The 538934-nt window shown below is 33.3% G+C and overlaps 3 protein-coding genes and 1 long non-coding RNA gene across 12 annotated transcripts; 2 read left to right on the top strand and 2 right to left on the bottom strand.

The window, feature by feature from the left end:
• Positions 1-23227: 23227 nt before the first annotated feature.
• LOC146996772 (uncharacterized) lies at positions 23228-35213 on the bottom strand. Its single transcript, XR_015041661.1, has 2 exons — positions 34996-35213; positions 23228-24324 (listed from the first exon to the last, which is right to left on the bottom strand). It is a non-coding gene; the product is annotated as an uncharacterized LOC146996772 (long non-coding RNA).
• A 78129-nt stretch (positions 35214-113342) lies between these two features.
• LOC118200863 (osteoclast-stimulating factor 1-like) lies at positions 113343-243144 on the top strand. Of its 4 annotated transcripts, none has more exons than XM_085818487.1 (8): positions 113343-113555; positions 156289-156335; positions 167916-168024; positions 178869-178960; positions 192065-192184; positions 215666-215744; positions 235451-235549; positions 240720-243144. In XM_085818487.1, the coding sequence occupies exons 1-8, from the start codon at positions 113507-113509 to the stop codon at positions 240767-240769; spliced, it is 645 nt and encodes a 214-aa protein (XP_085674613.1). In that variant the 5' UTR covers positions 113343-113506; the 3' UTR covers positions 240770-243144. The 4 variants fall into 4 exon arrangements, with proteins under 4 accessions (XP_085674613.1, XP_085674615.1, XP_085674612.1 ...); XM_085818486.1 differs by having other exon boundaries at positions 113345-113555; positions 167916-168033; XM_085818489.1 differs by lacking the exon at positions 156289-156335.
• Positions 243145-247796: 4652 nt separating this feature from the next.
• On the bottom strand, positions 247797-414644 carry LOC118190978 (ribosome assembly protein METTL17, mitochondrial). 2 transcript variants are annotated; one of them, XM_085818485.1, is made up of 15 exons: positions 414199-414644; positions 386912-387074; positions 381975-382073; positions 361755-361851; positions 359201-359282; positions 359027-359100; positions 336888-336982; positions 336143-336210; positions 331746-331853; positions 330782-330850; positions 316318-316380; positions 266735-266827; positions 266553-266619; positions 251233-251356; positions 247797-247952 (listed from the first exon to the last, which is right to left on the bottom strand). In XM_085818485.1, exons 1-15 carry the CDS (start codon positions 414349-414351, stop codon positions 247808-247810), a joined length of 1500 nt encoding a protein of 499 aa, XP_085674611.1. In that variant the 5' UTR covers positions 414352-414644; the 3' UTR covers positions 247797-247807. The 2 variants fall into 2 exon arrangements, with proteins under 2 accessions (XP_085674611.1, XP_085674610.1); XM_085818484.1 differs by having other exon boundaries at positions 381975-382100; positions 414199-414643.
• Positions 414645-415374: 730 nt separating this feature from the next.
• Positions 415375-516764, top strand: LOC118202161 (targeting protein for Xklp2-like). Of its 5 annotated transcripts, none has more exons than XM_085818482.1 (12): positions 415375-415550; positions 415656-415850; positions 428545-428779; positions 444759-444903; positions 453681-453819; positions 463933-464143; positions 472076-472174; positions 476378-476575; positions 490181-490309; positions 495435-495534; positions 498277-498359; positions 516384-516522. In XM_085818482.1, the coding sequence occupies exons 1-11, from the start codon at positions 415480-415482 to the stop codon at positions 498309-498311; spliced, it is 1557 nt and encodes a 518-aa protein (XP_085674608.1). In that variant the 5' UTR covers positions 415375-415479; the 3' UTR covers positions 498312-498359; positions 516384-516522. The 5 variants fall into 5 exon arrangements, with proteins under 5 accessions (XP_085674608.1, XP_035230203.1, XP_085674609.1 ...); XM_035374312.2 differs by having other exon boundaries at positions 498277-498349; positions 516384-516517; XM_085818483.1 differs by lacking the exon at positions 498277-498359 and adding an exon at positions 495959-496019 and having other exon boundaries at positions 516384-516493.
• The last annotated feature ends 22170 nt before the right edge of the window (positions 516765-538934 follow it).

Raw genomic sequence — 538934 nt, 5'->3', positions numbered from 1 at the left:
TTTAATGTATAACGGACGGTATAAGCTAAAATTATCTATTTCAGTTAATGTTGTAGATTGCGTTGTTCTTTAATCTTCGAAATGGATCCGGCTTATTATTTTTTGCAGACTGTTAGAGCAATTTTATGAAAGTAAGCTTGAACTTCCGATTATGTCAAATAGAATTTCTGATATATATTTACTAATATGTAAAGGATCTACAAAGCGAAAGTATCTTTCGGAGTCCATTAAACAAAAAGTGGAATTGCTGCAAAAAAATGGATAAAGGCATATCCTTTGATTATCTAATCATTAAGAAATATGTTTATCAATTTCACGCTGCTCTGCGGGGGAAGGGAAACGACACGGCGCGCAATGAATTGGAAGTTGATCTGTCAACACTATCCTTATCTTCAAAGCAGATTTTTTTATTTTATTTGGCTTATAATTCTTTACTAAATGTAGTATTTCATCTCGATGTACTCAGTCTTTGATATGATTTAAATCAAGTTCCTCGTCATTATAATTCGCTTCCGATAGTGACTCAGAGGTTATTGAAAACAAAAAAATTTCGATTGACAAATTAGTCGGTATTCTCGACACAGCAATTATAGGACTTGAACAGCGGAACTTTGTAACTAAACAAGAAATTATGTCTGTTTAATAGAATTAAAGAGAAAGTATTATCACATGAAACGAAGCAAATTAAACAACTTACATTGAAAGAAATGTTTAATAAAGTAAACAAATAAATATTTAGCTTTTTCTTTTTGTAAATTTTGATACCTTTTAGATCATAATTGCTCTTTATTTCATAAATTACGGTTTCATATTTTTAATTTTATAATTTCTGCTTGCCATCTTACCAGATTTAAACTGATGATCTATAATACGGAATCGCCGAAGTCCCGACAAGTCCGGATTAACGACTTTTGACTGTATTATGCAGCAAGGACGATAAATACTTCAATAGAATAACAAAATGTAGCCCAATGAAGATTCAAGAAAAAGATTAAGAAATGCTCATGTTTTTTATTACATTGTTCCTTAAGCTAAAAAAAAATTTAGAACTACCGCGAGTGATTTGTTTTCTCATAAGCTCAAGATTTGATTATCTCTGAAAACAATCATCTTGCAGAGGTAAAATGGCAGTATCGAATTAAAAATTCTAGTGAATCCAAAGTAAAATGAAATAAGTTTTGTACATACACTGCAGTTAAAAAAAAAAAAAGTTCTGGTTGGATAAAAATTCACTTGACTTACATATGTGGCATTAAACTGGCATTTCAAGTTAAATAATTAAACGCAAAAACAAATTTAGATGGAAAAATCAAAATTTTATGCATGCACACACACATGCAGGGGGGAGGGTAAAGATGAAACTTACTGTTTATTTTTATTAACAACAATTTATCCTTGCACTGTAATACATAAGAATTATAACTATCTCTGCCATATTTACTAAATGGAAAAAATTAATAAAAGTTTAGATTAGGATATTTGAATACAGCAAAGAACATGAGGGCTATCTGCCTCCCCCTATGGAAAAATGGCTCACATTTACGTTACACACAGGAAAAACCATACAGCCAGTACTTTCACCTATGATCAAACTTCCAGCATTCAGCAGTCTTAACTACTCAGCTACGTGTGGGACTAAACCAATAATCAGAATTAATATTTAGATATTCTATGACTTGAACCTAAGTATAATATATAGTGTTCATTAAAATGTTTTAGGTAAATCTAATATATATATATATATATATATAAACTTAAATGTTTCATTTACTGATATTTTATGTATGAAATATATGTCTTTTAGAAAAATTATGGGCTAGCCGTAAAGGTGGTTTTGTGGTTTTTCCGGATCCTAAATAGAATACCAGCCATAAAGGTAATTTTTATCTTTAGATAGTCAAGTCATTGTGTGCTTTTTCATAATCATTAAATGTTATGTTACAGAAATTTAGGTCAGTTATCTAATTTGTGTTTATGTTGCTCAAATCTGTAAAGCTTAGTTAAAATTTTGATGTAAGCACAATATCAAGATACCACACTATCTTGAACTTTTAATTATATCAGTCTTTGGAAGTTTTAAGGTATTTATTTTTTAAATGTGCGAGTAGTAAACTAATACATATCCATGTCATAATACATTTTAAGCTAATAATGAAATGCAAGATCATCACAAAGAAATTGGATTATTTTTATAATTTAACTCAAAAACATTAAATTATTATTTAGCATTTTAATGTACATTTCTGAATAAGAAACTTGATTATACACAGATCTAATGCTTTTTTAGAATGAATTATAAATAATTAAGGACATCAGCATCTCCTCAGCTGGAAATGGAACCAAAATTAACGAAACCACGGCACTAACAATTCTGTTATTAAATCAGCTATTAAATAACAAATATAATTACTAATTTTTCAAAAATTTAAAGTGATTATAAAAATATTTCACATTATAATATAAATGTTTCTCCCTACAAAATGGCAAAAGCATTAAAATTATTGACTAGCTTTTGAACAATTAAGTACTATGTGACGTCATTAGATTATTTTGAAGCAGGAGGTGTGAAAAATGTGCAATGTTCTCACAGGAACCCTGGAATTCTCGAATATACATCGAGTCTGTTTTCAATTACACCATGAAGACATGTGGAAGGACAGGAGAAAATACTTTATAACTATCTTACAAGTAAATGATCAACAAACATTTTGAAAGGAACAGAATACATCTACAAAGAATATATCAGGACAAACTGGTAATATTTGAGTTGATCTTCATTACTAAAATAACCTTAAAATACAAGTTCTAGTAATCCAGTAGAAACATTAAATCATTATTTACCATCTTAATGTACATTTTTTAAAAAGAAAATTAACTATACAGAAATCTAAAGCTTCCTTAGAATGAATTATAAATAGCTAAGGATGTCAGCATTTTCTCGATTAGCACAGGAACCCATAAATTCAAGAAATCAGTGTTACCTACTCTGCTATTAAATCAGTTGCATGTTAAAGTTTTAATCTTTAATTTGCACAGATTTAATCAATATATATATACTAATTTTTCAATAACTGGAATAAAATCTTTAAATCTGTTTATTTTTATGGAGTCAATCAACAGTTTTTTTTATATTTCTTATATCAAGTGCCCAGAAAATATCCAGTATGATCATTATGTATTAGTTTCTATACTATATTAACTTATTAGTTGTATTTTGCTGTTTAACGAAGAGAAAAATTAAAAAATTAAAATAAATGATAATTAGCCTTTCATTTTTTAATTAATCTCAAATCAAACATAGTTCAGTTTGCTTTATAAATGAAGCTAGCTATTTAACAGAAAATTCTTCAGCAAAACATGTGAGTGCTATTTGTCAAAAGGGAGGAGTGCTTTTGTGGAGGACTTTCTAGAGGAAACTGGTTGGTATCCAAGTTACACATTGGAAATTTGCAAAAATGCTCATGTAGCCAACCCTTTCGATTGGAATCCAACTCAAGTCAAACTATTAGTATTCAGTAACTTTAGTGCTTGGCCACTGATGGGATCCAAATCAAACATATGTTTAATTATTAAAATGAACTATTGAACAGAAAATTCTAAAAGAAATGATAATTACTTATCCAAAACAAAAGTAACATAAATTTATCCAAACCATTTTAATTTGCTAATTAAAGAAGATTTAAACAGTTTATTTATAATTTGAAACCATGCAATATGATTTCTTAATTTTTTACAAAGTTTAACCATATACAAAATGATGCACCATTTACTTATTTAACTAATTATATGAGGTGCATAGAAATTTGATGAAAATCTCAATTATAAAGTATAATTTATATATCATAATGACAGGGCCAGATTACCAATTAGGCACAGTAGGCACGTGCCTAGGGCCTACGAAGGCCAAAGGTCTTTGAAAAAAAATATATTGAAATAAAAATACCCCAAAAACTTATAAACATTTTTATATTATTATATAGTGAAGGTCAAAATAATATATGTAAATACAAATACACAAAAAATACGAATACAAAACGTTTGGTTTACTAAGTAGATCCTAAAATAACTCCTTTTTTCGGGATTTTGACACAGCGAATTCGTGTATTATATCTTCAAAATTAATGCCGCGAGCGACATCACTTTCAATACACAGAAGGCCCAGTGACGAAGTTCTCTCTTGACCCATAGTTGAACGCATAAAATTTTTTATAAGCTTCAACTTGGAGAATGATCTTTCTCCTTCTGCATTCGAACCCAATATCGAAAGGTATATGCGCAATGCAATATTAACATTTGGGAAACTTGACACAAGTTTATCCTTTATTTGTAATTTGATGAGATCCGTTATAGAGGTGGTTTTGGGGTACAAATTTGAAAAAATCAAATACTCATCAACAAAGTTTTCTTCTAAGTCAGACGGATACATTTTTACCAGAGCTTGAGCCTTAACCTTGATAATGTCCTCGGTCAGTGTATTATCCGTAAGAAAACTAAATGTGTCATAAAGGCTGGTATACGCAGTGCGTCTCTTTGTCATTTCAGCGCAAAGCACATCCAGAACAATAAAAAAAAAACATTAATCTTAAAGGAATCTTTGGCACTGCGAGAGGGAGTCTCATCTGGCCCTTCATCGAACTGTCGTTTTCTCTTACGAACTCTAGTTTCGGATTCTTTAAATTCTGAATCTGGTGCAAGGGCTTTTGCCTTAAGATAATAGCTATTATACATGTCCTCAGTTCTGCAGTGAGATAAATATTGAATTAAACTGTCGTAAAGTCGCACCATCGTGTTAAACTCGATGCCAGGTTCTTGAAGAGATTTATTTACAATATCGACGTGTTTTAGTAGATCTTCCCAAATAACTGTGAGTAATACCAACACCGATTCTACACTAGCGTCTACGGAGAGAAGGCAACTTTTGGGATCGTGATCTGATCCTCCCGTGCGCATCTCAATTTGCGCATATGCTGCCGTGCACTTCGTGAAATTTTGTTTATTTACGTGAAGTACTTTGTGGTTTTGAAATTTGCGTCATGTGTTGAGAATGGATGAAATTGTATTACATCTGTATTTGATCTACAGTGAAATACAGTTATATTAATAAATCGGTGTTTGTTAAAAAAATTAATTTATGCTTGGAGATAAAAAAATAAAATTTTTGCTAATGAAAGTTATTAAGTAGTGCACTTTTCATTAAAAAAGTTTATTTCTTTTTATACATTAAACATTAAATTAATTATATACATTAAATAATAATGAAATATTACCTATGATTGTTGTTAATTAAGCATGCCTATCTTCTGTAAATTATTGCTAAAACATGTGCAAATAATGAGGAAATATACGTTATGCTAGTTTATTTCTTAGCAGGTAATCACAGGACCATGATAGAGAGTGTCTATTATTTGTTCCTGAAATTTCTTTATTGCTTATACTAAGCTTATGCGTTAAAGTGTATTAAAAAGCTTATTTACGACACATATGAGCACATTCTGTTGCATCAGCTATGTGATAAGTTGGTGTTACAACTGGCATTTCAACTGTGAATTAAATTATTGACATTTCATCATCTGTACAAGAGCAATGAAGTGCACTGTTTTTCCATATATCCTGACTGTACTGTATTTTAATTATATCATTAAGTCGTGCATGTGAGACAAATGCATTAAATTGTTATTACAATAGTGTGAAAACAAGAAAATTAAAGTCAATTTCTTTGAAAAAACTGTTACTTTTTGGAAAAAATAAATACTTTAGACATTCATATTCATCATGTTATTCTCAATATATTTACAATGTCAAGCTAATAATACCTAAGTATTATTTGTGATAATTTATCATTTTAAAAGAGGTATATTATATGTCAAGGACAAGGTTGACAAAGAAAGTATAAGAATTCTTTCTGTAACTAAACATGATTCACTACTCAGTACTAAAATAAAGAGGTTTATCAATCCATGAATAACATGTTTTTATGTACATCATCTTACTGGATGGTTGCTGCCAATGAATCGACTGTCTGTGTAACAGCTGGAGAACAAGGTGCTCAGAATTATCATTGATGCTCTGTGTTTTGTCTTAAAAAACACACATCAACCTGGATTTTAAAATGAAATTAATAGACATGAAGCTTAAATAGAAGTATCTAATTTTAAAATAACTGTAAGAGCCATAGCTGCAGTTTACTTAATAATTCAGATATTTGTGATTTTATCATTGAGGAGCTTTTCAATGGCTAAGGATTATGTAACATAACAGTATAGTAGTAGACTACAGTTAGTAAATTTGCAACATTTTTATTGCTAGTTCATAGTTGAGATATTAGTAAAGACCATTTCAGGTTGAATGTTAGCTATAACATTCTACCTGAACTGCCTACAGTACTTCGATCTTGCATGTATTTTCTCTTACTGTCTCCAGAGGCAGTATTTTTTGTTTTTACATCCAGAGCTCTTTGATAGTGTTTTTTCCACACATGACAGTTCAACACAAATCAAAAACGGGGGACACTTCTACATAAAAGAAACATTCAATTGTTGGATGGATAATAGTACTTTGTACAGTTTGGTGGCATTTATGTAAAAATTATGTGTTGGTTATTTTTCAATAACTTGCAACAGTGATTTTGATTATAAATTTGTTTTAGGAAATTCTAAGCTACTGGATAACAAATATATAGATTTTAGCAAAATGTTCATGTTATGCGTAAAGAATGAGAAATACCTTAAGATATATAAAATTATTAAAAATGATATATAATTATAAAATGATAAGATATATAATTATAAAATGTCAAAATTTCGGAAAAATATAACACTCTTTAAACCTCAGTTTCCTTACATCTAAATAGTATTAAGTGTGAAAATTTGTATAATTTATATATTTTTAATTACTTGTATAATGTATGCATTTGTGAATTCAGATCAATTAGTTGTTTTAACTGTTTTAAAAAATGAAGCAATATTATGCAGAGTAAGCAAATCAAGATTATGATCCGATGACAATGAGATTAATGTTTAAATGTGAAATGGAAAGTTGTTATTTATTATATTATCAGAGAATTATTAAACTGGGCATAATCGCCAAGGAAGGTATTGAATGCTACGCGAAAATATGTTTACTAAAAAATTTGAATTTCATAATGAATGTATCCAAACACATGTTTTGAGTCAAAAGTTTGAAACTTGATGGCTGAGTGTAAATATAAAATTATGGATGTTTAAATACTTTGTAATTAGGCACATAGGTCAGGTTAATCTTTTTAAATAAGGTAAGGAATGCAAGAGCTATATGCCTAAAGGAAAATATGCCTTCATGGAGGAATTTCAAGGCAAAACTGAAGTTTGAGTGCATATTAAAAAATAATACATCTAATTTTCATTCAATTTATACATATTTCATATGTAAAAAATTCTGATATATGCTACATTACTGTTAATTACTTTACTTGAAAAATATAGTAAATACACAGAAATTTAAGATTTGCACATTTCGAAAAATATTAAATATATGAGTATACATTATCCTTGTAAAAAGCATAAAATACATAAATATTTATTAAATTATTATAAATGTATTTGGAAATGAAGGATTTATTCTTTCATAAACTCCTGTTAACTTCAGTGATTCCGGATTAGGGGTTTTTCCAGATTATAGATCATAAATTTAGATCTGGTAAGATGGCATGCAGAAATTATACAATTAAAAATATGAAACCATAATTTCTGTGTTGACGCATGCGCAGAAAGTTTGTAGCTTTGAGGTCTGGATTATAGATCATTCCGGATTATGGACGTCCAGATTAAAGACTTTTGACTGTAAGTATCAAAAGAATTCTTTCCTTACATTTTGTAATAAATCAGTTACAAGTTTTAAACAATATTAAAAATAGACTTTTTTAATCCATTTCAAAAATACTCATAGAAAGTTAAGTACATGGAAATCAGTAGCAATATTTAACGTATTTTACTATGGAAATAACAGCTGCTCTAATTTGAAATTAACCGAACTGAGCATTAATTACAAAGTAACTCTGATTTTTAAAGGATGCCTCAGAAGCTAAAAAAATCATTCTGCATTTGAGAAGGTATTTCAGGAAGAAGCTCTGTAAATAGGAAAGAAATAATGCATAATTTTGATTTTAGTATTATAATAAACTTTGATCTTAATTTTTGTAATCATTAACCAAATAAAATCAAATTAACTTCAAATTTCTTTGTAATGTAATTAACAAGAACTTGTGAAAATATTTCATTCAAATTAAACTTTTCTGGGAAAGTATAGCATTTAATTCCGCTCAGAATAAAACATTGTTTTAAAATATTTTCTTTTTACATACTTATGACTTTGAAGTATTACGGAAAAAGAAAATATATATATTTATATGCATATTTACGATGTAATTACAAAATGTTTACCGCCGATTATGTTAAAACCTATTGATCTTGATGGATAGTCACTGAATAGTTTGGTTTCCACGAGAGGTGCACTACTGCTTCAGGGCAGTACACGAGGAAAACCAGTTAAGACCTCTCCTCTTATTTCTACCTCCATTATTTAAATTGAGGATTTTGGATCTTTAGAGAGTGTTTCTGGCATCTGTGTTGGATGGTCAGATTCTTCCAGCTCTAGTATAATTAAAAGTATCAGATTTGTGTTCTCATGCCACCGATACTTTAATCTGATGTGCCAGTAAATTAGTGGCTAGCTTAATAATTAACTATGTAGTCTTAGACTACTGATCAACATTTTTCATTTATTTGATTGTTCGCATTTATTTGCATCGCCACTAGCCGTGGTTATGCTCTAAGTTCAGGCCATGCTCTGTTTTGTTAAAAGTTCAGTTTAAATAAAAAGGTTGTTTTAAAATCTTTCATAAAGCTTTGTCATAATATCTCAAGTGATAATTATATTAGGGTTATAAGACTAAAATTCCATTATTAGACCAAGAATAACCTTATAACTTAATGGAAGTTTAAGATATTCATAATGACTAAATATGTAAGTTTTTTAAAAAGTTAATAGAGACAGAGCTTAAATTGCACCGGAGCCTGGCTCCGGTACTTCTTAGTTTTTGGAATAAATCATAAATATAGCCGGAGCCCTAAATAAGAAGGCTCCAGCACTTCTTTTATGCAACTGAACAAAAATTTGATCTCAAACATTTAATTTTTTGTAGTAAAACTGTATTACGAATCGCTTATTAAATTTTAATTTATCTCTTTACATTTTACTTAATTTTAATTACTTTAATGATTTAGCTTTTTTGATAATAATTTATTTAATTAAATAATAATCATTAATTAAAAATAATTGATAATTATTGATATTAATTAAATAATAATTTTAAAAAGTTAATAGAGACAGAGCTTAAATTGCACCGGAGCCTGGCTCCGGTACTTCTTAGTTTTTGGAATAAATCATAAATATAGCCGGAGGCATAAATAAAAAGGCTCCGGCACTTCTTTTATGCAACTGAACAAAAATTTGATTTCAAAAATTTTATTTTTTGCAGTAAAACTGTATTACAAATTCCTTATTAAATTTTAATTTATCTCTTTACATTTTACTTAATTTTAATTACTTTAATAATTTAGCTTTTTTAATAATAATTTATTTAATTAAATAACAATCATTAATTAAAAATAATTGATAATTATTAATATTAATTAAATAATAATGAATTAATTTGGTATTAATTAACTATTTAATTTTTAAATTATTAATGATTGTAACAGTCATTTTATTTATTTATTTACTTTTCTTCCCCTTTGCTGACAGTTTAGCATAGGGTTCTGGCACTTCTAAGTTTAGAAATTAAGTCCTGAATAAGGATATTTATTAATTATAGGAACTTGATAAGTAACCTTCACCAGCAATTTATTAGCCAGTTGATTGTGTTGTTGCCAAAGTAATTTTGTCATGATTTGAACATGGTTATCTTCCACTGTCGGGGCCGTTCCTAGCGCGGTGCAGCTGTAAAATTATGCAACAGCTGAACACTCGCGATACCACGACTAAATATTTTTAATTCATTGTACTTGTCACATGTAAATACTTTTTATACAATTTGTCACATATAAGTACTTAGTGAGTATGAAATAAAAATTCAACTAATCATTAAGAATTTTTTTTTTAAATTTGGGCACTGTATTCTTAGGAAAGTACACAGGCAGCCAATGGCCTAGGGACGGCCCTGTCCACTGGTGTAAATCTGTGGTGTTAGTCCAGCTGACAAGTATTTCATATTTCTGGTGTATAACTCTCAAGCTACGTTCTGCACTAGAATTGCGTAAAAGTAAGAATGAAACAGGGATAACACATATGTCATTCATTTGCTGCACAAAGTATAACTCAAGATATTTGAAGTTAAAGCTCAGTTATATTCACTGCATTGCAACATGTCGAGAGAAAGGCAATTTTTATCCTTACTGTCCTACACCAGGGATGGCCAACACACGGCTTTTACTTTTTATGCAGCAACTACTGAAAAGTATATCATTTTTAATAAAATTCCCAGCAAGTCTGTAAATTACTTCCAGAGAACAGGCTCTAAACAATAATGATATTGCTAATATGAGCTCTAAACAATCATGCATACTGCTTTATTTCAAGCCTTTCACATTAACTATTACAGACTTTGATTTAATATTGAAGCAAATAGACATAGAAGATATGCAAATTCTAGTGATCTGTTTGCTCTAATGCGTACCAATGATGGTGATATGTTACTTAGGGTTATCATGTTTTAGGTTTGAAAATGCTAGACTGTAGGAATCTGCAGGAAACGGGAAAATGAACACTTGCCCCCTTCTCCAGAATTGAGTAAAAAATATATTTTTGCATCAATATAATATTGTATATTTCATAATCTGCTATTATATCTTCAAAATGTGTGCGTGTGATTATGGCAAAGCCTCGAGGGCTATCTGCCTAAGAGGAGGGATGCCTTCGTGGAGGACTTTCTATGGAAAACTGGCTCCTATACACATTACACATGGGGAAAACCACGAAAACGCCCATGCAGCCAGCCCGTTCACGGGATTCGAACTTCAGACCGAACTACTAGTGTTCAGCGACTTTATCGCTCGCTCGGCCGCTGGTGGGCCCAAAAATCTTCAAATTAAGTAGTTAAATAACAATGTGTTGATTTGATTGTTGGAACTGGAATATGGCAAAGATCATGTGGGGGAAGAAATACCTTCATGGAAGACTTTTTAATCAAAACTAGTTTGTTGGTTTGGTTTATTTTATTATGGCAAAGCACTTGATGGTCATCTGCCTAAGGGGAGGGATGCCTTTGTGGAGGACATTCTAAGGGAAACTGGCTCGTATACACATTACACATGGGGAAAAACATGGAAATGCCCATGCAGACAGCCCGTTTGAGGGACTTGAACCTCGGACCAAACTACCAGCGTTCAGTGACTTTACCGTTCGGCCGCTGGTGAGCCAAAACTAGCTTGTATTCATATTCATAAATACTTCGGGTGTTAACTGACATACTTTATCTTTCAGATGTGCAAAGAAAACAGACAAAACTTCCTGCTCAGTTCTGTTTGTAATAATAAATGCACAGGGAAAGCCGTGAAGCAAAGCATCAAGTAAAAGCAGTGTGATTAATTCAATTCTGTAACCGTTCAACCTATGTGTACCATTTATATATATATAGTCTGATCCCAACTTCTGAAGAAAGTGCCTCTAGGAGTCATTCATTTTCATTAATGTGAAATCATCATTTTAAAATTCAGGATAACTTTCTAAAATTCTATTTTAAGGCTTATAAAATAAAATAGAGTTGTTATCCTCACTAGTAATTTCATTAACCCCAGGCATTTCATTAACATTTATACAATCATTTTTATGCCTTACAGCATTTGATTGTGGATTATAAGAATTTTCGGTACACTTCTGTTACTGGGACCAGATTCAGAAATGTATACATTCATATGTACACACATATATGCATACATGAACACATTCATCCAGCCATACATGCATACATTTCTGATTCTGGTTCTGATAACGGAAGAGTACCGAATTTTCAATATTCCATAAATCATTCTTTCTCAAAAGATGCAGTATCATATACAGAATCTTGAATTTTATCTAAAATTTCATCAAAAGATACTTTTCCAGCAATTTAAGTTACATAAATTAACATTAGAATGGTATAACTGCCGTTCTAATTTTGTAAGAGACAGATGCCCTATACCCTTTCTATGACTTACAATGGGTTTTTCTATATAAGCAGTACATTTTCCATTATTAAACTGGCTTACTGGGCAATAAGAATTAATTTTGTTACTCCCTTGTATTTTTAAATGTCCCATGCCTTGCACTTTAGATATAAAATAATGTCCTGAATGATGGCATACAAAATAAATATCTTTTACATGTAATGGGTCATGTTTCTTTGTAAATTAAAAAAATTTAGATTATGTTTCCATTTCAAAATTCTCCTTTCACAACATGAAATCATTAAACACAGAGAAATCTCTCTCTTCTTTTTCAATGACTATTTCATGTTCCATTTGCAAATGTAATGAAAAGCTTTCCTTTGGAAAACCTTCATTACATAATGTGCATTTATATAATTTTTTAATGATGAACACTCAAGGGCAGTAAATGCACTATCTGATTGTGAAAATAATAAATTTTTATTATTGTTGAACTGACGACTATATAAACTGCATTTAAATTGGAAAACTTTATTTTTACTTGCTTTGAGTAATGTTGTTTGTTGTGATATATGCAATTTCATGCAGTGACATTTTAGATTGTTACTTGAGAAACATTTTTTTGGAATCAGGGCAGCTAAAAGTTTTTTGACGTTATACTGGATTTTGAAGCAAAAGTATATGAAATCGAATTACCATTGACGACTTTATAAAATGCATGATCTGAATTGGAATTAAATATTTCAGCAGTAGAAATATGCTTTTTATTGGAATGTATGTTCTTCAAATGATGCTATAAATTGCTGGCATTTGAAAAACACTTTTTGCAAATAGAACAGTTGTAAGATTTTGAAATTACAGTTTTCTGAAAGATGTTACCAATCGTAATCAAAGCGGAAATGTGAATTTCAGATCTATTGTCTTGAATGATCATTGATATCACCACCCAGCTCATTTAAATTGGTGCTATATATTCTAATATTCTGAAGCAGAATCCTCACAATATTCCTAAGTATTTGGCCGTGAGAAGGGTCTTTTATTGAGAGATTCTTCAGTTCATTATAAATATGTGAAAGCAAAATTCACATACTAACGAAGCATAAAACGCACGAAGTCAAATGCAAAATGTAAACAGACACATTTTTGACGTATCTGTTAACGTCACATGATGCGCAAACTGAGATGCGCGTAAGACGGGAGGATCAGATTCATGATCCCAAAAGTTGCCTTCTCTCCGTAGACGACTCTACTACAAGCCAGATGGCGGTTTTGTGACGTCACAAGTTGTGGTCATCGGACTAGCGGCTCAAAACAGGGATGGCTGTGAGCGGCTCCTTACGGAAGGCCTGTTATGCGCATGCTCAAGGACATAATGAAATGTATTTATTTTCAAATGATCATTGGGCTACTACATTTGGCTATTATGCGCCACTTGGCGTTGTTTCTATCAATTATCGGAAAATTCGAATGTGAGAGTGGTTCCTTTTTCAATTTATATATAAATAATATTTTTCACACATATGATAACTGTTTTAAATGCTGAAAATGAAAGATCTGCTATTTAGACAGAGTTCATTGCGAACAATGAATACTGAACAGTTAAATATTAAAATTCTTTCCGTGAAAACATTCACGTTCAGCTTCCGAGCCATCACTAGGCAGAAGAGACATTTTTCGAATATTATGATAGTGCTTCTGAGAACAAAATAAGAGAAATTCCTGTCATAAAAATAAATATTTTCGGTCCTCGTTTCCCTAAGAAAGGTCCTCCATGGAAGCATCCCTTCCCTTAGGCAAATAGTCCATATGAAATTAACGTAACCTGAAAGTAATAATTTTATTATGGATTGATTTGAAGACATCTTTAACAAACTAAAAAAAAAAAAAAAAAACTACAAATTTCAGAATTTTTTCTCTAATAACCATAATCATATTTATTTAGTTTTGGAATAATTATTTGAATATTTTCCATTCATATATAACTTTAATGCTCATGTAGATTACAACAAAAAAATATTTTCCTAAATTTTAAAATGTTCTATGGGAATCAAAACTATTACATTTAAAGAGGTTTGCTAGTTTAATTGAGAATGATGAAATGTGTGCTAGCTACCTAACAGAAGGAATATCTTCACTGAGAACTAAGGGATTAGGATTATTTGGATTATGTAAAAGTATTTTACAGATATCTGCCTTAAGGAGGAATGCCTCACGACCAACAATAGAAACTTCCACAGAAGCTCTAGGGTTATATCAGAATCTCCTTCTAAACAAACCTTCCAACTTCCTGATTGAAATTCATCGTTGCATAATATAGTAAAATTAACTTTCTTACATCAGATTTCAACCACTTTATATACCTATTATGCAGTCATTTTATTTCTATCGTTATATTATTTATGCCCCATTTTAGAGAATTTTAAAAATGCAAATTAAAAAAAATAATAATAATGAAATAGTGGCAATACATGTTTACTGACTTTCGTAAATGTTTCTCTTATGTAGTGTGATTAATTGAGTATGACGTACTTCATTTATGCTTTCATCACCTATAAATTTAGATTTTAGAAGTATTAAATGTTTAAACATTATTTGTAATAAGATGTTCTTAAACGAGTTTTGTAGTTCTTAAACAAGTTTTGTGATTTCATAAAGTAAGAAAATTGCACAAATCAAAAATAAATTTTTATTTTACTAAAAAATCATATAGTATATCATATAGTAATCATCTATAAAAATTTCATATAGTATTTTAACACTTGAAAAATAAGGAAATGGAAGAACTCAATAACAAGTTTTAAAGTACATAATAAATTACAAAAAGGGAAAAAAGAAAATTATCTTGCAGTTTCGGATACAAAAATTTTATCATAAAATGTTTTTAATTGATTTTCAGCTACACCGCATACTAATAATAGTAGCAAGTAATAAATTTCTTCAGTTTCATTTTCAAATAAACTGACTTAAATCAAACATCTGAATGTTAGACACATAATTTGAAAAGATTCTTTCTTTTTTTTTTTCTTTTTTTTTTTTTTTTTTTTTTTTTTTTTTGCATATAACCATAACTTGATTTTTAATGCTGAGAACAAGCATGAAAGATCTAAATTATATATCCTAACTTGTTATACGATTACACTTAGATAAAGCAAACTTTGTAATACTAAAGATATAGTTTTTAAGGTTTGAAATAATTTTCAAAGCAAAAACTTCAAACATCCAACTTCTAACACAAATGCGAAACACTTTATATTACTCTACATACAATAGTTATAAATAATTACCTAGGTTTGAAATATTTTTTCATGAATATAAATAAACAGGTATTTAATGTTCTGATGTCATTTTCAGGAACAACATGCATGAATAGATTCACATAAACTCTACATTAAATAATAGCTACATTATTTGAAAGAGTATTAATGCTATTAGTCAATATCCAAAACACTTTCTTCAAAATTAGAAAAACTCCATATATTAGAATCAAACTTGTGAATAAATTCACATCAATTATGCATTTGGACATGGCAGATACAATCTGAAAAGGGCCTAATTGATTTAAGTGAATAATTGCAGCCTTGTGTCAAATGATATAAAAAACCTTTACATTCAAATTTTGTCAGAATCATACAACATTTTTTATAATAATTCTATTTACATCAGAGTTCCATTATTACCTACATTTGAAATTACCAACATATTTATAAATAAGGAGGATAACAGTTTTCTGATTTTATTCTCAGAAACATAATGTGCATGAATAGATTCATATACGCCGAATCTTGAACACACTAATTTAAAGAACCTTAATGCCATTAACTAATTTCCAAAAAATTTTCTTCAATACAGCAAAAAATCATGAAACACTCAGATCAAAGCAGAATCAAATTTGTGATTGAATTCACATAAATCATGCATTTGAACATGGCATATACAATTTGAAAAGAAACGACATTATTTCGACTGCTATAAAGGCCCTTATATCCAGATTTTACTCGAATCATGAAACATTTTTCAAAAGTTATTATTACTTGTATTAGAAATATACCTTCATGAATATAAATAAGCAAGCAATCATTTTTTTTTTACTTCACTTTAAGAAACATCATGTAAATAAATAAATTTTTATTGACAAACATTTTAAACTATAAATATACTACTTTGAGGGATTTTTAATTCTATAAAGTTATAACAAAAACACTCTTTTTCAGTAGGGAAAAGCATTTTAAACACCACGATTTTACAATAATTATATATATGATTAAGTTGACATTAGCTAATTATTTTAAATTAGACATAAACTTTTGAAAAGGGCCTTATGACTTAAGTAAATAATTGCAGTATGTATTTTTATAGATAAAAAGGACTTAAATAACTAGATTTTTCATTTAAAAATACGGTACAATTCCATTATAGGGACCGCAAAAAATCACCAAAACTATTGTTGATGCCAAAATAATTATGGTAACCTTAACTCAAGAAAAGCATAATAATAAAAAATAACTATCTAAGAGTATTATTTTAATTTATATGAAAGTTTACCTTCATATAATACACTTTATTATTATAATTTAATATAAACAAACGGCTAATTGTAACTGTAAGAAAGCATTATTGTAACTATCTAAGATTATTAATTTAAGTTGATGGAAGGTTAACTTCATATATTACACTTTTTTGTTAATTTAATTTATTAAAAAAAGGGTTAAAAATAAGTGAAATTAAACGGGAGGCATAAAATTTTTAAGATCCTGCAACATCGCAGAAAAAATTTCAGTTTTTTTTTTTTTTTTTTTTTTTTTTTTTTGTGCAAATGTCTATACATAAACTCGGACAAATAAGAATTGAAATGTGCCCCGATGGTGTTTATTACGCCATTTATCACTGCCCCACAGTCGCTGTATCGTTTGCGTATGGTCCCCGTTTCGGGGTCCACAAAATTCTAGTTGTGGGTGACAGTAAAATGTTTAATGCCGACATATCGCAGTTCATCCAACTTATATGATTTCTAGCAGTCAGTATAAATAATGCTTCCTTCTGTGACATTTTCCTTTATGATGTTCAAACATCAGTGGCCGAGCGATAAAGTCGCTGAACACTGGTAGTTCGGTCTGAGGTTTGAATCCCGCAAACGGGCTGAGTGTATGGACAATTTAATGGTTTTCTCTACATGTAACGTGTATACAAGCCAGTTTCCCTTAGAAAGTCCTCCGCGTAGGCCTCTCTTCCCTTAGGGAGATAGCCCTCGAGGCTTTGCTCTAATCACATAAACCAAACCAAACCTTTATGATGTTCCATAAGGTTTTCACCGATCGATCTGGAATAGCGACTAAAACATTCTTTTGATTCTCTGCACAATCCACCGAAAACCCATTGTGGCAGAAGAAGACGTCCAATGTTATTCTTGCTTCTACTGAAAAGGCTTTTGTCTGCTTCATAATTTTTTCCACATCCGCCGAATTTCAACTTAGGCTGAGAAATTAATGCTATGGCACACACCTCACGCATATCTTCCAGTCTACAGTTGTATTGTGGTTCATCTTCAGTTGGAGTTCACAAAATTCAATAGATGTCATCTCTTGATACCAAAAATAGGTGAGCCTGCCTATCAGTTATAAGGAAGGGGATTTTTGTTCCTTCGATCCAATATCTGACTTCTTAATCCTTTCTTCAGAATACAGGTTCATTCCTGCACCTCCATTTCGCTATTGAGTTACCGCTAAAGCATAATTTCATCTCGTGGTTTTTCGATCATAATATTCTATAATGAATGATGTCTTTTCTTTGGAAAAATTATATTGCAGACATTTTGTCATTGGGCAATTCCCAAATTGTTAGATCCATATCATTATCAAAAAAGAATAAAAAAAATAAACCAGTATTCCAATGGCGACTTACAAATATTTCCCCCCCCTAACGGCGGGCCTTCGGCTTGGCCACAACTAAGGCCAGGTGGTAGTCACTTTATTACGGAGGCACCTAATAAACCAATAGGGGTGTGCGGAAAAATCTATGAAGGAACCAGCAGTTATAACCATGCCTTCTCCGGAATTCGAGCCTAGGCCTTTTAGTATCGCAGTCAGCTTCCCTAATCAATATATCGTGTGGGCGATGACTTACAAATATAGAACTATTTAAATTTACGTGGTGTGAAATCGCCGCTTTCGTTAGATTTTGCGCATATATTTTTGCTGCAATTTGCTACGGCCCTTATAATGGAATTATACCACAAAATAGTACTTTTATTTGAATCGTGATGTTTTATACGATAAATAACACCAAGATTGAAAAATTCTTAAGCATACAAGTCTTGCACAATGAAAATATTTAAATTACCTTTGCAAACCTAACTTAACATACTATGTCACTTTATGTTTCTCTTTATATAAGTAATGTACAATTTTCATTATTTATAATATAATAAATTATGTTGATTTAGGGCCACTTTAACCCTGCAAGAAGTATAAATGTATACTTAAAACAAACAGTTTAAGAAATTGTGATTTTAAACATAGCATTAAGAAAATATCATCCAAATATAAAAAAAGTTGCTTTTTACTGATTCTTGAATTTTTTCAGTTTCGTTTCCTCATTTCTTTCAAGTGAATTTGAAGGAATGTTTTGTACATAATTGTTCAAACATATATTTAGAAATCCTGACGACACTCATCTTTATTATCTTGTACAGCAAATTACATTCACAGCATCTTTTATTAATACGTACATACTATATTACAAAAATAACTGAGATGAGCCTCAGTTATTTTTGTAAGAAGCTGATGGTGTAGATGAAATGCTTTTCGTACTTTTCAGATATAATAGTCTGGAAAAGTAAATATGCAACTGATATCAATGCCACCATATTTTCTGCTGGGTCTTTGAAACTTCCCAAATTTTACAGTATCAATATATGCATAATTTGTTTCCACTAATGTTCCATTTTTTCCGCCAAGATGCAGAAATCTATGCAAGCACTTTAGTTAGTTTCAATATTACTTGCACAATAAACAGCAATTGTATGTGAAAACTTCTGCAACAGTGTCTGAAACTGCAACCGATTTCACCGACCATTGGAAATAATTTCATTGATTAATACTTTTATGAACTTCTTTTACATCTGAAACTTCTGTAATAAACTGTTTTAGAGAGATGTATCGATAGGAATTAGAATGAAGCTGAAGAATAGACTTCAATTAAATTTTTTTTCTTTTATATTCCAGGATTTGCTGTACTGAAATATAGTAACTGCCTTCAGACATCTGATGAAAATCTGTACTCAAATTTGTGAGTTTGAAATTTACACGCTAAAATTAATTTTGACCTAATTACTAAAAGTTCTTAATTCTATCGATGATAGCATATATAGTGTGAAAAAGAGCAAAAAATATTTCCTTGCGTAAACATTTGAAATGACTTTTTTTATTATCGTTGTTATTAATCTCACTGACAACACCTACGCTAATTCAAATGAAACGCGAAACGCTGGCGAGAAATTACAATAGGTTTACCATCATTTGTTGGCATTAGAAAGAAACCGGCGCATGCGCAGTTCGTTCAAAAGATTTTCTCATAGGGAGCCGTTCACAGCCATCCCTGTTTTGAGCCGCTAGTGGTCATCGGGGATTTGATGCGTCGTCCGTTGTAACGAACGAAGCGTGCTTGTTTCTATCGCTATTTTACAGTGTCCTTTTGTTGACATATTTGTTGGTCGATTCCGATTTCATTTTGACAAATATGGGTGGATGTGTTGCATCAAATTGTTCCAATCATTCAAAAAATAAGTTTAGGACGTTTCGCCAAAAATGAAGAAAGACGAAGAAAATGGATAATTAATTCTCGTCAAAATCAATGGATTCCGGTCTGAAAAGCATGTTTTTGAGGTAAGTTCAGCCTCGAATTTTCTCATAGAATGTTAGAATAAATTACTCTTCGTATTTCTTTAAAACGTGCATTTTCGTTTAACTATCATTTATTAATGATCAAATGATTTTATAAATACAAAATAAACTGCGGAATGTGTGTGTGTTTGTGCAGTAAATTATAGCCGATACTGTTTGTGATGTTTCTTTTATTATCGTTTGTAAAATTGTACACTACATTTCATGTAAATTTTGTGCTTGGTTAGAAATGTGATATGACTTTTCGTGTTTCAATTTTACTCTACGATTGGTAATTTAAAGTCGCATGCTATATTTTGATGTATTGTCACCAAACCTATTGGTTTGCACCTTTGTTAAAAATTGGATACATAGTTATGATCTAAATTATAAATTATTTAGGTTTTTCGTTATATTAAGATAAATAAATTGTGTATTTGTCTAGGCATTTTGAAGAAGTATTAATTTAAATATTCTATGCATCATTTTGATCCTATTATCATGCTTTTATGTTATAGTAAACCTTCATGTTGTATTTCTAACTATAGTTACTTTAAATTTATTTTCAATGTGTGAACAGGAAATATGTTTTAATTAGCAGTATTAATTAATTAATTTTGCAAATTTAGGGGGGATTTAAAAGTCCTGAAATTTTTAAATTATGCTTTCTATGTGAAAAAATAATTCAAAATTTTCAAGACAAAATAATATGTGGAAATATAACTATGGATGAAGAATTTATAAATATGCAAAATCAGATGAGGTAAATATTCCCTCCTGTTACAATATCAGAACAAAGATCATAAAATGTTTGACTGCACGTGGAATTTTTTTTTTTTTTTTTCAAGAAGCTTATTCAAAATAAAAAGCAGCATGAGGAAAGTTTTGAAGCTCCTGCTTTTAAAAGGAAGAAACTAAATTAGAATCTGAATCGACAGTTTAAGAAGTTTTTACTGTTCAGTTCTGTCTGTGAAAAAGTACATTAGTTTATTGCTGAAAAATTGTTGCTTATCTCTTAGAACAATAGTTATACCCACGAGTAGCTGAATGGTTAAGGTTACTGAATGCTAAGAGTACATTTTCTGTTCTTTTTCTGAACATGCTGTCTGCATGGTTTTTTTATTTTTATTTTTTTTTATTATTTTTTATTTTTAAGTTTTTTTTACGTATAATGTGAATACAAGCCAGTTCTCATTAGAAAGTCCTTCACCATGAGCAGATAGCACTTTTGAGCTTTGTGATAGTCAACTAACCAAACTGTTATGAATGTTAGATAATAAGCTTAACATTGGTGAAGATCTTTCTCGTAAATTTGACATGGAATATCTCTTGGTCTGCTAAATCAAATTTACTTTTGTGTGACCTTAAATCAGAGGCACCAATCGTGAATCTGTTTTGGCGTGTTTTAAGAATTATAAATGAAAAATTTATTGCTACTGTGAAAGAATGCTCAACTAATGTTTACCTTACTAATCAATTCTTATACTATTGTAATGGCTTGCTCTGTTGCAAATTTTTCGCTAACCAGAAACTTTCAGTACTGCATTTCCTTTAATTGTGTTTTTGTTTATGCCCTTTCAGTTATAATTCTTATAATCATAGGGATAATGAAAGTATCTAATTACTTTTTATTTAAGAAATAATTAAGTTTTTTTATTTATGGTAATATTTTGCACAGATTATAAAGTAAACATTTCACACAAGAGAGCATATATTTTTGGGAATATTGTTTAAAGTAAAAATGATATCAGTTTTTAAACATTATATATATATATATTAAGAAAATAAAATTAGGCTCTAGTGTAGAATTGGGTGCCCCTTTGATTAGTGACATTTTTTTTTTTTTTTTTTTTAGGCAATGAAACCTTGCTTCAGGTTACCATGATAGTTTTAACTTTGTTTTAGCTTCCTTATTTAAATGAAAATAGATTGATGTGTACATGGACAAATTTAAGGCAGTGTGCAATGCCTAGTTTGTGCAATTCTAGGATGCTTTTTTAAGTGAAAACATATCGATGTGTACATGGACACAGAGTTCGTGCAATTCTTTTTTTTTCCTTTTACTTATTACATGCTCCACCTTTAGGCACTACAGGAAAAGGAGGAATGCCCCATGGAGGTCTTGCATCTTAGTATACGGTGCAGCCTTGGTGCAATTTTGAAAATTATCACCAACATCAAAATGACCTGTTTAACTACTCATCGTATATGTCCCGTTTACTGCTCATCATAAAGTGGGCAAAAGTAGCCAAATCCCTTGTGCACCAAATACTAGGATTAAACTTTTAAAATCCTAGTATACGGTGCAGCCTTGGTGCGATTTTGAAACTTATCGTCAACACCAAAAATGACCCAAAGAACGTCTATGTATATACTATACACTATATACATAGTATATGCTATGTATAACTATATATATTCTTTGAATGACGCGTTTACTACTCATCATATATGTCCCGCTTTTACTGCTCATCATAAAGTAGCCAAATTCCGTGTGCACCGGATACTAGGATTAAACCGAGGTCTTTTTAAGGTAAACTGGCTCATATCCCAGTTACACATGGGGAAAGCCACGAAAATGCCCATGCAGCCAGCCCATTTGCCGGGATTCGAACCCTGGACCGAACTACCAGTGTTCAGCGGCTTTTACCGCTTGCCCACTGGTGGGCTTGTGCGATTCTTTGACTTCTTATTTTGGTTTTGTATAGCGGCCATCTTGAAATTGTGCCTTCCTGACGCCAATCTTGGTGTCAAAAAAGAATCGCCAAAATACAAGGGACACCCAATTGTAAACTTTTACCTAAAATCACTACTCATCATGACAACAAATTTTTTAAAATGAATTTAGATCAGTAAAATATTCAAGACTATGCAAATTGTAAACAAAAACCAATGCACGTATAAAGAATTCTTTATTTGATTGCAGTCTTAATGTGACATGTCAGAACACTTTTCATATTTTACATTTTATTTATTCATTAAAAATTATTATGCATTCAAGTTTGTTTTCATTTTAAACTTAGTTTTGAAAAGGCATAATAAATTATTTTCCAAAATATAATATCTGTTGTAATGTCCATAGATGGATTTATATTAAAATATAAAATTTTATTTGTTAGAAAATAATACAAATTTTCATAAATTCAACTGCTAAAGAAAAATACACAACAGTACATTTATAACAAATTTTATTACAGCATCTTTACACATATCATTATAACTGAAATCCGACACAATTTATTCTGTGTTGACACAAAAGAAATACAATGCAAGAATATAAAACTCGATCATTATAAGAAATGAACATTCGTAATATGAATCATTTATTATCTTCATAATAAATGGTTTTCTCTCCTTTTAATGCAATATTCAGGTATAGAATCCAGTACAGTTCTGTTATGGGGAAGCTATCGGCAAATTTTTTGCTAAACTCGCCAAGAGACTGGTTCATATGAAGTCGCCAATGTTTACTTCTAAAGTCATTAGAATGTTAACTTTTTTAAGAAAATGTAAAAGAATGTCTTTTCAAAATTGGCAATGAGAATGCAAATTCCAAAGACGTAATGGTCACTTGTATTTCAATCAACAAGCCTTCAACACAAGTTTCCCATATTCTATTATAAAATCTCTGGTTTCAATGATAAATGTAAGAGAATACATGTCAATATAGAATAATGACAATACACCAATGGCATTTTAGGGAAAAAAAAAAGTTTGCTTAATATCAATAATTAAATTTACAGTTATATGAAATAAAATAAACATACCCATTACATGCATCACAAGGTAATTTGTTTAAGAAATATTTTTCCATTCTTATGATACTCAGTTTCATAATATCCACAATTATCTGGGACATTTTTTTACTTCTTCAGCACATAAAGCTCTTGCAATAATCAAAGATCTTTCCATCTGTTTTATAATACTGACGATTTGTTACACAAGACACCACACCGATAAGCACAAATGTATATTACCAAATGAAGAGTTTTTGTTGAAAATAAGGAGGATGAATTATTCCAATACTTATATTTGGAATTAAATCATGCACACAATCAAGTTCTAGATATTCCTTTGTTAATCATTTTCTTTATCATTCAGGACTGATCAATATTCTTGAACAGAGTGGTGTGACAATGGATATTGCACATATTTTTTAGTCCACAAAGCACCAATTCTTAACTTCAATAAACTAAGATATATCCTATGCATTTTTACACCTGAGAGCCATTTCATGATAAAAACACTCCTTTCTTCATTATGAATACCTGAGACAAAGAAAGAAAAAACAGAACAAATTTATTTTTTAGTCTTTAAAATCATATATCATATAACTATTATACAGGTGAAATGTTATAAAGACCTATGTATGTAACTTTGTAAAGATTTATAAATTAATATCATAATATATTTATAGAGCTTGGGTCAAAATTATTATTATGAAATATAATTATTGCTGTATGTCTCTTTTTCTTTTTAATAAACAACAAGGTGTTAGCCGAGGTTTCCAAGCCTCGTTATCAAAGTGTACGTGGTAGGGCCTTATCATGTCAGGAAAAGTGCAATGACAGAAAAGGATACCGGACGTCCCTTGCAGTCACACTTCATCATTCTTTTTTTAATTATTTCAAATTTTCAAATTTTTCATGTTCCAAAACGAAAAGTCCCTAGGCCATTTTCCAGTAGAAGCAGTCTGGCTAATTCTATCTTTGGATTTCTTAACAGTGAGATTTTTTATGGGGTGGGGTAGTTAGCCCCACACCCAACCCCCAACCTGGAGGACCAGTTCCCTGATATAATCCCCAGGGGCAGGGTGCCCGGCTATACCCCCAGCCGCTGGTTACCCATTTTAGTCGCCTTTTACGACATGTATGAGCTACATTGGGACTATTCTTTCACACCCGATCACCACACGGGTATATTAGTAGATTGATTTGTGCTTATTCACTGTGAATAATGTGAAGAGCAAATATTACTTGAGCTGAACATGTAGTACTATCCAGAAAGAGTCCATACAATTATTGCATAAATAGAAATATTAAGAGTTAGATTGTGCAGAAAGAAGACATTATGGAATTTGTCTTTTTTCTACACTACTACACTATGCCATGTAATATGTTCTTTCTACACTACTACACTATGCCATGTAATTGCAGGATACAAAATCTTAAATAATGATGAACATTTTAAGAAACAGAATTGAAATACAAAATAGAAACTTTGGGAACTTGAGAAGTAACTGAGTATAAAGAAAATTTTAAATAATATAAAATCTTCAGTAATACCAAAAACTTGGTTAAATAACTAAATAAGCAAAGAATAATAGCTACAAGTCCAGAATAAATTATGATATTTAGCATTTAAATGTATAATAAATATGCTTCTTAAATCTCAGCTGCTCAGCAACGATGACACGTAGATATTTAGCAAAGGCGCTTGTAAATACAATATAGAAATTTCAGGACCTTGAGAAGTAACTTAATATAAAGCAAATTAAAAATTACATAAAATCTTGAGTAATATTAAAAACTTGGTTAAATAAGCAAAGAATAATATATACAAGTCCAAAATAAATTTTGGCATAAAGCAATTTAAATGTATAACAAACATGCTTCTTAAATCTCAGTTGCTCACCAAAGATGACACGTAGATATTTAGCAAAGATGCAGTTTGAGAGAACTTTAAAAATTACTTTTAAAGACAGCATCAATGTTACTTTGCAAGTGTCTGAAGTTTTCTTTTTTTTTTCTTTATTGGACTTAATATCGTCATTTTTCCTATTGCAAAGATTCTTGAGCATGATATTTGTTGATATCCAAATTATCAGTTTGCTTATACTTTCACTTGTATGACCATTATCACAAATAATATCATCAAAGAGCATTTCTTTTAATTCTAAAATTTTAAAAGTCAAATTTGCAACAATTTTCCTCTGATTTTGTTCCAACAAAAAATCTTCATATTCTTCACTACACAGCTTATTTACAATTAAATAATTATACATAATTATATTTACAATAAATGGTTTTGGCCACCTGAGTCCACCACGATCAAGATTCTTTATAAGATCATACGTTTGATCATGATTAACTGTGGAATTTATTGTAATGTTTTGTTTGCAGGTACAGCATTTCACTTTCTTTAAAACTGCATGACAACAGTAACCACCCAAATAAGTCAGAACTGGCAGATGGCTACTAATGCCCTTCACATCACTCTCCGTAATATTTAATGATGAGTAATATACTGTATTATCTAATTCTATAATATCATGAAGATTATCATCATATTCAAATGATGTTAAAGGGACAGTAGTATTTTTAATAATCAATTCTAACTTAATACTTGATTGTATTCTTAATTTTTTTTCACATTCTAATAACTGTCTCATTGAAATATGATACTGAGAACCAGAAAGTTGTCTGTATTTACCAAACCGGGCTTCAAGAGCATCAGTCTGAATTTTTCCTGGAAGTATATATTTCATTCCAAGCTCTTCAACACAATATCTAGTCAACTCCAGTATACCATAAGTAGTTTGTTTGAGAGCTGCATGAGTTTCTTTTGTAAGCATGCCTGTTGAACATTTCATTGATTCCCATGCATCTAACCAGTTAAGAAACTGATTGAGGAAAATAACTTTTGGATCAGAATCATCTGCTGTTAATGGCTTCATAAATTCACTCTTTTGATGTATACCATTAAACATAGTTTTAACATTCATAATATCCCACCATTTGCATATTATGGATATAAACTCAGATGTATCTGAATAGTGTGGTATTTCATGCAAAGGACCCAAATGAATGAGACCTTCAATAGTAAATTTATTGAAAATCTTAAGAACCAGTTTAATGTTTTGTTTCTCTAAATTAGAAGGTGAAAGACTTTTTAGAGTTAAACCATTAGAAAATGTAATCAGTTGGTCATTTTCAATTTCATGTAGCTTTCTCAAAGACATAAACGAAGCAGTTTTGAAGTGCTTCTTTGAAAGATCTTCAATATTTGGAAAAAACATACATGTACCAGGATTTTTCTGGTTCAGCCAATTGTTCCTTATATTTTTAAATAAATGAACTGCATCTATTATGTAGAAAAGAGGCCTATTCCCATTCATTGGATGTTTGTAAACAAATGAATTACGTGGTGGATTTGAAAACAAACTCATGGCTTTTGTATTTATTGCATTGTTGTCTGTAATAACACAAATAACAATAATTCCCTTATTTTCAAGACCTCTAATCACTTTTTTAATTACATAATGTAATGTTTCAAAATTTATTGTGTTAACAGGCATAATATGTACTACCTCTTTGAATGAAGATTCCAAACTGGATATCATAAAAGCAAATGCACTGGTTGCCGGACTGGAAGAATCAAATGCAGCCCCAACGACAGAGCCTCCTTTGTAATCAAAATATGGCTGAACATAAATTTCATCTACCAAAAGAATCACTTTTCTTTCTCGATCCTCAAGGAAAGTTACACAATTTTTTATATATTTTAAAAAATTTTCATCAATAGTTTCATTACATGGTGACAATACTAAATTGCTACAAATTTTTTTTAAAGTCGAAGAATGAGGCATAATAATACTGCCACAATCCCTTAAAAATTTATATGCATGCGGTGATATGGTATTTAACAAGCATGCTAACACTAGTACATCAGGATTGTATCTAAAATTATTTTTAGGGCAAAGTAAAAGATTCATCTGGTCTTGCAAAAATTTAATAATGCTCTCATTTTTGTCGTTAGAGATAGTTTGCAGTAATTCATTAATTATATCAATTGTTATGGTTAATTTTGAATTTAACTCTTTGGTTTGAAGATTAGCCAATTTATCTAAAACAGTCCTAATTTCATTAAAATTTGTAACTTTATGTGGGAATGTGTAAGGAGATAATTGCATAATAGATTTTTCTTTAATAAATACAAACATTTCTTGATTGTCATTCACAACTACAGAATAATCAATTGATGGCCCAGGACTAAAAACAATATGAATAAAGCAAACAGTTGAGGTATCTGGAACTGTGTATACATGCCAAAATGCTGATATTCCATAGCGATCAATACATGACAAAATATCATTAGAACAATTAATTTTCAAATCATTATTATACATTTCATATTCTTTAAGGCTTTAAGCCTGTAAGGAATTGGTTACACAGGTTTGGATTTCCAGGTAGGTCCGATTTGAACAAAATACATTTATAACAAAAAAACTTGCCAGTAGATTCAGAAAATATCAACCAGTCCCTTTTTATAATATCATTGTTGTTCAGTTTTCTGAAAAAATAATCTTGTGATGGACATCTCATTATTTCGCCAAATTTAGTGGCGTATAACTTAAAATTTATATCCAATTTCTGCACAGGGTGATTACGAGAGAAGTAATCGATAAGATCTGCGCTTATGGTTGTCCACCGTGCTGGATCAGAACTGAAAATACTTGAGGCTGATGTTGTTGGTAGTGATTCAGGCACCACCTGCTTGGAAGCGTCGTTAAGGGGGATTGTTGACAAATGTCTTCCTATTCTTTTAACATTAGCAAATTTAGAAACACAGTATCACATGAAAAAAACTCAGTGAAGTAATGAAAAATTCTGCTGCTACATAAAATACATCTTCAAAATTCTGCTGCAGTAAAAAAAAGGGCATGCTTTATCCTATTATTAATAAATATTTGCCGAATATCACTTTTGTTTTTTTAACGTTTTTTTCGATTAGTATCAATATTGAAAAATAGAGGGCACCACTACTCCATACGGACTGATTGTCAATTTCTATTTTGGGGAACATTTAATTTTTTCTGCATTAAAATATAATTTTTTACTTCTGGGAACGAAGTAACATTCACCATCATACAATTCATTCATTAAAATGTCATTCTTGCGCAGAAAAATATGCATGTACATCAATTTTGTCTAAAACTTAGCAAACCTAAAACGTAATTGCATCTTTTGCCAAGCAGGAAACTTGGCGAACTTTTTCACGCCATTTGTTGTCGATCGTCTCCAGCTTTGCGTCTGCAGAGCTGAACAGGTTTCACTAATGTACTCTCTATTTTTGCCCTCTTCCCCAAGCAATTTAGGACGAAACATTGAATGCTTTCAATAGCCATTTGCAGAATCAGTGGAAATGTTTACTTCCTAGGTCCTTCAGCTAACGAGTCACTCATTGAACGAAAAATTTCTCAAGAGCAATGTTTGTCTGCTAAATATAATTCAAATAATAAATTATTTTACTAATACCATTAATAAATAAATATTCATCTCAGGGTTATGGAGAGAACGTCGAAAAATCATTCGATATTTTTTTATGAAGCGTTAAGATTACCTTTAAAACTCAGTTACCAAGTTGAAATCATTCTACATAAAAACTTGAATGCTGAACTGATATTTATTTTCGGGTAATTTATAGAACTTAATCATAGAAACTGGAGGCCTTCAAATTATACGTATATTTTCCGAATAATTTCATCATATATTAGGTCAGCACTTCACACTGAATACGTGGAAATTAAGCATAACTGACGCTTTTAAAATAGTCTCCAGATATTAGGGATAGTGTGATATACGCTAAATTTTGCCTCTTCAATAATTCTTATAATATGGTGCTTCTTGTTGAATATTTCAGTATTATTTCGTGCATCACATAGTACAAGTTATCTCATTGCGGAAAGGATGGCATAATTTGATGGAAATTTAAAAGGATGGAAAATTATGGAAATTTCTAAGGATAAATCGCAAATAGAAATATGCTATTGCAACTGTCTTGTTTTCTAAATTCTAAAAGCCAATGGCTTGAAAACTACTAGCATATTAGAACATGCAAAATAAAAATGTTTCTTCTTTTAACACTTTTGCCATGATGGATGAGATGTTTCATCTTCCAAGATTATCCGTTGTGCACTAGAGACAAGATATCTCACCCTCTACCCAATAATTTTTTTAATTGCTGCAACCATTCTTGTGACTTATTTAGAACCTTTGCATATCAGTCTCTAATATTGTTTTCATAAAATTTCTACAAGATGGCAGTAATCACAACGTTTTGAGAGCTTTGGCACAATTTTCATATCTGCAGAACTTGTTATGTTTGATACACATTTTACACAATTTTTGCATTTTTTGAAACGAAAAATGAATAAACAAAATCTTCTTTTGATTGACAAGCCAATAAAATATCTCAATTTATTTGATGAAGAGCTTGTTGATGAAATCGATTAAAATGGGAAAAGCAGTTGTAAACTTACTGACTTGTTTCCTATTCAAGCACCAAAGCTCTATCTTCGAAGCCATGGTGATGACTTTGAAGATAGAGCTTAGACATCGCCTTACACACAAAAATAGTAATGGTGGCTATCCACATTATTGGTCATGTGAACAGTACATCACTGAGATATGTATCCAATGGCATTCTATACTAGCAAACCAGATGCTGGGCCCATATGACAAATGCAAGCTATCTACGTTCATTCTCCTTAGTGCTTCCATGTACCATCATGATGCTGTATGCATAACTGTGATTTATCTGACAAGACGATGTGGTACAACTCCTGTATCCAGCGTTGTCATTCATCATACCATTGCAGATGAACCTGTGTCTGCTGTAAGCATCAAGGTAAGCAACAGCAATGGTTGCTGTGCTGACAGTCCCTGATGCTTCAGATTTCAGCGTGAACACTTGTCATCCTACATAGAAACCACATTCCTTTCCTAGGAAACATGATGTTGCTGTACAATCCTGAATGATATATCTGTTCTCATGACAATGATATATCTGTTCTCATGGGTGCTAGTGGATTGGAGCCACTGAAATCCTGCATGACATTTAGTCTAGCCCTCCTGGACCCATCAATTCCATATTAGCTTAATAATCATAGCATCTCAACCAGTACTATCATGGAACAATAAACCACAATTCTGTGGCAGTCGAAATTTAACAGATGCTGATAGAAGTTTCTTCTTTTTACGTGAGGCATAACATAACCTTAACACAAACCAACCACCAACATTAAAATGAAATTTCTGAATGAGAAACTCACCATGCAGTCTTTCTATTCATACATAATTCCCACACAAGTCTTTCTATTCACATACACACAATGTAGATTACTCATACCTACTTTATGTACATGCGCTGGAACGCTTATCATTTGCACCTCCCAGCATACAGTATTTTTCATGCAAATCTCTCATTGGTACATGCAACCTTCATGGTGCAGCAATCTTAATGGCCGCTGTGTATGTGTGTGTGTATATAGAATATATATAAGTAATTCAAAATGTTCAAATCAGACATAAAATTCATAATTTGCACTAATGCTGCAAATTAACTAAATAACATATTTATAAAGATTAAAAATAAGATTAAAGAAAATTATCTCTGAGGAATTAAAGAAAATGAGAATCTTATGCAAAATTTAATATATATAAGCAAAATACATAAATTACATCAATTGTTATTACAATATTATATAATACTGACAATTATTTATTCATTCATTCTTTCATAACAGTGACAACTTTTTTGGCTAATCTTTATTGTATGGCACTCCCTGGTTTTTCTTAAAAAATCGCCAAGGGTTTGGTTTTTTACCAAATCTGGAAGCTTTGCTGTACCAAACATATTTTTGGAAGCCCTAATGTTGATAATGCTGTGTTAATTTGTTCTGGGTACCATCATTTGAGTATCTGTGCTAATGTTAAGTATGGCTGAAGTAAGTACAAGGATGAATGTTGACGGGTTATAGTATGATGAAATTGTAAATTTGAGATTTTTGTATAGGTTAGATGATGGATGACAGACATTTTATTTTTGCATGAAAGCTGGTTTAATTGCTGAGAGATATGAATGTCCTATGTGTAGCATGATATGAAATTGTGTGAAAGGAAATATGTTGTTTGAGTTATCGAAACGAAATTTACAGCGCTGTTCCTAGGCCATTGGCTGCCTGTGTACTTTCCTAAGATTGTCGCCCTTCAAATTAAAAAAGTGCTCAATACTTAATAAAATTTTAGAGTCCAGCTGCCCGTCAGGAACGGCCCAGAAAATTTGTGTTACAAAAATTTAAATTGTTATTTTATTATCATTCAAAATTTATATTTTTGGTTATTTATTCCTCTCTATCTGTTAAGACAGCATTTTGATGCCTTCTTGGATTTGACAAGTTTTTTTAAAAAATTGCCAAGGGTACAGTACAAGTAAATTTTTAACACTTTTTTTGGAGGAGGTATTTTATAAGCATCATTGCCAAATCAAGTTTATTATTGGTGCCTTTCATTCTAGGTCACACAAAACTAAACTTGATTTAGCAAATTTCTGAAAACGATTCAACCTTGAAAGATCATTAGAAATAAATACAGGCATTTCCTCTGCACTTTTCTTTATACAATTCAGAACTCTTTTTTTTTTTTTTTGCTAATATTTAATTTATATGTGAATTCCTTGTAAAATACATTTTAAAGATTTTTTAAGAGATGCTTTAAAATTATCATCAAATGTTAAATCTTATCAGAACAGTCATTACCAACAGAAAGATCTGCTTATCATAAATAGTCATACTGTGGTTTAGAGAAATAGTTGATCATCAAACATGTTACAAATAAGTGAATCATAGCAATATTGGAAAAAAAATACTACACGGTAAATAGCATTTACCTAACTTAAAATATGCAAGCTGTCTGTATATCCAGTCATAAATATTCCAAAATATATAATTAATGTAGATACACTGAAAAAACACACAAAAATGTTTGTCTTCTTAACTTTCAGCATTCCTTTCTTGTTTATAACTCTGCTTGAAAAGGAAACATTCAATTTTATTTCTGAGAAGCATAACAGAATGAGAAAAAATTAATATGCAGAATTCAAAATATTCATTTACTTATTTACATTTGACAGAAAATTGCAAATACGTGTCGAAACTGGCTAATATTCAGTCTTTTCATTTTTATTTATTTCCTAAATTATTATTATTAAATCAAACATTAATTATCTATCAGGAAGCAAATTTAAAATAATAAATGCTAGAACAAAAGCATAATAAAATCATTTAAATTATAGTTTAGCTTTACAGATGATGAAAGAAAAATTTCTTATATTATATTGATGGAGGGTGTACAATGTGGTGTGCATTACTCTAATGTAAGTATACCTAACCTAATTTAATTATGCAATATCAAATTTCAATCAAATATAGATTTCTGCAATCTAGATTAAAAACAACTGCTGAACAACAGACTGAGTGAGTACATTGCAAACCTACACAGCAGTAATAAAATAAAACATTACCCTCTATATCAGGGGTCTCCAAACTCCAAATTTGGCCCACGAGCCTTATCAATTCAGCCAACCAATTTGTAAATAGTTTTATAAAATTTAAAAGAAGCAAGATACCATACACAATAACTATTTTATATAACAAATAATCGATAAATATATTTACAGTCATGCATGTTCTTTCTAAAGCATATTATAAATATTATACTACTGTTTCTAAATTTACAATGAGTAAAATACAGCCAACACTCTATTATAAAATTTGTCATATTTTTTTTTTTATGAGAAAAAAGGTTCCATACCTACTTTCATAGTAGTATTCTAGATTTGTTCATAAAAATTTTTAGCAACAATTTTGTTTAAATATTCAAAAATTTTTTTTTAATGTATATGTTAAAATTTGTCATCGCATTTTGAGCCCCCCCACAAATATGAAATGCCTATGAGCGAGTTTTCATCTGATTAAAACGTGATGCTAAATTGTTACAACAAGCAAGGAAATCTACTTATAAGTAAAATTACATCGCAAACCAAAGAAATCTTTGATATGCTGCGACAAGATTGTTTTTGCAAACGTTTAAACAATTTTAAGAAATTCATGTTAAGTGAAACAACATGAAAGTCTAAAAACCCCATTTCTTCGGATTATCATAGCAATATAGATTCAAATTCATTATATTACATCACCACGGAGTGATGAATTAACTACGTATTGGCCGTCAAAAGATAGTAAAAGAGGTAATATGTCCTGCAGGCTAAAGAAGTTTGGAGACCCCTGCTATATATGAAGCAAATTCATAACATATAGAATGCTTTCATATTATGTAAAAATTACTAAACTGACAGTGCTGATTAATGATAGCTTTCATTTTAATTTTAAATGCTATTTCTGAAAACAAACGTACATTGTGTGCATAGAATAAACACATTTTATAAGAAATAAAAGTTAACAAAAGAACACATAAAAAAAATCATGATCTCTCTAATTGATAAAGGTCAAATAAACTATGTTATTAAGTGCTTTAAAAATATCGCATCGGTTTACCTAATTTTTAACTATAAATGAACAGAAATTAATGCCTACACATAGCAAGTAAAAATTAATCTGATTATCAAATAATACTGATTACAAGCAATCACTACATAACAAAGAATTAACAAATAGAAAGAAATATTGTCCAGTTAACAAACAGTTTATGAATAACTAGCTTTTACATTTACATCGCTTTTAAATAGCATTTTTGTAAAACAAACTGCTAGTTTACGAAAACTGCTGGAGACAAGATAATTCTTAAATGCTATAATGATAAAACTTAAATATTCAACAGATAGCATTAACTTCTTGCATGTTAAGAAGCAAATCTTGTTTAATGTCTCCTCCTATATGAAATTATGTAATTTCCTAATTTCAAAATATTCGGTAACTGAAAATGTTTCAACCAAAAATTAAAATAACACGTCTAAATATCAGTATAGCGTGAGCACTTTCACTACTAATTGCATTGAACACACATGCTAGGCCAAACGATCTTTACTCACCATAAAAGTTTTATTTATTCGAATTAATATAATTAAAAAATTTTGATGAAAAGTACGTAATATGGACAATATAAAAATACTAACCCCGAATAAAAAGAATCCTTACTTACCAGAATGCGTTTCTTATACTGTCACGTTTGTTTTACTTGCAAATATTTTGTTACGTTGCACAAATTCATAACAAAATATGGCGCCAAGAGCTTGTATTTTAACATGAGCGAAAACTTCGCCAAAGATAGCAACACATAATTCTGACGTCACAAATCCAGGGCAACGGTCAGCGCCATCTATTGTCAAAAGGCAGCATTCGTAATTCTCAAAACTTACTCTTAAAATTTTGTAAACCCCCGTCAGCCTCGTCTTCTCATTCTCAGTTTTATTGGTTGAACATTCTTGCGAGTCCCAACAAGCCTCAGCTTCTTTAGGTCTAACCTCGATCGAGGAAATATCTACCGCATCTGCATTATCTTCTGTCTCCTTAGAAATGTTAACATATTTCAATAAAGAACCTTTAATTTTACTAAGCGACTCACTCACTTTCTCTTTCTTTTTGCGTTTTTCATGTCCACTTTGGTGTTTTCTTTTATATCCATCAGACATTTTTCGCTAAAAAAAATATTTAAAAAAAGCTTTTATAAATTGCGCTTAAAAGTTTAAAATAATTTTTTAACCTTCTGATATACAGTCGGTCACAAAAGTATTCGAACACCGGTACCCATTCAGAAAATTTACTTTTCCGTTGAGAAACAAAATTGTCTCCAGAGTCTATCTTGGTTCGATAGACAAAAAAAAAAAAAAAAAAAAAAAAAAAAAAAAAAAAAAAAAGGATGGCTCATGTCCAAAATTGGCTAGGTGCATGAAACAAAATACAACATGACCTATCTAGGTGAGATGGGAAACAAAATGGCTGCTCACGTAATCCATTATTGCGCTCATAGAAAACGCAAAGTGTGGCTGCGGCTCGTCTCGGTTCGCGAAGAGTGAAAACCCAAAACGGTCTGCAGTGTCTATCTTTGTTGAATGAGAAAACAAAAGGATGGCTCATGTCCAGTTTATTTAGGTGTGGGAAAACATATAACGTGACCTATCTGGATGTCTCCAGCGATCCAGTATAGACTTTTTCCCCATCTGCAATAGGTGACATCTATAAACAATTTCATTGAAATCTCCTCGAAATATAAGAAACAGCTAGCTCGTGAAATTGTAAAGTATTCCCAAAAAATTCCACTTCTTGAAGAAGGAAAAACATCCTAGATGCAGATGAGGTAGAGAGAGAAAAAGCATGTTGCACCATGGAGAGCCCGCACGGTTCTGAACAGAAAACGTGGAATGCTTTTATAGAAAAGAGTTGAAAGTGAAAGTAAAAGCCGATTGGAAATTTTTCAATTAGTTGCCGACTGGGAAAAAATTTTCAGAGCTCAGAAAAAAAATCTGAGATGAAAAAAAAAAAAAAAAAAAAAAAAAAAAAAACTTTTTGTTAATTTTTATCATGTCTTCTAGACATGATAAAAATTAACCCTACCCCCCTTTTGTGTGGGAATGTTGTCTCACTGTTTCTAAAAATAGACCATCACTCATTCTAGGAATTATATGTTTTAAAAAGGATGAGTTTAAAGTTTATAAGATAAGTTTTTAAAAAGGATATGTTTTAAAAAGTCTTTGGGTTTCTCCATTCCAAAGTAAACAAAGTGAAGACATCAAATTAATAGAAAAAAAAGGAAGATTTTTTTTTTTTTTTTTTTTTTTTTTTATAGCTCTGGAAATATTTTTCCAATTCAACAGCCAAGAAATATTTCTAGCCAATACAATTTCATTTTTACATTCACTTTCAATTCATTTCTTATATCTATAAGAACATTTCATTTTTCTGTTCAGATCAGTGTGGGTTGTTCAAGATGCAGCATCTCTACTCCATCCCACAACCACGAAGAAAAGACGTTCTTTCATGAGGAATTTTTTTGGCTTTCGAAAACAATGATGACATGATGATTGTAATACATTTCTGTTCTCATGTCCCATTCTTGAACTCAGAATTATTTCCAGAACTCTGAGAATTTTTCCTAGTCAGCTCGATAACCCAACTTTCGTATATTTATTTTTTAAGCCACTCGAGTTTCGACTTCCCATCCGTGTGTGCTGTGCATTCAACCTGGAGACACATTCCCTGAGCTCTAAGAAAATGTTTCCCAGTAGACTCAATCCCTGAAATGGATTAAAAAATTTCTTTCATACATTTTTAAAGCTCAAGAGTGTTAGCTGTCGTGGAAAGAGCCTTTTTTTCCCCTGAGCTCTAAGAAAATGTTTCCCAGTAGACTCAATCGCTGAAATGGATTAAAAAAAAATTCTTTCATACATTTTTAAAGCTCAAGAGTGTTAGCTGTCATGGAAAAAGCCTTTTTTTTCCCTGAGCTCTAAGAAAATGTTTCCCAGCATACTCAATCGCTGAAATGGATTAAAAATAAATTCTTTCATACATTTTTTAAACCTCAAGAGTGTTAGCTGTCATGGAAAGAGCCTTTTTTTTTACCTGAGCTCTAAGAAAATGTTTCCCAGCAGACTCAATCGCTGAAATGGATTAAAAATAAATTCTTTCATACATTTTTAAAGCTTAAGCGTGTTAGCTGTCATGGAAAGAGCCTTTTTTTCCCCTGAGCTCTGAGAAAATGTTTCCCAGCATACTCAATCGCTGAAATGGATTAAAAATAAATTCTTTCATACATTTTTTAAACCTCAAGAGTGTTAGCTGTCATGGAAAGAGCCTTTTTTTTACCTGAGCTCTAAGAAAATGTTTCCCAGTCCACTCAATCGCTGAAATGGATTAAAAATAAATTCTTTCATATATTTTTAAAGCTCAAGCGTGTTAGCTGTCATAGAAAGGGCCTTTTTTTTTCCCCAGCCCACTCAATCGCTGAAATGGATTAAAAATAACTTCTTTCATACATTTTTAAAGCTCAAGCGTGTTAGCTGTCATAGATCTGCAGATGAGGTAGAGAGAGAAAAAGCATGTTGCACCATGGAGAGCCCACACGGTTCTGAACAGAAAACGTGGAATACTTTTATAGAAAAGAGTTGAAAGTGAAAGTAAAAGCCGATTGGAAAGTTTTCACTTGGTTGCCGACTGGGAAAAAATTTTCAGAGCTAAGAAAAAAATTATGAGATGTAAAAAAAAAAAAAAAAAAAAAAAAAAAAAAAAAAAAAACCTTTTTGTTAATTTTTATCATGTCTTCTAGACATGATAAAAATTAACCCTACCCCCTTTTGTGTGGGAATGTTGTCTCACTGTTTCTAAAAATAGACCATCACTCATTCTAGGAATTATATGTTTTAAAAAGGATGAGTTTAAAGTTTATAAGATAAGTTTTTAAAAAGGATATGTTTTAAAAAGTCTTTGGGTTTCTCCATTCCAAAGTAAACAAAGTGAAGACATCAAATTAATAGAAAAAAAAGGAAGATTTTTTTTTTTTTTTTTTTTGTAGCTCTGGAAATATTTTTCCAATTCAACAGCCAAGAAATATTTCTAGCCAATACAATTTCATTTTTACATTCACTTTCAATTCATTTCTTATATCTATAAGAACATTTCATTTTTCTGTTCAGATCAGTGTGGGTTGTTCAAGATGCAGCATCTCTACTCCATCCCACAACCACGAAGAAAAGACGTTCTTTCATGAGGAATTTTTTTGGCTTTCGAAAACAATGATGACATGATGATTGTAATACATTTCTGTTCTCATGTCCCATTCTTGAACTCAGAATTATTTCCAGAACTCTGAGAATTTTTCCTAGTCAGCTCGATAACCCAACTTTCGTATATTTATTTTTTAAGCCACTCGAGTTTCGACTTCCCATCCGTGTGTGCTGTGCATTCAACCTGGAGACACATTCCCTGAGCTCTAAGAAAATGTTTCCCAGTAGACTCAATCCCTGAAATGGATTAAAAAATTTCTTTCATACATTTTTAAAGCTCAAGAGTGTTAGCTGTCGTGGAAAGAGCCTTTTTTTTCCCTGAGCTCTAAGAAAATGTTTCCCAGTAGACTCAATCGCTGAAATGGATTAAAAAAAAATTCTTTCATACATTTTTAAAGCTCAAGAGTGTTAGCTGTCATGGAAAAAGCCTTTTTTTTCCCTGAGCTCTAAGAAAATGTTTCCCAGCATACTCAATCGCTGAAATGGATTAAAAATAAATTCTTTCATACATTTTTTAAACCTCAAGTGTGTTAGCTGTCATGGAAAGAGCCTTTTTTTTTACCTGAGCTCTAAGAAAATGTTTCCCAGCAGACTCAATCGCTGAAATGGATTAAAAATAAATTCTTTCATACATTTTTAAAGCTTAAGCGTGTTAGCTGTCATGGAAAGAGCCTTTTTTTCCCCTGAGCTCTGAGAAAATGTTTCCCAGCATACTCAATCGCTGAAATGGATTAAAAATAAATTCTTTCATACATTTTTTAAACCTCAAGAGTGTTAGCTGTCATGGAAAGAGCCTTTTTTTTACCTGAGCTCTAAGAAAATGTTTCCCAGTCCACTCAATCGCTGAAATGGATTAAAAATAAATTCTTTCATATATTTTTAAAGCTCAAGCGTGTTAGCTGTCATAGAAAGGGCCTTTTTTTTTCCCCAGCCCACTCAATCGCTGAAATGGATTAAAAATAACTTCTTTCATACATTTTTAAAGCTCAAGCGTGTTAGCTGTCATAGATCTGCAGATGAGGTAGAGAGAGAAAAAGCATGTTGCACCATGGAGAGCCCACACGGTTCTGAACAGAAAACGTGGAATACTTTTATAGAAAAGAGTTGAAAGTGAAAGTAAAAGCCGATTGGAAAGTTTTCACTTGGTTGCCGACTGGAAAAAAATTTTCAGAGCTAAGAAAAAAATTATGAGATGTAAAAAAAAAAAAAAAAAAAAAAAAAAAAAAAAAAAAAAACCTTTTTGTTAATTTTTATCATGTCTTCTAGACATGATAAAAATTAACCCTACCCCCTTTTGTGTGGGAATGTTGTCTCACTGTTTCTAAAAATAGACCATCACTCATTCTAGGAATTATATGTTTTAAAAAGGATGAGTTTAAAGTTTATAAGATAAGTTTTTAAAAAGGATATGTTTTAAAAAGTCTTTGGGTTTCTCCATTCCAAAGTAAACAAAGTGAAGACATCAAATTAATAGAAAAAAAAGGAAGATTTTTTTTTTTTTTTTTTATAGCTCTGGAAATATTTTTCCAATTCAACAGCCAAGAAATATTTCTAGCCAATACAATTTCATTTTTACATTCACTTTCAATTCATTTCTTATATCTATAAGAACATTTCATTTTTCTGTTCAGATCAGTGTGGGTTGTTCAAGATGCAGCATCTCTACTCCATCCCACAACCACGAAGAAAAGATGTTCTTTCATGAGGAATTTTTTTGGCTTTCGAAAACAATGATGACATGATGATTGTAATACATTTCTGTTCTCATGTCCCATTCTTGAACTCAGAATTATTTCCAGAACTCTGAGAATTTTTCCTAGTCAGCTCGATAACCCAACTTTCGTATATTTATTTTTTAAGCCACTCGAGTTTCGACTTCCCATCCGTGTGTGCTGTGCATTCAACCTGGAGACACATTCCCTGAGCTCTAAGAAAATGGTTCCCAGTAGACTCAATCCCTGAAATGGATTAAAAAATTTCTTTCATACATTTTTAAAGCTCAAGAGTGTTAGCTGTCGTGGAAAGAGCCTTTTTTTTCCCTGAGCTCTAAGAAAATGTTTCCCAGTAGACTCAATCGCTGAAATGGATTAAAAAAAATTCTTTCATACATTTTTAAAGCTCAAGAGTGTTAGCTGTCATGGAAAGAGCCTTTTTTTTCCCTGAGCTCTAAGAAAATGTTTCCCAGCATACTCAATCGCTGAAATGGATTAAAAATAAATTCTTTCATACATTTTTTAAACCTCAAGAGTGTTAGCTGTCATGGAAAGAGCCTTTTTTTTACCTGAGCTCTAAGAAAATGTTTCCCAGCAGACTCAATCGCTGAAATGGATTAAAAATAAATTCTTTCATACATTTTTAAAGCTTAAGCGTGTTAGCTGTCATGGAAAGAGCCTTTTTTTCCCCTGAGCTCTGAGAAAATGTTTCCCAGCATACTCAATCGCTGAAATGGATTAAAAATAAATTCTTTCATACATTTTTTAAACCTCAAGAGTGTTAGCTGTCATGGAAAGAGCCTTTTTTTTACCTGAGCTCTAAGAAAATGTTTCCCAGTCCACTCAATCGCTGAAATGGATTAAAAATAAATTCTTTCATATATTTTTAAAGCTCAAGCGTGTTAGCTGTCATAGAAAGGGCCTTTTTTTTTCCCCAGCCCACTCAATCGCTGAAATGGATTAAAAATAACTTCTTTCATACATTTTTAAAGCTCAAGCGTGTTAGCTGTCATAGATCTGCAGATGAGGTAGAGAGAGAAAAAGCATGTTGCACCATGGAGAGCCCACACGGTTCTGAACAGAAAACGTGGAATACTTTTATAGAAAAGAGTTGAAAGTGAAAGTAAAAGCCGATTGGAAAGTTTTCACTTGGTTGCCGACTGGGAAAAAATTTTCAGAGCTAAGAAAAAAATTATGAGATGTAAAAAAAAAAAAAAAAAACCTTTTTGTTAATTTTTATCATGTCTTCTAGACATGATAAAAATTAACCCTACCCCCTTTTGTGTGGGAATGTTGTCTCACTGTTTCTAAAAATAGACCATGACTTATTCTACGAATTATATGTTTAAGAAAGGATGAGTCATGGTCTTTGGGTTTCTCCATTCCAAAGTAAACAAAGTGAAGACATCAATTTAATAGAAAAAAAAGGAAGAGTTTTTTTTTTTCAGCTTTGGAAATATTTTTCCCATTCAACAGCCAAGAAATACTTCCAGCCAATACAATTTCATTTTTACTTTCACTTTCAATTCATTTCTTATATCTATAAAAACATTTCATGTTTCTGTTCAGATCAGTGTGGGTTGTTCAAGATGCAGCATCTCTACTCCATCCCACAACCACGAAGAAAAGATGTTCTTTCATGAGGAATTTTTTTGGCTTTCGAAAACAATGATGACATGATGATTGTAATACATTTCTGTTCTCATGTCGCATGATTGAACTCAGAATTATTTCCAGAACTCTGAGAATTTTTCCTAGTCAGCTCGATGACCCAAATTTCGTATATTTATTTTTTTAAGCCACTCGAGTTTCGACTTCCCATCCGTGTGTGCTGTGCATTCAACCTGGAGACATATTCCCTGAGCTCTAAGAAAATGTTTCCCAGTCCACTCAATCGCTGAAATGGATTAAAAATAAATTCTTTCATATATTTTTAAAGCTCAAGCGTGTTAGCCGTCATAGAAAGGGCCTTTTTTTCCCCAGCCCACTCAATCGCTGAAATGGATTAAAAATAACTTCTTTCATACATTTTTAAAGCTCAAGAGTGTTAGCTGTCATGGAAACTGAAATTTATATCATGGTTTGTGTCTCACACGTCGTCAACGGTATGGTTTGAGGTGAAAATTGAAAACCCGGTATGAAAAATCTCTTTAAGTTCACTTTAGAAGAAGCTGTGGGATAGAGAGATTTCGTCATGGAAAAATGTCTTTCAATGTCTTTCAATGTCAGTCATGGGAAAATGTCTTTCAATGTCCGTCATGGAAAAATGTCTTTCAATATCATGACATCTCCTTTCAAATAGGATTGAAGGATTTTTCTTAAACTATGTTGAAATCTTGATCCATCCAAATTACAGATGGGAAATTCTGATCCAAGAATGGATCATCCAATTTCGCTAGAACCTGATAAACGGTTGCTGATGAAATCCAAACGAAAACCCTAGCTTTTCAAACAGGAAACATTTTCCCCTAAACGTATTAATGATTTCTATTCTGTGAGACATTAAAAAGTGGAAAGAAACTTGAGTTCACAGAAGCTCTTTCTATAAGAGTGGTCCTAGGTCCAGATGAGATAGAGAAAGAGAAAAAGCATGCTGCACCTTGGATAGCCCGCACGGTTCTGAATAGAAAACGTGGAATACTTTTATAGAAAAGCGATGAAAGTGAAAGTAAAAGCCAAATCGTCTTGGCTGTAGAATTTTCACTTGTTTGCCGACTGGGAAAAATTTTTCAAAGCTCAGAAAAAAAAATTTGAGACGTAAAAAAAAAAAAAAAAAAAATCTTTTTGTTAATTTTTATCATGTCTTCTAGACATGATAAAAATTAACCCTACCCCCCTTTTGTGTGGGAATGTTGTCTCCCTGTTTCTAAAAATAGACCATGACTCATTCTAGGAATTATATGTTTTAGAAAGGATGAGTCATAGTCTTTGGGTTTCTCCATTCCAAAGTAAACAAAGTGAAGACATCAATTTAATAGAAAAAAAAGAAAGAGTTTTTTTTTTCCAGCTTTGGAAATATTTTTCCCATTCAACAGCCAAGAAATATTTCCAGCCAATACAATTTCATTTTTACTTTCACTTTCAGTTCATTTCTTATATCTATAAAAACATTTCATATTTCTGTTCAGATCAGTGTGGGTTGTTCAAGATGCAGCAACTCTACTCCATCCCACAACCAGGAAAAAAAGATGTTCTTTCATGAGGAATTCTTTTGGCTTTCGAAAACATTGATGACATGATGATTGTAATACATTTCTGTTCTCATGTCCCATGCTTGAACTCAGAATTATTTCCAGAACTCTGAGAATTTTTCCTAGTCCACTCGATGACCCAAATTTCGTATATTTATTTAAGCTACTCGAGTTTCGACTACCCATCCGTGTGTGCTGTGCATTCAACCTGGACACACATTCCCTGAGCTCTAAGAAAATTTTCCGAGCCCACTCAATCGCTGAAATGGATTTAAAATAATTTGTTTCATACATTTTTAAAGCTCAAGAGTGTTAGGTGTCATGGAAAGAGCCTTGTTTTTCCCTGAGCTCTAAGAAAATGTTTCCCAGCCCCCCTCAATCGCTGAAATGGATTAAAAATAAATTCTTTCATACATGTTTAAAGCTCAAGCGTGTTAGCTGTCATGAAAAGAGCTTTTTCTTTTCACAGCCCACTCAATCGCTGAAATCGATTAAAAACAAATTCTTTCATACATTTGTTTAAACCTCAAGACTGTTAGCTGTCATGGAAACTGAAATTTATGTCGCGGTTTGTGTGTCACACGTCGTCAACGGTATGATTTGAGGTGAAAATTGAAAACTCGGTATGAAAAATCTCTTTAACTTCACTTTAGAAGAAGGTGTGGGATAGAGAGATTTCGTCATGGGAAAAATATCTTTCAATGTCCGTCGATGAAATCCAAACGAGGGGTCCTAGCTTTTCAAATGGGAAACATTTTCCCCTAAACGGAGGAATGATTTCTATTCTGTGAGACGTCAAAAATTGGAAAAAAGCTTGTGTTCACAGAAGCTCTTTCTAGACGAGTGGTCCTGGGTCCAGATGAGGTAGAGAGAGAAAAAGCATGCTGCACCTTGGACAGCCCGCACAGTTCTGAACAGAAAACGTAGAATACTTTTATAGAAAAGTGTTGAAAGTGAAAGTAAAAGGCCAATCGTCTTCGCTGTAGAATTTTCACTTGGTTGCCGACTGGGAAAAATTTTTCAAAGCTCAGAAAAAAAAAATTTGAGACGTAAAAAAAAAAAAAAATCTTTTTGTTAATTTTTATCATGTCTTCTAGACATGATAAAAATTAACCCTACCCCCCTTTTGTGTGGGAATGTTGTCTCCCTGTTTCTAAAAATAGACCATGACTCATTCTAGGAATTATATGTTTAAGAAAGGATGAGTCATGGTCTTTGGGTTTCTCCATTGCAAAGTAAACAAAGTGAAGACATCAATTTAATAGAAAAAAAAGGAGGAGTTTTTCTTTTTTTTTTTTCCAGCTTTGGAAATATTTTCCCCATTCAACAGCCAAGAAATATTTCCAGCCAATACAATTTCATTTTTACTTTCACTTTCAGTTCATTTCTTATATCTATAAAATCATTTCATATTTCTGTTCAGATCAGTGTGGGTTGTTCAAGATGCAGCATCTCTACTCCATCCCACAACCACGAAGAAAAGATGTTCTTTCATGAGGAATTTTTTTGGCTTTCGAAAACAATGATGACATGATGATTGTAATACATTTCGGTTCTCATGTCCCATGCTTGAACTCAGAATTATTTCCAGAACTCTGAGAATTTTTCCTAGTCAGCTCGATGACCCAAATTTCGTATATTTATTTTTTTAAGCCACTCGAGTTTCGACATCCCATCCGTGTGTGCTGTGCATTCAACCTGGAGACATATTCCCTGAGCTCTAAGAAAATGTTTCCCAGTAGACTCAATCCCTGAAATGGATTAAAAAATTTCTTTCATACATTTTTAAAGCTCAAGAGTGTTAGCTGTCGTGGAAAGAGCCTTTTTTTTCCCTGAGCTCTAAGAAAATGTTTCCCAGTAGACTCAATCGCTGAAATGGATTAAAAATAAATTCGTTCCTATATTTTTAAAGCTCAAGCATGTTAGCTCTCATGAAAAGGGCCTTTTTTTTTCCCCAGCCCACTCAATAGCTGAAATGAATTAAAAAGAAATTCTTTCATACATTTTTAAACCTCAAGTGTGTTAGCTGTCATGGAAAGAGCCTTTTTCCCCTGAGCTCTAAGAAAATGTTTCCCAGCAGACTCAATCGCGGAAATGGATTAAAAATAAACTCTTTCATACATTTTTAAAGCTCAAGCGTGTTAGCTGTCATGGAAAGGGCCTTTTTTTCCCCAGCCCACTCAATCGCTGAAATGGATTAAAAATAACTTCTTTCATACATTTTTAAAGCTCAAGAGTGTTAGCTGTCATGGAAACTGAAATTTATATCATGGTTTGTGTCTCACACGTCGTCAACGGTATGGTTTGAGGTGAAAATTGAAAACCCGGTATGAAAAATCTCTTTAAGTTCACTTTAGAAGAAGCTGTGGGATAGAGAGATTTCGTCATGGAAAAATGTCTTTCAATGTCAGTCATGGGAAAATGTCTTTCAATGTCCGTCATGGAAAAATGTCTTTCAATATCATGACATCTCCTTTCAAATAGGATTGAAGGATTTTTCTTAAACTATGTTGAAATCTTGATCCATCCAAATTACAGATGGGAAATTCTGATCCAAGAATGGATCATCCAATTTCGCTAGAACCTGATAAACGGTTGCTGATGAAATCCAAACGAAAACCCTAGCTTTTCAAACAGGAAACATTTTCCCCTAAACGTATTAATGATTTCTATTCTGTGAGACATTAAAAAGTGGAAAAAAACTTGTGTTCACAGAAGCTCTTTCTATAAGAGTGGTCCTAGGTCCAGATGAGATAGAGAAAGAGAAAAAGCATGCTGCACCTTGGATAGCCCGGACGGTTCTGAATAGAAAACGTGGAATACTTTTATAGAAAAGCGATGAAAGTGAAATTAAAAGCCAAATCGTCTTGGCTGTAGAATTTTCACTTGTTTGCCGACTGGGAAAAATTTTTCAAAGCACAGAAAAAAAAATTTGAGACGTAAAAAAAAAAAAAAATCTTTTTGTTAATTTTTATCATGTCTTCTAGACATGATAAAAATTAACCCTACCCCCCTTTTGTGTGGGAATGTTGTCTCCCTGTTTCTAAAAATAGACCATGACTCATTCTAGGAATTATATGTTTTAGAAAGGATGAGTCATAGTCTTTGGGTTTCTCCATTCCAAAGTATACAAAGTGAAGACATCAATTTAATAGAAAAAAAAGAAAGAGTTTTTTTTTTTTCCAGCTTTGGAAATATTTTTCCCATTCAACAGCCAAGAAATATTTCCAGCCAATACAATTTCATTTTTACTTTCACTTTCAGTTCATTTCTTATATCTATAAAAACATTTCATATTTCTGTTCAGATCAGTGTGGGTTGTTCAAGATGCAGCAACTCTACTCCATCCCACAACCAGGAAAAAAAGATGTTCTTTCATGAGGAATTCTTTTGGCTTTCGAAAACATTGATGACATGATGATTGTAATACATTTCTGTTCTCATGTCCCATGCTTGAACTCAGAATTATTTCCAGAACTCTGAGAATTTTTCCTAGTCCACTCGATGACCCAAATTTCGTATATTTATTTAAGCTACTCGAGTTTCGACTACCCATCCGTGTGTGCTGTGCATTCAACCGGGACACACATTCCCTGAGCTCTAAGAAAATTTTCCGAGCCCACTCAAACCCTGAAATGGATTTAAAATAATTTGTTTCATACATTTTTAAAGCTCAAGAGTGTTAGGTGTCATGGAAAGAGCCTTGTTTTTCCCTGAGCTCTAAGAAAATGTTTCCCAGTAGACTCAATCGCTGAAATGGATTAAAAATAAATTCTTTCATACATGTTTAAAGCTCAAGCGTGTTAGCTGTCATGGAAAGAGCTTTTTCTTTTCACAGCCCACTCAATCGCTGAAATCGATTAAAAACAAATTCTTTCATACATTTGTTTAAACCTCAAGACTGTTAGCTGTCATGGAAACTGAAATTTATGTCGCGGTTTGTGTGTCACACGTCGTCAACGGTATGATTTGAGGTGAAAATTGAAAACTCGGTATGAAAAATCTCTTTAACTTCACTTTAGAAGAAGGTGTGGGATAGAGAGATTTCGTCATGGGAAAAATAACTTTCAATGTCCGTCGATGAAATCCAAACGAGGGGTCCTAGCTTTTCAAATGGGAAACATTTTCCCCTAAACGGAGGAATGATTTCTATTCTGTGAGACGTCAAAAATTGGAAAAAAGCTTGTGTTCACAGAAGCTCTTTCTAGACGAGTGGTCCTGGGTCCAGATGAGGTAGAGAGAGAAAAAGCATGCTGCACCTTGGACAGCCCGCACAGTTCTGAACAGAAAACGTAGAATACTTTTATAGAAAAGTGTTGAAAGTGAAAGTAAAAGGCCAATCGTCTTGGCTGTAGAATTTTCACTTGGTTGCCGACTGGGAAAAATTTTTCAAAGCTCAGAAAAAAAAATTTGAGACGTAAAAAAAAAAAAAAAAATCTTTTTGTTAATTTTTATCATGTCTTCTAGACTTGATAAAAATTAACCCTACCCCCCTTTTGTGTGGGAATGTTGTCTCCCTGTTTCTAAAAATAGACCATGACTCATTCTAGGAATTATATGTTTAAGAAAGGATGAGTCATGGTCTTTGGGTTTTTCCATTGCAAAGTAAACAAAGTGAAGACATCAATTTAATAGAAAAAAAAGGAAGAGTTTTTCTTTTTTTTTTTCCAGCTTTGGAAATATTTTTCCCATTCAACAGCCAAGAAATATTTCCAGCCAATACAATTTCATTTTTACTTTCACTTTCAGTTCATTTCTTATATCTATAAAATCATTTCATATTTCTGTTCAGATCAGTGTGGGTTGTTCAAGATGCAGCATCTCTACTCCATCCCACAACCACGAAGAAAAGATGTTCTTTCATGAGGAATTTTTTTGGCTTTCGAAAACAATGATGACATGATGATTGTAATACATTTCGGTTCTCATGTCCCATGCTTGAACTCAGAATTATTTCCAGAACTCTGAGAATTTTTCCTAGTCAGCTCGATGACCCAAATTTCGTATATTTATTTTTTTAAGCCACTCGAGTTTCGACATCCCATCCGTGTGTGCTGTGCATTCAACCTGGAGACATATTCCCTGAGCTCTAAGAAAATGTTTCCCAGTAGACTCAATCCCTGAAATGGATTAAAAAATTTCTTTCATACATTTTTAAAGCTCAAGAGTGTTAGCTGTCGTGGAAAGAGCCTTTTTTTTCCCTGAGCTCTAAGAAAATGTTTCCCAGTAGACTCAATCGCTGAAATGGATTAAAAATAAATTCGTTCCTATATTTTTAAAGCTCAAGCATGTTAGCTCTCATGAAAAGGGCCTTTTTTTTTCCCCAGCCCACTCAATAGCTGAAATGAATTAAAAAGAAATTCTTTCATACATTTTTAAACCTCAAGAGTGTTAGCTGTCATGGAAAGAGCCTTTTTCCCCTGAGCTCTAAGAAAATGTTTCCCAGCAGACTCAATCGCTGAAATGGATTAAAAATAAACTCTTTCATACATTTTTAAAGCTCAAGCGTGTTAGCTGTCATGGAAAGGGCCTTTTTTTCCCCAGCCCACTCAATCGCTGAAATGGATTAAAAATAACTTCTTTCATACATTTTTAAAGCTCAAGAGTGTTAGCTGTCATGGAAACTGAAATTTATATCATGGTTTGTGTCTCACACGTCGTCAACGGTATGGTTTGAGGTGAAAATTGAAAACCCGGTATGAAAAATCTCTTTAAGTTCACTTTAGAAGAAGCTGTGGGATAGAGAGATTTCGTCATGGAAAAATGTCTTTCAATGTCAGTCATGGGAAAATGTCTTTCAATGTCCGTCATGGAAAAATGTCTTTCAATATCATGACATCTCCTTTCAAATAGGATTGAAGGATTTTTCTTAAACTATGTTGAAATCTTGATCCATCCAAATTACAGATGGGAAATTCTGATCCAAGAATGGATCATCCAATTTCGCTAGAACCTGATAAACGGTTGCTGATGAAATCCAAACGAAAACCCTAGCTTTTCAAACAGGAAACATTTTCCCCTAAACGTATTAATGATTTCTATTCTGTGAGACATTAAAAAGTGGAAAAAAACTTGTGTTCACAGAAGCTCTTTCTATAAGAGTGGTCCTAGGTCCAGATGAGATAGAGAAAGAGAAAAAGCATGCTGCACCTTGGATAGCCCGGACGGTTCTGAATAGAAAACGTGGAATACTTTTATAGAAAAGCGATGAAAGTGAAATTAAAAGCCAAATCGTCTTGGCTGTAGAATTTTCACTTGTTTGCCGACTGGGAAAAATTTTTCAAAGCACAGAAAAAAAAATTTGAGACGTAAAAAAAAAAAAAAATCTTTTTGTTAATTTTTATCATGTCTTCTAGACATGATAAAAATTAACCCTACCCCCCTTTTGTGTGGGAATGTTGTCTCCCTGTTTCTAAAAATAGACCATGACTCATTCTAGGAATTATATGTTTTAGAAAGGATGAGTCATAGTCTTTGGGTTTCTCCATTCCAAAGTATACAAAGTGAAGACATCAATTTAATAGAAAAAAAAGAAAGAGTTTTTTTTTTTTCCAGCTTTGGAAATATTTTTCCCATTCAACAGCCAAGAAATATTTCCAGCCAATACAATTTCATTTTTACTTTCACTTTCAGTTCATTTCTTATATCTATAAAAACATTTCATATTTCTGTTCAGATCAGTGTGGGTTGTTCAAGATGCAGCAACTCTACTCCATCCCACAACCAGGAAAAAAAGATGTTCTTTCATGAGGAATTCTTTTGGCTTTCGAAAACATTGATGACATGATGATTGTAATACATTTCTGTTCTCATGTCCCATGCTTGAACTCAGAATTATTTCCAGAACTCTGAGAATTTTTCCTAGTCCACTCGATGACCCAAATTTCGTATATTTATTTAAGCTACTCGAGTTTCGACTACCCATCCGTGTGTGCTGTGCATTCAACCGGGACACACATTCCCTGAGCTCTAAGAAAATTTTCCGAGCCCACTCAAACCCTGAAATGGATTTAAAATAATTTGTTTCATACATTTTTAAAGCTCAAGAGTGTTAGGTGTCATGGAAAGAGCCTTGTTTTTCCCTGAGCTCTAAGAAAATGTTTCCCAGTAGACTCAATCGCTGAAATGGATTAAAAATAAATTCTTTCATACATGTTTAAAGCTCAAGCGTGTTAGCTGTCATGGAAAGAGCTTTTTCTTTTCACAGCCCACTCAATCGCTGAAATCGATTAAAAACAAATTCTTTCATACATTTGTTTAAACCTCAAGACTGTTAGCTGTCATGGAAACTGAAATTTATGTCGCGGTTTGTGTGTCACACGTCGTCAACGGTATGATTTGAGGTGAAAATTGAAAACTCGGTATGAAAAATCTCTTTAACTTCACTTTAGAAGAAGGTGTGGGATAGAGAGATTTCGTCATGGGAAAAATAACTTTCAATGTCCGTCGATGAAATCCAAACGAGGGGTCCTAGCTTTTCAAATGGGAAACATTTTCCCCTAAACGGAGGAATGATTTCTATTCTGTGAGACGTCAAAAATTGGAAAAAAGCTTGTGTTCACAGAAGCTCTTTCTAGACGAGTGGTCCTGGGTCCAGATGAGGTAGAGAGAGAAAAAGCATGCTGCACCTTGGACAGCCCGCACAGTTCTGAACAGAAAACGTAGAATACTTTTATAGAAAAGTGTTGAAAGTGAAAGTAAAAGGCCAATCGTCTTGGCTGTAGAATTTTCACTTGGTTGCCGACTGGGAAAAATTTTTCAAAGCTCAGAAAAAAAAATTTGAGACGTAAAAAAAAAAAAAAAAATCTTTTTGTTAATTTTTATCATGTCTTCTAGACTTGATAAAAATTAACCCTACCCCCCTTTTGTGTGGGAATGTTGTCTCCCTGTTTCTAAAAATAGACCATGACTCATTCTAGGAATTATATGTTTAAGAAAGGATGAGTCATGGTCTTTGGGTTTTTCCATTGCAAAGTAAACAAAGTGAAGACATCAATTTAATAGAAAAAAAAGGAAGAGTTTTTCTTTTTTTTTTTCCAGCTTTGGAAATATTTTTCCCATTCAACAGCCAAGAAATATTTCCAGCCAATACAATTTCATTTTTACTTTCACTTTCAGTTCATTTCTTATATCTATAAAATCATTTCATATTTCTGTTCAGATCAGTGTGGGTTGTTCAAGATGCAGCATCTCTACTCCATCCCACAACCACGAAGAAAAGATGTTCTTTCATGAGGAATTTTTTTGGCTTTCGAAAACAATGATGACATGATGATTGTAATACATTTCGGTTCTCATGTCCCATGCTTGAACTCAGAATTATTTCCAGAACTCTGAGAATTTTTCCTAGTCAGCTCGATGACCCAAATTTCGTATATTTATTTTTTTAAGCCACTCGAGTTTCGACATCCCATCCGTGTGTGCTGTGCATTCAACCTGGAGACATATTCCCTGAGCTCTAAGAAAATGTTTCCCAGTAGACTCAATCCCTGAAATGGATTAAAAAATTTCTTTCATACATTTTTAAAGCTCAAGAGTGTTAGCTGTCGTGGAAAGAGCCTTTTTTTTCCCTGAGCTCTAAGAAAATGTTTCCCAGTAGACTCAATCGCTGAAATGGATTAAAAATAAATTCGTTCCTATATTTTTAAAGCTCAAGCATGTTAGCTCTCATGAAAAGGGCCTTTTTTTTTCCCCAGCCCACTCAATAGCTGAAATGAATTAAAAAGAAATTCTTTCATACATTTTTAAACCTCAAGAGTGTTAGCTGTCATGGAAAGAGCCTTTTTCCCCTGAGCTCTAAGAAAATGTTTCCCAGCAGACTCAATCGCTGAAATGGATTAAAAATAAACTCTTTCATACATTTTTAAAGCTCAAGCGTGTTAGCTGTCATGGAAAGGGCCTTTTTTTCCCCAGCCCACTCAATCGCTGAAATGGATTAAAAATAACTTCTTTCATACATTTTTAAAGCTCAAGAGTGTTAGCTGTCATGGAAACTGAAATTTATATCATGGTTTGTGTCTCACACGTCGTCAACGGTATGGTTTGAGGTGAAAATTGAAAACCCGGTATGAAAAATCTCTTTAAGTTCACTTTAGAAGAAGCTGTGGGATAGAGAGATTTCGTCATGGAAAAATGTCTTTCAATGTCTTTCAATGTCAGTCATGGGAAAATGTCTTTCAATGTCCGTCATGGAAAAATGTCTTTCAATATCATGACATCTCCTTTCAAATAGGATTGAAGGATTTTTCTTAAACTATGTTGAAATCTTGATCCATCCAAATTACAGATGGGAAATTCTGATCCAAGAATGGATCATCCAATTTCGCTAGAACCTGATAAACGGTTGCTGATGAAATCCAAACGAAAACCCTAGCTTTTCAAACAGGAAACATTTTCCCCTAAACGTATTAATGATTTCTATTCTGTGAGACATTAAAAAGTGGAAAAAAACTTGTGTTCACAGAAGCTCTTTCTATAAGAGTGGTCCTAGGTCCAGATGAGATAGAGAAAGAGAAAAAGCATGCTGCACCTTGGATAGCCCGGACGGTTCTGAATAGAAAACGTGGAATACTTTTATAGAAAAGCGATGAAAGTGAAAGTAAAAGCCAAATCGTCTTGGCTGTAGAATTTTCACTTGTTTGCCGACTGGGAAAAATTTTTCAAAGCTCAGAAAAAAAAATTTGAGACGTAAAAAAAAAAAAAAAAAAAAAATCTTTTTGTTAATTTTATCATGTCTTCTAGACATGATAAAAATTAACCCTACCCCCCTTTTGTGTGGGAATGTTGTCTCCCTGTTTCTAAAAATAGACCATGACTCATTCTAGGAATTATATGTTTTAGAAAGGATGAGTCATAGTCTTTGGGTTTCTCCATTCCAAAGTAAACAAAGTGAAGACATCAATTTAATAGAAAAAAAAGAAAGAGTTTTTTTTTTTCCAGCTTTGGAAATATTTTTCCCATTCAACAGCCAAGAAATATTTCCAGCCAATACAATTTCATTTTTACTTTCACTTTCAGTTCATTTCTTATATCTATAAAAACATTTCATATTTCTGTTCAGATCAGTGTGGGTTGTTCAAGATGCAGCAACTCTACTCCATCCCACAACCAGGAAAAAAAGATGTTCTTTCATGAGGAATTCTTTTGGCTTTCGAAAACATTGATGACATGATGATTGTAATACATTTCTGTTCTCATGTCCTATGCTTGAACTCAGAATTATTTCCAGAACTCTGAGAATTTTTCCTAGTCCACTCGATGACCCAAATTTCGTATATTTATTTAAGCTACTCGAGTTTCGACTACCCATCCGTGTGTGCTGTGCATTCAACCTGGACACACATTCCCTGAGCTCTAAGAAAATTTTCCGAGCCCACTGAATCCCTGAAATGGATTTAAAATAATTTGTTTCATACATTTTTAAAGCTCAAGAGTGTTAGGTGTCATGGAAAGAGCCTTGTTTTTCCCTGAGCTCTAAGAAAATGTTTCCCAGTAGACTCAATCGCTGAAATGGATTAAAAATAAATTCTTTCATACATGTTTAAAGCTCAAGCGTGTTAGCTGTCATGGAAAGAGCTTTTTCTTTTCACAGCCCACTCAATCGCTGAAATCGATTAAAAACAAATTCTTTCATACATTTGTTTAAACCTCAAGACTGTTAGCTGTCATGGAAACTGAAATTTATGTCGCGGTTTGTGTGTCACACGTCGTCAACGGTATGATTTGAGGTGAAAATTGAAAACTCGGTATGAAAAATCTCTTTAACTTCACTTTAGAAGAAGGTGTGGGATAGAGAGATTTCGTCATGGGAAAAATATCTTTCAATGTCCGTCGATGAAATCCAAACGAGGGGTCCTAGCTTTTCAAATGGGAAACATTTTCCCCTAAACGGAGGAATGATTTCTATTCTGTGAGACGTCAAAAATTGGAAAAAAGCTTGTGTTCACAGAAGCTCTTTCTAGACGAGTGGTCCTGGGTCCAGATGAGGTAGAGAGAGAAAAAGCATGCTGCACCTTGGACAGCCCGCACAGTTCTGAACAGAAAACGTAGAATACTTTTATAGAAAAGTGTTGAAAGTGAAAGTAAAAGGCCAATCGTCTTGGCTGTAGAATTTTCACTTGGTTGCCGACTGGGAAAAATTTTTCAAAGCTCAGAAAAAAAAATTTGAGACGTAAAAAAAAAAAAAAAAAATCTTTTTGTTAATTTTTATCATGTCTTCTAGACATGATAAAAATTAACCCTACCCCCTTTTGTGTGGGAATGTTGTCTCACTGTTTCTAAAAATAGACCATGACTCATTCTAGGAATTATATGTTTAAGAAAGGATGAGTCATGGTCTTTGGGTTTCTCCATTGCAAAGTAAACAAAGTGAAGACATCAATTTAATAGAAAAAAAGGAAGAGTTTTTTTTTTTTCAGCTTTGGAAATATTTTTCCCATTTAACAGCCAAGAAATACTTCCAGACAATACAATTTCATTTTTACTTTCACTTTCAATTCATTTCTTATATCTATAAAAACATTTCATGTTTCTGTTCAGATCAGTGTGGGTTGTTCAAGATGCAGCATCTCTACTCCATCCCACAACCACGAAGAAAAGATGTTCTTTCATGAGGAATTTTTTTGGCTTTCGAAAACAATGATGACATGATGATTGTAATACATTTCGGTTCTCATGTCCCATGCTTGAACTCAGAATTATTTCCAGAACTCTGAGAATTTTTCCTAGTCAGCTCGATGACCCAAATTTCGTATATTTATTTTTTTAAGCCACTCGAGTTTCGACATCCCATCCGTGTGTGCTGTGCATTCAACCTGGAGACATATTCCCTGAGCTCTAAGAAAATGTTTCCCAGTAGACTCAATCCCTGAAATGGATTAAAAAATTTCTTTCATACATTTTTAAAGCTCAAGAGTGTTAGCTGTCGTGGAAAGAGCCTTTTTTTTCCCTGAGCTCTAAGAAAATGTTTCCCAGTAGACTCAATCGCTGAAATGGATTAAAAATAAATTCGTTCCTATATTTTTAAAGCTCAAGCATGTTAGCTCTCATGAAAAGGGCCTTTTTTTTCCCCCAGCCCACTCAATAGCTGAAATGAATTAAAAAGAAATTCTTTCATACATTTTTAAACCTCAAGAGTGTTAGCTGTCATGGAAAGAGCCTTTTTCCCCTGAGCTCTAAGAAAATGTTTCCCAGCAGACTCAATCGCTGAAATGGATTAAAAATAAACTCTTTCATACATTTTTAAAGCTCAAGCGTGTTAGCTGTCATGGAAAGGGCCTTTTTTTCCCCAGCCCACTCAATCGCTGAAATGGATTAAAAATAACTTCTTTCATACATTTTTAAAGCTCAAGAGTGTTAGCTGTCATGGAAACTGAAATTTATATCATGGTTTGTGTCTCACACGTCGTCAACGGTATGGTTTGAGGTGAAAATTGAAAACCCGGTATGAAAAATCTCTTTAAGTTCACTTTAGAAGAAGCTGTGGGATAGAGAGATTTCGTCATGGAAAAATGTCTTTCAATGTCTTTCAATGTCAGTCATGGGAAAATGTCTTTCAATGTCCGTCATGGAAAAATGTCTTTCAATATCATGACATCTCCTTTCAAATAGGATTGAAGGATTTTTCTTAAACTATGTTGAAATCTTGATCCATCCAAATTACAGATGGGAAATTCTGATCCAAGAATGGATCATCCAATTTCGCTAGAACCTGATAAACGGTTGCTGATGAAATCCAAACGAAAACCCTAGCTTTTCAAACAGGAAACATTTTCCCCTAAACGTATTAATGATTTCTATTCTGTGAGACATTAAAAAGTGGAAAAAAACTTGTGTTCACAGAAGCTCTTTCTATAAGAGTGGTCCTAGGTCCAGATGAGATAGAGAAAGAGAAAAAGCATGCTGCACCTTGGATAGCCCGGACGGTTCTGAATAGAAAACGTGGAATACTTTTATAGAAAAGCGATGAAAGTGAAAGTAAAAGCCAAATCGTCTTGGCTGTAGAATTTTCACTTGTTTGCCGACTGGGAAAAAATTTTCAAAGCACAGAAAAAAAAATTTGAGACGTAAAAAAAAAAAAAAAATCTTTTTGTTAATTTTTATCATGTCTTCTAGACATGATAAAAATTAACCCTACCCCCTTTTGTGTGGGAATGTTGTCTCACTGTTTCTAAAAATAGACCATGACTCATTCTAGGAATTATATGTTTTAGAAAGGATGAGTCATAGTCTTTGGGTTTCTCCATTCCAAAGTAAACAAAGTGAAGACATCAATTTAATACAAAAAAAAGAAAGAGTTTTTTTTTTTTTCCAGCTTTGGAAATATTTTTCCCATTCAACAGCCAAGAAATATTTCCAGCCAATACAATTTCATTTTTACTTTCACTTTCAGTTCATTTCTTATATCTATAAAAACATTTCATATTTCTGTTCAGATCAGTGTGGGTTGTTCAAGATGCAGCAACTCTACTCCATCCCACAACCAGGAAAAAAAGATGTTCTTTCATGAGGAATTCTTTTGGCTTTCGAAAACATTGATGACATGATGATTGTAATACATTTCTGTTCTCATGTCCCATGCTTGAACTCAGAATTATTTCCAGAACTCTGAGAATTTTTCCTAGTCCACTCGATGACCCAAATTTCGTATATTTATTTAAGCTACTCGAGTTTCGACTACCCATCCGTGTGTGCTGTGCATTCAACCTGGACACACATTCCCTGAGCTCTAAGAAAATTTTCCGAGCCCACTCAATCCCTGAAATGGATTTAAAATAATTTGTTTCATACATTTTTAAAGCTCAAGAGTGTTAGGTGTCATGGAAAGAGCCTTGTTTTTCCCTGAGCTCTAAGAAAATGTTTCCCAGTAGACTCAATCGCTGAAATGGATTAAAAATAAATTCTTTCATACATGTTTAAAGCTCAAGCGTGTTAGCTGTCATGGAAAGAGCTTTTTCTTTTCACAGCCCACTCAATCGCTGAAATCGATTAAAAACAAATTCTTTCATACATTTGTTTAAACCTCAAGACTGTTAGCTGTCATGGAAACTGAAATTTATGTTGCGGTTTGTGTGTCACACGTCGTCAACGGTATGATTTGAGGTGAAAATTGAAAACTCGGTATGAAAAATCTCTTTAACTTCACTTTAGAAGAAGGTGTGGGATAGAGAGATTTCGTCATGGGAAAAATATCTTTCAATGTCCGTCGATGAAATCCAAACGAGGGGTCCTAGCTTTTCAAATGGGAAACATTTTCCCCTAAACGGAGGAATGATTTCTATTCTGTGAGACGTCAAAAATTGGAAAAAAGCTTGTGTTCACAGAAGCTCTTTCTAGACGAGTGGTCCTGGGTCCAGATGAGGTAGAGAGAGAAAAAGCATGCTGCACCTTGGACAGCCCGCACAGTTCTGAACAGAAAACGTAGAATACTTTTATAGAAAAGTGTTGAAAGTGAAAGTAAAAGGCCAATCGTCTTGGCTGTAGAATTTTCACTTGGTTGCCGACTGGGAAAAATTTTTCAAAGCTCAGAAAAAAAAATTTGAGACGTAAAAAAAAAAAAAAATCTTTTTGTTAATTTTTATCATGTCTTCTAGACATGATAAAAATTAACCCTACCCCCTTTTGTGTGGGAATGTTGTCTCACTGTTTCTAAAAATAGACCATGACTCATTCTAGGAATTATATGTTTAAGAAAGGATGAGTCATGGTCTTTGGGTTTCTCCATTGCAAAGTAAACAAAGTGAAGACATCAATTTAATAGAAAAAAAGGAAGAGTTTTTTTTTTTCAGCTTTGGAAATATTTTTCCCATTTAACAGCCAAGAAATACTTCCAGACAATACAATTTCATTTTTACTTTCACTTTCAATTCATTTCTTATATCTATAAAAACATTTCATGTTTCTGTTCAGATCAGTGTGGGTTGTTCAAGATGCAGCATCTCTACTCCATCCCACAACCACGAAGAAAAGATGTTCTTTCATGAGGAATTTTTTTGGCTTTCGAAAACAATGATGACATGATGATTGTAATACATTTCGGTTCTCATGTCCCATGCTTGAACTCAGAATTATTTCCAGAACTCTGAGAATTTTTCCTAGTCAGCTCGATGACCCAAATTTCGTATATTTATTTTTTTAAGCCACTCGAGTTTCGACATCCCATCCGTGTGTGCTGTGCATTCAACCTGGAGACATATTCCCTGAGCTCTAAGAAAATGTTTCCCAGTAGACTCAATCCCTGAAATGGATTAAAAAATTTCTTTCATACATTTTTAAAGCTCAAGAGTGTTAGCTGTCGTGGAAAGAGCCTTTTTTTTCCCTGAGCTCTAAGAAAATGTTTCCCAGTAGACTCAATCGCTGAAATGGATTAAAAATAAATTCGTTCCTATATTTTTAAAGCTCAAGCATGTTAGCTCTCATGAAAAGGGCCTTTTTTTTCCCCCAGCCCACTCAATAGCTGAAATGAATTAAAAAGAAATTCTTTCATACATTTTTAAACCTCAAGAGTGTTAGCTGTCATGGAAAGAGCCTTTTTCCCCTGAGCTCTAAGAAAATGTTTCCCAGCAGACTCAATCGCTGAAATGGATTAAAAATAAACTCTTTCATACATTTTTAAAGCTCAAGCGTGTTAGCTGTCATGGAAAGGGCCTTTTTTTCCCCAGCCCACTCAATCGCTGAAATGGATTAAAAATAACTTCTTTCATACATTTTTAAAGCTCAAGAGTGTTAGCTGTCATGGAAACTGAAATTTATATCATGGTTTGTGTCTCACACGTCGTCAACGGTATGGTTTGAGGTGAAAATTGAAAACCCGGTATGAAAAATCTCTTTAAGTTCACTTTAGAAGAAGCTGTGGGATAGAGAGATTTCGTCATGGAAAAATGTCTTTCAATGTCTTTCAATGTCAGTCATGGGAAAATGTCTTTCAATGTCCGTCATGGAAAAATGTCTTTCAATATCATGACATCTCCTTTCAAATAGGATTGAAGGATTTTTCTTAAACTATGTTGAAATCTTGATCCATCCAAATTACAGATGGGAAATTCTGATCCAAGAATGGATCATCCAATTTCGCTAGAACCTGATAAACGGTTGCTGATGAAATCCAAACGAAAACCCTAGCTTTTCAAACAGGAAACATTTTCCCCTAAACGTATTAATGATTTCTATTCTGTGAGACATTAAAAAGTGGAAAAAAACTTGTGTTCACAGAAGCTCTTTCTATAAGAGTGGTCCTAGGTCCAGATGAGATAGAGAAAGAGAAAAAGCATGCTGCACCTTGGATAGCCCGGACGGTTCTGAATAGAAAACGTGGAATACTTTTATAGAAAAGCGATGAAAGTGAAAGTAAAAGCCAAATCGTCTTGGCTGTAGAATTTTCACTTGTTTGCCGACTGGGAAAAATTTTTCAAAGCACAGAAAAAAAAATTTGAGACGTAAAAAAAAAAAAAAAAAAAAATCTTTTTGTTAATTTTTATCATGTCTTCTAGACATGATAAAAATTAACCCTACCCCCTTTTGTGTGGGAATGTTGTCTCACTGTTTCTAAAAATAGACCATGACTCATTCTAGGAATTATATGTTTTAGAAAGGATGAGTCATAGTCTTTGGGTTTCTCCATTCCAAAGTAAACAAAGTGAAGACATCAATTTAATACAAAAAAAAGAAAGAGTTTTTTTTTTTTTCCAGCTTTGGAAATATTTTTCCCATTCAACAGCCAAGAAATATTTCCAGCCAATACAATTTCATTTTTACTTTCACTTTCAGTTCATTTCTTATATCTATAAAAACATTTCATATTTCTGTTCAGATCAGTGTGGGTTGTTCAAGATGCAGCAACTCTACTCCATCCCACAACCAGGAAAAAAAGATGTTCTTTCATGAGGAATTCTTTTGGCTTTCGAAAACATTGATGACATGATGATTGTAATACATTTCTGTTCTCATGTCCCATGCTTGAACTCAGAATTATTTCCAGAACTCTGAGAATTTTTCCTAGTCCACTCGATGACCCAAATTTCGTATATTTATTTAAGCTACTCGAGTTTCGACTACCCATCCGTGTGTGCTGTGCATTCAACCTGGACACACATTCCCTGAGCTCTAAGAAAATTTTCCGAGCCCACTCAATCCCTGAAATGGATTTAAAATAATTTGTTTCATACATTTTTAAAGCTCAAGAGTGTTAGGTGTCATGGAAAGAGCCTTGTTTTTCCCTGAGCTCTAAGAAAATGTTTCCCAGCCCCCCTCAATCGCTGAAATGGATTAAAAATAAATTCTTTCATACATGTTTAAAGCTCAAGCGTGTTAGCTGTCATGGAAAGAGCTTTTTCTTTTCACAGCCCACTCAATCGCTGAAATCGATTAAAAACAAATTCTTTCATACATTTGTTTAAACCTCAAGACTGTTAGCTGTCATGGAAACTGAAATTTATGTCGCGGTTTGTGTGTCACACGTCGTCAACGGTATGATTTGAGGTGAAAATTGAAAACTCGGTATGAAAAATCTCTTTAACTTCACTTTAGAAGAAGGTGTGGGATAGAGAGATTTCGTCATGGGAAAAATATCTTTCAATGTCCGTCGATGAAATCCAAACGAGGGGTCCTAGCTTTTCAAATGGGAAACATTTTCCCCTAAACGGAGGAATGATTTCTATTCTGTGAGACGTCAAAAATTGGAAAAAAGCTTGTGTTCACAGAAGCTCTTTCTAGACGAGTGGTCCTGGGTCCAGATGAGGTAGAGAGAGAAAAAGCATGCTGCACCTTGGACAGCCCGCACAGTTCTGAACAGAAAACGTAGAATACTTTTATAGAAAAGTGTTGAAAGTGAAAGTAAAAGGCCAATCGTCTTGGCTGTAGAATTTTCACTTGGTTGCCGACTGGGAAAAATTTTTCAAAGCTCAGAAAAAAAAATTTGAGACGTAAAAAAAAAAAAAAATCTTTTTGTTAATTTTTATCATGTCTTCTAGACATGATAAAAATTAACCCTACCCCCTTTTGTGTGGGAATGTTGTCTCACTGTTTCTAAAAATAGACCATGACTCATTCTAGGAATTATATGTTTAAGAAAGGATGAGTCATGGTCTTTGGGTTTCTCCATTGCAAAGTAAACAAAGTGAAGACATCAATTTAATAGAAAAAAAGGAAGAGTTTTTTTTTTTCAGCTTTGGAAATATTTTTCCCATTTAACAGCCAAGAAATACTTCCAGACAATACAATTTCATTTTTACTTTCACTTTCAATTCATTTCTTATATCTATAAAAACATTTCATGTTTCTGTTCAGATCAGTGTGGGTTGTTCAAGATGCAGCATCTCTACTCCATCCCACAACCACGAAGAAAAGATGTTCTTTCATGAGGAATTTTTTTGGCTTTCGAAAACAATGATGACATGATGATTGTAATACATTTCGGTTCTCATGTCCCATGCTTGAACTCAGAATTATTTCCAGAACTCTGAGAATTTTTCCTAGTCAGCTCGATGACCCAAATTTCGTATATTTATTTTTTTAAGCCACTCGAGTTTCGACATCCCATCCGTGTGTGCTGTGCATTCAACCTGGAGACATATTCCCTGAGCTCTAAGAAAATGTTTCCCAGTAGACTCAATCCCTGAAATGGATTAAAAAATTTCTTTCATACATTTTTAAAGCTCAAGAGTGTTAGCTGTCGTGGAAAGAGCCTTTTTTTTCCCTGAGCTCTAAGAAAATGTTTCCCAGTAGACTCAATCGCTGAAATGGATTAAAAATAAATTCGTTCCTATATTTTTAAAGCTCAAGCATGTTAGCTCTCATGAAAAGGGCCTTTTTTTTCCCCCAGCCCACTCAATAGCTGAAATGAATTAAAAAGAAATTCTTTCATACATTTTTAAACCTCAAGAGTGTTAGCTGTCATGGAAAGAGCCTTTTTCCCCTGAGCTCTAAGAAAATGTTTCCCAGCAGACTCAATCGCTGAAATGGATTAAAAATAAACTCTTTCATACATTTTTAAAGCTCAAGCGTGTTAGCTGTCATGGAAAGGGCCTTTTTTTCCCCAGCCCACTCAATCGCTGAAATGGATTAAAAATAACTTCTTTCATACATTTTTAAAGCTCAAGAGTGTTAGCTGTCATGGAAACTGAAATTTATATCATGGTTTGTGTCTCACACGTCGTCAACGGTATGGTTTGAGGTGAAAATTGAAAACCCGGTATGAAAAATCTCTTTAAGTTCACTTTAGAAGAAGCTGTGGGATAGAGAGATTTCGTCATGGAAAAATGTCTTTCAATGTCAGTCATGGGAAAATGTCTTTCAATGTCCGTCATGGAAAAATGTCTTTCAATATCATGACATCTCCTTTCAAATAGGATTGAAGGATTTTTCTTAAACTATGTTGAAATCTTGATCCATCCAAATTACAGATGGGAAATTCTGATCCAAGAATGGATCATCCAATTTCGCTAGAACCTGATAAACGGTTGCTGATGAAATCCAAACGAAAACCCTAGCTTTTCAAACAGGAAACATTTTCCCCTAAACGTATTAATGATTTCTATTCTGTGAGACATTAAAAAGTGGAAAAAAACTTGTGTTCACAGAAGCTCTTTCTATAAGAGTGGTCCTAGGTCCAGATGAGATAGAGAAAGAGAAAAAGCATGCTGCACCTTGGATAGCCCGGACGGTTCTGAATAGAAAACGTGGAATACTTTTATAGAAAAGCGATGAAAGTGAAAGTAAAAGCCAAATCGTCTTGGCTGTAGAATTTTCACTTGTTTGCCGACTGGGAAAAATTTTTCAAAGCACAGAAAAAAAAATTTGAGACGTAAAAAAAAAAAAAAAAAAAATCTTTTTGTTAATTTTTATCATGTCTTCTAGACATGATAAAAATTAACCCTACCCCCTTTTGTGTGGGAATGTTGTCTCACTGTTTCTAAAAATAGACCATGACTCATTCTAGGAATTATATGTTTTAGAAAGGATGAGTCATAGTCTTTGGGTTTCTCCATTCCAAAGTAAACAAAGTGAAGACATCAATTTAATACAAAAAAAAGAAAGAGTTTTTTTTTTTTTCCAGCTTTGGAAATATTTTTCCCATTCAACAGCCAAGAAATATTTCCAGCCAATACAATTTCATTTTTACTTTCACTTTCAGTTTATTTCTTATATCTATAAAAACATTTCATATTTCTGTTCAGATCAGTGTGGGTTGTTCAAGATGCAGCAACTCTACTCCATCCCACAACCAGGAAAAAAAGATGTTCTTTCATGAGGAATTCTTTTGGCTTTCGAAAACATTGATGACATGATGATTGTAATACATTTCTGTTCTCATGTCCCATGCTTGAACTCAGAATTATTTCCAGAACTCTGAGAATTTTTCCTAGTCCACTCGATGACCCAAATTTCGTATATTTATTTAAGCTACTCGAGTTTCGACTACCCATCCGTGTGTGCTGTGCATTCAACCTGGACACACATTCCCTGAGCTCTAAGAAAATTTTCCGAGCCCACTCAATCCCTGAAATGGATTTAAAATAATTTGTTTCATACATTTTTAAAGCTCAAGAGTGTTAGGTGTCATGGAAAGAGCCTTGTTTTTCCCTGAGCTCTAAGAAAATGTTTCCCAGCCCCCCTCAATCGCTGAAATGGATTAAAAATAAATTCTTTCATACATGTTTAAAGCTCAAGCGTGTTAGCTGTCATGGAAAGAGCTTTTTCTTTTCACAGCCCACTCAATCGCTGAAATCGATTAAAAACAAATTCTTTCATACATTTGTTTAAACCTCAAGACTGTTAGCTGTCATGGAAACTGAAATTTATGTCGCGGTTTGTGTGTCACACGTCGTCAACGGTATGATTTGAGGTGAAAATTGAAAACTCGGTATGAAAAATCTCTTTAACTTCACTTTAGAAGAAGGTGTGGGATAGAGAGATTTCGTCATGGGAAAAATATCTTTCAATGTCCGTCGATGAAATCCAAACGAGGGGTGCTAGCTTTTCAAATGGGAAACATTTTCCCCTAAACGGAGGAATGATTTCTATCCTGTGAGACGTCAAAAATTTGAAAAAAGCTTGTGTTCACAGAAGCTCTTTCTAGACGAGTGGTCCTGGGTCCAGATGAGGTAGAGAGAGAAAAAGCATGCTGCACCTTGGACAGCCCGCACAGTTCTGAACAGAAAACGTAGAATACTTTTATAGAAAAGTGTTGAAAGTGAAAGTAAAAGGCCAATCGTCTTGGCTGTAGAATTTTCACTTGGTTGCCGACTGGGAAAAATTTTTCAAAGCTCAGAAAAAAAAAAAAAAAAAAAAAAAACGTTTTGTTAATTTTTATCATGTCTTATAGACATGATAAAAATTAACCCTACCCCCCTTTTGTGTGGGAATGTTGTCTCACTGTTTCTAAAAATAGACCATGTATACCAATATACTACAAACGGACTTGAACGCCTGTTCTCAGCATGTAGCTATACAAATTTGAAGGTAAAATTAAAAAAAAAGACATCTTTTTGGGGAAAAGGGAGTAAATTTAATAGGAATATACTACAAACGGAATTTAAGGCCTGTTTTCAGTATATAGATATACAAATTGGAAGGTAAAAAAAAATAAAAAAAAAGACATCTTTTTTTTTCGGGCGGGAAGGCAGTGAATTTGTATAGGAATATACTACAAACGGACTTTAAAGCCTGTTTTCAGCATATAGCTATACAAATTGGAAGGTAAAAAAAAAATAAAAAAAAGACATCTTTTTTTTTTTCGGGAAATTAAGTGAATTTGTATAGGAATATACTACAAACTGACTTTAATGCCTGTTTTCAGTATATAGCTATACAAATTGGAAGGTAAAAAAAAATAAAAAAAGATATCTTTTTTGGGGAAAAGGAGTGAATTTGTATAGAAATATACTACAAGAACATCAAGAAAAGAACATCATGGGTCCAAGAATTGAAAGTGAAAGTCCAAAAACGAAATGTTAACGACTGGGAAGAAAATTTTCAAAGCTGAAAAAAGATTTAAAAAAAAAAAAAAAAAGGAACTTCCTTTTTCTTTCTTAATTTGATGTCTTCATTCTTTTGACCTTGTAGAAATAAAAAAAGTGAAGACATCAAATTAAGAAAGAAAAAAGGAAGTTTTTTTTTTTTTTTTTTTTTTTTTTTTTTTTTTTAATGTGTTAAAATTTTTCCAGAGCTTTGAGAATTTTTCCCAGTCGGTTTCTAGAAGCAACTCGTTAATGTATTTAAACCACTTGCGTTTCAGTTTCAGATCAGTCTGTGCTGTGCACTCAACGTGGATACACGCTTCTGACTCTCCTGGGAAGAGCTTCTGTGAAGATATGTGAACATTTTTTTCTTACTCTTTTGTATTTCATAGACTACAAATATTTATTGAGTAACCCATTTTATAGAAATGTATTCTTATTTCCTTTCAATACTTTGAGGTAGGGTAATATTTTTCCCCGTGCTACTGTTTTTGCTTTTCAAGGCTAGAAATGTTTTACTCAATAGCTGTTTTTATAGAAAACATGCTATTATTTCGTATACTGATATATTTTGTGAAACTTTAACAAATCCTTTTCAACAAAGCAAGATCATGTGATCCACAGCTGGCTAGACACGTCAGTGTAATCGGATCACGATTGTTCCATCCTATACTGATATATTTTGTGAAACTTTAACAAATTCCTTTCAAGAAGCCAAGATCTCGTGATCCACAGCTGGCTAGACTCGTCAGTGTAATTGGATCACGATTGTTCCATCCTATACTGATATATTTTGTGAAACTTTAACAAATTCCTTTCAAGAAGCCAAGATCTCGTGATCCACAGCTGGCTAGACCCGTCAGTGTAATTGGATCACGATTGTTCCATCCTATACTGATATATTTTGTGAAACTTTAACAAATCCCTTTCAAGAAGCCAAGATCTCGTGATCCACAGCTGACTCCATTAGTCAGGAAAAACGGATCACGATTTTATCAATCGTATACTGATATATTTTGTGAAACTTTAACAAATCCCTTTCAACAGGGCAAGATCTCGTGATCCATAGCTGGCTAGAGCAGTCAGGATCAATGGATCACGATGGTTCCCTCGTATACTGATATATTTTGTGAAACTTTAACAAGGCAAGATCTGGTGATCCACAGCTGGCCAGACTAGTCAGGATTAACGGATCACGATTTTATCAATTGTATACTGATATATTTTGTGAAACTTCTTTAACAAATCCTTTTCAATAAGGCAAGATCTCGTGATCCACAGCTGGCTAGAGCAGTCAGTATAAACGGATCACGACTGTTCCCTCGTATACTGATATATTTTGTGAAACTTTAACAAATTCCTTTCAAGAAGCCAAGATCTCGTGATCCACAGCTGACTCCATCAGTCAGGATAACGGATCACGATGGTTCCATCTTATACTGATATATATTTTGTGAAACGTTAACAAATGACTTTCAAGAAGGCAAGATCATGTGATTCAATAGAATTGTTCAATCGTATACTGGCATATTCTGATAAAACAACAGAATGATCCAATTTTGAATACGATCCCAATATGTTTTTATAAAATCCATTTCATATTTTGTTAAACGTGAACGACTGACTTTCAAGCTGGCTGCATGGGTGTTTTTTTTTCGTGGTTTTTCCCCATGTGTAACGTGAATACGAGCCAGTTTCCCTTCCAAAGTCCTCCACGAAGGCATTTCTTAAGGCAAATAGCCCTCAAATGCTTTACCGTCATCCGAATCGACTTGACCTCTCTCCAAATTTCACGGTGTCATTTGAACGATCGAGTCGGCTGTTGGAAAAAAATGTCTGACAGCTGAAAACAATTCAGCTCCAGTGCACAGCACAGACTGATTTAAAGCTGAAACGCGAGTTGTTTAAATAGATGAGAACCCTCTATAGAAATAATTTGAATATATCTGGTTTTGTGAATCAAGCCGACTGGGAAAAAAATTCTCAGAGCTCAGAAAAAAAAATCTGAGATGTAAAAAAAAAAAAAAACTTTTTGCTAATTTTTATCATGTCTTCTAGACATGATAAAAATTAACTCCCTTCTCTTTTTGTCTGGGAATGTTGTCTCACTCTTTCTAAAAATAGACTATGACTCATTCTTGTGGAATTCTGTTGGGATTTTACTTTCGATTGGCTTTTGACTTTGTTTCAATAACTGGGGATAACTGGGCATGATCAATAGATAACTGGGGAAGTTATCTATAAAAGCATTCCGCGTTTCACTTCAGATCCGTGTGGGCTGTGGAAGAGGCAACACGTCTCTCTCTTTACCCAATCTCATGATATTCTTTAAGAATTTCTTAGGCATTTGTCAAAGAAGGGGACTATAATTGAAGAATTTATGAATTTGGGAACATGTCACCCATGGCAAATCTAAAATCTTGGAAGTGGATACTGGAAAGCTCCGCTCTGATTATAATTCTGAGTTCTAGCATGGGACATTTTTTAAATCAATAAGCTAAACTATTCCGCGTTTCACTTCAGATCCGTGTGGGCTGTGGAAGAGGCAACACGTCTCTCTCTTTACCCAAACTCATGATATTCTTTAAGAATTTCTTAGCCATTTGTCAAAGAAGGGGACTATAATTGAAGAATTTATGAATTTGGGAACATGTCACCCATAGCAAATCTAAAATCTTGGAAGTGGATACTGGAAAGCCCCGCTCTGATTATAATTCTGAGTTCTAGCATGGGACATTTTTTAAATCAATAAGCTAAACTATTTTTCTAGTCTCATATTCTCTCGTGACTAGGGTTCCAGATTTGGGTAGAGAGAGACATGTTGCCTCATCAACAGCGCGCACTGTTCTGAACAGAAACGTGGAATGCTTTTATAGAAAAGTGAAGAGTTGAAAGTGAAAGTGGAAAAACGAAATGGGATCGGCTAGGAAAAATTTCGCAGAGCTCAGAAAAAAAAATTCTGAGATGTAAAAAAAAAAAAAAAAAAAAAAAAAAAAAAAAAAAAAAAACAATCTTTTTGTTAATTTTTATCATGTCTTCTAGACATGATAAAAATTAACTACCTTCTCTTTTTGTCTGGGAATGTTGTCTCCCACATTCTAAAAATAGACCATGACTCATTCTTTCTAAAGAATAGCATTCCAAGAAAAGATTGGATGAGTCATGGTCTATTTTTAGAAAGTGGGAGACAACATTCCCATACAAAAGGGGGGGTGAGTTAATTTTTATCATGGCTAGAAGACATGATAAAAATTAACAAAAAGATTTTTTTTTTTTTTTTACATCTCAGAATTTTTTTCTGAGCTCTGAAAATATTTTCCCAGCCGATCTCATTTCGTTTTTCGACTTTCACTTTCAACTCTTATCTTTTCTATAAAAGTATTTCGAGTTTCTGTTCAGAACACTGTGGGCTGTTGAAAAGGCAACACGTCTCCCTCTCTACATTAATGGGGAATCCAAGATGTTCTAAAGAAGAATTCTTTGAGAATCTCTTAACCTTTCTGAACTTTAGAAGAGCTAGCTGGATATTTCTTCATTTCTTTTTCAAGTATGGGTTCAAAGGATTCTTTGAAATAGTTGCAAGTAAGACGTTGTATTATTTTCTGTTGATCATGAATCTATTAAAAAAATTTCAATGCCTAATTTTCGGGCTACCTATACCCGGCATGATTCATATGTTTTACTCTACGTTTTAGATGAGACCCTCTCTTAAAAACATGATTTTCCTATTAAAAGTTGAAATGAGTTTCCAAAAGCATGATCATTTTAAAAAAAACATGTGTGTTTGTGTAGGTGTGGTGGGACGGTTAGCTTTCTTTCTTACGAGATAGTCATCTCCACGAGATGTGTTTTGGATATCTTCTCCACCCTCTCGTGGTCACTGAAATCTCATGATGGCTCTCAAGTGAAAAGGGTTCGTTTATTTTGACTCACAACCACGTTATATTTTTTTGGATATCTCCTCCAACGACTCGTGGAACTCTTTTCCCTGAAATCAGGTATGTTTAGCAGTGCACGCCCTCTGAATTGAAGCTCGGAATACTTTGACAAATCCTGTCGAGTGGATTCTGAAACCATTTTTAAAGGATCTCAGAGAAACACCTATGAAGACAATAGCAACGTGTATTTTTTTCGGAAAGGATGAAGCAGGCTCATGGTGAGAGATGTTGCTGTAAAATGTTTTTTTTCTTAGAAATTTGAAAAAAAAAATACAGAGTAGTAAGACACAGTCTCTTTTTTCGAAACTGAGTAGGAGGGTCATTTTGAGATGAGCTGGAAAATATTTTCTGAGAGATTTGAAAAAAATTTTTAAAAAATTAAAAAATTCATATATTATATAATATATATATTATATAATATATATTATATAATATATATTATAAATACTTTTTGTTCATTTTTATCATGTCTTCAGACATGATAAAAATGAACGACATATCTCTTTTCTCTTTGAAACCTCTTTCAACCTATGTCGTCATGTTTCTCAAGTAACATTTCTTTCCTGAAAAGCTAATTTCTTTAGAAACCTAAGACAACTCCTTTCCTGAAAAGCTAATTTCTTTAGACACCTAAGACAACAGGTAGAGACATACTTCGAACCAAAAAGAGAGTAGAGATCCTTTTGAATAATGTCGAATAGACAAAAGACGAGTAGCCATTTCCGTTCTATACTTTTTCCTAGGGACGATCCACGAAGGTTCCTCTTTTGTTCACGACCCGTGGTTAACCCATGAATTAAACACGTAGGCTCGAAACTTTCTAATATCTCTACCTCCACGGTGCAGTTTGAAAGGAAGGGGACCCACCCATCACCCCAGCTATGAAATGAAATGTCAAAACAGTGCACACGTTCTAGAATAAGAACCCTTGTAGACATTTGGGGGCTCTACAGCACAGACTCAACAGAAACAAAACGATAAAAACTTTCATAGATCCCAGAGACTGGATGCTTAAAAATAAGGTGATGTCTCGTCGATCAAATCAGCTGTAAATAAATGTCTAAGAGCTGTGAAGAATGGATGGCCTACCTTCACAAAAGCTCTTTCTAGGAAGGAAAAGTATGTATCCAAGCAGAATACACAGCACAGACTGATGTTAAGTCGAAACTGGAGTGATTTCAATACACAAGTATGAATTCGTTCTAATAACCCTTTAGATAGGTCTTGTTTGACTCATCGAGTCGAGGGGGAAAACATTGACGTGCTGCTTTTCCAACAGCCCAGACTGTTCTGAACAGAAACGTAGAATACTTTTATAGATAAAAGAAGAATTGAAAGTGAAAGTAAAAAAAACGAAATCGGATCGGCTGGGAAAATTTCTGAGCCGAGAAAAAATTCTGAGTCAGAAAAAAAAAAAAAACTCTTCCTTTTTCTTTATTAATTTGATGTCTTCACTTTTTGACTTTCTACAAGGTCAAAAGAGTGAAGACATCAAATTAATAAAGAAAAAGGAAGAGTTTTTTTTTCCCAATCTCATAATTTTTCCTGAGCTCTGAAAAATTTTTTCCCAGCCGATCCCATTTCGTTTTTTGACTTTCACTTTCAATTCTTCTCTTTTCTATAAAAGTATTCCGCGTTTTTGTTCAGAACAGTGTGGGCTCTTGAAAAGGTAACACGTCTCCCTCTCTCTTTACCCAAATCTGGAACCCATGATGATCTTAAGAAGAATTCTTTAAGAATCTCTTACAATTCCTGAACCTTAGACAAGCTGAATGTTTCTTTTTTGTATTTCGAAGCTATTGATGGATCAAAGAAGAAGATTTCAATGGAATGACTTCATCGTTCTAGGATAGAATATTTTTTCGAAACCTCTTGCTACTTTCGTCTACACAGAAATGCTTTTCACGAAAGTTTGGTCCTCTTTTACATTTACTTTTTAAATAGTTGTTCAAAGGGATTTTCGTTCTGCTGATTCAGGTTTCCCGCGCTTCACGCTACCCATCCTCACCCATTTCTAAAGGATCTCAGAGAAAATTAAAAGGGAAAGAAATAGCCTCCAGTGAACACAACTCCAACAACGACAGTGGATAGTTTTTTTTCTGTCCTTCCAGAGATATCACCGGTGACCGATAGGTTGTTCAGCCACACGGGTGTCGTGAAAAGGCACACCATGCCTGTTTCCCTCCCAAAAATGTTTCTTCGGAAAAGGGAAAGTTTTTTTCCCACCCCTTTGGAGATTCCTTTTCCGCATCGATACCCAAACCCATCGGCCAGAAAAATAAATTTTTTTTTAAGAACATGAGGTTTCTGAAATATATTACAAACATACGTATTCATTTTAATATTTTACCTTCATTGGATGAAATAGTCTGTAAACTCTAAATTTCTTAAATGATTCCAACAACATGAGATTTTAGTGTTATTTCATCAATCTTTTAAGTATATTGTGTCTCGTCAAATCCTTTTTATTTGAGATGGATGATTGCTAAACGAAATGGTTGAAATAGCATGATAAGAAGGAAAAATATGTTATGTTAGCAAAAAATTTACGTGACATAAATATTATCTAACTATTTACACGGATCCAGCTAACTCAAACTGACTCTATATAAATTGTTTTGAGGGGGGAAGAATTAAATTCATCTTGTCACAGGTTTTAGCTAAATTGTATATACAATGTATTAGAAATTCCTTAGAAACTTTAAACAATATAGTTGTAAGAGGTTAGAAGAAAGAAATAATAATACGGTTCTTCCAAGCTACTTTACGTAAGATTGACGAAGCATTGTAAGAAATAATAGATAAGCTCGTAAAATACATGTATGCGTGATTTATTAAAAATATTAGACTGAATACGTATCTTATATTGAGTTTCAAGAATGGAAATGTTTTTAAAAAATTTATTTTTCTGGCCGATGGGTTTGGGTATCGATGCGGAAAAGGAATCTCCAAAGGGGTGGGAAAAAAACTTTCCCTTTTCCGAAGAAACATTTTTGAGAGGGAAACAGGCATGGTGTGCCTTTTCACGACACCCGTGTGGCTGAACAACCTATCGGTCACCGGTGATATCTCTGGAAGGATAGAAAAAAACTATCCACTGTCGTTGTTGGAGTTGTGTTCACTGGAGGCTCTTTCCCTTTTAATTTTCTCTGAGATCCTTTAGAAATGGGCGAGGATGGGTAGCGTGAAGCGCGGGAAACCTGAATCAGCAGAACGAAAATCCCTTTGAACAACTATTTAAAAAATATGTCGTTCATTTTTATCATGTCTTCCTACCCGATCCCATTTCGTTTTTCCACTTTCACTTTCAACTCTTCACTTTTCTATAAAAGCATTCCACGCTTCTGTTCAGAACAGTGCGCGCTGTTGATGAGGCAACATGTCTCTCTCTACCCAAATCTGGAACCCTAGTCACGAGAGAATATGAGACTAGAAAAATAGTTTAGCTTATTGATTAAAAAAATGTCCCATGCTAGAACTCAGAATTATAATCAGAGCGGGGCTTTTCAGTATCCAGTGCCAAGATTTTAGATTTGCCTTGGGTGACATGTTCCCAAATTCATAAATTCTTCAATTATAGTCCCCTTCTTTGACAAATGGCTAAGAAATTCTTAAAGAATATCATGAGTTTGGGTAAAGAGAGAGACGTGTTGCCTCTTCCACAGCCCACACGGATCTGAAGTGAAACGCGGAATAGTTTAGCTTATTGATTTAAAAAATGTCCCATGCTAGAACTCAGAATTATTATCAGAGCGAGGCTTTCCAGTATCCACTTCCAAGATTTTAGATTTGCCATGGGTGACATGTTCCCAAATTCATAAATTCTTCAATTATAGTCACCTTCTTTGACAAATGCCTAAGAAATTCTTAAAGAATATCATGAGATTGGGTAAAGAGAGAGACGTGTTGCCTCTTCCACAGCCCACACGGATCTGAAGTGAAACGCGGAATGCTTTTATAGATAACTTCCCCAGTTATCTATTGATCATGTCCAGTTATCCCCAGTTATTGAAACAAAGTCAAAAGCCAATCGAAAGTAAAATCCCAACAGAATTCCACAAGAATGAGTCATAGTCTATTTTTAGAAAGAGTGAGACAACATTCCCAGACAAAAAGAGAAGGGAGTTAATTTTTATCATGTCTAGAAGACATGATAAAAATTAACAAAAAGATTTTTTTTTTCTTTACATCTCAGATTTTTTTTTCTGAGCTCTGAGAATTTTTTTCCCAGTCGGCTTGATTCACAAAACCAGATATATTCAAATTATTTCTATAGAGGGTTCTCATCTATTTAAACCACTCGCGTTTCAGCTTTAAATCAGTCTGTGCTGTGCACTGGAGCTGAATTGTTTTCAGCTGTCAGACATTTTTTTCCAACAGCCGACTCGATTGTTCAAATGACACCGTGAAATTTGGAGAGAGGTCAAGTCGATTCGGATGACGGTAAAGCATTTGAGGGCTATTTGCCTTAAGAAATGCCTTCGTGGAGGACTTTGGAAGGGAAACTGGCTCGTATTCACGTTACACATGGGGAAAAACTACGGAAAAAAACACCCATGCAGCCAGCTTGAAAGTCAGTCGTTCACGTTTAACAAAATATGAAATGGATTTTATAAAAACATATTGGGATCGTATTCAAAATTGGATCATTCTGTTGTTTTATCAGAATATGCCAGTATACGATTGAACAATTCTATTGAATCACATGATCTTGCCTTCTTGAAAGTCATTTGTTAACGTTTCACAAAATATATATCAGTATAAGATGGAACCATCGTGATCCTTTATCCTGACTGATGGAGTCAGCTGTGGATCACAAGACCTTGCCTTTTTTGAAAAGGATTTGTTAAAGTTCCACAAAATATATTAGTATACAATGGAACTATCGTGATCCGTTAATTCTGACGGGTCTAGTCAGCTGTGGATCACGAGATCTTGCCTTCTTGAAAGTCATTTGTTAAAGAAGTTTCACAAAATATATCAGTATACAATGGAACAATCGTGATCCGTCAATTCTGACAAGTCTAGTCAGCTGTGGATCACGAGATCTTGCCTTCTTGAAAGTCATTTGTTAAATTAGTTTCACAAAATATATCAGTATACAATGGAACAATCGTGATCCGTTAATCCTGACTGATTGAGTCAGTTCTGGATCACGAGATCTTGCCTTCTTGAAAGTCATTTGTTAAAATTTCACAAAATGTATCAGTATACGAGGGAACAGTCGTGATCCGATTATACTGACTATTCTAGCCAGCTGTGGATCACGAGATCTTGCCTTATTGAAAAGGATTTGTTAAAGAAGTTTCACAAAATATATCAGTATACAATTGATAAAATCGTGATCCGTTAATCCTGACTAGTCCAGCCAGCTGTGGATCACGAGATCTTGCCTTGTTAAAGTTTCACAAAATATATCAGTATACGAGGGAACCATCGTGATCCATTGATCCTGACTGCTCTAGCCAGCTATGGATCACGAGATCTTGCCCTGTTGAAAGGGATTTGTTAAAGTTTCACAAAATATATCAGTATACGAGGGAACCATCGTGATCCATTGATCCTGATTGCTCTAGCCAGCTATGGATCACGAGATCTTGCCCTGTTGAAAGGGATTTGTTAAAGTTTTACAAAATATATCAGTATACGATTGATAAAATCGTGATCCGTTTTTCCTGACTAATGGAGTCAGCTGTGGATCACGAGATCTTGGCTTCTTGAAAGGAATTTGTTAAAGTTTCACAAAATATATCAGTATAGGATATCACGTTACACATGGGGAAAAACCACGAAAAAAAAAAACACCCATGCAGCCAGCTTGAAAGTCAGTCGTTCACGTTTAACAAAATATGAAATGGATTTTATAAAAACATATTGGGATCGTATTCAAAATTGGATCATTCTGTTGTTTTATCAGAATATGCCAGTATACAATTGAACAATTCTATTGAATCACATGATCTTGCCTTCTTGAAAGTCATTTGTTAACGTTTCACAAAATATATATCAGTATAAGATGGAACCATCGTGATCCGTTATCCTGACTGATGGAGTCAGCTGTGGATCACAAGACCTTGCCTTTTTTGAAAAGGATTTGTTAAAGTTCCACAAAATATATTAGTATACAATGGAACTATCGTGATCCGTTAATTCTGACGGGTCTAGTCAGCTGTGGATCACGAGATCTTGCCTTCTTGAAAGTCATTTGTTAAAGAAGTTTCACAAAATATATCAGTATACAATGGAACAATCGTGATCCGTCAATTCTGACAAGTCTAGTCAGCTGTGGATCACGAGATCTTGCCTTCTTGAAAGTCATTTGTTAAAGAAGTTTCACAAAATATATCAGTATACAATGGAACAATCGTGATCCGTTAATCCTGACTGATTGAGTCAGTTCTGGATCACGAGATCTTGCCTTCTTGAAAGTCATTTGTTAAAATTTCACAAAATATATCAGTATACGAGGGAACAGTCGTGATCCGATTATACTGACTGCTCTAGCCAGCTGTGGATCACGAGATCTTGCCTTATTGAAAACGATTTGTTAAAGAAGTTTCACAAAATATATCAGTATACAATTGATAAAATCGTGATCCGTTAATCCTGAGTAGTCTAGCCAGCTGTGGATCACGAGATCTTGCCTTGTTAAAGTTTCACAAAATATATCAGTATACGAGGGAACCATCGTGATCCATTGATCCTGACTGCTCTAGCCAGCTATGGATCACGAGATCTTGCCCTGTTGAAAGGGATTTGTTAAAGTTTCACAAAATATATCGGTATACGATTGATAAAATCGTGATCCGTTTTTCCTGACTAATGGAGTCAGCTGTGGATCACGAGATCTTGGCTTCTTGAAAGGGATTTGTTAAAGTTTCACAAAATATATCAGTATAGGATGGAACAATCGTGATCCAATTACACTGACGGGTCTAGCCAGCTGAGGATCACGAGATCTTGGCTTCTAGAAAGGAATTTGTTAAAGTTTCACAAAATATATCAGTATAGGATGGAACAATCGTGATCCAATTACACTGACGGGTCTAGCCAGCTGTGGATCACGAGATCTTGACTTCTTGAAAGGAATTTGTTAAAGTTTCACAAAATATATCAGTATAGGATGGAACAATCGTGATCCAATTACACTGACGAGTCTAGCCAGCTGTGGATCACGAGATCTTGGTTTCTTGAAAGGAATTTGTTAAAGTTTCACAAAATATATCAGTATAGGGTGGAACAATCGTGATCCGATTACACTGACGTGTCTAGCCAGCTGTGGATCACATGATCTTGCTTTGTTGAAAAGGATTTGTTAAAGTTTCACAAAATATATCAGTATACGAAATAATAGCATGTTTTCTATAAAAACAGCTATTGAGTAAAACATTTCTAGCCTTGAAAAGCAAAAACTGTAGCACGGGGAAAAATATTACCCTACCTCAAAGTATTGAAAGGAAATAAGAATACATTTCTATAAAATGGGTGACTCAATAAATATTTGTAGTCTATGAAATACAAAGGAGTAAGAAAAAAATGTTCACATACCTTCACAGAAGCTCTTCCCAGGAGAGTGAGAAGCGTGTATCCACGTTGAGTGCACAGCACAGACTGATCTGAAACTGAAACGCAAGTGGTTTAAATACATTAACGAGTTGCTTCTAGAAACCGACTGGGAAAAATTCTCAAAGCTCTGAAAAAATTTTAACACATTAAAAAAAAAAAAAAAAAAAAAAAAAAAAAAAAAAAAAAAAAAAAAAAAAAACTTCCTTTTTTCTTTCTTAATTTGATGTCTTCACTTTTTTTATTTCTACAAGGTCAAAAGAATGAAGACATCAAATTAAGAAAGAAAAAGGAAGTTTTTTTTTTTTTTTAAATCTTTTTTCAGCTTTGAAAATTTTCTTCCCAGTCGTTAACATTTCGTTTTTGGACTTTCACTTTCAATTCTTGGACCCATGATGTTCTTTTCTTGATGTTCTTGTAGTATATTTCTATACAAATTCACTCCTTTTCCCCAAAAAAGATATCTTTTTTTTATTTTTTTTTACCTTCCAATTTGTATAGCTATATACTGAAAACAGGCATTAAAGTCAGTTTGTAGTATATTCCTATACAAATTCACTTAATTTCCCGAAAAAAAAAAAGATGTCTTTTTTTTATTTTTTTTTACCTTCCAATTTGTATAGCTATATGCTGAAAACAGGCTTTAAAGTCCGTTTGTAGTATATTCCTATACAAATTCACTGCCTTCCCGCCCGAAAAAAAAAGATGTCTTTTTTTTTATTTTTTTTTACCTTCCAATTTGTATATCTATATACTGAAAACAGGCCTTAAATTCCGTTTGTAGTATATTCCTATTAAATTTACTCCCTTTTCCCCAAAAAGATGTCTTTTTTTTTAATTTTACCTTCAAATTTGTATAGCTACATGCTGAGAACAGGCGTTCAAGTCCGTTTGTAGTATATTGGTATACATGGTCTATTTTTAGAAACAGTGAGACAACATTCCCACACAAAAGGGGGGTAGGGTTAATTTTTATCATGTCTAGAAGACATGATAAAAATTAACAAAATGTGTTTTTTTTTTTTTTTTTTTTTTTTTAATCTCAAATTTTTTTTTTCTGAGCTTTGAAAAATTTTTCCCAGTCGGCAACCAAGTGAAAATTCTACAGCCAAGACGATTGGCCTTTTACTTTCACTTTCAACACTTTTCTATAAAAGTATTCTACGTTTTCTGTTCAGAACTGTGCGGGCTGTCCAAGGTGCAGCATGCTTTTTCTCTCTCTACCTCATCTGGACCCAGGACCACTCGTCTAGAAAGAGCTTCTGTGAACACAAGCTATTTTCCAATTTTTGACGTCTCACAGAATAGAAATCATTCCTCCGTTTAGGGGAAAATGTTTCCCATTTTTAAAGCTAGGACCCCTCGTTTGGATTTCATCGACGGACATTGAAAGATATTTTTCCCATGACGAAATCTCTCTATCCCACACCTTCTTCTAAAGTGAAGTTAAAGAGATTTTTCATACCGGGTTTTCAATTTTCACATCAAATCATACCGTTGAGGACGTGTGACACACAAACCGCGACATAAATTTCAGTTTCCATGACAGCTAACAGTCTTGAGGTTTAAACAAATGTATGAAAGAATTTTTTTTTTGATCCGTTTCAGAGATTGAGTGGGCTGGGAAAAAAAGGCTCTTTCCATGACAGCTAACACGCTAGAGCTTTAAACATGTATGAAAGAATTTATTTTTAATCCATTTCAGCGATTGAGTGGGCTGTGAAAAGAAAAAGCTCTTTCCATGACAGCTAACACGCTTGAGCTTTAAACATGTATGAAAGAATTTATTTTTAATCCATTTCAGCGATTGAGTGGGCTGGGAAAAAAAAGGTCCTTTCCATGACAGCTAACACGCTTGAGCTTTAAAAATGTATGAAACAATTTATTTTAAATCCATTTCAGCGATTGAGTGGGCTGTGGAAAGAAAAAGCTCTTTCCATGATACCTAACACTCTTGAGCTTTAAAAATGTATGAAACAAATTATTTTAAATCCATTTCAGCTATTGAGTGGGCTCGGAAAATTTTCTTAGAGCTCAGGGAATGTGTGTCCAGATTGAATGCACAGCACACACGGATGGGTAGTCGAAACTCGAGTAGCTTAAATATACGAAATTTGGGTCATCGAGTGGACTAGGAAAAATTCTCAGAGTTCTGGAAATAATTCTGAGTTCAAGCATGGGACATGAGAACAGAAATGTATTACAATCATCATGTCATCATTGTTTTCGAAAGCCAAAAGAATTCCTCATGAAAGAACATCTTTTTTTCCTGGATGTGGGATGGAGTAGAGTTGCTGCATCTTGAACAACCCACACTGATCTGAACAGAAATATGAAATGTTTTTATAGATATAAGAAATGAACTGAAAGTGAAAGTAAAAATGAAATTGTATTGGCTGGAAATATTTCTTGGCTGTTGAATGGGAAAAATATTTCCAAAGCTGAAAAAAAAGAACTCTTTCTTTTTTTCTATTAAATTGATGTCTTCACTTTGTTTACTTTGGAATGGAGAAACCCAAAGACTATTACTCATCCTTTCTAAAACATATAATTCCTAGAATGAGTCATGGTCTATTTTTAGAAACAGGGACACAACATTCCCACACAAAAGGGGGGTAGGGTTAATTTTTATCATGTCTAGAAGACATGATAAAAATTAACAAAAAGATTTTTTTTTTTTTTTTACATCTGAAATTTTTTTTTCTGAGCTTTGAAAAATTTTTCCCAGTCGGCAACCAAGTGAAAATTCTACAGCCAAGACTATTTGGCTTTTACTTTCACTTTCATCGCTTTTCTATAAAAGTATTCCACGTTTTCTATTCAGAACCGTGCGGGCTATCCAAGGTGCAGCATGCTTTTTCTCTTTCTCTATCTCATCTGGACCTAGGACCACTCTTATAGAAAGAGCTTCTGTGAACACAAGTTTCTTTCCACTTTTTAATGTCTCACAGAATAGAAATCATTAATACGTTTAGGGGAAAATGTTTCCTGTTTGAAAAGCTAGGGTTTTCGTTTGGATTTCATCAGCAACCGTTTATCAGGTTCTAGCGAAATTAGATGATCCATCCATGGATCAGAATTTCCCATCTGTAATTTGGATGGATCAAGATTTCAACATAGTTTAAGAAAAATCCTTCAGTCCTATTTGAAAGGAGATGTCATGATATTGAAAGACATTTTCCCATGACGGACATTGAAAGACATTGAAAGACATTTTTCCATGACGAAATCTCTCTATCCCACAGCTTCTTCTAAAGTGAACTTAAAGAGATTTTTCATACCGGGTTTTCAATTTTCACCTCAAATCATACCGTTGACGACGTGTGAGACACAAACCATGACATAAATTTCAGTTTCCATGACAGCTAACACTCTTGAGCTTTAAAAAGGTATGAAAGAAGTTATTTTTAATCCATTTCAGCGATTGAGTGGGCTGGGGGAAAAAAAGGCCCTTTCCATGACAGCTAACACTCTTGAGGTTTAAAAATGTATGAAAGAATTTGTTTTTAATCCATTTCAGCGATTGAGTCTGCTGGGAAACATTTTCTTAGAGCTCAGGGGAAAAAAGGCTCTTTCCATGAGAACTAACACTCTTAAGGTTTAAAAATGTATGAAAGAATTTGTTTTTAATTCATTTCAGCTATTGAGTGGGCTGGGGAAAAAAAAAAGGCCTTTTTCATGAGAGCTAACATGCTTGAGCTTTAAAAATATAGGAACGAATTTATTTTTAATCCATTTCAGCGATTGAGTGGGCTGGGAAACATTTTCTTAGAGCTCAGGGATAAAAAGGTTCTTTCCATGACAGCTAACACGCTTGAGCTTTAAAAATGCATGAAAGAATTTTTTTTAATCCATTTCAGCGATTGAGTGGGCTGGGAAACATTTTCTTAGAGCTCAGGGAATGTGTGTCTAGGTTGAATGCACAGCACACACGGATGGGAAGTCGAAACTCGAGTGGCTTAAAAAATAAATATACGAAATTTGGTTCATCGAGCTGACTAGGAAAAATTCTCAGAGTTCTGGAAATAATTCTGAGTTCAATCATGGCACATGAGAACAGAAATGTATTACAATCATCATGTCATCATTGTTTTCGAAAGCCAAAAAAATTCCTCATGAAAGAACATCTTTTTTTCGTGGTTGTGGGATGGAGTAGAGATGCTGCATCTTGAACAACCCACACTGATCTGAACAGAAACATGAAATGTTTTTATAGATATAAGAAATGAATTGAAAGTGAAAGTAAAAATGAAATTGTATTGGCTGGAAATATTTCTTGGCTGTTGAATGGGAAAAATATTTCCAAAGCTGGAAAAAAAAAAAAAAAAAAAAAAAAAACTCTTCCTTTTTTTTTCTATTAAATTGATGTCTTCACTTTGTTTACTTTGGAATGGAGAAACCCAAAGACCATGACTCATCCTTTCTTAAACATATAATTCCTAGAATGAGTCATGGTCTATTTTTAGAAACAGTGAGACAACATTCCCACACAAAAGGGGGTAGGGTTAATTTTTATCATGTCTATTAACCCTACCGTACCTATTTTTATCATGTCTAGAAGACATGATAAAAATTAACAAAAAGTTTATTTATTTTTTTTTTTTTGTTACATCTCATAATTTTTTTCTGAGCTCTGAAAATTTTTTCCCAGTCGGCAACCAAGTGAAAACTTTCCAATCGGCTTTTACTTTCACTTTCAACTCTTTTCTATAAAAGTATTCCACGTTTTCTGTTCAGAACCGTGTGGGCTCTCCATGGTGCAACATGCTTGTTCTCTCTCTACCTCATCTGCACCTCTATGACAGCTAACACGCTTGAGCTTTAAAAATGTATGAAAGAAGTTATTTTTAATCCATTTCAGCGATTGAGTGGGCTGGGGAAAAAAAAGGCCCTTTCCATGACAGTTAACACGCTTGAGCTTTAAAAATATATGAAAGAATTTATTTTTAATCCATTTCAGCGATTGAGTGGACTGGGAAACATTTTCTTAGAGCTCAGGGGAAAAAAAGGCCCTTTCTATGACAGTTAACACGCTTGAGCTTTAAAAATATATGAAAGAATTTATTTTTAATCCATTTCAGCGATTGAGTGGACTGGGAAACATTTTCTTAGAGCTCAGGGGAAAAAAAGGCCCTTTCTATGACAGTTAACACGCTTAAGCTTTAAAAATATATGAAAGAATTTATTTTTAATCCATTTCAGCGATTGAGTGGACTGGGAAACATTTTCTTAGAGCTCAGGGGAAAAAAAGGCTCTTTCCATGAGAACTAACACGCTTAAGCTTTAAAAATGTATGAAAGAATTTATTTTTAATCCATTTCAGCGATTGAGTCTGCTGGGAAACATTTTCTTAGAGCTCAGGTAAAAAAAAGGCTCTTTCCATGACAGCTAACACTCTTGAGCTTTAAAAATGTATGAAAGAATTTATTTTTAATCCATTTCAGCGATTGAGTCTGCTGGGAAACATTTTCTTAGAGCTCAGGGAAAAAAAAGGTTCTTTCCATGACACCTAACACTCTTGAGCTTTAAAAATGTATGAAAGAATTTTTTTTAACCCATTTCAGGGATTGAGTGGGCTGGGAAACATCTTCTTAGAGCTCAGGGAATGTGTGTCCAGGTTGAATGCACAGCACACACGGATGGGAAGTCGAAACTCGAGTGGCTTAAAAAAATAAATATACGAAATTTGGGTCATCGAGCTGACTAGGAAAAATTCTCAGAGTTCTGGAAATAATTCTGAGTTCAATCATGGGACATGAGAACAGAAATGTATTACAATCATCATGTCATCATTGTTTTCGAAAGCCAAAAGAATTCCTCATGAAAGAACATCTTTTTTTCCTGGATGTGGGATGGAGTAGAGTTGCTGCATCTTGAACAACCCACACTGATCTGAACAGAAATATGAAATGTTTTTATAGATATAAGAAATGAACTGAAAGTGAAAGTAAAAATGAAATTGTATTGGCTGGAAATATTTCTTGGCTGTTGAATGGGAAAAATATTTCCAAAGCTGAAAAAAAAGAACTCTTTCTTTTTTTCTATTAAATTGATGTCTTCACTTTGTTTACTTTGGAATGGAGAAACCCAAAGACTATTACTCATCCTTTCTAAAACAAATAATTCCTAGAATGAGTCATGGTCTATTTTTAGAAACAGGGACACAACATTCCCACACAAAAGGGGGGTAGGGTTAATTTTTATCATGTCTAGAAGACATGATAAAAATTAACAAAAAGATTTTTTTTTTTTTTACATCTGAAATTTTTTTTTTCTGAGCTTTGAAAAATTTTTCCCAGTCGGCAACCAAGTGAAAATTCTACAGCCAAGACTATTTGGCTTTTACTTTCACTTTCATCGCTTTTCTATAAAAGTATTCCACGTTTTCTATTCAGAACCGTGCGGGCTATCCAAGGTGCAGCATGCTTTTTCTCTTTCTCTATCTCATCTGGACCTAGGACCACTCTTCTAGAAAGAGCTTCTGTGAACACAAGTTTCTTTCCACTTTTTAATGTCTCACAGAATAGAAATCATTAATACGTTTAGGGGAAAATGTTTCCTGTTTGAAAAGCTAGGGTTTTCGTTTGGATTTCATCAGCAACCGTTTATCAGGTTCTAGCGAAATTAGATGATCCATCCATGGATCAGAATTTCCCATCTGTAATTTGGATGGATCAAGATTTCAACATAGTTTAAGAAAAATCCTTCAATCCTATTTGAAAGGAGATGTCATGATATTGAAAGACATTTTCCCATGACGGACATTGAAAGACATTGAAAGACATTTTTCCATGACGAAATCTCTCTATCCCACAGCTTCTTCTAAAGTGAACTTAAAGAGATTTTTCATACCGGGTTTTCAATTTTCACCTCAAATCATACCGTTGACGACGTGTGAGACACAAACCATGACATAAATTTCAGTTTCCATGACAGCTAACACTCTTGAGCTTTAAAAAGGTATGAAAGAAGTTATTTTTAATCCATTTCAGCGATTGAGTGGGCTGGGGGAAAAAAAGGCCCTTTCCATGACAGCTAACACTCTTGAGGTTTAAAAATGTATGAAAGAATTTGTTTTTAATCCATTTCAGCGATTGAGTCTGCTGGGAAACATTTTCTTAGAGCTCAGGGGAAAAAAGGCTCTTTCCATGAGAACTAACACTCTTAAGGTTTAAAAATGTATGAAAGAATTTGTTTTTAATTCATTTCAGCTATTGAGTGGGCTGGGGAAAAAAAAGGCCTTTTTCATGAGAGCTAACATGCTTGAGCTTTAAAAATATAGGAACGAATTTATTTTTAATCCATTTCAGCGATTGAGTGGGCTGGGAAACATTTTCTTAGAGCTCAGGGATAAAAAGGTTCTTTCCATGACAGCTAACACGCTTGAGCTTTAAAAATGCATGAAAGAATTTTTTTTAATCCATTTCAGCGATTGAGTGGGCTGGGAAACATTTTCTTAGAGCTCAGGGAATGTGTGTCTAGGTTGAATGCACAGCACACACGGATGGGAAGTCGAAACTCGAGTGGCTTAAAAAATAAATATACGAAATTTGGTTCATCGAGCTGACTAGGAAAAATTCTCAGAGTTCTGGAAATAATTCTGAGTTCAATCATGGCACATGAGAACAGAAATGTATTACAACCATCATGTCATCATTGTTTTCGAAAGCCAAAAAAATTCCTCATGAAAGAACATCTTTTTTTCGTGGTTGTGGGATGCAGTAGAGATGCTGCATCTTGAACAACCCACACTGATCTGAACAGAAACATGAAATGTTTTTATAGATATAAGAAATGAATTGAAAGTGAAAGTAAAAATGAAATTGTATTGGCTGGAAATATTTCTTGGCTGTTGAATGGGAAAAATATTTCCAAAGCTGGAAAAAAAAAAAAAAAAAAAAAACTCTTCCTTTTTTTTTCTATTAAATTGATGTCTTCACTTTGTTTACTTTGGAATGGAGAAACCCAAAGACCATGACTCATCCTTTCTTAAACATATAATTCCTAGAATGAGTCATGGTCTATTTTTAGAAACAGTGAGACAACATTCCCACACAAAAGGGTAGGGTTAATTTTTATCATGTCTATTAACCCTACCGTACCTATTTTTATCATGTCTAGAAGACATGATAAAAATTAACAAAAAGTTTATTTTTTTTTTTTTTTACATCTCATAATTTTTTTCTGAGCTCTGAAAATTTTTTCCCAGTCGGCAACCAAGTGAAAACTTTCCAATCGGCTTTTACTTTCACTTTCAACTCTTTTCTATAAAAGTATTCCACGTTTTCTGTTCAGAACCGTGTGGGCTCTCCATGGTGCAACATGCTTGTTCTCTCTCTACCTCATCTGCACCTCTATGACAGCTAACACGCTTGAGCTTTAAAAATGTATGAAAGAAGTTATTTTTAATCCATTTCAGCGATTGAGTGGGCTGGGGAAAAAAAAGGCCCTTTAAATGACAGTTAACACGCTTGAGCTTTAAAAATATATGAAAGAATTTATTTTTAATCCATTTCAGCGATTGAGTGGACTGGGAAACATTTTCTTAGAGCTCAGGGGAAAAAAAGGCCCTTTCTATGACAGTTAACACGCTTGAGCTTTAAAAATATATGAAAGAATTTATTTTTAATCCATTTCAGCGATTGAGTGGACTGGGAAACATTTTCTTAGAGCTCAGGGGAAAAAAAGGCCCTTTCTATGACAGTTAACACGCTTAAGCTTTAAAAATATATGAAAGAATATACTTTTAATCCATTTCAGCGATTGAGTGGACTGGGAAACATTTTCTTAGAGCTCAGGGGAAAAAAAGGCTCTTTCCATGAGAACTAACACGCTTAAGCTTTAAAAATGTATGAAAGAATTTATTTTTAATCCATTTCAGCGATTGAGTCTGCTGGGAAACATTTTCTTAGAGCTCAGGTAAAAAAAAGGCTCTTTCCATGACAGCTAACACTCTTGAGCTTTAAAAATGTATGAAAGAATTTATTTTTAATCCATTTCAGCGATTGAGTCTGCTGGGAAACATTTTCTTAGAGCTCAGGGAAAAAAAAGGTTCTTTCCATGACACCTAACACTCTTGAGCTTTAAAAATGTATGAAAGAATTTTTTTTAACCCATTTCAGGGATTGAGTGGTCTGGGAAACATCTTCTTAGAGCTCAGGGAATGTGTGTCCAGGTTGAATGCACAGCACACACGGATGGGAAGTCGAAACTCGAGTGGCTTAAAAAATAAATATACGAAATTTGGTTCATCGAGCTGACTAGGAAAAATTCTCAGAGTTCTGGAAATAATTCTGAGTTCAAGCATGGGACATGAGAACCGAAATGTATTACAATCATCATGTCATCATTGTTTTCGAAAGCCAAAAGAATTCCTCATGAAAGAACATCTTTTTTTCCTGGTTGTGGGATGGAGTAGAGTTGCTGCATCTTGAACAACCCACACTGATCTGAACAGAAACATGAAATGTTCTTATAGATATAAGAAATGAATTGAAAGTGAAAGTAAAAATGAAATTGTATTGGCTAGAAATATTTCTTGGCTGTTGAATTGGAAAAATATTTCCAGAGCTATAAAAAAAAAATCTTCCTTTTTTTTATATTAATTTGATGTCTTCACTTTGTTTACGTTGGAATGGAGAAACCCAAAGACTTTTTAAAACATATCCTTTTTAAAAACTTATCTTATAAACTTTAAACTCATCCTTTTTAAAACATATAATTCCTAGAATGAGTCATGGTCTATTTTTAGAAACAGTGAGACAACATTCCCACACAAAAGGGGGGTAGGGTTAATTTTTATCATGTCTAGAAGACATGATAAAAATTAACAAAAAGTTTTTTTTTTTTTTTTTTTTACATCTCAGATTTTTTTTCTGAGCTCTGAAAATTTTTTCCCAGTCGGCAACCAATTGAAAAATTTCCAATCGGCTTTTACTTTCACTTTCAACTCTTTTCTATAAAAGCATTCCACGTTTTCTGTTCAGAACCGTGCGGGCTCTCCATGGTGCAACATGCTTTTTCTCTCTCTACCTCATCTGCATCTAGGATGTTTTTCCTTCTTCAAGAAGTGGAATTTTTTGGGAATACTTTACAATTTCACGAGCTAGCTGTTTCTTATATTTCGAGGAGATTTCAATGAAATTGCTTATAGATGTCACCTATTGCAGATGGGGAAAAAGTCTATACTGGATCGCTGGAGACATCTCATCCAGATAGGTCACGTTATATGTTTTCCCACACCTAAATAAACTGGACATGAGCCATCCTTTTGTTTTCTCATTCAACAAAGATAGACACTGCAGACCGTTTTGGGTTTTCACTCTTCGCGAACCGAGACGAGCCGCAGCCACACTTTGCGTTTTCTATGAGCGCAATAATGGATTACGTGAGCAGCCATTTTGTTTCCCATCTCACCCAGATAGGTCATGTTGTATTTTGTTTCATGCACCTAGCCAATTTAGGACATGAGCCATCCTTTTGTTTTTTTTTTTTTTTGTCTATCGAACCAAGATAGACTCTGGAGACAATTTTGTTTCTCAACGGAAAAGTAAATTTTCTGAATGGGTACCGGTGTTCGAATACTTTTGTGACCGACTGTCTGATTATACTATTACAACCACGAAATCTCGAAATGGATGGGTTTTACAGTTGACTACGGTAAGACGCAGGGAGACCTGTCATCCCTAGCTCCTCCTAGGAATTCTGAAGATACTATTACAACCCCAAAATCTCAAAAATGATAGGATTTACAATTGACATCGAGTCCCGAAACCAATCGAGCTGACCCTAGAGAGATTGGAAAAGAAGATGGATTCGATGGGAGGGAGATTATTCTTCTTTCGGGATGGAAACAATATTAGTACTACTTTTCTTTCAAGAGGGAAAGGGGCATCCAATCCCACAACCTGTTGAGTGGACCCTAGAGAGGTTGAAAAGGCAGACAGATTCGACTGGGGTCGGTTTCGGATTAAAAAGAAGAGCCGTTCCGCTTTTCTTCCAACATGGAAAAGGGTATCTAGTCTCACAACCTACAAACGCATCTTCTATCAAAAAAGTTAGAAAGGATTTTAAAATAGGTTGGAAACTATTTTCTTCTTCAAAATTCGGAAAAAAACAACAACATACGCTTGGGTTTCAAAAAACAGTTAAAGAAGGCTAAATGAACAGCCCGTCTAAAGTGAAATTCCGAAGAGAATAAATGGGTAAGGACTCATCCATCGAGTTGGCTGGGCAATGGTTTTTTTAGAAATTGAAACGGTCCACAAATAAACAACGTGGTAAACAATATCAACAAAATGGTAAAGCAAATCTATTGAGCTGGTCTCTCAAATCTCATCCCGCAAAATATTTTTAAACGTAAACAAGTCAACAACATAGTAAATACCATCAGTAGAATAGGATAATAACATCGGCTAGAAGGGGAAAAACCTGTCAGAGAAGCAAAAACACAAAAGAGTGGAAGAAAAAACGTTAACATACCTTCACAGAAGCTTTTTCCAGGAGAGAGAGAAGCGTGTATCCACGTTGAGTGCCCCGCACAGACTGATTGGAAGCTGAAACACGAGTGGTTTAAATAGCTAAGTGAGAATTCTTTCTAGAAACAATTTGGAAGTCTTATTTTGATCATCGAGTCGACTGGGAAAAAATTGTCAGAGCTGAAAAAAAAAATTCTGAGATGTAAAAAAAAAAAAAAAAAAAAAAAAAAAAACTTTTTGTTATTTTTTATCATGTCTTCTAGACATGATAAAAATTAACTCCCTTCTCTTTTTGTCTGGGAATGTTGTCTCCCACTTTCTAAAAATAGACCATGACTCATCCTTTCTTAAGAATACAATTCCAAGAAAAGAATGGGTTGGGATCTATTTTTAGAAACGGTGAGACAACATTCCCAGACAAAAAGAGAAGGGAGTTAATTATTATCATGTCTAGAAGACATGATAAAAATTAACAAAAAGTTTTTTTTTTTTTTGTTACATCTCAGAATTTTTTTTTTCAGCTCTGAGAATTTTTTCCCAGTCCACTCAATGATCAAAACAAGACTTCCAAATTGTTTCTAGAAAGAACTCTCACTTAGCTATTTAAACCACTCCAGTTTCAGCTTCAGATCAGTCTGTGCTGGGCAGTTCACCTGGATATAGGCTTTTGGATTACAAGAATGGTTTTTCTCAACTCGCAGAAATTTGTTTCCAGCCGACTCGTTTTCACTTTCCCATTCAACTCGTCTCTGATCTATAAAAACTTTCCGAGTTTCAGTTCAGTTCGGAACGGGCTGTTGGACGCGCAATACAACAAGATGCTTCTCCTCCAGACCTGGAAAATACTTCCCTATTAGGAAAATAGAGATACGTAAAAGAATAAGCTGTTACGTTATTATTGATTCCATCTCCTTTTTAGCTTCTTCTCGTATGTGTTTACGATACTTTGTAATTTTCATAGAACGTTTAATGATGGTATAGGAAGGATTAAAAGATCGATACGGGAAATACTTTCGAAAGAATCGTTTTAACCTTCTCGAGCAACTATCTAATCTTCGAGGGAAAAGGGGGCCGGCAATAACCCAAGCAAGAAATTCATACAAAAATCGATTACGTTGATCCCATATATTGGACGAAGCCAATTTCTTTTCTGCATAATGTCGTCGAAGATCTGTTTCGTTCAGAAGTTTTAAAATTTCAGTTGCTTTTAAGTCAGTTTCAAGAATGACAAGAATAAATAAAGCCATCTCTTCATATTCATAGCAATCCATAACTATTTTTTTAAGTTTTTTGAGGTCATCTAATGTAAGCAGAGGACCTTGACATCTTTTAATATTGGATTGTTTTGGATGTTCCCATTTCTCACTTAACAAGCGATACAAAAACCGGAGTTTATTCTTCACTTGATTGCGCGATTTCTTCTTTACTTCAGTTAGATACTTTTCATATTCCTCTAATGCTCTCTTATAATGATATTTAATGCCATCACCATGTTTTCGATACCAGTCATAGAATTCATTAAAATAAAATTCATAGTTAGTTCTTGTTGCTTCCGAAATATTCATACGTTTAATAATAATTTGACATTCCTCCATTGTCGGATTTGGTATGAATACTGTACTGTCATGCTTGTGTCTGTGTTTAGGAAGAGAGTTTTCCAAACATTTCCACCGTCTCATTCGTTGGTATTCCCTCTCTTTGAATCGAACATTTGGATCTCTTCTCCTTTCTCGTAATCTCCATCGATTTGCTTCTTTTACTCTTTCCAATGACCAATAATGTTTCATGTAGGCCTTCTTTTTCCTTTTCCTTTCAGATAAAATTGTGGATTCCTCATTATTCATCTTGATTCGAACCCTTCATTATTCATTATTATCTATGTTATTTTTGATTCCGTCTTATATTTTTTTTAATCTAGTCCTTTTTTGGTACCTAAAAATTAAATTGATTAAAAAAAATATAGGGATTCTATAAACCTTTTGAATATCCTTTAACCGTAAAATAGAAAAGAGAATAAAAACCTAACCCCTTTCATATTAACCCATTTCTCGCTCAAGGCACCTTGATCAAGTAATGGGATAATGATAGAAGGGTTAGGACTTTAGGATCCTTTTTATTTCACTATAAATTGATAAAAAAGATTTATACTAAAGGATTTCAAAATTTTATTAATGATATTAAATTATTATTAATGATTTTTTGAATGGGTGTCAGGATCTGACGATATTGAAAAAGAAATAACTTTATCAATAATATATATGTTTGAAAAATGAATATCATGAAGGGAGGAAAAAAAACATAATTTTTCCTAATATCTAGCTCCTTGCATGTTTATAAATTCCTTGCATGTTTAGAAGTGATTTTTCTTTCTCCCATTTCAATAGCAAAACAAAATTGTTGATGATAACGTTCTCCTTTTTCCAATATCACTTTAAAGAATATCTTTTGAGATCTATTATGTATCTCTATCTTCCTAATAGGGAAGTATTTTCCAGGTCTGGAGGAGAAGCATCTTGTTGTATTGCGTGTCCAACAGCCCGTTCCGAACTGAACTGAAACTCGGAATGTTTTTATAGATCAGAGACGAGTTGAATGGGAAAGTGAAAACGAGTCGGCTAGAAACAGCCTATATCCAGGTGAACTGCCCAGCACAGACTGATCTGAAGCTGAAACTGGAGTGGTTTAAATAGCTAAGTGAGAGTTCTTTATAGAAACAATTTGGAAGTCTTGTTTTGATCATCGAGTGGACTGGGAAAAAATTCTCAGAGCTAAAAAAAAATTCTGAGATTATAAAAAAAAAAAAAAAACTTTTTGTTAATTTTTATCATGTCTTCTAGACATGATAAAAATTAACTCCCTTCTCTTTTTGTCTGGGAATGTTGTCTCACCGTTTCTAAAAATAGATCCCAACCCATTCTTTTCTTGGAATTGTGTTCTTAAGAAAGGATGAGTCATGGTCTATTTTTAGAAAGTGGGAGACAACATTCCCAGACAAAAAGAGAAGGGAGTTAATTTTTATCATGTCTAGAAGACATGATAAAAATTAACAAAAAGTTTTTTTTTTTTTTTTTTTTTTACATCTCAGAATTTTTTTTTTCAGCTCTGAGAATTTTTTCCCAGTCGACTCGATGATCAAAATAAGACTTCCAAATTGTTTCTAGAAAGAATTCTCACTTAGCTATTTAAACCACTCGTGTTTCAGCTTCCAATCAGTCTGTGCGGGGCACTCAACGTGGATACACGCTTCTCTCTCTCCTGGAAAAAGCTTCTGTGAAGATATGTTAATATTTTTTCTTCTACTCTTTTGTGTTTTTGCTTCTCTGACAGGTTTTTCCCATTCTAGCCGATGTTATTATCCTATTCTATTGATGGTATTTACTATGTTGTTGACTTGTTTACGTTTAAAAATATTTTGCGGGGTGAGATTTGAGAGACCAGCTCAATAGATTTGCTTTACCATTTTGTTGATATTGTTTACCACGTTGTTTATTTGTGGACCGTTTCAATTTCTAAAAAAACCATTGCCCAGCCAACTCGATGGATGAGTCCTTACCCATTTATTCTCTTCGGAATTTCACTTTAGACGGGCTGTTCATTTAGCCTTCTTTAACTGTTTTTTGGAACCCAAGCGTATATTGTTGTTTTTTTCCGAATTTTGAAGAAGAAAATAGTTTCCAACCTATTTTAAAATCCTTTCTAACTTTTTTGAAAAAAGATGCGTTTGTAGGTTGTGAGACTAGATACTCTTTTCCATGTTGGAAGAAAAGCGGAACGGCTCTTCTTTTTAATCCGAAACCGACCCCAGTCGAATCTGTCTGCCTTTTCAACCTCTCTAGGGTCCACTCAACAGGTTGTGGGATTGGATGCCCCTTTCCCTCTTGAAAGAAAAGTAGTACGAATATTGTTTCCATCCCGAAAGAAGAATAATCTCCCTCCCATCGAATCCATCTTCTTTTCCAATCTCTCTAGGGTCAGCTCGATTGCTTTCGGGACTCGATGTCAATTGTAAATCCTATCATTTTTGAGATTTCGGGTTGTAATAGTATCTTCAGAATTCCTAGGAGGAGCTAGGGATGACAGGTCTCCCTGCGTCTTACCGTAGTCAACTGTAAAACCCATCCATTTCGAGATTTCGTGGTTGTAATAGTATAATCAGACAGTCGGTCACAAAAGTATTCGAACACCGGTACCCATTCAGAAAATTTACTTTTCCGTTGAGAAACAAAATTGTCTCCAGAGTCTATCTTGGTTCGATAGACAAAAAAAAAAAAAAAAAGGATGGCTCATGTCCAAAATTGGCTAGGTGCATGAAACAAAATACAACATGACCTATCTGGGTGAGATGGGAAACAAAATGGCTGCTCACGTAATCCATTATTGCGCTCATAGAAAACGCAAAGTGTGGCTGCGGCTCGTCTCGGTTCGCGAAGAGTGAAAACCCAAAACGGTCTGCAGTGTCTATCTTTGTTGAATGAGAAAACAAAAGGATGGCTCATGTCCAGTTTATTTAGGTGTGGGAAAACATATAAAGTGACCTATCTGGATGAGATGTCTCCAGCGATCCAGTATAGACTTTTTCCCCATCTGCAATAGGTGACATCTATAAACAATTTCATTGAAATCTCCTCGAAATATAAGAAACAGCTAGCTCGTGAAATTGTAAAGTATTCCCAAAAAATTCCACTTCTTGAAGAAGGAAAAACATCCTAGATGCAGATGAGGTAGAGAGAGAAAAAGCATGTTGCACCATGGAGAGCCCGCACGGTTCTGAACAGAAAACGTGGAATGCTTTTATAGAAAAGAGTTGAAAGTGAAAGTAAAAGCCGATTGGAAATTTTTCAATTGGTTGCCGACTGGGAAAAAATTTTCAGAGCTCAGAATAAAAATCTGAGATGTAAAAAAAAAAAAAAAAACTTTTTGTTAATTTTTATCATGTCTTCTAGACATGATAAAAATTAACCCTACCCCCCTTTTGTGTGGGAATGTTGTCTCCCTGTTTCTAAAAATAGACCATGACTCATTCTAGGAATTATATGTTTTAGAAAGGATGAGTCATAGTCTTTGGGTTTCTCCATTCCAAAGTAAACAAAGTGAAGACATCAATTTAATAGAAAAAAAGAAAGAGTTTTTTTTTTTCATCTTTGGAAATATTTTTCCCTTTCAACAGCCAAGAAATATTTCCAGCCAATACAATTTCATTTTTACTTTCACTTTCAGTTCATTTCTTATATCTATAAAAACATTTCATATTTCTGTTCAGATCAGTGTGGGTTGTTCAAGATGCAGCAACTCTACTCCATCCCACAACCAGGAAAAAAAGATGTTCTTTCATGAGATGTTCTTTTGGCTTTCGAAAACAATGATGACATGATGATTGTAATACATTTCGGTTCTCATGTCCCATGCTTGAACTCAGAATTATTTCCAGAACTCTGAGAATTTTTCCTAGTCCACTCGATGACCCAAATTTCGTATATTTATTTAAGCTACTCGAGTTTCGACTACCCATCCGTGTGTGCTGTGCATTCAACCTGGACACACATTCCCTGAGCTCTAAGAAAATTTTCCGAGCCCACTCAATCGCTGAAATGGATTTAAAATAATTTGTTTCATACATTTTTAAAGCTCAAGAGTGTTAGGTGTCGTGGAAAGAGCCTTTTTTTCCCTGAGCTTTAAGAAAATGTTTCCCAGTAGACACAATCGCTGAAATGGATTAAAAATAAATTCTTTCATACATTTTTAAAGCTCAAGTGTGTTAGCTGTCCTGGAAAGAGCCTTTTTTTTCCCTGAGCTCTAAGAAAATGTTTCCCAGCATACTCAATCGCTGAAATGGATTAAAAATAAATCCTTTCATACATTTTTTAAACCTCAAGAGTGTTAGCTGTCATGGAAAGAGCCTTTTTTTTCCCTGAGCTCTAAGAAAATGTTTCCCAGCAGACTCAATCGCTGAAATGGATTAAAAATAAATTCTTTCATACATTTTTAAAGCTTAACCGTGTTAGCTGTTATAGAAAGGCCCTTTTTTTCCCCAGCCCACTCAATCACTGAAATGGATTAAAAATAACTTCTTTCATACATTTTTAAAGCTCAAGCGTGTTAGCTGTCATAGAGCTGCAGATGAGGTAGAGAGAGAAAAAGCATGTTGCACCATGGAGAGCCCACACGGTTCTGAACAGAAAACGTGGAATACTTTTATAGAAAAGAGTTGAAAGTGAAAGTAAAAGCCGATTGGAAAGTTTTCACTTGGTTGCCGACTGGGAAAAAATTTTCAGAGCTCAGAAAAAAATTATGAGATGTAAAAAAAAAAAAAAAAAAACTCTTTGTTAATTTTTATCATGTCTTCTAGACATGATAAAAATAGGTAGGGTAGGGTTAATAGACATGATAAAAATTAACCCTACCCCCTTTTGTGTGGGAATGTTGTCTCACTGTTTCGAAAAATAGACCATGACTCATTCTAGGAATTATATGTTTAAGAAAGGATGAGTCATGGTCTTTGGGTTTCTCCATTCCAAAGTAAACAAAGTGAAGACATCAATTTAATAGAAAAAAAAGGAAGAGTTTTTTTTTTCTTCAGCTTTGAAAATATTTTTCCCTTTCAACAGCCAAGAAATATTTCCAGCCAATACAATTTCATTTTTACTTTCACTTTCAATTCATTTCTTATATCTATAAAAATATTTCATGTTTCTGTTCAGTTCAGTGTGGGTTCTTCAAGATGCAGCAACTCTACTCCATCCCACAACCAGGAAAAAAAGATGTTCTTTCATGAGGAATTCTTTTGGCTTTCGAAAACAATGATGACATGATGATTGTAATACATTTCTGTTCTCATGTCGCATGCTTGAACTCAGAATTATTTCCAGAACTCTGAGAATTTTTCCTAGTCCACTCGATGACCCAAATTTCGTATATTTATTTAAGCTACTCGAGTTTCGACTATCCATCCGTGTGTGCTGTGCATTCAACCTGGAAACACATTCCCTGAGCTCTAAGAAAATTTTCCGAGCCCACTCAATCGCTGAAATGGATTTAAAATAATTTGTTTCATACATTTTTAAAGCTCAAGAGTGTTAGGTGTCATGGAAAGAGCCTTGTTTTTCCCTGAGCTCTAAGAAAATGTTTCCCAGCCCCCCTCAATCGCTGAAATGGATTAAAAATAAATTCTTTCATACATTTTTAAAGCTCAAGAGTGTTAGGTATCATGGAAAGAGCTTTTTCTTTCCACAGCCCACTCAATCGCTGAAATGGATTTAAAATAAATTGTTTCATACATTTTTAAAGCTCAAGCGTGTTAGCTGTCATGGAAAGGACCTTTTTTTCCCAGCCCACTCAATCGCTGAAATGGATTAAAAATAAATTCTTTCATACATGTTTAAAGCTCAAGCGTGTTAGCTGTCATGGAAAGAGCTTTTTCTTTTCACAGCCCACTCAATCGCTGAAATCGATTAAAAACAAATTCTTTCATACATGTTTAAAGCTCAAGCGTGTTAGCTGTCATGGAAAGAGCTTTTTCTTTTCACAGCCCACTCAATCGCTGAAATGGAATAAAAATAAATTCTTTCATACATGTTTAAAGCTCTAGCGTGTTAGCTGTCATGGAAAGAGCCTTTTTTTCCCAGCCCACTCAATCGCTGAAACGGATCAAAAATAAATTCTTTCATACATTTGTTTAAACCTCAAGACTGTTAGCTGTCATGGAAACTGAAATTTATGTCGCGGTTTGTGTGTCACACGTCGTCAACGGTATGATTTGAAGTGAAAATTGAAAACCCGGTATGAAAAATCTCTTTAACTTCACTTTAGAAGAAGGTGTGGGATAGAGAGATTTCGTCATGGGAAAAATATCTTTCAATGTCCGTCGATGAAATCCAAACGAGGGGTCCTAGCTTTTCAAATGGGAAACATTTTCCCCTAAACGGAGGAATGATTTCTATTCTGTGAGACGTCAAAAATTGGAAAAAAGCTTGTGTTCACAGAAGCTCTTTCGAGACGAGTGGTCCTGGGTCCAGATGAGGTAGAGAGAGAAAAAGCATGCTGCACCTTGGACAGCCCGCACAGTTCTGAACAGAAAACGTAGAATACTTTTATAGAAAAGTGTTGAAAGTGAAAGTAAAAGGCCAATCGTCTTGGCTGTAGAATTTTCACTTGGTTGCCGACTGGGAAAAATTTTTCAAAGCTCAGAAAAAAAAAAAAAAAACTTTTTGTTAATTTTTATCATGTCTTATAGACATGATAAAAATTAACCCTACCCCCCTTTTGTGTGGGAATGTTGTCTCACTGTTTCTAAAAATAGACCATGTATACCAATATACTACAAACGGACTTGAACGCCTGTTCTCAGCATGTAGCTATACAAATTTGAAGGTAAAATTAAAAAAAAAGACATCTTTTTGGGGAAAAGGGAGTAAATTTGTATAGGAATATACTACAAACGGAATTTAAGGCCTGTTTTCAGTATATAGCTATACAAATTGGAAGGTAAAAAAAATAAAAAAAAGACATCTTTTTTTTTCGGGGGGGAAGGCAGTGAATTTGTATAGGAATATACTACAAACGGACTTTAAAGCCTGTTTTCAGCATATAGCTATACAAATTGGAAGGTAAAAAAAAATAAAAAAAAGACATCTTTTTTTTTTCGGGAAATTAAGTGAATTTGTATAGGAATATACTACAAACTGACTTTAATGCCTGTTTTCGGTATATAGCTATACAAATTGGAAGGTAAAAAAAATAAAAAAAGATATCTTTTTTGGGGAAAAGGAGTGAATTTGTATAGAAATATACTACAAGAACATCAAGAAAAGAACATCATGGGTCCAAGAATTGAAAGTGAAAGTCCAAAAACGAAATGTTAACGACTGGGAAGAAAATTTTCAAAGCTGAAAAAAGATTTAAAAAAAAAAAAAAAACTTCCTTTTTCTTTCTTAATTTGATGTCTTCATTCTTTTGACCTTGTAGAAATAAAAAAAGTCAAGACATCAAATTAAGAAAGAAAAAAGGAAGGTTTTTTTTTTTTTTTTTTTTTTTTTAATGTGTTAAAATTTTTCCAGAGCTTTGAGAATTTTTCCCAGTCGGTTTCTAGAAGCAACTCGTTAATGTATTTAAACCACTTGCGTTTCAGTTTCAGATCAGTCTGTGCTGTGCACTCAACGTGGATACACGCTTCTCACTCTCCTGGGTAGAGCTTCTGTGAAGGAATGTGAACATTTTTTTCTTACTCTTTTGTATTTCATAGACTAAAAATATTTATTGAGTCACCCATTTTATAGAAATGTATTCTTATTTCCTTTCAAAACTTTGAGGTAGGGTAATATTTTCCCCCGTGCTACTGTTTTTGCTTTTCAAGGCTAGAAATGTTTTACTCAATAGCTGTTTTTATAGAAAACATGCTATTATTTCGTATACTGATATATTTTGTGAAACTTTAACAAATCCTTTTCAACAAAGCAAGATCATGTGATCCACAGCTGGCTAGACACGTCAGTGTAATCGGATCACGATTGTTCCACCCTATACTGATATATTTTGTGAAACTTTAACAAATTCCTTTCAAGAAGCCAAGATCTCGTGATCCACAGCTGGCTAGACTCGTCAGTGTAATTGGATCACGATTGTTCCATCCTATACTGATATATTTTGTGAAACTTTAACAAATTCCTTTCAAGAAGCCAAGATCTCGTGATCCACAGCTGGCTAGACCCGTGAGTGTAATTAGATCACGATTGTTCCATCCTATACTGATATATTTTGTGAAACTTTAACAAATTCCTTTCAAGAAGCCAAGATCTCGTGATCCACAGCTGACTCCATTAGTCAGGAAAAACGGATCACGATTTTATCAATCGTATACTGATATATTTTGTGAAACTTTAACAAATCCCTTTCAAGAAGCCAAGATCTCGTGATCCACAGATGACTCCATTAGTCAGGAAAAACGGATCACGATTTTATCAATCGTATACTGATATATTTTGTGAAACTTTAACAAATCCCTTTCAACAGGGCAAGATCTCGTGATCCATAGCTGGCTAGAGCAGTCAGGATCAATGGATCACGATGGTTCCCTCGTATACTGATATATTTTGTGAAACTTTAACAAGGCAAGATCTCGTGATCCACAGCTGGCTAGACTAGTCAGGATTAACGGATCACGATTTTATCAATTGTATACTGATATATTTTGTGAAACTTCTTTAACAAATCCTTTTCAATAAGGAAAGATCTCGTGATCCACAGCTGGCTAGAGCAGTCAGTATAATCGGATCACGACTGTTCCCTCGTATACTGATATATTTTGTGAAATTTTAACAAATGACTTTCAAGAAGGCAAGATCTCGTGATCCAGAACTGACTCCATCAGTCAGGATTAACGGATCACGATTGTTCCATTGTATACTGATATATTTTGTGAAACTTCTTTAACAAATGACTTTCAAGAAGGCAAGATCTCGTGATCCACAGCTGACTAGACTTGTCAGAATTAACGGATCACGATTGTTCCATTGTATACTGATATATTTTGTGAAACTTCTTTAACAAATGACTTTCAAGAAGGCAAGATCTCGTGATCCACAGCTGACTAGACCCGTCAGAATTAACGGATCACGATAGTTCCATTGTATACTAATATATTTTGTGGAACTTTAACAAATCCTTTTCAAAAAAGGCAAGGTCTTGTGATCCACAGCTGACTCCATCAGTCAGGATAACGGATCACGATGGTTCCATCTTATACTGATATATATTTTGTGAAACGTTAACAAATGACTTTCAAGAAGGCAAGATCATGTGATTCAATAGAATTGTTCAATCGTATACTGGCATATTCTGATAAAACAACAGAATGATCCAATTTTGAATACGATCCCAATATGTTTTTATAAAATCCATTTCATATTTTGTTAAACGTGAACGACTGACTTTCAAGCTGGCTGCATGGGTGTTTTTTTTCGTGGTTTTTCCCTATGTGTAACGTGAATACGAGCCAGTTTCCCTTTCAAAGTCCTCCACGAAGGCATTTCTAAAGGCAAATAGCCCTCAAATGCTTTACCGTCATCCGAATCGACTTGACCTCTCTCCAAATTTCACGGTGTCATTTGAACGATCGAGTCCGCTGTTGGAAAAAAATGTCTGACAGCTGAAAACAATTCAGCTCCAGTGCACAGCACAGACTGATTTAAAGCTGAAACGCGAGTGGTTTAAATAGATGAGAACCCTCTATAGAAATAATTTGAATATATCTGGTTTTGTGAATCAAGCCGACTGGGAAAAAAATTCTCAGAGCTCAGAAAAAAAAATCTGAGATGTAAAAAAAAAAAAAAAAAAGTTTGGGTATCGATGCGGAAAAGGAATCTCCAAAGGGGTGGGAAAAAAACTTTCCCTTTTCCGAAGAAACATTTTTGGGAGGGAAACAGGCATGGTGTGCCTTTTCACGACACCCGTGTGGCTGAACAACCTATCGGTCACCGGTGATATCTCTGGAAGGACAGAAAAAAAACTATCCACTGTCGTTGTTGGAGTTGTGTTCACTGGAGGCTATTTCTTTCCCTTTTAATTTTCTCTGAGATCCTTTAGAAATGGGTGAGGATGGGTAGCGTGAAGCGCGGGAAACCTGAATCAGCAGAACGAAAATCCCTTTGAACAACTATTTAAAAAGTAAATGTAAAAGAGGACCAAACTTTCGTGAAAAGCATTTCTGTGTAGACGAAAGTAGCAAGAGGTTTCGAAAAAATATTCTATCCTAGAACGATGAAGTCATTCCATTGAAATCTTCTTCTTTGATCCATCAATAGCTTCGAAATACAAAAAAGAAACATTCAGCTTGTCTAAGGTTCAGGAATTGTAAGAGATTCTTAAAGAATTCTTCTTAAGATCATCATGGGTTCCAGATTTGGGTAAAGAGAGAGGGAGACGTGTTACCTTTTCAAGAGCCCACACTGTTCTGAACAAAAACGCGGAATACTTTTATAGAAAAGAGAAGAATTGAAAGTGAAAGTCAAAAAACGAAATGGGATCGGCTGGGAAAAAATTTTTCAGAGCTTAGGAAAAATTATGAAATTGGAAAAAAAAAAAAAAAAAAAAAACTTTTTCTTTTTCTTTATTAATTTGATGTCTTCACTCTTTTGACCTTGTAGAAAGTCAAAAAGTGAAGACATCAAATTAATAAAGAAAAGGGAAGAGTTTTTTTTTTTTTCTGACTCAGAATTTTTTCTCGGCTCAGAAATTTTCCCAGCCGATCCGATTTCGTTTTTTTTACTTTCACTTTCAATTCTTCTTTTATCTATAAAAGTATTCTACGTTTCTGTTCAGAACAGTGTGGGCTGTTGGAAAAGCAACACGTCAATGTTTTCCCCCTCGACTCGATGAGTCAAACAAGACCTATCTAAAGGGTTATTAGAACGAATATATACTTGTGTATTGAAATCACTCCAGTTTCGACTTAACATCAGTCTGTGCTGTGTATTCTGCTTGGATACATACTTTTCCTTCCTAGAAAGAGCTTTTGTGAAGGTAGGCCATCCATTCTTCACAGCTCTTAGACATTTATTTACAGCTGATTTGATCGACGAGACATCACCTTATTTTTAAGCATCCAGTCTCTGGAATCTATGAAAGTTTTTATCGTTTTGTTTCTGTTGAGTCTGTGCTGTAGAGCCCCCAAATATCTACAAGGGTTCTTATTCTAGAACGTGTGCACTGTTTTGACGTTTCATTTCATAGCTGGGGTGATGGGTGGGTCACCTTCCTTTCAAACTGCACCGTGGAGGTAGAGATATTAGAAAGTTTCGAGCCTACGTGTTTAATTCATGGGTTAACCACGGGTCGTGAACAAAAGAGGAACCTTCGTGGATCGTCCCTAGGAAAAAGTATAGAACGGAAATGGCTACTCGTCTTTTGTCTATTCGACATTATTCAAAAGGATCTCTACTCCCTTTTTGGTTCGAAGTATGTCTCTACCTGTTGTCTTAGGTGTCTAAAAAAAATTAGCTTTTCAGGAAAGGAGTTGTCTTAGGTTTCTAAAGAAATTAGCTTTTCAGGAAAGAAATGTTACTTGAGAAACATGACGAGATAGGTTGAAAGAGGTTTCAAAGAGAAAAGAGATATGTCGTTCATTTTTATCATGTCTGAAGACATGATAAAAATGAACAAAAAGTATTTATAATATATATTATATAATATATATATTATATAATATATATATTATATAATATATATATTATATAATATATATATTTTTTAATTTTTTAAAAATTTTTTCAAATTTCTCAGAAAATATTTTCCAGCTCATCTCAAAATGACCCTCCTACTCAGTTTAGAAAAAAGAGACTGTGTCTTACTACTCTCTATTTTTTTTCAAATTTCTAAGAAAAAAAAAACATTTTACAGCAACATCTCTCACCATGAGCCTGCTTCATCCTTTCCGAAAAAAATACACGTTGCTATTGTCTTCATAGGTGTTTCTCTGAGATCCTTTAAAAATGGTTTCAGAATCCACTCGACAGGATTTGTCAAAGTATTCCGAGCTTCAATTCAGAGGGCGTGCACTGCTAAACATACCTGATTTCAGGGAAAAGAGTTCCACGAGTCGTTGGAGGAGATATCCAAAAAAATATAACGTGGTTGTGAGTCAAAATAAACGAACCCTTTTCACTTGAGAGCCATCACGAGATTTCAGTGACCACGAGAGGGTGGAGAAGATATCCAAAACACATCTCGTGGAGATGACTATCTCGTAAGAAAGAAAGCTAACCGTCCCACCACACCTACACAAACACACATGTTTTTTTAAAAGGATCATGCTTTTGGAAACTCATTTCAACTTTTAATAGGAAAATCATATTTTTAAGAGAGGGTCTCATCTAAAACGTAGAGTAAAACATATGAATCATGCCGGGTATAGGTAGCCCGAAAATTAGGCATTGAAATTTTTTTAATAGATTCATGATCAACAGAAAATAATACAACGTCTTACTTGCAACTATTTCAAAGAATCCTTTGAACCCATACTTGAAAAAGAAATGAAGAAATATCCAGCTAGCTCTTCTAAAGTTCAGAAAGGTTAAGAGATTCTCAAAGAATTCTTCTTTAGAACATCTTGGATTCCCCATTAATGTAGAGAGGGAGACGTGTTGCCTTTTCAACAGCCCACAGTGTTCTGAACAGAAACTCGAAATACTTTTATAGAAAAGAGAAGAGTTGAAAGTGAAAGTCGAAAAACGAAATGAGATCGGCTGGGAAAATATTTTCAGAGCTCAGAAAAAAATTCTGAGATGTAAAAAAAAAAAAAAAATCTTTTTGTTAACTTTTATCATGTCTTCTAGCCATGATAAAAATTAACTCACCCCCCCTTTTGTATGGGAATGTTGTCTCCCACTTTCTAAAAATAGACCATGACTCATCCAATCTTTTCTTGGAATTCTATTCTTTAGAAAGAATGAGTCATGGTCTATTTTTAGAATGTGGGAGGCAACATTCCCAGACAAAAAGAGAAGGTAGTTAATTTTTATCATGTCTAGAAGACATGATAAAAATTAACAAAAAGATTGTTTTTTTTTTTTTTTTTTTTTTTTTTACATCTCAGAATTTTTTTTTCTGAGCTCTGCGAAATTTTTCCTAGCCGATCCCATTTCGTTTTTCGACTTTCACTTTCAACTCTTCACTTTTCTATAAAAGCATTCCACGTTTCTGTTCAGAACAGTGCGCGCTGTTGATGAGGCAACATGTCTCTCTCTACCCAAATCTGGAACCCTAGTCACGAGAGAATATGAGACTAGAAAAATAGTTTAGCTTATTGATTTAAAAAATGTCCCATGCTAGAACTCAGAATTATAATCAGAGCGGGGCTTTCCAGTATCCACTTCCAAGATTTTAGATTTGCCATGGGTGACATGTTCCCAAATTCATAAATTCTTCAATTATAGTCCCCTTCTTTGACAAATGGCTAAGAAATTCTTAAAGAATATCATGAGATTGCGTAAAGAGAGAGACGTGTTGCCTCTTCCACAGCCCACACGGATCTGAAGTGAAACGCGGAATGCTTTTATAGATAACTTCCCCAGTTATCTATTGATCATGTCCAGTTATCCCCAGTTATTGAAACAAAGTCAAAAGCCAATCGAAAGTAAAATCCCAACAGAATTCCACAAGAATGAGTCATAGTCTATTTTTAGAAAGAGTGAGACAACATTCCCAGACAAAAAGAGAAGGGAGTTAATTTTTATCATGTCTAGAAGACATAATAAAAATTAACAAAAAGATTTTTTTTTTTTTTTTTTACATCTCAGATTTTTTTTTCTGAGCTCTGAGAATTTTTTTTCCAGTCGGCTTGATTCACAAAACCAGATATATTCAAATTATTTCTATAGAGGGTTCTCATCTATTTAAACCACTCGCGTTTCAGCTTTAAATCAGTCTGTGCTGTGCACTGGAGCTGAATTGTTTTCAGCTGTCAGACATTTTTTTCCAACAGCCGACTCGATCGTTCAAATGACACCGTGAAATTTGGAGAGAGGTCAAGTCGATTCGGATGACGGTAAAGCATTTGAGGGCTATTTGCCTTAAGAAATGCCTTCGTGGAGGACTTTGGAAGGGAAACTGGCTCGTATTCACGTTACACATGGGGAAAAACCACGAAAAAAAACACCCATGCAGCCAGCTTGAAAGTCAGTCGTTCACGTTTAACAAAATATGAAATGGATTTTATAAAAACATATTGGGATCGTATTCAAAATTGGATCATTCTGTTGTTTTATCAGAATATGCCAGTATACGATTGAACAATTCTATTGAATCACATGATCTTGCCTTCTTGAAAGTCATTTGTTAACGTTTCACAAAATATATATCAGTATAAGATGGAACCATCGTGATCCGTTATCCTGACTGATGGAGTCAGCTGTGGATCACAAGACCTTGCCTTTTTTGAAAAGGATTTGTTAAAGTTCCACAAAATATATTAGTATACAATGGAACTATCGTGATCCGTTAATTCTGACGGGTCTAGTCAGCTGTGGATCACGAGATCTTGCCTTCTTGAAAGTCATTTGTTAAAGAAGTTTCACAAAATATATCAGTATACAATGGAACAATCGTGATCCGTTAATTCTGACAAGTCTAGTCAGCTGTGGATCACGAGATCTTGCCTTCTTGAAAGTCATTTGTTAAAGAAGTTTCACAAAATATATCAGTATACAATGGAACAATCGTGATCCGTTAATCCTGACTGATGGAGTCAGTTCTGGATCACGAGATCTTGCCTTCTTGAAAGTCATTTGTTAAAATTTCACAAAATATATCAGTATACGAGGGAACAGTCGTGATCCGATTATACTGACTGCTCTAGCCAGCTGTAGATCACGAGATCTTGCCTTATTGAAAAGGATCTGTTAAAGAAGTTTCACAAAATATATCAGTATACAATTGATAAAATCGTGATCCTTTAATCCTGACTAGTCTAGCCAGCTGTGGATCACGAGATCTTGCCTTGTTAAAGTTTCACAAAATATATCAGTATACGAGGGAACCATCGTGATCCATTGATCCTGACTGCTCTAGCCAGCTATGGATCACGAGATCTTGCCCTGTTGAAAGGGATTTGTTAAAGTTTCACAAAATATATCAGTATACGATTGATAAAATCGTGATCCGTTTTTCCTGACTAATGGAGTCATCTGTGGATCACGAGATCTTGGCTTCTTGAAAGGGATTTGTTAAAGTTTCACAAAATATATCAGTATACGATTGATAAAATCGTGATCCGTTTTTCCTGACTAATGGAGTCAGCTGTGGATCACGAGATCTTGGCTTCTTGAAAGGAATTTGTTAAAGTTTCACAAAATATATCAGTATAGGAGGGAACAATCGTGATCCAATTACACTGACGGGTCTAGCCAGCTGTGGATCACGAGATCTTGGCTTCTTGAAAGGAATTTGTTAAAGTTTCACAAAATATATCAGTATAGGATGGAACAATCGTGATCCAATTACACTGACGAGTCTAGCCAGCTGTGGATCACGAGATCTTGGCTTCTTGAAAGGAATTTGTTATTAAAGTTCCACAAAATATATCAGTATAGGATGGAACAATCGTGATCCGATTACACTGACGTGTCTAGCCAGCTGTGGATCACATGATCTTGCTTTGTTGAAAAGTATTTGTTAAAGTTTCACAAAATATATCAGTATACGAAATAATAGCATGTTTTCTATAAAAACAGCTATTGAGTAAAACATTTCTAGCCTTGAAAAGCAAAAACAGTAGCACGGGGGAAAATATTACCCTATCTCAAAGTATTGAAAGGAAATAAGAATACATTTCTATAAAATGGGTGACTCAATAAATATTTGTAGTCTATGAAATACAAAAGAGTAAGAAAAAAATGTTCACATACCTTCACAGAAGCTCTTCCCAGGAGAGTGAGAAGCGTGTATCCACGTTGAGTGCACAGCACAGACTGATCTGAAACTGAAACGCAAGTGGTTTAAATACATTAACGAGTTGCTTCTAGAAACCGACTGGGAAAAATTCTCAAAGCTCTGGAAAAATTTTAACACATTAAAAAAAAAAAAAAAAAAAAAAAAAAAAAAAAAAAAAAAACCTTCCTTCTTTCTTTCTTAATTTGATGTCTTCACTTTTTTTATTTCTACAAGGTCAAAAGAATGAAGACATCAAATTAAGAAAGAAAAAGGAAGTTCTTTTTTTTTTTTTTTAAATCTTTTTTCAGCTTTGAAAATTTTCTTCCCAGTCGTTAACATTTCGTTTTTGGACTTTCACTTTCAATTCTTGGACCCATGATGTTCTTTTCTTGATGTTCTTGTAGTATATTTCTATACAAATTCACTCCTTTTCCCCAAAAAAGATATCTTTTTTTTTATTTTTTTTTACCTTCCAATTTGTATAGCTATATACTGAAAACAGGCATTAAAGTCAGTTTGTAGTATATTCCTATACAAATTCACTTAATTTCCGGAAAAAAAAAAGATGTCTTTTATTTTATTTTTTTTTACCTTCCAATTTGTATAGCTATATGCTGAAAACAGGCTTTAAAGTCCGTTTGTAGTATATTCCTATACAAATTCACTGCCTTCCCCCCCGAAAAAAAAAAGATGTATTTTTTTTAATTTTTTTTTACCTTCCAATTTGTATAGCTATATGCTGAAAACAGGCTTTAAAGTCCGTTTGTGGTATATTCCTATACAAATTCACTGCCTTCCCCGCCGAAAAAAAAGATGTCTTTATTATTATTTTTTTTTGCCTTCCAATTTGTATAGCTATATACTGAAAACAGGCCTTAAATTCCGTTTGTAGTATATTCCTATACAAATTTACTCCCTTTTCCCCAAAAAGATGTCTTTTTTTTAATTTTACCTTCAAATTTGTATAGCTACATGCTGAGAACAGGCGTTCAAGTCCGTTTGTAGTATATTGGTGTACATGGTCTATTTTTAGAAACAGTGAGACAACATTCCCACACAAAAGGGGGGTAGGGTTAATTCTTATCACGTCTAAAAGACATGATAAAAATTAACAAAAAGTTTTTTTTTTTTTTCTGAGCTTTGAAAAATTTTTCCCAGTCGGCAACCAAGTGAAAATTCTACAGCCAAGACGATTGGCCTTTTACTTTCACTTTCAACACTTTTCTATAAAAGTATTCTACGTTTTCTGTTCAGAACTGTGCGGGCTGTCCAAGGTGCAGCATGCGTTTTCTCTCTCTACCTCATCTGGACCCAGGACCACTCGTCTAGAAAGAGCTTCTGTGAACACAAGCTTTTTTCCAATTTTTGACGTCTCACAGAATAGAAATCATTCCTCCGTTTACGGGAAAATGTTTCCCATTTGAAAAGCTAGGACCCCTCGTTTGGATTCTATCGACGGACATTGAAAGATATTTTTCCCATGACGAAATTTCTCTATCCCACACCTTCTTCTAAAGTGAAGTTAAACAGATTTTTCATACCGGGTTTTCAATTTTCACCTCAAATCATACCGTTGACGACGTGTGACACACAAACCGCGACATAAATTTCAGTTTCCATGACAGCTAACAGTCTTGAGGTTTAAACAAATGTATGAAAGAATTTATTTTTGATCCGTTTCAGCGATTGAGTGGGCTGGGAAAAAAAGGCTCTTTCCATGACAGCTAACACGCTAGAGCTTTAAACATGTATGAAAGAATTTATTCTTAATCCATTTCAGGGATTGAGTGGGCTATGAAAAGAAAAAGCTCTTTCCATGACAGCTAACACGCTTGAGCTTTAAACATGTATGAAAGAATTTGTTTTTAATCGATTTCAGCGATTGAGTGGGCTGGGAAAAAAAAGGTCCTTTCCATGACAGGTAACACGCTTGAGCTTTAAAAATGTATGAAACAATTTATTTTAAATCCATTTCAGCGATTGAGTGGGCTGTGGAAAGAAAAAGCTCTTTCCATGATACCTAACACTCTTGAGCTTTAAAAATGTATTAAAGAATTTATTTTTGATCTATTTCAGCGATTGAGTGGGCTCGGAAAATTTTCTTAGAGCTCAGGGAATGTGTGTCTAGGTTGAATGCACATCACACACGGATGGGTAGTCGAAACTCGAGTAGCTTAAATAAATATACGAAATTTGGGTCATCGAGTGGACTAGGAAAAATTCTCAGAGTTCTGGAAATAATTCTGAGTTCAAGCATGGGACATGAGAACAGAAATGTATTACAATCATCATGTCATCCTTGTTTTCGAAAGCCAAAAGAATTCCTCATGAAAGAACATCTTTTTTTCCTTGTTGTGGGATGGAGTAGAGTAGCTGCATCTTGAACAACCCACACTGATCTGAACAGAAATATGAAATGTTTTTATAGATATAAGAAATGAACTGAAAGTGAAAGTAAAAATGAAATTGTATTGGCTGGAAATATTTCTTGGCTGTTGAAAGGGGAAAATATTTCCAAAGCTGAAAAAAAAAAACTCTTTCTTTTTTTCTATTAAATTGATGTCTTCACTTTGTTTACTTTGGAATGGAGAAACCCAAAGACTATGACTCATCCTTTCTAAAACATATAATTCCTAGAATGAGTCATGGTCTATTTTTAGAAACAGGGAGACAACATTCCCACACAAAAGGGGGGTAGGGTTAATTTTTATCATGTCTATTAAAAAAAAGATTTTTTTTTTTATCTCATAATTTTTTTCTGAGATCTGAAAATTTTTTCCCAGTCGGCAACCAAGTGAAAACTTTCCAATCGGCTTTTACTTTCACTTTCAACTCTTTTCTATAAAAGTATTCCACGTTTTCTGTTCAGAACCGTGTGGGCTCTCCATGGTGCAACATGCTTGTTCTCTCTCTACCTCATCTGCAGCTCTATGACAGCTAACACGCTTGAGCTTTAAAAATGTATGAAAGAAGTTATTTTTAATCCATTTCAGCGATTGAGTGGGCTCGGGGAAAAAAAGGCCGTTTCCATGACAGTTAACACGCTTGAGCTTTAAAAATATATGAAAGAATTCATTTTTAATCCATTTCAGCGATTGAGTGGACTGGGAAACATTTTCTTAGAGCTCAGGTAGAAAAAAGGCCCTTTCTATGACAGTTAACACGCTTGAGCTTTAAAAATATATGAAAGAATTTATTTTTAATCCATTTCAGCGATTGAGTGGACTGGGAAACATTTTCTTAGAGCTCAGGGGAAAAAAAGGCCGTTTCTATGAGACGCTTAAGCTTTAAAAATATATGAAAGAATTTATTTTTAATCCATTTCAGCGATTGAGTGGACTGGGAAACATTTTCTTAGAGCTCAGGGGAAAAAAAGGCTCTTTCCATGAGAACTAACACGCTTAAGCTTTAAAAATATATGAAAGAATTTATTTTTAATCCATTTCAGCGATTGAGTGGACTGGGAAACATTTTACATTTCTTACATTTACACAAACATTTCTTAGAGCTCAGGGGAAAAAAAGGCTCTTTCCATGAGAACTAACACGCTTAAGCTTTAAAAATGTATGAATGAATTTATTTTTAATCCATTTCAGCGATTGAGTCTGCTGGGAAACATTTTCTCAGAGCTCAGGGGAAAAAAAGGCTCTTTCCATGACAGCTAACACGCTTGAGGTTTAAAAATGTATGAAAGAAATTATTTTTAATCCATTTCAGCGATTGAGTCTGCTGGGAAACATTTTCTTAGAGCTCAGGCGAAAAAAAGGCTCTTTCCATGACAGCTAACACGCTTGAGGTTTAAAAATGTATGAAAGAATTTATTTTTAATCCATTTCAGCGATTGAGTCTGCTGGGAAACATTTTCTTAGAGCTCAGGGAAAAAAAAGGTTCTTTCCATGACACCTAACACTCTTGAGCTTTAAAAATGTATGAAAGAATTTTTTTTAATCCATTTCAGGGATGGAGTGGGCTGGGAAACATTTTCTTAGAGCTCAGGGAATGTGTCTCCAGGTTGAATGCACAGCACACACGGATGGGAAGTCGAAACTCGAGTGGCTTAAAAAATAAATATACGAAAACTGGGTTATCGAGCTGACTAGGAAAAATTTTCAGAGTTCAGGAAATAATTCTGAGTTCAAGCAGGGGACATGAGAACCGAAATGTATTACAATCATCATGTCATCATTGTTTTGGAAAGCCAAAAGAACATCTCATGAAAGAACATCTTTTTTTCCTGGTTGTGGGATGGAGTAGAGTTGCTGCATCTTGAACAACCCACACTGATCTGAACAGAAACATGAAATGTTCTTATAGATATAAGAAATGAATTGAAAGTGAAAGTAAAAATGAAATTGTATTGGCTGGAAATATTTCTTGGCTGTTGAATTGGAAAAATATTTCCAGAGCTATAAAAAAAAAAAAAAAAAAAAAAAAAAAAAAAACTCTTCCTTTTTTTCTATTAATTTGATGTCTTCACTTTGTTTACTTTGGAATGGAGAAACCCAAAGACTTTTTAAAACATATCCTTTTTAAAAACTTATCATATCTTATAAACTTTAAACTCATCCTTTTTAAAACATATAATTCCTAGAATGAGTCATGGTCTATTTTTAGAAACAGTGAGACAACATTCCCACACAAAAGGGGGGTAGGGTTAATTTTTATCATGTCTAGAAGACATGATAAAAATTAACAAAAAGTTTTTTTTTTTTTTTTTTTTTTTACATCTCAGATTTTTTTTCTGAGCTCTGAAAATTTTTTCCCAGTCGGCAACCAATTGAAAAATTTCCAATCGGCTTTTACTTTCACTTTCAACTCTTTTCTATAAAAGCATTCCACGTTTTCTGTTCAGAACCGTGCGGGCTCTCCATGGTGCAACATGCTTTTTCTCTCTCTACCTGATCTGCATCTAGGATGTTTTTCCTTCTTCAAGAAGTGGAATTTTTTGGGAATACTTTACAATTTCACGAGCTAGCTGTTTCTTATATTTCGAGGAGATTTCAATGAAATTGTTTATAGATGTCACCTATTGCAGATGGGGAAAAAGTCTATACTGGATCGCTGGAGACATCTCATCCAGATAGGTCACGTTATATGTTTTCCCACACCTAAATAAACTGGACATGAGCCATCCTTTTGTTTTCTCATTCAACAAAGATAGACACTGCAGACCGTTTTGGGTTTTCACTCTTCGCGAACCGAGACGAGCCGCAGCCACACTTTGCGTTTTCTATGAGCGCAATAATGGATTACGTGAGCAGCCATTTTGTTTCCCATCTCACCCAGATAGGTCATGTTGTATTTTGTTTCATGCACCTAGCCAATTTTGGACATGAGCCATCCTTTTTTTTTTTTTTTTTTTGTCTATCGAACCAAGATAGACTCTGGAGACAATTTTGTTTCTCAACGGAAAAGTAAATTTTCTGAATGTGTGCCGGCGTTCGAATACTTTTGTGACCGACTGTACCATAATAAAAGCGATGGGCACGCACAAACTAAAATTTAAACTTGTTTTCTCCTTCTTCTCGTCACCTTTAAATATACATTTTAGTTTGCGCCCGTCGCTTTTATTATGCTATCAGAAAGCTAAAAAGTTATTTTAAATTTGTTAAGTAATGCATTTTAAACTTGTAAAAACGAAACCCGGATTTACGAGTATGGATTAAAATTAAGCTATTCCAAAGGTGATTTGGACTGTACTATTTCTACGACTACTACTGGAGATTTTTTACAATAGTATGGCCAAACGACCCCATAGTAGGCCTACTCAAAGTTCCCTTGCATTGTGCTGCATTCTACGGCGGACTATTATACTAATAAGAAGTGATAAAATGAAAATTCTATTATTTATAATGGAATGAAGCAATATTCCAGAATCAAAAACTAGGTTGAAATAAGTAGAGTATAAAAACAACTTTCCTTTACTTACCTTACTTATAATAAATTTAACTTCCAGTTTTTAAACTAAAGATTGACTTGGGGTTGAGCGTGATTAAATACAAGCACAGGCATACACGCTCTATCGTAGTGTTTACATATTAACTTATTACACAACTGAGCTACTAAAACAAAAGACCTTAGCAGCAGGGAAAACCTCTCGATCGCGCGCAAGCGTTTGGTAGTGGGCATGGAAACGTGGCCAACTATGTCAAACGCATGTGCCCGTCCGAGAGGTTTTCCCGGCGGCTAATGTCTTGTCATGTTCATGTACTAAAACCCTGGAATTCTGCATGGAATTTGGTAGATATAAAAGTTGCATTGTTGCAGATAAACTCAATTCTGGAATTATGGCTATTGAAAATGGCTCTATGAAAAATAAAAACATTAAAATCCCAAAATAAAATAATGTTATTTTACCGCATCATCACATTTTCGGATTTATATCTACAACAAAATTATTACTTAATATTAGCGGTCAATTTCAGTTAAAAAATGTTTATTATTTCGGGGCCTACGCTGCTGGAGTGCCTAGGGCCTACGACACCCTTAATCCGGCCCTGCATAATGACAAGTTTACATAAGTAAGCTGAATCAAGGATATTTTGTTGTTGCATATCTGTTACTATATAAACACAGGATCAAATTAAATTAAAATTATTAAACATTTATTATTATACTTGTTTTGTGTTATAAAAACCTGCTGAAATCGGTGTAGAGTAATAGCTATTCTGATCATTCACAATTTACGAATTTTATTTGAGAAAAGATAACGTAAGTTCAAAATTATAAAAGAACAATCTAACTATGAGATGTTAGAAAATAAAATTAGGACTAATATTTTGAAACTACATTTGTTCAAAGATTAATAATCCATGCTTCATATCGAAAGACTTTTGATGATCCTGATGAAAACTTAATTCAGGAAATACTGAAAAATTATTTCAGTGATACGAATTATCGTTATAGTATTAAGTGATTAAAAAATATTTCAGAGTATACTGTAAATGCTTCTCCTTATAAAATAGCGTTTAATACGTTAAAGCATTAAAATTAGTGATTAGCTTCTGGAAAATTTTTGTCTGCATACGAACAACAACGAACAAAAAATTTCAGTAAAGAACAAAGAAAATGCGCGAAGATCCCAAAATCACGACAAATTGGCGACATTTGAGTTGCTCTTCATTACTATGACAAACATAAAGTTCTTCTTCTAGTAACCCGGAGCCAAAACTCTTCATCTGAACGTCATGCGTGATTGACATTCATTATAACTAATGAGAGGGTGCCATTTAGTGGGAGGAGCGAGAAGAGGTTCGTTAATAACGTGTTCCCTAAAACTAGAGGAGCTTGTTGGTGCACCCGGTGCACCTAGCTTTTTGACTTCACATTCAAAAATGAATTTACGAACAAAATGGGAGTGGTATCAAGTGTACTCTGCACAAAAGTTACAAAAGAGAGTCTAAAATTTTTAATCTTCATAAAATACAATTTATGCTAAAATTTTTGTTTTTTACAAATCATTCAAGTAGTCATTCTCTTTCTAAGTAAAAGGGTTGTGAAATGAACTGCACCAAAAGCAAGCTGTGTGATTTAAAATTTTCTTCCGTTTTGCTATTTGGTTCTGTTATTTTTTTTTCACAATGAGGCTTCCAAAATTACATTCGATATAATATTCCGTTATAGCCATTCATTATCTTTATAAAAGTAATAATCATAGTGATTTTAATTTTATATTTCGCAAAATGTCTAATATAGCAAGACATGCACCTCCAAAACCTGTTCCTAAACCAGGTATTATTTTGTATTCTTTTAATGACTCTAAAGTGCAGAATCGCCTACTTATTTCTTTGGGCATTTTACAAGAATAAAAAGAATTAGATTTTTGTTAATTTTCTTTGACTTTTTAAAAGAAAATAGGTCGATGTGTACATGGATAACGTCAAGAGTGTGCGCAATGCCATTTTTGTGCAGTTCTGGGATGTTTTTTTTTTTAAGTGAAAATAGGTCGACGCTTATGTGCAGTTCTTAAAAACGCGCCAAACAGTGGGCAATTCTGCACTTTCACCTAATATAACATTGTGTAAGAAAAATTATTATTAATATTTGTCATATCATACTGAGTTCCGTATTTGCACGTGACATTTTAACATGTGTATGCAAATTAAATCTAAATAACACTCACCTACCATTCAAGCTTTTGATAAGATATTAAATTCTCTAAGGTGCCATGTCATGCATGTAAATGATGCCATCTGAGTTCCGAAACGTATCTTAGTAAACCCAAATACTGATTTCTGGAGTGTTATTTCCAGCAATGAAACAGGCGGGCATGTGTGGAGTTTTTGTCACGTTCAACATAAATGCAGATTAATTTGCCTTAGGAGTATTTCCCCAAACACATTTAGTCATATTGTATTTTTTTCTCATAGTGGAATAATACAATCCACATCAAGCCTAAAAAAAATCAACTAATGGTCATAATTTGTATTCTAATATAACATATATTGTCTACTGTTTCAAGTATCACGTCAAACTATTATCACTCTGAATATGCTACATGACGGCATACTAGAAAAAAAGTTTGTCAGATATTTTCTGTAATGTGTATACTTTATCTCTGCTGTAAACTTGTGCAAGATTCATTAGCCTTACCCTTCAAGCATTGTTGATTTAGGGAGTGCATAAAAATTACTTTTTCTTCTGGTTCATCCTGTGAAAAGCATTGAAGATTAGTATTGCTTATACTTTATATGAAAAATAATAATAATAAAAAAATACTATTGCATTTAAGTGCATAGCAGAGATATGCTCACATTCCCTCCCCCAAATAATATACTGGTAAAATCAAATCTGTTTGATCTTTAGATTATGGTAACGATTTTTTGGCGAAAATTTGGCCACCAATTCTCCTACAGCAACCCTCTATTTTTTTTTTTCCCGCCGCCATTTTGTCTTCACGAAGTAAAGACATGTTTCTTTTCTTTTTATCTACTGAACACTTCTTCCAACAATCTACTAGCCGAATTACACTTATGCTAGAAATTTTATCTAGCAAAACTGCTTAATCATGACAAATATTCACTGCAAAATTGGGAAAAAGTGCACAATACCATACTCCTTATGCATTTTTCAAAATAACACATACACATAAACCATGTACACGTCGACTTATTTTTACTTAAAATAACATCCCAGAATTACACAAAAATGGCATTGCGCACACTCTTCACTATATCCATGTACACTGCTTTTTTCTCATAAATTAGAAAAATTTCACGAAAATACATGACAATTTTCTAAATCTTTAAACCCGGTAAAAAGAACATATATGAAATTACCTGATCGCGAAAAAGTATATACCCTTTCCAAATATGAACATTCCACATATAAAATAAATAAAATATCAAAAAACTTTTACCTCTAAATCATCTATTATATTAAACGTCACCAACGAATTCATACTGCAAGCATTACAAATACTTAGTGTCAAATATTTAAATTATTTCCATGCACGTTTACTTCAACTAAAACGTATACCAAATTCCTACAAACGTAAAATTCACAAAATAACTATCATTTAATTAAAATATCACTAAACCATGTACACGTCGACTTATTTTTACTTAAAAAAAAAAAAATCCCAGAATTGCACAAAAATGGCATTGCGCACACTCTTCACCATATCCATGTACACTCCTTTTTTCTCATAAATTAGAAAAATTTCACGAAAATGCATGACAATTTTCTGAATCTTTAAACCCGTTAAAAAGAACATATATGAAATTACCTAATAACGAAAAAGTATATACCCTTTCCAAATATGAACATTTCCACGTATAAAATAAATAAAATATCCAAAAACTTTTACCTCTAAATTATCTATTATATTATAAACGTCACCAACGAATTCATACCGCAAACATTACAAATACTTAGTGTCAAATATTTAAATTATTTCCATGCACGTTTACTTCAACTAAAACGTATACCAAATTGCTACAAACATAAAATTCACAAAATAACTATCATTTAATTAAAATATAATTAAATTCAAAAACACTCTTTAAAATATAAATAAGCACATACATTAAATTAATAAAAATTAGCTTACAATCCTAATTACTTTAAACTAAATCATTCCTAATAACAATTTTCCCAATAATACCAAATTACTTTACTTCCACCTTACATTTAGAACAATGCATAAAAATAATATCCTCAAATAATTAAAAATACTAACTTACCTAATCTTCTTCAGAATCTTCCTTACATGGTGGATACACTTTTATTATGGATTCAATAAAATTGTTGAACGATTTTTTTCTGCGAATTTTTCCTCCACACTTCCTCCGCTAAATAAAAAGCAATATTCTCTTTATCACAATGCCTCGGAATGGCGCTTTTTATAGCACTCCACGTGCCCTCTATTGTATTAGTATGTGCACCTGTTTCCAGATCTTTAAAATAATATTTGTGGTTCACAGCAAGATGTTTAAAACCTTCATCTTCCAAACATTCGTACGATTTCCAGCAATCTGAAATAATTATAGTACCTGGTAGAATATATTCTTTTATAAAACTTAATAAACAATCTTTACTTCTATCTCGCACAACCTTAAAAAAACATTTATTACTACCCCTTTCAATCCCACCAAACACCCATTTTCCTTCCACTCTCTTACCTCTCTGATACTTCCGCTTCCCAAACTTACTCTCATCAATTTCCACAATAACATTCATACCACCAAGCATACCCATATCATTTTCGCAAAATTCCACGCACACTTCCCTACAAAAAGAATTCCAATCAGCTGCAGTCCTACTGCTAATTTCTAAATCCGAAATCCAATAGTCAACTGGCAATCTATTCACCCAATAATAAGAAATCAATAAAATCTCACCCATACTCAAACGACTTTCAGCAAACCATGTACCCTTCCTTACACTCCGTTTCACAAAATGTCCATTTTCACCAGATTTCTTGCACCTCCATTCAAACTTATCAGTAATATCCTTCCTTTCACACAATCTCATTTCATTCCCACATTTTGGACATTCATACTTATCCGCAATTAAACCTACACTCATGTACCATTCAACCAATTCTTTTGAATTATCACACAAACGCATTAAAAATCTAGAATCCACTTTAGACAGAGCCATACAATCCCAAAATTATTCAACCCTACTTCACACAACACACAATGAAGCTTAATACAAAATAATATACAGCCACAGATATTTTTCCAAATTCCCCCCTTTTCCGATTAACCTTTTAACTGTCATGCCCGAGATCACTGGAACAAAACTTTAAAAATTTTACCCATGTACTTCAAAATATCAATTTTTAACTGCTTAAGTATATTTTATTTTGTACTAAACATTTGATTTTTCCAATTAAAAAATTTGACAATTTGTGTACCCAAATCATCAAAATAACTTGACAGTTAAAGGGTTAAAGAACCGTAATTCGTCCATTAATATCACATGACATATCCCATGATCTCTCATTTCCCTCACACAAAATAATGCGTAATCGCAACTGAGTACTGCTCACATTATTACCAAAGTCCCAGGTAGTAACCTTTATCGCCTCCAAAATGTCACCAAACTACCAGTTACCATATTCTAAAGATCAGCCTCAAATCTATTTTAAATTAGGCAATGATAACAGTAGTATTGAGAAATATTTAATTCTCCATAATTAGTTGATTTCTGGTTCATGTGATATTCAGAATGTTTTTAGTAGCTCTGTAATGACATGGAATACTTGGAGAGTTGCATGGAAACAGTGTTAAACTACTTCTTTAAATTATCCATTATATAAATGCTGTGGCTCATTTATTTTCATCAAAATAATCAAATTCCAATACTTTCTCATCTGAGAAAGAAAAATAGTGCTTGTTAGCTATCCTTACTACTTCGTATGGTTAATCTTTGGATTATGGTAACTTTGCGATTTTTTGGCGAAAATTTGGCGACCAACCCTGCTACAGCAACCTGCTAGTTTTTCTTTGGACGCCATTTTGTTTTCACGAAGTAAAGGCATGTTTGTTTCTTTTTTTACTCAATATTTCCAGCATTTTTTTCCAACAATCTGCTAGTCGAATTACGCTCATGCTAGAACTTTTATGGAACAAAAGTGCTTAATCATGACGAAGATTAGGTGCGAAATTTGGACAAAGTGCAGAATCGCCCACTGCTTGCTGCGTTTTTACGAATTGCACATACACGGTATCATCCATGTACACATCGACCTATTTTCACTTAAAAAAACATCCTAGAATTGCACAAAAATGGCATTGCGCACACTCTTGACTATACACTGCTAAAGTCCTAGCTAGTAACTTTATCGCCTTACCAAAATGTCGCCAAACTACCTGTTACCATATTCCAAAGATTAGCCCTTCATACTAATTAAAAGAGAATCTTAAAAATTCTTCCCATGCATGGGTAAAAATTCAATTATAAAAATTTTGGTACTTTCTGATTATCCATATCCCCATCAAAATTTCACAAATTCATTGTCGACTTTGGAGAGAGACATTTCCTTGGATACATTTACATCTATTTCAATGGGGCATCCTATGGTGCCTTCTTTTTTTTTTTTTTTTTTTTTTTCTCATTCTTCTTTTTCTTTATAACATTCCCATTTTAGTTTTTTGTGCTATTTTCTCTCTATGTACACAGTGATCTATTTTTTGTTTAAAACAAATCAAAGAATTGCACAACCTCAGTTGTAAAATCGTAAAATCAAAAGGTGAAAAGAGGTGCATGATACCTTACATAAAGTAAGATATATTATGCTGCATGGATGAATGAAGTCCAAGATTTGCTGGAAATGATGAAAACTACAGTATGTCAACGACATGCCTTGCATGATGTGTCTTAGTAAGACGTATTCATGAAGGAAGTAAAGTCCACGCTTTGCAGGAAATGATGAAAACTGCAGTTTGTCGTTGACTACATTAACAAGTTAAAAATACTGAGATTCCCATAACAGTGATCATAATCTATTATCACAACTGGTGAATATATCTATAGAAGTAGAAGGTCATCATGTGCATACCCGATTGGACTGAGTGGACACATGTGCATACCCGATTTGACACTGAAGTACTTTAGCCCTTTGAGGGGTAGTATATAAAATAATTGAAATTGTGGTAAAAATTTGCATAATTGTAACTTATGGACCTCTAAGAACACAAAACTGAGACACTTTGATGATGTCAGCTGAATATACTTATGTAAAATATGGATAAAAAGCTTTTGAAAGTGACTTATATAATACTTCATATTATAGTCAAAAGTCTTTAATCCGGACTTATCGGGCCTTCGGCGATTCCACATTATCGATTTTTCCAGATTATAGATCATCAGTTTAAATCTGGTAAGATGGCATGCAAGAAATTATAAAATTAAAAATATGAAACCGTAATTTATGAAATAAAGAGCAATTTTGATCTAAAGGGTATCAAAATTTACAAAAAAAAAAAAAAAAAAAAAAACCTTACTATTTATTTGTTTACTTTATTAAACATTTCTTTCAACGCGCGCATGTGTAAAGCATACATTACGCATAGTCGAAATTAGAAAATTGCAGCGAGAAAACTATTTGATGTGTATTCGTGATATTTATAATGACAAGGAATTTGATTTAAATAATATCAAAGACGGAGTACATCGAGATGAAACACTACATTTAGTAAGGAATTATAAGCCGAATAAAGTAAAAACATCTACCCTGAAGATAAGGATAGTGCTGACAGATGAACTTCCAGTTCATTGCGCGCCGCGACGCTCCGCTTCCTCACTGTGGAGCAGTGTGAAATTGATAAACAGATTTCGTAATGGTTAGAGAAACAAAGGATATGCCTTTATCCATTTTTTGCAGCAATTCCACTTTTTGTTTGATGGACGTCGAAACATGCTTTCGCTTTGTAGAACCTTCGGCAGCTCCAGAATCGGATATTCTTTTTTACATAATCGAAAGTTCAAGCTTACATTTTTAAAATTGCTCTAACAGTCTGCAAAAAATAATGAGCCGCATCCAATTAGAACATTAAGGAACAACGCAATCTGCAACATTAACTGAAATAAATAATTAGGTAATTTTACCTTAGCTTATACCGTGCATTATACAATAAACGCCCATGCATTAAAGCATGCGCAGAAAGTTTGTAGTTTCGCGGTCCGGATTATAGATCATTCCGGATTAAAGACTTTTGACTGTATTATTTTTTAAAAAATTTAACAAATATAACATTATATGTGTAAACCATATCATGATGTAATTGGACTTGTATAATGTTACAAGAAGATGAAACTCGAGCGAAAAATAAAAATTTGAAAAATGAAACACTGACTCTTCTCAAAAATTATGTTGCATTTTTTAAGTTATATTTTATGCTTTAGGTAATATATAAAAAGAGCATACCTCATACTATGATAGCAAGAATCCCCCCCACTCCCCCAAACACTTTCGATTTTCTGGCTCCATAAGGGCTCCTTTTAATTTTTTTTTAATTTTTTTTTTTTTTTTGTAAATATAGGTTGAAATATATCATTTATTTAGGAAGAAAAGCTGTTAAAGATTTTATAGCTCTAATGTAGAATTGGGTGTCCGTTCGTTTAGCGACAATTTTTTTGAAATTTTGGCGATGAAACCTCACTTCTGGTTATCATGATAGTTTTCACTTTGTTTTAGCTTCCTGATTTTATTTAAATGAAAGTAGATTGATGTGTACATGGACAAATTTAAGGCAGTGTGCAATGCCTAGTTTGTGCAATTCTAGGATTTTTTTTTAAGTGAAAACAGATCGATGTGCATATGGACACAGAGTTTGTGCAATTCTTTGACTTCTTATTTTGGTTTTGTGTAGCGGCCATCTTGAAATTGTGCCATCTTGGCGTCAAAAAAGAATCGCCAAAAAACAAGGGGCACCCATTTGTAAACTTTTACCGATTTTATTATTTGATGCACCTCAGAGCCCTTATTTCAGTCAAAACTTAAAAAAATTCAAATACAGTCAGATACCGAAAAATCTGCCAACCTGAAATCCGTCAACTCGTGAAATCCGCGTTGCCTCTCAAAATATAAACATTCAGTTTGTAGGTTCTGGAAACCGCAACATTGAGTACAAAGTATTGAAGAAAAAATACCGAATAATGACGTCATAATTACCAAATAATAATGAGTAATAACGAAAATACCAAATTATTAACATCATGATAAAAGTTTTTTCCCCTCTATTCTACATCGAGGTAAAAATACAGACAATTCACTCAACTCTTCTTTCAAGTTCATGATTCACATTGTTGTATTTTCTGAGCTTTGTTATTTCAAGAGATTATTTAGTGCTGCCTTTTTTTTTTATTCGGATATTTTGTGGATAAATTAGGAATATTTTAAATTTCAGCCCTTTTTAATACAATGACAGATAAGAAACGCACTCATGATTTTGGCAACGTTGAAAAACGTCAACACGTTACATTGACGGTAATGCAAAAAGTGCAAAAGATGCAGGCAGGTGCTACTCCTCGGTTTACAGCAGAATCATATGGAATTGCAACACAATTGTGTATGATATACGGAAAATAAAGAAAAGCCGTTGAAATTTTACATCAAGAGTGATTCTAACACCGGAATCCGAAACCAGAAATCTTTGCATGAGGCAAAATCATCAAACCTGGATGCTGTGTACATATAATACAATGAATAATATAATCAATTTATATATGTAATAATAATTTAACACATATAATAAATTATTGCAATAATGTATATAATAATTTAATTAAATGTATCTTATTTATTTTGCATTTCGAGTCTGAATATTATGATTTATCTTTTCTGTCCTGAAATCCGCAAAATACTAAAATTCGCACAACCTCTGGTCCCAAGCTTTGTGGATTTCTGGACTTTTACTGTATTGTCCCCTTTTTTTCCCCTTCCATTGAGAAATGGTTTGTATCTGAAAATGACTTTGGAAATATTTTCCCTTCTTTCCCCATTTGTAAAGACTTATTTCGTACATAATTCTTATGATTTTGTTTTATGATGTTTTGATAATATGTGATCATAAACAAATTATTACATCATAAATTATCTATAATGTATAGGAATTTTGTCATCTCACAGTGAGAAGCCTGGTGCTCCCATCTATTGACATAGTACACTCAGTATGGTATATACCGGTCATAAAATCATATAAATAATCTTTTAATTATCAGTTCTGATTGAAAAGCAGTAAATATATAAGATTCAGCATGTTTACTTCATATATTTGCAGATTTTGAATTTTTTCTTCTCCTCCAATGGAATTTATGAATCTTCAAACATGGGAGGTATATTAATTTCATAACTGCAAAATATTGTGCATTCATAGGGTAGTGCTGCCATTTAGAATCAAAAGGAAACACTTCATATATTTGCAGATTTTGAATTTTTTCTTCTCCTCCAATGGAATTTATGAATCTTCAAACATGGGAGGTATATTAATTTCATAACTGCAAAATATTGTGCATTCATAGGGTAGTGCTGCCATTTAGAATCAAAAGGAAACACTAGAAACTTATGATTATAGCTTTTGGTATAGAAAAGTTAGCATTTTTATTAGGTTAAAAAATTGACAAACAATTTTGTTTGTCAATTTTTTAACCTAATAACCCTTGACAAAGGGGTTAACCCATTCAAGATGGCGACCCTTTGTTTAAGAAATTCCATTGGGAGGTATGAGTGTCGAAAGGAATCGGTCTGCAATGCAAGGGTTTTGCATCACTAAGCCTAACTTTAAAAAGAAAAATCAAAGAAACTGTTTAAATCCCAAAGTCATAATTTTTGGTACTGTTTTAGATTATTACTTAAGCTGTCATATATGTTGAAATGAGCATTTAATAATATTTTTTCAGTACTTTTCCGTTTTGCTGGCGCAAATCTGGCCAAGCAGACTTTATTGGCGACAACACACAAAATACACGTAAAAAATCTTAACGAATGTTAATTCTAAGAATTTTTTTATTTTGAAGGCATAAAATTTTAATATCATTTAAAATTTTGTAAAAAGACAATAAATAAAAGAAAATAAATTTATAAAAGTACATTAATTTAATAATTTACTATGCCGTTATTGTTCAGCATCCTGATTCACCAGCTCATATCACATGACCAAGTTATCTCATCTCACGTAAATTACGTTGCAAAAATCTAATTCTCTCAGTAATTATCGACATTAATCTTAAATTAAATCTTATGGAATACAAGTTTAAATGCAAGAATTATTTCAATTCGTATGAATAGCTTACTTGGTCAGAAGTTATGTAAAACCGCAGTGCTTTACTTCGCTAGTGCATTCTTCTTAGAATTGATGAATTTATGACTTTTCCTTTTCTATATTTTCGCCTTCAGGTGAGGGATGTGATTGCATCCTAATTAACTTAATTAGTGCGAATAGCTTTAGGACATAAAATTAAACTATCTGGTAAAAATTCTATGTAATTGTATTCCAGAATTGAAAGAAACAATCAATCTGATAAGAACTGGCTGCGACTTGATTCCGTTTGTTTGTACTAACGAAACAATCGGTTGTACAATTTTTGGTGACTTTATCGCCTGCGCTGGCAAAATGGAAAAGTAATATTTTTTCCTTTATTTTACATGAAAATATGTTAAACAAATTGCCTATTTTGATAAATAATTTTTGGGAGTGCTATTGAAATTATTCCAAAGTTTTAACTTACAAACATTAATAAAGTTTAAAATTAATTAAAAAAATTACAAGAAAGACTATTTACATGAAGAAGTAACAAAATCTTTCATGGAAAATACAAGGCTGATACTCAGTTTCTGATAAAATCAGTCCCGGATCTAGGGGGGGGGGCAAGCCGGGGTCTGTGCCCCGGGCGGCAACTTCTGAGGGCGCAAATTCTAAGAGTGTCGCTGAATTGTATTTGTAATGATGTCAAATTTTGATGCAACATTAGTAGTTTTAAAGCCAGATTTAAAAACCTCTTTTAAGAATATTTATTTAATTAGTTGAAACCTTTTAACGGAGCAAATACAGTCAAAAGGCGTTTATCCGGACTCGTCGGGACTTCGGCGATTCCGGATTATAGATCATCAGTTTAAATCTGGTAAAATGTGGCATGCAGAAATTATAAAATATAAAATATGAAACCGTAATTTACAAAATAAAGAACAATTATGATCTAAAGGGTATCAAAATTTACAAAAAAAAGCTTAATATTGATTTTTTTTACTTTATTAAACATTTCTTTCAATGTAACTTGTTTAAGTTGCTTCGTTTTTTATGTGATAATACATTCTCTTTAATTCTATAAACAGACATAATTTCTTGTTCAGTTACAAAGTTCCGCTGTTCAAGTCCTATAATTGCTGTGTCGAGAATACCGACTAATTTGTCAAACGAAATTTTTTCGTTTTCAATAACCTCTGTCACTTTCTTCGCTATGGGAAGCGAATTATAATGACGAAGAATTTGATTTAAATCATATCAAAAACAGAGTACATCGAGATAAAATACTACATTTAGTAAGGAATTATAAGCAAAATAAAATAAAAACATCTGCCCTGAAGATAAGGATAGTGCTGACAGATCAACTTCCAATTCATTGCACGCCACCCCGGCGTTAAAGATAAACAAAGTTTAGATAAACAAACGTTAAAGTTTAGATAAACAAAGGATATGCCTTTATCCATTTTTTGCAGCAATTCCACTTTTTGTTTAATGGACTCCGAAAGATACTTTCGCTTTGTATATCTTTTACATATTAGTAAATATATATCGGAAATTCTATTTGACATAATCGAAAGTTCAAGCTTACTTTTATAAAATTGCTCTATCAGTCTGCAAAAAATAATAATCCGGATCCAATTCTTAGATTAAGGAACAACGCAATCTGCATCATTAACTGAAATAGGTAATTAGATAATTTTAGCTTAGCTGATCCCGTCCGTTATACATTAAACGCGCATTCGTAAACGTATTTTGCGCACGCGCACACGCAAATTCGCAGCGGTAAAGGCGCGATGCATGCACAGAAAGTTTGTAGCTTTGAGGTCCGGATTATGGGTGTCCGAATTAACGACTTTTGACTGTAGTTTTAAAAGTAAGCTAAGTACAGCTGAACGCGACTCTAAAGATCAGATCAGGGAGAGGACAATAGAAGGACTTCAGGCGTCACTGAAAAAGTCAAAGGACCCTGTCCCTCTGCCGACCCAACATGTTACAAAGGTACTCCCTAGACGCCTTGGTCTTTGATCCCTGTAAGTGACGATAGAGTAAAGAATCTATATATCTTTCCCTTCAACTTCTTTGCCTCTCTGTTGTCCTCTCTCCTGGCGGGAATATTCAAATGAAAAACAGAATTTTTACATAAAGGCATGCCTTGTTTTTATACCAACGCCTCTTGCAAAATAAATGCAGAAGCATTGTAAATTGTAACTCTTTCCTAACACCCAATACAAATTAACCTTGGACCAATGAAATAATTCAAATTAATGTACATCGAGAATATACAACAGAAATGAAATAAAGTATTTTGATTTTTTACAGCCAGTCAGCAACCTAGGTTTTAAAAATGGATTTATTATTTTTATACTTTTAAAAGTTTTTTTTAGTTTTTTTAATCTGGAGGATTTTTTGTTGTCTCATTTTCTTTTAATATGCCTGCTTCGAGTATTCCTCACTGTATTTAGCGAGACGCAACCATTTAGTTAGCGCGCGCATCTGTGACGCGGCCTTAATATTGTTTAATTTAATTATGTCAATGTTTAGCTTTTCTTATTAAGGCAAGTTATACTGTATATTATTTAGGGTGCCAGAAACCATGAGAGGGTCTAGGAAAACACTCTCAGGGGCAGAATCTAGAACCAGAGCAAAAGATAGGACCAAACAGAGAAAACTAATTGCAGCTAAAATGAAAAATGGCTTCATGGAAAAGACGAACCGTCAGACACTGCCGCAACCTCCGATAGTGCAGAGATTCTAAACGATATTGATATTTCTTGCAATTTGCATGACCAAAATGAAGAATCTTCATCTATCATCTTCAAACAGACTTCATGTCAACAACGGAGATAACAGTTTTCTTAATAGACCCCAAATTGAACATCTAGAGACATGAAATTAGAATATAATGTATTTTCTCATTTAGGTGAGCATGGGCAGCAGAAAGAAGACTTAAAATCTCTTGATTTGTCGGCCCTCAGGGGGCTCACTTTTGTGAGTACGGGTGTGGCAATCCCGAGGTACCCTAGCCCTTCAGGGGATCATCTTCTTGATGAGATGGGTGTCACGATCCTGGAGCCCCAGTGATCTATTCTCTTTTCCGTCTCCTCTCCTCTTGGCCGGAACTTTTTCCCTTCCCTTCTCCCTTGTGGTTTCTCTCTACGGAGTTTGGGGCTCGTCACGAGAGGCTGGAACAGACCTTGTTTCTAGTTTTCGAGTGGCGAGAAAACTGCCCACGTGTTTGCCGTGCGTGGAGACCCGTGTCGCTGGAAAGGAGGGTCCTGGTAGTTGAGGGGCGAGGTACTGTCCCCAACACACTACTTTGGCCTCTGCTTCAGCTAAACGGGAGGCACCTTAGTCGTCCTCACGGGTGTCAATCAGCTGGTCACTAGTCCTTGTGTCAGTGGCTTGGGGTCAAGCTCTCGGGAGTACCTGCTTTCGGGAAAGCCGACTGTGGGGCTTCAGTTTGCGTATAGGTCCGGCTAGCCCTAACACAGGAATCTGTGTTCCCTTGTAGGGCTCCGTGGTGGGCGGGGCCGTCGGACCCGAATTTTTTCTCTTTTAAACATGGCTTCAATTTTCATACTAAAAAAACCTGACCCAAACGAAATTAAACAAGATATAGAAATAATTGAGAAACCTATTAGTAAGAAAATCCGTACTGATGTAAATGCAAAGGAAACTACTGAAAATCTGCGCTTCCTAGTTGTCTCTTGTCCTTCTGGTGAACTGCAAAAGATGTCTCCTTTTCTAGTAAGCAAATACATTAACTCATGCATAGGTCAGCCAAAGAATATTAAGCGTCTCCGTTCTGGAGACCTGCTTATAGATACTGTTTCGCCAACACAATCTGCTTCCCTTTTGTCACAAACCAAACTTGGAAATGTAGCTATAACTGTGTCAGCGCATAAAACTCTGAATTTTTGTAGAGGTGTTATCTCGGAAATCGACATTCTCTCTGTTTCAGAAGAAGAGTTCGTTTCCGAGTTAGCTGACCAAAATGTCTGTGGCGCTAGGCGGATCAAGATGTGTAAGGAAGGTCAGTTGATTGACACCAAACACGTGATCCTGACCTTCAAATCGCCTGATCTGCCTAAGAATATTAAGGCTGGATACCTCAATTGTCCTGTACGTCCATACATTCCAAACCCTATGCGATGTTTCCAGTGCCAGCGTTTTGGCCATTCGAAGATCTCCTGTCGTGGGACCCTGACGTGCGCTCGGTGTTCGTTGGTTGGCCACGACAGCGAAAATTGCACTGCTGCGGCACTGTGTGTTAATTGCAAGGGCAACCATCCAGCATTTTCCCGTTCCTGTCCAAAATGGAAAATAGAAAAGGATGTTCAGACCATAAAAGTTTCTAGAAACATTTCCTATGCCGAAGCCAGAAGACAAGTTCAAAGCACGCAGCCTCAATCAAATAAATCATATGCCAATGCCGTGAAATCAACCCGCACTATAGCCACCCAAACTTCCATAAGTACACAGACTCCACCAAATAAAACCCAGCAATCTGCAAACAAGAAAAAGGAAAATGCAACACATGTCGTACAAAATAAAGAAATAGTTATTCAAAGCACACCAAAACATATCCCTCCAAAACCACTTAACAAAAATAGAAGTCCCAGCAATAGTTCTGTAAATGAAACGATTTCTGAATCCGCAGATTCAGATAGTATGGACGTGGAAGACGGTCTAGAAGTTCCCGAACATCTGCTTCCGCGCAAAACTAAAAAGGAACACAGAAAGAACAAACATCAAACATAATGGCCACCCTCGTCTCATGGAACTGTCGCGGTTTCCACCGAAATTTACTTGACATCAAAGCTATGATCAATGCGTATCATCCTGTGTGCTTGGCAATACAAGAGACAAATCTGAAACCAGATCAACATGCAAAACTTCGGAGGTTTTCTCTCGTCAGGAAGGATAACCTTGCAGGTGAACGTGCCAGTGGAGGTGTATGTCTCCTTATCTCACTGGACTATCCCTCAAGTTCCTTTTATTTGACGACATCTCTCCAAGTTGTCGCTGTACAAGTAAATTTTCATATTGTAGTTTCAGTCGTTTCTCTTTATTTGCCTCCTAACGAACACATTGATCAGCGGGATTTAAATGACCTTGTGGCTCAGCTGCCTGAGCTTTTTATCATAATGGGTGATTTTAATGGCCATAGTCCGTTGTGGGGAAGCAAAGACACCAACTCACGAGGAAGACAAATTGAGCAGGTAATTGAAGACCATTGCCTTTGTCTCCTGAATAATGGGCAGGACACTTACTTCCATGAACCTACAAGGACATTCCACGCTCTTGATCTAGCCATCTGTTCACCATCTCTCTTGCCATTTTGCGATTTCAGTGTCGGAAGTGATCTGTTTAACAGCGATCATTATCCCATTCTTTTATATCTTGCACGAAGAGGAGCGAACCCCACGTTGAGACTCCCTCGGTTTATACTGGATAGGGCAGACTGGGAACTCTTCTCTTCCTCTGCAGATCTCACACAGAAAATGGTAGAAGATGTGCTTATCGATGATGCAGTGGAAGCAGTTACAACTGCTATTGCTCAGGCAGCTATGCTCTCCATTCCTAGAACATCAGGAAAAATAATAAAATATTCGAAACCGTGGTGGAATCGTGACTGTCATGAAGCACTGAAAAAACAGAAAAAAGCATGGGGTATTTTTCGTAGATATCCTACTCTGCGAAACCTCATAGCCTTTAAAAGAGCCAAAGCAAATGCACGAAAAGTAAGAAGGCAGAGCCAGAGGGATTCCTGGATTTCATATGTGTCCTCAATAACATCTTCTACGCCTAGTAAGCGGGTTTGGGAAAGAGTTCAAAAAGCATGCGGAATGTATAAAGACCACTCACTTTCCTTTCTGGAAAAAGATGGCCGAGTGATTAGCTCCATAGAAGAAATTGCAAATACTATTGGTGAGACATTTGCTGCCGTTTCTTCAAGCAAAAACTATTCACCTGCATTTCTCTCTATCAAGCAACACTCTGAAATAAATCCCATCGCATTCAACTCTTCCAAATCTGAGCCTTACAATAGAGACTTTACTATGGTGGAATTAAAGAGAGCTTTATTGCAGACACATAGGTCTTCTCCGGGTCTTGATGGCGTGAATTACGAAATGCTAAAGCATCTGTCCTATAAGTCACTGAATGCCCTTCTCACTCTTTACAATAGGGTGTGGAAGGAGCGTACCTTTCCCAGTGCATGGAGGAGAGCTGTTGTCATTCCTATTGCTAAGCCAGGGAAAGATCCAAGGAATCCCTCCAACTATCGGCCAATTGCCCTTACGAGTTGCCTCTGCAAACTGTTTGAAAAGATGGTAAACAGCCGCCTAGTCTACTTCTTGGAAAAAAATAATATTATATCACCTTATCAAAGCGGTTTTCGAAAAGGGAGAACAACCGTAGATAACATGCTCCTCTTAGAGACATCCATTCGAAAAGCTTTTGTAAGAAAAAATCACCTTGTCTCAATTTTCTTCGATATAGAGAAAGCTTATGATAAGGCATGGAGATACGGTATACTTTGCGATCTTCACGAGAGTGGCTTGCGCGGCAACCTACCAATTTTCATTCAGAATTTCCTGAACGCTAGAACTTTTCAAGTAAGAATTGGCTCTGTTTTTTCGGATGTTTTTCAACAGGAAGAGGGTGTGCCTCAAGGCTGTGTGCTTAGTGTAACCCTGTTTAGTTTAAAAATAAACTCAGTACTAAAAGAACTTCCTTCCACCATCTTGGGATCTCTATATGTTGATGATCTGCAGATTAGCTGTCGAGGGGCAGACATGAGATACGTAGAGAGGCAGTTGCAGATAGCTCTGAATAAGATCCAAGAATGGTCAAACAAACAGGGATTTACTTTTTCCAAACAAAAAACTGTGTGTGTGCACTTTTGTAGAAAGCGAGGTCTCCATCCTGAACCTGAGTTATATCTCAATGGTTCAATTATTCCAGTTGCGCCCGAAGTAAAATTTTTAGGAGTGATGTTCGACCGAAAATTGACTTTCCTTTCTCATGTTTTAAACCTGAGAAAGAAGTGTCTAAGAACACTAAATATTTTAAAAGTGTTGGCGAACACCTCCTGGGGTGCAGAGCGTTGCTCCATGCTTCGCATTTACAGAGCCCTTGTTCGCTCTAGACTGGACTATGGCTCAGTTGTTTACGGATCCGCTCGGTCATCAGTTTTGTTAAAACTCGATCCTGTTCACCATCAAGCTCTGCGGATTTGTTCAGGAGCTTTCAGAACTTCTCCTGTCCAGAGCCTGTATGTTGACTCTAACGAACCAGCACTTTATCTGAGGCGTGAGCAATGGTCCCTATTGCAATATTTTAATATCCTATCACAACCTGAACATCCCAATAAACTGTACTTACTTGATGATGTGTGTAACACTTTATTTGAAACACGTCCATCCTGTGTTCCTACCTTTCCTTTAAGAGTTCGCCCTATCATTGAGGAACTTTCCCTCTCTGATATGCGCCCCCAAGCAGTACAGAATTTTGAATTCCCACCTTGGGAAAATGCACAGATTCAGCTTCTTGATGTTTTCAAGCATCACGTCAAGGCAAGCACCAATGACATCATTTATAGACAACTCTTTGCTGAGCACAGGCACAAATATAGCAGTTATCTTCCAGTTTATACAGATGGATCCAAATCAAAAGATCATGTCGGGATGGCATTTGTAATTCAAGACCACATGGAGGGCAGACGCTTGCACCATGCCTCCTCTGTCTTAACATCTGAGTTAACTGCAATATATTATTGTCTTTTGTACATCTTTAGGCTCTGCCACAAAAAGTTTATAGTTTATACAGACTGCTATAGTGCACTGAAATCTTTAGAAGCTTTTTCTAACACTCAAAACCCAGTCATAGTGGATGTCCTCAAGATTCATATAAACCTAACGAGTCATGGATATGAAATCCTGTACTGCTGGGTTCCCGGTCATGTGGGAATTAAAGGGAATGAGTTAGCAGATATCACAGCCAAATCTGCTGTTGAACTGTCCAGTCGCCTCATCCCTTTTGGAGACATCTGTTGTGTTGTGAAAAAGAAGATACGTAAAAAATGGCAGCAATTTTGGGATGTTCAGCGTCAAAACAAGTTAAGACATGTAAAGCCTAGAATTGAGCATTGGGATTTTGCTGGAAATCGTAAAGAAGAAGTTCTTTTGACTCGCCTCAGAATTGGTCACACAAGAGTGACACATGGCTACCTTTTAAAAGCAGAGAATGAGCCTGTTTGTTCAAATTGTAATGTTTGTCTATCTGTCCGTCATATTTTAATTGAGTGTCCATGTTTTAATAGTCTTCGCCAGAAATATTTTAATAGCTCTGACTTACCTCTCGACCGTTTAATCGGAAGAGAGGTCAATTGTAATTTATTTTATTATTTGAAAGAAACTGGCTTTTATCACCTAATGTAATTTGTTTTAAAGATTGTATCTTGAATTTTAAATGTGTGGTTTTAACTTGTGTTTATATGACTTCATCCTCTGGATTTGATACATTTGTCTACTTGTTTGATTTATTGTATTTTAATTTCATCAATTGTACTCACCCCATCACGTGTTTGGCGCACTATAATCATCTTTGGTTTTGCGCCATAATCTCTCACTCACTCACTCACTCACTCTTGATTTGTCGGACCCAGGTAGTTGGTTAATCACAGAAAAAATGAATGATCAGCAACAAACTTTCTTAGCAGTCAAGCTGTATTATTAGCCTAAAAATATCCAGAATACACAGATGTTAGGTACACTGAACGTGATGGAAGACATTTGACATCTTCATTGTGGCACAAAACATTAGCAAATAATGAAAGGCTTAAAAGATCTTGGCTTATATATTCTAAAACTAAAAATGCAATTTTTGTACACCCTGTGAGATTTACCAGAAACATGCCACTGCCGTTACATCAGCATTGTGTACTACAGTACAGTAATTGGAAAAATGCTTCAGAAAGGTTAACTGAGAATGAAATATCTGAAATCCACAGAGAGTGCATGATTAAATGGAAAATTCCTCTACAACAAATGAAATTGTATCAAGGCATCGATCATGATATTAAGAGATTAATTCACACAGAAAAAGAAAAATGGAGACGGATCCTACAGATGAGCATGGATGCTGTATTGTATCTTTCAACAAACTGTCTTTCTTTCCGTGGGTCTGATGAAATCCCTGGCAGTCTGCTCACAAAGTGTCCTCAGCCTAGTCAAAGCAATTTTTTTAATTTAATGACTCTGTTAGCCAAACATAACTCTTAAGTACCAGTTAGAATACCTAAAGAAGGGGCAAGTATCATATTTAACAAAGATAATTCAAAATGAAATTACTGATGTAATGGCGAAAACATTTCGCAACAATAATGTTCGATTGCATTCCAAATCTGTCGCATACAGAACAAATGAGCCAGGTGATTCAATACGTAAAAAATATGTGGTGATGTGTGTGAAATAAAGGAGAGCTTTATTGATTTCATAGAAATTGGTGGAAAGACAGGAGAATGTATATCTCAACGGATTGTGGGAAAACTGACACTTGATGGTTTGGATATTGACATTGTCGTGGTCAATCTGAGGATAACGGATCTAATATATATGGTCGGTACTTACCGGCCATATTTTCTTTATGAAATGAGATATTTTATTATATTTTCTCTATAAATGAATTTCTTACTATAAAATGAATTTTACATTTTATCTCGAAAACTTCCTATTTCTATGTTTATTTAGAAAATCTAAAATTTGTTACAAAAACTTAAAGGAAGATGGGTAAGGGTGGCATTTTTAAGTTTTTGCCCCGCCTAGGAAAAATACTAAATCCGGCGCTAGATAAAATGTGTATATAAGAATCACTAGAAATATCGCTCTCTAACTCTTAGAAAATGAATCATCTCTTTTATCCATGTCGCTAATTGGCTCATTTACCATGCAAGTATATCCTTCCTTTGATGAATAACCTTTCTTGCCATAATAAACTGCTAAGTTAGGCTTTCCAAAATAAAAAGGGAAGTACACGAAATATAAGCAACAAAACCATAATAGAACCCTACATATTAATCCTGAAAGACCCTACATAGTAGCAAAAATAGAATAAAAAAAGGATTCGAAGAGATATCAGAAATGCAAATGTTTATATTGTTAAAGAGCCAGCAGCGCTTGTTTGTGCTTTGCTTCCTGACACCAACATTATGCTGAATTACAGCAGCTCGCTAACATTATGCAGAATGTAATCCTAAAACTGTGTTCCATTTAAAAGTAATGACAGGATGCCATGTAATGGTCTTTAAAACATGTTTCAGCTTAAAATGCATACATGCATCACCACTGATGATGCGTGGTTGGGATGCCGGGCTGTGAGAGACATTCCTATGGATTGCATATTTGGGATGCCTGCCCTGAAAGCGTTAAATGACTTTGTGGGTTGCCACATAAATACATTTTGTGACATGGTACATTGCCTCATCAATACTTTTTGCCAGTTTCAAATTATTAGTGCAAATATTCAAAAATTAAATTAAAAAAACTGTGAGACTGTTTGAGTATGTCGTGGGCATAACTTTTTTTTTAAATAGTAAATTCTTAACATTGGTGATATTTTGAATAGTCTCTAAAATTTTTTTATCATGTGATTTTGGACTGGGCTTGAGAGTAGATTAAAAATATAATTCTGCTGTAAGTTTTAGAAAATGTAAAATGAATACCATCACAGAATGGATTTGTTTTTTGATTCAAGGCATCATTGTTATGTAGAAGTTTCGACACCAAGGTTAAATAGCTTTACTTCAAGGTACCATTATTAAATAAGAAACTCCTATATGTTAAATGTTAAATATGAACCTACTTGCAGTGAAAGGTTTCTACTTCCTCTTAGGGAGGAAACTAAACTCTTAAGAATTTGCTAATTACCCAAACTTTTAGTGATCGTATAGTGAAACGTTAAAGCATTTTGCGTTGTGAAAAAATGCATCCCGGGACCGCGCCGTGAGAGGATCGAAAACATAAGAAAAACATATACAAGATATATAGGAAAAACATATTAAATATATAAAGAAAACATACTGTAATAGGTTTCCAGATTAAATATCAGTTTATTCAATTACATCACAATGAAAAAAATCTTAACCTCATCTGAGAGTCTAAGGAGAAATCATCAACTTGTCATTTACCCTTTTTTTTCATTTAAATTCATATAAAAAAAAACTTAAGGTTTGTCTGGTAATTTAAAAGGAGAAAGGAAACAATTCAAAGCCTAAGAATTAATTTAAGATTCGACGCTGTTTTTACTTTCCAAGAAAAAGTTATTAAAAACCCACTCAAAGTTCAGACACAAAAAAAAATAGCACTTAACTTGGTTGGACATCTTGAAGTGGAGGACTCGTATCTTAATAAGCGTTGACGTCGGCCAGGCTCATCTTTACACTGGTACGTTATTTTACCACTGTAGAACAGAAACAGGAGCACTGCTGCCCAGGACGGCTATCCGCTTGGTCTTGAAAGTCTAAAGTCAACACGCAGGTAACGGGTTTTCATAGTGCCGAAACTAATTTTTCTTCTGTAAAACAGAAACAGGAGCACTGCTGCCCAGGACGGCTATCCGCTTGGTCCTGAAAGTCTAAAGTCAACACGCAGGTAACTCGTTCAAATTTCGCCTCTTTACCAGAACGTGGCAAGGGAGCGTGTTTGCAGCTTCCGGCCAGAAACATTTTTTCTAGGCAATTACGGCTCGCCTGTTCTTACTCATCCCAAGAGCAAGCTTCACGAGTAACGTCCCAAGTAAGTTGCACACGCCAGTCAGTAAGTGAGTCTTTTAACCAAAACGCGGCCGGGGAGCATATTTGACGCTCCCCGCCGGGAAACATCTCTCGTCGTGAATTACATCTTGCCTCTCTCTTTCAAGCCCGTTTTCAAGAGTAACCTCCAAAAATCCAGCAAGCCCGTAAGTAAGAGAGTCAATCCAACTCGAATTTCCTTCGTCTCCTTCACAAACGCGGGCTCCCACTATGGCTTCATTTATCGCCCCCTTAATTTTGGCAAAATTTGCGTTTTCAACCCCTGAATGCGGAAATAAGGGTGAACGCGCATGCACGCCCTTCTTCACTTAGCCAACAACTGGACCCTCAATCGCCAAAAAACCTGAATGACTTACATTGAAAGACAAGTAGCAACCTTTGACCTTTTTTGTCACGTACTTCCTCTCTTAAGGTCAACTCCACAATGAAAAATCCTTCTAGAACATTCTAAAGGACAAAGCGCGCAAAATCATGACTTGGCAAAAATTGCCTCCCTTTCCCTGCTTCTTTCACAATGAATCAAAGCTTGTACAAAATTTGCAAATAAAAGAAAATAAATAATATTCTTTTAAACTAAATAATATTCCCAGAAGCATCTGTTTTTCCCCAAAATTAAAGCCTTAAAATAAATAATTCAGAATCAAATAAAATTAAAATTTCCATAAATCAGAAAATCATTCACCTAGTTTTTATACCGCTATCAGACAAATTCTCTACACAACATCATTCTACATGTCAGTCTTTGGAAATTCTCTCCTTAAACTGTTTGCATTTACATCTCTGTACTTTCAAATCAAGGATTCTTTTATTTGCTTCAGAAGCAAAAGTTTTAAGAGGCTGCTTCTTGTTTAAAAACTGAAATTTGATATTTAGTTCACTGAATTTATACTTTAATTTTTACATGGTTTCTAACTATATGATACAGTACAAAGTCCATGTTACTTTTTAATTAACCAAGAAAGCTTATGTTGAATTTCAAAATAAATAGGGAAAAAAAAAAAAAAAAAAAAAAAAAAAAAAGGAAATCCTAATGAAATAAACAAAAACACCCGTGTCCCTTTAATTTACAAGCGAACTTATAAAAAGCCGTGACTTTCAGTTTGTTTATTTCAATAAAACTCTCAAAACCAGAAGCACAAAACAGAAACTAATGCCAGTACATAAAGGTCAAATGCCGTATGAATCAACGTATGTGAAAACAATTACCACTTAGCTCCATTTACTGGCTTTTAAAAATTCAATAAATCATCTAAAATTTTAATGTCTCAAAATATGTCTGTTTATATATTTTATCACTTCTTTATTAGTGTATTTTATTAGGTAACAAACAAACTCTCTGCTTGCTGACTGATTATCTATAATATTTTCATGATAAATCTGAAAATGTATTTTATTATATATTTAATTTTTCTATGTGTATGTGAAAAGGAAAAATATGATTGTGAAGTTCCTAACATGGGATTTTTAATGTTATATGGCTGAGATTAAATTAATTTTTTTGTATTATTAAAAAAGGAGTAAATAGTATTTAATCAAAGAACAGGGGGAAAATATTTTAAGTGTAAATAGTATTTAATCAAAGAACAGGAGAAAAATTTTTTAAGTGTAGTTTTTGAACTAAAATATTAAGTAGTAACTTCTTGGAATTACATATGCTGACTAAAAGTAACATTGCCTTTATTTAATTGTGATTATTTGAAATCATATTAGATACCTATATCAAGAAATGCATAAAAGAAGTCACTTATCTCCATTGTTACAGAAATTTCTTTCATTTTAAAGAGAAATTTTTTATCTCTATTATCTTTATTTCATTTCTCAATGCTACATTGCAGAGAGATGCCATAAGCTTGTGTGAAAGTGCACATTTGCACCCAGCATGAGGTGCATGGATTTTATCTTTGAACTATTATGCTAAAAAAGATAGTTTCCCAGGAAATGAATTGGCACAATGATTTTTCTCAGCCTTCCAGGTTTGTTTGTAGTGCAACTAATTTTTTCCAGCATACACTTCAGTGTTAACTTTCATGATATGGACAGTTATCATCAGGATGTCTATGATAATCCTCATGTGCTTTTTTTCGTAATCAATTTATAGAGTTCCTCACTTTTTATTTTATTAAACTGTCAAGGAACCTTGGACTAAGCGAATAATCGCTTAAGTCCAAGAACAGAAACATACACTCGAGAAGGTTTAATTACACTTTATTTCACTCCAAATAAAGATTAACAGTTGACCCCTTTCTCAGAGCGTACAGCAAAGCCTCCACTTGGACTTCAAATGTAAGAATTAAGAACTAACTAATGACTGACTAAAAAGAATTAGCCGAAGCTAGCACAATTCTAAACTAGTTGACCCATATCTTAAATTAGCCAGTGAACTATCAAAAGGTATGTAATACAGCCGAGTGTAGTAACAGCTTAGAGAGACGTAGCCCCAAAGGCAAACATGCTCTATTCAGGATTCCTAACTCTCTCTGGCGAAATCACTTGAACTTGATTTAAATACTATTTGCACGCATTCAACACGATTCTAAAAACTCATTCTGGTAGGGAGTTGTAAGCTGCAGCTAGGAGAGATAGGAAAGAGGCATAAACTTAAAATAACTGTTATAAAATTAAAATGTACCTTATAAATTAACTGAACATTTCAGAAGTTTGCATTAAAAATATTATGTGTTACGATCTTATCACAAACTGATATTCATCTTTCTTGAAAATAAATTTTCTTAAATTTGAAGTTTTCTAAAGAAAAGTTAGTATTCTCTTAAATTGTATTAAAATTATTTTTGTTACCTTCCTTTCTTCACGCTGAAATCAGGCAGTATTCCTATCTTATGCTTCTAATGGCCTTTGTGAAATTTTGAAATGCAAAAGAATTTGGTCATTCCTGACCTTTTGGGTGATTTAGGAGAAAATGTGTGCTTTCTTTTGATAATTAAAAAAGTGCACTTCGAAAAGCAGTTAATTTTATAAATAAAATTAAAATTTTTCACTTTGGAATAAACCAAAAAATGAGTTGTATACCTATTACGTTATTTTCTTCCTTCATGTTCGTATGGGGTTCGTAGATTTGGAGTGAATAATGACGACACTTGATGAAGTATCGAAACACACTTTATTTACCAATATTCTCAGGACAGCTCCAAAATCACTTTTACAGTCGTTGAACTGTTATAAACACGCTGACACGTTCAGCGACACAGCCTTCATACTGTCAGGCAATAACAGTGAAGACAGCTTCACTGCAAAGCACCAGAGTACAGCTTCTGACTCTGTTTGGTTGTTCTTGGAACTCCACGTACTCTCGAGACTCTCCACGCGATGCACTCGATGATACACAAGAGTATAGCTCTCGACTCAGCGCAGTCTAAGACAAAACTGTACGATGCACAAATTCGCAATGCACTAAAAGACTCTCTCGATGCACTCGACAACCAACTCGACGCTAGACTTCGAGACACTCGCTCAATGACTATCAGCTCGCTAGACATGGTACACACACTAACTGACTGCAGGGTTTATATAGCTGTCGGCTTGTGTTCGAGAACGTTCTGGGCTAAACTGGTAAGAATTCGTTCCAGAAGGTTATCTGTCCGTCCATGGTATATCGCCAATTTTCTCGCCAAATGTGGTAACCCTAAAACTGCTTTGCGGAGAAGCTATCTCACCGCGCCTGTACATTTTGTAACACTGCCCCCCTCCCAAGGACTGCACGCCCTGGGCAATACAACCCTTGATCAGAAGCCAAATTCGATACAATCGAAACGTTTTAAAACATACAGAGATAACATAACTAAAGAAACAAACATTTACACTACATACAAACTTTATACAGAAACTAGGTAAAAAAAACCTCATGCACGAGAATTATGTATGGGTACCCAGGATTGCAAAGCATTTTAAAAATTAAATACAAAAAACAGTTACATATAGTGAAATAAATGTAAAAGATATGAACTACCATATTTTTTTATTACTTGCTTCGCCAGTAGGTGCCCTACGGAATGAGAAGCACTGAGTACTATGGCCATAGTATGGGGCTAATCTGTCATAATGAACGACCTTGGGTTTTGAATTGGGGGATTTACGGATCCATATCACACCGTCGTTCAGTCTGTTGAGGACTGTATAGGAGGGGAGAAACACCCTTACGATGGATTCCACAGCCAAACCTCGTCGTTTTTCTGGAATTGATGTTCGGTGGCTCTTGTGTCATATCTCTTCTTCATCCTGTCCATCGATATGTTGATCCAATCTCGAGCAAACCTGTGTACTGTTTCCAACCAAGATTGGAGGTCTTGCAAGTACTCCTCAGGTGAGGAATGTGCATCCGAAGGGCAGCCGAAGAGCAGGTCACTTGGCAGATGGAGATCGTGACTGAAGAGCATCTGTGATGGAGAATAGCCGGTGCTTTCATGGATGGCACTACGGTAAGCAAGCAGAAACAGGGGTAGCTTGCGATCCTGTCTTCTTGGTTTTTGGAAACCATGAGCGAGAGGTGGTTCAGGATTGTACGGTTAAACCTCTCCACCATGCCATCAGGCTGCGGATGTAACGGGGTTGTCTGCGTTTTCTTGATTTCCAACAGGTCGCAGAGTCCCTTGAACACAGCCGAAGTGAAGTTCCTGCCTTGGTCGGAATGAATCTGCAGGGGGGGGGGTCCCAAATCTGGATACCCAATTCTGTAACAGAATCTCAGCTGTCGTGACAGCCTCTTGATCTGAAACTGGGTAAGCTTCGGGCCACTTCGTAAAGTAATCCATCCATGACAACGAGGATGTATTTGTTGCCGTCCGTGGTCCGAGGAAAAGGTCCAAGTATGTCGAGGGCAATTTGCTCGAAAGGCGCTCCTACATTGTATTGCTGCAGCCTTCCTCGGTTACACCCCTTCAGTCCTTTCCTAGCTGCACAAGCATCACAAGATCGGCACCACTTCTCAACATCGTTTCTGGCCGAACTCCAGAAGAAACACTCTCGGACCTTGTTTAGTGTCTTCATACAGCCGAAATGCCCTCCTGTTGAACTGCTGTGTATTTCCTTCAAAACATCAGGTATTCGCTTTCGAGGAAGCAGCAGCTGTTATCTCTTATTAGTTCCCTCATCATTTTTCCCATAGTTTATGTAAGACTCCATTTCGGAAGTGGAGTTGTTCCCAGAGAGCCCAATACTTTTTAGTTGCAGGGCTGAAAATCGAAATGTCCTGCCACTTGGTTTTTGTACTGAATGATTCCTTCAGATCTATTATTGTCCTAATGTCAGGATCCGCTGATTGGTCTAACTTTTTCATCACTCCACGGATCTAGATCAGTTGATGTTGAAGATGTTACTTGCTGGATACTCGGATTTACCAACCCGTACTTAGCCTCGGCTCTTGAACAATAGCTGCAGTGTGCAGGACAAGGCTTCCTGGATAAAGCATCCGCATTTCCGTGGGAGGAGCCTTTACGATGTTTTATTTCATAGTCCTGGAGTCTTTGAATCCTTCTGGCTATTTGTACTTCGGGATTTTTGAAATTCAGTAGCCAGGTAAGAGAAGCATGGTCAGTTCGCAGTAAGAATTTTCTGCCATAGAGATAATGATAGAAATGTTCTATAGCCTTTACGGTAGCAAGCAATTCTTTACAGGTGACACAATAATTCCTTTTCGGTTTGGACAAGCATTTACTCCAATAGGCTATTACTCACTCTTGACCCTTAATCATTTGAGAAAGGACAGCTCCCACACTTTCGTTGCTTGCATCTGTGTCCAATATAAATTGTTTGTCTGTCTGGGGATATGCGAGCACGGGCCTAGATGTTAATGCCGTCTTCAACTGAATAAAGGATTTCTCGCACTCCTCAGTCCACACGAATTTTTGTTTACTTTCTGTTAATTTATGCAGAGGCCTTGCAATGTTGGAGAACCCTTTTAAGAATCTTCTGTAATAAGTACAGAGTCCCAGGAAGCTCCGTAGTTGATGAATATCCACAGGACATTCCCATTCCTTAACTGCTGACACCTTTTTTGGATCTGTGCGGACAACTTCAGCAGAGATGACGTGCCTGAGATAGGTAACTTCATTGCGGAACAACTTGCATTTCGAAGGACTCAGTTTAAGGTTGGCATCTCTCAATTTCTGTAACACCTTCCTGATATTTTCTAGATGTTCCTCGAAAGTACGGCCCACTACAATGATGTCGTCTAGGTAGACCAGACAGGATTCGTAAGATAGACCATGGAACACTGTCTCCATCAGGCGTTCAAATGTTGTAGGAGTCCAAGGGACATAACTTTAAACTGCCAGAGTCCTTGACCGGTAGTGAACACAGTTTTCTCTGTATCATCAGGATGAATTTCCACATGCCAATCCACTCTTGAGGTCCAGAGTGGGAAAACCACTTGTGTCCTGATAGAGTGTCTAGAGTATCGTCAATCCTGGGAAAAGGGTAACTGTCTTTCTTAGTGACATTATTTAGTCTCCAGTAGTCTACACAAAATCTTGTCGAGCCATCTTTCTTCTGGACGAGAACTATAGGAGATACCCATGGACTTGTGGATGGTTCGATGATATCATTTTATTGCATCTCTTTCAGAAGATTTCTAACCTCTTTCTGTTTTGCGAATGATAAACATCTGGGATGCTGCTTTATCAGAGAGTGATCACCCGTAGGAATTTGATGTTGCATCAGTTTTGTGCGGCCAACATCTCTGGATGACCTAGAAAATAGATCTTCAAATTCTTTAATTGTTTTCTCTGCCGCACGTCTTTGTTCGTGGGTTAAATTTGCACTCTGCAGAAGTTCTTCCATTAATTTTTTAGTTGCCTCAGTCGGAATTTCAAGTGGGCCTTTGTAAACGCAAGTAACTGGAGTGCACGCTGCTAGCACTTCACCCTTTTGGATGTTTCTTAGTCTGTGGCTAACATTCGCCCCTCTCACAGGGATGAAATCTTTCGATAGGTCTACTAATGAGAAGGCCACTAATACCTATTTTAGGCTATTTTCAGGGTATTCAATTAGTCCAAATCTGAAGCTATTCTTTTCTATGGAGCTGGCTGTTAATAATTCTGTCATCGGAGGGATGATGACATCTGTTTTTCTTGTTACTTGGTGAGCTGAGGGAATGCTGCTCTTCATTTCAAACACAGTTATATCTTCTTTTGCAGAGTGCATTTCGTTATGTTTAAAGTCCAATGTAAAGTCGTACTTCCGCAAAAAGTCCAGTCTGAGTATTAATTCGGCCCCGATGTTAGTGACGAAAGCTAAGTGCTGGTAGGTCTCATTTCCAAAGGTAATGATGATGTTAATTTTACCTTCAATGGGAATTTTATCACCTGTCACTGTTTGTAAAGTCACACAGGGCGGAGTCCAGCGCAACTTTTCGCTCAATTTTCGAGCTACATCTGTTCTCACAACATTACATTTGCTCCCGTGTCTTTTATCATTTTACGAGGATGCTTATTCACGTATCCTTCGACGAACAGTCTGTTATCTCTGCCGCTCATTGAAGAGATTTGAAGAACTTTCAGAGGGGCTGCATCTTTGCCTGGCAACCTGCGCCCCGTGACATTGCCACACTTTAGTTCCCTGGTTTTGTTTCGCGAGAGTTCTCTCCCAGTCTTGATTCACGTGACATTTCCTGCTGAGATGTCCTTCCAATCTGCAGTTCCAACACTTGACAATTTTCTTCCCAGTATTGTTTTGATTAGGTCTTCTTAATGCCTCCCAGATCTCTCTTATTTCTTTTTTTAGTTTTGAGACATCAAAATTTGGATCTTGTATTTGAGTCTCTCTAACAGGATGGCGATCTCTTTAAGTCGCTTGTTGAGCCGACTCGAACTTCATAGCGTAGACCAAGACAGATTTCATGTCTTTCAGATCCGCCAATCTGAGAGCTTTCTGAATTTCCGCATCCTTAACGGCATTGACGAAATGCATCAAGGCCAGATTTTGTCGGACAGTCCAGATGTGCTTGATGTGCCAACCTCTCGATGTCAGATGCAAGTTCTTGAAGGCTTTCCGTGATTTTCTGCTGGCGGGATTTCAACTGCAGACGGCTACAGTTCTTTGCACACTTTTCCCCGAATCTCATTTCCAGCGTGTTCGAGAGGGTATTGAAGTTTGAAATCGGATCTTTGGAAAGGACACCTAAGATGTCTGCAGCATCTCCTTGGAGTGATGCAGCCAACTGCCAAGCCTTCATGTGGGAGTCCCAATTGTTATTTTCCGCCACGATGGAAAACTGAGTCTTTTATATACTCCATGATGATTTTCCATCGTATGTGCTTGGTTTGATTACCATATGGAACCTTGTAATCTTCAGCTTCATTCTTGGGCTCAGTCCAGCTTTCTTTCGAAACATCTCTTTCTTTCTGTAATTTTCTCAATATTTCTTCAAATCTTTCTTCCACAGCTGCTATTTTTGCTCCGGTATCCTCTCTAAGCTCCACGATCTCGCTTTTAATCTTTTCTTGTTCGACTTCCATCTGTTTGAATTTCTCTTTCATCTTTTCTTGAATGGATTTTATTTCGCTCTTGATCTCAGCCTTTATCTCTTCCTGTCCGATTTTTATCTCTTCCTGTCAGGCTTTCATCTCTTTCATTTCAACTTTCATCTCTTCCTGTCCAGCTTCCATCTTTTTCTGTTCGGCTTCCATCTTTTCTTGGAATGCAGCAAAAGCAGTCACGAGCTGTCTTAATTGTTCTTCCTTCGCTCTTGTCACTGGCATTCACCCTCATATCCCACTTCTGACACCGATTGTTACGTTATTTTCTTCCTTCACGTTCTTACAGGGTTCGTAGATTTGGAGTGAATAACGACGACACTTGGTGAAGTATCGAAACACACTTTATTTACCAATATTCTCAGGATAATATATCTCAATATTCTCCAAAATCACTCTTAGAGTTGTCAAACTATAATAAACATGTTGACACGTTCAGTGACACAGCCTTCACACTGTCAGGCAATAACTGTGGAGACAGCTTCACTGCAAAGCACCAGGGTACAGCTTCCGACTCTGTTTGGTCGTTCTCGGAACTCCACGTACTCTCGAGAGACTCCACGCGATGCACTCAACGATACACAAGAGTATAGCTCTCGACTCAGCGCAGTCTAAGACAAAACTGGGCGTTGTACTAAAAGACTCTCTCAATGCACTCGACGACCAACTCGGTGCTAGACTTCGAGACACTCGCTCAATGACTATCAGATCGCTAGACGTGGCACACACACTAACTGACTGTGGACCAGCAGGGTTTATATACCTTTTGGCTTGTGTTCGAGAACATTCTCGGCTAAACTGGTAAGAATTTGTTCCAGAAGGTTCTCCATCCGTCCATGGTATATCGCCAATTTTGTCGCCAATTGGGTGATTTCTTGCTAAATGTGGCAACCCTACCTTTCCTTGCCATTTTTATGGCATCCTTAAAACTGTTTTGCGGGGAAGCTATTTCACCGTGCTTATACATTTCGTAACATACTATTTTGTGTTTTTATTCTATGTGTTAAAACATTTAATACACTATGTTCCGAATGTTTCCTCTCAATAACCTCTTGGTTTGGACCATAATAATTTATAGAATCTAGAGTGAAATTTAGTTTCTAAATATTCTTTAAATCTGCTTTACTAAAAGTTTTTGTATATAAATAACCATGGTAAAGTAAAATGAACTGTTTTTTTTTTAAAGCATGTACAGTTAATTGAGTAACATAACAATTTTTATTGAATTAAAATTTATTTAAATGTGTGAAATTAATTTTTTTACAAGATTAGGCTTATTGTTTGTAAGCTTTTTAAATCCTCTCATTCTTGAATTCAAAATCTTTCGTTGTTTAAATTATTTGAATGGTTACATCCATTTGGTTTTTCTTTGATATAATAGATCTGTATAATTAGTTCATCAAAAATTTGTTGATCTCCAGTCAAGAACTAACGTGTTTTCCCACTCTCATTTTCTTTCATTTTCCAGCTATTGAAAATTTTTAAAATATTTCAAATGGTAGCTAAATCTTTAGATAAAAATAATTTCAGAATTAGACTAAAGAAAATGCAAGAAAGGGGTTTCTTAACTTCAGTAAAAAAGAAAATTTCAGATATTGTTATTTTCTAGTAAATAACAAAAATATCTAATATTCTGTTTTATATCTCACCAACTGCTAATGGCTCTTCTGCCCCCCCTGGTCTGAGGCCGTTCTTTGGCACCTAGGTTCGAAAAGGGATAAAACAGTTAAGCAAGGTTGCTCTCTCTTCACCTGCTTTTTTACACAGCTGGGGGTCAAAAGAAAACAAATCCAAATAGTTCCCTGCCTGAATAGCCAGCAGCCAGTTAGAAAACTGCATCACATAAGCCCACAAGATGGATGCCCATTGAAAAAGAGTGCACATTTTCAGTATATCCAAAATAGTTATGACTTCCGAAAAATTTTTAAATAATAATTGCTATGATTGAATATGAAATTTAAAGTGAAAATGAAATTAATTTATGCAAAATTGAAGTGGTCAAAATTTAATTATTTAAATCTTGTTTTTAATTCACTTAATAACAGTATTTCTGATAGTATACACAAATATTTTCTTAGTCATAACAGAATAGGGTACTTTTATCTCTTTCATTGAAATAAAAGTTTGGCTCTAATTCTCCATATTAAATTCATTATATACAAAATTTTCTGAACTGGTAAACAATTTCTAAATTATTCTCTGTACATGTTGTTACATGCATTTTATACTCCTTATAATTTTGTAGAATTAAAAGAAGCAGCGTGGCCAGCATTTTCTTTCACCTCCCTTTGTTGGACTTATAGCAGGGACACTTTCCTTTATTGCATAAATATCGGGTTTTAACAAACATTTCCCGCCACCGCAAATATCGTCTGTGCAAACAGTTCATGTTGCCATGTTTAATTATATTTTGTCAGATGATTTTTGGCATTTGAAAGAAAGAGACTTGCTATAAATGCTTGTGAAATTTATAAAACTGTATCATTATTATTAAGTGTCTGAAATGGAACTATACAAGATTAGAAACATCATTTTCTTCCAGTTTTGTTTCAAAAGGTCTACAGAATGTCACCAAATCATGTGTCCAACTTTAAGGTACTAATGTTGTATCATATGACAGTGTTCAGGTTTCATACTGAAAGTTAAAAACCAAGGACTATGACATTCAAGAAGCAGAGTAATCTGGCTGGTACAAGTTCAATTGCTGGGTGCTGCATTAGCTGACTCCAGGAGATAAGAACAGATATGTTTGGGCCTGCATTCATCTCCTCGAATATCAATGCAAGGACAAAATTCTCTACCAGATCGTCACTTGTGATGAAAGGGGATTTAGTTCAACAACACAGGCTGAAAGGGAGTTGGTCTGCACCTGTTGGCAGCGTCACAGAGCACAATTTGACTAACAAAAAGATCATGTTTTGTACAGTCAAAAGTCATTAATCCGGACTCGTCGGGACTTCGGCGATTCCGGATTATCGATTTTTCCGGATTATAGATCATCAGTTTAAATAGCATAAGATGGCATGCAGAAATTCTAAAATTAAAAATATGAAACTGTAATTTATGAAATAAAGAACAATTATGATCTAAAGGGTATCAAAATTTACAAAAAAAAGCTTAATATTTATTTGTTTACTTTATTAAACATTTCTTTCAATGTAAGTTGTTTAAGTTGCTTCGTTTTATGTGATAATACTTTCTCTTTAATTCTATAAACAGACATAATTTTTTGTTTAGTTACAAAGTTCCGCTGTTCAAGTCCCGTTAATTGCTGTGCCGAGAATACCGACTAACTTGTCAATCGAAATTTTTTCGTTTTCACTAACCTCTCTGTCACATTCTTCATGTCTTTATCCATTTTTTGCAGCAATTCCACTTTTTGTTTGATGGACATCGAAACATACTTTCGTTTTGTACGATCCTTTGGGAGCTCCAGAATCGGAAATTCTATTTGACATAATCGATAGTCAAGTTTACTTTTATAGTATTGCTCTTACAGTCTGCAAAAAATAATAAGCCAGATCCAATTTGAAAATTAAGGAACAACGCAATCATCATTTAGCTTATACCGTCCGTTATACATAAAACGTGCACGCGAAAACGTATTCTGCGCTTGCGCACACGCAAATGCGCAGTCGTAAGAGGTCTTACGCGCACGCGTAAACGCCTATGCGCATGTGTCAACGCGGCACATGCGCAGAAAGTTTTTAGCTTTGAGGTCCGAATTATAGATCATTCCGGATTATGGGTGTCCGAATTAAGGACTTTTGACTGTATCATGTTTTGATCATGTTTTGTATTATCTTAATATCAAACAGTACCTGGAAGAAGCTAAAACCTTCAACAATAAGTAAGGTGTACAGTCAGATGCTAGTCCATGTTGATGCTGCTGTCAAGAAAAATGTCAAACTGATTTCTGGCAGAAAAAGGTAATGTTCTATCAAGATAATGCAAGACCACACGTGTCTGCATTCGCTGGTTGCACCCTGTACAGACTTGGACATTTTGCCACACTCACCATATAAGCCCAGAATCATTCCTTCCGACTTCTACCCTTTTTCACACCTGCAGGAACACTGCCGCCCCCCAAAAAGGGGGACAGTTCTAAATCTCCCGTTCTACTGGGCCGATTCACGAAATTCAAATTGCGTTCTTTATGTCTCGAAAGCGCAACTTAGAATATATATTAGATTTATATATAGCTCTAACATAGTTATTTTGACACGAAATCGGACTTTTTCTGAAATAACATACCAATTTTTTTCCATATTTCGTTTTTACGACATATTTCGTTTTCTACCTAAATATTAAATTTTGCAAAATTTAGTGCGAAATTTACGGAGAAATTCAACAATTTATGTTGCCGCTTTTTATTCAGTTTGCCCAAAATTAGTTCACTTGGCAAACTTCTTAACTACTTGCGCTACGACTAAACTTCACGGTTGCGGTGCTGTGCGCTACAATATAACAAGTGGTAAAGTGTCTCATTGACGCCGCTCCGCATCTGTGAGTGCGATCCAGAGCTGTAACTTGAGAAATAAACGATCTCGTTGTTAGGCGACGTGTGCACCACGTTATTTTCATTTTTGCGCACGGTTTGAGACAAAAGCATCTCGACGGGCGTGGCACATCTTTTTAGCGCAAGTGGTTAATATGTGGCAACCTATTTTCATTTTCATTTTTGCATAGTGTGTGAGAGGAAAAAAAGACCCAATCGTTCCTTCTTTCAAATAATGTTCTTTATATTATATTTTTAATTATAATTGTTATTAATTTTAAGCAATTTTTTCCTTTTTTGAATTTCATTTTAATTGTTTAAGTTGCATGGTTTCTTTCGATTAACTGTTTTAAAAATTTCTATTTACTCATTCGAACTGCGTAGTTTAAATCAAAGGTGCATCGTTAATTTTTTTTTTCAAATAGTTTTCTGTATGCTGTACTTTTAGTCACAGTTATTATTTTAGGTAGTTTTTAAATTTTTAGACTTTTATTTTAATTGTTAGTGTTGCATTGTCTCTTCAGATAATTCTTTTAAAATTTTCTCTTTATTCATTTGAACTGTGCATTTTAAATATATTTATTAATATAAATTTTCCAGAGTTTGATTTTATTTATTTGAATTGCGTTTCTTTCGGAAGAATACCTTGTAACCCAGACTACGATGTGTTTGAAAACTGCATATATTAAAAGAGAAAATACTGTAAAGCACAGTTAGCACGCCTTTCAATGTTCCGTTCAAGAAAGATATCTTTATATATATAAGCGGCTAAAGTGTGTGTCGCAGATAGTTTATTGTTGCCACTCGGAAAAATAAGCGCGGAAATTAACATTTCTGAAATTTTTAATTAATATCTCGGCCAATTAAAGTCGTACAAAGATGAGAATGGTATCGATGGATTCGGAGAATTTTTTGGAATCCGAGGATATGCGTCTCGAATTTCAACTCGGCGCCGTTCCGTAGATATTCGACAAAAAAGAATTTGGCACGTAGCCAAATCCCTGTAATAGGGAAAACCCAAGAAAGAAAGTGGAAAATGTAGGGGAAAATTAGTTTTTAATTAATATATCGGCTAATTAAAATCCCAAGAAGACGCGAATGGTCAAAATGGCGTGCCACAGACCTGCGGAATCCACGGTGTGCTTCGCTAAGCCCGGGAGCCAGCCTTTTCGGAGGTTGATGACTTAGACACATCTATATTACCAAGCTATTGCAGGTGCAACATTGCTGATTCCTTAAATTAAGCCAAAAGGCCACATGACATACTGAATTCTGGAAATGGAAGACATCTTGGAAGAGGAAACAGAGAAAATAAAAGTGAGAGGGTGAGAGAGGAACAAGGCCAAAGGCATCTGGCAGGTGAACGGGACTGGACAAGATCAAGAAAATCCGAATGGATCCATGACAGTTTAGAGAAATGACAAAGGAGAAGATGTCCTATTTCCTAGTTCCGCTGATATGCCGGAATTATCATGTGAACTTGCATGACGTGATATGAGGAGATGATGTTACTTCACCCCATATATATATGTGGCTTAAGTGTCTGTTTTTCGCCGATAGTTTATTGGTTGCTTGAGTAAATGTACTAGCAAATGGGTGAAGTTGCCACGGCACAGGGTTACCGTTTCAATTAAGACGTAGACAATTTCATGTGAAACTTGCCTTTGCTATGACCATCCATAAGTCTGAGGGCCAAACGCTTAAGCGTGTTGGTATTTTTTTACCTGAGCCTGCATTTGGAACTCTTGAACAGGCAACTTTATGTTGCCTGTTCAAGAGTTCGTGAAAGAACGGACATAAAATTAAAAATAATTGATGGTCCTCTGCAAGGAGAGCTTAAAAATGATGGAAGGATCTACACAAGAAATGTTGTGTACAAAGAGATCTTTGACATATGAATTAACATTTCATTATTTAAATCACTTTTATTGATTGAACTAGCAGTGGATTCTTAAGAAATGTACCGCCAGTGGTTTCCTTCATTGCACTCTACTTTAAGCAAGTAGAAGGGTGAAACCCCGTGGGGCAGTTATCAAAGGGGCATCCTCACTGCCTGCCCTGGGCATTTCAGTTTAAATTAGCAGACACCTTTGCACAAATCATTTTAATTACAATTTATAATATCTAGAACAGCGGTCATTTCGTATGACCGCTGCTTTATATAAATAAGAGAGATGTATAACCGACATTTTGACTTAAAATGACTTGCATACACTGCTTTAAACAGTTTTATCATTGGTGCCCATTGCTTTACACAGTTTTATCCTACATTTTGTTTCTTAAAATGTTATTCATATTTTAGTCAAATATTTTATTTTTGAAATTGCGAGAATCAAATTTCATAACATAAAAAAGTTTTAAATTAAAAAAAATACAAATACTAAATTTTATGCAAAAATTTCTTTTTTCTTCAGGAATTCTGCTTCATTCTTGCTCTTTTTCTTTAGGCATTCTGCAAGTATATTAAAAACATCCAGCTTTTCGAAACATCTTGGTATTTTAGAGAATCATTTTAAGTAAAGTTATCGCCTTCCATTTCATAAAGACCCACAAACGGGCGAGTGGTAAAGTCGCTGAACACTGGTAGTTCACTCCGGGGTTCGAATCCCAGTAAACGGACTGGTTACATGGGCGTTTTCGTGGATTTTCTCACGTGTAACGTGTATGCCAGCCGTTTTTCCTTAGAAAGTTCTTTACGAAGGCATCCTTCCTTTTAGGCAGATAGCCCTGCTTTGCCGTAACTTAAAAATCGAATTCAATCCATTTCATCAGAGACTATCAGTCTTTAGAAGCTAAGCATTTTGAAGGTATGAGGTAAAAGGAAAGACTGGTTTCATCAAGAGGTTTTGGTTTATTTAATTATGACAAAGCACACTAGGGCTATCTGCCTAAGGGGAGAGATGCCTTCGTGGAGGACTTTCTAAGGGAAACTGGGTCATATACACATTACACATTGGGAAAACCACCAAAATGCGTATGCAGCCATCCCATTCATGGGATTCGGACCTCGGACCGAACTACCAGTTTAAAAACGAACCATGTAGTCTAAAACCGGTCGCTCTTCACTTTAATCTGCAATGATATCGTTTTTGTCTTTCCTGTTAACACAAGCTCAATTGATGGTATTTGCTGGTGTACACGTCCAAGTGTTTTCTCTTTGAACACCTAAATTCTCTGAAATATCCTGAAAGTATCTTCAAAACCGTCCAATGTTTTGAAACATCGTAGTATGTCTAAGAGCCAAATTTCCCTGCAAATTTTTGCTTACTTTTCTCCCTAATTTTCTTCTTTCCTTCTACAGTTATTTTCAGTGCTCACACAAGAAAATTAAGATTTTTCGATTGCTAGACTTCCATAAATTTTGCATTCTCTTCAATTTTTTAAAAATATCAATTACATGAATTGCGTTTCAGCTGAAGACAGCTTTTCATTTTCTAGTCATTTTAACTTTAAATAAAGTTTAAAGCAAAGTACAAAGGATAAATATTTTAATTAAAAGATTTTTGCTAAATGACAAAGAAAACAGTCCAGCAGTGTTTATTCTGTACCACTGAGTGATCCGATTCTTATATCGGCTAAAACAATCTAAATGGATCACGTTTTTTTTTATGCAATCTCTAAAGCGAGAGAAAAATTAGCTTCTTTCTAAGAGGATTAATATAAAAATTTATATTTATATATATATTTTTAAAGCTGGGACTTGAACCAAACTGTCAAACTTCTAAAGTTTAATTTACATGGTGGTTATAATTAAAGTTCCACTTTCAAATGGTCATAAAAGGAAAACTATCAGACCAAATAGTTCTCGAACTTGGGAATCATGTAAAGGAGGTTATGGGAATTTATTTTCCGCGGGAAAAAAAAAGAGTTAAAAAACTCACCACCAGGGGAAAAATGGTGTAATATTGTTAAATGAAATAAGACATGAAAACGTCTCTTTAAAATGTGTTTAATCGTTTCCAAAACATGTTACAAAGCATGTTCAATGTAGCGTCCAGCATTTTCTGAAAGCAAGTTAAATTCTGTTACTGCATTCTCAACTGCAGCTCTTAGCATATCAGGAGGAATGTTACAGACATGTTGGTGTATCACATTTTTCATTTCTGTAAAATTATTTCGATTATCACCATAAACAGTGCTTTTGAGATAATCCTATACCCAAAAGACGCAGAGGTTGAGGTCTGGTGGGAAGAGGGGTGCGACACATGTGAGGTGGGGCCAGCCCTGCATAAAAATTGTAGTATCTAAAATACCATGTTACTGCAGTTCATGTATCACGAAACATTTTATCATTGACTCTAAGCGAGCTGCAATCACAGTGGTCCAATGGTCGACTGCTCTTCAGAGAAAAATGGTTCAGTTATGAAACTAGCTGTCAGGCAATCGAATGCAGTTAGAGAATGCAATGAAGCTAGGTAGATAACGTGAGAGATTTCTTTGGCTCAGACTGATTAAAAGTGTTTTGAATCAGTATCTTCATGTTTTAGGGCCAAATTCAGGCTTCAAAAATTACAAATTAGCAATCTGTAAGAAAACAATTTCCAGATTGTACGCACTTGTGCGAGTGATTTGCGATGTCACATTTTCTAATCACTAATTTGTGGTTTCCACGGACGAATTTCTCCCTTTCACGGATGACGCACTCGACTTTTATTGAATTTAACACCTTTAAATGGTAATTTGCTGACTTCAAAGATTCTTAAGGGTATACAACATATTAAACCCGTGTAACAAAAGGTTAAGTTAGATTCCGACCCATATTTCATTTAACAATATTGCATACAGCTCCATTTCCGCCCTGGTGGTGAGGTTTCGAACTTTCATTTTTTTCACGGAAAATAAATTCCAATGACCTCCTTTACACGGTTACCAAGTTTGATGACATTTGATCCAGTAGTTTTCCTTTTATGACCGTTTCAAAGTGGAACTTTTAATTATAACCACCTTGTATATTATTAAATTTAAATTTGAAGCTATGCGTTATATGTATACCATGCATAAAATTTTTACTTTTATGGAAAAAATAAAGAATGGAAGCAAATATACTTAGGATAACGGACCAAAACTGAAAAAATTTCCCCTTCCTCCAAAAATAAAATATTGAAATTTCGATCTTGAATATATTGGATTACCGAAATATTCAATTTGACTTCTCTTCTAAGTCCTAGTTCCGACAACAATTCCATCAAAAATTCCGAATTACTGAAGCTGAAGTAAAAGGTTTAATATATATTCATTGTATGTTAATAAAATAATCAGAGTGTAATAAAAATAGATTATAGAATTTATGCTGACGCAACTTTTGTCTGAATACATAACATGTAATGGAAGAAAAGACTTGTTTTCTTGTGAAACAAGAAACTTGTGAAAAGATCTGTTTTTGACATGCCTCTAAAAGTAGATGTCATACTCCTTTTGTCTCTTCAATGTCAAAAAATTTTCCTTTGAGAGGTAACTTTAGTTTTTGGGAAAGAAAAAAAAATTACAAGAAGACGAATTTGAAGAACATGCAGGACGATATAGTACACCTACTTATTTTCGGAGCACAAGCGGTTCTCCGATTTTTTATTGAGTAATAAAAAGATGCGTTGTCATGCAATACAAAACATTTGGAATACGTTTCTGACTGAATAACATGAGATTAAAAGTCATCTGCTTAATTCACAGCCATTTACAAGTCAACTACTCGGGCAATTGCAGAATCGTTTTGATCCTGAGCTTGTAAGACAAACCTAATATCACTGGATTTAAACACTTCTTTAATCTTCCGAGAACGTTCCTTCTTTACCTCATATTCCAAGAATATTAAGTGAATACAATTATTGCAAAAGAAATTGAATATTCATTTGCACTACGGCTTGGTAGTTTACTAACGAGTTAACAAAACTTAAATTCTGCTTTTTGTGTCTAAGAATACAACAATATTTTAAATATTTACAAATAAAATATTAAATTGGAGATTTAATTGGAGCCTCACCAGTTGCCTAGCATTTGATTGTTAAATACTAATTGTTTGTTGCGAAGTATAACCCAGGCTGAATGGTTGGTTTTCGTAGTTTTCTAGGTTCTCTTTACAAAGGTTCTCTATGAAAGCATCTTAATCAAATAGCTCCCATGTTCTTTCTATGTTGAAATAACCAACTAACCTAGTTTAAGCGGGATTTCCAAGAAGTTACTAGCAAAACCCGAATACTCATTAAAAATCATGTAGCTTGCCAATCGGGAGTAACATGAAAGATATGGGGCAATAATTGAATTGCTGTTACGGTACGCTGTTTCTAAACTTAGATGGTCCTTCCTTAATTAAATATAATTGATTTGTAACTTCTACTAGAGTTGATGGTAAGAATTGAAGTGCGAATAAATAATATCTTGTGCAATCTTGATTAATATAAAATTAGAAACGTTTGCATAGAAAAATATTTGTATTCAGACAGAAAGTTTTTTGAAATATTTGCAATTACTTTATAAGAAGAATTTATTAATAACTGTAATAATTATTATATTACTGATGATTAGGATTCAGTTCTTGACAATTACATTCTAAATTAGAATTTTAAGGATATAATGAAAATACGCTATGCACAAAAATACATTTCGAGATAAAAAATGAGTTGATTTTTTATGTTTTAAAACTTCTTAAATTCATTTAATAAGCATTGTATCCTCGTTGGTAATTGAATGCAGAATGTTGAGTGTCGTTTATATAATTATTGTTACTTGAACACAAAACCTGCTGACTTATCGAGCCATTAAGTAGCTGCAGATCATTTCTACGTAACCATTGAACTTCCATTAATTCGGTCTCCAGAGGACTGTATGTTTATATCATAATGTGACTTTTATAAGAATGATTATTTTAAACCTTATGTTTCATTTTTAGGCGTAATTTGAGTTTCAGAATCGAAATATGTAAAAAAATTGGTATGTTATTTCAGAAAAAGTCTGATTTTATGTCAAAATACCTATGTTAGAATAGTGCTATATATAAATCTAATATATTTCCTAAGTCGCGTTTCGAGACATGAAAAACGCAGTTTGAATTTTGTCAATCGGCCCAGCAGAATGAGAGATATAGCACTGTCCCCCCCTTTTTTTGAGCAGCTGTGCTATCTCCTACTCTGCACAAGCAGAGGCTTAGCTGCCCAGGGACAACTAAAGATTTTACTCCTCTTTCTGTGTTCCAAGAATGGGAAGCATTTCATTCTAAAATTTGTAGCATCAATTTGGCGCCCCTTGGATGCTACGCCCGGGGACAGATGTCCCCGCGTTGCCCCACTCTAGCTACGCCACTGTGCGCAAGATGTCCGAAAATAGGTTGATCTGTTTTGAGGACTCGGGGGGGGGGGTTACCAAGATTCTGGGCCGAAGGCTTTGAAAAACCTACTAAACGTTAGCAGAAAATTATAGATTTGTGTGGTGATTACTATCCGTACTAAAAGTACTGCTTTCATGTTTTTTCTTTTTTCTAACTTTATTAGGAACATTTTTTGGAGGAAAACTTTCATTACAACCAGATATAATAACAGTTACACACAGATAAGTGTTTATAATTATATTAATTTTCTTTTGATTGACTGTTTTTTCTATTTACATATACAGAAAATATATAAATTCTATTTACATTTTCTATATTTTTGTAGGCTTTTAATTCAGCTGGAGTCCAAAATAAAGTGTGTTCCATTATTTTGTTTATTGAATTATTTTTTATTAATTTAATTAATTGTTTATTTTATCTTTTTTTGTGAATCCGCTTTGTATAAATGGGAAAAAAGTTGGAAAAATATTAATATCAACATAATACATATATTGGCGTGGATTTTCTTTTGTGTGAGTATTTGTCACGTAAGGAATTATTACAGTGTTTTTTTTTTTTTTTTTTTTTTTTTTTTTTGTGGGCTTTAGTTACATGTGCTTTCGTGCAGCTGGATTTTTGTCTGGTTACCGCTGTGTACATGGGAGGAATAATGGAAGAAACTGAGAAGTGTGCATGTCTTGTGTGAAAAAAGAATAGGCAGCAGTGAATTCGTCATTAAAGTAGATGTAAATTTACCGGAACAGATGTTTCCATCCAAAGTCATCAACGAATTAGCCAATGCTTTCCAAAATCGGCCATGAGTTTGTGACTTTTTAGTGGGCATGTAGGTAGTTATATAGTACTCTTTTTTTAAATTTTTAAATATGGGTACTTGCACATTAGTTCAACCACTTTGGCGATTTTTTGTAGAAGAAAAAGGTGATTTGGTGAACTTTAGATTGCAGCTTATAATGAGTCTGGCTAACTAAAGAACTGTTATATGCATGGTTGCCAGAGTTTAGCAACTTTTTAAGGTGGTTGTGATGATGCGTAAGTACCTAACTACGGTTAAAAATAATTTGCTATAATATTGCTGTAACTTTTTTAGTGCACAGCTAATTTAATTTAATAACAAATCTGATTTTCTAAACTTACAATAATTTGTATTTTTAGGTCATGTGAAAGTAGTTAGAGCTCTGTATAAATATATTGCTCAGCAGGTATGTATTTTTCCTAAAAGTATATTTTGTGTTTTTGAATATGCAAGACATTTAAAAATTTTTTAAAGCAGTGAAATGTTAATTTTTTTAAATCGAATAGTTATGTAAATTTCTTCATCGTTTTCCATTTGTTTGCTCGAGTTTTTCTTTTCTTTTTATCATTTTCCCCCTCGCATTTTCCTCCTTTATTTTCAAGATGATTAAAGAGTTATATCAAGGGAAGTTTCTCTTGCTTTCATCTCAAAACAAAATTTACCAAAATTATTTGTATGAGATATTTATCATTTTTAGATTCTTTATCGCTACAGTGAAAAGAATCTTTTTCCAAAAATTTTTTATTTTAAAAGTCCATTTAAAATGCAGTGAAACACCAAATTATGTATAATTTGCCTATTTGGAAATAATACTGAACATAAAAAATACATTTAGAATTTCTCTTTAAATTACATTTTTTATGTTTATTTTGGAAGTTCTGACGTTCCATATGTGTGAGAACCTTGGTGTATAAAACTGCAAACAACATGATGTAGTAGCATCCTATAAAAATAGTGAGATTTTTAGTCAGGCTTTAATCTTAATATAATCTTAAAAAAGTATGTCCAATCTCCTATTTTTCTAATTTTACTCCCTAATTTTACTGTACCTGCACGAAGGAGAATGCAGTAAAAAGACAGCCTGAATGTAAAATGATAAGGTGTATGTTATTGTTTAGATGTAAAATTTCCTTTCATAAAAACATCAGATAACTCCCTTTAGGGGGTATCTTTTTTCATTTTTTCTTTGTCATTGCTTGAACCCACTGGTCTTATATTTAAAAAATCAGAATTTGTCCAATACCATTTCTGTTGCCTATGTTTTAGCTGCCAAGCTGGTACATTGATTAGGGACACTGATTGCTTTAGGGATGGGCAGAGGTTTGAATCCTGGAAAAGGCATGGATGTTTCTAAGCATATGGTGCTGTGTGGTAAGGGGGCCACTTAAAATACATGCTGAGCTGAAATTCCTCTCAAAAGACCTGGACAAGCCTGGAAATGGAAACCTGGGACAAGATATCATCAGTGCAATTCCATGTTTCATATTTCTCTGATTCTGTTACCCACAAAAATACGTCATTGGTCATTGCTTCATATCCATGCTATAACTGTTGGAAGAATCAGTCCAATGATAAACTGGTACTGTAGGAACATCCAGAGCCTCAAGAATATAATTTGGTAATCTGGTTTCCAAAACACAGGCAGCAAGTTAAAGGCACAAGATTGTTAAATTCCTTTTTGAAGCAAGTCACAATTTTGCTCCTAGAAGCTGTACCAAAATTCTGTTATCATCTTCACAGCATAGGAAAATTACTGTTGCATACACATTTTAACGTGATTGTAAAATACATGTATGGGTCATTTTTCTATATTATTGTGACATATACATCTGTGTTTAAGTTAGGTAATTGTTTCAATTCACTCTAATGCTTCTAAGAGTCCTTTTAAATTTTCTCGTGAAGCTTAAAAAACCGTTCTGACTTAGCCGACCAGGTTTCCTGAATCATTAGCTTGGCTTGCAATTATGCTGAAACGAGAAAGCCAATGGTATCGTAAATACCTTGAATAAGATAATATAGATAAGTTTTCCATTTAATAGGATTTTATATTTCAGCATCAAATTTATTGCAAAATCATTAAACAATCCTCCTTTCTATCCCATTTGATCCCCAAAACCAAAAATGGAGTTGTAAGATCTCTTTTAAACAAACTTCTATTTTCAGATGACAACTTTCCTGTTTCTTCTATATCACTGAATTGCCATAATCTCATATCCGTCTTAGCCATAATTTGAGTTGAGTTTAAGATAAATTCTCCTAATTTGAATTCACTATCTATTATTCTGGATACTTGTTTAGATGGTGCCTTATAACCACGCTGAGTAAAAATGGGCTAGAAGTAGCTCCAAATACTACTCTATTATGCTGATAGATTTTAATTTTATCTGCCTTCTTCCACCATAAAAATCTCAAAAATCAGCAATCATCTTAATTTCAATTTGAAGGAAGACTTCTAATGTCGAGCACAACAGCAATAGTCTTTTCTTGAAATCTCAATAATATAGTCAGAATTTCTTTTATCAAGTTAGACCCTTTGAAGAGACAGTCATTTAGGGATGGTGCTCATACAACTTTGTACAAGGCATCAAAAACTCTTCTGATAGAGGTATTGGTACTCTCTGGTTTAATAACTGGATGGTGAAACAAGTAGTGGCCTTCTGCTTCTAATTCTCTTCTTGAGTCTTCTGTATGACATTCTCTTTCTGACATTCTTTAAAGATTAGGTCATAATCTTCAGATTTGTTTAACTTTTCTTCAGTCTTCTGCTGGTGTTAAACAACCCTCTTTCTACTTTATTTCTGTTTGAGGGGATGTTTGGGTCCCCTCAAACAGAAATAAGTCCATGGAAGAAACGTCCATGGAAGACCAACACTGTAATGTCTATCTTAACTTCTAGTAAGTACTTTAAGTCATCGGCTAACTCAGAGAAACATTCAGTTCTCTCACAGATAAATTAGTCTTCAGTGTAACTGTACCACTACTCACGTAGTCTTGGGATAGATTCTGTAACTCATCGCAAATTGCCCATTCAAGTTTTGTTTGAATTGCCATTAGAATTTGGCTATAAGCATTGCTGCTAATTAAAATTTCTATTTCTGGGCTCCCAGTCCCAATATCTGATAACCACAGTCAATTTTTTTAAATCTGTTCTAGATCAGACCTCTTTGGAATGTGAAGAATTTTCCTGCATATCATTTCTTGATCAAGGAATTCGCTGTTAGAACTGTTTTGTGACCATTACCTGGTGCACTTAATTTAATTACATTTACTGTCAGGTTTAGCTTCTATTTGTGCACCTCCAAATACCATGTAGGTAATAGTTGCTGTAGTGAGAGGCTTAAGAACAAGTTCTTTCACAGTGCTCCTCAGAATGTAACTCCTTTGGGATCCATTGTCCAATAAGCACCTCTTAATTTTCTTACTATCCTTTATTAACACTCCTAGTGTCATGAGCGTTACTTTCTTTGAACACTGCTGATTTGCATGTGCGTTCTGGACATTCGCTTGGGTTTTACTTTTATCATTAGTTTTTTTTCACTTTGCCTATTTCAGGACAGAAAAAACTTTATTTTTTATTCCAGAGAGAAAGATCTGACAATTACACAATCTTTACTTTCTTGCAACTTACCAGAGAACAAACACATTTCTTTAGCACCAAATAAACCAGCTGCATTATGGTACTTGTTATCCCTTTTCAGCGTTCTCTTTTACTTTATCTTTTGGAATAATACTTTCAAAGGGTGACCTGTTTAACTATAATTTTTCTTCACTCATGGCCTCCCTTTTCAAAAAGTTTGTTAACAGCATTAAACTTGATTTCGGGAAACTAGCTTCATTATCAGAATCTTATTTTCTCCCAACATTGTATCTCTGCCATGCTGTTAAATCATCAGATAAGTAAGAGTCTATCATGAGGTACAGCCAGGCTAAATTACTTTCTGCATGAAGCCCCTTGGATTCTAAAGAGCTTGAATGTGTTTCTACCTTGAGAAACAAGTCATACAATGATAATCTGTCTTCTTCCCTATTTTGAACATTTGCTGTAATTAATTAAAAAAATTCCCAGACATACATTTGGATAAGAATATCTTTGTTTCCCATGATGCTCTTGAAAAGCTAGCAAAACTTTCGAATAATTTTCTGAAGTTATTGGTAACTTTTTAATAAATGCTTAGCTCGAATTCCAGGTTCACAGCAAATATTGGATCTCGTCACAATCATCTAATTCTTTATCTTTATGTATCTTCTTAAACTGTGCCCAAATGCCAAATAATTAACTGAAAATCAAAAGGTTTATTCAATTTACGTAATTTATACAGGGTTCGTACGGTCCTTAAGAGTCCTTAAAAGTCCTTAGGTTTTTTGGAATCGATTTTTGGTCTTTAAAAGTCCTTAATTTTGGCCAAAATCAGCAGAAGGTCCTTAATTTTAATCATCTGAAATTTCTGTCTCTTTTTACAATTGCCATTTTGAGTGTGAATTAGCATTTTGGAGGAATATTTTCGGCGATTCACTGGCATACATGGTTATCTTTTGAATGGGTTTATGGGTTATAATTTGTTTCTATTTCTAATATAATTGATGGGATACTCGAGTTTCTAAGCAAGAAGTGAGATATAAGCATTTCGAAATTCATTTTCTCTAATAAAGAGTTCTTAAACAACTTTTCGCTTTTGGAGATGTGAATTCTTTTATTAAACGGTTCTAAATTTTGCGACTTATCAATATTTTGGCGATTTTAAGATCAGTTTCTATAGAAAATTTTTAATTCCAAGATCTGAGAGTTGGACAATTTTTTTAAAAACATCGTGACATTGATAAATTTCATTAAAATAAAGGTAATGTATTGAAATTATATTTAAAAAATAGTATTAAAATAAAACATTTTTAATTTTCGCTATCATATTATAAAATCTCATTTTGGCAACTTATTATACAATATTTTGACTTTGAAAAATAAAGAAGGTATAATGCTATAAAACACAATTTACGAAATGGCTCTTAGCAAAAGCAAAATTAGCTATGTAATTAGTTAAAAATATCTTCTTTTTAATTTTTTCATTGTAAAAGTTTTTCATGTAATTGTCTCAGAATATTCAAAATTCTCAGAATATGTATCAGTTTTCTCTATAAAATTAATTTTACACTTTTTCCCTCCTTTTTTTTTCCAAAATATTTTTGGCTTTTTGCTGTTACTGAATTGGTAGGGATAATTTTTCTTTAGTATTTTAGCCATTGCAGCTTGGAAAGTTTATAAGGATTTGAAGGCAAGATTTATAGACCCATGATTCTAGAAAATTCAAGAAATATGTGACAAAATGAAAAATGTCTCCATGGTATCAACACGTAATGGATGTATTTTACTGAAAGTTTGCGATGAATTTCTTATGTTTTGGAGAACGTCTGGAAGAACAATGAAAACATAATATTTGAATGTTTTACTCCTGATACTAAAATCATTTTCTTAACATGTTTATCTTCCCTTTATTTTCTCTACTTTTCACTAGACACAAGCATGGAAAATAATAAAAATGCTTCTAATCTTGTCACATGGGCAGCAAATTATAGAAAGAGATTTTTTTATTAATAGAGAAATTGAAAACTTAAATTTTAAAAGATTAATGCATCATACACAGAGCTGGCACTAGGCATTTTCCCACCTGATGCAATCTATGTAGAGCCTAAATTCTGCTTCCAATGCCTGCTCTAAATTCTAAAAATTGTGCCATTTCTAGATTTTGTTGTTCGATGTGTCACTAAATTCTAAAAATTCTGCCACAATGGCTCTGTAACCGGCCTTTACCATATACATTTCTTCTGAATGTTCATAGTACTAAAGAAATAAAATTAGCCATTTTCTATACATTCTAAATGCATTTCATGATTTTTAGAATAACGGAAATCTTTAATTAAATCCAAAAATTCAATAATGAAAAGGAAACATGTTAAAGAAAGAAAATAATAAAGACAAAGAAAATATTCTTCAAAGAAATGTGCAGTTATTATTATGTAAATTACCCAATTGTTTATGATTTCAGCCTTTACTATAATTTCCCATTTCTATTTCCTCATATGATAGAGTTACTGAGCCAGATTAAATTAAAATTAAGTTATATAATCTTCGACCACTAGTCCACACTTTTAGTTTGAATTTGACTGTTCTTGTTTAATTACGTCACTGTGAGCTATAAATGATTTTGTTAGCATCAGAACATGCCTTTGTATTCTATGTTCTTTTTATATAAGAGGCTTATTTAAACCTTTGTCTGATATTTTAGTTTTTTAGACATAGTGATAGTTTGCTTGGGGGTTTTCGACTATTTAACTTTACCAGATCAAGTAAAACCTCATAGGTACATTGTGGAGAGGTTGACAAGTTACGAGATAAAGCAGTTAGGTTGATGCAGAAACTAGCGAGAGCATTGGTTGCATTTTGAAACAAATCTCTAATTGTTAGAAAAGATGCTTAAAAAGAAGGAAATCAATATAAACTAGCCAAAATGTTTGGGAAGGCTTCAAATTAAAATGACGGATAAATATTTTGTTGAGTGTTGTTGTTACAAAACTTAAATGTTTTGTAGTTTTTAATGTGTAATTATTCTAATATCGTTTAAGAATCAATGTTATAAATTACATGCATTTTAAACTGTGAAATTTTATTAGATTTTGATTTTAATAGGGCTTTTTTTAACAAATATTGTTAAAAAATAAAATTTAATTGTGGCCATGTAAGTCCATAATGACTAAAGTTATCTAATTACCTAATTTAATTATTTATAACTAACTGCTTACCCTTCAAAATTATCTCTACGTATTAAAGCAAGTTATTGCCTTTCATTAATACTCACTGTGGTCACAAGATAAAACACAAAAATGTAAAAATTCAAGTAAAACTTATTCTTTGCATCTAGTGAGACTTAAAATAATGCAAAACAACTTATCACCTCTGGTGCTTTAATGGCTTATTGGAACCTTGAAGTATATTAACTGGGTTTCAACCCCTGAAACTCTACATGAAGCTATGACACTAACTGCATCAAACAGAGCCCGACTAACTTTCAACACTTGCGAACCTACATCAGGATACCTGCCTACATCAGGCCTTTCAGGTTTGTTCTGATGAGCAAGTCTCTCTCTAGACAAGCAGCAGTAATAACAACATTCAGTCTTCTGTTCTGAATCATGCTGATTATGATCTTACTTCTCATTTTAACCTATGCCGTTTGACATAAAATCTACTTGCTATTTGCTCAACCTCTAGACTGACCAAGTATGTGACAAAATGAGACATTTAAAAAAATCAACATAAAGCTAACAGTGAGTAAAATGTAAATGTCACTTATCTTTCAAATATGTCCATCTGTTATAAGTGTAAAATATTAAATGCTACTTGATAAATTGCATAAAGTTTATTTTATTCTCAAACTTATTAATAATTATGTTAATTCATGTTTAAAAATAATACAGACCACTTAGAAATCTATTTTATTTTTTTAGTATGGTATCACAAAAGTGAAATTCAGGCATAGATAATATTAATTAAATTTATTCAGTTCCCATTTGCTGGTAGGTCCTTAATTTTTTTCATGGTCCTTGAAAGTACTTAATTTTCATGTGCAGAAATGTGTACGAACCCTGATATACCGTTTGACTTAAGAGTAACTACTGACATTAGAATTACTGAAAACTGCATCATCCAGAACTTTGTTTACATTTAATAATTCACTAACTTTTCTTTGAATTGTGATGAATTCATCAGAATATTTCTCATTTTTTCCATCAGTTTTGCAATAATGGACTCGTCACATTTATCATGATCCTACTGACATATCTATTTTACTGTTATCTCAAACCTTTAATTCACTCATGATGCTTTTGATTTTAGCATGCAAATCAGAAATTTCATCTTTATTGGAAGAATGTTTTCTAGTTTCGGTTTCAGAATATTACATGTTTTTGTAAAGGAGCATGTTTCTTTTTTAATGTATCCATGTTCTATTATTTTTTAGTTTTAATATACTATCACTAACTGTAACTGAATACTAATCAAGTAACAAATTTGTTCCAATACCTTAAGAACACTCAAAATGTTAAATTCAATAACATTCTTTCATAAAATTAAAATACACATTTGATTCAAGGACATAAAACTTCCAATATATCTTTAAACTGAAATTATTATACATCTATTACTATTCGACTTAAAATATTATCATGCTTTCATTCAACATAATGCATCTTCAGAAAATAAACAAAATTCAAGTACTTCTGTTTTGAAAATCATGAGTAAGTAGTTCTTCTTTCATTTGTTTTACTTTAGGAGAGCACATGCTAGGGGCAGACGTCAGATAATTTGCACTATGTAATTAATAAAATGCTGTTTATTAAAGTGTCAGCATTGACAGACATCACTGTTATTAATCAAGTTTAAAATTAAGGAAAAAAACTTTATTACCTTTTCTTGTGTTCAGTCACTGTAAATGTGATGTCTCAGTTGGAAAAAGGATCTTCTCCGCAGAAAATACTATTTTTCATCACCATATTTCGATTCACATTAAACATTGAAAATGAAAAACATATATTTTACTGCTGTTTAATGTGCAGCCTCTATTTATGGCTTTAAAATTAACTGAATGCCATTACAGTCAAAAGTCGTTAATTCGGACACCCATAATTTGGAATGATCTATAATCCGGACCTCAAAGCTGCAAACTTTCTGCATTGACGCATAGGCGTTTACGTGTTTGCATAAGACCTTTACGGCTGCTAATATGTGTGTGCGCGTGCGCATAAAATGTTTACGCATGCGCGTTTAATGTATAACAGACGGTATAAGCTAAGCTAAAATTATCTAAATCAGTTAATGTTGCAGATTGCGTTGTTCCTTAATCCTCTAATTGGATCCGGCTTATTATTTTTCGCAGACTGTTAGAGCAATTTTATAAAAGTAAGCTTGAACTTTCGATTATATCAAATAGAATTTCCGATATATATTTGCTAATATGTAAAGGATCTAAACCGAAAGTATGTTTTGAAATCTGAAATCTGTTTATCAATTTCACGCTGCTCGGCGGGGGGAACGCCGCGGCGCGCAATGAATTAGAAGTTGATCTGTCAACACTATCCTTATCTTCAGGGCAGATGTTTTTATTTTATTTGGCTTATAATTTCTTACTAAATGTAGTATTTCATCTCGATGTACTCCATCTTTGATATGATTTAAAACAAGTTCCTCGTCATTATAATTCGTTTCCGGTAGTGAAGAAAGTGACAGAGGTTATTGAAAACAAAAAAATTTCGATTGACAAATTAGTCGGTATTCTCGACACAGCAATTATAGAACTTGAACAGCGGAACTTTATAACTAAACAAGAAATTACGATGCTGTCGATGGGCACCAGGAGCAGACCAACTCCCTGTTCGGCCTGTGCTTTTGAAATAAATCCACTTTTCATCACAAGTGATGATCTGATTCAGAAATTTGTCCTTGCATTGATATTAAAGCAGATTAATGCTGGCCTGAACACATGTGTCCTTATCTCCTGGAGTCAGCTCATGTGGCACCCAGCGATTGAACTTGTAAGTCAAGTTTATGCGATACATAGCACAACTAATGAACATGGCACTAACATCTAACTCCTTAGCAAGCTGTCAAGGGTTACATACTGATCTTCTTCGACAGTTTCTCACAGTCGGGACTCATCAACCTCAGTAGGATGGCCAGAGCGCTCTGCTTCTTGAATGTCATAGTCCTTGTTTCTGAACGTTCAGTACCAAACTTTCACAGTGTCATATGATACAACATTAGCACCTAAACCTGTACACATGATTTATTGACATTTTGTAGCTGAAATTTTGCAACAGAACTGCAACTAAAAGATGGTTCTAATCTGGTAGCATGATAGTTTCTTTTCAGACACCTTTTACTTAATGATAATGATATTTTTTACAAATTTCATAGCACAGTGTTCTAAACTAAGTCTCTTTCTTTCAAATGCCAAAAATCGTTTGGCAAAATATGATTAAATGGGGCAATATGATTCTGTTTGAGCAGACAATATTTGCAGTTTTGGGAAACTTTTGTTAAAACTAGATATTTTATTGATTTTATTCTGTAAAAATGTTAACAATACAGTAAGACCCCGCTTAACGCTGTTTCGTTTAGCGCTGTTTCGGTTTAGCGCTCTTTTATTTCAACCCGGGAATTCCACGAAATCGCTCGCAGCATGCGGGGATTCCCCGAAATATTATGCAGCGATAGGTTTCAAATACATATCCGAAAGAGTGTACTTGTATTTCTTGTTTGGTGCGGTATTGTACAGACATATTTTGAAGGGGTAAATGTGGAAGATGTCGAAGAAATAATTCAAGAAGCAGCGGCTAGTCTTTCTAATGATGAGCTCAAGGAATTAACTGAACAAGAAGAAAACAAAAATGTTGACAGCAGTGATTCAAAAGAAGAGCAAAAAGAACTTTCGATGGCGTTTGTAAAAAGGAGTTTGTCTACCATAACTGAAATAATGGATCAATTCATTGAAAATGATCTGAATTTTGACAGGAGCTCAAAAGTAAGGCGTGGTGTTAGAGATGCTCTATCCGTTTATGAAGAACTTTTAAGAGAACAACGCAAAAGAAAAAGGCAAACAACATTAGATGCTTTTGTCACAAAAAGGCAGAACACTGAAAACGCGGAAGGCTAACTAACTAAACTTAGAATTTTATTTGTTTTTTTTAAGAATATTCGTTTTGTTATTTATATTTTGTTTTTATTTTTGCAAGAAATAATAATGTGGTATTAATTTGGGCTTTAAGAAATAAATGTTTGGTTTTATTTTTATTAAAAAAACATAATTTTTAAATTTAATACCTAACCAATTTCCTAGCCATCTTCCCCTAACCCCAATATTTACATGTAAAGATAGCCTCGTTTAGCGCTGTTTCGCATTACGCTCTACTTTGATGGAACGTATCCCCCGCGTTAAGCGGGGTCTTACTGTATCTCAAAACTTGGAATTCATGTAATATGGTCATGGCTACCCACTCTAAAATTATTTGATGTTGAAATAAATAAATAGAGAATTAACATAAAATGGTTTTTAAACTTCTTTTTATGAACATATTGACAGAATAATTTTTAATAGGTGTATTGATCACTTCAGTGCTCTTTTAAAGTAATTATGAGAGAGATTCAAAAAGTAAGTTAATTTTTGTAGGTAAAAAAAAAAAAAAAAAAAAAAAAAAAAAAAAAAACCACCTTTATTAAGGAATGCTCTACAATATGTGTATGATATAGCACAATCACCAATCTTTTTTGTCTGAACACTGAACATTCTATTAAATGTTCAATGTAATGGAAATCTGCTTTTTGGTTACAGAGCCACTGTTTGCATCTGTTTATCACTGACAAAAAATTATGTGTCTAGGCCAGCTTTTATCTAGCATCATAAATTGCCACTCGATGATTTAAGAGGTTATTTCATAATCTGTGATGAATATTGATGTCCTTCCTTGCAAACTGACATCAGAATTGTTAATGCAGTCATTTTCAAACGTCTGTACCGTTTTGACTATAGCTGGGTATTATATTACATTTATCTCATATACCTCTGTAATTTTAGAATTAAGAGACCTTTTGTGCTCAGAAGTCCTAATTTCTCATATTACAGCTCAGGAGTTTCCAATTAATATGCAATTTTCAACTCATGCTGTTGTACATTTCTGACGGATACTTCAATAACATTTTTTTTGTAAGAAGGTATAGATGTTCCATGCATCTGTCATTTCTGTTGTGCAATTCAGCCAGGTATTGATGATCATTGCAACTTGCTTTATGAATCTTCTATATATTATCTAGAGTTGTTTTAATAAAATATATATTTTCGTATGTGATTTTGTATTTTTATTTTTTTTTAAAATTTTTCCGGCTAATGAATTACCTTTTGAATCTTAAGTAATTTTTAAGCTTTTATATTTTATTTGATTTTAGCCTGATGAATTATCTTTTGAAGAAGGGGATAATCTTTATATATTAGATGTGAAAAGTGATGTCAATTGGTGGAAAGCATCTTGTCGAGGAAAAATTGGCTTGATACCTAGTAATTACGGTAATCTTTTTCTTTTAGTTAAAGTCTCAAAATTGTATGCCTAATTTTTCATTTGTTAATTATATATCTGAGCCAACGATTAAAACTGCTTCTCATTGCCATAAAAAAGTTCTTGCTTCTAAATTTGAAAAACTCATATCGCAGTCATCTAGCCCCACCTAATTTGAGATTCTTCCAGTATTTAACCCCCAGAGTGGCATGTCTGCCCTTATCTTGTCATGAGACATTCAATATTTTATTTTCGCAGTTTTTTAATGATGTAAATTTCTTCTTAATAACTGGAAGTTTATGAAAATAGAGACTAAAATTAGTAATTGTAAAAAAATTAGTTAATAGATAATATTTAGATGCTCCAAAAAGACATGCCTCTCAGAAGTTTAATACTATTTCCATAGTTTATATATCTCAGTCTCTTGGAGGGTCAAGCAAACATTAAAACATTACTTATCCTCCCCACAAACTTGTAAATCTTCTCCTAAAATTATTGCTTCTGTTAAAAAAGTTTTGAAATTTAGCAAAATTTCAGTACGACTGAGTTTATTTTGCCATTTAATTATTCAAAATGTTAATTAACTTTAAATAACAAATTATTCTTTTCTAATCTTAACCAAAGGAAAAAGACCGTATATGAATCCAAACATAATTATTTCCAAAACTAGGGTGGTCAGTCACTGTTATTTGACAAAAATATGTACATCACTAAAAATCGTGAGGCTGATAAATAAAGACCTAAAATGCTGTTTCAGCTCTTGAAATGTAAAACCGCTATTAAATCACTGCCTATGCTTTCAATCCATTTAAAAAATAATAATCTGATTTTCATGTTGCTAATTGTACTAGGTTTTAAATGCTTTCCAAAGTTCCGAAAATTAGAATCTATCAACTCTGTAATTTCCAACTTTCAAACTGTAAACAACAGTTTCCGTATACAATGTCAATTGGTGGAAAGCATCTTGTCTAGGAAAAATTGGCTTGATACATAGTAATTATGGTAATCTTTTTCTTTTAGTTAAAGTATCAAAATGTGTAATTTTATAACTTTCAGTAAAAAATACTGTGATGTGCAGAAATTATTTGCAGAAAATACTCGTACGGGAATTCATTTTGATATGTGAAAATTATTGCGGAGTCACCTGTGAAGTAATATCAATCAGAACATATACATTTACGTTACTTATCATACATCAAAACATATACATAACTTCAGGAAAATGCTTCTTTTGGTTGTTGTCATACATTGGCCATCCCATCATTTTGGATAACTAGAATTGTCTGAAATTATTGACCCCGCAGAAAATCTTGATGAAACAGAGAGCTGGGTCAGAGGATCAGAAACTTAGCAATTAAGATGTTGTAGCACAATAGGGATGTATTTCTGACTGAAGAGCTCCAAGCTTCTGCCCTCAAAATGCAGCAATGTATCAAACGGTTGAAAGTTGCTTCTGCACTACTGTTTACTGTAAACCTTTTTCTAATTACTAGCTTCCCCTTGTTAATCATGTCAACCTTCTGAACAAATAAGTAAGCAAAAACATCTTTATTCTGACCTATATTATGCTTTCAAAGTTTGGTCTTCAGAATCTTTTCTTTTTTAGTAATTTAATTATTTAAAATCAGCTGTCATTGAAATCAATTGATTTTCTGCCATAGTTATTGACAGAGCCTTTAAATTTTTTCCTCCTACGATCAGAAAAGACATTTCCTATTAGAAATAACCTCAATAATCTTCTCATTCCATTTTGACTTTCTATTACTTAAAAAATGGCTTGCTTTCTCCACAAGATAAATTTTCTGATATGTCAATAAAAATCATTATTTGCTTCTTTCAGATTTTTAATTATTTTCTGGTCTTGATTGTTTTTTGATAAATTTATTGCATTTAATATTATTGTGGTTGGATATATATACAGACTGCATAACTAAAGAAAGCATTAAAATTTTGCATCAAAGGACACAAATCTTACTACTGAAAAGGAAAAATAAAGAAATCTTTGTCAGTAAATTGTATTCGGTCACGTAATCACAAACTTAACTTTCATCCTGTGAAAGTTATACACAAAGCTTCTTCGGTGGATAAAATACCTTTCATATTAATAAAAATTTACCATCTTTAGTTAATGATGTAAAGTTCAGTCCACTTCTTCCAAACATTTTCAAATTTGTAATATAGCTTTTTCACATTTCATTACCATTTTTCTCAACAGATGGCATTACATTAATTTTTTTCTTTACCACATGCACTGATTTTCCTATAAACGTCTATATTTGCAAAATTTTTTATTTAAGAGGGATATATGTGAAATTGCAATCAAAATTGAGGTTTTAAAACACTTTAAAATCTCAACAGTTATTTAGCATTAGTCTTCTTGTTACACTGTATGTGAATTATACAGGTATTTCATTAATGTATCCCACTTCTTTTTTATTCACAACTTATTAGTGCATGTAAAATTAGAATGCGTTCAAACAGTTAGCAAACTGTAGAAAAATTTCTCCAGATGCCATGATTGTGGTTTCAATTATTCTCGTGATAATTTTGTTAATTTTTCTGCAGAATGAGAAAGATGTCATACACAGTAAAGTAATCTATGTTTATCTTCATACTGGTTTACTAATGCCACTTAACTCTTCGAAATCCAGACCCTTCTCTAAACTGTATCCTCAAAATACCAAACCACCCGAAATACTTTTCCAGTTTCATACCAATTTCCTTCCCGTCCATTAACGCAGAAAATAGGTGTGAAGATTTCGAATGACATCCTTTGTACTTTCTAACAAAAAGATTCCATTAGCCTTTGACCCCGTTCTTTATAAAACTATTCTGAAGGTCAGACCAACAAGCGTTTCTGGTTTTGTTATGATCACGACTTAGATTTGGTTTATTTCTGTTATTTTTATAGGAAGGAATAAATTGATTAAAAATTAATATAATCCTTAAATTTTTAAACTTCAATTTCATTGCTGTTTAAAGCTTAAAAGCACACTGTACCACAAAAGAATCAACATTGAAATGTCACGAGCAAGCAAAAGATAAGAAACCTCTTAGGACAAGCTGTCTGCAGTAAATTGATAGAATGCATTTGGGGAAACTGCACCTGCTACTGCATACCTTAGGAGGGGGAAGAAAACAATATTACAATATCGGCCGTTTTCAGGCGGTTCCAGTTGTTTCAATGTAGGGCCGTGTCAGGCAGATTGGTTGTGAAAGAGTTAAAGCAAATTCAAAGGCTATCAGTCGTCAGCTTTCAGGATTTGCTAGGAAATGATATAATTTACATAAATTAGTATTATCAACAGATGCATGTTGAGGTTCATATGTGAAAATGCAGAAAAACTTACAGATATGTGTCTCTGAAAGAAGGGTAGACTCATTCATTATTTGGTGTGGTCATAAATGATTCTCCATGATTAACTTCTTAATTAAATGTAGTTTTGTTATAAAACTTGAAAATAGTGTATTTAAAAAGTTGCACATTATGTTAAAACACAGTGTATAAGAATGCCTTTTATTTCTGTTTCATTCTATAATATATGTATTTTTGCATTGGTTTGTAATACGCTGTATGTTATACAGTACAAAGTCCAAGATAGAACTCGTCAGGACTTTGGCGATTCTGGATTTGGAATTTTTCCGGATATTAGATTATCAGTTTAAATCTAGTAAGATGGCATGCAAAAATTATAAAATTAAAAATATGAAATGGTGAAGCATTTATAATCTAAAGGGTATCAAAATTTACAAAAAAAAAAAAAAAAAAAAAAAAAAAAAAAAAGAAAGAAAAGAAAAGAAAAAAAAGAAAGGCCCAATGTTTATTTGTTTACTTTATTAAACATTTCTTTGAATGTAAATTGTTTAAGTTGCTTTGTTGTTTTTGCTAATATTTTCTATTTAATTTTACATACAGACATAATTTCTTGTTCAGTTATAGAGTTCCACTGTTCAAATCCTGTCTGTATTTGCTGAGTCGAGAATTCCAACTAACTTGTCAATTGAAATTTTTTCGTTTTCAATAAACTCGCTACCAGTTTCTTCACTATCGGTAGCAGTATTTTCGAGATCTAGAAACATACTACAGATTTCTCTGTCCGTTAATTGATTGATGATTGGAGCATTGTCATCGCAGTCAAAAACTTCTGTTATATCATCTTCATTTATTACCGCTTCTCCAGATTTCTTTACAAAATCCATTAATCGGAAAATTTCACACGTGGTTTGTGATATCCGAAAGCCTTCAAATTCGCCGCTATCACTAGCTGGCTATAAATTATGCCAAGCATTTTTTAAAGTATCTGGAGGTACATCGCCCACAAGCTTGCGATGCTCCACACGGCAGATTTTATGCCAAAATATTTAAAATATTCTTGAATAGTGTTGCCATTATCCAAAAATTTAACATGGATTTTAAAAATGCTACTTTATATTTGCATTTCGGTGTGCGCATTATTCCGATATCCATAAGCTGAAAGATGGGCATACAGTTTGGAGGAAAGAATAACATGTATACAATATCTTTCATTAAAACTTTAAGTGAAATATTAGCCGAATGCTTATGTACAATCAAGACAATTTTTGCATCATCATTTAAACCAGTGGAATTCAAATTTTGCCAAGCCTCGGGTATGAAATGATTTTCAAACCAATCATAGATTAACGCTTGTGTCATACGTTCTCTTTTATTTGCACAATATATAACGGGAAAATCTTTACTCCTTTAAATGCTCAAGGTTGTGTATTTTTTCCGATTGCAAAAAGTTTAACTTGTGCATTCCTACTACATTTGCACATGCTAAAATTGTAAGTCTAGCTTAATAATCTTTGACACCAGTTGGAGCCTCTTCTGTATAGGTTACCAAGGTATTTCGTGGTACATATTGCCAGAAAAGACCAGTTTCATCAGTATCGTAAATTTATTCTGAAGATAACTTGGTGAAGTGAATTTAATAAATTCGTCTGCAAGTACTTCAGCAGCTTCAGTATTATCTGAAGCGTTTTCACCTAAAATTTATAATTGCTTATACCATCGCAATTTTTAAATTTGGTTAAACAACCTGTCGAGTATGTGCATTCAATTTTTAAGTTAATTTAATATTTTAACTTGACCCATTAGCATTGGATCCGTCATTCGCGCACCCCTCGCTGCAACCAGGGCTGTGGAGTTGGTAGGGAAAATGACCGACTCCGACTCCTGGAATTTTAATGACTTTGACTCCGACTTCGACTCTAACTCCTTCATATATATGTAAACATATAAACATGGGTACAGCTTATTTTTTTAATATAAAAGAAGTAGTAGATGCTACAGAAAGCAAATTTTTAATATTAATTAGCATTTATTGTGAAATGGAAAAACTGGCATTAGTAATTTCTAAGAAACAGTAAAACTTCAACAAAATCTTCTTTGTTAGAGGACCATAGATCCAATTTGCTAATCTCCAGAATTGAGAAGAGTCTTTCCACACTGGCTTAAGTAGGAAGAAGAGCTGTTACTGTTACGGCTACTTCCTTTAACTTTTCAGGATAGACTTTTGTAAGTTCTAAAAGAGGTGTCTTGCAAGAGCAATCATATTTATCTATTTCTTCAAAGGCCGTGTATAAATCTTGTTTGTATTTTTTCATTTTTATATCTAAAGGCTCTTGGTTCTTTATTTTCATTTGCTTTGCCTTAGCCTTTTCAATATTATCCAAATATTTCTCAAAATCTAATTCATCAGTGGAAGAAGATGATAGACTCAGTTGCAATATCTGCAGTTTGACTGTCCTGATTTGAATACTCCAGTTGTTCTGAGAATAATTTCATTCTTAATGAAAGTTCATAGATGGCTTTCTTTGCCTTTTTAATTTGTTTGTTATCCAACAAAATTCGGCGTTTTGAATCTACATATATTGAACCCAGCGCAATCTTATTGTCTAGCAAACTAGTTTCTATTTTCTTCATTGAAGAAATGATTCCTTCTGCAATAAACCCTCCATTTCAGAAAGAACAAACATCACATTCTTCCAGCCTTGCCTCTTGTGAATTCTTCAGAATGTAGCTTTTTTGTGGCTATATATGGTGTTGAAAGAAGGATTTGCAGTTCTGCAAGATCATTCCACAGTCTTTCTGTTGGTAAAATATTAGGGTTATTTACATCTTCTGAAAGTTTTTAATCCTAGCAACCACTATATCATTAAATATGTACTTCTCCATTGCGTTGCTCCTTGTCCTGCTCGCTTCCTAAGAATGGCATCAATTTTGGAAGTTCTTCCTGCTTACCTCAATTCACCAATGAGATTAGTAACTAAATGAATCAGTTTAATATGGCAAATATCACATCCATCCTACTCCCTTATATTTATTTACTAATATGCCAATAAAATAGAAAATAACTATTTATTAATATATATTGTATATACATAAAAATATTAACTCAGTTTGTCGTTAATTCTTTTTCAATGCACTTTAATTTCATTTCAAATTCAAACTGTCCAACAAAAACTGGAGTCGGAGTCGACGTGTTTTTTAGTGACTCCAACTCCGACTCCTTTTACCCAAAAATCTACCTGATTCCGACTCCACATCCCTGGCTGCAATGCTGTCTGACCCATTCAACCATCACTTTGTCATAATTGTCAATTTTAGCATAGCGAATAATTTTTCTGTTATTCATTGCGAATGGTGTGACAAAATCCACAAAAAATTCCTTTTTCTGTTATGCCATATTCAGTTGACTTTCCAATGCCATACTCCTCGCATAATTTTGAGACGGATATACCTATATCCATTTTTTGCAGCTATTTGACTTTTTGTTTGATGGACATTGAAACATGCTTTCGCTTTGTAGATCCTGTTGCAGCTCCAGAATTAAAAACTATTTTTAACATAATCGAAAGTTCAAACTTTAGTTTTCATAAAATTGCTGTAATAATTGTTATAATTAAAAATAATAAGCTACATCATATCAGAACGTTAAGGAACAGTGCAATCTGATATATTAACTGAAATTGTTTGGCATCAGTAAAGTATAATTTTAGTCTAGCTTAAAAGGAGCGTCTGCTATACATTTTTGGCTATCTAGCATAAGACATGCGACAAAAGACAAAATGTCCCTTTAAATTTTGTCTTACTTCTATTGCGCACTGAGACAATTAAGCCTGAATTGTATTAATTTAGTTATTTATTATACTTAACGTCTAATTCTGGATGGAGTCTTGGCTCAGAATTGTATTAATTTAGTTATTTATTATACTTGCGTCTAATTTTGGATGAAGTCTTTGCTTATTCTAAGGTGGAGTCTTTGCTCAAAATCATGAACAGGCTGCTAACATTTTAGGGAAGCATTACCAATTTATGAGTAAACTGAATTTCACTGACAACGACAAGTATGTGAAGATCATGGTGAATAATGTTGTTCATGGCTGTCATAGTAATCCTCATGTGGGCCCGGCTATTTTCAGCAGAGTTTTCTCAGTTCAGGAGCTTGATATTGCGATCTCAGGTTCGAAATTAAATTCTTTACTTGGACCAGATGGTATTCACGGTCAAAAATGATATTTCATTTGGGCCCACATGGGAAACAGAGACTTTTAGACATCATGAACGACTTCTGGAGACTGGGTCGTCTTCCTCATGATTGGGAAAAGGCAGTTGTGGTGCCTGTTAGAAAACCTGGAAGGGACATTGCTTTTGCTGAGAGTTTTAGACCCATTGCTTTGACTTCCATCTCATGTAATTTTATGTTTAATTAATGTAGTTTTACGTTTAATTATGGAGAAACTGATCTTAAAGAGGCTTGCTTTTTATTTAGATTCCCACAACCTTCTCTCGATGGAGCAGTATGGTTTTAGAGAAGGACACAGCGCAATTGACTAGGTGGTTTATTTTAGCCCAAGAATTACAAGATGCTAATAACAAGAAACCTACACATCACACTAGAGCTGCCTTCCTGGACCTTTTTAGGACCTTCGAGAGTTTGGACGCAGAGTCTGTTTGCCAAATTATATGATAAGTTCGGCATACGTGGTAGAGCACTGCCTTGGATTTATGATTTTTTGAGAAATAGACGAATTAGGGTGAGGTTCAATGGTCCGACCTCATATGGTTTTAACATAAGCCAAGGTGTTCCTCGAGGTTCAATTTTGAGCCCTGCCTTGTTCACTCTTTTTATTGTAGGAATTGAAAAAGTCATTCCTGAGAAGTATGAAATTAGACTATTTGCAGATGACATTGTTCTTTAGAGTTCCGGCTTTGATATTGGAAAGGTGGAGGAGAGTATGAATCTGGCTCTAACTGACATATGGAGCTTTGCTGTAGACCACAAATTAAGTTTTAACCCTTCAGAGTCTACTGTGAGTGTCTTCACAACCAATAGAAAATTATATAATTTTTGACCAAGAATACTGTTGAACAGTCAGCCTTTGGAAGTGGAGAAGCACCCGAAGTATTTGGCCTTCATATTGGTAATAGTCACTTGGGACATCTTGTTTTGAGAGCTAGGAAACGCATTAATATCCTTAAGTATATGTCGGGCCGTGAATGGGGTGTCGATGCTAGTACCCTCAGGAACACCTATGTTATCCTTATTTGACCCATTTTGGAGTATGACTTCCCCATCTTCTGTTGTGCCTCTGATTCAAACCTACTGAAACTTGAACATGTACAGCTCAGTGCTGCAAGGATTATTACTGGCCTTCGCAATTTATGCCCAAAAGATATTGTGTTTTATGGACCCAATCTGCAGCCTTTAAGTCTTAGCAGAAATGCATGTTTAGTGAAGTACTACAATAAGCTCTCTGGTCTTGGCCTCCAGAATCATACCTCGAAATTTCTGGGGTCATGGAGCAATAACCAGAAGTTCAATTGTGGTAGTCCCTTTGGACAGGTTGTTTCTGACCACCTTATCACTAGTTCTATAGAACATCACAGCTTATCTTAGATTATCGACCCCTCAGAAGGTCTCAGTGGGATTTACTTTCATGTTAACCTTTCTGTCCAAGTTAGCAAACAGATGGATTGCCATGCTACTTGAAACAATTAGCTCTTGAAATAATTAATAATGTCTCTATGGATACTGTTCACATGTATACGGATGGCAGTAAACTTGTTAATGACAGTTCTGGCAGTGGCATTTATATTAAATTTTGGGATTAAGAAATAAGAATTCAAAGAAGAAATCCAGACTTCTGCTCGGTATTTTGAAGCAAGCTTATTGCAATTCTAGAGGGTCTGGATTCCATCATGTGGCTTCCTCAGTTAAAAGATATCTGAATATTTTCGGAAGTAGAAATGCTGTCCAGCACGTGGCTGATTGGCATAATGTGAGGGATTATACAAGTACATACATCCTCAGGAAACCAAAACAACTTTTCCTTTCTCATCGGATCCACTTTCAGTGGATTCCGTCCCATGTTGATGTTGCTGGAAATGAAATTGTGGACAGCTTGGTTAGAGCTGGTGTTAGCGAGACCATAACGCCTGCCGTTCCTCTCACTTATATGGAGCTATTTTCTACATGCATGGCAAAGAATAAGGCCTTTTGGATGGTCCCACCAGTGCAGCCATGGTATCAGAGTAAGTGTCCTGGTGGCTCCTTGGTTCAGAGTGGCAATAGACAAGATCAAACTGCACTTACTAGATTCCTTAGTGGCCATTTGTTATGAATGACTTGTGTCGGTGGTAATAAACAGTCTAAAATATGCACTGTGTTCATCCACACAGGCCTCTCCTGACCACATCTTATCTTGTCTGGGGCTAGTTAGGCAGGATTTGGTTCATGACCCCCTTTTTGTACTGGATTCTTTTAGGGTTGGGCTCATGGACCTGATCTAGCTCTGCTGGTCACGGGGATGAGAAACAACAACAACAACACGTCTAATTCTTGCACATGCTTAAGGCACTTATGAGTTTTGAATAAATAAGTGCCCACATAAGCTTATTGATGGCTGGTGCTAGATATTTTGTCGCCTGATGCAGTCTCTGCGGGTCCTAAATTTTGCTACCAAGCACCTTCCTAAGCTCTAAATTTTTGCAGTCCCTTAATTTTGGGTTCCATTGCTTTCCCAAAATTCTAAAAATTTTATAATCTCTTTATTTTGTCACTCAGTGCTTCTCTAAATGCCAGAAATTTGGTCTTCCCTTTAACAAATTATATTTTTAGCATATGGAAAGAAATTTTTGTTAATTTTTTCCTTGTCAACATTTAAGTGCAATTAACTTAAATCTGTAATCATTGCCAAGCAGAATGTCAACATAAAAGGTTTCCATACTTTTGTTATTCAATTGCTAATATAAAAGAAATTGTTTAGGCATATTGCTGCATGATTCGTTACTCAAGTTGTCATGTGTTGATAAACATATAGTGCTGAAGCAAAATATAATAAATAATGATTCACCAGGTTGGCGTCAGGGATTAAAATATTAGTAGTTGTAAAATGAGCGATGTTTCTATGTATGTTTTGGTTTGGGATATAGCCAAGCAGATACGCAGCCAAATTATTGATCACACAAATTTATGCTAAGATAATTGTTTCTTCAATGACGAGGTATTTTATTTAGTGCCGAAGTGAAATTAAAAATATGGATTCTCCACATGTTTTCTTACGGGGGAAAAAGTAAGATGCGCATGCGTAAAGCATAAAAAAAAATTTTGTTGGTGGCTTTAAGGTCCGGATTTTAGATCATTCTGGATATTGGACATCCGGTCCTCAGATTTTGTGCTGTATTAAGTACTTTTATGTGTTAAGCATAGCTCCTTTTATCAAAAATCAATCCTGTGAATCTTTCTTTTTCTCTAAAATATTTATGCCCATTCTCAAAATTTAATCTATTATAATTTTTTAAAAAAATCTTTTATTTTAGTGGAAGAGAGTACTGAAGAAGTGCTTCATCCGTTACATGAAGCTGCTAAAAGAGGGAATTTGACTTTCTTGACTGAATGTCTTAAAAATAAGGTGATACTAATTAAAGTACTTAAGCATTTAAAATGACAGAATTTTCAGTTTAAATATTATGAATTATGAATATAAATATTATGAATTTGCAAAAAAATCGAAGCACCATGAAGAAAGTGGTTATTTTTGTTGAAACTGAATATGTGTATAGCTCATACACAGATAATAAAATAATTAAAAAATCAAGGTCATAGTATTACCTGTTCACGGCTCACAATCACCCATTGAGTGTTCAAATTAGTAGTTGGTCGAACTGCCCCTGGCGGTAATGCGTGCTTGAATTCATCGAGGCAAGGAGTGGTAGAGGTTCCTAATGTCATTCTGCGAGGGATTCATCAGCTGTTGCACCAGATCTGTGATATTTTGTGGTGCCCGAATCTGGCAGCGTACCGTGTCCCAGACACATTCGATTGGTGAAAGGTCTGGTGACCTTGCTGGCCAAGGAAGAGTATCAACTGCATGGAGACAGTCCAGAGATACGCAAGCAGTATGTGGCCTGGCATTATCGTGTTGGAAAATGGCCCCAAGATGACATGCAATGAAGGGTAATGCAACTAACTGCAGGATGGTACTAACATATTGTTGAGCTGTTAATGATGTACGGAGGATGACTAAAAATGTCGTGCTGTCATATAAAATAGCAACCCAAACCATTACACCAGGGGTTACGGCTGTATGCCTTTGTAAAACAAAAGCTGATTGGGACTGCTGGCCCCGTCCTCTCCAGATATGAACACGGTGGTTGTCTGCTTCAAGAGTGAAGTGGGATTCATCACTAAACACTATACGATACCAGTCTGATGGCAGCCATGATGATCGGCTGCGACACCATTCCAGATGACTCCGCCGATGTTGTTGGGTCAAAGGCAAACGTCTTAAAGGCTTCTGTGAGTGTAACCCCGCCTCACACAAGTGGCGTGAAATGTGAACAGTACCATGGGGGGGTATAGACATGGCTGTAGTGCATTGAATAGTCGACAATGATACTGTTGGGACGGTTCAGGCCTGGCGAAAAATAATTTTATCTTGCCTCGCATTTATGCTCCTTGGCCTTCTAGAGCCTTCATTTCATCGACAATTCCCTTGTACAATCATTGATGCTAACATCTTTGCACAGCAGTGTCTGTATGCTGCAGGTGGCGGCCTATTGCTGGGTATGACCACCCAGCTTCACGCAACATACAATGCCACCATGTTCGAAAAAAGTCGTTCTCTGTAAGGTGTTTGATATCATCGTAATGGCATCTTTAGTTGCTTTTGTACGGAATTGCAATGGCAGCAATAAAAAAAAAAAAGATTAATTTTCCACCTCTATTACTGATTTTATACTTTGCGAATTGAACACTAGAAATGCGTGCTACGATCACAATTTTTGTTCATTTGCCTTGAAACTTTAATCATTTACATGTTTGATTAAGATGTTTTTGCATACTAAATTCCATCATGATCGCAAAAGTCCTTCTTGATGCTTTGATTTTTTTGCAAAAGAGTATAACTAAGGAGGCTTATTTTATACCAAAATTTTGATTTTAGTATTTTTTAGCGATTAATGTAGCGTAATAAAAAGTGATTGATATCGGCTGCATATTAATAAATACTTTATTAACTCTTTCCATTTCAGAATTCCATTCCAGGAATGTACGTATGTATATTTTGTTTAGACTAAATAGAAGTACCATGGACATATATGTACATTATATTCAAGGTTCATATGCATAAACCTAATTTGCCTTTTGGTTGGTAATTTTTACTCGGTTACAGGTGGAAAAAACTGTGCATGAAAACATCATGGGAGAAAAGAAAGCAAAGATGAAAACTTCACAGATCTAAAACATTGTTGTTGAAAATAAAACTGTTCAAAAATTTCCCAGTTTAAAAATTTTACTGTAAAAAGTAAAGCACCTACAAACTTATAGCTTGATAATATCACAGACAGCTATTTTTAGGCCTTTAAATGCTGTAAATGCATATTCACATATGTGCAAGTGGAACAAAGGAATAATGTTACTTTTGTATTTCGTACAAACTAAATAAATTTTTCCTGAAATGTAAGAAGGAAACTTAAGCACTTAAAAACTGAAATTGAGTAGAAAATCAATGCTACTTATTGCAGTTAATAGAATTTTAAACTTGCATATTGTCGCGTGCGTACGGGTTCGTTTGAAATGAATGCACAAGTCCGATGAAAAATGAACAAAAATTTATTATAATCACAACAAATATGCTTAAATTTCCTCAAATATTTGTGCAGTATTACAAAATCTCACATTAGTTATCTTTTAACTACTCAAACGTTCAAAAGAACTTAATTCAAAACAGCTAAAGAAAGCTAATCCGCGAATTCGCTATAGTCAATAAGAGCAGTTTTTTAAACAACAACGAACTAAGTAACTTCTACGAACTGAGAGGTTTTCCTCCTTTTATAAGGTTTTAAAATGGCATGTGAGAATTTTCTAGTACTTTCTGGAAATCAAAAAGAGATATTTATTTATTAAATGTTAAATGCACGGGCTCTTGTTTTTTAACTTTCCGGCTTAGCTGTCCTTTAATATTCATCACGCGCTGCATTGAGCGGGGAATAAAACAATTTAATTTATAATTCAAATAACATTAGCTATTTAAATACCAAATCTGTAACACTGCCCCCTTCCCAAGGACTGAACGTCCCGGGCAGTATAATCTCTGGACAAGAAGCCAAACTTACAACTGTGGCATAAATGCAATAGCTAACTTTAAACAAATCAAATGCTAAATACAAATCAAATACAAAATTCAAATCAAATCAAATATACATTTAGAAACAAAAAGGACCATGGTCTTACACTATTTACAATTATTTATATTACGTACTATGGCCATAGTAATGAGCTAACCCGTCGTAATGAACGACTTTAGGTTTAGAGTTCGAAAACTTACGGATCCGAACCACGATGTCATTCAGCCTGTTTAGGTCCGTGTATGGACCATCCCAAGGTGACTGTAATTTTGGACAAAGTCCTTTTCGTTGAATCGGGTTCCACAACCACACCTTGTCACCTTTGTTGGATCTATGTCTAGTAGCTTTCGTGTTGTATCTGGACTTCACTTTCTCCGTCGCTAGGTTGACTCGCTTTCCTGCCGAACGGTGCATCACTTCAAAACGAGCCTGGACATCTTGGATGTATTCCTCTGGCAATGAAGGTGCATCCGTATGGCGACCAAACAGGCAGTCACAAGGCAGACGAAGATCTCGACCGAAGAGCTTCTGGGATGGAGAATAGCTGGTAGTCTTGCGTTTCTTTTCGACCCTAGCATGATTTCGGCGGCTTCCCGAGCTGGGTCCTTCGGACAAGATGTCGGCATTTCCAGGTGAGGATCTCTTCTGAGGATGGATAGTCATGTCACCAGATGCTGAAAGCAGTTTGTTGTTTTTGACGTCTAAGGAAAAATTGTATTTCCTTAAAAAGTCCAGTTTGAGTATGCATGGATCTGTAATATCCGCCACATATGCCATGTGATGGTAGGAGGCACTTCCAAACTTGATGTTCACGTTTAACTTCCCAGCTATCTCAATCTTGTCACCAGACGCAGTCTGAAGGGTAACACAGGATGGCGTCCAAATAAGTTTATCTTTAAACAGTTCAGCTAAATCTTTCCTAATGATGGTAACATTAGCTCCTGTGTCAATGATCATATTGCAAGGAATTCCATCGATATGCCCATTGATGGACAGCCCGTTACTGTTGCCACTCTAGAAATCTTGAGTGCTTTAAAACAAGGTTTTTCATTGTCTGGCAACCTCCGTTCCTTGATATGGTCATTAATTTGTTTCCTGCGTCGTTGCTGAGAAATGGTCTCAATTTCTGTACCCTGGGGTATTCTACAATTCTTTCATATGTGACCTTCAGTTCCACAGTTCCAGCACTTTGGTTTCTTGTCAATCCTTTTCTGTCCCATGGTATTTAATTGTCTATTTAACCCACCTCTTATTTTCCGTGCTCTAGGGTGTTCTGCAGTTCCTTCGTATGTGGCCTTCAATACCGCAGTTCCAGCACTTTAGGGTTGGTTTCTTCACATCAATATTCCGTCTCGAGGCATTCACTGGTCTTGTCAAATCATCCGTTTTATTATCCGTGCCTTGGGGTGTTCTGCGTTCCCGTCGTATATGCCCTTCAATACTACATTTCCAACACCTTAGAGCCACGTTGTTCTCACTCCTCTGTATCAAAGCATTGACTTCTCTGGTTAAATCATCTAAACAAGCCGTCAGTTGATCCCCTGGCTCGTGGACTCGCACACCTCTGACTGGGTGGTGGTCTCGACGAGTGGCTTGCTGGGCTGCCTCGAATTTCATGGCATAAACTAAAGCACTTTTCAAATCTTTAACATCCGTCATTTGCAGTACTTTCTGTATTTCAGTATCCCAGATGCCGTCGATAAAGTATTGCAAGGACAGGATTTCCCTTGTTTCTGTTGGGCATTCTGAAAAGGCGAGATGGGACAGCCTTTCAACATCCGTGGCGAGCTCCTGAAGTGTTTTGATAGGCTTCTGTTGACGAGATTTTAATTGGAGCCTGCTGTAGTCTTTTAAACACTTCTCCCCAAAGCGCAACTCCAAGGCGCTGGACAGAGCTTCGAAATCTAACCTTTTGTTTTCGGGAAGAGTCTGAAGGATATCCGCTGCGTCGGCTCTTAAAAAAGCGGCGAGATGACAGGCCTTAGCTTGGGAATCCCATCCATTCGCATCCGCCACGATAGAAAATTGTGTCTTTTACACCTGCCAGGAGGTCTTCCCATCATATGTCGATAGCTTCAGAGAGGGACGAGCAGGCATGGGTAGAAATTTTAAACCATCCGAAATGCTCCCTGCTGTCGCTACGAATTTCTTTAGAGTGTTAACTTCTTTGGCGACGACAGCACAAATTCTGTCTTTGATTTGTTGTTCAATATGTCCTTGGACGGGATAAACTCTTTCTTCAATTTGTTGTTGGAAGGCCGAAACTCTTCTTCGACTCGTTGCTCCACAGCCGACACTCTATCTTCTATTTCATCTGTGACAGAAGAAACCTTTTCTTCAATTTGCCCGACTTTATTTTCGACAGCTCGTATTCTATCTTCCATAGCGTCAAATTTACTTTCTATTACGCAGGTTATTTCTCTTTTCATTTCGTCTTGACCTGCTTCAATCTTTTCTTGTACAGCTTTTATGTCTTCTTTAAAAGTTACTTGACCAGCTTTCAACTTTTCGTGAACAGATTTCATGTCATCTTTCATTTCTTCTTGTCCCGCGTTCATTTCCTCCTTAAACGAGGCAAAGGCTGATATTAACTGCCTCAACTGTTCTTCCATCGCTCTTGTTATTGGCATTCAAACCCCAATCCTGACACCAAAAATTGTTGTGTGCGTACAGGTTCGTTTGAAATGAATGCACATCACAACAAATATGTTTAAATTTCCTCAAATATTCATGCAGTATTACAAAATCCCACAGTAGTTATCTTTTAACTACTCAAACGTTCAAAAGAACTTAACTCAAAACAGCTAAAGAAAGCTAATCCGCGAATTCGCTACAGTCAAAAAGAGCAGTTTTCTAAACTAAGTAGCTTCTACGAACTGAGAGGTTTTCCTCCTTTTATAAGATTTTGAAATCACGCGCAAGAATTTTCTAGTACTTTCTCGAAATCAAAAAGAGATATTTATTTATTAAATGTTAAATGCACGCGCTCTTGTATTTTTAACTTTCTGGCTTAGCTGTCCTTTAACATTCGTCACGCGCTGCATTGCACGGGGAATAAAACAATTTAATTTATAATTCAAATAACATACGATATTTAAATACCAAATCCATAACAATATTTAACTAATAAAGGTCATTAATTAATTAATCTGTTTTATAAAGTTTTATTGGTAATTTTCCATGAAAATATAGTCTGAAAAAAACGTCAGTAAAAGGAAGATGAGTAGCTGCATAATGTTACATGTATTAAAATTGTTTAATTATCAAACGGTCAAATTATTTTCTTTCCCCTTGGTTAATGTGACATTCTTTTAATGAAAATTAAACATTGTTTTGTTGCACTTCATTCATCTTCTTAGAGTCATTAACTTTTTCATGTACAACATGCAGTTAAATTTATTAGTTAATTGAAAAATATGAAATATAAAAGTAAAAATATTCCGTATTTCTTCTTGTACTCCTAAATCATTATGTGAATATGCATTTACCACTTTTAAAACCTTAAAATGGCATGTTTGCGATGTTATCGTCATGCGATGATTCATAGGTGTTTTACTTTTTGCCACAATAATTTTGACGATTATGTTTTTAAAGTGCGATGTTTTTTAAATGCTTTTTTTCGACGATAATATTTTAGAACTGTGATGCTTTCGTTTCTCACAAGATGTTTTTGCCTTGCATTGTTTACTCTTTACTCTGCTACGTTTTCATCTGCGATGTTTCACCAGATACCATTTGTTGTGCCATTAAAATATGTCCATGATTTCTAGAGGTAATTGACAAAAATCTGAATTTGATTTGAATTGAGGAGAAACCTTGAGCAAAATGCAAATAGAAGTAACTCCTTGTTCCGAATTATCCCAGATATGCTGTGACCTACAGCAAATCTTATTATGTGATAAATAATCTGTAATAAAACAGAGTTTTCAGTAAAAATATATTTCTGGCAGGGTTGCCACGTTACCTGGAAAACCGGAAAAAGTCAGGGAATTCGGACATTGAACCAAAAAATTCAGGGAAAGGTCAGGGAATTTAAGTGTTTTAGTCAAAGTCAGGGAATTTCATACAACGATCCCGCCAAAAAAGGCGAGTTTTGCGCCGACGTCGGAAGAGATCACTTTTTTGGTGAATTGTGTATCACGTTAGTGTCATTCGGGCAGCTGGCATAGAGCCAATTTTCGCAGCTCCAATTTGATTGTCTTTTAGAAAGGCAAATCAAGTTTCTCGCAACTTTTGGTTTCCAGTAACCTCGAGAATCGCATGTGCAGTGCATGAACTAAAGAAAGGACCTGTTCTCGTATAAAATAAAATGGGTTTAATCCTAGTATACGGTACCATGAAGGTTAGAATAAAAAAATATGTATTGTAAAGAAAGAAAACCTCTCTGCAACAGACGTGACTCCGTTCCATCATAGAGGGAAACAGCTGTGCATGCGCGATATATCTGTCGCCAAAGCTCGAAACCGGTGGCGAAGTTCGAAGGTCACGTTATCAAGAGTTCATAAAATGAATATCGTTTAAAATTTCTTTAAACTCTAAAGGAAAAGAAAATATTTTTGGCGCAAGTAAATTAATTCATGGATTAGTTATTTTGAGGGGGAAAAAAAAACTACGAAAATCCATTTTTAAAATTATTGCGAAAAATCCAAGAAAAAACGTTCTTTGATAAAACGTTTCTTCTTGGATTTTTCGCAATAATTTAAAAACGGATTTTCGTAGTTTTCTTTTATGTCAAAGAACGTTTCTTCTTAACCCGTGTTTCTCAATTTCCTGTACACATCGTGGAGAGGGAAATTCTGGCCGCCAGGTTCCGTCGCCAAATCCTTTGGAAAATTTTCCCTCTGCTTTCTAGCCGCGTAATAGCATTTACGTGTATGGAACCTTTTCTTCTTTACATAGATGTTCTTTGGTTAGAATAATCTCCATGTATGGTACAGCGGGATTTGGCGACATGATGATGAGCAGTAAACGAGTCATTTTGTTCTTGGCGACAGTTTTCAAAATCGTGCGAAGGCCGTACCGTATACTAAGATTTTACAGCAAAATCTTTTTTTTTTCTTTTCTTTTTAATAAATACCTGGTCATTTTGCAGTAAAATAAAAAAATAGTAGTCAGTCATCTAGGCTAACCATGTAATATAACAGGGTCCCACGCTACCTGGAAAACCGGAAGAAGTCGGGGAATTCGGAAATTGACCAAAAAATTCAGGGAAAAGTCAGGGAATTTAAGTGTTTTAGTCAAAATCTGGAAAAGTCAGGGAATTTCATACAACGATCCCGCCAAAAAAGGCGAGTTTTGCGCCGACGTCGGAAGAGATCACTTTTTTGGCGAATTGTGTATCACGTGAGTGTCATTTGGGCAGCTGGGATAGAGCCAATTTTCGCAGCTCCAATTTGATTGCCTTTTTAGAAAGGCAAAGCAAGTTTCCTGCAAATTTTGGTTTCCAGTAACTTCTCGTATAAAACAAAATGGGTTTAATCCTAGTATACGGTACCATGCAGGTTAGAATTAAAAGAAATATGTATTGTAAAGAAGGAAAACCTCTCTGCAACAGACGTGGCTCGGTTCCATCATAGCAGGAAACAGCTGTGCATGCGCGATGTATCTGTCGCCAAACCTTGAAACCGGTGTCGAAGTTCGAAGGTCACGTTATCAAGAGCTCATAAAATGAATATCGTTTAAAATGTCTTTAAACTCTCAAGGAAAAGAAAATATTTTTTGGTGCAAGTAAATTAATTCATGGATTAGTTATTTTGAGGGGGGGGGGAATCTATGAAAATCCGTTTTTAAAATTATTGCGAAAAATCCAAGAAAAAACGTTCTTTGATAAAACGTTTCTTCTTGGATTTTTCGCAATAATTTAAAAACGGATTTTCGCGGTTTTCTTTTTTTGTCAAAGAACGTTTCTTTGGCAACAATTTTCAAAATCATGCGAAGGCCGTATCATATACTAGGATTTTACCGCAAAATCTTTTTTTTTTTTTTTCCTTTTCTTTTTAATAAATACCTTGTCATTTTGCAGTAAAATAAAAAAATAGTAATCAATCATCTAGGATAACCATGTAATATAACTATATTCGCTAAAATATCGTTGATTATTCTAATTAAGTTTTTAACTAATTATCTTTATTTTTATGTTATTCATATCATTCTTCTTCCCTCTAAATTTATTTATCATTAGTAAATAATATTTCCAAATTTCAGGAAATTTTCTCTGGCATAATCCTGAAATTAATTCTAGCAGTTGATGACATCACGAAATTTAATGCACGTATTTTTTCCTTATGTATGCTGCGAAATAAATATAAAATACCTCAATTTAGTAAAAAAATATCATTAAATAGATTTCTTTCTTTCATTTAACTGCAGAATGTTTGCAAAAAAAGCCTTATTTTATTCCAGATTGGGGAGATTCTAATCTCAATCTTCAGTGGAGAAAACAACTCCTATTATAATTATATTTGTGTTTTCAAGTGTTAAGGTGCCTTTTAAGAAGACACCTCACACAAATTAAATTTACCTAAAATCTAATTTAACTTTTAGCATTGCGTTGTGATTTGTAAGAACCGGATTAGACTCATGTTGAACTGGTGATGATCATGAGTAATAATTAAATAAAACGTACAATTGTGATCCAATGTATATATCTTAAATTTTATTAAGTTTCTTAAGTGGAAAAGTAAACAAAATTATCGAACAAAGTGTACCAAGAATAATTAAGAATAAATGTCCTCTGGGATTTATTGAATAATTAAGTGAATTTGCTACACAGTACAAGTAATACCATAATTAATTTACCTCTTAGCACAGCCAACATACATTACGCGGATAGACTGGAATTTTCTCGAAACATACCTGAAAAACCTGGAAAAGTCAGAGAATTTCATTCTCCTGTTTGAGTGGCAACCCTGTCTGGGTGCCTCTTGGCGATTTTTGGCGGTACATGGACACCGAGTTTGTATAAAAAACATCAGAGAATTGCACAAACGTGGTATTGTGCACTCCCTTCACATTGTTCATGTACGCATCAATCTATTTTCACTTAAAAAGTCAAAGGAGCGGCCAATTCTACACTAGAGCCAAACAAAAAATATGTAATCTCAAATTACAATTTAAACCAAAGAATAAAATAATATAAAAAGGAAATTCTTCTTAGCACTACACAAAGAAAATATCCACTTATTTAGAAATTTCCATATCTTCAGTCAAACAAAATTCCTTAACAGCATCCAAAAAGTTCCTAAAATTATCTGAACTAGAAGTTGTATACTGGCGTCGCCACATTAAATTCATGCAAAATAAGAGTAAAAAATATCCTCTGTAGCACCGGTATCGTCCGATGTTCGACCATATGCATTTCCTTTGTACAAACAGGACACTTATAATGGCTACTAAGTAAACCTTCATTTATGCACCAGTCAATTAAGGCTTTTTTCCCTTTCTTTCCAAATCGTACAGAAACTTCAAATTAATCTTACCACATTCAGCCATTTTACCGTCTAAACCACAAAACAAGCAATGTACTTCCTAACCAACATACACAATAAGCCCTTACAAATCTTTTCCCATCATTCAAAGTTTACCACAATCACGAAACCGATTAAGTCATAATAGGGTTTCCATAACATTCAGCTACTCAGTTTACCATAAATGAAATAACAACTTGGTGACAAATGAAACAACAACTTTGTGATAATACAAGATAATACCCTTTAATCTATTCTAACCCAGTTTTTGTGTGTATTGCATAGCGCAGAGACGGATGCAGCCACAGCTCTAAAATCTGACATGCAGACTGTTCAAACATAGCCCGTGTGAATCCTCCCCCACATGCACATGAATTTCAATTTATAATTTTATATTAAATATTTAAAAATTTTTTTAGCATATTCTGCATAAGTTGTTGCTTAATGAACAAACCAATTAATCCAGAATTTCATTATTTGTGCTATCGAACAGAAAAATGCAAAATCCTTCAAATGAAGTTTATTTCAAGTATTTAACAAAATTTACTAAATTGGGGGTACATTTATTTTAAACAATAAACTTTTTTGATCTTATAAATAGGTACATGTTTTTCAGTTAACTGACATGTCAATTAAATTAGAGAAATAAATGACTGGTATCAAATTAAAAGTTATAAATATGTGAAATAGCCAATGTTTCACAAAAGTTTAAACTCCTGTAATCAAGAACAAGCAGTTTAAAAACTAAATAGTTGTCCTTATTGTGTGAACACTCTAAATATGTGATTTAATTAACAAACATAAACAAGTTAGTGCTTTTAGATAGTTGCAGTTCTTATCTGCTATGACCTGAAAATGTTGGATGTCTGTATAAATATGGTTTATAATGTTATATTCTACATGTATGATCATACAAAATCAATATGATCATACATGTAGAATATAACATTATAAACCATATTTATACAGACAACAACATTTATACAGGCCCAAATTTTTAATATTTTGATTATTCTGGGAGTATTTTTTTAATATGAAGTTTGTTGATCCCATCAGTTATTATCAGTTTATTTCAAATTAAGTTATAATGCAAATTATTAAAATCATTTGAAATTTTTTCATGACGGTCTTTTCTTCAGGATCAATAACTTTCTATTCCAGATTTTATACCTTTGAATACATTTTGATAAATTAGCAATTAGAAATATGCAATTTTCAACTTAACCTAAGTTTGTTTTTATATTTAATTACGAGGGTAAGTTGAAAAATAAGTTCTCCCTGTCGACTGTGGTCAGAAAATCAAAAAATAGAATGAGAAATGAAGTGTATGAAAGTCAAAAAATAGAATGAGACATTAAAGATATGACATACCTTTATTTTTCCACATAGGTACCAAGTACATTGAGACATTTGTCATATCGCTTGATAAGCTTCAAAAAGCCCTCCAGGAAAAAATCAGGGCTTTGCATATGGAAGAAGTGTTGAACGGCTTGTTTCACTTCAGTATTGCTTCCAAAGCGCCTTCCCCCGAGATTTTTCTTCAAAGCCGGAAACAGATGGAAGTTGCTTGGTGCGAGATCAGGACTGTATGGCAGATGGTGTAGGCGCTCCCAACCAAGAGTTGCAATATGGTTTTGCATTGCCGTCGCTGAATGTGGTCTGGCATTGTCATGCAACAGCAGAACGCCAGATGTGAGAAGGCCAGGCCGCTTTTTCCGAATCGCCTCTTTCAATTTCGACAGGGTGTCACAGTAGCGCGTAGCATTGATGGTTCCAACCTCCAAAAAGTCCAGCAACAAAACTCCTTGGGCGTCTCAGAAAACTGTGAGGAGCACTTTACCTGCAGAATGAGTTGTCTTGAACTTCTTTCGGGCAGGTGATGACGGATGTTTCCACTCCATAGATGCGGCCTTCGATTCTGGGGTGAAATGGTGGATCCATGTTTCATCCCCCATCACAATCCAAAACAGAAAGTCAATGCAATCTTCATGGTAACACATGAGGTGTTCCAGGCTGACCCCCATGCGTTGTTCTTTGTGTGTCGGGGCACCCATCGTGCTGACACTTTTTTGTATCGAAGAATGTCGTGGATGATGTTTTGAGCTCGCTCATGTGAGATTCCAAGTTCTTCCACTACTTCATCGATGGTGATATGCCGGTTTGCTCTAATCATGTCATCCACCTTCCTGACATTTGCATCTGTAGTGGCCGTGTGCATCCGTCCAGCTCTCGGTATGTCCTCCACTTGCTGACATCCATCACTGAATGTGTGACACCATCTCCGCACCATTTGCTTCGACATCACACCTGGCCCATAGACTTCCACGAGGCGGTTATGAATTTGTTCAGGATACTCCATGTGCCCATTCATAGCGGATAACCGCTCTCACTTCCTCCTTTGACCACGAATTCAAAACGCACCTTCTCTCCATACCTACCGCCTTTCGCCCATAGCCGTTCAACGCTTCTTCCATGTGCAAAGCCCTGATTTTTTCTTGGAGGGCTTTTTGAAGCTTTTCAAGCGATATGACAAATGTCTCAATGTATTTGGTACCTAAGTGGAAAAATAAAGTTATGTCATACCTTTAATGTCTCATTCTATTTTTTTGACTTTCATACACAACTCTGACCACAGTCGAAAGGGAGAACTTATTTTTCACACAACTCTGACCACAGTCGACAGGGGAAACTTATTTACCTACGTAGATTAATTTAATATAGCCATGCATTTTTAAAGAATGTGAAGAATTATACATTTCACTAATAGTAAATTGAATTAGCTTTATATTTGTGAAAATGCTTTTCACAGCATAGCTCACTAGATATATTTAAAAATAAAAAATATCTGCTATATTGCATTTGAACTATAAACTTTAAAAACCATTTTTGTAATAAAGCAATTATAATTATTTCTGCTTCCAGGTTTCTGTGAATGGGTTGGATAAGGCTGGATGTACCGCTTTACATTGGGCTGCCCATGCTGGGAATGAAGATTGTGTGAAAGAGTTGTTAAAAATAGCAAATGTTGAAATCAATGTTCAGGTTAATAGAATTTTTTAATTTCAATGTAAAATTTTCCTGTCTGATACTCCTATTCTGCAAAGATGTTTCAGTCATAGTTATCTGTGCTTTATATCAAGGATTTGAGGTTAATCTCAAAAGCATATAAATAATTCAGCTTCTGCTAACCATCACCATCTGTGGAAGTGAAATGCCACAGGAAATTATTCCAGGAGATGTTTCATACATAAACTTTAGAAAGGGAAAGATAATTTTTTTACTTCAATTTCTGTTTCAGTAACAGTATAAGTAAAATGAACACAAGTATTCCAAAAGCTGTGCAATACTCTATTATTGATTTCAACAAATTATGAAACTAAAATTGTCTATACTAATATAATATGTCTTCTTTTTATTGAAAAATTTCAATACAAATTTCCAGATAGCATGGTTAATTTTTTAATGGTTAATGCATTTTAGATATGTTTTTACTTCCTTGTACGAAGTAAAGGAAATATTGTAATCGTGAAAAATTTCGTGTATATTTCAATGAAAATATCCATTTTGACCGCCATCAATTGTAATTTAATGATGTTTTTGCTTGACATCTGTACATAAGGACAGAATAAAGGACTCTTTTCCCCAAAACAGATTGCAAAATGTATTTAAAATGGATTCAAAAGAGATTTTTTTGTGACATATGTTCGTATATATCTCGCAGTACTCGAAAATGAGTAGCCTCAGAACATTGAAATTTTGTATATAGGACTGCTATAACAGGGTTTGTATGGTCCTTAGATTTTTTGGAATCTATTTTTGGTCCTTAAAAGTCCTTAATTTTGGCCAAAATCGGTAGAGTCCTTAATTTAAATCATCTGAAATTTTTGTCTGTTTTTATGACTGCCATTTTGAGTGTGAATTAACATTTTGGAAGAATATATTTGACAATTCACTGACATATATGGCTATCTTTTGAATGGGTTCATGGTGTATATAATTTGTTTCTATTTCTAATGTGAATGATGGGCTACTCGAGTCTCTAAGCAAGAAGTGAAACATAAGCATTTCGAATTAATTTTTTCTAATAAAATGCTCTTAAACAACTTTTCGCTTTGGGGATGTGAATTCTTTTATTAAACGGTTTTAAATTTGGCAACTTATCAACATTTTGGCGATTGTAAGATCAGTTTCTATAGAAATTTTTAATTCTGAGAATTTTTCGACGATTTCTTTTAAAACATCGTACAGGGTTCGTACGGTCCTTAAGAGTTCTTAAAAGTCCTTAGATTTTTTGGAATCAAGTTTTGGTCCTTAAAAGTCCTTAATTTTGGCCAAAATCAACAGGAGGTCCTTAATTTTAATCATCTGAAATTTCTGTCTCTTTTCACAGTTGCCATTTTGAGTGTGAATTAGCATTTTGGAGGAATATTTTTGGCGATTCACTGGCATATATGGTTATCTCTTGAATGGGATATAATTTGTTTCTGTTTCTAATATAAATGATAGAATACTTGAGTTTCTAAGTAAGAAGTGAAACATAAGCATTTCAAAATTCACTTTTTCTGATAAAGAGCTCTTAAATAACTTTTCACTTTTGGGGATGTGAATTCTTTTATTAAACGGTTCTAAATTTGGCGATTTTAAGATCAGTTTGTATAGAAAATTTTTAATTCTGAAATCTGAGGATTTTTCGACGATTTTTTTATAACCTCGTAGCATTGATAAATTTCATTAAAATAATGGTAATGTATTGAAATTATATTTAAAAAATAACATTAAAATAAAACATTTTTATTTTTCGCTGTCATATTATAAAGTTTCAATTTGGCAATTTATTATACAATATTTTGAATTAAAAAAATAAATGTGGTATAATGCCATAAAGTACAATTTACAAAAGAGCGCTTAGCAAATGCAAATTTAGCTATGTAGTTACTTTAAAATGTCTTCTTTTTAATTTTTTCATAGTAAGAGTTTTTCCCTTGTAATTGTCTAAGAATATTATAAATTATCAGAATATGCATCAGTTCTCTATCAAATTAATTTTAAACTTTTTCCCTAAATATTTTTGGCTTTTTGCTGTTACAGAATTGGTAGGTATAATTTTTTTTAGGGTTTTAGACATTGCAGCTTGGACAGTTTAGAAGGATTTGAAGGTAAGATTTATAGACACACGACTGTAGAATGTTCGAGAACTATGTGACAAAACGAAAAATATCTCCATGGTATCAACACATATGAATATATTTAACAGAAAGTTTGCAATGAATTTCTTACTTTTTGGAGAAGTCTAGAAGAACAATGAAAACATAATATTTGAATGTTTTACTCCTGATACTAGAATCTTTTTCTTAACATCCCTTTATTTCTCTACTTTTCACTAGACATCACTTTCTATCTTCCCTTTATTTTCTCTATTTTTCAGTGGACACAAGCATGATAAGTATCAAAAATGCTTCTAATCTCATCACGTGGACAGGCATTATAGAAAGGAATTTTTTTATTAATAAAGAAACTGAAAACTTACAATTTAAAAATTTATCTAATATGTCTTAATGCATCATACACAGATCTGCCATTAGGCATTTTCTCACCTGATGCAGTCTCTGTTGATTCTAAATTCTAAAAGTTTTGCCACTTCTAGGTTTTGTTGTTCAGTGTGTCACTAAATTCTAAAACTCCTGCCACATCAGCTCTGAAACCTGCTCTTTATTATATATATTTCATATTTTTTCTGAATGTTCATATTTCTAAAGAAATAAAATTAGCCACTTTTTTTTATACATTCTAAATGCATTTAGTGTTTTTTTAGAATAACAGAAATCTTTAATTAAATCCAAAAATTCTAAAATGGAAAGGAAATATTTTGAAGAAAGAAACTGAATTCATAAAGAAAATTATTTTTCAAAGATATGTGCAGTTATGTAATCTACCCAATTTTTTTATTATTTTTATTTTAGCTTTTACTATAATTTCCCATTTGTTTCTTTGTATGACAGAGTTACTGAGCCAGACTAAATTAAAATTAAATTGTGTAATCTTTGACCACTAGTCCACATTTTTAGTTTGAATTAGACAGTTCTTGTTTAATTACGTCACAATGAGCTTTAATTGATTTTGTTAGCATCAGAATATACCTTTATGTTCTAAATTCTTTTCAAAAAAGAGGCTTATTTAAACCTTTGGCTGATATTGTAATTACTTTCAGCTATAGCGATAATTTGCTTCATGTCTGTCAGGGGTTTTGGACTATTTAACTTTACAGGGCGGTTCCCACTGGGGTTTAGCTGAGCTAACGGAGTCAGTTCACTGCGTTGACTAGCTCCGCTATGCCTACATTTCAGATTTTTCAACTTGCTACCCTATGAGAAAAAACTGGTTTTGGATATGAGCCGGCTACATCTATTGTCTCCATTAGCTCAAATAAACCCCAGTGGGAACAACGCTTACCAGATCAAGTAAACCCTCATAAGGTACATTGTGGAGAGGTTGACAAGTTACACTTGCCAACCGTACCTACATCAGGCCTTTCAGGTTTATTGTAATCAGCTAGTCTCTCTCTAGACAAGCAGCAGCGGTGACAACATTCAGTCTTTTTTATGAATCATGTTGATTATGATCTTACTTCTCATTTTAACCTATGCCAGTTGATATAAAATCTTCCTGCTATTTACTAAACCTCTAGACTGACCAAGTATGTGACAAAATGAGACATTAAAAAGTCAACATAAAGCTAACTGTTAGTAAAATGTAAATGTCAGTTATCTTCTTTCAAATATGTTCAATTATTATAAGTGTAAAATATTGGTACTTTTCCATTTTGCCGGTGCAAGTGATAAATTCGCTAAAAATCGTACAACCAATACCAAACAAAATATCCTCGCTGGTAATCTTTTACGCCTCATTTTCAAAACAAGTCGCAGCCATTTCTTATCAGATTGATTTTTTCTTTCAATACTGGTATACAATTACATAGAATTTTTACCCAGACGTTTAATTTTATACCCTAAGGCCATTCGCGGTAATCAAATCATTTAGGATACAATCACACCACTCACCCGAAGGCGAAAATATAGAAAAGGCAAAGTCAAGGGTTCAATTCATTAATTCTAATGAGAATGAACTATTGAAGTAAAGCACTGCGGTTTTACATAATTTCAGAGTAAGCTATTTGTACGAATTGAAATAATTCTTGCATTTAAACTTGTATTCCAAATTAAGATTTAACTTGAAATTAATGTAGATAATTACTGAGAGAATTAGATTTTTGTAGCGTAGTTTACGTGAGATGAGATCACTTGGGGTCACGTGATAAGAAATTGCGAATCGGGATGTACCATGAAAGCATTGTAAATTCTTAAATTAATGCCTTTTTATAAATTTATTGTCTTTTTACAAAACTTTAAGCGATATTAAAATGTTTATACCTTCAAAATAAAAATTTCTTAGAACTAATATTTGTTAACATTTTTTATGTGTATACTGTGTGTTGTCGCCAATAAAGTCTGCTTGGCAAGATTGCGCCAGCAAAACGGGAAAGTACAAAATATTTAATGCTACTTGATAGATTTCATAAAGTTTATTTTATTCTCAAACTTATTAATAACTATGTTAATTAATTCATGTTTAGTAATAATGCTTACTACTTAAGGATATATTTTATTTTTAGAATGGTATTACAAAAGTGAATTTCAGGCATAAATAATATTTTTTATTGTATTTATTCAGTTCCCATTTGCTTATAGGTCCGTAATTGTTAAAAATAATTAATTTCCGTGTGCAGAAATGTGTACGAACCCTGGTTGTAACATTGATAAATTTCATTAAAATAATGGTAATATTGAAATTATATTTAAAAAATTAACATTAAAATAAAACATTATTATTTTTTGCTGTCATATTATAAAGTTTCATTTTGACAACTTATTATATAATATTTTGAATTTGAAAAATAAATAAGGTGTAATGCTATAAAGCTGTGTTCAGACGAGGGCGTAAAGGGCATAAGTGGTTAAAGCCAAGCTCCATTGCCAAAGCAACCAGTCTGTGTTACGTCACCAAATCTGGTTTAGGGTTCAAAATTTTTAACTTTATGCAGAGTTTGGGATAAGTGCTGACCAATCAGAACGAAGCGGCATTCTACAGAAGATTTCGCAATCACGAAACAAGCAGAGAGAACGCGGGGGAATCAATCGAGCAGGAGAACAGCGTGGGAAAGTTGTAGACACATCCAACGCATGCGCAAATTTAGCTTCCCTCATTGTCCACGACTTACACCCCGTTCTCGCAGGTGTGAATGGAACTCCTGTATTTTATGCCCTTATGACTATGCCTCTATGCCCTTTACTCTGCCGTCTGAATGCAGCCTAAAGCACAATTTACGAAACAGCTCTTAGCAAAAGCAAAATTAGCTATCTAATTAATTAAAAATGTCTTCTTTTTAATTTTTCCATAATAAGCATTTTTCCCATGTAATTTTCTCATAATATGCATCAGTTTTCTCTATAAAATTAATTTTACACTTTTTCCTTCCCCTTTCTTTTTTTCCAAATTATTTCTGGCTTTTTGCTGTTACAAAATTGGTAGGGATAATTTTTCTTTAGGATTTTAGACATTGCAGCTTGGAAAGTTTAGAAGGATTTGAAGGCAAGATTTATAGACCCATGATTCTAGAAGATTTGAGAAATATGTGACAAAAGGAAAAATGTCTCCATGGTATCAACATGTAATGGATGTATTTTACAGAAAGTTTACAATGAATTTCTTACTTTTTGGAGAACTATATGACAACATAATATTTGAATGTTTTACTTCTGATGCTGGAATCTTAACATGTTTATCTTCCCTTTATTTTCTCTACTTTTTACTAGACACAAGCATGGAAAATATAAAAAATGCTTCTAATCTTATCACATGGGCAGGTATTATAGAAAGGGATTTTTTTTATTAATAAAGAAATTGAAAACTTACAATTTAAAAGATTCATCTAATATGTTTATTAAACCAATTGTGTATCCAATATTAATCCAATTGTTATCCAATATTAATCCAATTGTTTATGATTTGAGACTTTACTATAATTTCCCACTTGTATTTCCTCATATGATAGAGTTACTGAACCAAATTAAATTGTATAATCTTTGATCACTAGTCCACATTTTTAGTGTGAATTAGACTGTTGTTGTTTAAATACGTGAATGTGAGCTGTAATTGATTTTGTTAGCATCAGAAAATGCCTTTATGTTTGAAGTTCTTTTTAAATAAGAAACTTATTTAAACCTTTGTCTGATATTGTAAATACTTTCAGACATAATGATAATATGCTTCTTGTCCGTCGGGGGTTTTGGGCTATGTAACTTTTTCCAGATCAAGTAAACCCTCATAGGTACATTGTGGAGAGGTTGACAAGTTAGGGCATAAAGCACGTAAAAACTAGCGCGAGCGTTGGCTTGCATATTAAGACAAATCTTTAATTGTTAGAAAAGTTGCTTAAACAGAAAGAAATCGATATAAAGTAGCCAAAATGTTTGGAGAGACTTCAAATTAAAATGATGGATAAATATTTTTTTGAATGTTGTTGTTACAAAACATAAAGCTTTTAATGTGTAATTATCCTAATGTCATAAATTACATGTATTTTAAACTGTGAAATGTTATTAGACTAAGGTTGACATAATGACTAAGGTTATCAAACTACCTAATTTAATTATTTATAACTAACTGCTTACCCTTAAAAATTATCTTTACATATTAAAGCGAGTTATTGCCTTTCATTAATACTCACTTTGGTCACAAGCTAAAATACAAAAATGGAAGATTTCAGTTAAAACTTATTCTTTGCACCTAGTGAAACTTAGAATAATGCAAAACAGTTTATTACCTCTGGTGCTTTAACCCTTTACCGGGCCCAGGCCATTTTTTTTTTTCAAAATTCATATTTTATGCAACTATTAGGGAAAGGTAGCTCGTTTATGACCAAAAATACTATTTTTGGAATTCTGTTGTTGTTGTTCATAATAGGGGTGGTAATATATTTACCACCGCCAGGTATAAGTAAAGGCATTTTACTGAGTTGTGCAAAAGAAAAAAATCATAATTACAAAAATATCATTTTAAACATATATTTTTGATGAAAACTATTTATTCTTGATTATTTAAATATACATATAATATAAAATTGATTACAGATATAAATATAACCAAATGCACTACTTCTACTGATTTTAATTTTAATTTTTATTTATAACATGAAGCAGCACAGAAGGGTACATGACATGTTGAACATAACACCTTGGTACGTTTCTGATTTACTTTTGTGCTGCAATATTTGCACCTTCTGTAACTTTCTTCTTTGGCATGTGTGTTCTAACATTAGTTGTTCGGATTTCCCCTTGGAATAGCATTTTCCTTTTTCGCTGATACCCAGTTTGATTACAGTTTTCGTTTTTTACTAGAGAAGCCTCCAATTAGGCTGTGAGCTACTCTCAACCTAAGTTCAAGTCTTTTTCGCAGTGTAAACTTCAGACTGATATAGGTAACCAATTGATGCGTTTGATTTAGCCCAAATCTATAAACTCTTTTTACAGGCTTCCCTGGCATATATTGCTTCATTGTGAACCTTCCTTTGAATTTTACCATTTTTTCATCAATCGATTGAAGTCTGAATATTTTTCTTTTCATTTACTGTAATTTGTCAAATTCTGGCTCATTTCAAGGGACAGCCTTTTGATTGCCATTAATATGCAAATTTGAAAGGATATTTTTTTTGTCTCTTTGCTGGCATAATTGACGAGATTTCTTGATTATTGAAAAAAAGAGTCAGAAGACCAGCACAAATTTAAGGTAATTTATTGATCCCCTTCACAATTAGGATTTCCCCAAAAGCCCACAGTTCTGCTTGCATGAGGGAAATGGCTTATTGGAACCTTAAAGTATATCAACTGGGTTACAATCCCTGGAACTCTACACGAAGCTATGACACTAACTGCATCAGACAGAGCCTGACTAACTTTCAACACTTGCCAACCGTGCCTACAGCTTTGTTCTACAGGCCTTTCAGGTTTGTTCTAATCAGCAGGTTACTTTCTAGACAAGCAGCAGTGGTAACAACATTCAATCTTTTGTTATGAATCATGCTGATTATGATCTTACTGTGTATTTTAACCTATGCCGTTTGATATAAAATCTACCGGCTATTTCTAAACCTCTGACCAAGTAAGTGACAAAATGAGACATTAAAAAAAATCAACATAAAGCTAACTGTTAGTAAAACGTAAATCTCACTTATCTTCTTTCAAATATGTCCAACTATTCTTTCAAATATGTCAACTATTGTAAGTGTAAAATATTTAATGCTACTTGATAAATTGCATAAAGTTTATTTTTTTCTCAAACTTATTAATAATTATGTTAATTAATTCATGCTTAGTAATAATGCATACTACTTAGGGATCTATTTCATTTTTAGGATGGTATTACAAAAGTGAAATTCATGCATGGATAATATTTTTACTTGAATTTATTCATTTCTCATTTGTTCATAGGTCCTTAATTCTTTTTTATTAATGGTCCTTAAAAGTACTTAATTTCCGTGTGCAGAAATGTGTACGAACCCTGTATAACATGTTGTTGTGCACCTCCTTTTTTGGTTGCAATCGGCCACACCAAAAGTAAGTATATACCCACTGTAATACTCAGTTCGGTACTGTATGCAAAAGTTGTTTAACTCGTTCACATCGAAGCCACCCAAAACGCTCAACCATCCAGACATGGCAGGTTGCCTGAATGGCTGAATCATTTTCTAACTAGTGCTTTCCCCAAAAATGTTAGTGCATTGCTCATTGCTTTCAGGAGTTAAGTGACATGCCAATCATTCTTTTAAAGCGACTAAAAATATTTCTGTTATTTAAATGCACTTTTTTGTTGTTGTTGTTTGTTTACTGTCAATTTTTAGCTGTTGATGCCTCAAGTTGCAGTCCTGTCCCAAGGGGAAACTTCTCTCAGTGGTGAAAGCATCCAAGAAAGAAGTTGTCGCTTTACTCAAATAGATTATTGTTGGTGCCGTAGCATTCAACTTGTCATGGGGTAAGGAAAACCATTCCAAGAGAAATTCGTACACACGGGCTTTTTCAATGTTTGCGGAAAACAGATTTGGTCCTCTCTTGATGCGAAAGAGTATAATGAGGCTCAGCCTAACTTATCAACCATATTTGTTTACACTTGAAACAGCAGAATAGTGAATTCAGTTTCTGCACCTTCAGTGCCTTTTTACCAAGTGGAATAAAAAATAAACTTTGAGTTTTGTGCACTGAAAAATCTGCCTTCTTGCCTGTTGGCCGAATTGCTTGTTTTTGCATAGAAACTTGTTTTATGCTTTTCTATATTTTTCAATTTTCAATGAAGCCATTTTGAGATTTTATCAATTTTTGCCTTGCCACTAAGTGAGAACTGAATTAAATAATGAGAAATATATCTCTATTTGAAATTCCAGGAAATAAGTTTAAAACAAAATGCAGCAAACAATTTGTATAATTTAATAGGCCATACAAGGAAGTCATTTGATGTTCACATCAGATTTTTTTAACAGGTATTTTTAAATGCATACACACAAAACGCATTTTTTGGACAGCTTAACTTAGAATTAAGAAAAATATTCTTTCCTGAAAATCAAGTTATAGGCATTTAAGTATGAAACATTACACAAGCATGTATGATATTTTTTAGGTTATTTCATCCTCATTTTTATTTTCATATTATTCTAATTAGTATGTGTTATTGTAGTCTAGTTGACTGCCCTTCTACGGTAGTAGTGTTGTCCTTTAAAAAGCTGTTTTCGAAGAATAAAATGTAAATGTAGGTAGAAATAAAGTCTTGAAAAGGAATATCATCTTATGTGTAAATTAAATTCCCAGATCCCCTAAGGCACCAGGAAATTGTTAAACAAAAAATTCCTTTTTTTTCCTTCAATTCAGATTTAACTTCTAGTGTTATTACTTATATTATGTATTATACAAAATGGTTGATATAATTATTAATTACCTTGATATCTTTAAAAGTGAAATTAAATTTATCTAAAATTGGTGATTAATGCAGAATTACTAATAATTAATGAATAAAGTTGTTTTAAATATGCAGTACCGGCTGCTTATTGAAATCGATTTTACTACAGACGTATTTGAATTTAAACAACAATTCATGCATTACAAACAATGATATCAGTTTTAATTTTTTAAGTAAAATAATAAGAACCAACTAATTGATTAATTAATTCTAGAATAATAATCAAAAATAAATGCGAAAGTTATTTATGCAATTTTAAAATTTTTGTGAACATATTTTTACAATTATGTTCTTGATGAAATTTTATGTTTTACAAAATACTGCTCTATCTGTATTTGTTTTCGTATTGTTCAACAACAGTTTACTATTATATTTTCAATTTTGTAAAATTGCTGATAGTTTTTTTGTTCAGCACTTTTCAGTTCAAGAGTTTTTTATGGCATGTCATAGCTTTTTCCTGTATCACTTTCACAGTCTGTTTTCCTTTTCTTTTAACATAGACACACTATAACATAGTCCGTTTTTATACGTATTGTCTCAATATTGTTGTGAATTGACACATATTCTAAAATTGAATCTCCATAACTTCACACACTGATGTCTAAAATATTTGCTATAACTTCCATTTCCTTTGTGATGTTCTAGCCACATTTTAAAAACATTTAACTGATTTTAAGAAATTAACATCCTGCATTGCCTAGAATATGCATGGTCTGTAGCAGAGATATAGTAGAGTCAACTTACTTATCTCCTTCGAACTGCTTTTATTTTCACAAAATTTAATTCTGCTCATCATTTATTAAGTACTGTTTCAATAATGACATTTCAAAGCTTTTATATACCCTAAATTTAAAGGTTAAAAGTTAGAATTTCTATTTGCAAAATAGAGACACTAATATTTCATAAAGATATCAGAAGTATGTGCTGCACAGTTATCTAATTAGCAGAGCTATTTTTTAATTTCATTTTTCCATTTCAAAAGAAAATAATAGTAATTAAAAAAATACAGTATTCTACAGAAGTTGCTTGACAGCTTCTATAGAACAGCTTGTTGTTTGGGAATGAAACTATGTATACATTTGGTACTGATCACACTTTTCAGTATGGGGTACACTTTTCACTTTTTTTCAAATCTTTTGTTGCAAGTGACATAAGTTAGAGAGCTCCCACATAATAAACTGACCTCTAGTTGACTGTCCTCCAATGGTAGTCATATTTAATTAATATATCGAGAAAAACTCTGGCTGTTATTGTTTGTTCACTGAACAAAAATGGTCCTAATATCTTATTATGCAGCATCCTACTAAACATTCACTTCCTGGCTGTCTCGTTTCAAAACCCATGTGACATGAAGATTTTCAGACTCCCAAATTCTAACATTATGTGTGTATTAAACAAAAGCATATTGTTGGTAAAGAAAAAAAAAATACATGTAATAACACCACAAAAATGTACAGCATTCCTTTTTGCAGAGTGCTCACAGTAACAGGCTAAAGTTTTTAGGGACTTAAAGAATACCACAAACCAGAGGTTCTCAACCTTTTTTGCTCCACGCATCCTTTTTCATACTGTTAGAAGTTCATTCCCCTTCCTTTCCAAAACTTGAAAAATACATATTCATTTATTTAGATTTAGGATATTTTTTTAATATGTTTTATTAATTAACCAACAAAAAGTTTTGATAAATACCAAAATAAAAGTAGTCTTTTTATATTCATAAACTAATGCTAAATACTGAACAGCCAAATAAAAGGTTGATTGCATTCCCCTCTCCTGAAACTATGAAATATCCCCTGTTGAGTACCCCTGCCCTATACTGTTTGTTATTCATGAGTTCTTGCTGCTATTGCAAGTAAAGTCGGCAGCTTTCAACCGAGGTTTTTTGCTTTTGTTGACAACCAGTGTCTTCTTTTTAATTGTTGCATCTATAAAACACACTAATAATGCAATAACTTATTTCTTGAGTTTCTTAAACCAGTTGCTGTTTCACTTTTAAGCATAAATGTGTGTTCCATTAATGTTCTGTAACACAATCCAGTTTCATCTGTGTTATAAATCTTGTGTGGCTTGTATTCACTTATTAGCACAAGTAAAACGTCTTTCATGCAGTTATTAGCTACATGATGATCTGCTATTAGCTTTATAACGTTGCGCGCCTCCAACTTGCACGCAACCAAGAGGTGACTGTGAAAACTTGTATAAAAGATAGAGCCTTGTGAAGGGTTTAAGTCCCTTTTTATTCAACGTAATAAATTACAATTGCGTGCTCTTGACGCTCACAGACTGTGCCAACTTGGCAGTCAAATAAAAATAATAACCTGAAAAGAAAGTAAAGACAAGATTCTAACTACGAGGCTCTCTAAAATAACTAACTCACCGCGTTTTACAATACCGCTGCTAATTCAGCAGACTTGAAGCTCACTGGAACGATTACCACTACTTCCCGCCAAGCACATAGGCCGAAACACGGGGTCCTTCAAATTCTCGCTAACTATCTCCGCGCTCGCTAAGTAAGAATATCACACACCGAACTTGTTTCCTTCCTATTTAAATCATAATACTTCCACTGATAATTTGAATCCTTGCGCGTTCTATTAAAATTTACATATTCTGGCATTGGCAGTTCCAGGGGAAAGTAAGGCTTGACAGGAAAGATAGTTTAAACTTAAAGTAAATGTTAGCTAAAATAAATATAAACCCTACATTTGCCGCTGCCAGAATTTGGAAAACTTGGAAGCAGGTCCTACAAACGACCTGTTGTAAGTTTCTCTAATTCTGAACTAACTGGCGAGAACCTCGTTTACACAAAAAAATCTTATGTAACAATTATATACTAAAATTCTGTTGCTCGTTATAACTTTCTTCTTACAGCAACTTTTCCTGGACTTCATCAATCAATCTTGGTCTTTCCCTCCAGCATCTGGAAGGAATAAGTATCAGTATCTTTCTAAATACATTATAATTTACACTTTCTTGACACAATAAATTTTTGTTTTTAAACGATTCGTTTTTCTTAGTTATTGCTTACTTCACATTCATTCAATTTTTCAAGCATTAATTTAACTTTACCCTGGCTCTCCACCGTGTGTGGTGTCAAACGGGAATATTCGTGTTTTAGTCTTATAACACTTCCCCTAACCACCATGATTTGTTAGAATTCAACGACCAAATAGACACACCTTACTCGACATTCTACAACTCAATGAGCTACTTTTATATTCTTAAAAATTCAAATGTAGGTGGAGAACCCTACAAAACACATTCATTCTAACTTCCCCCTCATTCATCTTTAAACATGCAGGCTTTCGCTCTAAAGCATGACTTTATCTACAATTTACTACTTAAATTTTGACTTCATTGCTTTTAAGCATTCACTTTTAGCATCTACAATTTTATGCTTCTAGACTAAATTCTACTTTTATATAACATTCAAGTATTTACGTACATTTACAAAATTTTAATACATATGATTTTTACAATTTACCATAAAATGAATAAGAGAAAATAAATTTTTACTTTACTCATTCTTCGCCAAGCTGGCGGCACTGAAACTAAAATTCTTATTAATACAAGAATACGAAGTTATTTTTATCTTCGGCCAAATTTTGGCTTTAACATAACAGAATTAGTCTTTCGACCAACAGAAAATGCTTGTTTTTAGCTTTTACACTTAAAGAAAATAATACTTTTGCCTTAGCTAAATAAAGTAAAACAAAACTAAGTCTCAACCGAGACATATTGACTTTCGTCAAAACATAGAACTTCGTACTTATGCATAACATTTCGGAACAAAAGAGAAAAAAAAAAAAATTATAGAAAGTTTTAACTTATCTTTGAGTTTTCGCTGCTTGAAACTCCGTCATTCGTTTTTGGCAGAATTGGTCCCAAGTTAGAGGTTTCATGGATGTTAATCTTCTCCTTACTGCCCTCCGAGTGTCGTCCACGTTGCTTTTTCTTTTGCGTCCTCTACATGCTGGCCTCTTGACGGAGTAATCGTCTGGTTGTTGGCCTTTCCGTTTCTCCCTGGGACGGCTGGTCTTGACGTCCTCCAATCTGGAGTCCTTCTTGAATTTCTTCTGTTCCTCGTATTTTTGTGCCTCCTGTTGGCGTTTCAGTTTCCGGAACGGCGGCCTTGCTGGCACCTGACTCTGTGGCCGTGTGCGCGTTCTCCTTGATGTGTAATTTCTCCTGCTATCCTTTGTAGGTGGTGTTTTTCTCTTTACCACGGTTTCTTTACCCGGTGCATCTGTATTTTTGTTTTTCTTAAACGCTGGAGTTTGAAAATTATTTTTTCTTTTTGATACCGACGTCCGGGTTGTAGAAGTGCTAGGTCTCTCTTCAGTTCTCTGTTTCTTGGGTGGTGAAATAGTTGTTGTAGTCTCTGGACCTTCTATTTCGTTTAGACTTGAGTCCTGCAAGAAACTTTTAAGGATTTCAAAATCGTTTGGATTATAGTATTTTTTCACCTGGTCGGGACTTGCTTTACAGATTTCCCCTCTCTCGTTCTTAAGATATAAGACTACTCCTTTGATTTCCTGAATTACATAGGGGCCTTCAAACTTTGGAGCTAGCTTTGCCATAAAATTGTCTGGGGCACTTGATAAAGAAAATTTCCGCTTCAATACTTTATCCCCAACTTTAAAATCTGCTTCCCGGCGTTTTCTATCGTAATATAGTTTCTGCCTATTTCTTGCCGTATCCGAGGTTTTAAGCGCCTGATCAATCAACTTTTGCACATCTTTTTGTTTAAACTCCTGCTCTCTTTGTTGCACAAAGAATAATTTATCTAAAGGCGTAATTAACTTTCTGCCTAAAAATAATTCTGCTGGAGTTTTTCCCGTAGTATCATGATGTGCCGTTCTTAAAGCATAAGCTAATTCATTTATGTAGCCATCCCAGCGCTTGTGATGTGTGCTCACGTAACTGCGATTTATTTTTACTATGTTTTTATTAACTCTTTCTGCTATGTTAGCCTGTGGTCTATACGGAACCATTTTGATATGGCGTATGCCAAGTCCATTGCATATGTTTTCAAATATTTGACTGATGAATTGTTTTCCGTTATCGCTAATGACTTTTATCGGTGCACCGTATTTTAAAATGTATCTGTGTAAGAATGCATCTGCGACTGTTTTGGCTGATGCGCGTTTAAGAGGAACAATTTCTATCCATTTTGAAAAATGATCTACTATTACTAAAAGAAAACGATTTTTATTTAACTCGCTCTGGGGGAAGGGACCAAGAAGATCTATGCCTAAAATTTCATTCGGAAATGTAGCGCGAATGCTATTTAAGTACCCGGCCGGGCTGTAATTAATATCATTTATTAACTGACATTGATTGCAGGACCTGACATACGCCGTTACTATTTTGTATAATTGCGGGAAATATACCGCCTCGCGTACCCTTTTTATAGTCTTTCTGACCCTGAGGTGGCCCGCTGTTTTTTCTTCGTGCAACTCCTTCAGAATGCTAAATCGAAGCGAGGCTGGGATGACTGGCTTATACTCAAGATTTTCGTTTGTTGTTTTCGTATAGAATAATAAATTATCTATTATTTCATAGTTTTTTGCTCTATTTCTTATCGCATCGATATCTGTGTGCTCAAAGCTTTCGGGGTCTTTCAAATAAGCATAGATATTTCCAAATTCAGGATCAGCTTTCAGTTCAGTAATAACCGTATCTCTAGAATCTAAAATTTTTGAAGTCAACACAGCGCATTTAAGTTCATTTCCTTCATAGTCCAGTTTTATACGAGAAAGTGCGTCAGCTACATTGTTTTCCTTACCCGGTTTATATTTTATTGTGATATTATATTCTTGGAGTTTTAAAGCCCATCTTATTAACCTGGGCGTTAGATTTTTCCCCGAGTAAAGTCTACCAACAGCCGCATGATCCGAAAAGACTGTTACTGGCGATTTGCCGAAATAAACTCGAAATTTTTGTACAGCCATTAATACGGCTAATGTTTCTCTTTCTGTAGCTGTATAATTCCTTTGTGTCTGATTCAACGTTTTACTAAAAAATGCCAGCGGATGGTTATTTTGCATAAGAACCGCACCCACCGCATAGTCTGACGCATCTGCTGCAATCTCCAGGTTTTCGTCCCCCTCAGGGAATTTTAAAACAGGGGCATTAATAAGCGCTTCTTTTAATCTTTCAAAAGCTGTGTTAGCTTCCGCTGTCCACGTAAACTTAGCCCTTTTTCTTTTGATTACTAAGAGTGGTTCAACAATATTAGCGAAATCTTTTATGAAAGATCGATAGTAAGAACATAATCCAAGGAAAGATGAAAGTTTCTTGGCGGTGTTGGGCGGTGGGAAATTCTTAATAGCTTTATTTTTGAATCTTGTGTTTCTATACCCTTTTGCGAAATTTTATAACCGAGATATTTAAGTTCTTTAGTTGCGAACTTGCATTTTGAGGCGTTAATTGTAAGACCGGTCTCTTTTAATAATTTAAAAACTTGTTCTAGATCATTAACGTGTTGTTCCAACGTACTACTCGTTATAATTATATCATCTAGATAAATTAAAGTTGATTTTCCTAGGACAGGCTTTAGAACAATGTCCATAGCTCTCTGGAATGTTGATGGGGCCCCACACAACCCAAAGGGCATGCGTAAAAATGCATAAGTGCCCGATTTTGTTATAAACGCGGTTTTATGTATGTCTTCGGGTCTCATAGCTATTTGATAGTAGCCAGACGTTAAGTCCAAAGTAGACATGTATCTTGTCGATTTGATCTGTCTAATGATCTCGTCTATAACCGGCAAAGGGTAAACTGGAAATTTAGTAATACTATTTAGTTTTCTGTAATCAATAGCAAACCTCCAAGCCCTTTTATCCGAAGGAGGAAACTCGTTCTTTTTCCTACATAGTACGACTGGACTCGCGTACTCACTATATATGGGCGTTATTATTTTATTCTTTAACATCTCCTGAATATGTTCTTCGATGATTACGTCTTTTTGTTTGTCGTACCGATAAGGTTTAGTCCTACAAGGTTTTTCGGCATTTAATTGAATCTTATGCATGACTATTTGACAATTTCCTGGTTTTTCTGAAAACAAGTTAGAAAAATTACTCACCACTTGCTGTATTGCTTGCCTTTCATGGTCATTCAGATGGCTAAGGTCCACTTGCGGTGTCTCCTCAGGTTCCACCACCCTCTGGTCCATCTCCAGTACCACGGAACTGTCTTGAAAATTTAATTTGGCCCTCGCGGCCCTTAAAAACTCCATACCTAAAATAAGAGGATTTTGCAGATTTTTCACTATAAAAATTAATACTTTGAGGCTTTCCTCTTTTACCTGTAAGTTTAATGATAATTTCCCGATGCAGTGACATGTTTTTCCTTGCGCCGCTATAATTTCCGTATTTGGTTTTAAATAATCGTACCCTATAAAAATTCTTTTTGAAGAAATTTTCACTCATAAAATTTCCTTCTGCTCCTGTATCGATGAGGGCTTCTACTGGTACATCGCCAACCAGGACTTGTATAATTGGTAGCCGTGAGTTTTTTACGATGACCGTGTTTAAATGTCTATTTGAGGGTTTTTTTAAAACTTCCGGGGTCTGGACCCTCCCTTTCACAGGCCCCTCTACTCGTTTAAAGCTTTCCTTTCAATCTGTGCCTTCAGGGTACGCGGATGTTTATTTTCGAATTTTCTTTTTGTGTCTTGACCTTCGAGTTTCGATGAGTTAGCTTGATAGCTCTTTCCCCCATAAGAGCGATTTCCATTTCTGGTTTCCTCATTTGAAGATTTCCTTCGGGTACTTTGAGAATACGTTGCCCATCTGGCTTTTTCCGATATTCTGCGATTTTGAAACTTCACCGCCAATTCGAAGAGCTCCTGCAATGTGCTTGGGTTTCTAATTTCAAAGTATAGTCTTGAACAGCGGGTAACAATCTTGGTAAGATTATTTCAATAATCTCCGCATCGGGTTTCTTCCCATACAGCATATACGTCAGCTTAATTTTTCGTAGAATAAAGTCCGTCAATTGTGCTGTATCCCGTTGATAGAAACTATATAGCTCGGCTTCCAGCCGTGCACGATCTTTCACTATGGGGAAGGCCTTTACTAACGATTTTTTGAAATTTTCAAATGTATATGTCTGGCTTGCAAATTCCCCTAATAAAAATTTACCTATATTTTTCCACCATAGCGCGGCCTGTCCTCTTAGTGCTGATGTGGCGATGGCAACTTTTTGTCTTTCAGGCACAGGGTAGAGCTGAAAGTGGTTTTCTAGACCTTCGAGAAATACCGCTACCGAATTTTTTCCGTCGAAATGGACGTTTGGCTTGATTGACGCTCTCAAAGTCTGGACCAGGTATCCAAATCCTTCTAACTGAGTTGTCATTTCTTGGTGTTGTCCAGCGGCTTCCATCCAGTTTTCGGCCATTTCAGTTCGATAAGTGTTCGGGCGCCAATATAACGTTGCGCGCCTCCAACTTGCACGCAACCAAGAGGTGACTGTGAAAACTTGTATAAAAGATAGAGCCTTGTGAAGGGTTTAAGTCCCTTTTTATTCAACGTAATAAATTACAATTGCGTGCTCTTGACGCTCACAGACTGTGCCAACTTGGCAGTTAAATAAAAATAATAACCTGAAAAGAAAGTAAAGACAAGATTCTAACTACGAGGCTCTCTAAAATAACTAACTCACCGTGTTTTACAATACCGCTGCTAATTCAGCAGACTTGAAGCTCACTGGAATGATTACCACTACTTCCCGCCAAGCACATAGGCCGAAACGCAGGGTCCTTCAAATTCTCGCTAACTATCTCCGCGCTCGCTAAGTAAGAATATCACACACCGAACTTGTTTCCTTCCTATTTAAATCATAATACTTCCGCTGATAATTTGAATCCTTGCGCGTTCTACTAAAATTTACATATTCTGGCATTGGCAGTTCCAGGGGAAAGTAAGGCTTGACAGGAAAGATAGTTTAAACTTAAAATAAATGTTAGTTAAAATAAATATAAACCCTACAGCTTCTTGATGGTCTTTCTCTGATAAATAAAAAAAAAGCTCTAGAAATATACACGTTTTTTAGCTTATAAGGTATTTTCTTCTTCTTCCCTATCATGTTCCTCTGTGGTGTGTATGGGTAACATGTTTGGCTAGCAGTAGGGAGGTTTGGTGTTCAAATTCCAATAAGCGCGATGCACATTTTTCATGTCTCCTGCTTCAAAAATTCTTAATAATTCTAGAAGCTTTTATAGCTTAAAACATTTCTGGAAAATCAACTTCATTTTCTTTTGAATTTCTATCTTTTAAGCACTTTTTTGAGACATTTGCATTTTCTATTACTTCATCAGTTATACTTCTTCATTTAAGTACATTGCACAGTGCTGTTTGAGAAATTTCCATTTCAAAAGCAGCTTTTTGGGGTAGGAGGGCTGCACTTATTACTACTATTTGCACTTATTATTAGAACATCTAAATCATCTAAAACTTTATCTTTCCTTTCAGATTTAAATCTTTTTGCTTAGACATTTTTAACATGTTATAATTTAAGCACATAACAAATTAAGAGTGCCTCTACTCTAGAAGACTGTTTTTATTAACATTAGGATAAAAGAATTCTGAAAACGGTGTCTCTGAGTTACAGGGACCGAAAAGGGTATGAAAATCCAGATTTATTCAAGCATTACATACCTGAATGATAAAGCCACAGTCCACATTGCATTAAATGGAAAAGCTCTGATAGGTACAGATAGGATATTTTGATACTGAAGAATCAGTCTTTTGCTAGTCTGAATTTAATAAAGGACAGTTTTTCTATTGATTTAGTATGCATTTGCTTTGGTTCCTGGAAATTTGAATGTAACATATTTGAATGGCTGAGTGGTGGGTACTGTACATATTCACTCATTATAGAATATTAATTTTCTTTCATAGCATTTTTTTTCTTTTTTTGATGATGATTTTAATTTTTCACACACACACACACACACACACAAAAAAAAAAAAAAAAAAAAAAAGTATTCTTAGTTTATATAATAGTGAACCATTTTGATTACTCTCTTTTCATTAGCTCTCATATAGTACTGCATAACTGGAAGTGTAATAATAGTTCATTTTTAACATCATTTTCTTCAACAGACCTTTGCCTGTGATAATGTCATTTCGTATCTGCAATAATTCCATCACCGCTAAACTCCGCTCATATTGATACTAATGGTTTGAGATTTTCATCATGTTCTACTAAACAAGCATAGAATTCATTTTGTACAATTAAAAATCCAAGAAAGTGTTTAAATAAACCTTGTTCTCATTCAAATACTAGCCTAAAATTTTGCTGCTCGGAAACAATCAAAAGGATCTAAAATGTATATAGATAATTACAGGATTTTCATTTATTTCTCTGATACCATTATAACACTTTTTTTTGTTGTAAATATTGAAGTGTGAATACTTCAGTAGTCTGTCTGAAGTACTGATATCAAAAAGGGCAAAGTTGAAACAAAATTTTTTAAAATTGCATTACCCAGTAAAAATAGTTCATAGATCTTTATATTTTATGAACCAATTAAGTTTTTACGATGGTGCATGGTAGCTATCAATATTTTTTCATTGTTAAATACTTAAAACTAAAACTACTATTGCTTACTACGTTTTTAAAACTAAAAGAAGTTATAGATTTTTTGGTAAGGAATCTTTTAGATTATTAGTATTATTTCAAATATAGATAGGTAAGCATTTTTGCTTAATTGTGAACCAGAACTTGTTTTAAATATTGCCTTATTAAAAAGGCTTATCAAAACTGGAAGCACGAGATGTGATGTAACCCATTATAATACAAACATATTAATTTGATAGTTTACAAAAACTTCATAAAAATATTTAACTTTTAAAGAATATAATTTTAAAGTAAATTACAATGTCCAGTTATAATTGCTAATAAAAATTTTAAAAATAATTAAAAAATCAAAATAAGAAGTATGATGATGATTTTCTAACTATTTAAAAAAAAAAGCTTATGGTGGCCAGAGTAATTTTTTACTCAGTAAGTAAATAACGCTTTTCAAAACGTGCTTATGTTAGCATCTTACTTCAGAACTATGTTAGCATTATTTCATAACACAAAATCTTTATGTTAAGATTGATTTCAGTTTTATGAATTGCAGCAGAGTTTTTATCTATTGTTAAAACTTTAAGATTCTCTTAGACATTTTTTTCCCACCTACCAACAAAACAATTTACTGCAGTAGATAATAAAATAAATACACTATGGCTATAAAATCCCATGCAGAATGAGTCCTCCCAAAATTCTCTCAAGATTATTTTGTAACTGTTTTTTCTTGAAAGTTTATCTTTTCTTATGAAAGCTTGACCTTTCCCCAAAAAATTTCTCTCATTTAACTAATTTTTAAATGATTAAGCATTTAGCAATATTCTTCTTTTTATAAGCTTTTATTTAGCTCCCACTTGGTGTTTGTCACTATGGTCAAAAGTTTAATTTTGATTTTTAAATAACTTCCTGATTAAGCAACTGAATTCAAATTTGTACACACATTGTGTATGACAATACAATGCAATAAAATGATTTTTTTTCAAAATTTGATTTAGATTTTTTAAATTAATGTTGAAACAATTTTTCATCATCTTTGTTTAACAGACAAATTAACAAAAATATTGTTTGCACCATCATATAGAATGGAAAAATGTCTCTTAAATAAAATTTGTATGAAATTGTTAATGCAGTTTCTAAATTTTTGACAAACTGTCAAAAATTGCTTTTTTCTTTCTCTCTCTCCCCCCTTTTTTTTTAAACATTTATGATTTTAAAATTTCAACATCTAAAGATGTAAGCATTACAAAAAAGAAAAATCTTTGCCCTTTTTTAAAACAAAAATAATAATTGGGCAGTTTTCTACATTTGTGAGAAAATATCCTATACAATGAGAAATAGAATAGGAAGTATTGGTTCTTCAATTTCAAATTATGATGCCCATCGTCATTAATCTCAAAAACAATAAGTTTGATAAGAATTAAAAATTATTTGCAATAAAATCTACTACGTCATTTTTTTCATATTTAATAAGTTTGTACACATGTTTTTTTCAGTATTTCATTTTAAAAGCTCCTTTTCTTAATTTGTACTTGGATACATAATATTTTATTCTTTTATAGGACTTAAAAATTCTAACATCCAAAAATGTTTAAGCTATAAAGATTTAAAATTTTGAAGGTTACAAAACAAACTTTTCATCCTATTTTAAACAAGAATAAAAAGAAAGTATTAGCTAGTCAGTTTTCTAGAATTTTTTTAAAATAAGCTATGTAAGTTTTTATTTAATTCACTCATGGTGTCACTACAGTAAAAACTTTACCATCCATTTTAAAACAAAAAACAAAAAAAAAAAAAAAACAATCTTTATTTTAAAGATTATATATATTATAAAGATTATTTATATTATAAAGTTAAATAAAGATTATATATATTATAAAGTTAAATAAAGATTATATATATTATAAAGTTAATATTAAGTTAAAGATTATATCTATTATAAAGTTAATATGAGATTTTTAACAAATTTCTGATTTTTTGGCAAATTTGTTAGGTTCCCTTCCCCTCAGGGACCATTTGATGTAACAGAATTATTTGCAATTTAGATTAAATTAAGTAATTTAAAAAAAAACTTTTAGAAAATAAGGGTTTAAAACTTATAAAATCATTAATGAAGTAAAAGGAGAAAAATAATTTATAATATAGTTTAATATGAATGAAGAGTTAAGTAATTTCCTTTTAAAATTCCCATTTAAAAATTCATCTACAATTTTATGTCACTAGTAATAAAAACATAAACACTTAAATAAGGAAATTGAATAATTGAATTGTTGTCAAAAGTGCTAGTCGTGATCTTTAAAAGTTTATCAAAGGTGCCTTACACGTTTATTATTTGTGACATACAATTGTAGGTGAATTTGTAAAGAAAATTTTTTAATTTCTTGTTCCCATTAAACTAATTATATAATTTTTCTCCTTTTGATTCATTTATAATTTTATGTATTTGAAATAAAAGCTTAATTTATTCCTAAAAACTTTAAAAAAAAAAAAAAACAACTTTGACTTGATTCTTAGAAGCATCCTTGATGTTATTATTAATTCCTCCCCATAAAAAACATAATAAAATGTAATGTCATTATTGTTTTTAAGATCATCAACTTACGATTGAAAAAAAATTACCAATACTACTGTGACAATGTGAAAAATACCAGTTTGCATTAAACAGTGAACTATAATTGATTGCTTAATATTCACAAGGCTTTAGGTATCATGTGGTAGAATGGTCCAATTCCATGATTCTTGCAGACATTCTAGACATTTGTATTCATCAAATAATTTCATCTATTAAATATTCTGTGGTAGTTGTAATGTTTTGATATTTGATTTATATATGATGATATATTTGATGTGATGTTTGATTTGTGATGTTTGCATATTTTTCAGAATAAGCTAGGTGATACTCCTTTACATTCATGTGCTTGGAAAGGACACAGTGAAATAGTGAAAATGCTTCTGGAACAAGGTAAATAAGATTAATAGTGTTACGAATTTGGTATTTAAAAAGCTAATGTTAGTTCAATTATAAATCAAATGGTTTTATTTCTCGCGCAGTGCAGTGCGTCACGAATATTAAAAGAAACCTAAGCCAGAAAATTGAAAATACAAGAGCGCATGCATTAAATAAATAAATATCTCTTTTTGATTTCTAGAAAATATTGGAAAATTCTAGCGTGTGATTTTAAAATCTTATAAAAGGAGGAAAACATCTCTTTGTAGTAGTTGCTTAGTTTGTTGCTTAGTTTAGAAAACTGCTCTTGTTGATTGTAGCGAATTCGCGGATTAGCTTTCTTTAGCTGTTTTGAATTACGTTCTATTGGAGATTTGAGTAGTTAAAAGATAACTGCTGTGAGATATTGTAATACTGCATGATAATTTGAGAAAATTTAAGAATTTTTGTGGTGATAATAATAAATTTTTGTTCATTTTTCATCGGACTTGTGCATTCTTTTCGTAACGAACCCGTACGCACACAACAATTTTTGTTGGCAGCGGTGGGATTTTGAATGCCAATTACAAGAGCGATGGAAGAACAATTCAGGCAAATGATGACTGTATTTGCTGCTTTCCAGGAAAAGATGGAAGGAGCCATCAACTCCGTTAAGGAAGAAATGAAATTGGGCTAGGAATTCGTTAAGGACGAAATGAAAGCCATTCAAGCTGGTCAAGAAGAAATGAAAAGAGAAATTACCTGTATAATAGAAAATAAATTTGAAGCTATAGAAGGCTGAATTGACACAGTTGAAAATAAAGTTGGACAAATTGAAGAAAAAGTTTCTTCCGTAAAAGATCAAATTGAAGAAAGAGTTTCTTCGGTGAAAGAAGAAATAGAAGAAAAAGTTTCTGCTGTAAAAGAACATGAATGAATTGAAGGAAGAGTTTGTGCCGTCCAACACCAAATCGAACAACAAATTGATGATAGGGTTTCTGCAGTAGCCAAAGAAGAAATTCGTAGCGATGGCAGGGAACAATAGTGATGGTTTTAAATTCTTGCCGATGCCTGCTCGTCCACCTCTGAAGCTATCCACATATGATGGGAAGACCTCCTGGCAGGTGTATAAGACACAATTTTCTATCGTGGCGGATGCGAATGGATGGGATTCCCAAGCTAAGGCCTGTCATCTCGCCGCTTCTTTAAGAGCCGACGCAGCGGATATCCTTCAGACTCTTCCCGAAAACAAAAGGTTAGATTTCGAAGCTCTGTCCGGCGCCTTGGAGTTGCGCTTTGGGGAAAAGTGTTTAAAAGACTTCAGCAGGCTCCAATTAAAATCTCGTCAACAGAAGCCTACCAAAACACTTCAGGAGCTCGCCACGGATGTTGAAAGGCTGTCCCATCTCGCCTTTTCAGAATGCCCAACAGAAACAAGGGAAATCCTGTCCTTGCAATACTTTATCGACGGCATCCGGGATACTGAAATACAGAAAGCTCCACGAATGGCGGATGTAAAGATTTAAAAAGCGTTCTAGTGTACGCCATGAAATTCGAGGCAGCCCAGCAAGCCACTCGTCGATACCGCCACCCAGTCAGAGCTGCTCAAATCCAGGAGCCAGGGGATCAAGTCACCGCTCATCTAGACGATTTAACTAGACAACTGAACGCCTTGAGACGGAATATTGGTGAGAAGAAACCGACCGTTAAGTGCTGGAACTGCGGTGCTGAAGGACACATACGATGAAACTCCAGAACACCCCACTGTACGGATGTTAAGACCGTTCCTAACAAACAGCAGGGAAACTAATTAGTGGCCATCTCGCGGGGCGGAGGTTGCCAGATAATGAAAAGCCCCAGTTTAAAGCGCTTCAGATTTCTGCAGTGAGAGGCGGCAGTAATGGACTTTTCATAATAGGACATATTAATGGAGTTCCCTGCAATATGACTATAGATACAGGAGCCAACGTTACCATCATCCAAAAAGATTTGGCTCAGCAACTGGAAAGCAAACTTATCTGGACGCCGCCCTGCGTTACCCTACAGACTGTGTCCGGTGAGAAGATCGACATCGATGGAAAAGTATACGTTAACATCACGTTTGGAAGTGCCGCTCACCATCACACGGCATATGTAGCAGAGATCACTGATTCTTGCATACTTGGATTAGACTTTCTAACAGGGTTCGTACGGTCCTTAAAAGTCCTTAATTTTTTCAAAAATGATTTTTGGTCCTTAAAAGTCCTTAATTTTGGGCAAAATGAATAAACGGTCCTTAATTTTGCTCATTTGACTCTTATCATTTCTAATGATTGTCATTCTAAGTGTGAATTACGATTTCTCATGAATATGGAATTAAAATTACGCAGCTCTTAACCGATCTGTCGGCGGATTTGCGTTGCAAACGATTAAAAAAAAAAAAAAAACAATTAGCTACTCGAACGAAAGTATCGGTGTCTGATTGGCTATTCACACAATCTTTCGAAACAGGTGTTATCCATAAATTTAGGCAGATTGTGACGAAAGTGTGAAGCCAGAAGTTCTTTAAGAGGCTAAAATGATGATGAAGGTGCTCGAGAAAAAAAAAAGGGGGGGGGGATTCTGAAAATATTTGCCTAAATTAGAGCAATTCCAACCTGGAAGCCCACAACCCTTCCGACGCCAATAGGAACGAGATGCCTGGAAAGTGAATTTTCAATGAACTGTGGCTTCATCAAGCTGACTACAAAGACTGGATATTGATGGATGGCAATCCTTAAATGAGGTCTTTGTCTGAAACAAATTGAAATTTCTAGAATGGGAGAGTCAGTGCTGAAAATTCACATGAAAATTAAGTTTCGTTTTATCATTTCAATTTGTTTTTACACGGTTTTGCTTAGCTTAATTTCTGTGTTTGTTTCAATTAAGCCATAAATTAATTTTTTATCACCATCTACGCAGTTTATTCTCTTTTGCACATATAGTAATATGTATGGGATATCGGGATTATGAGTTTATTTCTGCAGAGGGTCTGTTATCGATTTCGCGGGAAATCTGTTGGTTCCATTTCGATTTTAGGTCGCCAAGGGCAAATTCGGTAACGTTAGCCGAGAAAAAGTGAAGTTCGGAAATACGTTTTGAAGCTTCAATAGACAATTAAGTATTTGGTTTAAACCTATGTTGTTGATAGTAATGCATAATTTTTGCTAATGGCGATACAATTATTAGTTGAAAATAACTAACTAATTAAAATTTTTTTAATATTTTTAAAGCTGAAAACAACTAATTGAAACTAATTTTCCTGAATTAACTAGACGCAAAATTAACTTTCATGAATTACTAAAGTTATTGGGTAGAAGTTTAACTGAAAATATACATTCCGTATTATATATATATATATATACAGTACAAAGTCCGAGGTCTGGACTCGTCGGGACTTCGGCGATCCCAGATTTGAGATTTTTCCGGATATTAGATCATTTTAAATCTACTAAGATGGCACGTAGAAATAATAAAATTGAAAATATGAAATCATGATTTATGAAATAATGAAGCATTTATGATTTAAAGGGTATCAAAATTTACAAAAGAAAAGAGCTTAATATTTATATGTTTACTTTATTAAACATTTCTTTCAATGTGAGTTGTTTGATTTGTTTTCTCTGCTAATACTTTAGACCAATACTATAGACATATAATTTCTTGTTCAGTTATTAAGTTGCATTGTTCAAGTCCTGTAATTGCTGTGTCGAGAATTCCGAATAACTTGTCAATCAAAATTTTTTCTCGTTCAGTAACCTTTCTGTTACTTTCTTCACTATCGGTAGCTGTATTTTCTGGATTTAGAACCATACTACAGATTTAGCCCTCCGTTAATTGATTGATGATGCAATGAAAAACTTCTGTTTAACTTCGCTAAATTCTGCCGCCTGATGCGGCCATGCGAGCTCTGGCGCTGGTTCTAACTTTATGTGAATAACAAATCAGTTATTCTTAATTCAAATAGCACTAAATATAATCATTTGTCCTATGAGTATCATTAACAAAATCTATTTTTAGCATAAGGAAAGAAATTTCTGCTAAATCTCCCCTTGTCAACATTTTAGCGCATTAAACTTAAATCTGTAATCAAATAATACTCTGTTATTTGGCGTCGCTGTATGATTCATCACTCAAGTTGTCATCCGTTGATAAACATGCGATGATGAAAGCAAAATACAATAAATAATGATTCGCGATTTCGGCATCAAGGATATAAAATATTAGTTGGTGTAAAATTAACAAATGTTTCGGTTTGAGATTATGCCAAGCAGATACGCAGCTATGGAGTCAAGTTACTAATTACACAAATTTATGCTAAAATAATTATTTCTTCAATAATGAGATATTTTATTTAGCGCCAAACTGAGATTAAGAATCGGGATTTCCGGCATGTTTTTTATGATGAGGAAAAAAATCTAATGCGCGTGCGTAAAGCATACCCCTTCCCTTCAAAAAAGCCCTAAAAGATTGGTTGGTGGTGGCTTTGAGGTCCGGATTTTAGATCATTCCAGATATTGGATGTCCGGATCTCGGACTTTGTACTATATATATATAAACATCTTTCAAAATATAACTTACCAGTATGGATTCACTCTTTTAAAATAATTCTACTTTAATTAAACTTAGGAGATAATATAATCAATTAATCAATATTGTTTAGGAAATATATATATATATATATATATATATATATAGTAAAAAATGTATATTTTCACTATTCAAGTATTCACTGTGACAAGTATTCTTATCTTGTCACAGTATTTGATTACATAAAATTTTCTGGGGGTGTTCTTAATATCGAAATTAATAAAGAAATGAGATCAGCAGCAGCTTCTGCAAGAAGTGGAGTTTGTTATTTAGAAGTTCAGTATTTAGAAGAATGTTCAGTATTTAGAAGAACAAAAATCTTTAACTAAATCTGAAAATTCAAAGAGGAAAAGAAATATTATTGAGGAAGAAATTGATTATATGAAGCAGAAAAAAAAATTTCTTCAAAGGGACATTAAAGATATTAATGAAGAAGTAGATGCTTTAGCAGATGAAGCTGAGACCAGCAGGAACATTGATTTGTTTATCAAAGCAAATGAACTTAGAAGAATAGTTAAAGAAAAGGAAATAGACATAAATAAATTAGATGTTAAAATAGCTGAAAAGATTTCAGATTTAAAAAAAGCACAAATGTTTTGTATCTTTTATTGTACAGTTTATTATTCTAGTATCTTTCAAAAAACCAAGGAAATAAATTGTATGTTTACAAATCAGTTATTTTAATTTGCAAAATATTCTTACATTGTGATTATAATAGTAGTTGACTGTGTTTAAATAAATATCAAATAAGTTAAATAATAATCATGTAAATCTCTAAAATAGTGACTGTTATTAGTGTAAAATACACTTATACATGTTTTTCAAGAAATTATGTTCCTAATTTAATGTTATCTGCTTCATAACTTGTAGGGAGTTAGTTTAATTTTCAAAATTGTTTTATGGTAAGTATTAAATTGAATTTAATAATAGTGCATAATACACACTTCTGTTAGTTTCTTAAAGTGAAATTACAAGCATGAAGTCAGTTGTATGGATAATTGCTTTATTCTATTCATTTTTTTGTTTGCTGATAGGTCCTTAATTTTTTCTTTGATGGTCCTTAAAAGTCCTTAATTTTCATGTAAGGAAATGTGTGCGAACCCTGTTCTAAGGAAATACAATTTTTCCTTGGACTTTAAAAATAATGAATTGCATTCTGCATCTGAGGACATAGTGTTGTTTGGAGTTAATGATGAAAAAGTTAAATATGGCCATAAAATCATAGCACAAGACAATATCACAATACCGGGAAGAACAGAAATTTTACTTCCTGGATCCATAGCCAAAAACAGAAATTTCCGCTACGGCATCATAGAATATCCCAATAACTGTAATAGCCCAAAAGAAGTACTAGTAGCCTCAACACTCGTCGACCTATCCAGAACGGTTATCCCGGTGAGAGTCGCCAATGTAACTGAGAAGGTGAGAATTATTAAGAAAGGTGAAGTGGTTGCAGCATGTACTCCAGTAACCACCGTTGAAAGAAAGAGTAACATCCAAGAATCCGTGACTTTAGAAAGCATTACATCAGAGTTACTTAAGAATGCACAATTAAATGATGAAGAGAAGAATGCTGCCGATCGCGTCATTAAAGATCTTCAAGTTGTTTTATCCCGCTCGTCTTCTGACGTGGGTCGAACTAGTTTGACACAACATAGAATAGATACCGGTGATCATCCCCCGATCAAGCAACATCCAAGACGTCTACCGTTTACTAAACAGGAAGAGGTACGAACACTTTTAAAGGATATGGAAGAAGGCAATGTCATCGAGCCTTCAGCAAGTCCATGGGCATCTCCCTTCGTCCTAGTCAGAAAGAAAGACGGCTCAACAAGATTTTGCGTTGACTATCGCCGGTTGAATGAGGTTACGAAGAAAGACAGTTATCCTCTTCCTAGAATTGACGACATTCTAGACACTCTTTCTGGAAGCAAGTGGCTCTCAACACTTGATTTAAGGAGTGGGTATTGGCAGGTAGAAATACATCCTGAAGACCGAGAAAAGACGGCATTTACTATGGGACAAGGGCTTTGGCAATTCAAGGTAATGCCGTTTGGACTGTGTAATGCGCCGGCAACATTCGAACGTCTTATGGAGACTGTTTTGAAAGGCCTTTCCTACGAAGCCTGCCTGATATACCTGGATGACATCATCATCGTCGGAAAGAGTTTTTCAGAAACTGAAAGAGGCCAATCTGAAGCTGAGTCCCACTAAATGCAAATTGTTCCGAAAGGAAGTGACTTACCTGGGACATGTCATCTCTGTAGAAGGTGTGTGCATGGATCCTGAAAAGGTGTCAGCCGTTAAATCCTGGAAACGTCCCAAAAATGTCCATCAGTTGAGAACCTTCCGAGGGCTTTGCACTTACTATAGGAGATTCGTGAAGGACTTTTCTTCCATCGCAAGACCCCTTCACAAGCTGACAGAGAGCAAGCAAAGATTCTTGTGGACAAAGGAATGCGAGGGTGCATTTAACAACTTAAAGGAAGCTTTAACATCTGCTCCAATCCTGACGTATCCTCAGCTCGACAGACCATTTATTCTCGATACCGACGCGAGCAATGAAAGTGTCGGTGCTGTTTTGTCCCAAGAAATAGACGGCCAAGAACGTGTAGTAGTTTACTGGAGCAAGTGCCTGTCTAAACCAGAGAGGAATTACTGCGTCACAAGGAAAGAGTTGCTCGCCATAGTCAAAGCTGTAGAACATTTCCATCATTATCTATACGGGAGAAAATTCCTCCTCCACACGGACCATGCCTCGTTGGCCTGGCTTTTAAATTTTAAAAATTCTGAGGGTCAAAGAGCCAGGTGGATACAGAGACTCCAAGAATATGACATCACAATCCGTCATCGTAAGGGATCATCACACGGAAACGCCGACGCCCTGTCTAGAAGACCTTGCCAAGAAAGCTGCCGATATTGTTCCAGTGTTGAAGCGAAATACGAGCTGCTGACTCCGGTCGCAAGACAAATTACAACATCAACATCGGCTGATCAAGAACCGTGGAGTGATGATGAAGTCAGGAAAGACCAGCTGGAAGACAGCGACATTAAGCCCATAATTGATTTAATGGAGTCATCAAACAGAAAACCTACTTGGCAGGACTTTTCTATCTGTAGTCCTACAACAAAACAATACTGGGCACTCTGGGATTCACTTCACATTCGAAACTGCGTCTTATACCGGAAATTCAAATCGGATGATGGGAAGACATTCTGATGGCAACTGATACTTCCAAGATCCCAGATTCCTGAAGTCCTTAAAGAACTACATAACAGCCCTACGGGAGGTCACTTTGGAATTATGAAGACCTTACAGAGAGTTCGTGAGCGCTTTTACTGGAATAATGCAAAGGATGACGTGCAAAAGTGGTGCCGATCTTGCGATGCCTGTGCAGGTAGAAAAGGTAGCCGAGGCAAGCTGCAACGTTACAACGTAGGTGCGCCTTTTGAACGTATCGCTTTTGACATCTTAAGACCTCTGCCACGAACTGATGATGGCAACAAATACATACTCGTTGTCATTGATTACTTCACCAAGTGGCCTGAAGCTTATCCTATTCCTGATCAAGAGGCTGTCACAGTAGCTGAGGTAATGATACAGCACTGGATTTCCAGGTTCGGAGTGCCTCTTCAGTTACATTCTGATCAGGGAAGGAATTTTGCCTCAGCAGTAATCAAAGAACTATGCAAACTACTCGGCATTGACAAAACTCGAACGACGCCATTGCATCCCCAGTCGGACGGCATGGTTAGAGAGGTTAAATCGAACCATCCTTAATAACCTCTCATTAGTGGTTTCCAGAAACCAACAGGACTGGGACAAGAAATTACCACTCTTTTTACTGGCTTACCGCAGTGCTGTCCACGAGACTACCGGCTATTCTCTATCACAGATGCTCTTCGGTCGTGACCTTCGTCTGCCTTGTGATCTCTTGTTTGGTCGCCCTCCGGATGCTCCTTCATCACCTGAGGAATATATTCAAGATCTCTAGGCCCGGTTTGAAGCGATACACAACTTTGCACAAGAGCAAGTCAACTTGGCGACGGAGAAGATGAAGACCCGCTACGACACAAGAGCTACTGAACATCAGTTCCACGAAGGAGACAAGGTGTGGTTGTGGAATCCGACTCGACAGAAGGGACTTTGTCCAAAATTACAGTTACCTTGGGATGGTCCGTACACGGTCCTAAACAGGCTGAATGACGTCGGGGTTCGGATCCGTAAGTCTTCGAACTCTAAACCTAAAGTCGATCATTACGACAGGTTAGCTCATTACTATGGCCATAGTACATAATGTAAATAATTGTAAATAGTATAAGACCATGGTCCTTTTTGTTTTTAAATGTGTATTTGATTTGATTTGTATTTAGTAGTTGTTTTGTATTTAGTATTTGATAGCATTTGATTTGTTTAAGTTAGTTATTGCATTTATTGTTTATGTTGTTTGATATTGTAATGTAATGTTTATGCCACAGTTGTACGTTTGGCTTCCTGTCCAGGGATTGTACTGCCCGGGACGTGCAGTCCTTGGGAAGGGGGCAGTGTTACGAATTTGGTATTTAAAAAGCTAATGTTAGTTCAATTATAAATCAAATGGTTTTATTTCTCGCGCAGTGCAGCGCGTGACGAATATTAAAAGAAAGCTAAGCCGGAAAATTGAAAGTACAAGAGCGCGTGCATTAAATAAATAAATATCTCTTTTTGATTTCGAGAAAGTACTGGAAAATTCTACCGCATGATTTTAAAATCTTATAAAAGGAGGAAAACATATCAGTTTGTAGTAGTTTCTTAGTTTGTTGTTGTTTAGAAAACTGCTCTTGTTGATTGTAGCGAATTCGCGGATTAGCTTTCTTTAGCTGTTTTGAATTACGTTCTATTGGACATTTGAGTAGTTAAAAGATAACTGCTGTGAGATATTGTAATACTGCATGATAATTTGAGAAAACTTAAGCATTTTTGTGGTGATAATAATAAATTTTTGTTCATTTTTCATCGGACTTGTGCATTCTTTTCGAAACGAACCCGTACGCACGCAACAATATTATAATGATCTAGTATAAATAATCATAATTATCTAGCATTTGAGCATTTTTATTAAAACTGGATAGAAGTAATGTGCAGTTTAGCCATACCAGATGTACAAAAAATTAGTACAAAAGTGTCAGTTAAAAAAGGGTAAATGTATAATTTTTTTTTTTTTTGGCATTTTTTCACCGTCTAATTGGCACAGCTTTTTGGATTTGATCTTGAAGACCTGCATTTAAACAGCTTAGTTTAGCAAGTGACAGAGATTCTCATAACCAGATGAAAGCAGTTATGCCACTTAGGGTGGAATACATATTTTATTATATAAGAGTGCATGAATTTTTCGTGTCTGTAAAAATTCTGCTCTCCAGTATTGGCGTGATTTCACTATGTATTCCTGACCATATTTTCTTTTATTATGTACAGGTAAATATGTATTTGACCTTGTATCCTGTTGCCCAGTGTAAGACAAATGATACTTAACATTAATCTGTACACCAGAGGTTCTCAACTAGGGGAGAATTTCATAGTTTCAGGGGGAGGCAATGTGGCCAACCTTTCAGTCACCTGTTTTAGTTTATGAATATTAAAAAAAAGTATTTTTATTCAACCTTTGGTATTTATCAACATTTTCTATATTATTTCTTAATTCAAAAAACGCATTAAAAATAGCTAAATTTAAATAATTGTATATGATTTTTTTAAAATTTAGTTTTGGTAATGGGGGGGATGATCATCTAGCAAAAGTAAAAGGTGTGCATGGAGCAGAAGAGGTTGGGAACCACTGTTATGTACTGTGATCCAAAAATTCCCTGTAATTTGGTAGCAGTTGTATCAGATTAGGGTAGCTGCATAAATTAAAATATATGCTGAACTAATACTTGCTGATGAACTGTCATGATGATAATTAAAATACTTGCTGATGAACTGTCATGATGATAATTAAAATACTTGCTGATGAACTGTCAGTGTCATCAGGAAAAGCCAACAACTGTACCAGTTTATTAAAGATGTTTTCTGTAATATTATGTTTGAATCTCTTATTACTTTTTGTAATGGCAGACTGACGAGAAGGCATGTCAATGCATCACCCTGTTGAATGCTATTTTTAATTTCAGGTGGCTTTGATAGTTCATTCTGTATTTTTACCATAATTTTAGTTTTATCTAGTGCCAGGGGGATAGCAAATAATTTTCTTTTATAATCTTTAATAATTTTCGGGGATCTTTTTTAGTAATACTGTCATATGCAACTTTGAAAAAAAAAAGATGTGGTTTGTCTTCTCCAATAATCTGTCGAATATTGAACATTTGTTCTGTGGTGGATCTTCCTTTTCTAAAGCCACTCTGATAGTCTCAATGTTCTTTCCATATGTACAGAGTGTCTATTGAATAGGATGTTTAAGAATATTTTATAACTCATACAAAGCAAGCTGATTCCTCTATAATTAAAACATTCAAGTATATCTCCTTTCATAGGTATTGCATAAGTTACACTCAGTTTACATTCCTCAGGTATCATTTCCTGATTCCATATTGCCTGTATTAATCCATATAATTTCTTAGAAACTTCTATCCACCAATTTTCGATAACTCAGTCGGAATAGCATCAGAATCAGGTAATTTATTATCTTTTAACTTGTTAATTTTTTTAACTTCTTCAAATGATGGTTGAGCAACCTAATCTTGGCTGTAGTTTAGTGAAAGTGAAAACCTCAAATTCTCCATCATCACAATTCAGCAAGCCATCAAAATGTTCACTGCATCTCTTCAGTATCTCCGTTCTATCTCTCGATACACTTCCCCCCTTATTATGACATGAGGAGGTTTGTGGTTTGATTTCTTTACGTCTGAGATCTATTTCCCAAAAAACAAAGATCTGCTTTCATTAGATCTTCTCACATGTTCTACATTTTTAAAATGATTTTCAAAGAAATACCTCTTTTTTCATCTTATGAATCCTTTTCTTACATGCAATCACATCATTCCTTGAATGATTCTTGCTCAACATTTTAGATTATGTTTCATTCTTTCTTTTTTGAAGCCAAAAACATTCATTATCAAACTAGTCCTTCCTTTTCATCCTCTTAACCTTTTCCACTACTTTGGTTACTTGTTTCAATGATAATGTCCCTTAGTTTATTCTATTTAGAGTTAATACTTTCTTCACGATATGAATTGTTAATAGTTGTCTTGCACTTGAGCTGATTACAATCTTGATTTTCCAGACATTCTCCATGGATTTTGCAAAAGTTTGAAATTCGTGCTCTAACCTTTGCCATGACCAAAAAAATTATTGAATCCAGAATTGCCACCACGGTATGTTCTTACATCTACATATGACCTGAATCAATAAGAAAATGATCTGTTTGATTGAAAGTGTCTGTAGCAGAAGAGCTCCATGCCATTTTATGTATCTTTTCATCTTAGAACGTAGTGCTTGTTATGTTCATTTTATGATGTGCATCAAAATCAATAAGTTGTTTGCCATTGTCATTTGAAAAATCGTGGTGACTAAATTTACCGATTATAGGACAAAATTCCTCTTCTTTACTAATTTTTGCATTTGCTTCATTCAGTAAAATTTTCACATCATTCCTTGGAGAGGAGGCACATGATGCACACAAATCATCATAGAAAAGCTCCTCTTCCATGCAGTTTTTATCTTCCATTGGAGCATGAAAATTAATCAAATGATAATTTAAAAAAGCTCCTTTTGTTCTTATTTTATAAAACCTGGGTAACTTGGTCACAGAGTCAATTAATAATAGACTAATTCGTTTACTCAATATAAAACCAGTACCAAACATGTGTTTCTTGCTACATCACAGCTGTAGATCATTGTATGATTTTTCTTTTCAACTATTCCCTCCCCTATCCTTCTAACTTTCTGTATAGCTAAAATATCAGTTCTATAAACATGCTCAATAAGCATTTGTAGTTATTTATTTCTGAGATTTCATAACAGCGGAATTTTTACAGGCTTGTTAGCCCTATGCCCAGCCTCCAACCTGGAGGGCCAGGCCTCTATAGTTATAATATAATAAGGAGTACCCGGCTATACCCTTGGTCATAGGGTATCCATTTTAGTTACTTCTTATGACCTGCATAGACTACCGGGGTTCGGTTAAGAGATCTTAGTTTTTTTTTTTAAAATCTATTTTTGGTCTTTAATTTTGCCCAAAATCATGAGAGGCTTTTAATTTTAATCATCTGAAATTTCTGCCTATTTTTACAACTGTCATTTTGAGTGTGAATAAGCATTTTGGAGGAATATTTTTGGTGATTCACTGACAAATATGGTTATCTTTTGAATGGGTTCATGGGTTATAATTTGTTCCTATTTCTAATCTAAACGATGCAATATTCGAGTTTCTAGGCAAGAAATAGAAGAAAGGCATTTCAAAATTATCTAATTTTTTTCTAATGAAGAGCTCTTAAACAACTTCTCCCTTTGGGGATGTGAATTCTTTTATTAAACAGTTCTAAATTTGGCGACTTATCAATATTTTGGCTATTTTAAGATCAGTTTCTATAGAAAATTTTTAATTCTGAGATTTGTGAATTTTTTTATGATTTGTTTAGAACATTATAATACAAGTATTAAAGCTCTTAAAGAACTTTTCACTTTTGGGGATGTAAATTCTTTTATTAAACAGTTTTAAATTTTGTGACTTATCAACATTTTTTCGTTGGTTTTTTTTTTAGAACATTATAATATTAACTAGAAAGCTCGGTGGTCGTACAGAATGACCGCTGTTCTAGATATTATAAATTGTAATTAAAATGATTTGTGTAAAGGTGTCTGCTAATTCAAACTGAATTACCCAGGGCAGGCGGCGAGGACACCCCTTTGCTTACTGCCCCATGGGGTTTCCCCCTTCTACTTGCTTAAAGCATGGAGGTAGGAAGTTAGATGGAGTGGCCCTAAACCGGTTTTCCCATACCCTGCTTTGAAGCACTGACGATCCATTCTTTGGTCACCAAATACATTGGGTAATTTACCATTGAGTTCAATGGGTTTTGACATGATCGGATGTAAATATTTTGTAATTACGTCGTAAATATGCATATAAATGTATATATTTTCTTTTTCTACAATACTTCAGTCCTAAGTATATGAAAAGAATACATTTTTAAACAACATTTCATTCTGACCAGAATTAAATGCTATACTTTTCACAGAACAGTTTGCTCAGAATGGTTTAATTTGAAATATTTTCACAAGTTTCCGTTAATTACATTAAAAAAAAATTTAAGGTAATTCGATTTGATTCAGTTAAGGATTACAAAAATTTAGATCAAAGTTTATTGTATTATTAAAATTATGCATTATTTCTTTTCTTCTTTTAGAGCTTCTTCCTAAAATACTTTCTCAAATATGACATGATTTTTTAGATCTTTTAAATCAAAAACTATAAGTCAATTTATAATTAATGCTCTATTCTGTCCATTTCAAATTAGAGCACCTTTTAATTTAATAGCGAAATACTTTAAACAGTACTTAACTTTCTCTGCATATTTCTGAAAGGGAATAAAATAAGGATTATTTTTTAAATATTATTTAAAACTTGTAACTGACTTATATAAGGGGAATATATGACTGATAAGGGGAATAATTATTTTAATTATACTTAGATTTTTTTTACCTTTCATTTCAACAATACATATTCCAAAACTCTTCTTTATTACTTTCTTAAGTATGCATCTCATAGAAATTGCTTTACAATACCTTTTAACAGATTGCTTTCCAGTACGAAAACAATTCTTGCTTAAATAGTTTTATAACGTATTTGTCAACAGGATGTCAATTTATGTCCACAATTCAATTTTAAGGTTATTATATATTTAGATAATATTTATAATCATTATAAATTTAAATGCATTTAATAATTAGATTTCTTCACAATTATTTATGAATGAATAAATCCTTCATTTAAAATACATTTATAAATAATTAAATAAGTATTTATGTATTTTGTTAAAAGACAGATACATGCTTTTTGGAAGCATATGCATAAATACCCATACATATTTCATATTTTTCATTACAGGCATGTGGACATCTTTAATTTCTGTGCATTCACTATATTTTTCAAGTAAAGTAATTTACACTAATTTAAAAAATATATGTTACAATAATATGTGGATGTGAAAGTCGTGTGTCGAAATACTATCGGAGCGCTGTCAGGCGATCTTCTGAATGTAAACAAAAAACACCCCATCTGGTGACCGAAGCTTCGAAACAGTGCTTAACTTCTAGTAACAGTTTGGCCACTCTTTCCTTTCTTACCTCCATGGCTTAAAGTAGAGTGCAATGAAAGAAACCACTGGCAGTACATTTCTTAAGAGCCACTGCTAGCTCAATAGAAAGGTGATTTAAATAAACAGATCTCTTTATACACAACATTTCTTGTGTTGATCTTTCTATCATTTTTAAGCTCGCCTTGCAGAGGACCATCAATTATTTTTAATTTTATGTTGGTTCTTTCACGAACTCTTGAACAGGCAACATAAAGTTGACCGTGTCCAAATGCAGGCTAAGGTAAAAAAATGGCAACACGCTTAAGAGTTTGGCTGTAAGACGTATTAATGGTCATAGCAAAGGCAAGTTTTACAGGAAATTGTCTATGTCTCAATTGAAACAGCAACCCTGTACCATGGCAACTTTCCCCCGTTGGCTAGTACAGTTACGCAAGCAACCAATAAACTATCGGCGACAAACAGACACGTAAGCTGCATATAATAAAAATATTTACTTATTTCATTTTATTTGTTTTTCATTGTTGCCGGGTTTTGCCAGTTGCATATTTCCGAATTCTATTATATATAGATGTTAAATTTATTTATTAAATGTTAAATGCATGTGCTCTTGTATTTTTAATTTTTTCAGCTCAGCTCTCTCATAATATTCGTCACACGCTGCACTGCACTGGGAATAAAACAATTTATAGTTACGAAAGCAACCAATAAACTATCGGCAACAAACAGATGTTAAATTTATTTATTAAATGTTAAATGCATGTGCTCTTTTATTTTAAATTTTTTGGGCTTAGCTTTCTCATAATATTCGTCACGCACTGCGCTGCACAGGTAATAAAACAATTTACAGTTACGCAAGCAACCAATAAACTATCGGCGACAAACACTTAAACCGTATTAGATAAATTTCATCAAAATGATGATAATATAGTAAAACATAAGCTTTTCGAAATTTCATTTTTTCTAATGAAGAGTTCTTGAACAACTTTTCGCTTTTGGGGATGTGAATTCTTTTATTAAACGATTCTAAACTTGTTGATTTTAAAATAAGTTTCTATAGACAGTTTAAAAATTTTTTGATCTGGGAATTTTCGACGATTTTTTAAAGATTATAACATTGATAGGTTTCATTAAAATAATAGTAGTGTATTGAAAGAAAAAATTTTTTTTTCGCTGTAATATTATAAAGTGACATTGTTTTTCATTTTAGTGATTTGTTATTCAATATTTTGAATTTGAAAAATAAACAAAGTGATAAATGCTATAAAGCGTGATTTACGAAAGAAACGAAACAAGTCTTAGCAAAAGCAAAATAGCTATGTAATTAATTAAAAATGCCTTCTTTTTAATTTTTTCATGGTAAGAGTTTTTCCCATATAATTGTCTCAGAATGTGCGTCAGTTTTCTCTATAAAATTAATTTTACACCTTTTCCCCTCTGATTCTTTTTATAGCCCAAAGGGACAATTTGCCCAGAAATTTTGTTTTGGCATTTTGCGTCATCCACTCTAAAACGGCATTTTGCTTTTCAAATTTTTGCCACTAAATATTAGAGAATAAGTAATATTTAAAGAAATTAAATAATGAAGAATCTGCATGAATGTATGTATGTATCTCTGGTTGTGAAAAACAACAGTACCTGGAAACATCAAACTTTGAATAACATAGTCCTCCACTTGAATATGGGCATCTGGAAACCCAAATTTGGAATTTGTTTTATTATCAGTTTCATATTTTAACAAATTTTTGAGTAACAAACTCAACAATTTCAAAGCGAGCAATAACAACACTACGAAAAAAAAAGCATTTTTATCTCCAGCATGTGAGACTGTGTATCAAAAATTTTAAAGGTATGCTATTTTTTAATATTTTCTGATATTGCTGTTGAATTAAATTTTATGGTTAAGTGTGTATAACATGATATTTAATAAATAAAGATAACACACAAAATGTTTAAAAGATGCCCCTTTTCTTAATATAAAATCTGAAAGCTTTCAAATGTATTATTATTTATTTTTTTTTTCCCAAAAAATATTTCTGTCTCTTTGCTGTTTCAGAATTAGCAAGGGTAAGTTTTCTTTAAGATTTTAGACATTGCAACATGGAAAGTTTAGAAGGATTTACAGACCTTCGATTCTAGATTTCAGGAAAATGTGGCAAAATGAAAAATGTCTTCATGGTATTAACATGTAATGGATGTATTTTACAGAAAATTTGTGATGAATTTCTTACTTTCTGGAGAATTTTTAGAAGAACAATGAAAACATAATATTTGAATATTTTACTTCTGATACTGGAAGTCATTTTTTCAACATGTTTATCTTTCCTTTATTTTCTCTCCTTTTTACTATGCAGAAAGAAGCCTTCAAAATTTCAAAAAAATATTTCTAACCTTATCACATGGGCAGGCATTTGTAGAAAGGAATTTTTGTAGCAGTAAAGAAAGTAAAAACCGACAATTTATAAGATTTATCTTGTATATTCAAAATGGCATTTTGTACCAGAAGTTCAAATCGGATGATGGAAAGGCATTCCATTGGCAGATTATACTCCCAATATCTCGGTTGCCGCAGCTGTCTAACAGGAGGCCATTTCGAAATAATGAATACTTTTCATAGAGTTCAAGAGTGCTTCTAGTGGGTTAGTGCAAGGGATGATGTGTAAAAGTGCTGCCATCTTACAATGGCAGTGTGGGCTGGAAAAGATTGAAAAAACACAGCTGAGGGAAACTTTAACATTAGAATGTTGGAGCTTTTTTTTTTTTTTTTGAATGTATTGCCTTTGACATCCTGGGACCTCTGCCATAAACTACTGATGGCAACAAATAAATTCTCGTTGTCATTGATTACTTCACCAAGCATATCCTATTCCTGATCAAGAGGCTGTCACAGCAGAGGTAATGATGCATTGGATTTTCCAGGTTGAGTGCCTCTTCAGTTATATTTCGATTAAGGAAGAAATTTTTCATTGGCTGTAATTAAAGGACTCTGCTAGCTACTCCAGCATGACAAGTTACAACATCAACTGATCAAGAGTCACGGAGTCACAAAAAAAGTCAGGTAAGACCAGCTGGAAGATGACAATATTAAACCCATAATTGCCTTAATGGGGTCTTCAAACTGAAAACCTACCTCGCGTGACATTTTGATCTATAGTCCTAGGCCAACACAATATTGGACTCACTCCACATTCAAAATGACTTCTTGTACCAGAAATTCAAATCAGATAATGGAAAGACCTTCTGGTGGCAACTTATACTTCCAAGATTCCAAATCATGGACGTCTTTAAAGAACTACATAGCAGCACTGCAAGAGGGCACTTCGGAATAATGAAGACTTTGCAGAATAATGAAGTTCGAGAGCACTTCTACCGCAGTAATGCAAAGGATGACATGCAAAAATTGTGCCAATCTTGCATTGCCTGAGTGGGTCGGAAAGGAACGAAGAAATGTAGCTGAGGGAAGCTGCAGCATTATGATGTAGGAGTGCCTTTTGAACATATCGCCTTTCACATCCTGGGACCTCTGCCACAAACTGGTGATGGCAACAAATATCCTTGCTGTCATTGATTACTTCACCAAGTGGCCTGTAGTGTATCCATTCCTGATCAAGAGGCTGTCACAGTAGCTGAGGCAATGATGCAGCATTCGGTTTTCAGGTTCAGAGTGCCTCTCCAGTTACATTTGTATCAAGGAAGAAACTTTACCTTGGCTGTAATTAGAGCTCTGAAAGCTACTTGACATAGACAAAACCCCAATGATACCTTTATATCCCCAGTCAGATTGACATAGCATTAAGATTTAATTGAACCATCCTTAATAACCTCTCACTGATGGTTTCTAGAAACCAGCAGGACTAATCAGAAGATATGACTGTTTACTGGCCTATAACACTGCTGTCCACGAAACTAGTGGCTGTTTTGTATCACAGATGCTTTTTGTCTGATCTCCTGTTTGATCATGCTCTGAGTGCATCTTCATCACCTGAGGAGCACATCCAAGATATGCAGGCATGATTTGATATGACATATAATTTTGCACAACAGCGAAACAACTTAGCGGTGTAGAAAATGAAAATCTGATACAGCATGAGGGCTACAGGACATCGATTCAACGGTGACAAGGTGTGGTTATGGAATTCAGTTCAACAGAAAGGACTTTCCTAAACTTGTGAGCTTGGGACGGTCCGTAATAAGCTGAATGGTTTGATAGTTCAGATCTGTAAGTTATCAAATTCTGAGAATAGAGTCATTCATTACGATTAGGCTAGCCCCTTACTATGGCCATAGTTTAAAGTCCCTATAGTGTTTATAATGTAAATAGTATTCTAAGACCATAGTCATAGTTGTATATAAATTTGTAAATTTATGCATTTATTTGTTGGTTTAGATTTTATTTGTTTTATATTATGTGCTGAAATTATAGTTTTAGTATTTTATTGATTTTCCATAGTTGTAAGTATGGCGACACTCACTGTTATCTGCAGATCTTGGGATGTATGATGCATGGCTGCAAGGATATTTAATATGTTTGCCTAACCTAATAGTGGATGAATTAAGTTACTATAAATATTAATTACTTTCATTCCTATATTTAATCCTTAAGTTTTAATATCTATATAGGAAAGGTTTCTATGAAATTTAGTTAATATCTATCAAGAACCAACAAATATGTCTTTTTAATGGCACTATTTTTATCAGATTTCATTGCATGCATTAAAAAGGGATTTTTACTACATAAATAATATATATGATTTTCCAGCATTAAATTTTATCAATAGCAATAATTTGAAATTTGTACAAGTTTACTAGATTTGAATCTAATTAACTAAGTAAATCTTTTGCAGGTGCTGATCCTACACTGAAGAATAATGAGAATAAAACTGCTTTTGATTTAGCAAAAGATTCCTGCACAGCAGCTTTGCTGAAACCATATCAGAGGCATTGTAAGTGTAATTTAATTTTTTATTTGATGAATTAAGTTACTAATATTGCATTACAATTTTGCATATATGTTTTGGTGTGCTTTGAATTATGCATAATGATTTTCATTCTCAGCATCTTAAATTCATTTGTAATTAATATCGTAAAACTGTGCTGTGTAAGAATGCTGTATTTAAAGATAATTTATGTTCTATCACTTACTAAGAATCCAAATTTGTATTTTTAAAATTAATTTTCTATGAAAGTTGTTAGTACATTTTCTGTTTTATATATTTCTTATGGTCAACTTTGAATATAAAATTGTAAAAAAATGCATAAAATATAGTTAGTTTAATTATTAAAAAAATAAGTATACTGTGAAGTTCTTGTTACGGTAAATTGTTATGTCTTAAAAATCACAAAGAATATTTCAAATGATTGGTAGAACAAAATAGTATTTAAAGTTTAAAATTAAAAATAATTTATTTATAAATGTGAAAATGTTAAATTTTTAAGAACTAAATACATTAATTTCAAATTAGTGTGGCACAATTTCTTATGCTTAAAGAATAAATACAATAAATTTGCTATTTTTACTTCCTTGTTCGAAGTAAAAAGGAAGTATTGTAATCGTGAAAAGTTTCAGGCAGCATATTTCAACGAAAATGTCAATTTTGACCGCTATTGAATGCAATTTAACGATGTTTTTGCGTGATATCTGTACGTAAGGACAGAATAAAATACTCTTTTCCTTCAAAAAAAATTATAAAACTGCTTTAAAAATGAATTCTGAAGAGAATTTTTCGTGGCGTCTGTACGAACGTATGTACGTACGTACATATATCGCATAACTCAAAAATGAGTAGGCTCAGAACGGTGAAATTTTGTATATAGGACTGCTATAACATGTAGATGTGCACCTCGTATTTTGGTTACAATCGGCCGCACCAAACGTATATAAATATATTTATATAGAGTGGATCCACTCTATTACCCGGCTCAGTGATCTCAGTTTTTTTTATATGTTTGTAAATTGTACATTTTTTGCTTTAAAAATGATTGAATTATGTTGTTTTTATCTTCTGATTAAGGATTTTATGACTTTAGTAAATCTGTGTGGAATATTTTTAGAATTATGAGCAGTTTTAAAGTTGTTTAATTGCCGCTAAGCCTGTTTTTAATGGCGGCCATTGATGTTTACATTTGAAACAGAAGACTAGTGGATTTGTTGCCAATCTAGAGAAACTGAGCTTCGCAACAACAAAGATAGCACATTTATTTATTATTGCCAATTAAATCATGCTTAATTCTTTCTGGAATTTTTCGAGGAAATAAGCGTTTGAGATATACTTCGTAATTTTTAATATAGATATTTTGAGTTTTTATGTATTATTGCCTTCTCGGGAAGTGAGAACTGAATTAATTAAATGAGAAATACTGAATCGTCTGTGAAAAACTGTTTCTTTTTTGTTTTGTTTGCTTAATTTCTTTTATACATCGTTCTAGCTTTATTATAATATTTGAATAGATCATGTGGCAACGATTAGATAATTCTTTAAATGATATAAATTTTGTGCATTCTGAGTTATAATATGAACGAAATATAATACTGTTAAGTAAACCTAGCGCCATAGTGTCGCTATGGTAAAGTGAATTTTAAAGAATTTTAAAGGTTAAGTGAATTTTAAAGAATGCATTTATTCTATTGTGGTTTATGTGCTGTTGGTGAAGTAGGTTTAATTCAATCTAATAAGTTTAAATAAAATGCAAGAAAAAATGTGTATAATTTAATATTCCGTACAAGGAAGTCATGTGGCGTACACATCAGATGATTTTAATACAGGAAGACTATTTGCCAGTAATTTAAATTTAAAAAATCCTTTGAATCCACTGGCATATTACAGATGTGTAAGAATTATATATCTCAGTTATCTTCTAATTATATATTTAAATGAACACTCTGATATTCAAATGTAAACAAATATAATTGAATTATTATGGAGGAAAACAGTTATACAGTGAAACCTCGAGATATGAGCACTTCTACATATGAGAAATTCGAGATATGAGGAAAGTATGAGCGAAAAACTCGTCTCTAAATACAAGCATTGATTTGAGTAATGAGCAATGAGCCAGGCTGTTGGTATGCATGCATGGCGCTATTTCACAATCTGGCTCAGGGAATCCCCTCATCAGATCACTCAGTGTTCTTTCATCTACATGTTTGTGTGCTTGTGAGTTAATTGTTTTTTACATTTAATATGAAAAAAAATTTTTCACGATGCCTCCCAAGAAGATTATTGCCTCAGATAGTGCTGCAAAGAAAATGAAGGAAACCATGGCCGTTGATATTAAGAACGAAGTCATACATTAACATAAGCGTGGTGTTAGAGTGACGGAATTAGTGAAGACTTATGGCCATTCGACATCAACAATCTGCACTATTCTGAATAAGAATGAAGAAGTTAAGAAACTTAATGTGGCCAATGGAGTTGCCGTTACTTCTAAGCACCGTCCAAAATTTCTAGAAGATGTTGAGAAGCTATTGTTGGTGTGCATTAACGAGAAGCAGTTAAAAGGCGATTAGGTGTTGGAAGCTATCATAAAGGTAAACTACGGTTATATTATTTACAAATGTTATTTATTAGAAAAATTGATCTTTATGTTCATATTTATGGAGGTGCAGAACAGATTAACTGGATTTCCATTATTTTCAATGGGGAAGTTTCTTTCTAGATGCAAGAAATTCGCTATACAAGCTCCATGCTGGAACAAATTAAACTTGTATCTCGAGGTTCCACTGTATACTAATCGCACCTTTTCCTTCTAAAAGTTATTTACTTACAAAATAAGCTCAGTAGGTATAAAATAAAAATAAAAGATACTTTTTTTTTCCATTAAAGCCATCCCATACAGTTTTGGGATGTTAGTGCATTTTGGCTTATTTCTTTCCCCTCGTTTTTCACTTGATACTAGATGGAATGATCAGGAATAGAAATATTCTGTTATTTCATGCAAAATGCTCCAAATACCCATATTAAAGAAAGAAAATGACCTGTGTTATTTGTTTGTTTTTGTGAAAAAGCTTTTGTCAATTTCCGCAATTTTGTTGCATCCATCAATTTTACTTAAGGACAAAATAGTGAGGAACTGGTAAGGTAGTTTCTTATGCAAGTATTCCAATCAACCACTGATTCATTTGAAGCAAGTTTGGTGTGCAAAACTCGGTAATGTTAATTCTTGACATTTTAAGTAAATAAATTCTATGGCAGTGATGAGGTATGCATGTTCCAACAAACTAAATTGGTATTTAGAACCTTATCTTCTTAGCGGGAATGAAGACTGAATAACCATTTTAACTTCTGTCACATTTAAATTTCATGAAATGACTATTCAAACTCGCACTATATCTTTATAGTATTCAAACTCACACTTATCCCTATCTTCTATCACTTCTTTCTTTGTGAAAAACATCTCTTTCTTGAAGAAATGGCTTATGATGGAATCCATCCAGGAAGGAAGCCAAACCAACTCTCAACATATGGGAATAAGAAAATATTTGGGGGGGGGGGAGAACAGAAAAGCATTGTAATTATTTTTTAAGAAAAGAATTTAATAATTGATTATCATCAGCGATATATGACAGTATGCCTCGTTTTGAGAGCAAGAATGTAATTGTATATAAAAACTAAATTTTTGGAATAGTTATCAACAGTTCTGTATTAGTATAAAACTGCATTCAGTACTTTAAAATATTGTTACACTGCATTACAAAATTAATTAATAATTAATTAGTTGTGTAATAATAAAGAAAAAGTTGCTAATTTACAAGAAACTTTCCATCAGAATTTTTTCTTTAATAGGAATAAAAAGTATTATATATAAAATACTTCAGCTGTTATTTGTTTCTGTTAGTTGTAATGCAGATATTGAATATTACAGCTATGCATCTGCTGATATTAAGTGTAGTAATTAAATGTAGCTATATGTTGATAATATCGTTTTTTTTTTTTTTTTCCTAGTTATAGCAACTTACTTCTAAAAAAGTGTAAAATGAGATTTTAATTTTTATATTAGAATAAGCAATACTTATATATTAACTAGCTGCTACTGATATACCACCAATAATCTTTTGGTGATGAAATATAAATTGATGCCAGCAGCTAGATTAAATATATTTCTTAAATTACAGCAAGTATAGTTGGGCAGTTGCATGAAACAACTAATCTCTACTTTTATATTATCTGTATTAAACAAAAAGACAAGTGACTTTGAACCAGTTTCCAGTTTTTATTATAGCACTTTATTAGCAGTTGTTAATATTACGTTTTCATTAGTATTATCTTCTGTTATGTGTAGTTTCGCAGCACAACAAATGCAACACTTGCTGTTTTTTGCAAAATATCATATCCCTGGGCTTCATTTCACAGCAAATTTAGTAAATATATGATGACAGCTATTTGCATTTCTTTGTCTGGGGGGGGGGATAAACCATTTCCTGCTGAAAATTCTCAGGATATTTTTTTTTTTCTTGAGTTAGTGTTTAATAAATTATCTCTCACTGTGATTAGTTTAAAATTGACATTGAAATAAAAAAAAAGGAATCAATCTTCAATATTTCTCTTGACTACTGCCCCAACAGGCATGAGGAAATCTTTACAAAAAGAATCCAGAACATTCTTAGGAAAGCAAGAGTCATGAATGATATTGGCATTTAAATCAGTAGGTGTCCTTTAATAGTCAAGTCCTGAATAAGCATTTCATCAATATTTTTGTTATATTTAATGAAATATAAGACTGAAGATATATATTTCTCATAGTCAGAATTTTTTATACTTAAAATTTATGATTTGGAAAAACTATTGAGCAGGACAGCTGTGAATTAGATTATGATGAAATGTGCTGTGTAACCTTTTATTATCCTGCTTTCATATGTACCCGTATTAAAATTTTCAATGTTGCTATTTTATAATTATTCATAAATTTAGAGAATAAATGCTAGACCTTAGCCTTTTCCCACTGTTTGTGTACTGAATTAACACACAGTTCCTCTAAGTACTTTCATTCCATTCAGTATCAGTGGGTTGGATACTTTTTATATACAGACTTTAAATCCTAAATAGCATGCTGGTACTAGTCTTTGATTTTTATTAAATTTAAATTTGATATGTAATTTTCTTTTCTTTTTACTAGCATCGTTTGCTGATGCTGAAGAGTATGGAGACAGTGATGATTCTGAATAAGATTTGCACTTATTGAAAGAATAAAAAGGCATTATTTCACAGTTCATACATGAACTAGTCAGTATTCTAAAGCTTGTACATTGTGTAAAAGTGTTTGCAATTGTTGAGTATTTGTTTAAAAAATAAATAAGCAGACAAGGAGTTATCTGCTAAAATATACTTGCACCTAAAACAGAAAAATCATAAAATTATTATTGAGAGAAGTATACATGTATGTAAAATATTGTATTGTACATGCCTTTTATTAAAATATAATAATTAATCTCAATAGTTAATATTAAAAAAATCAGCATCATTGTAATCCCTCGCTTAATATGGTTAATTAATCTCTGTAGTATAGCATATTAAATGAAACCGTATTAAACAATTATAAAAACAAATATTGCAGGTGTTGTTAATTACAATAATGAAATAATGTTAACTTTCATATTGCAGTAATAAAACATAATAATTACTGTAATTTTATAAAAAATTAAATATAGTAGATTATTTAAACTATTTTTCAGAACTTTTTTTTTAACATTTCTCATATAAAGGAAGTTAAAAGGAACAAAATAAAATACTAGAAACTGTAAATATTTTCTTTGCATAAGGAATTTCGTTTTCATAAATATATTAATTTGACAAAAGAATTACCTAATTTAGTTTGAATGCACTCTATTTCCTCTTAATTTCTCCCCTCCCTGTAGCATCTCATTGCATTATAATCATTAAGCAAACTTATCTGATTTTTCCAAGATTTGGATTATTAAATTTGTTAGTTTTTGCTTTAACCTTTAAGTCATATTTGTAAATTTATCATCATATTTGTGCAAAAGCATATTGATTCTGCATTAATGAAATTGCCATTAATCAAATAGTGACAGCATGAGTTTGGTAGTTCTTGCACATTTGTTGTTTGTTTCATTGCAGTTTAATTCAATTCTATCAAAAACAATTTCAGCCATAACTGCTGTTACTTATTAGCTAAGCCCAATAAAATTATTTATGCAGTTCAAATCTCTGCAAATCATACAGCTGTCATATTTTACATCACTCATTTAAACTTGATTAATATAAACAAGTTATCAGTCATGTTCGGCATTAATTGGATCATGTTAAAAGAAATCCATTCCATGTCAGTCTGCTATTAATATACTCTGTTTCAACTTGACAGCATTGAGTTAAACAAAGGATAACCTATATGCATTTTATAATTTTACAAAAATTTATTCTAATATTATGATATCTACTGTATGCGTTTTTGATTAGTATTCATGATTAGTGCAAAAAAATATGGAGATACTGGTGACTTTAAAATTTTGTGTTTACTTTTATACATAAAGATTATTTCATATATGATCATCCGGGATTGCTAATCTTGTGTTTCAGCAACACATGTTTTATTGTTGAAACTGTTAAATTTCTTTTATATTTATAAAAATTTATTTCTTTCTCATGTGTATTATTATTATTATTTTAATTCTTACCTCCTATAAGATGCATTAACAAACTGAATTATTTAAAACATAACAAAATGAATTATCACCTGCACATCTCTCTGCTATAAAACATTTTGCATACTTAAGTATTCTTAGTTATCTATGAATATTTTGAATTTACATTATTTTAAAACACACGAATCGTGACGTTCTAATTTGTGCTCATTCATTCTAATCATTAAATTATATTCTTTGTACCCCCTTCAAAAAAACCACTAGTTTATTAGTTTTAATATTTTCTGCAAGCTAATTTTTTTCTTCAAGTTCTCAAAATATATCAAAACTACATTTATTGATTTTAATGAACATTTATTTTGTAAATAATTTTACATTTTTACTTTTTATATTATAAAAGAAAATTTTTACTTTTTATATTATAAAAAGATATTTTTAAGCAGTATGTTTATATTAGTAAAGTGATGAAAAGCGTTTGCAGGTGTTCAAGTGATTTAAATATTTCACATCTTTTCCGTTGCTTTATATTTATATGTTCATACTCGATATTAATATACTTTTCTGTTTTTTTTTTTTTTTATAAAAATATTGCAGCTTTGCTAAAATGAATTTAATTATAAGTATAAAATATGCTTTAAAAATGGAAGATTAGCCATAAAATGATTATATAACATTTCTTGTAAGAGTACTTAAAAATAAATTATTTTTGTAATATTATATGTATATAACTTGTATGTCTAGTTTCCCTATGTAACTGTAGATGTCTTTTAGTGTTTTCATATCTGCAGATATTTGTCAGCATGAAAAACACTGAATTAGAGTAGATTGATATGCTCTATTTTTATCTTGCAAGTTAATATAAATTTGTATTTTTAATAAATAATTTTCATAATAAACATTATGTACTTTTCGCTAATAAAAATATTTTGATAAAACATATCAGATGTGGGCTACTTCAAATGCAATTTTTATTCACATATTGTGATTCCTTTTAACACTTTAAATAGTAATAACAGGCTAGATAAATTAACATCAATATAGGGTTAAATATTTCATAGTTTCTTTTAATAATTCGTACTACTTTACAGTTCCAACTACTGATTAAATAAAATATTATTTCAACCATATTTAAGAGAGACTTCCAAAAACAGGGTTCGTACAGTGCTTAAGAGTCCTTACATTTTTTGGAATCGATTTTTGGTCCTTAAAAGTCCTTAATTTTGGCCAAAATCAGCAGAAGGTCCTTAATTTTAATCATCTGAAATTTCTGTTTGCTTTTATGACTGCCATTTTAAGTGTGAATTAGCATTTTGGAGGAATATTTTTGGCAATTCACTGACACATATGGTGATCTTTTGAATAGGTTCATGGGTTATAATTTGTTTCTATTTCTAATATAAATGATGGGATACTCAAGTTTCTTAGCAAGAAGTGAAACATAAGCATTTTTTTTTTAAATTCATTTTTTCTAATAAAGAAATCTTAAACAACTTTTCGCTTTTGGGGATGTGAATTCTTTTATTAAATGGTTCTAAATTTGGCAACTTGTCTACATTTTGGCGATTTTAAGATCAGTTTCTATAGAACATTTTTAATTCCGAGATCTGAAAATTTTTCGACGATTTTTTTAAAACATCATAACAAATTTCATTAAAATAATGGTAACATACTGAAATAATATTTAAAAAATAACATTAAAATAAAACATTTTTTTATTTTTTGCTGTCATATTATAAAGTTTCATTTTAGCAAATTATATACTTGTACAATTTTTTGAATCTGAAAAATAAACAAGGTTTATACCTTATTTATTTTTGTTACCTTGTTTTATTAAAAAGCATAATTTATGAAAAATTTATTTTGCTAAAAAGCATAATTTATAAAACAGCTCTTAGCAAAAGCAAAATTAGCTATGTAATTAATTAAAAATGTCTTCTTTTTAATTTTTTCATAGTCGGCGTTTTTCCTATGTAATTGTCTCAGAATATTCAAAATTCTCAGAAAATGCATCAGTTTTCTCTATAAAATTAATTTTGCACTTTTTCCTCCCCCCTTTTTTTCCCAAAATATTTCTAGCTTTTTGCTGTTACAGAATTGGTAGGGATAATTTTTCTTTAGTATTTTGGACATTGCAGCTTGGAAAGTTTAGAAGGATTTGAAGGCAAGATAGACGCACGATTCTAGAAGATTCGAGAAATTTGTGACAAAATGAAAAATATCTCCATAGTATCAACACAAAATGATGTATTTTACAAAAAGATTGCAATGAATTTCTTACTTTTTGTAGAATGTTTGGAAGAACAATGAAAACATAATATTTGAATGTTTTACTCCTGATACTAGAATCTTTCTCTAACATGTTTATCTTCCCTTTATTTTCTCTACTCCTTACTAGACAAGAGCATTGAAAGTATCAAAAATGCTTGGGCAGGCATTATAGAAAGGGATTTTTTTATTAATAAAGAAATTCAAAACTTACACTTTATCTAATATGTCTTAATGCATCATACACAGAGCAAGCACTAGACATTTTCCCACCTGATGCAATCTCTGTGGATCCTAAATTCTGCTTCCGATGCCTGCTCTAAATGCTAAAAGTTTTGCCATTTCTAGATTTTGTTCCATGTGTCACTAAATTCTAAAAATTCTGCTACACCAGCTCTGTAATCGGTATTTCTATTTCCTCAAATGATAGAGTTATTGAGCCAGATTAAATTAAAATTAAATTGTACAATCTTTGACCACTAGTACACATTTTGAGTTTGAATTTGACTGCTCTTGTTTAATTGCATGACCGTGAGCTGTAATTGATTTTGTTAGCATAAGAACATGCCTTTCTTTTTTAAAAAGAGGCTAAACCTTTGTCTGATATTGTACGAGGGCAATTCCAAAAAAAAGGTCTCCTATTTTTTAGGGACATAGAGAAAGTTTTAATAAGGTTGTTGGCAACACTGTTGTGAGTGGTGCCTTCTCCGCTACCACATAAGCATGCAGGCGCTTGGCTCGGATGCTCAGTCTTGGCTTGGCAGCCATTTGAAATGGAGCTCCCGACAAATGTTACCGCGAAGTGCGCGCAGTTATTCGATTTTTGAATGCAAAAGGCGTTAAACCAGTTGAAATTCACCGCCTATTGACGGAAGTGTGTGGACAGTCGTGCATGGATGTCAAAAACGTTCGCAAGTGGCGTAGAGTTTACAGCCGGTCGTACTGAAATTCATGATGAAGAAAGAAGCGGAAGCCGTCAATTGCCGACGAGACAATCGCGAAAGTTGAGGAACTCATGCGTAAAATTCGGAGGATCACTCTGGATGCTCTCTGCATTTTGGTTCCTGAGTTTTCCAGAAGCACCATCCACAGGATTTTAACGGAAAAGTTGCAATATCGGAAGGTGTGTGCAAGATGGGTACCGCGTATGCTGACAGAAGATCACAAACGGCAATGGGCACCCAGCGATTTCCACCTGTTCCCTAAGTTGAAGGAACATTTGTCTGGACGACGGTCACCGATGATGAGGTGAAAGATGAGGTTCAACGCTTCCTGAAAAGCATGGCGGCAAGCTGGTATGACATGGGCATTGTAAAACTGCCACAGCGTCTACAAAAATGCATCGAATGAAATGGCGATTATGTTGAAAAATAAAGCATTCTTCAATCTTTAAAGTGATGTAGCAATTATAGAAAATAAACGGTTCTTTGTACAGTAAGACCCCGCTTAACGCTGTTTTGGTTTAGCGCTCTTTTATTTCAACCCGGGGATTCTCCGAAATTGTGCGCAGCGCTAGGTTTCCAAATAACATATCCGAAACAGTGTAGTTGTGTTTCTTGCTTTGTGGACGCATTTTTATCATTTGAAACATTTGTTGACATTATTGTAAGTTTAAATTTGTATAATACTATAACGATCAATACAGTGACAAATATTATGATCTTTAGTTTTTATCATGGGTGATAATAAAAAACAAGAAAAGAAAGCAACCAGAAAAAGCATTTCACTGGAAACTCAAATGCAAGTGATTAGAAGATTAGATTCTGGTGAACGTCAATCTCAAATTAGTGCTGCATTGATTTTGGCAACTTCAACAATAAGGACAATTCTTAAGAATAAAAAAAAAAATACTGTCATCGGCAACTGCAACTACGTCAAGCTCTGCAACTAGAATTACTCGTTCTAGAAATAACATTATAGAGGAAATGGAAAAACGACTGTCTATATGGATTGACGACGAAATTGAACGTAATATGCCATTAAGCCAATCTATCATAATGCCTTCTTGACAAAAAGGCAGAAAATTGGAAACCCCAGAATAGACTGAATGATCTGACTGAGAATTTTATTTGTTTTTAAAAGTATATGCGTTTATATTGTTTTTATTTTTGTAAGAAATAAATGTTTGATTTTATTTTTATTAAAAAAACATTATTAAATTTATTGCCTAACCATTTTTTATCAGTCTTCCCCTAACCCTATTATTTACATGTTAAGATAGCCTCGCTTAGCGCTGTTTCGCATTACGCTCTACTTCGATGGAACGTATCCCCCACGTTAAGCGGGGTCTTACTGTATATCTAAAAATATAGGAGACCTTTTTTTGGGGATTGCTCTCGTAGTTACTTTCAGACATAGCAATAATTTGCTTCACGTCTGTGTGGGGTTTGGGACTATTCAACTTGTACCAAATCAAGTAAACTCTCATAGGTATATTGTGGAGAGGTTGATAAATTGGGAGATAAAGCACGCAGAAACTAGCGAGAGCATTGATTTGCATATTGAGACAAAACTCTCATTGTTATAAAAGATGCTTAAAGAGAAGGACATCGATATAAAATAGCCAAAATGTTTAGGAAGGCTTCACATTAAAATGATGGTTAAATATTTTGTTTTGTAGCTTTTAATGTGTAATTGTCCTAATATTGTTTAAGAATCAATAGGCCTTTTTTAACAAATGTTAAAAAATAAAATTTAATAGCAGCCATGTAAAATCCATAATAACTAAAGTTGTCTAATTTCCTAATTTCATTATTTATAATTAACTGCTTACCCTTAAAAATTATTTCTACATATTAAAGAGAGTTATTGCCTTTCATTAATACTCACTGAGGTCACAAGATAAAACACAAAAATGTAAAAATTCAAGTAAAACTTACTTTTTGCATTTAGTGAGACTTAAAATAAAACAAAACAAATTTTAGAAATTAGATACACATGGCTAAAATAAATACTTTAGAAAAGTCTATAACCACTTCCCCCCCCTTTTTTTTTAATTCCACTAATTTTAAAAGCTAAAGCTATTGGAAGCACATTAGTGTGTTAAAATTTTCAGTGGGCTAATTTTCTGAAGTCTTATTTTGGCATTTTTTTAAGTGATTGTAAATGGCTACTGTTTATTTGGATTACAGTTGTTGAGTTTTTGTAGCACTACTAAATAAGTTATTCTCTTTCTTCAATTTTAAAATATTTTACAATGAAAAACAATTTAGAAATTGTGTTGCAGTGTCTTAAAAATTCATAGGTCAACAATGTCAAAAATTCATTTTTTTAATTATGGGAATTTTTCAATTTATAAATGGAAATATAAATAATAAATTCAAAAATACTAATATTTTTATGTTTTATTACTTTCTGTATCTATTTCATCATTATTAACATGACTAAAATCTTCAGTTTCTTGATCTCTGTCTGGTAAAGGCTTTAAGTGTACTGGCAGTAAATCTCCTAAAGTGCTTGATCTTGCACAACGATATGCATGCCTAGATATTGAAATAAATTGTACAAACTAATTATAACAAAATATTTAATAAAAAACTATATTAATAATACAGAGAACAACTTCAAGTCAAGGAAAACATATCTATTTACTTTTAAATTTCAAACTATGTTTTAATCTCTCAGTGGCAGATGTATACAGTACAAAGTCTATAATCCGGACGTCCATTATCCAGCATGATCTATAATACAGACCTCAAAGCCACAAACTTTTTGCGTGCGCGAAGACAATGCACATACATTACGCATGCATGTAATGTATGCTTTACGCATATGCACGTTGAAAGAAATGTTTAATAAAGTAAACAAATAAATATTAAGCTTTTTTTTGTAAAATTTGATCATAATTGCTCTTTATTGCATAAATTACGGTTTCATACTTTAATTGTATAATTTCTGCTTGCAATCTTATCAGATTTAAATTGATGATCCATAATCCAGAATCGCCGAAGTCCCGATGAGTCCGGATTACGGACTTTGTACTGTAGTAACACTTGTGGCCATTAAAATGCAAGCTATATTAAAGTCATATCTACTACAAATAATATAAGCATTGAAAGTAAATTGATTAAAATTACAGCTTTGTTGACATGCGGAATGCAAAGAAATCAATGTTCATGTAACCATAGTGACCTAACAATTATTGCTGTGATATGCCTGGCATTAAAAAACAAGGCTTTTCATTATTTTTGAAATATGTCAGTCCCTGCTGTTCTCACATGCTATCATAGTTCATTTGTTAAGTTGTGGGGGCTGCTAGCTGGGCCAATCATTTGCCAGTCATCAGCCAAATATGCTTGATGGGTGACATATTAACCCCTGAACTGCCGTGGGCATATATATATGCCCTTCCATTCATTTGCTTTGCACTGCTACCCGTAAAATTATTCGCAGCTTTGGAATGCAACACCACAATGACCTTGACAAAGTATGCAAAGGAGGATACTATTTCAGAGAAGTCTGGGGAGAAATTGAAGAGAGGGGTGTGTCTAAAGCAGTGAAAGTAATGACTGCACGGTATTGGCTGGTGTTGTTTGAGTAAAACATTTTTTTTTTTTTTAATTCTGTGTCCTCCGTTTTCGTTTAATTTTTGTAGTAGGTTCCAGGAATAAAGAAAAATATAACGGATGTTTCAAACCCATTATCTTTTTTGAATTATTTTTTGATGAACTGCTCATGCTTCATATTGCTACTGAAACTAACCGTTTTGTAGACCAACACCTTGCAAACGAAAAATCAAGAACAAAATCGTGGCATTCAACCATTTCAGGAAAAATATATGTTTTTTTTTTTTTTTTTTAAGCATACTGATTTCACAAGGTATAACAGTGAAACCTGATATTACACTTTACTGGTCTAAAAATGAATTGATTGAAACTCCATTTTAGGGATCTTTTTTATTATAAAAACATCATTTTTTATTATACTTTTACTCAAAACATTAAATTTTGTGCATTCATTTTTTTTTCTTTTATTCTTTATTTTGTGAAAGTAAACAGTTTTTAGAAAGTAAAACTTGCATTTATCTTCCTCCTAATACATCGCATAACTACGCGCGCCTGTGTGAAAATCCGTGGCAGTTAAGGGGTTAAGAGAGCAGGCAGATCTAGTCAATAATACAACCTGGTAATCAATGTTAAAAGTTTCAGCATTGCATGTCATATGCATTCATACATTATATCCTGCTAAAACTCTTCTGCAAACAACCTTGAAGGTAAGGAAGGACAACTGACTCAAAGCTTCAGAGATGAAGCAGGCTGTTAACTGTGCTGGCAATGCATATCAGGCAAGTGTGAGAATGCTGCAAATCATAACTCCAGATGAGGGGAATAGCATTTCAATGCATAATCACAACAATCTTATGCAAGTTTGGGTGCACAATAGTGGCAGACATCATGATCTGTCAAACTCAGAAACTAGCTTATAGAATTTTTTTTTTTAGCGTATACGGAAATGCTTCCATTGCTAAGCAACAATGAGCAAACACGCAGTTCTTGCACTTAAAAAAAAAAGCTTGTTATTTTCCCTTTTTATAATGGTTTTAGGTAGTCTTATTGAAATATATGCTTTTGTTCACACTTCAATTCTAATTACTTCCATGCCCTGCCGAGGTTTATGCATGGTGCGAATTTCAAGCCTCCTTCATGGTGTTGCATTTTGTGTGGCCTGCAATCTAGCTATGAATTGCTTGCACTTATTATTTTGTTCTTTAAAATATTGCTTAGTATGAAAGCAAACTTGGCAGTTTACCAAAATAATTGTAGAATGGGGTTATTATTAAAAACTGCATTGGTGAAAAGTAACATAATAACTCAATGGCCTTTATTTCTCACTAGCAAATCTTATCTATCTAATAAATGTCTGATTTTGACTTAAATTTTCTACGTTTCAGTTTCACCGCAAGTTGACGGTGCCATTGTAAAGCATTGTGCCTTTCTGTTAATTATTTGAATTAAATAAAGGGTTACTTTCGCCCTTCTTCTGTGCTAGTAATTTATTCATACCTGTGTGAAAATTCGCTAGGTTCATTGTAGGATTTAATTTAATTTGTGGAATAACAGACATAGATCTTACAGCACATATTAAAGGCCACCAGTTACAGCAGTGCATGCAGATTGGTTTTGATTTATTTCACTAGAGGAAAGCATGAGGGCTAGATGCCTAAGAGGAGTGATGCCCTTTGTGGAGGACTTTTTAAGGTAAACTGCCTTGTGCCCACAATTGCACATGGTGAAAACCACGAAAACACTCATGCAGCCAGGTTCTGAACATGAGTCGAACTACCAGTGTTCAGCAAATTTACTACTGAGCCACTGGTGGACAGAATTGTATTTTATGTTGCCCTTTAGGCTTTTCACAATTATATATGTATTCTCTTATCTGAATTAACTTTCAATATATTAAGAAATACCACATATAAAAAAGAGGAAGATCAAGTAGCCACATTCCCGGCAAAGTGATACAGTTGCCAACCTTATTATTAAAGTATTATCAAGCTATTTATCGGGTACAAAGAACCATGATGCAAATAATTCTCATTTTAAGTTAGATTTTCCTGACTTTATGAATGCCATGTATTTCAGGTTTGAGCTTTCTCGAAAGTAATGAAAATGTGTACAAAGATGGGGGGGGGAACATAATTTTATACCATACTGTAATGAAATTAAATATAATTAAAAAGATTACTCGATTTTGAAATATCTTCAGAAACAGAGAAAAAGCATTTGAAATTCAACTGTAATTTTGAAAAATATGCACATTTACCTTCCGTGCCTAGATTTTGTTACTATAATATCATGGAGTTTCCCATCACTGCAACAAAGACGGCAATGCACATGTTTAGGTCTTTTCAATACAGGTTTTACAAGTCTGGGCCAGGATATATCAGCTAAATAAAAGTTTTTAAAAAATGTCATAAAACCAAAAATACTGAGAATTAGTAATGGTAATTTAAAAGCACTACAGCTTTTTTAATGGATATCCATCTAAGGAAGGCCTGCCAGTCTTAAACTGGATTAATTTACGAAGGAGGAGAAGTTGATTTTTGTGCATTAAAGGGAATGAACATCCATTAAAATTAGCTGCTAAATACCTAGAAAAAAATTATTAAATATGCATTCTGATCACCAAAGGCAAAATCTGGAAATAGTTTGAAAGTCTAGAAGTTGTTAAAAACAACATTACATTTGATTTCCAAGTACAGTTACCTATATTTGGCAATGTAATGCTATTTTAGAAATTCATTTGCAATTTTTATTCATTGATACAATTTAAACAGTACAAAGTCTGAGATCCGGAATGATCTAAAATCTGGACTTTAAAGCGACCAACAAGCCTTTTTGTTGTTGTATGCTTTATGCATGCACATTTGATCTCCCCCCCCCAATAATAAAACATGTGGAGAGTCCTGATTCCTAATTTCACTTTGGCTTTGAATAAAATACCTTGTTATTGACGAAACAATCATTTTAGCATAAATGTGTGTGATCAATAATTTGGCTCCATAGCTGCATATCAGCTTGGCATACTCTCAGACCGAAACATTCTACATGAAAACTATGTTATTTTAGACCTACTAATATTTATATATTCTTGTCGCCAATCTAGCAAAATATTATATTTCGGTTTCATCACCGAATGTTTATCATCACATGATAACTAAGTAACGACGCATGCAAAGATACATAAACAATTTTTTATACTAGAAATTGTATAATAAAGAGTATAGTAAACTTTTATATTGACATTACACTTGGCAATAATTACAGATTATAAGTTAAATGTGCTTAAAAAATGTTGATGAGAAAAATTTAACAAAACTTTCTTTCCATATTCTAAAAATAGATTTTGTTAATGATACTCATAAGCCAAAAGGCTACATTTAATGCTATTTGAATTAAGAATAACTGATTTGTTTGCTATTCATCACATAAACCCAGAACCAGCGCCAGAGCTTGCATGGCCGCACCGGGCTGCAGAATTTAGGGAAGACAAAATTTTTGAAATTTAGAGAAGCACCGAGCAACAGAATTACAGAATGACAAAATTTTTAGAATTCACACAGTGTGAACGAAAATTAGGGGCGCCAAAAATTTAGAACTTACGGAGGCAATGGTAGCAGAATTTAGAACCTACAGGTGGTAAGATATCTAGTGACGGCCCTTGATAAGCCTTAAGTATATGTGGGAATTTATTTATTCAGAATTCAGATAAACCTTAAACATGTGCAAGAAACAGACGTAAGTATAGTAAATAACTAGTACAATTCAGGTTTAAATGTCCCAGCACGTGATAGAAGCAAGAAAAAATTTAGTGAAACAACTTATCCTTTCTCGCCAGTCTCATGATTTATAGCCAATAATGCACAGCAGATGCTATTAAGCTAGTTTAAAATTACATTTTACTGATTCCACAGGAATTTCAGTTAATATTTCAGATTGTGCTGTTCCTTAACTTTCTGATTTGATCCATCTTTATTTTTGGCAGGCTGTTATTATTACAGCAATTTTATGAAAATTAAAGTATGAACATTTGATTATGTTGAAAAGTTTCTAATTCTAGAGCTGCAACAGGATCTACAAGTGAAAGCGTGTTTCGATGTCCATATGCGAGGAATATGGCATTGGAAAGTCAACTGTATATGACTTGACAAAACAGAATAAGAAATTTTTTGTGGATTCCAACATGTCACTCGCAATGAATAACAGAAAAATTATTTCGTTATGCTAAAAGTGATGATGATCATGACAAAGTGATAATTAAATGCATCGGCTCAAGCAAACAGCATTTGCAGGTCAGGTATCCGCACCTATAGCGCTACCCCAGTAGAACATGTAGCCGATTTTCGAACAACTATATTTCATAAATTGCAGCAGATGGTATAGATGAGAAATGAGGTGTAGCAATTACAGGCATAATAGGTATTCGTAGCAGGTACTGGGTGGTTATAATTAAAGTGACCCTATTCAGACCCCTCTAGAACCTGTTCTACTTATCGAATTTTGATGAAATTTGGTATATATGTTATATGGAACATAGGGAAACGATTTCTGCAATAAAAAAATAATTTGACATGGGCCCTTTTTGCAATCTCTTTAAACAATATTCATGCAATGCAGCTAAGCTATTGCTGCCATTGTGATAAAACAGTTTTACCAGTAAAGCTCGATCTTTCTTCTGTAAAGGCATGATTAACAATGACATAGGCACACAGAATGATTTTTTGGCTCTGACTGCAAGTCTCTTTATAGGTTTGACTAATTTGCATAAGGAATTTTTGAAAATTGTCATCTAGTGGTCAAAATTTGAACTATTTTTTATTGCAGTCATATTTTCCCCATAGTCCATATATACCAAGTTTCATCAAAATTTCATATGCAGAACGGGTTCTACATGTGACAGAGGATGTGGGCACCACCCCTCTACTAATATGGTTAATTGGTATAGTGCCACGTCCACCTTTATCTAGATAACCATACGTGGTCATTATGCTAATACACTAATACATAAACATACATACAAATTTGATACTCAATACAGTGGCGTTAAAGCTAATTAATGTTTGACACCGGATAAAACATTCCCATGTTACAAGGTATATGCAAAAGCATGGATACAGTAGCATATATACATAACGTGTGTACTCATATGTTAAGTACACTATGATCCTTTGAAGCATTATCGTTAGATACACAAGACATGTACATGCTGAAATATTAGGTGCGCAATGTTATGCTGGAATAAGTAATTAGTACAGTGAATTAAAACAGGATTTGTAGCGGTCCTTACAAGTGCTTATAAATCCTTATATTTGAAAATAAAATATAAAAGCCCTTATAGTTGCTTATTTTTTGCTTTTAGTGCTTTTTTTTTAAATGAATGCACATTTTTCCCCCATACCAAAGCCAAAACTAAATAAATAACTTTTCTTCCTTATATGGAATGTCAGATGGTGAATCATATTCCCAGAAATAGCTTTTCGCCCCTTTCTCTGCATTAACACAACTTTTAATGCGTGCGAGTACAGACGGGTGCATGTCGCTCCATTGGTCAAAGAATTGCGAAAGCGGTAGAAAATTCCGATACATTTCGTATTCTTTTGTTCCCGACCAATACTACACACGTTTGAATTTCTATCAAGATTTTAATAATTTACATTCTCGTTCCACGTGGTCAGTTCATATTCGCGTTTATTATGATCCGTATGCTTATATTATGAGCATATGTATGAATATTTATAATAATATAGTTGCAGTAACTGCTGAATTATAAACTTCAAAAATGGGTAAGTGTGTTTTAACACAGATTAGTTTTCTAAGGAATAATAATCGGAATGACATAAATAAAGTGAAGATAATCGAATAGTCAAAAATAAAGTGAAAAAAAAAATTTTTTTTCCCCCGATGCATTATACAGTACGGAAATTGGATCTCCGAAAAATCTCGAATATTGAATCCGTTAAAGCAACAGACTTTTTTTTATGGTCAATTTCCAACCTGGATTGAATAGGACTAAAAGTTTTGCGGTCTACCAACCCAAGCGAAGAATGATTCTATTCCGGAAATTTAACGAAGCCTGTCCAAAATTAGAATGAAGAACACCCCAGATTGGTAAATCTCCTTATTAATCAATATGAGTATGGCAGTGTGATGTGTCCTGCTGAATGATAAATACACTACATGGGTGCATGACAGTGAAAACTGGACGAAGTAAAGGGGCGTTTTCCTTTATTTAGTTATTTATTCTCTGAGTACCGGCAGCTGTTGATTCCGATTGTGTAATATCACGTGCGGGAGAATTAAGGCGCATGTATTTCGCAGAGATAAAAGAGTTTTTCTGTGCTCGCTAAGCAGATTATTTTTCAGGTCCATTCGGCTATTTTTTATATGATGCACATATCGAAATGTCAAAAGCATTATTTAGCTAAAAAATCTAAAGAATGGCTACAATCTACCCTCTCTTCCTCTTTTATCAGTTACTCTCGACTATCCAGAATTTTCAGATATTCTGCAGTTTCCGAGTGTGCCGGTTAGTTAAGCTTTTAGTGTTAAAGGATGACTGCATGAAGCAATTTCCCATCTTCTGATTTCAGAAAAGTTCCTTTTTTTACTTATTTTTACTTAAATTACTTTGCTTGTAAAACTGTTACACAATGAAAATTTAGAAAATGTTCAGAATTTCGATTTAAGTTAAATTATTTAAATATTAATATGAGTGGAAAAATAAATTGTATTTATTTTCTCTATTTTGAACTGAAATTTCATCATTAAAACTTTTAATATAATTTAGTTCTGCATAGTTTTTTTTCTCTTATTGTAAACTAGTTCTGTAAATTGAACTGTTATTTAAAATTTGAAAAAAAAAAAAAAAAAAAAAAGAGAGAGAGAGAGAGAGAGAATGGTTGAGTAATGCTCATTCTCTCTTAATAAATACTGAATTTCTCATATTTTAAATTACAAGTCTAATTTTTCTTTTAAGATTATGCAGTTGTGTATAATGTAATTAGATAGGTCCTTATTTTTTTCTTAAAATGTGCTTGAAACATGCTTATAGGTGCTTTTTTTTTTTTTTTTTTTTTTTTAAACTAAAATGTGGCTACGAACCCTGTAAAAGTTAGACCCTAGATTAGTACTGTGTGGTACAGTGTCTTGCTACTGGATTATTTGTGCTGTTTCCTAAGTACATTAACCAATGTACAAAGATATTAAAACATGTGTATTAGGTACACAGTAAGCAGTGGGTACCCAAGCGTTAGGTAAGTGTAAGTTAACAATAGGTACTTAATACAATGCTGAACAGATAATTGGTGCAGTTAATTTTAGAGTGGGACCCTAGTTTGATTTTTGCGATACAGTGTCGTGTTACAGGATAAAATGTGCAGATGCACAGTTACATTATCATATATACAGAACATAAATTTATATACATATATACAGACACATTAGGTACATGATTATTCAGTGCGTAATATATGTATATTAACTATACAGTGCCAAGATATGTTATAATACTAGTAGATACATTGGTACAATTACATATAAACAAGGACATACAGACACAATTATATATAGACAAAAGCGTATATATGCTTATATTTGGTACATAATATTCATTGGTGACATAAACATTTAGTACTTATTTCATATACTTACATAAACTCTAGATCCATAAAATAATGTTATAACTAGTAATAGGTGCTTATTAATTTCATAACAGGACGCTAGGTTGATATTTTGCCTTACTGTGTCACGTTACGTAGAAACATATGTGGGTGCATGGGTACACTTCCTATTTACAGTGCTATACTGTACTACCTATTTACAATACATATATCATTCGATTTCATAATCAATAGGTACATGGCACATTTATATAAATGAACGGGTTCTACAAGGGCTTGAAAAGGGTCACTTTAATTATAAACACCCTGTATTTGAGACGTCTAAGGATGTTTTGGACGCTAGGCCAAACTACCGTTGGCCAGCTAGAACAAGTAGCGAGGATTAAGTGCAATGCAGTGAGTGCCCAGTAGAGTGAAATAAATGCCAATATTACAGAAAATGTTCCTACTGCACTATATACATAAGCAGATTTCATAGTATAAAAAGAAGTTATAGCAGAAATAAGTACAATATACAGAAAATGGTTAACATACCTGGGTATATGTGACATAATACATATTTGCAAAGGGTTACGCGGCATATTTGGACGGCCATAAAAGATACATATATATAAAAAAACTTTTTTTCTGTTGTTATTTTTTCATTTATATCTTTTTATTTTTATTTATTATTATTATTTTTTTAATATAATTATTTAGACATTATGTGCATTTTTTTGGTATATTTTTTGGTACACACACACACATATATATATTTAAAAAATAATTCCAAATAATTTATGATAAGAAAACTTTCCATATACTCTCCAAGGAACATAAATTGAATTTAAAACCATGAATTAGGAAAAGAAAAAAAATTTTAGTCAGTATTTTTAGAGAACTATTGCTTTAAAAATATCAAAATCTTTAATCGCAAAAATACCAAAATCAAAAGGAAAAAATTTTAAGTATAGAAAAAGTAGCTATTGTCATTGATTACAGATTAATCAACTTATCAAAGGGAATAAATATACCATCAATTAACAACAACTAAATTAAGAGAGTATGTTTTGTCTTATTTCCAAGTAAGGATCAAAGTCCCAATTAGTCCGGATCTCGGGCTTTGTATTGCACTATTTTAAATGATGCAAGTAATTTCAGTGTTTTCATTTGCAATTTTTAACATTGATACAATTTATACTATTTTAAAAGATGCAAATAATTTCAGTGCTTTTTTTAAACCATTTCATTCACTAATATTTTATCATATTTGCAATCCATACCTTGAAGTAAAAGTATTAAATTGTCTTTCCTTTGCTTAGATTAGCGATTACTTTTACAGGGTGTTTAAAAAAGAATCACCCAATTCGAAATACATATATTATAAAAAAATACTGAACACAGAAATATGCCCACACTTAGGGATGCACAGCATATGTCCATATGTAAGCAAATTCATCCAAAATTTTTGAGAGCATATCTGCTTCCATGGCTCTAATATGGTGCTGTCATGTCCTGCTGGAAAACGAAGTCATCTGAATTGGTTCCCAATTGTGAGAAAGGCCAGTTTTCAAACATATCAAGATATGGGAGTCCAGTAAGAGTGGCCTCTATGAAAAATATGAACCATACACCTTTTCCTGAGAAAAAGCATGGAAAACATTAATTTTTGGCTAGTCTCTCTCATTCTATACAATTTGGTGTGGCTCCACTATACCCATGTTCTAACATTATGGTAGTTGACCTTGCCACTTAGATGAAAAGTAGCCTCGTCACTAAACATGAAATATGTTAACAAATTGTCCTCTTGTAACATATTCTTAAGGATGAATTCACAAAACTTCACATGTCATTCTTTATCACCTGTATGAAGAGCTTGCAGCAATTGAATCTTGTATGGTTTGAAAAAGAAACATCAGCACAAAACATGGCAGACAGATGTTACAGAAATAACAAGTTCTCTGCCGACATGGTGAGTGGATTTCTGTGGACTATGCATGAAATTCTGTGGAATGTACTCCACATTTTCATCTGAAATATGAGAAAGCCAGGTGATTTCCTTTTACGCAGACAACCTGAGTCTTGGAATTGTTTATACCATCACCTAATTCTCTGAGCAGTAGACTGTTAACAACAGGGTATTGTCGATGAAATAATGCTCAACAATTGTTATGGACTTTCTCTTAACGAAGCATAGAACACAAAACCATTCCTGTAGCACAGTTGCAGTAGACAAACACTGAGGTGACAGGGGTGAAGGAAGGGTATTAGCATTGCCTATCACCAACGACAGGAAACGCGAGATTTTCCTCTTTCTACCTATACATTATTTGATCAAAACTGATTAAAAGCCGAATATTTATGATTTTTTAAAAAAATCAGGTGATTCTTTTTGAAACACCTCGTATGTAACATACTTATATGCCATAGCTGCCAGCCTTGGAATACGAAAAACCGTAAGGTTACTCACACACAGACTAACTTTGTACTGTGTGGTAACTCCATTTCAAATGAACCAAATGCAAGATTCAAGTTATTGATATATTTATAATATGATTCCTTTTAAAATATATTACTACATTTTTATGTCTTTTAGCTAATTTTATTTTGTAATTTTCTTACACTTTTAAATAGAAAAAATTCGAATAAGGAAGTAAAGCTTTTACTCATCAAAATACCTAATGAAAAAAAATTTTAACTTTGACAACCTCTCAAGAAACCAATAAAAATAAATAAAATAAGTGACCAAAAAAATGTTTTTATTCTTTTTTCATTACACAAGAATACTTAAGCTCAGAGCAGTAAATTTTACTTTCAGATCAGTGATATAGCCACAGGTGTAACCTACTCTAAATCAGAGGAATGAAATATTTGATGGCAAAAATGCAGTCAGTACCACATAGGCAAAGTTGTTTTAAATGATTCTGTAAAAGAGTGCCACAGGTACAACCTACTCTAAATCATAGGAATGAAATATTTGATGGCAAAAATGCAGTCACTACCACATAGGCAAAGTTGTTTTAAATGATTCTGTAAAAGAGCATAAATGATTCTGTAAAAGAGCAGAGTAAGAAAGATCAATCAGTGTATGCCAAAATAATTCAAATAAAGCATCATAAGTTGTTCAAAAGTGGAAAAAGAACTATTTCAAGGCAGGTTAACATGTTCAACTATTCATGAAAAGCTGGGGCTTTTGCTTCGTAGGAATGACTGAATTGTGTAGAAGTTACTAGAAAATCATAAAGAGAAATTGACTGAATTTCTGTGCTCCATGATAATGTACAGCTTTGAAAAAAATTATCTTCTCAGTAAGTTACGAAATGCTGATCAACGCCATTATATTCTGACATGCCAACAAATTATATATATGAAAAGTAAAAATCTTGTCAGCAAAAAGCAAAAAACAGGGCATAGTTGTTATGACCAGTTACATTGCAGATGGGCTTAAATTTCTTCCATTCATTGTGTTCAAATCCAATACATTGCCTGAGCCAGAAATATTTCTGGAAAGCATCAATGCGTGTGCAAAAGAGAATAAATAGTTTGCTGATGGTATGGTGATGAAAGGATTCATTTGGATGGCAATGCCAACTTAGTGTTTTGTTTAGGCTTCTGAGATACCTTGTCTTGGATTCTTATGTGGGCCTTCTAAAAATGGCAATACAAATAAAAATGGAAGAGGAGAAAATGGACCTGGCAATCGCAATGGGCATCATGATCTTAATTCTTCCATCTCTCGATGTGTGCATCTAGAATTCATTCACTGACAGTAAAAGAAATTTCAGCACTTTCTGATTATTCCCAGCTGTAAAGTCACAAATTCAATAATTCTATGTAGGCTAATTTTTAACAAAGCTAATGTGCAAATAGCAACAACCAGTTTTCAAAACAGCAGCACATGAAAAACTCTATACATGAACCATCAATAAAGTTAGAAAAACAGAAAATATTTGTAACAAAACACTTACTTTTTTCAAAAAATCCTTGTTTTTGTGCTGTTGTTCTCCCCATGTACAAAGCAATCTGTTTTCGCTTAGGAAATATCAGAAAATTGCATAAACTCAGCATCATTATGCACCAGCCAAAACAGACATGTTAGTGTATACTTGGGTTCCTTTATTGCATTAATATTCTTCTAATTTACTCAGCAATTTGTTTTCACATGAAAAAAAATCAGACAATTGCACAAAACTTGGCATCATACAGGCCAAAACAGACATGTGCTATGCATATGCCTGCATTGCCACATAAATACTTTTTGACAACATTGTGGGTTACCACATAACTTGCCTCATAAATAATTTTTCACAACTTATCCATGGGGTTGCAAATAAGCAGAAAATACCAAAATTTCTGGCTTTCAGTGGTACATTTAAAAAGTGTTCGATATTCTTTTAATAGTGCACATGATGAGCTCTGCATAATGATAAATGAATCTGTGTCATTTGATAACAGCAAATGAAGAATTAAATGGTGTAAAATTTATTCTATATGCATAATAACTAAATTCTTATTTTTATTTACTTTCCCTTCCTCCTTCTTCCCCCTCCAAAAAAAAATCATCAAATAAAGTATCATAGCAATTAACAGGTTAACAGCCAGCCATCACCATGAATAATTACAAAAAAAGGGCACTTTTGATTATATGTTAGTTAACAAAGCTGGTTACCAAATTGTTGGTCTAGGATTCGAACCTTCGAAAAGTTATGAATCTTTGTAGTTATGAAGACATTTAAAATCTGTTCAACCTTAAGTCCTCTTGAGAAATTAGTGCTCAAATAAGAGGGGTAAAAGACCCATTGATTCTATTTTCTAGGGTATTCTCAGTCAAAATTGGGTTGGAGCTGGCACAGTAATGCCTAGATACTGCTTATTTCTTCACCCCCGGAAAAGGAATAAATGTGTGCCCCCATATACAATCAAATTAACTGCACCTGCTTATTTTTGTATTTATCAAAAGTAATTATTTTAAATTATAATATTTCAATTCTTGAACTACCTCGATATCAAAATAATTGTCATATAAAACTGTATCAAATGTATCAAAACTAAACTGTATCAAATGATAACTGTATCAAATGATTAAACTGTATAAAATGTATCAACTGTATCAAAACTGTATCAAATGATTAAACTAAACTGTATCAAATGATTGTTTCCTTTTAAAAACAATGTTTTTTTTCTGCTCTGTCACTAATTTAAAGGCATAAGTTAAGATACATTTATACAAGTATAATAAATATTTGTTTAACATTTAAAAAAAAATTGTATGTTACAAATAATTTAATTTTTAAAATTATTTATTACTTCATGGGCCACATTAATAAATTCTCAAGCACAAGTAATGAATTTCAGAAATATATTTTGGGACTGAAGCACTGTCTTTTTTGTGTGAAGGAGCTTATAATTATTTCCCTCATCAACTTGCCTAGTGTATTCTATGACCTGCTGTAAAGTCAAAAACCATCATTTAATGTTTAGATATTGAACATATTGAATAATGTATAAATAACTCAAATAAGCTCGTCTATGTTGATAGGTGCAACTTGATGTTGCACTGCTTGTATCGTATTAAAGAATTCTAAATCTAAAATGTTAGAAGTCAGGGCTCTTGGCAAACTGTCAACACAAATGGATGTCCTATGTGTCTTTAGATCTCTCAATGACTACTATGGCATCAGCAGCAGAACAATGTGTTTTGGGTTATTATTCATGTTTTTTTTTTTTTTTTTTTTTTTTTTTTTTTTTACCAATAGTTACTATAATACCATGATTGGGTCTTCCATTTTTTAAGTTTCTCAATTGCTCCTACAGAATCGCAGTTCTCTCTTCAGAGCTTGTATTGGGTTTCCTCATAACTCTAAAAAAATTAATATAAATTGACATACTGTATCAAAGTTCTATTTTACAGCAGTAGAAAGTAACAAATTCAAAACTATTCTTCCAGCTTTTATTCCTGTAATCGCATGCAAATTTATAAATTAGACAATCATTTTAATATGGAAGGAGTAATAATTTTAATCATAGTTTTATATATTCAGAAAAATAACATAAGTAATTATTTATAGCTTTTAAGTAAGTTAAAAAATATGTTCTTGATAAGTAGCAATAAAATTCAATTAGTATAAAAAGTATTGTGCTAATGCTCAAATATTTTATACAGTTTAATTTTTCTTGCTTTTAGTGAAGCAAAATCATCAGAATTTTTTTAAATTTATCTGATTATTTAATTAATGTTTTATAGAAACAATAACTATGGTTGAAAGTTTTTTTCAAAAATCTTACATAACTTTTTAAGTATATCGAAGTTTCTCTTTACCATTAGCAGCAAAAACTAACAATATTAAAATAATTCTCAATGCAACTTCCTACTTCATGACTGAACCAAGTTTTTTTCATGAATTATCTTTGAAGGACCTAAACTTGTAGCTCTTTTTTAACATCTAGAAATAGCGTTTTTTAAAATTAATTACTTTCATGAAATTTGTGCAGCATTTATATCATTTGGCTATTAAAGGCTAAATTACTTCTTGTTTCTTTTAAATTACTAAGATAATAGTATTAGTTTTTCACCAATTAGAAAGTAAAAACTGAAAAATATCTAGTTTAATTTTTCACATCTCCATTTAAAAGCATTTCTCAATATTATTTTTTTAGAACAAATGTAATAATTCATTCTCAAAAACACTTTTAATGAAGTTTTACTTTTTATAGTTAATTTGGCACCCTTTTTAGTTGGGCAAGTGCAAGGGATGAGGCAAGTGAAGCAGTCATCTTAATCTTGGGTGTAAGCTGAGCATAAAGTCATTTTGCCCCAATAGATGGTGAAAGCCTTACATTCTTTTAACCTTAGTAACGATTATTCATGAGGTTGTTCCAAAGGCTTTAAGCTCAAACACTATATTAAGCACAAAATAAATAGAACAGATTTTTCTGATAATATGAGTTAAATCTGAGAAAATAAATTATATTCAAGATATAAAGTGCATCAATGAAGATATACAAACTGCCCCATCAACACCACTCAAACTCTGCACAGCCAGATTCCTCCCTTAAAATACATAAAAATGCCTAAAGAACTGTCAATCATTAGCTTTTGAGAAAAGTGTGAAAGAAAAGTATGATGTTATATCCAGTGCAAGAAAAAAAAAAAAAAAATATTAGAAACCTGAACATTGATATTTTTATATGTTTAACATAGGAAGACATTCAAAACCTCCACTGCTCATATAGAGGCATGTATGCATGTACTGTGGAATGATGTCAAGCCATCATTTGGAGTGCATTTAACAGGTTACATCTAGTACCTACTGGTAAGCTTCACATAGTGAATACTACAACATGTACTCTATCTTCATGAATACTGCAACATGTACTCTAGCTTCAGTCATTGTATTGGTAATCCCTTATAAACTGCTAGGGAGTATGCCCATTGCTATCCACCAAGCCACTCTCCTGATACCAAAATTATCTGCAGGTTGGACAGCAGACTGAAAAATACTGGAAGTGTCCACTTGACACACAGTCTTTACGATGTTGTTGGAAGAATGCACAATGAGCTTATGCAAGCACATGATGATGCAATATTTCAATGTATAGAACAAACTCCTGAGTTGAACACATACTTGCTAGCTAGAAAGCTAAATGCGAATAGCAATACTGTGCACAGGGTTTTGCAGTGAGATGAGCTATATCCATTTCTCTACACAACTATGCAAGGTCTACATTCAGATGACTTTCAGCTACATGTTGACTTTTATGAATGCAAATAACAACAACATGAAATTAATAATGATTTCATTGTACATAGCGTATTCGGAAACTAAGTACCGTTTCATTCTAACGCCATTGCAGCGCTGTGGTAGGCGTCCCGTGCATGCACACTAGTCTTTCTTGTTCACTGACTTTCAATTGTCACCATTTTGGTTGCTCTATGTTGTGTTTTCAGTTTGCTGTGCACATTCAAAATGTTTAAGACAATTAGTTCTCCCGCTGACTGTGAGATTCGTGCCATGATTAAATTTTTGAACGCGAGGAATGTTAAACCGGCCGAAATTTATCGTCAAGTGACAGAAGTTTACGGTGAATAGGCGATAAGTGATGGAATGGTGAGAAAGTGGGTAAGAATGTTTAATGCAGGTCGAAGAAATGTCCACGCCGAGGCTCGGAGTGGTCGGCCTTCTGATGTCACCGATGATTTGGTAAGGAAAGTTGATGAAGCAATTCATGAGAATAGATGCTTCACAATGACAACTCTTTCAGAGGCATTTCCACAAATTTCACATACTGTTTTGTTCGAAATTGTGTCTGACCGCTTGAATTATCGCAAACTGTGTTCCCGATGGGTTCCAAAAATGCTCACTGATGTTCACAAAACAAAGCTACTTGGTAGTGCCCTGACATTTCTCACGCGGTACAGTGATGAGGAAAAAAACTTTTTAAACCAAATTGTGACAGGTGATAAAACTTGGGTGTGTCATTTCACACCAGAATCGAAACAACAATCGATGGAGTGGAGACACACTCATGCTCCGAAAAAACAAAAGTTCAAAGTGACAATGTCATCACAAAAAATCGTGCACTGTCTTCTGGGATAGGAAAGGCATTTTGTTTACTGAATTTCTTCCCAGAGGTGAAACCATTAACGCGGCATGATATTGTGATACGTTAACAAAACTAAGGTGTGCCATTCAAAACAAACGAAGAGGAATGCTCAGTAAAGGAATTGTGTTGCTCCATGACAATGCTTGGCCCCATACTGCTGGTGTCACTCAATCGTTATTTCGACAGTTTCATTGGGAGCAGTTCGATCACCCGCCGTACAGCCCGGACTTGGCGCTGTCCGACTATCACTTGTTTCTGCACATGAAGCGCGAGCTTGGTGGCAAGTGCTTTGGATCTGACGATGACACGAAAAATGCTGTGGAGTCGTGGTTATCGAAACTGGCAGGAAGTTTCTTTGACAATGGTATACAAAAACTGGTCACCCGCTATGACAAGTGTTTGATCATTGGCGGAAACTATGTTGAAAAATAGTTTAAGACATGTATTTTCATGTAAAAATAAAATTGGATTTGAAAAAATTGTTTTACTATTTTTTTTTTTTTTCAAAACGGTACTTAGTTTCCAAATATGCCTCATACGTCTTGTGGACAGATAAAGCATGCTTCACATGTGATGGGAACTTCAACAGTCACAACAGCCATAAAAGGTCAACATCCAATGTTCATGCAGTTCACCTGCTATGATTTCTGGCCTGCTGGTCTGTAGATGTGTGGGCCAACACACTAGGCGATCACATGATTGGACCATATCTGCTGCCTGAATGACTCACGGGACATCCATACTTGGTATTTCTCTAGGACACATTAACTAATTCCCTTAGATTGCTCTTATCAGCAGCAATACATGGCCTGTGGCTCCAGCATGATGGAGCTCTGGTGCATTTCAGCACTCCTATATATGATTCGCTGGATTGAACATGAGTGTCCAGTTTTATGGCTGCCTCGATTGCCAGATCTGACACCTCTGAATTTCTTTCTATATGGCTATCTGAAGGAATTGGTCTATTGAGACCTAATTACTACAGAAAGTGATTTAATTGCTTGCTTTTATGCTGCATGTACTTAGGTTGCACCACACTGCTGCAACATGTGCACATTCCATGATGCATGCATGCCTCCATATGTGTGGTGGATATTTTGAATATCTTTCTGTGTAAACATAAGCAAATACCAATGTTCATATTTCCCTGGACATGATGTCATACTTTTATTAATCTCGAAAAGTGTGGGTTACACAGGTTCGTTGGATACTTTTTTATGTATTCCAAGCAAGAAATCTGGCTTTCCAAAATTCGACTAGTCTTGATGGGACACCCTGCATAAATGAGTGAATTTTTGATAAAAGAATCAGGCAGAAAAAGAAAAGTCTCAAATACATACCTAAGAATCACGTATAAAAGAAAGAAATAAAAATGTCTTACTTTCTGGTCTGCGCCCTTTTCTTAAAATAACATAAGAAATCCAGTCTTTTCGTGAAGGAGGCTCAGCCTTAAATAGAAAATATTTATTTACTGTGATTAAATTATATTTATATAAATCTTAGTGAAATGTATATTTAGAGTTTTCTAAAAAAATATGAAACAGATGTAAAAAAATAACTTACTCCAATTGGAAACAGAGGTTGGTATGGAACAGTAAAGCCACAAGGTTTGTACGAAGATTCAATAAGCCTCGGGCAAGTTGAATCATGAGGACACTGTATAAAATAAATTTCCAAATTTTTACTGATAATAAAATGTAAAATTTATTGAAACACATTCCTACTCAAAAGAAAAATTACATAGGTATTAGAAACATGTGGTGATAATTTTCTCTAGGGTTTTAAATGTTTATAATAAAATAAATTTAATAAATATAGCAAAAGAGAAAGTAAAAGATTGTCTTTTCAAAATCGGCAATGAAAATATAAATTCTAAAGGTGTAATAGTCAACTGTGTTTTATTATTATTATTATATAGTTTTAATTATCATCTGTTTTGTGGCTCAAATTGTTATAAATTTTATATTGATATAATTGATTAGTTCTTAGTTTTCCTTGCTTGCAGTAGCACTGTGTTTCTCCTTATTTGTAACATTTTGTCCTCCCTCCAGCCATAGAAGAATGGTTCTTTATGTTTTGAACAAGCAGAATGATGCTTTAAAAACTAAGTTTATTCATACAGAAAATTGAATATAAAAGCTACAAAACAAGGATTCACATCAGCCATTTCAGATGCTGCTGAAGCACTTATACCGATAATAGAATACAGTCAAAATTCGTTAATCCGGACTCGTCGGGACTTCGGCGATTCCGGATTATCGATTTTTCCGGATTATAGATCATCAGTTTAAATCTGGTAAGATGGCATGCAGAAATTATAAAATTAAAAATATGAAACCGTAATTTATGAAATAAAGAACAATTATGATCTAAAGGGTATCAAAATTTACAAAAAAAAAAAAAAAAAAAAAAAAAAAAAAAAAAAAAAAAAGCTTAATATTTATTTGTTTACTTTACTTTCTTCGCTATTGGAAACGAATTATAATGACGAGGAATTTGATTTAAATCATATCAAAGACGGAGTACATCGAGATGAAATAATTACATTTAGTAAGGAATTATAAGCCAAATAAGGAACAGCTTTACTATAGCCCACCTTCAAAGTTTGGCGAATTTGGTTTGGCGCCAAAGCACATGAAATATGTTGTTTTGAAAAATGGTTGCCATCCAGATTTTCGACGAAACTCCGTGTTTCAAAAAATGGTGGCCATCTTGATTTCACCAGAAATCGTGGATAATAGAAATAAGTTTATGAATATTATACACGATTTTAAGAGAAAGAAATATTAAGAAATGATTAATAAAAATGATTAAGATTAAAAGGATGTAATTTTAAAAACAATACCGGAAACCTTTAGCTATTTCACCTTTAATAAATAATTTGGTGTGACGTCACAATGTATTCTCCATGCTACGCGTAATTTGTATTTTCTCTTTAAAAAAAATAATGAATTGTTTATTATTGTAAATTAACATCAAATTCTTTAAATTTACATTTCTGAGCTTAGGCGTAACTGAAAATAAGTATAATAAATTGTTTATATTTAAAATTATCATGATACAGTAAGCGAATTCTACCAGTTCAACGATAAAGAACGTCGCAGTCTCTCATACTTGTATTTCATACAGCTTCCATATTTTCAAAGATTTTTAAGCTTTAGCATTTATACAAATAAAAAAGTTTTTTTTTTAAATTAATACTCTGGAACATATCAATTTTATCATATTTACAAATTAACGTTTTGCTACGTAACAACATAATCCCTTATATACCAGTAAGTAGACAATTTTCATTATTTTCTAAAAATTTTAAACTTCACATTAATGAAAAACAGGTTCTTAAATTTCTAAATCACATTATATTCTCTGTAGGCAGGCATACTAGAATTCTACACATAAATAAATAAAAAATTTATTTTTCTCGCAATGAAAGAAAATATTATAAGAAAATAAATACTACAAATTAGGAACACTAAGCAATACTTCACATACACACACACATACAGTGTCTCACAAAAGTGATGGGACACTTGTGCTTTACAAAAGGAAACTGTAGTAAAATAAATTAAAAAAACATGTAAAAAATTTTTGTGGGTGTGTTTCATACTTAAATTTAGTAACAATTACTACATAACATACATTTTCTCAAAATATTAAAATATCAGTTTAATAAAAATACAATTGTTTAGAAAGGAGCAAAAAATGGCTCACATAAGTGATGGGACACTTACTTTTCCATCAAATATTTATCCAAAAATTTTACTTTATAAAAGGTTTTAATATTTTTTTGGATTTCCTTTTACTTTTAAAACATGATTTAATTTTCTTGGGATGGATTCGACTAATTTTTTTGCGATTTCTGGAGTGATTTTACCCCATTCTTCTTGAAGCACCGATTTTAATTGTTGTTTTGAAGAAATGGTGTGTTTGCGAAATTCTTTCCTGGTTTTTCTCCACGCCAAGATTCTACCGTCAGAATCAAATATATTAAATTTACTCTCATCAGCAAATATAACTTCATTCCAGTAATCAGAATTCTTAGTTATGTTGGATTTTGCGAAAGCCAGTCTGAGGTTTCTATTCTTTTCACTCACGAAGAACTTTTTCCTAGCTGCTCTACCGTGATATCCAGCAAATCGAATTACTCTTCCAATAGTCTCAGGATTAATTACTCCATATAATGCTTATAAATCAGCAGCAACTTTGGGAGCACTCATTCTTGGATTTTTTTTTTTAATATTTCGAACGATAATTCGCTTTAGTCCATTGGATAGCTTTGATGGTCGGCCACGTCTTCTTTATCCTGAATCATATGATTCTTTTTATATCGTTTAATGATATTCAAAACTGTTGAATGACTCAGGTTAACGGTTTCAGCAGTTTTTCTAATAGAATTTCCACGTTAAATATGCAAATTAATAACTAATTTTCGAATTTCAGGCAAAGTTTCTTTTCGTTTAGCATTCATGGCTGCACAGAGATAAAAAACACAAAAATTCCAAAACAAACTGGAGAGAAATACTGCAGACGATTGCGATAAATTATTGCCAATTGCTTTTGAGTAAAAATAAAAACCCCAAAAAATATTTTTATTGCTTACTTCAGACGATTTTGGTTGCATAATACGTAGTAGTATCTAATGGTGTCCCATCACTTATGTGAACCATTTTTTGCTCCTTTCTAAACAATTTTATTTTTATTAAATTAATATTTTGAGAAAATGTATGTGATGTAACAATTGTTACTAAATTTAATTATGAAACACACCCACAAAAAATTTTTACATGCTTTTTAATTTATTTTATTGCAATTTCCTTTTGTAAAGCACAAGTGTCCCATCACTTTTGTGAGACACTGTATTATCAAAGAACTCATATTATCAAGTGCGATTACGATTGCAAACACTACGTATTATAATAATGAGGTAAAAGTTACTTATAGGGTCAAAGTTTACAGTTTTGCTACTGTTGAGTAGATCGTCGGGCTATCGATATATATCGTAAGTCGGAAAGCATTATAAACATATCAAAACCAAAAAATTAAAAATACAATTTAAATGAAAAATGATGTCTTAAATATAATTCACAATTAAAACAACAATACAAATTTAAAATACACAAACGATATGTTACACATTACATACAAAATACGTTACATTACAGCTCATCATCACACATTATCTCGTTTTCCTTTGTACACAACGATCCGTATTCGCCCAAAAAACATCAAAGCTCGGTGTCCATGTACACATCCATCTATTTCCACCTTAAAAATATCAGAGAATTGCACAACCTCGGCATTGCGCACTACATTGGCTCTGCCCATGTACACATCGATCTATTTTCACTTAAAAAAACATCCTAGAATTGCACAAACTAGGCACCGCGCTCTACATTGGCTTTGCCCATGTACACATCGATCTATTTTCACTTAAAAAATCATCCTATAATTGCACAAACTAAGCACCGCGCACAACCTCGGCAGAGCACACTACATTGGCTTTGCCCATGTACACATCGATCTATTTTCACTTAAAAAAAAATTCTAGAATTGCGCAAACTAGGCACCGCGCACAACCTCGGCATTGCGCACTACTTTGGCTGTGCCCATGTACACATCGATCTATTTTCACTTAAAAAAAATCCTAGACTTGCACAAACCAGGCACCGCACACTACATTGGCTTTCCTATGTACACATCGATCTATTTTCACTTAAAAAAACATCCTAGAATTGCGCAAACTAGGCACCGCACACAACCTCGGCATAGCGCACTACATTGGCTTTGCCCATGTACACATCGATCTATTTTCACTTAAAAAAACATCCTAGAATTGCGCAAACTAAGCACCGCGCACAACCTCGGCATTGCGCACTACATTGACTGTGCCCATGTACACATCGATCTATTTTCACTTAAAAAAACATCCTATAATTGCACAAACTAGGCACCGCGCACAACCTCGGCATTGCGCACTACATTGTCTGTGCCCATGTACACATCGATCTATTTTCACTTAAAAAAACATCCTATAATTGCACAAACTAGGCACCGCGCACAACCTCGGCATTGCGCACTACATTGGCTTTCTCATGTACACATCGATCTATTTTCACTTAAAAAAACATCCTAGAATTGCGCAAACTAGGCACCGCGCACAACCTCGGCATAGCGCACTACATTGGCTTTGCCCATGTACACATCGATCTATTTTCACTTAAAAAACATCCTAGTATTGCGCAAACTAGGCACTGCGCACTACACTGGCTTTGCCCATGTACACATCGATCTATTTTCACTTAAAAAAACATCCTATAATTGCACAAACTAGGCGCCGCGTACAACCTCGGCATTGCGCACTACATTGGCTGTATAGAAATTTGTGGTTCGTGAAGTTATGCAATTAGAAACATGAAACATTTTTAAGATGATATTTGGAATACTAGATGGAATGAATCAGAGAGGTGCGTGGGTCTTTTGAAGTCTATTAAAATTCAAAATGGTATGCGACCAATTAGTAATATTGATTTAAACCAGTTTTTAACTGGGCATGGAAGATTTCCCGCGTACCTCTCGAGATTTAATTTACAAAATTCAGACTTACGTGGTCATTGCCATCAAGTTGGTAATGCAGATCACTTCTTGAATCATTGTTCCTTATTGGAAATTTTGAGAAAGAAATGTTTGGGAAATAAGTCATGGAACTTAGAAATCTTAAAAACATATTCTAAATCTGCAATGAATTTGATTAATTCTAATACAGTTGAATTTGAAATATTTGTTTAGTATTGTGTATATTTATCTTTTGATTATATGTATTATATTCTCAGTTATGAGTATTTATAGGTTTACTACGAAAATTTTGAAATTTTTCTATATATTGTTTTATTTAATGCATTGTAGATGTTTTGTGCATATAATATTTCGAGGAGATACAGTTGATTGTTGCATAGATATGGCCTTGCAGATGTTGAGAATCCTGATGGATTACCAGATTTAATTTATCGAAATTAATGGTGGTTTCGAGTTTCAGGATTTTGATTTTTAAATTTTAAATTTTATGGAATTTTTATATTTTTTCTTAAATTTTAAATTGTATTTTTTGATTTAAAAATGTTCTGAAATTTTAAAGTTTTAAAATTTTTCTTATATTCTGTTCTTAATGGAGTAATTGCTACAGTTTTAATATGATACATGGCAATCTTAAGTTTTTCCAGTTTTGGTTTTGGTTGGTTTTTGGTTATTGGCAGTCTTGGAGCTTCTTTTCTATGATTATTAAAGATAATTAATACATTTGAATTCAGATAGTGGTAGGACTATTAAAGTAAATTTTTGAAATAAATTAATAGTTTAAATAGAATTATGATTATACAAATAATATGCTATTAAAGTAATATTGTAGGGAATTCGGTTTGACCTTCTACAGGTTATTCAAACTGGGAATTCCTCGATGGCTTTGGACCGCCTGTGCTTGTTCCGAAAATTCATGTGAATGAATGTTTCTTGAGAGTTTCCGCCACTCTGTTTGCCCGTGGGGTTTTTAATTGTTTTTGGATTTTACATGCTTCGTGCTGTGCTTCGTTGTTTGTATGTCTCTTCCATATTTTTAGTTTGTTAATTAACCTCCAATTGTTTTTGTTTAATTAGCTTCTTTTTCTCTCTTCTTTCCTTTTGTGGTCTTGAGGGGGTCGACCCTTTATGGTCATATGGTCCAGTGGGACTAGGAGAATTGGGTCTTCCCTGTATTATGACTATTATGACTACACTGGCTGTGCCCATGTACACATCGATCTATTTTCACTTAAAAATCATCCTACAATTGCGCAAACTAGGCACCGCGCACAACCACGGCTTTGCGCACTACATTGGCTGTGCCCATGTACACATCGATCTATTTTCACTTAAAAAAACATCCGAGAATTGCACAATCTAGGCACCGCGCACAACCTCGGCATTGCGCACTACATTGGCTCATTCCGATTGGTTATACCTGAGGCCGGAAGCCTGGTCTGTAGTGCTTTGCCCATATACACATCGATCTATTTCAACTTAAAAAAACATCCTAGACTTGCACAAACTAGGCATCGCGCACAACCTCGGCATTGCGCACTACATTGGATCTGCCCATGTACACATCGATCTATTTTCACTTAAAAAAATATCCTAGAATTGCACAAACTAGGCACCGTGAACTACATTGGCTTTGCCCATGTACGCATCGATCTATTTTCACTTAAAAAAAACATCCTAGAATTGCACAAACTAGGCACCGCGCACAACCTCGGCATAGCGCACTACATTGGCTTTGCCCATGTACACATCGATCTATTTTCACTTAAAAAAACATCCTAGAATTGCGCAAACTAAGCACCGCGCACAACCTCGGCATTGCGCACTACATTGGCTGTGCCCATGTACACATCGATCTATTTTCACTTAAAAAAACATCCTATAATTGCACAAACTAGGCACCGCGCACAACCTCGGCATTGCGCACTACATTGGCTTTCTCATGTACACATCGATCTATTTTCACTTAAAAAAACATCCCAGAATTGCGCAAACAAGGCACCGCCCACAACCTTGGCAGTGCGCACTACATTGGCTGTGCCCATGTACACATCAATCTATTTTCACTTAAAAAAAAAAAATCCTAGAATTGCACAAACTAGGCACCGCGCACTACATTGGATTTGCCCATGTACACATCGATCTATTTTCACTTAAAAAACATCCTAGAATTGCGCAAACTAGGCACCGCGCACTACATTGGCTTTGCCCATGTACACATCGATCTATTTTCACTTAAAAAAACATCCTAGAATTGTACAAACTAGGCACCGCGCACAACCTCGGCATTGCGCACTGCATTGGCCCTGCCCATGTACATATCGATCTATTTTCACTTAAAAAACATTCTAGAAATGCACAAACTAGGCACCGCGCACTACATTGGCTCTGCCGTGTACACATCGATCTATTTCCACTTAAAAAAGCATCCTAGAATTGCAGAAACTAGGCATCGCGCACACCAGCCAGCCGAGACCCCTTCGTACTCAACATACAAAGGGCATTAGTCAACCTCCCACTCAATTATCGTCCCATCATTAGCTGGGTACCAGCGCACACAGGTGTAGTCGGCAACGAGCTGGCGGATGAACAGGCAAAACAAGCGGCTTCGGGTATCTTTCTGCCAGAACATGCTCTACCTCTTCCTTCCTCTTATCTCAAAAAGATTACACGCGGCGACCTTTACGCAGAATGGCAGCAGAGATGGGATACTTCCCGGACAGGTCGAAGGACGTATAAATTTATCCCAAAAGTTACAGACCTTGTCTTCTCCAACTCATCTTCATTGACTACATTCCTCTCTGGGCACGGCCCGTTTCCTGATTACCTACACAGATTTGGACTTAGAGACTATGATCTCTGTGAATGTGGACTAATCGGAACGCCAGACCATTATGCATTTACATGCAGATTGACAGAGGCGCACCACATGCGTCCTCCTTCAGATAGATATTGGAGGGAATGGACAAAAGTGCTACTAGAACGGAGGGGTGCGTGCTTTAAGCTTCACAAGATCATCAAGTTCTGCAGGGTACACTTTTCATTTGTCACCTAATACCTCCCAGAGCATAACCCTGCTACCAGATAAGTAATATCTGTTTGCTACTGTGATGTCCATATTATTTTCATCATACTCTTATCCTATACGTTAGATGCATTTAACGTATTACCTTAAATACTACACTTTATGTGACTTTTACTTGACTGTAATAATTATCCTCGATGTGTTTATAGTATTAACTTAATTATTATAATTGATATCATATGCTTTCATTTTAATCTGAATTTTGTAACTACAGTATATGCTGTCAACACATTAACGTGTCTAATATATTAATTTAATCATTATAATCGTAATCTTATGCCTTCCACTTAAATTGAATGTAGTAAATACATAATCCAACGTATATATATGTAAGTGGATTCCCATCAGCATTAAGTAATGAACTGACACTCTTATAAGTATGTTTCATAAGCAAATTATCTTAAGAATGTATTATATTATGTATATTTAAGCATTGCCATAAGTAATGTAAGCAAGATCCTGTATGCGTATCAATAATATGTATTGCCAGTTGTACAAAATTTCATGCTTGTTTAATCATTGTACCATGGTATTCTGTGCTTTGCTTACTGTACTCAGAAACTTCACTATTAGTACTCATTCATCTCAGTATGTTGCCATTTTTATCTCTTATGTTTTTATTGCATATTACCAAGAAGTGTCATGTAATCAAAATGCGCACTAAGTCATGTCAGCCATAGCACTTCCCTATATTCTTTATTGTTTTACTCCTATGTAATTATGCCTTATTGCAAATCGTGTAACCTACTAAGCAAGCATATCTAATCTAGAATTTATCATGCGCTTACCTAGTATTAATAGTTATAAGATAGTTGCATCATTTCGATTTCCGCACAAAATTCCTGAAACACAGCTGTATGTTTTGCATTAAATTAAGAAATTTTGAAACTTATAGTACTATTTGCGAACTTCGTTATGCACTTATGAGCTTTAGTATTAAATACTATTCTTTAGTTACTCACTATTAATCGTTATTAAAGTATCTCAGTATCATTCATTTACTTACCTATTCAAATTTGCAATGTTCTGCATTCGAGTATTTAATTATTTATCTTATAATCCTATATATTATGTAAGCGCATATTATGAAACGCATATATTATGTAATATATAAATAACGTGTGGCTGCTAGGACCTATTTAATGTTTATAATATTCTGTGTGCACAGCTACTAATGAGTATATTTGTGCGGATATTAAGTTATAATATTTGTTCATTGAGCAAAACAGTAATAATGTTGATGCAATGTATATTTTTTTTAATGCTACGTGTAATTTTTAGTGCTATGTATAATCTTCATGCTATGTATGTAATCTTCATGCTATGTATATCATCATGCTATGTATGTATGTATGTACAGTATGTCTTTAGTATGTGACACGGACAGATACGCAGCATAGATTAAGCCAAGTTCACCAATAACGATTTGTAGTGAAGTCCGGACACCTTATTAACTCAATGTACTAAATTTCATGCAGTGCTCTTAACCCATTACTGCCGATGGAACATTACACAATCAGAGCAATTGTAATTACACGCGCGTATGAATAATACTCAGCTCAGTACAGCACTTACATCTTTTCATGAAGCAGACAACGTCTGCAAAGGTGCCATTGTAACAACCATTACTGTGAATCGGTAACTTCTGACTTAGACTCAATAAATACCGCTGGTTTGCGGGGCTCGCCCTGGCAGTGGCGGAAGTAGATAGTAGATAATTTCTACAGGTCAGGCACTATTCCGATTGGTTATACCTGAGGCCGGAAGCCTGGTCTGTAGTGCTCTGCCCATGTACACATCGATCTATTTTCACTTAAAAAACATCCTAGAATTACACAAACTAGGCACCGCGCGCGACCTCGGCTATGCGCACTGCATTGGCTTTGCCCATGTATATAGCGATCTCTTTTTACTTAAACATCAGAAATTGAATAAACTCTGCATTGCTCATATACTTAGAAATCTGCTTGCACTTAAAAGAAATCGGAGAATTGCAGAAATTCGCGCATAAGCAACTCCATTGATTCGCGTTGAAAAAAAAAAAAAAAGTTTCTAGAAAAATTGAGCTTACTACAGGCGAATCAAGATCCTAGCCTAATTAATTTCTCAGCCATACATTTCTTGCAAATACTACCATTCGATGACTTTTTCTGACTAACTAACCAGCATGGTATCTTACATTTTTCGCAGAAAACGTTATCCTTCAATAATCGACAATCTATCAAAAATCCTCTAAAAAGTTCATACTCATGTTAATTCATACATAAAATATCTGTTTCCAAAATTTTACGCTTGTTTGAAAACTCCCACCTTAAATTTTCCTTTATAATCTCCTGATATTTAATTACAACATCACTAACAGCAGTTTTAGAGCAAGCAATAACTAAACGCAAAAATATCACCTCAAGTAGCCAAAAATATATATACAAAATAGTATTCACGGTATCTGAGCGTTAAACAATCGCCAATAACAGTGTTACGAATTGTGTATTTAAGATATTAATTTTAGTAGAATTCTAATTTAAAATGTTGTATTTCCTCCTGCAACGCAGCGTGAGACAAATTTTAAGAGAAATCTATACCGGAAAAGTAAGAATACAGGGCACGTGCATTAAACTTTGAGTAAACGGATATGTCGGTAATTTGTATTGAAATTGAATAAATGTAACTGACTACTAAATTAGCTGTAACCGTAATTCCATCCTCTTGTTTACATTGCGTTTTGGGTTACCAGATCATATCATTTATCGTCGCTCTTAGCGATATTTCTTTTGTTTAAAATTCCAGAAGGAGCCGTGCCCCAAATAAAATAAAAACATCTGCCCTGAAGATAAGGATAGTGCTGACAGATCAACTTCCAATTCATAGCGTGCCGCGGCGTCCCCCCGCCGCAGAGCAGCGTGAAGTTGAAAAACAGATTTCGGAATGGTTAGATAAACAAAGGATATACCTTTATCAATTTTTTGCAGCAATTCCACTTTTTGTTTAATGGACTTCGAAACATACTTTCGCTTTGTAGATACTTTGCATATTAGTAAATATATATCGGAAATTCTATTTGACATAAGCGAAAGTTCAAGCTTACTTTTATAAAATTGCTCTAACAGTCTGCAAAAAATAATAAGTCGGATCCAATTCGAAGATTAAGGAACAAGGCAATCTACAACATTAACTGAAATAGATAATTTTAGTTTATACCGTCCGTTATACATTAAACGAGCATGCGTAAATGCATTATGCGCATAAACGCCTATGCGCATGCGCCAATGCGACACATGCGCAGAAAGTTTGTAACTTTGAGGTCCGGATTATAGATCATTCCGGATTATGGGTGTCCGAATTAACGACTTTTGACTGTATCAGCAAAAAGTGGATTCCTTAAAACTCTGCTTCAAGATTTGAATAAATTGCGTAATGGACATTATGAAAAAGCTGAAAATAAGGAATTACAAGAAGCTGATGTTAGTGCAGATGAATTAGAAGTATGTCATGTGACAAATGAGGTGAGTCTTCTAAGCCAGCGGTCGCCAACCGGTGATCCATGAAAATCTTTTGATGGTACACTGAAAAATTGGGACATTATTTATATTTTTATGAAGATTTAGTTGAAAAAATGATGCGTAACAAAACCTATTATGGAATCTGGATTACACTTTTTTTCTTAATTTTAGCTACTACTTAGCGAAATTCCTTCTGAATTTAGTGACTTTTTAGCTACTTTGGTGAAAATGGGCTTTAGCCCACTGCTTGGCGATTTTCAGTAGCGGCGATTTTTTGAAAATCGCCAGTAAACGTTGTATAAACAAAGTTGCGAAGGCGGAGCTATGTGACGTTCATAAATGGGTGGGACTAAGATTGTGACGTCACAATGTATTCTCTACAGATGTAGAAATAAGTATACTAAATATTTTGTATTTCAAACTATTAAATACGGTAAGTGAATTGTAACAGTTATTGAAACTGTAAACAACGTCGCAATCTCTTATACAGGGTGAATATTTTTAAGCTTTAGTATTTATACAAATAAAATCTAATTTTTTTAAATTTTAATTTCATATTGCGGAACATTTTAACTTTATCATCTTTACAAAATTACCTTATTGCTACGTAACGACACTATCTCTTACATACTAGCAAGTAAACAATCTTCATTATTTTCTAAAAATTTTTAAGCTTTATATTAATAAAAAAAGGGAAAATATTTATTATTGAATATCAACATCATTCACAGCTTTCATTTCCATGTTTCTTAAATTCCTAAACCACGTTCTATACTTTCGTATTAGAATTCTACACATTAATAAATTTAAAAAATCTAATTTCTCACAATGAAAGAAAATAAGAAAATATATAAAATAAGCAATTTTAAAAAGAAAAAATACTTTCACTTACCCTTTTCAGGAAAATAAAAAGTCTTTTTGACAATGACCGCACGTTTCCCTTGCATTTCCAATAAAGTAATAAATTTACATATACATTCACTCACCTCTCTCAGCATCACAGATAAATCCATAATGATTGTTTATTTAACGAAATATATGCAGAAAAATGGCACAAACACACAGATAAAACCACTCGATTGATAACTACCACATAAGAACATTCAAACGGCAAATGAATTAACTGCACAAATTACGAAGTAAAAATTCCAAAAGAAATCGTCCGCTTGGAAATTCTTTTTAACTGCAAGTATAGTTTTGAAAGCATAAATTATCGTCTGCTAACTGACAATTTGTCTTCGGACATTTGTGCTCTCTCCGAAGAAATTTATTCGTATCTAGTTATTAAAAAGCGCTGTGAAAGCCATGGCTTTTCGATATCTAAAGCTACGATAGGTAATATTGTCAATGATAGCAAATTAAAAAAAAGACAACAAATATAATGAAATTAAAAAACAAAATAAAATCTGAAATTTAAGATTTTACATTACGCCCCAAAGGTGCATTTTTTTAACACTTTGCGTGTTACCTTTATTAATTAAATATCATGTTCTTCGCACTTAAACCGTAAAATTCAGTTCAACAGCAATATCACAAAATAATTTTAAAATAAGCATATCTTTAGATTTTCCGATACACAGTCTCGCGCGATGGAGATAAAAATGTTTTTATCTGTAGAGCATTGTCATTGCTTGCTTTGAAATTCCTCAGTATGTTAATCAAAAATTCGTTAAAGTTTTACAAAATATGAAAACGATAATAAAACAAATTCCAAATTTCAAATTTGGGCTTCCAGATGCCCATATTCGCAGGAGGATGACGTTATTGAGGGAAACATACATATATTTATGAAGATTTTTAATCGTTTAATTCCTTTAAATATAATACAGGGCGATAATATTTGTTGACCACAATTTGAAACATTGGCTACATTGGCTTTTCCCATGAAACACATCGATCTATTTTCACTTAAAAAAAAATCCCAGAATTGCACAAACTCGGCATTGCGCACCACATTGGCTTTGCCCATGTGCACATCGATCTATTTTCACTTAAAAAAACATCCCAGAATTGCACAAACTCGGCATCGCGCACAACTTCGGCATTGCGCACTGCATTGGCTTTGCCCATGTACATATCGATCTATTTTCATTAAAAAAAATCATATATTAGAAAAATCATATATTAGAAAAATAATAATATCAGAGAATTGCACAAGGTTAGCTTTTCCAATCTTCTAGGATTGAGCCAAAAAGAAATACAAAATATTAAAATAAGCAACTTTAAAACGAACCATACAAGAAAAATTTTTTCACTTACCCTTTTCAAGAAAAATGTAAAGTTTTTTTGAGGGGTTTTATATATGAATTTATATCAGGGGGAAACCCTTTTGGATCCCCCCTCATCTTTAAATAAATTTACAAACGTTTATACGCCATTTCCGTAATATATGCAGAAAAAAAGGCTAAAACCCACAGGGGGGAAAAGCACTGGATTAAAAAAAGAAACCACATAAGAACATTCAAACCGCAACAGAATTAACAAGTAAAAAAAATAAATAAATAAATAAAATAAAAATAATCAAAGTTTTTAGATTTTACATTACGCCCAAAGGGCATTTTTTTTAACGTTTTGTGTGTTACATTTCTTTATCATATAATGTTCTTTACACTTAAACCATAAAATTGAGTTCAACAGCAATATCGCAAAATAATTTTAAAATGAGCATATCTTTAGAATTTCTGATGCACAGTTTTGCGCTCTGCACGTAAAAATGTTTTTTTTTTTTTTTTTTCCCGTACTGTGTTGCAGTTGTTCGCTTTGAAATCTTTGAGTTTGCTAATAAAAATTTCGTTCGAGTTTTACAAAATATCAATCAGATAATAAAAAAAAATTCCGAGTTTGGGCTTCCAGATGCCCATATTAGGTTGGAAACGTATGTTATTCAAAATTTGATGGCTCTAGGTACCGTTTGTTAAGTCCCTCGGCTTAATCCTAGTATACGGTGCACATGAGAGTTGGCGAAATTTGGGTTTAAGAGACTAATAAGCGCGCCAATTGTGGTAACCAAGCCGATTTTGAATGCTCTGGAGGAGAGTGCATTTGGGAGCATTTTCGCGCATGCTCATTAAATATATTAAATTGAGAAGTTTTGATTGGTGCAGTTGGAAGAGAAGAATTATTTCAAACCATTGTTTGAAGTTCCGTTAATGACTGAACTTCGGCTGAACTGAATGAGAAAGGATAACGTATGTTCAGGTAAAATTTATTTATCTTTTATTTTTTGCATTTTTTAAAATAACAGTAGTGGTTCCGCCGAGTTTGTGATTGGTTAATATTTTTTAATTAATCGATTTTTGGTCAGATACTGAATATGATTTTAGTTTGATATCGTCTTTTATTCTACAGTTCGAGTTGCTAACGTATTTTGTTCTACAGTTCTCTTTGCTAACGTATTTTGTTGTACAGTTGGATAACGTTACTTTTCGATTATGATGTGCAGTGCTATGAATTGCGAATATTTAAACACGAAATTTTTTTGGAAATTAGAACTGGAAGGAAAGCTTGCTGTAATTCAATGGGCAGTAGATGCCGGATTGCTGCCCAATTTTAAAAATCGCGCCATGGCCGCACCATGTACTAGGATTTGGAAGGAACGTGGAGTGCTGTTAAGCGTGGGATGAAGGGGACGAAAAAGGTAAGCGAAGAGTTTGACTTCTATTTGGTGGAATGTATGTGGCGGCGCCTGAAAAATAATAAATTGTCATCCGAAAAAATGAAAGACTTTATATTTGCAATAAAATCAATATATCCGCCACCCGAGTTTGAGGGCTATGGCATTTGAGTTATGATATAGACCCTAAAACATATGTGACACTGAGCCATGGTATTTAGTTTATTATATTTGATATGTGAATGTTTTGTATTTGTTGCGATGCATGTTGAAAATTATATTTTTATTTTTTATAAAGGTCTGTTAAAAATTATTTTCAATTTCTAAATGCTTGCTTTTTTTCTTGTGTCTCACCGTATGCTTAGGATTTATTATCTTATGATTATCATTTTGTTTACTTTTTTTGCCAACTCAAACTTGTGGTGACGCTTTACTTTGAGGTTGCCAAAAATTTGGCGACAAACGTAAACGCATCATTTTGGTTTTGGCGACAATTTTAAAAATCGCGCCAAGGCCGCACCGTATACTAGGATTTTACCAGTCCCTCTGAAGCCAGATGGCGCTGCCATCGTTACTGTTTACAAAAAGAATGTTAATTACTTTAGAGGGCGAAGCGGAGAGTGATTGTGGGAGCCTGAGCGTCTCTCAAAAATTAGTATAATAAAGATAAAGATATGTTACAAAGTAGTTTGTAAATTAGTTTAATTGAGAGTTACAGTCCATTTAGAAATCGCCGGACCATCTGAGTGGTCCGTCGAGCCGGAGAGATATCAGCTAAATAAATAATCTAGTGTAAAACAGAGAGTTTGCCATTTTGTTTCAATGGAATTTGTGTTTGTGGATTATAGCCAGTTGCTGAAAGAAAGGGGTAAGTAAAAAACCCTTGAAACTCTATTCATTATTAACTGTTGCATTTAGTAAATTCTGAATTAAGTTTGTGTGATAATTTGTTATTAATAAGTGTAGCGAAAATGGCTACGAAACTGAAAGATGTTCTCACTAAAAAGAGAAAAAACTATCTTATCGAAGTTGCAAAAGAAACTTTGTGAGCCAGATTTAAGTGTTAGTGATTTAGAATTGTTAAAAACTAAATTTAACAATCTGCAAAATGAATTCGATAATATTTTTGATTCTATTATCAATTTAAGTAGTGAAGAAAATATCGAAAAAATCTTCAGTGAGCAAGATGAAATCAATAGTAGTATTATTGATATAGAATTTGAAATAAATAATAGATTGTCGAACGTTGTTAAAGAAAATAAAGTAGAAAATGCAGTAATTTCTGAAAATACTGTCGTGCGTTTACCCAAGATTTCATTACCAATATTTTCAGGAGAAATGCACTCTTGGCTTTCCATTAAGGACATTTTTAAAGCGAGTATTGATCAAAACCCAAATTTATCAGATGCTGTAAAATTGCAATATTTGAAATCAGCACTGAAAGGAGATGCTTTTAGAATTATCCAAACGATAGCTATAACGGATAATAATTATAAGTTAGCGTGGTCTCTCCTTGAAGAAAGATACTCGAATCCTAGAGAACAAGTGTATGCTCATCTTAAAAGATTTATGAGTACTTCCGTTATTCAAAACGAGTCAGCTTCTGCGATTCTAAATTTAATTGATGTTACAAGTGAAGTCGTAAGATCGTTAGAATGTTTAGAACAAAAGTTAGATGGGGTTTCATCCGCTATATTTGCCTTTATTCTCAGCCAGAAACTTGATCAAACTTGAAATTCTGTTGTGTGCTTACCTAAGATTTCGTTACCTACATTTTCAGGAGAAATGCATTCTTGGCTTTCCATTAAGGATATTTTTAAAGTGAGTACTGATCAGAACCCAAATTTATCAGATGCTGTAAAACTGCAGTATTTGAAATCAGCACTGAAAGGAGATGCCTTTAGAATAATCCAAAATGATAGCTATAACAGGTAATAATTATAAGTTAGCATGGTCTCTCCTTAAAGGAAGATACTCAAACCCTAGAGAACAAGTGTATGCTCATTTGGTGTCACAAGTGATGTTGTGAGATTGTTAGAATTTCTAGAACAAAAGTTAGATGTGGTTTCGTCTACTACATTTGCCTTTATTCTCAGCCAGAAACTTGATCACAATACTAAGTTATGGTGGGAAAGGAATTTAAAGAAAGAAAAAATACCGAACATTACAGAGTTATTAGAATTTCTAAAGGATCACGCGAGGACATTAAACGCTTCTAGAATTCCAGTAATGTCTAAATCAAAAGCTTCAGTAAGTCAATCAAAGGTTTCTTCAATGGTTTCATGTGTGACTGAAAAACGTGCTTTAATTTGTAAACTGTGTAATGTGGAACATAAATTATTTAAATGCCCTAAATTTCAAAAATTCAGCTTAAAGGATAGAGTCGAGTATGTTAAAAAGCACAACTTATGTTTCTGCTGTTTTGGAAATCATGGAGTGAGAAATTGCCCTTCAAATTACTCTTGCAGGCTATGCAGAAAAAAGCACAATTCGTTACTGTGTTATGAGCGAGAAAAAGTTTCGATTTCCCAAAATAGAGAGAGTTGCGAAATCACCTCTCTGTCGGATCAAAAGTCAGACGCCAGTTCGTCTACCGAAGTAGCGAAACTGAACGCTCACGCAAAGCCATTTATAAATAAGGATAGCAAGTGTTTTATGACAGCTAATGTAAATAAAAATTTTAATGCAGTTAATAGAGTCCTACTATCGACAGCGGTTGTTTATATTAAGGGAAATGAAGGAGAAATATTTCCAGCCAGAACATTGCTTGACAGTGGAAGTATGATTCATCTTTGTTCATCGGAATTAGCTGAGAAGCTTCATTTGCAAAGAGAAAATGTAAACCTATCAGTAGGATGTTTATCTGGGATTTCAACAACGGTGAAGTCAAAAATAAGTGCGGTTATTTTAAATAAAGGAAACACATACAGTCGTAAACTAGATTCTTTCGTAATTCCGAAAATTAATCATTTGATGCCTTCTAGACAAATTGATGTCTGTAATATTGAGATTCCACAAGGAGTTACGTTAGCTGATCCAGACTTTCACAAACCGGGTAAAATTCAATTACTTCTAGGGTCTAAAATATTTTTCGATTTGATAAGATCCGGGCAAATTTATGTACCAAATACAAATTTAGTGTTAAAAAACTCAGCATTTGGGTATTTGGTAAACGGTAGCATTGAAGATTTACCACATGAGAAACAATTAATGCATTGTGGGTTAATTTATGACAATGTCGAAGCACAGTTGAAGAAGTTCTTTGATTTGGAATCAATTGGTATCAGAGATGATCCCAATTCTTACGATGAAGATAAAGCATTAGAGATATTCAACAAAACTGTTAGTTTCAAAGATGGTCGTTATATTGTTAGTCTGCCTTGGAAGAAACGTTGGGAACATTTAGGCGACAATTTTGGTGTCGCAGAAAAAAGAATAAAAATCCTGATGAGAAAAATGCAGCATGATAATACATTATACCTGAAATATAGAGAAACTTTAGTAGAGTACCTAAATCAAGGGATAATAGAAAGAGTATTAGATTCTACGAAACCAGTAAACAAGCCAGTTTTTTATATGCCGCATCAGGCAGTTTATATAAAGAGAGAATTATAACAAAATTGTGTATTATTAAGAAAGCATTACAACAAAAATGCGTATTGTATTTGATGCGAGCTCACATGAAATAGGCAGTCTGTCCCTGAATGATTGTTTGTGGCCAGGTATTAATCTGAATCAAAATATATTTCACTTGCTGATATATTTTAGACTTAATAGAGTTGCAATCTTAGGAGATATCGAAAAGGCATTTTTACAGATCGTGTTAGCTGAAAAAGATCGAGATGCAGTTAGATTTTTATTTGTTAAGAATATTGATACACCTTTGCAGAATACCGACGATCAGCTAGAAGTGTATAGATTTAAGCGTGTGCTCTTTGGTGTTAATTCCAGTCCTTTTTTGTTAGCTGCAACTATAAAGCTGCATATCCAAAAGTACAGAAATGTGTATCCCGATACCTTTCAAATTCTTGATACATGCATGTATGTTGATGATCTTGTTACAGGAGCAGATGATGTATCAGAAGCCTTAAAATCTTCAAGGAAAGCAAAGGAAATTATGCGTGGAGCTGGGATGAATCTACTCAAATGGGTGACGAATGATTATCATTTATCTAAAAAATGGGAAGAAGAAAATTTTGATATTCATCCCCTAAGCTCAAATGAAAAGATACTGAAGGTATTAGGAATTCAATGGAACATTCAGGAAGATAGTTTGAGTATAGAGACTTCTTGTTTGACGAAAATTTCGAGGAGAAAGAAAAGTACCAAACGCTTCATCCTCCAAACAGCTGGAAAAATATATGATCCTCTTGGACTCATCACACCATTCACTAATAGAATAAAACTTTTACTACAAAAGCTATGGTTACGTAAATTACCATGGGATGAAGAGCTTCCTTCTGATTTGAACAACGAGTGGTCTCAGTGGTGTAGCGAGCTTTCAGAACTTAGTAACATTAGTGTTCCAAGATTTGCTTTGGATTCATGTGATGAAAATATAGAGATCCATGTTTTTTCTGACGCAAGACAAAGGTTGTATGGTGCAGCCGTTTACGTAAAGGTACAGAATCAAGAAAAAATTTCTGTGAATTTGCTGGCTTCCAAGAGCAGAGTTTCACCTGTAAAAAAAGTTTCCTTGCCTCGACTTGAATTGCTGGATGCACTGCATGCTGCAAGATTGGGAACGGAAGTTAAAAAAGTTCTAGATCGTAAAGGTTCATCTAATATCTTTTTTTTGGAGTGATTCTAAAGTTACACTGTATTGGATCAAAGGATCAAGCAGGAGATGGAAGACTTTCGTTCAAAATCGCGTCGACGAGATTCAGAAGTTGACTAATCCAGATTCATGGTTTTATTGTTCAACCAAAGACAATCCAGCCGATCTTCTAACGCATGAAGTTAGTGCCTCTTCTCTAGTGAATAATTCTAAGTGGTGGACTTGTGGAGAATTTTTTACAGAGCCGCATCTTCCCTACAAGTGCTTACAACCAATAGTTCCAGAGGTTGAGAACCTAACACCAAATGAAAGGGACTCCTTTGTGCAAGAAAGCAAAAGTTCTAGTGACATTTCTGAGAGAACTATGTTGATTGACATGAACTCTAACGTTTTAGACGAACTCTTGAATATTAGTAACAATTATTATAGAATAATTAATGTTCTTTCTTATATTTTTAGGTTTATTTGTAATTGCAGGAAAGGTGAATCAAGAAAGGTAGGCCCTCTTCAACTAGAGGAGGTAAGAATAGCTGAGGAAATGCTTATTAAGCATGAGCAGGTTATGTTTTGTAAATAGGACATAACAGGTAACTTAAAAAATTTACATCCCTTTGATGATCGTAAAGGAATAATTCGCGTTGGTGGCCGTCTTGAAAAAGCTTCTTTACCATTTTCTCAGAAATATCCTGCAATCCTACCAAAATATTCTAAACTAAGTAAGATATTTTTCTAGTGTGCACAGAAGATTATTGCATGTTGGCCCCCAAGGATTATTGAATGCAGTACGTTTAAAATTTTGGCCATTAGGTGGTAGAGATTTGGCGCGAAAAACAGTACATCTTTGTATGACGTGCTTTAAATGCAAACCGATTTTGTCTTCACAGATTATGGGCAATTTGCCATACGAGAGAGTTAATAGATCACCCCCATTTAGTGTTTCAGGTTTGGATCTATGCGATCCCTTTTATGTGACTTACAAGCATCAGAGAAAGGGCGTGCTAAATAAAATTTACATTTGTGTATGTGTATGTTTTGTGACACGAGCTATTCATCTTGAGCCTTTGTCAGATTTAACTTCTAGTGCTTTAATTGCCACTCTTAAGCGTTTCATGGCCAGACGTGGCAAATGTGCGAAAATATTCACTGATAATGCCGCTAATTTTGTAGGAGCAAATTCTCTGTTGAAGAAATTTTACAATGTAATTAATTTTCCTGATAAAACTTTGTCCTCATATTTCACGTCCGAAAGAATAGACTGGAACTTTATACCTCCCAAGTCCCCTCATTTCGGAGGGCTATGGGAAGCCGGTGTAAAGTCCGTAAAGTATCATTTAAAGAGAACGATAGGAGATTTGCGTTTTACATATGAGGAGTTTGAAACTATAATTGTGCAGGTAGAGGGAATACTAAATTCGAGACCTCTTACACCTATTTCCAATGATTTTGATTGTTATGACGTTTTGACCCCAGGTCATTTTTTAATAGGGAGATCAATACAGACGATTCCGGAGCCAATGATAATAGACGTAAATGAAAATCGGTTAAGCCGGTGGCAGAGAACAACGAAAGTAGTTCAAATTATTTGGAAGAAATGGTCAAATGACTATTTAGGAACTCTGCAGCAGAGAAACAAGTGGATGATAGAGAAGGACAATATTTCTGTTGGTACTATGGTACTCGTCAAGGAGGATTATCTGCCAATTTGGAAATGGATATTAGGTCGGGTTATTAAAGTCTATCATGGATCTGACAATAAAGTAAGAACGGTTAAAATCAAAACAAAATCAGGAGAATTGAAAAGAGCGATAACAAAGATCGCCGTTCTTCCGATAGAAAACTGAAATGATATTTCTGCATATGTATTGTATTGTTATAGTATTGTAATAGCTGTAGTTATAGTAATAGTATATTATGTTGTTTATAAGTATATTAACTTTGTTAAGAATGTTTGTATAATTTCTTGAAATTTTGTAATTTCAATCCGGGGGAGTGTTAAGTCCCTCTGAAGCCAGATGGCGCTGCCATCGTTACTGTTTACAAAAAGAATGTTAATTACTTTAGAGTTGGCTTCAATGGCGAAGCGGAGAGTGATTGTGGGAGCCTGAGCGTCTCTCAAAAATTAGTATAATAAAGATAAAGATATGTTACAAAGTAGTTTGTAAATTAGTTTAATTGAGAGTTACAGTCCATTTAGAAATCGCCGGACCACCGTTGTTTTATCACAATGCGAGAAACATTTATGCAGATTTTTCAATATTTAATTTCTTTAAATATAACACAGGGCGATAACATTTAGTGGCAACAGAATAACAACACAGCTTCAAAACATCGGGTTAGCCATGTCGGCGCGTTTATTGCCCATTGAAAAACAATCGCCAAGCAGTGGGCTAAACCGCATTTTAACCGCTACTTTTGGAGGTGTATCTAACGACATTTGAAAGTGAGAGTTGCCATTCATGGATATGTAGCTGTTATCAATAATAACATGAACTGGAATTCTCTTTCCTTTTGAATTACAGACATATGGTATTGTGGTCATTAATAGCACAGCTTTTTCTCCGTGTCAATAAGCATCTTGATGGATTTTTACAAGAACCATCAGCATTCTTGTTTATAATTGCATCACTGAAAATTTCCGTTTTTATTTTGTCTAACAGTTAATCGATGGCGCAATCGCTGAGTAAGCGATGATTATTATGTTTACAATAATTAAAAATTGGTGACATAACACTGTCAGTTTATTGATATGTTTTGCGTTTGCCGGTTCTTTCTTGCTTTTCGTAAAGTTCCTTTTCAGTGATATAGAAATGTGAAGCTTTTTGTAGTTTTGTATATTTGTAGTTTGCTGATTATTATTGCATGAACATATTTACCTTTTTTTAAAATTCATATTAGTGGTCCGCCAAATATAAAATTATATATGTAGTGATCAATAATGTTCTAAGGGTTGACGACCGCTGTTCTAAACCACATTACTCAGTACTCAAATAAAAAGTTAAAAAAAAAAAAAAAAAAAAAAAAAAAAAAAAAAAAAAAACTGATTTTTGTGCCGCAAATTTGAAAACTCTTAATATTCTTTTTCCCCAAATTCCCCTACCAGAATTCAGTGGTTTGTACAAGGAGTTGAATAATTTTAAAACTACATTTAATAATAATCTAATATCTAATAATCCACATTTAACAGATTCTCAAAAATCTTTTATTGACACACTGCATTTTGAGGCCTAGCAAAGTTAATTCAAACTTCAGAGGATACATATGATCATTACTTAAAGCATTTAGAAGACTGTTACATGAACATAAGAATAATCGTAGATACACATGTTCGGAAGAGAAATAATAGATCATGTAAAAACGAATATATGGGCTATGAACTTAGATTTTGGGTAAAATCCTAGTATACGGTACAGCCTTGGCGCGATTTTTGAAAATTATCGCCAACACCAAAAATGACCCAAAGAACGTCTATGTATATACTATACACTATATACATAGTATATACTATGTATAACTATATATATTCTTTGAATGCTATATACATAGTATATTCTATGTATAACTATATATATTCTTTGAATGACCCGTTTACTGCTCATAGTATATGTCCCGTTTTTACTGCTCATCATAAAAGTCGCCAAATCCCGTGTGCACCGGATACTAGGATTAAACCAGATTTTGATAGAAAAACTTTCAGATATATTGTTAATTAATGTTATCATTCAGAAACTTAATTGAGAGTCTAGAAAACAATTTGAAATGACTTTGACATCATCAAAACTTGATGCATTTTTGCAGTTTATAAAAAATGAAGTCAGCTGTTAGAAAGCTTATGCCAAAATATGCTGTTTAAGGGTGTAAACAAACTTGCAAACTTAGCAAATTCATCTCATCGGTAAAAACGTCTCAAACTTAGTTCGAATAACCTTTTTAAATCACCTTGTGTTGTGTGGAAAAAGAAAACACACTCCATATAAAAATTTCAACATTCAAGGCTATGGCTTTACTGAAAAATTTGATGCTTTCAAGAAATATAGGCTCTGATTAAATTGTTTATCCTCATCTCATAGTGTACACGAATGTAGGTCCAAGATGACTTGCTCAATTTATAAACTTAAACATCGTACCGTATTATACCGAGAACTGAGTAAAGATTCCATACACCTGCTTTGACTGAATAAGAAACTGAAAAGTGCAGGCAGACACCAAGGCATTGTCTCCCTCCGAATTGTTAATAATGTCTGTTAAAAAGAAAACAGTTTTGCTGTATACTGCTATCATTCAAGTCCAAGATTTATTTCAATGTGAACATCTTGTGGTTGGTATATTTGACTCAGCATCTCACTGTAATTTATGACTGCCAAACATGCTAATTTATTAGAATTAAAAAACCAAAATATTTTTGCTGCAATTTAATTAACTAATGTTTCCATTCTAAATATTATATCAAAAATAAAATAGGAATGATAAGATTTAAAGGGCAATTACAAATTGAATTTAGATTTTTTGGTCCTACCACAAAATAACTGATATGAGCCGATTTAAATTAATTAGCTTTTCGGAAATAAAAATTTCTAATGTTGCTTTAGCAGTCGCTGAATTTTACAAACCTAAGAAAATTGATTTATCACTTGAGGCTAAGACGTTTTTTGAGTTTATTAAAAGAGGAAAGGTTCACACGGAAGACAAATTGTTGTTTCAAGAAACTGTATTTGATTATGTGACATCAGGCTCAACTGAAACTTCTAGTTCAGTAGAAAACAATTCATTTATTGATCATTGTCACTTAACTGTGAATGTAAACACATTAAACCAAACACTTAAGTTCTTTTGGGAGCTTAAAAATATAGACATTTTAAATTTATTAAGTCCACCGACATGTGAAGAATTGAGATATTGTAAGGAACACTTACAATATCTCAATTCTTGATTGCTTGGACTATCATCGAAATCCTGATGGTCACTTTGTCGTATAAATGCCAATTAAATCTAATGTTGCAAAAATTATAACCAATTATAACCTTGGGCAGTTCCAAAGAACTCATGTCAAAATGCTTAAATCAGTTTTGGAAATAAACCCAATGATGAAAACATTATATACTGAGTTCATGGAAGAAAATGAAAGCTTACATATCGTGGTTAAGACTAAAAGAAAAACTATTTCGGAGGTAGTTTACTATATACCTCATCATGGGGTATACAGACCTGACAAGAACACCCCTTGACTGCACATGGTCTTCAACACTAGTCCATTAATTACCAGCAGTCAGTTTCTCAATGACATTTTTCTGAATGGAGACATACAAGAAGCCATTTTTTCTGCTGGATTGAATGAAACCACATGTGCTCCATTCTTAGCCCAACGGGCACATCATCAAATAGTTTTGATGAAGGAAAAGACTTTCCTCTAGCCTCTTCCATAGTTTTAACTGTTTTCTACATGGACAATGTCCTCTCAGGTACTTCAGACTTGATTAAAACAAAGAGCCTTCAGAGGGAATGATACTACACAAGTGTCATGGTGATAACCATAAGTTAAATGAAGAGGTATTCAAAAATTATTTTTTCTATCTTTCAGCAGAAGAAAAGATTATGAAAACTTTAGGAGTGCAGTGGAACCCACATAGTGATTCCTTCTCCTTCAAAGTGTCCATTAAGCCTGGCAGGATGGAATTGGGAACTGAGATCTTCTGTGGACACTATATTGATGTTTCAGTGCATAATGATGTTCTAGACAATCTCATGAGCTTAGCTAATAATTATTTTAAATGAATCAGAGTTTAAAGTGTTATTTTCAAGTTCACACATAACACAATCCCAGCTGACCAGTACAGAGGAACATCAATGTCAGAAAAATTACATAATGCTCGAGATTAATTACCAGAGCTCAGGTAAATGTTTTCTCTTCAAAAATACCTCCCTTCAAACAGAACTATTTGTCACATCAAAAAGCAAGTTAAGATTTCTTTAGCCCTTTCTGATAAAAACTGTGCCATCTGTGCTGAAGAATATTTGAATCAGTCAAATCTGAGCTACAATCAGAAATATCCTGTACATACTATTGCCAACTGGCCATGAACATATCATGGAATATAATAATAGGAGGCATTTACATACAAGACATATGACAAAATCAATTCCAGAACCAAGAAAGGCTATATAACATGCTTGCAAAGAACAGAAATTGTCCAACAAGTATGGAAAAGATGGCACTGGGATTATATTAACAACCTGCCACAAAAGGCTATATAGCAATAATGTTTCATCCTGGCACTCTTGCATTGTTGAAGGAAAATTATCTCCCTGCAAATGACTTCTCTATGGAATAGAAGTAATAGCTGGTCTTGATGGTAAAATTTGTGCAGTGATCATAATACCAACAGGTACCTTTAAAAGATGTGTTTAAAAACTGTGCATATTGCCTGTCCAGTGAGAAACTATTCTTTTATGTAAGTGTGTCTTGTTACTGTTATGTCTTAGTGAAGGTCTCGTTATTGTACCATTGTTGCTTTAGTTTAAAGCTCATACTGAAGTTTCAACTGCAGAAACTATACCATATACAGATCAGGCAAATGAGTGCATCAGCTTGTGCAGCTAATACTTAGATGTTTCCTGGTGCGAGTGCTGACTGGTCACCGACCTACTCCCTAGTCCCTTCACAGCATTCAGATTGTCATGCTAAAAGATGCAACTAACAGATCATTACAATTGAGCCCTTGAGTCTTGTGAATTAATATCATTAAAAACCATATTGGTGTACTGCAGTTCCACTGTGCACTTGTGCCTAGTTGAGCCCTTTATATTGTGGTGTAGGCAGGGAAATGTCGTGATATGTGTAATGTATTTTTATTTTCTCCAGGCCTACAGAATCATGTCCTTGTCACACTGTGGTCATCAATGTGGGGGGACTTGGTATTAGCTTATATTGCTGCTACTGTCTTATGGCATCATCTTTTAATAAAGGTCAGAATTATGCCACCATTGCCTCAGTGTCCTTGAAGATGGTGGGTGATTTTGATGAGTGATTTGGGGGGATCAAGCCATGATCTGGGGCATAGAAACAAAACATAAAGTAAAGGTACACTTTGGTCCATCCTACCAGTATTTGGATATGTCTCCTGGTATGAATGTTGATCAGACCTAAACTTCTCCATGTTCAAGGCAATTCTTTAGTTTTGCAATGCAAACAAGCAAGCTGGCTAAGACTGAAGCCTGCCACATTAGAAGCGATGCATATATTAAGCCTGTGTGAGGTATATACAAAATTTGAAGACCTCCATTACATATTGATATGTAGCTTTTTCCTGCATTTTTTATTGATATCATAGTGCAATCACTCTGTATATATGTATCACCAAATTCATGATGAAAAAAATACTGATTTTGATTATTAAATCATTAGTCTGAAAATTGTGGCTGCATTTTTACCAGCAAATGACATTTGATAACAAGAAGAATGGTTTTCTTGAATGACTCTTTGAAAACATGAATAGAAAAATTTATTTTTCACTATGGTACAGACATAACCTCCTTAACTGTGCATGTCAACATTTTTAAACCTCTGGTGTAAAATTTTCTAATACGAAAACTCAAAGTTTCAAACAATATACTGTTTAAGTATTATGGAGCTGAAAGAATCTTTTCAGGTAATCAAAATCCACACTAGAATTGTAAAATCAACAAATACTGTTATATGATTTTTATAAGTGAGGCGAGATCCAAGTCAACTTTACGCCTCAGTTTCACAAACTGATGTTTTGGAAATGTTTGTAAAATTTGCTTATTATTTATTATTACTAAAATAATCGACAGAATTTAGTCTTTTGCTGCATTTGTATTTTGTATTGCTTTACATAATAAATTATAAGCTGTTAAATAAAAAATACACAAACAATATGTCACTGGAGAAGTCAATAAAACTAAAATACTTATTAATTATATAAACTTAAATATATATAGGTAACTTTGAATTTTTTTAGACAGGATCAGACAATACACATTAAAAAGCTTTTATTCATCAGATATGTAAACTTGAACTCTTGAGTTCAAGTTTACACCACAGACAATAATTTGCAGCAATAACTGCAGTTTATCTATTGTATAATAACTTTTGAAAGCAAGAAAAATGGAGCTGACTTAAAAGCATTATCATGCTGTGATTTCAAAGTGGGACTAATTCAAGAAGAATTCCTTCACGATCTACCCTTAGCACAATGAAGCTCCATCTCATGCCACTATATTCACATGGTTTGCAGAAAGTTGAATTTCTCTTCCGGATGAAGAATATATAGGAAGTACTTTGCCATCTACAACTTCAAAAAATGAATAAGCCAAATGAAAAAAGTTAATGACAACTGCTACAATTTTCCTTTGTACCTACCATATGATACAGAAGGAATTTAACATTGGATCTGCATCTATACATAATATTATTCATGAAGAACTGCACATGAAAAAATGAGTTTGCCACTGGGTTCCCCATAAATTAAAACAGAACTCCCCCAAAACTAGAATGTGTCAGAATCTGTAATGAAAACATAATTTCTTCTAAAATCATAATGAGTGAGCAAACATAAATGTTACTCTTCTGTTATTGGGACTGGATTCAGAAATGTGTGTACGTGTACACACACATTACTCCATTTGGAAAGCCGCTGCTAAATTAAAAAGATGCTACAAAACTATTCCGCATCTTAAAGGCCAAAACAGGATCGCATACATAGAAACTGAGAAAGCTCAGTCTCTAGCAGATTACTATGCTACTCAGTTTGTCACAAACAACATTTCTGACCCATACACTGAAAACTTAGTCACAAGTACCATTACCCAATTTTTCTCAAAAACACACACTAACAACAGCATCACAGACAATCCATCGGATGTTCTTGGCTATATTGAAAAATTAAAGATGAAAAAGAGCCCTGGATATGATAACATTACCAACATTATGATTAAAAAAATAGGACTCCTGATGATTTGTCACCTCATTAAAATCATTCAACTCATCATCGACTTACACTACTTTCCTTCATGCTGGAAAATTGCCATTATCTCACCGATTCCAAAGCCTGGAAAATCACCTCATGAACCTGAATCATATCGGCCAATCAGCCTCCTGCCATCATGTAGCAAAATTGCTGAACATATCATGCTTCTCGAAATAAAGAAATTTGCCGAAAACAGAAGAATCATCATCCCACAGCAATATGGTTTTCGCAGCAAACATTCCACAGTTCATCAATTATTCAGAATGACTGAATTAATTTCATCTAGATTTCAAAATAAACTCTGCACAGCTTCTATCTTCCTAGATATAGCCAAGGCATTCGACCGTGTTTGGCTCGATGGCCTTATCTACAAATTAATCATTCTAGGATTGCCAGAATTCATCATAACAACACTTCGCTCCTATCTAACCGATAGATATTTTATCGTTCGTATCAATCAAACACTCTCCACTAAACGAATTATCCACGTGAGCACGCCTCAGGGCACGCTCGTCGCTTTCTTTATATTTAATTTATATACGAACGATATTTCACACATGCATAACACAACACTCGCTATGTACGCGGACGATACAGCGATCCTCGCACAAGCACACATACATGCACTTGAACTCTGGCTCTCTCAGTGGAAAATTAAAGTCAACATCAATAAAACTGTTGCTGTCATGTTTTCCAAGAAAAGGAAATCTAGTGTTCTACAATACTCCCATCCCTTGGGCCAAGGAAGTCAAATACCTAGGCATTGTACTTGATCAGAGACTCATATGGAAGCCCCACATTAAACACATAATTACAAAGTTTCGAGTTAGTAAAATAACACTTCACTCCCTAATCGCTCGAAACAGCATTTTAGCACTAGACCAAAAACTCATTTATAAAGCCATGCTCGTTCCAATTACTTATGCCTGCCCAGTTTAGGGCTATGTTTGTAATACTACACTGATAAGACTACAAAGACTTCAAAACATCACATTAAGACAAATCACCAATAGCACATATTACATAAGAAATGAAGCCTTACACAGAAAAACAAACACACCTGAACTAGTTGAGATTATGATTAAAATCGCAAAGCGATTCCTTGCAAACATAATTAAAGTTAACAATCCTACCATTTCCTCATTACAGTATGACGTTAATGACCAGTGCAACAGAAGAAGGCCAGGTGCCTTATTAAGAAACTATCACTAATTAGTAATTATAAAAATATACAAATAAAAAAAATTAAAATACTTATTTATAAATAATTATAACTTAAATGCACTGTCAACCAACTACAAACGCTTATGTGATTTCAAAGTAATGCTTAAAGGAAATATTCCTCCTCAGACAAAATGGAAGTTAGAAATTATTTTTTTTTCAGCCCAAATTATTTTCTAAGTCCAGCAGGCTTTCCTCAATTTTGCCCCCTCCCCCATTACTTTTTGGCCTTCCCTTCAAAATTTCGTATGGACTGGAAAGAGCCTTTGCCCCTCCCCCCTGGCACACATGACTAACACACCCCAATCAACGCTCTTCTCCTGGTCTACTTCTGATGCTTTCCTGACTTCAACTCATTCAGCCTTCAGCCACCACCACTGCTGCCTGCGAGCTCCTTCGATCGACACTCTATGATGGTGACAATCCTTAATCAACGTTCCCGTTGCCATATAGCTTATTCTGCTTCCCAGACTCGAACTGAATCTCAAGATCTTCTACAACATACATGAAAAGGAACTTATGCCTTACCTCAATGCTTATCTATGTTTCATTTACGATCGACAAAGTTCGGAAACAAATCCATGTATTCGACTGGGATAAGGGTTTTCTAACCCAGGAGCCCACAGAAACCTGAACTTCGGTTACACATCGGGTGTACACACACACATACATATTTATGTACACTGCTAAAAAAATAAAAAAAATAAAAAAAAAGGGACAGTGCTATATCTCCCGTTCTACTGGGCCGATTGACAAAATTCAAATTGCGTTCTTCATGTCTCAAAAGCGCGACTTAGGATATATATTAGATTTATATATAGCACTAATCTAACATAGGTATTTTGACACAAAATCGGACTTTTTCTGAAATAACATACCAATTTTTTTACATATTTCGATAACACAAGTCAAATTACACCAAAATATGAAATTTTGTAAAATTTGGAAGGAAATTTATGGAGAAATTCACAAATTTATGTTGGCACTTTTTTTTTCAGTTTGCGCCAAGAATAGTTCACTTGGAGAACTTCTTAATATATGGCAACCTAGTTTCCTTTCCCGTCAGAGGAAAAATAGTCACCATCGTTCCTTTTTTCCAAATAATATTCTTTACATTATATTTTTAATTATAACTTACTATTTTAATTACTATTTTAATTTTTCTTTTTTGAATTTCATTTTAATTGTTTAAATAGCATGTTTTTTTTTTTTTTTTTTTTTTTTTTTCGAATAACTGTTTTAAAAATTTCTATTTACCTATTCGAACTGCGTAAATAAAGGTACAGCGTTTATTTTTTTATCAAATAGTTTACTTTATATATATTTTTTATCATAGTTATTATTAAAGTAATTTTTAAATCTTTATACTTTTATTTTAATTGCTTGTGTTGCATTGTCTCTTCAGATAATTGTTTTAAAATTTTCTATTTATTCCTTCGAACTGAGCATTTGAAATATATTTATTAATATAAATTTTCCAGAATTTGATTTTAATTATTGCGTTTCTTTTGGAAGAATACTTTGTAACCCAGACTACGATGCGTTTGAAAACTGCATATATTAAAAGAGAAAATACAGTAAAGCACAGTTAACATGCCTTTCAATGTTCCGTTCAGAAAAGATATATATAAATAAGTGAGATGTATAACCGACATTTTAACTTAGGATGACTTGCATACACTGCTTTAAACAGTTTTATCATTGTGCCCATTGCTTTACACAATTTTATCCTACGGGTACATTTGGTTTCTTAAAATGTTATTCATATTTTAGTCAAATATTTTATTTTTGAAATCGCAAGAATCAAATATCATAAGATTAAAAAGCTTTAAATTAAAAAAAAAAAAAAAATACTAATACTAAATTTTACACAAAAAATTATTTTTTCTTCTCTTTTTCTTCAGGCATTCTACTTTATTCTTGCTCTTTTTCTTTAGGCATTCTGAAAGTATATAAAAAAGAATCCAGCTTTTCGAAGTATCTTGATATTTCTGACAATCATTTTAAATAAAGTTATCACCACAAACGGCGGAGTGGTAAAGTCGCTGAATACTGGTAGTTCACTCCGGGGTTCGAATCCCGGTAAACGGGCTGGTTGCACGGGCGTTTTCATGGATTTTCTCATGTGTACCATGTATGACAGCTGGTTTCCCTTAGAAAGTTCTTCACAAAGTATTTCGTCAGAAAATTTATCAGTCTTTAGAGGCTAAACATTTTGAAGGTATGAGATGAAAGGAAAGACTGGTTTCATCAAGAGGTTTTGGTTTATTTAATTATGACAAAGCACACTAGGGCTATCTGCCTAAGGGAAGGGATGCCTTCGTGAAGGACTTTCTAAGGGAAACTGGCTCGCATACACGTTACACATGGGGAAAACCACGAAAACGTCCATGCAGTCAGACCGTTCGCGGGATTCGAACCTTGGACCGAGCTACCGGTGTACAGCGACTTTACCGCTCGGCCGTTGTTTCATCAGGAGAGGGAAAAAACGCCTTTGGGTGACATCTACATATAATACTGGAGTTCAAAGGATAAATATTTTAATTAAAAGATTTTTGCTAACTGACAAAGAAATAAAACAGTCCAGCAGGGTTTATTCTGTACCACCGAGTGACCCGATTCTTATATCGGCTGAATCAATCTAAATCATACTAAGGATCATGTTTTTTTATACAATCTATAACGCGAGAGAAAAATTAGCTTCTTACAACTTTCTTTCTAAGAGGATTAAAAAAAATTATATTTATATATATATTTTTAAAGCTGGGACTTGAACCAAACTGTCAAACTTTTAAAGTTTAATTTGCATGGTGGTTATAATTAAAGTTTCAATTTTGAAATGGTCATAAAATGAAAAATACGGGAGCAGATGTTATCAAACTTGGGAATCGTGTAAATTAGGTTATGGGAATTTATTTTCCGCAGAAAAAAAAGAGTTAAAAAACTCCCCACCAGGGGAAAAATGGCGCTGTATACAATATTGTTAAATGAAATAGGAAACGAACACATTTGTTTGAAATGTGTTTAATATTTTCCAGAACGTATTACAAAGCATGTTCAATGTAGTGTCCAGCATTTTCCGAAAGTTAAATCCTGTTACTGCATTCTCAACAGCAGCTCTTAGCATATCAGGAGGAATGTTACGGACATGTCAGTGTATCACATTTTTCATTTTTGCCAAATTGTTTAGATTATGCCCATAAACAGTTCTTTTGAGATAACCCCATAGCCAAATGTCACAGAGGCAGAGTCACAGAGTCAAAGAAATTGACTATTCATTTGCACTACGGCTTGGTAGTTTACTAACGAGTTAACAAAACTTAAATTCTGCTTTTTGTGTCTAAGAATACAACAATATTTTAAATATTTACAAATAAAATATTAAATTGGAGCCTCACCAGTTGCCTAGCATTTGAAGATTGTTAAATGCTAACTGTTTGTTGCGAAGTCTAACCCAGGCTGCATGGTTGGTTTTCGTAGTTTTCTAGGTTCTCTTTACAAAGGTTCTCTATGAATCAAATAGCTCACTTGTTCTTTCTATGTTCAAATAACCAACTAACCTAGTTTAAGCGCAATTTCCAAGTGAAGTTCCTAGCAAAACCCAAATACTCAATAAAAATCATGTAGCTTGCCAATCGGGAGCATGAAAGATATGGCACCAATAATTGAATTGCTGTTACAGTATGCTGTTTCTAAACTTAGATGGTCATTCCTTAATTAAATAGCTCACCAGCGGCTGAGTGGTAAAGATGCTGAACACTGATAGTTCGGTCCGAGGTTCGAATCTCGCGAACAGGCTGGCCGCATGGGCGTTTTTGTGGTTTTTCCCGTGTGTAACGTGTATACGAACCAGTGTTCCTTAGAAAGTACTCCACAAAGGCATCCCTCCCTTTAGGCAGATAGCCCTCGTGTGCTTTGCCATAATTAAATAATCCAATCCAATACTTAATTAAATATAATTGATTTGTAACTTCTACTAGAACTGACGGTAAGAATTGAAGTGCAAATAAATAATATCATGTGCAATCTTCATTAATATAAAATTAAAAATATTTGCATTCAGACAGAAAGTTTTTTGAAATATTTGCAATTACTTTATAAGAAGGATTTTTTAATAACCGTAATAATTACTTATTATATTACTGATGATCAGGGTTCAGTTCTTGACAATTACATTCTAAATTAGAATTTTAAGGATATAATGAAAATACGCTACGTCCAAAAATACATTTTAGGATAAACAATGAGTTGATTTTTTATGTTTTACAACTTCTTAAATTCATTTATTAAAGATCGTATCCTCGTTGGTAATTGAATCCAGAATGTTGGGTGTCGTTGATATAATTATTTTTACTTGTCCACAGAATCTGCTGACTTATCCAGCCATTAAGTAGCTGCAGATCATTTCTACATAACCATTGAACTTCCATTAATTCAGTCTCTAGAGGGCTGTATGTTTATATCATAATTTGACTTTTATAAAAATGATTATTCTAAATCTTATGTTTCTATAAAAATATTCTGTGCTTTAAAAATATGGATGATAGTATCAGCCGCTCTTTCAGCCACTTCAAAAGCATCAGTTAGTTAAGAAATAAATTATGCAGTTAATGTCATAAAATTCAAATAAACATCAAACGAAAATTCTCAGTTTTAGACAATTCGATTTAAACGAAGTAAAGTAGCAGACGATAAACCGACAAAGGTAAAAGGTAAAAATTTACTCTTAAAAAAAAAAAAAAAAAAAAAGATAGAAATTTTAAAAAATAGGTAAAAATTTCAATAATATCATCTATAATTTAAAAAAAATAGCTTTTCATATAGTATTAATAAATATTTATTACACATCATTGGGGGGAAAAATGTCATATAATTAATTCTCCGTAGAAGTTTACTTGAAATTTAAGGTTAAAAATAGCTGTGGCAATTCCCTGTAAGGAAAATCCATAGACCACATTTGGCATTATTATCGCTCAAAAAAAAAAAAAGATGCCAAATTTCAAAACACGAAAATATGTAAATTCGTGTATATCTTAGAAAATTTTGAAAAAAAAAAGTCATTTTTTGCAGATATGCTTAAAAATACACCTACTTTAAGATGATGGTAAAAATTTTATAGGTTATAATTCAACATTTTTTTTGAAAAATTTATAAAAATTATTTAAAAATAGAAATTTAAAAAAATAAAACACAAAAAATGGGTAAATTTTATTTGGAATGAACCTAAATTTCGAAATGTGAGAGAAAAAATCAGAAACGTTTAATAAAAAAAGAGATATTAATAAATATTTGCCAAATTCAATTAACATTGAGGAGCTAATATTTTAAAAACTACTCGTAGGATTTTTACAAAACTTGGTATTCTGGCATAATTTGAGTCGTAGAATCGAAATATGGAAAAAAATTGGTATGTTATTTCAGAAAAAGTGCGATTTTGTGTCAAAATACTATGTTAGAATAGTGCTGTATATAAATCTAATACATATCCTAAGTCACGCTTTCCAGACATGAAAAACGCAGTTTGAATTTTGTCAATCGACCCAGTAGAACGGGAGATATAGCACTGTCCTTTTTTTTTTTTTTTTTTTTTTTTGAGCAGTGTACATGTAATACATGCATACATGAACACATATACGCATATACACATGCATACAATTTCTGAACACGGTTCCAATAACAGAAGAGTACCACATAAATATCATTATTTAATGCTCCAGCCCATCAAGAAATTAAAGTGTGGTCTTTGAAAATGGCCCTTAACCAAAAACAGTGAGAAGAAAGCAGTGAAAAAAGTAATGAATGCCATTTTTTTCAAATGTGCAGGACTGGTCAAAGTTATCATGTTAGAAAGACAGAAGAAAGTTCTAGCTAACTAGTACACCACTATTCATTTTCCAGAAATCTTCAGGAAGTGAATATTAAGGAACTCATGCTTTACCATCATAATGCATTTTCTCATCTATGAATTCAAATGTCAAGAATGACAATCACGTTTCTTGAATAAAAGCATATCAAAGTGATGGAATATAAACTTTTATTTTTGTGATTTTATTATGTATGACCTTCGGCTATTTTTTAATTTAAAGCAAAAGTTACATTGTCATTTTCATTGTACAAGGACATTGTTCTGAAGATGAGATGATAAAGCTATAAATGCATATTTTTCATTTACTCCAATTAACAGATAGTTTGAAGCATTTAATCATTTAAATATTTATCTCAAAAAGCGTGTTGATATTGCAGAACCTACACTCAATACATCTAATGTTTGGTAAGTGTAACTTGCAACATTTAGCTGCATCTAAAAAATTTCAGAGTGATCTTTATATACAGTACAAAGTTCGTAATCCGGACATCCATTATCTGGAATGATCTATAATCTGGACCTCAAAGCCACAAACTTTTTTTTTGTATGTTTTATGCATGCATGTTTAATGTATAACGGACAGTACAGTCAAAAGTCGTTAATTCGGACACCATAATCCGGAATGATCTATAATCCGGACCTCAAAGCTACAAACTTTCTGCGCATGCGTCACATGCGCATACGTGTGCGCGTAAGACCTTTACGACTGCGAATATGTGTGTGCGCATAAAATGTTTACGCATGTGCGTTTAATGTATAACGGATGGTATAAGCTAAGCTAAAATTTTCTAATTCAGTTAATGTTGCAGATTGTGTTGTTCCTTAATCTTCGAATTGGATCCGGCTTATTATTTTTTGCAGACTGTTAGAGCAATTTTATAAAAGTAAGCTTGAACTTTCGATTATATCAAATAGAATTTCAGATATATATTTGCTAATATGTAAAGGACCTAAAGCGAAAGTATGTTTCAAAATCCGAAGTCTGTTTATCAATTTCACGCTGCTCGGTGGGGATAACGCCGCAGCGCGCAATGAATTGGAAGTTGATCCGTCAGCACTATCCTTATCTTCAGGGCAGATGTTTTTATTTTATTTCTCTTATAATTCCTTACTAAATGTAGTATTTCATCTCGATGTACTCCGTCTTTGATATGATTTAAAACAAGTTCCTCGTCATTATAATTCGCTTCCGATAGTGAAGAAAGTAACAGAGGTTATTGAAAACGAAAAAATTTCGATTGACAAATTAGTCGGTATTCTTGACACAGCAATTATAGGACTTTAACAGCGGAACTTTTTAACTAAATCAGAAATTATGTCTGTTTAATAGAATTAAAGAGAAAGTATTATCACATAAAACGAAGCAACTTAAACAACTTACATTTAAAGAAATGTTTAATAAAGTAAACAAATAAATATTAAGCATTTTCTTTTTGTAAATTTTGATACCCTTTAGATCATAATTGTTCTTTATTTCATAAATTACGGTTTCATATTTTTAATTTTGTAATTTCTGCATGCCATCCTACCAGATTTAAACTGATGATCTATAATCTGGAAAAATCGATAATCCGGAATTGCCGAAATCCCAACGAGTCCGGATTAACGACTTTTGACTGTATAAGCTAGGCTAAAGTTATCTTTACTGATTCTAAGGCATTTCATTTAATGTTGCAGATTGCACTGTTCCTTATTCTTTTAATTGGATCCGGCTTATTATTTTTTGCATACTGTTAGAGCATTTTTATAAAAATTAAGCTTGAACTTTCGATTATGTCAAAAAGAGTTTCCAATTCTGGAGCTGCCAAAGACGACCAAGCTGCATGACCTCGAGCATTTAAAGGAGTAACGATTTTCCCCATTAAATATCGTGCAAATAAAAGAGCAAGGGTGACACAAGCATTGATGAATAATTGGTTTGAAAATCATTTTATACCCGAGGCTCGGTGACATTTGAATTTGGTTGGTTTACCTGATGACTCAAAAATTGTCCTGATTGTTGACAACTGTTTAGTGCAAACTTCACTTAAAGTTTTAGTGAAAGATAATGCATCCGTATTAGTCTTCCCTCCACATTGTACGTCTATCATTCAGCCTATAGATATGGGAACAGTGCATGTGCTGAAATGCAAATATAAAGTAGCATTTTTTTAAATCTATGTTAAATTTCTTAAACAATGGCAAGACTATTCAAGACTTTTTGAAATTTTTTAGCATAAAAGCTGCTGTGTGGAGCATCGCAAGATCGTGGGAGGATGTGTCTCCAGATACGTTTAAAAATGCTTGGCATGATTTATGGCCAGCTACCATATTTCATGGTGAGGACAATGAAGACAATGCCCCAATCATCAATCAATTAACGGACGGCAAAATCTGTAGTATGGTTCTAGATCCAGAAAATACCGCTTCCGATAGTGAAGAAAGTGACAGAGAGGTTACTGAAAACCAAAAAATTTAGATTGACAAGTTAGTCGGTATTCTGGACACTGCAATTACGGGACTTGAACAGTGGAACTTTGTAACTGAACAAGAAATTATGTCTGTTTATAGAATAAAAGAGAAAGTATTAGCACAAAAAACGAAGCAACTTAAACAACTTACATTGAAAGAAATGTTTAATAAAGTAAACAAATAAATATTAAGCTTTTTTTTTTTTTTTTTTTTTTTTTTTTAATTTTGATACCCTTTAGATCATTATTGTTCATTTCATAAATTATGGTTTCATGTTTTTAACTGTATAATTTCTGCATGCCATCTTACCAGATTTAAATTGATGATTTATAATCCGGAAAAAACCCTAATCCGGAATCACCAAAGTCCCGACGAGTCCGGATTACGGACTTTGTACTGTATATAATAAATTGGACTCAAAATTTTCATGCAAGAAAAACTATATCATTTATTATATGTGTTCAAAGTTAAATTATGTCAATTTTGAAATGCCACTACCTCACATCTGCCTTAAGAATTGCACATATTTTTTTAAATTACAGCAAAGCAGATGAGACCTATTTGCCTAAGGAGAGTGCCTTTGAAGATGAAACTCTCATGCAGCCAGCCCATTTTTCTGGGAACTGAACCCTGCTCAAATTAACTAGTATTTTAATGTTATTTGCTTTAATAAAAATTAGACTAAATTTCTTCATATATGATGTTGTTAAAAAAATAATATGTATAATAATTTTACACAAGATTTTACTTTGTGTTTAAATCAATTATTTGATAAACAAGTAAAATTATGCAAGTTTTGACAAACTAAAATATTTCAATGGAATAGTAAATAGTAGGCAAATAAATGTAAAGTACTTGTACAGCAGAATATAGAGCTTAATAGTTTGAGACCTTTTATACATTTAAATGCAATGTTTATATTTTATTTATTTTACATTTTTTCCTTCCTTGTATAAAGAAAGTATTGCAACCATGAAAAGTTTTGAGTATTATATTTCAACAGAAATATCCATTTTGGCAGTATCCAAATCCATTTGTTTTCTGTGTGTGCATGTGTGAGAGAGAGAAAGATGTCTGTATGTATGAACAGAATAAAGAACTATTTTTCCTTAAACTGACTGTAAAATGGATTCAAAAGGGACTTTTTTTTATATCTTTACCAATGTATATGTATGTATACATCTTGCATAACTCAAAAATGATTAGCCGTAGAATGCTGAAATTTTGTGTATGGAACTGCTATGACATTTAGTTGTGCACCTCACTTTTTTATTGCAGTAGCTGGAACCAAACATATATATATATATATATATATACTAAGATTACAAAGTTGCAATTTTTAAGTAATATTTAAAAGCACTAGAAAAATTAAAAGTTTTTGAAAAAATTGTTTAAAGTTTAAAAAGTTTTAAAAACTGTTTTTTAAAAGTACTTGAAATAGTAAAAGGAAAAACAGCAGATGGAAAAATTACTCTACAAGCAATGGTAACAGTGGCGGATATGCATAAAACTGTGATGCAAAAATTGCTCTTTTAGTATAAAGAGATATGAAGGCTATATTCGAAACCTTTAGTACAGACGATAAGATTGGAAGATTTGTACAAATGTAAAACATTATGATGTATAAATTTGTAATACAGTCAACAGTCGTTAATCCGGACTCGGCGAGACTTCGGCGATTCAGGATTATCGATTTTTTCGGATCATCAGTTTAAATCTGGTAAGATGGCATGCAGAAGTTATAAAATTAAAAATATGAAACCGTAATTTATGAAATAAAGAACAATTATGATCTAAAGGGTATCAAAATTTACAAAAAAAAAAAAGCTTAATATTTATTTGTTTACTTTACTTTCTTCGCTATCAGAAGCGAATTATAATGACGAGGAATTTGATTTAAATCATACAAAGATGGAGTACATCGAGATGAAATACTACATTTAGTAAGGAATTATAAGCCAAATAAAATAAAAACAACTGCCCTGAAGATAAGGATAGTGCTGACAGATCAACTTCCAATTCATTGCGCACCGCAGCGTCCCCCCGCCGCAGGGCAGCGTGAAATTGATAAACAGATTTTGGAATGGTTAGATAAACAAAGGATATGCCTTTATCCATTTTTTGCAGCAATTCCACTTTTTGTTTAATGGACTTCGAAACATACTTTCGCTTTGTAGATCCTTTACATATTAGTAAATATATATCGGAAATTTGGTTTTAAAAATTCTGAACTGATTCTTTCTTTTTTTTTCATTTAGTTGAATATTTTTGTAATATAACATGTACTTCTTTTGTTTACATTTGCATTATAATGTTTTATTTACACATTTTTACATGTTTTGATCGCATCATTGATTAGATACTTATGTTCTGTTCTAAAGTGGGTTTTTTTTTTTTTTTTTTTTTTTTTTAGCAGCATTTAAATAATGCTTTTCAATTTATATTGTTTCCCCGCAAAGCAGTTTTAGGGTTGCCATAAAATAGCAAGGAAGGCAGGGTCGCCACATTGGGCGAGAAATCGTCTTTTTGCCGACAAAATTGGTGATATACCAAGGACGGATGGAAAACCTTCTGGAATGAATTCTTACTGGTTAGCCCAGAATGTTCTCGAACACAAGCCAAAAGCTATATAAACCCTGCTGGTCCGCAGTAAGTATGTACCTTGTTTAGCGAGCTGATAGTCATTGAGCGAGTGTTTCGAAGTCTAGCACCAAGTTGGTAGTCGAGTGCATCGAAGAGTCTTTTAGTGTATCACAGTTAGTGCATCATCGAGCGAGTGTGTTAAGCTCCGGGAACAACCGAACCAAAAAATCAGGAGCTGTGCTCTGTGTGTCGTCGAGTGCATCGCGAGTTGTAGCGTGTAGAGTCTCGAGAGTATGTGGAGTTCCGAGAACGACCAAGCTGAGTCGGGAGCTGTACTCTGGTGCTTTGCAGTGAAGCTGTCTCCACCATGATAGCTTGATAACCTGAAAGCTGTGTCGCTGATCGTGTCAACATGTTTATAACAGTTCGACGACTGTAAACGAGATTTCGAAGTTGTCCTGATTAATACCGGCCAATAAAGTGTGTTTTGATATTTCATCAAGTGTCGGTGTTATTCACTCTAAATCCAGACGAACTCTGTACGAACGTGAAGGAAGAAAATAACGTAAAACTGGTGTCAGAAAAGAAAAACGCAACAATATTATGTTCCAAATAATTTTTTAATTGATTTATATCATGTAGAGAAATTCTTGATATGCATACGAGTTTGTTAATTTGAGGAATGAAATATTTATGTTTAATTGTATTTCTACTTTCGATTTGCATATTCATAGCAAGGATGAAAATCATGTCTGAATGGCTGGGAGGAGTATGAAACAAGCTCATTCTCCCCTGAAGAGTCAGTATTGTTTTGCTATCTTTTCAATTGTTCATTTTAGGTAATTTTCTTTATATGGCTATAATTATTATTAGCAATTTTTGCATCACAGTTTCATGCATATACACTTCTATTAAACATTGCTTGTAGAGCAATTTTGCTGTCTGTCGTTTTTCCTTTTACTATTTTAAGTACTTAAAAAAAAAAAAAAAAAAAAAAAAAAATTATAAAACTTTTTAAACTTAAAAAAACTTGTCAAAAACTTTTAATTTTAATTTTTCTATTGCTTTTAAATATTACTTAAAAATTACAACTTTGTAAACTAGAATTTATGTAGACTTAAATTGTAATTCTTAGTTTTTACTTCCTTGTATGAAGTAAAAAGGAAGTACTGTAATCGCGAAAAGTTTCAGGCAGCATATTTCAACGAAAATATCCATTTTGACCACTATCGAATGAAATTTAACAAATTTTTGCATGATATCTGTAGTAAGGACAGAATAAAAGACTAAGTTCCTCCAACAAAATTATAAAACTGCTTTAAAAAGAATTCTGAAGAGAATTTTTCATGGTGTCGGTATGAACGTATGTACGTACGTACGAGTAGCCTCAGAATGTTGAAATTTTGTATATAGGACTGCTATAACATGTAGATGTGCCCCTCGTATTTTGGTTGCAATCGACCGCATCAAACGTATAAAAATATATTTACATATATATCCACTCTGTTTCCCGGCTCAGTGATCTCAGTTTCTTTACTCTTATATGTTTGTAAATTGTACATTTTTTGCTTTAAAAATGATTGAATTATGTTGTTCTTATCTTCCAGTTAAGGTTTTTATGCCTTTAGCAAATCTGTATGCAATATTTTTAGAATTAGCAGCAATTTTGCAATTTTGCAATTTAGCAAAGTTGTTTAAGTGCCGCTAAGCCTAATAATGTTTTTGATGGCAACCATTGCTTGTTTACATTTGAAACAGCAGAATAGTGGATTTGTTGTCAATCTAGAGAAACTTAGCTTTGCAACAACAAAGATAATGCCTTCGTTTATTATTGCCAATTAAAGCATGCTTGATCTTTTCTAGAATTTTTTCGAGGAAATAAGTGTTTAAGATTTACTTCATAATTTTTAATACAGATATTTCAAGTTTTTATATATTTTTTCCTTCTTGCGAAGTGAAAACTGAATTAATTGAATGAGAAATACTCAATCGTCTGTGAAAAACTGTTTCTTTTTCGTTTTGTTTGCTTAATTTCTTTTATGCATCGTTCTAGATTTATTATAGTATTTGAATAGAACATGTGGCAATGATTAGAAAATTCTTCAAACTTCTACTATGTGGTTAAGCTAATGACACTAAAACCACTGCTTGTTTATCATTCCAGAACTCCAACAGCAATTTCAAAATCATCTTTGCCAGTATTTTGGGAATCCAATAGAAAATTTTCTGGATCACTATAAAAATTTTCGAGAATTGGTTTACCAGAAATTTTTGCTTTGCTGTTAAATACTACTGCGAATTTAAAAGACTAGAACTGAAAGCTTTACTTTTGATTGATAATACTCCAAGACATCCAACTCTTTTGCTTGACTTAATCGCAGACAATTCAGTAGAAGTGGTTTTCCTGCTGCCAAACACAGCTTTGTTAATTTAACCAATGGATCAAGGTGTTATATCAAATTTTAAAGCTTATTATCTGCAGCACGACAGCTGATTGATAAAACTGATACAGAAGATGAAAAAATTCAGTAGAGATTTTGGGGAAAACTACAATATCATGGATGCTGTAGACAATAAGAATCTGGGATGTAATGTAGTGGGTCTCCTCATGGTGTACCCTGGATAATGCTAAATCCACTACAGCTGCAGAGCATGGATCCATAGAGAGCAAGTTTTTGTGTGTACTGCATTGGAATGCAGGTGGCCTTAGTCAGGCAAAAAATTCTAATTGGAAAATAGATCAATTAGCTGGGAGTTGATGTTTTCTCTATCATTGAGGCCAATATTCATGAAAAGAATAAAGAAAGATGCAAATTTAAGAACTATATCATGGAACCTTGGAACCATCCTTGGAACAACAAGGCAAATAGCCAGTGTAATAATTACCCTGGTTAATTGTCAGAATATGAGATACCCTTACTGGAAATTTTTCTATTGTTAAAAAGATGGGTAATGGAGAGGATAAAACAGAGATAGTTAAAAAGAAAAAAATTCTTAAAGAAAATCATTTTTTAAGATGCCTGTGTATAGCCAAAAAATAAGCCAGATTTTGATATCATGGAGACTGGAAACAAAACTATTTTAATGCTCATTCTGGACAATAGGGCTATCAGGATTCAGACAGTACTGGGAGCGAAATCGAGAATTTTGCTTGCACACATCAGCTACAGCTGGTTTATAAAACAACTGACATGGACTCTTATATGCACTATAATGGCACACTTAAATCCCAATCTAGTTATTGTTTCATCAGATCTGGAATGGGATGCTCACAGACAGGTTTTAGAGGACTCAGGTTTTGAGCATCAGTTAGTATTAAGTACTATAAGCACAAGAAATTGTGGAAATTTCTGTAAAAAAAACGTTGCACCACAATGCACCAAGAAGATATAAAGCAAATTGGACACAAATTGATATGCATACAGGTTTCAACGGAAAATGCAAAATTTTACATTTTGGCTGCCAATGAATGAACGGTTGTTGCTACAGCGCATCTGATCTGTGCAACTAGTATGATATTTAAGAGGAGAAATTACGATTCCAGGTCATAAATTCTTCACAAATTCCATTCCATATACTCTGATAGACAGTAACTATGCCTCACATATAGGTGCGCGAACAATATGCACAGATGTCAGAATTTGAGAGAGGTCGTGTAGTTGAGCTCAAAGAAGCTGGTTGGTCTTATTGGCGAATGGCTCGACTTTTGAGCAGGAGCGATGCCACTATTAGACGATGCTGGCAGGAATGGGTGAACTATGGCCGCACACAGCATCAAGAAGGAAGCGGTAGGCCTAGAGAAACGACAGAACGTGAAGACCGAGCAATTGTCAGAGCGGCACTCACAGCCCCAGATGCATCACTATCATTGATTGTACCTGTAACTAGTGCTTCAGTGACCACAAGGACCATTCATAGACGACTCACAGAAAGGGACCTGAGGTCACGACGGCGCTTGTGCCGACTACCATTGACCTCTGTACAACGTTAAGCACATTTGCAGTAGTGTCGGGCTCATTCACACTGGAATGTCACTGACTGGAGTAGAATAGTCTTCAGTGAGGAGTCCCGCTTTGAACTGAGCCCCGATGACCAGCGAAGGCTAGTCTGGAGATGCCCCAGACAGATGTGTTATACCAACCTGATTGTCTTCTGGCAGACAGGCCGACAACCAGGTCTCGGGTGCCATTTCATTTCAAAGTAGGATCCCTTTGGTTGTCATCCGTCGCAACCTTACAGCACAGCGGTACGTCGACGAAGTTCTAAGGCCCATTGTGTTGCCCTTCATGTCATGCCACCCTGGGCTTACATTTCAGCAAGATAATGCCTGCCCCCACACTGCACATGTTTCTACTGCTTGCCGAACATTACCTTGACCAGCAAGGTCACGGGATCTCTCTCCTATTAAGTAGGTTTGGAGCATTATGGGCAGGGCCCTCCAACCAGCTCGGAATGTTGACGATTTAATGTGCCAGATGGACAGAATTTGGCATGATATCCCTCAGGAGGACATCCGCAACCTCTATCAATCGATGCCAAGCCAAATAACTGCTTGCATAAGGGCCAGAAGTGGACAAATGCGTTATTGACTTTTTCACTTTGTGAAGCTCTATCACTTCAATAAATCATCCAATTTTTCTCAAACTGTAATCATTTGTTTTTCTGTACATGTACATCACTTCTACCGATTTTCGTCCCTTTCAGATAACTCCTTCTTGGTGCGTCTTTTTTTTTTTTTTTTTTTTTTTTTGTCTAAGAGTGTATAATGGATCCTGCTTTTCACAAGATGGCAATATGGAAGCTGTTGTTTTCTCTGACTTGCTTGTATTCTATTCGTCTGTTGGTTCCTTTACCACACCATTTGATGGAGAGGTGGAGACCATTAGGTTGGCATCTCAACAACTTATTTCTAGGATTGAGAGTTTTGTTAATGCTGTTATTTTGTCAGACTCTAAGTCTGCAATTCAGGCTATCATCTCTTTGAAACCTCCTGACTCACAAAGAATCACAGACTGTATATCTAATTTAAGCATATTGCAAACCTTACATAGAAAAGTTATTTTGCAATGGGTTCTGGCTCACTGTAGAATACATGGTAATGAAATGGCTGATTTTTTAGCCAACACAGGAACCAAAATCCTACAGATTCCATGGAATCCTACCCCTTATTATACTACAGTGCGAGTAATAAAAGAACACATGAATAATGACTTTCAATCCAGGCAAGCAGATCAAATTAAGGAAAACCATTGGAGGGAATTTCTTTTAAAGGTTCCAGCTGCCTGCACCTACATGAACTGCAGCTGCAGCTTTTAGATTGGAGACCAGGCATGATTGCCTAGCAGAACACTTATTTAACATCTTTTTGTCGCCTAACTGTGTATTATGTAGTAAACACTGTTGTGGATGCTTCTCAACTCAAAGAATGCCCTGAAGTGACTGAACATTTATATGACAGATACTGGCAAGCCAGAGAGAGAGATCGGACTTCACAATCTCCAATCTGTTTTATGTGTGTTGTTTTTTGACATGTAATTTTGCATTCTTATCTTTTTCATGCTGTTTTTGCTTCGTCGTGCTTTTTGCTTTCTTCATGCTTCATGTGTTTGTGTTGTGTGTGCTTGTCACATTCTAGTAAATGAATGTATGCTCAAGTGCTACAGCTTAAAAATAAATAACTAAATAAATCTTTCCTGGAATAAGGCGACCAAGAAATGTTTGAAAGGAGTATAGAAAAACACAGCAAAGATGCTAAGACAAGAGAAGTCATTGTCCATGAAATGGTCAAACTGATGAAAGAGGATTGGATAATATAAATGCTGAATAATAATAATAATTTATTTATGTGTTCTGCCCTAAGGCGCTAAATGGAAGGGAGGGATGCCTTCGTGGAGGATTTTCTAAGGGAAACTGGCTCATATTAACATGTTACATATGGAGAAAACACGAAAATACCCATGCAGCCAGCCCGTTCATGGGATTTGAACCTCAGACCAAACTACCAGTGTTCAGGAACTTTACCACTCAAACACTGTTGGGCCATGTGCAGGATAATGAATCATTATTTCAAGTTACAACTGGTGAAAGTCTTTCCAATGACAATCTTAAACAATTAATAGAACAACAAGTGCACAAAAAATGACAAAGTCTAATGATTAAGTCTATAATGACAAATGATTAAGTCTATAATTAATGTAACAAAACAGTATTTAACAATAAATGTTACAAATAAAACCAAAATAAGAACTGATAAATTTTCTTATTCTCTCTTCTGTTTCACTAATTTACATTACCTTAGAGTTATAATGAACTCATTTAACATTGTTTAGCACTGGAACTAACTAAAACATATTGCTTGCATTAAACAGGTTTTTACTGTATCCCATAGGAAAAGAATCATTATTCCTCCTACAACTCGCAGGAAATGCGCATATGACTACCCAGCACTTGATAATTTCTTCTCCTTTGTATAATGTTGCCCCAAAATTTTCTCTTGTTTTATTAGTAAGTAAATCACATATAATGTTTTAAGTCTACACTACATTACTTAGTTACACTTGATCCTCATCCTTGCAAGAACAGTATACTATCTTTGAAAAATATTTTTTGATCTGCAAGCACAATATCATTTCAAGAGCATTTTTATGTCAATCATTGGACTAAGCCTTTTATAGCAGAGATAATTTTTTCATGAAAATACAGATAATAGTCATTTAGGGCAATATCCAGAGAGAACAGAGGATGCAGCAGAACATGCCAATCAAATGTTAACAATTTTGTTTCAAAATACCTAGTGATGCTTTATCTATTTGTTAATGCTGGCTTCTTTTCTCCTCTCCCCTGAATGGTTTTTTTTTTTTTTTTAATTTATCCAGCTGGGAACAGTATTTCACTGAATTGTTTATGTGGCCTTGTGCAAACATATCATAATCATGTCCTTCCAAACTGGCACTGAATGTGACATCCAAGCTGACATTTATATTAAGCTGAGGTTCTGTGGTTCAAGACAAAACTTTCCTATTGTTATAAAGATTTATTATGGCTTGACCAAGAGTATTTACAGTTAACCTTATGACACAGGAAACAAGTTCCATTCCTGGTAACTAATTTCTTCAGTAATGGTTTGTTTCACTGAAGAAGCAAATCGTAATCTGAATTTAGTTTATGATTGGATACCCTTTGTAAATTGTAGTTTATGGAGTATGCCCTCTATAAATTGATGCAGAACCCATATTTCAGAATGACTGTTACAGTTGAGCAATATGAGATGATTGTATATTATTGCTCTATGAATGCTTAATGCATCCACTAATTCCCAAATAGCACATCACATATTTTATTAGGCATGGCTTTGATGAGATCTTATATTTATAGTGGATAAGCAGCCATTTGGTCTTTATTTTCCATATTAAATTTACTAGCTTGAAACCTTCTAAACCAAATGCAAATTGTCTAAAGATTTGTAACATCACTCCCACAAACAATGCTAATCTCATTTTTAATATCATTTGTGCATTTTTCCCTTTGTATATTTATATAAAGCAACAACCATTAATTTTAACTGACTCTTAAAGTACCATCCCATACTACATGAAAATGGAGAAATATTTTCCACATTTATAAAAAAAAAAAAAAAAAAAACACTGAAGTTTGTAAGAACACCACATTGGTGTTTATACAAATAGCTATATGTGAAACTTGTATTTCAACTCAAATTCATGAATGTAGCACATGAAAATCATTATTGTTTTAATAATTTTTTCCCTCTGTTTTGAACATGAATTTAATTCATAGTGCAGGAGGCACTATAAATTTATTTGACATTCAACAGACTGCATTTCACATGAAACTGGCACTGCTTGTTTGTCATGAACATCTGTTAACAATAAGATGATTTTTAAATTTCTCTGCATTCTAGCCACATTTTTAAACTAGACAGGCATTGAGTGAGGACAAAAATACACAGCCTTTGCTTTCCTGTCTACTTACTTATTATTTATATTTTCATTCTGAGAATTGGTCGAAGGATGCTTATGAAAAACATTTAGAAATTTTAGAAAGTTGAAAATTGGTATCGCATAATCAAATTTCAAATATTTATCAGTTCATCTAAAATCAATCAGCAGCTAATATTTTTATTGTTATGTATGTCTAAATGAGCAGAATCAGCTACATTTTCTCAGAAATATTGAACATTCTAAAATTAAGAAAACCCTTTGCAAAGGGAAGGGAACAGCATTTTACAGATATTAGAAACTAAATTTTCCAAAAACAAAATTAATTTTCATGAACTTTTCAAACATTACGAAAATTCTAAATAAAATATCTGTAAATTTAATCAATTATATGGGATAAACACAAGATAATTTTGTAAGTATTTGGAATTAAATAGCAATCAGATATATATTTGTAATAATTATAAGTACTATTTAACATTATTTCATTATACAATTTATAAAGAAACTCTTAGATATATAGAGATGTATAGTTACTTACTGGAGCAATAACATGGGCACCAGGTGAAGAATATCCTAAGGATTTATAAATCATATTCTCCACCTGAAATACAAGTTCTACATATTAAATGTAATGACAAAAATTTCACAGCAAATAATAAACATGTCAAATAGGTATTCACCATTGTAATAAAGTCTCACTGTTACCACTTCAAACTACTAAGAACATTAAACACAATGTAACGCAAAGCGTATCTAAAGACCAACGATCACATGGAGTGCTCTCATTACTCTGAAATGAAGAACTGATGCTCTCTCTGGTCTTCTACATTTTTTTCCTCCTGACAACTGAGAAACAGTGCAGGATTTACGTAAGCTTAGGACCCCCATTTTATTGAAAGACCCCAAAAAATTAAAATATTGTATAACTATAGTATTAAAATATAGTATAACAGACTTATAAAGGGCCCCATATCTCAGATAACTTAGGACCTCATCAATTTTAAGTCTGGCTCTGCCGAGAAATTTTTAGTACCTTCCATTTTTCAAAATTACTGGAAGACATACATAGTTAGAGTTACATATAAATACCATATAGGGTTACAGATACATATAGGGATCAATTACAGTATCGACTACAGTTATACATGAACTATACCAAAACGCAGAGAAATTTGGCAACAAAAATTGGTTGCCAAAATCATCACAATTTCATTGCGTAACTAAAGTGCTTTTTAGATCCTTGACATCCACTATTCACAGGACTTTTTATATCTCAAGATCCTAGGTGCCATCGATGAAGTACTGCAATAACAGGATTTCCCTATTTCTATTGGGCAGTCCAAAAAGGCAAGATGAGACAGCCTTTCAATATCTATGGCAAGCTCCTGGAACGTTTCTATAGGCTTCTATTGGTGAGAATTCAGTTGCAGCATTCCTACAGTTAAAGCCATAATCTTTTAAATACTCATCACCAAAGCACAGTTCCAACACACCACTTACAGCTTCAAAGTCTAGCTTCTGGTTTTGGGGCAGAGTTTGAAGGATATATCGTCTGTTCTCAGAAAAGTGGCAAAAAAAAAAAAAAAAAAAAAAAAAAACAGACCTTATTTTCGGAAACCCATCCATTTGCATTTGCCACTACAGAGAATTGAATCTTGTCCACTTGCAAGAAGGCTTTTCCATCATACGAGGGCCATCCAGGAAGTAGATTACGTTTCCGTCTGTGTCCGCTAGGGGTGGGGCTAGCGCGGCCATCTTCGGGTCAGAGCGTTGCGCAGCTCAGTCTGCATCTAGCCGTGCTAGTGAGAGGTTCGTGCTGTGCTCCATTCAGATACTGTGACGGTTTGAAATATCTGCGTTAATTGAAAATCCCGCGAGCTGCGAGGTGCGCTCAGTAATAAGGTTTCTGACTGCAAAAAACTGTAAACCGATAGAAATCTATCGGCAGCTTCGTGAAGTGTATGGGGACAACATTATCACTGAAGGTGGAGTGCGTCAGTGGGTCATAAGATTTCAAAATGGCCGAACCAATGTTCACGACGAAGATCGAAGTGGGAGACCCAGCATAGTGACCGCCGAACTTCTTGAAAAAGTCGATGCTAAAGTCCGTGAAAATCGAAATTTCACAATAACGGAACTTTCTTTGAGTTTTCCACAAATTTCGCGAAGTTTGTTGCACGAAATCATCAGCGAAAAGCTTGGTTACCACAAGTTTTGTGCAAGATGGATTCCAAAAATCTTGACAGAGGACCACAAAAATCAGCGAATGGCTGCAGCGTTGAACTTTTTGGACGCTTACCATAAGGATGGTGACTCTTTACTCGATCGCATCGTCACTGGTGACGAAACATGGGTGAAACATGTGAACTGTGAAACGAAATTGCAATCAATGCAGTGGGGGCACACAAGTTCTCCCCAAAAACCCAAGAAATGCATGCAAACAATGTCGGCAAGGAAGATGATGGCGACTGTTTTTTGGGACAGAAAAGGTGTAATTTTGGTGGACTTCCTGGAAAGAGGCACTACAATAAACTCTCAAAGGTATTGCCAAACTCTCCAAAAACTCAGAAGAGCAATTCAAAACAAGCGCAGAGGAATGTTGAGCTCTAAGATCTTGTTGATTCACGACAACGCCCGGCCCCACACGGCAAATGTCACTCGTAAAGTTCTTGAATCTTTTAAGTGGGAGTTGTTTCCTCATCCGCCGTACAGTCCCGACCTGGCACCGAGCGACTTCCACCTATTCCCAGCAATGAAGAAGTGGCTGGCTATGCAGCGTTTTGATGACGACGCACAGCTGCGAGAAGAGGTAACGAAGTGGTTGAAGGCGCAGGCGGCCGAATTTTTCGACGAAGGAATTTCCAAGCTCGTACATCGCTACGATAAATGCCTTAATTTGTATGGTGACTATGTAGAAAAGTAGTATTTGAGTGTGGCTTTCATCTGTATATAATAAAATTTGTTTCCTATACTTTGTTTATTTTTTTATTCCAAAACGTAATCTACTTTCTGGATAGCCCTCGTACATGGATAGCTTTAGAGAGAGCGCAGATATAAATTCTAAGTCATCAGAATTGCACCCAGCTATCATTATAGATTTCTTAAAACAGTGAACTTTCTTGCCAACAGCAACAGCAGAAACTCTTTCATCAATTTTTTTGTTCGGAAGTAGAAGCTGTTTCTTTGATTTGTTGTTTGACAGCAGAAACTCCATCTTCGATTCATTGTTAAACAGCAGAAACTCTTTCTTGAATTTCTTCAACTCTACCTTTAACCGTGTCTATTCAACTTTCCACAGCCTCAAATTTGTTTTCTATTATAACAGCTATTTATCTTTTCACTTCCTCTTGACCTGCTTCAAACTTTCCTTGGCCCACTTTCATCTCTTCCTTAAATTGAGTTCATGGCCCCTTCCATCTTTTCCTGGCCTAATTCACCTCTTCTTTCACAGACTTAATGGCCCCTTATATCTTTTCTTGGAATCCAACAAAGGCAGTTGTCTTAGTTGCCAAACCAGCGCTCTTGTCATTGGTATTCAATCCAACTTCTGACACCAAAACTAGTTGCATGCGTACGGGTTCATGATGGACTGAATGCGCACAGAACCAATGGTAGCTTGACAGAATTTATTTGCCCAAAAGAAACACTTTAAAGTTCTGGAACTTTCCATAAAAGAACTTGTACAGTTCTCCTCAGTGTAACAAAGCACAAACAATTGCTATCACTTCAAATTAGTAAGAACATAAAACACAACAGAATGCAAAGCATATTTAACCCTTTCCGGACGGGCGTCCCATATACACATTCCCTAAGAATGTTTCTTACAACCAGGCGTCCCATCCACGCATCGCTAGAGACTGCATTCAGAAGACGGGTGATGCGTATATGCATTTTAAGCTGGAACGTTGTTCTGAAGGCCACTAGATCGCATTCTATGTCCATTACTTTTGAAATGAACACAGTTTTAGGTTCCTAACTTGAGTTTGATATATTCTGTCTGACTTTGGTATTTTACTCATCAACTGTTGCCAGAGTGGGGGGGGGGAAAGCGAAAGCGTAAACAGAGATGGGCTCTTTAAATCGCCGCGTGCTAATACAAATATTCGCGTGTCTGATATATATCTAATTTCTTTTTTTCCTCTACTATGTACTGTCTTTTAGGGTTATTATGTGGAGTTCTGTTATGTTTTGCATTGCCTTCAGATATATTTCCGTTTCTTCCCTTTTTATTTTGGAAAACCTCACCTCCAGTCTATTATAATATGAAGGCACTATTTATCAGAGGAAGAATACCCTCGTATGGTTAATGAACTATTTACTAACGCAGATGAGAGTGATGATTCTTTTTCTAAAGATTTAAAAAGTGATACTTTTTCTAAGAGTTAGAATGTAATACTAGTCTGTACTTTGAGATTTACCACACTCAGTCTTCATTTTTAATTTTGTTACTTCTTACTGTAAATAGTCTTTATTGTGTTGTTTTATTAATTTTAGACTATATTGATGGATTTTATCAATTAAAACTTTGGAATAATTTGAATAGCACTTCTGAAAATTATTATACAAGATAAGGAAATTTTTAAGTATATTTTCATGTAAAATAAAGAAAAAAACGTTATTAAGTTCTACTTTTAACATATATAAGAGCTCAAGTAATAATCTAAAATGATAGCAAAAATTACGAGGCTAGAAGCGAAACTTTTGTTTTCCTGATTTTTGTTATAAAATTTGTTATAAAAATGCCTGTTAATGCATATACGTATGTTAATGACATGTATATGTGCATGAAGTATTATGTTATATGTATATAGTGTTGTGATTAGTTTTCTGCTTACTCTTTATTTAAGAAAAAGTTATCTGTAAGAAAGCGAATATTCTTTACTATATGTAGGAGTAAAATTGGAAAGGCTAATGCAATATAATTAATACAAAATTAATTTTTTTCTCGTGTACTTAAATACAAACATAGCCATTAAAGACTTTCTTAACCTTGCAGTTCTAAACAAATCTTTAGGTATTTTTTACTTGTAACTATAGGCATTGTGTAAGGCATATAATTGAAGTTTACTGTGTGATAGTATGAACTTAAATTTTTAATTACTGAAATGTAAATTTTTAAATATGAAATACTCGGTGCATTTTATATGCATCTTTTAATACTTTATTTAAAAGCTAAAATTTTCTGAAGTGTGAAATTATTACAAATTTTTCTTTTTCTTGTTTAGGAGCTGTTCTCAAAACATTGGGTGACAAAGAATTCACTTTTACAAAAATCGAGCAGGATATTAAAGACAGCGAACTATAGAACAAATATGGCTAAGCTGAATGAAATCTATGTTGAGTTTTATTATTGAAAAAAATTATGCTCTTCAGATTTAGTGTTAGTTTTTATTGTTTAACAATAATTGCAGTTTTCGAATACCTGTAAAATAAACCTAATTCTTAAATTAATTTCATGTGTATTTCTTTTGCAAGTATTACAGCTCATAATACTTCAAACAACTTGAAATTTGATACTACTTGTTAATTTATGTGGGATATGTTCATAATAATTTTATAATTTAAATAACTCATTGTCATCATATGAGCATAATCTAAAATGCACAGCATTTGACAACAAATTAATAAAAAATTAGCCAACTTCTAATTGCTTTCTTTTGTCCAGTTGCCTCCTTTTAAATCATTTAATACCATAAAGCTATTTGATGAAAAAAAATAATTGGTATGTCCACATCAACATGTACGTTTATAATGATGTTATAGAAAAAGTCACATGAGATAAATATTTAAAAACTTTAATATTCCTAAACAAATTAACTTTTTAAAATTTTATCTGGTATATAAGATAAAATAAAGAACATATTTAAGTAATTTGAATTTGCATAATTTTATGAACTTATTTATGAAATTAACAGCTACATTGTAAAAGGGAACTTTTTAAAAATGCCTCGATAAAGCATTTCTTTTGTAGAGGTAAACTTTTAGTACTGATCTAATATATTTATAAGATTTTAAACTGAGAAAGACAACAATAATAGATTACAATACATTGCAAGATTGACTGATAAATGTAAAATTTTTACATATCATAATTATGTGTGTAATTAAAACAGAAGTTACTCGATTAACTTACATGCAAATTAATATTTTCTTTAACATGTTTTGGATAAACTTAATTTAAATAAATATGTATATATTTGTGTATTATCATAAGATATGAATGCAATATTTGTGACATTAAACATTAATCTTCAAGGAAAATAACAAAAAATCCACTTCGTAACTATTGGAAAAGGTAAGTTTTCTACAATTTCATGGTCTATATTTAACAATTTTAAAATTTAGCACACTCATTCAAATAATCTAAATGTATGATGTTTTCTTTTGTGCTACAGTTGTTTACTGAATTTGGTAATTAACTATATTGTACTTTAGATAGAAATTCACGTAGATATTCCCCGTATTTTATGGTACAAAAACTTATATATTTGATAATAATTGACCTAAATCTTCCCTATGTTTTCTTTGCATATGAGAATGACTTTGGTAAAAATTTAGTCCGATGTCTTGTCCTCTTTACTGTGTATAAGTGCACATTTTTGGTAAAAAAATTTGCATAAATCTCCAATTACCTATTTACTGCATTTTTCGTAAAATGTGCTTATTTTAATCTCATATTTTTTATATAAATCTATGCAAAAGTGTTCTGCATATTATGATTAAAAGATAAAATGTTAATTTGATATCAAATTTTTACATATCCACCTTTTAGATATGCACAGCAATATGGAATATATATAACTGGAAAATTTAAATGCAAAAAAAAATTCATTTCTATTCAAAAATTACGTAACACTTAAAAGGCTGAAAATCACTTTTAATATTTCATTTTGAAGTGACTACAAAATATGCAATAAATTTTGTAAACCTGAGTTCTATGTTTTAAATCAATTAATGCTATCATTCATTTACATGGCATAAGAAAATGTCCTTCGGAAAAGCAAATAATTTATTTAAAGTGTTATTTAGTAATAATGAATTTAGTAAACAACTGTTTGCTACAGTTGTTTACTAAATTTAAATTTATGAAATGAATTTAGTAAACAAAAATGTAAATGAACGATAGCATTTATTGATTTAAAATATAGAATTGATGTTTACGATATTTATTGCATATTTTGTAGTCACTTTGAAATGAAATATTAAAAGTGATTTTCAGCCTTTAAGAGTTACGTAATTTTTGAATAGAAATTTATTATTATTATTATTATTATTATTATTATTATTGCGCATTTACTAGTGCATTTAAATTTTCTAGTTATATATATTCCATATTGCTGTACATAACTAAAAGGCAGATATGTAAGAATTTGATATAGAAATGACATTTTACCTTTTAATCATAGCATACAGAAAGTTTTTGAATAGATTTATATAAAAAATATGAGATTAAAATAAGTACATTTTACGAAAAATGCAGTGAAAAGGTAACTGGAGATTTATGCAAATTTTTTACCAAAAAATGTGCATTTATACACCGTAAAGTGGAGAAAACATTGGATTAAATTTTTACCAGTCATTCGCATATGCAAAGAAAACAGGGAAGATTTAGGTCAATTACTATCAAATATGTACGTTTTTGTACCGTAAAATACGGGAAATATATACGTTAATTTCTATCAAATATATACGTTTTTGTACTGTAAAATACGGGGTATATCTACCTCAATTTTTACCTAATATATACGTTTACATACAGTAAAAAATCGGGGAAATTTACGTAAATTTTTACTAAATATATACGCATACGTGAAGCAAAAAATTGAGATTTACGTATATGCGATAAATATATGTAAATTTTTACTGAAAATATACGTAAATCCCTGAAATTTACGTATATTATACGTAAAAGTTGCGAATGAACAGCAGTCTCTCGCGTAAATATACCTAAATTTTACGTAAAAGTTACGTATAGCATAACGTAAAAATATGCGTAAATATCTAGTAATTGCCACTGGACACTTTTTATGATATTTTTACGTTCAACTTGAACGTTTTTTATACGAAAGGCGATTCGTAAATTGCACATATTTTTCTTGTGCAATTTATGAATGCATGCTGCCTGGGGTGGTGTAAATGCATGTGTTATCGATACCCTAAGCAAGCAGTAAGGTATATCTGTTGCTGCGTGCTAGTATCAGAATGGCGAGAGCTAATCTGAGTTGAAAGCCGTTGTCTCTGGAGGTACTTGAAAGAAGAGGGCGGAGCTACTGGTCATCTTGGCCAATGGTGAGTCTGAAAAGGAAGTGTATCTACTTGCAAGACAGGCATTGATTGGGAGGGGGGAGGAGTTAAAAAGAAATAACATATTGAACAATATTATTGAATGGCGTAAGTCTATTTTGAAGTAAAAAGATCATGGAAGGTAATAAAAGTTACTTCTATTGAATTGAATTAAGATAAAGATTAAGCTGGATGAGATACGAAACAACTGAGTTAATTTAATAGATAAAATATTGGCAAAACTTATCTGACAGAACTTTCTACCAGATGGTGACATATATTTTTCAGAGTCTAACAGTAGTTATGAAATTAAACCCTTGTTAAGGAATATTCTTTGATATTGCCAAGAGATGGCGTTAGAAGTCCATTTATTTGCTTCTTCGCCTTCTTAACACGTGACTTAAAAAATGTTCTTCTTGTTGAAGGTAGAATTCGATGCACTACGCAATAGAATTCGATTTAGATTCTTTGATGGAGCTATTCAGTTCTTGCTTTTTGAGCCTTAATATTCGATTCAGGCATTTTAGCCTACATTTTATATATGTAAATATTAATTTTAATTAAAATTCATGGAAAAACCTCCAGGCCATGCATCTCATTTTGGATTACAAGTGATTCGAATTTGATCTAGAACTTTCATTTCAAATGGTGCATCCGCTACGGGAAAGAATCTGATTAATTTGAAATTTTGTGTTTTTCGCCTTTTGGAGCTTTGTAAGCGAAGACTGCTCACGGCAAGTCTCCTTAGATAATTTATTAAAATGGAACAGAAGACACTAAATAAGAATCGAGCACATATACGTGCTTCTGTAACTCAAATTATTAAAAATGTAGATGAGTATTTAAAAGAAGAAAAATAAGAAGAGTTAGAAAATTGTTTGGAATTGTTAAATAGTACAGAAATGGAACTAAATGATTTAAATGAAAAAATACAAAATTTAATTGAAGATGAATCAAAATTAGACTCAGGTATTAACACTTCTATGGAATATAATGATAAAATAATAATAACGAAGTCTAAAATCAACCGTTATTTAAGGAAATACAATTCTCAAAATGTCAACACAAATTTAAATAATTCATCTACAGAAGTTGAAACCAAAAGACAGATTGAAGGCAATGTGAAATTGCCCAAACTGTTAACTCACTAATTTTCTGGAGACTATAACGATTGGATGAATTTTTGGAATTCATTCAAGGTAATTATTCATGACAATGTTAAGCTTTCGAAGATCGAAAAATTTAATTATTTGAAAACTTATTTATATGGAAATGCAGCATCAGCCATAGAGGGTCTTTCAACCTGAAAGGTTAATTATTACTCTGCTACAGACATTCTTAGAAATAGATTCGGTCAAAGTGAAGTTATTATCAATACACACATTTCTATTCTCTTAAATTTAAATCACGTTCAAAGTTCAAGTGAAGTGGCAAAATTGCGAATACTTTATGATACAATTAACGTTCAAGTCAGAAGCCTTTTAGCATTTGGTGTGAAACCAGAAACATATTCCAACATCTTTATTCCAATTTTGATGAAAATTGTCCCGAATGATATAACTTTAGAATTTCGTCGTACAAATACTGGAAATCCTTCAACCTATGATTTAAACAAATTTCTAGACTTTCTCCGATTAGAAATAGAATCGTGAGAGAAAATTAATCCCTTATCCTTTCCACTAAAGTCAAAACCGGAAATGAAAAGTATTAACAGATATCCACCGACGCCGAAACATAAAACAAACTGTCACCACACATGAATTTATGGCAGCCGCGTCATCAAATCTAAACTGCATTTTTTGCAAAATCATGACTCAGAGTCCTGTTTATGCTTCACAATTAATGAGAAGAGAGATATTTTGAAGAACCAAGTGCGGTGTTTTCTTTGTCTTGCCCCTAAGCACAAAATTTCACAATGCCGGCAACGTCAAATTAAAGTTTGTAAAATTTGCAAAGGTAAACATTCGGAAGTCATATGTTTTAAATCCAGTTTGATGGTTAAAAATACACCAAGTGATAAAAAGGATAGTATATCAGTTTTGAGAAATGATACACAAACTAAAGAACAGAAAGAAGAAATTGTTTCGGCCGTTTCACATAGTGTAAATAACACAATTCTTTTACAGACTTGCACGATAAAAGCTAAAACAGCTAAGGAAAAGGTGTTTGCCAGACTTTTCTTGGATAGTGGAAGTATGAAAAGTTTTTGTGCTCGCAAGTTAGCTGACAGATTAAACCTCGAAGTCATAAGAAAAGAAAAATTGTCTGTCTACAGTTTTGGGAATATTTCACCCATCCAAAAAAATTATGACATAGTTAAATTAACTTTAGAACATAGAAGTTCTCCTGATTCTAGAATAGAAGTTAAATTATTAGTAACTGATCATATATCAGGTACAAATATTCCTCCTCCTAAATCAGAAGAAATTAAGCAGAACAGACAATTAAAAAATTTGATGCTCGCAGATTTCCCAATTGTAAAAAACCCATTGCCATTCTTATTGGAGCAGATTATTATTACAACATAGTAATGGGACACGTTAAATACTTAAGCAAAAATCTCGTTGCAGTGGAAACTATTTTCGGCTGGTGCCTACATGGATCAAAAGGTGATGATGATGTCTCTTTACCTTTCCTATTGATCCCGTTGGGGCCATTAATGAGCGGAATATTGGTGTTGCATCTCTTAAATTTAGAAAGCACAGATCGAGTTATCACCCACTGAAAGCGATTCTAAATGTCTGGCCCAGTCGAGTTGTGCATGTTTTTTTAATAGAGTCCTGACTTGTTGATTTAGCTGGTTCAGTAAGGTTTTATCAGATGGACATCTGAATTTTTGCCACTGTTTGCATGCGTGGTTCCTTCTTCTGATTAGTTCTCTTATGTTACTGTTTTTATACCTCTTATTCTCTCTTGCAATTTTGCTGCTTTTGAGTAATGCGTCAAGAAGCTCTTCAGTGAATTCTTCTGTAAGGGCATCTAACTCATCTTTCATTTGTACTGTGTGTGTTGGGTACTGAATGTTGTTTAGAGCTTTGGCATAACCTGCCCAGTTCGTAATAAGGGCTCTTTTGTGTGGTGTACTGTAGGTATTGGTATTGACTTCATTATTACAGGATTGTGATCAGATGACATTTCAGTCATGCTTTCTATATAACTCGGCGAGTTAATATTTTTTTAAATGAAAAAGTCAATATCAGATGGTCTACCACTCCCACAGTGTGTTGTTTTTTTCTGGAAATGCTAGGTTAATATTGGCCGCTTGGGCAAAGTGACTAATAATACGTAAGTGTTGATTAATATCACAGCAATTCCACTCGCTGTGGTGTGCATTGAAATCTCCACCTATAATGACTCGATTGTTAATATTTAATAGTGTTTGCAAATCCGTCTTGACAGGATTTGCAGGTGTGTGTATAGGAAAATAGGTGGAGATAACGGTGATTGGTCGTGATGTGTTTGGAGTGAGTGTAATAGCTAGAGCTTCAATTGCTAAAAGCTGTGGTAATGGAGTGACATAATGAGAAGTGGAGCGCTTAATTAAAATAAGTAGTCCACCTCTTGCATTACCTCTAGGTGCATATCTGCCTACAGTTGATCTGTCCCATCTGTGTGTGAACATAATTGCAGGTTCTAAAAAAATTATGAGGGCCAAGCATGTGTTCTTGTAGGAGTAGAATATCGGGGGCAAATTCGTGTAAAAACTCGAGCTCGTAGGCTTTCGGGAGCAATCCAGTTGCATTCCATGTAATTATAGTTAAAGGCATACTTTGATTACACTGATACATTTTGAATTTCATTAACTATTTCAAAAAAATAAGAACATTTTATCAACAGGATCTGTTAATTCTCTCAACTTAGGCATGAAAGTTTTAAATACATTATTCATTATCTTTATGTTTTGAAGTCCAAAGATATTGTTAAATTCTGCTACATTTTTAACAAAATTTACAAATTCTGAACATTGATTTTTCTCCTGCGGAGAACTGGAATCATTATTTTCAGAAGAGATTTGCTTAGTATTTTTTACATTAGAAACATTTAAATTTTTCAGAGCATTACTAATATAAGTAACATTAAATTGCACATTATTCTTAACTGATTGGTTTTGTGCAGCAGTAGCCGAGCTGGGGGATTGCACATTAGATTTATCGTTAAAATTAGGAATTTGATTTTTCGTCATAGCTGCATAAAAGATTCCATTTTTTACAGAATTATCTTTTTTCTGTTGGTTACTCTTATTTTTTAGGAAATTTCCCGCATCTACAATACGACGCAACATGATTTTTTTTACAGTTGCTGCATTTTGTTCCCCAATGCATCCCTTAGTTGGACAATCCATAGTCTTATGTTCTAATGAACATTTCACACATCTAGGCAAGAAGCAGTTCTCCGAAGAATGGTGCCACTTTTAGCAATTATAGCACTGTGGCACCTGATTCTTGGAGACGTACTTCTCCACCATCACAACAAACAGTAACAGATCAGTAACATAAAAGATTTGGTCTGACATTTCATTTTTCATTACTTGAACAAGAAATAATGGCATAGGGGCACATGTTCTCCATCTAGTCAATTGGGTAACTTTGCTTATGGAGAAGCCTCTGGCTGTTAGTGCATTTGCTATATCATCTGTTTTCGTAGTGTTGCATAATCCTCTAAAAACTACTTTAATGGGTCGAGCATAGTTTGCATTTGTAATATAATGTTCAATCTTTTTTTCTTGAAATAATGAACTAAGAATTCTGTGATCCTCAGCTGTCCTTGGTAGAATTTTTAGCAGCTCACCATTAACTTTTCCGAGAAATTTTGCCTCAGTCATTAAAGCCAATTTTTTTTAGAAATTCCTCGTGTTTAAATTTGCCTGGGTTTACAATTATAGGTGGGACAGTCTGAGATTGGATATTAGTCGGCTGCTGCTGCACTGCCCGTTGGGGGTAGCATTACTAGAAGTTTCAGCATTATCATCATTTTTATCATTTAACACGTTAAATTTATTACTACATTCAACATTCAAAGGTACTTTTTCTAATTTTTGAAGTTCAGCAGTTTTAGTCGATAATTTGAATTTATCATCATCTACTTTCTTAGAATTACTATTAATTTTACATTTTACCTTAGCATCACTATTTTTTGTCTTAAGAGTAAGAACATTTTGGGGGCCAATGCCTGAATTACAAGGAAGATTACACTTACCTTTTATATCTGCTGCCTGGGCCTGGAGCGTATGTAGAGCTTTAAAGAAGATGTTCCGTAGTCGTGTCCGCATCCGTGACCGGTCGTAATTTCTGGCACTCAGTAATAGTAGTCTTAATTGCGGCGATCTTGACTTCTAAATCGTTGAGAAGATTAATCCAATAGTCAGCATCATTTGTATCCAAAATATCTGCGGGTGGTAGGCCAACACAGCTTTCCCTGATAGAAGGCGACTCTGGAGTGGCGCTAACATCCATCGAGAGATTCACATCGTCGTTCGATTCACTCGTCGTAGTCGGAGCATTCATGATGAGCAACCTACACTCGTGAGGATCAAGGACACAATTCATTTCTATGGAACTGAATTAGTTTAAAAGAATGAAGTTCTGCCAAAATTTAAGTAGTAGTTGTTCTGCTTTGGGCTATAATTCTTTTTAGCACTTCAGGATCTTTTTATATTTGCAGTTACTTTGACTATATGATGTCCTTTGGTTTTGTAAGCATACAAACGTGCTGGGTACTGTAGCCCTTTATATATTGAAAAAAAAAAAAAAATCTGTCTTCACAGCTGGTACACCAACTAAATAAGCACCAATAATTTGCCCTCTTTTTTTCTCTGATATAACTCTAATCTACGTTCTATTACTTTCAATATATGAAATCAATACCTTTAATGCCACTGGAAATTCAAACACCATGCAGTGCAGCTGTTGCTAATATTGTAGCGAAAATTGCTCTTTTCAACAGAATATTTCAATCTGGAATGTTCCAGCATGTTCACCAGCTGTATATAAGTAGTTCTTCGTTCAGTTTGAGTTAATAAAAAGTCTTGAGTTTAGACTTGCGTACTGGCCTGATCATTTGTACGATCCCTTCAACTATGCGACAATATTTTAAAGAAATCATAAAGTTCCAAATCATAAGCAGGCTTGAAATTTGAAGTACTATGTTGGCTAAGTATTTCAATTTTGTTGCCCAACCTCTGTTTACATAACATTTTTTTAAATGAATCTTTCTCTCTCTTTCAAAAACAAAACAAAAATATGCCTGGGAGATAAAATAAGAAAATCATCACATCCCATTGAAATTACTAAAACAGTACGAGACAATACACAGAAGATGTCACAAACTCACATAAGATTACATCTAAAGTTGTTATAACTTATTACAAGCCAAACCTTGTTACACACCATCAAATGTTATAAAAAGGAATGTTATAAGCTTGTTTTTTTTTAAAAAAGAACATACATGAATAGTTTAGGATTTCAGTAGGAACAGATACTGCAGCACCATCACTGTAAATATAATAACACTTATATAAACAATGTGATTTCTGGACTTTGTTTTTAAATGTGACAAAAAGAATATAAACTGAAATTTTATTGTATAAGTAACTGCCCTTTACATTTAGTTAAGTATTCAAAAATATACTTTATTTTTAGATAACGGAGTAAGATACTGAATATGGAAACAGAATAAAATTTAAAGAAATTACATGCACATTGTATATTAATATATTTTACCTGTAGAATATAATCCCTTGCATCTAGTACTGACAGAAATCCAGCATTATTCCCATATTCAATGATAACCTAAAATTAATCACATTTTAATAGATATCTGGAATAAAATATCACACTTGTGAGTACATAGTAAGTTTAATAGAAAGATTAAAAATCTCAGTTTTTAGATGTATTAATTTTTGTTGAAACAGCATAATCTATTTCAGTATATTTTATGAATACTTTTTAGTTCTTTAAAAAAAAAAAAAAAAAAAAAAAAAAAAAAAACCTGCCAAAGCATCATTATTTGAATTAAACCAAGCAATAGAATTTGATGATATAATGATACCTAAATTTATTTCCTATTAACAAAACATTATTTTTCTCAGTAAGAAATGAGGGCGCAATAACACTGCAATTTAAAATTAAAAATTTGAAGATAAATAATATCATTGAAAATTTTTAATACAGTATTAAGCATATACTAATCTTCCAATTTAGATGACACATGGGGAAAAACACATTATAATATTAGTTTCAGTTTGAAATAAATATGATACACATACATAATAGAAACAAATTAAACATGCATGTTTAAAAACAATGAATAGAATATATTACAAAAATCAGCCACAAAGATTGAGGTGCAAAAATACAGTGTTTTTTTAGGTGTTGTAAGACAATACATAAAAACAAAATACTGAGGCAATAGAGAAGCAGTTCATGCAGAAAACATTCTTTTAATTTTAACACACAAAATAGTTTCTGAAATAAATATTTATAGAAATATATAAATTTTCAAATTGCAACATAGAGAGACATATAATAAATACAATTTTTATTTCATTATTTAGATTTCCTGACTTCTGTAAACTATTATAAAGCATATTTACTTTAAAATTAATAATTTTCATGTAACTATATTATTCTTCATTACAATCAACTTTTATTAAAAAAATTACTATTCAAAAGGGAAGAGACTTACCAGAAAATCATTAGTTTTTCGCCATAGCGTATCTATTATTTCCATTCTATCTTTCAGAGAAGGCAAATCCATTAATGAAAAGGCACTTACAACTAAATCATATTTTATCTACATAAATAAAAATAACAATCAAATTACTATAATGGCATTTTGGAATAATATAATCATTCCAAAATAATATTTTATAAAATCTAGTTTTCATGACTATTTTGAAGACCAGAAGAATCTTTTATAGAATGGAAAAACTTAAATACTTTTTGAAAATCTCACCCTTTATCTTTAATGACAAAAGACTACATATAGGATTTGAGAAGACTTGTAAAAAAATTCAAAAACAGATTAGAAGAAATTTTTCTATTATTGATATTACTTAAATTATCCCTTAACGATGAGTGTATCATATATGTATCAGCAGTTAATCCTTTTACACAATTACATGCCGCTTCGTGTAACTCACCGTGGAGACGGTGTGTTGTTGCAGTAGTGTAATCTCGCAGGACGAGTATTTTGCGTCACTAAGCTTAACTTTAAAAAAATTCATTAAAAATATTTTTTTATCAACTGTTTTGATTTTTTCAGTAATGGTATCTAACAGTAATATAATCATAAATGCAGAGTATCAATAGATTCTCAAAAAATTAATTAAAATCTAAATTTAAAATAAAATACTTGACTCGTCTTCAAGAAATGTTGTAAAATACTTACTTAAATCTATACCCAAACATGCATTAAAAATAATACAATATATGTCCAAATATTATAGCATAAATGATTCAGAAAGGAGACAATGTGTGACAATCTAGTTGCTATCATTTCATTTGTTAGGAAATACATTTTCTAGTCGAATTTTTTAATTCCATCCCAGCAGAATAATTAAGTCTCGCAATCCCCTCATTTTAGGCACATCTACAGGAGTATCTCGATTTTGGATGAAGTCGGATATTCACTGAATCTTTTGTTCATAGAAATTATTAGGTTCTTTAACTAATATTTTCGTTAGATTATTGAAAATAAATGGTGAAAAAATTAATTTCATTCACATAACTTTGACTTAAGTTTACTGCTGCAATTCCCATAAATTTATAAGGCTTCAATTACTTAAGAGATCAAGTTCCTGATGGAGTAGCCGCTGCTCTGCTGGATTGTGAGGTGAAAGCAAAACAAACTCCCAGTTTAGTCTCTGAGAAAATTCCGGTATCAAAACAGCTATTCTCGTTGATCTAGAGTTTTCAGTGCGAAAATAGTCACTCCTGTGCTTTACAGTTCGAATATACTCTACTTCCATTAAAAACTTCTTTCTCTTAGACATCGCAGTCTTAGTTTAACTCTCTTACCTAGTGCAAAAAACTTATGTCTGCTATCTAAAGAAGATGCAAAGTGAATACAAATCAGAGTTCCTAAAACCGCAATACTTCTCAATCTTCCCATGGAGGGGGGAGAAACAGAAAACAAAAATGAAGCATTGGATACTTTTCAATGTTTATATCACATAAAGCCAACTGAGAGTCAGCTGGGTTTTGTTTACTTTATATCATCTCCTCGTACATCTAAACAAATCATCAAAATCAGAAAGTAGTTCACAGACACAAGGACAACAATGTATATGTTCAAATAAACTAACTTTAGTGGACATGGAGTGTCATCTAGTGATTTTTAATAATGTGTATGTTTGAAAGTGCACATATGTCATATACCTCTGGCAGATCAATGCAAGCAGCGATGCACCGGTGCATCCGACTGCTGCTAGTGATATTTGGGACTGATGCACATATGACACACCCATCTGCCGAGGGTTTTTATTCAGCATCATGCAGTCACGAAGGGATTAGGAATCATACAATAACATCATAATACACACTGCAAAAATATTTGAACTAGCACTATTGAAAAATATGTTAATACAGCTGCTGAATTTGGGGGAAAAAATGATGAACTGCCACAAATACACTCATGTTCATAAATTAAGGATAATTCAGAGTCCCGCGGAAATCGAACTCTAAAATAAATATATCACCTCTAAAATCACTACACTCATCTTCAAGAATCATATGCAAATTTCAGGAAGTAACAAGATGACACCGATGGTACGTCACAATGACGAGAGTGTAAGAGAGTGATATGTAAGGAATACAGGCAAAGAAGTAAAATTGTTAGCAGGCGCTTTATAAGCATTTCAGTGTAATAACCAAACAGTTATAACACAAAGGACGCATTTGGATGATTTTTTACGTGGTATAATTATCGGCCGTCTGGAATGTGGGCGTACCCAACTGGAAGTATCAGACGAACTTGGAATTGCCCAGAGTGTCATCTCCAGGCTTTCGCAACGATTCCAAGATGATGGTAATGTGAGTAGACGTTACAGCACAGGTCGCCCCAGAGTTACAACGCCGAATGAGGACCGGTATTTGGCAGTTACTGCCAAAAGAAACAGGCGGAGCACAGCCTCAGACCTGTTTCATAGAGCTCCGGACTTTCATACGTAGAGCTCCAGGCACCCGATACCAGAAAGAAAACATCATTGAACGACACTGTTACGGTGGTGCAGGAGTGCTCGTTTGGGGTGCAATTATTCTGGGTTCCAGAACGGACCTGCATGTTCAAATTGGAACCATGACAAGCCAAATCTATCTGGACGTCATTCTGGAACAACATGTACGTTTGTTTCGGGGTGCCATGGGTACGCAATTTGTGCTTATGGATGACAACGCCCATCCTCACCGTGCTAACATCGTAAGCGAATGCCTTCAATCGGAGGATATCACCCGTATGGACTGGCCAGCAGTCTCACCGAACTTGAATCCAGTAGAGCACATATGGGACATGCTGGGCCGACGAGTTGCAGCCCGTCAACCTCCTCCTACATGTCTACCGGAACTTCGGAGAGCATTGCTTTTTGAGTGGTGTAATATCCCCCAAGATCAGATCGATAATTTGATATTCAGCCTAGGCGTTGTATGGACTGTATTACATCGTCTGGGAGACATACAATGTATTAAAAATCATATCAACCATGTAATATTGCTTTTTTGTAAATAGGTTTTTTTTTTTGTAATTTGCTCCAGGGAGAAAAAATCGCTAATTTTTTTAATAATATCAAACATATAGCATCTTTTTTTGCTCTTTACCTTTTGTTTAATAAATAAGTCAAATTTGTTTTGCTTCAACTCTTCCTTTGCCTGATTTTGCATTATCCTTAATTTATGGACATGAATGTAGTTTCAGCTTTGGTACGGGGAAAAATAGCGTATTCATTAAAAAAAAAAAAAAAAGCACTAAAAGCAAAAAATAAGCACTAAAAACAAAAAAATAAAGTCTCTAAAGAAAAAGTAAGCACCTATAAGGGCCTTTATATTTTATTTTCAAATATAAGGACTTATAAGCACTTATAAGGACCGCTATGAACCCTGTTAATAATTCATTAAGCAAATAGCCCATTTAAAATAAAACCTCATATTTTGGTTGCAAACTCAATAATTACTGCCATACAAATAAATTTTTATTACTTTGTAAATCAGAATGCAAAATTTAAACTAATCAAAATGTAGGAATATATGTATATGGGTTGATCAACTGAAATCCTCTTGCAAATAATATATATAAAACTTATTTACCAGGTGCAAGTTAGTGACTTTTTCTAAAAGATAAATTATCAATATTTATCATATGTAATCAAACATTATCAGCAGATCAAAAGAAAACACACTTTAGTAATTTAAAACACACATTTAAATTATTAAATAAGATTATGCAATACATTATAAAAAATTACAGACTTATCTTTTTCAAGAAATCTTTCTTTTTTGGGGGGGGGAGGGTGTTGTTCTCCCCATACACCCAATAATCTGTATTTCTAAAAATAAAAAAAAAAAAAAAATAAATAAATAAAAAAAAAAAAAATCCTACAATTCCACAAATTCAGCATTCCAGACTTGTCTTTTTTTTTTTTTTTTTTTTGTGTGTGTGTGTGTGTGCGTGCGTGCATGTGCTTGTATGTGTGTTGTTGTTCTTTCCATGCATACACACACACACCTTACAGCACCAGTATTGTGCACGTAGCCTTGGCATTGTGCGCTAGTCATTATCAATATGGTCCAAGACCATGGCTAGCACACATCATGATAATGAAACTTCAACATCCATCTCCAAATATCATAACAGAATACATTCTAATGTAATGAAAATAGAAAGAGGGATTCTATTTTCACCATTTAAAAACAACAAACAGCAAACGAAAACACAGAACACATGAAGAGAATAATAATGAATTGGTGAAATAACTATTACATCATGAAGGCATGCTAAGAAGGCAGGAGAAATATACCTTATAAATACAATAAATCAGAAAATTTTAAAAAATACTTAATTCATTAAATATCTATAAGCAAGGGACTTACTGTTTCAGAAGCTGGTAAAAATTGACGATGGTATACTGTTTTTATAAGCATTTCTTCTGTTTCTGAATCTAAAAAATATATAATCACTATTCAGGTGAATTAAATTCAAAGTAAAGACTAAGGTATTTTCTGATTATTTGTACCCCCATCAAAAAGGTATGAAAAAAATTGTTGGCAACCTGCCATGTCTTCAAAAGTATTAATGTGGCAACCCATGTATAAGCATAGTACACACATTTGAATATATGTATATTTACACCTTTGAAATTCATTTAACATATTTCTAGTTAGTATTTCTTTTTTTGCATAGAGTATACTCATTTCTGTCATAATGTATAATAATAGAACTACACAGTTAGCTTTCTTTTATTTTCATTATGTTGAAACATATACTGAAGTTTGCCTTTTGCTGCTCTTGGGCAATCATGATTATGGCCAGTGTGAAATCTGGGTTTTGAAGTGAGGCTGAGTTTGTGCAATTCTCTGTTTCTTTTAGCTTAAATGAATAGCTGTGTACATGGGAAGCACATTCTTTCATAAAAAAGATAAAAAAGTAATGGCAATGGATACATCATTGAAATAAATGTGAAGATACCAAATCAAATGTTCTACTCAAAAATCATCAACAAGAAATGCTTTCCAAAGTTGTTAACAAAATTGCAACTTTTCAAAGGGGATGCAGATAATTAGAAAGTACCAAAACTAACAAAGGTTTATTGTTAATATCAAAATATAGATTTCTTACCTATCAAGAGTTGTTGAGATATGTCATTCATATCTGATGATGCATCTACACAAAAGTATTCTTTAAGAGAATTGCCCCAGACAGCATGTGCAGCCCTAAAAATGTTCAAGAAATCATTTTTGCAAGAAAATGAAGGCTGATTCTTTAACTATATTAAAACAGCTTGAATAAAACCTTTATATTAATTTTTCAGATTAATACAGAGTTGCAATAACTGCATTTTCATTATACTTTTTATTTTATTCTGTAATTTTTTAATGTACAAACAAAGTGAACATAAATTAGAAGTTAAAAAAAAAGAAAGATTTTATTTTTACACGTTAAAAAAAAGATACTGACATGCCATAAAATGTACAATTAGTGTTTCTTAATGATTATTAAAGATGGTCCTAACTGCAAACAGAAAACCATATTAGTGTCAGATATTTGAGAAAAGATACCATAACCTAGAGCAAACTTCAGGTGTTATGGTTAATGTAATGTAAAAGAATAACATTCCAAATAAAAGTAACAGTTTTAGTTTAGTAATTACACACTATCACATCAGACAGAAACAGATACCAATGAACGTTTCAAGAACTTACTCATAGCAAACAGGAAATAATAGCAAATAATGAAAGGAAATAGAAAAATAATGAAAACAAACAAAACAAGTCGTTCTACTGAAGGACAACAAAAAGAAGAAAATTAACAGTTGATAAATTCCTTAGATCCTCAATAATTCATGCCAGGAATTAAGTCTTTAAGGAATTAAGTCTTAAGGAATAAATTGCATATTTTATTGATAAGACAAAAATTAACATACAAGTTAAATTATCTGAAATATGGACAATTGATCAAGCAATTAATTTTTTTTCATTCTCCATAAGAAATAATTTAGTTGTTATTTTTTTTCTTTAATACAGGCCATTACAAAATTACATATAGTTTAATTTAATCTCTTGTGCTATTTTTCTCCTATCAAGAAAATGTGCAGTTCAGTTCTTAAAAACTAGACTCCTGGTATCAAGTTCTGGATATAGCATCCCTTGTTAGTATTGCTTGAACTGCATCAATCAAACCAACTAAGCTTTAAAATTTCAGTATAAAGAACATGGAAGCTTGTGTTATAAAAAATTAAATTAAAAAAAGGAACAAATAACTCATCCGTTATACAACATACAAGATGCCACATAAAAATTTACACAAATCAATCCCCCATAAACTTCTTAATATTATATATTAAATTTTTAAAAAAAGGTACTTGGGAACTTTTGTTCACAGGAAATCCAGTAAACTTCAGGAAAAGACAGTATCAGATTCTAATTTGCCGCAAAACAGTAGCTCACAAAATAGCAGAGAACAGTCAATAAAGTGTTTAGCAAAGTGAAATTTATATATATATATATACACTGGTGTGCAAAAATTAAGGACGAGGCGGTTTTTTCAATATAACTTTGTACAAAAGCTTTCCAAAACAACACATTTAATACCGTAAGATCCCCAATACGTAAGGACATGAGTAATGTAAGCAACACTTACTAAAAGAGAAATCAGAGAGATAAAAAGAAGCTTTATTGAAAAAGTAGCATGGAGCACAATGCGACTGAAGGCCGAAACATCCCTGTGATGGGTGTCCAGCAAGATACATCTGGTCTTTAATAGGGGATATGATCTCCCCTGACTGCTAGGCAGGTTTCACAGCGTCTGCCCATGCTGAGAATGAAGGTGTCAATGAGTTGTTGAGGCATTGCTGCCCATTCGTCTTGCAGCACCAATGGAAGCTCCGGAATCGTTACTGGTGGTAAGGTTCGAACTGCCAAGCGTCTGCCTAGAAAATCCTATACATGCTCGATGGGATTGAGATCCGGAGATCGTGCCACCCAATCCATATGTTCAATATCCTCACTCTCTAAGAGCTGTTCGGCAGCTACTGTGCAATGACATGGTGCATTGTCGTCCATGAAAAGGAACTGCGGACCCATAGCGCCTCTAAAAAGATGCACATATGGAAGAAGAATCTCATTACAATAACGGGTACTGTTGACTGAACCTGCGTCGAAGATGTGAAGGTCTGTACGACTACCAAGCATGATGCCTCCCCAAACGAGAACACCGCCACCTCCATACCTGTCCCTTTGAATGATGTTCGAGGGATGATTGCAGCTTTGCTCTCTCCAGATGAGTATGCGATGAGGATCGCTACTCAGACTGAATCTGCTCTCATCTGTAAAGAGTACTCGTCCCCATTCATTGTCTCTCCAATTTCGGTGTTCCCGGCACCACAGAGAACGCCTTCTCCGATGGCCAGGCATTAGAGGTACACACCGTACAGGGCGTCGTGCAAACAGAACAGCACCGTGCAGTCTTCTGGCCAAGGTAAAACGTGATATCGGTCGTCCAGTCGCCTGTGTCGTGTGTCTAGCGATTTCTCGCGCTGTCTGCCGCCTGTTTCTTCCCGCCTGTAAAGCAATATACCGTTCATCTGCGGGTGTGGTTCCTCGTGGACGACCACTACTAAACCCCCAGGATGGCTGTTCCTGTAGTTTGAAATTGTCTCCAAAGTCGTGAAACGATGCTGTGAGCAATTCCGAACTCTGCAGCCACACTTGTCACACTGCAGCCTTTCTCCAACTTCCCAATGATTCGACCTCGGTTAAAAGCATCCAGATATTGTCTAACAGATTGATTATTCACCATTTCTTGCTGAGGCAGCAACTCGGTGTGATTTTAACTGCTATACGGCATGCAATCTCTTTGCCAGAAATACTGATCTTACATTGACAACATGCTTTATACTACTCAGACACTCCCCCATTACGTCTACCTGCATATCTGTGCATGTGCTACCGTACATCACCTTACTTAATCTCCTGATTGGTCTTTCTGTCCGCTCTGCCTCTTCGTTCAGCTGATATGCTAATTTTTTGACTTCATCCTTAATTTTTGCACACCAGTGTATATTGATAAAACAAGGAATTTTGTGGCAAACATTTTCATACATACTTTGGTACAAGATCATCTTCTGTAAACAGACCATTCACAACCATAAAAGGTTCACTTGCAAAAGTCAAAACAGTGGACACACTGAACATATCTGCACTAAACTCACTTTCCATGCTCCAGCAGTTAATAGTTGAAATATTTTGTTAATAAATAAATGTGTAATAAACAAAACAAAAGTATAAAATTTTGTGTACCACCCTGCAGTGGTCTGCAAACCATAAATTCAGCTTCGCTTCTGCCAACTACAGTAAAACAGCTTCTTCCTCAGTTGGTGAACTTAATTTCCTTAAGGTTTCCTACATCATAAATTTATTTCTTAATTATTCTATGACTTAAATTTGAACCAACATTTCTAACCAATTTACAAACAGATAAATTTTTAATCTGATTTCATATGTTATCCTTAGATGAAATTACCTCTCGCTTCCCCACAATACTTTCCTTCTGTCCCTTCATTATAAAAGGTATTGTTGTTTAGCTACTAAAAAATTCATCAATTTCTCTTTGTGTTTGTGGTATTTGTCTTTTACTGGCTGACAAAAACAATTTTTTATTTATTTCCAGCTGAAAGCACTTTTATTAAAATAAAATTGACACTGAATAATGATAATTATCTAAGCTTAGGTAATTATTCTTAATGCTTAATGATAATTTAATCAAAAGGCATTCTACTTAATTTTCTTTCAACCAAAACAGAATGAATTTGAGAATAGGATTGAATGAAACAACAGCGTCATCTTGGAAAATAAATATGGAATTTTCCCAATATTAGTATTGTTAGCTGTGCAGTCCATATTCTTATTTTTTTTTTCACTTTTATGATCAATCACATTAAACAAAATTAATTCATCAAGTTTTGATAAAAAGCATTTAATATATTAACAGAATAAAATGTATTAAAAAATCTGATAGGTACAAAAGGATTTTTAATAATCTAGCTAAAGACCCTCAAATGATGTTAAGTTGTGAATTCCAAAATTGAAAAACAGTTTTAATTAAGTATTTCCCAAACTAAAGAATGATTCAATCACTTTTAAAATAACTGAAATATTGCTAGAGAATGGTCTCGAAGACCATCTATAAGCAAGTCTTCAGATGAAATGCATAGGTCAAATCACATTTAATAATAAAAGGAACATACTAGGTATTACTTATAATTCTAGATAGGAAATTTTGATTTAAGGTTTGGTTATGTATCAAACAGCAGCAAAATTTATAACAAAGCTCCTGATATATGAGTAACATGATTTCTGTCTCGATGTTACATTACTTACAATAAAGACTATTTGCAAAATATAACCAACAAATTAATCTTCATTGACCAAAAAACTCAAAAGTGTTTAGTCATCACTATTGAAATTGTCAGGATCACCATGATCACAGAAGGCACAGTAAATTTAGAGTAATGTAAAAAATCATACTGAAAGTTTATTTCAACTCAAATATGACTCCACGTAATTACAGGTCATGTCAAAACTAATGATACCACTGAAAGATTCCAGCCCATAAATAATTCAAAATGCAATGAAGCACTTAATAAAATTATTTTAAAAAGAGGCTTTGGTAATACAATCAAAAGTCTTTAATCCGGACTCGTCGGGACTTCGTCGATTCTGGATTATCGGTTTTTCCAGATTATAGATCATCAGTTTAAATCTGGTAAGATGGCATGCAGAAATTATAAAATTAAAAATATGAAACCGTAATTTATGAAATAAAGAGCAATTATGATCTAAAGGGTATCAAAATTTACAAAAAAAAAAAAAAAAACACTTTATATTTATTTGTTTACTTTATTAAACATTTCTTTCAACGCGCGCATGCGTAAAGCTTACATCACGCATAGTCTAAATTAGAAAATTGCAACCAGAAAACTATTTGATGTGTATTTGTGATATTTATAATGATGAGGAAATTTGATTTAAATCATATCAAAGATGGAGTACATCAAGATGAAGTACTACATTTAGTAAGGAATTATAAGCCGAATAAAATAAAAACATCTGTCCTGAAGATAAGGATAGTGCTGACAGATCAACTTACAGTTCATTGCACCCCTCCCCCCCCCGCACAGAACAAGGTGAAATTGATAAACATATTTCGGAATGATTAGAGAATCAAAGGGTATGCCTTTATCCATTTTTTGCAGCAATTCCACTTTTTGTTTGATGGACATCGAAACATGCTTTCGCTTTGTAGATGCTTTGGTAGCTCCAGAATCGGAAATTCTTTTTGACATAATCGAAAGTTCAAGCTTTTATAAAATTGCTCCAACAGTCTGCAAAAAATAATAAGCCGTATCAAATTAGAAGATTAAGGAACAATGCAATCTGCAACATTAACTGAAATAGATAATTAGATAATTTTAGCTTAGCTTATACCGTCCGTTAAAGATTAAACGCGCATGCGTAAATGTATTATGCGCATGCGTATAGGCATGCGCAGAAAGTTTGTAGCTTTGAGGTCCGGATTATAGATAATTCCGGATTATGGACGTTTGGATTAAAGACTTTTGATTGTAGAAGGCTGACCAGGCTAAGCATGTTAACTCCCAAGTTACCTAATTTAGAAGCTTCCCAAAAAAGTGTTAATTAGCACATTTTTAAACATACTCAAGTACTGATGCTTTTCTATTAAACTTAGTTCAACTGGTTCCAGTTTTCTGATTGTAATTTTCAGATACGTATAAACTGTAAGTCTCCTAAAGTGACAAAACTCAATTTAAACACTAGTATAACTATCTTAGACTGTCATATTATCGTCCCAACTTACTTTTGAATACCTGACTGTAAAATAATTACAACAAATAAACAGCTAAATGATTTATCTCATCTGAAGAACTAAAACATGAACAAAAATTGAAAAGGAGTTTTCTCCTTCCTTACCACATAACTTCACAGTATAACTGGAAGCATATCCAGCTAACAATCAAGATATATGGAGTATTAAAAATAGAGAATGTAGATGCTGCTGCTTTGCATCAGAATGCATGTAATGTAGGAACAAAAAAAGGGCCGCATATTAGATCATTAGGCAGTATGATTTCTGTAAAGGTTGGTCCCCCTTATAAAAGGACAAATGAATGTATATGTATATAAAATGATATAAGAAATGATAAAGAACCATCTGATGTTTTTTTTTTTTTCCTGAATGGGCTGCTTTGGACTTCGCTTTCTCATATGGAGTATCTAAGCCGGGAACTTTTGATTTGTAAAAAACAAAGAAGCAAACTTCATGCTGACGAATGAATCCAGACCATGCCTTTAAGAATTAGGTAAGAGCGTGATTAATAATAAAGTTTAAAAGTATTTGATTTGAATTTTAATAATTTGCAGTCTTGGGTACTTTTACATAATAATGCAAAATAATGGTAGGCTAATTAGAGATGTAAATGGAAGAGAATGGCATTGATAACAATAGTTTCTAAACTATTAAAAAAAGTCCAGGATATTTTAGTATATAAAGCTATGCTGAATTATGCGCATTGCATAAATTGTTATTAGAAAGAATTAGATGAGACAATTTGGTAATTCAAAACTACAATTTTGAAAAATCTAATGTTAGTCTTTATACATTTATTGATGCTACTCTTAAAGCATATGGCACAGTAGGATATTTTAGATACCTTAATTCAAAAAGTAACATTTGCACCAATTTCATCACTGTGAAGGTTCAAGGGCTCTACTCAAGACTATGACTCTTCCTAGTTTGGACTAAGTCGCTGCTTTAGTAACTGCCAAGTTGTCTAAGTACTTGACAGATTTCTTTCCTGAAGGGTGCCATCAAGCATTTCTTTGGACTGATAGCCAAATAGCTATCTACTGGATAAAGAAATGTGCCAGAAACTGGAAGTCCTTTGTGTAAAACAGAGTTTCTGAAATTCAATCACTCACAGATCCTGAATGATTGTTTCATTGCAGTGGGAAAGAAAATCCTGCTGACTTATTATCTCATGGAGAAAGTTCCTTTAGCCTTGTGAGAAGTTTCCTTCGGTTACAGGGACCTAGTTAACTCTCTTAAACTGAAAGTGTTTGGCCAGTAAATCAACAGAAAAATATTGACAAGGAGAGTGCTCAGAAGCAAGTAAGTAAATGTCTCTTCAAATTTCTATTCAAGACACAAACGCTTCGAAATTACTAGATTTAACCCGATTCAGTAGGCTGCTAAACATGTATCAGATTACAGTTTATATTTTGCAGTTTATAAACCACATAAAACGAAATTCGGTGAAATCCAGAGATCCACTATGCTTTGTTAAGATTTTGAGATCTGAGTTCTATTGGGTGAACATTACACAAAGAAAACACTTTGCGAATTCCAGACCTCTCAAGTGGAAAGCTCCTAGATAAGACATCTACAGTTTATTCGCTTAACCCAAAACTAGATACCAATAGTCTTCAGCATTTAAAGGCAGACATCAATTTTCTGATCTTAATTTTCGAGAAAAACATCCATGGCTGTTATCTTATAAAGATTGATATAGTGAGTTAGTGATCTTAGAGTCTCATACTAAACAACTTAGTGCTGAAGTTAAAGCTACCTTAGCCCAAATTAGAGCAACGTTTTGGATCATAAAAAGATGCCAATTCGTCAAATCCACATTGAGTAAGTGTTTTTTGTGTAAATGGCAATATGGTGCACGTTGATACACAAGAAATTGCTCCTTAATGCTTGATCATGTTCTGCAATCTCCTCCATTTTCTGTAACAGGACTTGATTATGCTGGCCCCTTCTTCACAAAGGACAACAAGGATAAACATTATCCACTCTTGTTTATTTGTGCTAGTACTCGAGCCCTACATTTAGAACTTATCCCTTCTGTGTGCATAGAGAACTTTATGCTTGCATTCCGCACATTTATTTCTTATCATGAATTGTGTTCAATTATAACTCAGAAAATGCCAAAACATTCAAGCGTGTTGATCTCGAGTTGTGAAAAATCTGGAAGTATATTCAACATCCCAGCGCCGGATCTTTTAATTTTTCTGATGCGGGGCAAAAGCTAAAACTGCCACCCTCACCCATCATCCTTTAAGTTTCTTCAACAAGTTTTAATTTGTTTAATAAATACAGAAATAGGTAGAGTTTGAGGTAAAAACCTAAACTCCATTTTATACTAAATTCATTACGTGACTTTTTTTTTTTTTTGTTATAAAGGAAAAATACGTACCAATGTTACATAATTATAAAATCATCCCCTCCTAGGAGAACTGCCTTTCTGGTGAGCTTACTTTCGGATTCAATCCTAATCCTCTAATCCCAAAGTGCTTCTAACCCTTCAGTCCTCGAAACCATTCGTTTTTCCACTCTAGGGGTAAGGGGCTAAGCTTCTCACTATTCCGTGTTATTGCATACTGGTTAAATTATGTTAGGTTAGACTATATGAATATGGCAAAGAAAGGAGGCTATCTGCTTAGAGGAGAGGTGCTTTCGTGGAGGAACGTTTTAAAGGAAATTGGCTCGTATTCACATTACACATGAGAAAATCGGCGAAAACAAACAATGTAGCCAGCTCGTTCACCTGGGTTTGAACCCAGGCAAGGTCGAACTACCAGTATTCAGTGGTCTTAATGACTCGGCCACTGCTGAGCACATTTGGCTGATTATTTACTATGTGTTTCGCCATTAGGCAATGCATAGAAAAGGAGAAATGCCCCGTAGAAAAAAATTTTTATGAGAAACTAGCTCTTATATATGTTACACACGGGGAAAATAACGGAAATGCTCATATAGCCAGTACATTCACATATACTTAACCCTCAGACCAAACTACTAGTGCTCAGCAGCTTTTTTTTGCTCACTCACTAATGGGGCCATTGCAGAAAGGAAAAATTCTGAAAAGATTATACAGAATATGGGCTATCACTCAGAGTATTCGTGCTTCCTGTCTTGTTTTTCATACTTCCTATTTCATAAGTAATTTTAAGTCCTTACCTGCCTTAACGCTATTAAAATATAAAGGAATTAGTAACGAAAATTAAAATTTTACTCTGTAAGCCTTTTGTTCTCCAATAAGTACATGGAATTGTCATAATTTGGTCTGCGGTTTGATTTTCAGTTGCCAGAATCGCAAGACTTGATAAACGCTCCTGGCTCACTGATGATCGTAGATATTTTTTAATATGTTTTAATTTGCTGAAACTTCGATGTGAACAGATTGAAGTGTTCGTGATTCTTTCTCAAACAGTTCATCAGATTGCTTTTTGTGCTGTGGAAATTTTTCTTCATTAGAATACACTCAACTGCAATTTTTTCGGCTACTGTTTCAGACTCTTGTATCCAATATTCCATAGGATTTTTCTCGCATTTTTTACAATTCCTCAGTTTTGGTCAGTTCTTTCGTTATCTACACAGAATGCGGAAAAGGAATTCTTTTTGAATTTCTATATTTACTCGATTGAATTCTGAAAAAATATTAGCTCACATTTTCAGGTTGATAGTAAATTCAAAATTTTTCACAGCATATAGCAGATGTGCTACCTCGTGCTTTGATTCCGCATCAAAAGAAATACCTTTAATTTCTTTTAAATATTTTAATATTTCCGGTAAATTCATTAGAAGGACTTTCACAGCCACATATTTTGCTGACCATCTTGTCTGGCTGCTTCCTTTTAAGTTGTATTTTGTACATTTTTTCATAATATACCATTGAGTCGTGCATCCGACAAAAAAGCGAAGTATTTTCTGAGTAATTCCAAGCAGATTAACTGCTTCCGGGCACGAAGAAGCCTAATGCACACCGACACATTACAAGGAGTGCTCCAAACATAGCACAAATTCCTCCAGCTTATTCATTTCTGTTATCCTATCTTGTACAGTTTTAGAAATGCCAGCCATATTAGACGCGTTGTCATTTTCTACATTGTCCAATATCTAAACCATCAAGCATCAAATAAGACACTAATTTTCTACAATGTGTTCAGAAATACATTCTGCTATCTTTCCACCAACTTCTATGAAATCAATTAAATTTTCCTTTATCTCACACACATCACCACACATTTTTAAGTATTGAATTACCTGGTTCTTTTTTTTTTTTTTTTTTTTTTTTTTGGTATAAGACACATATGTAATGCAATCGAGCATTATTGTGTAGTATTTGGCTTCTTTAATATCATTTAAAATACTACTTCAGACTGTTTTGCCTTTAAGTTAACTTCATTTTGAATTATCTTTGATAAATATGATTCCTTAACCTTTGACTGATACTTAAGAGTTGAATTATGTTTGGCAAGCGGAAAGATTAAATTCAGAAAATTTCCTTCACTAGGTCGAAGACATTTTATGAACATGCTACTTGGGATATCATCAGACCCAAAAAAAGAACAGCAATTTGTTAAAAGATACAGTACCACATCGATGACTGTATAGAATTTCTCTCCATTTTTCTTTCTCTGTGTGAATGAGTCGCTCAGAGTCGTGATCGATGCCTTGGCAAGATTTCATTTGTAGTACTCGAATTTTCCACTTATTGATTAACCTCTGTGGATTCCAGATGCTTCATGCTCAGTTAATTTTCCTAAAACTTTTTTCCAATTAATGAATCCTGTAGTATGGTATAACAGCAGCACCATGTTTCTGATAAATCTTGCAGAGTGTACAAAAAATAGCATTCTCGTTTTTAGAATATGTAAACCAAGATTAAGCTTTTCATTATTTACTAATGTTCTGTATTCCATGTCAAATGTCTGCCATCATGTTCAATGGGACTGAGGTTTACGTTTTCTGGATGTTTACTGGCTAATAATACTGATTGACTGCTTAGGAAAGATTGTTGGTGATCTTTTATTTTTTTCTATGGCCAGCCAACTGCATTGGTCCAATAAATCAAAAGTTTTAGTTTTTCATCTTTCTGCTGCCTGCCTCCATCTAAATGAAGAGATCTTTATACAGTCAAAAGTCTTTAATCCGGACTCGTTGGGACTTTTAAATCTGGTAAGATGGCATGTAGAAATTATAAAATTAAAAATATGAAACCGTAATTTATGAAATAAAGAGCAATTATGATCTAAAAGTTATCAAAATTTACAAAAAAAAAAATAAAAATAAAAATAAAAAGCTTAATATTTACTTGTTTACTTTATTAAACATTTCTTTCAACGCGCGCATGCGTAAAGCATACATTACTAGTCAAAATTAGAAAATTGCAACCAGAAAACTATTTGATGTGATATTTATAATGATAAGGAATTTGATTTAAATCATATCAAAAATGGAATACGAGATGAAATACTACATTTAGTAAGGAATTATAAGCTGAATAAAATAAAAACATCTGCCCTGAAGATAAGGATAGTGCTGACAGAGCAAGTTCCAGTTAATTGCGCGCTGCGACGTTCCCGCCCCCCCCCCACACACACACACAGAGCATTGTGAAATTGATAAACAGATTTCGGAATGGTTAGAGAAACAAAGGGTATGCCTTTATTCATTTTTTGCAGCAATTCCACTTTTTGTTTGATGGACATCGAAACATACTTTCGCTTTGGCAGCTCCAGCATCGAAAATTCTATTTGACATAATCGAAAGTTCAAGCTTACTTTTATGAAATTGCTCTAACAGTCTGCAAAAAATAATAAGCTGGATCCAATTTGAAGATTAAGGAACAATGCAATCTGCAACATTAACTGAAATAGATAATTAGGTAATTTTAGCTTAGCTTATACCATCCGTTATACATTAAACGTGCATGCGTGAACGTATTATGCGCATGCGTAAAAGTATTACGCACATGCGTAACGCCTATGCGCATGCGTGAATGCATTATGCATTGATGCATGCGCAGAAAGTTTGTAGCTTTGAGGTCCGGATTAATGACTTTTGAATGTATCATGGTTTCATGTCCTCCAGCTATTCGTTTGATGTCGATAAAGAAGGTTGTTCTTTCAAATGCAGACTTGTCGATTTTTTGGGGATGATATTGCAATCATATTTTTGGGTCGATTTTTTGGGGATGATATAGGCAATCATATTTGGTCATGCAAATTGCAAGAAATATTAATACCCTCTGGAATCTCAGCATAATCGAAACTGCAGCAGGGTCTGACGGTTTACTTCTTCCATAAAGTTATTTTTTCATCTTAGCTGAAATTTGTTTTCTCTATTTGGCCTTATATTTGGCTCGTTTTCTATATTCCGCTTTTTTCTCCCTCAGCACCCAAATGGTTTCTTTTAATCTAAATGAAATTCACTATGAATTACCTTACTAAGAATAACTAAGAATTGATGTAATTACACTGAACAGTCCTAAATAAATGGTCGCGTCTCGCTAAATATAGTGCGGGCTATCAAAAGCAAGCAAATTTAAAAAAAAAAAAACCTAAGAAAAGAGTACAGAAGATACCTGAAAACTAAAAAATAACCATAAAAATAAATTTAGCTTTAACATCCAAAATACGCTCCACTGTTCCGAGTCAAACCAAAAGTGTGCCTATGTTGCCGACTGGCTGCAAAGAAATCTAAATGCCTTGCTTCATTTTGAAGGCATAACGATGGTGTCTTGTATATACTCAATGAATATTGATTTGAATTATTTCATTTGTCCGGGATAGCCCAAGGTTAATTATTTTGGATTATATCTTAGAAAATAGTTACAATGCTTCTCCATTTCCCAGCAGACGTTGCTATGGAAACCAGGCGAATCCTTCAGCAAGCTATCATCCTATTTCTCATTTGAATACACCTCGGCCAGACAGGAAACGATAGAGGGACTTCAAACGTTACTGATAGTGACACCTGGAGTCCTTCTATTTGCGTCTTCCTGATCATATATTTATAGTTGTAATCGGTTGTACTTAACTTTATTTTAACTTATGTTCCTTTAAAAGGGTTCTTAGTATTTAATTATAAATCTTCTTAAAAGAGGTTTTTAAACTCGGCCTTAAAACTATTAACATTATACTAAAATTAGATAGCTGTTTTAGCGAACAACATACCATCGTTATCGAACAACAGACGATCCAGCGTAATATTTGAATTTGCCGCCTACGAGAGTTGCCGCCCAGAGCAAGAACAATGGCTTGCCCCCCGCTAGATCCGGGACTGCAACATCCACCTGTACAAAATTTACTTTCCTCCCACAGTATGATATGGAAATACATTGTTGTAAAAGGACTATGGCAGGAAAGTTCAGGAAAGGCATTTTAGAATGATCAAAACTTGTTTAAGAAAAATAGTTGGCCATGTTAGTCTCTGTTTGAATGAACTAGAAATGGTTTTCATTGAAATTGAAGCCACAATCACACAACCTGACAAACGTTACAATACATAAGTTTTTTAATTCATCTTCCATGCAGCCCCCATTTGAAGTGATATAAAAATTTCTGATTTGTCTTTCAGATTACAACTGCCTAACAGACTAAGCTAATTAAAAACATTTACAGTCAAAAGTCGTTAATCCGGACCTCAAAGCTACAAACTTTCAGCGCATGCGTCAACGCATAATACGTTGATCCATGAGCAGAAAAACGCAGTGCATAATGTGTTGATGCATGCATGTAATACCTTTACACATGCGCATAATACGTTTACGCATGCCCGTTTAATGTATAACAGACGGTATAAGCTAAGCTAAAATTATCTAATTATCTATTTCAGTTAATGTTGCAGATTGCGTTGCTCCTTAATCTTCTAATTGGATCCGGCTTATTATTTTTTGAAGACTGTTAGAGCAATTTTATAAAAGTAAGTTGGAACTTTTGATTATGTCAAATAGAATTTCCGATGCTGGAGCTGCCAAAGGATCTACAAAGGGAAAGCATTTTTCGATGTCAATCAAACAAAAAGTGGAATTGCTGCAAAAAATGGATAAAGGCATGAAGAGAGTGACAGAAAGGTTAGTGAAAACAAAAAAATTTTGATTGACAAGTTATCAATTCCACGCTGCTCTGCGGAGGGAGGGGGGCGTCGCAGTGTGCAATGAACTGGAAGTTGATCTGTCAGCACTATCCTTATCTTAGGGCAGATGCTTTTATTTTGTTTGGCTTATAATTCCTTACTAAATGTAGTATTTCATCTTGATGTACTCCGTCTTTGATATGATTTAAATCAAATTCTCGTCATTATAAATATCACGAATACACACCAAATAGTTTTCTGGTTGCAATTTTCTAATTTAGACTATGCGTAATGTATGCTTTATGCATGTGCGCGTTGAAAGAAATGTTTAATAAAGTAAACAAATAAATATTAAACTTTTTTTTTGTAAATTTTGATATCCTTTAGATTATAATTGTTCTTTATTTCATACATTATGGTTTCATATTTTTAATTTTATAATTTCTGCATGCCATCTTACCAGATTTAAACCGATGATTTATAATCCGGAATAGCCCAAGTCCCAATGAGTCCGGATTAAAGACTTTTGACCGTAATGATTTGATAATAATTTAAATCTTAACTTTATTTACTCAAAACTACATTTAATTGGTATAATTTAATAAATGCTCAACTAAATAAAGTGCATTTACTTAACGTAATGATCTAAAGCAGGGAATCCATGACAATATACAAGATGTGACACAAAAAACGAAACTGTTCCAATAAATCATTGTACTTACAGAATCAGTTCTCCATGATATTATCACCTCAAAGTAGTTCCCTTCAGCATTCACACACTTCTGCATTCAATGCTGCCATTGCTGGTTAGAGTTCTGGAACGAGGTTTTTGGAAGGCCCTTCAGTAGATTCTGCATTTTTCCCCCCTGAACCTCTTCAGCTGAGATAAAATGGGTTCCCTTTAAGTAAGATTTAACTTTAGGAAATAAAAAAAAAAAAAAAAAAAGTTGCATGGATCCAGATTAGGTGAATATGCAGAATGCCCCATCACAATAATGTTTCTGCTGGTCAGAAACTGCTTGACAGATAGGGCCGTGTGAGCATGTGCATTGTCCTGGTGCAACAGCCATCCATCACTCCGCAAGTGTGGCCTTTTTTTCCCTATTTTTTTCACGAAGTCTTTTTAGTACTTCAATGTTAGTACTAATTAACAGTCTGACCACTGGGAATGCATTGAATCATGATGAATGTGCTGGGCACCCAAGGGCACATCCAATACGTCCATCATCTTTCACACTGTCCCTTTGCTCTGAAAACCGCTTATGCCATTAAAACACACATGCAGGAGACAAAATTTCATCTCCATAAGCCTCAGTTAACATTTGATATTTTTTCTCCATAAATGATTTTGTAAGTTTCACAAGAAACTTGATATTTATTTCCTATTCAATTTTTACATTAGACATTTTTCCAGCAAAATGCAGTTGCCCGTGTTCACTCAATGAAGCAGTACTCGCCACTGGTGTGGTTGATTAAGTTAAAACTGGCTGCATGGATAGAGGAGATGTTTGACATGACATCACCAAAGTTGTTGCCAATCCTCTCTGTTTTCAAGATACACAGTCTCTATTTTTTTGTTTTGTTTTGTTTGTGTGTGTGTGTCACACCTCATAATAACCCCATGACATGGTGGTATTTATATGTACCTTGGCAATGACCTTGGCACAGCTTGATAATTTGCCACAGATAAAAAAGTAAAAGTTACTTATCAAGTTCACAATTTTCGTGACTTTTTTTTTAAATATATTGCCAAATTATCGATATTTATCATTATGTGGGCAAATATTACTAACATATCAAGAGGAAACACACTTTAGCAACTTAAAATACAAATTTTAATTCTTAAAAAGAGATTATATGATACATGTCGTGGATATAATCACACAGTATTTTCTAAGCAAGTAGTAGTATTCCATGATTTAAAGCTATGTGGAAATCATATGTAGCTTGCCTCCAAGTTCATAATATTAACTAGTACTGACTGGTGGATTCAGTGAGCTACATATGTATAAATAAGGATGCACTTAGTCCTTTTTGAAGGAAGTGTCTAGTTACAGTGTAGTTAAGTGTACTGAGTAGTATGTTGCAAATAAGCTTAGTATGTGTCGTCAGTTTTATTGTGCCAAACCTTTTATATTCCAATGATATCTAAGTAAATTTTTATTTGTAGTCCAATAGGACCTCTGAATTATTTATCTCACAATAGTAGAGTGTGGTTACTCTTCCAAGAATAAGCTGTTTATGTTGGATCTGAATTATTTATCTCACAACAATAAAGTGTGGTTACTCTTCAAAGAATAAGCTGTTTATGTTGGATACACAAACAGTTGTATTGCTCGAAAGTTAGTTTGTAGCTTTAATATGTGAACAATGACAAGTGTAAAAGACTAGTATGCTATGATTTCCTTCAATGGAATTACAACACTTGAAGTCAGCATGTTGAAGCACTGTTTGCAACCAAAGAGCTGTATTAGTTTTTAGGAAAAGAGCCAGATACAATGAAAATATACTGAAGTCGTTAAAGGCAAGAAAGCTTATTCACTTTTGATGCTGATGTTAAATGATCAAGTTCTGGCTTCATTATACAAAGAAAACTTTGCAAAACAAATATGGGAAAAACTTCATAATATTTATGAGCCTAAAAAAGCAGTGAATCAAATCCTTACTACGAAATGCTCAGCAACCATAAAAAAGACTCATGAAGTCTTGATGAAACAGCATCTTAATGAAATGAAAAAACTAATAGTATAATAGCAGATTTATGACTATATGGTGCAGAGGTAAACGATATGGATACAATAGTTTATATTCTGATGGGTTTTGAACCAGAGTTTGAAAGTGTGAATATTGCATTAGAAAATCGTGAGAATTTAACCCTAAGGTTGGTTACTACATAACTTTGAAAAGTTAAGGATACTAATCCTGTAACAAAAAATAATGTTGCATTTTCTTCAAGTCAAAAAGAACTTACCGGTTTTCACTGTAAAAAGAAAGGACATATTGCAAAAGAGTGTAAGAAAAAAAAAAGTTTTAAACATTTTTGTAATTTAAAGTTGAACACTACACATAAAGAATCACAAGCTTCCCAGCAAATTCTTTTTCTGCAGGTGATTTAACATCAAGAAGCTTTATTATTGACTCTAGAGCAACTTCTCACATGTGTTTGCATAAAGAATGGTTTTCTTCATTCACTGCTTTAAGTCAGGAAATGTGAAATGTTAACATTAATCTACTTTAAATGTGAAAGACGCAATCCATATTTCTGGCAAAACATTCACTGATGTTCAAATAACAGTAAAAAATGTGCTTTTTATACCAGATTTGAACGGTGAATTACTTTCAGTGCAAAATATTGAAGCCATAAGTTTCAGTGCAAATTTTATGGATAAAAAAAGTGTTTATTGTTTGTTAACAATAGCAATAACATATTTTTGGCTATCGAGATAATTGAGGCAAATATATTAGTGATTTTGTGCCTGCTTATTAAAGTAACATTAGAAACAAAAGAAAGTGATATTAATTTGTGACGCTGTACACTGGGTCAAAGTTCCAGTCCGATATTTAAAAAACTCGGAACTGTTCTGCGAAATTTGTACTTATACCAAATAGAGTGCTACATTGTTGGGAAAGAAATAAAACCAATGGTTACAATACACATAGATGTATGCAGTCCAATTATGGTAACTACACAAGCGGGTGAGAATTATTTTTTCATGACCATCATTGATGATTTCTCACACTTTACTGAAGTTTGTTTTCTGAAGAGAAAAAGTGATGTGATAGTTGAGATGAAAACTTTCCTAAAATCCTTCCATAAGGAAAATTAGAGGAGATAATGCCAAAGAATATTTAAGCAAAGAACTAGTAAAATTTGTTTTTCAATGTGGTGTTATAATTGATCCAGTTCCTCCACATACTTCACTGTTAAACAGTTTTGCAGAACAAGCTAATCAGACCCTGCTGGAGACAGGGTGGTGTCTGACTTTTGAATCAAAACTTCCAAAGTATATCTAGGGAGCTAGTGTGTTAACCATAGGCATATCTTCATAATAGAATTCCTAATATGTTTATTAAGAACAATATGCCCTACAGCTTAAAAGATGATAAAAATCCTAATTTGAAAAGCATTCACATATTTGGTTGTGATGCCTATGTTAATACCTGCCTGCCATTGAAGAAAATTAGATGCTAAGTCAAAGAAAATTATATTTGTTAGATATTTGACCATGGTGCATCGTTTAACGGATCCAGTGACAAAGCGCATTATGGTATCCAGAAAAGTTAAGTTCAATGAAGAAAATTTGAGGAATGATGATAGAAAGTTTATTTTCCAGAATCTGATTTTTCCTAAAACTGAAATGAAGGTTATGAGATGGAAGATACATATGAAAATGTTATCAAAGATATAAGCGATGTAGATATGCCACACAGTGAGAAAACTGAAGATGAAGACTGTCAAGTACGAAAAAGCCACCAATTATGTATCATGAGACATAAGTGTATAAAGCCATGACTGCTAATCAAGAAATGTTATCCTACGAAGATATATCACTATCACTGGAAGAAGAACAAACACTACTAATAAAAAAATTTAGAGTATGGAAAGAGTTTTTGTTCTCAAAGAATTACTACATGGAAAAAATCAATTATATGTAAATGGATTTAAACAAGAAAATGAGATGACTATAAAGCTTGATTGTTGGCTCATGGATTCATGCAACACCAAAGTATATAACAATAGTTATTTACTTTTCATTAATATGTCTGCTTTAAGTTTCATTCTGATGATTATTCTAGAAAAAATCTAAATGTGTTTATCAGATGTCAAAACTGCATTTTTAAATGCTGATTTAAAAGAAGTTATGTACATGAATCAACCAAAATATTATGACGACCACAATGATAAAAACCATAAAGTTAAAAAGAGTTTATACAGATTGAAACAGGCACCTAGATTATTGTTTAAAAAATTTCTCAATTTTATAGCAGAATTAGGTTTTAAGCAATTAAAGAGTGAGTCTTGTATTTTTATTTGCCAAAACAGTGGCTCAAAGGTAATTACTGCTCTTTATATGGATGACTTACTAATTGCTGGATCAGATAATTATGAACTTGGTGTAATTATTGAGCTCTTAACTAAAGAATTTAAGATGTCCAATTTTGGAACAGTTTCTGAATTTCTAGGAATGTGAATTAAGTTCACACAAAATAAATTACTTTTAGATCAAGAATCTTGCATCTTGCAGTTTTTTGATGACAAAGTATGTTCTCCGATTGAAACTAAATCTACATCAGCTGATTAAAAAAAAAAAAAGTTCTTATAGAGAACTAGTTGGCTCATTAATGTATGTATCTTACATGACTAGACCAGATATTTTTTATGCAGTGAATTATTTAAGCCAATTGCAAGAAAATCCTACTGATTCCACATGGTTAACAGTTAATTTCACTTAACAGAATTCTTCGCTGTCTCAGAGGAACAGCTAAAGTGAATTTGATGTATTCAAAGCATAATAAGATTTCTCATTTAGCTATGTATGTAGATGAAGATTGGTGGGTAAACCATAATGATAGAAAATCAGTTTTAGTCAATGTTATCATAATAAATGATTCCTCAATAGAAGCTGAGATCCCTTAGCAAAAGGTGTTCCACATTTATTATGTTTGAAATCAGTAGTTAGTGAAATCACTGATATTAATAATACCACAATATTTGAGGATAAGCAATCATGCATTAAGTACATGCTGAACATAAATGATTCAGATGCATTGAAACACATATATTTTGAACATATATTTATCCGTATGTGTGTAAAAGCAAAACTGAGTTCATCTGTTTAAGTGCAGAAATTGCTAACATGTTAATCATTATCCAAGGTTAAACTGAATTAACATTTACTTTTGCATGGTTTAAAGTTACCATAATTTAGTTTTTGAATGTGTGATTAAGGATGGGTGTTGTGAATATAATCACACAGTATTTTCTATGCAAGAAGTATTATTTCATGTTTAAAAGTTATATGCAAAGCATGTATAGCTCATCTCCAGGTCCATGAAATCAATCAATACTGACTGGGGGATTCAGTGAGCTACACATATATAAATAAGGATCCAGTTAGTCTTGTTTAGAGGAAATGTCTAGTTACAGGTAAGTGAATGCAGTTAAGTGAACTGAGTAGTATGTCGCTTATAAGTTTAGTAGCTGTAATTGCTATCAGTGGTTTTATTGCACCAAACCATCTATGTTGAACTTTATCTTTTTCTATGATTTCTAAATAAACCTTTAATCTCAGTCCAATGAAACCACTGAGTTATTTATCTCGCAACAATATATTAAAAAATAAAACTGAGTTCACTTGAAAAAACATAAAACAAAAAATTGCACAAACTTGCCATCGTGCACCCCTTTGGCAATACACAATGGTTATCTACCATTATTTTTTTAGCGATTCTGTGTATGTCTTTTTAGATAATTTTTTTAACTCAAAATATGATAAACAATTAGCAAACTTATAATTTTAAAGTGCTACAATAACCAAAATACAATAATTGGTTTGCCAAGGAACATATGAAGCAATATATACTGTTAAATGATAAAAATTCAAAAACTTCCTTCAAAACTATACCATTATATTCAATAAAAACAGTAGTGTGAAAAAAAAATTATACTGCAAAAACAAATGAAAAAAAATTATAGCTTCAATAAAATAACCTTATCAATTTTATCTACGAGGGCCATCCAGGAAGTAGATTACGTTTCCGTCTGTGTCCGCTAGGGGCGGGGCTAGCGCGGCCATCTTGGGGTCAGAGCGTTGCGCAGCTCAGTCTGCATCTAGCCGTGCTAGTGAGAGGTTCGTGCTGTGCTCCGTTCAGATACTGTGACGGTTTGAAATGTCTGCGTTAATTGAAAATCCCGCGAGCTGCGAGGTGCGCTCAGTAATAAGGTTTCTGACTGCAAAAATCTGTAAACCGATAGAAATCTATCGGCAGCTTCGTGAAGTGTATGGGGACAACATTATCACTGAAGGTGGAGTGCGTCAGTGGGTCATAAGATTTCAAAATGGCCGAACCAATGTTCACGACGAAGATCGAAGTGGGAGACCCAGCATAGTGACCGCCGAACTTCTCGAAAAAGTCGATGCTAAAGTCCGTGAAAATCGAAATTTCACAATAACGGAACTTTCTTTGAGTTTTCCACAAATTTCGCGAAGTTTGTTGCACGAAATCATCAGCGAAAAGCTTGGTTACCACAAGTTTTGTGCAAGATGGATTCCAAAAATCTTGACAGAGGACCACAAAAATCAGCGAATGGCTGCAGCGTTGAACTTTTTGGACGCTTACCATAAGGATGGTGACTCTTTACTCGATCGCATCGTTACTGGTGACGAAACATGGGTGAAACATGTGAACTGTGAAACGAAATTGCAATCAATGCAGTGGGGGCACACAAGTTCTCCCCAAAAACCCAAGAAATGCATGCAAACAATGTCGGCAAGGAAGATGATGGCGACTGTTTTTTGGGACAGAAAAGGTGTAATTTTGGTGGACTTCCTGGAAAGAGGCACTACAATAAACTCTCAAAGGTATTGCCAAACTCTCCAAAAACTCAGAAGAGCAATTCAAAACAAGCGCAGAGGAATGTTGAGCTCTAAGATCTTGTTGATTCACGACAACGCCCGGCCCCACACGGCAAATGTCACTCGTAAAGTTCTTGAATCTTTTAAGTGGGAGTTGTTTCCTCATCCGCCGTACAGTCCCGACCTGGCACCGAGCGACTTCCACCTATTCCCAGCAATGAAGAAGTGGCTGGCTATGCAGCGTTTTGATGACGACGCACAGCTGCGAGAAGAGGTAACGAAGTGGTTGAAGGCGCAGGCGGCCGAATTTTTCGACATAGGAATTTCCAAGCTCGTACATCGCTACGATAAATGCCTTAATTTGTATGGTGACTATGTAGAAAAGTAGTATTTGAGTGTGGCTTTCATCTGTATATAATAAAATTTGTTTCCTATACTTTGTTTATTTTTTTATTCCAAAACGTAATCTACTTTCTGGATAGCCCTCGTATTTCACTTATTTTCCTTAAACTAAAGGGGAGGGGAAAGCTAATTGCTAGATGAATAATAATCATTCCTATTGTTTTTAGCAGTTACGGAATGGAATTTCCCTTAATGCACATAAAACATGTTAATTAATTGGCATTAATCAAAGTTTTTTAATACATAAGAATATTATATTTTGCATTTTACAAAGATTTTTTAAGTATATTTTATCATACAGATATAATAACATCATCAAAGTACTTTTAATTCACTTACCAAACAGCAGACCCAACACCAGAACCAAAATCGAAAAATGTTTTGGGCTCAAAATCACAAGCTCTATTTTTTAGCTAAATTTATAAAATATGAAAGCAACAATAATAAGCAAAAGTTAAGTAAAATGCAAACAAAACAAACTAGTTCATAAAAGCAACAAGAAAAAAGACATACTTCATAAAATACTTTAAATGCTGAAGCATAATTAGCAGCAAGTCTTCCCACAAGATATGCCAAACTATTGTGATGGTCATACCTGAAGAAAAATTATTAATTAAACGCACTGAACTGTTTCTAAGGTATTTTAAAGTATGGAACAGATAATTATGCACAGAAATCCGTAATAATTTTTAATTACTGTTTATCATTAATATATATAATAATTAACATAAACACAGGCTGAAGCAGTGAATACAGACTGTATATCATTCACCATTCCTAAAAACAAACTCTTGAAAAACTGAAATCCTCAGTTTACAAGAATTCTTAATAATAATAATAATTCTAAGCCAAATGAATCTAGTAAGTACATTTATTTATATGCCTTAGAATTATACAATATACAGTTATTTAAAAGTTAGAAAATTAAAAATGTAATTTCTCTCATAATGATAGAAGTATTCAATTATTTGAATTTAGGTTGAGTTCAACATTAAACTAGCATTCATTTCAAAGTGGAGGGGGGATGCTGGTGTCAAAATCTTACATAGATCTCTCCTTTTCGAGTAAATCATTCTACAATGTATTAAAGAGTAAATTCAGGCCAAGTTCAATATCACACTAACATTAATTTTAGAGGAAAGAAACATTAATTTTAGTAGCATCATTATCAGAATCTTATACATGTTTCTCTTATTCAAGAAAATTATTCTAAAAAGGATAAAAATATTAAATAATTTTGCCCCTTGACAAAAAAGACATCTATATCAGTTTCTCACAAAACCCACTCAGCCTTTCTTTAAAACTAATATCAGTCTAGGACAAATTTTGACTAATTTAACATTCTTATTGTAATACTTATGTATACTATTTGATAGTTTACATTCATTAAAAAATTAAAAACATACAGTGATTCTGTTTTTGGCATAGTTTAAAACAAATAACTTTTATATGTGTTCCTTAATATATCTGACAACTATTTTACAGGAACTAGAATGCTTTTTGATTGATCATGAAATCCTATAACTACAGTTACAAAATCAAAATGCTGAAAAGAAGAAAGAAACCCATTAATGGGGGGGGGAACACCACTTTTTGCAATTATTTTTATCTTTTGTTTTCAGCAAAAATGTTAATGAATCAAGCAATTATATATTTTCTTATGACTTCTTGCCAATGTTTCACTAATGTGTTAATGTCTCTGTAGCAGATCTTCCCACTATTCGGTTTGAAAAAATTACCACTACAACACTCTACAACACTGTTAAAAAAATGCTTTTCATATTGAAATAACATAATGCTCAGAAAGCACAACAATATGAAGCCCTAAATTAGATTCAGTATGATGTGTGTACTAGAACTTCTCAGTCATGAACATTGAGTTCATAGATACCAATTTAGATAAAATTTAGTGACATGGTGGGTGAGTGCTATCATGTTGAAAAAGAATAACATGTCCTGGTCCAGTTGTTTCAATTGGTTTATCTTGTTGAGCAGTTGCATTTCACAATGAACGTAGCTCTGCATTCACCATACTGCTTTAAAGACTTCCTTACAGATTGCACCTTTTTAGCCTCATCAAATACTTATCATTCTCTCACATGTATGCAGTTCTGTCTCCGTTCGAAATGTTGCTTACCTGTCAGGACTCAGACATGCTTATCATTATTTCATATTGATTTTTAAAAAAAAAAAATATTTTTCATCAACATTGGTGATGCAATAAAGTAATCTTTGCTTAAGTCCACAGTTAAAATGATGTTAAGCAAGCAAACCTGCAGTGATAGTAGTATGTTTGAGTCTGTTTCTTTTGTTCATGGAAAAATTCTATCTACTAGGCCAGTTTCCCAAAGAATTCATGAATTCTTGTGGATGAATCTGTAAGTTCAATGCTTTACTTCAAAGAATGAAAATCATTTCTACGCAGTTCTTTTAGTAAAGGCATGTTCTCCATACACTGCACAAATGTCATAGTTATTTTCGTAGCTCTAGAACTTTGTTTGAAAGCAAAAAGAAGTAGACAAAGAAAACACTTATTTTCATTTATTTGGCATCCCACTTTAATGTGTTATCAAGAGGAAATATAAATAAAATTTCTAAAATAATGAATAAAAGTTGTAAAAAAAATTACAATCCTTATTTCTATAAAACTATACAATATACTTTTTTACGAAAAAGAAGTAATTCGTATAAAATGATGAAAAAGAAAGGAATGAATTCTTTAGAAAACCATATAAATACAGGTTGTTATCTAATTTAAATAACATACATAATTACACTAAATAACTGCCTAGCATCTTTCTAGCCATTTTTCAGTTTCTCATATCATAATATTTTCATTCTTTATTTTCTCATTTTAAATTATATGAGTCAAAGAAAATGATTATAATCCCAAATATGTAATATGGATTCTTATGGTCTTTGGCATATAATTTACATGCATTTCTTCACTGAATAAGTGAAATAGTGGTTCTGTTTTTAATGTAAATCTTACAAGATTTATTTACTGTGCTTATTTTATGGCAAAAGGATGCTAAAGTATTTGTACAAATAACAGATTTTTGCTTACTCAACTTGACTCCAGCGTTTTAGCTCTAATCTCATTTTGTTCTTAATTTTATCCAATTCTTCTTTCGTAAATGCTTGAGAAATATCTTTAAATTCTCCTAATAATAAATATTTAAAACAAAATAATAAATATTTTCCTCAATTCATGCAATGAAACTTTATGTAAAAACTGATATAATTGATAACACAGATATTTCACAAATTAGATACATTAAATCATATTGGGATAAGCAAAATATTTGTTACTGAGGTTATAAAAAAGAATACACGCAGAAATAAAAGAATCCAGTTTGTAAAAGAATAAATAAACTTTTTGTAAAATCATTTACAGCTAAGGCACATATAAACTACCTCCAGTATTATGTGCATTCTATAATGCAAGCATTATTTTCTGAAAAATGTCTTTAGTTTCAGATGTCTGATTCTCCACAGTGCTTCAGAACTGTCCCAAGTAGTTCTGAATAATATGAAATGAAAGAATTAACTAAATATCTTCAGTCACTAGATCTTAAGATTATCATCAAACTTTCAGATAAACTCTTTGAGTTATAGGCGAGTTCCTCCACCTTCATAACTGTTGAACTTCAACAGAAGAAATGGTAAGAAAAAGTACTGTGAATCATCTCTTTGTGGCCACTTTTGAAAGTGACCATCATTAGCCAAAAAAAGATAATGGTATTATCATTAGCTATATTCCCTAATGCAACCAACTCCATAGATCAACACTGTCAAGAACATGGGTAATATTTTAGAGAAGTTTCATTGCATAACCACTAGATATGTAAAATTATATGCATTAAGCTCCACGATTTCAGAATGTCCAAAGTGGAGTATCATATTAATAAAGACAGCATAGATCCACTATCTGGCCAAAAGTATCCGGACACCCATTAATATGGATTTGAAGAGTCCTGAGGTATATACTGTTACGAAATGTACAGGTAGGGTAAGATAGCTTCCCGGCAAATCAGGTTTAGGGTTGCCAGAAAATGGCAAGGAAAGGCAGGGCTGCCACACTTGACAACATATATATACTATAGATGGATGGAGAACCTTCTGGAACAACTTCTTACTGATTTGGGCCAGAATGTTCTTGAACACAAGCCAAAAGCTAGATAAACCCTGCTGGTATAGTTAGTCAGTTTGTGTCGAGTTAGAGAGTTCATCAAGTTTACAATTGGTCAGCAAGTGCTGAGTGGTCATTCAGTGCACCGAAAGACTCCCTTAGTGTATCGTGGTTAATGCATCGTCGAGAGAGTGTGTTGAGCTCTAGTAAAGACTGAATTGAGGAGTCGGGAGCTGTACTCTAGTGTATCGTCGAGTGCATTGCAAACTGTAGTGTGGAGAGTCCTGAGAGTACGTCGAGTTCCAAGAACAACCGAGCAGAGTCAGGAGCTGTACTTTCGTGTTTTGCAGTAAAGCTGTCTCCACCGTTATAGCCTGATAACCTGGAGGCTGTGTCGCTGATAGTGTCAGTGTGTTTATAGTAGTTCTTCGACAACTGTAAACGTGATTTTAGAGCTGTCCTGATTAATACTGGTAAATAAAGTGTGTTTCAATACTTTATCAAGTGTCGTCGTTATTCACTTCTAATCCGACGAACCCATACATACGAATGTGAAAAAAAGAAAAATAATGTAACAATATTAATATGATACTGCTCCCCCTTGTGCATCAATGACAGCCAGCACATGTCTGGGAAGACCTTCCACTGGTTTTGATGGGTGGTCACAGGAATTGACTTCCAGGCATCCATCACAGCTGAAGTGAGTGCTGGCAGTGAGGATGGTGATTTAGCTGTCTACATAATGTGCATTCTAATTCATCCCAAAGATGTTCTACGAGGTACTATGGGCTTTGAGAAGGCCAACCCAGTTTATAAACACCCATTTCGTCAAACCATGGCTGTACAAGTCTTGATGTATGAATGGAGCCAGTTATCCTGATGTAAGAGAAATGGATATTTCCCCAAAAAAGTCATAAAGTTGGGATAGCAGCATTGTCCTGAATGTCTACATACATCTTAGAGTTCATGTTTCCAACCACAGGAACTATACCCAGGCCAAACCATGAAAAACACCCTCACACCATGATGCAGCCACCACCAAACTTTACAGTAAGCAGAAGGCAGTCATTTAAAAAATGCTTGCTGGGCATCCGGCAAGTCTAACAAATGCATAAATATGACCTGACAAACCATTACCAACACTTTTGTAGCTTTCGGTTACACATCAAATTACATCACCTGCCAGATCCACTCCTTTAGGGGGGTGTCCAGATACTTTTAGCCAGATAGTGTGTATGGTTTGGATTGGAATGGGTTATTGAATACTGCAGGCAAAAGCTATCTTTTTAGATCCAACCTAATTTGAATTACAAGGAGACAGATTACATAGAAAGTAGCACTGATTTAACTTTTCTAGTTCCCCATATAACAGGAAGGATCAAATTTCATGTCAGCAAGAGCCACATGTTGAAATCCAGGAAAATTTGAGAAATGCAACTAGATTTTCCAAAATCTGCAAGTCCTTATTTATATCATTTTAACAATAGTAAAATTTTCAAATGGAAAGAAATGTCTTCATTCTAAACAATTACTCAATGACAGTTTACCTTCAGCATATGATGATGAATCAGAGATAACACAAAGTTTTGTGGCAATTTTGATTTCTCTAATTACAGCTTGATGCAGTAAAAAATAATCTTTTACAGTTTTTAAATACAGAGATTATTTTGCGATACCTTTTTGTAAATGTTGATTTATCAAAGCTTTTAATGCTCATGAAACTTAAAATCCTTCTTAAATCTGCAACACAGTGACTCAAATCATTTTCTGTATGCTTCCCTTGCACACTTATTCCACAGCAAGAAACCCATATATTTGTTGTCCTTAAATTTTATAGGTTTACGAAATTTTCTAAAGGTAACATCAACTTCTAAATTGTGACTCTCATCAGATTAATTAGAAATTTCCAAAGCTTTCAACTGCCATAATTTTTCATCAATTGACAAATCAACTTCTAAATTATTTTTAACTTATATCAAATTCCATATGATATTAAATGTTTCTGATGCAATACATGTGTTTTCTGCTTAGCTCATAGACCACTCTACTTTAGTAGTAATGACTCAGAAACACAGCAGCCCTTCCTGCAAAGCATTCAAAAGCAAATCTAACTTTGATGATTTTCTTAATAAAATCATTTACTACAATCAGTACAATATTTTTCTCTATTTATTTTTCTTTTGTTTTTGAATAACATTATTAAGTTTTTTAACTAAAAGAAATAAAATAATTATGCTTCAACATTGATCAGTTTAAGTTTACTAAGTGAAAATTAATGAAATGAATTAAATACCTTATTTTGGACGTTGGGTTGTTTTAGTTTCTCACATTTCATACACATATTTTATTTGCATAAGAGCCATGCCATTTGCCTGCAATGGTAATGCCCCCCCATTATATAAAGACTAATAAAGTAGATTTCTCAAAATAACAACAACAACAAAAAAAGCATACCCATTCTTTTATAACATATTGTGAAGAAAAATATGCACTTGTATCTTTTAATGATCTTACAAAAAGAGAAATATTTTTAATCAGTCCATTATCATTACATCAGGAGACCTTAATGAAAGCTTGACCTTGAGTACCTTGATGAAATACTTTGAAATAAATAGATGTGGTGCAAATAAAGTATCAGATACTTGGCAGAATTATCAGAAACTTAATATTTCACTTGTGAAAATAAATGTACGATAAAATGAAGTCTATGTTATATAATTAAGTTTTAGGTAGTAACACGTATAAGAAGATAAAGAGATTTACAAAGTCACTTTATCCCATACACATTAACAGCAAAACAGCTGGTTGATATTCAATAAAATATAAATGTCAAATGAGAAATATTCTTTAACAGTAGTATTAATTAATCATCTTTTATAGTATTCAGTTTTTTTTTTTAAATTTGTAATGTAAGTTTCTAGATATTTATAATTGAATTTGACAAAATTTATTATTTATAATAGCAGCTGACTAGTTAGGTACTGATTTTGGATGAAGCAAGTAAAACTGCAAAGGCCATTCTAACAGAAATAACAGGTGTTCAGTTGGAATGAGATCAGAATGCCACAAGTATCATGTCTTTCCTATACTTTTAATGAACATCAGTCATTTTGCCTTTTAAATACTATGATGCATTCCCAGCAATTCATACATTTCATCTCAAGCTGAATGAACGGTACTAGAGCAAACAATGAATCAGTTGAACCGAATTAATTGCTTCTTCTAAAAACAGAAACAAACTGATTTCTTCGGATAATACTCTGCAATACTCACTCATATCTATTTAAGTTTACTGAAATTCATTATTCTTTTAACCCATTTTCGCTTTGTTACAATATTACCTCAGTGATGTTAAACATCATTAATTGCCTTAAAATTCCATGAGCTAACATCTTTCTTACACAGCATCCACACAGCTATTCCGTTAGATCAAATTGGTAGTAACTGTCCTTGATTTCTGTTGCCAGTGTGAATAGTTGCTATACAATAATGCAGTTAATACTGTTTTCGAAAAAGCTTTCGATCGAGTGTGGCAGGCAGGACTAATCCACAAACTTAGCAAGTTTCTGCTTCCAGTCAGTTTCATCTAGCTCCTTATTTCATATCTTAAACGCAGGACTTTTCAAGTCAAGTGTGGAGATGCTATTTCTTGCAAGAAAATAATTTATAGTGGAGTCCCACAGGGAGCGGTTCTCGCCCCCTGTCTTTTCAACATCTATATTAACGACTTGACAAGCCCTTTTAACAGTAAAATTTTTAGATATGCAGACGACACGGTCGTCCTCGCGGATTCACTTAGCCCATTACTGGCCATGGACAAACTGCAGTTAAAAGTTAACATTAATAAATGGAGTGAGGATTGGAAGATAAATTTAAACTCAAGCAAATGTTGTGCTGTTCTTTTTAGATGATACAGAAAAAGTGTAATTATCAATAATGAGATCAAAATTAAGAGGAAGTTGTTCCACATGAAAGCTCTTACAAATATTTAGGAGTTATTGATAACCGGCTCACCTTCGCCTATCATTTGAAAGCAGTGGTAGATAAAGCAAATGCGGCGTTTTGTGCACTCTACAGCCTAATAGGCAAGAACTCTAAATTATCACTCAAAATAAAAAGAACTCTCTATATCACCTTAATAAGGCGTATCATGCTTTATGCCGTGCCGGCTTGGGCACAATAAAACAGAGCGTGCTAAACTTGATATTCTCCAGAATAAAATTCTACGTTCCATAGTGAAAGCTCCCTGGTACGTGAAAAATGCAGATATTCAGCACGACCTTAATGTAAAAGCCATGCTCGAACAGATATTAATCTCGTCTCATAATTTCTTCAAAAATTTAAGTAACTCAGGATACGCCTCCCTCTGAAGTTCACATGACTACGATTATGAACTTTGTGATTTTGACCAAACTCTGATTGAACTTTGACGTTTCGGTGCATGTTAAGGACATTGCTGATTAATTGAACACAGATTTAAACTGTTTTCCTATCTTGTGACAAAGTGCTCTCAATTTGGAATGCTTCTCCTTAAATAACTCCAAATTAATATCCAGCAGAGACTGAATGCGACTATTTGTAAAAGATTGCTTTACAACGTAAAAACTATGGAAACTTTTGCTTCCCCAAGACCAGATTACTCCAAACCTTAGAGTTTTTTAATGCCTTCTATGCCTCTGCGTGATAGATGTACCAATAGTACATCTTCTTTTTGATACAAACGTAAAAGGCCTAAGGCATACTTGATCTATTGGTGATAACTCACAGTAGTTGGTACCAAATGTGAGTGAAGGTAAAGGTAAAGGTTAATACTGTTATAAATGTCATGACCACATTTTCTATGTTTGAGGGTGTCCCAATACTGATAGCCAGATATTTTATTTGAATTAAGAGGGAAATATATTACTAAAATCATATACTTTTTAACCCTCATTTACATTCACATATAAAATAATCAAAAATTAATGGAAAAATTTTGCTCTCCATATGTCTTTGTTTACATTAAAGAATAACAAAAAGGAAGGGGTTTTTCTTTATATATATATATATATAATAATGCTACGCCTTTTAGAAAATTTCTCAAAAAGAGATTTGTTTGCCTCATGCTTATTTATTGGCTGCTTATTTTACTGTTTTCAGTTTACTTCAGGCACAGAGTATATTTTTATTTGTTTATGAAAAATGCACTTGTTTTTCATTTCAGGTAGGGGAAAAGACAAAGATAACTATTGCCACGATAAAACATACAACATTAAAAAAATTCATAGAATTACAAAGGGAAAAAAAAATCAGTACTGAAAAAGTGGAGAATCACTCAATAGCAACATAGTTAGGGCTAGAAGAGACAAAGGAAATATATACAAAATTTATTTTTTAAATATAGGACAATAAAAAATAAAAATTCATAATCTATTTTAAATTTTGTATATTACATTCTTCAAATATATTCTGTTCAAAAGAAATTAAAGGATCAGTCACTTTTCAGAAGATATGCACCTTTTTCATAAAAACTGCAACAAATGTGTTTACGTAGAGTAAACCCTTGATGACAGTGAGTGCTATGTCATTAACACATGCATGTATGGCAAAATTGTGTTCCACAAAAGTAACTTTCTGTCGAAAAAAAGGGTTAGATATAGTTCAGTTTAAAAATGTATTTATAATTTATACAAATATAAATATTCTTGTAATTAAAAGGGAAAATGAAACAAATGTTAATTTAAAGGATTTCTATTATTGTTTAACAAGTAGGTATCTGATACAATCTTTTTTTCGAAATAGCTGTTGATTTTTGCTTGTCTTATGCAACTCATTAAACATTTGGTGATAACAACTGCAATGCTTTTTAATACCTCTCATAAAGAGGCCTCTCCTTTCTTCATCTGTTATTTTCATAATAATTATTTTTGATTCAGTCTTTGATTTCTCCTTCTTTTATATCTGAAAATCATTCAGTGCTTATTGCTTTTTTGCAATTTGTATGATTTCCTTGGCTTCATTTCATTTTGGAATCATTTCTATGTAGTGTCTTATGCTGAACTGCTTATAAAAAAAAAAAAAAAAAAAAAAAAAAAAAGGTGAAACTAAAACAGAAAAAGAATAGTTGCTTTTGAGCAAACTTATGAGAAAGTGGTGCCTCATGCTGAAAGATTTCTAGTTAGGAGAATAAACTTTGTTGTACGCTTAAGTTTGGTAAAAAGTAGGTATGTTGCTATCACAATGCTGCCAAAGACTTGCAGCGCAGCATGTATAATTAAAATTCTCATGTTGGACAAATTAAATGGAGATAATTAAAATTATGCATACATGCAAAATCACATTCAGCTATAGTTTTACAAATGTGTGCCACTAGAAAATTTAGCTTACAAATTTATTTTATATATTTAAGAGAAAAAAATACATATTGTCTTATGTAACAATTGAGTTTTCAAATGTTTCAGCATTTGGAAGTAAAAAACTTGTTTTTCTGAAGATTTTTTTCAATATTAACAGAGCATATGGTCTCCTTGAAATGCTAAAATTGCTGAACATCTGCATTACTTGCTATTTACAAGGTGATCCAATAGATTTTGAGACAATTTTTTCTGTTACTTCATAGTGATAGTCTCTAACTCTCAAAGTGTCAGCTAAGGTCTCGGCTGAGCAACAACACATCTCCCTAAATATCCTAGTATTGCTCTGTTTTATTTCCTGCTCCAAACACCAGTTTTTAGCAATACCATTTCTGTGAACTGAATATTATAATCCATTAAAAAGGAACATATTACTAATGGTTTCAGCAGCATCAAGAGCAAAGGTTCAAAGATCTGACATCAATACCTTCTACCTATCAAACTGCCACTGCATGTCTACTGCCACTACACTGTATATGACATACAGTGCTTCATATGTCCAACTATGCATATTCATACTAAAACCATCATTCCTCCACCTCAATCTTGTGATCTTTGTGCACATGATCAGCACCTGGTTCCAAACAGAAACTTAACTCATCTATGAACAGAAATTAATGCTAGTCTGTACTGCCCTAATTATGATGTTCACTCTCCCAGTTCCTCTTCATTCCATAGCATCTTACAATTAAAAGTATACAAACTAAATGTCAAGATGATTACAAATCATATGAAGACTGATGAAGTGATTTCATATAATTTATGCCAATATGTTACGTTTTGTCACTCAGAAAGTTATCTTTACAAGTAAATAACATTTCTTATTTTGTTTTGATGGCCAATTATGGAGAAAATATTATATCAGAATTTCTCTTTGAGACATGCCAAGAATTCACTCTGCCGTAATGATTCAACTGCTTTCAAATGACTTACTGCTCACCAAACCACCAATTCTTGTAAAACATAACGCTGAGATATTGCTCAAATTCTTTCTACAAAAAGAATATTCTTAAAACCTAATACAGTCAAAAGTCGTTAATTCGGACACCCATAATCCGGAATGATCTATAATACCGACCTCAAAGCTAAAAACTTTCTGCGCATGCGCCGCATTGGCACATGCGCACAGGCGTTTTACGCTTGCGCGTAATACCTTGACTACTGCGCATATGCGTGTGCACAAGTGCAGAATACGTTTTTGCCTGTGCGTTTAATGTATAACGGACAATGTAAGCTAAAATTATCTAATTATCTATTTCAGTTAATGTTAATGATTGCGTTGTTCCTTAATCATCAAATTGGATCCCGCTTATTATTTTTTGCAGACTGTAAGAGCAATTTTATAAAAGTAAACTTGAACTTTCGATTATGTCAAATAGAATTTCCGATGCTGGAACTTCCAAAGGATCTACAAAACGAAAGTATGTTTCGATGTCCAACAAACAAAAAGTGGAATTGCTGCAAAAAATGGATAAAGACATGAAGAATGTGACAGAGAGGTTAGTGAAAACAAAAAAATTTCAATTAACAAGTTAGTCGGTATTCTCGGCACAGCAATTAACGGGACTTGAACAGCGGAACTTTGTAACTGAACAAGAAATGATGTCTGTTTATAGAATTAAAGAGAAAGTATTATCACATAAAACGAAGCAACTTAAACAACTTACATTAAGAGAAATGTTTAATAAAGTAAACAAATAAATATTAAGCTTTTTTTTTTTTGTAAATTTTGATACCCTTTAGGTCATAATTGTCCTTTATTTCATAAATTAAGGTTTCATATTTTTAATTTTAGAATTTCTGCACGCCATCTTACGAGATTTAAACTGATGATCTATAATCCGTAAAAATCGATAATCCGGAATCGCCGAAGTCCCGACGAGTCCGGATTAATGACTTTTGACTGTACTTCAAGATGCTGAAACTAAAATGCCATCATACTTTCAAAATCTGAAAATTACATATTTTGATGTCACTGATGCTGTTTTGCAAAAGAATTCTTCTGTTGTGCATTAATTCAAAATGCTTAGTGAAATTATGAATTAATTTTTGGTGTGTAATGAATTTATAAATGTTAATATTTGTGAACTAATTCTTAATGTACTTAATGTATTATTATTTAAACAGCATTTTCTACTAAATGCGTTCCTTCAAAGTTTGTGAAAAGAATTGTATGGCTAAAAGCAGGTGATTTTCTTTCCAAGGCAACCCATTTGGTTATAAGTCAGCGGACAGCTGCGGCTCCTGCCCCCCCTTCTATACACGTGTTTCTCTCATTGGAGGCTACAAAATTTCAGCTTCATCTGAAAGAGAAAACTTTTTGATTTGTTTATCACTGCCGTTGTCACAGCTCTGACGGATACAGATGGAGGACAAAATAATACGAACACCTGTGAAATAATGGAAAATCTGTATTAATAGAAGTTTGGACCACCCTTTGACTAAAGTACAGATTGAATGCGACGTGGGATAGATGCACAAAGGTCATGGACAATATTTAAAGGAATATTAAGCCATTCTTTCCGCAGAGCGGTCTCTAATTCTGAAAGACCGGATAGAGGTGGAAATCGGGAATGAAGTTTGGACTCCAAATATGCCAATAAATGCTCAATAATATTCAAGTCCGGGGACTGAGGGGGCCAAGCGAGATGTTCAATTGCATCGTCATGCTCTTCGAATCATTCTTGAATACACCTAGCAGTGTGAATAGGGGAGTTGTCGTCTAGAAAAAGCAGTCGCTCCTCAGGGAATACAGTCTGGACAAAAGGATGGACATGATGCTCTAGAATGCTTAGCTAGTGATTGGATGTGATCCTCCCATGCAGAATAACAAGTGGCTCAAGATTGTGCCAAGATTTCGCACCCCATACCGTAATAGCGCCACCCCCCATGCTTCACAATTGGCATAGAGGCAGTCAGGATGAAATGCTTCTTTGGGCGTTCTCCACACATAAACACATCCGGTCGTCTGAAATAAGGTGAATTCCTAGTGTGATTCATCTGACCATATTACCTGTTGCCTCAGCTGTGGGGGCCAGTCTTTGTGATCTCTGCACAATTGGCGTCGCTTGAAAGCATTAGTTACTGTTACCAAGGGTTTATGAATTGCCACTCTGCCATAACTGTTCGCAGCATGAAGTTCCCTTTTGACAGTTTTTGTTGAAACGGGGTCCTGGAGATGACTGTTCATTTCGGATGTTATCTCGGGTAAAGATTGCTTTTGCTTTCGGGCTACTATGCGTTTCAAGACCCATCTATCCCTATCAGCCAGCTTTGACTTTCGGACACTGTTGTGCTTTGAAGACGTCATCTTACTCTCTTTCATGTACGCTGTCATAACGGCTGATACCATACTCCTTGCACACCCCACAAGCTTTGCTGTTTCCGTAGCCGATGCTCCACTTAAACGCGCTCCAACTATCATTCTTCTTTGAAACTCTGACAGGTCTGACATCTCAATTTCTCACAAAGAGTTCGATCAAAGCATGCAATGCAGGTAATTGCTGTTGAGAGACTGATACCTTCCTCTTCACGCTCACTAGGTGGCAGACATCTGTTGCAGGTGGCGCAGATGTTCTGCAAGTTTGAAATACGTCATACTTTTTCACATGTGTTCGCATATTTTTGTCCTCCATCTATATATGATTAAAAACATTACTTAAAGTTTTGTGTGAGAAAAGGATATGTCACTTTTAAAGGGAGTTACACTTTTCTTAAAAAATTGGCAGTAAGTTATTACCATTTTCTTGTCGGTTGCAGAGAGTTAAAGAAAAGGATTTGAATGGGTAGGTATTAATTTACAGTCAATTTAGATGTGGACCTTATTTTTTAGATGCCAATGTTTTAAAAGTTGTTACACAAGATGCAGGAGCAGATTTTTTCACTGTAAAGGGAAAAAAAGTAAATTATCGCCTCCCTATGGTTCGCGAGCTGTAGAGACCTAACCAAGTTGTGGATAAGTTCTTTTCATGACATTTGTTGGCGATTATGATGGGGGAACTGGGTTTGGGCACATGTTTCCCAGGACAAGCTTAATTTCTTAAATGCTTATATCTTGTTGTAAATCTTCAGAAAAATTCATAAATGCTTATACTTCATCACAAGACCTCCAAGAAAATTAATAAGCAGTTAATCATCATCAGCAGCAGCGATCTGTGTGTGTGGCTTGTGGTCCTGCTTCCAAGTTCATTGTTCTTCCTAAATATGTGGTTTAGTGACTGAAGTCATAAAAGTTTTGGACATTTGTCAAAAAAAAAATGGACTTCCTAGTGTGATGTAATAGGAGGAGGCAGTTTTGGCAAAATTTGCAACTCGCCGAATTACCGTACACAAATGACGAAGAAAAAAAATGGAAGCAGTCATCTGACTTAGCTTTTACAGCAATTAAGTGTTCAGCCACATACATGGCTTTTGTGTAAAGAAATTTTCAACCAGTTACCCAAGCCACACTGGCTGATGTTCATCATCAATCGTGTGTTTAAAATAACTGTTCGCTGCCATGTGGTTATTTGTAATTAGTTATATTACTTAAAAGTATTTATATCTTACTTTGTAATTAGCAATGTATACAATATTTATTTTATAATTAGCAATACTATTTAAAAAGGTGTAGGGTTTATATTTATTTTAACTAACATTTATTTTAAGTTTAAACTACCTTTCCTGTCAAGCCTTACTTTCCCCTGGAACTGCCAATGCCAGAGTATGTAAATTTTAGTAGAACGCGCAAGGATTCAAATTATCAGAGGAAGTATTCTGAGTTAAATAGAAAGGAAACGAGTTCGAGGTGTGCTGTTCTTACTTCACGAGCGCGGAGGTAGTTAGCCAGAAATTGAAGAACCCCGCGTTTCGGCCTGTGTGCTTGCCTGGAAGAATTGTTAATCGTTCAAGTGATCTTCAAGTTTGCTGAATTAGCAGCGGTATTGTAAAACGCGGTGAGGATAGTTACTTTTAGAGAGCCTCATAGTTAGAGTCTTGTCTTTAGTTTCTTTTCAGGTTATTATTTTTATTTTACCGCCGAGTTGGCGTAGTTTGTGAGCGTCAAGAGCACGCACTTGTAATTTATTACGTTGAATAAAAAGGGACTTAAACCCTTAACAAGACTCTGTCATTTATCCAGTTTCAACAGTCACCTCTTGGTTGCGTGCAAGTTGGAGGCGCGCAACGCTACATTGGTGCCCGAACACTTATCGAACTGAAATGGTCGAAAATCGGATGGAAGCCGCTGGACAACACCAAGAAATAGCAAGCCAATTGGAAGGATTTGGATATCTGGTCCAGACTTTGAGAGCGTCAATCAAGCCAAACGTCAATTTCGACGGAAAAAATTCGGTGGCGATATTTCTAGAAGGCCTAGAAAATCACTTTCAGCTCTACCCTGTGCCTGAAAGACAAAAAGTTGCCATCGCCACATCCGCACTAAGAGGACAGGCCGCGCTATGGTGGAAAATATAGGCAAATTTTTATTAGGGGAATTTGGAAGCCAGACATATACATTTGAAAATTTCAAAAAATCCTTAGTAAAGGCCTTCCCCATAGTGAAAGATCGAGCAAGGCTGGAAGCCGAACTATATATTTCTATCAACGGGATATAGAAGATTTGACGGACTTTGTTCTACGAAAAATTAAGCTGATGGATATGCTGTATGGGAAGAAACCCGATGCGGAGATTATTGAAATAATCTTACCAAGATTGTTACCCGCTGTTCAAGACTACTTCGAAATTAGAAACCCAAGCACATTGCAGGAGCTCTTCGAATTGGCGATGAAGTTTCAAACTCGCAGAATAGCGGGAAAAGCTAGAGGGGCAACGCATTCTCAAAGTACCCGAAGGAAATCTTCAAATGAGGAAACCAGAAATAGAAATCGCTCTTATGGGGGAAAGAGCTATCAAGCTAACTCATCGAAACTCGAAGGTCAAGGCCCAAAAAGAAAATTCGAAGATAAACATCCGCGTACCCAGAAGGCACAACTTGAAAGGAAAGCTTTAAACGAGTAGAGGGGCCTGTGAAAGGGAGGGTCCAGACCCCGGAAGTTTTAAAAAAACCCTCAAAAAGACATTTAAATACGGTCATCGTAAAAAACTCACATCTACCAATTATACAAGTCCTGGTTGGCGATGTATCAGTAGAAGCCCTCATCGATACAGGAGCAGAAGGAAATTTTATGAGCGAAAATTTCTTCAAAAAGAATTTTTATAGGGTACGATTATTTAAAACCAAAAATACGGAAATTATAGCGGCGCAAGGAAAAACATGTCACTGCATCGGGAAATTATCATTAAACATACAGGTAAAAGAGGAAAGCCTCAAAGTATTAATTTTTGTAGTGAAGAATCTGCAAAATCCTCTTATTTTAGGTATGGAGTTTTTAAGGGCCCCGAGGGCCAAATTGAATTTTCAAGACAGTTCCATGGTGCTGGAGATGGACCAGAGGGTGGTGGAACCTGTGGAGAAACCGCAAGTGGACCTTAGCCATCTGAATGACCATGAAAGGCAAGCCATCCAGCAAGTGGTGAGTAATTTTTCTAACTTGTTTTCAGAAAAGCCGGGAAATTGTCAAATAGTTACGCATAAGATATAATTAACTGCCAAAAAACCTTGTAGGACTAAACCTTATCGGTACGACAAACAAAAAGACGTAATCATCGAAGAACATATTCAGAAGATGTTAAAGAATAAAATAATAACGCCCATAAATAGTGAGTACGCGAGTCCAGTCGTACTATGTAGGAAAAAGAACGAGTTTCCTCCTTCGGATAAAAGGGCTTGGAGGTTTGCTATCGATTACAGAAAACTAAATAGTATTACTAAATTTCCAGTTTACCCTTTGCCGGTTATAGAGGAAATTATTAGACAGATCAAATCGACAAGATACATGTCTACTTTGGACTTAACGTCTGGCTACTATCAAATAGCTATGAGACCCGAAGACGTACATAAAACCGCGTTTATAACAAAATCGGGCACTTATGCATTTTTACGCATGCCCTTTGGGTTGTGTGGGGCCCCATCAACATTCCAGAGAGCTATGGACATTGTTCTAAAGCCTGTCCTAGGAAAATCAACTTTAATTTATCTAGATGATATAATTATAACGAGTAGTATGTTGGAACAAGACATTAATGATCTAGAACAAGTTTTTAAATTATTAAAAGAGGCCGGTCTTACAATTAATGCCTCAAAATGCAAGTTCGCAACTAAAGAACTTAAATATCTCGCTTATAAAATTTCGCAAAAGGGTATAGAAACGCAAGATTCAAAAATAAAAGCCATCAAGAATTTTCCACCGCCCAACACCGCCAAGAAACTTTCTTCTTTCCTTGGGTTATGTTCTTACTATCGGTCTTTAATAAAAGATTTCGCTAATATTGTTGAACCACTCTTAGTAATCAAAAGAAAGAGAGGTAAATTTACGTGGACAGCGGAAGCAAATACAGCCGTTGAAAGATTAAAAGAAGCGCTCATCAATGCCCCTGTTTTAAAATTCCCGAAGGGGGACGAAAACCTGGAAATTGCAGCAGATGCGTCAGACAATGCGGTGGGTGCGGTTCTTATGCAAAATAGCCATCCTCTGGCATTTTTTAGTAAAACGTTGAATCAGACACAAAAGAATTATACAGCTACAGAAAGAGAAACATTAGCCGTATTAATGGCTGTACACAAATTTCGAGTTTATTTCGGCAAAGCGCCAATAACAGTCTTTTCGGATCATGCGGCTGTTGGTAGATTTTACTCGGGGAAAAACCTAACGCCCAGGTTAATAAGATGGGCTTTAAAACTCCAAGAATATAATCTAATAATCAAATATAAACCGGGTAAGGAAAACAATGTAGCTGACGCACTTTCTCGTATAAAACTGGACGATGAAGGAAATGAACTTAAATGCGCTGTGTTGACTTCAAAAATTTTATATTCTAGAGATACGATTATCACTGAACTGAAAGCTGATCCTGAATTTGGAAATATCTATGCATATTTGAAAGACCACGAAAGCTTTGAGCACACAGATATCGATGCGATAAGAAATAGAGCAGAAAACTATGAAATAATAGATAATTTATTATTTTATACGAAAACAACAAACGAAAATCTTGAGTACAAACCAGTCATTCCAGGCTCGATTGGATTAAGCATTTTGAAGGAATTACACGACGCGAAAACAGCGGGTCATTTAGGGGTCAGAAAGACTTTAAAAAGGGTACGCGAGGCAGTATATTTCCCGCAATTATACAAAATAGTAACAGCGTATGTCAGGTCCTGCAATCAATGTCAGTTAATAAATGATATTAATTACAGCCCGGCCGGGTACTTAAATAGCATTCGCGCTACATTTCCAAATGAAATTTTAGGCATAGATCTTCTTGGTCCCTTCCCCCAGAGCGAGTTCAATAAAAATCGTTTGCTTTTAGTAATAGTAGATCATTTTTCAAAATGGACAGAAATTGTTTCACTTAAACGCGTGTCAGCCAAAACAGTCGCAGATGCATTCTTACACAGATACATTTTAAAATACGGTGCACCGACAAAAGTCATTAGCGATAACGGAAAACAATTCATTAGTCAAATATTTGAAAACATATGCACTGGACTTGGCATACGCCACATCAAAATGATTCCGTATAGACCAAAGGCAAACATAGCAGAAAGGTTGAATAAAAACATAGTAAAAATAATTCGCAGTTACGTGAGCACACATCACAAGCGCTGGGATGGCTACATAAATGAATTAGCTTATGCTTTAAGAACGGCAAATCACGATACTACGGGAAAAACCCCAGCAGAATTATTTTTAGGCAGAAAGTTAATTACGCCTTTAGATAAATTATTCTTTGTGCAACAAAGAGAGCAAGAGTTTAAACAGAAAGATGTGCAAAAACTTATTGATCAGGCGCTTAAAAGCTCGGATACGGCAAGAAATAAGCAAAAAGCATATTATGATAGAAAACGCCGTGAAGCAGAATTTAAAGTTGGGGATAAAGTATTGAAGCGGAAATTTTCTTTATCAAGTGCCCCAGACAATTTTACGGCAAAGCTAGCTCCAAAATTTGAAGGCCCCTACGTAATTCACGAAATCAAAGGTGTCGTATTATATCTTAAGAACGAGAGAGGGGAGATCTGTAAAGCAAGTCCCGACCAGGTGAAAAAATACTATAATCCAAATGATTTTGAAATCCTTAAAAGTTTCTTGCAGGACTCAAGTCTAAACGAAGTAGAAGGTCCAGAGATAACAACAACTGTTCCACCACCCAAGAAGCAGAGAACTGAAGAGAGACCTAGCCCTTTTACAACCCGGACGACGGTACCAAAAAGAAAAAATAAAAACTTTCAAACTCCAGCATTTAAGAAAAACAATACAGATGCACCGCGTAAAGAAACCGTGGTAAAGAGCAAAACACCACCTACAACGGATCGCAGGAGAAATTATACATCAAGGAGAACGCGCCTAGGGCCAGACAGTCAGGTGCGAGCAAGGCCGCCGTTCCAGAAACTGAAACGGCAGCAGGAGGAACAAAAATACCAGGAACAACAGAAGAAATTCAAGAAGGACTCCAGACCGGAGGACGTCAAGACCAGCCGTCCCATGGAAAAACGGAAACGACAACAACCCGACGATTACTCCGCCAAGAGGCCAGCATGCAGAGGACGCAAAAGAAAAACTAATGTGGACGACACTCGGAGGTCAGTAAGGAGAAGATTGACGTCCATGAAACCTATAACTTGGGAACAGTATTGCCAGAAAAGAATGACGGAGTTTCAATCATCGAAAACTCAAAGATAAGTTAAAATCTTCTATAAAATTTTTTTTTTCTCTTTTGTTCCGAAACGTTATGCATAAGTACGAAGTTCTATGTTTTGACGAAAGTCAATATGTCTCGGTTGAGACTTAGTTTTGTTTTACTTTATTTAGCTAAGGCAAAAGTATATTCTTTAAGTATAAAAGCTAAGAACAAGCATTTTCTATTGGTCGAAAGACTAATTCTGTTATGTTAAAGCCAAAATTTGGCCGAAGATAAAAATAATTTCGTATTCTTGTATTAATAAGAATTTTAGTTTCAGTGCCGCCAGCTTGGCGAAGAATGAGTAAAGTAAAAATTTATTTTCTCTTATTCATTTTATGGTAAATTGTAAAAATTATATGTATTAAAATTTTGTAAATGTACGTAAATACTTGAATGTTATATAAAAGTAGAATTTAGTCTAGAAGCATAAAATTGTAGATGCTAAAAGTGAATGCTTAAAAGCAATGAAGTCAAAATTTAAGTAGTAAATTGTAGATAAAGTCATGCTTTAGAGCGAAAGCCTGCATGTTTAAAGATGAATGAGGGGGAAGTTAGAATGAATGTGTTTTGTAGGGTTCTCCACCTACACTTTAATTTTAAGAATATTAAAGTAGCTCATCGAGTTGTAGAATGTTGAGTAAGGTGTGTCTATTTGGTCGTTGAATTCTAACAAATCATGGTGGTTAGGGGAAGTGTTGTAAGACTAAAACACGAATATTCCCGTTTGACACCACACATGGTGGAGAGCCAGGGTAAAGTTAAATTAATGCTTGAAAAATTGAATGAATGTGAATTAAGCAATAACTAAGGAAAGCGAATCGTTTAAAAACAAAAACTTATTGTGTCAAGAAAGTGTAAATTATAATGTATTTAGAAAGATACTGATACTTATTCCTTCCAGATGCTGGAAGGAAAAGACCAAGATTGATTGATGAAGTCCAGGAAAAGTTGCTGTAAGAAGAGAGAGTTATAAGTATACACAGAAATTTAGTATACAATTTGTTACATAAGATTTTTTTTGTGTAAACGAGGTTCTTGAGAGTTAGTTCAGAATTATAGAAGCTTACAACAGGTCGTTTGTAGGACCTGCTTCCAAGTTTTCCAAATTCTGGCAGCGACAAATGTAGGGTTTATATTTATTTTAACTAACATTTATTTTAAGTTTAAACTACCTTTCCTGTCAAGCCTTACTTTCCCCTGGAACTGCCAATGCCAGAGTATGTAAATTTTAGTAGAACGCGCAAGGATTCAAATTATCAGCGGAAGTATTCTGAGTTAAATAGAAAGGAAACGAGTTCGAGGTGTGCTGTTCTTACTTCACGAGCGCGGAGGTAGTTAGCCAGAAATTGAAGAACCCCGCGTTTCGGCCTGTGTGCTTGCCTGGAAGAATTGTTAATCGTTCAAGTGATCTTCAAGTTTGCTGAATTAGCAGCGGTATTGTAAAACGCGGTGAGGTTAGTTACTTTTAGAGAGCCTCGTAGTTAAGAGTCTGGTCTTTAGTTTCTTTTCAGGTTATTATTTTTATTTTACCGCCGAGTTGGCGTAGTTTGTGAGCGTCAAGAGCACGCACTTGTAATTTATTACGTTGAATAAAAAGGGACTTAAACCCTTAACAAGACTCTGTCATTTATCCAGTTTCAACAGTCACCTCTTGGTTGCGTGCAAGTTGGAGGCGCGCAACGCTACAAAGGAATTTAATAATTTTAAGGAGGCTTTAGTATAATTTTTGTAGGATTTAAAAAAATATTTAAAATAAGAAATTTCAGTAACTTAATGAGTTTCGGTGTTTAATGATAACTAAATAATTATGTTAGAGTACTTAAGTTCATTCCTCAGGAAGTAAAATGTCAAATTGTGACTACTTTTAAAATTAAGTTTATGTAGGGAACTGGATCCAGCTATTTCAGCTACCTTAACATAATGTTACGAATGTTGTATATATATGAGATGATGATTTTGGTGCAATTGTATGTGAAATTGTACTTTTCTGTGTAACGTAGCACGACATATCTAAAGAGAGGAGCTATGCCGGAAAAGTAAGACCACAGGGTCAAGTCCATTTAATATTGAGTAAATGAGTATCTTGGTAATTTTGCGAGATATCGTTCAAGCTGACAACAGCTTTGGCGACTTATTTTGTCACAAAATTTGGCAAAAAAATCACCAAAAGTCGCCAGACTTGGTGACCATTTGGCAACATTCTGGTCTGGCATTTTGGTAACATTTTATTAATCTATAATCAGATCTGTGTATTATGAACCCGTATGCAGCCCAAATCTATTACAAACCCATATACAAGCAACAATTTTGGTGTCAGAACTGGTATTGGAATACCAGTGACAAGAGTGATGGAGGAACAATTAAGACAGCTGGCAGCAACCTTCGCTGCATTTAATGAAGAGATGAAGCAGGACAAAAATCCATTACAGAAGAGATGAATGTTGTTAAAAAAGAGATGAAAGCACACAAAATATCGATTAAAGAAGAGATGAAAGCAATTCAAGCCGCAACTAATCTTCTTGCAATTTGTCCATTACTCAACAATTCATCTAAATTTTGCATCCATGGAAGCCAAATTTCCTATCTGGTTCTTCATTTATAGTAACATTCATAGAAAAGTGTTCTGCATTCCTCCTTTTCAAATTCTACAGAATTCTAAATTTCACAAAGGTCACCTATTCCTATGGTTTATAGGTTCCACAAATTAGTGATATCATCACTCTGAATGAGAGGAAAGGGTATACGACTTTCTTCACTGAGCTTTCCTCATTTTCATTTAAAAATTTCTATCATTTTTTCCTTTAAGAAATTTTTTTGGGAGAAAGGTGTTTCACAATTAAAAATAAACTGTTAATCACACTGACTTAAAACATATAGCTAATTAATTAGATTTAAATTGGTATTCTAGCCACATATAAAAAATCCATAAAGATGTGACAGAAAGCAATATCTGGAAAAAAATAATTTATAAAATATATTTACCTGTATATGATGGATACAATTTTTTTAGCCTTTGGTTAATTTCATCCTTTTCTATAGGTAGACGTCTACATGCAAGATCATTCCATAAGGCTTCAGCTTCTGACATGAAAAACTTTTCATTTTCTTCTACAGCAATAAAATATTATTTTAAAACAAACACATAAAAAAAAAAATTAAAGCACATTTAGGGGGAATTTTAAAGTTTTCAGAGGTCAGCCTTTTATTGGTACTTACATATTAATGCAACCACCTTTGCACAATTTAGCAATTTTTTACAGATGAAAAGGTAAAAGTTACTTAGCAAGTGCAAGTTGATGGTTTTCGAGACTTTTTTTTTAAAAAAGATCCCTAAACTACTGATATTTATTGTAAGTTCGCAAACATTATCAACATTTGAAAAGTAAAAGAAACACAAAGCTATGGCATTGTGCAAACTAGCTACATCGGCTCTCTACTAAATGTGTCTCCTCATTGCTTCCTTTAGAGATTTTGAGTCAAAATTATGAATTTCTGAAGAAATTTTACTGCAGTTTCATTCATCATTGGTAAATTCCACAACTGCATATTTTAAAATTAAGGCATGAAATATCAAGATTTGGTTATAAAAGTTATTTCAAAACAACAAAAAGACAGCATGCTAAAATGGTGATGGAGCTTGATTGAATGATTGTTATGAGCATGGTTGCCTGAAGAATCGTTATGCACATGGCTGCCAGAGTTTGGCACATTCTGTAAATTTGGCAACTTCCACTAAGGTGGTTGCAATACTCTTTTATTTACCTATTTAGTATTTACTTTTAGTTTATGAATATCAAAAACTATTTTTATTCAAGTTTTGGTATTTATCAACATTTTATATAATTTCTTTATTTAATTTATGAAATACATAGAAAAATTATCAAAAATTTAAATAACTGTATATGTATTTTTCAAGTTTTAGAAAGAAGAGGAGATGATTGTCTAGCAGTGGTCAAAGGGGTGTATGGGGCAAAACAGGTTGAGAACTACTAGTCTGGAGAAATTGCAGAACATGCGTATTAGCTGATACCAGCTGTCACATCACAACAAATGACTGACACTGTTTGGTGATGAAATATACTTTTGAAATCAGGAAAATAATGAAACAGTTTTTATTTATTTATTATTTACAGCACAGTTTGACAGTATCAAGTTGCTATTCTCCCCCAACTTGACTCTACTTTCCTAGTTTTGGAACTTTACTGGCCATTGCTTACATTACATTTTATCATACATCTTCCATAATTTATAATTTCACAGTATGACAGTTGGAACATATGTCATTTTTTGGAAAAATATCAAAAACTGGAAAAAACTGATTGCTTCTGCTTAATTTCTTGGTAAATCGTATAAATATACATATATATGTAATATCTCATTAGTATGAAATCTGTTACTTCATAGAATACCTAGTTTTTTTCATAAAATGATTCATCACTGAGAATCATTGGTCAGAATAGCCTATTATTTTTAATCTACTGTAAAGTGGTAATAAATAATGGCGATTATATAATTATAATCATATTAAATTTATGTTTCAATATGGAAAGTAATTAACGATCATTTGTATTCAATATACTGAGATCATTGTAGCAAATAATTTTTCCACCACACTCTGAAAATATCAATAAGAAACACATTTACCTTTCAACCTAACTGAATGTATGAACTCTTCCAGACTATAGGGAAGGGGGACTTGATAGGTAGAACACCTAGTGTGTTGCACAGCTATTGGCATATTAATGTCAGTTCATTCCACATTAGTTAATTGTTTCCATGTGCTGTGCAACATAACACTGCTTGTGTCAGATATGAAGTTATTTTGTCAAGTTTCATAATTACGTTAATTTATATAAGTTTCTTTTATTAAAAAAAAGGTATAAATTTTTTAAAACCTTAAGTCGATTTCAATGATGAATTCTTTAAGTGATGGAAGAAAAAAGAAGCAGCAAATTTAAAAAAAAAAGAAGCAGCAAATTTGAATCTATGATAAGTTGCGTCATGTGAAAGAGAACAGTTCTTTCTTCTTTTTTTTCAGAAGTTATTACATTTGATAGCAGATTTAACTGGGTAAACATCAGATAAAAAACTGTCATGTGATTACTGGTTACTTCAACATTATGAAATCCTTGAAAATCAAGAAGTAAAAATATTAAGACTCCCAGTGATCAATGCAAAACCAGATGTACTGTTTTATTGTTCAAGTGATTATTTGTTTGGCATTTTATATGAAACTCATTCATCTATAGGCAAAGATCACATGTTAAAAGAACTAGAATATTATAGAAATATTACACAAAACAATATTACAATTTTCCTGAATCTTTGCAAGCCTTGTCAGCAAAAAAAAAAAAGGGGGGGGGGGGGTAAAAAGAATTGATATTAAACCTATGTTTTTTTTTTGTGTTTTTTTTTTTTTTTTTTTTTTTTTCCTTACGTAAGACATCAGGTATCATAGATTGATATACATGAACTCACAACCTGATGGAAACTTGTGATTACCTTACTCAGTCTGCTGTATTTCTGTGTCTTCAAAGCAAAGACAGCAGAAAAAGTTGTAGCACAATTGGTGAATATATTCTTGTTATTTAGAGCCCCATGTATATTACAGTTGGAGAATGGAAGGGAATTTTACATACATATTGGAATTTCACAGACTTATTGATGACTTGAAAATAACTCGGGAAGAGTTTAAGATTGGACACAGCAAACCAAGAAATAGCCTAAGTAAAGGCAGTGTTGAAGGAGTAAATCAGGCTAGAGAAAGCATGTTTATGACATGGATGCATAATAAGTAGTATACTTCCTACAATAATAGTCTCAAATTTACTTAGGTCATGATAGGCTTTTCACTCTTTCCACTGATAAACAGAGCTTATAGAGTCCCTTTATGGGGCTATGTTTAGTTGATTACAAAAAAAAAAAAAAAAAAAATTAATTACAAAATTACAAAAAAAAAATAGAGATTACAAAAATACTCCATGAAATTTATTACAGTGAAAAGTCGTTAATTCGGACACCCATAATCCGGAATGATCTATAATCCAGACCTCAAAGCTACAAACATTCTGCGCATGTGTCGCTTTGACGCATGCGCGTAAGACCTTTACGGCTGCGAATATGCGTGTGTGCATGCCCAAAATGCGTTTACGCATGCGCATTTAATGTATAACGAACGGTATAAGCTAAGCTAAAATTATCTAATTCAGTTAATGTTGCAGATTGTGTTGTTCCTTAATCTTCTTATTGGATCCGGCTTATTATTTTTTTAAGACTGTTAGAGCAATTGTATAAAAGCAAACTAGAACTTTCGATTATGTCAAAAAGAATTTCCGATTCTGGAGCTACCAAAGGATCTATAAAGCAAAAGCATGTTTCGATGTCCATCAAATAAAAAGTGGAATTGCTGCAAAAAAGGGATAAAGGCTTATCCTTTGATTGTCTAACCATTCCGAAATATGTTTATCAATTTCACATTGCTCTGCGACGGCGGGAAGGGGGGGGGACTCGGCCCGCAATGAACTGGAAGATCTGTCAGCACTATCCTTATCTTCAGGGAAGATGTTTTTATTTTATTTGGCTTATAATTCCTTACTAAACATAGTATTTCATCTCGATGTACTCCGTCTTTGATATGATTTAAATCAAATTCCTCGTCATTATAATTTGCTTCCGATAGCGAAGAAAGTAAAGTAAACAAATAAATATTAAGCTTTTTTTTGTAAATTTTCATACCCTTTAGATCATAATTGTTCTTTATTTCATAAATTACGGTTTCATATTTTTAATTTTATAATTTCTGCATGCCATCTTACCAGATTTAAACTGATGATCTATAATCTGAAAAAAATCGATAATCCGGAATCGCCGAAGTCCCGCCGAATTAACGACTTTTGACTGTGATGCTGTTCTTCCAAGGATCATATGCAAAAAATGTTCTTCAAACAGAATACAAATTTGGCATAATCACTATTCATAACGAATTTATCATTGTAAAAAAAAGCAAACAAATTAGCTTTCCTTAAATACTTTTTTGAACAAACAGTTCCTAATAAAGTTTAATAAATGATATCATATACAATAGTTCGTTCACATAAAAAAGTTATGACAATGATAAAAATGCCACAATTACATAGAAGTAAATAATTTTTAAATGTAGCTTGGAGCTTATTAGATATTATGAGAGAGAAAGAAACTTATGAGGTAATGCAGTAAGGAACAATCATGTACCACAATATGGTTTGCAGCATTAATTTGCATCGAGTTCAAATATGTTTGGTGTTATTCTGATTGAAAAATTCTTTGGTTAAGTGATGATTTTTTTATTGATAACAGTAAAAAAAAAGTTAATTAACGTTTATAAAATGCATGCTGCATACAGAGGAAATTGCATTTCAAGAAAAACTGTCTATAAGTGGAATACTTATTTTCTTTAAAGTTCTAAGAAAAACTAGCCTATTAAGTGTAATAATTACATCCAATCGTAGAAAACATGGATGACTATTTGAAGGCAAACTGTAAAATGATGTATGAGTTATAGCACATCATGGATAGTTATGCATGAAAAGATGGGATGCACAGAAATTTGCACAGTGGGTGCCAAAGATGAAGGGTATGTGCAAGGTCTTTGAATTTGATCCTGCACTGAATATTTGCTGCAGTGTCTGACTCTTCTTCTTACAATTATTATCAAAGCTTTCATTCATTCAAGCACTGTTTATAAAAATACTTCTGCATAACAAACTCTTTTATATGGTAACATCCAGTGTGTTGCACAGATGTTGCCCTATAATTTCATATTTAATTAGCCAGCAAAACCTAAAAATATGTCACTGGAAGGGAGAATCAAACAAGTATAGTAAATAAAAAAAAAAAAAAAAAATTAAAAAAAAAAAAAAAAAAATAGCAAATTTACTCACTTGGTATAAGTTTAGAAGCTGCATTTATTAATGCTTCTGGAAGTCTAATAGGTGCAATTTTTTGAACCCCCAGATGCTTTCGATGCTTTAAATCACCACTTTCCAGAAGACTTTCCATTTCTGGTAACAATTCAACAGTGTATTTTTGTCCAGTTAATAGATGCTAAAAACACAAATATTATTATTATTACAAAAAAGTATGCAAATATATAAAGTTAATAATCATTTTAAAACAAATCATACTTAATGTTCATAAGAATTATAAATCAAAATTAACTTTCTTGTAAGACATATAAGAATAATTTAGCATGAAAAATAAAACAACTTTTAAAAATATAATGTATCTATATTTTTATATACTTTTTAAGCTAAGCTGTTTACAGTTCACGTTAAAAAATAAAATCTTTCACAAGAAATTTTGCACAGTATTTCTATTTTATATTTTATATGAAATGTTATTTTTATTTCTATGGCTCTTGGTGAAAACAATAAAGCTAAAAGATAGTTATCCAGCTTAACTAATTATAAGAATATTTATTCAGATGAACAATTATATGAATAGTTAAATTATTGACAAGTCTGCCTTACATACTAAAAATTAGAAAATACAATTTCATAAGATTTGCATTAAATAGCATGACAGTTTTTCTCTATATATTGATTCTATGCCTTAAATTATGCCAATGCATAGACTCCAACCTTCAGCAAACCTTGTCAGTAGTCAACGCGCGAACGACATTTTTACAACTTTGAAAATGTGCGCGTAGCGTATGTTGTAATTAACCATTCATTAATTTTAAATTAATAATTAATTGTAATCAATTTTATTACATTTAAAATCCATATACATATAAAACTGAATAATTAAAAATATACCTTGTAAATTATATGCACATTTAATTAGAAATTTTCTTTTAACTCCTCAAGCATTCACTAATAAAAAGTACTTCAAATCACTACTAATCATAGAAAAAATCAGAAGCTATAAATCATATCTTTATTCTGGATATGATTTCTACAGGGAAATAAAATTTAAATAACCAAGAATGATACATATAAGTATTAAACAAAATACGCATAATTTATGAATGCAAAGATTTATATGTAGCATGCTTAGCAAGCTTAAGTTCTGATTTTGAGAATGTTTTTTTATAACACAGTTCTTCATTTGCCTGCATATTTATTTTTTCAATCAAAACTGCTTCAAGAGTTTTAAGACCTAAATTTGGTCGAAATTCCGTCTGATTTTTTTTAACAATAGAAAAAATTCTTTCGCAAGCTGCATTTGAATGAGGTATTATTAAGACAGCAAGCATTACAGAAGGCAATACTTTGTATTTAATACACCCATTCATATTTTTTAATTTGGCAATTTCTCCCCATGCTATATCAATACGCAAATCTACAATTTCTTTCAAATCATCTACTTGATACATGGAAAATTCAATTTCTACTTGATTAAGACATTTTTCATCAATAATGGATGGAAAAGTATTCATCAAGTAAAGAACAGATGAAAATGAGACTTCAGTTCTCAAGTTGATGTCAGCAACTTCAGCATGTTTTAGAAATGGATCACTCAGTGGAAATTTATCAATTATATATGAACATGCAGTTACAAAAGAAGCTCGCACAGAATTGAAAAATGATTTCACTTCACTTTCATTCAACTTGGCATTTTTTAAATATAGTCTTGTTTCCGCACCAATCACTAAATTTTCATTTTCTTTTTGTTTACTATACTTCTGAAATGGAATAGACGTTAGAGTAACATCTTCATTTTCTTTAGAAATTACTGATGGTTTTACGAATCTAACAAATAAATTCATTAAAAGTTCAAAAAGTTCTCTTCTCAATTTATGTATATAAGGAGCTTGTTGTTGCAAATTAATATTTACTGTTATAAACAAAGGCAAAGTATTTTTCAAAAATAACAAGTACAATTTGGTGGTCGGTGACTGTAAAATTTTTTTAATGTTTTGCAATCTCTTTCCTTCATTCTCACTGTTATCTGGTTTATCTCCAAAAAAATTTATCACAGCATCCCACTGTTCCAAAATCCTTGTTATAGATTCTAAAAGAGACAACCATCTCGTACTGCAATATTTCAAAATTTTATGAGATTTTGCATTCTGTCCCAAAATTTGTTGAGCAACTTTGAAGCTATGCTTCCGTTTCGAACTTTTCTCCAAGTAAAAATATATATCTATTATCAACATTTCAATTTCTGAGCCAATTAATTTTTCAGTAGCTTTTTTTGCAGCTATATGCAAGAGGTGGCACGGACAACCTCGGGTGATTATACTTGGTTGATGCATTTTGATAAATGATGCTACACCTTTAAACTTTCCAATCATATTACTAGCATTATCTGAAGAAAATGATAAGCAATTTTTCCATTCTAAACCTTTGTTTTTAAAGTTTTCATTTATACAATTAAAAATACCTTCTCCTGTATTATTAGTGCATTCTAAAATAGAAATCAATGAAGTAATTATCACTCCCTTTTCTTTACTGTAGTATGTTATAACCAATGGGTACAGTTTGTTATCATTACTTCCATCAGTACTTAGAGAAAATGATGTACTGCACACTGATTTTATAATATCAGCAACAGTATTTTCTGCAAGCGTTTTCACAATAGCAGCAGTTTTGGTATGACCGCAGCTAAATTTTTTTGCTATGGCAGAATCCGGAAACATTGCTTTGAAAAGCTCTTTGGAATGATCCGAAACAGAAAGCGGTAGATTATGTTCAATTAAAAAACGAACAAAATAGCATTCGGCTTTTATAGGATCTGTTTCATCATCTTTTATTAAGAAATTTGTTATTTCTTTAGATTTTACGGTGCCAAGTTCTATATGCTTTTGAGAAAACACATGCCGTTTACAGTCATCTTTTCCGCCATGAGCAACTGAGAAGTCTTTGTTGCATACACTGCAGTGTGCGTGATTCACAGAAATTTCGGACGCTTTAATGCATGGAAATTCTGAAGAATATGAATCTTTAAACTTCTGCTTTGATAATTTTGGCTTCTTCGTTCAAGGCAGCATTATGATTAAAAATCTTTCACCTGATTCACAGTTCACAAGACACACACTAAGCTCTCGCCGTAAACTACACAATGCAGCCGAACGCAGCCTAAACACGCATCAGCGAGGAACCTGGGAGACAGACAATTGGGTGGAACTATTGATAAGTCGTTAACGGTTGGAGTTACTGATCTACGATTGGCTAATTCTTCAAAACTAGGAATGCACTCAACAGGTGATATATGATAACACGAGTATTCAGCCAATCATCGGATGAATTAGTTGGTTCCGTTTTGCGTACTGGTTCTCCTGCTCTTGTTTCTGTAAAATTCGTAGTTTTTCATGAATTTCCGTAGAAACTACGGAGAATCCGTAGTAGTTGGAGTCTATGCCAATGTAACAAGTTTTGCAAAAATTACACAAGCAAACTTTTTTTTTTAAAGTAGCCCTCACATTTATAATGTTTAATTCAAAATTTGGTTTATATTTCATAACATTGCTTTCTAATGAATTTTTTGCATCATCTCTAATCCTTGCTTAATGAAAGCAAAGTTCAGCCATTTGGGGGGGAAAGGGGTCCCCCCCTTAAGTTAGGTATTAGGCATTAACTAGCCATCTACCAATACATTGCCACCACTCTGCTTTCCTGAAATTCTGGCAGAAAACCTAGAAGCTGCTGTGTCTTCTGAAAACATGAAATTTTACATTTTTCTTGGCAAAGGATACAATTGAAATATAATTTTAAAAACTACCAACAAAATGTTCGAATAAGAACAGGGAAATAGTTCATGGGAAATTGCTTACTTTTCTTATTTGGTAGAGTTCCTATAAAGACAGCAACAAGCTATGAAAAATAAATCTGCTCACTGTGACTGCCAAACAATTACAACTGGAAATTACAAAACCTGTTTAATCCGAATGATGTTAAAAATACATCTTATTGTCAAAAGATGGCAGTAAGTTGGTACCCAACCTTTAATGTATATATGTACCACCATCTTCCTCTGCTTTCTTCTTATGAATAAAATTTAACAGACTATATTTTATTATCCTAACACAGAGTATTTTAATTTAAAAACAAAAATAATTTATTTGAAAATCAGACTTGTGTTAAAATTTTTTTAAGAAAATATAATTGATTAAATTTCAAAGAAATGCTTCCATATGTTCAGTAATTTAATTAGTACATTTTAGGTTAAATGCTTTATATATTTCTTGTTAAAATAAATTAGTAGTTGCCTTGAAGATTATGTCTTAAAGAGTTAAAATTAATAGAAAGGCAGTTTTCCGGTCTGTACAAAACTCATAATGAATTCTAATGGCTACACTTCCTAAATTGCATATTTTAATGACTAAAAATTAGAACTGTTAAAACTAGGACTAAACACTAGGAATTCAAATATTTTGCAAAAATGAAAAACAATTTTAAAAACTTATAAACTTTACAGAAGTAATTTATATATTCCATTTCTTTATCTAGTTTTGTTAAATTTTGATTATTACTTCACTCGGCAATTAATGCCATACAAAAATTGTTTCAAGTTTCATTTGAAAATTTATCTTTTACTGTTATGGTGAAAATTTTCGCAAAGGTGACATTGTTGGGTACTATGAACCAACAAATAAAATCACACCATATTAGATTGCAATTAGAAGTTTTTAGATTATAAGATAATTATTTTCTCAGAAATACTATATGTGGCTTTTAGAGGCAGTTACCTTAGGGAGATGATTGCTGTAGGATATATAGGGATGATAAAAAAAATAAGTAAATCAAAATTCTAACTGTGAAAGGTTGTATCTTGCAAATAGTTGCAAACATAAGCTATTTTTATGATGCGTGCTGAATTTCATTTTAACTGTGTTTTGTAACTGTATGATTACTCTAGTTAGGTTCTAGCAACAGTGAGATATTGCTGTTCTATTTTTTTAAGAGTTAAATTATGCTTTGTTTTTGAGATATAAAGAAAAATGGTGTCTTTTTGTAATATTTAAAGATGCACATAATGAGTTTCAATGCACTTACAGTGTAATAAATGTGTGTCTCATCAAATAACTTGGGAGTTTTATAGAATCGTTATTGACCTTGAAGTATTCTGAGAGCCAATTATTTGTCATGTGGCACCTGCAGACAGGACTGGAATGTAACTGCAACTAAAAGTAAGCAATTTGCTTTCCTTATTTTTAAGTATAGAAGCTTTAAATTTAGCACGTAAGCAATGTTGTTGAATATTTCCTAAATTGTGTGATGAATTTTATCAAAGAGAAAATAACTTAAGTGATGAAGAAAAAAATCTTAGAATTAAGGGTTACTCAAGAGAAATCAAAATTAATGCTTTCAGGTGAAAATGATTTTAAGCAAGAATTATTTAAACAAGTTATAGATGAAAAAATTATCAAAAGAGAGATTGATGAGTCAGAATCATATTTAGATAGATGGAGAAAGAATGTAAGATGAATAAATTACTACAAGTGTCAGAAGAGAAAACTTCTTATATATAGGATGTACATCAGTTTTGCAGATTCCTAATACAATGCTACATTATGCCAATATAAAATTATCAACATTTAATGGTGATTTAAAAAATTAGCTTAATTTTTAGGTACAATTTAAGAAAATTGATAAGGATCCTAATATTGATAATCAAGATAACTTTACATATTTATATCAGGCCATGCAGTAAGGTTCTGTTGCAGAAAAATTAATTAAAAGTTTCTCACCAAGAGGTGAAATTTAAAAGAAAGCTGTAAAACAATTACATGCATGTATCAGAAAGGATGAACTGTTAATTCAAGTCTATGTAAGAGACTTAATGGCTTTAATACTTCAAAAGCAAAACACACCAGGTTGGTCTTTAAGAAAACTTTATGACCAACTGGAATCTAAGCTTTGTGCTTTGGAAGTTCTAGGGGTTACTAGAGATAAATATGCAGTCATGCTTTCTCCTCTTGAATCTTCTTTGCGTGATGAGACACTCAAAGCATGGGATCGTTACCAAGCAGTTAACAGTAAATCTAAAGATTTAAATCCAAAATCCAGTGAAAATTCTTAGCAGCCAAAAATATTCAAGAAAAGTGAACTACAGTATGAAGTCCGATATCCGGACCTGGAGGGACTTCGCCAATTCCGGATTTGGGATTTTTAAAGATATTAGATCATCAGTTTAATTTTAGTAAGATGACATGTAGAAATTATAAAATTAAAAATAGGAAATCGTGATTTCATATTTCGCTTTTTGTGCTAATACTTTCTCTTTAATTCTGTAGAGAGACATAATCTCTTATTGTTACATAGTTGAAGTCCTGTAACTGCTGTTTCGAGAATTCCGACTAACTTGTCAATCGAAATTTTCTCGTTTTCAGTAACTTCTCTGTGACTTTCTTCACTATTGGTAGCAGTATTTTCTATATCTAGAACCATACTACAGATTTCGCCATTCATTAATTGATTGATGATTGAGAAGCATTGTCACAATGAAAAACTTTTATATCATCTTCATTTATTACCGCTTCTCCACATTTCTTTACAAAATCCGTTAATTGGAAAATTTCACCTTTGTTGTGCGATATTGGGAAACCTTTAAAATTAGCGGCTATTGTCATCAAATTTAGCTATCCTTCACTATACACATTTGGTTAGGTATCATGAGCTTGGCGACTGATCACAAGTTGTTCCGTTAAATTTTATCTTGCTTCTATCGCACACTGAGACAATTAAGCCTGAATTGTATTAGTTTAGTTACTTATTATACTTATGTTTATTTCTTGCACATGGTGAAGGTTTATCAGAGTTCTGAATAAATAAATTCCCACATATACTTAAACCTTATTGAAGACAGGCGCTAGCTATCTTACCACCTGATGCAGTCTCTGTGGGTCCTAAATTCTGCGACTCGGTGCGACCATACGAGGGCTGGTTCTGGGTTTATGTGAATAGCAAATCAGTTATTCTTAATTCAAATAATCCTAAATGCAATCTTTGGGTCTATGAGTATCATTAAAAAAATCTATTTTTAGCATATAGAAGGAATATTTTGTCAAATTTTTTCTCATCAACATTTTTTAGCGCATTTAACTTAAATCTGTAATCATAGTCAAGCATAATGTCAACATAAAAGGTTACCATATTCCTTTATTATTCAATTATTAACATAAAAAAATTGCTTACACATCACTACATGAGTCAATATTCAAGTTGTCATGTGTTTATAAATATGGGGGGATAAAAGAAAAATATAATAAATAATGATTCGCCAGGTTCGCGTCAGATCAACGATGTATCTATGTAGAATGTTTCGGTTTGAGACGTGTGCCACGCAGATATGCAGCCAAATTACTGATCGAACAAATTTATGCTAAAATGATTGTTTCTTCAATAATAAGGTATTTTATTTAGTGTCAAAGTGAAATTAAGAATCGGGACTCTTCAGATTTTTTATTAATGCACGGAGGGTGGAATCAAATGTGCATGCATAGTAAAGCCTATGAGAAAAACTTTGGTGGTGGTTTTGAGGTCCGGATTTTAGATCATTCCGGATATTGGACGTTTGGATTTCGGACTTTGTACTGTAGTATTATCTATTTAGTTGAATTTCTTCAAGATGAAGTAGAATAGAAAGAGCAAATACCTCTAGCTTCCCAGACATTTGATCAAAGAAGCCAGAAAAATATAACAAATGCAGTGCTAAAATACTTTTTTAAAATAAAATCATGTGTACTAAATCTAAATTTGGCAACCAACCCATTGCGTTTGCCTAGTACTGCAGAACTGTTTACATCAGGCTAAGGGCAAAAATTGTACATATTTTGTTCAAATCCTCATAATTCTTAGGATTGTAGGAAAGAAAAAAAATATACCTCTAAATGATCGAGAAACTATTGTTTTAAAATGGTGTTGCTGTTTTGTCTGTCTGAGACTTAGTCATAGGGTAATGAAATGTAATGAGAAATCGAGTTATTTACTGTGTGGGAAAATACATCATATACTTCTGTGCAGATATATAGCTTCAGTAAGTGCGCATCATTCTAACAAAAAATACAGTATATTAAAACTGATTGTTTGCAAACATTAACTGTGATTTTAAGATGCAGTGAAAAAAAGCATAAAGCTCAAGCCATTATTGATGTGAATAGTGTGAAATATGATTCTGATTTACAAACTTTTATAAAAGTAGCTTCAGGAGTAATGGAAGAAATTTTGATTTGAGAGGATGGGAAAACACAGATCCTTTAAAACTTTCTTTTACCTCTACAATGTCCTTGGATTAATATGGAACAAAATGAGAGATACCCTTGAAGTGCATATCCAGTTTCAAGAATTTGTGTACTGAGAAAACAACTATTCTAGCTGCTGCTCACAGAATCTTCAATCCTTTGGGAATTGTTCCTCCAATAGCCTTAATTCCCAAACTTCTTTTGCAAGATTTATGGAAAGCAGACATCAGTTAGGACCAGGAAGTAGATGCAGATACAAGGAAAGAATTTTAAAATGGATGAAAGATGTGCTTCTTTTGTCCCAAATTTGATCGATCTTGGGAATGTTAAAGTCCCAAAATGAATCAAATTTGGAAAAGTAAAAGAAAAGTATTCTTTACACGTATTTTGTGATGCAAGCCAATTTGCATATGCAACAGCAGCTTTTCTTCATGTTGAAAAAGAAAATTCTGTGTACATTCAACTTGTACAGGCTAGAGCAAAAGTTTCACCCTGTGGAAAAAGAACCAGCATTTCACAATTGGAGCTTCTTGATGCTACTATCACTGCTTGACTTTTGTCAAGCATACCAAAAGATCTTCCACATAAAAAGGTTTACCGTTGGATCGATTCAACTACTGTGCTTGCTTGGATAAGAAGAGAAGATTCATGAGGTGCTTTCATCCATAGTAGAATAAAAGAGATACAGTCAAAAGTCTTTAATCCGGACTCGTCGAGACTTCGGCGATTCCGGATTATAGATCATCAGTTTAAATCTGATAAGATGGCATGCAGAAATTATAAAATTAAAAATATCACACTGTAATTTATGAAATAAAGAGCTAATGTGATCTAAAGGGTATCAAAATTTACAAAAAAAAAAGCTTAATATTTATTTGTTTACTTAATTAAACATTTCTTTCAACACGTGCATGCGTAATTTCGACTGTGCATTATGCACAGTCGAAATTAGAAAATTGCAACCAAAAAACTATTTGATGTGTATTCGTGATATTTATAATGACAAGGAATTTGATTTAAATCATATCAAAGACAGAGTACATCAAGATGAAATACTACATTTGGTAAGGAATTATAAACCGAATAAAATAAAAACATATGCCCTGAAGATAAGGATAGTGCTGACAGATCAACTTCCAGTTCATTGCGCGCCGTGATATCCCCCCCCCCCTGCCCGCAGAGCAGCGTGAAATTGGTAAACAGATTTCGGAATGGTTAGAGAAACAAACTATATGCCTTTATCCCTTTTTTGCAGCAATTCCACTTTTTGTTTGATGGACATCGAAACATGCTTTCGCTTTGTAGATCCTCTGTCAGCTCCAGAATCGGAAATTCTTTTTGACATAATCGAAAGTTCAAGCTTACTTTTATAAAACTGCTCTAACAGTCTGCAAAAAATAATAAGCCGGATCCAATTAGAAGATTAAGGAACAACGCAATCTTCAACATTAACTGATATAGATAATTAGATAATTTTAGCTTACTTATACTGTCCGTTATACATTAAACGTGTATGCGTAAACATATTATGCACATGCGTAAAGGTATTACACGCATGCGCAGAAAGTTTGTAGCTTCGAGGTCCGGATTATAGATCATTCCGGATTATGGACGTCTGGATTAAAGAATTTTGACTGTATTATATTTGACATCTAAAGAAACTTGGAGATATGTTCCCAGTACAATGACTCAGCAGATCATCTGAGCAAAGGTTGCTCTGCAAGATATTTTGCATCTTTGAAATGGTGGGAGGGTTCTTTGTGGTTCTGTCTACCTGATGAATTGTGGCCCGGTAACTGAAGATATTGCTTGTGAAAAGAAAGTAAACAGAAAATGGAGAAAATCGTATCCTAGTGTATCTGATATTGATGAAGCAGAGAAAGCAATAGTGCATCTAATGCAACAAGAATCCTTCAGTGGGTTAAGAGATAAACAATTACAATCTTTAAACACATTTCTTGATAATAGAATTATATGATTGAAATCTGCTATACTTAGAAGAAATGATTATGAATGATTTAGAATGCCGGCAATTTTACCAGGAGAACATCTACTTGTGAAAAGTTTAGTGTTATAAGATCAGCAGAGAAATGGGCATGCTGGTGTCTCACACACTTTAAATTCTTTAAAAGAGAAATACTGGTTTCTATGTGGAAGGAGAGTCATTAAACATATGTTGAGATCTTGCATTATTTGCACATTTTTTATTTGCAGGCGATTTTCAGCAAAAAGTAATAATCCTCCAACTGAACCACTACCAGCAAATATAGTTCAGGATGCTGCTGCATTACAGATAACTGGAGTAGACTTTGCTGGCCCAGTGATTCTGAGATTACAAAAGCTTAGATTGCTATTTTCACCTGTCTGGTGTATCATGCTGCCCACCTCAGATTAATAACATCAATATCACCAGAGACATTTATAATAGCTTTTCATCATTTTTTGCTTGCAAAGGGAAACCTTCAATCATGTACAATGATAATGGGACTAATTTCAAATAAGCTACCAATGCTTTCGTATTGACTGATTTTGAGAAACTTTTCATAAATCAAGAGAACACATACCATATATTCCAGTACTTCGATTTTCACTACAAAATCACGGCTTCAAATGACAGCAAGAGAAAACATCTAACTCCTAATGCCACAAATTCATTTAGGTTGGATGTGCTCTGCAATAGCATTCTTTCGGACATCTGCATTGAATAAAGTCCACTATCTTTGTCAGAATATTTACTCCCTCAAGCATTTAACCCACACACATATATTGTTCTCCTTATCATTTGTCGGCATGATTTACCATTATTCAGAAGGCTAAAGCAAATGTTCGAATAAGTAACCTCAAAGGATAAAAGCATTGCACATGTATCTTTTAGATTTCTCATGAAGAATTAGGTGCTCGTTATATGGCGAATATGCAAAAAAATTTTAAAATGTAGCTTGAAATTATATATGCAAGTTATACAGCATTGCACATTATATGTTGGAAAATATGGTAACTTGGAAGTTTATACCTCTTAGTGCTCCTAAGTGGGGAAGTTGGTATGAGAGACTTGTATGAATGATGAAAAACCTTCTAAAGAAAACTTCAGCAACAGCTAATTTAAGCTATGAAGAAATGATTACAACTTTATGCAACTGTGAGGCTATTTTAAATAAAAAGTCTTTAACTACAGTATCTTCTGATCCAAACCTTATTCCTCTTACATCAGAAAATTTTTTTAAGGAAATCAAAAGTAATATGATACCAGACCTGATAATAATAAATACAAACCCAAATAGTTTAGAGCAAATATTACAATATATTCAAACAGTACGAGAAATTTAGAATAAGATCTCGTTAAGTTTATTTGGGAGCATTATGTACAAAACAAAGGCATAAAAAATTCACCCCTCTTAAAAGAAGGAGACATAGTTCTCATTGGAGAAGATGATAAAAGCCGGCTACTTTGGCCACTTGGTCAAATAGTTAAAAGTACTACCAAGAGTTGACAGTATTTGTTCATTGTGCTATAGCAAGGACTCAAAGTAGAAAATTGGTCCAAGTTGTTCAAAAATTATATCTTTTAGAACTTTCTTCACTAGAAACCACACCAGAAACAATACAAAGCGAAATAAAAGTTAAAAGAGAAACAAGAACCTACTGGCAAAGAATTAAACAAGGACTTTCCTGATTGAGATAAAGCAAAAGCAGAGAATACTGTGACAACTAGAAGTGGCCAAGTAATTAAAGCACCTATAAAACTGTCACTTTGAACTGAATATTTTTTTTTTTTTTTTTTTTTTTTTTTTTAATTTTGCTGTGAGATTTCAGTATTTTCTATGTGAATTATTACTGGTGGTATTCAAATATTATCTTGTATACAATAGTAACTATGCATGTTTCAACACCTTGTATTAGTATTTACTTGGAAGCATTTACACACTGTAGTAATGTTACGTAACTTAGAGTAGTTTTAAACCTTTTAATATTAGTTTAACTAGTAGCAACTAAGCTTCTATATTTATAAGCTAACTTTCTGTATTTTAGTTAACTTAGGTGGACGTATGTGAAAAATTGGATCTTGTGAATAGTTGCAAACATAAGTTATTATTTTGTTATATTTTATTTTTCTCTTTGGATGATGCATGCTGAATTTCACTTTGACTATATTTTGTAAATGTATGATTTTTGTTATATTCTAGCAATAGTACAATAATGCTTTTTTTTTTTTTTTTTTTTTTTTTTTTTTTTTTAAAGTAAGTTATGCTTTGTTTTTGAGATATAAAGAAAAAAGGCATCTTTTGTAATATTTAAAGATGCACATATTGAGTTCCGATGTGTTTACAGTGCAATAAATGTGTTTTATCAAAGAATTTGGAGTTTTAGTGAATCATTATTGACCTTGAGAGACAATTATTTGTCACTAACTTTAATTTGCAATGCTACCTTAACTCTCTATCTTATTCTGATTATTCCCTTTTCTCATCTAAATATAGTAATTACTTATGGAGAGAAATGTAAACTAAAAGTAAATAGCCTGCACCAAACTTTTATCTTGGACATTTTGCTTTTACTCTCTCTCTCTCTTACTTCACTACCGTCAGTGCTTTTCTTATTGCAATATCTTAAGAATGTTAAATTTGTTTAAAAAAATGTTGGGCTTTAAATGCCAAGTTAGCTTTCTCTACATCAAAAATTTATCAAGAGTAAAAAGTATTCAATCTGTCATTATTCTGTCTCAACTGTCATTAAAAACTATACTAACAACATCTAAATTATTTCATACGCATTATTCATCGGCTCTTGTTATACATAATCTTGAATTATTTTAAATAATAAATAAATAAAGGCTCTGTTGGTAATTATCAATTCAGATAAATTTCAAGTATAAATTTTAAGATAAAATTTTGATGAATTGTAGCTGAAATAAAAACCTGATTATCAGGCATCCAATTAACTGGAAAGCTCAAGTTAATTGGAATATTTTAAAAACTCCTCCTCCTCTTTTCTATGAAACATTCAGCAAATGAGATACATTCAAGTCAACACGAACCTCAAATACGACTACAATCCAAAGCAAACGTAAACTGTTGCCAAACAGCGAGATCTAGAGCTAATACTACTAATAAAAATGATGTCACAATGCAATAAGATCTTTGTCCTGCTTTCATGTTAACCCAATTAATTTTCAATAAGACAGGTTTATATATATATATGAAGAAAGAATCTAAGTTAACTGCTATTTACGTTTCATGGCTAGTGGAATTATAATTGGTTAAGATGTTTTACTTTCATATGTTTAAGGACATCAAAAATACATTAGCTTTCATGTCTGAAATGCACTTTTTTTTTTTTTTTTTTTTTTTTCAAAATCTTACATCATGTTAAATGTAGCCTTTTGAAATTCAATCTTTTAATAAATGATTAATTTTACAATTTTAAAACAGAAATTTCTTCCTCCATTAATTTAACTTTTGTACCAAGAACTGCATTTTTTGTACACCATTCAGAATTTTGATTTATATGGCATTTCCCAAGCTTTGCAGAAACAAAAGCCTTTACTGTATTACGATTTGTTTTAAAATTAATTAATGTAATAATATTTCATACAAATAACCTGTGCTGATGTGCTTTTCTCAGGTATTATATTAATTCCAAATATTAAATTTTATTCATAAATACATTAGATGTTAAAAAAATTGGTTAGAGTATATTTAAAGGTGCCCTCTTGGATTATCACTTAGTTGTTGTTTCATTTATGGTAACCTAAATAGTTGAATGTTATGGAAACTTTATTACGACGTAATTGTTTGCATGATTGCAGCAAATTTGACTATTGGGAAAAGGTTTGTGTCTTGGATGTTGGTTAGGAAGTACATTGCTTATTTTGTGGTTTATACGGCAAAATGGCTGAATGTGGTTAGATTAATTTGAAGTTTCTGTACGATTTGGAAAAAAGCATTAATTGTGTAAATGAAGGTTAACTTAGTAGCCATTATAAGTGTCCTATTTGTAGGAAGCAAATGTGTATGGTCGAACGTTGGAAAATACCAGCACTACAGAGGATATTTTTTACTCTTATTTTTGTGAACTTATGTGGCGACACCAGTATACAGATTCCAGTTCAGATAATTTATTAAGTTTTGGGATGCTGTTATGGAATTTGGTTTGACTGAGGCATGGAAATAATTTGTAAATAAGGTAAGTGGGTATTTCCTTTGTGTAGTGCTAAGATGAATTTCTTTTTTTTAAGTTATTTCATTGTTTGATAAAATTATATATTTTTTGTTGGCTGCTCTTTTGACTTTTTAAGTGAATATAGATCGATGTGTACATGGATAAAGACAAGGGAGTGTGCAATGCCAAGTTTGTGCAGTTCTCTGATTTTTTTTTTTTTTTTTTTTTAAGTGAAAATAGGTTGATGTGATCACCACTACACAAAGCCTAAATAATAAGTCAAAGAATGCACAAACTCGGTGTCTGTGCACTGCCAAAAATCATCAAAAGACACCCGTAAATATATTTTTACCAAAACATTTCCTGATTGTTACATATTAGTGCACCCACCTTGGTAGAAATCGCCAAATTTTCAGAATGTGTCAAATTCTGGCAACCATATGCATAACTATTCTTCTGACAACAATACTCAAAACAATCTTTCAGTCAAGTAATGCTGACATTTTCATACGTGTTCTTTATTGTTGCACAGCTTTAGTATTAGTCTTTTTTGGCGAGAATTATTTTGGGTGTGATAAATGAAAACTTATGATAACCCTGTTATTTATGGTAACCCTGAATACTGAGCTGAAACACATGCTGCCATTTCTGTCCATGTAACTTTAATGAATTTGGTAGGTATCAGAACTTTGATGGCGGGAGGGATAAATATACAAGATTTCTTAAGTTATTTTTGTGTTAGAAAAGCACAATATAAAAACAAAACTTTTAAACTATACGGATGTGTAATTGCATGAATTCATAGAGCAAAATCAGGTTTTCATTATTGCTTTTTTAACACTTTTAGAATTTGTCTGACTATAAAAAATAAAATGTTGCCTAGATTATGAATTATATTGCTCATAATTTACAATTCTTAAATTTGTAACAATCTAATAGCTGTATATGAATAACCTTCATTGAGTATCATTACTTTAATTGGTACTTTTCTGTTTCGCCGGTGCAAATCTCGCCAAGCAGACTTTGTTGGCGACAGCATACAGTATACACATAAAAAATTTTAGTTCTAAGAATTTTTTATTTTGAAGGCATAAAATATTAACATGATTTAAAATTTTGTATATTTATTAATATGATTTAAAATTTTGCCAATAAATTTGTAAAAAGATATTCAATTAAGAATTTACTATGATTTCATGGTTCAACATTCTGATTCGCCGGTTCGTATCACGTGACCCTAAGTGATCTCATCTCCCATAAAATACGCTACAAAAATCTAATTCTCTGAAATTATCTACATTAATTTCAAGTTAAATCTTAATTTGGAATAAAAGTTTAAATGCAAGAATTATTTTAATTCGTACAAATAGCTTACTCAGAAATTATGTAAAACTGCAGTGCTTTACTTCACTAGTGCATTCTCATTAGAATTGATGAATTTAACCCTTAATTTTGCCTTTGCTATATTTTCACCTTTGGATGAGTGGTGTGATTGCATTTGCGGTAATTAAGTCAATTAGGATTGTATCCTTGACTTAATTACTGCAAGGGTATAAAATTTAACTATCTTTTTAAAAAATTCTATGTAATTGTGTGGCAGTATTGAAAGAAACAATCAATCTGATAAGAAATGGCTGCGACTTGTTTTGAAAATGAACCATAAAAAGTTACCAGCAAAGATATTCCGTTTGGCATCAGTTGTACCATTATTGGCGACTTTATCATTTGCAGCGGCGAAACGAAAAAGTACCCTTTTATTAATAGCATGTTGACATGATTGTCGACTTTTTATTTTAAATTTTATGCAAATTTAATTTAACAGAAATATGAAATTTTTGTAATAAAAACTCTGAAATAAAAGTAACAGTACAATTTATATATAAAAATTTGACTACATGGCAAGTACTTAAATAATGATTTCAATGCCTTTAAATGTAATTATTATAAAATTTAGATTTATTCTTTACAATCATACAGTGTAACTAAACTTGAGGTAGACATTAAGCAAATTATCACTATGTCTATATTAACAACTGAATCATGAGAAGGGTGTAAAAGATACTTTTTAAAACTAAATAAGAACTGGAGACACATTTTTTGCTTACAACTCAACCAATCACTTGTGGCAAGATAACTTATAATAACAATTAAGTTCAAATAAAAAATTCAAATTCAAATAAACTAGTAGCCAAAGGCTACACAAATCAATTCAATGCAAAGTTGGTTCAAAACTTAGCCTGCATGGAATTTAACTATAGGCAGTATAATGCAAGACTGAAGACTACAAATCTTATCAACCTAGTAATGTGGCCTCCAAAGGTAAAACACACTTTGTTTTACAAACTAAAAACCTCACTTACATTATGGTGCGAAAACAGATGGGGGGAGTGACAGTAAAGATTCCAAACATAAAATAACTCTGGTTACAAAGTAAAGGAACCATATATTATACTTTATTTCCTGATTAATTCTATACAAATTTTTATTCGACTGTCCAAAACTAAACAGGATTTTGCAAGCATATTGACCATATTTTTTAACCTATAGATACAGCAGTTCTTCACTTCAGAAATAAGTTTTATTTTCTAAGAAATCAATTAATTTCATGTGTTAAGAAACATCACTCAACTGTTGTTGGAAAGCTTTTTCAGAATGAAAAAAGGGAGGTATCTACAAATATTATCACAACTTTAAACCGTTGCTATGGAGAGCTTTCATATAAAAAAATGATGTGGATAACTACAGCAGACACTGCTGTAGCTATCCTGTAGCTGTAGAAGAATAGATGGTAACATACAGCTGTAGAAGAATAAAAGGTAGCATAACTTTTCAAAGTATTCATATAACTACAAACATTCTTTTTTCCTTTATTAAAGCAAGCTAATTTTTGTCACCTGATAGTTATTGTAAAAGGGCAAAATACAGGGATCTGTATTTAAGAAGAAAGAAGAGTATTTATGAATAGAAAATAAACATATATGCAGACTAGCAGAGGAAGGATGCCTTCATAACAGACTTGCTAAGAGAAACTAGCTCAGATTCCCGTTACGTGTAAGGAAAACCACTAAAACTCCCATATAACCAGCCTGAATTACCAGTGTTCAGTGGCTTATCACTCCACCACTAGTGGATTCCAATGACTGTTCAAATCCTTCACAGAAATCAGCAGTTATCACAATTGATGGTGTGATTTATTACAATTGATACAAAATTTACTCATTATAATTTAATTTTAGCTTTTAAATTATAATCATAAATTACTTGTTATAAATTCAGTGATTAAAAAAAATATGCACTTCTTAGTAATATTATTACCATTTACATAATTCAATTGATAAAAAATATTTCTAACACTGGTACAAAATTTACTCATAATAATTTAAGTTGATTTACTTAAACTTGAAACATTTTTTTTATTTACTTTTAATAACAGAATCTAAGAAACAAAAGTAAAATATACTAGCTTTAAATGCACTTATTAATGTTTTGAAAATTTCATTACTCATAACATATGATTTATTTATGGCAGTGTTTCAGGAATTTATCTTAGTAGTATTAAGTGTTGAAAATTGAGAGAGAGACTTTTTTTTCCAGTATTATTTCCAGCTTTTTTTTTAGGATTTTTATTTAGTCTAGATATATTTATCCTTAACAAGTGTTGTTGAAGATCTGCCGTTTTTTCCAGATCGTCAAAGCCAGGTCTGAATAGGCGACTAAAGTTTGTTGCCAAATAAAAAAATCGCCAAAAGGACTAACACTAAAGCTGTTCCTAAGTTTCAATGGTTATTATAAACAAATTGTGATATTGTTCGTATAATCGTGATCATGACTTAGTTTAAAAACATGAGTTTGTGGAATTCGCCATGAATGGAAGAAACTGCCCTAAAAATTCTTGCAAGAATACAGAATTTTCCTGAAATTTTTCTAAAGGAAACAATGAGGATATTTTCTCAATAGCCACTATTACAGGGTTCGTACACATTTCTGCACACGGAAATTAAGTACTTTTAAGGACCATTAATGAAAAAATTAAGGACTTGTGAGCAAATGGGAACTGAATAAATTCAATTAAAAATATTATTCTATGCCTGATTTTCATTTTTGTAATACCATTCTAAAAATAAAATAGATCCTTGAGTAGTATGCATTATTACTAAACATGAATTAATTAACATAATTATTAATAAGTTTGAGAATAAAATAAATTACTAATAGTTAGCTTTATGTCGATTTTTTTTTTTTTTTTTTTTTTTTTTTTTTTTTTTTTTTTTTAATGTCTCATTTTGTCACATACTTAGTCAGTCTAGAAGTTTAGTAAATAGCAGGTAGATTTTATGTCAAAAGGCATAGGTTAAAATGAGAAGTAAGATCATAATCAGCATGACTCGTAACAAAAGACTGAAGGTTGTCACCGCTGTTGCTTGTCTAGAGAGAGACCTGCTTATTAGAACAAACCTGAAAGGCCTGATGTAGACACAGTTGGAAAGTGTTGAAACTTAGTTAGGCTCTGATTGATGCAGTTAGTGTCACAGCTTTGTGTAGAGTTCCAAGGAATTGTAGCCCAGTTAATATACTTTAATGTTCCAATAAGCGATTAAAGTACCAGAGATGATAAGTTGTTTTGTATTATTTTAAGTCTCACTAGATGCAAAGAATACATTTTACTTGAATTTTTACATTTTTTGTATTTTATCTTGTGACCACAGTGGATTGGATTGGATTATTTATGGCAAAGCAAACGAGGGCTATCTGCTTAAAGGGAGGGATGCCTTCGTGGAGGACTTTCTAAGGGAAACTTGCTTGTATACACATTACACATGGGGAAAACCATGAAAATGCCCAAGCAGCCAGCCTGTTCACAGGATTCGAACCTCCAACCGAAGTAACAGTGTTCAGCGTCTTTACCACTCAACCGCTGGTGGGCCTGACCACAGTAATGAAACACCTGACCAGTGTGACAGTAGTCACACCTGACCATAGTAATGAAAGGCAATAACTCGCTTTAATATGTAGAGAAATATTTTTACGTGTGAACAGTTAGTTATCAATAATTAAATTAGGTAGGTTAATAACCTTAGTCATTATGGATTTATGAGGCCGCTATTAAATTTTTTTTTTAACAATATTTGTTAAAAGAGCCCTATCAAAATCTAATAAAACTTGACAGTTTAAAATACATGTAATTTATGACATTGATTCTTAAACGATATTAGGATAATTACACATTAAAAGCTCAACAACACTCAACGGAACTACTCTGACATGCACCCTCAAGTCGCCATATATTTTTGGCGAGAAACTCCATATTGCTATCCAAATTTTTTGTCTACATTTCGAACTTTAAGCCTAAAATGTCTCCAAAAACACGGTTTTCGTGTGCGAAAACCATGTTTTAAACACACAATTTAAGGTAAAAATCTGAAACAAAAACAAAAAATTTAGATAGCAAAACCCTGAAGTTTCTAACCAAAATTATTTGACAAGAGTCCATGTACACAGCGATATGTTTTAACTTAAAAAAAATCTACGAATGGCACAATCTAGGCAACGAACGAATCTACAAACTACGCACAACTCACTTTAATAAATTAACATAACAACAATAAATTTCAAAGAATACCATGTACACAGCATCTTGTTTCAACGTAAAAAAACATCTACAAATTGCACAATTTAGGCAACAAACGAATCTACGAACTACGCACACCTCACTTTAATAAATTAACATAACAACAATAAATTTCAAAGAATACCATGTACACAGCGTTCTGTTTCAACTTTAAAAAACATCTACGAATTGCACAATTTAGACAATATGCACTAATCAACAAAATAACTAAAATAAATTTCAAACAATTCAAAAAAACAACAATAACAACAGAAATTCATACTAAAAAAACAATGAACATAACATTCTATAAAATAAGAACAAGAATAAAATAAAATGCACTTACCATTAATGCTTTTTTGAACAGCAGAAATACCAATTTTATACCGCCTTTAACATGCCGCCACGTAATCACTATCGTATTTATATGACAGCCAGACACGCTATCCAGAAAATTCATAATATGGTTCACAAATAATCACAAGTCCCTACTTCTATCATGCACAGCCACTAAAAATAATCTCCCATACCCTCTTTCCACACCTCCAAATACCCATTGCCCCTCAACAGGATGGCCACGATATTTCCTTTTGCCGAACTTCAATTCAACAACTTTCACCATTATATCTTTCCCCCCTAGCTTCTCAGACACAAAGCATGACGCGAACCAACGAACTCCAGCGAAAGATTTTTCAACGTCAACAGGGTTGCCATACAACACGCAATCGCACCAAAAACCAGTGCATAACACATATCGCCACATTTGGTGAAATTAGGGCGCATATCAGAGTTGTACCCACTCAACAAAATATTTATCCTTCATTTTAATTTGAAGCCTTTCCAAACATTTTGGCTGGTTTATATAGATTTCCTTCTCTTTAAGCATCTTTTCTAACAATTAGAGAGTTGTCTCAATATGCAAACCAATGCTCTCGCTAGTTTCTGCGTGCTTATCTCCTAACTTGTCAACCTCTCCACAAGGTACCTATGAGGGTTTACTTGATCTGGTAAAAGTTAAATAGCCCTAAACCCTCGACTGAATCATAAACTGAAAGGCTGAAATCATAAACAACAGGTAAGTTACATAATAAAAACTGCACATATCTTTGAAGAGTAATTTTCTTTATGTACTCAGTTTCTTTTTTCAACATGTTTCCTTTTCATTTTAGAATTTTTAAATCTAACTAAGGATTTCTGTTATTCTAAAAAACACTAAATACATTTAGAATGTATAGAAAAAGTAGCTAATTTTATTTCTTTAGTAATATGAACATTCAGAAGAAATATGAAGTATAATTGGTAAAGTCCAATCACAAAGCTGATGTGGCAGAATTTTTAGAACTTAGTGACACACCGAACAACAAAATCTAGAAATAGCAAAACTTTTAGAATTTACAGCAGGCATTGGAAGCAGAATTTAGAAAGGCACTAGGCAGCAGAATTTAGGATTCACAGAGATTGCATCAGGTGGGAAATGCCTAGTGCCAGCTATGTGTTGATGCATTAAGACATATTAGATGAATCTTTTAAATTGTAAATTTTCAATTTCTTTATTAATAAAAAAATCCCTTTCTATAATGTCTGGCCATGTGATGAGATTAGAAGCAGTTTTGATATTTTCCATACTTGTGTCTAGTGAAAAGTAGAGAAAAGAAAGGGAACATAAACATGTTAGGAAAAGATTTTAGTATCAGAAGTAAAACATTCAAATATTATGTTTTCATTGTTCTTCCAGACGTTCTCCAAAAGGTAAGAAATTCATCACAAAATTTCTGTAAAATACATCCATTACATGTTGATACCATGGAGACATTTTTCATTTTGTCACATATTTCTCAAATCTTCTAGAATCATGGGTCTATAAATCTTGCCTGCAAATCCTTCTAAACTTTACAAGCTGCAATGTCTAAAATACTAGAGAAAAATTATCCATACCAATTCTGTAACAGCAAAAAGGGAGAAATACTTCGGGAAAAAAAAGGGAAAAAATGCAAAATTAATTTTATAGAGAAAATTGACACACATTCTGAGAATTTTTAATATTCTGAGACGGGGAAAATGCTTACTATGAAAAAATTAAAAAGAAGAAATTTTGAATTAATTACATAGCTAATTTTGCTCTTCTTAAGAGCTGTTTCGTAAATTATGCTTTATAGCATTATGCCTTATTTTTCAGATTCATAATATTGTATAATAAGTTGCCAAAATGAAAAATTATAATATGACAGCGAAAAATAGAGATGTTTTAGTTTAATGTTATTTTTAAATATAATTTCAATATATTACCATTATTTTAATAAAATTTTTCAATGTTGTGATGTTTTAAAAAAATCGTCTAAAAATTCTCAGATCTCGGAATTAAAAATTTTCTATAGAAACTGATCTTAAAATCGCCAAAATGTTGACAAGTCGCTAAATTTAGAACCGTTTAATAAAAGAATTCACATCCCCAAAAGCGAAAAGTTGTTTAAGATTTCTTTATTAGAAAAAATGAATTTCAAAATGCTTATATTTCACTTTTTGCTTAGAAACTCAAGTATCCCATCATTTATATTACAAATAGAAACAAATTATAACCCATTCAAAAGATAACCATATGTGTCAGTGAATCGCTAAAAATATTCCTCCAAAATGCTAATTCACACTCAAAATGGCAGTCATAAAAACAGACAGAAATTTCAGATGATTAAAATTAAGGACCTTCTGCTGATTTTGGCCAAAATTAAGGACTTTTAAGGACCAAAATTATCGATTCCAAAAAATTTAAGGACTTTAAAGGACTCTTAAGGACTGTACGAACCCTGTGTTACTGAGAATTACACAAAGCTGAACCCGCACAATTCTCTGGTGTTTTTAAGCGAAAACAGATCACGGTGACCTTCAGAAGAACAGCACAGAAAAATTACAGAATGATTTGAAGAAGAATGTAAGTGTTATATTTTTTAATGTATAATGCAATCCTTATTTAATGATTCAAATTCATATTTTAAATTGCTAAAGTATGTTTTCTTTTCATATGCTGATAATGTTCACCAACTTAAATGAAAATTGATAGTTTGGGAATCTTCTAATAAAAGGCACAGAAACCACTAACTTGCACCTGATACTTTTTTTTACCTTTTCATGTTTAGGAAATGGCCAAATTGTTCTAAGGCTGTTGCGTTAATACGTAAGTACCAAATTCCTTTTCTAAATAATCTTTTAATTATTCCTCCAACATCTTAATGCTAACTAAAGTTATAACAGGCACAGTTAATTTCATTATCTGTGTGTTTTAATTCCAGGCCCAGTTTCATATGGTTTCTCATAGAAAAATTTGGTACTTTTCCGTTTCGCCGGCGCAAATCCCGCCAAGAACTTTATTGCCGACAATATACAATATATACACATAAAAAATGTTAGTTCTAAGAATTTTTTATTTTAAAGGCATAAGCATTTTAATATCATTAATTCAACATCCTGATTTGCCTTTTCATATCACATGACCCCCAAGTGAGCTCATCTTATGCAAACTACGCTACAAAAATCTAATTCTCTCAGTAATTATCTACATTAATTTCAAGTTCAATCTTAATTTTGAATAAAAGTTTAAATGCAAGAATTATTTCAATTCGTACAAATAGCTCACTCAGAAATTATGTAAGTGCTTTACTTCGCTAGTGCATTTTCATTAGAATTGATGAATTTAAACCTTGACTTTGCCTTCTCTATATTTTCGCCTTTGGGTGAGCGGTGTGATTGCATCCTAATTGACTTAATTACAGAGAATGGCCTTAGGGCATAAAATTGAACTACTTGGTAAAAATTATATATGACAGTATTGAAAGAAACAATCAATCTGATAATAAATGGTTGTGAATTGGGTGAATCTTTACATTATGGTAACTTGGCGATTTTTTGGCGAAAATTAGGCGACCAACCCTGCTACAGCAACCTGCTAGTTTTGTTTTGGACGGCATTTTGTTTTCACGAAGTAAAGGCATTTTTTTAAAAATTTTTTTTTTACTCAACAATTTTTCCAACAATCTGCTAGCCGAATTACGCTTATACTATAACTTTTATGGAACAAAAATGCTTAATCATGACGAAGATTAGGTGCGAAATTGGGAGAAAGTGCAGAATCGCACACTGCTTGCCGCGTTTTCAAGAATTGCACATACACGATATCCATGTACACGTCGACCTATTTTCACTTAAAAAAACATCCCAGTATTGCACAAAAATGGCATTGCGCACACTCTTGACTTTATCTGTGTATACATTGACCTATTTTCACTTAAAAAGTCAATCAAAATTGACAAAAATTCAATTCTTCTTACTCTTGTAAAAAGCGACAAACAAATAAGTGGGCGATTCTGCACTTTAGCAGCGAAATTGTTTCTAAGTACTTATTAGCTAAAATCACAATCAGAATTTTCCGGAAAATATCACATTACATGTCTCACAATCTCTCATTTCTCTGAGATAAAATAATCTGTGATTTGAACTGTGTACTTCTCAGATTATTGCTAAAGTCCCAGCTAGTAACCTCTATCGCCTCACCAAAATGTCGCCAAACTACCTGTTACCATATTCTAAAGATTAGCCATGAATTGTTTTGAAAATGAAGCATAAAAGGTTACCAGTGAGGATATTACATTTTGCATTAGTTGTACCATTATTGGCGACCTTAACGCCTGCGCTGGCAAAACGGAAAAGTACCAAAAATTTTAAACAAAAGTTAGAGTCAACATAACTAGAAATTTACAAGCCAAAATTACTTTTAGGGCCAAGTTGAAAATTAACAAATTTCAAATACAGTAATACCTTGGTTATAAGTCTGCCTTGCAATATGTCCAACTTGGTATATGTTCTGTTTGAACATGAGAATTTTTAGTATACTACTTATATTTGGAATATGACTCAAGTTTGATGAGTCACAACCATGCGCACCACATTTGTTCACCTCTTCCGAGGCCTTGCTACAACTGCCTATGAGTGTCAGCACATCTGTTGTTACTATTCAATAAACAATTTACCTTATAACTCTGAAGTTTCAACTGTTGTTTGTTTGTTTTTTTCATTTAAATCTTTTGTAAATTCACTAACAACAAGTTTTAATAAAATTCATGAGAAGAGTTCTGCAATGAAGAAAATTCTTAGGATCGTCATAGAGAACAAAAAAAAAAAAAAAAAAAATGTCAAAAATATGAAGATGGTATGTGCATTTGGCTAGTGCATATTGTATGCTAAGTATGATGATATTTACAATAGCAAAAACTAAAGATGTTATTAAACAGGGCTGTGGATTCAGAGTCATGGAGTCGGGCAGATTTTGGGGTAAAAGGAGTCAGAGCTGGAGTCTCTAAAAACAGGTCGACTCTGACTCCAATTTCCAGTTTTCATTGGACGTTTGAATTTGAAATGAAATTAAAATGAATTAAAAAAATTAATGACAAGCTGAGTTATTTTTATTTATGGACTGCATACATCAATAAATAGTAATTTTCTATTTTACTGACCTATTAATAAATAAATATAAGGGAGGAGGATGGATGTAATATTTGCCATTAATGATTAAACTAATTCATTTAGTTACAAATCTCACTGATAAATTTAGGTAAGCAGCAATAGCAGCAAGAACTCCTAAAATTGATGCCATTCTTAGGAAGCGAGCAGGAAAAGAAGAAATTATTGATCAAGTAATGCAATAAGAAAGTGCATATTTGATGATGAAGAGGTTTTTATAATTAAGAACTTTTTTAGGAGATGTAGATAACCTTAATGTTTCACTAACAGAAAGACTGTGGAATGATCTTGCAGAATTGGAAACTCTTCTTTCTATACCGTATATAGCCACAAAAAAGCTGCAATCTGAAGAATTGACAGGAGGCAAGAATGGGATGTTTGTTCTTTCTGAAATGGACTTTTTATTGCAGAATGATTCATTTCTTCAATGCAGAAAAGAGAAACTAGTTTGCTAGACAATGAGATCTTGCTGGGTTCAATATATGGAGATCCAAAACACCAAATTTTCTTGGATGACAAACAAATTAAAAAGCAAAGAAAGTCATCTATGAACTTTCATTAAGAATGAAATTATTTTCAGAACAATTGGAGAATTCGATTCAGGACAGTCAAATTGCAGAGATTGCAATTGAATCTCTATCATCCTTTTCCACTGATGAATTAGATTTTGAGAAATATTTTTGGATAATATTGAAAAGTCTAAGGCAAAGCGAACTAGAGCATTTAGATATAAAAATGAAAAAATACAAACAAGATTTCTGCACGGATTTTAAAGAAATAGAGAAATATAATTGCGCTTGCAAGACAAATCTTTTAGAACTTCTAAAAATCTATCCTGACAAGTTAAAAGAAGTAGCCCTAACAGTAACAGCTTTTCCTCCTACTCAAGTTAGTGTGGAAAGACTCTTCTCAGCTCTGAAGTTTATCAAATCAGATCTATGGAACTCAAAAGAAAATCTTGCTGAAGCTATACTGTTTCTTAGAAATAACTAATACCAGTTTTTCCATTTCATAATAAATGCTAATTAATATAAATAATTTGCTACACAATAAATTTTTTTTTTTTCTGTAGCATCTATTACTTCTTTTATATTAAAAAAATAAGCTGTAACCCATGTGTATATGTTTACATATATATATATATATATATATATATGAGAGAGTCGAGTCGGAGTCATTAAAATTCCAGGAGTCAGTCATTTTTCCCACCGACTCCACAGCCCTGTTATTAAATCAACAAATGTTATAAAGGGGACAAAATTGAGTACTCAAACAATGATTAGAAATAATAGGGAATGCTAATTTTTCTTTTTTTTTTACCTGGACAACAGAAAAACATGTAAATTATAGTATATTCAGTGCTTCGTTTATGTAAAATATATATTTCAACCACTGCATTTGTATTTTAGTATTAAACAATATTGTAATAGCAACAATCGGAATTTTTTTTATAAGAACAGATCAGTTTTTTCCACCTAACAAAAAAGTTTAGATGGTAATACTCCAAGAATCTGTCTGTATACTGAGGTACCACTGTAGACTCATAAGATTTTTACAAAATTTACTTAACTGATGCAGTCTTACCAGTGAGTACTGTCAGTGATACAGCAATGTATTATACACAAACATTAAAATAATTTTTAATACTTTGTAGCTTACCTAAATATTATTTTCTAGATTTTATAAATTAAAACATACGATACCGTTTCCATAATTAGAAAAAAAGTTCACGTATAAAAATTTAAATGATAGTACTTATGCTATACCTTGTTTAGACAAAAATATCGGCAATCACTTCTGATGTGCACGAAATTTTTCCTCTTATTAAATACAGAAAGAAAACAGCCTTCATCCAACAGTAGTTTTGAGCAGCTTAAGCTCACCGTCATGTATGTTACAGTTTTGGATATAAACTTCATTGTATTATTCGGTAAGTTTTAATAAACTATGAAATCAGCATTTGATTATCAGCATTAAACAATTAAAATGCTTCACCCAAAAAGCATGAACTATATTATTCACATAAGTATTGCATTCAAGATGATATATAATTTCTTAGCCAACAGAACTAAAATTTTATTTTCTTCTGTTACGATTACTGTGGAGAATCTCTAATACTAGAATTTTTATTATAATAGTATGTTATGTTCTTCTATTCTAGGAATCTTCGAAACGTATAATTCAGCTCAAATAAAGAAATGCAAAAAAAAAAAAAAAAAAAAACATGCAACCAATATTATGTTGCCAATTTCATAACGAAAATAAGTAACATAACTTTTCCATAAAAACTAATGCTTCGTCTAGTTAAATCAAATATTAAATTTTGCATATTTAAAGTATATTATGAAAAATTATAGACAAATTGATCGGCTTAAATATGATATTTTCATAAACAAAGCTAATGTTCTATGAAAATTACATTTGGTTTCGGCTTCATTGTAAATGTTACATCAATAGGTATTCTTCGGAGAACAGCCTTGACGCCAAAAAAGAGAGAAACAGCTTATTATCTTTGAAATTATTATTTAGCCCTTTAGAACTACACTGATCTTTGTATTTTACTTTTCTTGCTCTTCAGTCACCAGTTCGAAGGATATGCTTTTCTGATCATAATCTATGATTTATTTTACTGAACTTTCTATTTTAGTAGAACTTTTTATCTATTTCATTATGATATCTGATATGCTAGCATGGTAGTCCGGTTTTGCACCTTTAATCTTTGATCTTCACATAACCTTGGAAACGTTTAAACCATAAAACTTGATAAAAATATTTCTCCTGTTATCACGATACAATTCTGGTCTATGAATTATAAATTTTATTTCTTTTCTCAATTTAGATTTAAATTACTTCTCGTACTGTTACTTAACCATCAAAATAAACTCAGATACCATTAGAATCATAAGATGGCAACAAACATGAACTGTTTTCTGATTGGTTACTTTAGAATTGTTGTCAACTGTAGTAAACTTCAAATAAAGTATATTTGATTCTGTCCTTATCTTAAGTTTTACAATAGCGCAGTTATTTAATTTGAGAAATTCCAAATGAATGTGAGTAGTTTTGACTGCCCACAATATGTCTGCTTCGAATCTGAGTCTTTCCTGGATGATTTTGAGTAAGTTTTCTCGTGTTGAATACGTTAACATCAAATTTGTCGTTATTTACAATTTTCACTTGTACATGAAAACTGTTGCACTAGTTAAATATGAATTTGTTATAGGTGTAAAACGGAAACCTCCGAAATTAAAAATGACAGCAAACAGAAAAGTTCATACTTACTTCGAGAAACTCCATCTCGGTTACTGAATAAAGCAAATATTGAAAATGTGGAGGGATACTTAGAGTTTTCGAAACCTTTAAAATATGTTGCAAGTCCAGAGAATCAAGCAGGAGAGTGTATTCGTGTTCAGTCAAGGTATATTTTTTTAATGTAAATGTTGCATGTAAATACGTCTAATTATATATACATTAAATATAAACATTCTATATTCGCTTTATAAATAAATTGCTTATTTTTTCTTCAAATAATGTAATTTTCATTAAGGATTTTTGTTACTAAGTAATGTGTAATGCTTGCTATCATTAGAACAGGATCGGGTGCTTACGTATTAATACAATCACCTTGCTACAATTCGGTGATTTTTTATATATGTTAAAAGTTACTTAAAGGGTGCAAGTTCGTGTTTTTCGCGAATTTTTATTTTTTTAAAAGATTCCCAGACTTTTGATATTTATTGTAAGTTGCAAATGTTAACAACATATGAAAAGAAAACATACTTTAGTAATTTAAAATATTAAATATTACATGATACATTAAAAAATAAAAACACTTTCAGTTTTCTCCAAATTTTGCTGCAATTTCTTTGTGCTATTCTTTTCCCTAGTACACAGCAGCCTGCTTACACTTAAAGTAACATCAGAAATTTGCAGAGATAACGACATCACACAAGCATGGGGATCAGCTATCTACCAAATGCATCGCCTCATTGTTCCCAATATAAAAAATTCTGTGTTAAGGAATTTTACCTGAGTTGCTATCAAACTTCTTGCACATGTTTTAAATTCAGTGTTGAGGCATAAGATAGACGATTTGTATAAAAATACCATTAGAATACAACAAAAAGAACACATGTGAAAATTGCAATGTTACTTCATTGAAGGATTGTTATGTACATGGCTGCCAAAGGCACATTCTGAAAATTTGCAAGTTCTGTTAAGATGGTTATGATGGCACATAAGTATCTAGGATTGTTTGCTCATTAAGAGCTAGTTATCAATTATAAAATCTTAATTATGTTGTCTTTTAAAATGAAATATAGAAACAACACCGTGAAAATAATTTTATGCTTTGTTTCCCTTCTTTTTATAGCTTATTTATTAATTTTTTCTTGTACATTAATTTTTATTTTGTGAATCTTTGGATTATGGTAACTTGGCGAAAATTTGGTGACCAAACCTGCTACAGCAACCTGCTAGTTTTTTTTTTTTTTTTTGGGGGGGGGGGGGATGCCATTTTGTTTTTACGGAGTAAAGACTTTTTTTTTAACTCAAAATTTTTTCCAACAATCTGCTAGCCGAATTACACTTATGCTAGAACTTTTATCAAACAAAAGTGCTTAATCATGATGAAGATTAGGTACGAAATTGTTTCTAAGTGCTTATTAGCTAAAATCATGGGGAAAGTGCAGAATCGCCCACTGCTTGGTGCGTTTTTAAGAATTGCACATACTCGGTATCCATGTACATGTCAACCAACCTATTTTCACTTAAAAAAATCCCAGAATTGCACAAAAATGGCATTGCGCACACTGTTTACTTTATTCATGTACACATTGACCTATTGTCACTTAAAAAGTCACAGAAAATTGACAAGAATCCAATTCTTCTTAATCTTGTAAAAAGTGCCAAACAAATACGTGGGCGATTCTGCACTTTAGCCAAATCACGATCGGAATTTTCCGGAATGTAGTGGAACGAAAAGTGCACAGAAATTTGTTTTTACAGGGCAAATTTGGTACTCTGTACTTCTCAGATTATTGCTAAAGTCCTAGCTAGTAACCTTTATCACCTTACCAAAATGTCGCCAAACGACCTGTTACCATATTCCAAAGATTTGCCTTTTATTTGTCTTTTCCTAATTTGTTATATTTGCTTGGTGAAAGGAATTTTTGTAGCATTCTTAAGCAATATGGATCACTTTATCAACCATGTGGAACAAGTAAATTACCTAAAAATCTGTTAGTCCATTAAAAAAAGAGCACTGAGGCACAAACTTCGCATTGCACACTCCCTTTGTCCATGTACACATCAATTTATTTTCACTTAAAAAGTCAAAGGAGCACCCAATTCTACAGTAGAGCCAAACAAAAAGTACATAATCTCAATAATCTACATTTTAAATCAAACAATAAAGTAACATTAAAAAAAGGAAATTTATCTTATACATCTAAGCACTACACAAAGCAAGTATCCACTTACCGTATTTAGAAATTTGGTTGATCTTTACATTATAGTAACTTGGCGTTTTTTTGGCGAAAATTTGGCGACCAACTCTCCCACAGCAACCCTCTATTTTTTTTTTCCCACCGCCATTTTGTCTTCACGAAGTAAAGACATGTTTTCTTTTTATCCACTGAATACTTCTTCCAACAATCTACTAGCCGAATTACACTTATGCTAGAAATTTTATCTAACAAAACTGCTTAATCATGACAAATATTCACTGCAAAATTGGGAAAAAGTGCACAATACCATACTCCTTACGCGTTTTTCGAAATAACACATACACATAAACCATGTACACGCCGACTTATTTTTACTTAAAAAAACATCCCAGAATAGCACAAAAATGGCATTGCGCACACTCTTCACTATATCCATGTACACTGCTTTTTTCTCATAAATTAAAAAAATTTCACGAAAATACATGACAATTTTCTCAATCTTTAAACCCGGTAAAAAGAACATATATGAAATTACCTGATCGCGAAAAAGTATTTACCCTTTTCAAATATGAACATTTCCACATATAAAATAAATAAAATATCCAAAAACTTTTACCTTTAAATCATCTATTACATTATACACGTCACCAACGAATTCATACCGCAAGCATTACAAATACTTAGTATCAAATATTTAAATTATTTCCATGCACGTTTACTTCAACTTAAACGTATACCAAATTCCTACAAACATAAAATTCACAAAATAACTATCATTTAATTAAAATATCACTAAACCATGTACACGCCGACTTATTTTTACTTAAAAAAACATCACAGAATTGCACAAAAATGGCATTGCGCACACTCTTCACTATATCCATGTACACTGCTTTTTTCTCATAAATTAGAAAAATTTCACGAAAATACATGACAATTTTCTCAATCTTTAAACCCGGTAAAAAGAACATATATGTCAGATATTTATATTATTTCCATGCACGTTTACTTCAACTAAAACGTATACCAAATTCCTACAAACATAAAATTCACAAAATAACTATCATTTAATTAAAATATAATTAAATTCAAAAACACTACTTAAAATATAAATGAGCACATACATAAATACCCAATTTGAATTCACTTTAGTTACGGCCATGGGATCCAAAAATTCACGAACACTGTTTCACACAACACAGAATAAAGCCAAATACAAAATTTCCAGATATTTTCCCGATTTCCCCCCTTTTCCGATTAAAGAACCGTAATTCGTCCATTAATATCACATGACATATCCCATGATCTCTCATTTCCCTCACACAAAATAATGCGTAATCAGAACTGAGTACTGCTCACATTATTACCAAAGTGCCAGGTAGTAACCTTTATCGCCTCCAAAATGTCGCCAGACTACCAGTTACCATATTGTAAAGATCAACTAGAAATTTCTGTGTCTTCAGTCTGTGGCACACAAAATTCCTTAACAGCATCCAAAAACTTCCTAAAATTATCTGAACTAGAATCTGTATATCAGCATCGCCATGTAAATTGACAAAAATATGGGTTCGCTTTGTAAACCCACAATCACGTAAAAATCAAAATGTCAGTCATACTTAAACGACTTTTCTCGAACAATGTTCCCTTTCTGATCAAATGCTTTATCTGGTAACCATTTGAACTTTTCTTCTGACAACCCTATTGAAAACCATCTGAATGATCTTTTCATTCCACCAGATGCATTTCCTTCCTACAAGCAGGACACTTATAATGGCTACTGAGTAAATCTTCATTTGCACACCGGTCAATTCTTGTCCTCTTTAGTTCCGAATTGTACAGAAACTTCAAATTAATCTTACCACATTCAGCCATTCTACTGTGTATATCCCAAAACAAGCAATGTACTTCCTAACCAACACACACCACAAGCCCTTACAAATCTTTTCCCTTCATTCAAAATTTACCACAATTACGCAACTGATTAGGTCATAATAGGGTTTTCCATAACATTCAATTCCTCAGGTGAAATGAACAACTTGACAATTGATGAAACAACTTCATGGTAATACAAGGAGCAGCCTTCAATCTACTCTAACAGATTTCCTTTATTGGGAAGTAAAGGATTTTGAGATGCAATGTGAAAAGCTGTCCCGCAGGAAAATGATCTTCATCATAGATTCAACATCTGGCATACAAGCACAGAAAATCAAATGACTTTGGGATGTAGCTAAATGTCAAAATAAAAGCCAAAGAGGAATGTTTTCCTGTTTGGAAGGATGTGTGTAACATCATTATTTAGGGTGGCACATATTTAATTCCATAATAGCAGGTAATAGTTTTTAAATTACCACTCCGCAAAGGTAACTATGTTATGTTCTCCTCACATTTGGGTTTTAATTTTTTGAAGGTTGTCATAATGTTTTCTAATTTTCTCCAAATTAATCTCAGGTGTTGCCAAATTTCAACAAAGCATATATGTTGGTCCTTTAATAAGAAAATATCTTTATCTAATTCCTTACTTCCTTCTAGAATTTTTAATTTATAATGCCATAGTGTAATTTTATCGAATCAGGTGGCTTGGGCATATTTTTAGATGTGACGATTTGAACTCTGTTAAAAAGGTGACCTTTGCTGCAAGTGTAGAGGGTACCAGGAAAAGAGAAAGACCTCACATAAGATAGATAGACTGTGTGGAGATAGGTATCAAGACTCTAAAAATCAAGTGTTGGTGGAACTGGTAGCGACTAATCGTATTCTTTGGAGGTAGCTTATTGAGACAGCTTTGACCTGCAATAGGCTATAGTGTAATTGAAGAACTAGACTGCCATAGTGTAAATAACATGACTTGTCTGTTGTAGAAAAAAATATATGTTTTTAGAATAGGTATGAGTGACAAGTCCCTGGCAGACCAAAAGAGTGCGAGTTGTGCAGTTTTAGGCATCAGTATTTCAGAAAACTGAATTCAAGACTGTGTAAGAATATCATTATATCTCAATGTGAAGTAATAAAGCATTGATATCAACTTCTGACCAATGATAATTCTGAAAGTATCATTGTAAACTGATGAAGGAAAAAAACAGCAAAAACTGAATTGTCTTATTTCAAAGTTTGCAATGCAGTTCAGCTTACAATGAAATGATGTGAAAAACAAATCAATAGTGATCCAAAGGGTATATTGAATTACAAGTATTGCATGATTCAGCAGCTTCCAAATGTCACACGAACCTGCATAACCTCCTATTTAAAGCTAACATAATTTGAATTTAGGGTAAAAATTTGTTATATTTGCTAATAAGATTAACAGTTTTAACTGGATATTTAATGTAAAGCAATATAACTAGTTGAAGTTCAATATGCATCTGCTTTTTATATTAAAAGGAAGAAACTGTAAGCTATACGAATAAGCAAATCTCATCTTAATAGAGGTAACCACCTCTGCCCTTCATAGAAGCCATAAAATTATGTTCTTTGAACGGTCAAATGCATCAGAGGTCAACAACTGCCATTCTTCTAATAGTGCGGTTCTTTGATAAAAGTAAGAGGAAGTACATAGGTAGAGATAGCATGTTCAGTTGCTACTCAAGGTTTAGATAGAGCTGAAGTCAGGTGAATATAATGGCCCACTCCATGCAGGCCAGTGCTTTCATTTTCAAGGTACTAGGATATAGAACACATAATGGCAAACTGCATATTCAGTTGCATCAATATTAAACGAATTTCACATACTGTGCAAGCCCAAAAGAGAATTTTGCGTAATTACAACTTTGGTACAATTTTAAAAGAAGATAAATATGGTGTGTGGTTGATATTGTGTCATCTGGGCGTGAACAGTTCGGATTTTTAAAACTTGTTAAGTTGTAAGTTGCTTTTTTACTTAGAGGGTAACTATCGATTGTAAGCTACTCAAATTTTCATTTAAGAATGGTTACAAAACAGGAAACATTACAGGATATATTAGCTGATTCTTTATTGAATATACTTGTGAGGAATAAAAGCAGTTGTGTATGGTAAATAATTATATATTCCATTAGTATATACTTTAACAAATTAAAGAATAAATCCAGTTTAAATTACTGAATTAAAATTAAGGAAATTATTATAAATAACTAATATTAAGTATAACTTAATAAACCAAAATGAAATGAAACAGAAGCAAATGCATTAAGCATCAATAAATTTCAGTAGTATAGTAATTACATAAGCATGTGCTTATTTTGCTTAATGACTGATCTAACTCTGTCTGCAGTGTAGTCTCATAATTAGATTAAAAATTTCGTTCTGACACCTTTGGGCTATTGCAGTTACCTCCGAAATGTGCAAGTCAGTGCAACAGCTCGAAGAAAATCCACCTCGCAGAATCTGCTACTTTAAAATAAGCACCTTAAAGTCTTTTCCCCCTCCATTTTTTTAACATAACCTGGTATTATTAGGCTCATTTTATGTTTCTTCTTTTCACATCTTCAACTGTTTATCAATTCCAATATAAATGTTGACTAATTTATGCACAGTATGTTGGATCCGTGATCTGCTGTCCAATGTTTATATTGATGGATCTGCTTTAGTAGTGTTCCTGTGTTTTTGATGCTGAAAGTATGCAACTCATAGTATCCATGCAGTCCTTTCTGGTGTTTGCTACATAATAGCTGCAGATATTAGCGTTCTAGTTGTTGTAATAATGATGGTAAAAGTTAGTTATTGGATATACCATAATTTCCGGAAGAAACGCCGTGGCGTTTACGTGTTTAAAACTTAAATTTTCAGCAGGTGCGGCGTTTAGGTGCACTAAAAATAAAATATTTCCTATGATGGTCATTGTACATAGTTTGGATGGCCTTGTTATTGTGCATAGACTGGTGCTGTTCCCACACAAAAGACCACTCAGTTGCTTTTTGCGAACGTTATTTTGTTTACATTCTTTCCCTTGAACAGACCTACATGCCTTATTCACCCTAAACAAGATCTCAGAACAATAACATTCTTCCCCCTTTCAAATCAACATTCTCATCAGTTTGAATAGTCTCTCTCCTCTGCCATTCAATGAATCTTCCAGGACCCATCCTCTCCCCACCCCCGCCTTTTCTGCAATTTTTTTCAAAGGCGGACACGACACCAACTGCCTCGCAATAACGAACTCTGATGTATTTCCCCTTCAGCATGAATGGATTTTTCTTGGCATTCTGCCAAATACAGATCCCATCAGTTTGGGTACAAGTACTTGTTGGATAGTTTTTAAGTAAGAAGGGAGTGGAAAATTTTTGAAAATGTCTCTAAACGGCACAGAAGCTATACATTTCTTACCTTTAATTTATTTTTGAGTTATGGTTTCATTTCATGCATTTTTCTTAACTGGTATGTCATATATCAGGACTTAGGTTGAGCTTTTGCATCTATATGGCCCACGACGATGTCACGCACAATTTAATCTATTGTGGCGTTTCTGTATAATTTTAATTTTTTTCCCGCCATTTATTATTAAGGATTAAGCAATTTGTCGAATGTGTCTACTCTTACATATGCATCACGTATTTTCACGTTCAATTAAGACAGAAGAAAACACCAGAGACAAACTCCTGCTGTGGTTATAACTTTCGTTCAAATAAGACAGTGTGCTAGGAGGAAGGGCCACTCAGACCTGATAAGCTCGAGGCTCCCTTAACACAGTTAAACTACCCAACCCTAGAGGCAATCCAAGAGGCCGCTAACCGGTCGAGCCGACGAGCTGAGATTCAGTCGACAGGAATACTTAGCAACTCACATTCCACGTTCCTATTCTGGAGGGATGGTAAAAACATCTGCTATCAAAAGGGATCCCAATGTCAGACAGCAGAATGAAACACTTAAACACTGTCAGACAGACCGGGCCAGCAATCCGGCCTGCTAGCACTGCGTCATCATATACAGATGTCGGCCTAAGGTGCCCCCCGGGGAACCATGGAAGGATATGAATATGGAGTTTTGAGGCTCCAGGCACCCATTGGAAACCTCAAGCAGTTTAAAGGCTCGCTGAATTCGCCAACTCCACCAATGGGGGTGTTTCACCCCAGACAACCATGAATATTTGACTATATAGTTCAACCACAACTAGACAAGAACGCCATATGGCCCCTGTTGAGCTTGAAATAGCCATCACTTGCAATGACTCTAGTCCTATGGAGACTGATTTTAAACACCCGTGGCCGAGACTGCCTAAATACAGATCCTAATCAGTTGCTTCCTGGTTTTTACCTGAGTCGACCCCCGAGGAGTATACAAATAAAATAAGAATTTTCCTGTTCAGACAAGCAGTGAGACTGCTTGTTTTAATGATTGCACGGCGGCTTGAGCGCCGACCTCCAACAACAGTATGAACTTGCTTTTGAATTGCTTGATGCAGCTTGAATGCTGCAGATTAGATGTTAAATAGATTTCAGTTAAATAGATTTCAGATTAGATTAATTTGGTTTGGTATTCTTATAAATTCCTTTTCAAACTAGATTGAATGTTGAACTTTGTTAGGTATGCCGTGTCATTATTGCCTTTTGTACATTTTGGAACATCATTTGAGCCTGGACTAGAATTAAGAAGAAACTAATTAGAATTAAGAAGGACTAGAATTGCGGGGCATGACTCCACCTGCCCCGCAATAACGAACTCTTACATATTTCCTCTTCAGCATGAATGGATTTTTCTTGGCATTCTGCCAGATACAAATCCCATCAGTTTGGGTACAAGTACCTGTTGGATAGTTTTTAAGTAAGAAGGGAGCGGAAAATTGTTGAAAATGTCTCTAAACGGCACAGAAGCTATACTGCTGGTTTTAAGCTTAATGTAATTTCATGTGCTGAACAAATTGGAAATCGAGCAGCAGCTCGAGAGTTTGAAGTGGACGACAGATGTATTCAACGTTGGAGAACTGAAATGAACTTCATAAAAATATGCCACAACAGAAACGAGCCAAAAGAAGTACTGTAAGGTGGCCAAATCTAGAGGACGACCTTGCAAACTGGATAAAGGAGCAACGAGGAAAGGGAATGGCAATTTCAAATGTAAAAATTATCTTAAAAGCAAAATTTATAGCAAAACGAAGGAACATAAATGATTTCAAAGGAGGTGTAGCAGATTTATGAAAAGAAAAATATTTCTGTGCGTACTAGAACAACAGTCGGGTAACAATTAACAATGGAACGGCAGGATAAAAAGTCATCTTTTCTAAAATATGTGACAGCTATTATCGACAAAAAAAACTTCTTCGGTCACAGATAATAAATATGGATGAAACGCCGTTAGCTTTCGACTCTCCTGCAAACAGAAGTGTTGATGAAACTGGTGCAAAAACTGTATCTGTGTTTATGACGGGCATGAAAGAACGTCATTTACATATGTGTTAGCTTGTGCCGCAAACAGTGACAAGCTAAAGCCGATAATCATTTTTAAACGAAAGACTATTCCGAAGGGAGATTTTCCTAACGATGTAATTATTTATGCAAATGAGAACGGCTAGATGTGCGAAACAATCATGCATGAGTGGCTACAAAAAGTTTTGCAGTGTCGTATGGGATCTTTTTTCCAACCAAAGGGGTTATTGATAATGGATTCCATGCGTGATCATCTCTTTGAGTCAGTGAAAACCAGATGTCAAAAATTGTCTACGACCGAAGCAATAATACCTGGTGGTTTGACAAAAATCTTACAACCATTAGATTTGTCAGGTAATAAATCCTTCAAAGCTGTGGGAGTGAAGGGCGAGTGAAGGATTGTATACGTAAACCAAAAGTGGTAAAATGCGTAGAGCGTCTTTTGAAGAAATTGCAAAGTGGGCAGGAAGTGCGTGGAAATCGGTAGAAACATCGTCAATAATAGCAGGGTTCAAAGAAGCTGAAATTATATCCTTAGATAAAGAGACTGTAAACCAAGAGGATGAATGTGACGATCTGGAAGACTTAGATCAGGATTTACTAAATCTTTTTAATTCAGATAGTGAAGATAGGTTGAGTTTTTGCATCTATATGGCCCACGACAATGTCACGCGCAATTTAATCTATTGCGGCGTTTCTGTGTAATTTTTATTTTTTTCCCGCCATTTTTCTCGAGTGCGGCGTTTACGCTGATGCGGCCTTTCTTCCGGAAATTACAGTAAGTTGACGATTTCCGTGAAAAATTTTTAAAGATCAACAAAATTTTGGATATTTGTCATACGTCAGCAAACATTATCAGCATATCAAAAGAAAACACACTTTAGCAATTTAAAATGCAAATTCTAATTATTAAATAAGAATTATATGATACATTGAAAAAATGAGGAAAGAAGTAGTCAACGAGGGAAGAAGAAAGTACGTTAGTACTAAAAGTAATATATTAGTGAAAAGTGCTGCTAGATTTTAATTGAAGATTAAAAGTATTGTAGATCCAACTCATCAGTTAGAAAAAATCCTTCTGTAATTTTTTCCTCCCATAGAAATCTATTTTTCCTTTATAAAAAAGACGGAGACTTCCACAAATTTGATATCATGATTTCACAAAAACAGTTGAAACTCCAGTGTAATAAAGTAGGATTCCATTTTCACCACTTTAAAAATAACAAATAGCAATCAGAAACAAAGAATATATAACCAAGAGAGAAATATCCCTCAATCGCACTGATTTGAATAAAAAGATTGCCTGAATAATACAGTCAAAAATCCAGACGTCCATTATCTGGAATGATCTAAAATCCGAACCTCAAAACCATCAACAGCGTTTTTCTTGTAGGTTTTAATGCATGCCCATTTCATCCCCCCCCCCCCCGCATCTGATAAAACATCTGGAAAGTCCCAATTCTTAATTTCACTTCAACACTAAATAAAATACCTTGTTTGAAGAAATAATCGTTTTACCATAAATTTGTATGATCAGTAATTTGGTTTCGTTGCTGTGTATCTGCTTGGCACACATCTCAAACCGAAACATTCCACATACATACATCATTGATCAGACTCCAACCTGGCGAATCATTATTTATTATACTTTCCTTTCATCACCGCATGTTTATTAAAACATGACAACTTGAGTAATGACTCATGTAGCGATGTGTAGGCAATTTTTTTTTATGTTAGTAATTGAATAATAAAGGAATATGGTAACCTTTTATGTTGACATTACCCTTGACTATGATTACAGATTTAACTTAAATGCACTAAAAAATGTTGATGAGGAAAAATTTGACAAAACATTCTTTCTATATGCTAAAAAGAGATTTTGTTGATGATACTCATAGACCCAAAGATTGCATTAAGGGCTATTTGAATTAAGAATAACTGATTTGTTATTCACATAAACTCAGAACCAGCACTCGTACGGCTGCACTGAGTCGCAGAATTTAGGACCCACAGAGACTGCATCATGTGGTAAGATAGCTAGCACCTGTCTTCAATAAGGCTTAAGTATATGTGGGAATTTATTTATTCAGAACTCTGATAAACCTTAACCATGTGCAAGAAATAAACATAAGTATAATAAGTAACTAAACTAATGCAATTCAGGCTTAATTGTCTCAGTGTGTGATAGAAGCAAGATAAAATTTAACAGAACAACTTGTGATTAGTCGCTAAGCTCATGATACCTAACCAAATGTGTATAGTGAAGGACAGCTAAATTTGATGACAATAGCCGCTAATTTTAAAGGTTTTCCAATATCGCAAAACAAAGGTGAAATTTTCCAATTAACGGATTTTGTAAAGAAATGTGGAGAAGCAGTAATAAATGAAGATGATATAAAAGTTTTTCATTGTGACAATGCTTCTCAACCATCAATCAATCAATGAATGGTGAAATCTGGGGTATGGTTCTAGATACAGAAAGTACCGCTACCAACAGAGAAGTTACTAAAAATGAGAAAATTTTGATTGACAAGTTAGTCGGAATTCTCAAAACAGCAATTACAGGACTTCAACTATGTAACAATAAGAGATTATGTCTGTCTACAGCATTAAAGAGAAAGTATTAGCACAAAAAAAGAAGCAACTTATATTGAAAGAAATGTTTAATAAGGTAAACAAATAAATATTAAGCTGTTTTTTAAATTTTGATAACCTTTCGATCATAAACACTTCATTATTTCATAAATCACAATTTCATAGTTTAAATTTTATAACTGCTACATGCCATCTTATTAGATTTAAACTGATGATCAAATATCCGGAATTGCTGAAGTCTCGACAAGTCCGAATTTCGGGCTTTGTACTGTATTATCTAACAATGAAAGCAAGGTAGAGAAAAAATTGAATATTATGTTAATACATTAATAAATAAGAGAGAATTGAATAAGGGTACATTTGATTTTGATAGTTTGTTTTGCATACTGATGAAATTAATTTTCAATCGGAATACTTTTTTTTTCAGTTGAATTTTTTTTATATATATATATATATGAATTATATTTCCTGCTGTAAAAGTTACACTTTGTAATTTATTTATTTTGCAAATCATTTCAGATAAGATTAAGCTGTAGCAAACTGTATTAATAACAAAACTACAAGAAAAGAGCTTTGGTCTTAGTACCCTTTAAATAGGAGAACATTTAGTCTAATGAATGATAGAATTTTTTCACTGTAGAGTTATAAAAGCAATGAATCTTGATCTGCCTATTTGTCAAAAGGTATTTTGTTTGAGCTGTATGTTTAATTAATTGACTTATTTCTGTTCTTTTAGCTCTCCAGTAGTATTACAAGAGTCCACTAACCTAACATCAGATTTTCCAGTATTAAGGAAACAAAAGACTTCAAGTAATGCTAATTTGCCCCATAAGGTATGCAAGTCAACTATTCCAAAACCATTCCAGTTCAAAACAAATGATCGTGTAAAGGACAAACCTCATAAGAATTCTGATTATAAAGAACAAGATTTCAAAATGCAGCTTCGGAAGAATACGCTTACTCAGACTGCAGTAAGTATTTGGACTTATATTATTAAATAAATTAGTCTTATTAGTTGTACATTTATTTTTAGGTAAATTATTTATATCTGCATTTGGGTACTAATATTAGAAAAAAAAAATTTCTATTGTGCATCTTCTAATTTTGATATTATGATTTCAGATATAATCTTCTTAATATTTAACAAAATTTGTGCCTTTAATAAACTTGATATACAATGAATATTTTTTGAAATATTTTGGTCCTACTGTATGAAGAAGTAAACTTTCCAGACGAGAATTTTACTCTCTTTGGGGGAAAAGCCGTATTTATTTAGATATCACTTATGTAAAAATAAATTATATATGAAACATGTTGCTCATATTTAACATGCTTTGAAATGTCACTTCTGCACAACAGATAGAATATAAGCAAATGTAATATCCAAGAAGGTTATTAAATAAAAGTATTATTGCAATATCCAGGAAAAGTCTGTCTGGGCTCCTTCAAAACTGTTACTATCATGTCTTTATCTGTCTCTAAACAACTAGGTTTTACCTGTATTTATTATACTGCTTTGGCCCACTAATGACCGAGTGGTTAGGATAGTTGAATGTTGGGAGTTCAGCCTGGGTTCGATGCCAAGTGAACTTTTCCCATGTATAACAGAAATACAAGTCGGTTTACCTTCAAAATTCCTCTGCAAAGGCATTTATCACCTTAGGCAGGTAACCCTTGTGTGCTTTGCCATTTTTCTGTTTCTGTCTGTAACTTAACCTATTTTCTGTTTATGTGAGTAAGCTATACCATTAAAAGCATGATGGAAACCGGAAATTACATGAGAGTATAACCCTTTTTGTAAAACTGGATAGGATTTAATTTTTGTCATATTAAAAGCATAATTATGTACTAGTGTAACCATCTTGGTTCTGTGATGTTTTTCTGTAGCGAAATAGCAGATGAGCTTCTTTATAAAACATAAAATTTTATTCTCAATTCACAAATATAGATAATTTACAGGGGTGTTTGTGCTCCGGGGATTTTGAACTTCGATACCTGGAAATTCCGGGGATCGTCGTTCAAAAGGAAGTAGGAATAATAATGAATTATTTATTTTGATCTGGGTAATTTTGTTTGCTTTGAAAGCAGAAAACGCAAGGTCAGTGTGTGTGGTGAAAACTTTTCCTTTCTTTCTCCAAAGGCAGTGATAATGCATGAAAAGAGGGAAAAAACTTCTTTTTTGTTCTTTCCTTATTGCGAGTTACGACTCATTCCTCCGGTTCTCGGACATTCTCTTCTGGATTCTTTTCGGCAAGTAGGCGCGGCAGAAAAAAAAGGGAGAGACTTCGTTCGACCAGATGTGCGATCACGTGACTCTGGGTTCAAAGGTCTTATCTCTCCTGGCGTGGCACCAATAAGTAGAGAAGGGGGATTTTTCGCCGTATTAGCTATTTGTCATTGATCGCTTCTCAACTTTTTTTTCTCCACTGTGTAAAATTTTCGTTTCATTTATTGATGCACGTGTAAATTTTTCGTTTCCTTTATTGAAATATTTTTTTTTTTATTTATGTACGCAAGAGAATTTCACTATGAAATTTCTCGATATAAATAGTGATATTATACAATTAGAAGAAGGTGTCCGGAATGCATTTAGGTGGAATTGGATTGAACGGAGAGATGGTAATGCAGATACCATCACCACATGGTGCAAGAAAATAAATGTTGCTGGACAAGCATATTGTGTTTTTTGTAACTCACTGCTGAAGTATGGTGGGGAAGGATTCAAGGCTTTCACAAATCATTCTAAAACTGTGACGCACATAAAATATTCAAAGTGCATTAGACATTCAATGATTTTAAGTAATTATACTAATTAATGACTTACTGGAGACTGATGCTCGGCCATTGGATATAGTGACAAGAAAAGCACGCCAAGAGGTATGTATTAATAACTTCGTTTATCGCCGAGAATTCTTTCTTTCAATGTAGCTCCCAATTTAATTGAACTCTGCAAACAGTTGAGCTGCGATCAGAGGGCACTAAACTCATTGGAAATGTCCAGGACTACTGCATGTTATAAGATGAAATATGGGCTCGCAAAAACTATTAAGGAAAATATCATTAAAACTTTAAAGGAGACTCCATTTTCTCTAAATTTGGATGAAAGTACTAGCAATGCTCAAGAAAGTATACTGGCAATATTGGTGCAGTTTTATACAACAATCAAAATGAAATAGTAGTTCATCATTTTGCATCTCTAAAGATGGAATCTTGCAATTCAGAAGCTGTTTTTAAAGCAGTTGTTAATACTATTGAAGATAATAATATTCCATGGGCAAACTTATTAATGGACTCGTGTAACACCATGCGTGGGAAAAAAAAAGGGTATTGAAACCAGACTACGATCAAACTTATTAATGGACTCGTGTAACACCATGCGTGGGAAAAAAAAGGGTATTGAAACCAGACTACGATCAAACAAAGCACCTCACTTATTAGATATTGATGGTGACACATGTCACACAGCTAATAACTGTGCAAAAAAATTTGCTTCATGTTTTGATAGATACTTAGAAGATTTGTTTGATGACATCTATTTTGATATGAAAAGCTGCAGTAAAAGAGAAAATTTTTTCAAAATCTGTGAATCCCTTGCCATTAAAAAACTTAAGCCCTTGAAGAGACCAGACCATAGGTGGGTGTACATTTTATGTGTTTTAGAAAGAATCAAAGATCTGTGGGATGCTCTTATTGCATTTTATTTTCACTACTTGGATAAAACTGATAAAGGGGATTATTTTTCTTATGTTGAAACTGTATACAATAAAAGAAATATTTCTGCAGCTCAGAAAAAAATTGTTGAAGGGGTGTATTCTTGCTTGCATTCCCAACAACTCACAAATGATGCTTTAGCTCGGAAAAAAAGAATACTAAATGGGTTATTTGTTATGCAAAACAAAACTTTATTGCATATGGCATTATATTCAGCAGTGTTACCAGAGTTCAACACATATATTAAATTATTTGAAACAAAAAAGCCAATGCTTCATTTAATACATTCCAGTATTTATAAATTGATGGCAAAATTTTTCACTTTTTTTTATGAAACCAGAAAATATAGAGTGCACATCTTATAATGATTTATTAAAGGTTGATGTCACAAATCCAGAATTCCATCTACCTAGCAAAGTAATATTTACTGGTGCAGAAGCTTCCACTCTCCTGAAGAAATTATCAAAAAATCATCCAATAGCAAAAGAATTCCAAATTTCTCTGATGAAAGCTTATACTAATACAGCACAGCATATGAAACAGAAATTACCCCTTAAAAATTCATATCTAATTAGTTTTACAGCATTATATCCAGAGCTAAGAGGTAAAACCAGTACAATATTAGCTTTTGAAAAATTATCATCTTTTATGTCCCATATTTTTAGTGATAATGAAAAGTCAAAAGTAGAAGCTGAAATAAGGTTATACCAGAGTGATATTGATATCACCAAAGAAATGCTCTACACATCTGATGAAAGTGGAAATCAAGTCAAGTGTACAATTGATAAATATTGGTCTAAAGTTTTTAATTTAAAAGATGATTTCACAAATGATTATAAGTATCCTACATTGGCTAAATTGGTCAAAGCCTGCCTTAGCTGCTTCCATGGCCCATTAGTGGAAAGTGCATTCAACTTAATGGATACACTTGTCACTGACTATAGAACCTCTCTTAAGATTGATTCCCTAGATGCAGTGCAGATTATTAAATATGATTTAATGGCTTCTAAAGAAACCTCATGTGAAAAATATGGCTAAAAAAATCCAATGACTGATCCAATTCACAAAGATCTCTTACTGAATATGAACAGAAGTTGGAAAACATATCAAGAGGACTTAAAAACATGTATTTCAGATGAGTCACCTATAAAAGTCTCTGAAAAACCTTCTACATTAGCATAAAAATATACAGAAAAGCAAACTGCTTCTACTTCTGCATGTGCAGTTCTCGAGGAAATTTCTTCAACTGTAAATGAGGAAAATAAAAGTCAACCTTCCTGCAATTATGAAGTCCACCACAAAAGAGAAAGCAAGCCCACAAACATCAGAAAATAAAAAAAAGCAGCAGAAATTAGATAATTTTTTTTAAAGAATTAATTCAGGTAATTTAAAATATTTACATAAAATGTAGTAGTTTACATGCTTGAAAATTTATGGTTATTAATTTTGCAAAAAAAGTAATTCATTGAACTTTTATAATTAGGTCATTCAATACTTCATAATTGTAATTTTTCATTCCCCCCCTGAATTTAAATTCAATCCTATCCGTTACAGCTACACTCCAGCTTACTATTACAGTTTCTTTTTCTATAAAATTTTCATACATGTACTAGTTGGTAAAACTTTCATTAAAAAAATTACAAGATTTCTGGCGTTGCTCTGCAACGGTTACACAATACAAATATGGCGTTAACACTCCAGTATCAAGGATAATAAATATAATTATCTGTTAAATACTAAAATATTACAACCTCCCACCCCATCCAGATAAACTTTTAATTTATATTTTTATAAAATAATGTTTACATTTCCCCCCCCCAAAAAGAATATCAACACAATACATAATTGAAATACAACAAATAACATAGTAACATACACTCAGGAAGAGAGGAAAGAACAAAATATATTTTTTTTTTTTATCTATGTGGAGAAACAAATTATTTAATCAGGCCAGTAAGTACAACTTAATGGTCTACATTGTTATGGTTTTCATCACTTTGATAAATGGCAGTGTAATTGTAGGGTTGTAATACTAGTGCCCATCTCATAAGTTGTGGATTTAGACTCGCATTATTTTTGAGCCAAACTAGAGGATTATGATCGGTCATGACGAGGAATATGGTATGCCCGATTAAATAGCATTGCAGTTTCTTTAGAGCAAATATTATGGCAGCGCATTCTTTTTCTGTGGTAGAATATTTTTTTCAGTTTCTGTAAACTTCTTACTGAGGTATAATACTGGATGTTCATTGTCTTTCTGAGCTAAAATGACACCCATACCTGAGTCTGAGGAACCAGTTTGCAAAATAAACTCCTTATTGAAATCAGGTGCGTGTAGAGGCCTTTTTCGGCTGTTTTACTTCTTCAACAACTCGGTCTTGCCTGTTTAGTTTCTTTACAAACTTCTCCTTCACTTGCATTTCAACTGCAGAATGTGGCAATTCATCAAGAATTTCTAACTCAGAATCGTCTACCAGAAGTCAAGTCAGTTCTTTCTGTTCAGATAATTTTTGCTCCTTGCGAGATGAACTTTTGTTCTTATCTATTACTTGCATTCTCATTGAATGGGACAACTTTGAGTATCCTTTATCATGTTTGTGCCTCTTTGCTAAATTTTCTGACGTGTGCTTAGATTCTGAACGTATTTTTAATTTATAAGCTTTAGAAGCACCTTAATGAGTTCTTTGATCTGCTGTTAACAAACTGTCAAACACATCTTTGTTTTTTGGAGAAGAAGGAACTGGGGAACTTGTAGGGGAATAATCTCGCACACTATCCATAGAAGATGAATCATCAAATAAATAAGGTGAGTCAACTTCCATATTGTGCAGGCAAGCCTCTACATTTATTCAACATCAAGTCTGTTCACTGTGACCGCTCAATGAAAGAGTGAATTTGACGACTACAGCCTTCTGCTGTTGGGCTCCGAAGGTGTAGGTTGTTTTTCTGGCTGTCTTGACCCCGGCTGACGTGTGCGCCATGTTTCCCCCCCCCCCCCCCCCCGTTCTTTTTTTACTGCCATCTCCATATTGTGTGTAGAGTAATGTATTCCGCCGAGTAAAGAAATTGGTACTGAAGATTCAACTAAAATGAGATAGATGCTAACTTCTACAACAAGGTTCTACGACTCTCCAAAAATATATTGGAATTGAAATATCCTCGAAAGAACTTCATACACGAGTTTCACTTTCAGGATGATCTGAATATCTGCCTTGTGTTTCTTCAAAAATATATTGGAATAACCACTCAACTCAATTTCCTCCATTATGAAATTTAATTTTTGTTATCAAGAAACTTTGCTTAGCGAAGATGATCTGAGATTTACTTTGATTGGAATATTATGCAGTTCTTGTGCGAAAGGTTAGGATTCAAAATGGTAGGACTGATACTTACTGCAGCTGTATGATCACGGTTTATTATCTTCTGTCTGGCGATGTTTTCTTGATATATGCTGGTATTAATTTAAAATTTCACAATGTCAAGATATAATAAATTTCTCTTAATTCACATTATTTGAAGTGTCATCCTTTGGGGGTAAGTTACTTTTAATTTTATATTCCCTTTCAGATCACACACTTCTATCATTACATTTGGCACATATTTTATTACACATATCTTTAACTTCAGTTTTTTTCATCAGGAGATGAATGCTTAGTTTGTCAGATTTCTGTGAAGCATTGACAGAAACTTGACTTTTAAAAGGGTGAGTATTGACCAAATTACGTTGAGTTTTAGCACTATTATTTGTTTGGTTCTGAATCGAAGACGTATAGTTCTGCATTTGATCCCTATATTTTTCAGGAATAACAATTAATTCCCTTTCATTTACATTTTTATCTGTTTTCTTTTTCACCAACAACCTGTTTTCTTTTACTTTGAAATCATTTGTCATGCTGAAATTTTCACTTTTAGCAAGGCTATAGCTCTGCTTTGATGTTGAGATTCAATTAATTCCTTAGAATTAACATTAATTACTTTCTTAATTTCTTTGTCTTCCTCATCAGCTTGCGGTAAAATATCTTCATCAGTCTCAATAACAGACAGTTCTTGTTTTCGCATTTTGGTATCTCTACTTCGATCTTCTTCACGAGATCGCGTCAAAACCACATTTATCCTTCCTAAATTTAAGAATTGTTTATCTTTGAACAACTGAGCAGTTTTGTTATGTAATACGTATCTGCCAGGATCATTTATAACAACAGCTGCCTTTGTCTTTATATGACCAAGTTCACAATTAATTTCAACTTCAGCTAACACACTAAATGGTCATTTAAAAGATATTGTACTCAGACATGTCCCCCAATAATTTTTGTGTATCTATGTATTTTCGAGAAATAATATCTACTGTGGCTCCTGTGTCTCGAAGAATAGGCATTTCATATCCATTAACTATACCATTAATTGTATGTGTCTAACACATCATCATTCGAAAATATGTAATTTACCTTTTCATTTGGTTTTAAGCGAGGGCACTGAGGCTTAAAATGCTCGTATCACCCACACTCGAAATAATGTGGTCTATATCTTTTGTCATATAAATTTTCTTGGTTCTTGTTTTGGAACTGATTTCTTTGTTGGTGATCTTTCTGTCATTTTGAATCATCCCCTTTATCAAAATGCTTAAAATAAGGCGAATGCTCTACCATTTTTTTTTTTTTTTTTTTTTTTTTTTTTTTTTTTGCAAAATTATCATAATGAGGTTTAAATAATCCTTTGTTAATTCTCTCAGTTTGATTGGCTGAAAATTTCAGTTTTATTGTTTTTCTCACACCTTCAAAATCTTCAGTTTTCTTAACCATCTCAGTATGTGAAATCATGGTAGTCCATTCACCATAAAATGTCCTTTGAAATCAGGAGAAGTACATTTTTTAATTTGGTCAGCCAGCATGAGATAGCTGTTCAAAAGTTTTAATGTTTAACTCATTAAGCCATCCTTCTAAATAATTATTTAATTCATAGTAAAAATCATATTAAGTACTTTCAGTAGATTTTCGGTGTTTATTAAATTGTTATTGAAATGTTTCCGCACTCAATTTAAATCGCTGTAACAGTAGAGCTTTTACATATTCATCCTTTTTTGCTTCCTCTTCTGGTTCTCTAGCAAGAAGCTGAACAATATCAGGAGGCAGCAATGAAATGAGTTGAAACACTTGATTTTCACCAGGTATATTCATAATTTTAGCTTGATTCTGAAATAACACCAGAAGTAAATTGATTTCATCTTCATTAGAGTTAAAATGGGGCATGACATTGTGAATTCTGATTTTAAAAGTTGCTCAGGTAACTGTGTAGTTTCTACCGGCTGTGTTCTTGCAGCCAATGCTTCCAATTGAAGTTTCTGTAGCTCAAAAGCTCTAATTTGGGCTTCTCTTTCGCGTTCTTTTTGCCTTTCTTCTCTTTTCCGTTCTTTTTTCTTTCTCTTTTGCATTTTTCCTTTCTTTCTCTTTTGCATTTTCCCTTTCTTTCTCTTTCTTCTCTAATTGCAGCCAGTAGTTCTTGAGTAAATTCCTCATCATAACCGGGACTTTCAGTAACCAATTTATGCAACTGAGCAATCTTAAATTCAGGTCTCACAGTTAAACCTAACTCTTCTGGCAGTATTTTTAAATTCTGTTTTCTACTCCGAGCTAAGAATGACACATTGAACAAGTTACCTTAAATAAGCTTTTCGTAAATTTGAATTTTACAAATAGTACTTGTATTTAAAATATATACTTTTTAGCAAGACTTTAATTTGCCAAATACTAAACGGTAGGAGAGAATTATTTAAACAACTTTGCCAGTTTGGCACAGAATAAAATAATACTATTCCAGGTTGACATTTTAACTCGCTATTCACAAGCCTCGTTGGCGATAACTATATAAACACCTTTGCCAGATAGGCAATACAATAGAATTTTATCCATGGTTGGCGATAACAGAAACAATTTTTTGCTAGTTTGGCTATACAGTTCAGCTTTAATATGTCAGGATGACATTACTATCTACCACATGCCTGAATGGTGAGAACTCAGAAAAGACTTGCCAATTTGGCAGTACTATAAAATCACATTACATCAGTTTGACGTTACTATTTATTTTCCACACACCTGCTTGGCAACATTTTAAAAAACATAGCTAGCAGTTCTTTTATTTATTTATTTTTTAAATAAATGCCGGGATGGCTTACACATATCAATTATCAACATAAAAATTCAATACAAATAACAGTAAAGCATAAATAATAATTTTAAAATACTTCTTTACCATAAATATCAATTATAATTTTAAACTGAATATTTTTAGGGTCAGTTTTTTTAAACAAAAACTTACACGATATAACTATAATTCTGAAATAAAGTATTAAAATTCAATAAACGTTTGTTTAAGAAAACCAAAAGTTAATTTTATCTTCAGAGATCAGCAATATCTTGGTTTGACAATTCTTTGCTCAAATGCAAGTTATAGAAACACAGAAGATAACCTTTGAATCATCCGCTTCAAAATCTGGTTTTAAAACAGCAGACTTCTGACATCCATTTCTTCTTGAAATAAGTAAACTCCAATTGGCACTAGCAAACTTGTTCTAAAAAATTCAGCAGCTATTATCAATACATATTTCCAGTGTCATTCTGACTAAAGTGTAGAAATAAGTGAAGTTTCTCTTCATGTGTTTTGTGATGCCAGTCCCAAGGCATATGGGGCTGTTGCGTTCCTAAGGTATGTGAATTACAATGGCCAAATCAAAGTGAGCTTTATAATGTCAAAAAGTAAGGTTGCTCCTTTAAAAACGTTGACTCTTAGTTAGCAAGATTAGAGTTAATGGCAGCACTCCTCGCTGCACATTTAGGAAATTATTTACAAGGTCTATTTCCTAATTTTGCAAAACAAATTTTCTTTTCGAGCGACTCTCAAATCGTCCTTCATTGGTTGAAAGGATCTTCTAAACAATGGAAACCATTTGTCGCCAACACAGTAGCTCAAGTGCAGTCGCTGACTCTACCAGAGTGTTGGAACCATTGCAGTGGCTCCGATAATCCCGCAGACCTTACTACTAGAGGAGAATCGGCTAGGAGGATTCTTACAAGTTCTCTGTGGTGGTCAGGCCCTGTCTGGTTGTCTAAACCGCTTTACTCGTGGCTTCTTCAAGAATCGCTACATCATTTTAATGACATCTGTGAGGAACGTGTTATAGTGAAAGAGCGAGGGACTGCACTGGTTAATTCCATGGTAACCAGTTCAGCTAATGGAAACTTACCTATGTTGTCGTTACTGGACGTTAATGACTTCAGCGAAATAAGTAGATTACTGCGTGGATTAAAAGGTTTGTGCACAATTCTAAACCTAATTCTACAAAATTAAAGGGACCTATATGTGCTCCAGAACTCGAGCAAGCTTTGCGTTTTTGGATCAAAGCTACTCAATTCAAGCATTATAGTACAGAAGTTACCCGACTTCTTTCTAAAGGAACTATTGATAAGAGTTCACGCATATTTAATTTGAATCCTGAACTTGATGATAATAACTTACTTTGTTTAAAGGGCCGTTTGCAGTTTTCAAGTAACGATATGCGAGCCAAACATCCTTGGCTTCTTCCATCTAATGATAAATTTGTTGAACTACTTATCTGTGATTCTCATACTAAAATGTGCCATTTAAGTGTTGATGCAACTTTAACACATTTACGAGAACAATTCTGGATTGTTAAAGGTCATCGAATTGTGAAAAAAGTGTTAAATAACTGTTTGCTTTGTAGATGATTCAAAGTGAAATCTGGAATGCAGGTGGTTGCCCTTTTACCGCCTGATAGAATTCAAGAGCATCCACCATTTGATGTGATTCTTTTTTGTTAGGATTCCGACGATTTGTTTCTCGTCGAGGATTATGTTCCACTATATATTCTGATAACGCCAAAGCTTTTAAAAAAGCAAATTGTGAATTGAAAAAATGGTGGAATCAGATAGGTAATGATCAAGTTAAAAATTTGTTTGCTTCTAAAGGTATAATTTTGAATTTTATAGTTGAAAAAAGTCCACGGTGGGGAGGTTTCTGGGAGAGACAGATACAAACGGTTAAAACCTGCTTAAAGAAAATTGTTAAACGATCCTCTCTCTTTCTTTGAAGGAATTGGAAATTGAAGCTCTGGTTAATTCCAGGCCTATCACGTATCTGTACAACGAACCCTCAGAACCCTCTCCACTCACCCCATCTCATTTTCTTATTGGTAAAAGTTTGGTGTCTTTACCAGTAATAAAACATAAAAATGAAAATTTTAATGTTAATAGGAATTCTTTGGTGAAGAAATATAAATATCAGCAACTTTGAATCACTTTTGAATCACTTCTGGAATAGGCGAAGAAAGGAATATTTACTTAATCTAAGATCAGCTTATATTTCTCCACAACCAGGTAAAATAGTTTCATTTAAAGTGAATGATATTGTTTTGATTAATGATGAGCGTTATCCCAGAAATATGTGGATGATGGGAAAAATTTCAGAGCTATATCCAGGAAGAGATGGAAAAGTTCGTTCTCTTCTTATTCAGACTCCTAAAGGACAAATAAAACGCTCAGTACAACTTGTGTATAATTTGGAAATTAATCCTTACTTGTGTTAGTTTAATTGAGTTGCAACCTGTTAATGCTCTATCTGTGTATTAATAATAGTTTAATTGTGCTTATATTTTAATGCTTGATATTTGAATATTTTTCTTTGGAAGTTAAAAGTGTAATTGGTTTTTGTATGTCAAGTCACTGAATAATTTTGAAGCTTTGTATTTGATATAATATGCTATTTATATTTTTATTCTTGTAATTTTAAATGGTTCCTGAATGTAAATTTAGTTAAAATTCAATGATAAGTGAACTCAAGTGAGTTCAGGTGGGGAGTATTACATATTTCCAGTGTCATTCTGACTAGAGGGCACTGCCTTCGTCCCAATAGTCAGTGGCAGGCAGGATACTAAAGGTGTAGGACATGGAAGGCAGAGATGCCTAATAATATATCTCTAATTGATTGAAATTTTCATATATTTTCTTATAAATAAATGTTGTTATTGTTTACAAAACCTCTTATTATCTCTTGGATGCACCTTTAGTCTCAGAACCATTAGATACAAAAGCAGCTTTCTGGGATTAGGAGACCAGCACTACTGAATTGATAATTGCACTCCTAATTTTCAGTATATTGGTGGAACCTCCAATTTTATAAGACTGTAATGTTTTAATGTATTTAACGAAATAACAGATGAGCTTTTTTGTAAAACATAAAATTTTATTCTCAATTCGCAAATATAGATAATTTAAATTCAATCCTATCCATTACAGCTTCACACTCCAGCTTACTATTACAGTTTCTTTCTCTATAAAATTTTCATACATCTACTAGCTGGTAAAACTTCAGGAAAAAATTGTAAACATTTCTGACATCGCTCAGCAACGGTTATGCAATACAAATACGGTGTTGCCACTCCAATATCAAGGATAATAAATGTAATTTGTTAAATACTAAAATATTACAGTACAGTCTGGCCATTTTTACAAGAGAAAAAGACTTATGGCATATAATTGCAAATTAATTAGTATTTAACCCAAAAGTCAGTCAATAAAATAATTAACTAGAGCGTCTTCCCTGGTGGAAATTTTTGTGATTACTTTAAGAATAGATTCAAAGCAATTGTTTACTTTAGCAGTTTTGCTGTAAAATACTGTAGTAATTGTAATGACGGCAGTTTTGGAGAAAAGTGAAACACAATGCTACTGTTGCTTCAATCTCTCTCTATATAAAGAAGAAAGTCTGTTTATTCGCTAATAATTCAGTCACTACTATAGCTATCGTTACCAAACTTTCAACTTCCTACAGTTCTTTTCTGGGTTCTGTAAAAGGTCGACATCCACATTTTTCCCCAAAAAAAAGTAGCTGAAATCAGAGATATTAATTAAAAACTTGGAAAAATGATAATTTTCGCCCTCATTTTTCTGAGTGGCAACAGTCTCCCAAGCTAAAGATGAAAATCTGCTTTATTTAGAAAGTTGTTGCCACTGCTCACTTTAGAGTTTGTTAACAAAAAGTTTCAAAGTTTTACAATGAAATAAAAATAGCATTGTCACACATTAAATACATTATTCCCGATTTCAAAAATTCGTGGGAAGCCATTTCGACTATTCCCATCTTTGTAAGACTTTTAATCAGCCGAAATATTAATTAAGAACTTTGAAAGCACTAGTTTTCACACTCATTTTTCTGATTGGCAACAGTCTCGTGCGTTGGAGATAAAATGTTTTACTTTCAAAAGTGTTGCTATTGCTCGCTTTGAAATTGTTGAGTTTGTTAATCAAAAATTTCCCAGTTTTACAAAATCTATACATATAAAGAAAAAATGTCAGTTTCTGTGTTTATTTGTTTGCGTTATTGATTTCTGATCAATTATGATAAATTTTTTGCCACATTTAATCGACTAAAATTGAGTATAGGTGAAAACTAGAGCTTTTTCAACCATTTGATTAGAAAGACAAAAATCATTAAAAACTACATGCCATTGTTGCTGATATAATGAGAGAAAACAAGCTTATTTTTGCTATCGAAATTTTTTATGTGGGTCCCATATTGCATCAGACTGAAAAATGTATGACTATGAATCATATTTTTTGCATCGTTATTAGGGAAGGGTTACAGCGGTATCATTCTCTTTGTTGTTAGATGCATTACTCTCAATCTATCTTAACTGGCATTGGGTACTTCCACTAGTATTGTGATAAAACTTTCACCCTCTCTAAAAAAGGACATAATATCACTCTGTCTATCGACAAGGTAAAACCTGCTTATTTGGTTCTAACAAATGTATCTGAGCCTTATATTTTGACAAAGCCTCATCATAGCAACCAACTTGTCCAGTAGACGAACAGTCTCCAGAAAAAAGTGAAGAAATTCCTGCGAAAGCAAATTCCCAAACTTGTTCTGGATGTCATGTTAACTTTCCAAAACGATTCGTGCAATGCTAATGTTTTTTTTTTTTTTTTTTTTTTTTCTTTGCAGATTTTAATTAAATTTTTTACAGGAAGGAAGATTGTGTAAGGTTTACCTTTCTTCCCCCCTCCATCACACACACATTTCTTCAACATCGATGCTGACCTCATGTCCTGATTTCTCCCTCTAGAACATATGCACTAAGAATCTCGACTCTACAGAACTGTAAAAGAACTCTTCTGTTTAACAAGTTTGTTTTCACAGTGTGTTCATCGCTGAGGTTAATGTTATTTTAACACCATGTATACATTTTGATTTACAGTCAAAAGTCGTTAATTCGGACACCCATAATCCGGACCTCAAAGCTAAAAACTTTCTGCGCATGCGCCGCATTGACACATGCGCATAGGCATTTACACGTGCGCGTAAGACCTTTTACCACTGTGCACATGCGTGGGCGCAAGCGCAGAATACGTTTTTGCGGCGCGTTTTATGTATAACGGACGGTATAATCTAAAATTATGTATTTCAGTTAATGTTGATGATTGCGCTGTTCCTTAATCTTCGAATTGGATCCGGCTTATTATTTTTTGCAGACTGTAAGAGCAATAAAAGTAAACTTGGACTTTTGATTATGTCAAATAGAATTTCCGATTCTGGAGCTCCCAAAGGATCGTACAAAACGAAAGTATGTTTCGATGTCCATCAAACAAAAAGTGAAATTGCTGCAAAAAATGGATAAAGACATGAAGAATGTGGCAGAGAGGTTAGTGAAAACGAAAAAATTTTGATTGACAAGTTAGTCTGTATTCTCGGCACAACAATTAACAGGACTTGAATAGCGGAACTTTGTAACTGAACAAGAAATTGTGTCTGTTTATAGAATTAAAGAGAAAGTATTATCACATAAAACGAAGCAACTTAAAACAACTTACATTAAAAGAAATGTTTAATAAAATAAAATAAATATTAAGTTTTTTTTTTTTTTTTAATTTAATTTTGATACCCTTTAGATTATAATTGTTCTTTATTTTATAAATTAAGGTTTCATATTTTTAATTTTAGAATTTCTGCATGCCATCTTACGAGATTTAAACTGATGATCTATAATCCGGAATCGCCGAAGTCCCGACAAGTCCGGATTAACGACTTTTGACTGTATTAAAAGAATTTATTCTTTACAGTTTGGTGTTTAAAAATCATCTAAAAACCCCAAGTTGTATAGTAGGGTTTAATTTTGTTAAATGCATGTTTGTAAGATTTGAAATGCCGTCACTGAACTATAGGATGGAAGAATATGGGATGATAAACAGCAAAGACTACTGTTGTAATTCTTATCTCCTCCAGTCTTTAACATCAAGATGAGCAGAAATAGGATATTTAGATGCTAGAAACTTGCCTAAATAAAGAGGTATAAAAAAGTATTGACACTATCTTTGTTAAAAAAAGAAACTGTTTTATATATATGTATGCAGTATCACCTTCAAAACAGTCCCCTTGCATAACAATGCAGCATTTCCAATATTCTTGCCATTTATGAAACATGTCCAGGACGTCCATTTCTCGAAGCATGTCATATACCTTCTGCGGTTCATGCTGAATCTTCCCAATGCTGTGAAAATCCTTTAAGCCAGGTTTCTAAGCAGAATATAAATCTGGAGAGTGACACATGCAGAAGTAAAGGCATGTTGTGTCTTGTGAGAAACTCTTTTGTGAAGAGAATATTCTGACATAGTGCATTGTCATCATGGAACATCCAGGTTTTGCACATCACAGGCTGCTTTTCCCGAATGTTCTTCATCAGCTACATTAAAACCTGGCTGTAAAACTCCTGTAGATGTTCTGACAATTGGGGACAATTCTTGATGCTCAATGCCACCTTTTCGCAAGGTACAGAACTAGTGTTGACTTTTTGATACTAAGTCACGTAAAAGTTGCAATAATACTTTAAAAATCATTGGATTGTAATTGTATAGGTTGCTTGATGTAATTTTTATTGATTTTTGTTATTTTTATTGAATTGTAATCTAAAATTTGTAAACTTTGCTCAATAACAATACTTGAAAATACAATACTTTTTGATGTATTTCATGATATCTGTCCAGTAATAAGAGTTGCTGAAATTTCTTGCATGTATCTTTTGAAAATTTATTAACTTTTAAACTGAATAGATGCACATGTATAATGAATGAAGTGCCATGTTTTTCAATACCAGTTTCATATTTTCACTATCACCAGTGTTATTTTATTGCTTATCTTCATATCCTCTTTTTTTTTTTTTTTTATATATCTTAGAAAGTACCTCATGTAACTGCAGTACAACCATTTCACTTAAAGGAACCTACAAAAAGAAAACGAAATACAGATGAATATTTACCATTAGCTGAACAAGTTGCTGCATTTCAGAAGAAAACTCCTAGAAGATTTCGTCCGCAGAAAGGTTGAAATAATTTCAAAAGTTATATTAATGCCTTTTTAGATTAATGGGTACTGTTCTGTTATCAGGGCTGGATTCAAAAATGTGTGTGTGTGTATGTATGTATGTATGTGCATATATATATGTATGTATATACACACATTCATTCAAGCTTACATATATACATGCATACATGAACACGTACATCCATGCATATATGCATACATTTCTGGATCCAATCACCCTGATAACAACAGAGCAATACCAATTAATGTTACACACAGAGCCTGACTAAGGCAGGGGTATACGGAGCAGTTGCTCCAGGCCCCTACATTGGAGAGGGCCCACGTTGAATAGAAAGTGTATTACAGAGTTGCCAACTCTCCCGATTTTCAACCGCTCTCCCGCCAACCCGATTTACAATATATTTCTCCCGACTTTTTTTATTCTTAAAATTTCTCATGATTTTTATGGAACTTGGCTTAATACTTTGTTATATGAACAAGAAAAAAAATGATTTTGGACGTCTGAAAGCAATTGAATTTTCTCTAGATTATATCTAAAACAAAACCTTGCGAATCAGATGAGAATTTCTGCTTTGTGAACGAGAGCATACGTATCCAGAAACGTAGTTCTCCAATGGGCATCAAGCTCCACTGCGTGTCGTCTGGCATATATTAGCCAGTGAGCGCAAAGCAAGCTCAAGGCTGTTATTTGGATGTTCGTTAGTTATTTCGTTCATCTTGTTCTGAGTTGTGTTAGTACACGTGCCTTCGACAAATAGTTTAGAAATTATCTTTTTTTGTTATGTCTGCAAAAAAAGGTGAAATACTCCTGTACGTTTCAAAAATAGTACACAGTTGACTTTCCTTCCATTATTTTCTCAAGAAATGTAATAAATTTGCAATGTGTACCGTCTGTCGTTGCGATTTTTTGATTTCGCATGGTGGAAGGGCGGATGTTCTCAATCATATGTGTACACAAAAACACAGGGACAACGTGAGTTCTTTTGAGGAAAAAAAAAAGAACGAAAAATTAAATTTTTCTTCGGAAACAAAGGACCAAAAAGTTATTAATGCAGAATGTCTGTTCTTTGCCTTTTTACTGGAGCACAACCTGCCACTGAATGCATAGGATCAAAATCAATTGCAAGGACAAAAACAGGGGCAATTGTTAAAGAAATGGGTTTGAGAAATAAATTTTCAGTTATTGATTGCATTAAAACAGCTCCGTTCTGCCTCTCTATGGATGGAAGCAATAATACGAATTCAAAACTATATCCAGTTGTTGTTTCTTTTTTAAATCCAGAGTCTTCAGAAATTGAGTGCAGTTTACTTTCTGACCCAACTTTAGAAGGACATTCGACAGGCTTTAATATAGCACAGCTAATTATTAAAACTTTAAAAGAAAATGCAGTCCCTCTGGATAATTGCATAGCACTTGGTGCCGATAATGCACCAGTAATGGTAGGCTTGAAGACTGGTGTTTCAGGCATCTTAAGAAAGGAAAATTCAGATTTGCAGATTATGAGGTGCACCTGTCACCTCTTAAATTTAGCAGATGAAAAAGGTGCAGCTTCTTTATCAATAAATATTGATGAACACATTGTTGATATTTATTATTATCTTAAAATTAGTTCTAAAAGGAAGGGAAAATTGAAACAGTTCCAACAGCTGCATAATACTGAAATGAGAAAAATTTTTAAATATGTGTGTACACGCTGGCTGTCTTTAAAGAAGTGCTTATCTAGAATCCTCGATCAATGGAACCTTCTTGCATTTTTAACCCTTTCATGGGCCGTGGGAAGATTACTTCCCACCTACATGATCCTGGGAAATACACCTGTGAAGCGCAAAACCCACTATAATATATTGTCTTTGGTATTATAACGTTGGGAACTCTAATTCCCACTTCAGTATTGTGCTGCCATCTGTGCTGAATCGATTGAAAACAGAATTACCACATTTGTTTTGAAAGTTCGAACGCGTTGTGTGAGATCTGTTCCACTGAGACACCTGTTTTGATTTGACATTTGCATTGCTATACGATTCTGCTACAAATGTAAGTAAAACACTGTTTCTATTATAATAACGTTCTCTTATTTTGTATATTTCTGCAAGAACTATCTAATATTGAATAATAAATAATGGGTGAAAAGTGAAAATGCTATTGCATCGTGTATAAAAGCCACGTGCAATAGGTATGTTGGAAAAATTAGAATATTTTTAAAAATACATTTGAAAATAACATTCAATTCTACTGAGAAAGAAAAGGATTATTTTGGCATGATTTTTACTGAGGAAATTTTACAGAATAGTGTTGATGAAACTCATATGCAAAGCAGCCTAAGAAAAGGAAGAGATTGGGTCATACCACAAGAGACATTATCCTGAACTGGAAAGAAATCACATCAGAAGAAGTGAAAGCATGGGTAGGTATGCATATACTCGTGGGTATACATCAATTGCCTGAACTGAAAAACTACTGGAGAACAGACCCTATTCTCAGTGTTCAATCAGTACCAAGAATAATAATCGCAAAGAGGTTCGAAAAAGTAACTGAGATTTTACATGTAAATGATAACAGCACAAATCCATGTGGGCAACTTGGGCATGATAAACTCAATAAAGTCAGACCAATCCTCTCACAGCTCAATGATTCCATACCTAAAGTCTACGAACTTTCGTCAACATTATGAATAGATGAATGTATGATAGCTTTCAAAGGGAGAACTTCATTGAAGCAGTATATGCCAATGAAGCCTATAAAAAAAGGTTACAAGGTGTGGTGTTTAGCAGACTCTAAGAGTGGTTATATTCAAAAATTTGAAATTTATTGTGGAAAAGAAACTTTTGATAATAAGGGTAAAATATTGAGCTTAGGGGAAACAAACTAAACTAACGGAAGATGTGAAACAGGCAGGACATCTTATAGCCTATGATAACTATTTGACGTCTTTTAGGCTTGCAAAAAGTTTACTTATAAGTGGTCTGTTTTCTGTGGAGACTGTGAGGCTGCAAAGGAAGGATCTTCCACCAATGCTGAAGGCTAATAACAAGCTAAATACAAAGAGGGGAATCAATGTTCCTAACTAAGGAAGGTGTTGCTGCAATAAAGTGGATGGACAAAAAGGCTGTTACATTGTTGACTACTGCACACAATTCAGGGATTATTACATCTGTAAATCGTACACAAAAGGATGGTACTAAAACAGAAGTACCTTAAAAGCTGAACCTAAAAGCTTACCTAAAGCTGTTGCCGTATATAACGATATCATGGAAGGGGTTGATTGCTTCGATCAAAGAAAAGAAAGATACCAAATAGGAAGATCTGTAGAATGGTGGCATCGTATTTTTGATTTTCTTATTGATCTTGGCATCGTAAATAGTTTTATACTGTGGCAAGTAAACAAGAGAAACAGAAGTTTAGACCACCTAACATTCCGTATAGCATTAGCTCGTCAACAAATAGACGGATATTCCTCGAAAAAGGAAAGGCCGTCCAGCTAGCTTCCAAGCAAAAAGGTGTGCAATTCCGGATGATATACTCTTAGCCAATGTGGGAAATCATATACCAAACATGGTTTCCAACTATAGACGATGTAGGAAATGTAGCACAAAGGCCCAAGAAAAGAGGACCCGCTATATGTGTGCGGTATGTGATGTACCCTTCTGCATTGCAATATGTTTCTCATCTTTTCACGGCAAATAATCGCCTTTAAATTGAATTTTCTCTATGACCATAAAAGGTCCCGTGGGAAGTATAATTCCCACCCCAAATGTAAACAAAAAATTTGGCAAAATAAAATATATTTCCTTAAATGCTATTGTTTAGTTGATAATAAAACATGAAAAACGGGAGAAATTCAAAAGAGAAATAAATGGCCCACGAAAGGATTAAAGAAGTAAATGCTTCGAGAGTTAACACGTTCCCTGCCAGACCGTTTTTTGAAGACTTCCTGTTCAGGCCGGGTGGGGCGTATACGCCCCACGCTTTACATTTGTATTATTTTGTTTCTGGCATATGCCTTACAATAATTAAAATAGCGCAAAAATCATAATTATCAAGGAAAGGTTGTATAGTTTAACATGCATAACACAACAAACCAATAAATTTATTTTTCTAGGAATTAGTTTAACAAATACCTGGCTGATCATTACTATGCCAAGCAAGTTGCATCCTCACATATAATGTTTTTTTTATCATACGTATATCAGTTTTAAATAAAACATTTTAGTTAAATTCAAGTTTGTATGCAATTACAAAGGGATGTTACTATGAACTTTATTAAACATGGCAAACATAAGTCTGCTTTATCCACACAACTATCGCAGAATGTCGCAACTTTTACAGTACAGTTTCTTGCCGATTGGGAAACCAAATTTTTAACATTTCTTTCGTAACAAATTTTACAGCGCCTTCTTATCAAATTAAAGTGCCCATCATGCCCCACAATTAAATGAGGGCATCAGCAGTAGTATTAAGATGCCCATAATTGAGTGCTAAAAAATTCTTCATTTTACAATGATAATACCAAATGGCTTGAACGGAAGTTTAGCGTGGGGCGCATACGTCCCACGCGGCAGGGAACGTGTTAAGATAAAAGGCTCTATTGAAAGTTATAAAATACCTAAAGTAAATGGAGGTGTAGTTACTATTTCCATTGTTAAAAATAGGTTTGAGAAAAGTAATTTCTGCACCCTTCAGCAATTCAACTGGCAGTTCTCAAAATAATAATCTGCCAGTGTTCATAAGATTTGTAAGAAAACTGATTCAAGTTATTATTATTATTTTTTTTTTTACGATGCAAGTAATAAAAATGTTTTTTATGTGTAAGGTACTTTTGTGTTGCTTGCATTTAAGAATTAGTAACTATTTAAAGTTAATTCATTATTAAAAACTATATTTTTATCATTTTGCGAAAAATCTCCTGATTTCTTAAAAAAAATCTCCTGATTTTTGAGTGTCATAGGTTGGCAAGTATGGTATTATAAAATTTTAAATACCTCCATAAAGTTCGGTTGTTCATTACTGAAGTAGTGAAGCAGAAAGGGGCCTCCGAAGAAGTTTTTGCCCCAGCCCCCAATTAGGCTAAGTCAGTCCCTGGTTACACAGTACAAAGTTTGAGATTTCAAATCTTCAGGACTTTGACGATTCCCGACGGATTTTAGGTCATCGATTTAAATCTAGTAAAATGACATGCTAAAAATATGAAATAGTTGTTTATGAATCAGTGAAGCATTTATAATCTTAAGGGAATCAACATTTTCAAAACTATTTATTTCTTTGTTGTATTAAATATTTTTTTTCAATGTAAGTTTTTAAGTTACAGTTGAAGTTATGAAGTTCCATTCATGTTCAAGCTCTGTAACTGCAAAGTTGAGAGTTCCTACTAAATTGTCAGTCAAATTTTTTTTGTTTTCAGGAGACTTTTTGTCACTTTCTTCACTACAGATAGTGACATTTTCTGCATTCAGAAACCATACTACAGATTTCAAGAGTTGTTTCCTTTTAGCATAGCTTAATTCTTTAACATCAAGATAAGCTGAAATAGGATATTTAGATGCTAAAAATTTGCCTGTATGGGGAGGGGAATCAAAAAGTTTTGAGACTAGCTTTGTTGAAAAGAAACTATTTTATCTATATGTACATAATGTCACTTTCAAAATAGTCCCCTTGCACAACATTTTTGCCACTTCTGGAATGTGTCCTGAAACCTTTTTCTTGAAGCATGCCAAGTACCTTCCGCAAGTACCATCTGCTGTGCATTATTGGGGATGTCTCACAAGATAAATGACTGAAGGCATGTTTTTCCACTAAATTTTGTCTTGCTTCTGTTGTTCATTGTGGTAGTTAGCCTAGATTATATTAGTTTAGGTATTTATTGCATTTATGTCAATTTCCCATGTATACTAAAATATTATCTTAGTCCCAAATAAATAAATTCAAACATATACTTAAGGCTTACCCGAATAACGAATCACCTATTCTTAATTCAGCACTAAATGGAATCTTTTGGCCTATGAATATCATTTAGAAAATCTATAATTTTGCATAAGGAAATATACTTCTATTAAATTTCTCCTCCTCATCACACTCAGTGCTTCACATGCTGTTGGCTGAAGTCTAATCACTCATAATGTCAGCATAAGGTTACTGTGCTGTTTGATATTCAAATGTTAATTTAAAGAAAAAAAGAATTGTTTTAGACATTGTTGAAATCATTTCTCAAGCTGTTATGAGTTGATAGTCATGTGGTGATGAAAATAAATAACAATAAATGATTTCCCGATAGTCATCAGGAATATGAGTTAGTCAGTAGACATAGACTCGAATTGGTATGAATTCTTCATAGTTTCTATGGAAATTCCTTAAAAACTCTGAGCTTCAGAAAATGCTTAAAAAACTTCAGATTTTACTCAAAGAAGGGCAAAAGAAATGGTATGCAAGAGAAAACCAACCTTTTATCTTTTTTTTTTTTTTTTTTTTTTTTTTTTTTTTTGAGAAACTGTTCATTGTGTATCACATTTAAGTTGATGGTCTTGCCGATTCCGGCCCTTATCTTTCCAATCAAGTATCCTGCATTGAAGGACTTATTTAACCATGCAAGTCCATCTGGTTATATTATGGCAAGAAAATGTGGTATGTGCTTCTTGTGAGTTGTCAAACTGGAAGTTTTTTTAAGTTCATGAATTATATAGCTTTAGAAAAAAAAAAGCTAAAATTATGGAGCCAGAAATTTAAAGACTAATATTCTACAGAATTTTTGTGCACTAAACCATCTAAACTTCTTGTAAATCTTGCACCTTTCTTTAGCAATGAAGATTTTCAGTTGTGCATAGTGTAAAAGATGATTGACGAAGTTACTCATGGCTATCATTTCAATTCAGTAAAAAACAGATCATTCAAAATTCTAGATAAGCAAATGACGAAAGGTTGCTTACCTTTATGATCCGCGTTCTTCCATCCTGGTCCGCCGCTTTTGTAGACTCCGATTTGGTTTCCAACTCATCTAAAATTGGCACTATTTTGTATGAATCACTTTATTTGACATTTCGCACAAAAGAGGAACAATTTCTAAATCATTGCAACATCAGAAAACACTTCTAACTACTTAGCATCATTGTTATTCATATCTAAAAGCATCATTATTCTACTGTGTCACTGTTCTAAAAGCATACACTCATCGTTGCCAGTTCTCAAAAAACAAACTTTCTTTTTCAATTCTTGTTCTGGAGGCCCAATCCGTTCCCCAAGAGCGGAGCGTGCATCGTTCGCCACAGTGGCATGAAAAAATTAGGGCTATAAAAGCCAATGAAACAGATGTCATAAAAGCAAATGCTATTTAATTTGATTTTTAATTGAATACAACCTTCCAATATCAGTTTCAGATGGTTCAGAATAGCTTTTAAACCCGATGTTTCTGGATCCTATGATAGCAAAAAAATAAGTACTCTTCTGTTATCAGGACTGGATTCAGAAATATAGGCATTTATGTGCTTAAATGTGTGTGCATATACATGCATATATACATATATTTCTCAATCTGGCCCCATAACAGAAGAGTACCAAAAAAAAATATCTCATTCAAATGCAGCCTGTGAAAGAATTTTTTCTAATATTTGAAAAAAAAAAAAAGTATTGGACTCTATTTTGATCAAATTTAGATAGGAAAACTCCTTTCTCAATGAAAAAATAAACATGCAGGCAAATGAAGAACCGTGTTATAAGAAAAGGTTGTCTAATTCAGAACTTAACCTTGTGAAGCGTGCTACTTATAAATCTTTATTTTCATAGTTTATAAATGAGTTAAATATTTTTGTTTATGATTATATGTACATTAACTTGTCTGTTTAGAATTTTAAGAAAGAGTTCTTTGTTATTTCACTGTAAAAGTCAGAATTAAAATATCTCGATGATATATGGTTTATATGTTCTAGTTTCCTCTGCGATCATATGTGATTTAAAATATTTGTTTCAAGAATATGTTAGTAGATTTAATATTTCTGCTTAAGTAATAATAAAATGAAAATTTCTAATTAGATGTGGATATAATTTTCAGAAGTATTTTTAATCATTCAGTTTTTATATTTATGGATTTTAAATTAATTACATTAAAGGTTAATTAAAAAATATGCCTTATATGCCCATTTTTAAAGTTATCAAAATGTCATTCTACTAATGTAAAATCAGCGATGAACTTTGATAGAATGTTTCAATTTGAGATGCATTCCAGAAAAATGGCTATGAAACCAACAAATTTTTCATTGCATAGGTTTAAGCTAATAAGTTGTTGTATTTCTTCAACATGAAGGTACTTTATGTAGTGCCAAACTAAAACTAAGACCAGGGACTTTTCACATGCTTTATTATGAAAAAAAAATGTATGTTGCGCATGCATGAAGCATTAGCTTATAGAAAGCGAGATGCTACTTTTGTAATTTAAATCTTTCCTTCTTTTTGCAAAAAAAATTGTTGATTGTCCAGAAATCTGGGTTTGGGGCTTTATGCTGTACTGAAGATAATTTGAAATTAACTTTTTATTAATTAAATTAGAAAATGTAAAAAGAGGCTATGTGACAGAAGTCAAATTTTACAGGAGGGGGGAACTATCCTCATAAGAATGTCGGAAGATAACAAAACATTATGAGATTATAATTAGGATCCATGTAATTCAGCATTTTTCAAACATCTGACATTATTGTAAGAAATGGGTCAGTTTTTTTTTACTCCTGTAAAATTTATCTTTTTTAATATAGACCCTTTGTACGTCCTCTGATTCAATTTCTTTCTGTTCATAGATGATCAACCTCTGGAACACTGGTCTCCACATTCATGTAAACCTCAGTCACCTAAACTTCAAGCTGTGAAAAGATGCCGACCTGTAACTGCACTAAGTAAAGAAGAAGAAGAAGCTAAAGAATTTGAAGAAATGAAAGCGTAAGAATACTTTTCTTTTTTAACCTAATGAAACATAAAATATTGCTTTAGTAGAAATTCTTTACTATTTGTTTGGAATCAAAACACAGTAAATCTCTCTAAGGTGATCACTCATGTTTCCAAATGATTTTGATTCTTTGTGGATGTGATTGTTAGGGAAAGTGATTATCAGTGATAAAAATTGTTGATTTGAATAATATATTTATTCTGACTCTTGAAGTCTATTAAAGAGAAAGTAAATGTGTATTGTTTTTTTATTGATACCATTATATTAGTAAAATTATGAATTATTTGCAAAGATATGTAGTAAATAATGTAAAGAAACTTTAAAACATTTAATTATTTGAAATATTGTAAATAAGTATGTAAATGTACATGTCAGTTTGTTTTTTCGGAATCTGTGCATTATAAATTGTGTAATAATTTCAAAAATATTCTCTGCTTATTTAAAATATTCACCTAATGAAACCTACTTGCTTAAGTTTTGGTTTAGTTAAATAATTTTTCTGAATCACTTTGTACTTTGATTAGTTTAACCAGCATAAAATTTATACTAAGTAATTTAATTGTATGTCTTTATTTTTTTAACGTCTTCTGCAACAGCCTGTCAGCAGCACCTTTAATAAATTTTAATCATGTAACCGAAATCAGCATTTTTATTTTCTGTTTCTAGCATGTTAATATAATATTAATCACTAAGATTTATGAAATATAAAATATAAAAAAATCACATGCATATGTGTATTTAATTGCTAGCTTTGACATAAATCAAATTGATTACAATACTTTCAAGCATAGAAATGAATTAATTTCCTTGACAACACTTGAAAACATAGATGTATTGTATAGCTTACCAGCTGTAAAGACAGAAAATGGCAAGGGGAACATGCTCCAAAAAAAAAAAAATCTGTATGTATTAAATCATTTTAAAAAGGTCTTGCTATATCACTGATAAATTAAGTCTTTGTGACACAGTGAGAAAGGATGAAATTAATGTTTCAGAAAATAATAATTGTTTTATATAAAAAAATAGTGTTACATTTAGACCTAGAAATTTGGCTCCTTGATTTGTTTAATACATTGAATACTTTAGTTTCTTTGGGAAACTAAACATCCTGTTGGTGCTTTAATATATTTTAGATATTTTTAGTCAAGTTATGGAGTTATCATATATAGCAAAGTCTTGCTTCCTCATCATCTTGTTATATATAACACTATGCGCATGTTGAAAGCTGAATGATAAGCAATACATTTACTGTTACAGAAATTTTAAAAACTGCATAAAAGAGACAAATATGACAAGCTTTTTATTTTCTAACAGCTATTAGAAGAAGAAAATTAATAACGTATTTAAAATAACAAAGCAAGTCTTTTGCAAAAAAAGTCACACACAGGAGTTAGCACAGATGATGGATGGATGAAAAAAATTTACTAGTGCTGAGACAATTCAAATTTTCAATAAGGTATATGACCAGCATAAGCTGTAGTGCAGTAATCACAATGCCATGAACACATTCATCATCTTGTTATTTTGCAGCTTTTAAGACAGATAACTCCATTCCTATTTTAGAGCATGTATTAGGTCGTCTAGCAAAAGATTGAACTGTTGAATCCAGTGTACTCAGTGAAGCTGAAATATATAGAATGTTCAGGCTAACTAATTCTGTGGGTACTGTTGCTATTGAAGAGATCTTTCACTGTTCTGAACCAATGAGGTGTGGTGTTATTATCCATTTAAAAAAAAAAAAAAAAAAAAAAAACCTTTGTCTGTGGCATCACAAAAACAGCATCCAGTAACCTCTTTAGTGTAATGGTCACTAAGTGTGATACAGTTAATCCAATTCTTGTAATTCTACATTCATCAGTTGTGCTATCACCTTAATACCAATACATTCTTCTTCTTCTTCTTTTTTTTTTTTTTTTTTTTTTTTTATCTTGGCTTACATATCACCTTGTAAGGCTTTCATACTAAATGATATCTGGTATCCATTTGCAGACTAGAGGTGGGCAAGGCCAATGTATGAGATCAGATAGAATTGTTTGCTCACTAAACTGAGTCAGTTTTGTTTTACTACATTTTGTTTGGTAACAATAACCCTGATGAATAAGATTAGGAATGCAGAGTGAATTTAGCAGTTTGCTATAGTGGAGCAAAGAGTGGAAAGAATTGAATGAGCAGTGGAATCAGAAGAGTTGACTCAAACTGCTAACTCCTGGATTGATCTCTTTCAGCTATAGTTTTGAAATTCCCTAAAATATCCATTCTGTACGAAACTAATAATAATATTCTGGAATAAAAAAATTATTTCCCTTTTAACATGGAGGAGAAATTTTCATTTCTTCTCTAAAATAGGAATCAAACTTCCCTGGCATTCTTCCAGCAAGAGTTGTCAATGGGTGACTCTAAAGAGCTACTGATCAGTTTTGTGAAATTGCTGTTCATTGAATGAGTTGGCAAGTAAAACAGCCTCCTCCTTTGCAGATCATTGAATCTCAACAGAGAGCAAGATAGAAAAAGAGTTTTGAAAACTGATGTAAGTAGGAATTAATTAGATATAAAAAATATTAAATCTTTCGGTATGAATAAGAGATTTTAAAATGCATCATAGAATCTTTGAAGCAAAGATGTGTTGGGAAACCTAATAAAAGTACTAAACCTAGCAAATGATTGTGTTGTAAATTTATTGCCACATTTGTGATATGTTAAAAAATTGTTAAATCTTATGACAAGATTGACATTTTCAGAAACTTTTACTTGCAATTTTAGATATAAAAAACCAGACATTAAGCTTAAAGGTCACCCAAAAGGTTCTGTGATTTTTCAAATCACACCATTTTTTTTAATAGCTTTGCTACTTTTGAGGACTGACCTTGATTAAAGCATAGGTTTAAACAGTCTTTTCTGCTCACGTTGCAAAACTCTAATATGTGCTGTGGCATACTTTTTGTTTCACTGCAGTGCTAAAAATGAATAACCTGAAATTTCACTTTTGTCATATTATTCTCTTTTATTTTGAAAAAAAAAAGTGCTAATCCAGCTGAGTGATTATAAAATTTGCTGTTTTTGATGACAAACTTTGAAGGTAATTTGAGAAGTGCAGAAATTTAAGTTTCAAAGATGCTGTCTGCTCTGGACAACCATCCCACGGTTGCCACGCTACCAGGAAAACCGGAAAAAGTCAGGGAATTTGGAAATTGACAAAAAAAATTCAGGGAAAAGTCAGGGAATTTAAGTGTTTTAGTCAAAATCTGAAAAAGTCAGGGAATTTCATACAATGATCCCGCCAAAAAAGGCGAGTTTTGCGCCGACGTCGGAAGAGATCACTTTTTTGGCGAATTGTGTATCACGTGAGTGTCATTCGGGCAGCTGGCATAGAGCCAATTTTCGCAGCTCCACTTTGATCAGGGTTGCCACGCTACCTGGAGAACCGGGAAAAGTCAGGGAATTCGAAAATTGACCAAAATATTCATGGAAAAGTCAGGGAATTTAAGTATTTTTGTCAAAATCTGGAAAAGTCAGGGAAGTTCATAAACGATGCCGCCAAAAAAAGCGATTTTTGCGCCGACGTCGGAAGTTTTTTGGCGAATTATGTATCACGTGAGTGTCATTCGGGTAGCTGGCATAGAGCCAATTTTCGCAGCTCCAATTTGATTGTCTTTTAGAAAGGCAAAGCAACTTTCCCGCAACTTTTGGTTTCCACTATTCTCGAGAATCGCATGTGCAGTGCATGAACTAAAGAAAGTACCTGTTCTTGCATAAAACAAAATGGGTTTAATCCTATTATATACGGTACCATGGAGGTTAGAATCAAAGAATATGTATTGTAAAGAAGGAAAACCTCTCTGCAACAGACGTGGCTCCGTTCCATCATAGAGTGAAACAGCTGTGCATGTCTGATATATCTGTCGTCGAAGTTCGAAGGTCACGTTATCAAGAGTTCATAAAATGAATATCGTTTAAAATTTCTTGAACGACTTGCGCTAAAAAGACGTGCCACGCACGTCGAGATGCTTTTGTCTCAAACCGTGAGCGACGTGAACACCACGTCGATAAGCATTTATCGCAAAAATGAAAATAACGTGGTGCACACGTCGCCTAACAACGAGATTGTTTATTTCTCGAGTTACAGCTCTGGATTGCACTCGCAGATGCGGAGCGGCGTAAATGAGACACTTTACCGCTTGTTATATTGTAGCGTACTGCACCCCCAACCGTGAAGTTTAGTCTTAGCGCAAGTGGTTAAACTCTAAAGGAAAAGAAAATATTTTTTGGCGCAAGTAAATTAATTCATGGATTAGTTATTTTCAGGGGGAAAAAAACTACGAAAATCCGTTTTTAAAATTATTGCGTGGATTTTTCGCAATAATTTTAAAAACGGATTTTCGTAGTTTTTGTCAAAGAGCGTTTCTTCACGTGTTTCTCAATTTCCTGTACACATCGCGAAGAGAGAAATTCTGGCCGCCAGGTTCCGTCGCCAAATCCCTTGGCAAATTTTCCCTCCGCATTCTAACGGCGTAATAGCATTTTACTTGTATGGAACCTTTTCTTCTTTACATAGTCGTTCTTTGTTTAGAATAATAATGGGATTTGGCGACATCATGATGCGCAGTAAACGGGTCATTTTGGTCTTGGCGACAATTTTCAAAATCGTGCCAAAGCCTTACCGTATACTAGAATTTTACCGCAAAATCTTTTTAAACCTTTTTTTTTTTTCTTTTTAATAAATACCTTGCCATTTTGCAGTAAAATAAAAAAATAGTAATCAGTCATCTAGGCTAGCCATGTAATATAACTATATTCGCTAAAATATCGTTGATTATTCTAATTCAATTTTTAAGTAATTATTTTTATGTTATTCATATAATTTAATGTTGCTTCTTCCCTCTAAATTTATTTATTATTAGTAAATAATATTTCCAAATTTCAGGAAATTTTCTCTGGCATAATCCTAAAATTAATTATAGCAGTATGATGACATACCATCACGAAATTTAATGCACATATTTTTTCCTTATGTATGCTGCAAAATAAATATAAAATACCTCAATTTATTAAAATAGATTTCTTTCTTTCGTTTAGCTGCAGAATGTCTGCAAAAAAACCTTATTTTATTCCAGATTGGGAAGATTCTAATCTCAATCTTCAGTGGAGAAAACAACAACTATTATAATTATATTTGTGTTTTCAAGTGTTAAGATGCCTTTTAAGAACATACCTCACGCAAATTAAATTTACCTAAAATCTAACCTAACTATTTAGCATTGCGTTGTGATTTATAAGGACCGGATTACCCTCGCGTTGAACTGGTGATGATCATGAGTAATAATTAAATAAAACATACATTTGTTATCCAATGTATATATCTTAAATTTTATTAAGTTTCTTAAGTGGAAAACTAAACAAAATTATCAAACAAAGTATACCAAGAATAATTAAGAATAAATGTCCTCTGGGATTTATTGAATAATTAAGTGAATTTGCTACACAATACAAGTAATACCATAATTAATTTACCTCTTAGCACAGCCAACGTCCATTACGCGGATAGACTGGAATTTTCTTGAAACACACCTGGAAAAGTCAGGGAATTTCATTCTCCTGTTTGAGTGGCAACCCTGTTTGATTGTCTTTTTAGAAAGGCAAAGCAAGTTTCCCCGCAACTTTTGGTTTCCAGTAACCTCGAGAATCGCATGCGCAGTGTATGAACTAAAGAAAGTACCTGTTCTCGTATAAAACAAAATGGGTGTAATCCTAGTATACGGTACCATGAAGGTTAGAATTAAAAAAATATGTATTGTAAAGAAGCAAAACCTCTCTGCAATAGACGTGGCTCGGTTCCATCATAGCGAGAAACACCTGTGCATGCGCGATGTATCTGTCTATCGAAACCGGTGTCGAAGTTCGAAGGTCACGTTATCAAGAGTTCATAAAATGAATATCGTTTAAAATGTCTTTAAAGGAAAAGAAAATATTTTTTGGCGCAAGTAAATTAATTCATGGATTAGTTATTTTGACGGGGGAAGGGGGAATCCAAGAAAAAACGTTCTTTGATAAAACGTTTCTTCTTGGATTTTTCGCAATAATTTAAAAACGGATTTTTGTAGTTTTCTTTTTTGTCAAAGAACGTTTCTTCTTAACACGTGTTTCTCAATATCCTGTGCGCAGAGAGGGAAATTTTGGCCGTTCCGTCGTCAAATCCCTTGGCAAATTTTCCCTCCGCTTTTTACATAGACATTCTTTGGTCAGAATAATCTCCATGTATGGTACAGTGGGATTTGGCGACATGATGATGAGCAGTAAACGGGTCATTTTGTTCTTGGCGACAGTTTTCAAAATCGTGCGAAGGCCGTACCGTATACTAGGATTTTACAGCAAAATCTCTTTTCTTTTTTTTTTTTTTTTTTTTTTTTTTTTTTTTTTTTTTTTTTAATAAATACTTTGTCATTTTGCAGTAAAATAAAAAAATAGTAATCAATCATCTAGGATACCATATATAACTATATTTGCTAAAATATTGTTGATTATTCTAATTAAATTTTTAAGTAATTATCTTTATATTTATGTTATTCTGAATCTACAACATGAGCCAACTTTTACAATCATAAAAATAAATGTCTAAAACTAGGTTTTACAGAAGTTTCAGTTTCATTGTATAAAACTTTGTCTCAATTTAGTGCAATCTTATCTCCAGCCAGACATCTAGAAGAAAAAATATTTTAACAACCCCATATTTCATACTTTTTAACTTGCCATTTGCAACTTCATTTAGCATTTTGTTTCCTCAGTTTCTCACCCCTGCTCTCTAATATTGTAATGAGTGCAAGTGTGTGTGAAAATGTGCAGAGTATATTGCTAAAATATGCTACTGGCTGTCCGTCTTGCATAAGCATGTGTAAATACGCATTTACATTCTTTGTCGCTAAAACTCAATTCAATTCAATATATAAAGAAATCTCACTTACCTGTCAGACGCATTCTCCACTTTTATCATTTTTTCTATATTTTATTGACGACACAATTAAATACATTTACAACAAAGAGAGGCACATATAAACTTTGGTTAATGTTTCGCATTGGTCTTACATCTTTCGCAATCATCAAGGTTCTAAACTAGTCCGAAGAATTTAAGCGCACACAGCGCCATCTGGTACAATACAGTTTCTACAGCATGACTCGCACTGCAAAATCCAATACATCTGTGGAGATTTCTAATTTGCTATCCGTTTCAGGAAATTTTATGAAGCTTGAATTAATGCCACTTCTTAAGTCTTCCAATGCCATGTTTTCTTCTGCTGACCAGTTGAATAGGACTTTAATAATGCCTGTGATATATGAGCAAAATCTTTGAAGAAAATCGTATAATAGGGGTACAAGCCCAAACTTTTTTCTGTATTATATGGTGCATATTTTTTATTGCTGTGATTTAGAATCTTCCATTTCAATTCCCCTTTGAGGTATCTTGTTTCCCAGGTGACAAAGTTCTTTGCCCTTATTCATCTTTGAACCTGTTTCTTTTAGAAGTGAAAATCCAAAATATGTTCATTAATTGCTTCGCTAATAACTATTATATCATCTAAGTAAATAGCTGTTGAATTTCCGAGGACCAGGTCTCAGAATAAACTCTTTGAAATGAGGGAAATGCTCCGCATGCGAAATGCCATGTCATTTCAAGAAAAGAATAAACTCCTAATTTGGATAAATCCTCTGGTTTCATACATATCTAAAAGTATCCAAAGGTGAGATTTAACATCAACGTGTATTTTGTGAATTTTATTTTCCTAATTATTTTCTGTATTATCAATAATGGGTAAACTGGATATTTTATTATGCTATTAAGTTTTCTATAGTCAATAGCAAAACTCCATGTTTTAAAATCCATAGGCGGAAGATTATTTTTCTTTTGGCACAATACTTATGGGGATTATAATTTTATTCCTTAGCATTTCTGCAATATGTTGTTCTATTATTTCTTCCTTGATGTCATAGCAGTAGGGTTTTGCTCGATTGGGGGTGCGGAGGTAATTGTCAATTTCTGTTGCTTGATTTTCCACCTAGATCAACCCTAAATCCTCATCAAATAAATCTGAAAATTTTCTTACCAACTGTTCCAGCTTTGTTTTCTTATCCATGTTCTATTCCTTTAAGTCATTGGTTGTACTTCTTTTTTCACCAGCTCATTAATTTCAAATGTCACAGTAGCTTCTTGAAAATTAATTTTAGCTCCCACAGCCTTTAATAAATCCAACCCAAATATTACTTTTGTAGATTTTTGACTATGTAGAAAACCACCTTCTGGTATTCATTTTTCATATGCCCATGTAAGGTTGCTTTCCCTACATATTCACTTTGTTTGCCTTGGGTGGCAATCACCCTCATTCCATCAACACCAAACACTCTACAAAGTTTAAAGCTTTTCCTAAATCATAAAACTACCTTGCACCCCTGTGTCCAATAATGCATCTGCTGGTATATTATTTAACATAATTTGGTTCCTTGGTAAAACAAATTTTTTATCAACACTGTATTTAATTACACCTGTAAGTTTTTTTAAAAAATTATTTTATTTATTTATTTATTTATTTTTTAATCTCCTCTCTCTCTTTCTCTCCGGGGTGACTGTGCCCTTTGTATTTCAATATTTTTGACTACTTTAAATGTTTAGTATCTTCCCTCAGTTTCGTCTTTTGCGATTTATTTTGCCAATTGCCATTAGCGAGTGAAAATTTCTTTTGGTTTTAAAAATCGTCTACTGCAGTCAAGCCTTGGACTACCTTCTGCTACAGATTTACAAAAATATCAGCTTGACCTCTGCCTATCTCCCATTGTGTGTGTACTCATTGATACTTCCTTACTTTCGAACTTCATCACTAGCTCAAATAACTGTTCTAGCTTACTTGGGTTTCATAATTCAACAAAATTCTAGATTTGAACCCACTACCTAGGCAATATTATTCGGATAACCTGTGCATCAGGTTTTCTCCTATACAGTAAATTCAAAATTAATTAAAAAAAATAAATTCACTGCTTGTATTTTCCTTAATATAAACTTGGTCAACCTTTCACCCTTATTTTGGTATTTACTGATCACTTCTGCTTTTAATTTCGCCCCATCTTTTAATGGGAATGGTTAGTCAATTTTTAAATACTTCAAACAAATAATTATTGCTGTCTGGTTCACCCAAGAAAAATTTACTGATGCTTTTGTACCAGCTCTGTGCTTGAAGCATGGCAATTGCTGTCATGACCTTCTGCAACTGAGTGTAGTAGAAAGTGCATCTCCAACTGTTCAAAAAATTTCACAAACTTCTACCACTGAATGTAATGGCTGATTTCATTAAAGTTCATTTAGTGTCTATTTGTGTACCCAAATCCTTCCACTGGACTTCTTGGTGCCAATAGAGCATGCAGTTTGCAAGGGACAGAATAAATGTTAATTTGTCTTGCGATACAATCTGTAATTTGTTTTAAGTACCCCTTATAAGGCTACATTTGATCTGCTAATGTTATTTTAGCCTAATAGCCCTAACAAACATGAAGCAAATTAATAATGATAAAGACTTGAGAAGATTAAAATAGCCTTTCTGTTTAAATAGAATTTAGAATGTAAGGGCACTCTCTTGTGCTATAATTTCCACAACTTGTTATGCAACATAAAATAGAACAGTGCAAATCAAATTAAGCACTGAACAAGGTTAAACAGTTAAATACTGCAAGAAGCTGGCTCACTAACTCACAGACCATCATAACTAAAATGTTGGTAGCAAGAAAACAGGAAGCCGAATTATTGCAACTATCAGAGCTGGTAGGAAACTAACATGTAGTGTGCAAGCAATGCCAGAATGCATTCTGTTTTAAAATCTAAAAACCTCAGTTTAAATACTGGGTACTCGTTTGCATTCTGATGAGGTATTTGGAAAGAAGTTATTGTAAAGGCTAAAATGATAAATAACTAGTTAATTAATATAAAATTCCCTACAGATTCTCCAGAAATGGTTTGCAAAATTTAAAAAACTTCTGCTTATAACAACGGAATGAATAAATGTCTTGAGTAAAATCTTGTAAATGGTGTTGTTATAATTCAGACCAAAGATAAAATTGATTTCTGTTTGCAGGTATCAGTTTCATGCTAGGCCTCTTGAACCAAAAATATTCAACAAGCCTGTATTCAAAATCTCTCCTAAACCAAAAACAAAACCTAAGGATATCCAGTTAAAGACAGAGAGTCGAGCAAAAATAATGTATGGTAGAAAGAAAGAAGATGAAGAACAGAAGTATAAATTCCGTTCTCGTCCTGTTCCTAAAAGTGTATATCAGGGACCCAGTGTAAGTTTATTTATGTCTTTTTATTTTATCAAATTTATATTCTGTGCCATCTCAAAAACTAAGAACAATGCTTTGATTCAAAGATAACTCATTCATATTATCATTACTGTATTATCACTATATTATAGCTGCCAGTTCTCCCAGTTTTTTAAAACATTTCCTGGTATATCACAGAGTGTTCTGGTTTTTAATTTTTTGCCTACACAAAGTGTTTTTCAGCAATAAAGTTAAATTATGCATATAAAAATCAGAGTTCAACAGTTGTTCCCAAATGGCATGAAGTGTATTCTGCTGTGCATTGATCTATGGCTTCTTAGGCTCTGTTCAGATGGTGGTATAAATACCATAAAGGCATAAAATGCAGAAGTTCTGTTCACAGCTGCGAAACATGGGTCTAAGGCGTAGCCAATTAGAGAAGCTTTCTCACTCTGTTTTCCCATTCAATAGATTTTGCACATTTGCTCTGATTGGTCGACTCTTATACCAAATCAGCATAGGGTTGAAAACTTCGAACTTCGTGCCAAAACCCCTAATCTAGGTTTTGTGACGTAGCAGGGTCTGGTTACCTAGCAACAGAGCTCGGCTTAAACCAATTGGGATAATTATACCACTGTCTGAATGGAACCTTACGCAACATCAGTATAAATTTGGAAAATTTTTTTTTTTTTTTTTTTTTTTTTTTGAAAAAGAGTAATTACTATTTTCTCAAGTTACTGGTCCCATTCTTGTATCAGTTTTTAAGTGACAGCTATACTTGTCTTGTTTGCATAAGTGCCACTGATGTTAATTACAAAGATGCCAGCCCATCCTTCTCAAAAATCTGTTCATAATCAAATGCTGATAAATTGTGCATAAACTAGGTCTAAATAGTTAAAAGCTTCCCTCATTAAACTACTTTCTTTTTAAATTAGGTTTTTGACAAGTTGTTAAAAAATAAAATGTTCAAATTGAATTCAACAAATGTTGAAATTTTTAAAGGAATATATAAAACTGCTTAAGCCTTACAATATTTTAGAACCTTGGTTTATTATATTTTAAAATCCATCATTATCCAAAGTACTGTTTTACTGCATTGATAATTTATAAATCGCATTGCTAATGCAATGGCTCCATTATGTATAATTTTGAAAAGAATCTGAAGCTTAAGCTATTACATGTTTATTAATTACATTATTTATCTTCAATCTGACAGTACAATCCTTCATATGCCTCTCAACTTCAATTACATTATTAGTATTATCTTCAAATATTATTTCTATTGGTTTATATCAATTTATCCTTCTCAGTTTTCAGAGATTTATAAATTAGTTTTCAGTTTCGGCCTATGCAGTAGCGAGGAAGAAGTGGAGGGAAACAGCATCAAGTTTTGCAAAGACCTACAAAACTGTCCAAAATGTTGAGATGTTTTTCTGTGTGTGAAGCAAAAGTGATGCTGATTGTGAAAATATTTTTTTTAATTTTAAAAAACTGTAATTTTTATTAAAAAAAAATAATTGGCATTAGCAGTTAAAAATGAGATAAAATACTCTAGGTCAGGGTTCTCAACCGGTGGGTAGGCAAGAGAAAAATAGGTGGTACACAAAGAAGCAAAGAATTTTTACTATTAAATTCAAAAATTAAAATCCTCAACATCCTAATTGAGTTTTTTCTCCAACACTCGTAAATTTATGCGATCTGAAGTCCATGAAGGTCTTTTCGAGGTCTGGCCGGTTGTTGAAGGATTTCCCATGAAGATGGTTGTCCAGGGAATGGAAAAGGTGGTTGTCTGTTGGCACCAGGTCTGGGGAATATGGTGGACAGGGTAGTGTCTCCCAGCCCAATCGCTGGATGATGTCCCTGGCCTCCTGAGCCACATGCAGCCTCACATTGTCATAGAGGAAGAGTACACCCTTACGATTGACCAATGCTGGCTCTTTATGCATCAATGCCTGATGCCTTGGCGACTAGTCCACCAGACACAGAGCATGATCTTGCGTGGGTGGAGAGAAGGTTTCACGTGTGAGGCACAGGGTCCCATAGTTAATGTCTGGAACCCCTGGGTGTGTCATACTGGACCCACATTTCATTGCACAAACAGGTAGCAACATGCTGTTGCTTGTATACATTGGACCGTGAATGGGGTACCCACTTGCTCGGTTTGTATGCCTTTCCTATGTAGTGCAAATGGAGTCTGATCGTTTCGTCAGATACCTGGAAGTGTGCAGCAAACTCACAACATGTTTGGCTGCTTTCACTTTCTGTGGCTGCTCTCAGGGCCTCAATGTCCAGCACTTTAGCCGCCTGCTGCATGTGCACCACTAAGAGACATATTCCCCAAACTGAACTTTTGGAACCATTGCCTAGCAGTTTGTTCGTTAACATCATCCCTAAAGGTCTGGCAAATTCGGTGAATTGATTCTGCTGCTGAAAGGCCCACTTTAAAATCATACCACAAAGAACTCCAAACGAGCGCCTTTGACGCATCCATTTCAATGTGTTGCTGTGTGGGTTATGTTTGAAGTACCAATGCAGCATGCTTTTATACTCGTGATCAATGTCCGGACTCCCATCCTAAACACTTCATCACCACGCTTGACAACTATATTTATGGTGGAGTTCACTCTTCCAATGTCATATCAGGAACAGCAAAAACTTTTTTGGTTACCTTGTGTGATGAAAGTTAATTATCATTTGGGTTTACTTGGAATAGAGATGAAATGGACCCTCAACCCCGGTGTGTTGTTTGCGGTGAACTATTATCCAATTAAAGTATGAAACCATTGTTTCTTAAAAGACATCTTCAATCTAAGCATGCCAATTTAAAGGATAAATGTGAGGAATATTTTAAGAGGAAATTATCGGAGTTAAAAAACAGTAGACAAGTAATGAAAGGTTTTGTGTCTTCAAGTGAAAAAGCTTTGAAAGCTAGTTACCTAATAAGCCTAAGAATTGCTAAGACTGGGCAAGCTCACACTACTGGAGAAAACCTTATATTACCAGCAGCTAAAGGTATCGTTTTAACATTATTCAATGAAAAAGCGGCTAATGAACTTGATAATATTCCCCTTTCAAATGATACAATAAGTCGGCAAATTCCATAGAAACACTTATTGAAAAAAATAAAACTCAATGAGTATTTCGCATTTCAATTGGATGAAAGTTCTGATATAACGAACTTTGTTCACTTATTAGTTAATATATGTTTCGAAAAAAATAAATGAATTGCTGAGGAGTGTTTATTTTGTGAATCTCTTCATTATAGAGCTGTGTAAATGATTTCTCAAATAAAGTCGAACCTAAAACTAAATGGATTCACTGCTCCATGGTGCCCGCTGATAACATCGTGGAGAAAACAATGCAAGGCAAAAACATCGACATCAAAGATAAAGCGGTTTAAAAACATCGTCGACGAAGATATCGTGGTACAAAAATAAAGTATCTACAAATCATCGCATGACAATAACATCGCAAACATGCTTTTTTTTTTTTTTTCAGGTTTTAATAATTGTAAATGGATATTCCCATAATGATTTGTGAGCGCAAGATGTAAAGAAGGATAATTTTTACTTTCACATTTTTTTAACTAATAAATTTTTGCTGAAAAAGTAAGAAGGAAACTTAAGCATAGAAAATTAAATGCAACTTATACATTATACTTTTCATGAAAAATTACCAGTAAAAACTTTATGAAAATGATATATTAGTGGCCTTTTTTAGTTTACTATCTCGGTTTAAAATTCTATTACGTGCTAAAAGTTTCATTAATTTTTTAATTTGTATATAAGACTACTATAATATGTAGATGTGCACCTCGTATTTTGGTTGCAATTGACCACGGCAAATATATATAAATAAATGTATTTATATATATATATATATCCGCTCTGTTACCCGGCTCGATGATCTCTTTCTTTACTCTTATATGTTTGTAAATTGTACACTGCTCCAAAAAAAAAAAAAGTGGGACAGTCCTATATCTCCCGATCTACTGGGCCGATTGACAAAATTCAAATTGCGTTCTTCATGTCTCGAAAGCGCGACTTAGGATATATATTAGATTTATATATAGCACTATTCTAACATAGGTATTTTGACACAAAATCGGACTTTTTCTGTAACATACCAATTTTTTTACGTATTTCGATTCTACGACTCAAATTACGCCTAAATATGAAATTTTGTAAAATTTGGAGCAAAATTTACGGAGAAATTCACAAATTTATGTTGGCACTTTTTTGTCAGTTTGCGCCAAGAATACTTTACTTGGCGAACTTCTTAATATATGGCAACCTAGTTTCCTTTCCCATGAGAGGAAAAAAAGTCACCATCGTTCCTTTTTTCCAAATAATATTCTTTATATTATATTTTTAATTATAACTTTTTATTTTAAGTAATTTTTTCTTTTTTGAATTTCATTTTAATTGTTTAAGTTGCACGCTTTTTTTTTTTTTTTTTTTTTTTTCGAATAACTGTTTTAAAAATTTCTATTTACCTATTCGAACTGCATAAATAAAGGTGCAGCGTTTATTTTTTTTTCAAATAGTTTTCTTTATATATATTTTTCGTCATAGGTAATTTTTAAATTTTTATACTTTTATTTTAATTTTTTGTGTTGCATTGTCTCTTCAGATAATTGTTTTAAAATTTTCTATTTATTCCTTCGAACTAAGCATTTAAAATATATTTATTAATATCAATTTTCCAGAATTTGATTTTATTTATTTGAACTGTGTTTCTTTCGGAAGAATACTTTGTAACCCAGACTACGATGAGTTTGAAAACTGCATACTGTATTAAAAGAGAAAATACAGTAAAGCACAGTTTTACACGCCTTTCAATGTTCCGTTCAGAAAAGATATATATAAATAAGTGAGATGTATAACCGACATTTTAACTTAGGATGACTTGCATACACTACTTTAAACAGTTTTATCATTGTGCCCATTGCTTTACACAATTTTATCCTACATTTGGTTTCTTAAAACGTTATTCATATTTTAGTCAAATATTTTATTTTTGAAATCGCAAGAATCAAATATCATAAGATTAAAAAGTTTTAAATTTTAAAAAAATACAAACACTAAATTTTACGCAAAAATTTATTTTTTCTTCAGGCATTCTACTTTATTCTTGCTCTTTTTCTTTAGGCATTCTGCAAGTATATTAAAAAGCATCCAACATCTTGATATTTCTGACAATCATTTTAAATAAAATTATCGCCTTCCATTTCATAAAGGCCCACAAACGGCCGAGCGGTAAAGACGCTGATCACTGGTAGTTCGGTCCGAGGTTCGAATCCCTCGAACAGGCTGGTTGCATGGTGTTTTCGTGGTTTTCCCGATGTGTAACGTGTATACAAGCCAGTTTCCCTTAAAAAATCCTCCACGAAGGCATCCCTCCCTTTAGGCAGATAGCCCTCGTGTGCTTTGCCATAATTAAATAATCCAATCCAATCCAATCCTTAATTAAATATAATTGACTTGTAACTTCTACTAGAACTGACGTCAAGAATTGAAGTGCAAATAAATAATATCGTGTGCAATCTTGATTAATATAAAATTAAAAATATTTGCACAGAAAAATGTTTGCATTCAGACAAAGTTTTTTTTGAAATATTTGCAATTACTTTATAAGAAGGATTTATTAATAACCGTAATAATTACTTATTATATTACTGATGATTAGGAATCAGTTCTTCACAATTACATTCTAAATTAGAATTTTAAGAATTATTAGAATTTTAAATTAGAATAATGAAAATACGCTACTCGCAAAAATACATTTTAGGATAAAAAATGAGTTGATTTTTTATGTTTTAAAACTTCTTGAATTCATTTAATAAACATCGTATCCTCGTTATTAATTGAATTCAGAATGTTGGGTGTCGTTTATATAATTATTCTTACTTGTCCACGGAATCTGATGACTTATCCAGCGATTAAGTAGCTGCAGATCATTTCTACATAACCATTGAACTTCCATTACTTCAGTCTCTAGAGGGCTGTATGTTTATATCATAATTTGACTTTTATAAAAATGATTATTCTAAATCTTATGTTTCTATAAAAATATTCTGTGCTTTAAAAATATGGATGATAGTATCAGCCGCTCTTTCAGCCACTTCAAAAGCATCAGTTAGTTAAGAAATAAATTGTGCAGTTAATGTCATAAAATTCAAATAAACATCAAACGAAAATTCTGTTTTAGACAATTCGATTTAAACGAAGTAAAGTAGCAGACGATAAAACGCCGAAGGTAAAAATTTACTCTTATTTAAAAAAAAAAAAAGATAGAGAGAATTTTAAAGAAATATTAAAAAATTTATTTAAAAAAATAGCTTTTCATATAGTATTAATAAATATTTATTATGCATCATTGAGGGAAAAAATGTCATATAATTAATTCTCTGTAAAATTTTACTTGAAATTTAAGGTTAAAAATAGCTGTGGCAATACAGTGTAACAAAAATCCATAGACCACATTTGGTGTTATTATCGCTCAAAAAAAAAGATGCCAAATTTCAAAATGCGAAAATATGTAAATTTGTGTATATCTTAGAAAATTTTGAATAAAAAAGTCTAATTTTTTGTAGATATGCTTAAAAATATACCTACTTTAAGATGATGGTAAAACTTTTATAGGTTATAATTCAAAATGTTTTTCGAAAAATTTATAAAAATTATTTAAAAATAGAAATTCAAAAAATAAAACACAAAAAATGGGTAAATTTTATTTGGAATGAACCTAAATTTCGAAATGTGAGAGAAAAAATCAAAAAAGTTTAATAAAAAAAGAGATATAAATAAATATTTGCCAAATTCAATTAACATTGAGGAGCTAAAATTTTGAGAGCTAATATTTCAAAAACTACTCGTACGATTTTTACAAAACTTGGTATTCTGGCATAATTTGAGTCGTAGAATCGAAATATGTAAAAAACATGGTATGTTATTTCAGAAAAAGTCCGATTTTGTGTCAAAATACGTATGTTAGAATAGTGCTGTATATAAATCTAATATATATCCTAAGTCGCGCTTTCGAGACATGAAGAACGCAATTTGAATTTCGTGAATCGCCCCAGTAGAATGGGAGATATAGCACTGTCCCATTTTTTTTTTTTTTTTTTTTTTTTTTTTTTTTTTTTTGAGCAGTGTACATTTTTTGCTTTAAAAATGATTGAATTATGTTGTTCTTATCTTCCGGTTAAGGTTTTTATGCCTTTAGTAAATGTGTATGCAATAGTTTTAGAATTATCAACAATTTTAAAGTGGTTTAAGTGCCGCTAAGCCTAATAATGTTTTTGATGGCAGCCATTGCTCGTTTACATTTGAAACAGCAGACTAGTGGATTTGTTGCCAAGCTAGAAAAATTTAGCTTTGCAACAACAAAGATAACGGCTTCATTTATTATTGCGAATTAAATCATGCTTAATCCTTTCTGGATACCTCCACGTATAAGACGCAGGTAACTTTTTTGAGACCAAATTTAGGAAAAAAAGTTCGTCATATATGCCATCAAATACAGTAATTTTGAGCCTGATTAATGTAGTTTTACCGTTTTTGTATTTAGGTGGCTATTTTTAGCATAATTGTTATTAAATTGTTTTATATTCCATGCCATGCAGCACGAGGTTTATTTGAAGAGAAAGCTGTGCCGGAAAAGTTAAAATACAGGAGCATACGCATTTAACATTTAATAAATAGATATATCGTAATTGTAGTCTTTTGTTTTCCAGAAGCCTCAGGAAAAATAAAATTATCGGAACGTTCTTGTGCATGATTAAAATGCCGAAGGAAAACATCACAGTTCAGTTTTTTACTTAGTTGTTGTTGATTGTAGCGAATTCGCATCTCGCATCGAGATCGGATTAGCTTTCTCTGTTTTCATTAAAATTATAAACAATTACTACTTTATTTATTGTTCTTATCTTCCCCTCTGTATGATACCACATAGGGCTTGAAAACTAAAGAAGCAATTCCCAAAACACACCCAAAGTCTCCTGCTTTTGCATTAAAAGAAAGAGCAGAAAAATGGAAGTCTCATGCCAAGCTGGTAAGCTTTTGTCTTCTGTCTGAAAAGTGTGTAGTGTATGTCTATAATTATTTCAGATAGTTTCTAACTTTTATTTTTAGGTGTGCCACATTAAACATTTATATAACTTTGGCCTGTCTTTTAAATTAACCTTTTGCTAAACAGCTTCCCATTAAGCATAAATTATTGCCAAAATCATTATTAAAACACATCAAATTTGCATGATTACATTTGTTAAAGTTTCAGCTTTATTTGAATTTACATTTATGGAAATTTCTTTTCCACTTTCTTTTTAGTCCAAAGGGGCATTGTCCCTGAAGGACTATTGTTTTCGTTTTGCGATTTTGTGTTGAATAACCATAAACGGCAAATAACTCTTCAAACTGTTGCCACCAAATGTTAGAGTCCTGCATTATATTTGAAGAAATTAAATAATGAAAAATCTGCATAAATGTATGTCTATTTCTTGCTTTGTGATAAAACAATGGTACATAGAGCCATCGAATTTTGAATGGCATAATCCTCCTATGAATATGGGCATGTGGAAGACCAAATTTGATTTACATATTTGTAAAATTTTAACGAATTTTTGAGTAACAAATTCTCAACAATTTAAAAGCGAGCAATAGCATCACTCTACCGGGGGGGGGGGACATTTTTATCTCCAGCACATGGAACTGTGTATCGGAAATTCTAAAGATATGTTCATTTTAAAATTCGTTTTTCGGCATTGCTGTTGAACTGAATTTTATGGTATAAGTGCGAAAAACATGATTACAAATGTCAATTGAAATAAAGTTGAATATTTAATATTACTCAGCTCCAAGTTTCCTGTTCAATATAGATTTACATTCTACACCATCAATATTTCTACATCTCAGTGTACCTACATCAGTACTTTTTTAGTACACTAAGACTAGTTTTTTATTACAATCAATGATATGCCACATTTGTCCATCTACACCAACAAAATTCTTGCTTTTCAGTATGGATATACAGTCAGTGCTTCTTTATTATTACTACATCTTTTCCATCACACACACACTTAAATATATACAAATTATTATTAGACATTACCCCAATGAAAATGTAGAATTCAAACTATTATAATTATAAAAATTGCAGTTAATAAAAATAACTTATAAATGCAATCGATTAAGCCTGCAAGAAACACTTAAAAAAATATCTGGTTGTAATGAAAGTTTTCCATCAAAAAAAGTTCTTAATAAAATTGGGGGAAAAAACCATGATTACAGTACCTTTAGTGCGAGTAGTAATCACCATCCAAATCTATGATTTTCCGCTAATGTTTTTTGGCAATTTTTTAAAGCCTTCGGCCCAGAAACTTAGTGGTCGCTTGTCCAAAAACAGATCAACCTCATTTCGAATGTCCTGGGCAGAATGGAAGATAGCACCAGCGAGATATAGCTGTAGATGTGAAAAAAAGGTAGAAGTTCAAAGCAACATTGTCAGTTCTATATGGTGGGTGTGGCAAAAGATCCCATTAGAGTCCATACAGAGTCCAGCTGAAGAATGCAGACACGTGTGTTCTTGCATTATCTTGATGGAACATTACCTTTTTGGGCCGGAATTCAGTTTGAGTTTTCCTTGATAGCAACATCAGCTCGGACTAACATCTCACTGCATACCTAACTGTCAAGGGTTTAACCTTTTTCCAGGTATTTGTGAGTAATATAATGGCAGTCTTACCAGGTGCACACCAACCTCCTTTTCGGCCTATGCTGTCAAAGTAAATCCTCTTTTCATTGCAAGGGATGGTCTTGTGCAGAATTTTGTCTTTGCATTGATATTCGAGCAGATTATTGCAGGCCTGAACATGTCTGCCCTTATCTACTTGAGTCAGCTCATGCAATACCCAGCAACTGAACGTGTACGTCGAGTTTATACAATGGACATGGCACTAATGTCTAACTGCTTAGAGAGCTCTCAAGTGATTACATACTGATCTTCTTCTACAAGTTCTTGTAGGCAGGCTTCATCTACATCAGTAGGCTAGCCAGATCCCTCTCCTTGAATGTCATAGTCCTTGTTTTTGAAACTTCTGTAACAAACCTTCTCAGTGCCGTATGACACAGCATTAGTACTTAAAGCTGTATACATGATTTGGTGACATTCTGTAGCTGACTGACTTTTTACAGCAGAACTGGAAGCAAATGATGGTTCCAATCTGGTAGTGCGATTTCGGACACCTTGTAATTAACGGTAACAATAACTTTTTACAAATTCCACGACACAGTGTTCTAAAGCAGGTCTCTTTCTTTCAAATGCCAAAAATCATTTGACAAAATATGATTAAGCTCAACAACACAGACTGTTTGCACAGATGATCTTGGCAGTGGCGGAAAATTTCAATTAACACCCAATAACTGGTAAATAATTATTACTGATTTCATGGAAAAAGAATGACTTTTCAGGAGGAGTTAGCCTTCTGTATAAAACCACCAACAGTCATGAGATCTGATCATGTTTCTTTCGTCTTGCATATTTGAATGCAATGTAATCCAAAGAAATATTCAGTTTAATTAAACTAATTCAGTTTTATTTATGCAAAAGAAATTCCCCAACACACACAAAAAAGTATTTCGGGTAAATATTAGTTAAAACCAAATGCCGGTTTAAATATGTGTACCAAAATATGCAAAAATTAAGCATAAAATTAATCTTCTAAAAACTACAAATTAAAATCGAATATTTACAATATGAAAAAGTAAAGGGAGAAAGCATCCTTTTTAACAAACAAATGTAAAACTATATATATACACATAGATTTTAAATGTGCTAAATCTTTAATTCTGACTTATAATAACTACCTATAAATTTCATTTTAAATTACTTATTCTGTAAAAAATGACACCTTACATCTAGAAATTTATCCAAATGGGGAGCAATTATTATTACAGCATTTTTTTGTTTTTGTTGAATTTGTATTTAATTTTATTTTAGATAAATGACTGTATGTTTATTGTTACTGTAAGTTAACTTTTAAATCCATCTGGAATGAATATTTTATTTATGCATTCAATTAAGTCATTTTGCTCAGAAGCATATAGGTATCTCTTAGTTTGCAGACGTTCTGTGCTTGTCTGAAAGACCTATATTAGTACCCTTTTCATTAAACTATTTTATGAAAATTTTTTCCCAAAGCATATTTTTGATGATGAAAGAGAGCAAAGTTTTGAAGAATCTTTATATGATATTTTGATTGCCTGTGAGTCAAATGCATGAAAAAAAGAAAAAAAAGCTGAAGTAGATACCACATGACTTCCTTATATGCCCTATTAAATTATACACATTTTTGCTGCACTTCATTTAAGCTACCTCCTCGAATCATTCTAACTTAAATAACTCATCCCTCAAAACAAGTTAAAAGTGACATCAAAAACTGCAAATTTTCAAATTAAATATCCCTCTCAGTTTTTGTCTTACTTCTTACAATTTTATATTTTTATAACAAGTATAAAGCTTTCCCAATGTCAAAACCAGGAAATGGCATTAAAAGTTAGATTTTATTTTTTATTTAATTTTTTTTTTTTAATTTGACATTGCCGAAACAAATTTCTGTTTATACATACAGATGTCACAAAAAATAAAATCATCCAAATGAATTTAGGAACCATCAAATTGCATATTTTTGTCGAAATATGATTCCCTAAATTTTTCGCAATTGCAATACTTCTTTTACTTCATATATGAAGTAAACATATGTCAGCCTAAGGATATTGTTTGTTGTATCTCTAGCCTGTTGTTTTAATCTCTGCAAAAGACCAATTTAGCATTTTGAGAAAGAGAAAACCATAGCAGTAGGATTTATCAGATACAAATGACACTGGCATATTTGGGGTTTGTATGATCTTTATCTCTTCTCGTCTAGTCTCCTGTTAGAAAAACTGCACTACCAAACCTCTATTCACTTAATTGAAGAACATGTTAGAATTTTTGCTTGCATTCAAATCTTCCAACATACACATTCTCTTCCTGATTATAGAAGATAAAACTGCACTACATATGTCTTCCTTTTTAAGGCATAGAAACGTCTAAAATTTCTTCCCATATAAATTGCTGATAGCTGCTTCTTCACTGTATCATTTTAGCTCACTACAGACACACAATATTATAATTTCATAAGCATGATGTTAGTCTGTATTAAATTTATTTATTTATATTTGCAATTAGTTATTAAATTTTATTCAATTGCTGTTTTAGCACTGTGAATCTCCAATCAAAGTTTTTAAACAAAGTTTTAGAAAAGCTCATCCTGGAACTGCTGCTCCTGTGCCATTTACAGTAAAATATGAAAAGAAACGTACAGAAGTGGAACCTTTTAGCTTTGATCAAAAGGATCAAGAACGACAACTGAGAAAGAAACGGAAAATTGAAGAAGAAATTGAAAGGGAAAGAAAGGTTAAAACATTTTGTTGAAATATGTAATTATGCTTTCTCTCAATTTTTCCCCCTTTTTTTTTTTTTTTTTTTTTTTTTTTTTTTTTTTTTTGTTGTGTGTGTGTGTTTGTTTCATTCTTTCTTTCTGCAGTTCTAAATCCCATATTTATCAAATTTTAGCTTATGACACGTTTTCGCAGCAGATGGCAGTTATTCGTTTTTGAAGTATCAGGACAACCGTATCTAAGCTGTTGCTATATCATTTGACAGCTGACAATTCTAGCTTCATTCTTAGAAAACTGTGCAATTTATTTGAGTTTTGGAGTGTTTACAAAAAGCTTGTAATCTTACTGTAAAATCTAATAATGTAAGTTCCAGTGATGTTTCACGGATTTCTGCTGTAATAATTTTTATCTCAAATGACATTCTTCAATCAGGAACGTTAACCAAAGATGAGGACAATATAAAGTTATTAATTGAGCCAAATTCATATGCATGCGTATAAGCATATAAATTCATGTTAGATTGCAGGAAAACTGAGCATCCATCATTCAAACATTCATTACCATATGGGGATATGTAAAGGCATTGTATTTTCGTTGTTCTTGCCAAGAAATCAAACAGTCCATTTCAGTGTGTACTTTTGGCAGCAACTGGACAGTTTGAATGAATCCACCATCCATAAAGTTGCAAAACTCTGTAATCATAAAGGAGTTGTGTTCCATCATGACAATGTGATAATACACAAAAATTTGATCACCCATCAAAAATTCTTTGAGCTTGGATGATATGTACTGCCACACTTGCTTGACTTTACACCTGAGAGTTCCATTTGTTTAGCTCTCTTTAAGCCCACCAGTAACCAAGTGGTAAAACTGCTGAACACTGATAGTTCATTCTGAGTTCAATTCCAAGCAAATGGGGTTGCTGCATGGTTGGTTTTTGTGGTTTTCTCCATGTGTAATATGGATATGAGCCAGTTTGCCTTAGAAAATCCTGCCCCTAGTAGATAGCCCTTATGCGTTTTGCCGTAATCAATCAAACCGAATCTTAGCTCTTTTTTAAACTCCTTGCATGGGAAAATATTCAATTCAGATAAGGCTTGTTCATTTCCAACAAAGACATGTCCTTTTATGAATGAGAAATTATGAAGCTTACTGAAAAATGGCAAAAGGTCTCAAACAAAATGGGCAGTTTTTAATTAATTTATCTTTGTTTATATAAATACAATGGAGCATCATTTATATGTCTTTCAAAGACCTATTTGCAAAGGATGTTTAAATTAGATAGATATATGAATGAAATTTTAATATCCAATGTGAAACATATTTATCATAAAGTCATACCTTTATTTGAATTATTATCTTGAACAAGTAATATTTCCCCCCCCCCAAGACCATTTAAGTAAATTTTAACTTTTTTAAAGAAAAAGTCTTTAATTGTAATCTGACTTGTTTTTTGATTCTGAATTTTAAACAAAGAGCTATAAACCGAATCTCTCACCCCTCCCTCCTCTTTCTTTCTTCTCTCTCTCTCTCTTTTCTTTTCTTTTTTTTTTTTCCCCACTAACCCCTTGAGAGGACTTTCTAGTATTCTTAGTGTACACAAATCATACTGAGAAAAGACTGTCCTTTAAAAGTTCAACAACTGATGCTTCTAAAAGTCTAAATGTATGAACAAATGTTCTTTCTAGGGCAGAAGGTGTAATAAGCAAATCTTTGGAGCTCCCGTCCATCAGCATTGCATAGAAAAATGAAATTGTTGTAACATTAAATTAAAAAATTTAAATAAATATATTTTAGTAATATATGGAGATGCATAAGCATTAGATATGACAAATATCCAGTCCAAGTCTTTGGATATGTACAAGAATGTCTCTGATTTTGGCCCTAAGATGTCTGTTCTTTATTGCGTATTTCTTAAATGGTATTAGATTGTTTTTAGGCTTAATCAGATGTTTACTGTATGTTAGATTACAGTAAAAAATGTAATGATCAGGGTCACCCCTTTCACCACATATGCAGAGATCCATGGGCACGTACCTCTGTCATGGAAGTAGGTGGGAAAAGGACCGTGCCCTGTGATATACTGATTCAGAACATGGTCATAGTGCAGTGCCTCTTTGTCAGTTCTTGGGGGAAAAGTCATGGACTCTTCTGTCTTGCAATACAGAATCCCATTCTTCTTGCCACTTTGAGTTGACAATTTCATTCAGCGTAAATTTTATATGGGACATAAATCACCTCACAGTTGATGTTAGTCATTGCATCCTTTGCAAAGAGGTCAGCCACCTCCTTGTTGTCATTCCAGTTGTGGGCTTTCACCCAATTCAGGAAAAACTAGATTTCTGGGTGGGCGCTTATTGTATTTTGAGTGTCCTGAACCAGTTGGTTCTTATTGTTTCTGTCCTTCAGAACATATAATGCAGATTGACTATCTGAATAGATTGCCATTGTCCTGAAATTATTTGATATGGCTTTATTTACTGCAGATTGAATTGCTGACAGCTCAGCTTGATGAGTAGAATTTTCTGGAGATAATTTTCCTTGTTATATTGTTGGAACAGAGGAAGATGAATAGATTTTTGACGCTGCGCCCACTCCTCCATGAATTTTAGAGCTGTCTGTAAATGCTCTTGTACATTCTTGACTATTGATTATTAAATTACAATACTTTGCAGGATGGTAAATCAATGGTATGGCTGGAGACTCGTATTTTGAGGCATAAAAGTTGGTACCGTTCAGGTAAGCATCTTCTTTCAACTGGAGTACTTTGGCTTTTATTGAATCCTTTGTCGCAATAAAGGGGAAGTATCCCATTGAGAATGTGTAGAGAGTAATTAGCTGTCATTCTATAAGCTTTGCAGATGCTCAGGAGAAAAGGTCTCTGTATGGCTTCCTTTTCTTCCTTTCTGTCATAGTCTTCACCCAGATTGGAACCCCATAATTAACTATACTCCATATTACTGTTGTAAATAAAATCTTTTGAATGTGAGGATGAAGTCCCCAGTTACTGCCTTGCATTCTTTGGAAATTATTACCAATTTGAATTGTCTTTTTCTGAGTCTCTGTGAGATGATACATAAAATTAACTTGGTTATCTATGTGGATACCTAGAAACTTAAGGACTTAGGTAATCTTAATTTTCTTTCCAGGATGAAGGTGGGCTTCCTTAAGAGCTTTTGGCCTGGTTTGTTAAAAAGTATAGCCTTGGACTTCTCTTGCGAAATGCTGAGTTTCAACCTCTGGCATTCTATGTTAAGTTGTTTGAGTGAATCTTTCACATTCATTTCGATGGTGTCTCTAGTCCTGCCACTAACAACCAATGCAGTGTCATCCATAAACGCGAAGATCTTCGTATGATCAGGGTATTCATACTTCAAGACGTCATTAATGGTGAAAGCTTAGAAATCAGCACTCAGGCAGGATCCTTGGGGACATCCTGTAGGAAATTTTTTGCTGGTTAGCATGTTGTTATAAATGAATATGCTTTCTCTATTATGAAAGTAATGTATGAGAATATTGAGAAGATTAGAAGGACAGTTGGCTTTTATACTGAAGGCCACCATACTGAGTCAAAGGTACTTTTTAAATCAACACAAATAAGTGCACTATATCACCTTTTGATTTATTCTGTTTAATTTGTTTCAGCATTATATCTATCGCATGAATAGTGTTTGTGTTGGCTTTGAATCCGTACTGGGTTTTACTGTTTGTATGATTTTTGATGAAGTGATGTCTCAACCATCCAGCAATAAGTCTTTCTAGAACTTTTTCTATGGCGGGCAGCAGGTTTATTGGCCTAAATGCAGAAGGATCTTCATGGTTCCTATCCTTCTTTCTGAAAAGTACTATTTGTCCTTTCTTCATGTTATCGGGAAAGATCGACAATTCTAAGCGTTTATTGAAGAAATTAAGAAGGATTCTTGGGTCATAATTGTGGATAATTTTTAGAATTTTGTTGCTTATAGAATGAGGATCCGGGTCTTTCTTATTGTTAAGGTGCTTGATAATGTTATTAATTTCTTGTAGAGTGAAGGGGAAGTCTTCTGAGCCATTCTATGAGAAATTGGAAAATATAATCTCTCTCTGCTCAGGCATGTCATCTTCTGAATTGTCATCCACGAAGATAGCATCAAGGATTTTGGTTGCTGCTTCTTGCGATAGAATCTGGGAATCGGGAATACTATTGCTGTTGCTTGTTTGATCTTTGTTAGGAAACGTAATTTTTGTGGGAACAAAGGATTTCCTAGTTGCCAATTTATGGTAGATGCCATGTGTATCTTTATTTTGAGAACAAAATTTTTTCCACAAGGTTATTTTAGCTTCTATAATTTTCTTTTTGTAAATCTTACTTTGCTCGTTGTATCTCATGCAAGCAGCATTCCTGAAATTGTCGTTCAGTGTAGATTTTATTTTCCTCCTTAAGGCTTTAGTTTTATTCCTTTCTGCCCTCAATTCTTTTGTCCACCAACTTGCAGTGAATTTATTTCTTAGAGCTCTAATTTTAAAGCTCTGTTGGGATATTCTTTGAATGGTTGAGAAAAAGGTACTGGAGAATTCATTTAATTGGTTGCGATCCCTGCCATTCAAAATAGAATGCCAGACTTGGTTATATTTAACTATAACTTCAGTTTATGCCATTCAAAATAGAATTTTTTTCCTTAGCAAGGAGATTTTTAAATTTCTTGATGCCAGACTTAGTTATGTGGAAATGTTTCGTGCCGGTACTAGAAATTGTGAGATCAATCTCAAAGTGAATGAACTTATGATCCGAATTATTTTCCTCATCCAGTATCTTCCAGTTTTTAAGAGGCATTTATGCTTGAAAGGGTCAGATCAGGCCATCCTTTACCTTAGCATGTTTCAAAGGTAGGCCTTTTTATGGTGTAATTTGTCAAGGACGAGAGAGTTTGCAGCTATGAAATCTTCGACTTGTTCGCCTCTAGAATCTGATTTTGGATATCCCCATTGCACGCAGTGGGCATTCATATTGCCACCGATAAAGTGCAGTCAAAGCACTCTGAATTATACTGTCAAGGTGTATAAGATTTTCTTTCAATTTCTTCTGTGGGCAAACAGTAGCCAGAAGAAATGCATAATTGTACTGTACCTGAAATTATTGAGATAGTTATAATGTCTCTATCAATTTTGCGTACAGTAGAGTCTAGTTCAGAGATATTTTTAACGCCTCTGAGAGGGTATTTCACGCATTGAAAATCGGAAATACGCTTTAAAAAACTAGCCAGGCATATTTTTCATGCATTGAATTTTTAACAAAAGTTTAGCTTAAAATATGCATAGTGCCCCATCGAAATCAACAAATAATATTTTTTTCTTCTCAAAACACCACCGTGACATTTTCGCCCGACTTCTCCGTGACAAACAATATAGGTTACTGAATGGTCATTCGAATAGTAGAATTGGTAATTGACACACATGCTTTAAGAGTTTGGTGAAATTTCACATTACGAGCTGGAAAAATCTTTTGCACTCTTTTTAGAAAATTGAAGGCAAATTAAAAACATATATAAAGGTAATTATGTTTTTTCAAATTTTTCTAGCATGATTTCTAATCTGCCTTTAAATTATTTTTATGCTTGTAGTGTTTGCATTTTAAATTCTTTCATTATTCTGCGCTAGTCAGGAAAAAAGTCGAAATTTTACCGAGAACTACCAGTACAAAAATGAAATTTTAATTTCAATCTTCTTTTTAAAAAATCATGATCTTCACTAGTCTTACAGCGCAAATCTGGGTGTATTATTGCTATTTCGTTAAAAAAAATTGCAATTTTTTCACGTTTTTCGGTACAAAAATTGGAATTGCATCGATAATTGTCGGCTGTGATAAAAGACATCTCCTTGCGATCTTCTAGTGGGCAAATTGGGACTTAACATCCTGGTTATATGAAATTAATTCATCTAAGAGTCACCGCATGGGAAAATTGATATTTAGCTGACATCTATCTATTTAAAAAACAGTATTTTGTGTAAATTTTGAGATTTTTACCAATTTTGGGGCAAAAATAAGTACTTTTTCAGATTGTATGAACCTTGATGTAAATACTCTTGTTTTTTTTTTTAAATATTCTGTAGGAAAGAAGTATAATTTTTATTATTGTTATTGTTTTAATTTGATGGTGCAAGATCGCCAAACTCATTACTGATTTTAACTAAATGTCGCTCTCAAAACAATTGTAATTTGTATTCACGCTTATAAGATAAATTCCTTTCATATAAAAATTAATATTTTAAGCGAAATTAAGATCACATATGAAGAAAATTTTAAATTTAAGAAATTCCATACAGTCTGCAAAACGAAACGAAAGTTTCTACAAATGATCAGCTTTTAGGAGAAGCACATCAAAAATATTTTTTAGTTTCTATCTAACTAATTTTTTAAAACTATTTAATTTAATAGGGTGCTCCCCTAGAGACCGAAGCAATTATTCCAGGAAAAAAATTAATTTAAATGTGAGTTCTAAATCCATCAAGGAGTTTTTTATAAAAAAGCTGTCAACCAGCTCAGAACCGTCAGCTAAGAAACCAAAGATTCATGAACAACCAGAAGAAACTACTTTTAAACATGATAAGTTTTTAGGTAAGTGGCTTAAAAAATTTCCTTGGGTCCTCTTCAGTAAAGAGGAAAATAAAATGTTTTGTAAAATATGTAAATCTGCCAATATGAAGAATGGCATGGGTGTGATGGGTTCATCATGTTTCCAAAGAAGTACTCTGTCTCGCCACGAAAAAACTACGGAACACAGGCTTTCTTTAAATGCCAAGAAAGATGCTAAAGCTCATGAAAGTATCATCGAAAAGAAAAATCTACAGCAACAGATGGCGATTTGGCAGTGTTCAAAACTGTTTACGCTATTGTAAAAGAAGAACTTCCTTTAACGACATTTAAGCCTTTAATGATGCTTATGAAATCCTGTGGAAATGAGACTGTGAAAGAGATTCACTTGAATTTATCTCAAAATTCAGTTATAGACATAATGAAGCTAATTCGGAAGTATTAGAATCAAATTTGGATGATGATGTTTCTCATAGGCCCTATATTTCTTTAATGATAGATGAGTTAGCAGATATTTCAGTTGACCATAAATTAATTATATATGTAAAATATTCGAAAAACAAAGTCAGAAAAGTCTTTGGGCAAATTTAAAAATATCGGGTGAATGCAATGCAGATGCACTGAAAGAAATAATAATAAAGTTTCTCAACGAAGAAAAAAGTACCGTTATCAAAAGTTGTTGGTCTTTCAACAGATGGTGCTGCTGTTATGATGGGAAAAAACAACGGACTTGGCAAAAAATTTCAGGATATGATACCTGGTTTATTGCACTATCACTGCATAGCTCACCGTTTAGCTTTAGCTGTTTCCCAAGCTGCTGATGGAATATCCCTATTTCAAAGCTGTCAGAGAATTTCAGGTTCATTGTATGCTTATTTTTACGTGTCCAAAATTATGATTGAAAGCTGAAATTGATGCAAAATGTGTTAAATGAGCCAAACATAACTCTCAAAGACATAAATGCTGTTCGGTGGTTATCACTTGGGAATGCAATTGATGCACGTCATATCAGTTATGATGCTGTAATCCTTGCCCTGACAAACATAATTGCAAACAGAAAAGCAAGAAATCCTACGGAAAAGGGCTCAGGACTACTTAAACAATGCTCACAATTTTCATTTGCAGCCACCTTGTCGTTTTTGAGAGATGTGTTACTGATTATGAACACAGTAGAATTTTTCAGAGCAATGATGTGGACTTCACCGTGTTGGTTAACAGTCTAGAATCAACTATTAATCGCATGCAAGAAATGAAAAAGGAGGAAGGTCATGGCACTCATCTAAAGAAAATTTTAAGAGTCTGCTCTTAATAATGGGTATTATCGAGTTCAAGATATAAAATTATCTGTTTCTACTAAATCTTTAAATGATTTTATGAGTGCTAAAATGCTTTTTTGAATGCACTGATAGAGAATCTGCAAGAAAGATTTAATTTGCAGAAGATGCATTTTTTGTGGGATTTTGATGTTTTGTTGAATCCCTGTTGTGTTACAAAAACAGAATCATCAAGATTCATATCAGTCCCTAGATAATGTTATTAAACATTATGATAGGCCAGATTCTACTTCGGTTTTGGGTGTTTCAGGAGAAGAGTTAAAGCAAGAGCATCTTGAAACAGAGTATCTTTATTCACGCTACAGAGAATTCAAATTTAAACAGTTTGCCAATTTGTTGTTTTCATCGAGTTTAGATGTTGAACTCTTATATCCAGGATTTACAGCTCTGGCACAAATAGTTATGACTATACCTTTGTGAACAGCTGTTTGTGAGAGGGTTTTTTGCTCAAAATAGGATCAAATCAAATAGGAGAAATAGATTGGAGGAAAAACAACTGGATAGTCTAAGAAGAATACCTGAGCAAAGCCCAGATTTCAAAGAACAAAGAGGAAATGTTTTTGGTGATTTTAATTTTGAAAGAGCAGTAACCTTGTGGAAAAATCAGAGGAAAAGGAGATTAGAATTGTAATGTAACCAAGAAAAAAAAAATTTTTTTTGTGACTTTAATTTTGAAAGAGCTGTGATATTGTAAGGAAATCAGGGAAAGAAGAGATTAAAATTCTAATGTAACCAAGAATAAATGTTTTTTGATATTGTAAGGAAATCAGCTGTGACATTGTGAAAAAATTAGAGGAAAAGGATATTAAATTTGTAATATTAAATAAATATTTCATTTAGAATGTTTAATGTAAAATAAATTCTTTTATTTACAATGTTTAATATTTTCTACTAATACTTAACATATGCTATAATTGTCAAAAACCAAAATAGCATCTTCCTTTTTTTCTATTTCATTCTGTCCATTAAAAAAGTGTTTTTTTTTATAGAAAATGTGTCTCTGTATATGTAGTTTATGTTATTTCTGTATTTCACTCCTCCTAAAAAAGTCAAGGAGTATTTTTACTCTTCCAAAAAAATCCTAGGAATAACACTGCTCTAGTTGTTTGCTCGTTACGACAATGCATGCTCTGGGTGAGATTTTTGTGGACTGGAAAATCTTTGCTTAAGTTTTTATATAAAATATTCCATGATAAAGGGAACCCTCTTATCTGTCCTTTCATGCCTTTCATGCAGTATGGCTCCTGGATTAGTAAGATATTGTAATTAGATTCCGAGACAAACTGCACAAGTGAAGATGTGGCTTCCTTGCATCTTCTAAGATTACACTGAAAGCAATTAAGGTTCTTGAGAATTTGTGAAGTTTTTTATTAGCAATGAAGGATTTGTGATAAATGAGGCATCCATAAATATACTTTGCAATTGAAAAATGAGAAAAAGAGAAGAGTAACTAGGTAACTCAGAGGCTAAATTATGTAGATGAATCGAAATGAAGTAGGATTTAGACTATTTGGTAATTTGTGACAGCTTTAATTTTTTCGCTTTCTCTCTTGCACAGAGGACACTGAGGCGCACATGCTGCATGCTTTTAGTTAATTTTTGTGCCATTTGCGTTGTTGTACACTGTGCAATTTATGCAGTTAGGTATCTTGGCTTGAATGATTGCCTCCACAGAATGCGCAATATAATTTAAATTTGCTCTTGTACTGAGAATGCATAAAGGCTTGAGACTGTGGAAGCATCGTTTGATGCCAAAGAACTTTGCAATAGGGACAAAATTCCAGTTATAAATAATATTCGTGTGTTCCATGCATGTCTTAAAGGTTGAAGAATTATATTCAGAAATCCATTTTACAGTATTAAGAAGTCTTCCTTTTACCTTATATATATCCCTTCTTTGTCAATGTTGAACTGATCAACCAGTTCGTCTATAATGAGTTCTGGAGGAGTATCTTTAGGAATATTATAAATGGATACTTAGGGTGATCTTGAATTTGGATTCTTAATATCAAAGGGATTCAGCATCCGCTGTATCGTTCAGTGCATCTGACACCTTCTTTAGCTCCTCTTCAGAATTACAACAGATGGCTATTCCTTCATTTTTAATTGGAGCAATCTTGTTTATTTTTGCTTTAATGTATTTTAAGGGCATTGAGTTTATCATTAATGAGATCTTTGGTATCTTTTTTAAGGTATATCAGGATAGCCGAGTCGTGATCCTTCGGTGGTCTGGCCACGATTTCAGCAAAAGTTTCTTTTCCGTTGCAATAATAGAGGTCTGTATTTGCAATTCTGTCACTATAATTCCCTTTGCGTGTTGCGATGCCATGTGGAGGAGGAGCACCTTGAGTAGGAACTAAGGTTGCTTCTGTGATAGGCATAGTCATTTGGATATCCGTTGCACTTCTCAAGGCAAGTTATTTTAATTTATCTAAATGTTTTTTAAGCAGTGTAAAGAGGTTTTGGGGAATAAGTCTCCTTCCCCCTCTTCTAGTGCTCGCAATATCAATACAGGGTATTGTACAGCTGACTTACTCTTATGTGATGGTCCACATTTCTTCAGGGTCTTGCAAGGAAGGAAATGCAGACACGTTGTCTGGAGCAACTGATGTCAAACTGCCTGGGGGATCATAGACTGTTGCTGCGGTCCTTCCCGTCTCTTCAATCACTGGGGCGGGGGATGGGACAATTCTCTTCTTCCATTTCGCTGCAGCGGAAAGAACACTAAAAGTGATTTGGGAGGGGGAATTGGAGTAGTATTCGATAACAAGCACACTCGCTGCCACTGCATTGTCCAAGACGAAGAAGAGGGGAGAATGCTGAAATTAATTTATCTTATCAGCAGAAGGAAGGAGGGTCGCGTAACCATTTACTGTGTTATAGTATGACAATCATTAACACGAACCAGAACATTATAACTTAGAAAACTGATTAACTAATTAGTAAGTAATGAAGAAACTTACATGACTGAACTCCTAGTACTTTTCTGTAGCTGCGGATGCAAAAATACTCTTGAAAGCCTGAATATTCCGCACACAACGAAGCAAAATGTGGGAGCGAAATTCATGCATGTCCATCTGCTCCCTACACTTCTGAATCATACAGTAGGATTATTGGTCAGTGACTCAGTTTTACACAAAATAATTCCAGTGCTACTTGATGGAAGTTGTTTATTCCATTTGTTCAGATTATTATTATTGTTGAAGTGTATTTGTTTAGATACTTTTACATTTAAGTTTCTAAATAAGAACATGACCTTTAATTTAGCTTTTCAACAATTAATGATATGCCGCCCTGACGGTATAGTGGTCAGGGGAGCCTGACTATGATACCAAAGGGACCGAGCTCGAATCCCGGAGCTGTCATGGATGTAAAATTGTCTGTCCTTTCATAGGAGATAACGGTGGCTGCCCATTAGGTTCCTCCACAATAAAATGGTCACTGCTTCTGGCCTTAGTAGGGGCCAATGCTGTTATAGGCAGGTGCCCGCCATTCATTTAAAAAAAAAAAAAAATGAACGATATTATAACAACAACATAAATGTGAAAAAGGGGCCAAGTTCGGGAGAAACGATGTTCGGTGTAATCGGTGTCACCGACAAAAGAGTTCCTATCTAACTGATGGCAAGTTCCATAGTTCCTTTAATCATAGCTTGTAGGAATGTATAGCATTCTTCAATCCATTTAAAATATAATTTATTACTTTCTTTGATATCAGATTTCCAACTTGGGAGGTTTTATTGTCAATAAATTGCATTAAAAAGTTAGACATCTCCAATTGCACCGGTGAAATAAATTAAGAGAATTTGCATATTTCATCGAATTGCATGAAAAGGACTGAATTGAAGGAAAAATAACTGCTTCTAGATAAAAATTAAATCTTATACGGCAAATACGTAAGCCTACACATGTGTGTAGGCGGAGCCAGCAGACAAACAGGCTTTATAAGCCCGTTGAGGGTAAGACGAATTGCATTCGCTAGCACATCTCGACAAATTTCTTGGTGTTATCTTGCAGTAATCGGTTAAATTCACATTGGAAAAGTAAAAATGAGTAACTACCAACGTTTAGATGATGGAATGAGGTGTTGAATTGGGGGAGGCTAGAGGCAGGCCAATCGCAAGTCCAAATATGCAGAGAGTTTAACGCCCAGCGTTATGTGTAACCTATGGAACAGTTCCAGGATACTGGATTCATTAAGAGAAAGTCTGGGCAAGATTGTTAAAGAGCCACGACGGCCAAAGAAGATCGCTATTTGTCCATTTTAGGGAGGCGTAACAGAGGGGCTACAGCTTCTCTGCTCTCTCAGAAGCTGTATGCAGCCACAGGAACCCGTGTAACAAGGGGAACTGTTTCCCAAAGACAATGCAAAAGGGTTGTTTGCCAGAAGACTGGCTGTTTGCGTCCCGCTCGCATCTACGGACAGGAGAGTCCAATTAGCATGGTGCAAGCAGCATAGTGATTGGAGTACGGAGCAATAGGCAACTGTTCTGTTCACTGACAAGTCTCATTTTAGCCTAAACACCGATTCTCGCCGTACATTCATATGGAGAGAGCCAGGGACCCGCTACCTACCCTCCAGTGTCCGTGTAATCAACAATTATGGCAGTTTAATGGTCCAGGCGGGCATCATGTTGGATGGCCGCACACTTCTCCACGTCTTTGACAGAGGCTCTGTGACTGGTGTGAGGTATAGGGATGAGGTCTTGGAGCCCTATGTTTGTCTTTTCCGTGCTGCAGTGGGCTCCGAGTTCATCTTACAGGACGATAACGTAAGGCCACATGGAGCTCTTCTGGTCGGCGAATTTCTCGAGAGTGAGGATATTCGCCGAATGGATTAGCCAACCAGGTTTCCAGACCTCAGCACTATAGAGCATGTCTGGGGAGGGCAACTGCAACTCACAACTTCCCTCCGAAAACCATCCAGGAACTGGAAACAGTGTTGCCGAATGAGTGGGACCATTTGCCACAGGTACTGATAAACTGCCTTATTTCCAGTATGACATCACGCTGCAAGGCCTGTATGGCTTTAAAAAGGGACCTTATTAACCCATTCTTTTGTGTCTTCTGCAACTGCTGTTTCAGACATTCAGACTCCCATGAGTGTTACACACGAACATTTGTGTCTATTATAACTGTTTATTTTGTTTGTATTACATCAACCTATGTTCACACAAAATTTGTCTAGTATTTCTGGAGTGATAGATCAAATATGAAAATTCTCTTAATTTATTTCACCAGTGTAAAAATTCGTTTAAAGAACAATTTATTACTTTCTTTGATATCTGATTTCTAACTTGGGAAGTTTTAACTGATCTGGGACGAAGATGAAATTACATATAAATGTAAAAGACATATTAACGGTGCTTTAAATGATCTTTGAAAAACAGTCATCATGACTTTTTCAACAATTTAACATTATATTATTTTTGACGATGATTATGGAAAATATTAAAATTTTTACATGCATGCATTTCATTTGTAATTATGATATAAGTCATAAAAAAGCTACTAATTTTCTCAAGGAATTACTATTATTTTTATCTTGTTCCTTTGTTTTTAATGAAGAAATAAATTCCTTTGGAATTAATACATTTTTGCCATTTCATCAAAAATGTGTTTTTTCTGATATCTTGGACACTCTCAAAAACTGTATGTTTCTTAAGTACAACATTTATATTTTATTTAGATATACCATTATAATTTTTATTTTTTAGGCTCATGAATTTCGAGCTCAACCAATGCCAAGCCCTTCACCTTCAACGCTGCCTGCTGTTCTCAAAAAACCAGCAACTGCACCACAACCATTTCAGTTTTTATCAGAACAAAGGGTTTCAAAACATAATGTATGTTTTATTGCTTCAAACGTATTTTTATAATTTTGTTATAATTCACATTGTTGCTTAAATGCCAAGCGTATTCACTTTTTAATATTTTACAGTATTTGAAAAATTAATTCGCATATTATGAACACTGCTCAAAAAAAAAATGGGACAGTGCTATATCTCCCGCTTTACTGGGCCGATTGACAAAATTCAAACTGCGTTCTTCATGTCTCGAAAGTGCGACTTAGGATATATATTAGATTTATATATAGCACTATTCCAACATAGGTATTTTGACAAAAAATCGGAATTGTTCTGAAATAACATACCAATTTGTTTACATATTTCGATTCTACGACTCAAATTACGCCTAAATACGAAATTTTGTAAAGTTTGGAGTGAAATTTACGGAGAAATTCACGAATTTATGTTGGCACATTTTTTTCAGTTTGCACCAAGAATAATTCACTTGGCGAACTTCTTAATATGTGGCAACCTATTTTCATTTCCATTTTTACATAGTGTGTGAGAGGAAAAAAAGACTCAATCGTTCCTTCTTTCAAATAATGTTCTTTATCTTATATTTTTAAGTATAATTGTTATTAATTTTAAGCAATTTTTTTCTTTTTCGAATTTTAATTGTTTACGTTGCATAGTTTCTTTCGAATAACTCTTTTAAAAACTTCTATTTACTCATTCGAACTGCGTAGTTTAAATCAAAGGCGCATTGTTTATTTATTTGTTTTTTCAAATAGTTTTCTTTATACTATATTTTTAGTCATAGTTACTATTTTAGGTAATTTTTAGACTTTTATTTTCATTGTTAGTGTTGCATTGTCTCTTCAGATAATTATTTTAAAATTTTCTATTTATTCATTCGAACTAAGCATTTTAAATATATTTATGAATGTAAATTTTCCAGAATTTGATTTTATTTATTAGAATTGCGTTTCTTTCGGAAGAATACTTTGTAACCCAGACTACGATGCATTTGAAAACTGCATATATTAAAAGAAAAAATATAGTAAAGCACACTTAACACGCCTTTCAATGTTCCGTTCAGAAAAGATATATATAAATAGGAGAGATGTATAACCGACATTTTAACATAGAATGACTTGCATACACTGCTTTAAACAGTTTTATCATTGTGCCCATTGCTTTACACAATTTTATCCTACATTTGGTTTCTTAAAACGTTATTCATATTTTAGTCATATATTTTATTTTTGAAATCGCAAGAATCAAATATCATAAGATTAAAAGGTTTTAAATTTTAAAAAAATACAAACACTAAATTTTACGCAAAAATTTATTTTTTCTTCAGGCATTCTACTTTATTCTTGCTCTTTTTCTTTAGGCATTCTGCAAGTATATTAGAAAGCATCCAACTTTTTGAAATATCTTGATATTTCTGACAATCATTTTAAATAAAGTTATCGCCTTCCATTTCATAAAGGCCCACAAACGGCCGAGCGGTAAAGTCGCTGAACACTGGTAGTTCACTCTGGGGTTTGAATCCCGGTAAACGGACTGGTTGCATGTGCGTTTTCGTGGATTTTCTCATGTGTAACTTTTTGGTTTTATCAGTCTTTATCAGTCTTTAGAGCCTTTATCAGTCTTTAGAGGCTAAACATTTTGAAGGTATGAGATGAAAGGAAAGACTGGTTTCATCAAGAGGTTTTGGTTTATTTAATTATGACAAAGCACACTAGGGCTATCTGCCTAAGGGGAGGGATGGCTTCGTGGAGGACTTTCTAAGGGAAACTGGCTCGCGTACACGTTACACATGGGGAAAACCACGAAAACGTTCATGCAGCCAGCCCGTTCGAAGGATTCGAACCTCGGACTGAACTACCAGTGTTCAGCGACTTTACCGCTCGGCCGCTGTTTCATCAGGCGGGGAAAAAAAACATCTTTAGGTGACATCCACATACATCACTGGATAAACTCCTGAATCTTGAAACAATTCGACTGAGAAAATCATGGGATTCTCCATTTATGATACGATGTGATGTTCTATAACGTAATTTAAATTTATACAACCATATAGTCTAAAACCAGTCGCTCTTCACTTTAATCTGCAATATCGTTTTTGTCTTTTCTGTTAACACAAGCTCAATTGATGATATTTGCTGGTGTACACGTCCAAGTGTTTTCTCTTTGAACACCTAAATTCTTTGAAGTATCCTGAAAGTATATTCAAAAGCGTCCAACTTTTTGAAACATCTTGGTATGTCTGACAGCCAAATTTTCCTGAAAATTTTTGCTTACTTTTCTCCCTAATTTTCTTCTTTCCTTTTACAGTTATTTTCAGTGCTCACACAAGAAAATTAAGATTTTTCGATTGTTAGACTTCCATAAATTTTGCATTCTTGTCAATTTTTTAAAATATCAATTACATGAATTGCGTTTCAGCTGAAGACAGCTTTTCATTTTCTAGTCATTTTAACTATAAATAAAGTTTAAAGCGAAGTCCAAAGGATAAATATTTTAATTAAAAGATTTTTCCTAAATAACAAAGAAGTAAAACAGTCCAGCAGGGTTTATATTGTACCACCGAGTGACCCGATTCTTATATCGGCTGAAACAATCTAAATCTTATTAGAGATCATGCTTTTCTATAACGTGAGAGAAAAATTAGCTTCTTAAAACATTCTTTCCGAGAGGATTAATATAAAAGATTATATTTATGTATATATTTTTAAAGCTGAGACTTGAACCAAACTGTCAAACTTTTAAATTTTTTTTTACATTATGGTTATAATTAAAGTTCCAATTTGAAATGGTCATAAAAGGAAAACTACCAAATGGGGCAAAGTGCCCTTCTGCAGAAGAGGAAACTGCTGCCATTTGCTATACTGAATCAGTTATTGAAGGAATGAAGATATATTATGAAACTTATCTCAAAAAGTGGAGGGAAAAAAGGTTGTATTACATATTAAGGCTTGTTTTGCCTTGTATAGTTAACACAACTTTGTATGAATGTGATAAGTTTAAGTAAATATAAATTTATAAGTATACCTATGGCTAACTTCTCTCAGAATCTGAAGCTTTTCTAAGCATAATATCTTGCGCATTGTAGAATTTACTGTAGTCTGTTTAATAGTTCTGTTTATAGTCTGTTTAACTGGAAATAAGTGTAAATATAAGCTGTTTTGTTTAGAGAGTCTTTTCTAAAGAAATAACATGGCAAATTCTTTAGCATAACCCTTTACAGTTAGCTGCTATAGTACATTCGACTGCATGCTAGTAGATGAATGTTGTTTGTGCATAGTATAAATTATCATTTTCATCCCCAATGTTACATCGGCAATACTCCTTTTCCATCTTTAAGATGTTAATTAACCTAATCTTGACTAAACAAAATCACACATTTTTATTCTGCCCTGTTTGTTTCCAAAGCAAAAACTGTTTTTCCATCATAATCTCGAATTAAAATTTTAATGCTAAAAATATATTTCTCAGAATTAAATTTCATTGGATTTCATAAATCTTTCATTTTAGAAGTTCATAATTCTGAGGCGAAATTACCAAATGTTTCAGCCACTAATTTCAAATTTTTATATCTAAAGTTTCGATTGTGTATAGCCAAATTCTGAAACATTTCAATGTTATGTTCAGTATGTTAGTAACAATACAGCAGAATCTTGGTGATCAGAAGTAACTGGGGCCACATCACCTTAGATAATCAAAAACTCAGTTAATAGAAGCTAAATTTGAAATTATACCAATTTTGCTTTCAACAAGATATCTCAAATTGTTTAGTTGAAATTCTAAAAGTAAATAGGCCCACCAGCAGTCGAGCAGTAAGGTCGCTGGACACTGGTAGTTTGGTCCAACGTTCAAATCCGTGACCGGCTGGCTGCATGGGCATTTTCAAGGTTTTTTTCTATGTGTAATATGTATACGAGCCAGTTTCCCTTAGAAAGTCCTTCACAAAGGCATTCTTTCCCTTAGGCAGATAGCCCTTGAGGCTTTGCTGTAATGACACAAACCAAACCTAAAAGTAAATGTGTATGTATTACTATTAATATTTTAATGAACCCTTTTATTAACAAGTAGAACTTGTTTCATTTCAAATATTTCAATAAATAATCCATATAAGATTTTATTACATTACAAAAACATTTCTGGGTGGGGAAACTGGAATAAGCAAATCCATCAAAATTTATGTAAATTATGAAATTTTATCGAATTTCTTGTAGAAATCCTTGAGACTTTTTTCAAATATGTTAATCTTTTTTGTGCGTGCGTGCGTGCTTACTAGTAATTCAGTTTGGGTGCGAATCCCAGCGAACAGGCTGGCTGCATGGAAGTTTTCATTGTTTTTTCCATTTGTAATGTAAATATGAGCAAGTTTCCATTCAAAGTTGTCTACAAAAGAATCTGTCTCTTTAGGCAGAAAGCTCTTGTAATCAAAATAAACCATGGCTTCTGCTTGGGTACTTTTCTCATTTTTCATATCATTGCCATCCTCACCATCACTACAATTTTTATTGCTTTCAGGATCTCTGCCACCAATGATGTCATAGTCATGCAAAAACTTTAAAATATGGTTTTTCTGTTTTCTACATTTATCCATTCCTAAACATCATCCCTTTCTCCTTTGAAGCTTATCTACGAATGAGTTATTAATATGCTGTGTTTTCATTTTTTTAACACATGTACCCCACACTTTTTACAGTAACTTAAAACAGAAAGGGTGGACCCATTACTGATCAGAAAGTCCAAAAAACCAGTAACTGATAAAATTAATGAATGTTGCTGATTTCGGCCCTTTCTATTCTTACTGCAAATTTCCCATTATTATGATTATTATTGTGTATGTGTGTTATTTCTTTTTAAATTTTATGCATATAAATATGTTTAAAGATATTATATTTTTTAAAGATTGTTATGAATTACATACAGGAACTCTATCCAAGTATAATTTTGATTATGTTACCAGTTATATAAAATAACACTTGAATTGTGACCATTTGCAGTTTTCTTAAGTTGTAGCTCATAAAATTCCAGTGCAACTTCAGCAGTAAACAGTAATGTTTTGTACAGTACCATTTAAATAAATAACTAAGTATGAAAATCTTCATCTCAAATAATTTTTAAATTCACAAAAGCATTTTTATGCATGTTTAAATTTCAGTTTACATTCACTGAAGAGACTGTAATGTTTAAAGCGCAACCAGCTACAGTGTTAAAAAAGGAGCCATTTCTACCAGAGAAACCTGTACAGGCACCAATTGGTAAGTTTTAAGTACTCTGCTGATTTTTGCTTAGTATAAAATTAATTGTTGGGATGCAACAGAATTTAATTAAATCTTCAGATGTGGATACCAGAAGGGAGAAAAGGGAGGGGCTATTCAATAAATGTTGAAACATTTTTAGTTTAAATAATATTTCAAGTTAAGCTGTATTACATTAATAATATTCAAACAAATGCAAAATTAATAAAATGTATCTTAATAAAATATTGTTCTTATTTGCAATAGAAGCGAAAATGTGATTAATTTCATTCTAATAAAAATTACATTAAGAATAATTCCAAAAGTGACTCCATGCCATTTCTAATATATTTATCAATTTACATAAAAAAATTTTAAGTATCTGTTTTCTTGAAGAAACAAAGAAATACAAATTGCTTAGTTCTTACTTAAATCATTTACACAGGAACCTCCAAATTTGTATAAAAGTTCATGATCAAACAGTGAAAGAAGAAAAAAGAGAATATGTATGTAAAGCTAAAATATTTTCTGTAGTATGTTAAATGTTCATTCTTTATCAGTATACTGTAGTAATGTTTTTATAAAATACATTTGCTGCTTATAAAATATTTTAATGCAATCTTCTTAAGGTATAAAATAAAATAATGATTTTGGAAAAATACACTCAATTGCAAAATTAAGAGAATTTGCACATTATGTTGGATTTCTGATAACTAATGGACATATTTAGTAATATTTGGTATGAATATACATTTGTAACTGAGAAAGAGATGTGCCATTCAAAAGTCATTTTGCATGCACATGATTATCAGTAAAGCTCAAAGTACATGATTGTATAAAATCCACATTATGATATCCAACTGAAAATGAGCCTGATATGGGGTATGGTCCCCTCTCACAACCAGACAAATTATGCAGCATGATGACATACTGGGTAAGAGGTAGTCGAGGAATCCCTGTGGCATTTGATTCCACGTCTGCAGCAAAACAGTTTTCAACTCTGGGATGCTTCTCGGAGGGGATGGTGAGGTAACATAATATATATGGTTATCCTTTCAAGAATATGCCAGACATAATATATATGATTAAGGTCAAGGGATCTGAGTGGCCAATCCATGTGGCGAATATCCTCACTCCAGGTAATCATCGATCAGTTGAAACCTATGTGGACGAGCATTTGTTGCCCATTAACAGAAATCCAGGACCAACTGCCCCCATGAAAAGACGTGCATAGATATTCTTTATCTCACAGCAGTCAGAGAGGCTTTGTAAAACACATGTAAGGGTATGCAGCCATCCATCGTAAGGCCTGCCCAAACCATTACACCTCCACAGTAATGATCTTTTCCCTGATGAAGGAAGGATGGATGGTATCATGCTCGAGGCTCTCTCCAGATGCAGAATCGGTGTTCAGGGTAAATCTCCACTTGTCTGTAAAAAGCGCAGTGCTTCATTGAAGTTTGGTCCATGGCATATGTTGTCTACATCATACTAAATATGCTGTCTTGTGTGCTGCAGCGAGTGTTCTATGCCAGAACATCCTTATCTCATGAAACCTTCAGACAAATGTAGACCATGTTCTATCGGCAGCATACAACTCATGTGAGTATTGTGTCACGATGCTGAAAGTGCTAAATAATGATTTTCATTCATTGTTGTGAATGTTGATCGATCTTGTCCAGGTCTTCTCGATATGGATCCAATGTTCTGAAACTGTTTTTACAAATTGAAGACTACAACGTGTATTAACAGTGAGCTCTTTAGCCACTTGTGCTTGTGACTGGCTTACTAACAATTCTCCATCTCATTCCGCCATCGATATGTTTTTGGCTACTCATCTTATCTGATACCCTTGGAAGACACATGACGAATGTCATGAAGGAGTACAAGCACAAAAAATGCTGAAAATTCCTCATGTGCGTGTTTATATCTTCTCCACAATCACAGCTCATGACATGCATATGTAGGCTTACATATTCAACTTTGAATATTTGCATATTTTTTTTGACAAAGTAATTACAGTCAAAAGTCGTTAATTCAGACACCCATAATCCGGAATGATCTATAATCCGGACCTCAAAGCTTAAAAACTTTCTGCGCATATGCCGCGTTGACACATGCGCATAGGCGTTAATGCATGTGTGTAAAACCTTTACAACTGTGCATTTGCGTGTGCGCAAGCGCAGAATACGTTTTCGCATGCATGTTTAATCTATAACGGACGGTATAAGCTAAAATTATCTAATTATCTATTTCAGTTGATGTTGATGATTGCGTTGTTCCTTAATCTTCGAATTGGATCCAGCTTATTATTTTTTGCAGACTGTAAGAGCAATTTTATAAAAGTAAACTTGAACTTTCGATTATGTCAAATAGAATTTCCGATGCTGGAGCTCCCAAAGGATCTACAAAATGAAAGTATGTTTCGATGTTCATCAAACAAAAAGTAGAATTGCTGCAAACAATGGATAAAGACATGAAGAAGGTGACAGAGAGGTTAGTGAAAACGAACAAATTTCGATTGACAAGTTAGTTGGTATTCTCGGCACAGCATTTACGGGACTTGAACAGCGGAACTTTGTAACTGAACAAAAAATTATGTCTGTTTATAGAATTAAAGAGAAAGTATTATCACATAAAAAAACGAAGCAACTTAAACAAATAAATATTAAGCTTTTTTGTTTTGTTTTGTAAATTTTGATACCCTTTAGATCATGATTGTTCTTTATTTCATAAATTACGGTTTCATATTTTTAATTTTAGAATTTCTGCATGCCATTTTACGAGATTTAAACTAATCCGGAATTACCGAAGTCCCGACGAGTCCGGATTAAAGGTTTTTGACTGTATATATAATTTTTTGTTGTTGTCTTGTATGCTTCGTTTTGCTATCATTTGATGTTCTTAAATTTTTTTCTTTTTTTTCTTTCTTTATTTTACATAACTTACATAGATTCTGAATTCAGAATTTCGTTAATTCATGTTTTGAAAGTAGAGATTAGTGATCTGGTTAAGTATTATTTAATGATTAGGGAAACTGATTAGAGCATTTTTCTAATATTAAAAGGTGAAAATAATAAAACTGGATGTGTTTCTGTCGAGTGATTATGGCCAGAATTCTTTATCTTTTTATTTTCTCAAATCTGGAATATCCAGATTTCTGAAAGGCAGACTCATTATCTTTCTGAAATTTGTTTTAGAAAAGTATTCAGAGATTACATAAAAACTTTTAGTCTATATAAAGTTCAGTGAAATGTCAAATTTCTTGTCTGATGCATATGAAGAAAAGTTGGTTTTGTTGTTTGTATTATATAAAAAGAATAAAAAGTGATATCATAAAGCTTTGGGCTGATGTATTCAGGATAAAGAAAATGGAAAATAGAAATTCTTAATATTCACAAAGCTGATCAGATATGTTTAATTTTCTTCCATGTAACCATTGCTGAAATTTCTTTAATCATATGGGTGATTTTATGACAATGTAGATTATCTTTGAGTATTAATATCTAAATGTTGTGCAAACTATGAAATGTTATTTATTTGTACTACACAATAATACACATTAAGTTTTTGGGTTCCAAATTCTCTGAAGACTCTATTATTAAGAATTAAGGGATAATTTATCTAATTAACTGGCTAGCTAACCAAAATGATTTACATTCAATGAAACATTCTTTTAGCAGTTCCATATCTTTACTATAATACCTGTCAATATACATAATAAATGTTTCCATAAATTTCAAAATATTCTACTTCATTCTCTTATGCTGAAACAAAGTCCCAAATTTTAATCATTTCTTCAAGATGTGATTGAAAAACAGATAAACGGCAGTTAACTTTTATCATTTTTTACAAAAATTAAACTAATTTATTGAGAATTAATTATTCGGCTTACATAAAGCCAAAGCATTATGTCATGATTATCCAGTAGTCATGATAAATTGGACTCGGGGTTTGTATACAGTCCTTAAAAGTAGTTTAGTCCTTAGGTTTTTTAGAAACGATATTTAGTCCTTAATTTTACACATCTGATATGTCTGTCTGTTTTTACAACTGCCATTTTGGGTGTAAGTTATATTTGTCAATTCACTGATAAATACAGTTATCTTTTGAATGGGTTTATGGTTATAATGTATTCCAATTTCTAACATAAATGGTGGGCTGCTTGAGTTTCATAGTGAAATAAGTGAAACATAAGCATTTCAAAATTATTTCATTTTTCTAGTGAAGTGCTGTTAAATAATTTTTCATTTTTGGGATGTTCTTTTATTAAACAAGCCTAAATTTGATGACTTATCAACATTTTGGCGATTAAGATCAGTTTCTATTGGAAATTTTTAATTTTGAGATCAGGGAATGTTTCAACGATTTTTTTTTTTAAACATTGTAACATTGATAAATTTCAATAAATTAATGGTAATATATTGAAATTGTATTTAAAAAATAACATTAAAATATTATAAAGTTCCATTATGGCAATTTATTATACAATATTTTGAATCTGAAAAATAAACAAGGTATAATGCTATAAAGCACAATTTACGAAACAGTTGTTATTAAAAGCGAAATTAGCTATGTAATTAATTAGAAATGTCTTTTTAATTTTTTCATAGTAAGAGTTTATCCCATGTAATTGTCTCAGAATATTCAGAATTCTCAGAATATGCATCAATTTTTCTCTAAAAAATTAATTTTACACCCCCCCCCCCCTCTCCAAAAAAATATTTCTAGCTTTTTGCTTTACAGTGTTTGTAGGGATAATTTTTCTTTAGGATTTTAGACACTGCAACTTGGAAAGTTTAGAAGGATTTGAAGGCAAAATTTATAGACCCACGATTCTAGAAGATTCCAGAAAAATATGACAAAATGAAATTGTCTCCATGGTATTAGCAGGTAATGGATGTATTTTACAGAAAGTTTGCAACAACTTTCTTACTTTTTGGAGAACTTCTGGAAGAACAATGAAAAGATAATATTTTAATGTTTTACATCTGATACTAGAATCTTTTACTTAATATGTTTATCTTCCCTTTATTTTCTCTACTTTTCACTAGACACAAGCATGGGAAATATTAATAATGTTTCTAATCTTATCACATGGAGAGGAAAGGAATTTTTTTATTAATAGAGGAACTGAAAACTGACAATTTAAAAGGTTCCTTTAATATGTCTTAATGCATCTTACATAGGGCTGGCACTAGGCATTTTCTCACCTGGCACAATCTCTGTGGATCCTAAATTCTGCTTCCAATGCCTGGTCTAAATTCTAAAAGTTTTGTCATTTCCAGATTTTGTTGCTCGTTACAGAGTGGCCAACTCTCCCGATTTAGGCGGGAGAATCCCGATTTTCGACCACTCTCCCGCCAACCGATTTACAATATATTTCTCCCAACTTTTTCTTATTCTTAAAATTTCTCACGATTTTTGTAGAACTTGGCTTAATACTTCGTTATATGAAGAAAAAAAACAGTGATTTTGGACGTCTGAAAGCAATTGAATTTTTCCTAGATTATATCTAAAACAAAACCTTGTGAATCAGATGAGAATTTCTGCTTCGTGAGGGAGAGATACGTATCCAGAAACGTCGTTCTCCAATGGACATCGAGCTCCACTGCATGTTATCTGGCATATATTAGACAATGAGCACAAAGCAAGCTCAAGGTTGTTATTGGGATGTTATTTAGTTAATCTTGTCTTGAGTTGTGTGAATACACTTGCCTTCAGGAAATAGTTCTAGAAATTATCATCTTTTGTTATGTCTGCAAGAAAGGTGAAATACTCCTGTACATTTCAAAAATCATACACAGTTGACTTTCCTTCCATTATTTCCTCAAGGAAATGTAATAAATTTGCGATGTGTACCTACCGTCTGTCGTTGCGATTTTTCAATTTTGCATGGTGGAAGGGCAAATATTCTCAATCATGTGCATACACAAAAACACAAGGACAACATGAGTTGTTTTGAAAAAAAAAAAAACGAAAAATTACATTTTTCTTTGGAAACAAAGGGCCCAAAAGTTATTAATGCAGAAGGTCTGTTCTTTGCCTTTTTACTGGAGCTTAACCTGCCACTGAATGCATTGGATCACACTGCAGCTTTATTTAGAAAAATGTTTCTCGATAGTGAAATCGCTAAGAAATACTCAAGTGCAAGGACCAAAACAGGTAAAATTGTTAAAGAAATATATTCAGTTATTGATTACATTAAAACAGCTCCATTCTGCCTCTCTACGAATTTATCGGAAGCAATAATACCGATTCAAAACTGTATCCAATTGTTGTTTCTTTTTTAAATCCAGAGTCTTCAGAAATTGAGTGCAGTTTACTTTCTGTTCCCACTTTAGAAGGACATTCGACAGGCTTTAATGTAGCACAGCTAATTATTAAAACTTCAATAGAAAATGCAGTCCCTCTAGATAATTGCTTAGCACTTGGTGCCGATAATGCACTGGTAATGGTAGGTTTGAAGATTGGTGTTGCAGGCATCTTAAGAAAGGAAAATTCAGATTTGCAGATTATGGTGAGACCTCTTAAATTTAGCAGCTGAAAAAGCGGCAGCTTCTTAACCAATAAATGTGGATGAACAAACACATAGTTGATATTTATTATTATTTTGAAACGAGTTCTAAAAGGAAGGAAAAATTGAAACAATTGCATAATACTGAAATGCGAAAAATTTTGAAATGTGTGTACACACTATCTGTCTTTAAAGAAATGCTTATCTAAAATCCTCGATCAATGGAACCCATTTCTTGCATATTTTAAAGAAGTAAATGCTTCGAGAGTTAAGGCTCTATTGAAAGTTATAAAATACCTAAAGTAAATGGAGATGTAGTTACAACTTCCATTGTTAAAAATAGGTTTGAGAAAAATCTATTTTTAACAATTAGTAAATTCTACACCATTCAGCAATTCAACTGGCAGTTCTCGAAATAATACTGCAAAATATAAGCGTAAAGCTGATACAAATTTTCTCAAAATAAAAAAATTGCTCAACACATAAAACCTCGAAATAATACTGCAAAATATAAGCGTAAAGCTGATACAAATTTCTCTCAAAATAAAAAAAATTGCTCAACACATAAAACATTTTCCGATTACTGTAAGTTTATCTAAGCACGAATCTGCCACTGTTCATAACATTCTGAATACGAAAGCAAAATCTGCCACTGTTCATAACATTTGTACAAAAACTGATTAAAGTGTTTTTTTTTTTTTTTTTTTTTTTTTTTTCTCGTTTTCTTAAACGGTGCAAGTAATCAAAATGCTTTTTATGTGTAAGGTATTTTTGTGTTGCTTGCATTTCAGAATTAGTAATTATTTAAAGTTAATTCATTATTAAAAACTATATTTTTTCATTTAAAAGCCTTTTTAACATTGTCAAAAATCTCCTGATTTCTTAAAAAAGTCTTCTGATTTTTGAAAGTCATAGGTTGGCAAGTATGTCGTTGTGTCACTAAATTCTAAAAATTTTGCCACACCAGCTCTGTAACCAGCCCTTACCATATATCATTGTGTTGAAGAAACTGAATACATAAAGAGAAAGAAAATTTTTCCTTGAAAGATGTGTACAGTTATGATTATGTAAATTACCCAGTTGTTTTTAATTTAAGCCTTTACTATAATTTCGTATTTCTATTTTCTCACCAGAATACAAATAAATCACTTAGACAATTTTTAAACTGAGGTTTTTGCAGTGTAAGACAAAGTCTGATTCTGACCTCCGCATGCTTGCTGCTTTAGTTCCTGTCAGTTCTGATAATCTGTAATTATTCGCTTTTCCATTATCGCTGCCAACCAGTGGCGGCTCGTAATAAGCACAGTGGAACTGCAGCACCCCCTATTTCCACTTATTATTATTTTTAATATTCAATATAGTGTGCCCTTTAGTCTTTAATTCTTTCTTTATACTTTTGCAATATATAATCCAAGCTTAATTTCAGTAGCTATCCCCCACTTTATGAAAAAGGTACGAAAGTCTATGTTTGGAACTGCGTGCTTCACAGTTCCAGCGGCGTGGTGTTTGGCTATTCTGCGCATGCGCACACAGAAAACAGCACTCAAGACGGGTAGAGAGAAGAGCACTGTCACTCTTGCAGTGCCGAAATTCTGGCATGTTGTTGGAAACGTGATTCCTTTTTACTCCGCGCGTGAGGTATTCCTCCACGAGGTGGAACTTCAGCATACGGGCCATAAACAGAGTTCATGAAAGTTTGCAACCTTTTATAGAATTGCCGTACTGAAATTCTATCAACATCAAATGCAGATCAAACTATTGCAAAAACAACAGGAATTTTAAATTATCCAAATGATGATAATTTCAAGTTTTGGTTAGAGCTTTTTTATCAGATGCCTCATGTTGAAATAATATACAACTAAATGCAATCCAGAAAATTTAAAGTTAACGAATATATAAAAAATTTCAAAACTGTTATTTTAGAATTAAGAAAAAGTACTGTGAGAACTTTTTAAAAACACTGATGGCAGAAGCTAAAGAAATATGTGACTTTATACTATGTATTGATATAATGCACTGATATTCTTCCATTAAACACTTAGCAGCTGCTAAATTGTTAAACAAGAAATGCTTCGCTAGTTTTACAAATGAACATTCTACAGAAGAAAGAAGAAATAGTACTGACCACTGAAGCATATCCAATGATTGACAAAGAAAAGATTGAAACTGACCTAAACGTATACTTGCAAATTAATTGAGCTACTGAAATTTATCTTCGAAAATAAACTAGATGATGTTCTTAGTGAAATTACGAAACTGATAAAAATTCTGAGAGTTCCCATAACTACATCAGAGGCAGAAGGCTGCTTTTTCAGCATTGAAAAAGATGAAAATTTTTCTAAGAAGCACTAGGAATTTGGAAAGACTAAATGCGCTTGCATTGCTTTCAATAAAGAAAAATTTCCTCAGTTGTCATCCAGAGATCAAGGAGAAAATTATTGATCTTTTCTCGCGCAAATTAAAACAAGAAGATGGATTTCATTTTTAAATCAATAGAGAAAGATTGAATTGTAACAATTTTGGTTAAAGTAATTAAGAAAAGTTTAATTTTTTTCTTGTAAGATTTCATGAAGTTTCAAAATAAATTTTCTTTTAATACATGTTTGTTTCCTTTTAGACAATTTTAAAACAAAGGTTTTTTTTTTTTTTTTTTTTTTTTTTTTTAAATAGCACCCCCAGTAATTTTAGCCACGAGCCGCCACTGCTGCCAACATATGAATTTATGACAATAGAGTTACTGACAGTGCTTAAATTGCACCGGAGCCCGGCTCCGGTACTTCTGAATTTTTAAGATAAATTACAATTCTAACCGGAGCCCTAAATAAGATGAGCTCCGGTACTTCTTTTTATAAAGCTGAGCTACAATTTCAAGGGGAAAAAAAAAAATAGAATTCCTAGCGTTTTAATTTAACAATAAGCAGATCTTGCAATATTCTATTTCCCTAGAAATACGAGCTCACGAGAAACTCAAGTCCCCTCACACACATGCGGAAACCTTTCCCTTTAAGAAGAGCAATAAGTTTGGGGGAGTTTGTTTAGGAACGTGTAAAATTCTCGCCATGCCATCGTATCTAGTATATTGTTATTGATGGTTACAGTTAGTTATCCTTGCAGAAAGGAAAATTTTTGTTCTTAAATGTGCGTTAAGTGACAGCGAGTACAATATGAACGAAATACTGAAATAAACTGCTCAATCACATCCTATACGTCATCTTTCCACAGTATCCACTAATGTAACCAAATACGTGGGGGCGAAAAGCGTAACCGGAAACTTTGCATTCATCCTTAGGAGTCAGATTCAGAACTCATTTTACCCCTGACACACATCCGCTTGATGGCTGTAATTATATCAGCAAAGAGCCGTGGTCAAAGAAAACATTCTCTCTCACCAAGATTCCCCTCTTTCTTTTTTTTTTTTTTTTTTTCCCACCCACTTATATCCTCACACCCTCATTCAGTTTTGGCCTCTTTTTAGCATTATCTTAATTTTCATCAGCTATATTTTAAGTATATTTAATTTTTGTGATGATAAAAGAACTTTTTTTTCCCTGCGATCAGAGCTTAAATTGTTCCGGAGCCTGGCTCCGATGCTTCTTAGTTTTTGTGATAAATTATAATTCTAGCCAGACCCTAAATAAGAAGGTTGCGGCACTCCTTGTATGTAATTGAATAACAATTTGGATAGAAACTTCATTTCGGAAATTTTATTTTTAGCAATAAAATTATATTGAAAATCGCTTATTAAATTTTAATTTACCTCTTTACATTTAATTTAATTATATAATAATTATTGATTAAATAGCAATTTATAAACATTAATTAAATAGCTATTAATTAATTTGATAATAATTAACTATTTAATTTTAAAGTTATTAATGAATTTAATAGTCATTTTATTTATTTATTTACTCTTGTTCCTCTTTGCTGACGGTCTTCCATAGGGCTCCGGCACTTCTAATTTTAGAAATTAAGCCCTGGTTACTGAGCAGCTTAAATTAAAATTAAATTGTGTACTTTGACCACTAGTCCACATTTTTAGTTTGAATTTGACTCTTCTCCTTAAATTGTATCACCATGAGCTGTAATTGATTTTGTTAGCATAAGAACATTCCTTTATGTTCTAAGTCCTTTTTAAATTAAAGTTTTATTTAAACCTTTGTTTGACTTTGTAATTACTTTCAGACATAGGATAATTTGTTTCACGTCTCTTGCAAGGAGGGGTTAAACTATTTAACTTTTACCAGATCAAGTAAACCCTCATAGGTATATTGTGGAGAGGTTGACGAGTTAGGAGATAAAGCACACAGAAACTAGTGAGAACAATGGCTTGCATATTGAGACAAATTTCTAATTGTTAAAATATGATGCTTAAAGAGAAGGAAATCGATATAAAGTAGCCAAATGTTTTATAGCTTTTAATGTGTAATTATCCTAATATCGTTTAAGAATATATGTCATAAATTGCATGTATTTTAAACTGTGAAATTTTATTACAGAATGATTTTTAAAGGGCTTTTTTAACAAATATTATATTATTAAAAAATAAATAAAATTGAATAGTGGCCATGTAAATACATAATGACTAAGTAGTAGTATCTAATGTGATTATTTATAGTACCTAATTTGATTATTTATAACTAACTGCTTACCCTTACAAATTCTCTCTGCATGTTAAAGCGAGTTATTGCCATTCATTGATCCCTACTGTGGTCAGAAGATAAATAGAAGTGCAAAAATATAGAAATGTAAAAATTCATGTAAAACTTATTCTTCGCATCTAGTGAGAATTAATACAAAACAACTTATCACCTATAGTGCTCTAGTGGCTTATTTTAACCTTAAAGAATATTAACTGGGTTACAATCCCTGGAACTCTACACAAAGCTACAACACTAACTGTGTCAAACAGAGCCCAATTAACTTTCAGGACTTGTCAACCGTGCCTACATCAGGGTTACATGTTTGTTTTGATGGGCAGGTCTCTCTCTCTTTGGGCAAGCAGCAGCAGTGACAACAGCCCGTCTTGTGTTATGAATCATTTTGATTATGATTTTACTTCTCATTTTAACCTATGCTGTTTGACATAAAATCTACCTGCTATTTCCTAAACATCTAGGCTGAGCAGGTATGTGACAAAATGAGACATTAAAATATATATATATATATCAACATAAAGCTAACATAATTAGCACAACATAAATAAAATGGCACTTATTTTCTTTCATATATCTCCAACTATTATAAGTGTAAAATATAATGCTACTTGATAAATTTCATAAAGTTTATTTTATTCTCAAACTTATTAATAATTATGTTATGTTTAATAATAATGCATCCTACTTACGTATCTGTTTATTTTTAGGATGATATTACAAAAGTGAAATTCAGACATGGATAATATTTTTAATTGAATTTATTCAGTTCCCATTTTCTCATAGGTCCTTAATTTTCTCCATAAAATGGTCCTTAAAAGTACTTAGCTTCCGTATGCAGAAATGCGTATGAACTCTGATTATGCGACACTAAGTTTGGTGACTTATCAACATTTTGGCAATTTCAAGATAAGTTCATATTCAAAAATTTTTTATTCGGAGATTTGCAGTTTTTTTTTGCAAACATAATAGCATTGATAAGTATCATTAAAATAATGATGATATATAAAAATTATACAGTGTCTCACAAAAGTGATGGGACACTTGTGCTTTACAAAAGGAAACTGTAATAAAATAAATTAAAAAAACATGCAAACTTTTTTGTGGGTGTGTTTCATACTTAAATTTAGTAACAATTATTACATAACATACATTTTCTCAAAATATTAAAATATTAATTTAATAAAAATACAATTGTTTAGAACGGAGCAAAAAATGGCTCACATAAGTGATGGGACACCATTAGATACTACTACGTACTACAATAAAAATATTTTTTGGGGTTTTTATTTTTACTCAAAAGCAATTGGCAATAATTTATAAAATCGTCTTCAGTATTTCTCTCCAGTTTGTTTTGGAATTTTTGTGTTTTTTAGCTCTGTACAGCCATGAATGCTAAACGAAAAGAAACTTTGCCTGAAATTCGAAAATTAGTTATTAATTTGCATATTGAACATGAAAAATCTATTAGAGAAACTCCTGAAACAGTTAACCTGAGTCATTCAACAGTTTACAATATCATTAAACGATATAAAAAGAATCATATGATTCAGGATAAAAGAAGACCTGGCCGACCATCAAAGCTATCCAATGGAATAAAGCGAATTATTGTTCGAAATATTAAAAAAATCCAAGAATGAGTGCTCCTAAAGTTGCTGCTGATTTACAAGCATTATAAGGAGTAATTGCTAAACTTGAGACTATAGGAAGAGTAATTCGATCTGCTGGATATCATGGTAGAGCAGCCAGGAAAAAATTCTTCGAAAGTGAAAAGAATAGAAAACTCGGACTGGCTTTCGCAAAATCCAACATAAATAAGAATTCTGATTACCAGAATGAAGTTATATTTGCTGATGAGAGTAAATTTAATATATTTGGTTCTGACGGTAGAATCGTGGTGTGGAGAAAACCCAGGGAAGAATTTCGAAAACAGAACTTGATGCCAACGGTAAAACATGGTGGAGGAGGAGTTATTGTATGGTGGTGTATGTCGTCTGCTGGAGTTTGTACTCTTGTTTTTATTGACAGTATAATGGATCAGTACAAGTATATTGATATTTTAAATCAAAATTTGAAATCATCTTCAGCACGAAAATTGAACTTTCGTAACGATTTTACAATTCTACCAGGACAATGACCCCACGCACACTGCTTTGAACATTAGACTCTGGCTGCTGTATAACTGTCCTGAAATAATAAAAACACCACCACAATCTCCAGACTTAAATCCCTTACAGAATATTTGGCAAGAATTGGAATCAAGAATTCGCAAACACACCATTTCTTCAAAACAACAATTAAAATCGGTGCTTCAAGAAGAGTGGGGTAAAATCACTCCAGAAATCACAAAAAAATTAGTCAAATCCATCCCAAGAAGATTAAATTATGTTTTAAAAATAAAAGGAAATCCAACAAAATATTAAAACCTTTTAAAAAGTAAAATTTTTGGATAAATATTTGATGGAAAAGTAAGTGTCCCATCACTTATGTGAGCCATTTTTTGCTCCGTTCTAAACAATTGTATTTTTATTAAATTAATATTTTAATATTTTGAGAAAATGTATGTTATGTAATAATTGTTATTAAATTTAAGTATGAAACACACCTACAAAAAATTTTTACATGTTTTTTTAATTTATTTTACTACAGTTTCCTTTTGTAAAGCACAAGTGTCCCATCACTTTTGTGAGACACTGTATTTAAGAAATAACATTAAAGTAAAATGTTTTTATTTTCTCCTACTATGTTTTAAAGTGGCTTTCCATTTTCGTAACTTAAGAATATTTTGATTCTGAAAAGTAAACAAGATAATAAATACTATATAGCACAGTTTCTGAAACGCTTATTAGGGAAAACAAAAATGCTATTGTAATTATTTAAAAATTAATTTCATTTGTCTTTTATTTATTTATTTTCATGATAAGAGTTTTCTCCCATGTAATTGTTTCAGGATATTTAAAAAAGGATATGTGTATTGTTTCCTCTTGAAAATTCACTTTACACTTTTCTTTCCCTCCCCTCCCAAAAGCCTTCTGGTTCTTTGCTCTTACAGAGTTGGTTGGGATAATTTTTCTTTCGGATTTTAGACCTTGCAACTTGGAAGGATTTGAAGACAAGATTCTTAGACCTACAGTTTGCAGAAAAATGTGATGAAATGAAAAGTGTCTTCATGGTATTAATGCATAATGGATGTGTTTTATAGAAAATTTGTTATGTATTTCTTATCTTTGAGACTTTTTGGAGAAACAGTGAAACCAAATTATTTGTATTTTTCCCTTTTGATCCCAAAATCTTTCTGTTAACATGTTTGCATTCTCATTATTCTCTTATCTTTCTACTAGACACAAAGACTGAAGAAATCAAAAAAAGCAAAGAAGATGAAAATTGACAATTGATTAAAAGATTTATTTATATGTGTCAATGCCTGCCCTAAATTCTAAAAATTGTGCTTACTCTAAGTTTTGTTGCTCCGTACTTCACTAAATTCTAAAAATTTTATAATGCTGGCTCTAGCACCAACTCTGATCTTATAACATTTTATGTTTATCCTCAGTACTCATATTATTAAAGAAATAAAATTAGCAGTTTCTTCTCTAAATTGTATGTGCAATCAGTTCTTTAGAGTAACAGAAATCTTTAATTATATCTGAAAATTCTAAACTGAAGAAGAAACTCATTGGATAAGAAATTGATTTTATAAAGAGAGAGAGAGAGAATTATTCTTCAAATTTACATTGTTGAAACATTTATAAATTAGAAGTTGAAGCAGAAACTAGTGGGAACACGGATTTGTTAATAGCATTTAATGTATCATTTTAGAATCAATATTGTAAATTATAAATGCTGTAAAATGTTCTTAGTTCTTTTTTAATGGATATGTTTTAGAAATTTTTAAAAAAATTGTAATTGTAACCATGTAATCTATTGATTAACTACATAATTTAATTATTTGTAACTAACTGCTCATCCATAGAAGTTATCTCTACATGTTAAGATGAGTTATCGCCTTCCATTAATCTTTATTGCAGATATGACACTTGACATAAAATTTGCATAAACCTCTAGACTGAGGGAGTTTATGACAAAATGAGGCATATTTATAAAAAAAAAAAAAAAAAAAAAAAACCGAAAGAGAGAGAGGGATTCAACATAAAGCCAACTAATAGTAAAATTTAAATAAAAAGTCTCTATTAGATTAGATTTAATAATAATGCATCCTATTTACAGATTTAAAATACAGTCAAAAGTCGTTAATCCGGACTCGTCGGGACTTCGGCGATTCCGGATTATCAATTTTTCCGGATTATAGATCATCAGTTTAAATCTCGTAAGATGGCATGCAGAAATTCCAAAATTAAAAATATGAAACCGTAATTTATGAAATAAAGAACAATTATGATCTAAAGGGTATCAAAATTTGCAAAAAGAAAAAGCTTAATATTTATTTGTTTACTTTATTAAACATTTCTTTCAATGTAAGTTGTTTAAGTTTTGCTTTGTTTCATGTGATAATACTTTCTCTTTAATTCTATTAAACAGACATAATTTCTTGTTCAGTTACAAAGTTCCGCCGTTCAAGTCCTATAATTGCTGTGTCAAGAACACCGACTAATTTGTCAATCGAAATTTTTTTGTTTTCAATAACCTCTGTCACTTTTCTTCGCTATCGGAAGCGAATTATAATGAGCAGGAACTTGTTTTAAATCATATCAAAGGAGCATATCGAGATGAAATACTACATTTGGTAAGGAATTATAAGCCAAATAAAATAAAAACATCTGCGCTGAAGATAAGGATAGTGCTGACAAATCAACTTCCAATTCATTAGGCGCCCGCCGCTGAGCAGCGTGAAAATGATAAACAGATTTCGGATTTCAAAACATACTTTCGCTTTAGATCCTTTACATATTAACAAATATATATCGGAAATTCTATTTGATATAATTGAAAGTTTAAGCTTACTTTTATAAAATTGCTCTTACAGTCTGCAAAAAATAATAAGCCGGATGCAATTCGAAAATTAAGGAACAACGCAATCATCAACATTAACTGAAATAGATAATTATTTAGCTTATACGTCCATTATACATAAAATGCGCACGCGAAAACGTATTCTGCACTTGCGCACACTCATATGCGCAGTCGTAAAAGGTCTTACGCGCACATGTGAACGCCTCTGCGCATGTGTCAACGCGGCGCATTGGCAGAAAGTTTTTAGTTTTGATGTCCGGATTATAGATCATTCCGAATTATGGGTGTCCGAATTAACGACTTTTGACTGTATTGAGTTCAAATATAGATAATTGCTATAGTTTATTCAGCTTTATAGGTCACTATTTGCTTTATAGGTCCTTAATTTTTTTCATTGATGGTCCTTGAAAGCCCTTAAAAGTACTTAATTTTCATGTGCAGAAATGTGTATGTACCCTGGGACTGTTTGGTAACAGTTTTTAGTTGATTTGAATTGTGTCCTATTGAGGCTTTATATAGAAGATGCATATCTCTTATTTCTTTAGTTTTGCATTTAAAGAGGGGGAATTGAAATATTCCGGCTAGCTTTCTGGTTAGTTGGATGCTAGATAGTCCAGCTTTTACTGTACCTAGGATGTTTCCAAAATTTTCGAAAATTAGATACCATAATTTCCGGAAGAAACGCTTCGGCGTTTACGTGTTTAAAACTTCTTAAACACATGTTTAAACTTAATTTTCAGCGGGTGCGGTGTTTAGGTGCACTAAAAATAAAATATTTCCTATGATGGTCATTGTACATAGTTTGAATAACTTTGTTATTGTACATAGACTGGTGCTGTTCCCACACAAAAGACCACTCAGTTGCTTTTTGCGAACGTTATTTTGTTTACATTCTTTCCCTTGAACAGACCTACATGCCTTATTCACCCTAAACGGGATCTCAGAACAATAACATTCTTCCCCCTTTCAAATCAGCATTCTCATCATTTTGAATAGTCTCTCTCCTCTGCCATTTGATGAATCTTCCAAGACCCATCCTCTCCCCACCCCCGCCTTTTCTGCAATTTTTTTTAAGGGTGGACACGACTCCACCTGCCTTGCAATAACGAACTGTGGCGTATTTCTCCTTCAGCATTAATCGATTTTTCTTGGCATTCTGCCAGATACAGATCCCATCAGTTTGGGTACAAGTACTTGTAGATAGTTTTTAAGTAAGAAGAGAGTGGAAAATTTTTTAAAATGGCACCTAAACGGCATAGAAGCTATACTGCTGGTTTTAAGCTTAATGTAATTTCATGTGCTGAACAAATTGGAAATAGAGCAGCAGCTTGAGAGTTTAAAGTGGACAAGAGATGTATTTGATGTTGGAGAACTGAAAAAAAAAAAAAAACTTTAAAATATGCCACAACAGAAACGAGCCAAAAGAAGTGGTAGTGTAAGGTGGCCGAATCTAGAGGACAACCTTGCAAACTGGATAAAGGACCAACGAGAAAGGGAATGGCAATTTCAATTGTAAAAATTCTCTTACAAGGATGGCCTTGTAATTTAAAGAGCAAATTTATAGCAAAACAAATGAACATAAATGATTTCAAAGGAGGGCTTTCCTGGTGTAGCAGATTTATGAAAAGAAAAAATATTTCTGTGCTTACTAGAACAACAGTCGGGCAACAATTACCAATGGACTGGCAGGATAAAAAGGCATCTTTCTAAAATATGTGACAGATATTATTGACAAAAAAAAAACTTCTTCAGTCATAGATAATAAATATGGATGAAACGCCGTTAGCTTTCGACTCTCCTGCAAACAGAACTGTTGATGAAACTGGTGCAAAAACTGTATCTGTGCTTACGGCGGGGCATGAAAGAATGTCATTTACATGTGTTTTAGCTTGTGCCACAATGGGGACAAGCTAAAGCCAATAATAATTTTTAAACGAAAAACTATTCCGAAGGGAGATTTTCCTAATGACATAATTATTTGTACAGACGAGAACGGCTGGATGTGCGAAACAATTATGTGTGAGTGGCTACAAAAAGTTTGGCAGTGTCGTAAGAGATCTTTTTTCCAACCAAAAGGGTTATTGATAATGGATTCCATGCGTGCTCATTTACTTGAGTCAGTGAAAACCAGATGTCAAAAATTGTCTACGACTGTAGCAATAATTCCTGGTGGTTTGACAAAAATCTTACAACCATTAGATTTGTCAGGTAATAAATCCTTCAAAGCTGAAGTCCGAAAGCGGTGGGAGTGTTGGAAGAGTTAAGGATTGCATACGTATACCAAAAGCGGTAAAATGCGTAGAGCATCTTATGAAGAAGTTGCAAAGTGGGTAGGAAGTGCGTGGAAATCGGTATAAACATTGTCAATATTAGCAGGTTTCAAAGAAGCTGAATTAGATAGAGACTGTAAACCAAAAGGATGAATGTGACGATCTGGAAGACTTGGACTTAGATCAGGATTTACTAAATCTTTTTAATTCAGATAGTGAAAAATCAGATTTTGATGGCTTCATATGATGTATAGTTTGCTGTAATTCCTCTTGTAAGTAAAATTTAAAATTTTCTTTTGTCATCCAAATTTAATATTTCATTGTTGCAACATTTTTTATAATATAGTCTGAGTATTACAAATATGGACTTCTTTAGTGGGTAAATGTAAATATATTCATGAAAGTAAATATATTTTCAACATTTCTTACCTTTAATTTATTTTTGAATTATGGTTTCATTTCATGCATTTTTCTTAACTGATATGTCATATATCAGGACATATGTTGAGATTTTGCATCGATACAGCCCACGACGATGTCACGCGCAATTTAATCTATTGCGATGTTTCTGTGTAATTTTAATTTTTTTCCCATCATTTTTTTCGAGTGTGGCATTTAGGCTCATGCGGCCTTTCTTCTGGAAATTATGGTATATTTTTATTTTGACAATTTTCATCAGTATTAACCCTCTGAGCAGCATGACACTTTTTTTGTCACCTGATATACTATATTAGCTCATAATCTATATATAAAGAAGAAAGTTTGCGTATTTGTCCTCTAATAACTGTTACTACTATAGCTATCATCGCGAAACTTTCTACAATTCTTTTCTGGGTCATGGAAAAGGTCGATGCCCACTTTTTTCCAAAAAAAGTAGCTAAAATTAGAAATGTTTATTAAAAACTCAAAAAAACGTTAATTTTCACCCTCATTTTCCTCAGTGACAACAGTCTTGCAAGCTGGAGATGATAATCTGCTTTATTTCAAAAGTTGTTGAAACTGCCCACTTTCAAATCGTAGAGTTTGTTAATAACAAATTTCTAATTTTCTTCAAGTTTTACAATGAAATAATAGCATTGTCAAACATTAAATACATTACTCTTGATTTCAAAAATTTGTGGGAAGCCATTTCGACTGTGTACGACTTTAATCAGCCATGATATAAACTAAAAACTCCGAAAACATTAATTTTTGCACTCTTTGTATGTTTGTATTTAATTGTTGCCCGAGTGGCAACAGTCTCGTGCGTTGGAGATAAAAATGCTTTGTTTTGAAAATTGTTGCTACTGCTCGCTTTCAAGTCATAAAGTTTGTTAATAAAAAAAATTTGTAATTTTTACAAAATCTCTCTATATAAAGAACAATGTTTGTTTGTTCGCGTTATCAATTTTTGTCACATTTAATCGAATAAAATTGAATATAGGTGAAATATTGTATGGAACTTTAGCTTTTATGGCCATTTGATTAGAAAGACAAAAATCATTAGAAATTAGCACAAAAATCATTGCATGCCATTGTTGGTGATATAATGAGAGAAAATTAGTTAATTTTTCTATTGGAATTTTGTATGTGGGTTCCATATTGCATCAAACCGAAAAATATATGACTATAAGTTGTTCTTTTTCATCGTTAGCAGAGAAGGATTACAGTGGTATTGTTCTCATTATTGTTAGATGCATTTCGCTCAATCTAACTTAACTGACATTGGGTACTCCCACTAGTTTAAGATATTTTGCTTTCTTTAATAGTGTAAATGTCATCTTGGTGAATGAAAGTTTATGAAAATAAAAGATTAAAATAAATAATTATACAAATTTAGCTGATGAATTCTGTTTAAATACAGGTCATCGTGACAGATCCAAAAGCCTGTGCTGCTCAGAGGGTTAAAATGCAGGTTTTCAACATAATTCCCATTTAATTGAATAACACTTATCTCAATAAAAAACTAACTTTTTAAGCCATTGTCAGAGAACTTTCTCCTATTCTGTCCTTATGGCATGGTTAAACTCTCAAAACAAATGCCCCATTTAGGTTTTTTCAAATGTAGGAACACAAGACTCCTTGCAAATGTTGAACAGTCTCTGAAGTTTCACACCATCTTTTTGGAAAAAAAAAAAAAAAGAAAAAAAAAAAAAAAAAATCATCCACTCTTTGCATTTTTCATGGTTTTAAAAACAGAGTTCCAAAAAAATATTAGTTAAACAACTGAATCAGACTAAATGATGCTGCACAACATAGCTACATAAGCATGTTGAGGCTTGTCTTTACACTGCTATTAGTTCTCAGAGTTGAACTAAAGCTCATTTACTAGAACTTTGGAAACATCCTACATATTATGAATTGCTCCAACAATAAAACATCAACCTTAATTAATTATAAAATATGTTTTTCAGTATCATTTTATTAATGAATGAACAATACATTAATAATTCATCATTATTATTATTATTATTCTAACAGAAATCAAAGAATTTGAACTCCAGACAGAAAAGAGAGCATCACAAAGACTTCAGCTCAAAGAAATAAAGCAGCAAGAAGAAGAAGAAAAACAAAGAAGGCTTCTTCAGCAAAAAGCACTGGAAGAAGAAAAGGAACGACAAGAGATCATGCAACTCAGAAAAGAGATTGTTCATAAAGCCAATCCCATTAGGCAATACAAACCACTTGAAATTAAACCTTGCCCTAAGGAACCAACAGTGCCTATTTCACCCAAATTTGCGACAGATGAACGTCTTCAGTCAAGACATGCAGCACAATTTTAATTTTATACACAATATTTTTATATATGGGAGTGCTATGAAATGATACTTTGAATTTTTAAATAAAATATTTTCTGTGTTATGTATTGCTATTTGAAGGCAAATATAGCCTAAAAGTGTTTTGTGATGCATCTATTAAAACAATTTTTAGTAACTTTAAAGGCTTTTTATTAATCTGAAGTATAAAAAATTATTATTTTGTTATGGGGGGAAAATATTAATATATAAATGGTGTCTTGTGCATATGTCATCTATATAGTAGGACTGTATATCACAACAAAAGCTGGAAAAAACCATGCTACAAAAATATGTTATATAGCAATACATATATTATTATTTTAATTACATTTTGAAAAGTAATGCCAGCTGGCTCACAGTAACTCAGTTTTTATTAAAATGCCTTTTCACTGCATTTTTTATCATTTCCAAATTTAAAATTATTTTGATAGATGCCAAGCTTTGTCAAATTGATTTTTCCCATCTGTTTGAACAAACTGCAAATCTGCAAGTACAGGACAGTAATGCATTGAATAATAGTATCCAAATTTCCCATTATTTGAAATCTCTGCATCCTTTGGCAGCTCCAGAATCAGAAACTCTTTTTGACATAATCGAAAATTCAAGTTTACTTTATATAAAATTGTTCTAACAGTGTGCAAAAAATAATAAGCCGGATCCAATTAGAAGATTAAGGAACAACGCAATCTGCAACATTAACTGAAATAGATAATTTTAGCCTAGCTTATACCATCGTCCGTTATACATTAAACACGCATGCGTAAACATATTATGCACATGCGTAAACGCTACGCATGCGCAGAAAGTTCGTAGCTTTGAGGTCCAGATTAAAGACTGTACTGTATATATATATATATATATATATATATAGGCTGTCTGAAAAGCTTTTGACCTAACAAAGAAAAAAGATACTTTTCTCCAAACTTACCTTTATTTTTCGGCATATTCTCCTTGTAAGTCTATACATTTCTTCCAGCAATGATTCCATCATTTTAACCTGCCCAAATAATTTGGTGCCGGGTCTGGCAGATGGTCAAGCAGTTCAAATCGTACTTCATTCAATTCGCTCTTCCAACTGCTGAGGCGGGAGATGGAGCACTGTCTTGGTGAAATTTTTTTTTTTTTTCCCATAATTCCTGCCCTCAACATGTCAAGTTAATGTTGCATAATATGATCTGGTAATGGTTTTCCCTTTTCAAGACAATCTTTTGGGACAATCCCAAGGCTGTCCCAGAAAACTGTTACCATTACTTTCACAGCAGAAGGAACAGTTTTTGCCATTTTTGGAGCTGATTCTTCTTTTGCAGTCCTTTGTATTGACTTTGTTTTTTTCCTCTGGGCTGTAGTGATGAATCTAGATTTCATCTACAGTGATTAATAGTAGGAAAAACTCCATTTATTGCATCAACAGGATGGTGTAAATGTTGCATCCAGCTTGCACTAAAATCTTGGTTCAATATCTAAAATCTTTTTAAATAAGTGGCAAGCACATTCTTTGGACATGCTAATCTCTTTAACCTTGATTCGATGGTCATCAGTGCCATTTGGTGGATTTTAGTGATGTTTTCTTCAGTGGTTGCAGTTTTTGGCCATTCTGAACATTCATCGTCATCCAAGCTGGTACACCAACTTTTAAATTCAGCTGTTCAAAATTTAACAGAAGTCCCCATATACTGTGTTCAACTTCTCTTTAATCTGAGTAGGTGTTATTACATAAGCTGTCTAATAACAGCATGATACTTGATTTTTTTTTTTTTTTTCCCATTTTTGCAAAAACAGTTGCATCAACTCACAAGCAATTGTCAAACAAAAAATTTGCACTCAAATAGCTGAAATTTTGAATGGTAGTTGTCAAGCTATGCCCAAACAAGTTCCCCCACACACACACTTTAGTTGAATTGATTTGAGATGCGATCTACATATTGAGGTTGAAAATTTTTCAGGCAGCCCTCGTATATATTTAGGTCTGCTGAAAAATTCTGTCGGTTTGGGAAGGGAAAGAAAACAATACAAATTCTATATTTTTAATAATAATTATTGTATAATAAAATTTCTGTTGTTACTTATAACCTTTTACCAATGTGATAATTTTTAAATATTTTTTTTAATTGTTCATATATTGGAAGAACTCAAATAGTGCTTGGCTGACATTAGCTTCAGTTTTGATTTTTCTTTATTCAAAAAATTTTTCGAAGAAAGAAACGAGATAATCGGAGGGTTCTAGTTCTGGAGAGTTTGGTGGACTCAGAAGTATTTCTCAGCCTAGCTTTGATTTTTCTGATGAGTTGCCATAGCAGCATGTGGACTGGCATTATCATGATGCAGTGTGAAGTGCTTCCTATTGAATAATCCGGACATCTGTTCTTTGACTTCTTTGTTTAAATCATCCATTTGCCAATGGTATCGCTTTAAATTGAACCTTTCTTTAGGTTTTCAAAAGCTCATAATGTATTTATCCTTGGATATCCCACTGTATATTAGGCTGAAGGTCAGTTTAGAAGTAGATGGGGCAGGTTGTCCAGTTTCACAATATGCTCTTTTCTTAATGATGTTTTCGTAAGTAACTCGCTTTTTATCACCAGTTATCATTCAGTTTAAGAATGATTCATTCTTGTTCCGAACAAACAAAGATGTGCATGAGATGACTCGATCATGCGAATTTTTCTCACTTTACTCATGAGGCACCCATTTAGAATCTTTATACTTCAATCTTATAAAGATTCCAAATGATTGCCTCCTGGTTTCTGAGTATGGTTTAAAATGCGGTGTTGAGCTGATTTAAGCATTTCTGCAATCTCTGGTGTTTTCAAAAAAGGTATCACTATATTGATAATATCCATCATTAATCCATCAAAGATGCCCACATAGAATGTGGCTTATCATTAAGGTCAGAATTACATGTTTCAGACTTTTCAAACTATTTACTGCACATTCTGTCTGAAACTGAATCTCCATCAAAAACGTTCATGCTTCTGTAGCGTTTCTTCCTTGTTGAAATTCATACAAAATAGTGTCGTATATAAACTTTATCAGTAATCATATTTATATGATCGTGCTTCACTTAATAATGGCATGATACACTTGTTTCAGTTAATTTAGAAGAACGTATGTTTATAGATGCAGTGATGAAGAGAGACAGCTATATATGTCTCGCATGAACATGTGTGTGCACGTTGAAATAAGTTTTAGTTAGGAATCAGGTTTTAAATCTTTCTTGCAAAACTGTAGATTCTCCCCAACAGGATTCTAAAGCATTATTTCTAGATATGTACAACATTTGTAAATAAATTTTGAACATTCTCCTTTCATTTTTAGTTATCCTGTGTTTGTAAATGTAAAAAATAAAATCAGATGTCCTGAAAAACCTTATATATCTGTGCTGTATAATTTTACATATTTCTTGACTATTTAACACATTTAAAGTATTTGGATAATATTGCTTATCCTTTTTGTGTTATACTTTTGCAACTAGTTGACTAAAATGAAATACAAAAAAATTTTAATTTCTTACAGATTTAATACATAGCAAAATGAGATGCTTCCTATGGTTTACCATGTATAATATGAAGACAAATTAATTTTCCTTAGTATCTCTGTGAAACTATTCTAAAGCGAGTGATCTTCAATTTTTTCCCCTTAATTCTTTCCCTGTTCACTGTAATATGTGTCAGTTGTCTATGAAACACCAATGGCTGGTAATTTTAGCAAAAATATATTGCTGCATGTAACATTTGCCAAGTTGTGTATTTGGATTGCAAAGATTGAAAATGGAAGCAAATGCATACTGATCTTTAAAATCAGGAATGTGTATTTAAATAGGAAACCTTCACTTTAAAACTTACTGAATGGTATCACTATGAAAGCTAGTATTATTTGTGACATCATTCGTGGAAGATTAATTCAAATTACATTGAATCACATGGGTGACAAATACCTTAATAACATAATGTAATTGCCAAACCTAAGTTTCTCACTTAAAAAAAAAGACCTATATTTAGTATTTACAACAGATATTTAGTATATACAAAGACCAAATCGAAAAACAATGCAGTGTATCTACATCATCTAAGAGCATGGCTGTATTCAGAGGTAAGCTGAACGGGCTGCAGCTCCTCCCAAAAGTGAAGTTTTAGTTTATAAATAGACAGCAGTTATAAAAAAGTTGGTTTTAGATGTGACCTAAACGTCTACCCATAAATATCAACATCACATTTTGCTGTCTGTTGTGCATTGCCTGCATAATAGTAGAAGTACTTTAAGAGTATAATTTTTTTTTATAGTTGACAAATGAGCAAATAAGTGATTAAATTATTAATTTCTGTTTGAATTGCGTAAATATTTCAGATTTCTACATTATTACAATATTTTTAAAAATTTACATATTTATTTCTCTAAAACCTATTATTCTTTCTTTTGAATTTATTAGCGCTAAAAAGTCTCAAATTGAAATGAAAAGAATAAATAAACCGCTCAAAAATCTATTTCATTATATTCTCAAAAAAGGGAAAGCGCTTCTTCAGTGATATATGAATCACAAGATTTATCATTAAGAAGTACACCAACTTAAAAAGAATTTAAGTGGGTTGAGTTTTATTCAGGAAGACGATTTGTGAAATTCAAATTGTGATTTTTAAGTCTCGAATGCGCGACATCGGGCATATATATTAGATTTATATATATCGTTCTAACATACACATTTTAACACAAAATCGCACTTTTCTGAGATGACATGCCACTTTTTTTCCTACGCTGCTCAAAACAATTAAAGAATATTGTGAGTTCGGTATGAAATAACCATATGATCGACAATTTTTTTAATAAAAATGAAAGAGAAGAGCTTTTAAAAAATGGCATTGTTTATAACGTTTACAAAGTTAGGAATATGCGAATTTTGCCTGTGACGTCAAAAACTAAACGTTTTAGATAAGGAGTGAAAAGAGACCTGCAGCATTCCTTCTGTAGGAGATTAAAAACAATTGACATACATTGAATGTTTTGTAACAGTGACTACGATGTTTCTGCATGATGACAGCTGAATCTGTAACCTGGAGGACATCGGTCGTTTAGAGGCGGGTCAAACACAATCCTTTGTAGCGGAAATGTTATGAGTTTCAGTATTATTTCCAGCCTAAGGAATCGGATTTTGTAAGCTGGAAATGTTCGTTGAAGATCGGGATATGGTCCTACCCCTGCAACAACACAAAATGAGGATCCGTATTAAACATTAATGGCCGGAAGAAACCACACTATGATCGCCACTTTCAACAGCATCTTCAAAGGACTTTTGGTACCAATGTTTCGACATAAACTGTCCAAATTAGACTCCACCATGTGGGTTTGTATGCTCGCAGACTTATGGTTTGTGTTTTGTTGACACAGGACCACCGTGCTGCCCCACAGTAGCATCAGAGATGAGTGAAGCAACGTGCTCTTCACGGACGAGTCTGGTTTTAGTATACAACCTAAAAATGGGCAAATTCTCATTTGGAGAGAACCTGGTGCAGGAAGTATTCCTGCATTTGTGCATGAAAGTGTCCGATTTTGCGGAGTGATCGTCTGGGCCGATATTTCTATCAAGGCTGGAAAGACCTGCACACTATCAGGAATGGAGCACTCAGCGATCAGGGACGAGATCTTCAGACTTATTGTGGTCCTTTACGTGGTGACTACTAGCTCTCAAAGGTGAACGGCATTTTTTTTTGGGGGGGGAAGCTTAGTGTTTGAATCAAGTTGCGTAAGAAATGGTATTTTATTTATGCATAAGTTTTATATCAATGGGAAGCCCACAATGTATGAAAAAAAAATAATGCAAGTTTTGAAAGTGTACATCAAGGTAGTCAAAAGTTATTTAAGTAAAAAATCCACGAATTTGAGTTTTATAACTTCGACAATTATAACAGTAATTATCCATTAAACAGCATATAAACGACTATCTTCAAATCTTTATATCAATATTTTCTGCTTATCTTTATATTAAAATATAATAATTTTTATATAGATTGATGGAGCTAAATTTTATCTTTATATTCATATAGGTTTTATGTAAAAATGCTTTATTCTATTCAAAAATATAGTTTTTTTTTTTTTTTTTTTTTTTTTTTTATTTTGTTTGTTTGTTTCCCCCCCCCCCCCCAGTTTTCTTATTTAAACTTTCAGTTTCTTTAGCACATGCTAAAACTTTTTTTTTTGGGGGGGGGGGAAGAAATTGACTTAAAATTATTAAACTGTATTTTAATTTTTTAATACTAATATAATTCAAAAGGAACTAAACTTTACTTTTTACCTTAGATTATTATAGATAAAAACAAAATAATTGCATTAATGTCGATTATATTAAATAGACTTAATACTTAATTAATGTCGATATTACTTAATATATTTCTTTTTATAATTTTAACTATACAATTTACAATTAAGACCTTATTTCATAACTACTCGTTTAACACAACATGTCAAGATCATCAAGCAACTCATCACTAAATAATTCCGACTCCACTATTCATTCTCATATTAATCCAAATGTACATCCGCTATCATCATCTGCATTATCTACAATATCTACAGAACAAAATGTTAATCCAACTGTATTAGATTCGAATTATGAAAGACTAATGAAAATTCAAAACGCTTACGATAATTGCATCTCTCTTTTAAAGAGTGATAGCAAACATGATATCTTTCTAAAGAACTTTGCAACAAAATTAAATCAATTGTCGACTTCCTCAAAGATTGTGCACTGAATAACACCTCAACGGGACCAAAATCACTCAATCCTCATGACGTTGCAACTGAACCAACATCAGTAACATTACATGATGCATCAATTTATTTAGTATTAAATATACTAGATAGATAAATTTAATATACTAGGTATACTATAAATATACTATTTAATGGTAATTTTATGTTTTGATTATGGTTTATAATCAAAAGGTGGGAGGATGTTAATAATGCCTTACTTATTTTGTTAGTATAATTTAGCTACTTGTGTATGGCAACAGTAGAAGATATTCAAGTTTGAGAACGATGTAACAACACGAGAAGCATCATTGTTTCTTTCGTGACAATAAAGTTTGTTTTCGTTGAAACTGATTCTATTGTGTAAATAATCACCGCAGTTGTAGTGTTTTAATGATAGAGACTATCTTTAAATCTATGATGCGAGTCTTTAGTTAAAGACTACTTCGTGATGAAGTGTGATTTATGATTTTAAGTACTGAACGCTGAAAAAGTCGGTGATACTTTTTTCTTGTAAGCTTTAACACCCCCCACTATGTAACCCCTTTGGGAAGAGGGCTAATGAAGACTGATGATTTCGCGGAAACAAGAATGATTTTGACAACCGCGGAAACAGGAATCGCAGAACAAGAAAGGCACCGAAAGCCCTCCACGAAGACAACTCTTCTCTTAGGCAGATAGCTTTCGTGCGCTTTGTATAATTCAAACCAAATTAAAGAAACTTATTCATTTTACTCTCTAAATTGAGCCTCAAATAAATCATATGTGGGAGCTTTTCGTATTCAGAACCTAAAACGTATCAGAACGGAAAATTAAATAAGTTTAATTATTTAACTTGGTTATACAGAATTCAAATTTTTAATTTATCCCCAGTTTTAAAAATCTGAGCATGAATAATCATGTAATAAAACATAGATCGATAACTTTGAAATTCAGAGATTAACTTCTATGACCTTCGATCACTAGCAACCGAGAAGTAAAAACCGTTGAACATTGGTAGTTCGACTGGTGTTCAAACCATGGCGGATGGGCTGCTTACAAGGAAATTTTCGTGGTTTTCTCCATGTGTAACATAAATACGAGTGAGTTTCTATCAGACGTATGAAATGATTTTTGTATCAGCTCCACACTATAAGTCCTCCATGAAGGCATCCATATCCTCTCGGCAGATAATCTTAGGGTACTTTGACATACCTAAATAATCTGATTTTGATGATCACGCTATTCTACTTTCATACTGAAGCTCGTGATGCTTTAATTAATGTTTTATTTATCATAAAATGTGTTAACTACTTTAAATTAATCATTTCAGCAACTTTTCTGTTAGATTTCATTTTTTAAATTTTTGATATCATTTTAGAAGCTTAAATAAGTCTGATCGTTTTACTAAGACATGTTGTTTTTTATATATAAGTACAGAGAATCTTATGAAGACGAACTCTAAAAGTGTTTCCTACAACTAAACAGGCTTTTTTTACATAAGTTTTACATAAGTGGCCTAAATTGCTTGAAGCCGTTAGTGGTCGCATTAGAAAAGTCTCATTATATTTGCCTTTTTGCGGCATTTAATAATTTCAGTTTATTTAACATGTCTGTCTTATAAATTATAATATTGATTTTTCAAGGTCGTATAATAACTTTCAATATAAATTAGAATAGTAATAATCTTTTACATTCCATTCGGATTATTGTATTCGTATGAAAGCCTCGAATCAGTTGTTTATCATTATTTCGTGCGTATATTATTGCAAAAATTCAAAATCCTTAATTATGATAATTTTCAATATTCGGGATGTAAATGCCGGTGTCCGCCGATAACATCGCGGCAAAAACATCGCGAACGAAAACGTCGCGGAGAAAACAACGCAAGGCGAAAACGTCGTGCTACAAAACATAGTGGGAGAAAACATCGCAGTTCTAAAACATCGTAGTACAAAATATCGTCGTCGAAAATAAAGCGGTTCAAAAACTTCGCAGTTTAAAAACATCGTCGTCGAAAATATCGCGGTAAAAAATAAAGTATCTACAAATCATCGCATGACGATAACATCACAGACAAGCTTTTTTCAGGCTTTAATAATTGTAAATGGATGTTCCCATAATGATTTGTGAGCGCAAGATGGAAAAAAAGGATAATTTTTACTTTCATAGTTTTTACGAGTATTAACTAATAAATTTTTGCTGATAAAGTAAGAAGGAAACTTAAGCATAGAAATTTAATGCAACTTATAGCACTTAACAGAATTTTAAACCGGCATATAGTTAACTAGCAAAGGTCATTAATAAATTGTTTTTAATGGTAATTTTTCATGAAAAGTATAATCTGAAAAAGATTATAAAAAGGAAGGTAAGTAACTGCATGACCTTATCTATAAAAAAATTGCTAACTTAATTGTGAGATTATTTTCTTCACTTTTGTTAATCTAATACTCTTATAATCAAAATTATTTCTTCTTTTGCTTCAGTTTATTTTTAAAGTGTTATTAAAATTTTCATGCACAGCATGCAGTCAGTTATGTCGATTATGTTAATGTCGATTTGTTAGTTATGACGAAAGTCAGCTACATAATATTTTACTAGGGTTTGGATTTACTACATTATGCCAAAGCACACTACGGCTATCTGCTTAAGGGGTGGGATTCCTTTGTGGAGTACATTCTCAGGAGCTGGTTCATATGCACATTATACTTTAGAAAAATCCCGAAAATCTTCACGCAGCTTTTTGTTTCTTAGAAATAATGTATACTTGCAGTGAACCTTCCTGGTAACTTCACCCTAAGACGAACAGTGTTTTTGAGATCAATAAACATAGGTTTTGATCATTACGCAAGTTCACCACATCCACACAAATTAAAAAAATACAGCATTTTGAGTGGTTGCTTTAAATTGGATTGCTTAAATTTTCTTTTAGATTTAGACATTTCTTATTAGCACTAAAAGTATTATTTAATTTTTCATATACATTTTATTCGAAAATTTCGTAGTTATTTACTGAACTTACAGTGACCAACTTCCTAAAACAATTTTTATGTTTTTCTTTGGTGTTTCTTAAATTTCAGAATATCTTAATTTATGCGCTCGAGAAATCTGTAGCAAAATTAATATTTCTGAGTGAGCTTCTATTTTGTGGCGATTCTTTGTCCTCGGAATTCTTTGCCTAACAACTATGAAGCGACTAATTTTTCTTGTAAATTTTTAATTAAAGATAAAATTTAATGGAAAAAAACTTAATTTCCCTTAAATTGTTTTCAAGGATTAAAAAATGCACACATTTTGCATTGACTTTTATTTTCAGTGAATGAAACATTTCAAGTACAATTTTTTTGTATTTAAATGACAAACTGTTTGGAATAAGAAACTATGATATTTTTATATATCATTTTAAATGTTTTATAAACATATGGTTTTGAATATCAACCATAACTAAATTTTAAAATCCGGCTTCGCTGCGTGCATGATTAGTTTTTAATTAAAATAATCAGAAAGAGTATTTTTAAATAAAATGAAAGTATTTAGTGTTCTGCGCATTCAACTAAAAGTATTTAACACATTTTGGAAAAAGTTATCTTTAAAGAAGGCATGTTTTCCATAGTTTACGTTTTAAATTAAACAGAAATATCTTTTTCATTTTTATACTTCATGGAGTTAGCCATTTCTTATACTTTGATACGCGTTCACTTTAATATACATGCAAGGCTTAATTAGTATGTATGTTGTGATTCATACAGTGGCGTAACTAGAACTCTTGGGCCCCTATGCAAAAAATTTTCATGGGCCTCTTTCCCAATAAATTTAATGAGCTTTAAAAAAAAAAAAAAAAAAAAAAAAAAAAAAAAAAAAAAATCAATAAAAATCAATTAAAAAAAAAAAAATCTGAAATGTTTCAGATTTTAAATTACGTCCAAAGGGGCGTTTTTTTAACGTTTTGAGTGTTACCTTTATTTATTAAATATCATGTTCTTTGCACTTAAACCATAAAATTCAGTTCAAGAGCAATATCGCAAAATAATGTTAAATTAAGCATATCTTTAGAATTTCCGATATACGCAGTCTCGCGAGCTGGAGATAAAAGTATTTTTTTTTTTTTTTTATATATAACGTTGCCATTTCTCGCTTTTAAAGCATTGAGTTTGTAAATCAAAAATTCGTTAAAGTTTTACAAAATATAAAATCTATAATAAAACAAATTCCAAATTTGGGATTTCAGATGCCCATATTCGCAGTAGGATTTCGTCATTCAAAATTTGATGGCTCTATGTACCATTGTTTTATCACAATGCGAGAAATAGACAATCATTTATGCAGATTTTTCATTATTTAATTTCTTCAAATATAATGCAGGACTCTAACATTTTGTGGCAACAGTTTGAAAAGTGAACCGACGTTTATGAGTCCGACGCAAAATCGCAAAACGAAAACAATAGTCCTTCAGGGACAAAGCCCCTTTGGACTAAAAAAAAAAAAAAAAAAAAAAAAAAAAAAAAAAAAAAAAAATCAAGGATTCCAGGATGTTTGCATGATGATTTTTATCACATCTGGATTAATTGTTAAAAAATAAAAGCACGTTCTCAGGGAACCAGTTGAAAGGTACGTAGCATGAAGAAAGAATAAAAAGGAAAATAATTTTCCTTGAGCAACTGGTGAAATGAAAATTTTGCTAGTCTGGGTATTTGACGTTAGATGATTTTAATTCAGTTACGTAAGACATTTTGTGTGAGTGCGAGAGACAGATTTTTCTCTCCTTTCACTGAGATGCATACTGATAATAAATGAATAAGTCTATATAAAAAAAGGAACATGTCGACGTATAGCTTTAAGAAAAGGTAGAAAGCCTAGATTTGCGGAGATTTTTATAAAAAATCCAAGTTTTATATACTAATATTTTAAATTTTTATATAAAATCTGCGCTTATCTAAGTTTTTTCGCTTAAGTTAGCAAACTTACAAATAATTAGTTATATTATAAAAACTGACAGACAAGATAATTGATAAACGTACAGAAAGGCTATTACATTAATGTATAGTACTCTGTGATATCAAATTTGGCGCAGTTCGTACCCTACCTTTCGAACATGATTTATGCAACAATATACAAGTAATAAATAAGAACTTTTATAATGTAAATGATACATTTGTTAAATATAAAACATATTTATCATAAACTTCATAAAGAAAACTATTTGAACATAAATTTTTGTAGAAAATATGTATGGTAAAGTTTTTTTCTGTCTTTTTAAAAAATCTTTTGGTACACTAAACTACTTGAATACATGATTTTTATAAAAAAATGCTAAAAGAATAATAAAGTTTTTTGGTACTATTCTGTTTTGAGGGCCGTAAAAAAATTCCAGCGAAAATGTATGCGCGAAAGCGCCAAATCTAGCAAACACGCCCATTTAACAGCGTGCCAAATCTAGCGTACGCGCTGATTTCAGATTGCATAAGTTTATATAGTTCTATATTTCTTAACACGCCATTGAAATACTAGTTTAATTTTTAATTCATTTTTTGATAACCTATGGATTTAATAATTTGGGAATTGCCCATGATGAAAAGTCTGCGATAGAATTATGGGTAAAGTGCAGAATCACCCACTGCTTGACGCATTTTTAAAAATTGCAAATACTCGGTATCCATGTGCACATCGACTTATTTTCACTTAAAAAAAAATCCCAGAATTGCACAAAAATGGCACTGCGCACACCCCTGACTTTATCTATGTACACATCAATCTATTGTCACTTAAAAAGTAAAAGAAAATTGACAAAAATCCAATTGTTTTTTCCCTTGTAAAAACCGGCAAACAAATAAGTGGGCGATTCTGCACTTCACCGAGAAAAGGCATTTCAAAGAAAATGCATCATTCATTATAGAAAATTATGTTTGAACAACCAACGAGATGACATTATGCTTTAGCGATAACTCGATAGCGAAATATTATATCAACTTAAACTTTCATCTAAATTAAAACATCAATATTAGATAGTTATTTATTATTATACTTCCTTTCTTGCGTTAGGGTTGCCGCAATTACTTTTGGCATCATTGGCATCAACAAAAGTTTGGCGATTTTTTACGGCCCTCGAAACCGAATAGTACCAGTTTTTTACTGTTTCCTTTTTATTTTCCTCAGTCCGTACTGCTCTTCTTCTTTAATTTTTTCCTCCCTCAATAAGTCTAATAATAACATTGGTGGCCAAAATTCATCATAAAGAAAAAAAATCCTTCTTTTAAAATTTGCGTCTCCTAACCTTCATTTCCGCAAAATTATTTATCAATAATTGGACGTCCATTTTCTCAGCGTCTAAGCTCAATAGTGAAAGGTTTGACAACCGATCTTGTGTCATGCTGTTTCATATATATGTTTTTTAAATATGTTTTTATTAGTTTCAGTAGTGAAAATGACCTCTCACTCGTGGTTGTGGTTACAGGTAATGATAAATACAATATAAGTAAATTGCACACTCCCGAATAACTGCTTGTCATGTCATAATATTTTAACATTGCAAATTTAGCTAAATCTTTAAAGGATTTTAAATTTTAGATTTCTGTTCTGAAAGTATTTATAAATAATAAAAGTTGTACTTCCAGTGCAAGTCTTCTTTATATGTTTTCTGTATTTTTGAAACATTATTAATAATTTCCATATTTGTTAACAATGACAGTGTTTTAGGTTCCTTATTTCTCTTTTATTTTTCAAATTTAATTTCTATGCCCCATTCATGTGGAATAAACTTAGCTTCTTTCATAATGTCTTCAAACTTGTTTCTCATATCTTGCATATTAATAGAAATGCTTTTTAGATGTTGATGAGCTCCATTCAAGTCGATTGATTTTCGATTGTCGAGCCGAGTGATGGGTTGATCGATCCTGCACTATAGCGCAAGACGTGTTTAAAAAATTTTGTTTTAAGTTTGGCCTGTTATGATGTTTCTTAATGTATGGAAACATAGATTATATTTATATTTCATATTTATCATAAAAATATTTCATGTTAATATAACAATACGTTATTAATATTAGTAGATATTTGCATTGTTAATGGTGATAATTTTGGATTTTTCAGATAAATGGATTAAAAGTTTGGCTGAATTGAAGTTTTAGCAAGTTTTAAATTATAAGAATTTAGTTTATGATTAATTTAGATATTACCAATCAATAATTTACCTTTATAATGAAGAATTGTATTTGAGATCACTTTGAAATTTAATTTTAAAGAAAAACTTCTGTTTGTTCTCGCCATAGAGTAGAGAAGTGGCATTAGAATAAGAGCAAGTTTAAGTTCAGTTTACTGTTCTGAGTCATCAGCCAGTTTACAAGTATACTTGAGCGGGTAGCGTTTCACACTTCAATGCAGCTGTTTAACGAAGAAAGGGACCCCGCCTCCGCTATAAATTTCCAGTGTCTCCCCAAGTTAAGTCACAGTAAAACTTTCATCCAAGACTTTACTGTAAAGATGTCCATTGTCCATTTCCCTTTTAAAACGCTGAAACATCTTTTTTTTTTTTTTTTTTTTTTTTTTTCTTCCTTCAGTCAAATTGTACTATTATTATTGTCATATTCCAATGATACATAATACATCACCTGCAATATCTTTCTACATTTCCACTGTACTACTATAAATGCATTTCAGTTAATGTATAATTATTAAATATTAAACAGTAAAAATTATGGATATTCGAATATTTTTAGGAAATTCTTCGCAAGTTTACGATGAAATCATAAACAGGTAGAAACAAATTTTATTGATATGTATCCAAAGAGCTTTTAAATTGATTGTGTAATACAAAATGGAAATTTTAAAATTAATCTAAATTTAATACCCACTGTAGCAAAATATGACGATTCCCTTCTAAGTTTCAAGGTCCCAGAAATGTTTAATAATTTAGAGTTAAGCTTATTGATACTAACGTATATTTGAAGATGAGTACTCACACTCTGTCGCATGGATTCTAAAAGTAGTACACATAAATAAATATTTGTTTAGGAAACAAGTAGAAAGTTTCTTCATAATTAGTAAAAATAAAATTGTATGAAACAAGTTTTGCGTACTTCGTAGAGAAATGCGCAAAACTTCATTTATGAAAATAGGTTTTTTGTACCCCAGGTGGATCAGAAAGCAAAAATCAGTTAAGAAAAGCGGATTTATTTTAGGAGCTTTAATATTTATGATTATTGTTATGTTTTATTTGCGTCTTAGAAAGCTATTTATGCCTCAGAAATTAATGACCTCAGATTTCCAGTCCTTACATTGCTTATAAATTAAGCAGTATCAATTTTTTTATATTAATCATTAATTTTTTAATGACAAAAATATAAAAAATAAATATAATGTATGGGAACACATATTAACGGAAGCTATTTATGTCTTAGAAAAGTTATGCAGTGATGCCGAAATGAAAGAGAATAATGTACAAAGGGATTTTATGAGTGAAAATCGCATCATTTACTATTAAAAAGTGTTAATTAAATTTTTTAATTTGCAAAAATTATTCAAATATTGCAATAACGGGAGAGCATTCTTCTCTGAAATATTCCATTCGTTTGTGTAGTGAAAATAGCAATGTAATTCGCGTTCTTTCAGATGTTGAAATTTAACTTAAAACTATTAGGGCAAGGCTGCCATTGATATGTTTAATATTTTCAGTAATTAATTTATCGAAATTTACGAAGTAGTATATACTTTTAGTTGTGTGATGTCATTTTTATTTTCATTATTATATTATTATTGATGATTTCACGTACTGAAAGCTGTGGAAAGTAAATTGTAAAATTTCATTTCAAATAACGATTAGAAAGTACTCCATGAAGGCGTTCTTCCCCTTAGGCAAAGAGTCCTCGAGTGCTTTATTATTATATAATAATTCAATTCAATTCCGTTTAAATAACGTACAAATTATTGCGCATTACTCAATTATACGCTTAAATGTTTCACGTTGTTAAAAAAAATTGTAATTTATGATATTTTTTTCAAACGAAGAGAGATTAATATATTACTTTCAAAACAAATTTAATGTCTTCAGAATTATCTTTTACGGATAAGTGTGAATTTTTGGTAGGAGATGGGTAATTTACAGGTTAAGAAACACTACAGCTCTTCTCTTTTCTAAAGCAAATCAAGTAAATCCTCAAACGAGTTCTGTGCTTTCAGATTTAATTCTCGATTAGGGATTTGAAAGAATTCCTAACCTGCATTTTCTCTGCAATGTGCGAATATTTTGAAAATTTTGATAAATATTTAATTACTCATTATTTTAAGTAAAAATATTCATCCATTTCCATTTCCTACCCCCACGAGTGAAAAAGTAATGAATTTTGATAAACTTAATGAAAACAATTTCATTAAATTTACGCCGGAAATTAAATGAAATATTTGCAGCTTAATGTTTGAGCATCTGTGTGTTCGTAGCCTGTCGTAAAACTTCCCCCCTTTTTTTCGGACCTTGAATTCATTCAAAGATCCCTATGCCGGACGGGAAATCTCTCCTTTCCAAATGTGGTGTCATAAATTCTTAGCGTTTCCTTAGAACAGAACGGCATTTCGACATAGGGGTGGGGCAAAGTCCTTTCATGCCACAACTGCTCAACTTACGTTAATGATTTTCTGTCATTAAGAAAGAAAAGCATGTATTCTGTTATCAATTGATACTTATGAATGATTCTCCCCTCCAGCTCATTAATGTAAAAAACAGAGGAAAAAAATCGATCCGCCTTTAACTTTGCCATTTTGTAATGTCAATCGTGCTTCTAAATCCAAATGTTTCTGTTCCTTACCTTGCTCCTTGGTGCGACTGCACCGGCTGCAAGTACCATAGTTCTTTACATTGTGAGAACTATACATTCAAACATGCAGATTCTTCCTTATTTAATTTCTTTAAAAATAATACAGGGTGAGGTTATTTGGTGGCAACAATTTGAAAAGTGATACGCCGTTTATAGCGAACCAACGAAATACATGTTATATTAAATTCTAAAAATCATTCACATTAATAAATTCAATTTCAGATTGAATAAATATTAGGACTGATTTTTGGACTTGTGTTTAATGGAAAAGCTAGTAAGAGATTCAATATATGAACAAAATTAAACGCTACCGGAATGAATGTATTATGAAAATTACGAACTGTAAATAATATACCACGATTTCTCTTAACTTGCAAAGTTCATTCCAAAGTACCAGAATCCTGCCTAGTTACTTCTTTGAATTATACTTAGAAAATATGTCTACTGATTATTCGATCATAAAGCGAATTATACAGAAACAAATTAATATATAAAATAAGTACTTCATAATAAATAGTTACAATTAATTTCCACTTCCACCGCTTTTTTAATTTGGGATTGCAAAAGAAGAAACCCTTCCTTTAGGGGGGTCGCCTTTAATAATTTTCAGGTTTGAGACAAAGGAATAGAAAAGAAAGTTTCCTATTTTTCGCTCACTGCTATCCCTAAACTGGGGTAGGTCATGAAGTTATTATTTCATAGTCGAATGCTGGAATTTTAACTATTGGAAACACTTGAATTTAGCTGTTTCAGGTACTTCCAAGAGCCTCCTATCTGCGTCATACAGAGAATTGCGTTACTGCACCGTATAGATAGGGCCCTTAAAAACTTAAAAGTAAACGAATTCTGTTATCTACATATACTTAAAAATTCTAAAGTTAAAAGTAAATTGGAGTCAAATCAAGGCTATTCCTCAACTATATTAATATTAACAATCGTGTAAAAGGGGTTTAACACAAAATTAAAACATATCAAAATTAAAATAAGAATTTATAGTAGTACAAATTCTAAACATAAAAATGAAAAGCAAAAGGGGAAAAATACAGGATAAAAAATATAAAAATAATAATTAATCTTCTTTTATTGAAATTCTAATTTCGAACTCATCAAGGGAAAAGGAATTAAAGCTTCTTTATATATGTAATGGAATCCGTCTTTTAAGTTTAAACATGTAAATGTAGTTCAGCAGGACATTTAAGGATCCCCTAAGCCTTCGGGCCCCTATGCGACGGCATTCCTTGCATACCCTTATTTACGTCACTGGATTCATACTATATATTAATACTTGTATATACTCGAATCACATTTTTTTTTTTTTTTTTTTTTTTGAGTATTGGTTTGTTCAGACTCTCACTTTTTTGTTCATTTTATTGGTGCAACATGTTTAATTTTTATATATTGGCCATGATGTGGGAGTGTGAAAAGTTGTATATAGTCCTTATTTATTTTAAATATTGTCCTCATTCATTTTTGTAGTCTTTATTATATTATACATTGTCCTTATATATTTTGGTAATAACCATGGTTTCTTACTGATCCTGTGACTCAATTATTTTAATGCATGTTATGTGTTAGTGCATATTTCCCACTGAAAATATATTATAAAACTCTATTAATATACATTTTTAACATATTAAAAACAATTAATTCAAATAGACTCATGAATCTATGAATATTTATGAGCAAAAATTTATAATTTTACTTGTGATATAATGCGGAATATCAAAAACAAAGATGTACAAGTTGTCAAAATATAAAATGTTTAAATGAAAAGAAAAATACATTTTTGAGGAGTACATACATTTGACAAATGGCATTTGGAGAAGATGATTTTGCTGCTTGAAATCTGGATTACTAAATACTGAAAATTTAAAAAGCATCTTAAATTGTTTAATCCTTTCAGTCCCAATTTATTTGTTTGTTTCAACTGACTTCATTTTTTTTATGTATTCTTGGTGATTATCACAAATGATACAAATGAAATTGACATAAATTGACAGTCTGTCCCGAGGCCTCTATAAGAAGAGGCACGCAACAATTTTGTAGTAGGCATGTTAGAAATGATGCCTACTACCAGTGGGACATCAACTATGTAGTAAATTGATGCGTGTAATTCCATCTAATCTTCTTTAAACATCTACTGGGACTTATATAACCCACTGGGCCTGAAAGGGTTAAGAGAAAGAATTAAATGCTGTATTTCACCGCAGTTAAAATTTTCCGAATACTGATTTATAAGTTTTTTACAAAAGTTCATTTTTTAATAAATGATTTAGTTTCACATATTATATTCAGTTATTTTATTTCTAAAAGGAAATTTTTTCTTTCATTAATAGTAGTATATATTTGTTTGAAAAGAGAAGTGAGAATCCGGGTTTGGCTGGAAACTGTAGTAATCTGTATGCAAGATGAAAGCAATTAGGAACTTTCGGGAAAATAACGCTTGAAGCTCTTAGTTCTGAGAATTGCGTTGAAAAACAAGCTAAGCGGCAGAACTGAGATGGGAGGGACGAATTACAGATTCTAAAAAGTCTTGCAGCTAGGAGAACGAATTACAGATACTAAAAAGTCTTGCAGCTAGGAGAACGAATTACAGATACTAAAAAGTCTTGCAGCTAGAATTACAGCTAGGAGAGTCAACCGTTAGAACGGGTGTTTCGAAATTAACGTCAGTCTACTGCTCTTGACTGCATTTGCCATGCCACCCTGGCGAATATTCCTGTATCAGAAGCCATCCATCGTCCACATCTTCCAGTTTTAAAAACGCAAGCGCTGCGCACATCCCGCAGATGCATTTTAATTTCATCGTTTTCTTTGTATTTCTTCACTAAACCTAAATCTTGTATTTTCCTCCATAAGCACTGATTATAGTGATAGTTACATCCTGCATTTTTAGCGGAAGGAAATACAGTTCTGAGAGCTAAAATGACTGCTTCTTCAAAATCAGTCATAATTAGGATTCCAATGTGGAATTGCTTTCACATATCATATGGAAGAGTCTTTCATAAGTCTCCTTCCTTTTATTTGGAAGGAGAGCAAATGCAACGGGAAAAATATTTGTTTCTTCACGGGTGCTCCCAAGATCGGCATGGATAGTAAATAGCTGATGAAATTGCTTTGGGCAGCTTTTAAAAGTGCAATCCATGAAAAATGTATTGAATCTCTCCATGATTCTTCTTCCGTTCTTACTTGCAAACACAAGGATTCTGGTATCACTTAAATTGTCGGCTAAAAGAAAGCTTTCTCCATCTGCCATTTTTAATAATTCTTCATGAAGAATAATTTCTTTTGCATTTTTCGGCTCAGCAATCTGGCCCTGGGCAGTATGTCTAAATCGATAAAGAGTGTTCTTTATTGAAGAAAACATTGGCACAGCTCTTATAAACTCATTGCCCTTTTGATAAAGTGGACTAAATTCTTCCTCATAATTTTTTTAATGGATATTGTTTCATTTTCAGCACGTTTCTTAGCGTTGAAAGTACCTTTCATTGCTTCACATTTTGCAATGTTTGGACTGCATTCATGGCGTGAGAGTCTTATTATTTCTGCATCTTTTGTTATAATTCTTCCTCTGCATTTCAATTTCTTTTCATTCAGGCAAGTCCAAGTAATCGAATTACTTTTATTTGTCCTGTATCTTCGATACTGATGTCCTTCATATAGTAGGCATTCTTTGCCTTTTGAAGTTTGAATAATTTCCATCTATTTTCCAAGACACTCTACGAATCCACGCAACGTTCAAGAACAACTCCAGAAATGTAGGGGCGAGTGTAAGACAGGGGATGAAGACAGAATGCAATAAACCCTCCTTGAAAACCAATCGTTACTCGGACTCTGTCCGTAACATCTTTGACGTCACAAAGACTTGGACTATTAAGTCACAATCACGTAAGTTTCCGTTAGACATCATTTGGAGCTGAGACAGCGAGCGAGTAGCACGCACTGCAGTTTTCTCCTGATCGAAGTGCTTACCCAGTACCTTAGACGGTCAGTGATTGCAAACGATACTTGATATCTTAACTACGGTCTTCTGACGCATCGACACTCTGTTGATCTTGTTACTGCTGTATCATGTCAGAGTATATACCGCAGTAAAAGTAGGCCGGTATAACGTTGCTCTGATCTACGCTGCCTCATTTTCTGTTTTGAAAGTCTTAACATGGACCGCATCATAGAATTTATTGCTGCAGAAATCACCAACCTAGAATGTATCGGAAAAGCTGATGGCTTGCTTTCTGAAAAGGATGCAAGTGATCTGAAGTTTTTCCGGCGACTTAAAATCTTCGTTGAAAGAGAGATCCACAACGAAAGAACACCAGCGTTACCCAAACCCAACATCCTTCCTGTTATACCACAAGGTAAACCTGTGCAAGGGTTTAAGCAGAACGTCAGACGAGCTTCAAGCCCGGCTAGATCTGATGAGGAAGCTTCAAAAAAGTATAAAGCTCTAGATGAAGATACCTCGGATTCAGATTCTGGACCAAGAGGAGGCATTAAGAAATGACCAAAAAAGCAGAAGAAGCCCGGTCTAACGGAGCCTGCTGATTCGTCAGTAGTAGAGACACCGAAGCAACCAGCTACGGAAACCATGGAAGTAGCCGAGGATCAACCGGCGGCCAATCAGGATATTCCAGCATCGAAGGACTTATCCTTTCACTTTATCAAGTTGCAAGGCATTTTGGCTGGTTATAATCTATCCCCATGTAAGGACTATCATGGGCAACAAATAAAGGGAGGATTTAAAATTCAGGCATACAACCCGACAATTTATAAACAACTAGTGAAAGTTTTGAAAGATGAAAAAATATCCTTCCACTGCTTTGAACTCCCAAAGTTAGTGTAGTAATCCGACATTTGCCATCATATGTGACCTGCGCCGAAATAGCGGAACAACTAACAGATCGTGGATACAAAATTGAACGAGTCGACCAGCTAAAGAGACAACGAGACGGAGAAATAATTAATTTGCCGTTATTTCTAATCACGCTGGAAAAGAAAGACAAAAGCAAAGAAATTTATCACGAAAAATTCATGCTCGGCATGAAGGTTGAAGTGGAGAGATATAAAGGAAGAGCAGGCCCCCTGCAGTGCTTCCGCTGTCAGGGCTTCCACCATGCTCAAAGTCACTGTAATCACGACGCTCGCTGTGTTAAATGCGGCGAAAAACATCAATCCTCTATGTTCACAAAATCCAAGTGTACTCCTCCTAAGTGTGCCAATTGTAATGAAGTCGGGCACACTGCGAACTACAGAAGGTGCGTTAAGTTTCCCAAGCCTAAAGCTGCTGTGCAAAAATCTTACGCGGATAGATTTGTTACCAACAAATCATACTCAAGTGCACTCACTGCAGGACTGGCTCCCGAAAGTGTCACGGAAGCTAAGCAAGTGCTTCATGAACTGAAAACTTTCGTTGCACTTATTAAGGACTCGGGGTTACCCCTACTTTTTAAACAACTATCACATGATAAAAACACAACTGAAGATAGCACCGAAGAGGCAGCCAAATAATGGACAATCGGCCCACAAGTGTTACCCCAATTAAACTCTGCATCTGGAATGCAAATGGACTTAATACCAAATTTTTAGAATTTCAACATTTCATTCAAGAGCATGATGTGGACATTGCATTAGTTACAAAAACTCATGCACAAATGTGTCACCGGCTCAAAATTGCAAACTTTAGAGACTACAGATGTGATAGGACTAGTCATCGT

Source organism: Stegodyphus dumicola, chromosome 6 (genome assembly GCF_044657685.1).
Source record: "Stegodyphus dumicola isolate Sdum_Otavi_A_Nest chromosome 6, ASM4465768v1".
Taxonomy (NCBI): Eukaryota; Metazoa; Arthropoda; class Arachnida; order Araneae; family Eresidae; genus Stegodyphus; species Stegodyphus dumicola.
The sequence above is the reverse complement of the archived record's forward strand: the minus strand, read 5'-3'. Positions and strand labels throughout refer to the sequence as shown.

What these genes read in the sequence shown, in the direction of transcription:
- LOC118200863 (XM_085818486.1), top strand. Translation starts at nt 113,507, where the DNA reads ATGTCTAATATAGCAAGACATGCACCTCCAAAACCTGTTCCTAAACCA. An exon ending in ATAAATATATTGCTCAGCAG is followed by an intron (nt 156,336 to 167,915) that starts GTATGTATTTTT and finishes ATTTGATTTTAG; the next exon opens with CCTGATGAATTATCTTTTGA. An exon ending in CTGAATGTCTTAAAAATAAG is followed by an intron (nt 178,961 to 192,064) that starts GTGATACTAATT and finishes TTCTGCTTCCAG; the next exon opens with GTTTCTGTGAATGGGTTGGA.
- LOC118190978 (XM_085818484.1), bottom strand. Translation starts at nt 414,351, where the DNA reads ATGAAGTTTATATCCAAAACTGTAACATACATGACGGTGAGCTTAAGC. An exon ending in TTTTACCAGCTTCTGAAACA is followed by an intron (nt 331,854 to 336,142) that starts GTAAGTCCCTTG and finishes TTATTTATGTAG; the next exon opens with ATAAAATATGATTTAGTTGT. An exon ending in GAAAAACTAATGATTTTCTG is followed by an intron (nt 330,851 to 331,745) that starts GTAAGTCTCTTC and finishes GATTAATTTTAG; the next exon opens with GTTATCATTGAATATGGGAA.
- LOC118202161 (XM_035374311.2), top strand. Translation starts at nt 415,480, where the DNA reads ATGAATGTGAGTAGTTTTGACTGCCCACAATATGTCTGCTTCGAATCT. An exon ending in GTGTATATCAGGGACCCAGT is followed by an intron (nt 464,144 to 472,075) that starts GTAAGTTTATTT and finishes GATACCACATAG; the next exon opens with GGCTTGAAAACTAAAGAAGC. An exon ending in AAATTGAAAGGGAAAGAAAG is followed by an intron (nt 476,576 to 490,180) that starts GTTAAAACATTT and finishes TTTATTTTTTAG; the next exon opens with GCTCATGAATTTCGAGCTCA.